The sequence below is a fragment of the Anabrus simplex genome, chromosome 4 (assembly GCF_040414725.1).
Source record: "Anabrus simplex isolate iqAnaSimp1 chromosome 4, ASM4041472v1, whole genome shotgun sequence".
NCBI lineage: Eukaryota > Metazoa > Arthropoda > Insecta > Orthoptera > Tettigoniidae > Anabrus > Anabrus simplex.
Genome location: NC_090268.1, coordinates 431,268,326 through 431,823,911, shown reverse-complemented (window position 1 = coordinate 431,823,911; position 555,586 = coordinate 431,268,326). Strand labels below are relative to the sequence as shown.

At 39.7% G+C, this 555,586-nt stretch overlaps 2 protein-coding genes across 2 annotated transcripts in view; both read right to left on the bottom strand.

Moving 5' to 3' along the window:
* Window positions 1–95,202, bottom strand: part of LOC136872319 (endothelin-converting enzyme 2) — a 274,577-nt gene extending 179,375 nt beyond the window's left edge. Inside the window, exons 1-5 of the mRNA XM_067146134.2 lie at window positions 95,148–95,202; window positions 81,326–81,514; window positions 34,499–34,618; window positions 22,370–22,466; window positions 7,291–7,489 (exon numbers count right to left, since the gene is read on the bottom strand). Of these exons, the coding sequence (XP_067002235.2) occupies window positions 7,291–7,489; window positions 22,370–22,466; window positions 34,499–34,618; window positions 81,326–81,514; window positions 95,148–95,202 (660 nt within the window). The remainder of the gene's footprint in view (window positions 1–7,290; window positions 7,490–22,369; window positions 22,467–34,498; window positions 34,619–81,325; window positions 81,515–95,147) is intronic.
* A 39,454-nt stretch (window positions 95,203–134,656) lies between these two features.
* LOC136872809 (endothelin-converting enzyme 1) lies at window positions 134,657–395,538 on the bottom strand. The gene is made up of 17 exons (XM_067146647.2): window positions 395,398–395,538; window positions 379,327–379,503; window positions 363,556–363,663; window positions 340,342–340,441; window positions 320,985–321,177; window positions 311,229–311,369; window positions 291,993–292,085; window positions 273,167–273,291; window positions 232,673–233,027; window positions 223,045–223,160; window positions 203,888–203,952; window positions 198,914–199,033; window positions 193,344–193,492; window positions 184,864–185,022; window positions 176,713–176,789; window positions 154,544–154,682; window positions 134,657–136,664 (listed from the first exon to the last, which is right to left on the bottom strand). The coding sequence occupies exons 1-16, from the start codon at window positions 395,498–395,500 to the stop codon at window positions 154,559–154,561; spliced, it is 2,205 nt and encodes a 734-aa protein (XP_067002748.2). The 5' UTR covers window positions 395,501–395,538; the 3' UTR covers window positions 134,657–136,664; window positions 154,544–154,558.
* Window positions 395,539–555,586: the final 160,048 nt, after the last annotated feature.

Below are 555,586 nucleotides of genomic sequence, written 5' to 3'. Positions count from 1 at the left end.
TTCCGAACTCTAACTATTTTCCCAGCTGCTGGAATTTTTTGAGTTTTTCAAAATTGTTCTGTCACCATGCCCGGCCCTCGCGATGTTCTCCATCTTAACTATTTGCGCAAGGAGGAGTTGATCTATGAATTGACTATTAGAAATGTACAATCTGGAGGCACGGTTGCAGTAGACACAAACAAGCTTAGAGAGTCCCTAGATTTGCCCATTTCCATCCCCAATTTGGGAGAGAAAGAAATTGACGACTCTCTTTCCACGATCACGGAGAATATTACTGGGCTAGCTTCTGTAGTTAGTTTTTTTGATGAAAATGATCCTTCTCCTAATCAAATTAAGCGTGTGCAAGCTAGGCTATATCATTTTTCGAATAGGGTTAACGATCTGTTGTCTCTAAAGTTGAATGACGTTCAGAAGAAGGAAGCTAGTACGCTGCTTGAAAATATGTCTGAATTATCTAGCAAGGTCACTCAATTGTTAACAGGGGAGGTTCCTCCCAAAAGCGATCTACCCACCACAGTGAATGCAGGTAGTGAGGAAGCGCCTCCCAAGGGAGAAGTTAATAGGATAACCGTTGCTGCTCAAACTATCCCTGCCCCATTGGACAACGAATCTGAACGTCGTGCATCATTGAGTAACATCCGTTCTGAATTAACTTCCTTGCCATTGAAACCTTTACCTACTATGTCACCCGGGTTTAGCAGCTTGCTTCATCCATTGGCAATGTTGCTCAGAGGTATCTCTAAGTTTTCCGTTAATACCACCAGTGATGTAATTTCTTTTTTAAGATTTCTAGTTGAATTTCAGGATCATGCCCTTGTGTTTTCTCTTTCTCCATGTCAAATTTTGCAAATTATCTATCCGTATGCTATTGGTATTCTCTCAGATAAAATCGTAAGAGCCATTGCCGAGCAATCATCTATTGAGGATTTCCATGCCCATTTGCTAGCTAACTTCATCCCGGCTAGGGCCAGGTCCTCCCTTATTCAGAAGTACTATTACCGTGTACAACGCCTGGATGAAAACTTGGCTGATTTCATACAGGACATTAAGTTTTATACTAGGGTGTTTGCTCTTCATTTCCCTGAGGATCAGATTGTACAAGCTATTGTGGAAGGGATTTCTCCACCCTACAGGTCATATTTGTGTTTCGCGGCGTGCCCGCAAACTTTCTCTGAACTTGAAGCATTGGCCGTCTCAGCGGAAGGAGTTAGATACGCCAATTCTTTGCGTGTCGCGAAAGAACCCCCGCCTTCCTTTAGTAATACTCGGCCTCCACCTCGCCGACCAGTCAATCCCCGTAAATGTTATGCTTGCGGGTCGCCTGACCATCTGCGCAACAAGTGTCCACTGATCAAGTCAAGTGGGACAAGGAATGGAGCCGGGTCATCACAAGGCTGTTTTAAATGTGGGGCTTTCTCACATATCGCCAAGAATTGTCCCAATTCGAATAGCACCCCCTCCTGCTCAACTTCTGGTGCAAATTCCACCTATGCCAATAATAAAAAGTGACTAGTGGCTTCGGCTGAGTCGACTAATCCATCTTCCCGAGACTCAGCCCCGGGTAAACAGGTTGTAAATTCAGGGAACGAGCAATTTTCAAATTCATCTTTTGAAGGTCCCAAAGAGTGTCTTAGGATTGCGGCGGATTCCCCCGCACCGGTCCCCTTTCTCAAAATTGAGTTAAATAACGAGCCTATAACAGCTCTCTTAGATTCAGGTAGTGTTTGTTCTATTATTTCGGCTGATTGGTATTCAAAATTGAAATCTGTTTGTAAGCTTCCTAACTATTGTTTGTCGGCGATCCAATACGTTTCGGCTAATTCCTCTCCATTAGAAATTCTCGGTTCCTTATATGTCAAAATTCGTATTTTTCAATTCACATGGAAAGTTAAATTGTTTGTGGCCAAGCATTTGTCTTGCCCCATTATATTGGGAGCGGACTTTATTTCTCACACTGGTCTTGTGCTCGATCTTCAGAGTAGGTCTTGCACTTTCAAATTTGCCTCTAATTGTAATATCCCTCTATTAAAGTGTAATTCTGCATCATGTTCTTCTATTTCGCCTACCCAGGATGAGATGTTGTTAGACCTTAGACATCTACCTGAGGAGCAGGCTGATAGTATTCGCAAATTGTGTCAGTCGTTTCCCGAGGTGTTCTCTGATACTCTTGGTGTTACTGACCTTATTGAATACAAAATTGAGGTCACGGATTCGATTCCTGTCCGTTTTCCACCTTATAGGCTATCTCCACCTAAAATGAAGGCTCTAAATGAAATCATCGATCAGATGTTGAAGGACGGTATTATTAGGCCCTCTAAGTCAGCGTATTCTTCGCCTATTTTTTTAGTCCCGAAACCCCAAGGAGGCTTCAGGCCTGTCATTGATTACAGGGCTCTCAATCGGAAGGTGGTGTTACAATCTGTGCCCCTTCCCGACCTTCATTCTTGTTTTTCATGGTTTCGTAAGGCCAAGTTCTTTACTATCTTGGACTTGAATCAGGCCTATAATCAAATTCCCCTTGCCGAAGAGTCTAAACATCTTACAGCGTTTGCCACGGACTGGAATTTATACGAATACAACCGCGTGCCTTTCGGGCTCCCCACGGGAGCAGCTGTACTCACTAGGCTACTAGATAGGGTCTTCTCCGACATCAAATTTGAGTACTTATATCACTACTTGGACGATGTCGTCGTATTTTCAGAGACTTTTGAAGAACATCTAGATCATCTGCGAGAAGTTCTCGATCGCCTTCGTAAGGCTGGGTTAACTGTTAAGTTGTCCAAGGTTGCCTTTGCTAAGCCCTCTATGTCTTTCCTAGGGCATATTGTGTCACCGGATGGTGTAGCAGTCGATCATTCTAGAACACAGGCCATCCGTGATTTTAAACCTCCCAAGGACATTAAAGGTATCGCCAGGTTCATTGGTATGGTGAATTTCTTCAGGAAGTTTATTCCTAACTTCGCTAATAGAGCGGCGCCCTTAAACCTTCTTCGTAGGAAAGGCATCAAATTCGAGTGGGGACCTTCTCAACAAGCCGCTTTTGAAGACCTTAAATTAGCTCTTTGTAATGCCCCTGTACTTGCTATGCCTGATTTCTCGAAGAAATTCATTGTCCAAACCGACGCATCGTCGTCAGCGGTAGCTGCAGTCCTTCTTGAAGAGACTGAACTAGGGAGGCGCCCCATCGCCTATGCGTCTAGGACATTGTCGGCTCAAGAAGCCAAGTATTCCATATATGAGCTCGAAGGTTTGGCAGTCTTATTCGCCTTAGAGAAGTTCCGTCTCTATCTGGAACATGTCAAATTCGACCTGGAGACAGATAATCAAGCCTTAAGCTGGGTCTTAGGTAGGCCGCGTCGTACTGGTCGTATAGCCCGCTGGGCCATCCGTATTTCTGCCTTCCAGTTTGATGTTAGACATATCAGAGGTTCCGAAAATGTTGTTGCTGATGGACTCAGCCGTATGTTTTCTAACGACGTCGAGACCCACGAACCGGTCGACAGTTCATCACCTTCCGAGTCCATACTATCTAAGGTTAATGCCATCCTAACAGATGCTCCCATGCTCTTTAGGGATATCGAGAAATACCAACGTGAAGATCCGACGCTGGCTCCGATAATGGAAACCCTTTCTTCTGGGGAACATGTTGTCCCTTATGTTCTGAGGAATGGTGTTCTATGTTGCCCTTCGAAGCATGATAAGATGATGAAAGTTGTTGTTCCAGCGGTTCTTGTACCTATGATCTTCAAGTATTATCATGAGACCCCATTAGGAGGGCATCTTGGTATCTTTAAAACTCGTGAAAAGATTCGTGAAATGTTCATCTGGAAAGGCATGGACGGTGAAATCCGTGAACTAGTAAAGGCTTGTAAATCCTGTTTGCTTAGTAAACCGACCATGTCCACCAAGGTAGGCCTCTTGTCTTCTCAGCAAGCGTCGCGCCCCATGGAACGCCTGTATATTGATTATGTAGGACCATTCCCCCAGTCAAAGGGTAATGCCAACAAGTTCATCCTTGTGTGTGTAGATGGTTTTACCAGATTTTCTTGGTTATTTCCGACTAAGCTGGCTACCGCTCAGTCTACCATTACTTGCTTAAATTCTATTTTTGCTTCTTTTGGTCCGTGCCAATATATTGTATCTGATAATGCTAAGGCTTTTACATCTAACTTATTTCGTAAATTCTGTTTTGACTTATCCATCTCTCATGTAACTACTTCTGCTTATTACCCTCAACCATCTCTGGCTGAACGGGTTAATCGTAATCTCAGGTCCGCACTTATTGCCTATCATCATGAAGATCATTCCAGGTGGGACACGTCCCTGCATTGGTAGGCTTTTGCTTTGAATTCGGCGGTTCATGAATCTCATAAGTTCACTCCAGCTTCCTTGATGTTCAAGTTTGTTCCCAACACGCCGCTCTCTAACCTTTGGTCTCTGAGTGACATTCTACCCGAGACAATAGATCCGGATAATATTAAAGATCTTTGGAAGAAGGCTAAAGCCAATCTTAAGGTATCTCATGAAAAGGTTAGGGAAAAGTATGATCGTGGACGGAGACCCACCACTTTGAAGGTAGGTGACCAGGTGATGGTCAAGAATTTTGTTCCCGCGGGCAAGCTTGCCCCCAGATTTCATGGGCCATGCATCATTCTCGATTTTCTTACGCCGGTTACATTGTTAGTAAGCAATCCAGCCACCGAGAGGATATTTAGGGTTCACCTGTCCCAGGTGAAACCGGTGTAAATTTTGTGTCAACTTGCTTCATATAATTTGATAGGAATATGAAGGTTATATATTTTTTTGAGTTCCACTCTTAAGGCATTCTGCTCCTTCTATTTTATTTTATATGTAAGCATTTCTGTGAAACCTCCCCCGATTTGTTAAACTGCCATCCTGTCCTTGCCTCGGCCATTACCACGCTCCCGTCTCCTGCTCCACTACACACAGTGGCTGGCTTAGATGAAATGCCATGGATATCTGCACGCCGCTGGCCCCTCAATCTCTCTACATACCTGTGCCCTCAAAAGAAACATGATGGTCCAACACAATTCTGCCGCCTAGCTTTAATGTTTCAGTGCCCCCGCAGCCGCGCGGCGCCGCGCCGCAACTGGGTTTGAGGAAGGGCCCCCTCGGCCCCAGCGAGGACGACATGTGCACGGCGAGCCGGAGCTCTCCTCCCGGCCAAGGCTGATGTGCGGCGCACGACCTGCTACTTGCCCGCAGCCTGTATACCTTCACCGCGGGCGCGGCGTGCTTCTACACCTCTGCTCCCCTCATAGTGCGGGCGAGCGGTATCTCAGGGTACTCGAGGGGTCCGAGCGGCCTCCTTTGGATGCAAGCTGCAACGGCCGGTCTGGCCATCCAACTTCATTAACATCAACTACATGAACAGTTACTATAAGCAATGACTACACTTGGGAATTCAACAGCAATATTTGGTGGACATTGCAAAATTTTTCATCACTTTTAAGTATTAAATGTTTATCTTCAGAATTCAACTTCTACAATATAAAGACTTTACTTCACCTGCAACAACAAAATTTTGAAACTGAATCAAACCAAATTAAGAAAATCTTATAAATTTTTTTTGGCAATTAATCTCCATATCTACATCAAAACTTGGACCTTGTTTTCAAACAATTTCATGTGTCACCCCGGGAGGAACTTTTGGGGGGGGAGGTCTGTACCGGGCGGTACACCTCCACTCCGCTAATTTAAAATGTGCGCCAGTTGAAACTCCTCTGCTGGAGGAAGTCTGAACTTTATCTACGCTATTAATTCTCTACTTTCTCAGAAGATGTCACCACGTGGAAAATTTTGAGTTTTTGAACTGTGTCATTTTTGATGTGGTTTTGTTTCGCTTGAAGTAAGAAGTGTGAACTTTCTCTTCTAGAGGACACTACTGAAGATCAACAATAGTGCAACCTAGTGCGGAGTCAAAGAACTATTTTGTTGGAGAAATTTTTATTTCAAATGTTTGTTCTTTGCTAAATTTTTTTCAGTCTTTGGTTAAGTTGGCAATATTAACCCCTTCTTTCCCCTTGTTTTAAATCTAGCCTATCCCGAATTTCTTGAATTAATTTTCCACCAATTATGTGTTTCTTCTTAGTATTGTGTATGGGGTTTATTGATCTACCAATAAAATCATCGCGGGAGGGTGTTTTCATTCCCCTAACGCCTAGAACCTTCTGCGAGAGTATTTAAACTGCTGATTTTAGGGTCTCCGGGCCACTTCTGTTCCATCTTTCAGTGTATAAAGTACATAGCAGGAGGCGGGAAGCGCCTCTTTCCTCGGCAGCGGTCATCAATAAGGTAATGGCCGATTAATAAATTCTTTCTTTGCTAGCTCAGCAGTTTAACTCTCGGGGCGGGTGCGAAGCGTTCCTCCATGTAACCTTTTCCTAAAATGTAACGATCTTTTCTTCTATTCTCTTTTAAGCTGCATATTGGGATAGAGAGTGCTAACCCTCTCGAGCTCCCACTCACATTGTCTTGAGGTGAACTTATTTTCTCAACCTATTCTTCGTTAATGTAAAACAAATTGCTCTTTTCTAAAGTCACCTCGATAGTATGGGATTAGCCCTTGCATTAGTGGCCTAGAGCCAGATTAGGGTTTTAAAAACAAGTGTATTAGGAGTGCAAGATCGCCTCCTCTCAAATTGTTATTTTAGAGGTCATGTAATTGCCCATTTTTATTTAATAGACCTCAGTAGGTTGGGTATTTTACCCCTGTGTCTATGTCCAGTGAGGACAACTTGAAGGTGGAGTTTGGTGTGGCCTGGGAGAGGCTTAAATTTTGAGAGCGAGTGGCTCTTTTGAAGAAAAAAAGGTGTTGTATGCCTCGTGGAGGCTTTTCTGTGTAATTTGGAGCAAGGGCTCCTAGGTATGAATGGGGTTTTCTGCCCCTCTGTTAAAACTCGTGTTTGGGGTAAAACTGAGCTGATTGCCCAAGCAGTGTAAAATCAGGGCGCGAAGCCCAATTCCTGTAAATATTGTAACTACCCTTTTTGATTTGCTACTTTGTACCTGCCATGCTTGTTATTTCTTTGTTTTTGAAAAGAAAATATAACCTTGTTAAATTTTAAATTAATTTTGCTTTCGTAACGGGAGACCTATTCACACCCGCACCTTCTTTCACCTCTACCTACCACGGAAAACTCCGTAACAATTATTATTATTATTATTATTATTATTATTATTATTATTATTATTATTATTATTATTATTATTATTATTATTCCAGCACATTGTCAAGGAAGACTTCCTGAGTAACGTGATGTTACTTACCTTACAGTTCTTGAAGGATTCATACAGCTCAGACATATCGACTATCGATCCTTTAGTCGCAGATGCCTTCTCATAGCATGCACTGAGTGACTTGTCCTGCAAGATGAATGGGCTCGCTCGGCTGGGAACAGTCATCTTCACTACAAACTGGCTGCTGTTCTTTTCGTCCACATCCAAGGTGATATCGAACGCCATGGGACTGCGAATAAAACAATTGAATTAGAGTAGTCATATACCACCTCTACCATGGTTACACTAATGGAGTGGGTTCCCAAACTTGTTCCACACACAACCTCCCTTTCGGGAATGAAACCTCATTTCATGTTGTACATATCAGGGGTTGGAAATGGAATGATTTCATCCTTGTATACCCATGAAGCATTCCTATCCAAGTCAGTAAGGTTTGGTAGTAAATGAGAGGAAGACTAACGTAATGAAGGAAAACACTACCTGACCAAAGTATCCGGGCTCCCCTATGTAATGTGGAATTGAATCCTACTTGTCACGAGAGGCGGACGCGTCAGTGTAAAAGGCGGCGGGAAGTATTTTGCTGTCAGGGTGGATGCAGAGTGGGACTCGGCCCGTAAGTGGCCACGGCTCTACCGTGGCTCTACGCCTCTGCGTTCGGGAGATGGGACAGGGCTGGCCCCAACCGTCGGCTGTCCTGAGCATGGTTTCCCGTCGTTTTCCATTCTCCTGGACTAAGGCGAATGCCGGGATAGTTCCTAGTATAGGCCACGGCCGCCAACCCCTCACCTTCTCCGAGCATCTCCTTCACTGTAACAGATCTCCCGGCCTGAGAAACGGCGTCACTGTCTACGAGGCCCGCCTCCCCCTTCAGGACAGGAACGAAAACATTTTAATAGTAGTTGTGCTGTCAGTAGAGAGGCAGCGTGGATCGGTCAGGAGAGCTCAGTGTCTTCGAACGTGGACCTGAGTAAGAAATCCATCAGGGACACTTCAACCCTTCTATAGCTCAGACCGTTTTACAGGCTGTCGTGTCATTTCAAGCTGGATTGAAGTGTTGACCTATAAAGCCATTTTACACTTTTCGATAGAACAGATAATAAGAGAGGTTATCGTCAACGATTGGTTTCATGAATGATGAGCCACAGTGCCAGATTAACAATATGTAACCGGTAAGTAGGGAGAATTAACCATAACTGACCAGGAACTCTACTGTTCAATAAACTCTGTCCTCGTCCTCATTCTGTCTCCACTTCGTTCAGCCACGTGCTTTCGTACAAGAATACCAGTTGAACATGCCGTATTAAACGTTTGAATACAGGCATGTAACTTCGCGTAAATTCATGAAGAAATCGTTAAATCGATACCCATTCCCGTGCGAAGGACGGGTACATATGCTAGTAATAATAATAATTTGACGGATATCCTACTAAACATTTGGGAGACTGAAACATTACCTAATGACTGGACTTCTGCTTTGATTTATCCCTTGTACAAGAACGAGGAATCTCGTTAATTGTTGATGTCGGTCAAGTCTTCTTTCCTGTTGATGCCTGTCACATACAAGACTTTCTCCAAGACCGTATTAAACAGAACTGAACCCCAACTAGACCCATAACTAGGAGAATACCAATGGGGATTCAGAAAAGGGCGCTCTTGTACTGAACAGGTACTCAAATTGAAGTCAGTGCAACGACAGGAAAAAATGGCCGGTAAGAAATATGTTATCGTGTTTGTCGACTTTACGAAGGTGTATAACTCGGTTGACAGACCTACTCTCATGAAAATCCCGCAGTAACTAGAACTGGACCAGAATACCCATAACCTTGTCAACACCAGATCACGAACGAAATTCAGGGCAACGCTCTCAGGATGTTGTGAAATTAAGACAGGAAAACGATCTCTCCCCTCTCTTCTTTAACTGTGCACTGTAAAATGTAATGAGAGAGTGGCGAAAGAAGTTAGCTACACAGGGAATTGGGGCCGATGACCTAGATGTTAGGCACCTCTAAACAACAAGCATCATTATCATCAAGTACACAGGGAATTCCATGTGACATCTCTCTGGGACACAAGCGCAATGGACTCAATATTGAATGCCTGCATTTGTCGACGACCTGGCACTTCTAAATCATTCGGAGAAACTTCAATGAAACAACTGCATATCATCACTAAATTCCTCACAGGAAACTACTTCACAACAACTGGAACTAGAAACGCAACTCCTCGAGCACAGAGAGATAGACAGAAAGAATAATCCGTTCCACGGACAGAACACTCAGAGAGACTGACTCACAGTCTGTCCCCTAAACTTAGACTGAAACTCAGCACGAGCTGTCAATGTCCACAGTAACACTCACTCTCTCAGAGTGAACTGTATTCACTTCCGACTCGCCTGACTCCCCTTAAATAGGGAAGCGAGTAGTTCCAAAACAATACGGAAGCAGAAACTTCTCGCCCCCCAATTCACCTCCAGGTTTGTGGTCACCGCTAACGGCTCCCAGGGAGACACCAGAAGAAGACCAGCAAGCTTCTCCTTCCGCAGTGAACGCGTAGGCAGTGGCCTATAGCCCAGGGGTGGCGTCCCTTGCTTGCGGCCGAGATCAGACCAGTTCATTAAAACTTGGCTCGGAATTGGCATGGTAGATACTGTCACAATATCGTAGCATCCTAGAGTTTAATTTACGAGTTATGCTTTTCCCTATTCTGCAAAGACGAAAGAACACGTCTCGTTTAAAGAATGGCAACATTCATCGTCTATTCTTGAAAAGGAAATGCAGCAGTGTGACCATATGTCCCATTTTCGCCGGGAAAGTCCTATTATTTTATGTTGTCCCGCCCGTACCGTCAGTTCTCCATTTCGTCCCGTTTTTCAAGCATTTAAATAAATGTTTTAAAATATTTTCATAGCAGGTGACTTATAAAGTTTAATGACCGTATACTGTACATACATAAACTCGATGGAAAATAGCGAAGAAAATGTTTCTTCTTAATCGTCGCACTTTTTCTTTATTTCAATGACCTTTTCTAGATATCCTTGATTACAGTACGTTTTGTGTTGTAACCTACAAGGGTATATGACGTTATTACTTCATCTTACCCATTTTTAATTTTATAGAGATTTTTGCTACTGAGAAAAATGTTTACCTGGGTGAATATTTTCATGTTGTTGAGTAAAATTAAACATTGTACGAATGCGTTAGACAGCCTCTGTGGTGTAGTGGTTGGCGTGATTAGCTGCCACCCCCCGGAGTCCCGGGTTCGATTCCTGGCTCTGCCACTACATTTGAAAAGTACGACGGTTGGAACGGGGTCCGCTCAGCCTCGGGAGGTCAACTGAGTAGAAGGGGTCCGATTCCCGTGGTTTCCCACTTGTCTTCCGGGCAAAAGCCGGGATGGTACCTAATTGAAGGTCACGACTGCTTCCTTCCCTTTTCCTTCTTTATCCCTTGCAGTCTACCCCATCCCTCCTCCCACAAGGCGCCTGTTCAGTATAGCAGGTGGGGCCGCCTCGGTGAGGTACTAGTCTTCCTCCCCAGTTGTATACCCTACCCATTGCCTCACGCTCCAGGACTCTGCCCTTGAGGCAGTATACCCTGGAGGGTAAACGGATCAAGAAAGAAAGAAAGAAAGAAAGAAAGAAAGAAAAAGAGTGAAGACAGTAGTTCTTTGCAGTTAGTCAAAAGCGTCGTGTCTGGTGCAGCGTGGGAGAGTTCAATGTGGGATCGGCAAGGCACAGTGAAAGAAGACTGTTTTGAGTGAAAGAACAGTGTGCGTTATGGTTTGTGAGAATGTTGTGCCCGATAGTGATGACGAGGATACCACTGACCTGATTTAGACCGTCCGTTTCAGTTGTGGAAGTCTTCAGTGTGATTTGTGTTAGTAAAACAAACTGCGTATGGCTTTTAGTGCCGGGAGATCCCAGGACGGGTTCGCACGCCAGGTGCAGGCCTTTTGATTTGACGCCCGTAGAAGACCTGCGCGTCGTGATGAGGATGAAATGATGATGAACATTACACATACACGCAGCCCCCGTGCCAGGGAAATTAACCAATGATGGTTAAAATTCCCGACCCATCCGGGAATCGAACCCGGGATCCCAGTTACCAAAGGCCATTACGCTAACCATTTAGCCATGGAGCCGGACTTTTGCGTTAGCCTATAAGCCATAGTGTGACTGAACAGCGAGAACATACGGAGAGAGCGTGGGCGATTGTAAAGGTATGTACTCTGTTAGCCCAAGCTGTGATCCTGGTGTGTCCGTGACGTTGTGCAAGAAATAGTATTAGTTAATAAATCTTAGAGTAAACATTACAGGTGCCTTATTTACCATTCCACCAACACGTTAGGGTGGTAGGGTGGATAATGGGAGAACACTGGCAGATATGAGTGCAGTTGGAATAGACAAAAGAGAGCCTGAATGGGTTGCTATATTTCTAGAAAATAGATATCAGACAGAGTAGTTGAGGCTTTATCTGACACTCTAATAATGAAGAAGGGAATTCCTCAGAGCTGTATTATTGGACCTTTATGTTTTCATATATATAAAAATCATACGAGTAAAGAAGTGGAATCAGAGATAAGGCTTGTGTGGATGACGTTCTTCTGTACAGAGTAATAAATAAGTTACAAGATCGTGAACAGCTGCAAAATTACCTCGATAATGTTGTAAGATGGACAGCAGGCAACGGTATGATGATAAACGGGGTTAAAAGTCACGTTGTGAGTTTCACAAATAAGAAGAAGCAATTACTTTAATAAATTGCTCTACGAGGATGGAAAGTCTGGCTCGATAGCCTGTGCAATGCTTACGGACAGAAGTATACGACCTGAAATACGAGAAATAATAATCTTACCGGGCGAGTTGGCCTCGTGGTTAGAGGCGCGCAGCTGTGATCTTGAATCCAGGAGAGAGTGAGTTCGAATGCCAATATCAGCAGGGCTGAATATGGGGTTTTTCGTTGTTTTCCATTTTCACACCACGCAAATGTACATTAATTAGGGCCATGGCCGCCTCCTTCCTACCACTAGGCATTTCTTAACCCATCATTGTATGTATGTATGTATGTATGTATGTATGTATGTATATATGTATTTATTTATTTATTGAACTGAACATAACAGGCTTTCGCCAAGTTACAATGTTCCAATATACAATTCAAAATAAACACTTACAGACTATTTATAGCTAAGCACTAACTGAGTGGCTCAGACGGTTGAGGCGCCGGCCTTCTGACCCCAATTTGGCAGGTTCGATCCTGGCTCATACCGGTGGTATTTGAAGGTGCTCAAATACGACCGCCTCGTGTCGGTAGATTTATTGGCACGTAAAAGAACTCCTGCTGGACAAAATTAACTACCTCTAAATCTACTATGTAGCATCTTGCACATGGACGGATCGCCAGCTCAACATGCAACACACTACCTCTACTTATAACTAACTTACAACATTAAATATATACTAACTCTATCCTAAATTTGTCTGGCCGCGACATCACCCCTGGTGAGGAACTCCTACCACCCTTCCCTGGGATGTCACGACCAGACATGTCTTATGAGGCTTGGAAACCGATACCTCATAGACCCCTTAAGCTGTCAATGTTATTTCCTCACTACTCCTTCATGTAACAGCCCACATGTTTGCGGATTGCCCAGCTCTACATGTAGACTGACACGCCTGTATTCCACTACCGAGACGGATTCCATAACTCGGCTCATCTTTCGCTGTCTCATTGACAAGTTACTTCCTCTAATCTAACACTATTCACTACCTTACTCTACACGTGCAGACGTACCGAATCAACACTTTTTCTCGAGATAGGTCAGGCCTATCTCACCCTCTTCCAACTCTACTGTACGTCAGCAGCCAAAACAAACTAACTAACAAAAACCAAAGTAAAAACAGGCAGACAAACAACAAGCATCCTCATTAGAAGGAATACAGTACAGCTTACATATCAATCAACTGAATCTACTAATTAGAAATATACAATACCTAAGGAACAAAGGAACAAAACTGAACAAATATAAAAACGAAACATAATACTAAACTTATAATTATTGTCGCCCTTACTTATTAGTGACTTAAACTCTATAATGTTCGTAATCTGTGTATTGAAACCGTACAGTGTCCTGTACAGCTCATTGAAATCATAGGTGCCTTTATTCCTGTGATTAAAATCATTTCTAAAAGTCGCGTTACTTGTAGGGTGACGGGCGAAGGGACTCGAGCAGCGTGTGGCCAGAACGAAACCCGTGAAAGAGCGCCTGGAAAACAAAGGAAAGGTTGGGCAGTTGCCAAGCCTTCGTGAAAAAGCCCTCTCAACTTGCAGACAGAGTTGGAGATACGACGAGACGCTACGGTAGTCAAACACGCCCCGAGGTGTGGCCTAGTTTCCCAGGGTTCCAAACAAACAGAAGGAACTTCCGGTTTTTATGCACGTTTCACGGATGCCAACGTCGAATTTTGGCGCGTAAAAATTATAGGATATTTTGATCCAGACATGGGAAAATTATGGGAGGCACACCAATGAATAGAGCTGAATTTCCTGCGTATACCAGACTGGAAATATGGAATACTTTATTCAAGGGGCGAAAGGAGGTCACCAGATGTCCAGCCGTAACATATTGCAAACACATGTGAATGTAAAGTGTCCCCCAAGCTAAGAAACGCGCTCAAAGATGACTCCACCCACCAGAGGACGCTAATGGAATAATTAAAAGGCGGGAACCAAATTACGTGAGAACTGACGATCGCAGGTCGAGCGCAGCTGGTTCAATGGAAGGGGAAAGAGAGGGTTACAATACGCACCATTTAAATATCTTGAATTCCTGGGATGAAAGGAACTGTTGTCCTTAATGAACCGTGAAACGTTTACGCCCCTAGTCTTCCCGCGTGAAGATCATAAAGGATGGGCTGGCCCCCGCTGGAGACAGTTCCTAGCGGGTTGCTGAGAGAGGACAGTGTGTTACATTGTGTTCCAGTTTTTACAGTCCGGAACCTATTGACCGCATACTAAGACAGTGTTATTGTGTCCGTCGCGGCCGTGAATTAGAAAGGCCTTTGTGAAGTGTTGATGGGAAGCCAAGCGAGCCTAGGCAAATGGCTCTGTGCCGCATGTCAATTAATTAAGCTGCGAGCTTAATTTATAAACGAGTAGCGGGAGTCGGCAATGGACAATGCCGGCCTAAATTAGTACGTGATATCAATAAATTGGTATCATCCAAATCGCTACACTGATTCAGGGTTCTCAAGTATCGTGAGCCACCCGATTCATGCTGTAAACGCACCCGCTGTGATTAGAATGACCTGCCTGTTTATTGTGTAAATCCTGTGCGTGTGTCGCGGTAAACAGAGGACCGTGTGACGAGTTGTGGAGTGTTACTCCTTTGGATTACTTTAAGATTTCAGCAGTGAACGAGCTAACCAAGATGACGGACTTGTGTGGACCGGGGTCGAAGGACAACACGCTTGTTTCCAGCGCCGAGGCCATGCAGCAGTAAGCTCCGCCATGGGCCTCCCGTGGAAGGAAAAACCACGTCCACCAAACAGATGAGTTGATGTCAAAATATAATCTTCTTAGCACGTTAAAGTATAACCGGGTCGTAGGATGAGCTTTTCCTTTGTAATACCTAAATGTTGTAAAATAATGCATGTCCTAATATTGAAATTTTATTGTTCTTTATCATGATAACGCAAATTCAAGGGAGCTAACTCCCCGGACGACCCATTTCTTCCTTAGGGATTAGTTTTTCGTGAGGGGTTATTATTAGTAATATGTAGAATATCCTAGCAAGTATGGGAAACAAGGATAGAAGAATATTTGAGTTCCCCTAGGGGTGGATAGAACAATAGTGTGGAGATCCAGGGAAAACCATGTCAAAAGGTTGTTAGTTAATGTCCAATATGCCTATCGTATATGCTGGGGAAACTCATGGGTCAGTCAGACGATGCATGCGTAGCTTATACACATAATCAGTGCATGTGCAGCAAGAGAGAAGAAGTACTGACTGAGAGGGGTACATAAATGTGTTATTTAGGTTATTTGTGTGAGGGACAGTTTGCGAATTTCCCGTGATTCTTGATTATTTAACCAGAATTTTACGGAGGTTTTTTTGTCTGTAACCGGGCTGAAACCCAAGGAGGCCGAGTCTTGAATGCATGGTCAAAATATAAAATATGCATAACTTTTGGGCGATGAGCGAAGAGGAAGAGAAGCGTAGTACTGAGGAATCGTGAGAGTCCTATGCCCAAGGAAATAAGATACGCGATATGAGACGTAATGAGAGGGCAAAATGCCCAGATAATTTACGATGAAATAATTCGGAAGTGATGGTACCCACAGTCGGCGCTCAACGATAAGAATGAGAAGGTAGAGAATAAATGAGTATTTCTTGGGAATTCTGCGGTAAGATAAATAAACAAATGCAGTGGGCCAGAAATATGTCTCCGAGAAAGGAGGGCTAGCCGTTGTAGTTGAGAGGGGTCAAGAATCCGGCGTAGCTAATGAATGAGTGATGGTGGTAGTAAAGCGAATGACCTTCCATTCTTTTTTGTGTGTGTTCGCTTCTCTCCCTTCGCGACAAAGCGGCCCTGCCGGGCTACTGTAGTAAGACTCGGGGCTATGGGCTTCCACACTGTGTCTGCTTGTTTGTTTTAAATGGTTCGGCTAAGAACACTTCTGCAAATGACAATATCACGCTGCTTTAGAAGGTAATTAATAAATGATTATGGATCCCCCAATATCCGGTAATATGAGACCGTAGCTAGTTTAGGGATTTCAGGAATGTACCTCTCAGTCGGAAGTCGTCCAGTTCGAGCCCAGGTCAGAGTGGGACACCTTGGGCAAGCTTCCATTAAGCTTGCGCTGGGGCAGAAGATATTGATAAGCATATTTTTCTTACAGGAATAGCCCCATTTGTACATGATGTTTACATATGTGTGTGTTTAGTATTTAGTGTGCATTATTTTAAGTTCAGACAGAACCGATGTTCAACGTTGTTTTTCTTTGTGCCAAATAGGCAAGTCCGGGGTTTAGCTTAGTGTATGTGTGTTTTTGTCTGTGTATTATGTAAACATTTTTGTATGGCAATCATGTAGTGTAGGAACCGGTTAATTACGTGCTAAGAACAGTATGTAACAAGTAGGGGGATATCAGCTCAGATTAACACGGTGTGATCGACAGAATAATAAATTTTAAGACAAAGGTACGAACTAATGAGGGAAAGATAGACGATATTGGTCGCAAAACCTGAATTATACCTTTGTGCAGACGACGCCCTCAGGCGAGTTTATTTAAAGTATAAATGATTTTCTTTTCCTCCCGTATGTGGAGAATTCATTGTATAGGGTTGTTCTCTCTTTCATGTCATATTCTGAATAAATTAGTATTCATAACCCCCATTATATGATTCTTGTCATGTATAGTAGTGCTAAGCAGTATCCAGTAGACAGTTGAACCCAGAGATCCTACTTACATATTATATAAGGCCCCAGCTTAAGTATTTGTTTTTCTTCTTGCGAACGTACCCCCCCCCCAAGAGCTCGATCTGCCGAGGCCAGTACAGAAAGTAGGAGAGGAGCGGTTCGAAGCTCGTTAGGTATTCCGAGCCGCTCTTCACTCTAGTCTCATCCGTGGTAGTTTACCAGGTTAAGTGGAGGCATTCTTATGCGTGGGTCGTCCATTCGAGGCCCGGAAGGGTGTAGTATCAAAGTTGTTTTATGTACATACATGGTTACAAAACTTCGTTATTATTAACCCATACAGAGATGATACTTCAGAGATAAATACTTTCCGTATGATTTCTTCTGCTGACTATAATCAATTTTAAACTTCTTATTCAGTGTACGGGTAACTGATCGATTTGGAGTCTCCCTCTTCCAACTTCGGTCGTCCGAGGTAGGATAGCCGAGACTTGGTCCATCCTGAAATGCATTCCTGTATGTTTAGTTCAAGTGACCCATAATATCCTTTGAACCATGTGTACTCGTGCTGACTTCGCTGTTTCCTTTTTTTTCAGCAGCATGCGCCCCTGCCCTCACTCACCAACTTTCATTTTTTTTCTCGCACAAGCTTTTTACAATTGTCAATAATTTCGATAGTTTTTCTGGCCTTCTCCATTCCCTGTTTATTAACTTGACAAGAGTATAGTACTCAGATTCTCTTTCCATTTTATTTATCTCTTCCGCTTCCAAGTATTTAACCCGTAATGCTCTTGTACTTTCACACTGTCTCAAAAGATGTGCATTTCCTAATTCCTTTTCACACAATAAACATGTATTTGCAACTTCTGTAAATGCCTTATTTTTATAAACTCCCATCAACCACCATATCATTTCCCTGTATCCTTTGGTTAATTTATCATGTATTATTTTCATACCTGGATATATATTCATGAATTCCTCCAGAGTTCTCCTATTATTACCCTCAGCTTTTAACCTTTGTATTTCTATATCTGCTACCCTCTGTGCCACTCTCCCATAGACTTTCCTTTCTTCTAAATCGTTGTCCCAATAGTTCCCCATCCCTATTCCTTCTAGCATTTTCTTCAAGTTGCCTGCGTAGTACCCATCCTGATACCTCATTTGGTGTCGGTAAGCTATATCTAGAATTTCTCCCCCTCCTTCCCTTTTTAACCTAAACCAATATTGTGTTAGTCTCTTAATTATATCCACTTTTATGTCTGCACACATTAATCTTGCTCCAATGTTCGCTGTACATATTGGTAAGCCTGTAATTATTTTAATAAATCTACTGGTGACTGAATCGAGCATTACTATTTCCTTTTCTGTGCCCCATACTTCTGCACCGTATAGCATTTTGGATTTAATCACAGCGTTGAATACATTTCTTTGTACCCTAAAATCAATATTAGGCATCCTGTTATCTAATATTCTTATACTAGCTAGGGCTGCTGCACCAATCAGTTTTGCTCTCTTGACTTGTTCAGACCAATTTCCATTTCCTGATATGATAATTCCTAAATATTCTAACTTGTTAACTACTTCCAGATTTACTCCTTCAAGGTACCATTTTTCCTTTTTTGCTAATTTGTTCTTTGCACACCATTACTCTAGTTTTCTGTGCGTTAATTTTCATATTCCATTCTTTACAGTACTTCTCGATACCATCAATACTTTTTTGGATTGCAACTGGTGTTAGTGTGAACAGGAGTATGTCGTCAGCAAAGACAAGACCAGGAATATCCTGATTTTCTAATCATGGCAGTGTTAATCATTCCTCAACTTCAAACTCTAGTATATCGTTAATGAACAATAGCAATAAAATCAGTGACAATTTACACCCCTGTTTTAGACCCATTTTACAGATAATCTCTCCTATTACTACTACTTCTTTGACTCTCACGGTACACTTTACTTCAGCATATATCTTTTCTATAGCCCTTATCATTTTACATGACACTCCTACTTGTCTCAGTCTAGTAACGACTGGCCCCTGTTCACAATATCAAATGCTTTTTCTTAATCTATTGATGTTATATAGAGCTTTCCACTTTTTTTTTTCCCTACATATCTGTCAGTAAGAGTTCTCACAATAAAAACATTATCTGGTGTTGTTCTCCCTCTTCTGAAATCACTTTGAAATTTCGACAGGATTGAATGTCTCTCTGCCCAGTTCCTTAGTCTATTTGTTAGTATACCCGTATATACTTTCCCCAATGTATCTACTAAAGTAATTCCCCTATAGTTTCCTGGATTTAATCTATCCCCTTTATTTTTGTATATAGGGCATATTATCCCCTCGTTCCAAGATTTTGGAAATACACCTTTCTCGAAGATTTTATTGAATATCTTTGTCAAAATTTCCAACATGCCGCTTCGTTCTCCCACCTCTTTCCAAAATTCATATGTGATACCCGAAATAGCTCCTGATTTTCCCTTTTTGACCCGTTGTAACAGGTTCCTTATTTCGTGAGTCGAAATAGCCTCATCTAATTCAGGCTGAGTGACACTCAGACCCCCTGAAACAGTAATCCCCTCATGACGAGCTCTCCATTTGTCTTCTTTATTCAATAATTTCTAGAAATACTGGACCCATGTACTATGACTTATATTGGTCCCCCCAGAACCCGACTTCTTGGTTATTTGATTTATTTTATCCCATACTTTCCTACTGTCATTGTCCTTTTACTTTTTATTTATGTCTGCAGCCATCTTTTGTTGCCATTCCGATTTCGTCTTTCTTAACAATTCTCTGTATTCTTTCCTTTTTTTTTTTTTTTACAAAATTCGTTTCTAGCTACTTGACCACCATCCACCCTGTATCTCCTAAGTGCCTTCATAACTTGTGACTTTTTCTTTACACATTCTGTATTATACCATCCACCTTTTATCTGCATTTTACTTAGATTTTACCTCATACCTTTTCCTGCCATTCCTATTAAATTTTCTCTCCTGGTTAGGGCTTCTTCCACTCTATTCTCTTCTATCAGTTTTACAATATCCATTTTCCAAATCTCAAAATTTTCTCCATTGAAGTACTCTCTGAATTCATTTCCTAATTCTTCTCTCCAACGATACCTAGGTATTTTTCTCTCCTGTACGCTATCGTAAACGATCGTAAACGATCTCTTGCGCTCTTATATCTTGAATCGTTAATTTTATAGATACTGGCATATGATTTGCCTCTGCCCAATCCTTAATGCTTATCTCTTTGATAATTTGCAAACTATCCCTACAGCATACAACTAGGTACTGCCCCATTTTCTACTATATAGGTTAGTGTTCCACTCTCATCTCCAAACCACCACCCATTCAATATATAAAGCTCCTCTACGCGCATAATTCTAGTAGTTTTCGTCCATTTCTGTTACATTCTTTATCCTGGCTATTTCTATTAACTACTAATACCTCGTCCTCAAGTTGACTGTAAACTGACTTCTTGTCCCCTATCCTCGCGTTAAGATCGCCCATAATAATAATACTTGCCTGATCATACGTACTTCTCATTCGTCTCATTTCTGTCGCTAAATTCTCAAAAAGCTCATTCTGCGCAAATGGGGAGCTCAAAGGTGGATTATATCTAAAAGATATGCATATTTCATTCCTCCAGTTGACCCTATCTAATATTCTTATCCAGATTAATTCCTTAAACTCAGATTCTAAGAGCTGTATTCTATCTTTTAAGTTGTTTTTAATTACACTGATATTCCGCCCGATATCCTTCCTCTATTGGATCTCCTTGATCCATATTGACTCCATACGATACACCCTTCTATCTTTAAGTCTTTCTTGTAATCAGCCCAAGTTTCTACAAGCCCAAGGATGTCCATTTCTTCCAGTTGCTCTTTAAAGTCATCGTTACCTATTTTTCTCCATACTCCTTCAATATTAACACATGTTACCTTTAACTCTAGTTATTTTTTACTTCTATGTTCTAAACTCCCTGACTTACTTCTAGTCATTCTAGATCTTTCCACTTCCATTATACTCCCCTCCGGAGAGCAAATAACGTCCTTGTCTGATAGTTCTTCTGTGATTTTTAATCTACTACCTGAACCCATCCCCTTCTTCTGAAAAAAGTCTTTTAGACTCACTGACCTACGCCTGGAAGTATCCTCAGCTCCTCCACGCGGCGCAGCTGTTGACATCCGGCTCGCCTAGTCGTTCCTCCCACTATTATTTAACTCCACTGGAAGATCTGACGTAGGCTGTTGAGTCACCTGTCCAGGGTTATCAACCCCAGCACCGCACGTATACTCTGGAATCCCTTGTGTCATCACTCCTTCACCATGCACTTCCGCTGATGACCCAAACTGCTTACTTCGTTCCTTAAACATATCACCCAGATCACTGACCGACCACGTTCTCGCCCAGGTATCTCCCATCACATGCAAGCGGTTTCCTCTTACAAATGCCCGTAGATTCGATTTTCTTGCTTGTCGTAAATGGAATTGTAGAACTCTTTGCTCTTGGAGGCTTTTTCTGTCCATATCCCTTTTTATCAAAATTCTGCTGCCCTTCAAGTTCCTCGCACTATTCAAAATTCGGCTTGCCATTAATAAGGAAACAAACTTAATTCTAACAGGTCTTCTTCCCCTATTCTTTACCATCCTATACACATCACCTATCTCCCTTTCGGTACAATCAATGCCTAACTTCTCTCTCATTAGCTTAAGGACAGAGCTCATCAACTCCATCTTAAATTCTCCTTCCGTCAGTCCGTAAATAATAATAATATTTCTTCTCTACTCTTCCTCCGTTCTTCTGCTATCTCGCCATTGAAGTACCTGTATTTGTTCTTCTAGCGCCTGAATCCTCTGATTTATTATAGCTCTTTCTTCCTTGTCTTCTCTTATCTTCGCCTTTATTTCTGTTAGACGTTTAGTTATGCTGTCCTTCATATCGTTGATTTGTTGGAACCGATGACTAATAGAGTAGCCACTATAGCTGCCGCCATCAACAGTTCTGTCAGTCTTATTCCTGTATTAAATCCTAATTTACACTCCGTCTTGATCCACTTGACCCGGTTGTGCCATCGCCCTATCACACTTCTATACTGCTGCACTGTTACGCCCATATTGCTTTTCCTGCACATCCGGACCGTTCCACGCACGTCTGCTCACTAGCTCAGCTCAGCAAAGACTGACCTCTTCCCCCCCATCGTTGTCATAAGACCTATCTGTGTCGGTGCGACGTAAAGCAAATTTTAATAATAATAATAATAATAATAATAATAATAATAATAATAATAATAATAATAATAATAATATTCGTTTCGCGTCCCATTGTGTACTCTTACGTTTTTCAGAAAGGCCGAGGTGGCGGGAATTCGTACTATAGGCGTTCCTTTACGTGCAGGTCAAATTGCCGACACGAGGCTGAAATATTTGAGCCCCTTCAAATACCACTGGACTTAACCAGGATCGGCTAGCAAGCCAGATAAACAACCAAATGTCTTCAATCATGTTTGGAACCGGAATTTATCGATTTGATTCCATCCTTTTGTATCCTCTTTGGTACATATCGCAGATACACAATGTAAAACATCTAAAAAATATTAATGTAGACCTTATTCTTTCCGATCACTTCCCCCGATACACGAGACAGGAATTCTGCACATTATATCTGAGTAATTACATTGACACTCACCTGTCGTACTTGAGAAGACCCAAGAAAAGTTTTGTGAAGTTCCAGTCTTTCCTTCTTTCATTAGTAAAACTGCCAACATCGTCGAGGGCTGACAACACTGTAAAATTAACAAGACAACACAGGGTCAGCTTACGTGTACGAAATGCATATCATTAAAGGTAAAGTGCAGCCTGCGTCAGATAACCTGAGTCATGCTTCAAAGGGGAGAAACGGGAAGAGAGTAGCATGCCCCGCAGGTAGAACACAATTATTTCATCGCAACAATTTCGGGAACAAAACCGTTATAGAATGAAACCATCGGAAGAAAATGGCAGTTTCAATCGCAGTGCCATTCTGCAGTAGCGTTGTTCACTGGCACCAGTCAAGTAACGTTTCGATTAGAAGCAAAAAAAAAGTACAAGTGCCAAAATTTACAAAAAAAAAAAATGAGTTAGTATGCGGCAAGTGTAAGGGAAGAACCAATACGTTTGGTGGCAAATCAGATGCTGATATGTTCTGCAATATATAATTTTGTTTCAGAACCACTTCATCAAACGTATTTTGTCTGGCGATAGATGGACACAAGTACTCTTATAACTCTTTGTCTCCAAACTGCTTGCTGGAGTAAACCGAAGGATGCAGTTGAAAAGCAAATTTCAATGGATCCGTTTATAGAAGGATCACAAATTCACTCTTTACTACAAGTGCTCGCTCAGTGAAGATCTCAGAATTAGAAAATTAGAGTAGGCGAAGCTTTATCTGACCATGTAATAATTAAGAGGGGAATTCGTCAAGGCAGTATTATTGGAACTTTATGTTTTCTTTTAAATATGAATGACATGAGTAAAGAAGTGGAATCAAAGATAGGGCTTTTTGCGAATGATGTTATTCTGTGTAGAATTATAAATAAGTTACAAGATTGTGAGAAACTGCAAAATGATCTCGACAATGTTGTGAGATGGACAGCAGTATGATGATAAACGGGGTTAAAAGTCAGGTTGTGAGTTTCACGTCCTCTCAGTTTTAATTACTGCGTTGATGGGGTGAAAGTTCCTTTTGGAGATCATTGTAAGCGCCTAGGTGTTGGGGGTAATCACATAGGGCCTAAATGGGATTGTAAATAAAGGTTACAGATCTCTGCACTTGGTTATGGCGGTATTTAGGGATTGTAGTAAGAATTTAAAGGAGAGGGCATATAAATCTACGGTAAGACACCAACTAGAGTATGGTTCTAGTGTATGGGACTCTCACCAGGATTACTTGATTCAAGAATTGGAAAAAATCCAAAGAAAAGCAGCTCGATTTGTTCTGGGCGATTTCCGACAAAGGAGTAGCGTTACAAAAATGTTGCAAAGTTTGGGCTGGGAAGAATTGGGAGAAAGGAGACGAGCTGCTTGATTAAGTGGTATGTTCCGAGCGGTCAGTGAAGAGATGGCGTGGAATGACATTAGTAGACGAATAAGCTTGAGTGGTGTCTTTAAAAGTAGGAAAGATCGTAATATGAAGATAAATCTGGAACTCAAGAGGACAAATTGGGGCAAATATTCATTTGTAGGAAGGGGAGTTAGTGATTCGAATAACTGACCGAGGGAGATGTTCAATAAATTTCCAATTTCTTTGCAATTATTTAAGGAAAGGCTAGGGAAACTACAGATAGGGAATCTGCCACCTGGGCGACTGCCAAAAATGCAGATCAGCAGTGAATGATTGATTTTGATCTGGAGTTTGAAACTTATGGCATAAAAAACATAAGTTTTGGCGTGCAACAGCCTGTGCCTTAACTTAACCCCTTTGTATGAAGTGCCTCCAGAAATCACCACTGTAAATTAATATGATTGACTGTCTCTTGTGCAATATTTGCCGCCAGTTCGCCATGAATTTTACAAAATACTCAAGCATGGCCGACAGAATACGTCTATGCTGCAGTGACGTCTTCGACAACAGCGGAGGACAATTATAAGGTCATGGAATACTTCTGGGAATCAGATTAATAATTATTCATACCTCACATATGAAGTATCATACTTATCACTGATACTTAACATTATTCATTCCTACTCCTAGCCCTTCCCTGTCCCATCGTCGCCATAAGACCTATCTGTGTCGGTGCGACGTAAAGCAACTAGCAAAAAAAAAAAGAATTAAGTAATTTAATACATATATATTTACGAGATATTGTAATGGGAGTTGAATCATGACTGAGAAATGATATAATGGATGAAGAAATATTCTCGAGGAACTGGAGTGTGTATCGTAGAGACAGGATAGGAATGGTAAGAGGGGGAGTATTCATTCTGGTTAAAGAAGAATTTGTAAGCTACAAAAAGTTAAAGATGACAAACAAGAAATTATAGGTGTAAGGCAAACCTCTAAAGATAATAGGCAACTTGATGTCTTTGGAGTGTACAGGCCGGGAAAGGGTAGCGTTGACGCTGATACAGAATTATTTGAAAAGATAACCACCTATGTGGGAAACGATATGGGAAGGAACGTGCTTGAAGCGGGCGATCTCAATTTACCAAATGTCAATTGGGAAGGTAATGCGAACGACAGGAAGCATAACCAACAAATGGCAAATAAGTTAATATAGGAAGGGCAGTAGATTCAGAAAGTGATGGAACCAACTAGAGGGAAGAATGATGGTGATGGTGGTGATTATTGTTCTAAGAGTAAGTACAACTAGGCAATCATCCTCTATTTCTTTGCTGGTAGCTTTACGTCGCACCGACACAGATAGATTTGATGGCGACGATGGGATACTAAAGGCCTAGGAGTTGGAAGAAAGCGGCCGTGGCTTTAATTAAGGTACAGCCCCAGCATTTTCCTGGTGTGAAAATGGGAAACCACGGAAAACCACCCTCAGGGCTGCCGACACTGAGATTCGAACCCACTGTCTCCCAGATTCAAGCTCACAAACGAATCATCCTCCTAGAGGGAAGAATATTCTGGATACGGTGCTGGAAAAACCAGATGAGCTTTATAGAGAAACCGAAGTAATAGATGGTATTAGTGATCACGAAGGTGTTTTTTAGTAGTTAAAAGTAAATGTGATAGAAGGGAAGATCTTAAAAGTAAGACTATTAGGCAGTGCTATATGGCTGATGAAACATGCAAGAGGGAGTTTTTAAAAAGTGACTATGATCGCTGGAAAATTGTAAATAAAAATGTAAACAGACTCTGGGATGGGTTTAAAGCAATTGTCGAGGAATGTGACAACAGGTTTGTGTCTTTAAAGGTGGTAAGGAATGGTAAGACCCACTATATTACAACAGAGAAGTAAAGAGACGAAGAAGGAGGTGCAGGTAGGAAAGAAATAGAGTTATAAATGGCTGTGAAAGTAAGGGGAACTTGAAGGAACTTACTAGAAAAATGAATCTAGCAAAGAAGTCAGCTAAGAATAACATGATGGCAAGTATAAATGGTAGTCATACAAATTTTAGTGAAAAATGGAAAGGTACTTCAAGGCAGAAACAGGTTCCAAGAAGGACATTCCTGGAATAATTAATGAACAAGAGGACTGTGTATGTGAGGGTCTTCAAAAGGCAGAAGTATTCAGTCAGCAGCATGTCAAGATTGGTGGTTACAAGGATAATGTCCAGATAGAGGAGGTGATTAACACTAAAGAAGTATTAAAATTTACCTATGATAACAATGACATTTACAGTAAGATACAAAAGTTGAAAAGTAGAAAAGCAACTAGAATTGATAAGGTTTCGGGGTAATGCTAAAGACAATGGATTGGGATATAGTACCAAATATTAAGTACTTATTTGATTATTGTTTGCAGGAAAGAGCTATACTATATGAATGGAGAGTTGCTACAGTAGCCCCTTTGTATAAAGGAAAGGGTGATAGACATAAAGCTGAAAATTAGAGGCCAGTAAGTTTGACATGCATTGCATGTAAGCTTTGGGAAAGCGTTCTTTCTGATTATATTAGACATGTTTGCGAAAATAGTAACTGGTTCGATAGAAGGCAGTTCGAGTTTAGGAAAGATTATTCCACTGAAGGTCAACTGGTAGGATTCCAGCTAGATATAGCAGATATCCTGGATTCAGGAGGTCAAATGGACTGTATCGCGATTGAACAAGTAAGGCATTAGATAGGGTAGATCGTGGGAGACTACTGGCAAAAATGAGTGCAATTGGAATAGACAAAAGGGTGACTGAATGGTTAGCTATATTTCTAGAAAATAGAACTCAAAGAATTAGATAGTAGGTAAAGCTTCATCTGACCCTGTAATAATTAAGAGGGGAATTCCTCGAGGCAGTACTATTGCACCTTTATGTTTTCTTATACCAGGTGGCTCTCGAACGCCGTACTTTCTACTTATAAATGTACCGCATGCATAAGTGATGTGTGGGGTGTCTACCAACTGATTTTAAGAGGGGAACTACTGCCAGCGGGCAGGTTACGTCAGAATATGAAGAGATAAGAAACAGTCACACTCGCAGCATGTTACTCAGCGGTGCCGGTCGAATGCACCCCTTGCATTCGTAAACATCGTTTTCGACCGCATAGTTCTAGGCTGGTGTACGGTACAGCCGCACTATATTTGCTGTCTGCATATCGGCAATGGCTAGTGTGATCAGCAGCAGTGAATACATAGACATTATTTTAAGCTGGGCAAACTGGTCGGAATGCAACAGAAGCTCCACACAGACGTACGCCTTCTACACACATATTTTGCCGAACAGTATTCGTTTTTGTTCCACGCAATCATCTCTTTTATCGAGTTGAATGTTTATACGTGTCTAAATGAATAAGTTATTAGATTTCATTTACTGCATCTTTGGCGTGTCTACAAACAGTAGCGGCGGTTAGGGGTTGGGGTGAGGAGGTACAGTCACTCCCACACGCACTTTGTAGAGTAAATATGGCATTTATTCCATTTTAGCCAGCTGGAACTAGGAATTATTTTTAAAAAAGCTATTTGTACAAGCCTTTTTGTCTTACATGCTAAATCTTTCCTTTATTGTATAGCGCTACGGCATGTAGTGGAGACATTGCATGTGCTGTGAGGAAGGGTAGTAGGGGTACAAATGTTTGCCGAGGTCGTGGCCACGGAGTTATAATTCACCCGCTTGCCGCGCGCATTCGTCAGTCTGGCAGTCTCTTTATTGTCTGTTAGTTTCTTAGTGTGTATTCAAATACTAAATGATTATTAATTGCATAATCATGCCGTACATCTATGTAATTGTACAGGGCGATCTGGCCGTGGGGTTACGGGCGCGCATTTGTGAGCTTGCACTCGGGAGATAGTGGTTTCGAATCCCATTGTCGACACCAGTGAAGATGGATTTCCGTGGTATTCCATCTTCATACCAGGCAAACGCTGAGGCTGTACCTTAATTAAGGCCACGGTTGCTTCCTTCCCATACGTTCTATCTGTGTCGGTGCGACATAAAGTCAATTGTAAAAACAGATATATTAATTGTAATTGTAATTTCAACGCAAGAGAATACCAACTTTACATTCACCGGACTAAATTATTTCGTTTGTATTATGCTTTTTAATAAGTAAATGTAATTAATCAGCCCAGTGGATTAGGCCTATTCGTAATAATAGTTTTTTGATATTTTGATTCAATGCTGTATAATAAAATTTTCACCTGGTCTCACAAACATACTACGGGGCATTTACTTAACAAATAACATAACACAAAGAAATAACTTAGGAACGTTGGTATTAGCTTCTGTTGAAATACGATTACAACTGAATATATATTTTTTTTACAATTGGCTTTACGTCGCACCGACATAGGTAGTATTTATGGCGACGATGAGACAGAAAAGGGCTACGCGTGAAAAATAAGCGACCGTGGCCTTAAATAAGGTACAGCCCCAGCACTTGCCTGGTGTGAAAATGGGAAACCACGGACAAACATCTTCAGGGCTGCTGACAGTGGGATTCGAAACTACTATCTCCCGAGTGCAAACTCAGAGCTGCACGCCCGTAACCCCACCGCCACCTCGCCCGGTATAATTACATAGAAGTACGGCATGATTATGCAATTAAAAATAATTTAGTATTTGAACACTCACTAAGAATCTAACGGACACTAAAGAGACTGCCAGACTGATGAATGCGCGCGACAAGTGGGTGAATTATAACTCAGTGGCCACGACCTCGGCAAACAATATATACCCCTACTACCCTTCCTCACAGCACAGGCAAAGTCTCCATTACTTGCCGTAGTGCTATACAAATTGGTTAGCGGCGACGAACAGCATTTTGTGCGTATTTCCGTCAATAATTATGTTATTACTTAAAGAAAATAAACGAAGGAATTAGCAGATAAGATTACAAGGTTTGTACAAACAAATTTTTAAAATAATTCCTAGTTCCAGCTGGCTAAAATGGAATGAAAATGTAATGTGTACTCCACAATGTGGAGAGGGGGGGCGACTGTCCCTCCTTGCCGCACCCCCAAATCGCCGCTACTGTTTGTAGACACGCCAAAGGTGTAGAAAAGGAAATCTAATACCTTATTTATTTATACACGTGTAGATATTCCACTCGATGGAAGAGTTGCATGTATGAAACCAAAACTAATACTGTTCGGTGAAGTACGTATGTAGAAGGCATACGTCTGTTTGGAGCTTCTGTTGCATTCCGACCAGACTGTCCAGATTAAAATAATGTCTGTGTATTCACCACTGCTGATCACACTAGCTACTGCCGAAATGCAGACAGCAAATATAGTGCGGCTGTAGCATACACCAGCCTAGAACTATGCGGTCGAAAACGATGTTTACTAATGCAAGGGGTGCATTCGACCGGCAGCGCTCAGTAACATGCTGCGAGTGTGACTCTGTTTCTTATATCTTCATATTCGGACGTAACCTGCCCGCTGGCAGTAGTTCTCCTCTTAAAATCAGTTGGTAGACACCCCACACATCACTTATGCATGTGGAACATTTATAAGTAGAAAGTACGGCGTCCGTGCGCCACCTGGTATATATCAAGGATATGAGTAGCTAGTTGCTTTATGTCGCACCGACACAGGTAGGTCTTATGGCGACGATGGGATAGGAAAGTCCTAGGAGTTGGAAGGAAGCGGACGTGGCCTTAATTAAGGTAGAGCCCCAGCATTTGCCTGGTGTTAAAATGGGAAACCACTATGTGTAAATGTTGCAGTCTCATGTTTCACAGCGTTGTCAACGTCCTCTCGTATCCCCAACAGTCTTCCACGCAATGGTTCTTTCAATTTGGGGACGACGTCAAAATCACATGAAGACAAGTCCGGTGAGTATGGCGGCTGTTCCAGTACTTCCCACGCTGTTATTGTTTCGCGTGCCCCTGACCGCACGCCCAACTCGCCCGGTGTTTGATATGAGTAAAGGAGTAGGATCAGAGATAATAATAATAATAATAATAATAATAATAATAATCATAATAATAATATGTTTTATTTATTTTGGCAAAGGTAGGGATGTACTCCCTTTCTTACACTTAACCAGTCTTAACGTAGAACACTTAATAATAACTACTGATGATCATAATATGATAATGTTAACAGTAGAAACAGTAATAGTATTAATAAAAGTAACCACGCTTAAAAAAATCATATCATCTATATAATAGGGCCTACACATCGTATGTAGAGTACATTAAAAATATATGAATAATGAATACTATAGCTACTACTTAAGAGGAAGTTTAGAAAATGTATGGACTTCTACAGTACACCGAAACATCGCCTTCAATTGAGGGGTGAAGAGAAGGATTTGTAAGAAGAAGAAGGATAAGAGTAAGAAGAATATCTGTGAAAGGAATAGGGAAATAATGATGAAGAGGCGATAGGAGGAGGTGTTTTCAGGTCATAATTTGATGATTCGTGCACGTTTACCTAGTATTTCGACAGAGGCTTGTTTAAAAGCTGAGCTGCTGGACATGCTTCTGACGATCACTGTTAAGAGATTCCATTGTCGGGCTGCGGTAACGGTGAATGATTTCGTGTAGATTGCTGTTCTGTGTACAGGAAGGGATAAACACATGGTGGAGCAGGATCGGGTATTTTTGTTGTGGTCTGTGGAGAGGAGCTTCATGCGATCACGGAGATATTAAGAATATTATGCAAAAAGCAAAGAGTATGAAGTGTGCGTCGTTCTTTCAGGCGAAGCCACCTGAGGCGTGTGTAAGACGGTGTGACATGGTCAGCATAACGAAGTCCACATATAAATCTTACACAAGCATTCTGAGCACACTGTAATTTGCTTCCCCAGTCTACTCCTAGGTTGTTATAAACTATATCGCAATAATCAAAATGAGGTAATGCGAGTGATTCCACAAGAATGTTCTTTAGTTTAAAAGGGAAAGTGAATTTGAATTTACTGAGACAGTGTAGCGTTCCGTATATTTTATTCTACACACAGATATAGTTTGGGCAGACCAGGACAGATGTTCGTCAAATATTATACCAAGATTTCTTACATTTTGACTATACTCTATGGGAGTACCACTTATGGACAACTGTGGTAACGCTGTTCGATTGAGTTTGCAAAGTAATTTATGGTAATCAATAATCATTGCCTGGGATTTTGATGGACTTAATTTAATCCGTGATTTTTGGCCCATATGTCTATGGTCATCAAGTCTTCATTCGGGTAAAGTGTTTCTGAGTGTAGGTTTTCCGGTTTGCTGAGTATACAGTATATATCTCTAAAGCATCTGCGTATAAGTGGTATTTACAGTGTTTTAATCCGGGCTGTGCCATTTATATACAAAGAGAAAAATAGGGGGCCCAGTACAGATCCTTGTTGTATTCCTACGTCAACCGTACGCCAATTTGAATATTCGTTGTTGTTGTTGTTATTAAGTACACACTGCCGGCGACCGGTGAGATAGGAATGGATCCACTGGAGTGCGCTCGCCGAGAAATTTAAACTATTTCATTTGGATACAAGTATGCCTCTGTCAACACTGCCGAAAGCTTTACTAAAGTCCAATAACGCTAGAACTGTCAGTTGTTTGTTGTCCATAGCTTGCCCTTATGTCATCCGTGACATGTGTTAATGCACTGCAAGTGCTGTGTCTCGGTCTGAAGCCGGACTGGAGGAGACTGTGCTGAGTAAGATAGTTGGCAATCTGCTTGTGAACTATGAATTCTAAGGCTTTTGACAATATGCATAAGATGCTAATCGTCCGACAGTCACCGACGTCCTTTGCCAGTCGTATTTTCGGAAGCGGGCGAACTATGGCCATTTTCCATATTTCCGGATAAGTCCCCTGTTGCAGTGAATAATTAAATGGATAAATGATGTGGTGGAGAATTTTCATGAGCATTTCGTGGCGTATATTATCTACGCCCCTAGCCTTGGTCTTGATGCATTTTATTGAGTCAATCACTTCTTGTGGTGTGACTGAAATAAAATTTATCTCTGTGCGGTGGTGGCGTATTATCGTACGGATTAATTGTTTTCCCTTTCAGGACCGGATTAATTCCCGTTGGCGAAATGAAATGGTCGTTTAATTCATCTATGTTAACATTTAGTTCTATATCAGATTTCTGGTTATTGATGATAAACTATTTAATAGATTTCCACATCGTCGCAGCGCGTACGTCTGATCTAATCAAGTTATGGGCGTAACGTAGTCTAGCACTTCGATAAGACTATTTCTGTACAGAGTAATAAATAAGTTAAAAGATTTTGAGCAACTCCAAAATGACCTCGATAATGTTGTGAGATGGACAGTAGGCAATGGTATGATGATAAATGGGGTTAAAAGTCAGGTTGTAAGTATCACAAATAGGAAAAGTCCTCTTAGTTTTAATTGCTGCATTGAAGGGGTGAAAGTTCCTTTTGGGGATCATTGTAAGTACGTAAGTGTTAATATAAGGAAAGATCTTAATTGAATAGGGGTAATCACATAAATATGATTGTACATAAAGGGTACAGATCTGTGCACATGGTTATGAGAGTATTTAGGGTTTGTAGTAATGATGTAAAGGGCAGGGCATATAAGAGTCTGGTAAGACCCCAAATAGAGTATGGTTCCAGTGTATGGGGTCTCGCTATTCTGGAAGAGGTGCCTTCAGAATAAAAATCAAAATTAACGCAGATAAAACCTAGGCGATTTTATTCTCAAAAAGAAGGCCTACAGTTGATCATCTTACTATCAACAATGTCCCACTGTCCTGAACCAATCAGATAAAATATCTCGGCTAAGCAATGGACAAAAGTCTCACATGGAGTAGAATTATCGAACAAGCCCTGCAACGAGCCTCAGCTCGCGTGGCTGCCCCAAAACCTCTGCTTTACAATAAATATACCTCTCCAACCATGAAGAGAAATATTTATCAAGCCTGTATTAGGCCCATGCTGCTGTATGAGTGTGAGGCCTCGTGCTATATCCCTAAAACTCCCTTTTCAAAATTAGAAACCTTTCGAAACAAATTATTACGGAAGATGATAAGAGTCCCCATCCTGAGATCTAACAGACGGATACGATCCGAACTTCGTATTCCGACTCTTAGAACTCAGGTAACGAAGATAGCTAAGATGAACAAGTGTAGAATCCTGCAAACCAAGTCAACCGTACCGGGCATCTCACTCCTCAAACATGTCATAAGAACCAATAAACCCAATACTTGGCTCAAACATCGTGGCCCTTGGCTCACTTATGACCTGGTCTGAGTAATATTTCGGATTATTCCAAATCGCACCATCTCTCTCACTAAATAAAATCAAAATTTGACCCTGAAAGAGGCTGTTTGTTAAGAAGCTTGGCCTTCCCTCATCCACACTAAATAACAATTATAAATAATTTTCCAATTTATCAGCGAAGAGTGGGTTCAGCTCTGACTGGAGGTAAATACCACCTCCATGACAGATTGCTTTATCCCCCGCCAGTGTAGAAGAACAGAGATTTTCCGACTCATCGCGTATCCCTCGGAAACAGATGAGTAAAAGGGCACAATTTTCGCCCTGGGACTCTCCATCTGATCGTCCCCAACAAACAAACAAACAAACAAACAAACAAACAAACAAACAAACAAAATATTTTTACGCTAAGCTTTTAACATTCAAAGACTATCTACTAGCCATGGGTACGTAAATGCAATGCACAAGTATACTTGAACGACCCTAGGTCGGTAATGTCTTTGAGGTTGAGCCAGAGGTACTCCCGAAGCCTGTGGCAATGGTGATGGGGAGAGCCCACGTAAAATAAACGGTAGATGATGCGCGTGGATGTTTATTTATTTAATAAATGTGCCACCAACAGTGACACGCTCCAATTATAGGTGGCTTTTACAAATTATTTGAACAAATAACATAGAAATACCAAAAAGGAGAAAATGTGAAAACGCTATGTAAATGAGATGATAATGCTCTGTATGAAATGGATGAAACAATATCTCATATACAGAAGCCTGTTAATAAATCAAACAAAAAAGTTGTAACAAAATCATGTAAATATTATACAAATAAACAAATCACTTCGACGAGAAAAATTCTTTTAATATATTTACATATGTGTCATATCATAAGCAAAGTCAAGATCTACATGATACTTATTAACTAAGTTATTGTATGTTTCACAATATATTGATAAATGGAGAGTTCTTAAAAATACAGTTTTGGAGACTGGAGTAATAAACAATTGCCGAAATCTTAAATTTCCTTTTCTAACATTAAAGTATAACTCGCGAAGCGAACTATTATCGTCAATTAATGCATTAACCACCTTATAGAGATAAATGTGTTGAGCTATTACACGCCTACTGGCTAGAGATACATATTTAAAATCATTCAACAAAAATCCATATGAAACATAATTTCTAAAGGGGAATATCTTATATTTATATAATAAATATATCTTAAAAAGCATTTCTGCACCCTTTCAATTTGATTTTGATAAGATTTAAAACATGGAGACCAAATTATACATGAATACTCAAGTTTAGATCGGACAATACTATTGACGGGGTGGAAGCAGTTCTAGGGTTGTTTTGTCATCTGTTATGTAAAAAACAAGGCATCACTGGTATGTGTGTTTGATTGACTGTACAGTTGAAGGTGAGTCGTAAAACTACCTCTGTCCACAATCTGTATCCATTTACACAGTTGAAAAGCTATATGTTGCCTAATGACAACACTATGCAGTAGAGGAATATTATAATGCTTCGTTTTGTTAGCTTCTTACCCTCGTATGCCCATTCCCTCTCGAATTCCTTAATGTTCTTCATGGTGGTACAGCTTTGGTAGTAAGCCTTGAAGTGCTGGAATACTGGTAGACTGGTATTGTCCGTCCTCTTTATCACACCTAAGGAGTGAGAAGATAAGAACAATGATAAACACAGTACAGTATAATACATTGCGACAATCATGTTAACAAGGCTATACAGAAAGCATACAGATCTCTTCATATGGTTATGTTATCAGAGTATTTAAGGGTTGTAATAAGAATGTAAAGCAGATAACGTATACGTCTCTGGTAGGACCTCTATTTCAGTATGGTTCCTGTGTATGGGACCCTCACCAGAACTGCTTAGTACTAGAACTGGAAAGGATCCAAAGGAAACCAGCACGATTTGTTCTGGCTGATTTCTGATAGAGTAGTGCTATAAAAATGTTGCGAACATTGGGCTGGGAAGACTTGGGAGTAAGGAATCGAACTCCTCGACTAAGTAGACGAATAAGTTTGAGTGGAGCTTTTAAAAATAGAGCATATCACAATATGAAGGAAAAGTTCGAATTCAAGAGGACAAATATTAATTTATGGGACGCGGAATAAGGTGGTGGTGATTATTGTTTTAAGAGGAGGTACAACTGGACAATCATCTCTATTAAAGCTAATCAGAGGGGGTGGGGAAGGTATCACAATTAAGGAGGAAACCTAAATCGGTATCGCAAGGAGGGTGTTTCTGAATTTTAAATGTCTTCAATAGTTTGATGGTGAACGGGATGAAAATTCTGGTTGTGAGTTTCACCAACAGGAAATTACTGTGTTGTTAAGGTGAAATTATGTCACTGCAAGTACTGTACTTAGATGTTAATATAATGAAATATCACATTAACGAGGTTGTAAAGGAAGATTACAGATCTCTTTACATACTAATTTATAAAGGAAACGGTGATGAAAGGAAACCAGAGAACTACAGACAAGTCACCCTGATCAGTGTAGATTGTAAAATGCTGGAGATTTTAATAGCAAAATATATTATAGGAGTATGTTAAGATAAAAGTTAGTTCATGACGAGCCAGTGTGGATTTAGAAAGAAATTTTCGTGCGTGACACAACAGGCAGGATTTCAGCAGGATATATCAGATCAGTTGGATTCAGGAGGCCTGTTGGATTGCACAGCCGTAGACCTTTCCAAAGCATTTGGCAGAGAGGAACATGGAATATTATTACAGAAACTGGAGGTAATAGGATTGGACATAAGGGTTATACGTTGGATAAGAACATTTCTAAATTCAAGGGTTCAGAAATTCAACGTAGGAAACTATGTATCACAGGAAGAGAATGTTTGGAAGGTCATTCCAAAGGGTAGTACAATTCGTCCATTACTATTCTTAATATATATGCAAATGATTTAGGGAACAACATAACATCAAAAGATTGTATGTAGATGACATAATTGTTTATAGGGAAGTAAATAACATAAAGGATTGTACAGAATTATAAAGGGACCTTTACAGTATCCAACAACGGGTTGAAGAGAATAATATGAAGGTTATTGGAGGCAAATAAACTGCCACAGCATTTACAAACACGAGCTTAAATTTCATTATGCTTTGGATGAGGTAATTGTCTCAAAAGATGGCAAGTGCAAATACTTAGGTGTCAGATTTGAAAGTAATTTGTACTGGAAGGGTCATGTTTATGAAATTGTTGCGAAAGCACACAGATCGTTACATGTCATAATGAGGCTACTTAAATGATGCGACAAAGAATGAAAAGACAAAAGTTACTTACGTATGGTTGGTCCATTATTGGAATATATGCAAACAGTGTTTGGGATTCTCATCAGGAATTCTTAATAAAAGAAAAAGGTAGTGTGCAGCGGAAAGCAGGGGATTTCAGGAGAAAACGTAGAGTATCAGAAATGTTAGAGGAATTTGGGTGGGAAGCTTTAAGTAAGGGAAGAGAGAAAAGTAGACTTACAGTTTTATATAGAGTCTATACAACAGAGGAAGCACGGGGAAAGTCCGTGCTAGGCTTCAGTTGGGAAATAATTATATCGGCAGGGTGGACCACAAGTATAGAATTAGACGGGATTTTAGCAGAATCGACTGGGTAAATTTTCATTCATTGGGAAGGGCGTGAAGGAGTGGAACAATTTACCAGGAGAATTGTTTGATCCTTTTCCAAAATGTGTACAGGTATTCAAGAAAAGAATAAACAGCAACAGAGAAAAGAAATATTAGAAGGCATTCGACCTGTGCAGGTTATTGTATATAAAGAATTTTCGGGAATAAATTATTGCATCCCCTTGTCTATGGAGGTTGAACAGCCGAAGTAAGGGACTGCCTGTAGGGGTGAAGACATCGAGGACCCTGGGACCGCTACATTTGTTGAGAAGGCCCTTCAGAGACTCTGGATAACGGTAGCAAAAGGGGCTCAGGTTAAGACGTAGCAGGTCGTTATGCATGTTAGGTAACAAAATGGGTTTAAAAAAACATTGTAATGTAAACTTAAATCATATGGCAGTTGTATAGTATTATTTTAAGTAATTCCACATATTGTATTTGAGTTGATTATGCATGTAAGTACAGAAGATACCATGAGTAAGATTAAGTAAATAATACAAATTTATTAAAGATGAGCAGTGTGTTTAATATAAAAATTGTTAGCTAAAATTGTACAGTAGTGTATTTTAGGAAATGTTCTTATTCTTTTAAATTTAAAATTTAGTGCCTGATAACAATGTATTTTTGTGTATTATTTGCCTCCGAGGTAGATGCTTCATTTGCATATAAAGTGATTTAGGTTTGATTTTATTTTATTTGGTTATGACGGTATTTAGGGGTTGTAGCAAGTATGAAAAGGAGAGAGCTTATAAGTCAATGGTAAGACCCGAATTAGAGTGTGGTTCCAGTGTATGGGACCCTAACCAGGATTACATGCTTTAAGAACTGAAAGAATATTAAAAGGAAAGCAGCACGATTTGTTCTGGATGATCTCCGACAAAGGGGTAGCGTTACGAAAATGTTGCGAAGTTTGAGCTGGGAAGAATTGGAAGAAAGGAGACGAGCTGCTCGACTAAGTGGTATGTTCGCAGCTGTCAGTGGATACATAGAGTTGAATTACATTATTAGACGAATAATCAGGAGTGTTGTCTTTAAAAGTAGGAAAGATCATGATTTGAAGATAAAGTTGGAACTGAGGAGGAAAAACTGGAGCAAATGTTCATTTATAGGTAGAGTAATTAGGAATTGCAATAGTTTACCAAGGGAGATATTCTATATATTTTCAACTTCTTTGAAATTATTGAAGAAAAGACTAGATAAACTGCAGCTAGGGAATCGGCGACTCTGGAAACAGCCCCAAAATGCAGATTGATTGATTGATTGATTGATTGATTGATTGATTGATTGATTGATTGATTGATTGATTGATTGATTGATTGATTGATTGATTGATTGATTGATTGATTGATTGATTGATTGATTGATTGATTGATTGATTGATTGATTGATTGATTGATTGATTGATTGATTGATTGATTGATTGATTGATTGATTGATTGATTGATTGATTGATTGATTGATTGATTGATACCAGAGGCTACGCGTCATGACGCTAACTCTGATACATAACTCAAAAAGAAACCCGGCGAACGGTTGAAGAGTCAATGGGAAGAAAAGGAGGAAAAGTAAGTAAAAACGCGTTCCCGAGCTGGGCACAGTGAATAATAAATAACGGATTTTAAAGCTGCAAACACATCAAATGCCCGCCTTTGTGGTGTAGTGGTTAGCGTGATTAGCTGCCACCCCCGGAGGCCTGGATTCGATTCCCGGCTCTACAACGAAAATTGAAATGTGGTTTGAGGACTGGAACGGGATACACTCAGCCTCGACAAGTCAAATGAGTAGACGTGGGTTCAATTCCCACGTTAGCCATCCTCGAAGTGGTTTTCCGTGGTTTCCCACTTCTCCTCCAGGCAAATGCCAGTATGGTACCTAACTTAAGGCCACGGCCGCTTCCTTGTGTATCCCGTTCAATCTTCCTATTCCCACCACAAGGCCCTTGTTCAACATAACATGTGAGACCGACCGAGTGAGGTACTGGTCCTCCTCCCCAGTTATATCTCCGACACGAAGTCTCACGTTCCAGGACACGCCGTTGAGGCGGTAGAGGTGGGATCCCTCGCTGAGTCCGTGGGAAAAACCAACTCTGGAGGGTAAACAGATTAAGAAAAAAAGAAGAGCATATTATACCAGAGGAGTTAATGAGATGAAGTGAAATATGTGATATATGATGGCAGGAGGGGAGAGGTTGAAGCCCGGCGCCAGCACATAGCCTGCTCCTGTTGAATTAAACCAAGGCGTCTGCTCAAGGCTTAACGTCACCTTCCGACGAACGAATCACCATCAACCGTGTCATATCCAATCACTCCATATGCACACTGTGGAGAGCTTTGGAATTAAATCCAGGCTTTCGGCTCACAATCTAGTAATTTAATTTCGTGTGGCTATTTCTAGCCGAATGCAGCCCTTGCAAGGCAGACCCTCCGACGAGGGTGGGCGGCATCTGCCATGTGTAGGTAACTGCGTGTTATTGTGGTGGAGGATAGTGTTACGTGTGGTGTGTGAGTTGCAGGGATGTTGGGGACAGCACAAATACCCAGCCCCCGGGCCACTATCTCCTGTGGGTGGAGGCGGTAGAATAACACCCACGGTATCCCCTGCCTGTCGTAAAAGGCGACTAAAAGGGGCCCCAGGGGCTCTGAACTTTGGAGTGTGGGTTGGCGACCACGGGGCCCTCAGCTGAGTCCTGGCATTGCTTCCACTTACTTGTGTCAGGCTCCTCACTTTCATCTATCCTATCCGACCTCTCTTGGTCAACTCTTGTTCTTTTCCGACCCCGACGCTATTAGGTTTGCGAGGGCTAGGGAGTCTTTCATTTTCACGCCCTTCGTGGCCCTTGTCTTTCTTTGACCGATATCTTCATTTTTCCCTTCCATTTTTCCCTCTGATTAGTGTTATATAGAGGACTAGCGAATGTACCCGTGCTTCGCTACGGTATTCTACATTGTATTCGAATATCGAAGTAAATAGTGTGCATGTAGTAAATAAGATTGTTTTAAAATTGCATGTCTCTTAGCGTTATCCGAGAAAGAGCATGGGGATGTCCCCGTACGTTGTTTCCAATGTAAAGTGTTTGTTATGGATTTGTGATATAACGACAGGCTCACTTGCCTACTGCCATTCACAATCGAGTTGGGAAGTTTACATTATAATTGCAGGCCCCATTGCCTACTATGCGCACAGAATCGATTTGGGGAGTTTTCGTTAAAATGGCTGCCCCCCTTTCCTACTTCCAGACAGATTACAGTTTTTATTATAATGGCAGGCAATTACCCTACTATCACTCGAAACTGAGTTGTGCAGTTATCATTATAATGCCAGGCCCATTTTCCTACTTCCAGCCAGCTTACTGCCAGTCACACCAAGTTGGTTGAGTTTCCATCAAAATAGCAGGCCACTATGCCTAATGCCAGTCACATTTTACATGAGGACATTTCTTTATAATGGCGGGCACCATTGCCTACTGCCAAACACAATCGGGTAGGGGAGTTTTAAACAAAACTGCATGCTCACTTGCCTTCTGCAAGTCAAATCGAGAAGTGAACTATTCATTACAATTGTAGACCTTCCTTACTAATGACAGTTACACAGGAGTTGGAGAAGGAACCCTTTCATACTGCCAGTCAAAGTATGACACACAAAGTCGGTGTGGGGAGTACTGATTACAATAGCAGACCAACCCTTTCTCGATCACTACAAATCGACATACGAAAGTATATGCGTGTTTACAATATTGAAGACCTTCATTTACAGATTAACTGCTACTAAACGTACGTCATATCGACAAAGGATTATACCATAAGACACGCCGGATTTAGTGGCCTAAATGCCTGGTCCTATGATATGTCATCTATTCTTGGGTCAGATTGAGTTAGAAACGTGGAACAGGGTAACGTTCTTGTAAGATTATCTCACATTACATTACTTTTCGGATAATTATGTGACAGCTACATACATAGCATTTGGCTGATATATGGCTACTGGGTGGGCCAATTTTCGTGAAGAGTTTGATGATTCTGTATTTCATATAAGTAATCGAAGGTATGAATTATGCATGTGAAAATTCCAAATTGACTTAACATCCATTAATAGAGAAAAATCAAACGTAAAAGGGACAGATACGGCAAAAAGTCATAAGACCAAGGTTGTAGATCATTCCAAATTGAACGAATATTGTGCAATCAGTTATGTGATAGGAATTTCCGAAGGTCTGCACCATCATTAAAATTGCCTGCATATTTCTATATTCTTCGCGGATAAAAAGTGAAAAATTTAATGATCTAGGATGTTTTCCGTTCGTTACAGGCTAAAACGTATAATTTTGTCAAATTTCAATTATCTTCTTTTTCTTCTGGCAAATTATGCCGCAATCTGGATTTTGGGCGAGGCGGGTAAAAATTAGGACTTTCAGGAAACTAAACCAAAAATTATGCAGATGGTCAATATTACCCCTTAAACGGAAAGCTGTACGAAAATTTCGCCAAAACAGTCAGTGTAGAGGCACACAGTCGTTACGATTTGATTTATGTAGATAAGGAATCTGCTCCATGTAAAACACCTTTTTGGCTATGTCCGCTGGACTTAACCTGCAAAACTGACCATTCATGATATCTCCCTTATTAATCCTCCTGACGAAAAAATGCACATGAAAAAAAGGTTTAGAGGTAGAATTCCATCACGTTTGGTCGATTTCCAGTCAGGTTGGTCTTGTTCTGTATATATTGTGGAAGAGTAAAATCACCATTTCGATTCCCTATAAACCGCCAGTCCATTCCGGAACATGAAATGTTATTTACGTTTAAAACCTACCTTTGGACAGGTGGATGCTAAATATGAATTTTGGTTCGAATGTCTTCAGTAGTTTTCAAGTTGTAAGGAATACGCTTTACACGCACCCGCTCGAGAGTTAAGTCCGTTGGGACTTGTACAGAAAAACGGTCCGTTAATGATATCTCCCTTATTAATCCTCATATCGAAATGATGCACATGAGAAAAAAGGTTTAGAAAAAAATTTCTACCAAGGCAGGTAGATTTAAATTAACGTTGGTTGTGTATATTTTGTAGAGTGCAAAATCACTGTTTCGGTTTCGTATAAACCCCCAGTCAGTTCAGGGATTTAGAAACAATATTTGCCCTAAAACCTATCAAGGACAGGTGTATTCTAAATATGAGTATTGGTGGGAATACATCCAGTAGTTTGTAGCATTCGCGTACATACGGCGTAATTAAGGAAGAAAATAGTACAGTTAAGAGAGTTGAAAGTAATAGAAAATGGATTATAACTGAGGACAGCCGGAAAACGACAAATATGTAAATGCCTAGTTAATGTATTGGAAAATCAAATGACCCTCAATAAATTATGCTAGTGTGAGTTATGGATATAATAAAGCGGTAACAGAGGAGAAATTTAGGTCCAGTGATTCCTAGGTAAACAAAAAATAAGAAGATGACTAATGGTGTTATTACTTAATCTATTCGAAGGCGGTTATAACATCCAACGATATTCCGCCAATATCCCGCAGATAGGCCAATTGACGCCTCTCCTGCCTTCTACCTAAGGAACAACCACGAATTTAAAAGCATGGTGAGGAAAATGGCAAAACGTTACTTCCCTGCTGGCATGCAGTCAGAGACGTTGCCATGGTAACCTGTAGGTTCGTTGTCGGTCTGTCGGTTACTCAATGCAGAGCATGGTACCAGCAGAAAATTGTAAATTTCTCCGTCATGTAAAGAGTAAGGTAAACTATGAACATAACGAAAGTTGTTTATAATGAAGAGACGTTTCACGTACGGTAAACGAAGCTTACAGAAAATCAATAGTATAAGAGAAAATGGAGGAAAACCATTCTGGTTTCCCTATAAACCCCCCGTCTATTGAAAGATTTTAAAATGATATGCATATTGAAACCTTCCTTGGGATGAATACACTCTAAATATGAAGTTTAGTTGAGATCTATCGAGCCGTTTCGACGTGATGGTGGAAAGACCATTCTGGTTTTCCTATAAACCCCCGTCTATTCAAAGATTTTAAAATGATATGCATATCGAAACCTTCCCCGGGATGAGTATACTCTAAATATGAAATTTCGTTGAGATCTATCCAGCCGTTTCGACGTGATGGTGGAAAAAACATTCTGGTTTTCCTATAAACCCCCGTGTATTCAAAGATTTTAAAATGATATGCATATCGAAACCTTCCCCGGGATGAGTATACTCTAAATATGAAATTTGTTTGAGATCTATCGAGCCGTTTCGACGTGATGGTGGAAAAACCATTCTGGTTTTCCTATAAACCCCCGTCTATTCAAAGATTTTAAAATGATATGCATATCGAAACCTTCCCCGGGATGAGTATACTCTAAATATGAAGTTTGGTTGAGATCTATCCAGCCGTTTCGACGTGATGGTGGTAAAACCATTCTGGTTTTCCTATAAACCCCCGTGTATTCAAAGATTTTAAAATGATATGCATATCGAAACCTTCCCCGGGATGAGTATACTCTAAATTTGAAATTTGGTTGAGATCTATCCAGCCGTTTCGACGTGATGGTGGAAAAACCATTCTGGTTTTCCTATAAACCCCCGTGTATTCAAAGATTTTAAAATGATATACGTATCGAAACCTTCCCCGGGAAGAGTATACTCTAAATATGAAGTTTAGTTGAGATCTATCCAGCCGTTTAGACGTGATGGTGGAAAAACCATACTGGTTTCCGTATAAACCCCCCGTGTATTCAAAGATTTTAAAATGATATGCATATCGAAACCTTCCCCGGGATGAGTATACTCTAAATATGAAATTTGGTTGAGATCTATCCAGCCGTTTCGACGTGATGGTGGAAAAACCATTCTCGTTTTCCTATAAACCCCCCGTGTATTCAAAGATTTTAAAATGATATGCATATCGAAACCTTCCCCGGGATGAGTATACTCTAAATATGAAATTTGGTTGAGATCTATCCAGCCGTTTCGACGTGACGGTGGAAAAACCATTCTGGTTTTCTTATAAACCCCCCGTGTATTCAAAGATTTTAAAATGATATGCATATCGAAACCTTCCCCGCGATGAGTATACTCTAAATATGAAGTTTGGTTGAGATCTATCCAGCCGTTTCGACGTGATGGTGGAAAAACCATTCTGGTTTTCCTATAAACCCCCCGTGCATTCAAAGATTTTAAAATGACATGCATATCGAAACCTTCCCCGGGATGAGTATACTGTATATATGAAATTTGGTTGAGATCTATCGAGCCGTTTCGAGGTGATGGTGGAAAAACCATTCTGGTTTTCCGATAAACCCCCTGTGTATTCAAAGATTTTAAAATGATATGCATATCGAGACCTTCCCCGGGAGGAGTATACTCTAAATATGATATTTGGTTGAGATCTATCCAGCCGTTTCGACGTGATGGTGGAAAAACCATTTTGGTTTTCCTATAACCCCAACGTGTTTTCAAGGAGTTTAAAATGATATGCACATCAAAACCTTCCCCGGGAGGAGTATACTCTAAATATGAAGTTTGGTTGAGATCTATCCAGCCGTTTCGACGTGATGGTGGAAAAACCATTGTGGTTTTCCTATAAACCCCCGTCTATTCAAAGATTTTAAAATGATATGCATATCGAAACTTTCCCCGGGATGAGTATACTCTAAATATGAAATTTGGTTGAGATCTATCCAGCCGTTTCGACGTGATGGTGGAAAAATCATTCTGGTTTTCCTATAAACCCCCCGTGTATTCAAAGATTTTAAAATGATATGCATATCGAAACCTTCCCCGGGAGGAGTATACTCTAAATACGAAGTTTGGTTGAGATCTATCCAGCCGTTTCGACGTGATGGTGGAAAAACCATTCTGGTTTTCCTATAAACCCCCCGTGTATTCAAAGATTTTAAAATGATATGCATATCGAAACCTTCCCCGGGAGGAGTATACTCTAAATATGAAGTTTGGTTGAGATCTATCCAGCCGTTTCGACGTGATGGTGGAAAAACCATTCAGGTTTTCCTATAAACCCCCGTGTATTCAAAGATTTTAAAATGATATGCATATCGAAACCTTCCCCGGGATGAGTATACTCTAAATATGAAGTTTGGTTGAGATCTATCCAGCCGTTTCGACGTGATGGTGGAACAGACAAACAGACAGACAAACAGAAACAATTTTATTTATTAAAAAAAAATTTTACACTCGTTCTTCACCCCCTTTCCATCCCCGCCCAAAAGGAGTCCTATGAGTGCCTTACACAACAGTATATTTTTTTCCCAGATATTAAGTCTTATTTGTACCTATTTTGGTTGACAGCTATGCCCAAACGTACATGCATAATCTCACTGCTCTAGAATCCTGGAGCTGACGTTGCCATGGTTACGGCAGTTCATTTCTTTATCCGATTCCTAGAGCAGGGGTAGTGTGGTGCCAATATCTCCGTAACGGTTGGTTTTAGGGCCTTAAAACATGGTTTTCGGGCCCGTAGGGCTTACCGAGTTTTGTTCTTTGCGTCAAGAGGATTAAATTGAGCTTTGTCTCGTCCTTATACGACAAATTCGATATTTTGCCCATAATAGTATAAGAGAAAATGGAGGAAAACCGTTTTTCCTATAAAACCCCCGTCTTTTCAAAGATTTTAAAATGATATGCATATCGAAACCTTCCCCGGGGTCAGTATACTCTAAATATGATGTTTGGTTGAGATCTATCCAGCCGTTTCGACGTGATGGTGGAACAGACAAACAGACAGACAAACAGACAAACAGAAACAATTTTATTTATATAGATGACGGATAAGCATGAGCACGTTGAAACGTGCAGACTTCCACTTCGAGATTCATATCTCCTAAACGGTTTATGATATTAAGAAACGGTTTGCGCCATCAGACGCCTCATTTATCACTCTACATATTTGTTTCTAAACCATTTCCTCTTATCTCCCATATTAAGGGGGTAAATTGAAATCAAATTTTGAATAGGCTGAAATTTGGGTGCATTTTTAATATTTTACATTACTTTTTGCCTACTTATGTATAAGCTAGAATCATGAAATTTGGTACACATATGTCCCTTAATCGTGCAAATGTGCGCACACAACGTGATGATCCTACCATTCTTATAAGTGTGTCAAACAATGAAATATACTTGTAAAAATCACAAAATTTACGAACAATCCAGAAATACGGCCAAATTTAACGTATTAGGGAGAGAGATACGACAAAATGTCACAGGACCAAAGTTGTAGATCACTCCGAATTGAAGCGACATTGTGCCATCCGTTTTGTGATACGACTTACCGTTTAGCCAAAAAATAGCTCAAAAGGAATGTCTGCACAGTCATTAAAATTGCCTCCATATTTCGATATCTTTGGGGGGTAAAAAGTGAAAAATTTGAACATCTTGGAATTTTCCCGTCGGTTAGGGACCAAAAGCTATAATTTCACCAAATTTCAATTGTCTACTTCGTCTGGCATGTTGTGCCGCCATTTTGATTTGGGGGGATAGGGGATAAAAATGAGGAAATTCTCGAAAATTTTTAAGCCCACGAAACCTATAGGTTATCGTTTTGGATATACTATACGACTGTGTTCTTATGCTGAGCCCAAAATTTGAGCCCCCCCCAGCGTGCCCCCTTGAGGGAATTTTGAGAATTTCCGATTTTTCTAGGGATCCTGGGGTCATCAGTTTCCTCCGTACAAAGTTTCAAATTTCTGAGATTTCTGGAAGTGCCTCATTAATCACGTCTTTTCATTTTTAAATATTTATATATACATCGCTCCAGCCCGACTTGCTTTTATATATATAGATAGATGACGGATAAGCATGAGCACGTTGAAAAGTGCAGACTTCCACTTCGAGATTCATATCTCCTAAACGGTTTATGATATTAAGAAACGGTTTGCGCCATCAGACGCCTCATTTATCGCTCTACATATTTCTTTCTAAACCATTTCCTCTTATCTCCCATATTAAGGGGGTAAATTGAGATCAAATTTTGAATAGGGTGAAATTTGGGTGCATTTTTAACATTTTACATTACTTTTTGCCTACTTATGTATAAGCTAGAATCATGAAATTTCGTACACATATGTCCCTTAATCGTGCCAATGTGCGCACACAACGTGATGATCCTATCGTTCTTATAAGTGTGTCAAACAATGAAATATACTTGTACAAATCACCAAATTTACGAACAATCCAGAAATTCGGCCAAATTTAACGTATAAGGGAGAGAGATACGACAAAATGTCACAGGACCAAAGTTGTAGATCACTCCGAATTGAAGAGACAATGTGCCATCCGTTTTGTGATACGACTTACCGTTTAGCCAAAAAATAGCTCAAAAGGAATGTCTGCACAGTCATTAAAATTGCCTCCATATTTCGATATCTTTGGGGGGTAAAAAGTGAAAAATTTGAACATCTTGGAATTTTCCCGTCGGTTAGGGACCAAAAGCTATAATTTCACCAAATTTCAATTGTCTACTTCGTCTGGCAGGTTGTGCCGCCATTTTGAATTGGGGGATAGGGGATAAAAATGAGGAAATTCTCGAAAATTTTTAAGCCCACGAAACCTATAGGTTATCGTTTTGGATATACTATACGACTGTGTTCTTATGCTGAGCCCAAAATTTGAGCCCCCCCCAGCGTGCCCCCTTCAGGGAATTTTGAGAATTTCCGATTTTTCTAGGGATCCTGGGGTCATCAGTTTCCTCCGTACAAAGTTTCAAATTTATGAGATTTCTGGAAGTGCCTCATTAATTCACGTCTTTTTTCATTTTTAAATATTTATATATACATCGCTCCAGCCCGACTTGCTTTTATATATATAGACTAGCAAATATACCCGTGCTTCGCTACGGTGTTCAACATTGTATTCGAATATCGAAGTAAACAGTGTACATGCAGTAAATAAGATTGTTTTAAAATTGCATGTCTCTTAGCGTTATCCGAGAAAGAGCATGGTGATGTCCCCATACGTTGTTTCCAATGTAAAGTGTTTGTTACGGATTTGTGATATAACGGCAGGCTCACTTGCCTACTGCCATTCATTATAATTGGAAGCCCCATTGCCTACTGCGCGGTCACAATCAAGTTGGGAGTGTTCGTTACAATGGCAGGCCCCATTTCCTACTCCCAAAGAGATTACAGTCGAGGAGATTTTATTATAATAGCAGGCAAATTCCCTACCACCATTCAAAATTGAGTTGTGCCGTTATCACTATAATGTCAGGCCGATTTTCCTACTTTCAGCCAGCTTACTGCCAGTCACAGCAAGTTGGTGAGTTTCCATCAAAATAGCAGGCCACTATGCCTAATGCCAGTCACATTTTAGATGAGGACATTTGTTTATAATGGCGGGCACCCTTGCCTACTGCCAAATACAATCGGGTAGGGATGTTTTACACAAAACTGCATGCTCACTTGCCTTCTACAAGTCAAATCGAGAAGCGAACTATTCATTACAATTGTAGACCTTCCTTACTAATGACAGTTACACAGGATTTGGAGAAGGGCCCTTTCATACAGCCAGTCAAAGTCGGTGTGGGGAGTACTGATTACAATAGCAGACCCACCCTTTCTCGATCGCTACAAATTTGAGCCCCCCCCCCAGCGTGACCCCTTCAGGGAATTTTGAGAATTTCCGATTTTTCTAGGGATCCTGGGGTCATCCGTTTTTCCCGTACCAAGTTTCAAATTTCTGAGATTTCTGGAAGTGCCTCATTAATTCACGTCTTTTTTCATTTTTAAATATTTATATATACATCGCTCCAGCCCGACTTGCTTTTATATATATAGATGACGGATAAGCATGAGCACGTTGAAAAGTGCAGACTTCCACTTCGAGATTCATATCTCCTAAACGGTTTATGATATTAAGAAACGGTTTGCGCCATCAGACGCCCCATTTATCGCTCTAAATGTTTGTTGCTAAACCATATCCTCGTATCTCCCATATTAAGGGGGTAAATTGAGTTCAAATTTTGAATAGGGTGAAATTTGGGTGCATTTATAACATTTTACATTACATTTTGCCTACTTATGTATACGCTAGAATCATGAAATTTGGTACACATATGTCCCTTAATCGTGCCAATGTGCGCACCTAACGTGATGATCCTATCATCCTTATAAGTGTGTCAAACAATGAAATATACTTGTAAAAATCACCAAATTTACGAACAATCCAGAAATACGGCCAAATTTAACGTATAAGGGAGAGAGATACGACAAAATGTCACAGGACCAAAGTTGTAGATCACTCCGAATTGAAGGGACATTGTGCCATCCGTTTTGTGATACGACTTACCGTTTAGCCAAAAAATAGCTCAAAAGGAATGTCTGCACAGTCATTAAAATTGCCTCTATATTTCGATATCTTTAGGGGTAAAAAGTGAAAAATTTGAACATCTTGGAATTTTCCCGTCGGTTAGGGACCAAAAGCTATAATTTCACCAAATTTCAATTGTCTACCTCGTCTGCCAGGTTGTGCCGCCATCTTGATTTGGGGGGATAGGGGATAAAAATGAGGAAATTCCCGAAAATTTTTAAGCCCACGAAACCTATAGGTTATCGTTTTGGATATACTATACGACTGTGTTCTTATGCTGAGCCCAAAATTTGATCCCCCCCAGCGTGCCCCCTTCAGGGAATTTTGAGAATTTCCGATTTTTCTAGGGATCCTGGGGTCATCAGTTTCCCCCGTACCAAGTTTCAAATTTCTGAGATTTCTGGAAGTGCCTCATTAATTCACGTCGTTTTTCATTTTTAAATATTTATATATACATCGCTCCAGCCCGACTTGCTTTTATATATATAGATAGATGACGGATAAACATGAGCACGTTGAAAAGTGCAGACTTCCACTTCGAGATTCATATCTCCTAAACGGTTTATGATATTAAGAAACGGTTTGCGCCATCAGACGCCACATTTATCGCTCTAAATGTTTGTTGCTAAACCATATCCTCGTATCTCCCATATTAAGGGGGTAAATTGAGTTCAAATTTTGAATAGGGTGAAATTTGGGTGCATTTTTAACATTTTACATTACATTTTGCCTACTTATGTATAAGCTAGAATCATGAAATTTGGTACACATATGTCCCTTAATTGTGCCAATGTGCGCACCTAACGTGATGATCCTATCATCCTTATAAGTGTGTCAAACAATGAAATATACTTGTAAAAATCACCAAATTTACGAACAATCCAGAAATACGGCCAAATTTAACGTATAAGGGAGAGAGATACGACAAAATGTCACAGGACCAAAGTTGTAGATCACTCCGAATTGAAGGGACCTTGTGCCATCCGTTTTGTGATACGACTTACCGTTTAGCCAAAAAATAGCTCAAAAGGAATGTCTGCACAGTCATTAAAATTGCCTCCATATTTCGATATCTTTAGGGGTAAAAAGTGAAAAATTTGAACATCTTGGAATTTTCCCGTCGGTTAGGGACCAAAAGCTATAATTTCACCAAATTTCAATTGTCTACCTCGTCTGGCAGGTTGTGCCGCCATCTTGATTTGGGGGGATAGGGGATAAAAATGAGGAAATTACCGAAAATTTTTAAGCCCACGAAACCTATAGGTTATCGTTTTGGATATACTATACGACTGTGTTCTTATGCTGAGCCCAAAATTTGATCCCCCCCAGCGTGCCCCCTTCAGGGAATTTTGAGAATTTCCGATTTTTCTAGGGATCCTGGGGTCATCAGTTTCCCCCGTACCAAGTTTCAAATTTCTGAGATTTCTGGAAGTGCCTCATTAATTCACGTCTTTTTTCATTTTTAAATATTTATATATACATCGCTCCAGCCCGACTTGCTTTTATATATATAGATGACGGATAAGCATGAGCACGTTGAAAAGTGCAGACTTCCACTTCGAGATTCATATCTCCTAAACGGTTTATGATATTAAGAAACGGTTTGCGCCATCAGACGCCCCATTTATCGCTCTAAATGTTTGTTGCTAAACCATATCCTCGTATCTCCCATATTAAGGGGGTAAATTGAGTTCAAATTTTGAATAGGGTGAAATTTGGGTGCATTTATAACATTTTACATTACATTTTGCCTACTTATGTATACGCTAGAATCATGAAATTTGGTACACATATGTCCCTTAATCGTGCCAATGTGCGCACCTAACATGATGATCCTATCATCCCTATAAGTGTGTCAAACAATGAAATATACTTGTAAAAATCACCAAATTTACGAACAATCCAGAAATACGGCCAAATTTAACGTATAAGGGAGAGAGATACGACAAAATGTCACAGGACCAAAGTTGTAGATCACTCCGAATTGAAGGGACATTGTGCCATCCGTTTTGTGATACGACTTACCGTTTAGCCAAAAAATAGCTCAAAAGGAATGTCTGCACAGTCATTAAAATTGCCTCCATATTTCGATATCTTTGGGGGGTAAAAAGTGAAAAATTTGAACATCTTGGAATTTTCCCGTCGGTTAGGGACCAAAAGCTATAATTTCACCAAATTTCAATTGTCTACTTCGTCTGGCAGGTTGTGCCGCCATTTTGAATTGGGGGATAGGGGATAAAAATGAGGAAATTCTCGAAAATTTTTAAGCCCACGAAACCTATAGGTTATCGTTTTGGATATACTATACGACTGTGTTCTTATGCTGAGCCCAAAATTTGAGCCCCCCCCAGCGTGCCCCCTTCAGGGAATTTTGAGAATTTCCGATTTTTCTAGGGATCCTGGGGTCATCAGTTTCCTCCGTACAAAGTTTCAAATTTATGAGATTTCTGGAAGTGCCTCATTAATTCACGTCTTTTTTCATTTTTAAATATTTATATATACATCGCTCCAGCCCGACTTGCTTTTATATATATAGACTAGCAAATATACCCGTGCTTCGCTACGGTGTTCAACATTGTATTCGAATATCGAAGTAAACAGTGTACATGCAGTAAATAAGATTGTTTTAAAATTGCATGTCTCTTAGCGTTATCCGAGAAAGAGCATGGTGATGTCCCCATACGTTGTTTCCAATGTAAAGTGTTTGTTACGGATTTGTGATATAACGGCAGGCTCACTTGCCTACTGCCATTCATTATAATTGGAAGCCCCATTGCCTACTGCGCGGTCACAATCAAGTTGGGAGTGTTCGTTACAATGGCAGGCCCCATTTCCTACTCCCAAAGAGATTACAGTCGAGGAGATTTTATTATAATAGCAGGCAAATTCCCTACCACCATTCAAAATTGAGTTGTGCCGTTATCACTATAATGTCAGGCCGATTTTCCTACTTTCAGCCAGCTTACTGCCAGTCACAGCAAGTTGGTGAGTTTCCATCAAAATAGCAGGCCACTATGCCTAATGCCAGTCACATTTTAGATGAGGACATTTGTTTATAATGGCGGGCACCCTTGCCTACTGCCAAATACAATCGGGTAGGGATGTTTTACACAAAACTGCATGCTCACTTGCCTTCTACAAGTCAAATCGAGAAGCGAACTATTCATTACAATTGTAGACCTTCCTTACTAATGACAGTTACACAGGATTTGGAGAAGGGCCCTTTCATACAGCCAGTCAAAGTCGGTGTGGGGAGTACTGATTACAATAGCAGACCCACCCTTTCTCGATCGCTACAAATTTGAGCCCCCCCCCCAGCGTGACCCCTTCAGGGAATTTTGAGAATTTCCGATTTTTCTAGGGATCCTGGGGTCATCCGTTTTTCCCGTACCAAGTTTCAAATTTCTGAGATTTCTGGAAGTGCCTCATTAATTCACGTCTTTTTTCATTTTTAAATATTTATATATACATCGCTCCAGCCCGACTTGCTTTTATATATATAGATGACGGATAAGCATGAGCACGTTGAAAAGTGCAGACTTCCACTTCGAGATTCATATCTCCTAAACGGTTTATGATATTAAGAAACGGTTTGCGCCATCAGACGCCCCATTTATCGCTCTAAATGTTTGTTGCTAAACCATATCCTCGTATCTCCCATATTAAGGGGGTAAATTGAGTTCAAATTTTGAATAGGGTGAAATTTGGGTGCATTTATAACATTTTACATTACATTTTGCCTACTTATGTATACGCTAGAATCATGAAATTTGGTACACATATGTCCCTTAATCGTGCCAATGTGCGCACCTAACGTGATGATCCTATCATCCTTATAAGTGTGTCAAACAATGAAATATACTTGTAAAAATCACCAAATTTACGAACAATCCAGAAATACGGCCAAATTTAACGTATAAGGGAGAGAGATACGACAAAATGTCACAGGACCAAAGTTGTAGATCACTCCGAATTGAAGGGACATTGTGCCATCCGTTTTGTGATACGACTTACCGTTTAGCCAAAAAATAGCTCAAAAGGAATGTCTGCACAGTCATTAAAATTGCCTCTATATTTCGATATCTTTAGGGGTAAAAAGTGAAAAATTTGAACATCTTGGAATTTTCCCGTCGGTTAGGGACCAAAAGCTATAATTTCACCAAATTTCAATTGTCTACCTCGTCTGCCAGGTTGTGCCGCCATCTTGATTTGGGGGGATAGGGGATAAAAATGAGGAAATTCCCGAAAATTTTTAAGCCCACGAAACCTATAGGTTATCGTTTTGGATATACTATACGACTGTGTTCTTATGCTGAGCCCAAAATTTGATCCCCCCCAGCGTGCCCCCTTCAGGGAATTTTGAGAATTTCCGATTTTTCTAGGGATCCTGGGGTCATCAGTTTCCCCCGTACCAAGTTTCAAATTTCTGAGATTTCTGGAAGTGCCTCATTAATTCACGTCGTTTTTCATTTTTAAATATTTATATATACATCGCTCCAGCCCGACTTGCTTTTATATATATAGATAGATGACGGATAAACATGAGCACGTTGAAAAGTGCAGACTTCCACTTCGAGATTCATATCTCCTAAACGGTTTATGATATTAAGAAACGGTTTGCGCCATCAGACGCCACATTTATCGCTCTAAATGTTTGTTGCTAAACCATATCCTCGTATCTCCCATATTAAGGGGGTAAATTGAGTTCAAATTTTGAATAGGGTGAAATTTGGGTGCATTTTTAACATTTTACATTACATTTTGCCTACTTATGTATAAGCTAGAATCATGAAATTTGGTACACATATGTCCCTTAATTGTGCCAATGTGCGCACCTAACGTGATGATCCTATCATCCTTATAAGTGTGTCAAACAATGAAATATACTTGTAAAAATCACCAAATTTACGAACAATCCAGAAATACGGCCAAATTTAACGTATAAGGGAGAGAGATACGACAAAATGTCACAGGACCAAAGTTGTAGATCACTCCGAATTGAAGGGACCTTGTGCCATCCGTTTTGTGATACGACTTACCGTTTAGCCAAAAAATAGCTCAAAAGGAATGTCTGCACAGTCATTAAAATTGCCTCCATATTTCGATATCTTTAGGGGTAAAAAGTGAAAAATTTGAACATCTTGGAATTTTCCCGTCGGTTAGGGACCAAAAGCTATAATTTCACCAAATTTCAATTGTCTACCTCGTCTGGCAGGTTGTGCCGCCATCTTGATTTGGGGGGATAGGGGATAAAAATGAGGAAATTACCGAAAATTTTTAAGCCCACGAAACCTATAGGTTATCGTTTTGGATATACTATACGACTGTGTTCTTATGCTGAGCCCAAAATTTGATCCCCCCCAGCGTGCCCCCTTCAGGGAATTTTGAGAATTTCCGATTTTTCTAGGGATCCTGGGGTCATCAGTTTCCCCCGTACCAAGTTTCAAATTTCTGAGATTTCTGGAAGTGCCTCATTAATTCACGTCTTTTTTCATTTTTAAATATTTATATATACATCGCTCCAGCCCGACTTGCTTTTATATATATAGATGACGGATAAGCATGAGCACGTTGAAAAGTGCAGACTTCCACTTCGAGATTCATATCTCCTAAACGGTTTATGATATTAAGAAACGGTTTGCGCCATCAGACGCCCCATTTATCGCTCTAAATGTTTGTTGCTAAACCATATCCTCGTATCTCCCATATTAAGGGGGTAAATTGAGTTCAAATTTTGAATAGGGTGAAATTTGGGTGCATTTATAACATTTTACATTACATTTTGCCTACTTATGTATACGCTAGAATCATGAAATTTGGTACACATATGTCCCTTAATCGTGCCAATGTGCGCACCTAACATGATGATCCTATCATCCCTATAAGTGTGTCAAACAATGAAATATACTTGTAAAAATCACCAAATTTACGAACAATCCAGAAATACGGCCAAATTTAACGTATAAGGGAGAGAGATACGACAAAATGTCACAGGACCAAAGTTGTAGATCACTCCGAATTGAAGGGACATTGTGCCATCCGTTTTGTGATACGACTTACCGTTTAGCCAAAAAATAGCTCAAAAGGAATGTCTGCACAGTCATTAAAATTGCCTCCATATTTCGATATCTTTAGGGGTAAAAAGTGAAAAATTTGAACATCTTGGAATTTTCCCGTCGGTTAGGGACCAAAAGCTATAATTTCACCAAATTTCAATTGTCTACCTCGTCTGCCAGGTTGTGCCGCCATCTTGATTTGGGGGGATAGGGGATAAAAATGAGGAAATTCCCGAAAATTTTTAAGCCCACGAAACCTATAGGTTATCGTTTTGGATATACTATACGACTGTGTTCTTATGCTGAGCCCAAAATTTGATCCCCCCCAGCGTGCCCCCTTCAGGGAATTTTGAGAATTTCCGATTTTTCTAGGGATCCTGGGGTCATCAGTTTCCCCCGTACCAAGTTTCAAATTTCTGAGATTTCTGGAAGTGCCTCATTAATTCACGTCTTTTTTCATTTTTAAATATTTATATATACATCGCTCCAGCCCGACTTGCTTTTATATATATAGATAGATGACGGATAAACATGAGCACGTTGAAAAGTGCAGACTTCCACTTCGAGATTCATATCTCCTAAACGGTTTATGATATTAAGAAACGGTTTGCGCCATCAGACGCCACATTTATCGCTCTAAATGTTTATTGCTAAACCATATCCTCGTATCTCCCATATTAAGGGGGTAAATTGAGTTCAAATTTTGAATAGGGTGAAATTTGGGTGCATTTTTAACATTTTACATTACATTTTGCCTACTTATGTATAAGCTAGAATCATGAAATTTGGTACACATATGTCCCTTAATTGTGCCAATGTGCGCACCTAACGTGATGATCCTATCATCCTTATAAGTGTGTCAAACAATGAAATATACTTGTAAAAATCACCAAATTTACGAACAATCCAGAAATACGGCCAAATTTAACGTATAAGGGAGAGAGATACGACAAAATGTCACAGGACCAAAGTTGTAGATCACTCCGAATTGAAGGGACATTGTGCCATCCGTTTTGTGATACGACTTACCGTTTAGCCAAAAAATAGCTCAAAGGAATGTCTGCACAGTCATTAAAATTGCCTCCATATTTCGATATCTTTAGGGGTAAAAAGTGAAAAATTTGAACATCTTGGAATTTTCCCGTCGGTTAGGGACCAAAAGCTATAATTTCACCAAATTTCAATTGTCTACCTCGTCTGGCAGGTTGTGCCGCCATCTTGATTTGGGGGGATAGGGGATAAAAGTGAGGAAATTACCGAAAATTTTTAAGCCCACGAAACCTATAGGTTATCGTTTTGGATATACTATACGACTGTGTTCTTATGCTGAGCCCAAAATTTGATCCCCCCCAGCGTGCCCCCTTCAGGGAATTTTGAGAATTTCCGATTTTTCTAGGGATCCTGGGGTCATCAGTTTCCCCCGTACCAAGTTTCAAATTTCTGAGATTTCTGGAAGTGCCTCATTAATTCACGTCTTTTTTCATTTTTAAATATTTATATATACATCGCTCCAGCCCGACTTGCTTTTATATATATAGATGACGGATAAACATGAGCACGTTGAAAAGTGCAGACTTCCACTTCGAGATTCATATCTCCTAAACGGTTAATGATATTAAGAAACGGTTTGCGCCATCAGACGCCCCATTTATCGCTCTAAATGTTTGTTGCTAAACCATATCCTCGTATCTCCCATATTAAGGAGGTAAATTGAGTTCAAATTTTGAATAGGGTGAAATTTGGGTGCATTTTTAACATTTTACATTACATTTTGCCTACTTATGTATAAGCTAGAATCATGAAATTTGGTACACATATGTCCCTTAATTGTGCCAATGTGCGCACCTAACGTGATGATCCTATCATCCATATAAGTGTGTCAAACAATGAAATATACTTGTAAAAATCACCAAATTTACGAACAATCCAGAAATACGGCCAAATTTAACGTATAAGGGAGAGAGATACGACAAAATGTCACAGGACCAAAGTTGTAGATCACTCCGAATTGAAGCGACATTGTGCCATCCGTTTTGTGATACGACTTACCGTTTAGCCAAAAAATAGCTCAAAAGGAATGTCTGCACAGTCATTAAAATTGCCTCCATATTTCGATATCTTTAGGGGTAAAAAGTGAAAAATTTGAACATCTTGGAATTTTCCCGTCGGTTAGGGACCAAAAGCTATAATTTCACCAAATTTCAATTGTCTACCTCGTCTGGCAGGTTGTGCCGCCATCTTGATTTGGGGGGATAGGGGATAAAAATGAGGAAATTCCCGAAAATTTTTAAGCCCACGAAACCTATAGGTTATCGTTTTGGATATACTATACGACTGTGTTCTTATGCTGAGCCCAAAATTTGATCCCCCCCAGCGTGCCCCCTTCAGGGAATTTTGAGAATTTCCGATTTTTCTAGGGATCCTGGGGTCATCAGTTTACCCCGTACCAAGTTTCAAATTTCTGAGATTTCTGGAAGTGCCTCATTAATTCACGTCTTTTTTCATTTTTAAATATTTATATATACATCGCTCCAGCCCGACTTGCTTTTATATATATAGATGACGGATAAGCATGAGCACGTTGAAACGTGCAGACTTCCACTTCGAGATTCATATCTCCTAAACGGTTTATGATATTAAGAAACGGTTTGCGCCATCAGACGCCTCATTTATCGCTCTACATATTTGTTTCTAAACCATTTCCTTTTATCTCCCATATTAAGGGGGTAAATTGAAATCAAATTTTGAATAGGCTGAAATTTGGGTGCATTTTTAACATTTTACATTACTTTTTGCCTACTTATGTATAAGCTAGAATCATGAAATTTGGTACACACATGTCCCTTAATCGTGCCAATGTGCGCACACAACGTGATGATAATATCATTCTTATAAGTGTGTCAAACAATGAAATATACTTGTAAAAATCACCAAATTTACGAACAATCCAGAAATACGGCCAAATTTAACGTATAAGAGAGAGAGATACGACAAAATGTCACAGGACCAAAGTTGTAGATCACTCCGAATTGAAGGGACATTGTGCCATCCGTTTTGTGATACGACTTACCGTTTAGCCAAAAAATAGCTCAAAAGGAATGTCTGCACAGTCATTAAAATTGCCTATATATTTCGATATCTTTGGGGGGTAAAAGTGAAAAATTTGAACATCTTGGAATTTTCCCGTCGGTTAGGGACCAAAAGCTATAATTTCACCAAATTTCAATTGTCTACTTCGTCTGGCAGGTTGTGCCGCCATTTTGATTTGGGGGGATAGGGGATAAAAATGAGGAAATTCTCGAAAATTTTTAAGTCCACGAAACCTATAGGTTATCGTTTTGGATATACTATACGACTGTGTTCTTATGCTGAGCCCAAAATTTGAGCCCCCCCAGCGTGCCCCCTTGAGGGAATTTTGAGAATTTCCGATTTTTCTAGGGATCCTGGGGTCATCAGTTTCCTCCGTACAAAGTTTCAAATTTCTGAGATTTCTGGAAGTGCCTCATTAATTCACGTCTTTTTTCATTTTTAAATATTTATATATACATCGCTCCAGCCCGACTTGCTTTTATATATATAGATGGTTGCCTAGTTGTACTTCCTCTTAAAACAATAATCACCACCACCACCCCGGGTCACTGGAATTAACCAATGAAGGTTAAAATCCCCGACCCAGCCGGGAATCGAACCCGGGACCCTCTGAACCGAAGGCCAGTACGCTGACCATTCAGCCAACGAGTCGGACGCAATCTAGTAATTAAAAGTGGTATACCACCACCTCTCCTACCCTGCCGGTCAACATTCCGATGTTGAAAATGTTTTCCACCAACGGGACTTGGACAGGACCAAGGTGTTAGACAGTATGGACTAGGCGCCTTAACGATCATGACCCGCAGGTGGCGAACATAATTCAGTGGTCTTACGAGATGACACCTGATAAGCAACGTGCGTGTTAATGAGAATGGGACCCTACATAAGACGAATTACAATGCTAAAGACGACACGGACACACCCCCACAGCCCGCGAAGCCTCAAAATTAACCAATCAAGGTCAAAATTCCCAATACGGACGGAATCGAACCGGAGTCCCAGTCCCGCTAACCGTTTTGGAATGGAACCGGAGTGAGTTACATTAGGATAAGATGAAGCCTTACATGACTAGTACTATCGTTCTGAGGGCTGCTTTGAGGTCCACTCAGTCTACGTGATTAAAATTTGAGGAACTATCTGACGGTGAGATAGTGACCCCGGTCTAGAAAACCAAGAATAACGGCGAAAGGATTCGACGCACTGATCATGCGTCACCTCATAATCTGCAGGTCTCTGGGATGAGCAACGGTCGCCTGGTATCCAAGGCCATTCCGGGCTGTAATGCCATGGTCTTTATGGGTTTTTTGTCAGATCCTACGAAATCCAGATGTGGCGACTAACTTCAGGAGGGAATTGTAAGACATGCATTCTACCATTTAATACATACAGGCTTGAAACTGTTGTTTGTACCCTGAACAGCGCGAACCGCCTCCGAGTCTGCCAGAAATCAACTTGAGAGAGGGCGTTCGAAATGGGATTAGGAAAAGCGCCGGCGAGCTGGACCTTACGCAGCGGATTAGATGAGCAAATAAAAGTTATAAGATAAAATATAACAACACAATTTATCCTACTGACTGTACTGGGAAAAATAAGCCTGTAAGGCATAGTCCCTTAGATTGTTGCAGAGCTAGAAATGAAACCAGGAAACGTGTACTTGGAATACGCTGCATTATTTAGCTTCGAAATACTCAGCTTATAGCAGTAGGAAAAAAACACACTCAGTGGGTTATGCCAACGGATACATTGGCTGAATAATGTAGATAAACTATTAGCTTTACATCCCGTTAGAAGCTAGGAAAATTATCGTCGCCATAAGACCTATCTGTGTCGGTGTTAAGCGCTGGAAATACTTAAGTTGTGTATGAAATTGTATATGATGATGCTGGATTTAGAATTTTAAGTAGTAGTACTATTTGTAATATTTTCTTTCCATGGAATTGCTTGTTGTTCTCTTGTTGTTGTTTAAATATGTTTTAACTTTACATTATTGTCCGCCTCTGTGGTGTAGTAGTTAGTGTGATTAACTGCCACCCCTGGAGGCCCGGGTTCGATTCCGTCTCTGCCACGAAATTTGAAAAGTGGTATGAGGGATGGATCGGGGTCCACTCAGCCTCGGGAGGTCAGCTGAGTAGAGGGGGGTTCGATTCCCTCCTCATCCATCCTGGAGTGGTTTCCCGTGCTTTCCCACTTCTTCTCCAAGCAAATGCCGGGATGGTACCTAACTTAAGGCCACGACCGCTTCCTTTCCTCTTCCTTGTCTATCCCTTCCAAACTTCCCGTCCCCCCTGTTAAGCATAGCAGGTGAGGCTGCCTGGGCGAGGTATCTGGTCATCTTCCCCACTTGTATCCCCCGACCCAGATTCTGAAGCTCCAGGACACTGCCCTTGAGGCGGTAGAAGTGGGATCCCTCGCTGAGTCTGAGGGAAAACCCGACCCTGGAGGGTAAACAGAGGAAGAAGAAGTGGAACTTTACATTATTATTATTATTATTATTATTATTATTATTATTATTATTATTATTATTATTATTATTATTACACTACTATAAGTGACCATTGCCACCGGAATATTTCCCAGTTGCGATGTAATTTCTGATGATGATGATGATGATGATAAATCAAATTCTAAAATGAAAGAAAAAGGAAAGGAAGTTCGGAAATTTTGTTGTGTTTAACATTATAATATTAGCTAAATGTTTGTTTTTGTTTGTTTGTCCAGCCCTTGTCCCGTTTCTCTACGGGCTCTGGTATGAGGTGAGATGAATATGTCGTGGCGGGTTTTTATGACCGGATGCCCTTCCTGACGTCAACCTCATCAGAGGAGTTAATGAGTTGAAATGAATGACGTGATATATGATAAAGGGAGATGGTGAAACCCGGTTTCGGCACATAGCCTACTCCTGTCGAATAGCACCAAGGGATCTACTCAAGACTTAACCTACCCACCCGACGGACGAATCACCATCAACAGCGTCATATGCCCTCACTCCATATGAGCACTGTGGAAAAGTGTGCCAAGGTTTTGGTGCTCAATCTAGTCATTACAAATTGTATACCACCATCTCCCCTACCCTGCCAGCCAACATTCTCATGGTGAATATTTATTCGACCAACGGGACTCAAACCGGCTAACCACGGTGTCAGACCGTTTAGACTTCAACGCCTTAACGATCATGGCCACCAGGCGGGCTATAGTATTATTATTATCTAAATCAGTAGTGTATATTTGGGGGTTCTGCGGCAGGATCAGGATCGCTCGACTGAATTAAGCTAAGTTAACCCCACACCTTGGCTAAGTTAAGCTAACCTCAGAACCTGCCAGGAGCCTAACCTCGCATCTTGGTTGGGCCTTACCTCACACTTTGCAAACCAAAGTTAAGAGTAGGGGCCAAACCTCACACTTTGGTTAAAAGTAGGAGCTTAACCTCACAATTTGCAGGGGCCTAACTTTACACTTTGGCTAATTCTGGGGCTTAACCTTACGCTGACCATGCGTTAACTTTATCTAACCCAACCTAACGGTAGCTAAAAGTGCAGACTTATTTTCACGCAGAAATGAAATGAAATGCTGTATGGCTTTTAGTGCCGGGAGTGTCCGAGGACAAGGACAAGTTCGGCTCGCCAGATGCAGGTCTTTTGATTTAACTCCCGTAGGCGACCTGCACGTCATGGTGACGATGAAATGATGATGAAGACGACACATACACCCAGCCTCCGTGCCAGCGAAATTAACCAATTATATTTAAAATTCCCGACACTGCCGGGAATCGAACCCGGGACCCCTGTGACCAAAGGCCAGCACGCTAGCCATTTAGCTATGGAGCCGGACATGTTCACGCTGACCGTATGTTAAACTAACCGGCTGCCCTTCAGCTTCTTCTTGTTGTTGTTGTTGTTGTTGTTGTTGTTGGAGCTTTGCAACATTGCGGTTAACAGCCCAGATAACCTGTGCTACTGTGTTAAAATGTACTCGTGTTAGGGATGGCCATGAAAACAACCTTTAATTTAAAACATTCAACATCTCTTAAACCGATGATCTTAGAAAATGAATTTTTAGCTTGAAATTTATCAAAAATGGACCTCTAACCGATAATATATAGATAAAGTTATTTTCAAAGTTTTGCAGAAAGAATTACTTTTGACGTCAAAATGACGTTTAGATTTAAAAATACATTCAGGAAGGGACACTGTTGCATCAAGAATATTCTTTCTTTTTCCTTAATCGTTTACTCTCCAGGGTTGGATTTTCTCTCGGACTCAGTGAAGGATCCCACCTCTACTACCTCAAGGGCAGTGTGCTAGAGCGTGAGACTTTGGGTCGTACCTCGGCCAGGCGGCCTCACTTGCTATGCTGGACAGGGGCCTTGTGGGGGGATGGGAAGATCGGAAGGGATAGACAAGGAAGAGGGAAATAAATCGCCAGCCTTAAGTTAGGTACCATCCCGGCATTTTTCTGGAGGAGAAGAGCGAAACCAAAGAAAATCGATCCCCCTTCCACTCAGTTAACCTACCGAGGCTGAGTGGACGCCGTTCCAGCCCTCGTACCTACCACTATTCAAATTTCGTGGCAGAGCTGGAAATCGAACCCGGGTCTTCGTAGATGACAGCTAATCACACTAACCAAAAACACCACAGAGGCGGACACGCTATGACACTCGGAGTGAAAATGAGGGAAAGTGGGCGGCAGGATGCAAGTCAATTTCGAAAGGGTTAGTCCTGTTGAATTTCTCGCGGTTTTCCCAGAGTTCATATTCTGAAGGAAGGGAGCTGGACACTGAGTCACGTGCTGGTGTAAACAGCTAACAGACTGGGAGCGATTGTCATTGGTGGCGAATGACATACAGTATATTCGTCCTGGAGCGTGAGACATTTGGAGTCAGTTGTCCTGAACACATCTGATGGACTCGCAGAGCCAATGTAAAGCTTTCGCGGTACGTAGCTGGCCTGTGGAGCACTGCTGGATTCAGAAAGTAAAGAGAGGTGGTGGGGAAACCCTCAGGAATACTTTTTAATGTTAACGGCCCCTTCTGGGAGCGATTGTTACACATTTTAAGCTGGGAGCGATTGACACAAGGGGCGATTGATAGGACGCCTCCAGAACACTGTCCGTGAGGTGGTAGAGGTGGGATCCCTCACTGAGTCCGAGGGAAAACCAACCCTGGAAGGTAATCAGATAAAGAAAGAAATTATCTGTAGAAATATAAATTTGGCTTATCATTTGTGCAGCTTGTTTTGTACTATAAATATTATGGTTACAGTGCATGAATATTTACATGATTTGTTTTCTGAATGACAGGTAAAAAGAAGGAAACATGATAATGCAGCGTTTCTTCGACGGGCTGCTTGTTTTCAGGGTCACGCTATGAGACATGCATGTATACATTCCGTTGTTGATAAATCAGGATGAACCTATTTCCTGTTTAGATTGTGGTTTCTTGTACAGTGACTAACACGCGAAGGATATGAAGATGTATGTCTCCCGACGTGAGATGTGTCATTCTTGTTTGCAGGTGGATACGAGTACCTTTATCTCATGCATCATTTATATCGTTCATTCAAAAGGCAGAACGTAGTCTTCCCTTTTTAGAATCTGTTTTACGTCGCACCGACACGATAGGTCTTGCGGCGACGATGGCGTAGGAAAGTGCTGGGGCTGGGAAGGAAGCGGCCGTGGCCTTAATTAAGGTACAACCCCAGCATTTGTCTGTTCAGAAAATGGGAAATCACAGAAAACCATCTTCAGGGCTGCCGACAGTGGAGTTCGAACCCACTATCTACCGAATGCAAGCTGCTAGCTACGTGATCCAAACCGCGCGGCCGCTTGCTACGTCCTTTTTTTCTGAAAACCGGGAAAGTTGGGCGTGTGGTTAGGGACGCGCAGCTGTGAGCTTGCATCCGGGAGTTAGTGGGTTCGAACCCCACTGTCGGCAGCCCTGAAGATGGTTTTCCGCGGTTTACCATTTTCACATCAGGCAAATGCGGGGGCTATACCTTAATTAAGGCCACGGCCGCTTCCTTCCCATTCCTAGGTCTTTCCAATCCCATCGTCGCCATAAGACCTCTCTGTTTTAGGGAGTTATGGTCAGGAACCCACTTATTAAGTGCCGTTTGTAGACGAAACTACACATGTCAATGTATTTCTGACATGGCAAATGCAAATAATTAAGTGTGAGATTTGAAAGTAATTTGCACTGGAAGGGTCATGTTGATGATATTATTGGGAAAGCATACAGATCGTTACGTGGCAAAATGAGGCTACATGAAGGATACAACAAAGAATTATAAGAGAAAAGTTAACTGAAGTATGCGTCGTTTCTTATTGGAATATGCAGACAGTGTTTGGGATCCTCACCAGGAATACCTAATAAAAGAAATAGGTGGCGTGCAGAGGAAAGCACCAAGATTTGTAACAGGGGATTTCAGGAGAAAAAGTAGTGTGTCAGAAATGTTAGAGAAACTTGGGCGGGAAGCTTTAAGTAAGAAAAGGGAGAAAACTAGACTTATAGGATTATATAGAGCCTATACAGAAGAGGAAGCATGGGGGAAAATCCGTGATAGGCTTCAGTTGGAAAATAATTATATCAGCAAGTATAAAATTAGTGGGGATTTTAGCAGAAACGACTGGGTAAATTTTAATTTATTGGGAAGGGCGTGAAGGAGTGGAACAGTTTCCCTGGGGAAGTGTTTGATCCTTTTTCAAAATTTGTACAGATATTCAAGAAAAGAGTAAGCAGCAACAGAGAAAAGAAATGTTACAGGGCATTCGACCTGTGCAGGTTATGTAAATAAATAATTTTGAATAAATTAATTTCATCCCCTTGTCTATGAAGATCGGACAGCTGAAGTAGGAGACTGGCTGTGGGGGCGAAGTACAGTGGGGACTTCGAGGGCCCTGGGTCTGCTACGGTAGCTGTGAAGCCCCTCCAGGAACTCTGAAAAGCAGTGGCAAAAGGGGCTCTGGTTAAGACGCAGCAGGTCGTTATGCACATTAGGTACCAAAATGGGCTAAAGAACGGTAAATTAATATCTTATAGCAGCTGTATAGTATTTTTTGAAGTGATACCACATAATTTTTATGAGCTGATTATGTGTGTTAGTACAGATGATATTATGAGAAGAATTTGGTATATAATATAAATTTATTAAGGATGAGCTGTGTATTTAATAGAAAAATTATTGATGTAAATTGTATAATACGGTATTTTAGGAAAATGTCTTCCTTTCTTTTTCATTTAAAATGTAGTTGTTGAGAACAATGTATTTGTATGTATCATTTGCCACCTCATTTGAAAATAAATGATATGATATGATATGATATGATATGATATGATATGATATGATATGATATGATATGATATGATATGATATGATATGATATGATATGATATGATATGATATGATTTGATTTGATTTGATTTGATTTGATTTGATTTGATTTGATTTGATTTGATTTGATTTGATTTGATTTGATTTGATTTGATTTGATTTGATTTGATTTGATTTGATTTGATTTGATTTGATTTGATTTGATTTGATTTGATTTGATTTGATTTGATTTGATTTATTTTGATTTGATTTGATTTGATTTGATTTGATTTGATTTGATTTGATTTGATTTGATTTGATTTGATTTGATTTGATTTGATTTGATTTGATTTGATTTGATTTGATTTGATTTGATTTGATTTGATTTGATTTGATGTCTGCATATAGCCTACCCACTGAATGCGGTTTCATTCATCAGTAATGGTATGGTGGTACCGTACATACTTTAAACTTGGAATGATTAATTCAAAATTTGAATATCAAATATCGAAAAGATTGATTGATTGATTGATTGATTGATTGATTGATTGATTGATTGATTGATCAAATGTTTCCTTGACTAATGCTTAGAATGAGATATTTACAATGTTCACACCGTTCATTTAATAAGTATATATGTAAGAGCCTATATCTAGTAACAGAAGATTGTAATACCAGGGACAACATCAGTCATCAAATGATCTCCATTTAGGGCAGCCGTCCAGGTGGTCAATGCATTATCTACTATTTGCTTTACGTCACACCGACACAGATATCTTATGGCGACGATGGGATGGGAAAGGCCTAGGAATGGGAAGGAAGCGGCCGTGGCCTTAATTAAGGTACAGCCCCAGCATTTGCCTGGTGTGAAAATGGGAAACCACGGAAAACCATCTTCATGGATGCCTACAGTGGGGTTCGAACCCATTATCTCCCGATTACTGCATACTGGCCGCACTTAAGCGACTGCAGCTATCGAGCTCGGTCGATGCATTGTCAGTTATTTACCTGATTATTTTTAATGCTATTTGTTCGGGGCGTCGGCCCATGTGGATCTTTTACCCCTACTGGCATCATATTGTATGAACCTGCGTGTAATTGGAATTGCGGTAGTGTGGAATGTTGTGTGTGAGGAAAGGAAGATTAAGGACGTCACAAACATCCAGTCCCCATGCCAGGGATATAAATCATTACAATTAAAAAACCCTGAGCCGGCCGAGAATCGAACCCGGGGCCGCCGGGTGACAGGCCGATGCGTTTCCCCCTACATCGCGGGGCCGGACAGTTGTTTACCTAGTGTTTTCTTTAATGTTCTCAGAGAAGTTCTCCTCTTGAATTCCAACTTTATCTTCCAATATCATGATATTTCATCCTTTTGAATGTCTACCAATGTCATTCCTCGGCATATCTCCACTTACATCTTGGAACACACCACTTAGTCCAGTAGCTCGTCTCCTTATTCTCAAGTCTCCCCAGCCCAAATTTTGCAACATTTTCGTAACACTATTCTTTTGTCGGAAATCACCCAGAACAAATCGTGCTGCTTTCCTTTGGATCTTTTCCAGTTCCCGTATCAAGTAATCCTTGTGAAGGTCCAATTCACTGGAACCATACTCTACCAGAGACTTACGCGCCCTCTCATCTACTTCCTTAATACAACATTGTTTCCACTTACTTGTGCCAGGCTCTTCAATTTCACCTATCCTATCCGGCCTCCCTTGGTCAACTGTTGTTCTTTTCTGACCCTGGCGGTATTAGAGCACTCGAGGGATAGAGAGTCTTTCGCTTTCACGCCCTTCGTGGCCCTTGTCTTCCTTTGGCCGACACCTTCAATTTTCGAAGTGTCGGATCCCTTCCATCTTTCTCTCTGATTAATATTATATAGAGGATTGTTGCCTAGTAGCACTTTTGCTTAAAACAATAATCACCACCATTATTATTCACGTAGCTGTCAGCTTCCATTCCAAAAATAGTAGGTTCGAATCCCACTGTCGGCAGGCCTTGTGACTATTCCTACCACTACTCTTATACCTTCATCTCCTTCACACAATATGCACAACATTTGTTTGAACACCAGTTGCTTTTTAAGAAAAAACAACAAAATTTGGTAGAGCATGCCTCTTGTCTCAATTATCTCAAGGCGTGAGGTGATAACTCAAACATCTGGCAATATACAGGGATATGGATCAGGACAGTGTTAGATTACGGTTGCATTTCCACAATTGAGGATTGTACTTGGAAATAGAATCACTTATTATAATTAAAATAAAACTGAGTTTATGACTATAATTTACGTCACAATGAACAAGCATTGCCGTATTTTAATTTAACAAAAAAAAAATATTGTGAGATTTGCTGTTACAATCAAAAATAAAATTTAATCTAAACAAAGAAAGCTATTGGCATGAACTTGAAGTGAAATATAATATCGCCGCTGATTACATTCTTCTTCATGTTATCAACGCTTAACATGTCTGATGATTTAATTACCTGATGTCTGCACACACCGCTGTTGAACTTGAAATTCATGGAAAAACCAATGAGCTGAAGTCGGGAGCCGTCTGCTGTTATCTTCTTATGTAACCGGGAGTTGACCTACATTCCCCGTACGAGTGTAGTAAGCTCCAATGTAGTTACGTCCACTCAATAGATTGTAAGAAATTGGAAAATATTATTGAAACACCTTGTGAAGTCCATCCTCACAAGTAAATAATGTTTCATTATCAGCACAGTACCAGTCTATACTCGGATACAACCACCACTCGTAGACCTCTTCGATGATTCCAAGACCTCTTCAAACACACCTCTTAGTTCTGGCCACCACTCTAAGACCACTGACCATCTCTCTTCCTTCACTTCTTATTACCACTTCTTCCTCCACTTCATAGCTCTCACCACCGTTGCATCGACTTTTATAACCTCGCGATGACCACTCCTCTCTCTACTCTCTGGTCATCCCTTCCACCTCAACATACAGTAGCTGGAGAATACAGACACTTGGTCAAAATCACGTGCCCACGCACTGATGTCATCAGTCATGTGTCGTATAAGCTTGCCCACGCGGACTACCGATGACTACCCTGCATGTGTCAGTGGGAAAACTCCTTGCTCAATACATTCTCGGTTAAACATAGCCTCGATTGCAAAATACTATGCCAGCTCATCTGGCCAGAGTTACAAGGCACAGCATGACTATTTGAAACCAACAAATCTCACTTATTAACATACAGAATAATTACAAACAAAATTCACTTAACCTATGATTAAATAAAATAATATGCGTGATACCTAATTATTACAGGCTAAATGCTGAAAAACAGAATATAAAATCTAATTAATCGGGTTAATAATAATAATAATAATAATAATAATAATAATAATAATAATAATAAATGGAATCTGTAACCCTGTTGTACGGTTACAGCCTAAAGAAGTTTTTTCGTGGTTTTCTATTTTTACACCAGGCAGATGCTGGGGATGTACCTTAGTCAAATCTACGGTCGATTCTTTCCTGCTCTTAGCCCTCTCCTATCCCATCGTCGCGATAGAATCTATCTGACCATGTGACGTAGAAGAAAAAGTCCACCTTCTAGCGATATAAGAAAACCAATACTGACGCCACCTGACATAAGGAGGAAAAAGAACTGGAGCTGACTATCTTACAAAACAGACAGACTTTGAGACAAATTCTGCAGAAAATCCTAGATTTTCACGAAAAACTTCCGGGGAAGAAAGATAACTCCAGGTCAGAGGAAAAGAAGTACACCGGAAGATTATGCAGCAATACTAGGCAAGGATCAAGACGTGTTCCCAAGTAGGTGCATTCCAAAGAAGAAGATCGTAATATTTCACTGGTCATTCATTTTCTCAATCAACCAGTTGACTAATGTGTTCCAATCACCCTTTCCTTCCTTCATTCATTCGAGTGCTCGCATAGATTCTTTCACTCTAGCAGTATTCAGTCATTTCCTCACACATTCACAGACACATGCAGCAGTTCCTTTAAACAAAATTTTCTTTTATGTTCACTCAACCGCACACAAATTGGCCGGCAAAGAAAAGTTCGAATTTATACATCCTTGCAATGCGAGAATAATTTGTGAACTGTGGACAGTCGGTGGTCGGTGGTCTACCACCTGCACAATATACTCATTTTGATAGAAAGTCATCTTCTGTGGCGGCCAGTTTTTGTGTGCTTGAGTGTACAACTGAAATTTTGGAAGAGACAACATTATGGCACCGATGACAGCGTGTTCCCTTCCGAAAGACAGAGGTATGGGTGAAGGTAGGACCTCTTTCTCCTCTCTGAGGTGAGCAGCAGGCAGCTGATTAGCAGTAGAAGGGATATATATCTATAGAGACAGAGGGGGATATCCTGAGAAAGACTTGGTCACTTTGTTTGGCTATTGTCTCAGTTTGGAAGCTAAACTCTTCGGAAGATTACTGATTCAATTTTACAAATAGTAACTCGTCAACGATGGTTATAATGGCTAGTGTGAGATTAAAAGCAGTGGTCATTAATCCGTTGATCCAAGGAGAGATTGAACGAAGGGTTCTGTCATATTTTTGGCTACATAAAGCTCTTAAATCCTCCGTAACTTATATACAAGACACACTGTAGAACGGACTTACTTCACCCAAAGACACTCCTCACTTTATTCAACTGTTGTTTTTAGGTCCAGTCTTGAGTATGGCTCATTTAATTGGAATCCAGTGACCACAAAGAACGACACTTTCATTGAGAGTATTCAAAACAAGTTTCTAAAATTCAAGACATAAAATCACAAGCAATTACCCAACATTCATAAATTATTCGGATATGGGTTAAGTGAATGAATGTGATGCACTGAATATCACTGTAATATTTGTCACAAATGGAAGATAATAATTGCTTTTACTCAAATAAAGTATCAACTCGGAGGCTGATTAAGAAATAATACGAAATATTTTATTTTAGACAATAGATACTTTACTGCCTTACAACTACTATTTCTGCTACGTCGCAGCGCTTCCGTAAGTGTTTTGTTTGTCTAACACTGTCGTGTGTGATGTCTTTGCTCACTGAAGTTCTTTGGTGTCGTTTTATTGATTTTTCTCATTCGATGTAATTTGAAGGGCTGTCACTTCATGTATCCTAACTGATTCGTTAAACGATTTATTGATCCAGGGATCATGCTATTTTCCTTTTAAAATATAGATTTGTCCAGAGATCATGCTATTTTTCTTTCAACAAAATACCCGTGCTGGACATATTATGGACAAAGATAATGAGAATTCACAGACATAACACTCCCATTCATCGGTGCCAGCCCTGGACCTCAAGAAAGGAACAAAAGACGGCGCGAGCAGCGGAATGCAACATAATGGAGTCCTGTTTACAGCCCGTAACTACGTATACATATTTCTCGCTAGTAATGACGGTATTTCTTAATCAACCTCCAATCTGAGACTTTATTTGAGTAAAATCAATGATTATTTTCCATTTGTGACAAATATTACAGTTATATTTCGTGGATCAGAATCCTTCACATAACCTTAAATAATATGTTCAAGATACATGTTGTGAATAGCTTGCGCCAAAGATAAAATTGCAAAGATTTGAACTTCCTGTACAAAATAATATTGATTACAAAACTGGTAATCAAAATATATAGCGATCAATCTACTTCTACTCAGCACAGAAATTAAGTCGACCGAGAAATATCTTCTCTGTTTCAAATACTCATTCTTGACGTTAAGCTGATGTAGTCTCAGAGCCATTTGCCTCTCCAGAAATGGAAAACCTTTCTAAATTTTTCGACTTGGCATCGAACCCACGTCTTTTCAGGTGAACAGACGCTCCGCTATGCCTCCCCTTATAAGATAGAGACAACAAAATTTAAAGTACTCCGGTATGAATTCCGCAAATAATATTCGTCAATAATATCGTAAGTAAAATATCCTATTTTCTAACATATATTAAATCTTAGAGGGAAATATTTGTGTTAGAACACTGAGAGTTGCATGAAAATTGGTGGGAAAGCTCCAATATGGTCTGTAAAAACAGTTGTATGGTTCTTTCTCGTGTAATATTACGGATTTGATAATAATAATAATAATAATAATAATAATAATAATAATAATAATAATAATAATATCATTATCATGATCTTGGGATCAAAGTACAGAAATGGAATCCATCAAAAGAGATCCAACAAGGAAGTCTATAGCAAAATAGAGAAAATTAACGACACAATCAGAAAAGGACGGGCACGATTTTACGGTCATCTGAAAAGAATGGACGGAAGAAAGTTAACTAAAGAAATCTTTCACTTTTTTTATTCAAACCCCAAAACCACAATTCCCTGGTTTAGAAATACCAAAGAAGACCTGCAAATGCTACATATCTCAGCTGAAGACGCCCTTAACAGAGATCTCTTCCGCAAGAAAATATTGACGAACGGGCTAAACCGAGACGAGCAACCGAAGAGAAGACACGGTACCCCTTGGACAGAGGAGCGTAAGCAGGCCCACTCACAAAGAATGAGGGAGATTTGGGCTCTATAGAAGGCCAAGTTCAGTGTCAAATGCAACAAGACTTAACGTGGTCATTGATGGCCCCAGCGAATTATATATATATAATATCATTATTAACTAGAGGACCCGCGCGTTCGCTATAAGAAAGTCAGATAACTCGTCTTGATGGGCCTGTCATAGTCATTTTATGGCATGCCGCAGTTCGTAGTCAGAATTCATCCATTCTGACGTCAACATGCCGTCTGTTTGGTAAAAATCTATCCATATATTCGCTTTTATTTATCCTTCAGTTCTTGATGTAAAGATTTGATTGTGTCGTGGAAGGCAGTGGTATTTTTAATCGCAGTTCATATACAGTAGAAAGGTTGTGTGGTGAGCTCATTAGTAGGGCCCGGAGTTTTAAACAATGCATATGCGCATATGCAAATGCATATTTTGAACGTTAGTGCATATACAGACATATTTTTCCCTTATGTGTGATCGGTAATCTAAGATTTCTGAACGGAATGAAAAATTTAATCAGCTTTGTACATTGCACATCACTTGGCAACATGAGAAGACTTCCCTGATCAAGTAAAGTGCTTTCAGTGTCGCAGTACAAGTAGGTAGATGGATAAGGACGTTTTACACAACTGCAGTTTCCTTCTTTCTGACATTCCTTTCTCCTTCTCCTTACAGTAGCCTCGCAAGGTTTGCTTAAACAAGTGCGTTCATCTGTTAACTTGCTCTTCGTCTATCGCAGTGTTTTACCGGATTAAACTGTAAAAATGCCTAAAGTCTTTGCCAGAAGAATGTTCCGAGCAGTCAGTGCCGGTGTAAAAGTACTGCCCAGTTACGTCCGTCGACGTAGAATGATCATTTTCAGCGTATAAATTAATTCTGTTCGATAACAGAAAGTTATTGACTCCTGAAAACATTGAAAAACTGTTGAAACCCACTGCCATGCATCATTTTGCAAGAAATTAAACTAGTTTATCAATTTAACACTAAGTAAAAATAAAATGATGAGTTTGATAATTGTATTCTGTTTTATTTTTAGTGCATATTTTCAACATTTTGAGTGTATAATGTGCATGCATATTTTCGGAGTTTTCAGTGCATATGAATCCGGGCCCTACTCATTAGTTAGTCTCTAAGAAGCGGTTTTCTTGCCAGCCACAGAGCATGGTCTTTACAGTTTTAGTGTAGCTACGTTATCCTTCGTTAGATGTTCCCAGATAATGTCTAAAACGAATGTCATGATAGGGTCTGTTTGCACTTAGCCTTTTTTCTCTGCCATCTGTTCAGTATATTTGGAAGCTGAGAAAGTTTAGAGAATAAAAGAGTATCTAGTATGGAATCGTATTCTTCCGGGCTCAAAGGAAGTACATACTCTCTAGCTTGACAGGTAGTATTCACACATGGCTGCATGCAATGATATTACTAAGGATGAAAATCACATATCAGAATATTAATGAAAGTGTTAGTCGCTTAGCAACCTGCTAAGCACGGGTGTATTGCGGGTTAGGATACGCTAAGCCTTCGCCTGCAAGTATTGGAGTGATCACTTAATGATTTTATTTTATGATTACTCAAAGTTGGCTGAACATAGACACCTATCAATGTCTCATGATTCACCGGTAGGTAATTCCGGAGAGAATAATACAAAAATGAAGCAAGTTGGTCCAGTAGAACGGACGGGCGGATTTTCCAAAGCTGTTTTTAGTAAACTCTTTTAATACATAGATGATGATGATGATCATAATAATAATTGTACCGGGAGGTACAGCTTAACCCCGGACATTTAAATGAAGCGCCTTGAAGAACGCTATCTATCATATAAAAATTGAAACATCTAGTACAAGAAGTTGGGACGTTGATCAAAAGATGCCACTTCTAAATAATGGAGTAATATGTTATCTTAAAGTTTCCTAAACTGACTGGATTTTTTTTCTTTTTTTTTTTAATCACAGGAAGTTCGGACTTTTCTCCATAGATGCCTCTATTAAAGAACTGAGATCATGCACTCTGATTCAAAGCGAAATAACTAGAAATTTAAAGAAGTTTCCTCTTTCTAGGTTTTCTGAACTGAATTGACTTTCCTTATTTTTGATACTTCAAGGTTTGCAACACTAACTTCTCATCCTGCCAGCTTCGTAGTCTGGCCAATCACAAATTTTCTGTATTTGTTTTTCAGCCAATCATAGGCTTTTGTAACGTTTTGTCTATCCAATAAAAATGAGGGGGTGTGTTCGGATTCTGTCCAGAGCCTTCTCGAAGCTTCCTCTCGGGTATAAAAGCTGTCGCTTTTTCGAGTTAACTTGTCTTTCTGATCGTCGTCTTACTGAGTGTGTTAAGACAGCAGGCAGAACATCAAATAAGGTAATGGCCGACAGTTTTTACATCTAAGTACTTATTTCCGCAAGCTGACCCGGGAGGAAGGTTCCAGTCTTTAACTATGTAACTGTCATTTTCATAAAATGTAAACTTTCTTCCTTCTCATATAAAATGTCATGCAAGTCCTAAGGACTTAAACTGTAAATCGGGGATAGAGAGTGCGTTCCCTCTTGAATTTCCCTTCAATTAATCTTGAGGTGACTACGATTTTGTAACAGCTTTTCTCTTGTAAATTGTAAATTATCTTGTCCATCTAGTCACCTCAGTAGTTTTGGATTAGCCTCGGCATCATCGGGCCACGAGCCCAAGTGGGGTTTCAACCTTGGTTTTCAAGGAGCGCAAGTGTACGCCTCGGTACATTTTTTAGTTTGAGCCAGTAATTTAACCTGTTCTTTTTCACGAAGGCCCGTTAGAATGGGCACTAGATACCCCTGTGTAAAATAAAAGGCAATTAATAAGGTATTGTAAATTGTAGATTGTGCCTAGAGAGGCCTGAAGGTGTAAGAGACACTCTTTTCACTATTGTAATAGTTAATGGTTGCCTTGAGTAGGCCGTAAGAGTTCGGGAGCACTGTCTCCTTGGTAGAAATTTTAGAGCATGTAAGTTCTTTTGTGGTAATGTAATCGATATTTGTGTACTATTGGGTGGTGCCTTTGGAAGGCCTTAAATTGTAACCGTTGGAGCAAAGTGCTTTTGAAAATTGTCTATCTAACTTAAACGCAACATTTGCGATGTTGGGACCTTGTAAATTATGAGCTTTAAGCTCAAGATTGTAAATTATCAATTCTTGGTTTCTCTGCTTTTTTTTTTTATTACCAAAATTGCCCTGTACCTGATTTCTTGTTCTTTCACCAAGTGAAGAATATTGTTGAAATTTAATATCTGAAAAGAAAAATATCCTTTATTTTAAAGGTTTAAATTAATCTTTGACTATCGTAGATAGACCCATTCCCAGCAGCACCTTCTTTCACTTCTGCGTTCCACAGACAACCCCCGAACAACAATAACAGTAATAATATTCACCTCTGTGGTGTAGTGGTTAGTGTGATTAGCTGTCACCCCCGGAGGCCCGGCTTCGATTCCCGTCTCTGCCACGAAATTTGAAATGTGGTACGAGGCCTGGAACGGGGTACACTCAGCTTCGACAAGTCAAATGAGTAAAGATGGGTTTATTTCCCACGCCAGCCAACCTCGAAGTGATTTTCTGTGGTTTCCCACTTCTCCTCCAGGCAAATAACGGGATGGTACCTAACTTAAGGCCACGGCCGCTTCCTTCCCTCTTCCTTGTCTATCCCTTCCAATCTTCCCATCCCCCCACAAGGCCCCTGTTCAGCATAGCACTTGAGGTTGCCTGGGCAGCTCTTTTCACCTACACCCCCATTGGAGGAGAGTTGCATGTAGCATTTTAACCACTCACCAGTCCACCTGCCTTTGCGGTTCACTGGCAGTACCGAAAATCGAACCCGGACCTCTGAGGACGCCAGCTAATAGCGCTAAACGTTACACTATGGCGAAGAGAAGTTCACTTTCTGCAATGATGTTGATTCTATATTGGATTCAGTGTGTGTTGAGCATTAAACTGAAGATTGCCGTTTATCCATAGACTCCTCGAAAACAGGAGTGCTGCTACCTAATGGAAACAAATATCCATCCATTCCGTTAGACCACGCACTTTTCATGAAGGAAAGTTGTGAGTTATGACCTTCCAGACCGATAAATATTCTTGGCAGACATAGCTATATTACGTGGCTTACATCTATGATACACTAAATGCTTGTGCAAGTGGGATAGCAGAGATAGACGTGTCCATTATATAAAAAAGAAATGGCCAAAGAAAGAGTCACTTAATCCTGGACAAGAAAATGTTCTTCATCAACCACTTGTAAGTCCTGAAAAATCTTACTGCCTCCACTGCATATCAAACCAGGCTTGATAAGACTTTTGTGAAAGCGATGGATCGTGATGGCAGTGTATTTCTCTACCTGAAAAATAACTTCCCGAGAATCAGTTAAGTTAAACTGATATAAGGAATATTTTTGGCCCCAGCATTTTCCTGGTGTGAAAGTGGGAAACCACGGAAAACTATCTTCAGGGCTGCCGACAGTGGAGTTCGAACCCACTATCTCCCGGATACAAGCTCACAGCTGCGCGGGCAGAGGATAGAAAGGAGCTACACCGGAAGAAGATGCGACAATAATGGGGCAACGATTGAAGCCCAACAGTTGAACAGGCGTAGTTCCACGTAGAACCATTCTAAAGAAGAACATGAATAAATGAAGACTCCAGGGAAGACACCAAGGAAATAAGTATTTTTAGAAGTAAAGTGTTGAAAATAGAAGGATTTCAAGGCAAAGGAGAAATGAAAACTGGTATAAAGTGGTGTGAGGAGAGAAACACAGTGAAAGGAAGAAGGATTATCGGAAAGAAAGGAAGAGGATCAGACTATAACGGCAAGATAAGAAAAGTCCTGCAAGATATCACAAGTATGTAGACGTATTGCCACACTCAGCTTGATTCTATACGCTAATTCTTAGCGATTTAATGACAACTAGAGGACCCGCAGCTTTTGTTATAAATATGTTAGATAACGTGTCTTCATATAAAATTGCTCCATGCGCTGTCCGGGTGCATTTTTAACGTCCTCTTTTAGGATTTGTATTACCTGTTAATTATGTGTCAAGAGATTTTTTCTTTTTAGTTTTCTTTATTGTGACGTCGATTTGATATTTTACGAACCTATTTTGTAGTTTTACAGTTATCTTTGTGTGTTTAATTTTAAGTTTTAGACTATTTTGTTTCGTGTGGAACTTTGTGACTGTGGGAGCCCATATCGTGTGGGAAGTAGGTGATCCTTTCAAATTAATAAAATTAAGTAATTGTATGTATTTACGCGTCGCGCTGTGGATATGGTGTACACGATTCCTACTGTCATTGGGACTGTCGCCTATTAGACCAGGATCTCTCAGAGTGCGCCTGGTGCATGCACTGTGCACGGTGCAAAAGACGACTTCGCTTGGTTGCCCAGAGTGCAGACCCCCACTCCTCAATTTGGAGCAATAGCGCTGTCTCTCTCTTTCCCCACGCCTGTCTCGCTCGCTCCCCCTGTCTCCCTCTTCCTCACTTGCTCCGTGGCGCTCCAAATCCGAGCCGAGTTGAGCCGCGCTTAGCCGAGTAGCCCAGAGACGAAGCGTTAGTCCGAGCCGAGCCGAGCGGGACCGATGCACTGTGCACAGGAACTCTGCGCCGTTGTCTGTACGCGTGAGATTTTGGGCATTTGAGAGGCCCTGTGTTAGACTAATGGACCCGTAAACTGTGAATTCAATAATAATCTCGGTCATTTTGGACATATTCTTTCTCACCTCTTCTAACCCCCGTGCCGATGGAGGCTGAACTTGAAATTCAACGGCATCCAGAATGTCGCAATTCATCTCAGTGACCCTGCAGAGTATGGCTTCGACACTAATAATGGTCGTTTTCGGCCCTCCCAACCACCATACAGTATTGTATGTGTGGTATGTGTACCAAGTTTGGTTGAGAGCTATGTTGTAACATACCTAAAAGTCATTTTGGACATTTTCTTTTTTCAACCCTTCTCATCGCCCATGCCGATGGTGGCTGAACTTGGACTTAAATATCATCCGTAGTGTCATTATCCAACTCAGCGACCCAGAAAACTGTGGATTCAACACTAATATAGATGGTTTTCGATTATTCTTACATGCCACTGCCTCCTTACTCCATCCCTAGCACAGGGCGAGTTGGCCGTGAGGTCAGGGGCGCGCAGCTGTGAGCTTGCATCCGGGAGATATTGGCTCGAACCCCCATGTCGGAAGCACTGAAGATGGTTTTCCGTGGTTTCCCATTTTCACACAAGGCCACAGCTACTTCCTTCCCATTCCTAGGTCTTCCTGTCCCATCGTCGCCATAAGACCATCCCTAGGGGCGCTAGGCGTGTCTTAATCCCAAGGTATTTCTCTCAAGATAGTATCAAGTCATATGTGTACCAAGTTCGACTACAGTCGCCGTCAATTTTAATCGTTTAGCGTCGCCGATGAAAATGAAAATCCACAGCCTGTTCCCAGTCATTCGACCAGGTCAGGAATGGAATGAATGAAGCCCCATCTAGCGGCGAGGATAGGAATTGTGCCGGCTGCCGCACTCCTCTGGGGCAAAGATTAATGAATGACAGATGAAATGAAATGATATTGGAGAGTGTTGCTGCAATGAAATATGACAGGGAAAACCGAAGTACCCGGATAAAAACCTGTTCCGCCTTAGCTTTGTCCAGTACAAATCTCACATGGAGTGACCGGGATTTGAACCACGGAACCCAGCGGTGAGAGGCCGGCGTGCTGCCGCCTGAGCCACGGAAGCCTCCCCGATATCTTTACGTAAAAATATGTATCCTTAATTGTGTGCAACCCGCTAAGTACAGAATGCATTGCTGCTTAGGGTAAGCCTTCACCTGCAATTAATAGAGTGATCATTTGATGACTTGATTTTATGATCATTCACAGTTGACTGAACTTGGAGACCTATCAGTACTTAATGATTCACCGGCAGCTAATTCTGGGGAAATGAAGCATATCGGTCCGGTAGAACGGACTGGACAAATCTGCCTTTAGTTAACTTTTTAATATATAAATTAAATATAGCTGATATTAGGTAAAAAAAAATAATAATCGTATGGCCTCAGCTACCGTGTGCAGACATTTCAATTTGACGCCATCTGGCTGTCTGTTCGTCAATTTCGACGTTCCGTTTTACTCTAGGCCCCCACTAGATGGCAGACCGAGTAAACCGAAACTCTCTTGGGCGTCTATGGCTGAGATTTAATTAATTTTGTCGCGTAAACACCAAATGTGTCACCAGAGATCTTTTACATGCCGACATCGTACGACATGGAGTGTCGAATGGACTTTTTCCGCCCTTCAAAAATCCGACTACCTCTGCCGGGTTTGAACCCGCTATCTTGGGATCCGGAGGCCGACACTCTACCGCTGATCCACAGAGGCAGCTGATATTAGGTAACAAATGCAGAGAAAGCTAGAAAGTGAGGTTTTCCGTCTGAACACAGCTACTTGACTCTCCTATGACTGACACAGGGGATATCCGACTCACTTGAGAGTACCACAAACAATGACGTGACTTTACTCTGGAAGGAGGAAATGTAGAAATGTGTAACGGAAACCTCAACCTCTTGCTTCCTCACATAGGGCTGCTTTTGAAATTAGCTCTTTAAGATTCTGGATCTCAAAAACACTGAAACTGGTAAGCCTGTCTTCAACAGGTGAAATTAGTATGTCAAAGTACTCTAATATTTGAAATAAACATGTTAATTAATGTACGATATATTGTGATATACGGTCGATAGTTACAATTATTTTAGTAGTTTAACTTAACAAATAAATGCCCCACTTTCGGGTGACAATTTGTAAGTAAACAATCATAAGCTTGGAAGCGATTAGTATTAGGAAAACTGATGATAAGAAGAAGAATTTAATTTAGACTTGCACGGCCCGTGTAACTATTCATGATATATATTTTGGGTTTATGTCATGTAATGAACTACGGTATATAAACGCTCTCAACGCGTTTCAAAAGGAACCTTGCCTTTCTTCACCAGAAAAAAAAAAAAAACAGAAAAATGACGCATCAAAAGTTGCTAAGAGAAAGCAACAAGGAACTTAAAATGGTGCCCTAAGATGTAACAGGGACGCCATTTTAGCCCCATGCTAGCGACGACGAACGGCAACAGTAAAGCATCATTTTCCGATGGTTATGATAATAGGTAGCCATGATTCACTGAGGTAGTAGTCTGTATCGCGGTTGAAATTATCTGTCTTTAACAGCTGAAATTACTATGTGAAAAGTAACACGAATTGTATAAGGCTTAATAATCTGTGTAAATCCTTCCAACTGAAGTTAATGTCGACCTTCTTCAAGAAACTCCCAAGAATAGCTAAAATCTGGAGATATGGTCGACAGTCACAATTACTGTAGTAGTTTAACTTTACAAATAAATGCCCCCAGATAATTTATGTGCAGTTTCTCACATCCATTAACAACATTTTTTGTAAATTAAATTTATAAGAATTATCGAAACAGACTTTCAACGTATTAGGTCGTGTTACGTACATGTAGTACGTGTTGAAGAGATGTTAAGTACAGAACAAAAATGGCCAGCCGGACACCAGTGGGATCCGAACCCACAACCTCCCGATTTCGCGTCGGTTGCTCTACCAATTGAGCACTCTACAGTGTGCTAGCAGCAGTGCCAGACCTGTAGCTCAGATCCTTTCAAACAGAACAAAGATGGCCTAGGCCAGCAAAGCTCAATTGGTAGAGCAACCGACGCGAAAACGGGAGGTTGTGGGTTCGGATCCCACTGGTGTCCGGCTGGCAATTTTTGTTCTGTACTTAACATCTCTTCAACACGTACTACATGTACGTAACACGACCTAATACATTGAAAGTCTGTTTCGATTACAATGCGGTCGTGAAAATTCAATATTCATTATAAGAATTATCTTTATTATGATTTTAAACTATAACCCTAATATACCTTTCGTGAAATAGGGTTCCTGTATTAATTTTGGATATTGAAAATGAAAACCTACAACCTGTTTTCCAGTCATTGACCGGGCCAGGGATGTAATGAATGAAACATATATAGGCTGTTATTACGATGAGGTCGCCACTCCCAAGGTGATTTGTTAATGAGTAATAAATGCTATGAAATGATAATGGAGAGTGTTGCTGGAATGAAAGATGACAGGGAAAACCGAAGTACCCGAAGAAAAACCTGTCCCGCCTCCGCTTTGTCCAGCATAAATCTCACATGGAGTCACCGGGATTTGAACCACGGTATCCAGCGGTGAAAGGCCGACGCGCTGCCGTCTGAGCCACGGAGGCTCTACTAATTTTGGATAGTAAATAAATAAATAAATAAATAAATAAATAAATAAATAAATAAATAAATAAATAAATAAATAAATAAATAAATAAATAAATAAATAAATACTTCAGAGTGAAAGTATTAGACTTACCTTTGATACGGTCCAGGACGTCTTTGTAGAAATCGTACTCGTTGATGAAAGGGTCACTGTAGAGTCCTCCACAGGCATAGCTGTAGAAGTTGTCGCAGGGTGTGTTCTCGTGGTCCATCTGGACGAGCATGCGACCAGCTAGCCTCTTGCATTCCAGAGTGTCACATACTTTTGGCGGTCCGACTGCAGCTGAAATAACAGTACACTCTTCAGTTAGCTATCCCTGTAAAGAATGTTTGGGAGGTAAATACAAATATGTTTAACATGGATACTTTTTGTGCTGGAGATCTATCTGGAAATAGTATACGCAGTTTAGCGTGGACAGTTTCCACGAACAAAAACCGACACCGCCGTAACCAGGCAACGAATGTTCGTACGTCATACAGATGGAAGAACGACGCCATTTTGGTGGACGGAAAGCCATGTTTTTGGACGTATTAGACCTATAATGAGAGGGTGTAAACAAAGCAATGGCGAATAATGTGAACAGGACAACATTAATTACAATACTGAACACTGTGGAAGTAAGAGGAAAATGAATTGAATTAGAACCTAGTGGAGAAAACCACGAAAAAATCATTTCTTACCAACAACCCGATCTTAACCTGGAATTTCGGTTCCCGCCCTGTACAATGTACAATTTCAGTATTGTAGAATGGAAAAGGCGCTTCAAGATAGAACTACCTCAGGTGGCAGCTCGATTGAGAAATCCACGATTGCGCTATGCAATGCATCGGGACCTAGGATTCTGGGGCTTCCCAACATCTGCAATGAGGATGAGCCGGAGCATCCTTCCAATCCTTCCAGACTTAAATTTCAGAAGAAGTTCTTTGCAGGAACCCTGAATGTAAATTCATTGCTAAAAACTGGCAAACAGAAAGAACTGGAAAAATTGTTAAATAAACATGAAATCCAAATTTTAGCAGTTCATAATGTAGCCAGATTAATGATAGCTAACGCTCTGAGAGGACAAGGTTATAATGTCTATGAAGAAGTACACGGTCTCTCCGGAAGAGGTCGATGCAGAAAAAAGAAGAATTTATGAAGAAACGGTGGACTTCTAAAAGCGGAGATATAAGCTCTCATCCATTTCTGTAATCGGATTGATGTTAGGTGCTCGAGGAACCATACCTACATTTTTTGTCAACTTCTGCAATACCTTTGAGCTGAATAGAGATTTTATCTATAACATCGCGATTACCACACTCAAGAAGTCCATCATGATCTTCAATAACCATGCTTGCGGACCTCAAATAAATGTTTGACATGCTTCACTCGATTGCCTACATTTAACATCATACGATCACATTATCTACTGTATCCTCATCCATTATCGTTGTTAAGGTACTCTTTGTCTTTGGGCAACCTGCAGCTCTTGCAGGAAGATTGTATAATAAATAAATAAATAAAATAAATGGAAGAGAATGTGACTGAAACGGAAAGCTATAGAATCTTTAAGGGTAAACGAGCAATCAAAATTATGCCATTATTAGGCACCGCATTTGTCTTCATAAAACAATACTCGATAATGTATTATATTACAAATCAAGTTCAGAAAGGTTATCTCTCCTCACAATTAATGTAAGAACAAAAAGTACACATTTGTCAACTTTTATGCACCAATAAACGAAGATAACAAGAAGAATCCTAGTAAAACTGAAGAATTCTGGGATCTACTGGACAATGAAATATCTAAACTCCCAAAATCAAATGTTATTATACTACTGGGTGATTTTAATGCTCAAATAGGCAGAAAAAATATCTTCATAAAAAGTGTAGGGGAACATCAAGCAAACAAAACAACCAACACGAATGGTATAAGGCTTATTAATCTATGTAAATCCTTCCAACTGAAGTTAATGCCAACCTTATTCAAGAAACTCCCAAGAAAAGCTAAAACCTGGATATCTCCAAAGCCGATGATAGGCGAATTCCAATTTTACCATGTAGCAATTCCTCAAATGAATATTAAAGAAGTCATGAATGTTAAAGTAATAAGAAGTGGGGATTGTGACTCTGACCACTATTCGTCAAGAATTAAACTCAAACTGTTACCAATCAAAACACAAAAAACCAAAAAGAGTAATGAAATATAATACAGATAAACTCAACATTTCCCAAGAAGCAATTAAGAATTCTCAGAAGGAAATTAAAATAACCAACGTGGTGATTGGCAGGAAGTGTCAAAAAAATTTACAATGCAGTAAGAAAGATATTTGAGTCGGCTAAAACAAAAAAGAAGGTCTGGTGGAATGACATTTGCGAAGAAGCGTTAACGGAAAGAACAAAAACATGGAGAATATGGAAATGTTCTAGAAATAATGAACATTATGAGTTATTTAAACTACAAAGGAAGGAAACAGCAAGAATTATAAGGAGTGTCAAGATATCCTATGAAAAATCACCGCTACTGAAAATACAGGGTAATTTCGTACAAAATAATTCACGAAACTTCTATCAAACCTTCAAGAATAACTTAAAGGGCTATCAAGCTCCGACTATTTGTTTCAGAGATGAAAATGGTAAAACTGGCCTTAACAATGCCGAAAACTGTGAAATACTGACAAACACTTTGAAAACATTCTGAACTGTCCGGAACCAAACCACAAATTAAAATTTCCAGAGATTCATGAAAACCTAAAATCTGATTTGCTGTCAACTGTCGAAGAAATTAAAGATGAAATGAAATGTCTAAAATATAATAAAGCTAGTGAGGAAGATTCCATAACAGCTGAACTTTTGAAATGGTTAGACCAAATATCATTGAAGATTTACAAATAATTGTTGAAGAAATTTGGAAAACAGAAAGATACCGTCCGCCTCTGTGGTGTAGTGGTTAGTGTGATTAACTGCCACCCCCGGAGGCCCGGGTTCGATTCCCGGCTCTGCCACGAAATTTGAAAAGTGGTACGAGGGCTGGAACGGGGGTCCACTCAGCCTCAGGAGGTCAACTGAGTAGAGATGGGTTCGATTCCCACCTCCACCATCCTGGAAGTGGTTTTCCGTCGTTTCCCACTTATCCGCCAGGCAAATGCCGTGATGGTACCTAGCTTAAGGCCACGGCCGCTTCGTTTTCTCTTCCTTGTCTTTCCCTTCCAATCTTCCCATCCCCCCACAAGTCCCCTGTTCAGCATAGCAGGTGAGAACGCCTGGGCGAGGCACTGGTCATCCTCCCCAGTTGTATCCTCCGACCCAGAGTCTGAAGCTCCAGGAAACTGCCCTTGAGGCGTTAGAGGTGGGATCCCTCGCTGAGTCCGGGGGAAAAACCAACCCTGGAAGGTAAACAGATTAAGAAGAAGAGGAAGAAGAAAAGATACCGGAAGATTGGAAAGTGGCTCTAATACACCCATTACATAAGAAGTGTAACAAGCAAGATGTCGACAACTATAGAGGTATTTATCTTCTACCAATTGCTTATAAAGTATTCACAACAATATTACTCAACAGAGTACAATCTACACTTAACAGTCAATTGGATGAATATCAAGCTGGATTTAGAAAGGACAGGTCCTACTCTGAACAGATATTCAACTTGAAGTCAGTAATTCGTTACAGACAAATGAACTCGAAAGATATAGTCATTACATTCATCGATTTTTTTTAAAAAAAAAGCTTTTGACCCTGTTGATAGAGAAATCTTAGATAAAACCATACGTGAGTTTGGAGTTAAAACCGAATTGGCCAACCTGATCCGCGAAACCCTTACAGACACAGTCTCAAAAGTTAAATTTATGGGTGAGATATCGCGACCTTTTAAAATAAAAAAAGTGTCAGGCAAGGTGATGGATTATCTCCATTCCTTTTCAACTGTATCTTGGAAAAATTTGTGAGAATTTGGAATGAAAAACTGAAGCACCATAATGTATTACCACTTATGCTGGGGAGAAAGAACATAGGTGTTGAAATAAATTGCCTAGCATTTGCAGATGATTTTGCCATATTCTCTGAAAGCCTGACTAATGCAGCAATACAAGTAAATCTTCTGGAAGAGACAACCAACATGGCAGGCTTAAGAATTTCGGCAGAGGAAACAAAATTCATGACGAATATAAAAAATACTCCAAAATTGCTTGGTTCAATCGAAAGGGTAAAGAAATTCAAATATTTGGGGGAATCAATCCAAGAAAATGGTTTGGAAAAATCTGCTATAGAGGCAAGCATACACAAAATGGAAAGAGCATATGGTATAACAAAAACTACATACAACAAAATTGTTTATCTAAAAGTCTTAAAATAAAGCACTATAACATAGTTGTGAAACCAGAATGCTTATATGCCAGTGAATGCTTAGTACTCAATGATAAACTTGAAAGGTTGGAAGTACTAGAAAGAAGAATTATAAGAAAGATATTAGGCCCTCTAAAAACTACAGAATTTTGGAAATTAAGAAGTAATAACGAAATTTATCAGAACATAGAAAACATATCTATAACAGTACGGAACAGGAGACTGCTATTTTTTGGACACATTTACAGAACGGACGAAAATAGACTAACCAAAAAGATCTTCACGTATCTTTGGAAGAAAAAGTCAACAACCATCAGGATTCAAGAGATCAAAAAAGACTCGGATAGGAACAACATCAGATGAAAAGACGTAATGGAAAGAGAAATTTTCAAGAAAATTTTAAAGATGGAAGGATTCCAAGGGAGGGAGACACAGAAGACCGGCACAAAGTGGTCTGAAGAAAGCAAAAGGAAATATAGTGAAACAATGAAGGAATATTGGAAGAAAGGGAAGGAACAACAACAAAGGATGAAGAAGTGAAATTGGAACGTGGTCCCTAGTAGGCCCCAACGCAAGAAAAATAAAAATAATAATAATAATAATAATAATAATAATAATAATAATAATAATAATAATAATAATAATGTTATTTGCTTTACGCCCCACTAACTACTTTTACGGTTTTTGGAGACGCCGAGGTGTCGGAATTTAGTCCCGCAGCATTTATTTTATATGACAGTAAATCTACTAACAAGAGGCTGACGTACACAATTTGAGTACCTCCAAATACCACCGGACTGAGCCAGGATCGAACCTGCCAAGTTGGAGTCAGGAGGTCAGCGCCTCAACCGTCTGAGCCACTCAGCCTGTGATCGCTCTACGGGTCAATTCGGGGTACCCATAATGAATTAATCGTTGTGAAAACGATTCGGTAATCTTCTAAGGTTAACCGGCAACCACACATCTCGTTATGCAACCCCGGATTAGGGAGAGGGACATGTTTTTCATAATTGTAACAAAAGCGGCGGATTGCATAAAACGAGATAGCTAGGGACAGGCAGGCCACACGGTGTACAGTATTTTGCCTTTCGATTAGTGTTGCCCCATTCTTGCACTAATCACAAACACCACCACCAACACCTAACCATATATATTGTCCTCCATGGGCAAGACGACCCTCCACACTGGACAAATTAGTTTTCATTCTAACGTGTTACTGTCTTCAAGTTCGCTGTATCATGAACTACTGTTTTACACCCGGATGCCCTTCCTGACGCAAAACTAAGATTTTAAATCAGAAGAATTTGTTTTAAGACTAGTTGCCCTTCCTGACGCAAAACTAGCAGTATCTAGCCTCTTACATCATACACTATTGATTTCGACCGGTTGCCCTTCCTGACGTCAAAGAACTGGGATTAAGAATGTTTTACAACAAGTTGCCCTTTCTAACATGAGAATCGGGGATTTACAGCTAGATGCTCGCCGGATGCCCTTCCTGACGGCATAAGTTGCCAGGATTTGAATCGCGGTATCCATCATTGTGTCTGACTTGCGTGTATGCAAGCTCACGCGTATTTTTTTGCTGAGATATCATGCTACTTCCGTTCGCCAGCTATAGCGGAAACTCGCAGTACTGCGTCTATTTCGTCTTAAAACTTGGAGGAGACAACATGTGTACATATAATTTATGATCTTTCACCCCCCCCCCCTATTTTTAAAAAAACATGTAAGTATGTAGTATCTCGCAACATTCTTATCCGTGTGTGTGTGTGTGTGTGTGTGTGTGTGTGTGTGTGTGTGTGTGTGTGTGTGTGTGTGTGTGTGTGTGTGTGTGTGTGTTTCGAGAAAAAAAGAGTAACGTGTATCAGTGTTCTAGTCGTGTTGCAATTACTAAGCGAGTGACCGAGCGAGTTGGCTACGCAGTGTGCTTTCTTGATTTTCGTATGAGATATAACAGTGTATTCGCAATTACTAAGCGTCTTAGCAGTGCGATGAACGAGTTAGCTACGCGGTATAGATTTTTATTTTTTATTTTCGTACTAAGCAAATCATTTGAAGTGTTGCCGAGTTAGCTATGCGATATGTGCACAGTGTGTTTTTGATTTTCATACTAGGCAAGTGATAGGCGAGATAGCTATGCGATTTGTGCACAGTGTGTGTTTTTGATTTTTACACTAGGTAAATCATTGAAGTTGTACTTTTGCTCTGAACACATCAAACAATGTTCTTACACTGTTCGATTCTAGTCTTGCTATGTTTCAATCTAATTTTCTTAGTACAAAGGTATCTCCTAACATGTTGTATCGGATCACATGTTAAGGTTAACGACATCGAGTGTAGTGTTCGATTCTAGTCTTGTTATGTTTCAATCTAATTTTCTTAGAACAAAGGTATCCCCTAACATGTTGTACAGTGTTCGGTTCTACTTGTTTAGTGATCTGAACACATCAATCAATGTTCTGATCACATGTTAAGGTTAACGACATCGAGTGCAGTGTTCAATTCTAGTCTTGTTATGTTTCAATCTAATTTTCTTAGAACATAGGTATACCCTAACATGTTGTATCGAGTACAGTGTTCGGTTCTAGTCTTGTTTAGTGATCTGAACACATCAATCAATGTTCTGATCACATGTTAAGGTTAACGACATCGAGTGCAGTGTTCAATTCTAGTCTTGTTATGTTTCAATCTGATCTTCTTAGAACAAAGATATCCCCTAACATGTTGTATTAAGTACAGCGGTCGATTCTACTTATGTAGTGTTCTGAACACACCAAACAATGTTTTAATCACATGTTGAAGTTAACGACATCGAGTACAGTGTTCGATTCTAGTCTTGATCACTTATTTTGTGTTCTGAACACATCAATCAATGTTCTGATCACATGTTGTATCGAGTACAGCGTTTGATTCTACTCTTCTTATGTTTCGCAAGTCTAAACATGTACAATAATGTTATCGCTGCACACGCTTGCCTTCGCGATGCAGGTTTAAACTTGTTCGATATAAAGCTATGCCTTGACATAAAAGGCGGAGGTAGAGAAGGAGGAGGAGGAGAATGATAAGGTCTTAACAGCCTATGTATAGTCGTCACTGTTTAAAGATGACACCTGTCAAAAGAATTTTTCAAATTATCCACCACCACATTTCAGCTAAAGAGGGTAGCAGGGTGCTCTGTTGATTAAGCACATAGAATTTCAATTTGCTCTCCACCGCATGCATAACAGCAACCGTTATCTTGCGCAGTAGCCTCTAAGCTAGCTTTCTTCATAAGAGTAGCCGCCATCTTGTGCGAGCACCCCCTAGGCTGTCTCATAAGAAGCTATGTATAGCCGCCATCTTGCACAAGCATCCTTAGGGGGCGTCTCTAGCCATCTTGTGCAAGGATCCTTAAGCCGCCTCATAAGAGCAACCACCATCTTGCGCAAGCATCCCTGGGGTGTCTCATAAGGAGCCTTGTATAACCGCCATCTTGCGCAAGCATCCCAAAGGCGTCTCATAAGAAACTATGTATAGCGATCATCTTGCATAAGCACCTTTAAGGAGTCATGTATAGCCACCATCTTGTGCAATTAGCGTCGAGAGATGGCTGCTGTAGAATTTTTCTTTTTAAATTATCCGCCACCATTTTTCAACTAAAGAGTGTAGCACTGAGGTTTTCGATGTAAGATGGCGGATGACAGCTGACAAAAAGCGCGTGAGTTTGTTTACTAAACAAGAGCACGTGGAATTTGCCACCACCACAGTTCAAAGGTATCTAGCTAAAGATGGCAGCACGGTGCTCTCTTGATTAAAGATGGCGGATGACAGCTAACAGAACTTTCCAAATTACCCGCTACTACAGAGAGCAGCACGGTGCTCTGTGGATTAAAGATGGCGGATGACAGCTGACGAAATTACCCGCATGATAGCAGCACAGTGCTCTATTGATTAAAGATGGCGGACGACAGCTGTCAAAAAAGCACGTGGCTTTGTTTCCAAACAAGAGCACGTGGAATTTGCCGCCACCACATTTCAAAGGTATCTAGCTAAAGAGTACAGCACTGAGGTTTGTGATGCAAGATGGCGGATGACAGCTGTCAAAAAGCACGTGAGTTTGTAAAGCACGTGGAATTTGCCACCGGCACAAAGAGGGCAGCACGGTGCTCTCTGGCGGTTGACAGCTGTCAGAAAAGCACATGGGTTTGTTTCCAAACAAGAGCGCGTAGAATTTACCACCCCCACATAGAGGGCAGCACGGTGCTCTCTGGATTAAAGATGGCGGATGATAGCTGTCAAAAAAAGCGCATATGTTTGTTTCCAAACAAGAGCATAAAGAATTTTTCAAATTGCCGCCACTACATTTCAAAGGTATCTAGCTAAAGAGTGCACCACTGAGGTTTGCGATGCAAGATGGCGGATGACAGCTGTGACGTACCACATTTCAAAGGTAAGTAGCTAAAGAGGGCAGCACGGTGCTCTCTGGATGAAAGATGGCGGATGACAGCTGTCAAAAAGCACGTGGCTTTGTTTCCAAACAAGAGCATAAAGAATTTCTCAAATTGCCGCCACTACATTTCAAAGGTATCTAGCTAAAGAGTGCACCACTGAGGTTTGCGATGCAAGATGGCGGATGACAGCTGTGACGTACCACATTTCAAAGGTAAGTAGCTAAAGAGGGCAGCACGGTGCTCTATGGATTAAAGATGGCGGATGGCAGCTGCACGTGGATTTGTTTACAAACAAGAGCATAAAGAATTTCTCAAATTACCGCCACTACATTTCAAAGGTATCTAGCTAAAGAGTGCAGCACTGAGGTTTGCGATGCAAGATGGCGGATGACAGCTGTGACGTACCACATTTCACAGGTAAGTAGCTAAAGAGGGCAGCACTGTGCTCTGTAGTTTAAAGATGGCGGGTGACAGCTGTCAAAAAAATTCACGTGGCTTTGTTTATCTCACGCTAGTGAGGTTAAGTTGGTAGCACTAAGGTTTAGGCCCGCCAAGATGGCAGCACTGCCGATGACAGGTGACGAATTTACATCTACTACGATAAAGAGGGCAGCACAGTGTTCTGTGGTTTAAAGATGGCGGATGACAGCTGTCAGAAAAGCACGTGGCTGTCAAAAAACACGTGGATTTGTTTATCTCGCGCTAGTTAGGTTAAGTTGGTACTACTGAGATTTAGGCCCGTCAAGATGGTAGTACTGAGGTTAGCGATGCGTTGTTGTCTGTCAAAAAGCACGTGGCTTTGTTTACCTCGCGCTAGTTAGGTTACGTTGGTACCACTGAGGTTTAGGCCCGTCAAGATGGCAGTACTGAGGTTAGCGATGCGTTGTTGTCGATGAAAGCTGTCAAAAAGCACGTGGCTTTGTTTACAAATTCAAATTTCCCGCGGGTGGTGGAGGAGACCTCTGGGAGGCCTCTGGCTGTTGTGGTAGTGGAGGAGGCATCTGGGAGGCCTCTGGCTGTGGTGGTGGTGGAGGAGGCATCTGGGAGGCCTCTGGCTGTGGTGGTGGTGGAGGTGGCCTCTGGGAGGCCTCTTGCTGTGGTGGTGGTGGAGGAGGCATCTGGGAGGCCTCTGGCTGTGGTGGTGGTGGAGGTGGCCTCTGGGAGCCCGGTGGCGGTGGCGGCCGCCGAATCCGTGTATTATACTACTCTCTGTATAATAAGATTTCTATTTGTAAATAGTGCATTGTAAGGCCAGAGATTATTAGTGTTTCATGCTATATTGCCTTGAGTAGGCTTGGAAAACGGAGAGCACGTTAGCTCTTTTTAAAGTGTTGTAAAAGTGCCTCTGGAAGGCCTGATATTGTAATTTAGGGAGCAAGTGCTCCATGTATTAGGGGATTTCTGCCCTTGTATAAATTTGTGCTCTTTTGTAAATTTGAGCTAGGAGCTCAGGAAAAGTAAAGTGAGGGCTTGAAGCCCATGATCTGTTTATAGCACCAATCTTGTCTGTCCTAGACTTGTTCAATGAGTGCTACTTGTACCTGTAAAATTCTTAAAGTTTGTGTTATGAAAATATAACCTTCAGTTTACGTGTAAATTCAATTCTTGACATTGTAGTTAGACCCATTCACCCCGGCACCTTCTTTCACCTCTGCGATCCATGATAAACCACGGAACAATTATTATTATTATTATTATTATTATTATTATTATTATTATTATTATTATTATTATTATTATTATTATTATTATTATTATTATTATTATATGTGGATCAGTCGTGGAGTATCGGCCTCTGGGTCTCAAAATCGTGGGTTCAAGCTCGGCAGATCTAGTCGGATTTTATATGGGTGGAAGGAAGTCCATTGTACGATGTCGGCATGTAGAAGATCTCTGGTGGCACAGTTGTTGTTTTCCAATAAAATTAAAGAAAACTTATCCATAAAGATCAGTTTCTCTGAACATCGAAATTACCACGCAGGCAGCATAAATTGCTTCAGAGTCAAAATGCCTGAAAAGTGTAGCTGAAGCTGAGGAACATTGATGAAGGGCTCCTTAAATTACGTGTAATAATTCATATCGCCGGAATTAGAGGAAAACCACAGGAAGTCTGTCTGGGACAAGTAAAGGTTATCAGTGTCGATGCCTGAGATATGCACGTGTCCGATGCTGGTGACGTGTGGCATACAGAACAGTGAATGGCCACTTTCTGTCAACAAAGAATGTCATATCGTACGAGAGATTGTTCTATCTGAGGAAGTCTTGGACCGCAGCCATCCAGGAAACTTGAATCCGTATTTTCCAACTACGAACGTTGCACACTGCCTAGCGGTCTGTATTACGTAAAAGGACCTCTTTTATCACGAAGTACGGGATGAATAGAGCTCGAACTTGAAGACAGTAACACGTTAGAATGCAAACTAATTTGTCCAGTGTGGAGGGACGTATTGCCCACGTGGTTAGGTGTCGGTGGTGGTGTTTGTGATTAGTGCAACAATGGGGCAACACTAATCGAAAGGCAAAATACTGCAAAAAGACCTAGACAACGTTGTGAGATGGACAGCAGGCAATAGTATGATCATAAAGGGTTTAAAAGTGTGGTTGTGAGTTTTACTAATAAGAAAAGTCCTCTCACCTTTAATGACTGCGTTGATTGGGTGAACGTTCCTCATGGGGATCACTGTAATTACCTAGGTGTTAATGAAGAAAAGGTTTGCATTGCGGTAATCACATAAACGAGGTTGTAATTTTCTTTTTTTGCTAGGGGCTTTACGTCGCACCGACACAGATAGGTCCTATGGCGACGATGGGATAGGAAAGACCTAGAAGTGGGAAGGAAGCGGCCGTGGCCTTAATTAAGGCACAGCCCCAGCATTTGCCTGGTGTGAAAATGGGAAACCACGGAAAACAATTTTCAGGGCTGTCGACAGTGGGGTTCGAACCCACTATCTTCCGGATGCAAGCTCACAGCTGCGCGGCCCTAACCGCACGGACAATTCGCCCGGTCGACCCCAATTAGAGAATATTACTGTGTAAGGGATCCTCATCAGGATTACTTGACTTGAGAACGGAAGTAGATCCAAACGAAGGCCGGACGGTTTGTTCTGGGTGATTCTCCACAAATGACTAGTGTAATGAAAAATGTTGCAAACTTTCGGCTCGGAAAACATGGTAGTAAGAGGACGTGGTGCTCGACTAAGCGGTGTATTCTGAGCTATCAGTGGAATGACATTAGCAGAAATATACTTGAATAGAGTTTTCAAAAGTAGGGAAGATCATAGTATGAAGATAAAGTTAGAATTCAAGAGGACACATTGGAGCAAATACTCATTTATAGTAGGAGTTAGGGATTGGAATAATTTACCAACGGAGATGTTAATTAAATATCCAAATTCTTTGCAATTATTTAAGAAAACACTAGGTAAAAAACAGATAGGGAATCTGCGCCCTGGGCGACTGCCCTAAATGCAGATCAGTGGTGATTGATTGATTGATTGATTGATTGATTGATTGATTGATTGATTGATTGATTGATTGATTGATTGATTGATTGATTGATTGATTGATTGATTGATTGATTGATTGATTGATTGATTGATTGATTGATTGATTGATTGATTGATTGATTGATTGATTGATTGATTGATTGATTGATTGATTGATTGATTGATTGATTGATTGATTGATTGATTGATTGATTGATTGATTGATTGATTGATTGATTGATTGATTGATTGATTGATTGATTGATTGATTGATTGATTGATTGATTGATTGATTGATTGATTGAACGTTATTAATGCTGATGTTTAAGGGCACATGTCTCTGAAGGCCGCAGTACAGTAGTGGAACATCTGTATTTGTGTCATCATTATTTCGACATAAATACTTATTCCAGGTGGATAAAAATTATAATGTTCACTAAATGAACATTGTAGTTTATTATTAGCTTATTAGTTAGTGGTTATACTTCGTGGTTAATTTTTTATGACAGTTTACTCTTTGCGATGCTTTTTCTTTCTTTCTTTCTTTCTTTCTTTCTTTCTTTCTTAATCTGCTTACCCTCCAGGGTTGGCTTTTCCCTTGGACTCAGGGAGGGATCCCACCTCTACCGCCTCAAGGGCAGTGTCCTGGAGCGTGAGACATTGGGTTGGGGGATACAACTGGGAAGGATGACCAGTACCTCGCCCACGCGGCCTCACCTGCTATGCTGAACAGGGGCCTTGGTGGGGGATGGGATGATTGGAAGGGATAGACAAGGAAGAGGGAAGGAAGCGGCCGTGGCCTTAAGTTAGATACCATCCCGGCATTCGCCTGGAGGAGAAGTGGGAAACCACGGAAAACCACTGCCAGGATGGCTGAGGTGGGAATCGAACCCACCTCTACTCAGTTGACCTCCCGAGGCTGAGTGGACCCCGTTCCAGCCCTCGTACCACTTTTGAAATTTCAGTATTCGGGAGATAGTAGGTTCGAACCCCACTGTCGGCAGCCCTGAAAATGGTTTTCCGTGGTTTCCCATTTTCACACCAGGCAAATGCTGGGGCTGTACCTTAATTAAGGCCACGGCCGCTTCCTTCCCACTCCTAGCCCTTCCTGTCCCATCGTCGCCGTAAGACCTATCTGTGTCGGTGCGACGTAAAACAACTAGGAAAAAAAAACTTTTGAAATTTCGTGGCAGAGCCGGGAATCGAACCCGGGGCTCCGGGGGTGCCAGCTAATCACACTAACCACTACACCACAGAGACGGACTGCGATGCTTTTTAAGACTGCAAATTCACTTCAAATTGTTGGAAGGGTAAACTCGGGAACTACTGATGTGACACGAATTTTACTTTTACAGCTACTACCCATAGCACTTAGGTACAAAATAGAGTTCAATCATGATATTTCAAAAAATTGATATTTGTAGGAAAATTTCGAATATTGCTCTTCAAATTTGCGAAATTTTTGTCAAATTTCTTATGGCCTATTTTTCATAACATGTTTTAAAAACAACAACTTATTTGTGAGTTTTTTAAAGAAATGACTCACTTTGCTTTCATTCATATGTAGAATATCAACGATTTTGCATTTAAAAATGATTTTATCTCTCCTGAAAAGTTAAAGATGTATAGTTACGTTAGATTCACAGAGCCCTCGATTTACGGAATGGAAGTTTGACTCACCTGCAATTTCTAACATCAGCGCCGCCACGAACACTCCAAAACGAATAGCTCGCATGTTGGACGTGAAATGAGAGACCGCTCAGGAAACTGAAATATCCAGGAAATCCATCGCTTCGTCAACGGGCAGCCACACAATTTCGTCATGTGTCATACATAGCAGCCAATCACGTCGCATTGCCCTCTCGAGATGATAGTGAACGAGGCTTCTTCCTTCACAGTAAAATGTTTTTACCACATTTGTTACCGCTTAATTTCAAAGTCCCTCCGGGAGTCTAGTAGACTAGTAGACTCTAGTAGCCTTTAAAAGTAGGAGAAATCACAATGTAAAGATAAAGTTGGAATTCAGGAAGACACATTGGGGCAAATATTCGTTTGTAGGAAGGGGAGTTAGGGATTGGAATAACTTACCAAGGGAGATGTTCAATAAATTTCCAATTTCTTTGCAATCATTTAAGAAAAGGGAAGAAAAACCACCGATAGGGAATCTGCCAGCTAGGCGACTGCGCCAAATGCAGATCAGTAATGACTTATTTCGATTGATGCAAGCTTAAAAATCCTTCCACTCTAATTTCACAGTAATTTTTACATCCTTACAATATATTTTTAAAGAATAGATGAGAGCCGGGCTGAGTGGCTCAGACGGTTGAGGTGCTGACCTTTTGACCCCATCTTGGCACGTTCGATCCTGGCTCAGTCCAGTGGAATTTGAAGGTTCACAAATACGTTAGCCTTGTGTTGGTAGATTTATGTCCGCCTGTGTGGTGTAGTGGTTAGTGTGATTAGCTGCCACCCCCGGAGGTCCGGGTTCGATTCCCTGCTCTGCCACGAAATTTGAAAAGTGGTATCAAAGCTGGAACGTGGTACACTCAGACTCGGGAGGTCAACTGAGTAGAAGTGGGTTCGATTCCCACCTGAGTCATCCTCGAAGTGGATTTCCGTGATTTCTCACTTCTCCTCCAGGCAAATGGCGGAATGTACCTAACTTAAGGCCGCGACCGCCTCCTTCCTTCTTCCTTGTCTATCCCTTCCAATCTTTCCATCCTCCAGGCCCCTGTTCAGCATAGCAGGTGAGGCCGCGTGGGCGAGGTACTGGTCATCCTCCCCAGTCGTATCCCCCGACCAAGTGTCTGAAGCTCCAAGACAATGCCCAGCAGGCGATAGAGGTGGGATCCCTCGCTGAGTCCGAGGGGAAAACCGACCCTGAAGTGTAAACAAATAAAGAAGAAGAAGAAGAAGAAGAATAGAAGAGACCGAGACCACAATTATTAAATTACCAACACAACCAAAACAAAAACTTAACCTACAGTATAATCAAATGTTGTAGTAACATTATTATTATTATTATTATTATTATTATTATTATTATTATTATTATTATTATTATTATTATTATTATTATTATTATTATTATTATTAGCCCCTATGTCGCACTCCATGACAAGGGGGCTAACGCCAACAAATATACACCGGAAGGACGTGAGTTAGGCATCTTTAATAGTAAATTTAATTGCATTAATAAGTAGGCAACAAGTGTACATGAGCACATGCACGCCACTTACCGGTGTATTGAAACTCCTATTCCTCCCTTATTCTTTCTTCATGAATATGAAAAGAAAAAAAACACGCCCAAACAACACGCAGGTATTCATCATTCTGCCACACAGTAGTTTTCCGAAAGATTAATGTGAAATGTGCATAAAAACAGTATAAAACAAAATTGCATGTAACATACATGTTTACAGTGAATCTGTAGTGACGTAGGATGGCGGCGGCCGCAATTTTCCGGGTTCACCGCACCAATGCTACGAGATAGTCTATTTACTATATGTCTGTGAGTGTACCTCTAAGGAAAGGATCGCTTCCTTCCCACTCCTAATCCTTTCCTATCCCAGTGTCGCCTTAAGACATGCCTGTGTCGGTGCGACGTAAAACAAGCAGCAAAAATTAGTGTCCGACTCGTGATTCCAAATTCGAGGGTTCGATTCCGGCTGAGGTAGCAGAATTTTTGAAGAACGGTCAAAAATCTCGGTTCTTCGTGTCGTTGTTGTGTGGTGGCGCTCTGAGTGTCACTCGAGAAAATTAAATTAATAGTATAACACCCATGGTATCGCCTGCCTGTTGTAAGAGGCGACTAAAAGGGGCCTCAGGGGCTCTCAGCTTGGGATCGTGGGTTGGCGATCACGGGGCCCTTACCTGAGTCCTGGCATTGCTTCAACTTACTTGTGCCAGGCTCTTCACTTTCATCTATGCTATCCGACCTCCCCTTGGTCATCTCTTGTTTTTTTCGGACCCCGACGGTATTAGGGCACTCGAGGCCTAGGGTACCTTTCATTTTCACGCCCTCCGTGGCCTTTGTCTTTAGCCGATACCTTCATTTTTTCGAAGTTTCAGATCCCTTCCATTTTTTCTCTCTGATTAGTATTATACAGTGTGATTCAGCAAACTCTTCCAATATCGTTTGCTGCAGCCCAACTAACGTGGACATGGTGCTATTTCCCTGCAGGCGTACTGCATGGTACTAATTTGTTTGTTTATTTATTTAATAATACGAAGGTACACAGGCTAAGCCCAATTACGTTCCTTCATGACACATGGGATTTAAACTTTAAATACATCAAACAAACAAACAAAATAGCAACAGTAATAGCAAGAAGAAGGAAAAGAAGAAAACTAAGAAGCAAAACAGAATTAAAAATTATTACTGCAAAAGATAAACATAATAATATAGGCTATACATCAGCCACATAAAATTACTGAACAAGTTAGAAAAAAAGAACACAGACAAAAACTTATGAGTACCTAGCATTTCAGCAAAAAGGAATTTAATAATGATTATGATTTAGTAAAAATAGCCTCTGTTCTCTTCTTCAACAATCTAGCACCAGCAAATAAATCAACTTGTGTACTAATTGAGTTATAAACCGATAATAATTTAACTAGTGGTGAATTAGAGTGATGAACGCTTCTAAATCTTGGGATGTGAAATAGTACTTCCTGTCGTGAAGTTACTTGTGGTATATGAAATGGTGTGAAGGTAAGTAATTCTTGAAAGTCAATATTTCTATTCAAAATTTTCCTCAATATCTGTAACGAAATTAATGTTCTCCTGTTTTTCAAAGACATGAAATTGAACAAACTTCTTAAATACTGCGTTGAAATGTCAAATGGACAAAATACGTGTTTGGTCTTTATGAAGGTGGTCCCAGATTACCGATGAATATTCTAACTAGCTTCGTACTAAACTTATATACAACTTAACAATTACTTCCAGTTGAGTAAATCATTTGGCATTTCTAATAACAAAACCAAGCATCTTGTTAGACTCATTACTTTTGCAATGTGACCATTAAAAGCTAATTTGCTGTCGAAAATAATTCCTAAATCATTAATAGACGTTACAATTTCAAGTGTTGTTTCACCAATATAATATGTCGGATTTATATATTCCTTTTTCCTGGTAAATACCAGAACTTTACATTTCTGAACATTGAGGAATAATTTATTGCTACCACACCATATTATATTATTATTAATATCCTGTTGCAAATCATTTACGTCACTGCATTTATATTATGGTCTTAGATAACTTTACGTCGTCAGCAAACAACAAACTATCAGAGGAACGAATCATTCCAAGCAAATCATTAACCGTAATTAGAAACAGAAGAGGCCCGAGATTGGACCCTTGTGGCACACCGGAGGAACTAACAAAATATGTGAAATTCACTTTTGAAACAAACAGATTGCTGCCTACATTTTAAATAGGGACTTAATAGTTGAAGTAATGGTTTAGAGACTCCAAACTGATGCAGCTTTGTCAAAAGAATCTTATGGGCCACCTTAATAAGGCCTTTTCTAGATCCATGTATATTACATCGGTTCTTCTATTAGTGTCTAATGCATTGTAAATCTTTTGAGTAAAACCAAGTTAGTAATGACAGATCTGCCGGGCATAAAGCCATGCTGGCATAGTGATAGCTCTACCTTTATATGGTCGTAAATCCTAAAATACTGTATGTGCTCATATACCTTTGCTATAGCATTAATTAATGAAACAGGGCGATAGTTTGTTATCATCTCTGAGTTCCCTCCCTTTAGGATTGGAGTAATATTTGCCATTTTCCACTTTTCCAAGAATCAGGATGTCTTTAGAGAAAGATTGAACATGAAGGTTAATTGAGCAACCAGTATGTCAGCACAGCCCTTAATTATGTATGGTGGAATGCCATCAGGTCCACTGGATTTCGTACGTTTTAACTTCTTATTAATAACTGTTCTTGCTTCATCTACCGTTATGTGAGTGATGCTCAATTTATTGACCCTGGGAAGAACAGAAACTTCATTCAAAGTGTGATGTTCCACGTTATTAGTAAAATCCGTGTTGACATACACCGATAAAAAATACTTGGCAAACCCGTCTGCAATGTTTCCAGGTGCATAACAACTTTCATTCAGTAGAAATGAATTGTCGTCCGCATCTGTGGTGTAGTGGTTAGTGTGATTAGCTACCACCCCCCGAGTACCGAGTTCGATTTCCGGCTCTGTAACGAAATTTGAAAAGTAGTACGAGGGCTGGAACGGGGTCCACTCAGCCTCGGGGGGTCAACTGAGTAGAGGTGAGTTCGATTCCCACCTCAGCCATACTGGAAGTGGTTTTCCTTGGTTTCCCACTTCTCCTCCAGGCGAATGCCGGGATGGTACCTACTTAACCCTCCAGGGTTGGTTTTCCCCTCGGACTCAGCGAGGGATCCCACCTCTACCGCCGGCAGTGTGCTGGAGCGTGAGACATTGGGTCGGGGAAAACAACCGGGGAGGGTGACCAGTACCTCGCTCAGGACTCCTCACCTGCTATGCTCAACGGGGGCCTTATGGTGGGATGGGAAGATCGGAAGGGGGGGCAAGGAAGAGGGAGGAAAAGTGGGAAACCACGGAAAACCACTTCCAGGATGGCTCAGGTGGTGGTGGTGGTGGTAATTACTGCTTTAAGAGGAAGTACAACTAGGCAACCATCCTCTATATAACACTAATCAGAGAGAAAGAAAATGGAAGGGATTCGACACTTCGAAAAATGAAGGTATCGGTAAAGAAAGACAAGGGCCACGAAGGGCGTGAAATTGAACGACTCCCTAGCCCTCGCAAACCTAATAGCGTCGTAGTCGGAAAAGAACAAGCGTTGACCAATTGAGGTCGGATAGGATAGACGAAAGTGAGGAGCCTGACACAAGTCAGTGGAAGCAATGCCAGGACTCAGCTTAGCGCTTCGTGGTCGCCAACCCACGCTCCAAAGTTCAGAGCCCTTGGGGCCTCTTTTAGTCGCCTCTTACAACAGGCAGGGGATGACCGTGGGTGTTATACTATCGCCCCCACCCACAGGGCGAAGGATGGCTGAGGAGGGAATTGAACCCCCCTCTACTCAGTTGACCTCCCGAGTTATAACTGGCATTAGTAACTTCAGGTATGTTGAAATTACCGACAATAAGGCAGTCAGATTTTATAAGACCCTTTATGTTTACAACGTAATTGAAGTATCCTATATATAGAAATTTCAGAACGGAGTAATGTACACAGCATTTATGAATACGTTACGAGTATGACCCTGAATGTAAAGAGTTATTGACTCACACCGTTGATCGTTATATTTAGAACAAAGTACATTTTGCACACGATTCTGAACCCTAGCGAAATGTTATATCATCCGTTCGCAAAACATTTTCTTTCTTTCTTAATCTGTTTACCATCCGGGGTTGGTTTTTCTCTCGGACTCCGCGGGGGATCCCACCTCTGCCTCCTCAAGGGGAGTGTCCTGGAGCGTGAGACATTAGGTCTGGGGATACAACTGCTACGCTGAACAGGGGCCTTGTGGGGGGATGGGAAGATTGGAAGGGATAGACAAGGAAGAGGGAAGGAAGCGGCCGTGGCCTTAAGTTAGGTACCATCCCGGCATATGCCTGAAGGAGAACTGCGGAAATCACGGAAAACCACTTCGAGAATGGCTGAGACGGGAATCGAACCCACCTCTACTCATTTGACCTCCGGAGGCTGAGTGGACCCCGTTCCAGCCCCCGTTCCACTTTTCAAATTTCGTGGCAGAGCCGGGAATCGACCCCGGGCCTCCGGGGGTGGCAGCTATTCACACTAACAACTACACCACAGAGGTGGACACCTCACAAAACATGACGCTTGAAATCATGTAGCAACGTCCTTTTACCATGTAACTACACTGAAGAAAATGGAAATTGCAACACCCAAAAGGAGTGGTGCTACATTGCTGCAATTAAACATGCAGGACAAGTGCTCGGTTGTGATTCGATGATTACACTTTCAGGTCTTTCTGACCGCAAGTTTGGATAACAATCAATACAGGATGTGCCCACCACGAGCTGCAATACATTGATGAATTCGTCGAGGTATGGAGTCAATAAGGCCCTGGATCGCTTCGTGAGGAATTGTGGCCCATGCTTGCTGCACTGCACGGGTCAGTTGTTCTAGAGTTGTGGGGGGCTGAGGACGGTTGGCCAGTTGTCGACCCATCATGTCCCACACATGCTCAACAGGACTGAGGTCCGGGGATCTGGCGGGCCATTCTAAGTTTGTGATGTCGTGGAGAGCTTCTCTGGAGATGCGTGCAGTGTGAACCCAGGCATTGTCCTGCTGAAACATCCCATTAGCAATGTTCGCCATCATAGGGACAACGACTGGATTCAGTACCTTATCAACGTACTGCCGAGCAGTCATAGTGCCCTCAACAAGCACTAATTGTGATTTCACATTAAAGTCAATAGCTCCCCAGACCATAATGCTTGGTGTTGGCCCTGTGTGCCTTTCGAAAATAAGATTTGGGCGGCCCCTCTACCCGGTACGTCGGCGCACACGATTCCGGCGCAAGACAGAAGCGCGATTCATTACTAAAGACGACCCTATGTCATTCGTCGACCCATGTCGATCTTTCTCGACACCAGGCCAGACTTACACGTCGCTGTTGTGGGGTCAAAGGAACATCTTCTGCAGGGACACGGGCTCGTAAGCCAGCTGCGCGCAGGCGATTACCAACTGTTTGTTGTGTAACGTGGGGTGCCACAGCTGCTCGAATTTGCACTGCTGTTGCATGGGGTTCCATCCGGGCCATCCAAATGAAGCGGCGATCCTATCTCAGTTGTCTCTCGCGCTGGGCCTGTGCCAGGTCTACGAGTGTGGGTACCTTCATTTGACCACTACTGCCATACACGTTGTACCCTAGATGCCTGTCGGCCAACGTGCAGCGACAATCCTTAGCGATAATCCAGCCTCATACAGCCCAATTATCCGAGCCCTCTCAAACGGCAACAGTTGTTGATAGCGTGCTCTTCTCTGTCGTCGAGGCATGTTTGACGGGGAACACTTCACTGCACAGACTAGACTGCAAGTCAACTACGCTACACCAGAGTCCGTATACTGGAGTTGATTCCTCCGCGACCAATCACGTAGGGAGACCTGTAGCAACAATCCGATGGGTCTGAAACTTTGATCGTTTACATACCTACATGGCATCGTTCCATATCATGAAAATGAACACAAACGACCAATGCCTTCATGGTGTTGCAATTTCCATTTTCTCAAGTGTGTGTTAATGTGTCGTGCCTCGTGACCGGGTGCAAAGAAGAGGAGAATTGATACATAAAACTAGGTAACAGTGCAGTAATTAATGTCTTAAACACCAGACCGGTTGGCATACGTACTCTCCTCTCGTCGTTCTACCAGCATGTTTCCAGCAGTAGCGGATTTGGTGGTACGTATAAGTTAGGAAATTTGTTTGGAAGGGTAATAGGAAGGTACATTCAGGGAAACGGGGTGGCCTAGGGAGCGGTGATAAGGGATCGGGGAACTGGAAATCAAGTAGAGATGACATAAAAATGTTAATGTTGAACTGTAGAAGTATTGTAAAGAAATGAATAGGATTAAGTAATTTATTAGATATATATTTGCCGGATATTGTAAAAGGAGTTGAATCATGGCTGAGAAATGATATAATGAATGCAGAAATTTTCTCATGGAACTTGAGTGTGTATCGTAGAGATAGAAAAGGAATGGTGGGAGGGGGAGTATTCATTCTGGCGAAAGAATTTGTAAGCTACAAAAAAGTTAAAGATGAGAAACGAAATTCTAGGTGTAAGGTTCATTTCTAAAAATAATAGGCCACTTGATACCTTTGGAGTGTACAGACCGGGAAAGGGTAGCACTGACATTGATACAGAATTATTTGATAAGATAATCAGCTATGTGGGAAACGACATGGAAAGGAATGTTATTGTAGCGGGAGATCTGAATTTACCGGATGTCAATTGGGAAGGAAATGCGAACGACAGAAAGCATGACCAACAAATGGCAAATAAGTTAATATGGGAAGGAGAGCTGATTCAGAAAGTAATGGAACCAACTAGAGGGAAAAATACCTGGATGTGGTGCTGATAAAACCAGATGAACTCTATAGGGAAACTGAAGTAATAGATTGTATTAGTGATCATGAAGCTGTTTTTGTGGTAGTTAAAAATAAATGTGATAGAAAGGAAGGTCTTAAAAGTAGGACTATTAGGCAGTACCATATGGCTGATAAAGCAGGCATGAGGCAGTTTCTAAAAAGTAACTATGACCGGTGAAAAATTGTAAAAAAAAAAAATATGTAGACAGACTCTGGGATGGGTTTAAAGCAATTGTTGAGGAATGTGAAAACAGGTTTGTACCTTTAAAGGTGGTAAGGAATGGTAAAGACCCACTTTATTATAATAGAGAAATAAAGAGACTAAGAAGGAGGTGCAGACTGGAAAGAAATAGAGTCAGAAATGTCTGTGGAAGTATGGAGAAATTGAAGGAACTTACTAGGAAATTGAATTTAACAAAGAAGGCAGCTAAGGATAACATGGCAAGCACAATTGGCAGTCATACAAATTTTAGTTAAAAACGGAAGGGTATGTACAGGTATTTTAAGGCAGAAACCAGTTCCAAGAAAAACATTCCAGGAATAATTAATGAAATAAAGGGAGTGTGTATGTAAGGTTCTTCAAAAGGCAGAAGTATTCAGTCAGCAGTATGTAACAATTGTTGGTTACAAGGATAACGTCCAGATAGAGGAGGAGACTAATGCTAAAGAAGTTTAAAATTTACATATGATAACAATGACATTTACAGTAAGATACAAAATTTGAAAACTTTTTTTTTTTTGCTAGGGGCTTTACGTCGCTCCGACACAGATAGGTCTTATGGCGACGATGGGATAGGAAAGGCCTAGGAGTTGGAAGGAAGCGGCCGTGGCCTTAATTAAGGTACAGCCCCAGCATTTGCCTGGTGTGAAAATGGGAAACCACGGAAAACCATCTTCAGGGCTGCCGATAGTGGGATTCGAACCTACTATCTCCCGGATGCAAGCTCACAGCCGCGCGCCTCAACGCGCACGGCCAACTCGCCCGGTAATTTGAAAACTAGAAAAGCGGCTGGAGTAGATAAGATTTCTGGGGATATACTAAAGACAATGGGTTGGGGTATAGTACCATATCTGAAGTACTTATTTGCTTATTGTTTGGTTGAAGGAGCTATACCAAATGAATGGAGAGTTGCTATAGTAGCCTCTGTGTATAAAGGAAAGGGTGATAGACATAAAGCTGAAAATTACAGGCCAGTAAGTTTGACATGCGTTGTATGTAAGCTTTGGGAAGTCATTCTTTCTGATTATATTAGACATGTTTGCTAAATTAATAAATGGTTCGATAGAAGGCAGTTCAGTTTTAGGAAAGGTTATTCCACAGAAGCTCAACTTGTAGGATTCCAGCAAGATATAGCAAATATCTTGGACTTTTTTTTTTTTTTTGCTAGGGGCTTTACGTCGCACCGACACAGATAGGTCTTATGGCGACGATGGGATAGGAAAGGCCTAGGAGTTGGAAGGAAGCGGCCGTGGCCTTAATTAAGGTACAGCCCCAGCATTTGCCTGGTGTGAAAATGGGAAACCACGGAAAACGATCTTCAGGGCTGCCGATAGTGGGATTCGAACCTACTATCTCCCGGATGCAAGCTCACAGCCGCGCGCCTCTACGCGCATGGCCAACTCGCCCGGTATCTTGGATTCAGGAGGTCAAATGGACTGTATCGCGATTGACCTGTCTAAAGCATTTGATAGGGTGAATCATGGGAGACTACTGGCAAAATGAGTGCAATTGGACTAGACAAAAGAGTGACTGAATGGGTTGCTGTATTTCTAGATCTCACCGAGCTTGATAGCTGCAGTCGCTTAAGTGCGGCCAGTATCCAGTATTCGAGAGATAGTGGGTTCGAACGCCACTGTCGGCAGCCCTGAAAATGGTTTTCCGTGGTTTCCCATTTTCACACCAGGCAAAATGCTGGGGCTGTACCTTAATTAAGGCCACGGCCGCTTCCTTCCCACTCCTAGCCCTTTCCTGTCCCATCGTCGCCGTAAGACCTATCTGTGTCGGTGCGACGTAAAACAACTAGCAAAAAAAAAAAAAAATAGATCTCAGAGAATTGGAGTAGGCGAAGCTTTATCTGACCCTGTAATAATTAAGAGGGGAATTCCTCAAGGCAGTATTATTGGACCTTTATGTTTTCTTATACATATAAATGATATGAGTAAACAAGTGGAATCAAAGGTAAGGCTTTTTGCAGATGATGTTATTATGTATAGAGTAATACTGTAAATAAGTTACAAGATTGTGAGCAACTGCAACGTTACCTCTATAGTGTTGTGAGATGGACAGCAGGCAACGGTATGTTGATAAACGAGGTTAAAAGTCAGGTTGTGAGTTTCACAAATAGGAAACGTCCTCTCAGTTTTAATTGCTGCGTTGATGTTGTGAAAGTTCCTTTTGGGGATCATTGTAAGTATCTAGGTGTTAATAAAGGCAAAGATCTTCATTGGGGTAATCACATAAATGGGATTGTAAATAAAGGGTACAGATCTCTGCACATGGTTATGAGGGTGTTTAGGGGTTGTAGTAAGAATGTAAAGAAGAGGGCATATAAATCTCTGGTAAGACCCCATCTAGAGAATGGTTCCTGTGTATGGGACCCTCACCAGGATTACTTGATTCAAGAACTGGAAAAAAATCCAAAGAAAAGCAGCTCAATTTGTTCTGGGTGATTTCCGACAAAAGAGTAGCGTTACAAAAATTTTGCAAAACTTTAAAACTATCTAATAATGAAAAATATTGTTTATGTTTATAAATTCCTCTCTGTAACATTTGGAAAAGCACATTCAATAAAGCTCAGTAAAGAAGCCCAACCCACTACCATCCCCTCTATTTCTCACATCCTCTTACCCACCTCCCTCATCCATCAAACCTCCTCAACCCGCCCGCAACTCTTGGCCAGAGCGAGGGTGTCACCCTCTAGGTGGCCCGCCCCACCCCTTCAGGGTGGGGAATGAAAACGAGTAAACGTAAACGGCTGACAGGTGGTCTTGTGTTTGGAGGCAGTGCGGCCTACCGAGAGTGGCGAGTCTCGGCGATAAGAGGATGGATTCTAAGGAGACCTGTCATCATGAAAGGTAGGGAGAGTACCTGATAATTTGGACTTTAACCTTGAGAAGCTTTCTGTAGACTTTACTTGTGGAAGATGACTTCCAACTTGGTGTTATGAAGAAGATAGCTAGGAAATTTATTATTAAATTTTGTATTATGTTTTAAAAGGTTAGGGCTTCCTTTTATCATGTTTAAAGTTAGGTAGGTCTTTGGATTATACCTTCATGGATTATTAAAATTTCACGGAGGCATGAGTGCGATACCCTTTTTCATCTCCAATTTGAATTTCGGGTGACTAAAATTTTCTTTTTCTAAATTTTGTTACCCTCCTTCTTTTGGCTCTGTCACCCGGTAGTATGGATTAGCCGCTGATTCTATGGGCTTTGTTCACCTAGGAATTTTTCTACTGGCAGAAATGAACATTTCCTTCCTTTCTCTAAAGAAGAGAATCATAAAAAAAGTCTTTAGAAAGTGTTAAATCTGGTGAAAATCTGACTCCTCAACTACGTGTGTCTGCCCCGTCTGACCAGCAAGTGGACCAACATGTTCCTTCATTCTATTATTCTCAAAAACAGTCTGTATCTACTAAGACTGTATCCACAGCTCCAGTTTGTTCTCCATTCAGTAGTTTACCTCTTCTCGATTTTCAGTTAATTATACTAATGATGTTATTTCCTTTTTAAGATTTTTAGAAGAGTTTCAGGATATGCCTAATGCTCTTGTTTTTGCCTTGCCGCCTTTGAAAGTTTTTCCAAGCTGGAAAAACACTACCGGTACTTCGAGTTCGGGTGAAGCGTGTCATTCCCATTTATTAGCAAATTTTATTTCGTCCAGAGCCTTAACCTCTTTAGTACAGAAGTTCTATCAATACTTTAGAATCCAAAGGTTAGACAAAAACTTGGCTGACTTTATTCAGGATATTAGGTTTTATACTCCTACGTTTTTTCTCCATTATTCAGAGGCACAAATGGTGCAAACCATTACGTAGGAAATTTCTCCTCCTTATCGTTCGTGTCTGTTTTGTTTCTAAACTTGTGTCTTTTGGGAACTTCAGGGGTTAAATATGCTGATACCCTCAGAACTGCGCGTGAGCCCGCTTTGCCGTCATTAATGACTAGGCCCTCGTCCCGTCAAACTGGGGTTGCTTGCAAATGTTACGCTCGTGGCTTCTCCTGATCGTATTTACAGTCCAAGAATGGTAAGTCTAATTGTTTTACTCCATCTGGTTGTTTCAAATGTGGATAATTTTTACACATTGCTAAGAACTGTGGTGAGTTAAGAGTCTGTTCAGACATGTAATTCTGGTTAAAGTTAATTTTAGTAACCTTTGATTAGGACGTCAAGCTGGGTCATTTGCAAGTGGTTCCAAGGTTGATCCAGCTATGCATGTATCCGGCTCCCCAACGTCTCTTTTCAACCTGCTGATGATCGCAACTTATGGTGCTGAATGCCCCAGGGAGTCCTTGAAATTTACATCTGATATGAGGTGGATTTGTGCCTTTCCTTAAAATGGGGCTTAATATTGAACCTGTAATTGGTCTGTTAGACTCGCGGAGCATTGTTTCAATCATTTCTGAAGATTGGTATGCTAAATTAAGTTTGACCCCTACATTTTCAGGATTTTCCCCAACTTCACTACAGTGTGTTTCAGGTAATTCTTCCCCTTTAGAAAGTTTGGGTTTCATTTTCAGTAAAATCCATATTGCAAAATTTACTTAAATTGAAATTGTATGGGGCCAAGAGTCTCTCTTGCCCCATTATTCTTGGTGCTGATTTCATGTCTCGTTCTGGTCTAGTGGTAGACCTCCAGAAGTCGTGCACTTTCAAGTTTGATTGTAGGTTACCCATTCCTATTTTGCCCTGTAGTTCTGCTTAATGTTGTCGCACTCCTCTGGATGATATAGAATTAGACCTTAGTACTTCACCTGAGGAGCAAGCTAATAGTTTTTGTGATTTGTGTCGGTCTTTTCCTGATGTGTTTCAAGAAAACGTGTAACTGATGTCGCTGAATACAAAATTGATATTACGGATTCTATTCCTGAGAGTCTCCCCCTCCCCCCCCATATACCTAGGTTGTCTCCGCCTAAGATGGAGACCCTTAAGGAGATCATTGGAAAAAAGTTAAGTAATGGTATTATTCGACCTTCTACCTCTAAGTATTTCTCTCTTTTTCTAGTGTCCAAACCGAAAGATGATTTTGGCCCTATGGTTGATTATAGGGTGTTCAACAGTAAAGTGGTTCATCAGTTTGTGCCTCTTCCTGACTTACATTTGTGATTTCCGTGGCTCAGGAAGACAATTTTTCACCATCTTGGATCCCGATCAAGCTTATCAGATTCTGCTTGCTGAAGAATCTAAACACTTGACTGCCTTTGCCACTGACTGGAATACAACCACGTGCCCTTTGTGCTCTCTACAGGTGCCGCTGTCAGACAAAATTTAACTATATACACCATTATTTAGACTCTGAAGCTGGCCCCATGGTGTAGGTGTAGCGTGCCTGCCTCTTCCGGAGGCCCTGGGTTCGATTCCCGGCCAGGTGAGGGAATTTTATCTGGACCTGAGGGCTGGTTCGAGGTCCACTGAGCCTACATGATTGGAATTGAGGAGCTATCTGATGGTGAGATGGCGGCCCCGGTCTAGAAAGCCAAGAAGAACAGCTGAGAGGATTCGTCATGCTGACCACATGACGCCTCATAATCTGCAGGCCTTCGGACTGAGCAGCGGTCGCTTGGTAGACCAAAACCCTACAAGGGCTGTAGTGCCATGGGGTTTGATATTTCCTCTGAAACCTTTGAAGATTATCTTGAAGTCCGTAAATGACTTGGCAAAGCTGATCTCGCTGTCAAGTTGGCTAGTTTCATTTTCCAAGCCACCTGCCCTTTTTAGTGCATACTGTGCATACTTTATTTGCAAATGAGGTGTCTACCTCAGTGGCAAATGGAACACTAAAATGCATTATTGTCAAGCACTAAATATGAATTTAACAAGAGAAGAAAATTTTCCTATAATACAATATTATACAATTTACGCTAACAATTTTCTTTTCGATTAAACACACAGCTCATCCTTAATAAATTTATATTATTTACAAAATTCTACATATATCTCCTATACTTCCAAACATAGTTTCTCCTTGGAGTATCGGTCGTTCAGTCCAGGACTGAAGCACGATCCATGACTTCAAGCCATCTAAGGGTGTTAAAGGTGTAGAGAGGTTAATCAGAATGAACTTTTTCAGGAAGTTCACTACTAACTTTGCAAATAGGGCAGCTCCTCTGAATATGCTACAAGAAAAGGAATCAAAAAGAATTCAAATGGGACACTTCCCAGCAAGCTGTCTTCGATGGCCTAAAACTTGCTCTTTGTAATGCTGCAGTTTTGGCCATGCCTGAGTTTTCAAAAACTTTCATCATACAGACCGATGTTTCCTCTGCCGTTGCAGCTGTGCTTCTTTCCGAGTTTGAACTCGGAAGACAACCTATCATATATCCTTCCAGAACTTTATCTCCCCAGGAAGCTGAGTATTCTATATGCTTTGGCTTTCGCAATCCTCTTTGCCTTCGAAAGATTTAGTCTCTATTTAGAGCATGTTATGTTTGAGCTGGAAACCGATAATCAGGCCTCGAGTTGGGTTCTTGCTAAACCCAGGTGTACTGGGCATGTTGCTAGATGGACTGTCAGAATTTAGGCTTTTCAATTTGATGTCAGTCACATTAGGGGATTGAAGAATGTAGTTGCTAATAGTTTGAATCGTGTTTTCTGGTGAAATTCCTTGTATAATCTCAGGATTCTACAGCTGTGTTTTCTGTAAATTTAATTATATGAATTCTGTTCTTACTGATTCTCTTCTATTTCATGCAATTGGTAAGTTTCAACTGGAAGGTCCTGTGCTTGCACTGATCTTTGAGACTCTTTCTTCTGGGGAACATGTTCTCCCTTATGTTCTGAGGAATGGTGTCTTGTGTTATCCTTCCTGTCATGACTAGAAAATGAAAATTGTCATCCCATCTGTGATCTTTAAGTACAGTATTACAATGAAACCTCACTTGGTGGTCATCTGGGTACATTTAAGACCAGGGAGAAGATTAAAGAATTTTTCATTTGGAAAGCTATGAATGGAGAAATGGAGGTACTATGAAAGGTTATCAAACTTGTCTCGTTGGTAAGTCACAATTGTTCAAACCCCATTGTCGGTAGCCCTGAAGGTGGTTTTCCGTGGTTTCCCATTTTCACACCTAGCAAATGCTAGAGCTGTACCTTAATTACGGCCACAGACTCTTCCTTCACACTCCTGGCCCTTTCCTGTCCTGTTATCACCATAAGACCTATCTGTGTTGGTGCAACGTAAAGCCATTTGTTTAAAAAAGAAAGGCCACCAGTAAATACCAATGTTGCTCTTGTCTACTCAATACGCTTTGCGCCATATGGAGCATTTGTATATTGGCTATGTGGGACCTTTACTTCAATCTACAGGTAATGGCAACAAATTCCTACTAGTATGTGTGGACAGGTTTACCAGATTTTCTTGGTTATTTCCCACTAAGCTTGGAACTGCTTAAACCACCATTGGTTGTCTAAATTCTATTTTTTTCTTTTTGGACCTTGCAAGTACTTAATTTCTGATAATCCTAAGGCTTTTATTTCACACCTTCTTAAAGTTTTGCTTTGAACACTCCGTTTCACTTGTAAGCACTGTTTGGCTGGGCGTGTGAATCACAATGCAGTCGGCACTTATTGCCCTTCTTCATGAGGATCATTCCCGCTGAGATACGTCTCTTCATTGGTTAGCTTTCGCCTTCAGCATGGCAGTTCATGAATCTTGAACGTTTTTGCCTATTTCCTTAATGTTAAAGTTCATTCTGAACTCTCCTCTCACTAATTCATGGTCTATTGATGAGCTTCTTCCACAGACTATTGATCCCGAAAACATTCATGATTTGTGGAAGAAAGCAAGAGACAACCTTAAGGCATCCCATGGGAAGGTAAAGTCCAGGTATGACTGTGGTCGCTGTGCCACCAGCTTGAAAGTTGGAGATAAGGTATATGTTAGGAACTTTGTTCCTTCTGGTAAACTTGCCCCAGATTTCATGGGGCATGTGTCATCTTGGATTTTCTTACTCCAGTAACCTTGGTGGTTAGTAATCCTGCTACTGTCCCAGGTAAAACCCTCCTGATGCCTTCCAATGGTTTCTTATGCTGCTGGCTACTCCAGTGTTTCTGTTTGGGTTTGCCTTTCCAATCTCTTGTCCATTTGCATAAGTTGTGCATTGCGCAAGACTGTTCATTGCTGTTTCCTGCTTCATCTTGTTCTGGTGTTGATGCCCTGTGATTCACTGGATTTTATTTCATGACTAGTTCTTCTCTGGTGGCTCCTTGGGGTTTTATTTGTATTGTCATCTGGAAGGTTGTGCTTTTTTATTATTCCTGAGGACCTCAGACTTTTACTTTTCTATATTTTTGATGGGTCTTCATATTAATCTGCAGATTATTCTCTCTCCAGGGAAGAATGTCAGGTTTTACCTCAAATTGAGTTCTTTGGAAAATGTATCTTCCCATTCTGCAACTTCCCTTTCAGGGCAGCCTCCTAGTCTATATATCTGCAGTGTAAAGTCTTGTCTTCAACTGTATTCCTTGTCAACATGGCTACTTCCTCTTGTTTTGTCCATGTATTTATTCCCTTGTATTATTGTATATAGTTATTTGTTTTAAACATTGTCATGAGGATCTTCTGTACCACCTTGTTTTTATTTTGGCACTTTTTTAGTCATTTGGCTTCTCTCGCACCTGCCGAGCATGGTATGTGTTTATTTTGCTACTTATCTTGCAAGTTCGTGTGCTTATTTATCACTAGTGTAATTTTTTTTAATTGTAATGATTAATTTTGGTTATTTTGACTTAACTCGTGCCTCCTTTTGAATTGTGATTAATAAGCATATTCTGCTCTTATTACAGTAGTAAAATCTCTTAGCTATAAGTGTAATGTTTCTAAGGTAGTAGTTATGTTATCCTGTAATTTGAGTTTTGGTATAGTAGCTTCCCTTTTATTTATGCAGACTCTACCTACATCGCTCCTACCACCCCTTTGATCTCGTCCTCTCGGCCTGTATGACCGTACCAACTTCAGGCTCCCAAGTACCATATTTCGGAAGATTATTTCTCCATATTCTGTCGCAGAGTGGTTTATGTTGCAGTTTCCTACTGATCACCCTGTAGGGGTATTAAATCTACTGGAGATGTGCTGCCGCAGTCAAGGGCCCACCAGTTTCAGCGTCTGTACTTAAGCTCGATGCCTGCCTGGTTCCTGTGCTTGGGGAGCTCCTGGGGAAATTGCATAATGACCGTCCACTCTTATAGTTGTTCGGGGAACTGGTCGTCGTTGATGACCTGCTTCTACCCCAGTCCTGCCTCACTGTACTGAAGATCAGGTATCATAGGGCACCTGGTGACTCCAGCCTTCAACCCGGACCTTGGCAACGTCTGCTGTCCTGGCCGTCAAACTGAAACTTCTCTCCTGGACTTGACCCTTCTTCGTGCTGGTGCTAAGAATACACCTACTATATTTTAATGCTCTCATGAGACTTTCTAATGATTCATTCTAATACTTCAAAGTTTTTCCTGTGAAAATTTTCTTACTTGAGATTTTGGATCTTGTTTACCTTGGGAGGAGGTGGTCTGTGCCCGATATTAGGCCTCTGCGCACGTTTAAGTTGTCCGCCAGCTCTACTGTGGTGCTCCTAACAGCAGCTTAATGAGTATTTTATCAAGAAAGTCATTACTTTAACAAAGCGAGTGGTCTACTTGTGGATGTACTTTGATATTAGGATAACAGAAGTCTCTTCAATGTGAGGAAGTTTATGTTGGACGTAATTACATGTGTATATTGGTAATACTGTAAGAAGAGACATCATATTGCTGCTCCTTTCCTTACAAGAAAGTAAGCAATCAGCCTTGTGGGTTACGTCATGTTAGTCTCGATCGTTCCTACTCTACCTTTTATATGGTAAGACATTTCGGCTGAGAGGTGGTCTTATGTTTGGAGGCAGTGTGGCTTGTCAAGAGTGACGAGACTCGGCGATACGGGGCTGGATTCTAAGGAGACATATCATGAAAGGTAATTTGGACTTAAACTTTTGGAAGCTTTCTGTGGACTTTACTTGTGGAAGATGCCTTTGAACTTGGTGTTATGAAGATGGCTAGGAAATTTATTATTAAATTTTGTACTATTTTATATGTTCCAAAACCCAGAAGGGTTATTAAAATTTCTCGGAGGCATGAGTACGGTACCCTTCTTCATCTCCATTCAGTTTGAGTTTCAGTTGACTGAAATTTTCTTTTGCTAAACTTAGTTTCACCTCATTCTATTGGTTTGTCACCCAGTAGTATGGATTAGCCACTGATTCTATGAGCTTTTCCCACCTAGGAATTTTTCTACAAGTATAAGGAATGTTGTTTTAGTCTCCAGCTTATGCTTATTGGTTTTTCCCTGTATTGTTATTCCAGCTGTAGTGTGAGCCTTCTGCTCCTGCTTCATTGCATCTTTTGATCCACATTTATTTTTGGCATGAATAATAAGTGCTTAGGTAATGGGTAATCACCCTTAAGAAATATTATGAGCTTGGTGGCTCGGAAGATTGTTATTTATTAGGCTTCGGCTCCATTTCTATTGTACAGTTAGTCCTAAACTTTGGACTTTGTCACTGTGATCTATGGATCGTTTAATGTTGTATTGGGCTTCACCCCTGCCTTTTGACTCCATTATGTTAATGTTTATATGGAATGCGAGAGTGTAATATCCAATGTATTGTTGGGCTCCTTTTAGGGAGTGTTTAGGAGTACATTCCTACTATTTCCTGATGAGATTAATTGTAGACCATGGGCTCTTCCTGTTACTTGTAATTAAATTGTGAACTGGAAAATAGAAATAACATATAAACTTTCTGACATTTTAATTGTGTGCTCTGTCTGCACATTTACCCCTTGCAATTCCTTTCCCTCTGTGATCCATGATAAAACTGTAATATTAATCATATAAATAACGGTAATACTGAAAGAAGTGTTAAAACTAATAAACACGGCATGTCATGGACGTAACCAAGGAGAAGAGCGCAATTTTGCAAAAGTAGGTCTAGGAACTGCTGCCATTTTGGACCCACGCAAATGACAGATCGACGGTTTTCCAGAAACTTTCCAGTAAATGCTGGAGTAGAGATATAAACATAACTTTTTTTTTGTACTTGCTTCACTTCGAACCAACATAGGTCTTATGGCAACAATGGGATAGGAAAGGCCTAGGAGTTGGAAGTGGCCATGGCCTTAATTAAGGTACAGCCCCAGCATTTGCCTGGTGTGAAAATGGGAAACCACGGAAAGCAATCTTCAGGACTGCCGACAGTGGGGTTGGAACCCACTATCTCCCAAATGCAAGCTCATAGCTGTGCGACCCTAACTGCATGGCCAACTCGCCCGGTAACATAACTATTCTACAACATGGCGCACGAATAGTTGACACATTTCATTTTAGATTAACAACTATATTTTTCACAGAACACTAATGAAATTTTAGACACAGGTAGCTTGGACCCTGGAGTTTCTGATGACTTTGCGGCACAGGTCTTCATGAATTTCAATGCAGAGTTACACAATCTGAGCACGCATTTACATGCGGCTTTGAGGTCTATAAGCAAAGAGCTTTTTTTTCAAAAAGCTCCATAATTTAAATCCGGGCTTAAAGGAGGCCAGAATAATCCGCCATTATTGTTGTACTGTGGGTAACGATGAGACATTACACGATCATCAAATACTCCCCTCAATAACTCGAATATCGTTAGCTGTGTGAGGTGTTGCACCATCTTGCATAAACCACTGTGTATGAATAGGGAGTTCCGTAGCGAGAAGTTGAGGTATGAATTCATTCTCCAGCATGTCCTTGTATCGCTGTGCATTAACTGCCTGACTGAAGAAAAATGGTCCAATTAACCCATGACTTGACAGAGCTACCCACACACTCACTTTTTCCTCATACGGGGTTTTTTTCATTAATAATGTAGCTCGAAACCGCACATTTTGTTTATTAACTGCCCTGTTGATATGAAAATAGGCTTCTTCAGAGAACCAAGTGTTAAACAGTACTTCATCTTCAGCTTGAGTCCATAAGGCGTACTGCAATCTCTTCTGCCTGTGAAGATCTGTTAGCTTGTGTAGAACAGTCATTTTGTACGGATACAATTGAAGGTGACAGTGTAACATTCTGTGAACTGAATGGCGAGAATATTCCACTTTCTCTTGAAGCTCGCCGTGGTGACTTGTGTGGGCTGCGCTGCATGGCGACCCTCAGCGCAGCGATGTTTTCAGGAGACCGAACTGCTGGTGCAAGTGGTCACTTTTCTTCCTTCACACTGCCTTGTTCTTCAAAGTTTCTGTATAAGCAAAGGATGGTGTTCCTTGCTGGTGAGAACCTAGTCTAAAATACAGCTCGAAATTTTGTTTGTGTCACCGTATCACTTTTTGATTCGCAATAAAAGATAGCTGTTTTGGCGCGCTGCTGAACGGACAGTCGGCCGTGGTTGGCCATGACAGAAAGCTCAATGGAATGCAGATTTTCAGAGACAACTACTGTTATTTCCATAAAACAGGGAAGATGTGCACGAAATCTGCATTTTATATTTGCTTTTCAACTATTTGTGTGCCACCTTGTAAATATTTGAGTGTTTAATAGTGTGTTTTTTTTTATTCCTTGTTTAATAATGTTGGGTTTTTTATAGGTATTGTACCAGGAAAAGTTTTGGGGAAAGGGCACGAGTAGGACCTCAGGGAGTAGAACTTGGTTTTGGAGCTGATACAGAGTAGGATAGACTCGCAGAGTGAATAATAGATGGTTAAACATTTTCTTTCTTAACAATTTATTAATTCTTCACCCTGCAATATGATTATTGGACTCAAATCTGGCATTGAAATTAAAAGTTTTGAACGTAATCTTCCTGAATTCTGTTCATGAAAATTAAATGAATATCACTGATTCCAAAGTCTTTCATATGTGAGAAGACGAGGTATTAGATTTCCACCTAAAGTCTTTCTAAATATGAGCACACACTTGTAATTGCAAATTGACATGAGAAATTAAATTTCTGTTAAAAGTTTTCAGTTTTTCAGTTTGTAAACCTTGATGTATAGCACACTTGAAAAGCCTAAAGTCTTTCTATGAGATATGAAAATGAAATTTGAAATTAAATTAATCACTTCTGAGAAACTATGAGAACTCTGAAATATTTGTTCACACGTGGCACTGAAGTTTCCACTGTTCAAAATTAATGAGAAAATTTTAGTCAGTTTGTTACTACTCACTTAAAGAAATGTTGCTACAAATGTTGAAAGATGGACATCTGGAATGTTCCGTGGAGAATCAGGGTCGGCGATGTTCCCTTAACACACCATGTTGACGTTCCCCGATGAGGCGATGACGGCTGGAACTGGATCGTGTAGAATTGCAGCTTGTTAAGGTGATTTTTCGCACACGAAAAATTCACTTAGTGCGAGAAGTTATCACTGACACTGTCATTTACTGTTGAACACAGTTTATGGTGTAATTGAACTTCAAGATGTTAAATGAATAATCACAGTCCTTCCTGTATGCAATACTATTTAAAGTCGTTACTGAAACGTCCATAATTACACAGTTCACACTTGAAAAGGCAAATCATAGTCTATAATCACAGTCTTTGAACACGGTCATTAAGTCACTAAGGATTATTTTCTGATTAGCTGGTTATTATAACGTCATATTACCTCAGAAAAAGTTCTTAGTATTCACCCAGATTACTACTGTAAGTCGTATACTAATATGGCGTGAATAAAGAAATACAGTTCAATACTCGAAAAGAAATGAGTTCTGGTAATTCTACACATTAGTTTCCGTAGAAGTTCAATATCATGTGAAGTAAACTAAGTCTACACGTAATGAACGTTAAATATTTGGTATTTGCACTTCAATAAGTTCACTCGTATTATATTCTCAAATGTCTTTAGAATTAGACTGTAGTCGCAACGTGATGTACTAACTACAGTGCGACGTCTTTTATAATTTTGTCGGCGATATCACTTCGTGTTCCGGAAACGCGACAGCAAGTACTTTCACCGTGACTGCGCGAACATACTGTATGCGGGTCGGTCTCTCCTCTGTCTCACTCACACACATCTGTGTACTTGTCCTTGTACTGCGCTGCTCTGCTTGTTAGCCTTGACATATATATGCTGGCGCTGGGAGGGGTGGTTTCTCTTGGCCATGTGACTGTGAGTGTATAATTCTCTTAGACTTTAAATTATTATAACTCAACAACCATGGGATAGATTAATTCGAAATTCACAGGGATTAACTTTTATGACGTCCGCTACGATTCAGCATTCATCCCGTTGAAATTGGTTAAGGCGTTGAAAAACTTGCGAAAAGAAAATTATTTTCGAGAAATATCTCTAGGGGAGGTGAGCTTCGAGCGACAGGTGACGTCACTTGACTTCGCCTAGTGCACTTGTGAAGTCTGGTACCTGCTGGAACATTCCTTTATTTAAATGTTCGTACGTCGGACGGATATTTTATGCTGGAATAACGTTTCTTTCGATTGATATGGGCCAGGACATAGGCTTTCCTGGTACATCATATTATAGCATAATATTTATATTCAACAGGCTTAGGGCTTTCAAGTTACATTTAACTGAGTGAACACTGGAAAGTCTGGCTTCCTCCTTAACAAAAAACAAAAGAAACAGTAATATTGAAGAATGAAGTAGTGCTCACTTCGGTCTGTAATGGATAATACATTTTAGAATGACCTATAAAATATTCTTACGATATTATTTATAGAAAGCTTTTGCAGGCTACAAAATGTAGCCTCGCTGTTATGTGGCCTGCGGGCTGCCAGTTGGAAACCCCTACTTTACAAGAATACAAACTGTTTTAGAAAATCTCATAAAGTGAAGTTGTGTGTTACCCTTAAAACTGAAGGATATGAATCAATATGTGCCTTTTAATTGATGAAATATTGTGTAACTGCAGTGGTTGCGGTAGTCAGAAACAACGTGAACCTGGTACATGAGCTTTACAGGGTTGCTTGTACTGATAAATAACTCACACATACCGTGGTTCTACTTTACTAGCTATACGTACTATTCTGAGGGGCCGTTGACCTGGATTTTGGACCTCTTTAGACATCAAGCATCCTCGATTCAGATTTGTGTTTTAGAAGTGGTCCCTTGATCAGTAATACTATTATTTATGATAGTTTTTTGAGTCAGATCCACTGATTGTTTTAAATTCATGTCCATCCATTCGTTCTTCATGACATTTTTTATTTTGTTCAGTGGATGTTTTTGAACTTTTACTTTGTCATTTCATTTCGTACCATTAGGGGCCGATGACCTCGATGTTAGGCCCCTTTAAACAACAAGCATCATCATCATCATCACTGATAAATAATTTGAAAGAGAAAATTTAATATCTCACGCTGTTGTCATTTTATCAACTGCCGAATTTAGCCAATGAGATTGCTTTGCTGGCAAATTCAAATGGGCTTTGGAAACGGTGTTGATAAATCTTCACATAGCTAAGACTGGCTTGAGAGCCATGCCAAAACATCGGCATCAAACTCACACCATGGGTTTCAGCCAGTAGCGTACTTGCTTTGGCGCAATTCTATCAGCTCGCAGGTCTGTGTTCAAATCCCTACACTTGCAAAGTGTTTTCTTCTATTGGTGCCCTCAAACCAGTCTTAAGCCACATTCTTCTGCCTTTAAAGTCCTATACAGACCATTCCATTTTCACTAAAATTCATGACTGCCAATTATATATTATCCATAGTTCACCACTAAATTCAGTTTTCTGAAAAGTTCTTTCAATTCCTTCTTACTTTTACAACAATTACATAACTGATTATCTTACAGAATAACATCATCTGCAAACAGCCTTATCTCTGATTCCACTTCTTTACACATATCATTGATATATATAAGATAACATAAAGGTCCAATAATACTGTCTTGAGAAATTCCCCTCTTAATTATTACAGGGACAGATAAAGCTTCGCCTACTCTAATTCTCTGAGTTCTATTTTCTAGAAATATAGCCACCCATTCAGTCACTCTTTTTTCTAGTCCAATTGCGCTCATTTTTGCCAGTAGTCTTCCATGATCTACCCTATCAAATGCCTTAGATAAGTCAATCACAATACAGTCCATTTGGCCTCCGGAATCCAGGATATCTGCTATGTCTTGCTGAAATCCTACAAGCTGAGCTTCAGTGGAATAACCTTTCTTAAACCCAAATTGCCTTTTCTCAAACTTATTAATTTCACAAACATGTTTAATATAATCAGAAAAATTCTTCTCTCACCAATATGAATAATCTCCCTCCAACCATTCCTATCTTGTCTCTATGATAAACATTCCAGTTCAGTGAGAAAATTTCTGCATCCATAATATACTTCTCATCTATGATTCAATGCCTATTATAATATCTAGTAAATACATATTAAATTATTTAATTCTACTTATTTCCATTAAATGCTTTCCAGCTTAACAACTTTGTCATCCTTACTTCACTCCAGTCCCCCTTTACTTTGATCACCATTCTCTAGTCCACCCCATGCCCCTGAATGTACCTTCCTATAACCCTTCTAAACAAATCACCTAATTTATATGTACTCTGCAGTTCTGATGAAGGCCATCTGAGATTAGATCCCATTCTCGTACACACTCATTATGATCTTCAAATCTCACTCCCATTTTCTCACACACCCAGTCTATGCTCTCATTGAAATCCATTATCATTCTCCAGTCCATATCCCTCCTATACTATAACCCACTGATAACCTCTGCTCCTTTAAACTTCTCCCGTGGTGTCATAACTGGATTCCACTTATCCTCAACTATTTTGGCACCTTTTTCTGCTTGCCTTACATTGTTTCCACTAACATGAAAAACTGCTACCTTCTCCTAACTCTCCCCTTAGCCTCCTACTTTCCTTAACACATGTCTTAAGCTAATTCCTAGATAACTATAATAATCTATATATATATAAAAATGTTGTTGTATGTATGTATGTACAATATGTATGTGTGTATGTATTACATCTCCTCCTAAACCACTGGAGCGACTTACACCAAACTTGGTACACTTACGACTTAGTATCAGGGGACAAACCGCATGGGGGTAAGACACACCAAGTACCCTTAGGGGCGGGGGAGGGGGCGGCACATATAAAAATATACAAAAATAGTGTCGAATCCATCATTTTCCCATTCGCTGAGATGAATAGTGATACTCCGGAACTTTTCCAAGTCCAAATTCAGCCCCCTTTTGGGTGGGGGGCGAGGAGGGAGTGATATATCAAAGTAATAGGAAATAGTGTCGAATCCATCCTTTTTGGGGGTCACTGGGAGGAATAGTGACACTCCGGATTTATTTTGATAAACTGCGTGGGGGTAAGACACCCCATGCGCCCTTATGGGCGGGGGGGCGAGGGGGGTCACATATAAAATATATGAAAATAGTGCCGAATCCATCGTTTTCAGATTCGCTGAGATGAATAGTGATACTCCGGAATTTTTCTAAGTCCAAATTCAGCCCCATTTTGTGACATCCAACAGATAGCTTTTGTTCTCATGAACACACTGTACACACAAGAAGCAGTGGTCGAGCGATCTAGCGGGCGATTGCCACACTGGCCTACCCTGCGCCACCTCTCCCGGAATCACTATATATAAAAGTAATCTAAAATAGTGTTGAATCGGTAGTTTTCGTGGGCACTGAGATAATTCGTCTCACTCCGAATATTTTATAAGTCCAAATTCAGTCCACTTTGGGGTGGGGGGAGGCGGGGGGGGAGTGATAAATACAAATAAACGAATATTGTGTCGAATGCATAATTTCAGGGTCCCTGAGATTAATAATGACACTCTGGATTTTTATAAATCCTATTTCATCCCCCTTTGGCATAGGGGGAGAATGGGTAAAACAGAAATTGTCAAAAATGACCGAAATAATGGACGTACTATAGCCTATGTATGTTACAGCATAGCTTTCAACCAAAATTGATACAACTATGACTTACTATCTGGAGAAACTACTGTTTACAATAAGACACCCCTGGAACCTCTAGAGGAGGGGTGATTTATATACGTAACTAAAAGCGAACGATTATACTTTTCCGGACTACTGGAGCGATTAAAAAAAAAGCTGGTACACTTATGAATTACTATCAGGAGATAAACTGCATGGGGTTATGACATTTTAGCACCCCTAGGGGTAGGTGTTGGAAAGGGTGAGATATAAAAGTTATCAAAAATAGGGTCACATCAAAATTGTTTTCGGGGTCGCTGAAATGAATAGTGACACTCCGATTGTCATTTAAGTCCAAGTTGATCCCCAGTTGGCAGCCGGGTGAGAAGAAGTAAAGAAAAAAAATATCCAAATGTCCAGGATTAAGGATGTTTATGTGTATGTTCCAATATAATTGTCAGCTGAACTTGGAATCTAGAAAAAAATACTGTGGGGGGAAAGACACCTCTAGAAGCCTTAGACAAGGGGACAAAATATAGCAATATTAGTGTTGAATCAATACTTTTAGGGACAACGGGAGCTATTTCAAACAAACTTAGTCACTTATGACTTATTATCAGGAGACAAAGTGTGTGGAGGTATGACAACGCTAGTACACCCACGAGGAGGTGAGATGTAGGAATAATTGAAAATAGTGTCGAATCCACTCTTTTCGGCATCACTGAGATGAATAGTAACACTCCAAATTTTTGAGAAGTCCAACTTCTGCCTCCTTTTGCATAGCGGCGAGAAGTGAAAAACAAAATTTCCAAAATGACCGAGATTATGGACATATATGTGTATATTCCAGCATAACTCTCAACTAAAATGGACCTACTGTATGGAAAAAAATACCTTGGGGGTAAGAGACCCTTAGCCTCTAAAGTAGAGGTGAAATGTAAACATTAACCGAAAACGACTGATATCTGTGTCTAATCCATAGTTTTCAGGATCGCTGAGATGAGCTGTTACACTCTGGATGCCTTTTAAGATTAAGTTCTGTCCTAATGTCAGAACTGGTAAAAAAAAAGAAAATGTCTCAAGGGACAGAGTTTAAAAGACGTATGTGTGTATGTTCTAGCATACCTCTCAACCAAACTTGGTATACACATGACTTACTATATAGAAAATATTACTGTGGGAGTTAGATACACCTAGCACACCTAGGGGCGAGGGGGAATTATAAAAAACCCAGCAAGACTGGTGAAATATAAATAAAAAAAAATAGATAACGACAAATATTCATGTACAGTCCATAGTTTTTGAGGTCACTGAGGTGAATAATGACACTCCGGTTGTCGTTGTTCAGCCCCTATCGGCATGAATATTAGAAGGGGTGGAAAGGAAAATGTTCAAAATGACTGAAAATATGGCTGTATGTGTTTCTCATCCAGCATAGTCCTCATACAAAATTGGTACACGTATGATTTACTATCTGAAAAAATCACTGTTGGGGTGAAACTCCCCTAGCAATTCTAGGGGAGATGGAGATGTATAAAAATAAATGAATTTTACTGATATTAATGTAGAATACATTCTTTACGATGTCACAGAGTTGATCTGTGACACTCTGGGTGGTTAAGTCATACTTCAGCTGCAATCAGTATGGAGGCTGAGAGGGAGTGAAAATGGATTTAAATATAACAGGTATTATGGATGTACTGTATGTGGGTATGTTCCAGAATTTCTCTCAACGAAACTTGGTACACATATGACTTACCATCTTAGAAAAAATACTATGGAGATGAAAATCACAGCCTCCGCTGTTGATGGGGAGTGAGAGGGGTTGACGTGCAAAAGTGATGGAAAATAACTGATATTAATGTTAAAATCCATTGTTTGTTTGTCTCTGATACGAACTGTGCCACTCTTGATACCGTTTAAGTCCATGTTCAGTCTCCATTGAGACAGGAGTTGAGAAGGGCTTAAAATTATATAGTATAAAATGACCCAGATTAGTGTTGAATACACTGCTTTTGGGGTCAGTAGGCTGATTGTGACAGTCTCAATGACAGCCGAAATCGTGTACATCATTATGTACGGTGCGACTAGTAAATACATATAATTATTACTTTTTTCTTTTTGGAAAGAATCAAATACTTCCCAGTCAATTCTAACTTCCACAAGGACAAGGTATTACTCGAAAATTAAATAATCTAAAACTTGAAATCTGATACATCTAAATAAATCTAAAACTATATAATAGGTCATAAAATCAACATCTCAAAAAGAATTCAATAAGCATTCACTTCACACTTAACTAACTGGTAATACAAATACTAAAGGTAAACATTCAAAAGCTACCCAGACAATGCCGGGTACTACAGCTAGTAAAATAATAAATAATAATACTAAACAAATAATCTGTAATCATAAATTTAAATATGTTCATGAATCAGTAAGTAACCTAAATATGTCTAGTGCCTGGAGGCATCTCCGAATCATGGGCAAAGGCAAAACACGGGAACAGCTTCAGGTACCCGACATTCCACTCGATGATTTAAATGCTTATTTCATGTAAGAGAGATTTCAGTCTAATCCGCATAATAAATCACATGTAAATAATGACCCATCACTTGTCCTACAAAATTACCCCTGCTTTGCCTTTCGTACCGTCATCACTAATGATGATAAGAAAGTCTTGTATTCTATTAAATCTGAAGCAAATGGTGTCGATGATATTTCTATTAACAGTACTTTTGTGCATAATATTACTGGCACTGTTCTTTCCATTCTCACACATATTTTTAATTACTGTGTCAAAAACCGAACATTACCAGCAATTTGGAAGTATGCTACCACTTTCTAAGAACCCAGCTTTGAAACTTATATCTGATTAACGTCCCATTTCGATTCTCCCTGCTCTTTCCAAAGTGTTAGAATGGTTGGAAAATGCTCATATACTGGAATAGCTGCATGCTCAGTATCTTCTGGACCTGCTTCAATCTGGCTTCAAGAAGGGCCATAGCACACAACTGTCTTACTCAAAGAGAGTGAGGACATCAGACAACCAATGGACGAAACACAAGTGACAATACTCACACTCCAAGACTTCAGCCGTGCTTGTGACATGATAAACATTCAGACATTGTTGAAGAAACTTGAATCCTTTTTGCGGTAATGAGACTTACAGATCGTATGCAACGTCCTATAGCACAAGATACTGCTTCATAGTGGCAACTCCGGAAGGCAGCAATCCCCCAAACGTTCTATTCTAGGTCCTCTTTTGTTTGTCCTTTATACTAATGACATCTCCTTAACAATAAAATATAAAAGATATCACCTTTATGCGGATTACTTCCAAATTCACTGCCATATTGGTAATTTAATTTACTTTTGTGTGGCTATTGCTAGCCGGGTGCAGCCCTTGTAAGGCAGACCCTCCGATGAGGGCGGGCGGCATATGCCATGTGTAGCTAACTGCGTGTTATTGTGGTAGAGGGTAGTGTTATGTGTGGTGTGTGAGTTGCATGGATGTTGGGGACAGCACAAACACCCAGCCCCCGAGCCATTGGAATTAACCAACGAAGGTTAAAATCCCCGACCCAGCTGGGAATCGAACCCGGAACCCTCTGAACCGAAGGACAGTACGCTGACCATTCAGCCAACGAGTCGGACGCCATATTGGTATTAAAGGTATATCGAAAGCGATACGAGACGTAAACACTGACCTCCAACAACTCGGCATGTATGCCGGTGATAACAAACTCCTTCTCAACCCCCAAAAGAACCAAGTTATTATACTCGGTTCGCAGGGATTATTGAATTCCCTATCTAAAATCCACAGTATTCCTCCAGTGACCTTAAATGCAACCGTAATTCCATTTAGTAAACTGGCGAAGAACCTTGGAATTACTCTGGCTGAAACTCTTGACTGGTCTGCACATGTAACTAATACTTGCACTAAGAGGTACGTGACACTACACCCAAGCAAACAGCATAAGGACATTTCGACATAAGACATGAAGATAAAACTTATTGAGATTCTTATACTACCAATACTTCACTATTGCAACGTGGTCTTCGTTGACACAACTAGCAAACAAAGTATAAAACTGCAACGTGCATTGAATTCTAGTCTTCGATTTTCTTTCAATTTGAGTTAAGATTCTGACATAACTCCTAGCTATAAATCAACTGAACTGAATTATAGAAGATTATAGAAGATTCATCAAGTGCTAAAATTTTAAGTATTTAAGTATTTTAAGTATTTCACCTGGTCTTCACACACTTGCTTCATAAATTTTATCTGTAATTTATGTCTTGCCTTAACTTGATATTAACCAATGATGGTCTCTAGCAAGACCGAAACTAGTTTCATGAAATATATGTAACTTTTTTAAGGTTACAATAAATAGTATTGAATAGGTGGAAACCTTTAGCTTTTGTTTTACATCCTAGTTACAAAGATCTTTTCTCGGTGAAACCTGAAGGGCGGCACAAGTTACATATATTGATATCAGTACATCGAACTCAAGATGAAAATCTCCCCCTATATATATATATCTTCGAAATTTCATTTCCTGTCCTCATTCCATAAACTTAATACTAGATTTGGCTCTTCCCTCGCTATTCCCGTTACCCACCCTACTAAGTACAATAAATCCTTCATTGTGACTGGGTCTAGACTTTGGAATACACTTCTAGCTGATTCAATATCTGTAAGATGTATATAAAATTTAGGACCGCTTGCAGAGATTTCCTTCTGAACACTGCTGATTGTATCGTTTGACTGGTGTTGTATGATAGACTCCGTGGTTGGGCTGTTATGGTATGTAGGTGACTTCATGATTTTGAAATTAAAATATGGAGTTATTTTCTAGAATTATTATTTTTTTAAATTGTAATGGTTATAGTGTCTGCCATGCCAACTTGCTACTGGCCGAGCTCGTCACCCATCGCCCCATCCCCCTTACGCTCGACCGCGCCAATCGCGAGCAACACTTAAGAGCTGGGCCGGCCCTTTTCTCTTCTATCCGTGGTCGCGCCGCATGGGACAACGGAAATTACTCGACTATTAATCTTGAGTGTTCCATCTCGCAAGGTTCCTGAATCCATCGAACATCCGGACGATTCTAGAAGGGCCAGCGCAGGTATATAAGAGAGGAATGACCTGCCTGCAGTTAGTGAGAGATGGAGTTAGTGAGTAAGAGTGAGTGAGAGCGAGATTGAGTTCGCTGGAGCGCAGTCAGTGATGGCCTGGGAGAGTGCAGCCTGATGGAGCATCTGCCTGTTGCAGCCGAGGGCTCGTTCCTGTTTCCTTGAGAGAGAGAGAGAGATATATAGAGAGAGAGAGAGAGAGAGCGTGCGTGCGTGCGTGCGTGCGTGCGTGCGTGCGTGTCCCTTTAGGCTGGCTGCTGGAGGAGAACCTGGAGTGTTCTGGAGCAGTGCAAAGGGAACACTGGGTGCCAACGTGTGCGGACTGCAAACGGGGTTCGAAGGATTGACTGAACAGCGGATACTATCCTGACCTGCGAGACTGATGTGTAGGCTGTGGACCGTGACAGCACTAACGAGTGTGGCTGAGTGGATGTTGTTACGAGCTCTTTTCTCTTACCTTATGTGATTTCACCACTTCGATTTGGTGCACGTTATACTGCGCGACTCTACGAACTGTCTGCTTGCTTGTCTGTCTTACTACTGCTTGGGCCGTTCCCCCTCTCTGCGCATCCACCCTGACGTCATCTGCTCCAGTAATTTCTAGATTCCGCTCCCTGCCGTGTATATATACTCGCCGCTTTCCTTCGTTCGGCGATCAGCTGTGATCTTGGACACTGTAATAGGCAGTGGGAGTTGTAGTAGTGTACACGGCTGGACTGTGTGGATTTTAACTTCACTTTGTTCTTCTCTACTGACTGAGTGAGCAGATACTTATTATTACTACCATGTTTTCATAACTGCCCTTTTTTTTCCTGCAAGGCTTTGCTACTGCTGAAACTTTGAACTCTAGTCCCTTCAGAACTCGACGTAGCTGTGATGCACTAATATCTTGCATTTGGACTTGATTATTTGGAATGTGGAGGCAAAGGAGTGCTGGACTTGAAACAAAATAGTAACTTGTAAACTTCTCGGGTGGTGTAATGAACATTGCTTTCCGTCATCTTGAGCTGGGGACTCAGCAGCCTGATCTTCCCAGGACTTCCCATCCCATCCTTCTCGCTTACTTACCTTTCTTTCTTGCTCCTTCCTTTTTTTTACTTCCTTTCCTCCCTCCTTTCCCGATTTCTTATCAGTTAGATTTAATCATATTGAGGAAGTGATTGCGGAAATGTTGTGGTCTGCCTATTCAATTGTAATTTTAATGTTTACCTTTCGAACATTCTAGCATATTGCCCCTTTCAAGTAAGCGTGTTAGAGATTTGAGGGATGAGATGTCATTTATACTTTCTCGTTTACTAGCCTTGGGAATGTTCGTTTCAAAACTTGTTGTTTTTGAGGGTCACAATTCTTGTCAAAGTTTCTGTTTTGAATCTCAAATGTAATAATAATAATAATAATAAGAAGAAGAAGAAGAAGAAGAAGAAGAAGAAGAAGAAGAACTCACGTGGTTCTCCTTTTGTACCTGTGCTTACCAAAGATGAGCGTAATAACGAGTGTAATTCCTTTTCCATTGTGTCCTTGTATATAGACTACTCAAAGCAATTGTAACTTATATTTTTTCCCTTGTTTTCGTGTTCCTATTTGCCAATGGTAGATATCTGTAAATTTTAGCTATGCATACCAAAGGCAACAATAATAAGTAGTGTATTATCCCTTTTTCCAGTATCTGTATGCACCTGCGATAATAATAATAACTTGTGTGATTTGCACATAACTCATACTTGTATGTACCCAAAGATGATACATTTTATCTGTTCCTGTGGAAATATCTGTCATTACCTTTGATATTGTTCAATATATTTGTTATTTTCAAAACCTGTTGTTTGGGGAGTTCTTTCTTATATGGCCCCTTCCTCTTTATTATCTTACTTGTACCTACTGCGGATTTTCTCTAGGGTTATGGCCCAAAATACTCCTTGCACGTTGCTTTGTTAATGTATTGGGATCTGTGGTGACTTAAACACGGCCTTCGAACTGTGTAAATATTCGAGTACTTTACGCTTCCCTGCGCTCTGCTTACTCCTGGGCACATTTGACCTTGAAATGATTTGTGAGATTCGCTTCCACATTAGTTGAAGTGTTGTTTTGAATTGGCCGGCTTAACTACAACTACTAGGAACTATACCATGATTTATATATTGTTTATTACAATACTCATAGTAAAGGGGACCATAACAATGTGGTGTATATAATCGATGACTCTGTGTGTGTGTGTGCGTGCGTGCGTGCGTGCGTGTGTGCGTGTCATTGTAGGTGGAACATAAGAGAAATTAAGAGAGAGAGCGCGCGAACAGTGCAAGTGTGTGACCGTGTACGTGTGTAAGTTGTAATCTCGGCTATCGTCTGTGTGAGTGTAAATCTGTAATTGTAGTGCTAAGTTAATAAATCTTAGAAATAGGTCGCTACCAGGTTCTCTACTCATTTATTTATTTATCTATCCCGCTAACACATTACATTATTATTATTATTATTATTATTATTATTATTATTATTATTATTATTATTATTATTATTATTATTATTATTATTATCCGTGCCCGGTTAGCTTCCGTGGGGGTCACGCACTGAACTGAGTAAGTGCTTGGCATAACTTCACGGAAGACACTGGGGCGGGGGGCCTCAACCCCGACACGGCGCGTCCCATATGGCTGATAGGGAATGTTCCTGTAGATATGCAGGACAGGTGTGAATTAGGCTTAGCCAAATAAACACCCGCGGATCAACTGAGGCAAAAAGGTCTGCAGTCAACGGTCTCGATGGCAGATGAGGATATTTCCCAACGGCTGAGAGGGCGGAAGAACTGGCTCTACGGCTAACAACCGTAGTTCTAACCACGGACAGAGTAATCTGTCCCACCAAGCATTACCATGAGGTAACATTATGCATGATGGAAACACTTTCAAGGAAAACTACCCCAGGTGGTACCCAGCAATGGAAATCCACTGTCGCACCAGGCGGCTCAAACAAGCCTTCGGATTCTGGGGAGCTTGTACCAACATGCAAGATGGAGTCGGAGCCATCTGGTAGCCAGACTGATGACGTACTAACGACAAACACGACTAACCTAAAACAAAATCTAAGGACAAAGAAACATCACTATTTTGGAACTATCAACATACAGACTCTACTTAGGACGGGGAAATTAAAACGGACTTTGGATGAAATGGAAAATCAGAATATTCTAATACTAGCAGTGCAAGAGACGCGTTTTACTGATATTAATACGTTTCATTCAGAAAATTATAGAATCTTTAAGGGTAAACCTGGACGAAAAATTGGAAGAAATCTGCAGCAACTTGGCACAGCATTTTGTGTAAACAAAAGGGTTATTGACTTCGTAACGGACTTCTCTTCTCCTTCTGATAGACTCTCCACTCTAACACTGAAATGTGCAAACAAGAGATACACACTATTCAATGCACACGCCCCCATAAATGAAGACAACAGAAACAATCCTGATAAGGTGAAAATATTCTGGGATCAATTGGAGAATGAATTGCTAAAGACGCCAAGCAATCATGTCAAAATTCTGATGGGTGATTTCAACGCACAGGTTGGGAAAGAACGTCAGTTCCGAAAAATAGTAGGTGGTTATCCAGCTCACACCAGAACAAATACGAATGGGAAGAGACTTATTGACTTATGTGAGACATTCGATCTTAAATTAATATCCACGTACTTCAAAAGACTGCCAAGGAAAAAGAAAACGTGGTGCGCTCCACGGAAAGACCTAGGTGAATATTAACTGGACCATGTTGCAATTTCAAGGAGAAACACTAAAGAAATTATGAATGTGGTAGTACGGAAAGGAGCCAATCTTGACTCTGATCACTTCTTGACCCGCATAAAATTCAAGCCGTTACCGCTAAACAAGAAGAGACTCTCTCCGAATGCGTCAATAAAAGTAAACCATGAAAAACTTCAAGAAAACAGAAACGACTTTCAAAGACGTATGCGGGAGAAGAAAATAGAGACTTGTGAGGATATTCGAGAGAATATGGCTAATATAGCTAAGGATGTTGCACCATTGCGACGAACTCGCAGACACCGATGGTGGACTACAGACTGTGATGTAGCAATTGATTGGAGAGCTGCAGCCTATAAAGCATGGTACGCAGATAAAACAGAAGATAAATTTGAGACATACAAAGAGGTACGCAAACAGACAGCAAAGATCCTCCGGCAAGCCAAAAGGAATCAAATATCTGAAGAAATTCGAAGTATTGACACGGAATTTAAGAAGAACAATACTAGAAACTTTTATAGGACCTTTAAAGAGCACATACATGGATATCAACCATCTACCATGGGATTTCGAAGGAAAGATGGAAAATTGGCAGTGGATAAGAATGAAAATTGTGAGATATTAGCTACATATTTTGAGAAATTGTTGAACTGTGAAAAACCTAAAAATAAATGGCCAAAAGAGGATCCAAAGCAACGGAATGAAAACTCAATACCCCCTGACGTAAAAGAACTCCGTGAAATAATTACAGACTTAAAGAACAACAAAGCTGCAGAGGAAGACTCTGTCACAGCAGAGATGCTGAAAAGTGGTGGAGAAATCGCAATAACAATTTTAAGGCGAGAAATGGAAAAGATATGGGAAATGGAGGTAATCCCTGAAGATTGGAAAAATGCTATCATTCATCCTCTACACAAAAAAGGTGATAGAGCAGATCCTAACAACTACCGCGGCATTTCCATCACATCTGTAACTTATAAGACACTCTCTAAAGCACTACAGAGGAGACTTGTGGAACAAGTGGATCATCAACTAGGCGAGTATCGAGCGGGATTTAGGAAGGGAAGATCGTGCGTTGATCAAATCTGGAGTCTGAAACGTGTACTAGAGAATCATCTCTCAAAGGATCTGGTAGTCGTTTTTGTAGACTTTAAAAAGGCGTATGATTCAGTCGACAGGGAAGTGCTATTCAATATATTAGTGGAATTTGGAATTGACGCCAAACCAACAGCAATTATTAAGCAGACTTTAACTGGGACACATTCGAAAGTTAAGTTCATGGGAGAGAACTCCAAGCAGTTCGAAATTAAAACAGGAGTCAGGCAGGGTGATGGATTGTCACCAATTCTTTTCAACTGTGTGTTGGAGAAGATTATCCGGGAGTGGGAAAAAGAACTGGACAGAAAAGGATTACTTAACCAAGTATACATTGGAGGGTCAAAAAGTGGTGTCATGATTAATTGCCTTGCCTTTGCTGATGACGTTGCGCTGCTATCTAGGAATACTGACACAGCAATAGAACAGCTGAATGTACTAAAACTACAAGCAGAAAAAGCAGGACTACAGATTTCTTTTGAAAAAACTAAATATATAACAAACATCAAAACAGCCCCTCGGTACCTGAAGACAGAACACGGTAAAATAGAAAGAGTTGATAGCTTTAAATAATTGGGTGAAATAGTGCAATTGAAAACAAACGAAAGAGAAGCAAACAACACCAGACGGGAGAAAATGGCTGCGGCTTTTCGTAGGACATATCCTATATACAAGAAGAAAACCATCTCCAGACGAGCTAAACTAAGGCACTACAATACAGTGATTAAAACGGAATGTCTGTATGCTAGTGAATGCCTCCAAATGACAGGAAAAGCGGGACTGAGAGAAGCTGAGAAATTTGAAAGAAAGATCCTTCGCAAAATAATGGGTCCAAAGATTGTGGATGGACAGTATAGGCTGCGAGGAAGGGAAGAACTTTACCGAGACAATGAAAGGCTAACTGAGTCCATGAGAAAACGGAGACTTAAATTCTATGGGCATTTATTTAGAATGGATGAGAAGAGACTAACGAAAAGGATTTTCACAATACTAGACAGCAGACCTAAAGTGTCGGACAAATGGTTCAGGGAGGTGAGAAAGGATCTCAGACAGGTGGGACTAAATTCGGAAGACATCTCAAACCGAACAAAGTTTAGGTCAGTGATCGACAGATTTCGGGGATTCCATGACGAACCAAAACTTAACCGTGGGTGGACGGACGAAAGAAGACAGGCTGCCAGAGAGAGGATGCTGAAGTTCTGGGCTGTGAGGAAGGCTTCCAGAAACATGTAATTGTTATCTAACGTGGTCTCTAATGGCCGTAAACGAATATATATATATTATTATTATAGCATTTGTGTGTGTAATATTTCAATTTATATACATAGAATTAAAAAATCTCTGTTCATCACCATACTTCTTTTATGACATATTCTGTATAGGCCTAGTATGTATCCTTTGATGTATTGTTTCTCATAACTGCTTTATATTCTCCTTTCTTTGATGTAGATTGCTAACTTATTATGTATTTTTGTAACTTATTATTTTGTTTACGTATCTAGTTCAATGATAGTATTTATTATATTATAATTATGTGGTTACATGTAAGAGAGGGCCATGAGCCCTAACTTCACCACTGCTGAAGACCTAATTAAATAATTATCTCCTGCAAATCTTCCCTCGCACTCTTTAATGCCTGCTCACACTCACAGTCTTTAAACCTGCATTTCCCAGCCAATCTTAAGTTATCTTAATGGAAATATGAAATATGAAAAATCAATAAAAGCAAAATGTCATTCTGTGAATTAAAGAAAATCAAAGGAAGGAAATATATTATACTACACAAGGATGGCATGACAATAAAGCAAGCAATATAGGCCTACTAATGAAATAATTATTCAATACTACTTATGCATAAATAATACTACTATTGTATAATGTTATTATTTTATCCTATTACTGACAGAAATAAAGTCTACTGTTAAATGCTCAAATATCAAAAGTATTTCACTACTGTTACACAACAATAAAGTAAGTGAGATACTGTGCAATGAATTAACTAACTTATACCGTACTACAATTTGAAACTTCATTAGGCATATTCTAATTAGTTGTAACTTATAGAAATGTAGTTTAAACTGTATTTATCTTACTACTGAAAACTCATTAGATGCTAAAATATCAAGCAACAGGATTACAAGGGGATTAAGCTTACACCCCAATAAAACATCAAGATACCGGTACTAGGCCTATATAATAAAATAACTACATTATAGTTCTATTCTGCACTTAGACATATCCTTATTACAATTTTGTGCTATTGCCCACAGAAAGTGGAGAGAGTGAAAATATTTTCAAGAATCCTGAGTTCATTGCAGAAGAACTTGGCACCATTGGGCACAGTGGATAAATTTAGATAATGAGTGATCATTTAGGTATTTTTACAAGTTAAAATGGATTCTCTCATAATCTGTAAGTATTGTGGTTTCCAAAACTTTGCATTTAATTTTCTTTACGTCACACTGACACAGTTAGGTCCTATTGGCGATGATGGGATGGGAAATGGCTAGGAGTGAGAAGGAAGTGGCTGTGGCCATAATTTAAATACAGCCCCAGCATTTGCTTGTGTAGAAAATGGGAAACCACGGAAAACAATCTTCAGGGCTGCTGAGAGTGGGATTCAAACCCACTATCTTTCGATTCAAGCTCACAGCTGCGCGCCCCTAACCGCATGCCCAACTTGCCCAGTAAACATTGCATCTAATGGGGTCTAAAATTCATTATGATGATCATCTTTCCTTTTTCTCATTTTGCAGCATAACCCAGTTTTAGGTACCTAGAACTGCTACTGTTGCTTTTCAAAGTGACAAATGATAAACTAAGGACTTACCAGAACGGAATGTCTTTGGTCTATGAAGATAAAACTTCTTGGAGTGAAGAAAGAGTGGACATATGGACTGGTGTGTAGTAGGATATAAGGAGTGGGTAGGTGAAGTGTGTACCTACTGAAAGAAAGAAAACATAAACTTCAGAAAAAATATATTTTACTAAGCCTCAGAATTAACAGGTATACAACTAGGATTTAACATATATGGTGAGGAGCATGATTCTGTCATATATATAAAATTGGTAATGTTGTTATAAAAGTGCTAAGTCAGGATGTATTAAGTCACCAAAGGCATATCTGAAAATAGTATTTTCTCTGATCACTTTCTTCTCTGCCAGTGAATCACATTTTAAGTATTGTGATGTAATGTTTCTGAAATAAGTCAATGTAACTTAGCTGGCAGCACACCTATCAACACCAAATATCTAGCATTTCTAAACTTGTGTTCACAGAAGACAGTTTATTATACAGTTACAGAGGAAAAAAGGATAACTGTTACAATATCAGTTTTCTCATTCAGTTTCCAAAACAAAAATATTGTAGTTACCATTTCACCCTTAATCAGATGCTAGATATAGTATAGCAAAAAAAAAAAAAACCAATTCATGATTATTGTCAACTGAAATTGCCTGAGTGACCAGAGTTACAGAATCTTATAAAACTGTCTGCAATACTTCACGTACATATTGCAAAGAAATATGGTGGAAATTAATATAAAAGCACGTGGTTTTGTTGGAGGAAAAAGTTTATTTATTTATATAACACACATTTTTTCCCGCACAGTAAAGCAAAAGTCACCAGGTTGCGTTCCTCTCAAATCATGGCTGAAGATAAGAATCTTGCATTCAAGAAACGGCTCCGTAAGCCATCTTTAAACAATGCTCAGAAGGTGGTTAGACTGAAGTTTGCTGAAGAACATATGTCATGGACCTTAGAATGGAACAAAGTAATATTCAGTGATGAGAAGAAGTTTAATATGGTTTTCAGTATTATTAGCATAATTTCCATAAAGAAGAAAAAGTTTGGATGAGTAGAAATGTTGGCAGTGGCAGCGTTATGATATGGGCAGCATTCTGTGCTCAAGTTACTTCTAAAATAGCATGGCTTACACCCCAAAATGAAATCCAGTGATTATAAAGAAATGCTGGAATTTGTTGGTTCATACAGTATGCATGAGGAATTTGACGATGGTAATTTAATTTTCCAACAAGATAATGCTGGGATTCACAGGTCTGCCAGGCCAGAGAAGTGGTTTCAAGATAAAGGAATTACACTTATGAGCTGGCCCTCAAGAAGTTCATATTTAAATCGAATAGAGAATTTATGGGGGGATCCTAGCAAGATGTGTTTATCATAATGGATGGCAGTTTTCGACTGTGGCTTACCTGAAAATTGCAATTCAAATGGAGTAGACCTCAATTTCAGAAGAAGTGATCACTGCTCTTATACAATCAATGCCCAGGAGGATTTTCACAGTTAAGAACAATGGATGTTCAACTAAATACTAGGTCATTGTTGTGATATGTTTACTGTTTACCTTAGTTTATTCTAACAAAAATACATAAGTGCCTTTATATCAATTTCCACATAGGTATAAGATAGGTATTTATACTTTTTTTTCAAATACAAATGCTAAACATAAAATGAGAACGTATTTTTTATGCTTTGATTGTAAACTGTCCGGGAAAAATGCGTGCAATACAAAATACGTAAATAAACTTCCCCCCCCACACACATACACAAAACCACGTGCATTTATACTGCCTCTATACTAATTACAACCACTGTACAAAAATACAATTTTAAAATTATTTTTTAAGTGGATGCTCAAGAAAATACTTTAATCAGATTGCTAAACTTGCATCTCGGAGACTCAATGTAAATAATTTCTCAGAGGCTGTCATAGGAACATGTTAAATTTGTATACTTCATATAATATTTTACATTTAATCCTACATGTATAGTGATCTAAGAAGGATCAAAAGGGATATTGAAGGTTCTCTGTACATTTTACAACAGTTCATACAGTGTGATTTACCAAAATGCTGTATCCCAATCCATTATCAGCGAACATTACTATTTAACAGTTAAATTAAATTTTGACATACACAACCTTGATAGCATAACAGATCTTCATTCTCTGTCTCTCTTGTAGCATCCTGAAACAAATTTATACTCCATAAGTTCCATAAAATTCTGGAAGTGGTTAAAAGTTTCAAGTACTTGGGAAGTGTGATCACAGAAGATGGAAAGATAACAGAGGAAACTGGGAAAAGAATACAAGCAAACAGCTTCTACCAGAGTGTAAGGGGTGTTTTGTGGAACCAAGATGTCCTGAAGAAATGTAAGAAAGTATTATATTCAACCTATTATGAACCCATACTAACCTATGCAGCTGGATCGTGGACTACAACAAAACGAGAGGAGAGTAGAATACAGGCAGCGGAGATAAAATTCCTAAGAGATATCGAGGGCAAGACCAGAGAGGATAGAATTAGAAATGAAGATATAAGGAAAAGGACAGGTATCTTCAAACTTCAAGACATGATAGAAACAACAAAACTAAAGTATGTATGGGCATATGATGAGAATGGGAGAAGAGGGAGTGCCAAAAAAAGCTTTTTTAGAGAAGTTAACAGGAAAGAGACTAGAAGAAAGACTCCCGAAAGAGGTGGACAGATTCAGTGTGGGAGTGCATAGAGAAAAGGGGACAACAAAATAAATTTCTTTGCAATCACTCAGTCACTACTGATCTGCATTTAGGGCAGTTGCCCAGGTGGCAGATTCCCAATCTGTTGTTTTCCTAGCCTTTTCTTAAATGATCACAAAGAAATTGGAAAATTATTGAACATTTCCCTTGGTAAGTTATTCCAATCCCTAACTCCCCTTCCTATAAACAAATATTTGCCCCAATTTGTCCTCTTGAATTCCAACTTTATCTTCATATTGTGATCTTTCCTACTTTTAAAAACACCATTCAAACTTATTCGTATATTGATGTCCTCCCATACCATCTCTCCACTGACAGCTCGGAACATACCACTTACATGTTACAAATTTCATTTCATTTTGGTAATATCTTAAACATACCACTTAATCGAGCAGCTCGTCTCTTTTCTCCCAAGTCTTCCCAGCCCAAACTATGCAACATTTTTGTAACGCTACTCTTTTGTCAGAAATCACCCAGAACAAATCGAGCTGCTTTTCTTTGGATTTTTTCCAGTCCTTGAATCAAGAAATCCTGGTGAGGGTCCCATACACTGGAACCATACTCTAGCTGGGGTCTTATTAGAGACTTATACGCCCTCTCCTTTACATCCTTACCACAACCTCTAAATACCCACATAACCATGTGCAGAGATCTGTACCTCTATTAAGAATCACATTTATGTGATTACCCCAATGAAGATCTTTTCTTATATTAACACCTAGGTACTTACAATGATCCCCAAAAGGAACTTTCACCCTATCAATGCAGTAATTAAAACTGAAAGGACTTTTCCTATTTGTGAAACTCACAACCTGACTTTTAACTCCGTTTATCTTCATACCATTGCCCACCGTCCATCTCACAACACTATCAAGGTCACCCTGCAGCCCCTCACAATCTTGTAACTTATTTATTACTCTGTACAGAATAACATCATCTGCAAACAGCCTTATCTCTGATTCCACTTCTTTACACATATCATTAATATATATAAGGAAACATAAAGGTACAATAATACTGCCTTGAAGAATTCCCCTCTTAATTATTACAAGGTCAGATAAAGCTTTGCCTACTCTAATTCTCTGAGTTCTATTTTCTAGAAATATAGCCACCCATTCAGTCACTCTTTTTTCTAGTCTAATAGCACTCATTTTTGCCAGTAGTCTTCCATGATCTACCCAATCAAATGCCTTAGATAGGTCAATTGCAATACAGTCCATTTGGCCTCCTGAATCCAGGATATCTGCAATATCTTGCTGAAATCCTACAAGCTGAGCTTTAGTGGAATAGCCTTTCCTAAACCCAAACTGCCTTCTGTCAAACCAGTTATTAATTTTGCAAACATGTCTAATATAATCAGAAAGAATGCTTTCCCAAAGCTTACATGCAATGCATGTCAAACTGACTGGCCTGTAATTTTCAACTTTATGTCTATCACCCTTTCCTTTATACGCAGGGGCTACTATAGCAACTGTCCATTCATTTGGTATAGCTCCAAATAATAATCAAATAAGTATTTCAGATATGGTACTATATCCCAACCTATTGCCTTTAGTATATCCCCAGAAATCTTACCAATTCTGGCTGCTTTTCTAGTTTTCAACATTTGTATCTTACTGTAAATGTCATTGTTATCATAGGTAAATTTTAATACTTCTTTAGTTTTACTCACCTCCTCTATTTAGACATTATCTTTGTAAACAACAATCTTTACATATTGCTGACTGAATACTTCTGCCTTTTGAAGTTCCTCGCATACACACTCCCCTTGTTCATTAATGATTCCTGGAATGTCCTTCTTTCAACCTGTTTCTGCCTTAAAGTACCTATAAATACCCTTCCATTTTTCACTAAAATTTGTATGACCACCAATTATGCTTGCCATCATGTTACCCTTTGCTGCCTTCTTTGCTAGATTCAATTTCCTAGTAAGTTCCTTCAATTTCTCCTTACTTCCATAACCATTTCTAAACCTATTTCGTTCCAACCTGCACCTCCTTCTTTGTCTCTTTACTTCTCTGTTATAATATAGTGGATCTTTACCATTCCTTACCACCTTTAAAGGTACAAACCTATTTTCACATTCTTCAACAATTGCTTTAAACCCATCCCAGAGTCTGTTTACATTTTTATTTACTGTTTTCCAGCGATCATATTTACTTTTTTTAAACTCCCTCATGCCTGTATAATCAGCCATATGGTACTGCCTAATAGTCCTAATTTTAATACCTTCCTTTCTTTCACATTTATTTTTAACTACAATAAAAACAGCTTCGTGATCACTAATACTGTCTGTACCGGGCGGTACACCTCCATGCCGCTAATTCAAATATTGCGCCAGTTGAAACTCCTCTACAGGAGAAAGCCTGAACATTAACAAACTGAATTAACTCAACGGTTTCTCGGAAGATGTCACTTTGGTAATTTTGAAGTGTTCTGAACTGTGTCTATTTCGATTTGTGTTTGTTTGCTCCGTATCATGAAGTTGGGACATTCTCTAACAGATGTCTCTACCAAAAACTATGATAACGCACTCTGGTGTAAAGGAATGTATTCTCCGGAAGAAATATTGTATTCCTAAGTTTTGTTTTTACTAAACTTTGTTCTGTGGTTTGTGGGTTGGCAATATAAATCCTTTCTTTCCGCTCGTTTTGAATGTAACCAATCAGGAATTTATGTAATTAATTACCGGGCGAGTTGGCCGTGCGCATAGAGGCGTGCGGCTGTGAGCTTGCATCCGGGAGATAGTAGGTTCGAATCCCACTATCGGCAGCCCTGAAAATGGTTTTCCGTGGTTTCCCATTTTCACACCAGGCAAATGCTGGGGCTGTACCTTAATTAAGGCCACGGCCGCTTCCTTCCAACTCCTAGGCCTTTCCTATCCCATCGTCGCCATAAGACCTATCTGTGTCGGCGCGACATAAAACCCCTAGCAAAAAAAAAATGTAATTAATTTTCCACCAATAAGGAGTTTCTTCCTCGTCTTGTGTATTAGTTTTTGCTGTTATCCAATAAAAACGAAAGGGTGTGTCTACTCATTCCTGAAAGGTCTCGAATGTTCCACGAGGGTATATAAACTGCTGATTTTCTTGTCTCGGGGCGGGAAGCGCCTCTTTCTTCAAGCAGCAGTTCTTCTACAAGGTAATGGCCTGTTAACACCTTCATTTCTTGCTAGCTCAGCAGTTTAACTCTCGGGGAGGGTTCGAGACCTTTAGTATGTAACCTACCGTTTTAAAATGTAAATTCTTTTCTGTCTATGTAAAATCTATAAATTATAAATCTATAAATTACTGTAAAGCGGGGATAGAGAGTGCTTTACCCTCTTGAACTCCCCTTCATTTGGAAATTGAGGTGACTACGTTTTCATAACTGTTTCTTCTCTTCCTTAAAATATTAAAGTTTCTCATATGGGTCACCTCCTTAGCTTGAGATTAGCCTCTGTGTTTCGGCCTAGAGCCACTTAGGTTTAAAAAGTGTATTTAAGAGTGCATGTTCCCGCCTCCAATCTCTTCTGTACTTTGGGCCAGTAACTTAACCTGATGTTTTGTTTTCTTCATGCGAAGGCCCCGTAGGTTGGGTATTAATTACCCCTGTTTCCTTGTGCCCCTTAAGGGCAGATAGAAATGAAGTTTGTTGTAGCCTTTGATAGGCTTGTAAAATTGAGAGCGGGTCTGCTCTTTTTCTTAACATTGTAATTAGGAGCAAGTGCTCCTCGTACTTAGGGGTTTTCTTTCCTTTAGCAATTGTGGTGGTGAGCTGAGAGCTCAGAAATTAATCTTGGGGCTCGAAGCCCAAATCTTGTAACGAATTGTAATTTCTTAACTTGTTCTCCTGCTACTTGGTACCTGTTACTCTGTTGTTGTTATTTGTTGATTTTGAAAAGAAAATATAACCTTTGTTAAAGTTTTCAATTAACTTTAATTTTGTAGTTGAGACCTATTCCAGCCCGCACCTTCTTTCACCTCTAACTACCACAGATAACTCCGTAACAAGTGGTAGCCGAGCGCGTTGAATGGGTCTCAGTTTAGCCCCTTTTGACAGCTAAATATGATTTTTGTTTGAACTCTAACAATTTTCTCAGTCGCTGGTTTTTTAAATTTTTTTACTAAATTTGTAAAGTTCTGCCATCATGCCCGGCCCTCGCGACGTCCTCCATCCCAGCTATTTGCGCAAGGAGAAATTGATCTATGAATTAACGATTAGGAATGTTCAATCTGGAGGCATGGTTGCGATAGATACTAACAAGCTTAAAGAGTCCCTTGATTTACCTATTTCCATCCCCACTTTGGGTGAGAAAGAGATTGACGACTCTCTCTCCACGATCACTGACAATACTACTGAGCTGGCATCCGTAGTTAGTTTTTTGAAGAAAATGATCCTTCTCCTAATCAACTTAAACATGTGCAAGCCAGGTTATTTCATTTTTCTAATAGAGTTAACGATCTGTTGTCTCTAAAGTTGAATGACATTAAAAGGAAGGAAGCTAGTGTTGTTCTCGATAACCTTTCTGATTTGTCCAGTAAGGTTAGCCTATTGTTAACCGGGGCAGTCCCTCCCAAAACTGACCAACCTGCTATGGTAAACGTAGTTAGTGAGGAAGACTCTTCTAAAGGAGAAGAAAATAGGAAATCAGTAGGAGTGCAACAATCCCATTCCCCATTAGACAATGAGTCTGAACGCCGTACCTCTTTGAATAATGTACGTTCTGAATTAGCTTCTTCGCTACTTAGGCCTCTACCTACTATGTCACCAGAGTTCAACAGTTTGCCCCATCCATTAGCAATGTTGCTCAGGGGTATTCTAAGTTTTCTGTTAACTCTACCAGTGACGTTATTTCATTCTTAAGGTTTTTAGTTGAGTTTCAGGATCATGCCCTTGTTTTTTCTCTTTCTCCGTCTCAAATTTTGCAGATCATTTATCCCTATGCAATTGTGGTTCTATCAGACAAAATAGTTAGAGCAATTGCTGAACAGTCATCCATAGAAGACTCCCATGCCCATCTGTTGGCAAATTTTATCCCCGCTCAAGCTAGGTCATCGCTCATTCAAAGGTACTACTACCGAGTACAACGGTTGGATGAAAACTTGGCAGACTTCATCCAAGATATTAAATTCTATACCAGGGTGTTTGCCCTTCACTTCCCTGAAGATCAGAATGTACAGGCCATTGTGGAAGGCATTTCTCCATCATACAGGTCATACTTGTGCTTTGCATCGCATCCGCAATTTTTTGCCGAGTTAGAGGCTATGGCTGTCTCAGCGGAAGGAGTTAGATATGCTGATACCTTGCGTGTCGTGAAAGAACCTCCTCCATCCTTTAGTAATTTTTGGCCTCCACCTCGCCGAACCTTCACTGCTCGCAAATGTTATGCGTGTGGGTCACCTGACCATCTTCGGAACAAGTGTCCGTTAATTAAATCTAGTGGGACAAGGAATGGAGCAGGGTCATCCCAAGGCTGTTTTAAATGCGGCGCATTTTCACATATTGCCAAGAACTCCCCTAATGCTAACAGCCCTCCCTCCTGCTCAACTTCGGGTGCAACTTCCACCAACAATCAAAAGTGACTAGTGGCTCCGGCTGAGTCGGTAGATTCATCCTTTCAAGGCTCAGCACAAGTTAAATCTGACGAAAATGCAGGAAAAAGTCAGAACTATTCTACATTCCCATTTGAATGTCCCAGAGAATGTCTTAGGATTGCAGCGGATTCACCCGCACCGGTTCCCTTCCTCAAAATTGAATTAAATAATGAACCTGTAACTGCTCTATTAGATTCTGGCAGTGTTTGTTCTATTATTTCGGCTGAATGGTACTCCAAATTGAAAACCGTTTGTAAATTTTCTGATTTTTGTTCGACTTCGGTTCATTATGTTTCGGCAAACTCATCCCCATTAGATATTTTAGGTTTTCTGTATGCCAAAATTCGTATATCTAAATTTACTTGGAAATTTAAACTGTTTGTGGCCAAGCACTTGTCTTGCCCCATTATACTGGGAGCTGATTTCATGTCTCACACTGGTCTAGTGCTTGACCTTCAGAGCAAGTCGTGCACTTTCAAATTTGATAGTAATTCCAAAATCCCTTTGTTAAAATGTAGTTCTGTATCATGTTCATCTATTTCGCCTACCCAGGATGAGATGTTGTTAGATCTTAGACATCTACCTGAGGAGCAGGCTGAGAGTATTCGTAAATTGTGTCAGTCGTTTCCAGAGGTTTTCTCGGATACTCTTAGTGTTACTGACCTTATTGAATATAAGATTGAGGTGACGATCCCGATTAGATTCCCGCCTTACAGGCTATCTCCGCCTAAAATGAAGGCCCTGAAGGAGATCATTGACCAGATGCTGAAGGATGGTATTATTCGGCCCTCTAAGTCGGCGTATTCTTCGGATATTTTTCTAGTCCCGAAACCCCAAGGTGGCCTCAGGCCTGTGATTGATTATAGGGCTCTCAATTGTAAGGTCGTGTTACAATCCATGCCCCTTCCAGACCTTCACTCTTGTTTTTCTTGGTTTCGTAAAGCTAAGTTCTTCACCATCTTAGATCTTAATCAGGCGTATAATCAGATACCGCTTGCAGAGGGATCTAAACACCTGACAGCTTTCGCCACAGATTGGAATTTGTATGATTACAACCGTGTGCCTTTCGGGCTCCCCACGGGGGCAGCCGTGCTTACGAGACTGCTAGACAGGGTCTTCTCCGACATCAAATTTGAGTACTTGTATCATTACCTGGATGATGTCGTTGTATTTTATGAGACCTTTGAAGAACACCTTGATCATCTGAAAGAGGTCATTAATCGTCTTCGTAAGGCAGGGTTAACAGTTAAGTTGTCCAAAGTCGCTTTTGCTAAGCCTTCTATGTCATTTTTAGGGCATATTGTGTCGCCCGATGGTGTCGCTGTAGATCATTCTAGAACACAGGCCATCCGTGATTCCAAACCTCACAAGGACATCAAAGGGATTGCTAGGTTCATTGGTATGGTGAATTTCTTCAGGAAATTTATTCCATATTTCGCCAATAGAGCGGCACCCTTGAACTTACTTCGTAGGAAAGGCGTCAAATTTGAGTGGGGACCTTCTCAACAAGCCGCTTTTGAAGACCTGAAATTAGCTCTGTGTAATGCCCCTGTTCTTGCCATGCCTGATTTCTCTAAGAAATTCATCGTCCAAACCGATGCGTCGTCGGCGGCGGTAGCTGCAGTCGTTCTTCAAGAGACTGAACTAGGGAGGCGACCCATTGTCTATGCCTCTAGGACATTATCGGCCCAAGAATCCAAGTATTCCATCTACGAACTTGAAGGTTTAGCAGTTTTGTTTGCTCTAGAAAAGTTCCGCCTTTATCTGGAACATGTCAAGTTCGACTTGGAGACAGACAACCAAGCCTTAAGTTGGGTCTTAGGTAGGCCGCGTCGTACTGGTCGTATAGCCCGGTGGGCCATCCGAATTTCTGCCTTCCAATTTGACGTTAGGCATATTAGAGGTACTGAAAATGTTGTGGCAGATGGACTAAGCCGTATGTTTTCTAATGATGTAGAGACCCATGAACTGGTTGATAGTTCTTCACCTCCCGAGTCCATACTACCTGAGGTCAATGCCATTCTGACTGATGCTCCCATGTTGTTTAGAAATCTTGAAAAGTATCAACATGAAGATACGATGCTGGCCCCTATCATGGAAACCCTTTCTTCGGAGGAACATGTAGTCCCTTATGTATTGAGGAACGGTGTTTTATGTTGCCCGTCGGGGCATGATAAGAAGATGAAAGTTGTGGTTCCAGCTGTTCTCATACCTATGATCTTCAAGTATTACCATGAGACCCCACTAGGGGGGCATTTAGGCATCTTCAAAACTAGAGAAAAGATCCGAGAAATGTTCATTTGGAAGGGTATGGACGGAGAAATCCGTGAATTAGTAAATGCTTGTAAATCTTGTTGGCTTAGTAAACCCACCATGTCCACTAAGCAAGGGCTTTTGTCTTCTCATCAAGCATTGCACCCCATGGAACGTCTTTACATCGACTACGTAGGACCCTTCCCCCAGTCAAAGGGGAATGTCAACAAGTTCATCCTTGTGTGTGTAGATGGCTTTACAAGATTTTCTTGGTTATTTCCGACTAAGCTGGCTACCGCTCAGTCCACTATTTCTTGTTTAAATTCTATTTTTGCTTCTTTTGGTCCATGTCAATATATTGTGTCCGATAATGCTAAAGCTTTCACATCCATTCTCTTTCGTAAATTCTGTTTTGATTTGTCCATCTCTCATGTGACTACTTCTGCTTATTATCCTCAAACATCTTTGGCTGAACGGGTCAATCGTAATCTCCAATCGGCACTAATTGCCTATCATCACGACGATCCTTCTAGGTGGGACACATCCCTTCATTGGTTAGCCTTCGCTTTGAATTCGGCGGTTCATGAATCTCATAAGTTTACTCCAGCTTCTTTGATGTTCAAGTTTGTACCCAACACGCCGCTCGCTAACCTTTGGTCTCTTAGTGATATTCTACCAGAGGCAATGGATCCAGATAATATTAGAGATCTTTGGAAGAAGGCCAAGGCCAATCTGAAAATTTCTCATGAAAAGGTTAGGGAAAGATATCATCGTGGATGGAGACCCATCAATCTGAAGGTAGGCGACCAGGTTATGGTAAAGAATTTTGTTCCCGCGGGCAAGCTTGCCCCCAGATTTCATGGGCCATGCATCATTTTAGATTTCCTTACCCCAGTGACGTTATTAATAAGCAATCCAGCCACTGAGAGGATATTTAGGGTTCACCTGTCGCAGGTGAAATCTGTATAATTTCCGTGCTAACTTTGTACTTATAATTTTGTAAGAATCCTGAAGGTTATATTTTTAGTTTCATTTTAAGGCCTTCTGCCTCTTACAGTTTTACATTTGGTTGAATCTGCTTTGTATTAATTTTGTGAAACCTTCCCTGAAGTTACTCTGCTGTCCCCTCCATATGGCCATTACCACGCTCCCGTCTCCTGCTAAACCACACCAGTGGCATTAAAATAAATGTAATGAAATGAAAGTTTCCACGCCGCTGGCCCCTCAGCCTCAACCACAAATACTTTACCCTAAAGACATTAATGTCCAACAAAAATTCTGCCGCCGAGATCTTACTGTTTCAGTGCCCCCGCAGCCGTGTGGCGCCGTACCGCCACTGAGGTGGGGTACGGGCATACTCCACTCCAGCGAGGTCAACCTGTGTACGGCGCGCCGGAGCCCTCCTTCCGGCCAAGGCTGATGTGCGGCGCACCACCCGCAAGCCACTTGTGGACTGTAAACAAACGTCGCATCTGCGGCGTGCAGCACGACTACCCCTCTCATAGTGCGGGAGAGCGGTATCTCAGGGTACTTGAGGGGTCCGAGCGGCCTCCTCTGGACATAAGCAGTGGCGGCAGGTCTTGCCGTCAAAAGTAATCGGCAACTAATGTACTCCTTCTGCTACATGGACTCTCTATTCGCAATTAAATACTCCTTCAAATCAACATTTGGTGGACTCAGAAAATTTGTTTCTTTCAAGAATTAAGTTTTTTTTTCTGAATTCAACTACTACAACATACAGACCTTTCATCAAAATCTACTACAAATGGTTTACAACGGCACTTAATCTAGTCGCACCCACCTATATCAAACAACTTCTGAGACCTCCGACTACTGAAAAGTTATATTTTTTCCTTCTAAATTCTTCAACTCCTCTGCAAAAACTTGGATTAAAAAAAAAAATGTTTTTCTTCTGTGTCACCCCTTGGAAGGACTTTGGGGGGGGGGGGGAGGTCTGTAAAGGGCGGTACACCTCCACGCCGCTAATTCAAATATTGCGCCAGTTGAAATTCCTCTACAGAAGAAAGCCTGAAATTTAACAAACTGAATTAACTCAATGGTTTCTCGGAAGATGTCACTTTGGTAATTTTGAAGTGTTCTGAACTGTGTCTATTTCGATTTGTGTTTGTTTGCTCCATATCATGAAGTTGGGATATTCTCTAACAGATGTCTCTACCAAAAACTATGATAACGCACTCTGGTGTAAAGGAATGTATTCTCCGGAAGAAATATTGTATTCCTAAGTTTTGATTTTACTAAATTTTGTTTTGTGGTTTCTGGGTTGGCAATATAAATCCTTTCTTTCCGCCCGTTTTGAATGTAACCAATCAGGAATTTATGTAATTAACTTTCCACGAATAAGGTGTTTCTTCCTCGTCTTGTGTATTAGTTTTTGCTGTTATCCAATAAAAACGAAAGGGTATGTCTACTCATTCCTGAAAGGTCTCGTATGTTCCACGAAGGTATATAAACTGCTGATTTTCTTGTCTCAGGGCCACTTCAGTAACATCTTTCTTAGTGTGTGAATATGTAGCAGGGGGCGGAAGCGCCTCTTTCTTCAAGCAGCAGTTCTTCTACAAGGTAATGGCCTGTTAACACCTTCATTTCTTGCTAGCTCAGCAGTTTAACTCTCGGGGAGGGTTCAAGACCTTTAGTATGTAACCTACCGTTTTAAAATGTAAATTCTTTTCTGTCTATGTAAAATCTATAAATTATAAATCTATAAATTACTGTAAAGCGGGTATAGAGAGTGCTTTACCCTCTCGAACTCCCCTTCATTTGGAAATTGAGGTGACTACGTTTTCATAACTGTTTCTTCTCTTCCTTAAAATATTAAAGTTTCTCATACGGGTCACCTCCTTAGCTTGGGATTAGCCCCAGTGTTTCGGCCTAGAGCCACTTAGGTTTAAAAAGTGTATTTAGGAGTGCAAGTTCACGCCTCCAATCTCTTCTGTACTTTGGGCCAGTAACTTAACCTGATGTTTTGTTTTCTTCATGCGAAGGCCCCGTAGGTTGGGTATTAATTACCCCTGTTTCCTTGTGCCCCTTAAGGGCAGATAGAAATGAAGTTTGTTGTAGCCTTTGATAGGCTTGTAAAATTGAGAGCGGGTCTGCTCTTTTTCTTAACATTGTAATTAGGAGCAAGTGCTCCTCGTACTTAGGGGTTTTCTGCCCTTTAGCAATTGTGGTGGTGAGCTGAGAGCTCAGAAATTAATCTTGGGGCTCGAAGCCCAAATCTTGTAACGAATTGTAATTTCTTAACTTGTTCTCCTGCTACTTGGTACCTGTTACTCTGTTGTTGTTATTTGTTGATTTTGAAAAGAAAATATAACCTTTGTTAAAGTTTTAAATTAACTTTAATTTTGTAGTTGAGACCTATTCCAGCCCGCACCTTCTTTCACCTCTAACTGCCACGGATAACTCCGTAACACCATCTATTACTTTGGTTTCTCTATAGAGCTCATCTGGTTTTATCAGCACCACATCCAAAGTATTCTTCCCTCTAGTTACTTCCATCACTTTCTGAATCATCTGCCCTTCCCATAGTAACTTATTTGCCATTTGTTGTTCATGCTTCCTGTCGTTCGCATTACCTTCCCAATTGACATTCAGTAAATTGAGATCACCTGCTACTATCACATTCCTTTCCATATCATTTCCAAAATAGCTGATTATCTTATCAAATAATTCTGAATCAGCATCAGCGCTACCCTTTCCTGATCTGTACACTCCAAAGTTATCAAGTTACCTATTATCTTTAGAGATAAGCTTTACACCCAGAATTTCATGTTTTTCATCCTTAACTTTTTCATAGCTTACAAATTCCTCTTTCACCAGAATGAATACTCCCCCTTCTACCATTCCCATCCTACCTCTATGATACACAGTCCAGTTCCGTGAGAATATTTCTTCATCCATTATATCATTTCTCAGCCATGATTCAACACCTATTACAATATCTGGTAAGTATATATCTATTAAATTACTTAATTCGATTCCTTTGTTTACAATGCTTCTACAGTTGAGCACTAACATTTTTGTGTCATCCCTACTTGATTTCCAGTTCTCCCTTCGCTTCACACCGCTCCCTAGGCCACCCCGTTTCCCTGAATGTACCTGCCTATAACCCTTCTAAACAAGTTTCCTAACTTATATGTACCACTGTGGTTTAAGTGAAGGCCATCTGAGAGCAGATCCCTGTCTCCTACCCACCCATTAGGATTTAGAAATCTCATTCCCAGTTTCCCACATACCCACTCCAAAGTCTCATTTAAATCCCCAATCACCTTCCAGTCAGTATCCCTACTACACAGTATTCCACTGATAACAATCTCTGCTTCCTTAAACTTCATCCTTGCTGCATTTACCAGATCCCACACATCCCCAACTATGTTGGTACTTATACCTGCTTGCCTTACGTTGTCAGTACCAATGTGGAACACTACCACCTTCTCCTTCCCCTCCTCCCTCTCTTCTACTTTCCTCAACATCTGCCTCAACCTAATTCCTGGATAACACTCTATCCTGGTTCCCTTTCCTCCACACACTTTCCCCACATGTCTAACGACGGAATCCCCCATGACCAGAGCCTCAATCCTACCTACCTCATTAGATCCCCTCCCATCCTTTCCAGCCCTATCTTCTCTCACTGCAGCAGAAGCTACTTCCTCCTCCCTTTTCTCCCTCCCATGACCCTGTTCCACCTGTCCTTTCCTTTCCACTATACTACATTTCCCTTTCCTACCTTTTCCCTTCCTTCTACTTCCACACATCTCAGCAACAGTTCCCTGTTCCTCATCTTCCCTCAGTTGTTCTACCTGCAGTGACTCGTACCGATTTCTCACAGACACCTGTCCTGAATTCTGATCCTGAACAGAGCCCTTAGCATGCAATCTCCTTCTTCTTAAAACATTAGACTACCTGTCTTCTACAACTCCCCCATTTGCTTCCCATCCCTCCTTTACCCCAACTGTATCCTGTACATTATGTGAGGGAGGCCTACTTTCCTTCCTGTCCTCTGAGAGAATCCTAATTATCTCCCTCAAACTCTCCAACTTCTCCCTCATACTCCTTAATGCCTGGCCACACCCACAGTTCCTACAATTGCACTGCTTATCCATTATTTACAGAATAATGGGAAGAGAGGGAAAAATAAAATAACTTATTCTGTGAAAATAAAAATGAAAGGAAAGAAATATTGCCTATAAAAATGAAAGGAAAGAAATATTGTCTAGGATAGTTCACAAAAATCACACAACAACAAGGTAATTAATATAAGCTACTACTACACTACAATACTATTTAGTTGTACGAATTTTTTTTCTGCAACACCCTAACAAAATGAAAATTGCTGTTAATTACTGAAAACCGAAAGTAATACACAAGAAGTAGGTCTATACAATTCTAAACTGCAGTTAAGTCTACCCTAATTACTGCAACAGAATTCTAGTAAGAGAGTTAATACAGATACTACAGATACTATACTACACAAATATTTCACAGTAACAGAATAAACACACTAATTTATAATAAGATACCTACCATAATACACTACAATGATTTTAAACTACGTACAGATGTATCCTAATTACAATAGGTTATTATTAAGCACAAATAGAAATGAAAATTGCAATTAGGCCTAAAGTTTGAAATTCGCAAGAACTACCGTACTCAAGGATTACCAACAAAGTTAAACGCATAGACAGAATATTATTTCTTTAGTATTACTTTATCCTACTATGCTCTAATAGAAATGAAACCTTGCGTTTGGTTAAATGCTTAAGTATCGAAAGGATTGTCGTACACAAAGAAAAACATTAATAACAGGCAAGATACTATCTAATATACCTTATTTTCACTACAATTCTCAACTGAAATGTGGTTATGTGATTATTACAGCTGGTGGATTACTATTATTTTCCCTACTCCATGGGACGGAGAATAAAAGTGTCTTTAATTAGGCCTACTGAAAAATACGAGGTTGTCTACAATATTTTCTCAAAAATATTTCAGTCAAAACTACTCCTACTACTCCAGGGACTTGAATTGCAATTAGTGGGATATATGAACTTTATTATTATTAGCTAACCACTCATAAATACTGAAAGATCGAGGGAGCAAAATATAAATTTTGGATTAACCACCTACTCAGAACTACAAATGATTGGAATACAACATCAGCTGATTTTTATTTGTATTTACTTGACTACACTACACCCTATGTTCACGACTGTAGCCAACAATGCAATATTTGAATATGAAGAGCGACAATAATCAATAACAATACAACGACGGTTAACTATTACCGTGTAATCTTTTTAACTTCTTTTAAATGGAAGTTTACAGGCATATCATGTTTTTTAATGTAGTAAATTATTATCTTTGTGATAGTTTGAATGGATATCTATACAAAATACTGGAGAAGTTGCGGCGGAAGTTACGGTACTATTCCTTACGATAATCTGCCTTTGTAAGTATTATACCAATGAACCTACAGATATTTACAAATATTTTAAAAGTTAATATTATTACCTAAAGTATTTCCTAAACATAAATTCGAAACAAGGTACACCTAGCTAGCCTACTTAACCTAGAAAATGTAATTTGCTGAAGACCAACTGAATTACTTGTTATAAAATTTAAATAAATATCACCACTCCCAATTTCTACCAACAAGCACTCAACACCACTATATAAATAGCACTAAATGAATCACAAATACACAAAATTAAGCTATTTCAATAGGTTTTAACTACTTTAACACTACAAAAATGCAAGAGCTCTCTCAACAGCCAACCATTCTCAAGCGCATCCAACAATGGAATCAAATAATTTTATGTAAATAATGTATATATATTTAATATTTTGTGTTTTTCAAATAGTCCTTCAAAAGAAAATACATTTTTTCAATTTCTGATTATGAGTTTTGTAATCTACCACATGATTTTAATGCTGATGAAGTCTCAAATAGAGACGAAACATGTCCCTAAATAATTTAATATGCTTTTTAATTAAATAGCTCACTTGTAAAGTGATGTGTATTAATTGGGTGGACTAAAACCTAAGATTGTTTCTTAGAGAACCGGGCAAGAAGTTGTGTATTCCGGATTATGGTGATTTGAGGAATATCATGTTGATCGTCGTGAGATATTTAACCAGTGGAATTTGATAGAAAGCCAGAGATAGGCCTAAAATTAGGAGGTACTCTGAAGAAAGAATGAATACGTACTTGCCTTGTTATGGAGATAGCGAGAGAAAATGCAGTCACGTCAAGAGAGTGTTGAAAGATAAATGTTTACTCTCAAGTATACGAGCCTCCTCGCGACCGTGTCTGACTGTGGAAGATCATGTCATGTTGAGATAGGGTCATTGAAGAATATTAAATACGTTATTTTCATAAACAGTTTCAATTGATTAAGTTGACTGAATACTTCTGCCTTTTGAAGATCCTCACATACACACTCCTCTTGTTCATTAATGATTGCTGGAATGTCCTTCTTGGAACCTGTTTCTGCCTGAAAGTACCTATAAATACCCTTCCATTTTTCACTAAAATTTGTATGACTGCCAATTATGCTTGCCATCATGTTATCCTTAGCTGACTCCTTTACTAGATTCAATTTTCTAGTAAGTTCCTTCAATTTCTCCTTATTTTCACAGCCATTTCTAACTATTTCTTCCCAACCTGGACCTCCTTCTTAGTCTCTTTACTTCTCTGTTGTAATATAGTGGGTCTTTACCATTCGTTACCACCTTTAAAGATATAAACCTCTTTTCACATTCCTCAACAATTGCTTTAAACCCATCCCAGAGTCTGTTTACATATTTATTTACCATATTCCACTGATCATAGTTATTTTTTAAAAACTCCCTGATGCCTATTTTATCAGCCATATGGTACTGCCTAATAGTCCTACTTTTAAAACCTCCCTTTCTATCACATTTACTTTTAACTATGACAAAAACAGCTTCTCTATAGAGCTCACCGAAGTAATAGATGTAGTGAGATGGACATCAGAATATGGTATGAATGTAGATGGGATGAAAGGTCAAGTTGTAAGTTTCACCAAGAGGAAAGTCCTCTCAGTTTTAATTGGGTGGATGGGCTGAAAGTACCTCATGGGGAACAATGTAAGCACCTAGGTGTTAATATAAGGAATGATCTTCATTGGGGTAATCATATTAAGAAAGTAGTTAAGGGTTACAGGTCTCTTCACATGGTTATGGGAGTATTTAGGTGTTGTAGTAAGGATGTAAAGGAGAGGGTGTATAAGTCTCTGGTAAGACCGCAGTTAAGAGTATGGCTCCAATGTATCGGACTACTTGATACGAGAACTGGAAAAAATTCAACGGAAAGCAGCACGATATGTTCTGGGTGATTTCCAACAAAGGAGTAATGTTACTAAAACGTTGCAAACTTTGGGCTGGGAAGACTTGGGAGTAAGGAGATGAGATGCTTGGCTATGTGGTATGTTTTGAGCTGTCAGTGGATCTTAGTATGAAGATAAGTTTGGAATTCAAGAGGAATGACTGGAGAAAATATTCATTTACAGGGTGAGTAGTAAGGGACTGGAATAAATTATCAACAGAAATGTTTGATAAATTTCCAAATTCATTGAAAATATTTAAGAAAATGCTAGGTAAACAATTATAAATAAATGTAAATACTGTATGAGGTAAACAGTTGATAGGGAATCTGCCACTTGGGCAACCACTCTAAATGCAGATCATTGATTGATAGCTCTGCCTGGACATTACGGCATTAAAAAATTATAATTTGAGGATAGCACTATAAAATGATTGAATAAATGCATGTAAACATCACACGTACTCCATCTCCTTAAGGTCAATATTGATAATAATAATAATAATCGTATGGCCTCAGCTACCGTGTGCAGACATTTCAATCTGACGCCATCTGGCTGTCTGCTCGTCAATTTCGACGTTCTGTTTTACTCTAGGCCACCACTAGATGGCAGACCGAGTAAACCAAAACTCTCTTGGGCGTCTATGGCTGAGATTTTTAATGAATTTTGTCGGGTAAACACCAAATGTGTCACCAGAGATCTTTTACATGCCGACATCGTACGACATGGAGTGTCGAATGGACTTTTTTCCGCCCTTCAAAAATCCGACTACCTCTGCTGGGTTTGAACCCGCTATCTTGGGATCCGGAGGCCGACACTCTACCGCTGATCCACAGAGGCAGCAGTCAATATTGATGAACATGCCTGTAAGTGGTTCTCGTATTACCCACCCACAGCAGCAAATTGCCATATGCATATTGATGAACATGCCTGTAAGTGGTTCTCGTATTACCCACCCACAGCAGCAAATTGCCATATGCACGGAGCCTATATTATCATGGTAACTGAAGTCTATTTTTTTGTATTGCATAGCCAGAACCTGGAACTTAACAAGGTACGTATGTTTACTCTTTTACAGAACTAACTCAAGTTTTCCAGTTGAAGTTCTTACATATTAACTTGTATATACTGACCTCACATCCTGGTACTCATGCTGGTGTCCTATTTAGGGCAGGAAAGACCTCACATCGATGTGTAGGATTCATCTTAGAATCTGCTGGGCAATTGAAAACTTCTGAGAAATCCTTGGACTGAGATAGGAAATGGTTTACCCTGTGAAAAGGAAAGGTCTCTTTAAATTTCATAAAGGCTGTTAGAAACTTTGATATATACACTGCTGGAAAAAAATTGCAAGACCCTAAAGAGTGATGTCCTACTGAATATGGTTAACACACCACTGGTCGATGTGTGAGCATAGGGCTCACTCACAGATTTGTTTCTTCCTCCTTTGTGAACAAATTAAGTGTACGCTTTGGGCATCCCTTTAGCTTCCTAAAATAATGTTATTAGTGGGATGGACACAGTGATAAACTGCAGCATGACCTTCAATTGTACTTGCGACACCACTGTATCTACAGTCGACTGGAGGCGTAACTAAGGTTCTCATTCATAGTGGTATTTTATTTCAATTTGTAACATTTTTATGCCAAAAGTAAATTTCAGTCATAAATAGAGACAATGTTATCGGGGAGTTGTTTGAAGAGAGTGACAACAAAGTCAAATTTGTGTATCCGCACAATTAAAGGTAGCCTTATACGCAGATCCTGATATTGATAAGCCATCAGGACAGTAATCGGACAACTTCGGGAGACAACCTTCTTCCTGCCGAATCTGATCCTCTTTTCCCTAATGCTCCTATTATTGGAAATATTCCCAATCCTCAGTAGGCTTACATAAAGCTAGATAACATTACTTTTACTGTTATAAGGTGGATAAGATGAAATGTACAGGTGAAATTGCTCTCTACTGTTGCCAGAGTATGTTTACAGATGACCTCTCAGTATCTTTTTTCACTACGCCTGGTACTGGTAACATTAATGCTCAAGTCACTTCCGATGCAACACCATGGAATGAATGATCCGCAGGAAGTTCCTGTATTATTTGGCAATGCAGATTATGAAGCCCTATAAAATTGCAAGGGTGTCATTACACGGCATTCATGTTAATTTACAGATCAACATAACAAAGTGCCTCGGAATTGAACATGAACGAACTACTTTGCAGCTAGTTCAAACCAGAGACAAATTGGAATGTGTATTCCTGCCTAAAAGAAAGAACCAAAAAACTACCTTCAAAGTGTGAAAAATGTGAGGTGCCAATCTCCGGTGAACACTTTGTCTTCCCTGCCAAGAAAAAGTCTGAAAACGAGTCTCCATGGTAGTTACAGTCCTATTTCAGCCTTGTTTTGTAGTGTGACCAATGTAGAGACTGGATCACAAATAGTGATAGTTCCTTCATATAAGCTAATGTATTTGGAATTTTCTTACTTATGTAATTTTTTATAAGTAATTGGTATATTTCCTTGTATGCAAGAAGAAATCATTGTATTCTATGATACGAGAGTAATCCCAAAAATAAGGGCTCCTATTTTTTTATAAATACAGAACTCTGTTCGTGTGGCTGTTGGTCACAATATTGTGAAGTGTGTTTCCCGCGCTCGCATATAAACATGCACACGCCATGCTGAGGCGCTCAGTCTTGGCTTGGCAGCCGTTGAGAATGGAGCTCCCGTTGGATGTTACTGCCAAGTGTGAAGTATGTGCAGTTATTCGGTTTTTGAATGCAAAAGGTACTGAACCGATTGAAATCCATCGCCAATTGACGAACAAAGGAGCAGGAGACTGTCAATTTCCATCGAGATAGTCATGAAGGTTGAGAAAATCAGATCGGTGGATCACCCTGGATGATCTCTGCGCTTTGGTTCCTGAGGTTTCCCAAAGCACCGCTCACAGAATGTTAACCTCAATGCACCCGTAAGCGGGCTGGTACGTGCTCGAGCGGCTGGGCCAGGACTCCACAAGCGGACTGGTACGCCAGGATGCAAGGTCGCATATTGGAGACATTTGTGACATCTGTTGGCTTTTTCTGGAAACATTTCTAATTGAAATCTATTTTGGTGTCTCAGGGTATCACCAGAGTGCTCTGGTATGCTTCTTTGGCAAAGAGAATTGATTAAAATATCGATCGGGAAATCTGTATTCTGTTGTTGACAAGATGGCTGAGAAGGAAGATGCTCGCGCCAAATGCTCAGTAATAGCGAAATTCAAATCATATTTGATGTTTTAGGCTCTGATTTCAGCAGTGTTAGTGAGGTAGGAGGTATTAGTAATCCTGTGCATGAATGAAAACGAAATATATCACCAGAGATCTTTCGCGTACTAATATCGTACAACATGGAATGCCGAATGAACGTTCTCCCGCCCCTCAAGATCTGATTGCAACTGCCGGATTTGAACCTGCGATCTTGGTACCTGAATGTGAACACTTTACCACTGATCCTCAGACTGAATAATAATAATAATAATAATAATAATAATAATAATAATACACCGAGTGAGATATACGGCTGTAAGTTCGTATTTGGGATATAGGTTCGAATCTCATCATTCGCTTACTCGTGACTTGTTTCCCATTAGTTCCTTATTTCCAAATCAGGCAAATGTTAGGCTCATGTCGTATTGGTTTCCTATTATTTCCTTATTTAAAAATCAGGCAAATGTTAGGCTTGTGTCGTACAATTAAGGCCATAGCACACATTAAAGAACTTCCGAGGTGAGATAAGTTAATGAAAAATTTAAGATTTAAAAGGGAATTTTATGTGTTATATTTCTGTATTGTTCTGTTTTTTTGTTTTTTTTTTCATGAGCAATAGTGTGGAATTTCTTAATAATATAAAGTAGGTCCCGTGATAATACAGGCAGTCGATCACCCACTATACTGTTTTAACCAAAAGCTTGCAACACCCAGGTTACATACTAAAAAGTTGGCGGATTCCTAGCAATGTCAGAGCAAAGGGCGGGTGGGTGCATGTGGGTTAACGGAAAAGTTGAAATACTGGAAGGTGTGCACAAGATGGGTGCCACGTATGCTGACTGAAGACCACACTTCCTGAACAGCATGGCGGTGAGCCGGTATGACATGGGAGTACAAAAACTGTCACAGCATCTACAAAAATGCATCGACCAAAATGGTGATTATGTAGAAAAATAGCTAAATGTCTAAGCTATAAAATGATGTAAACCATTTTAGAAATAAACAGGTCTATGTATTTATGAAAAAAAAAGGAGACCTTATTTTTGGTATTACCTTCATATTTTATTAATTTTATGAATGAATAAGAATGATGAATTTTGGACCGTTAAGTTCTATGTATACAATAGTTATGCTCATAAATATAAGAGTGTAATATAATTGTGTTCAAATGAATAACAATAACAAGAAAAAAAGTATTTCTTACATGTGATAATAGTTTATAAACCCTGCATATGCATAAAAGATATATTCATTTCAATTTTGCAAAGAAACTTGATGTGATAAAGGAAAACTGAATTCTGTTCCAGATTTAGCATGCCTGAAATATATAAGATCACTATATGAACATTATGCAATGATCAGAAGGTTTAAATTTGCAGGCTAGTGTAATTTTTTACTATGCTTTCACAACCATATTAAAACATTTAAACCTCACCTTGATTGTGTAAGCAATAATACGCTCATGTGGAACTCATAAACAAAAATTAACATGAAGTGTTGGAAAGAGAAACAACGGCTTTGTCAGGTTTAGAGAACGAGGCAAGTGTACTGAGGGAATATGTGCGCATGTGCGATTCTGGGGAGCGAAGCTGCTGAGTTGGAAACAGAACCAATTCCTTGGCAGCATGGCAAACAGTTTTGGATAGTGTTGAGAGTAACTACACCAGAACTGGCCAAGCTCTTACACGCGAAGTAAGAGCTCGGCGACTGCCAGTTGCTCTAAAGCTCTCAACATAAGTTAACATCTCAACGGTCGAAGGGAATTTCATCACACACTTGGCTACCCACCAATTGACAATGTTCCCTTTTGACTAGTACGCTCACCTAACACGTCCAACAATAAAGAGCCACACCTATCACAAACTCTTCGCACAAATACTACATCAAAGAAGATGGCCTAATGACGTCTACACAAACTTCAATATAGCCTATGGCACCAGCATTCTAATTAATATTATCTCAAAAAGAACCTCGCCATATGAAAATTCTTCAAACTTTATAAGCATATACATGATAATCAATACTTTACAACAGAAAATCCTCCTATCAATACAAGTCAAGTCATCTGTTAGATGAAGCAAAGTCTATACATGTTTCAGCCTAATCTCAAGGCCATCTTCAGTAGTAAAACAATGATTACATAATATACAAACAAATTAAAAATCGTAATGATGTGAAGTTAAGGTAGCAGGTAGGGACCCTCTTCGGAGGCAGCCCTACCCAGGGAGTGGCGCCCCTGCCTATGTGAGTCCCAGAGCACACTGACCTGGTGTGTAACATCTGGTATGGGTCCCAGCTCAGGGTTACGAGTGAAGACCTCAACGGCATCTACGGCGGAGAAGGTGGACTTTGGGATGGCGGAGATGGCGGAAGGGGCATACCCGTAGTGTCTGTACTCCAGAGGAGCGGCTACGAAAGGCGTCTGTCTCCATGTTAGGGGCGGTCTAATTTTGAACCTGGCAGTAGGTATAAAATGCCTTTGGGTGTGGTGAGCCCATCGTAACAATAGCCTATATGGACAAAGCAGATATGGTGCCTCGGAAAAGGTTAGGGCGTCCCCTGCTAAAAGTGACGCGCAGCTCTTCAGGTGCTGGGGGAACTGTGAAAAATGGGCAACCAGCACCAAACTACATCAAAATTGCAACAGTTAATGTACTGACACTGACGGGAAAGACAGAAGAACTGGTTGACTTCATGATAGAAAAAGATATAGCCATACTTGGACTGTGCGAGACCAAGAAGAGGGGTACAGGTGAGATCCCTCTGAGAGAAGGATACAGGCTGTATTACAGCGGAGGACCTGAAGCAAAAAATGGAGTGGCCATCATACTTAGAAGAGAAATCCAAGAATATCTGGAATATACAAAGTACGTCAGTGATAGGATGATGATGATGAGACTCCAGTTTGAAAATGGCGTGAAAGATCTATTTCAGTTGTATGCCCCACAAACTGGTTGCATAGATGAACATCTAGAGGACTTCTTAGAGGAAGTGGAGAGAGAGATAGAAGATAAGGAAGTACTATTGATGGGAGATCTAAATGCACAAGTTGGAATGGAAAGACAAGGAAAGGAAGATGTTGTAGGGCCCTTTGGATATGGAAATGTAAATCCAGAAGGCGAGTTGTTGGTGGATTTTTGCAAGAGGAATCAAATGATTGTTGGAAACACCTGGTTTAGGAAGAAGAACAGTCAGAAGATTACAAGGTATGGCTGGGGAGACAGACGAACAAAGACCATGATTGATTATATAATCATAGAGAAAGAACACCGGAAGAACCTTGTAGATGTAACAGCCATGCCTGAAGAAGCCTTTGGTGGAGATCATAGAGTTGTGATAGGAAAATTGAAAGTTGGAAAGATTGAAAAACCCCAGTTAAGAAGAGAGAAAAGAATTAAAGTATGGAAGTTGAAGGAGAAAAGCATACAAGAAGAATTTCAAAGGGAAATAATACCCTTGGTACCCAGGACAGAGGTGAAGAATGTTGAAGAGGAATGGAAAAGATTTAAGGAAGCACTGGTTGGATGTGCAGAAAAGGTGTGTGGTAGAACATCAGGAAATGTGAAAGACAAAGAAACACACTGGTGGAATGATAGGGTAAAGATTAAAGTGAAGGAAAAGAAAATGGCATGGAAAGCATGGAAAACATCTAAGACTGAAGAAAGTAGAAGAAAATATGTGGAGGCAAAGAATTTGGCCAAGAAAGTAGTGGAGGAAGAAAAGAGGAAAAGCTGGGCCTTATTTACACAGACATTGAGAGATGATACGCAGGGCAGCAAGAAATTACTGTATGGTATCTTAAGAAACAAAAAGAGAGATCAAGTAAACACCAGATTTGTGAAGGATGAAGGTGGCATAATTTTAACAAAGCCAGAAGAAATAAGAAATAGATGGAGAGAATATTTTCAGAAGCTACTGAACATAAGAACAGATGACAGTCATTCAATGGACGACCAGGAAAGGCAATTAGTTGACGAAGAAATGGATAAAGAAATTACAATGAATGAAATTGAAATGGCAGTAAGAAAGATGAAGAATGGAAAAACTGCTGGAATAGATGAAATTTCAGTGGAGATGATAAAGGCAGCTGGAGCTGTAGGCCTGCAGTGGACATATCGGGTTCTCAGGAAGGTCTGGGAGAATAAGGAGGTCCCTGAGGATTGGCAAAAAGGAATAATCATCCCAATTTTCAAGAAAGGTGATAAGAAAGTTTTGAATAACTACAGGGGAATTACTCTAATATCCCATGTTGCTAAGATAATGGAAAGGATACTGGAAAGTAGAATAAGGTTGAGGGTTGAGAAGCAGATACAGGAAAATCAGTTTGGTTTCAGAAGTGGAAGGTCAACAATAGAACCCATTTTCATTATGAGACAACTAATGGAAAAGCATTGGGAGTACGGGAATGATATGGTGATGACATTCATTGATATTGAAAAGGCATATGACAGTGTCCCTAGGACGAAAGTTTGGGACAGTCTGGTGCAAAAAGGAATTGGACAGGGATTAATAAAAATGATCATGGCATTGTATAAGGAATGTTGTAGTTGCGTGCAAACACAAGTTGGCAGGACAAGTTGGTTCAAAATAACTAGTGGGCTGAGACAGGGAAGTGTTCTATCACCAATCCTGTTTACATTAGTCATGGATGACATCATGAGAACAGCAAAAGCAGCATATGGAGGAAGAGAAATGAACATGATGTTATTTGCAGATGGTATTGTGATTTGGGGAGAAGACGACAGGAAGGTTCAAGACAGTTGAACGTGGTGAATGGGAAGATTGAAGAATGTAGATTGAAAATAAGTGTAGAAAAGAGTAAAACTCTTGTTATGACTAGAGGGGAGAAAGAAGGGAAAGGTCAGATTAGACTTGCAGACAAGCACCTGGAAGTAGTGGAAACGTTTAAATACCTGGGGAGTGAATTAATGGAGAATGCTCAACTGGATGCTGAGATTAGTAAAAGGATTCAAGCTGGAAGTTGTTTCTATCATAGTGTAAGAAATATGTTATGGGACAAAGATGTGCCAATGGAAGCAAAGGATACTATGTACAAGATGTATTACGTACCCATAACAACTTACGGAGCGGAAACTTGGACAATGACAAAGAAGGATGAGAATCGAATACAGGCGGCTGAAATGAAATTCTTGAGGAGTATGATACAGAAGAGTAGAAGAGACAAAATAAGGAATGAGAAAATCCGGGAAGAAATTGGAGTGGAAAAAATGAATGATAGAATAGAGAAGAGCCGACTAAGAAGGTTTGGGCACATAAAGCGAATGAGCGGCGAAAGAATGCCAAAAAAGGTGATGGAAATGCAAATCCAAGGAAGGAGAGGCCGTGGACGACCACGATTGAGATGGAAGGATACCATCCAACGTAGCATTATAGAATGAAACCTGGACTGGGACACAGTGTTGGAGGAGGAGTGGTGGAAAGACTGAAGAAAGTGGAGAGGAACCATATTTGCCCCTACCCGGCTACAACTGGATAAAGGGAAATGATGATGATGATGATGATGAATGATGTGAAGTGACAGTGACTGTCAACATAAGTTAACATCTCAACGGTCGAAGGGAATTTCATCACACACTTGGCTACCCACCAATTGACAACAGTGACTGTCACTTCACATCATTACGATTTTTAATTTGTTTGTATATTATGTAATCATTGTTTTACTACTGAAGATGGCCTTGAGATTAGGCTGAAACATGTATAGACTTTGCTTCATCTAACAGATGACTTGACTTGTATTGATAGGAGGATTTTATAAATATTTTCTTTTGTAAAGTGATAACCGTCAATACAGAATGAGATTCATAACTTGCAATAATCAATACTTATCAAGTTCAAGAACCAATGACCATTACCAATGCTCAACTTTCCTCGAGTTTTTAACAACACGCCATTTGACAATTAAATGGAATGTGCTTTCTGATTTTTATCTTTATTGTAATATCTTTTAATGTCAAGAATCAACCACCTATGTCATAATCCTCAAATAATTGTCATGTTTTTAGACTCAATTCCTCCCGATGGTATCACCACCTTGACGAAGGCAAAATACATTTTGCTGGGTGTTTTGGAGGCTTGCGTGTTCAAATGATCCTTAGAGCTATGCCAGCGGGAGCATATGCTCCTGGTAGGGCCACCCAAGCCGGACAGGTCTAAGGTGATCCAGACTAAGAGTGATACCCTGGTCCTCCAGGTTGGGGGTTGGTACGTGGGGCTAACAACTCCACTACCACAAAACTACATATTGTTCAGAAACCAAATCAAGATAACCGGACGGTCCCAAACTTACGACGACTAAAGCGCGCTAAATGGCAACGATATGGATATATTGGAACATGGAATGTGAAAAGTATCTTTCAGGCTGGAGCTGGTAGAAAATTGGAGGAGGAATTACTTAAATATCAGATAGATGTGGCAGCATTACAGGAGATAAGATGGAAGACAATCGAGGTGACAGATCTACGGCACTACATTTTGTTCAATAGTGGGGAGGAAGAAAATAGAATAGGAACAGGGTTTATGGTCAAGAAATCAGTCAGTCATAATGTGATTGAATATGAAGCAATAAGCCCCAAACTATGCCGGTTAAGATTGAGAGGGAGATTCGCCAACATATCACTAATTAGTGTCCATGCACCAACAGAGGATGCCGATGAGGAAGAGAAAGAACATTTCTATGAAAAAATGGAGCAAGTATATGACAAGTTGCCCAAGTATGATGTTAAAGTTGTCCTAGGGGATTATAATGCCAAAGTAGGCAAAGAGAAAGAAAACCACCCAGTGGCAGGATATCATAGTAAACACCAAGAATCAAATGAAAACGGGTGGAAATTGATTGACTTTGCCTTTAGCAAGGAGCTGGTGATTAAGAGCACATGTTTTCCCCATAAGGAGATCCATAAAGAGACATGGATATCACCGGATGGTCTGACAAAGAACCAGATAGACCATGTGCTGATAGATGCGCGACATGCATCCAATATAATGGATGTGAGAAGCATGCGTGGTGCAGACAGTGATTCAGATCACATACTGGTGAGGATCAAGTTCCGAGAAAGACTGGCAATTAAACCCAGGGACAGAGCTGAGCAGAGCAAGATCTATAATGTAGAACTGTTAAGGGATGAGAAGAAGGAGGAAGAGTATAGAGACCGGCTGCAAAGAAAGCTACAGATGGGCAGAAACGGAGATGTGGACATCAACACAATGTGGGAGGAAACCAAGCTAGCAATAAATACAACGGCGCAGGAAGTACTTGGAGAGAGATGGAAACAGAGTAGAAATAAATGGTATGACGAAGAAGTGGATAAGGTTCTGGAAGAGAGAAATCTTGCCCGACAAAGAATGCTACAGAGACCCACTCGAAATAATATTGCAGTTTTTAAAGAGAAACGGAGAATAGCAAAGACATTGATAAGGAACAAGAAAAGGAGAGAGTGGATGAAATGCAGAAGAATTTTGAAAACAAACAAGGCAGAAAATTCTTCCATGGGGTTGGACAAGTAAAGAAGGGATATCAACCCAGAGTGAATATGCTTAAGGATGAGACTGATAGACTCATTGTTGGGAAAGGACGAATTCTGGAAAAATGGGCAAAACATTTTGAAACATTACTTTCTGTCAGACCAATAAATGAAGAAAAACAAGGATCAGACCATATGGAAACTTCAGAGAGAGATGAGGAGGGTGAATATGGAGATGAGAGTGAGGAGGAAGAGATGGATGAGGAGAATGGAGATGAGGATGCAGACGATATGATATCACCATTGATTGAAGAAATAAGAGATATTATAAAACAATTGAAGAACAGTAAAGCCCCAGGGAATGACCTCATAACAGCAGAAATGGTAAAACATGGAGGAGAAGTGTTGGTGAAGAAAATACACGAGATAATAAAAAAGGTATGGGAAACAGGTACAATGCCGGAGGACTGGACACTAGCAAATATATGTCCTATACATAAGAATGGGTCACGCATGCAATGCAAGAATTATCGAGGTATATCCTTACTGAGTATAGTATACAAAATCCTCTCTACAGCCATAACAAAGAGAGTTAGTAGTAGAGCAGAAAGAATTATAGGGGAGTACCAAGCTGGTTTCAGACCTGGAAGATCGACGATGGACCATATTTTCACCATGAGAATGACTCTGGAAAAGACATATGAATACAACGTTCGACTAGGGCATCTTTTTATAGATTTTAAACAAGCCTATGACAAAGTTAAGAGATCAACATTGTGGGAAACAATGAAGGAGTTTAAATTCCCACAGAAGTTAATAAAATTGACTAAGATGACCCTGGAGAACAGCAGAAGTCAGGTAAAAGTGCAGGGAAGTCTGTCAAGATCTTTCAGAACCGAAGAAGGCCTAAGGCAGGGAGACCCCTTATCACCAGTGTTATTTAATCTAGTATTGGAGAAAGCTGTAAGATCAGTAACTACTAATCCAGGTGGTAATATTTACAATAGACTGATCCAAATTTTGGCTTATGCAGATGATGTGGTGATATCTGCTAGAAGTAACGAGGCACTTACAACTGCCTTGAGGGAGCTGAAAGATGCGGCTGGGTCCTTGGGCTTGGAGATAAGTGAGGCTAAATCTAAATATATGGTAACAGAGAGAAATGGAAGGAACACTGAAAAACTCCAAGTGGATGGTTACACCTTTGAAGCAGTAGATAGCTTCACATATCTTTGGCTCAGTAATAACATCAGAAAATAAAGTTGAGACAGATATTGTAAATCGAATTAAGGCTGCCAACAGATCCTACAGGGCACTGAATCCCCTTCTGAGAAGTAAAAACTTAAGCAGGAAATTAAAACTGACTCTCTACAAAACAATAATTAAACCAGTGCTTATGTATGGGAGTGAGGCATGGGTATTGACTGAGGCCACAGAGAGGAGATTAAATGTGTGGGAAAGGAAAGTACTGAGGAAGATATTTGGACCGGTGAAGGAGGGAGATTTATGGAGAATCAGAACAAATGAAGAAATAAGATTATTGTATAAGGAGCCGGACTTGGTGACATCAACCAAAATGAGACGAATTGGATGGCTGGGGCATGTACAACGGATGGAGGAGGGAAGACTTCCAAGGAAAGCACTGACAGGACACCCTGGGGGCAGGAGAAGGAGAGGTCGGCCCCGGATGAGATGGCTGGAGGATGTGGAGACTGATCTGAGGGCCGTTGGAGTCAGGAGGTGGCGTAGGCAGGCTGAAGATCGGGACGACTGGAGACCTGTGGTCAAGAAGGCCAAGGTCCTTAAGGGACCGTAGAGCCATGGAGTAAGTAAGTTAGACTCAATTATTAACATAAATACTGTTAAGTAATAGTATACTACATTTTATATTGTAATAGTTCTTTGATGATCTCTAATCCATTTTACAAGATATAGTTTTTAACAGTATTCATAAGTCATTTCCAGTCAGGTACCTGATCTATTCCTAAGGTAAAAAATAAGGCTGATGATGCCTACTATTCATAGGTGAAACATGTATAGTACACGCACTTTTTAGTGATAGATTTTTGCACTCGGTTGAGGAGTAAGAAGGGAGCACTGTCGGTTCCGGTAGTACTGCCAACTGAATGAAAATGAAATCTGAATTGAATCGATAATATGATCGATCGATATGAATTTTCTAAACCTTTATTATCTTAACGCCAACAACTGTATCACACACACAATATATAATACTATATAACATTTCCCGATGTGAAATGTGTTCCTAGCATGAATTCTATAGTTTGGCTTTGCTGTGTAAACAACAACAGTACGAGTACTTACAGCGTACGCCAGATGTCGCACAGCGATGATAAGCGATTCTTAGTTTGTGTTTCAAAGGTTGCCAATACGAATCTCGAAGATAACCGAAGTCGACCGATGCAGCACTAGAGTTTAAATCTATCGCTACAAAGTGCGCAGATAGTACCATCCAATGTATTAATTTTATGTTAACAACTTTGAAAAGGACAAAGTCCTAATTTTTAAGATTGTATTGTATTGAATAGGTGGGTGAACAATAAAAACATACTAGTGTTATTTAATACAAATACTTTTAATGCGGACCCAAAAATGAATTTCATCACATGTAAATGCCAATGTATGTGGAAAGGATGGCCCTCTTATATACGGCGAAGGACAAGTGTGAGCAGTCACTTCAGCTCGATGTGAGCTGAGCCAGAGAGCGAAGGAAAGTGGAAAGTGCCGCAGTCATGGGAATTCAGTAAGTCCATATAACTGGAGTCGAGCTCAGTGCGAGTGACAACCTCAGCTGAGTGGGGCAAACTTTGGAGTGTCAGTCTGTCAAACTAAGGACTAGTTCTCTGCCTGTCGCCATGAGTCATGTTTCTTGGGGCCAGCTGCTGGAAGAAGGACTTTGCACGTGTTTTTGTGCAGTATGGAAGAGAACATCGGATTTTGGCATGGGGCTGTGAGTGGAATCTGACCGGAGTGTGTGAACGGTGGATACCATCTTGAACTTTGAGATGGATGTGTGCATGCTGTGAACTGTGGACTGTTACAGCGGCAACAAAGTAACTGTGTGGCTGAGTGAAATTGTAGTGTTAGAGATCACAGTCTGTGTGTATAAGTGTGAATAAACAGTGAGGACAAGAGGGAGAGCTCGAACTATGTAACTGTGTGTAATGTACTGTGAGTGTAAGTTGTGATTTTGGTGTGCCTGTGAGCGTTATTGTTAGGGTTGCCAGAATTCTGGACACAGAAGTATAGATATTTTTATTTTTCCCGAATTTAGGCAAATTTTTTTTTAGGAAACTCATAAAAAAATATTACTATCTAACTAATGTTGTAACAACACTAAACATGAAAAGACAACCAGTGAAATTTAAACTAATTTCACAACAACAATAATATATTTTAAATTGGTAGATTAATCTGATAAACTTATTTTACCACATATGGTAACAATTTAGATTCAAAATGAAATGGCGTATGGCTTTTAGTGCCAGGAGTGTCCGAGGATATGTTCAGCTCGCCAGGTGTAGATCTTTTGATTTGATTCCCGTAGGGGACCTGCACATCGTGATGAAGATGAAATTATGAAGAAGACAACACATACACCCAGCCCCCATGCCAGAGAAATTAACCAATGGTGGTTAAAATTTCCGACCCTGCCAGGAATCGAACCCGGGACGCCTATGACCAAAGGCCAGCATGCTAACCATTTAGCCATGGAGTCGGACAATTACGATTCAAGTTTTACTATTACATGTTCAACATATTTATCTGATCAATGTAACTGCTTTAAAGAAAGAAGTGTTTTATTTGATGAAATTATAGAAATCTGCACATGAGTTTTCTGAATTCACCTTAATTTGAAGCAAAGCTGGAATGTATTTCTCTCAAGTGTCCAAATATTTTGCAGCAAAGAAAACACTCTCTCTACAGGGGCAGAAATGTTTGGACGACAGTAAATAAATTTCAAAATTCTCTCAAAATTAATTATGTTCACAGCTACTTGCTTTCAGTTTGTTTGTTTGTTTGTTTTTTTTCCTCGAAAGTTTAATCGACTGACTTATATCCTTCAGTTTTGTGTCCTCCACATTTTCTTTCATTTTTAAATACAAGATTCACGGTTACTACTTCAGTGATCTTTCTTCTTCCTAAACTGAATTTTATAATTGAATCCAAATTATTCAGTATATTTTTTTAAATTTTACTATCGGTGAGTCTGTTATCTATTATAGAAAAATCACTGAATTTTCTAGATGTAGTCACAACGAGGGAAGAAAAAGGATATAATTTCAGAATACACTTTCACACCGACCACTATCAGGAACAACTCGTTACACCCTGAGGCACAGAAAAGATCTTTCTTTAAAGCAGTTACATTCATCACTCATTGATCTCAGGGTGTAACGAGTTGTTCCTGATAGTTACGTTAACAGAGCGTTTAGTATACCATTATCTAAATCTGCAAAGAGTAAAGAACTATTGTTTATCTGACAACAAACCCTCTTGAATGGTTTCAACAATAACATGATGGATAAAATAATTAATAAATTTTCAGAAAGCGAGAATTTAAATTAGTAACTTAACTGAACTTAGTAAAACTGAGAAATACATCAAATTCATATATAATAATCTAAACATACTGGTAATAACAAATTTATTTAAGAGAAATTTCAAAATTGCATTTTCCACCAATAGAAACATGAAAAAGTATTTTCAACCATGATACAGTAAATCTCTCTGAAAAAAGATAATTTTTTTTTTATTTGGGAATATATAAACTTACATGCTTTGAGTGCAAGAATACATACATAGGACAATCTGGCTGCAATTTTAAAGTAAGATTTTTAGAACATGTGAATGCTGAAAAACATAGAAGATTCTCAGCTAAGGGAACACACATGACTACCACAGTTCATAAATTTACCATCATAGAACAAGACCTCACCATCATAAAAAAAATTTAAAAAGGGCAGCTTAATGAACACGTATGAAGATCTATACATTTATCTAGACCAACTTGTAAAGAAAAATGATAATCTTAATGAGGCTATAGAATATAAGAACCCGTTATATAATCAAATCCTGGTGTATTTAAAAATACAGTACTTGAAAAAGATCACGGAAAATTAATTAGAATTTCTCCAACTCCAGATAGCCCTACGGCATGTTCCTCCTCCTTTGAAGCAGAAGGTAACAACAAGGAAGTTAATGACGCACCAATACCCCCGCTCCACCTCCTCAAGAATGTGAACAAGAAAGAACACATCACAACTACACCAGACACGGCTGTAAAAAAGACAGGAGATACTGTTCCAGAGGAAAGCAGGTTTAAAAAGGTATTAACAACTAGGAATTAGTGATATTTTCATCTGCAATAGTAATAGGAGCCACATTATGAAACCTAGATTTCTTCATTTTGACAATTACTAATTTTTTTTGTTTGTTTTTTACATGAACATTTTAAGAAAAGACATCAGGACATAAATTCTCTATAGACTATTGTACAAGTGCTTCCTTGATGACTGCTTTCAATTGTAGAAAGAATTTTTATATATTCTTTTGAGTATTTTGTTTTTAATGTTGTCATTTAATCTTCTTATGCTAATTTAAGGACACTTTCTCTCAAAGCATTGTTACTTTGTCAATGTATGAATTTTTCATCTAAACAGTGTTATGTGGCTGAAAATGTTTATAATATACGAAACATGTACCACTTTTAACCAATAAGTTGCCTTAAGCAACTAATGTATCAACAAGGTGAAAAATAAAAAATACTTCGTTGTGAATCTGTTAAAGTGCGATATGGAACAAGAAGCTAATTTTATGTAATCCCCTGAATAGGTAAACAAATGTCCCTGTATTAGCCTCTACAAAAAGTTTCTCAAATTCACAGAATGGTATCGAAACATGCGAACCTTAGAATTCTTGGAAAGGCCATGGCTACTCAGTGGCAGAGTTGATGATGATGATGCTTGTTGTTTTAAGGGGCTTAACATCGAAGGTCATTGGCCCCTAATGCAACGAGATGGACGACACAATATATGATAGTTAAAATTTTAAAATGTATCCACCGACTAGAGTTTAAAAAAATGGTGATGAAGAGAAATGAGTATGAGATTAAATCAATCAGTGGATCTAATTCGCAATGCCTTATTGCTAATATAATAAGAGAAAATACATTAAACAAAGGAATAAGGCATTGCCTGGTAGTACAGATATATATACATAATTTACATTAGACATTAAAATAACACACCAAAATACGCAACACAAACTAAAATGAAGTCAATGGGTTAAAAGCACAATTAACACAAATACACTAGGAAAAAGGACATCATTACACATGATAAAACAGACCACTATCCCTCATAAAGCAGATGACAAGGTCTGCTCACTGCTCGTCATCTCGCAAGATAAGGGAGATTGTACTCGGGAGGTTAAGACTACGGCGCAGATCGACCTGGTCCACACACTCCGTAAGGTAAGATGATCACCGCAAGTACACACCAGATGGGGTTCTCCTTTCAATAGATGGGAGTGAGTCAGGATAGCGTGGCCGGTCCAAAGACATAATACCATTGCTTCCTTCTGCGAAGCCCAAAGGGAAGTCCTCCATACCTTCGTTGTTCCTTTTATCGCTCTCAGCTTATTTGGAAGTGGAATGGCCTGCCACTCCATCTCCCAATGGGACATAACCAGATGTCTCATCGAGTACGAATATCAATTGCTGGAACCTTGAAAGGCAGCCTTATCTGCTAATTCATATCCCTCTATACCCATGTGGCTTGGGAGCCACATAAACGTGATTCTGATGCCGGCATCCAAACACCCGGCCAACAGGTCCTGGACCCGCTGTACCAGAGGGTGCTGAGGGAAACAAGTATCAATAGACTGTAGCGACCTCAAGGAGTCAGTACACAGAAGAAAGTGTCGGCGCTCATCAGACAGTACGTACCACAGAGCTTCACAGATGGCATAGAGCTCTGCTGTATACACACTACAGGTTTCCAGGAGAGCAAAGAGAAACCTATCATTGTCGACAATGAACGCACAGCCCACCTTTGTTTCTGTCCTTGAACCATCTGTGTAGACAACGACTGAACCTGGATATTGGCCAACAATGGACAGGAAGAGCCTCCGATAAATCGAACGGTCTGTGTTTCCTTTCGGGCCAGTGTGCAGATGCAGGATTATTTCAGGTCATCATACTACCCACGGAGGTACCCCACTTGGTTGTCTGACTAAGCAAGGAACCAAAGGTATGTGAAACAATCTGTAACTGCTATCCAAGCGTATTCCAACCAGCCGCGTTGCTTGAGGACAAGCAGCGTACAGCAAATGGTTGCCATGGTTGAACACACAAGGATAGCTTGGATGAAGTGGGATCTGTCGCAAATTTAATCAATCAATCAATACTGATCTGCATTTAGGGCAGTCGCCCAGGTGGCAGATTCCCTATTTGTTGTTTTCCTAGCCTTTTCCTAAATGATTTCAAAGAAATTGGAAATTTATTGAACATCTCTCTTGGTAAGTTATTCCAATCCCTAACTCCCCTTCCTATAAATGAATATTTGCCCCAGTTTGTCCTCTTGAATTCCAACTTTATCTTCATATTGTGATCTTTCCTACTTTTATAAACGCCATTCAAACTTATTCGTCTACTAATGTCATTCCACGCCATCTCTCCGCTGACAGCCCGGAACATACCACTTAGTCGAGCAGCTCTTCTTCTTTCTCTCAATTCTTCCCAACCCAAACATTGCAACATTTTTGTAACGCTACTCTTTTGTCGGAAATCGCCCAGAACAAATCGAGCTGCTTTTCTTTAGATTTTTTCCAGTTCTTGAATCAGGTAATCCTGGTGAGGGTCCCATACACTGGAACCATACTCTAGTTGGGGTCTTACCAGAGACTTACATGCCCTCTCCTTTACATCCTTACTACAACCCCTAAACACCCTCATAACCATGTGCAGAGATCTGTACCCTTTATTTACAATCCCATTTATGTGATTACCCCAATGAAGATCTTTCCTTATATTAACACCTAGATACTTACAATGATCCCCAAAAGGAACTTTCACCCCATCAACGCAGTAATTAAAACTGAGAGGACTTTTCCTACTTGTAAAACTCACAACCTGACTTTTAACCCCGTTTATCAACATACCATTGCCTGCTGTCCATCTCACAACATTTTCGAGGTCACGTTGCAGTTGCTCACAATCTTGTAACTTATTTATCACTCTATAGAGAATAACATCATCCGCAAAAAGCCTTACCTCCGATTCCACTCCTTTACTCATATCATTTATATATATAAGAAAACATAAAGGAATGATAATACTGCCTTGAGGAATTCCCCTCTTAATTATTACAGGGTCAGATAAAGCTTCACCTACTCTAATTCTCTGAGATCTATTTTCTAGAAATATAGCAACCCATTCAGTCACTCTTTTGTCTAGTCCAATTGCACTCATTTTTGCCAGTAGTCTCCCATGATCCACCCTATCAAATGCTTTAGACAGGTCAATCGCGATACAGTCCATTTGACCTCCTGAATCCAGGATATCTGCTATATCTTGCTGGAATCCTACAAGTTGAGCTTCAGTGGAATAACCTTTCCTAAAACCGAACTGCCTTCTATCGAACCAGTTATTAATTTCACAAACATGTCTAATATAATCAGAAAGAATGCCTTCCCACAGCTTACATACAATGCATGTCAAACTTACTGGCCTGTAATTTTCAGCTTTATGTCTATCACCCTTTCCTTTATACACAGGGGCTACTATAGCAACTCTCCATTCATCTGGTATAGCTCCTCCGACCAAACAATAATCAAATATGTACTTCGGATATGGTACTACATCCCAACCCATTGTCTTTAGTATATCCCCAGAAATCTGATCAATTCCAGTCGCTTTTCTAGTTTTTAACTTTTGTATCTTATTGTAAATGTCATTGTTATCATATGTAAATTTTATTACTTCTTTGGCCTTAGTTTCCTCCTCTATCTCAACATTATCCTTGTAACCAACAATCTTTACATACTGCTGACTGAATACTTCTGCCTTTTGAAGATCCTCACATACACACTCCCCTTGTTCATTAATTATTCCTGGAATGTCCTTCTTGGAACCTGTTTCTGCCTTAAAATACTTATACATATCCTTCCATTTTTCACTAAAATTCGTATGACTGCCAATTATGCTTGCCATCATATTATCCTTAGCTGCCTTCTTTGCTAGATTCAATTTTCTAGTAAGTTCCTTCAATTTCTCCTTACTTCCACAGCCATTTCTAACTCTATTTCTTTCCAGTCTGCAACTCCTTCTTAGTCTCTTTATTTCTCTATTATAATAAGGTGGGTCTTTACGATTCCTTACCACCCTTAATGGTACAAACCTGTTTTCGCATTCCTCAACAATTTCTTTAAACCCATCCCAGAGTCTGTTTACATTTATATTTACCGTTTTCCACCGATCATAGCTACTTTTTAGAAACTGCCTCATGGCTGCTTTATCAGCCATGTGGTACTGCCTAACAGTCCTACTTTTAAGACCTTCCTTTCTATCACATTTATTTTTAACTACCACAAAAACAGCTTCATGATCACTAATGCCAGCTATTACTTCAGTTTCCCTATAGAGCTTATCTGGTTTTATCAGCACGACATCCAGGATATTTTTCCCTCTGGTTGGTTCCATCACTTTCTGAATCAGCTGTCCTTCCCATATTAACTTATTTGCCATTTGTTGGTCATGCTTTCTGTCGTTCGCATTTCCTTCCCAATTGACATCTGGCAAATTCAGATCTCCCGCTACAATCACATTCTTTCCATGTCGTTTCCCACATAGCTGACTATCCTATCAAATAATTCTGAATCCGCGTCAGTGCTACCCTTTCCCGATCTGTACACTCCAAATATATCAAGTTGCCTATTATCTTTAGAAATGAGCCTTACACCTAGAATTTCATGTGTCTCATCTTTAACTTTTTCGTAGCTTACAAATTCTTCTTTCACCAGAATGAACACTCCGCCTCCCACCCTTCCTATCCTATCTCTACGATACACACTCCAGTGCCGTGAGAAAATTTCTGCATCCATTATATCATTTCTCAGCCATGATTCAACTCCTATTACAATATCTGGTGAATATATATCTATTAAATTACTTAATTCTATTCCTTTCCTTACAATACTTCTACAGTTCAACACTAACAATTTTATGTCATCCCTACTTGATTTCCAGTTCCCTGTTCCCTTATCACCGCTCCCTAGGCCATCCCGTTTCCCTGAATGTACCTCCCTATTACCCTTCCAAACAAATTTCCTAACTTATACGTACCACTGCGGTTTAAATTTACAGCATACGAAAGTAGGAGCTGCTGGCGCCTCAATTGTAAAGGCGGCACACCAGACTCAGCGAGCAGGCTGTCAATGGGGCTTGTACGAAAAGCTCCCATCACCAACCTAACCCCGCTGTGGTGGATGCTTTTCAGCTTCGCAAGGACGCTTGGTCTTGCTGAGCCATATGCTGTGCTGCTGTAGTCTAGCCGGGATAAAATATGCGCCCTATAGAATCGTAGGAGCACCATGCGGTCAGCACCCCAATTAGTGCTGCTAAGAAACTTCATGATATTCAGCTTCTTAGTGAATTGCACTTTTAACTGATGCACTTGTGGCTCCCATGATAATTTGCTATTGAAAAGGAGCCCAAGAAATCAGTGTCAACAACTGGAAGAATGACATTTCCTAAACAAAGCCCAGGTTGCGAATGAAGAGTGCGAAGCCGACAAAAGTGGACAACAGAGGACTTTGCGGTGGAAGTCCTCTGTTGTCCAGTGGCAGAGTTATAATGCATCTATTATAGCTGACACTTAGTAAAATTAACAGTTTTACAGACAGCAGGAATATTTTCGTGATGGATCGTCATATTGTAAAGACACATGGAACAGGTATTGCCAGCAAATTATCAATGGGTTCTAGTCAATATTATGATGCCAATTTTAAGTTAATGGTTATAAAATACATGTATATGAAGAATAATGGTGCAGACGCAAGAAAATACGGCATAACTGAATCTAATATTCCACATTAGCGTGAAGACATAGATAGATTAAAAATGCGTAAAGTACAAGAATTGCATTCAGTAGCCTGCAACAAGGATGCTTTAAAAAAGTCAAAAATTAAATTGTGAAGTCTGTGCGTGAAGAACACAAGGACAGAATGGCCATACTATGGCGCAAGAAATTCGTTGACCTTCAATGTTTGTGTTTTCATTACAAATCACTAGCCTCTGAAGTTGGCCAAACCCAGCAAGCAAAACATGTGTATAGTGGCACGCTTAGTAAAAGTAACGGTTACTTTCATAGACATCAGGAATATTTTCCAGGTATTGCCAGCAAATTTTCAATGGGTTCTCTTCGATATTAGAAAGGTATTCCCAAAAATAAGGTCTCCAATTTTTTTAATAATACATAGACCTGTTTATTTCTACAATGGTTTACATCATTTTATTGCTTGGAAATTTAGCTATTTTTATACATAATCACCATTTTGGTCGATGCATTTTTGTAGATGCTGTGACAGCTTTTGTACACCCATGTCATACTGGCTCACCGCCGTGCTGTTCAGGAAGTGTGGTCTTCAGTCAGCATGCGTGGCACCCATCTTGTGCACACCTTCCAGTATTTCAACTTTTCCGTTAAAATTCTGTGAGCGGCGCTTCGGGAAACCTCAGGAACCAAACTGCAGAGATCATCCAGGGTGATCCGCCGATCTTCACATGTGATTTGCTAAACCTTCACGACTGTCTCGATGGAAATTAATGGTCTCCCGCTCCTTTGTTCATCAATTGGCAATGGATTTCAATTGGTTCAGTACCTTTTGCGTTCAAAAACCGAATAACTGCACGCACTTCGCACTTGGAGGTAACATCCAATGGAAGCTCCATTCTCAACGGCTGCCAAGCCAAGACTGAGTGTCTCAGCATGGCATGCACATGTTTATATGCGAGTGCAGAAAATACTCTTCACAATATTGTGACCAACAGCCACACGAACAGAGTTCTGTATTTATAAAATATATGAAACCATATGTTTGGGATTACCCTCGTATGATGCCAATATTAATTTAATGGTTATGAAACTCATGGAAATAATAATTGTGCAGCCACAAGACAATACGACATAACTAAAGCCAATATTTGGCAAAGATAATCTAAAAATGCATACTGTACAATAAAAGCATTCATATGATTTCACAAAGCACTTTTTAAATGTGATATAATTTTTTGAAGAAAAATGCGGGGGTCATCTTGCATTCAGAGTCGTCTTGGATTCAGAGAAATAAGGTATTTGGCTTTCCTGAAATTGAGATCAGGCCCGTACTTATGACTCATGCGGCACATTCATACAACAACAACAATGTTTAAAAAATGTATGTACAATTGAACAAACTACAATCTGAAAGAAACTCTTAAACTAAGAGTTATTTCAAATATAGGAAAATTTAATTTGAACTACCAGCATTTATTTACAGCTTACCTCAGTAGTGATGGAAGATGCTCATTCTCAAAGAGACTCACTATCCCAGATTGCAGAGTATCTTTGGTGCAGAAAGACTGTAATAGAACAAAATTATATAAGACTCAAACCCTATGCATTACTCTAGCCTGTCTTCATACAATGAACTTGTAAGATTCTAAATCCTCTTAGGCAGTCATCTAAAATTTTTCTTATCAAAGTTTGTAAAATGAAAAAGCAGGAAATCAGCCCTGACCAACTGGGTATTGTCTTTTCCATTTAGATATCTGTATTGTCCTTTACATGGACTTCTACTTATCCCTGTTGTAAATTTTGATTCTCAGCATATATAATTTAAAGCAAATATTTATAGACTTATTGTCAATCAATCAATCAATCAATACTGATCTTTATCTGATCCTGTAATAATTTAAGAGGGGAATTCCTCAAGGCAGTATTATTGGACCTTTATGTTTTCTTAAAAACATAAATGATATGAGTAGAGAACTGGTATCAGAGGTAAGGCTTTTTTCAGATGATGTTATGCTGTACAGAGTAATAAATAAGTTACAAGATTGTCAGCAACTGAAAAAAGACCTCAACAATGTTGTGAGATGGACAGCAGGCAATGGTATGATGATGAACAGGGTTAAAAGTCGGTTGTGAGTTTCACAAATAGGAAAAGTCCACTCAGTTTTAATTACTGCGTTGATGGGGTGAAAGTTTCTTTTGGGGATCATTGTAAGTACCTAGCTGTTATTATAAGGAAAGATCTTCATTGGGGTAATCACATAAATGGAATTGTAAATAAAGAGTACAGATCTCTGCACATGGTTATGAGGGTATTTAGGGGTTGTAGTAAGGATATAAAGGAGAGGGCATATAAGTCTCTAGTAAAACCCCCAACTAGAGTATGGTTCCAGTGTATGGGACCCTCACCAGGATTACTTGATTCCAGAACTGAAAAAAAATCCAAAGAAAAGCAGCTCAGTTTGTTCTGGGTAATTTCCAACAAAAGACTAGGGCTACGAAAATGTTGCAAAATTTGGAATGGGAATAATTGGGAGAAAGGAGATAAGCTACTTGACTAAGTGGTATGTTACAAATTCAAAATTTCATCATTGTTCCTTATTTACTCTGAAATTTAAAATGATAATGGTTGGGGAGATTTACCAAATCAATACAGCCTTACAATCACTCTTAGTGATCAATTATATTTACAAAAAACACAGTGCATGTTTCGGTTCCTAAGAGCAATCTTCAGCTTTTACAAATAGTCTAAATAAAAATAGCCATAAGGAAGATATTGTCCACATGATGGTGTGCACAAACATAATAAACATTTAACATTAACCTTAAAAAAATTACGGTGACTGGACTTTTCTTTGGCGCGAGGGGAACAATTCCCAAATCTTTCGTCACATGGCGACAAAAATATAAACTAGCGAGAAGTCTACAAGATGAGATAGTCATCTCACTCATCAAATACTCTGTTTCGATTCTTCGTCACCATTTATATGGAGTTCATGCCATTTAACATGGTTAATTGTAACCTATCATTTTTTTAAAACATTAATCTTTTTTATCTTCCCTCAAAATTGTAATTGTGTATTATTCTGTGTCTTATGGCGAATCTAGGATGTTCTGGATCAGGCTAAATAAATAAATAATAATAAATAAATAAATACACAGTATGTATCAAGTATTCAACTTGAATCTCAAAATAAGTTCATAGGCCAAATTAAAATCTAAAATTGAGAGACGCTCTTTCTTCAAATTACAACAGTACTATTTTTTAAATCCTTCTTAAAGTTAAAACATATGCCTCTCCTGCAATATTCATTAAAAAAACTTCTGTTGCCAACACGTGTTAATGGAAGAGGAAAATAGTCCTCAAGGTTGAATCCCATGGCTGTATTGAATTGTGCAGAACTTTTTCATTTGTAATAATCTTGTACAAATATATATCCTTTAGACCTGACTCCCTTTCTAAGAAACATGGCCAGTTTTGGCAGCTGGTGCATTTAGGGCTCTCTAAAGACTAGGTATGCTCGCCCGCCATTATGGTTCATTCCTGCACTACGTTGGTAAGGCAATTGGCCGCCTAGTCTTGTATATCCCTCTTTCGTACTGTTCTTGACGCTAGAAAGTAATGCTAAACTAACATACTGTAAAAATACTCATTCTCAGTATTACTCAAACGATTACTCAACATAAATATTAGTATATTTCGTACCTTATTGAGTAATTTTACTCGAGACCGTGATTGTAAAAGCAACGCCGTTGGTAATTTTCCTTTTAATAAACAAACAAACTAGGGATGTACTCTCACCGGAGAAATATTAGAAAAAGTAGCTTAACAATAAATCGTTTTTTAAATTATGATATTATTCATAAGTAGATAGGTTGTTCGTAAGCTATGCGCCACGGTACCGTCTAATCAAATGAGGGACATCTTAAATCGTGGAATTTGACGTGGTAATTGGTCAGTGTTGAAGATATATAAATTGTGATAGAAGATTTGGTACCACATGATCACAGTCGGTATTTCATACTTGCGTAAAATTGATTCAGCGCTATTTTCAATGTTGTCGAAATAATAAGAAAAATATTCTTCGAACAAAAATAACGCAGAAATGTGATGTATGAAGACGAACACCCCCAAGTACCTGGGATTCTTTGAGTTTATTTCTTTCTTCTAAAATTCAGTCCCTTTTCTTATTTACCAGTATTTAAAAACATTCTGTGCAAAATAAATTTAATTTTTGGTGAGTGTTTTTTTTTACAAGTTGCTTTACGTCGCACCGACACAGATAGGTCTTATGGCGACGATGGGACAGGGAAGGGCTAGGAGTGGGAAAGTGGGAAAGAAGCAGCCGTGGACTAATTAAAGTACAGCCCCAGCATTTGCCTGGTGTGAAAATGGGAAACCACGGAAGAATATCTTCAGGGCTGCCGATAGTGGGGTTCGAACTCACTATCTCCCGAATATAGGATACTGGCCGCACTTAAGCGACTGCAACTATCGAGCTCGGTTTTGGTGAGTGTTATTAATCTCATCAGCTTATGCAGTTGTGATGAACAGAGGATTTTTGTTTGTTTAACCGAACATGCATGAAACAAATAATTACATTCGGGAAGAAAATAGGAATAGCTGAAGTATTGCACTGATAATCAATTACCAGTGACTTGTAAGGGGAGTGACCTACGAGCTGTGGAGAATATTGAACATTTTTGACTTTGGCAAAGTTAACAGTACTTCTTTTTTTTACAGAGATCCCTCTGCTTTGAGGAATAGTAGTATGATTTTTCAACACGACTCACTTTATTAAATTTCAAAGGGTTGCAACAGTCCGCCTCTGTAGTGCAGTGATTAGTGTGATTTGCTGCCATCCCCGGAGGCCCGGGTTCGATTCCCGGCTCTGCCATGAAATTTGAAAAGTGGTACGAGGGCTGGAACGGGGTCCACTCAGCCTCGGTAGAGGTGGGTTAGATTCCTACCTCAGCCATCCTGGAAGTGGTCTTCCGTGGTTTCCCACTTCTCCTCCAGGCAAATGCCAGGATGGTACCTAACATAAGGGCACGGCCGCTTCCTTCCCTCTTCCTTGTCTATCCCTTCCAATCTTCCCATCCCCCACCCAGGCCCCTGTTCAGCACAGCAGGTGAGGCCGCCTTGCGAGGTACTGGTCATCCTCCCCAGTAGTATCCCCCGACCTAATGTCTCACGCTCCAGGACACTGCCCTTGAGACGGTAGAGGTGTGATCCCTCGCTGAGTCCGAGGGAAAAACCAACCCTGGAGGGTAAGCAAATTAAAAAAAGAAAGAAAGAAAGAAAGAAAGAAAGAAAGAAAGGGTTGCAACATTGGTTAACGTGCTCAGGCAGCACACAGAAAAAATATATTTAAGTAATATTTTAGAAATTTACTGTCTTCTTTTTATTACAGTATTTACAAAACAATAACACTCAGTTCCTTGCTTATATTTTTCTCTTCTTTTCCGAAGCAGTTCCATACATTTTACCTCGTTTCCATTTTTTTAAGTCCACAACAATATAGGATATAATTTTGAAGAAGTGTCTAACATTTTTTCTTTAAAATTACAGCATCTTGGAGAATATGTACTGCTACATTTATCATTCAAATTTTTCTCCGTTACAAGATTTCCACCATTTTGCATTATATAATGCTTATAGTCCCTATAGTAGACCTCACAGTTACAAATTAATTTCATAACTTCACAATTTGGTTTCTTGAGACCACCCCAATGTTAATAAATACGAATATTTCAGAGCTTGAGTCAGAAAGCTTATAGTTTAAAACCTGTCTGCATATAGGCCTACCACAGATCTTGGTTTACAAAAATCCATTTATTGTATTACCTCCAACGTTAAACAACGAAGTTAGTTTTGACAAATATTGTAACTGTGGTGTTTGGATGTTGAATTCCTGTTGCCAGACTTTGGGGCAGAACTGAATATTGAATGATCAATGTGTCTGAATTAAGGGATGTAGTAACGTCAGCGGGAGCTGGAAGCAGGATTAAGAAAGTAACTTAGTTGAAGTAGAAGGTGTAGAAGAGGCAGTGGAGGCATAATGCAGACCAGAATTGAATCTAAACAACCTGTATACCGCAGTAGAGACATAACTACAAATAGCTGCAGAACAACCCACCATTATGTAGTAAACATCCACACAAATATGGCACTATTCTGTCCATGCACGCGGTGATTACAGCAATACGTTCAACGTGACGAAGCGAGCGCTCGTAGGAGAAACTAGAGTTTGATCACATGGCCAATTGCTCATGTATGAACCAAAATGGCAGCTAAGCATACCCATCTTATAGAGCCTTAGGTGCATTTACATATAGGTATATTCATGTAGCTGCTATTATCATTGACAATATGAGTAGTGATACATGCTTCTTGTAGTTGAAAATTGGGATTATGAACAGCTTTCTTGTGTGTCAGTTTCTTTGTATTTCTCAAAGTTACAGTTAATTGGACCATCAACATAATTTTCTTCACCTTTGTGTTTCACATTCTCAAACACTTTATTATTGCTACCAGTACTAATTACTTCAGAATTCAGAAATTCTGCCATAGATGTTGGTTCACTCATGAAACAACATGTGGGTTAGATGGTAAGTAATTCAGACAATGATGAAGAGTGAGAATTTGTGTTTTGAATTCCTGTTGCCAGACTGTTGGTGATCTCACAGCCTCTTTCCTCACATTAATCAAAATTTTGGATGCTCCTGAAGAAAATCATTCATCCTAAATGGCTATGATTTTCTCAAGTTTATGTTCAGTTCAGGCAAATATTAGTAAAATTTAGGGCCATTTACCTGAAAGTTCTATCTGATTATTACATAAGCTCACGGACGATTCAGCTGGGGCTCTGTAACTATTTTCAACAATGTCTGTAAAAAATTATTATCTGTCAGTATACAGCATACCATGATACAGGCTAACAACATGCCTCTTTGGTATAAGATGAAACTGGCCTTCTGACCCCAACTTGGCAAGATCGATCCTGGCTCAGTCAGGTGCTCAAATACGTCAGCCTCATGTCAGTAGATTTACTGGCATGTAAAAGAACTCCAGTGGGACTGAATTGTGGCACCTTGGCATCTCTGAAAACTGTAAAAGCAGGTATAGTAGGACGTAAGGTAAATAACTTTTTCTTTTAAATTTCTTTTATTTGCAAATTGACCACTTAGGATGACAAAAAAATGTCATTGTTTCTTTGTCTGAAGTTTCCTCTTCCTCCAGTACTCCTTCATATGGGCGCTGTGTGTTTCTTCTGTTCATCCGCCTGGGATCTTCCAGTCTTTGCAGTTCTTTCGACTTGAAACCCTTCCAAATTTTGAATTATGAACCAAAATATTTTCCTGTCTGAACACCTGAACTTCCTGGATGTTGGACTTCTCTAGATCTCTATGAATTATTATTATTATTATTATTATTATTATTATTATTATTATTATTATTATTATTATTATTATTATTATTATTATTATTATTATTATTATTATTATTATTATTATTATTATTATTATTATTATTATATGAAAAGCCCTACCTACAAGGGGATTCAAACTTCCAATTTCATCACTTTTCTTAATGCTACATGTAAGTATGAATGATATTAAAAATTACGTGCAAGAACTACTGAAAATTAGAAATACAGTACTCGCTTAATATAGCATGCATATCTACATTCAAAAATGTAAAAACTTAAGAAATGAAAGTGTAATGTGTTTCTTGCAATAACTAAGCACGTAAATAATAAAAGAATGCCAGAATCAATTTACCACTCACAAAGAATCATCACTACTGTGTACCACGAATATATGACTTACGAGGTTTAAACAAACGATTCTCACAAGTAAGCCATTGTGTCTTCTGTGGGAGCTCATTATGTCAAGTGCACCAGTAGTAAATTGACATACGAGGTTTCATCTGCAGAATTAAAGCAAGTGACATAAGAGTTAAGAACAGTTCTATGGATTCTGATTGGTTATGATGCAAGGTTTTGTCAGCAGGTCCAGTAATGTATTTGCTACCTAAATCTACCATAATCCAAAAATGGCAAATTTTAACATACGAAGTGTGGAATCATCACTGACGATATACTATACTCTACCTGTCCCACTATGGATATTCTCGTGCATCTAAGCTTACTTTGAATGACATATACAATATACAGTATATGTATGAATAATTATTGTGTGTGCACACTCATACACTAACACCAGCTAATCTTCCCAATCCCTGTTATAGCATAGCAAGATTTTGCTTAAATGCCTGAATGACAGCAGTGAGGCAAGACACAGCATACTTGGTTTAAAATGTTTTCCATATAATATGACTAGGCACTGCGTAAGATGAAATACTTCACATGTACTTTTCAGGAAAACCATAATTAATTGTTTGCACTGCTGAAACAAAATGTCCAGTTAACTAACAAACTATACTTTGGATGTGCATGAAAATAATAAAGAATTTTAGCTAATTGGCTCAATTTTTGCCTCATGCTTTACAAATGCTTTTGTTTACAACTAACATGAGGTAAGGCGAAAAACAATTTAGTTACTTTTAAAGATACTCAATCTAACGTGACATTAGAGTATGGTTCCAGTATATGGGACCTTTTTTTTTTTTTTTTTTTTTAATTTGCTTGACATTGCCTGGACACAAACAGGTCTTATGTCGATGTTGGAATAGGAAAAATCTAAGAATGGGAAGGAAGTGCATCCAGGGCTCTAATTAAGGTACAGCCCCAGCATTTGCCTGGTGTGAAAATGATAAACCAATTTCAAGGATGCCAACAATGGGATTTTAACCCACAATCCCCCAGATGCAAGCTCATAGCTGCATATCCCTAACCGCACTGCCAACTCACACGGTGTGTATGGGACCCAGGCCAGGATTACTTGATACGAGAACTGGAGAAGATCTAAAGGAAGCACCATGATTTATTCTGTATGGTTTCTGACAAAAGAAGTGTTATGAAAATGTTCCAAACTTTTGGCTGGGAAGACTTGGGAATAAAGAGATGAGCTGCTCGACTAAGTGGTATCTTCTGAGTTGTCAGTAGGGAGAAGGTGTGGAATAACTTTTAAATAAACTTGAGTGTAGCTTTCAAATAAAGGAAAGATCATAATATGAAGATAAATTTGAATTCAAGAAGTCAAATTGGGTCAAATATTCATTTGTAGGAAGTGGAATAAGGGATTGGGTTAATTTATCACAGGAAATGTTTGATATATTTCCACGTTCTTTGTAATCATTTAAGAAAAGACTGGGTGAACAATTGATAGGGATAGACCTAAATTCAGATCAATGATACTGATTGTTTTTTTTCTTTTTACAAGTTGCTTCATGTCGCACTAACACAGATAGGTCTTATGGCAACGATGGAACAGGAAAAGACTAAGAATGGAAAGGAAGTGGCCTGGCGTTAATTAAGGTACAGCCCCTGCATATGCCTGGCGTGAAAATGGGAAATCAAGGAAAACCATCTTCAGGACTGCCGACAATGGGCCTCGAACCCGCTATCTCCCAAATACTCGATACTGGCCACACTTAAGCGACTGCAGCTATCGAACTCGGTAATGACTGATTGAACATGGCTACAGCTCTGTAGGTATGACGCAGGCTTTTCTCACCTGAGCAAGATGCAGGAAAAATACTTGATCATTGTTCATCTCCAGAAAAGGAAGCTGTTCTGCATACAGATCATAGCTTCGGTTCTTGAAAAGAGAATACAGCAGAAGAGTGGCGATATCGTCAGCCAGCTGTTCTTCCCTGTGAAGCTCGGGATTGAGCTGCAACAGCAAGATGCAAGTACATTGTCAGATAATACCAAAAACAGTCAAATACAGTATATAAGGACAGGAATATAAAAAGTACTACATAATAGGATAAACATAATGGCAGGTGAGAATATCAGAAGATGGCTCCAACAGAAAGAGGAGAGTAGTTCATATGCCAGGCTGAATAGCTGGTTTTCTGTATCCAAGTTGGCAGGTTCGATCCTGGCTCAGCACGGCAGTATTTGAAAGTTCTCAAATATGCCAGCCCCGTGTCAGTAGATTTACAGGCACATAAAGAACTCCTATGAGACAAAAATCTGGCACATCGGTGTATCCAAAAATTGCTAAAGCGGTTAGTGGAACATTAAACCAATAACATTACTATTATTGTATCGGCACAGGAGATAAATAAGCACAGAAACTGGTATCGTTCTACTTTTAAAATTTACTATCACTTATTCTCCACATTAAAACACACAGGCATACCAAGAACACAGTACAGGACACACAATCTCAGGCTTTCTATCTTATTCTCGCTGGTTCAGTCATACCACTTAACTCAGTCTTCATTCACTAGCACTACGGTTTCACTCAGTCACAGTTACTTTGTTGCCGCTGTCACAGTCCTCAGTTCACAGCTTGCTTGCATCAGACTCACAGTCCAGGGTGATATTCGCTGTCCACTTACTCCCGTACAACTCCGTTCACAGCACCACTCCGCAAAACCACACACGTTAAGCTACACAGCGGCTGAGAGAAAGACACACACACACACACACATGCACGCTGCTCCCGCTGCTCCCACCCAAAGTTGGAGGTTGATACGGTGGATGTAGTGGCCATCTGCGCAGCATTGCTCCTCCCTTAGAGCAAAGCATCCCCACTTGCCAAATGATACGGTGCCGGATGATCTGTTTGGGTGGTCATCGTCTTTGAATAGTGGATCTGCTGTGTCCAGTCAGTGGTGTCCTCATTCCTGGTGACAATCCACAGGTCCTCGTATGGCAGTCGAAGCTGCGCTGGCTTTCCCTTGTTCCCACCACTGTCGACTTCCAGGACCTGAGCGCCTTCGTAGTCCACCAGTGTGATGCACGTGACTGGCTCATATGTCTCAGACTTGGCCCCCCTGAATCTCTTCTTCTTTAAAGGTCCTGAACTCAGTGTTCATACCGGCATGCAGCTATGTTTCAAGATGAATGTCCTGGTCAGGTGACACCCTCCTTGGTTGGTTGTTTGTTCAGACTTCTTTGGTGCTCTGTCACTTAGTGAGAGTCCCTTTATTTGTGTCATTGCAATTACTGTCTTTATCTCTGCGGATATCAAGACAGCCTCCTCAAGGTTCTGCTTCCAGCAGAGCATCTTCCCTGAATGGATCTCAGTGCCACAGAGCTTACCACAGGTGTCAGCCGCCTTGCACTGTGTGTCATAATGGTGCAGCCACGTTGATTGGTTGCTTGATTTTGCCGTCAAATACCCACAGCATTTTATTGGTGCACTGAGTCCTCTCCTGCAGCTAAACTCACTGGGCTGCTCTCAGTTGGTGGCCAGTGCATAACCATAGAGTATTCACACAACCTCCTCGCAGGTCAAACCTGGCGGGGAGCTGCATCGAACCCCCATGCTCTGCCCACGTAATCTGACCATCAGATATTCTGTTCCCTTCTCTGACGCTGATCCGATCTTGAACTGGGTCCAGAACGTTCCCCAGGAAGTGGTCCTGTCATACCACCTCCACAACAATGGAGCTGCCATCACTGCCAGTTGGCTTCATGGCCGTCGTACTCTCTCTTAGGGCACTCACTGCTCTTGGTGAACCTCGAACTCCAGACTCCGCAAACACGAAAATTACTTTGGACCGCTTCTCGTCTTGCATGACGTCACTCTTTACCTTCATTTCAAGACAGTGCTGTTTGTGTCCTAACTTAATCTGTCCATTTCTCAGTTTGCTTAACTCTGATTTAAGTTCACACTTATACTCCTTCTGACTCAATACCAGTTCACTACTGAGTCAGTCCTGGCTGGGTTTAACCCTTTCCACTCAAATTATTTGCAAGTCCTGATTTCTCCCAACTCGTATTTATTTCTGCCAGCATTCTTCATATTTTAAAACGTGGTATTAAGTACTGGTTGTAACAATATATACAGAAAGCAACTACAAGTTTAATGAATGTATGGTATTTACATGACACAAAATCATGTTTTCCACTTTCTTAACGGTATGTCTTGAGTGTGTGGAAGGATTTAAAGTTAAAAATTTAATTGTTCCGTATTGAAGAATATTACAGTTAAAATTGAAATAATTGATAAATAGATTCAACCTATTCAATACAAAAGAATAAGAAATGTAGTAAATTACATTCCCATTTAATAATAAGTAGAATGGTATCGGTTTCGACCCTAGTCCAGGTCATCGTCAGCCGATTAAAACATGAAAAACAATACATAGGAAAAGGAAAATATTAAGTACACTCCGGATCAGTAGAAGAGGTGATATAAATGAACGGGGGTAGACACTGTAAAACTCAGAAGAAGTAAAATGCAAGTCACTCAAAAGAAAACAGTGCGCAATTCTCTGAGCGGCAGCATGGCACACGCAGCGCTAGGCAAAGTCCCACAATGTTTACGAATAGTGGAGAACGGTTAAATGAGCCAGTTTTTAAACACTGTCAGTCACAAAGTCACATCACAATCGAACACATACAAAGATCCATAATCGTGCAGGAGTTGAAGACGAGTCGATCCATTGAAGCAACTTGCCAGCTCCCGGAGATCAGCGCGACACATTTAATATCAGGCACTTTGGTTTCAAACACCAAAGTAAAATGGAGAATAGCTTGAAGATCCAGTAATTTACCTCGGTCGCGGGAAAGTAAGTATTGTACCGGTAAAAGAGCCCGACTCTCAGATTATATTTTAAAGTAAACAAGAATATAGTACTCAGGGCTAAAACTGGGTGACTAGTAGCTAGGGCTCAGTACAGGAGGTAGGGTCCTATCTACAAGAAAACTTTGACTCTGACTGAACATGAGTTTATTCATATAAGACATGAAATTGCACATCACCTCCAGGTAGATATAAGTTGTCTTCCACATAGTCCTATAATATGGCTCGGATTCTCCAGTTCACCAAGCCGAGCAGGTTGGAACACGTTCTAGAAGATTCCAGGGACTCCGTACCGAAGTGGCTGTACTGTCTGGGTTGGTAGAAGGTAGAGATGCCTCGAACTTTCGAGGCCCAGGTTGAACCCCGACGATCCTGGTGATGTTGCAGATAATCATTTGCTACCTCAGTCCAACATGACTGAGAGGGTTGATGTCTCCAAGGTCACTCGCAGTACTGATAAATCTGAGTTCATAAAAACCTTGGGTGATTAACCTATTAGCGAAGTCACTGGTTATTATTCATCAAGACTTTCAAAATTTAACACTCGTAAAATGATATGTCTCTGTATATGAGGATTATAAATAATTTCAGAGTTCACCACTAGCAAAAGTCTTCGTCTCTGAATAAATACTGGCAAAAAGAAAACACAAGTCCCTTCTCATGAAACTATAACCAAATTTAAAGTTCACCCTTGGCGAAGGTACAAGTCTTTGAATGAACACGGACGAAAAACATAAGTCCATCCACATGAAAATCTGAATAGATTTAAAGTTAATCACTGGTGAAATTTATAAAGTTTTGAATCAACACTGGCGAATGTACAAGTCTTTGAGTGAACATGGACGAAAAACACAAGTCCATCCACATGAATAAATTTACAGTCTATCACTGGCGAAATTTATAAGTCTTTGAATCAACACTGGCGAATGTACAAGTCTTTGAGTGAACATGTACAAAAAACACAAGTCCATCCACATGAATAAATTTACAGTCAATCACCGGCGAAATTTATAAGTCTTTGAATCAACACTGGCGAATGTACAAGTCTTTGAGTGAACATGGACGAAAAACACAAGTCCATCCACATGAATAAATTTACAGTCTATCACTGGCAAAATTTATAAGTCTTTGAATCAACACTGGCGAATGTACAAGTCTTTGAGTAAACACAGGTGAGATCCTAAATTTATGTTGAATGAAGTTAGAGTTCATCACCGGCAAAGTTTATAAGTCTTTGAATCGGTACCGGCAAAATCACAAATTTATACTTACGGGAACTTTGAGCACATTCAGAGATCATCACTAGCAAAGTTTATAAATCACTGTTTATTAGAGGAATGAGTCTCTTAACACTCGCAAATATTGCAGGTTCAATTTATGAAGAATTCGTGCTTTAACATACGTAAATAATACAAGTCCAATTATGAATTTAACACACGTAAATAAAAAAGTCCATTTATGAATTTAACACACGTAAATAATACAAGTCCATTTCATGAATAATTGGAAAAATTCCAGTCTTGAACACCCGTAAATATTGTAAATTCAATTATGAAGACTTAGAAAATGTTCTTTAACACTTGAAATATTGCAAGTCCACTTGAGAATACTTGGAAGAATTTGTTCTCCCACACTTGAAAAAAATACAAGTTCACTTTATGAATACTTAGAAAATTACAGAGTTCCTCGTCGGGACTGTCACTACACGACGATAGTAGCAGCGAGAGTGTCCACGCTGACTACTCAGCTGTAACTGAGTGAAGAGGCTACAGTTGGCCCTCCTTTTATTCGATCCGGGACGCCTACGTCACAATACGGCTTGACTGAATATCTCCTGAATCCCTTGATGCATTTACTTGAAACTCGAGCATTGCAACGTTCAGGTGATCCCAAACAAGATGATATATCGCTCAAGCCGCTAGCATAATTATTATGGGAGTTACAAAATTTTCCCCGTCGAACATTTTGGAATACGTGACGTCGAATCTAGAATATACGAGTCCAGGCTGGGAACACGTGGTGTGACGGGCGGGCGGTCTAGCTAGCCCCTGTGGCTACGTCACAGCTCACAGCTGTCCTTCACTCGCTTGCTTGCCCCGCTGACGGTAAACAAACCAGGCGTGCTCAGAACATTACGCGTGATAATTAAATGTCATTTAAACTCAAAAAAATACTCATGTACAGGTCGTAACTGGTACAGTATATAGATAAATATAATGCAATTCAATATAATTGGATAAGTAATTGTGCTCGTATAGAATACTTAGAACAGTTGACGTGAAAAAACAATTGTGAAGAGAAAAAAATAAAGTAAAAAGCCCAATACCGGAAACAAATGAAAACGTATATGCACAGTGCGCAATTTTTTAAACGTAAAAAATTCAGGTCTTGATTGAAGTAGTCGAAATCGGCGCAAGGCAAGTGTTGAGTATGAATGAGAAGAACCAAAATGAAGGTGGAATTGATTCTTTTTTATAAAGAAAAGATAGAATAAATTAATAGAGGAAGAGGAATAGTGGAATAAGATAAGAATAAAAGAAACTGAAATTAAATGGTGTTGAGGAAGGATAAGATAGGGAGGTAGATGAAGGAGGGGTAGTTTAGAGTGGGTTAGGAGGGTGGATTATTGGAGGTAGAAAATGTGGGTAGGAATTTTGTAAGGCATGGAAAATAGAATTGGGGTTTTGAAATTTAGAATTTTTGAGAAGAAGAATTAGGAAGTCGAAAAGGATATTGGGTTTTTCAGAAATGTCGTTTAAATTGAAATTAGGGTTGAAGTATTGATCAAGGTGAATAAAGCTATTTTCAGTAGTGTTTAAGAGGGGCCTTTGTTTATGATTTTAAGTATTTTCATGTCTTTTTCAATATTGGTGAAACTATGGTTGAAGTCTTGTATGTGTTGTCCTATAGCAGAGAATCTATTGTATTTAATGGCGTTGATATGTTCAGAGTATCTGATATTGAAGTTGCGGCCAGTTTGTCCGATGTAGGAGGAGTTGCAGTTGTTACATTTTAATCTGTACACTCCAGATTTAGAAAAAGCATTAGATTTATTTAGTGATTTAGGGTTGTGTAAAATATCTAAATTTCTATTGTTAGTTCTAAAAGAAATTTTCATGTTGTGTTTTTTAAAAATATTAGTTATTTTATAAGCATCTTGAGTGAAAGTGAAAGTGGAAAATGCAGTTGGTTTTGTTATGTCTTTAGATAAAGTGGTTTTAGGACAGTGTTTGAATTTGTTGATGATGCGGTTTATGTTACCAGATGTTACACTCCGGGTGAGTATGCTTTGTGACTTACATAGGCAGGGGTACCACTCCCTGGCTAGGACTGCCTCTGAAAAGGGTCAATTAATGTGTGAGTCGAGTGGTCAAGGTAGTAGACGTGGTTCATAATGTTAAGTGGTAGGATTTCCATGCTCAGAGCATGGAATATGTGACACAACATCCAATTCACTGGTTTGTTTTAACAAGTCAGTATTAAAGTCACCAATGACTATGACATCTTCGTAGACCGAGATAAGATCTGTTAAAGCTGCTTTGAAGTCCTCCATTTGCCTAATATTAGGTGGCTTGTATACAATTCCTATTAATATTGTCTTATTACAGTCAAGTTCAACAAACAAATACTCAGGTCGCAGGAGAAGGGTTGGGTGTGAAGTGCAGATAATCTTGCATTTTAAATCATTCCTGTAGTAAAAGGCTACTCCACCACCTCGTCTGTCCGTGTGGTCATCCGTCGAGATTTACAGCACAAGATGGTCAAGTTCCATGTAACCAGCTTTCTGATATGCCAGTACAATGCACCTTATTACTTTTGAAATTAGCCTGTAGTTCTTCTAGGTGAGCTGCAATGGATAGTGAATTTAGGTGACAACAGGCAATAATTGTCACGTGATTCATCAGCTGTCGCCTCAGAATGGATCCCATTGCCTCAGGGTATGGGAGGGGTGAGGGTTGGGTTAAGAGGGGAGGAAAGGAATGTGGGACATTGACATAAGGTACAGATTCATTTACCAACATTGCAGGAAAACTAATAGTAGGTATATGAAATAAGATGAGCTTCCCTGAGAACAGCACTGAATAAATGCACTATTACACACACACAAACACACACACACACAAATTTAAACTACTGAAAACACACATAATAAAACTAAACAGTCCACTCATTCATCCTACACAGCAAAGGCATTTAATTGCACAATCGTGCATATTTGAGTCTTTGTGTTATCTTTTAAAACACATATTCTCCTGTCCTCAGCCCAACAATTTTTTGGTCCCCAAAAGTCCCTGGCACGATTTAATATAGTTTTCCTTACACTTGTGAGGGACTCTGTAAGAAGAAGTCCGCTCCCCGTCAGAGCACGCTTGGCGCACCACACACGATCTTGATAGCGCAGGAATTTGATTATAATCGGGTTATTTCCTTGCGCAACCACTTATGCAGATGTCCGGCTTCGGCGCCCCAGCTGGTGACAGCGGTCAACATCACTCATTGAGAGCTCAATCGAAAATTTACTTTTGATTATGTCCTGAGACTTATTATACACATCTTCAAATGGTTCTTCCGGGATGCCGTGTAGCAGTAGGCAACTGCAGCGACTATATTGCTCTGCCTCATCTAATGCCTCATCCTGTTTCTGAATTTTGTCCTCAATCGTGCTTAGTTGTTTCTTCACGTCACCAATTGCTGTTCTTACTTGTGACTTGAATGCCTTGAAATCGCCGTCCAGTGTTTGAAGCGCAGTCGGAGGATTGGTAGCACTTACAGCGGAGTCCAAGCGAGCTTGAAAGTCCTTTATCACCTCTTCAAATTCACTTATTTTCCTAGTTGCTTCTTTCTGAGCCATGACAGGAGTGTAAAACTGAAGCTTGTCAATTTATGTTCCACAACTATGCACAGACCAAACACTTTCTGTAACTTATTATGCGAATCGAGTAGAATGTTTACGGAGTGATATTACTCACTCAGCACACTAGTTGCCATCTTGACAGTGTCAGTGAGTGATGTGGCTTGGAGGGGGAGCGGGGTGGGGTCATACGACCTGGATGGTGATGTGACGGCTTTGCGCTGGATGTAGAGGCTGTCTGCACCCCATTATTATTATTATTATTATCAGAATCAGACATTGATCACAAGAGCACAAGGACAACCTCTGTATCTTCATATAACCCCTTCTCCTCATCAAACCCACTTTTCCTAATATAATTATTTTCCTATTATTCCTAACTTTCTGCAGATGACTTGAAAAATGTAATGAGTGTACATCTGTGCCTCGTTACCACATTGTATACTTCTTTTTATTTATCATGGCACGTATATTACTGTTTTATCCTTTGTTACTGTAAATATGATTATTGACGTGTCCCATATCACTGCATGATCAGTTGGACAAAATAAAATACAATACAATACAATCTAGTAAAGAAAGAAATTAAGAAACTTACAGTGAATGTAAAGGTTTTCCCATCTTCTGATTGTTGTGACTCCGGTGTGTTAAACTGCTCCGCAAAGCAGGTCTCCATATTACTGTACAGTTCCTGTGCTGGACCATGTAGCATCATTTCTAGTTCTCCTTTTGGATTGTACTTCATACCTGAACAGCAATAAATGAATAAATTAAAGCATTGCAAAGGAGTTTTCATAACAGAATTCAAGAAATCTGAAATAAGTTATTAGTACCTCAGGAAGAAATGAAATGAGTTGAGTGTTCAAATGTTTCAATCTGCTTTATGTCGCACCGACACTGATAGATCTTATGGAGATGATAGGATAGGAAAGGGTTAGGAGTGGGAAGGAAGTGGCCATGGCCTCAATTAAGGTACAGCCTGGTGTGAAAATGGGAAAACCGGGTGAGTTGGCCGAGCAGTTAGGGGCGCGCAGCTGTGAGCTTGCATTTGGGACATTGTGGGTTTGAATCCCACTGTTGGCAGCCCTGAAAATGTTTTTCCATAGTTTCCCTTTTTCACACCAGGCCACGGCCGCTTTCCTGCCGCTCCTAGGCCTTTCCTATCCCATCATTGCGATGAGACCTATCTGTATCAGTACGATGTAAAGCAAATTGTAACAACAACAAAAAAGGTGGGGGGGGGCGGACCACGGAAAATCATCTTCAGGGCTGTGGACAGTGAGATTCAAATCCACTATCTCACAAATGCAAGCTCACAGCTGCATGCCCCTAAGGCGGACAGCCAACTCTCTCGGTCAAATGTTTCAAAATACTTCAAAGGATTGAGAGCTTTATCTTAGATCACAATATTAAAGTTTTATTGCGGTCATGTCCACATATATCAAGTGTTTAGTGACACAATGAACTATATAGCTGTACAGATACATGTGCACATATTTAATCTGTGCTTAGTTCAGTCAGAGAAAACTTCAATTTCTTGCATCTAAGGAGCTTGGGATCTGTCACACTGTCGATGTCACTACATACATATACATTGTGAGTCTGGTACATGATACTTCTTGTGATGAAATCCATGTATGGAAAAACAAGTTAATGTCTCAGTTTGTATCTACTGTTTGTCCAATCTGTCATCGTTAGAGCATCAGTGACATAAAAGTCTTTTGTATTTCTTCTGCCTAATTTCATTCATAAGTTCCCCATAGCCCATTTTATAGGGCAGCGTTACCTGACTTTGTAGGTCTTTTTTATAAAGAATGTCTCTTTTGCCATTTCATACATCAAACGTGATGGAGCGAATTTTGATACACCCAACACTTGTTTCAGGTAAGAAATTTTTATCTTCAAACCCATTAGAGCGTACGGTTGTTGCATGACCATAAATATCACTGTATTCTTAAAAAGTTGTTCACAAGCTGTAACAGTAGTTAGAATGGTGTGAGGTGATAGTTCAGAGTGTGAAAGTCAACAATCCTACTTGATTGTCAGTTACATTTATTCTGCCTTACTGTGATGTGTACTGTTATATGAACATTGTATTCTGTGACACGATACAAAATAATGGATGTTGTTTTTTTTTTTTTTTTTGCTAGTTGCTTTACGTCGCACCGACACAGATAGGTCTTATGGCGACGATGGGACAGGAAATGGCTAGGAGTGGGAAGGAAGCGGCCGTGGCTTTAATTAAGGTACAGCCCCAGCATTTGCCTGGTGTGAAAATGGGAAACCACGGAAAACCATTTTCAGGGCTGCCGATAGTGGGGTTCGAACCTACTATCTCCCGAATACTGGATACTGGCCGCAATTAAGCGACTGCAGCTATCGAGCTCGGTGGATGTTTGTTTTGTGTAAGTGAAGTTTATTTGCACATATACTCTTTTGTAGCATTCTACTTCAAATTATTGTTTTAGGTATATCAATGCATGGTTTGTGAGACATTCCAGTAATTATTGTAGATAATAACGGTGTGTGGCCTCCGAAGAGGCATGGTGCAGGTCTTTTAATTTGACACCCGTAGGCGACCTGCGTCCAAGCTAACAGAGTACTTTCCACTATTTTTTGATACAGAAATTTTGACATAATTCACCAGGAAACAGGAATTCAAGGAAACAATAGGCAGCAACTCCAACTGCAAGATGTAGAATCAAAGACTGGTCATCTTCAACACTATCTGATTTAAGGGCCTTGATTGGCATAATAACTTATTTGTGGAATGACTCTTATGCCTTTTCTTGCGCTAACATGCAGCCACAACATTATTTTATAACATCGTATGGACCTCTGCGATGAAGTACATCCAATATTAATATTACGTACATATGCATGTTTGTAACTAGTCTTTGAAAATTCTGGAAGAGTGTTAATTTGCCATATTTTGGGTCCGCGTACAGATATAAAACACTTTCACTTGCATAGGGATGTGTTGGAACTAGAAGAAATTGCCACTAATATTCTCACGGACCCTCACCAAATTCTAAATCACCATTTGTGTAGTACAACAGTTTACAAACAAAGTAAATGTTTCCCTTCAGAGATAGCTGCCTCTTTAGTGGGGACCTTGAAAAAATATTGAATAAAGGATACAAATAAATAGCCCTTTTGAATTCAAAATATCAATCAATCAACCAATCAATCAATCAATCAATCAATCAATCAATCAATCAATCAATCAATCAATCAATCAATCAATCAATCAATCAATCAATCAATCAATCAGTCACTACTGAACTGCATTTAGGGCAGTCAGATTCCCTATCTGTTGTTTTCCTGGCCGTTCCTTAATGATTGCAAAGAAATTGAAAATTTATTGAACATCTCCCTTGGTAAGTTATTCCTTTCCTTAAATCTCCTTCCTCATCATCATCATCATCATCATCATCATCATTCTAAACCATCTCCAGTTTCCCGAGTGTGGTATATGAGCCTCCTCCATCTCATCCTGTCCTTGTACCATTCTTTCTCCACAAATTTGTCCCACTCATGACCTCTCAGCAGTACATCGTTCTTAATTAATCTATCCATTTCCTTCGTGGCCTTCCCATGGGTCGTCTTACTTCTACTTTTCTATCAAATTCCTTCCTTGCAGTTCTGTTTACTGGCATCCTCTTCATGTGACCAAACCACTTCAGTCTTGATATCTGAATCTTATTGAGGAGAGAATCATCTATTCCTACTTCCTCTCTATTTTCTCATTCCTAATCTTGTCTTTTCTGGTTTTCTGGATCATAGTGCATAGGAATTTCATTTCAGCTGCCTGAAGTTTGGAATTATCTCTGTTGGTCAGTTAATATTTGCCCCAATTTGTCATCTTGAATCCCAACTTCATACTCATATTATGATCTTTCCTACTTTTAAAGACACTATTCAAACTTACTCATCTACTAATGTCATTTGACGCCATCTCTCCACTGACAGCTCAGAACATGCCACTTCATCGAGCAGCTTGTCTCCTTTCTGCCGAGGTTTCCCAGCCCAAACTTTGCAAAGTTTTTTTAACGCTACTCTTTCGTCGGAAATCACCCAGAACAAGTTGAACTGCTTTTCTTTGGATTTTTTCCAGTTCTTGAATCAAGTAATCCTGGTGAGGGTTTACTGAAATATTGTTTGAGAAAACTAATTGTGAGGCTGTTTATTTAGTTATTTTGTTTTATATTTTTGTTTGAATAAAGGGAACCTGAACTGTGGCTCATATAGGTGCAATACATATCTGATGTACAAGTAGCAGAATTAAGAGAAGTAAACTGATTTTTTACAAGAGAATAGACAGAAAGTGAGTTAAACTCATTACAGAGGTGCATTAATACATTTACCGTATACAAGTTGCATAGTTAAGAGAACACAGATGTTCATGGCAGTGGTGCCCACTTTGAGGGACAAGATATTTTCTGCCCCCCCCCCCCAATATTAAATCCCCTTTAAACGTGGAGTTTGGTAGTCTTTGGAGGCTGCTAAGGCGTTAAATCTGGAGAAGTTGGTAGATGGTTTTATACTAAGAAATTAGACAAGAAAGCGGGCATTCCTTCAGAGAACTACATTTCCCATTGGAGACTGTTCAGGCGTACATCCAATGGTAGGGCTTTCCACATTTTGTATTATGAAATGCAAAATATATACAGAAATAGGGCATTTACTAACAAAATGTATTTATGAAACAACTTCTAATTATTTTTGATAGCCTTGTTCATAAAACATTCCTTCAAAATATTTATTTACAAATCAGGTTTTTTTTTTCTGTTTACTTGTGAATATTATTCAAAACTCCATACACAAGACTCGTTCAAAAATATATTTGAGAAACAAGCTTTATTATTGTTCAGTAAGAGACTAAGGATACTTCCAGTACCAAACATATACATCATGCAATGCATTCTACATGTGAAAAAAAAAAAATATTGATCACTTCAGAAAGAATTTTGACAATCACAATTACCAGACACGAACAAGAAATAATATTTTTATTGAGCACAAGAGTAAAACCATTGCCTTGAGACATGTAGACTCTGTTGGAATCAGATTATATAATAAGCTTCCAAATGAGATTAAAGATATTAGTCCCATCAGTTCATTTACCACACCTTCAAAAAAACTCCTGCTGAGTACCTGCTTCTATAGTACAGAAGAATACATGATGAAGTGCTGGTAATGATGTTATTACTTATTAACTTGTAAACGTTCTTAATATCTAGTATATAGCCTTAAAAATATGTTAATGTCACACTGATTATGTACATATTGTTAACACCACACTCATGTTGTATTTTGTCTTGTAAATATTGATTATTAATATTATTTATTATTTAAAAAAAATATGAAGTGCTGTCCTAACATTGAGGTATTTGGTGTTCTTGTTTTTTCTTTTTCTTCATTTTCACAATGTTCATTATTGTGTATATATTATTGTTAGCATTAAGAAATCATTCGACAACTCCTGTACTGTTGGCATATTTCAAAATATGTAATTGTAGTCTATGGAACCTAAATGAATGAATGAATGAATTTTTCTGTTTGTGAATATTATTAGTATATAGGAATGTTTGCATTAATAGTTTTTCCTCATTTCACATCCCTGTGTTCATGTTAATCATGCCCCCCCCCCCCCAATAATTACCCAAAGTCGGCGCACCTGGTACATGGCAGCTTATATAAATATTTTACAAGTTTGTGATTACAAAAAATTAACCAGCCTGTCGGATATGTTCAGGAAGTGAGTTATACACATGTGCAGAGTATTACCATACAGATTTGTTGCCATATTTGGTTGAGTTAATTAAATCAATGCGAATTTCATTGGTACCTCTAGTATTGTATGAATGTCAGAATTTATCACACATAAATTATTGGAGTGAACCAAATTTTCTCAATTTATAGACCATCACAGCTGAAGCTTTTTGATGTAAAGCCTTAAGCAGAAGAATATTACAATGTTTGTATAGATAAGCTGTTGGTGTCAATGTAGGTAGCTTGAAAAGTACTTTTAATGCTCTCTTGTGTAGAATTTCAACAAGTCTTCATGGTTACCCTTATGCAATAGCAGCAATCTTTTTCTTTTTTTAATTTCTCTCTCTCTTTTAAATATAAACTGATATCAGTGCAAATGAAGAGCAAACTCACCTACGTTATCAAAGTGATGGGACATCTCATGAGCAATTATATGTCCAAGACCAGCAATCTGAAGATACTCAGGATAATTGTTATGGAAAAATGGCCAGGCTAGCATGGCATAAGGCATTGCTGGAATAACATCAAAATACTTTAGACCTCAAACAAATGTTAGAAGAAAATGGTTTACAAGCTGAGTTGAGCATAGCACTATTTAGAGATCAGATAGAAGGCATTGCTGGAATAACATCAAAATACTTTAGACCTCAAACAAATGTGAGAAGAAAATGGTTTACAAGCTGAGTTGAGCATAGCACTATTTAGAGATCACATAGTTTAAGAAGTCCAGTCAAAGAAGACTGGCTATGAATAATCAATATACACTGCCAAAAAAAAAAAAAAAGAACATCTGGAAAGACGATGTCGATTTTGATCCAATGACAGCATATGCCACATGGGGGATAGTAGATATACTGATAATGATTTTAACGTTGTCCACCTGCAGATAGCTACAGAGCACCATCTGTGTCCACTCTTCGAAAGGGAATGTTCGTAGTCGTAAGGCTCAGTGTAGTGCAAACATGTAAAGAAAGCATGCACCATGCCACGGAGATGCATTCGTGCTACCTATAGCCAACTGAGCTAGTTTGAAAGGGGACAAATTGTGGCCTTCCGAGTGGTGGGATGGTCTTTCAGAGAACTGCTACATAACTTGGATGTGCTATGCATCATTTGTGCAACGATGCTGGCAACAGTGGAAATGTGAACATTCTCACACTCGTAGTCAAGGTTCTGGACACCTATGCAGCACAGATGCTTGCCAAGTTGGTCGTATTGTAAGGGCAGCAGCGGCAGAGCGTACAGCTACCACTGCACACATTGAGCCCAGAAGTGTCAACTCGAACTGTTGTGAACCAGTTGTTAGCAGTGGGACTACGAGCATGCATACTTCTAGCCTGTCTTCCACTCACAGCACTGCTTCGATGTGCACTACTTAACTCGTGCCATCAGAGGATGACATGGAGAATGGAATGGTATGCCATGGTCTTCAGTGACGAAAGGAAATTCTGCCTGCACGCAGGTGATGGTCGTTGGCGCATACGACGTAGACCTGGTGAGTGCTGTTCCGTAGAGTGCAATTGTCCAAGACACACCAGCCCCAACCCAGACCTTATGGTCTGGAGTGCGACAGGCTACAACTCTCGTTCACCTTTGGTATTTGTAGAAGGAATGCTGACCAGCACTCGGTACGTGCAGAATGTTGTTAGAAGAGTTCTTTTACTGTTTTTGCAACAGGAAGATAATGTGCTGTTCCAACAGAATAATGCTCACCCACACACTCCCCCCAAAACTCAACGTTCACTGCAAGATGTGCAGCAACTTCTCTGGCCAGCATGATCTCCGGACTTGTCTCCAAAACAGCATGTGTGGGACATAATGAGACGACAAGCGACTTGTGTGACTTGTCAACCCAGAACTCTTATAGAACTACGTGAACGGGTCCAACAGGCATGGAATAACATATCCCAGGACAGTATTTGCCAGCTGTATGATTGACTACATGCCATACTCACCCATGGAGGCTATGCCACGTACTAATATGGGTGTTTCAGCTACTGATCTGTAAATGTAATCATTTCATGTTCTCCATATGCATTGTTTCTACAATAAATCTCAAGTTAATTGGAAACCTTTCTAAGGGTGTTCTTTTTTCTCAGGCAGTGTAATTATTTCTGATTAACTAATTTTCTTACTTAAGTTGTATAAACATTGAAACGTGAAAAAGGAACACACATTATGACAAACACAATGAGAGGTCAGTATAAGAAGAGACAGCAATAGAAAGAGAAGACAAGAACAAATACAAAAGTAAAAAAGGGACAAGGACATCTCTTCATCTTCATACCCTGCCATCTTCAAATTAATTGGCTCTTTCCTCAATCGACGTTGTTTTCTACATTCATCTCTTCTAAGCCGCTGAAGAGTTTGTTTCTGCTTCCCAGTTTCATCAGGAAAGTGAGCATCAACACTCACTGAGGGGTCTTGATGCGGGAAGTGTAGGACAAGAAGAAAACTAGAAGTAGGAAATAGAAATAAAGACGAATACAGGTGGTAAAAAAATTAGAACAGAGAACATACACACGTAGAGAAAAGTATTCCTGCAGGGCAATATAAGTACTGCACTAGGAAATTTCCACTGATGCTGTTACTACAGGGTGATTGAAAAGTAACACAACCCATGGCAAAGACACAATTTATTTATTTTTTTATTCAGGTGGCAATCATTGATTACTGAGTACAAAAGAAACATGGTGTTTACACTAGAGGAAAGTATTTTCATTATAATTCCATGTGGCTATTTCTAGCCGAGTGCAGCCCTTGTAAGGCAGACCCTCTGATGAGGGTGGGCGGCATTTGCCATGTACAGGTAACTGCGTGTTATTGTGGACACCCAGCCCCCAGGCCACTGGAATTAACCAATGAAGGTTAAAATCCCTGACCCGGCCGGGAATCAGACCCGGGACCCCCTGAACCAAAGGCCAGTGCGCTGACCATTCAGCCAACACGTCGGACAGTATTTCAATTTTGGAAGAGTATGCAATCAGTCTGAGTTATGCAATCACCTGCGAACAGTTTGCAGATGCTCATTCCAGAAATACACCTGAATAAATCAATTATTAAATGCCTTTACAATAAATTCAAGAAAACTGGGAATATGGGAGATGCATATTGAAGAGGCAGACCAACAGTTCTCACCAAAGACAAATTGACAGATATACAAGCCTCAGTGCTGCAGAGTCTAAAGAAATCTTTGCACAGGTTGTCTAGTCAGAGTCATTCATGTGTCGCTATGAGGAGATTATTATATATGTTTTTGTACAAAATGAAAACTGTTCACAAGTTATTGCCAGGTGATGCAAACCTTCATGTTTAGTATTGTCATTGGTTCATGGAGCATGTTACGCCAGATAGAGAGGAGTTGGACAACTGATATTGGCCAGACAATGCTTAGTTTAACCTCAGCAGATATGTGGATGCACAGAATATGCATTGGTGGTGGATTGAAAATCATCCTGTGCTGCATGAATCTCCCCTTCGTGCCCAAAAGATCAGTGTATGATGTGCCTTGTTGTGAAAGAGAATTTTCATTCTCTTCTTTGACACAACCATCAACAGTCAATGTTATATTATGTAGGTCAGGCGATGTTCTGCTCCTCTGACTGAGGAAGAAATGTAAAGGACATGGTTTCAGCAGGACATTGCAACCTCCCATACTGTTCATGTTATCATGGAGTACTTGGAATCACTGTTACCAGGGCGCATCATTTCGAAGCCATTGAGACCAGCTCGATATCCTGATCTCTCTCCCCCAGACCTTTCCTTATGCGGTATCTCAAGTCGGCAGAGTATATAACCCATCCTCACAATTTGGAAGACCTGAAGACCAACATTCAATACACTGCTGACAACATTTCACATGAAATGCTACAGGACATGTTCATGAACATGATCAGAAGTGTGCATGGGTGTGAAGCAGTAGATGGTGCTCATTTTCAAAATTTTTTGTAGTACCTCCATGGGTTGGGTAACTTTTTGATCACCCTGTATTTCCATATTTGTTGATTCCAAATAAAGGCACACATTAGCTGGAATAATGGAAATTGATGAATTTTACTGGTTGTTCAAAAATTATTCCGGAATACTTTTTTTTTTTTTACAATTTGCTTTACGTCGCACCGACACAGATAGGTCTTATGGCAATGATGGGATAGGAAAGGCCTAGGAGTGGAAAGGAAGCAGCTGCATCCTTTTAAGGAATAGCCCCAGCATTTGCCTGGTGTGAAAATTGGAAAACCATCTTCAGGGCTGCCGACAGTGCAGTTCAAACCCACTATCTCCCAGTTGCAAGGTCACAGCTGCACAGACCTAGCCGTATGGCCAACTCGCCCGGTCCTTGGAATACACAAGTTAACGCTGTAAATATAAATAATACACCAGTGCTAGCCACAAGTCAGTTTTTCGGAGAAGGCTCACAATGTAACACATCAAGGTGTATTGCCTTCCATGTATAGCATGTCTGGTGTTCAGAAGAATGAATTCATGTCTTGTGAAATGTATCAGGTGGGTCATTTAAAATACTTACAGTATGAAGATAGGAATAGTATGTGAATTCAAATCATGGTGTAACTAATGCAATGAGCTTGCAGTTGCAGAAAGAAAGAAATGAGCTCTTGGATGTAATTATCTTCACATCAATCTGTTTTGAAACTTTGTCGTACGGGAGCGAAAGCTGGGTAGATGAAGAATATCTTATTCATAAGCTGGAAGTAACAGATGTGAATGTTGTGAGAATTATTCCTGGTAAAAACAGGTGAGAAAAATGGCAGTAGGGCATTCAGAACGAGGAGATAAATGCTAAGAGTAAACTTGATGGATGGGGATGCTGTACATACAAACTGACTTAAGTGGGAGGCGAATGGAGGAGGATAGGCTATCTAGGAGAATAATGGAAGCATAGGGAGACCAAGGCAATGATCATTGGACTCAGCTTTTCATGATTTGAAGACTGAGCAAGTTGGCTGTGCATTTTGGGTTGCGTAACGGTGAAATTGCATTCTGGAACCCTGAAGATGATTTTCCACGGTTTCCAATTTTCACGCCAAGGAAATATTGGGACTGTACCTGAATCCACGGCTGTTACCGTCCTAATCCTATCACTTCCCCAAACTTCTGTTGCCAACTCCTTTGATATGTAAGTAGGACATTAAAAAACTAATAAAAAATTATTTATTTGAAGACAAGAGTTGTAGAACTAAAGAGGCCACAGAGCTAGCTGCAGACAGAAGATTGCGGTAGTGTCCAGTTCATTCACAAAGGCTTTATGACTGAATGAGGAAAGGAATAACAGAGAATAATGAAGACAAATGTATCAAAAAAATCGTAGAAATTTAAAATCATAGGTCTGACAAAAGCTGTATAACTTACCGACTGTATTAATCCCATAAATAGATATACCATATGCTTCCTGAGGTAGAGAGAAATGGCTCCATCTGGAAAGAATAAGATGATTGTTATCTGATCTGCCATTTATAGCTGTGAAGTATTCTGTACAATACACTATTCATTTGATGAGTTATTTCATGGTAATTTGTTCAGTGCTATCTAGTCTTGTTAGCCAACCCTGTGCTGTACGGGTAGTGTGCCTGCCTCTTATCCAGAAGATGCTGATTTGATTCCTTGTCAGGTCAGGGAATTTTACCTGGACCTGAAGGCTGGTTTGAGATCCACACAGCCTACGTGATTACAACTGAGGAGCTATCTGATGGTGAGGTAGCGACCCTGGCCTAGAAACTCAAGAATAACGATCAAGAGGATTCAGCATGCTGACCACACGACACCTCATAATCTGCAGGCCTTTGGACTGAGCAGCAGTTACTTGTAGGCCAAAGGCCTTCAAAGTTATTGCACTGTAGGATTTGGTTTTTGGGTTATCTAGTCTTCTTAACGAGGGTAGCAGGTAGGGACCCTCTTTGAGGCAGCCCTACCCAGGGAGTGACGCCCCTGCCTATGTGAGTCCCAGAGCACCCTGACCCGGTGTGCAGCATCTGGTAAGGGTCCATTTCCAGGGTTACGGTGAAGACCTCAATGGCAGCTATGGTGGAGAATATAGCCTTCAGTAGAGCATAGATGGCGGAAGAGGCAATCTAATTGTCCAGGGCTAAATGGACATCTCCTGTTGGAGGGCAGCAGCTCCAACAGTACCATGTAGTAGCACATGAAGAAGGACTTCATTAGTGGTACTACATTGGATGTGAGAAGTGCAGTTGTAACAGCCTCCACGGTTCTCACACTGCGGCACAGAAAGGAAACGGAAGTCCTATTGAGCTATCTTTCCAAATCTTTCAATATGATTTTGGTTACAGATACTAAAGAAATGGCCCTCAGTTCAGGGCACCCCTTAAGTGGGGGAGAGGGTGCTAAGAATCCCCCGAGGTCAAGTATTGATAAGTTTCAAATTTATAACAAAAGAATAAGAATCGCCATATGGAATGTGCGAAGTCTATATATGGCTGGGAAACTTGCAAACGTTGAATCAGGAATGCAATGCTTGGAAATCAAGATTTTGGGCCTTAGTGAAGTTCGATGGCCTGGGTCAGGAACACAACAAACTAATCATGGAGTTCTGTATTACTCTGGTGGTAACGATTCTCAACATCAATATGGAGTGGCTGTGCTCCTCTCGTCTGATCTGATGAAGTCTGTCATTGATTTTTTTCCCTTTGGAGAGTGTGTCATGTTTCTTAAACTACAAACTTCCCATCGTCCCATGAATATTATCCAGGCCTATGCTCCAACCGGCGATAAGGATGACGAATTAGTCGAAGAATTCTATTCCATTCTAGAGGAGGCAATGTCCCTTACAAAGAAAGGGGATGTAACTCTTGTCCTTGGTGATTTTAATGCTAAGATAGGTCTCGGTGAAGAGGGTGAAATTGTTGGACAATATGGCCTTGGTGAGAGAAATGCCAGAGGTGATCGTCTAGTTCAGTTTTGTTCAGAACAACAGCTCTCTGTTATTATGCCTTTTTCAAGCTACATCCTCAGCGCTTGTATACATGGACATCTCCTGCAGATTGTGAAGGTCATACCGTAAGGAATCAGATAGACTTCATTCTCATCAAGAGTCATCTGAAAAGATACGTGAAAGCTGTCAAAACCTACCCTGGGGCGGATGTTAACAGCGACCATAATCCCGTCGTCATGGACTTAACACTTCATCGTTTTGTCAAGAGCATACGCTCTGACAGACCTAAGCGCATCAATACAAAGAGCCTTGACAACCCTGTATTTCGAGCTCAAACAACCTTGAAGCTCGAAGAACGTATGAATACAATAAACAACTTGGAAACAGAGGATATTGAATCACAATGGACTGCACTAAAGAACATACTCACTGATACTCAAGAGAATGATATAGGACATTCAAACAGCAATGGATGACAGAAGATATTCTACAGCTTATGGACCAAAGACGGAAAGTGAAACATGTAAATAAAGTCCAATACCAAGAACTAAACAGGACAGTGAGGAGGAAGTGTAGGGAAGCAAAAGAACTATGGCTCGTGGAGAGATGCAGAGAAATAGAACTTCTCCAAGAGAAACATGACTTGTTTAATCTCCACAAGAAGATCAAGGAACTTGTAGGGAAATATCACAGCCACGTAAAGCTATACTGAGGGATGCCAATGACACCATTTTGGTAGGAGTCGAAGACAAGTTGAAGTGTTGGAAAGAATATGTTGAAAAACTATTTAGCGATGTAAGGCCAGACAAACCACCTTTAATTGGCGAAGGCAGCAAAACAAGTCCAAATATAACCCAAGAGGAAGTACTGTATGCAATAAAACTCAGAAGAATGGAAAAGCTGTAGGTCCAGACAAGATTCATGCAGAAACTCATTGCTGAAGGCCATGGCAGAAGACTAAAGCTGCTAACTACATTATTCAACGCAATATATAAATCTGGTAGAATTCCATCTGACTGGCTAAGATCTACTTTTGTCACTATACCTAAAAAGGCTAGTGCATCACATTGTGATGATTATCGTATGATCAGCCTAATGTCCCATGTGCTAAAGGTATTTCTGTGTATCATCCACACTCGAATCTACCTCAAATGTGAACACCAAGTTTGACATACTCAGTTTGGCTTTAGGAATGGACTGGGTACTCGTGAGGCTCTTTTCTCCTTGAATGTTTTGACCCAGAGATGCCTAGATATGAATGTAGATGTGCACGCTTGCTCCATCGACTACCAAAAAGCATTTGATTGCGTATCTCATGCAAAACTTGTTAAGATTTTAAAATCTACTGGTGTAGACGTTGGTGATCTTCGTATCATTTCCCATCTGTACTGGAATCAAGCGGCAGAGGTCAAAATAGAAGGAACTACTATTGAGGACATAGCTATATGAAGAGGTGTCGGCCAGGGATGTGTCCTGTCCCCACTCCTTTTCAACGTCTACTCTGAAGCTGTGTTCAGAGAGGCTATGGAAGATGTTAATCTGGGTATCAAGATCAATGGCTTTGTCATTAATAACATCCGATTTGCTGATGACACAATTGTGTTAGCCAGCAACCCTAGTGATCTTCAAATCATTACGAACAACATCGTGAGGACCAGTGAAACCTACAGTTTATCCTTGAATATTAACAAGACCAAGGTGATTGTATTCTCAAAAACACCAAAACAGGCCTCCCTTTACATCAACAACAATATCGTCCAACAAGTATCTTCTATCAAATATCTTGGAACTCTAGTGAACCAGCATTGTGATTCAAAATGCGAAATCTTATCCAGGATTGGACAAGCAAAAAATATGTTCAATACCACGAGGACCTTATTCACCAGCCGAGAACTCAATCTTCAGCTCAGAGTTCGAATGCTACGTTGTTATGTCTTTCCTGTCCTTCTGTATGGTTTCGAAGGGTGGACGCTTAGCCCTTTATTGGAGAAGCGTATTGAATCTTTTGAAATGTACTTATACAGAAGAATACTCTGAATATCTTGAGTAGAAAAGAAGACAAATGAAGAAGTCCTCAACATCTTGAACAAGAAGAAAGAGCTTCTCATAACCATCAAGGAGCGTAAGCTCAGCTATCTCGGGCACATCATGAGAGGTGAACGATACGAATTTCTCCGACAGATCATTCAAGGGAAGATTGATGGGAAAAGATCTGTGGGAAGACGGAGAAACGCCTGGCTGAAAGACTTGCGGCGGTGGTATGGACATACGTCAATAGAAATTTTCCGTGCTGCCGTTTCGCATGTAATCATAATCAATTGGATCGCCAACCTTCGGAAGGAGACGGCGTCATAAGGAGAAGAAGAAGAAGTCTTCTTAACATAACAACTTGGAGTCTTCGTGTTGGTCAACATTCACACGTATTTTGAAGTAGTGAAAATAATTAAATTTACTTCACCAGGTTAGAAACTAACATTGTGACAAAGAAGACAGAGAGTGCGGCATTGTGAGGAGGTGTCATAAGGTTACAATGTCGGTTTGGCCAGCGGTGTGTAAACCAATGGCCCTAGCTAGCTGTTGAGATAAGGAAGGTTGTTAGAGGATGCTGGAAATGGTCAACAATAGAAAGGTGTCCAGAATGATCTAGAAGCAGGAACTGTGAGAGACTTTCTCGACGGTCTTCTTCTAACCTAGGTGCAGAGTGAAGGTGGAAGTGCGAATTAGACTTGAGTCAACTCCAGGTGACCATGAGGCAATTTGAGATGATCATGAGTCAGTGACAAGGCATCTGGGAGTGCATTATTGAGCAGTAAGATGATATTTTAAGTATGTGGAGTTTGTAAAGTTGTGAAGCGAACTGTTGTGCAGGTTTCCACGAATAAATAATAGGGTTTTCTATACTGGAATTCATCTGAGATATCAATGAATATGGCAAAAAATCAGTCAAGTTCTTCATGCTGTGTTGTGATTTCTGATCAAAATGTTAACTTTGCTACTTGTAACGGAGGAGCAAATTGTATTATTTACAGCTTTTAGAAAAGAATTACTGTACTTTGATCCCTTTAGCTTCTAAAAAGATAATCTAGGATAAGGCACAAAAATTCAAATTTTAATATACTGTGTCTAAGAATAAATTCAATAACAGTGCAGGTCTTTTGCATATAAATGAATAAAGATTCAATATCTCTTGACATTTTAAGCCTGGCACCCCTTTAGTAAGTTAAAGGGTGATGCTTCTAAACTTTTCTTTTTACATGTAAATGAAAAAATATTTTGTTAAGAAGGAAGCCATATTTTCAGTGTCAACTCAGTTAATGTAACTTTAAAGCTCTTCAGCCTGTCAAACACTAAATATAACACCTATAGCACTATAAATGGCGCCCGGTAATGACGACGTAGTGTTTTATTCTCCGAGTAAATTAACCGTAAAATGTGACGAAAAGTGCGGAAAATGTCGAAAATTAGTGAAAAATGGAATGTTGTGTGATTCATGTGATCGATGGTGGCATTATAAGTGCGGAAATTGCCCTAGAGACGTAAAAACTAATGAAAATGTTGACTGGATTTGTGAGCAGTGTGTTCGGAATGTTGTTGTTGGGGACGGCGTTGACGAAGCACCGAAAACAGTCGATGAGGAATATAAAAGTGCATTAGAAATTATAAACATTCTAAAAAAGGACAATGAGACTCTTAAAGTTGAAAATCAAGAATTAAAAGAAAGACTGCGATCGCTAGAATTTGGGACTGACCATTCTTCGAGTGATATACCGGTACAAGTAACAAACTCGAGCACGTGGTGTCAAGTAGTTCGTGGATGGCCGGCTAAGAAGAAATCTACAACTGAATTTCCGGAAATAAACATTAGAAATAGGTTTTCTGCCCTAAATAATTTAATCCTGGAAGAAAGTGATCGCGTGCGTGAAACCAAATCATCGCGATCCGTTGCCGTGCCGAGTTTAAAATTTAGGCCTAGAATTCAGATTCAAGACCCAGTTAGGCCTAAATCAGCGAAGGTAGCTGTGTTTCGTGATAGCCAAGGAAGGGAGAATTGCGGGAGTGATTAACGACGAGAATATAGCAGCAACCGGAGAAATATATCCAGGAGCTTCTATCAGCAGTGTTGTGGAAAACGTAGAAGCAGCAACTAGGAACTTCGGGAGCGGCGATGCAGTGCTTATCATCGGTGGGACGAACGACGTAGCTCGCGACGACGCCAAGAATGTAAGATCACAACTTCAACATACACTAGGGAAGCTGATCCACACTAACGTTTTTGTAGTGAACGTGCCCCACAGGCATGATTTGAGTAGAGACTTGTGTGTGAACATTGAAGTGGACAAGGTCAATACAGATATTGTTAAAATTTGTAAACATTTTCGGAATACTCAGATTATTGAATGCAGCAGTTTTGAGAGATACTGTTATACAAAACATGGCCTCCATCTAAACAATTCAGGTAAACGAAAGATAGCAAATATTGTTCTAGATTTTATTAATCTTAAGATACGTACTGTAAAACAGGCAACTCCCTTGAGTTATAATACTGACCAGGAAAACTAGTAGAAAGAGCCAGCTGTACTTCAAGCTGGCTCAGTCAACTAGAAAAAGAAACTCAGGATAGTAAGGAATTTCAAGTTACCCAATTGCAACAGTCAAGTTTTAGGGAGGAAGGGGGTCTGAGATTGCTCTTGGTAAACTGTCAAAGTGTAGTAAATAAACAATTAAAATTCGGTACATTGTTGGAATCTTATGAGACTGATGTGGTGATAGGAGTGGAATCGTGGTTGAAAGAAGGGGTGGGTAATAGAGAAGTATTTCCAGAAGGGTACACAGTCTATCGTAGAGACCGAGGAGATAAAAAGGGAGGGAGGGTGTTTATTCTGGTGAAGGAAACTTACTGTTCACATGAATGGTTTACCGATGAAAGGGATGAAATATTAGGGATAAAATTAGTTTGTGATAATATGAAGGAGGTGGGAATTATAGGAACATACAGGCCTGGAAGAGAGGAAAGAGACATGGAAATCTTTGAAAAAATAATAGATTATACTCGTAAAAACAATAATAATGATATGGTAATAATTGGGGGAGATCTAAATTTGCCTGAAGTTGAATGGAAAGGAGCTGCAAGTGAAGCCCATGAACAGAAACTGGCAAATAAGTTAATTTGGGAGGGAGGATTTACACAAGTAGTACAAGAACCGACACGTCTCAATAACTTACTAGATGTATTCTTGGTTAAACCATGGGAAATTGTTGATAAAACTGAGGTAATTGAAGGAATAGGAGACCATAAGGCTGTAATAATGGATGTAGGACTCGTACCAAAAAGGCTTAATAAGAGGGTTACACAAGACAAGAAATTGTACAGAAAAACTAAAGTTGATGAATTTGGGACTTACCTTAAATCACAATTCAGTTGTTGGATAAGTGAAGGGAGTAACGTAGATACACTCTGGGCTAAATTTAAAGGAATTATTTGGGAAGGAGAGAAGAGATTTGTACCTGTTAAGAAGGGTAAAATGACCTCAGACCCTGTTTATTATACAAGGGAAATAAGAAAATTAAAAAGAAAATGTAGAATAGTAAACAGGAAAATCAAAGAGGGTAGGGAAAGTAGAGAAACTAGAAAACAACTAATGAGGGAACTGAATAGAGTGAAAAAGGAAGCAAAAGAGAATTATATGAATGGCATACTTCAAGAGGGTAATGACCACAAAGGGAAATGGAAAAAGCTGTATTCATATATCAGGAATCAAAAAGGAAAAGGAATCCAAATTCCTACAATGGTGGGAGAAGGGGGTGAACACTATTTAACAGATACTGAGAAAGCAAACCTATTTAGTAGGGAATTTAAAGATTCAGTAGATGATTGTCAAGAGTTGGAAACCGAAAGAGAAGATAGAGAGGGAGAGAGACAGAGGGAAACAAGAAGCTTCTCATTCACAAATGAAGATATTTTCAGAGAAATCCAACTGCTTCAGCAAGGAAAAGCAGCAGGAAGTGATCAAATTACTGGGGAGGTATTAAAGACAATGGGGTGGTATATAGTGCCTTATTTAAAATTTCTCTTTGACTATGTCATAAATAATAGTGTAATACCAAAGGAATGGAAGGAATCTATAATAATACCAATTTATAAAGGAAAGGGTGATAAAAGGAAACCAGAGAACTACAGACCAATCAGCCTGACCAGTATAGTTTGTAAAATTCTGGAGAGTTTAGTATCGAAGTACATCAGAAGGATATGTGATGATAAAAATTGGTTCATGAGGAGCCAGTATGGATTTAGAAAGAAATTTTCTTGTGAGGCACAACTGGTGGGATTTCAGCAGGACATATCAGATGAGCTGGATTCAGGAGGTCAGTTAGATTGCATAGCCATAGATCTTTCCAAAGCCTTTGATAGAGTGGAACATGGAATATTATTAAAGAAATTGGAGGGAATAGGACTGGACGTAAGGGTTACACGTTGGATAAAAGCATTTCTAAATTCAAGGGTTCAGAAAGTCAAAGTAGGAAATAATGTATCTCAGGAAGAGAAAGTTTGGAAGGGAATTGCACAGGGTAGTATAATCTGTCCGTTACTCTTCTTAATATACGCAAATGATTTAGGGAACAATATAACATCAAAAATAAGATTGTATGCAGATGACATAATTGTTTATAGAGAAATAAACAACATTGAGGATTGTTCAGAATTACAAAGGGACCTTGAAAGTATCCAACAATGGGTTGAAGAAAATAATATGAAGGTTAATGGAGGCAAATCAATTGTTACAACTTTTACAAACAGGAGCTTTAAAACTGAATTTGAATATACTTTGGATGAGGTAGTTATCCCAAAAGATGGCAAGTGCAAATACTTAGGTGTGAGATTTGAAAGTAATTTGCACTGGAAGGGTCATATTGATGACATTGTTGGGAAAGCATACAGATCATTACATGTCATAATGAGGCTACTTAAAGGATGCAACAAAGAATTAAAAGAAAAAAGTTACTTGAGTATGGTTCGTCCATTATTGGAATATGCAAACAGTGTTTGGGATCCTCACCAAGAATACCTAATAAAAGAAATAGATAGTGTGCAGAGGAAAGCAGCAAGATTTGTAACAGGGGATTTCAGGAGAAAGAGTAGTGTATCAGAAATGTTAAAGGAACTTGGGTGGGAAACTTTAAGTAAGAGAAGGGAGAAAACTAGACTTATAGGATTATATAGAGCCTATACAGGAGAAGAAGCATGGGGAGATATCCGTGAGAGGCTTCAGTTGGAAAATAATTATATCGGCAGGACTGACCACAAATATAAAATTAGAAGGAATTTTAGCAGAAGCGATTGGGGTAAATTTTCATTCATTGGGAAGGGTGTGAAGGAGTGGAACAGTTTACCAGGGGTAGTGTTTGATCCTTTTCCAAAATCTGTACAGATATTCAAGAAGAGAATAAACAGCAACAGAGAAAATAAATGAAGTGTTAGAGGGCATTCGACCAGTGCAGGTTGTTGTAAATAAAAAAATGTGTGTGAATAAATTAATTCCATCCCCTGGTCTAAGGAGTTTGGACAGCCAAAGTAGGGGACTGCCTGTAGGGGTGAAGTACAGTGGGGACTTCGAGGGCCCTGGGACCGCTACGGTAACTGTGAAGGCCCTTCAGGAACTCTGAAAAGTGGTGGCAAAAGGGGCTCTGGTTAAGACGCAGCAGGTCGTTATGCTACTTAGGATCCAGAACGGGTAAAAAAAAAAAAAATAGTAAATAAATAAATGCAATGTAAATATTAATGTTATACCAGTTGTATAGTATCATTTGAAGTAATTCCACATACTGTATATCAGTTGACTATATTTGTAAGTAGTACAGGAGATATTATAAGTAGAATTTTGTAAACAATATAAATTTATTAAGGATGAGCTGTGTGTTTAATAGAAAACATTGATAGCGTAAATTGTATAATATTGTATTATAGGAAAAATTTTCTTCTCTTGTTAATTTAATATTTAGTGCTTGACAGTAATGTATTTTAGTGTACCATTTGCCACCGAGGTAGACACCTCATTTGCAAATAAAGAGATTTTATTTGATTTGATTTGATTTGATATAAGATACCTGTAAAAAAACGAGAATACACTATTAAACTGTTACACTATAATTAGTGTTCAATAGACTGGAAAGCTTTAAAATTGCATGAAGAAATATTTGTAATTCAGTACTAGGAAAGTCAAATGATATATAGACTTAACTCTTAGAAGGCAGAATTTATTATATTAAATCCTACAACAGGTCGCTCGTGAGCAGAATTCGACATACTGTATTAAATGGTCTGATATCCAGAGTCACCAGTATAAGTAGTAATCAAGAAACTCCAGATGGCAGTAAATAACACTTTTAGGTCTGGGTGAAGGGGGAATCCTTTAATAGAGTTGTGTTATCTCCCTGCTAGCTTTTTACAAGCTGTGAGAGGCTATGATGTTCATTCGAGCGTGTGTCATGAGTTTTGAGACCAGCTTTTTGCAATTTATACAGATATTTTGCAACATGGTTAGTAAGAAGTGTGTCAGTGACCAAAAGCTTGCATCAGTTTTGGACTCTACGGATGTAGATGAAAGTGATTTTCCATTTGAAGAGTTCAAAAACGGAAATTAAAGTAGTGAGTCTTCTCAGTGCAAGAGCGACTCAAGTCCCCAGAGAATGAAACAATTGACGAAAGCACTGATGTAAGTAACTTGGACCCAGGACCATAAAACACCATTCTGATATATAACACTAATCAAGGATCAACTTTACATTCATATTTTGACATGGCGACCGAGGCTACAGAGCACTTTTCACTATTTCACTTCTTTTTTTTTATACCATACCGAAATTTTGACATAATTCACCTAGAAAGAATAATTCTGGGAACTAAATGGAAAAAACAGGCAACACCTTCAACTAGAACATGTAAAATCAAAGACTGGTCATCTCCAACACAATCTAATACAAACACTTTGATTGGCGTAAAACTTATTTGTGGAATGACTCTTACACCTTTTCTTGAGTGCAAGGATGTCGAAGGCTGTATGGTCCTGGGAAAGGTAGATGCTGCATACAGGAAAATCAAGGAAACCTTTGGAGAAAGGAAATCTAGGTGTATGAATATTAAGAACTCAGATGGAAAACCACTTCTAGGGAAAGAAGACAAAGCAGGAAGATGGCAGGAGCATATCCAACAGTTGTATCAAGGTAAAGATGTAGATAATTTGGTTCTGGAACATGAAGAGGCTGTTGATGCTGATGAAATGGGAGACCCAATTTTGAGGTCAGAGTTTGACAGAGCTGTGAGTGACCTAAATAGGAACAAGGCACCTGGAATTGATGACATTCCCTCTGAATTACTGACTGCCTTAGGAGAAACCAGCATGGCAAGGTTATTTCATTTAGTGTGCAAGATGTATGAGACAGGAGAAGTCCCATCCGATTTTCAGAAGAATGTTGTTATACCTATTCCCAAGAAAGCCAGTGCTGACAGGTGTGAAAACTACCGCACCATTAGTTTAGTATCTCATGCCTGCAAAATTTTAACACGTATTATTTACAGAAGAATGGAAAAACAAGTTGAAGCTGAGTTGGAAAAAGATCAGTTTGGCTTCAGAAGAAATGTAGGAACACGTGAAGCAATCCTGACTTTACGTCTGATCTTAGAGGATCGAATCAAGAAGGACAAGCCCACGTACATGGCATTCGTAGATCTAGAAAAGGCATTCGATAATGTTGATTGGACCAAGCTATTTATGATTCTGAAGATGATGGGGATCAGATACCGAGAATGAAGAATTATCTACAATCTGTATAAAAATCAGTCTGCAGTGATAAGAATTGAGGGCTTTGAAAAAGAAGCAGCAATTCAGAAAAGAGTGAGGCAAGGCTGCAGTTTGTCCCCTCTCCTTTTCAATGTTTACATAGAACAGGCAGTAAGGGAAATCAAAGAGAAATTTGGAAAGGGAATCACAGTCCAAGGAGAAGAAATCAAAACCTTGAGATTTGCCGATGATATTGTTATTTTATCTGAGACTGCAGAAGATCTCGAGAAGTTGCTGAATGGTATGGATGAAGTCTTGGGTAAGGAGTACAAGATGAAAATAAATAAGTCCAAAACAAAAGTAATGGAGTGCAGTCGAACGAAGGCAGGTGATGCGGGAAATATTAGATTAGGAAATGAAGTCTTAAAGGAAGTAGATGAATATTGTTACTTGGGTAGTAAAATAACTAACGATGGCAGAAGTAAGGAGGACATAAAATGCAGACTAGCACAAGCAAGGAAGAGCTTTCTTAAGAAAAGAAATTTGCTCACTTCAAACATTGATATCGGAATTAGAAATATGTTTTTGAAGACGTTCGTGTGGAGCGTGGCATTGTATGGAAGTGAAACATGGACAATAACTGGCTCAGAAAGAAAGAGAATAGAAGCTTTTGAAATGTGGTGTTACAGAAGAATGCTGAAGGTGAGATGGATAGATCGAATCACGAATGAAGAGATACTGAATCGAATTGGTGAGAGGAGATTGATTTGGCTAAATTTGACGAGAAGAAGAGTTAGAATGATAGGACACATCTTAAGACACCCAGGACTTGTTCAGTTGGTTTTGAAGGAAGTGTAGGGGGTAAGAACGGTAGGGGTAGGCCAAGGTATGAATATGACAAGCAGATTAGAGCAGACGTAGGATGCAATAGTTACGTAGAAATGAAAAGGTTAGCACATGATAGGGTGGCATGGAGGGCTGCATCAAACCAGTCTATGGACTGATGACTCAAACAACAACAACAACAACAACAAGCTGTTGCAAAAAAATTCTATATCCTGCGGACCTCTGCAATGAAGTACACCCAATATTCAAGGTAAGTAATTAATATTACATATATACACATGTTAATAGCTAGTGTTTCATAATTCTGGATGAGTTTTAATTTGCCATATTTTTGGTCTGCGTACAGACATAAAATGCTTCTGCCTGCGTAGTGTTAAAAGGTTGACTTTTGATGAAGATACAGTAAATGAAATTAATGTTGGACAGAGAGAAATTAGATATGGTAAGGCTGAACTGTACCAGAAAACAAAGTACCTAAAACCTTGTACTAAAATATAAATTACAAGCTCTTTTGGACTACTTACATACAACTCAGTTCTTAAATATAATAATAAGGGCATTTGGTCTATTTTTAATTTCGACACATGGGTTAGGCTTAAAATTTTAAATACTTTGGCTCTACACTCAATTACGAAGACTATGATGAAAGTAAATCTTGAATGTTGTAGGACAAGAGGATTCCAGCCAGATTGAAAGAGAAAATATGGAAGAACAGCATTCTCACAGCTGCGTGATCCTAACTGCATGACCTATTCCATCAGTAGGTTATTACTTGGAACTATGCAAGGAGATTGACAGTGACTATGGGTATTTGCTATTGCATACTGAGGTTAGGGGGTTGTCAAGAGGCAAACTTTTGAACTTAGATTTGAAGTTAGGCTGATCTTCTCGATGAGATATGCAACTTCAAAGACTTATTCAATGATACATTACGGTTTGCAGGACTTGCTTAATTAACAGATATAAATATTCAGTCACTTGAGTGAATTAAATTCAAGTCTGCAAGGAATGCAAGTCACACTCTTGATAGTTCAAAACAAAATAGATGGAGCAATAAAGAAAATGAGTAGCTAGCAAGAGTGAAATATCCAGGGTGGTTGTAAAAAATGTGAACCGGTTATATGAGTGTTAGAGGGTTGGTCATACTGATACATAATTTGAAAAAATAATTTGATATCTGATGCTGTTGTCATTTTATCAGCTGCTGAAATTAGCCAATCAGATTACTTCGCAGGTGAATTCAAATGGTCTTTGTGAAGCGGTGTTGCTAAACCTGCATGTGGCTTACGACTGGCTTGACAGCCATGCTGAGAAATCAACATCAAACCCACCATGGGTTTCAGCCAGTGTCATCGTAGTGTGCTTGCTATGGCACTTGCATTTGGGAGATAGTGGGTTTGAACCCCACTTTTGACAGCTCTGAGGATAGTTTTCTGTGGTTTTCCATTTTTACACCAGACATGTTAGGGCTGTACCTTAATCAAGGCCATGGCCATTTCCTTCCCACTCCTATTCCATCATCACCAGAAGACCTAACTGTATCAGTGCAACATAAAGTAAAATTGTATTGACACTGGTTGCTGATTGAACCACTCTTTCACAGCATCAGGAACCACTTGATCTGTGGTAAAACGCTTTTTCTTTGGGGCTTTCGTTCAGCAGATCAAAGATGTATCATGCAAAGGGAGAGATCTTGGTTGGAATAGAAAAGGGTTATGAGTGGGAAGGAAGCAGCTGTGGCCTTAATTAAGATACAGCCCCAACATTTGCCTGGTGTGAAAATGGGAAATCACAGAAGACCACATTCAGGGCTGCCGACAGTGGAGTTCGAACCCATTATCTCCTGAATGCAAGCTCACAGCTGCGTGCCCCTAACCACACAGCCAACTCACTCAGTAAACCAGTGCCTGAACAGCTGGGATGATTTTCCATAGACACTTTCAAACTATCTTCAGTAGTGTATACTGTCAAACAAAAAGATCTTATGTTTTTAGACTGACTGTAGCTGTGGCTAAGAAAGGCATACGCAGACGGGAGAGAAGGGGATGAACTCCACTCTCCATGCCATTTTATTTATGATGGCACTGTGGTATGTTAGGCCTTGGGCTTTTGCGGTGGAGACATTTTTTAAGACTGTTTTGCAGCGAAGAGTCTGGCAACGTTTCAACGTGGGGTCGACATGGCCAAGTTCCCAGCTACATGATTTTGCTGTAAGTGAACAATTTTAAAACAAATGCATCAACATCTAAACAGAAATCAACAGGAAGGCCAAGAATCACCCGTATGGCTGTGAACATCCAGGCAGAGAGACAAGAATTTCAGAACACTTGAGCTCACACTGCTGCTCTCAGTCTTTCTGGATGGTTGGTGAGGAGAATCCTGCATATGGATTTAAAGTTCCACCCCTAAAAACTGGTGACTACACAGAATTTCAGTCCTGGTGATTGCCAAGGTCAAAGAGCTTTCTCAGTGAAAATGCTGAAAATTATGAGTGACGAGGCATATTTCCATTTCTTCTGTTATAAGAATAAGCAGATCTTTCAATACTGGTCAGAAACAAATCCACACATCCTGCATGAGCATCCCCTTCACAGTGAACGTGTGATGATGTTGCGTGGTGTGAGCAGCTTTGGAATAATTGGACCATTCCATTACAGTGAATTCAGATCGCTATGTTGTGATGTTAAGCAACTTTCTTGCACTGGAACTACACAGACGCCGTATTGATACAGGTAAACTTTGGTTCCAGCAAGATGTGACGGCACTCACATCTGAGGCTTCAATGTCAGTTTTAAACCATACTGCACCCCTGCAAGAAGACTACTACAAGTCAAAAAACACAGTTCCGAGATAATGAGCTTCAACGTTTTTAAATTGCTGTAATTAATTCCAATGAATTGCTATTTTATCAATATTTTGTAGAATTGCCCATCATTTATTGGATTTTACTTGAAGCATACCAAGATAAAGTTAAATTACAAATAAGTAGCCCATTATGTGTAATTACTGATTTGTGGCACTCTTTCACTAGGCTATAGAGCATATTTTACAAGCAATTATTATGCAAGTTACAGAAAGAATTCATTTACAAATACAATGTCATCTGTGAATCCTTTATTTTTCTTGATGTGAGAGCATATTTTGTTTACAAGTAACTGTTTTTCAAAATATGAACTTGCATTCTTAATGTTAGTCTTTTGTGTGTTCCTGATGGATATCTTAACCTACAATATTAAGTGTTCTCAAAATTTCTACTTGAAAGAAAGAAACATTGCTTTAATTCCTTGCATATCATTTTCCAGATTCAGAAGTAACTGAAAATGTCAGCGGGTTGCACTCTATTGTTTCTCCTTCCTCTTCTGCTGCAGTATCTGCAGAATTTTGAGTCCTTGGTACTGTAGTAGGAATGGTATTGAGAAGGAATCAAACGTTCATGGCAGAGAGACATGAGATGAGATCCCTTCTCTTCAAATGTACCATGTACAAATGCCATTTTTGGTCTCACATTTTCTGGTCTACCTCTTAAAGATTTACCTGTTCTCACATTTACTGTCATCCAAGGTACATCTTCAGCATAGTATGTCTTTAAAAGAACTTATGAGGGTAGTTCTTTTCGACTTTAATGTGTCTAATATTGGTCCAACTTACTTTTTCATTGGCTTCATTTTTATTGAAGTTACTGCCCATCTGTCGAGATAAGTACTTTAAGTAAAGTATTTAGTTTGCATTTAACTTCTGAACTATGTATGGCGATTCAGACATTTTTGCAGTTTGAATTATTGGTACCAATTTTTCAGGAACATAAAGAGGGCCGGATTTAAGGGCTCGATCCTTTTGTTTTTCAATGAGGGAGTGCATAGCATCACCTTGATTTTGGCCATGTCCAACAACAACAAAATTGTGGCTGATGGATTTCAGTTCAGTCTCTTTTACAGCATACTAATACAATGATATGAGAAACTTGTTCTTCTGCTGCCCTGCATAGTTGTCTGAGTAAAATATCACATCATCTTCGCCAGAACAGTGCTGTTTCAAAAAGGTGAATACACACATGCCAATTTCATTCAATCCATGTCGAGCAGCAATGCTTTCATTCCAAAAATAGCAAAACCCTTTGCGTGATCCTAAGTCAAAAATAGTTAAATTGTAATATGAAAGCTTACTTTTGTAAAAAAATTGGGAGATATCACCACTTGGTATTGACAAGGCTGCTTGTAAATAGTAGCATGCGCAAATGATGTCACCCTGTTTGGAACACTCACCGTCAATTTCTTTTTTGCAAGTGAGACAGTTGTTTCTTTTTGATATGGTAATCATAAATTTCTTTAGAATTCAGTTTTTCATCTTCACTACTATTATGAAAAGTTTCTGTGATCTCAGATAATGTGACTCAATTGTAGGAAATGAATCAATGTGTTTTCTTATCCCCAATTTAATGTCAATTTCAAGTTTCTTATGATTTCTATGTTTGCTTCTCATGTCAGGCTGAACAACACAATCTATTAATTTAAAGCACTCTGAATCAAATGTCCCCAATATTCAGGGTAGACATGAACATACACTTACATACACGTACATCTTCGCTATTGACACTGAAATAATATGCATTATTGTTGCTGCGTGTACTATTCTGAAGTTTGTACTGGTAAAGGGGTTTTATTATCTTTATATGCTTGACAATAAAATCATGATGATAAACATTAGCATCATAAGACATGCTTGGCTGTGTTAAGTCAAACTAAAACCTTCAATTTCTTCATTAACTGCACGTTCACAATCAGTGTTCTTCTCTACGCTAGATAAGGCTTCCTCATGAAAGGTACCCCATAATCTGTTTTCTTTAGCCTCAAAGAGTGAATCCCTCCAAACTTAAACAAGGATCACCAACACAGTAATAACCAATTGCATTGTTAGTAAGTCAGATGTGTCATTGTTACACGAGAAATAGTGCCACGAGTCAAAATGTGACAATTTAGAAACTCATTGAGCAGCAAACTGCTCATCTCAATACTGCCACAGCACAAATTGTGGCAGTTTAGAAACAAAGAGCTGCATTTTATGGGCAGTGTGTATACTGCCTTACAGTGTCAAATAACAGTCAAAATATAAATTTAGACTTGTCGCATTCTTGGAACCGGAAAAGGACACGGTAAACTATTCCAGGTCATATATATGGTAACTCAAAATCGACAATTTTTGACTTGCGGAAGTCTTCTTGCAGGGGTGCGATATGTTCTCCAGATGTTTCATTTCCCACCATAGTGATGTTCCATGACCTGCTTGTTTGCCCGATCTCAGAGTGTGTGACTATTTTCTTTGGGGCTACTTTCCTAAAGGGAAAGTTTGTAAGGCCAACACCCATACAACGAATGATCTCAAGGAAGCAATTTGTCATGAAATTTTGGCAATACCAGAAGATGAGGTACAATGCGCTATGGGGAACTTCATAAGCAGGTATAGGAGTGCCTGAGAAACAATGGACATCATTTGGAGGATATTAGTTTCAAAACTTAACTGTTGTTCCAAAACATTTCTTCCTGATCATTACTAAATGGCAGCAATGTTTCTTTTCAATGAATGAACAAATATCAACACATTTAAGTCCATCTTTTAAAAATTTCAAAATTCATCCAATCTTTTTGCCAGACCCCAGACCTTTCTAGACACCAGTCTATGTTTCATTTGAACAATCCTTACAAAATACAGTGAAACCTCATTGGTGCTTTCCTCATTAACACATTTTCCCGCTTAGCACATCGTAAATTCGAAGTCCCGATTCTCATCTATTAAATTTATATAAAAATACCTCACTTACTGCGTTATGAATTTTCGCTATTACCGCTTAGTAGGATCACATTTTGCCTGGCCTTGAAAATGTTATTTGTCATCCCTTGTGAAAGAAACATGATTTGTAACTTGGGTAAGAGCAGTCAGCACAGTTGCGTGATTTTGGAAAAAGGCCTTATATTCTTGAACTTCACAGGATAAGTTGCAAGCTGTTAGCCTCAGGAATGTTCAGTTTTGCTTGCTGGTTAGCAGCGAGATTGCTGAATAACACAGAGAGCCTGTTTGTGCATGTATTTTGCATTCCATTCAGAAGGTAGAAATGTATTTTGTGTTGCGTGGTACAGTGAAGTGTAGCAAATATTTTTCGCGTGATACGGTAGCCTATATCTGGATTAGGAACATAATCGTGTGAAATTGACTAGTGTGATGCATATTTGTCTTTAGATAGCCTAGTTATGGTTACTGGAAACATCACAAAATTCGTTACTGTTGGAAACAAAATTAAAATCTGTCAAAAAGTGGACTCTCCGCAGCTTAAAGCGTGCAGAAGTCGCGAATGCTTGGTTGAACTTGCACCTTCGAGTTTCAACTCTGTCACTCCAGTTGGTCAAAGTTTATTCAAAATGGCTGACAAATTCACTGTCTAAGAATGTGACCAGAAAATAATGTTTAATAACCCAATGCTCTAAAATACAAGGCTTCTAACTAAAATTTGTTTTAGAAAGAGTGTGATCTGCAATAATTCTTTGATATTTTTATTTGCCCCCATGCACAGGTTTTCATATTTTTTGTTTGATGTTTTTCACATCTTCCAGTGTACTTGTTATTTTATAATCCCCAGCGGAAAAGGTTTTTATATTTGTTCTCTCGTCTTTTTTTACACCTTTGAATACTTTCCTTTCATCTTCAGAAATGGTAGAAATAGTTTTCCCTGTACCTGCGAATACACAATGTAAAATTCTCTTATATCGGAAAAATCGTATCTAGTGTTTCCATATACCTGTTGGATAGTTTTTATTCATACCATCAGTAGTATGTTTTCTCACTTAATACATTCTATTTTGTTGTCTTTTGCAGAAACATCTTAACGAGATTTTACTGTGTAATCATTTTCAACCTCTCATAAGATTATCACCATTTCATATATTTTCAGCATTTGTGCTCTTGGGATTGACTTCATGCTCTCAGAGAGTACAGTTGTGACTTACACATTTGCTAGATCTCGTGGTTTCCCATCTAATGATTTGTATATGTTTGAGCGATAGCGACGAAGTAATGCGATTGAATTTCTCACGTAGCTGTCAGGCTCCTTAGAAATATTGACCTGAAACAATGGAATATCAACAGATTTTATAAATTTTAAACTTTTACTAAAGGTTTATTTCTGAATACACTCATCATCAAATAAAATCATGCTCCAAGAAGGAATTATCAGAATAGCATGGAACTTGAAATGGGTAATTGTAACAAAGATGTAAGTACAGCAAACTCTTGATTATCTGGGCTAATAACCAGACAAATTCATATGGATACCTGACTGAAAACATGGATAATATGATATTGTGCATTTAATAATACAAAACATACAATACTGTATGAAAACAACAATATCAATGTTATTGACTAACACAATCAATGACCACTTTTAACTACACCCGGGTGACTGGAGTGGGACATTGATGATGATGATGATGATGATGATGATGATGATGATGATGATGATGATGATGATGATGATGATGATGATGGTGATGATGAATAACCACTTTTATCAATATGAAAATTACTTACAACGTCTAGTGTTGGTAAAACTATTGAGGTACAAAACTTATACAAAACATCAATTTTTGTTGTTTGGTGAAAAATAATCAGTAATATTCTTTTCCTTTTGAGATTTGTTTAAGTTCTTGGTATACAGAAGTGAATATTCTGAAGTGCAACATTGGCACTATAATTAAAATCTCTTTGTTCAACATAATATAAAAGAGTTTCCATACATTCCAATGCTGAAGCATGTCACACACGTGCACCAATCCCATATCATTCACTAATTTCTTTACCAATTTTACTTTCTCGAACTTATCAATTAAGTCAAGCTTTTGTTCTAAAGTTAAAAGTACTTTCTTTCACTTTGTGGCTTTGTGACCAACAAATAACTGCTAAACAGTACATTGTTTGGTGTTTAGTTCTCAAACAAAGCATGCCTCCAGCACACTTGGAGTTGAGAGCGCGGTTGAATTTCAAGCACGCATTTCACATGATTTCAAAATTCCATGACAAGGAATGAACAAAATAAAATACAAATAATAATACAATAAATCTTGGCGGTGCATGGATAATTCGCAGCTGGATAAGTGGGAGTTTGCTGTATGTGATTATAAATCAGAATTTGTTGCAGAAAACTGAATGTTTGAAGGGAGACTCTAGTACCCTACAGGTCCACCTGAATACAAGATGCCAAATAAGCACGGGCATGGCCGAGTATTATTCCAGGGGTGAAGCGTCAGGGGAGACAGGTTAGACAGCATGTACCCTTAATATTTTGTGGACGAAATATTGTTTAGTTAGTTCAATTATTTTTTAGAACATTACTTATTTCCATTTTTATGACATTACTGTATTGCCCAATTTACTTATTTTCGCCTCACTTCAGCAATGCCAGGGCTCGCGTCAGTTACATGAAGCACGTAGACGAAAGTAGACGCTGTCCATTCTGTGTATGTTCCCTTTGATTTTCAAAGTTTTGGATAAAGCAACACTAACGCTATCTGTAGGTGCTGACTGTGGAACTATGACTTTCCCATAGCGAGATTTCTCCGCCCAGTTGAAAGACTTACCAGCGTCTCTTCTTGCTCTCATTGGCTAGTATTTGGATCTCGGTTATAAAGGTGTTCTTATTGGCTATCATCTCAGACATGCTTTTAACATAATTGATTTGAATTTACTTTGTTATAAGACACTTCTAAAAATAAAATAATACTATTCAATATGAAGTATAGCAAACTTACACCTAATAAATGAATGACAGCATCAAAACCCTTCAAGTATATGCATTTTTTCCCCGCCATTATTAGCCCCAATAACTATTGGCTTACATTCTTAATAATGAACTCCAGAGTGTGCATACGGAAACAACAAAATTGCTTAATTTGATGCTGTATATTTCGTTAACATCAGCTGCTAGTGAACGCGCTATGAGTGCCTTCAAACGAATTAAAACCTATTTAAGGAATTCGATGAACAACCAGAGACTGTCTAACTTGGAAACTCTAGCTATAGAGAAGGAACTGCAGTGATATCTTAGCAAGACGCTGACTGATTTCAAGACGGGACTAATTGATATGAAATGAAGGACAGGCGGATTGAACTCATTTACAATAATATTGTTTAAGGTGACTTGTACGAAAATTTATTTCTTATTACTCTTATCAAATCTACATAACAATGAAATATACTGCTATTTTTTTATTTTAAAAGTATGTTGTTACATGACGACTCCCGCTGCCTATTTAGTCTATATTTAAAAATAAAACGAGTGTACGTAGGTTCTAGGTTGTCATAGGGTTTGTCTTAGTTTCATATTCATTAATATAATACTGAATACAGATATGTATCCATCAAAATTAAAATTCCATATATAATATGATTTAAATAGTTTAAATTTTAAAAAAATATCTGTCTATCCCCTTACTTAGTTCATGCTTCGTCACTGTATTATTCTGCTGGAAAATCCCTCTTCAAAGTCCTGCCATGAAGGGCAACATAAGCAGTTGCAGGCAATGGTATGATGATAAACGGGTTTAAAAGTCAGGTTTTAAGTTTCACAAATAAGAAAAGTCCTCTCAGTTTTGATTACTGCGTTGATGGGGTGAAAGTTCAATTTGGTTATCATTGTAAGTAACTAGGTGTTAATATTTATTTATTTCGTGTCAGAGTGTTGAGAAACTTAAAAAATATAAATAAGGTATTATATACAAATAAAACAGAATGCATTTTATGTCACAAAACATGTTTCACACAATGTCTGCCCAGAAATGGGCAACAGAAATTCCCTCTTCAGTGGCTTGAATCAAGTCTTGAAGTGTACAACGAACAGGGCAGGACTGACAGTCATACAGGTGTTGGGTAGTTTGTTGCTCCCCACAATCGCAGAAGTCTGACTGATCTTTCAGATAACCCCATTTTTTAAGGTTATCCTTGGATTTACCTACTCCACTCCTCAAACGATTAAGTGCCTTCCAGGTTGTCCATTCCAAATGATGACCAGGGGGTGGAGATTCAGAAGGCACCATCCAATCAGAAAGATGCTCCATTTTTGCTCGCCACATATCACAACGTGCTGTTCTTGCTGGTTTATCCAGAGCCTTGGAGACATTGATGAAACTTTTCCTGGACTTCAGTCTTCTGGGTGGAGGTCGATGTCCAAATAACGGGTGGTTGCTTGTGAGATCCACCTTCGACCTCTCTTGCCTTGCAAACACTTCTCGCCAAATGTCTGGAGGAGAAATACCAGCCAAGCAGTAGAGTTTGTCAGTGGGAGTAGGTTTCAGACACCCAGTTACTATTCTACATGTTTCATTAAGGGCTGCATCCACCCGCTTCGTATGGGCTGACCTAAACCATACAGGACACGCATACTCAGCTGCAGAAAAACTCAGAGCAAGAGCTGAGGTTCTTAACAAAGTTGGATGGGCTCCCCATTTGCTTGAGCCAAGTTTACGGAGGATGTTATTTCGGGCTGAGACTTTCTGTCCAGAGTTAACACAGTGTTTCTTGTATGTTAAGGTCCGGTCTAAAGTGACACCCAGGTACCTGGGTGTAAAACAATGCTCCAGTTGCTTACCCTCCCACGTCACGCACAGCTGTCTAGTAGCTTCTCGATTTCGAAGATGAAATGCACACACCTGGGTCTTAGTCGGGTTTTGCAGTAGCCGGTTCTTCTGATAGTACACTGAAAGTTCCTTAAGTGCATTTGAGAGCTGCATTTCAGTGGTTTGAAAGTCGTCGCACTGGACAGCTAAAGCCAGGTCATCGGCATAAATGAAGCTTCTTGTATAGGAAGGCCTTGGCTGGTCATTTGTGTAGATGTTGAAGAGGATTGGCGAGAGGACACTGCCCTGAGGAAGTCCATTCCGTTGGTCTCTCCACCTACTGCACTTTCCTTGAAACTCAACAAAGAACCGGCGATTCTGCAGGAGAGTTTCAACAATCTTCGTGAAACCATAGTCTCTGGTGAAGTTATAGAGCTTGGTGATCAAAGTTCTATGGTGCACTGTGTCGTATGCTGCTGTAAGGTCCACAAAGACCACACCTGTGATTTTACGTCTTTCAAACCCATCCTCTATGTGCTGGGTTAAATTGAGCACCTGTGAAGTGCAATTCCTTCCAGATCTAAAGCCCGCCTGTTCTGGAATAAGAAGTTGATCTACTTTAGATGTGAGGCGCTCAAGTAGGATCCTCTCAAATATCTTATATAGGTGACAAAGTAATGATATTTGCCTATAGCTCTTAGGATCTAATGAATCCTTACCTGGCTTCAAAATAGCTATCACTCTAGACTTCCTCCATACCTTAGGTATCTGTTTACTCTGCAGGCAATTGTTTAGAAAATCAACAACCCACTTCCTTGCTCTGGAACCAAAATGTTTTATTTGTTCCACTCTCATATCATCCAGACCTGTAGCCTTGCCATTTTTGGATTCGTTTATGGCTTTCTCTAATTCCTCTAGGGTGATATTATTAGTGAGGTCGCTAGACTCCTTATCTATTTGGCGTTCTATTTTAACTCTATTCATATAACCCCCTATTTTTCCATTGAGCAAAAGTTGATGAGCAATGGCATCTGGGGACAAATTGACGTGTACAGGGGCTTTTGTGAAGTCATTATTAAGCCTCTTTAAAAGTTGCCAGGCTTTCTGACTACTTTTAGACATGTCCAGCCCTTCAAGGGTAGATATCCAACGATTTCGTTTATCTTCCGCTAATATTGTTGTCAACTCTAGACCTTTCTGCACAGTCTCTTCGCCAAAGGGATTCGTCTCAAATAGATCAATGTATTCAGCCAGCAGAGCTGAGGAATGTTGATTGAGTCCAGGAACATAATTCATTCGACAACCTCTGGGAATTGACTGTCTGGAGCTCTTGTTCACTGCATCTACAAACAGATCGTAGTCAGTCATAGAAATACCTATATCAGATACAGCATCTTCCAGATATGCAGTAAACTTGTTCCAGTCTGCTTTCTTAAAATTATATCGCCTGCGGAAAGGTACGCTAATAGGACGTACCGCAGCAAATACCTGACACATGATGGGTCTATGGTGTGTGTGTGGTATTGGGGTGCCGATGTTCTTTATACACTGCTGAGCAATTCCTTCGCTAACAAAGATTAGATCAGGGTTATAACCTCATTGCCAACGCCCGCTGTTAAAAGAAGGAGGAAGTTTAACATCGTGTAACAGTAGCATCTGGTGGGTCTCAGCCCATTCCAGCACAGCCTCTCCATCTTCATTCTCATGTTCATATCCCCAGACGTTGCTTTGGCTGTTAAAGTCACCAATTACAATGTGGACGGCTTGATTGTCGAAATTCCTTGGTTTCTGGAAATGGAATGCAGAATTTGGTGGTTTATATATAGAGGAAACAGTGCAACTATTTAACTCAACTGTAAGGAGTTCTACGTCAGCACAGTCAGATATATCAGTGGATAGGACTGCTATACCAGGTTTGACAAATATTGCACTTCCATGCTGTTGACTTGGTCTCTCTACCACTAAACGCATGCCAGAAATTCTTGGCCTGCTCTGATTATTGTCTCGATGGGTTTCTTGTACACAAAGGACATCACAGCCATGTTCCTTACATAAATACTGCAAAAGTTCTTCTTTTATAAGGGACATTCCTTCGATGTTTATAGACATAATCGACAACTGTGGTCCTGAAAAGGACCTTTTAGAAATCATCTTTCAACACTTCTGGAATGGAAGAATTAGCCGGTAGATATGTGCACTCTCTACTGTTTCCAGGGGGCACCATCAGTCACAGTCTGTTTAATCAAAATTAACTGCACAATTTATTCTGTGGCTGCACACGTGGAGGTTTCTTCCGCGCTCCCCGGTGTTAATATGAGGTTATGAGGGTATTTAGGGGTTGTAGTAAGGATGTAAGGGAGAGGGCATATAAATCTCGGGTATGACCCCAACTAGAGTATGGTTCCAGTGTATGGGACCCTCACCAGGATTACTTGATTCAAGAACTGGAAAAAATCCAAAGAAAAGCAGCTCGATACGTTCTGGGTGATTTCCGATAACTGAGTAGCATAACTAAAATGTTGCAAAGTTTGAGCTGGGAAGACTTGGGAGAAAGGAGACGAGCTGCTCAACTAAGTGGTATGTTCCAAGCTGTCAGTGGAGATATGGCGTGGAATGACATCAGTAGCTGAATATGTTTGGGTGATATCTTTAAAAGTAGGAAAGATCACAATATGAAGATAAAGCTGGAATTCAATAGGACAAATTGGGGAAAATATTCGTTTATAGGAAGGAGAGTTAGGAATCGGAATAACTTACCAAGGGAGATCTTCAATGAATTTCCAATTTCTTTGCAATCCTTTAAGAAAAGGCTAAGAAAACAACAAATAGGGAATCTGCCACCTGGGAGACTCCCCTAAATGCAGATCATGATTGATTGATTGATTGATTGATTGATTGATTGATTGATTGATTGATTGATTGATTGATTGATTGATTGATTGATTGATTGATTGATTGTCCTGCACAGTAAGAGCATCACAAGAATGTGTCTGTAACATTTGCACATTTATTGTCCATTGACATCTTCACAGGATTCACAAAACAAGTGAGCAAAACACAACTTATCAAACAACAACATAAAACACATGACAGCAAATACAATGACAAATGTTAAAAGTTAAATTGTAACAAGTTAAAACATTGAAAGCAAATCAGAGAAGGTAACCCAGTCATTAAGGTTTGATACACAAGAAAACAGTCCAGGTTGAGCTGCACAGATCATAAGGTAACATGTGTTATCAGTGGGAAGAATAAACCTTGTTCTCTTAAGTTGTGGTATATAACAGGCTTAATTCAGGTGGTTCCGAAGCCAACAATATGGTCATGTGAAGATCATAATTGGATCATAATTTGAATGATCTATCTGCCTGAGTTTGTTTTTAATCATAGGCTGCTGTATATGGTGTTCAGTCAAATTAAGCTCCAGCAGATGTACAGGTAGTGAACATGGTCAAGATGGTGATACAGCATATATAAAGAATATTGTATATACAGCAATACTATTACAGAAAACAAAACCACCTCGGCCACTTTGCTGATTTTATTGAAGAACAAATGAAGAGCAAGTGAACATTTAAGTAAGCATTGGTTTTGATACTATAGTATTGTTTGAATTCAAGTTGCTAATTTATGTTTTTCTTTTTTTTCTAAATGTTTGGATCTAATGGACTTGTTTGGTTTTGCTTGGATACTCCTCAAGTATTAATAAACTGGTTTATCACTACATTGAAATGTGTTTAACTCAATAGACTGCTCTTATGAAAAGACTCAATATATTTGGAGTACAAGCACCAAAGCGAGAGGTATATGCAGGTAAAACATGGCAAGTTCAAACACCTCGGTGAATGGATCCAACTCAACGGACTGGATAAAGAGGCAAACAAGGCAAGAGCCAGAAAATTAGATGTGGCCTACAATCTAACACAAAACAGGTATAACAAATGGGCAATATCCTACAAGGCCAAAATACGACATTATAAGTCAGTAATAAAACCGGAAGGATTGTTCACTTCAGAGTGCCTGATTTTAAATTAAAAAAGGGGGAGCTGCAAGAACTCAAAAAGAAGGAAAGGAAGATTCTGAGGAAAATTCTGGGACCGCAGAAGACTACTGATGGGACTTGAAGGAAAAGGAGAAATGAGGAGCTGAAAAGATCACGGACACAGTGCGGAAACAAAGGCTGAAATCCTATGAACACCTGGTAGGAATGGATGACGAACAGCTAACCACAAGGATCCTCAAATACATCATGGGGTTAAAGGTCACCTCCAAGTGGGTAGAAAAGGTCAAGAAGAATGCAGAAGATGTTGGAATTACACTAGAAATGATCTTTACAAAGGAAATTTAATGTGTCCTCCTATTCATTACATACACATCTCCATCATTAGATGGAGTAATAATAATCATACTTACATTCACAACACCACAAGCCAAATTGCCAAGGTCCTCCGCAAACACAATATAAAAACCGTGTTTGGCACCGCCACTAACATTGCTCACAGTTTGGGTAAAACCAAGGACAAATTGTCCCCACTTTTACATCCTGGGGTATATGAAATTCCCTGTAGTTGCAGCTAAGGTATACATCGGCCAAACATGCTGGTCCATTGGTACCTGTATCAAGGAACATGAACGTAATATTCGTCTCAACCAGCCAGACAAATCAGCAATAGCTGAGAACGCTCTATCGGGTCATGATGTCATGTTCCAAGATGCTCAAGCTCTTACCCACACTAGACACTACAGGTCCAGGATTATATGGGAAGCTGTGGAAATACGTACAAATCCTAAGAATTTCAACAGGGACACTGGCTATCAATTAAGTAATACCTCGTTGCCAGCCATTACAGATTTACGTAGGTAGTTCCCTTCCCTGTCTATTCACTACTGTTATTTTGTCTCGGTGTTTTCCAAATTTGTACGTTCCTCATCGCCAGATATTTCATTCCAGGCTTGTGTCAATGTCATATGTTAAGCACACATGTTATGCGACCCTCTTAGACTGATTATGATGGTTCTGTCAGCTTCCACTTCAAAATCTAGCCCTGTACAGCATCCGGGGAGCCATCTGGTGATAAATGAACATATTATGTCCACTTCTATTATAATATCTAAATTCGAAAGCTCATTGTTTAAGAAGCCTTTCTCATGGACAGTCGAGATTTTCTTCTGATTATGCAGAGCACAGTTCTCTGCAAAACATAAAGAATTTCACAGTATTTTCTTGACACAGCATAAGCCCAAAAGCTTATATCATGTCTGTAAGTACGGGCTGCGAAAGCATCAATGGAAATAGTAATACTGTACATGTATCAACTCGTTTGAGCCATCTTCAGTGAAAATAGGGTTAAAGTTTCTTTTACATAATTGATGCTAAAAAATGTGTTAAAACATAATGAAGGAAAGAATGAAAACAAATGAGACATGATGGAATTAAAACAATAAGTGATTATGGCGAGGTTGTGGACCTCTTAGTCTAAAATGTGCAGTGTGTTACAATTAAAAAAGGAGGACGAATTCACTGTGCTAAAATTTAAAATGACAGTCTGTCTTCATTGAGTCACCATCACAAAGAGTTAAGAGGGCAGCAAATATTTGAGAAACTACGTTTGAGAAGGAAACAAGTGCCATCTAAAATGTATATGACACATAGAGGAAACCAACAATGAAGTTCAAAATTTATTTTTATTTATTTATTATTATTATTCAAAATAGTTGTCATCTCAAACAGCCTGCCCTTCTCAAATTCGAGTATCTTGTAACTAGAGATGATCCACAATAGAAAAGTGTTCAGAAAAAGAGCCGACAGTCTAAAATCATTTGAAGAGAAACCACTAAAACAGAGGCCTGAGCATATCATTTCAGAAGAGGAGAGAAAGATGAAGCTAAAGAATGAAGAGGTTCTGGGAAGAGAAGAGAAGAAAGGCTAAGGAACCTTAAGTTCTATGCAGTCCATAGACGGCCAAATTTGGAAAAGAAGACTGCTCCAATAAACCACTAGTGAAAACTGTAAATGTGTTCTTACACTGCTCATTTGATTGTTGAGTTTGTCCATGGTGAAGATATTGACACCACCATCTGCAGCCAGTGTCATACTGTCCAACTTTTTAAGCAAGGCATCCCTGTCTGACACCAGCCAATCAGAACTGTGGAGGAGCTGCTTGAAAGTATCCCGAAGCTGTTTAAAGATTGTCTCTACACTTCTCCTCTTCAAATCAAGTTCTGTCCTGTTGAACGAGTTGAGGTAAGCTCCAGCTGCAACATCTTCCATCAGTTTGGCAGCAACAGTCAAGCAGTAGCCTTCTACAGGAGACATGTTTAACACAAGATCTTCACGCAGCTGCTGAACAAAAGCAGCTAACAGGCTGTTGTAAATTTTCCTGCAAGAACAGATAACAATGTTTCATTATGAATAAAGTCATATACCGTATGTGGCAGTCACAAGGAAATGATACTTGAAGTCAGAAAATATCATGTTTATTTTTCTATTTTGTTTCTCATTATATTAGACATGATTGCAAAGTAAATAACTGGTTCGATAGAAGGCAGTTCAGGTTTAGGAAAGGTTAGGTCTACTCCATTGAAGCTCAATTTGTAGTATTCCAGTAAGATATAACAGATATTTTGGATTCAGGAGGTCAAATGGACTGTATCGCGATTGAATCTATCTAAGGCATTTGACAGGGTAATTCATGGAAGATTACTGGCAAATATGAGTGCAATTGGACTAGACAAAAGAGTGACTGAATGGGTGGCTATATTTCCAGAAAATAGATCTCAGAGAATTAGAGTAGGCAAAGCTTTATCTGACCCTGTAAGTATTAAAGGGGAATTCCTCAAGGCAGTATTATTGGACCTTTATGTTTTCTTATATATATAAATATATATAGTAAAGAAGTGGATAAGGCTATTTGCAGATGTTATTCTGTACAGAGTAATAAATTACAAGATTGTGAGCAACTGTAAAATGACCTCGATAATGTTGTGAGATGGACAGCAATCAATGGTATAATGATAAATGGGGTTAAAAATCAGGTTGTGAGTTTCACAAATAGGTAAAGTCCTCCCAGCTCATTGATATTGATAGGGTGAAAGTTCCTTATGGAAATCATTGTAAGTACCTAGGTGTTAATATAAGGAAAGAAAGATCTTCATTGGGTAATCACATAAATGGGACTGTAAATAAAGGGTACAGATCTCTGCACATAGTTATGAGGGTATTCAGGAGTTGTAGTAAGGATGTAAAGGAGAGGGCATATAAGTCTCTGGTAAGAACCCAGCTACAATATGGTTCCAGTGTATGGGACCCTCGCCAGGAATACTTGATTCAAGAACTGGAAAAAATCTAAAGAAAAGCAGCTTGATTTGTTCTGGGTGATTTCAGACAAAAAATAGCATAAGTAAACTCTTTCAAGATTAAAATTATTGTGTCCACCTTTTCAAGACAAATATATATTTTTAGTGATTAAATACTACATGAATTAAAAACACCAGTTAAGGACATGTTTCACCCTAGTTATGGGCACCTCCAGCCTATATCAATCCCAAGGTCAAGAATTAAAACTATTAACATTGGAACTTATAGCAAACTAACTCACTACTAAATACAATTGCCTTATGCTATTTACATAGTTTATAATATGTACAGTATGTACAATATGTGCATTAACTTTGCCAGAATTTATGAACAATGAATTAACTTATTTTATAATGACTAGACTTCCAATTGTGGATTGGATTGATCACAGCGTGAATTGGGGTTTCTCGAACTGTATTGACTAGAATTTATCACTGCACGAGTTGGGGTTTCTTCAACTGTTATGGTCGCCTGAGTCATAAGAATTTTTACAAAACCGGAATCTTGGTTAAAGTCGTTCATGTTAGGGTTTGAATCAGTTTGAATATTCCTTTAGAAAGAAGCATGGTTATGTTTTAAGTTTGAAGCGTGTAAGTTGGAGACATATTGTTGATATCATTCATTGCTTATCGGATAAAAATATTTTGGAAAATTCCGTCATTCTTGTTGATTAACTTCCCATTGGTGCATATTCAATCTGGGAGGAATATGAGTTGTCTGTAACTGGATAAGAGAAAAAACGGGGAATTAGAATGATGAATGTGGAACCCAATACGGTAATAATTGCAGAGTGAGTGTTTATCGTATGAACTTATTTGTCTCGTCGACGTTAGCTGGGACCAATTGTTCCGATTGTGTCTGAATGGCTAAGCTTGCTACTCCTAGTGTAGTATTGATGCTGTAGCCGAGGGGTGGAGTGTTGTGGGGAAGGGGGCATGAGTTTCAAATCGTGCGTCGGTATTGTTGCTTGAGAGGTGTTACTTGAATTGGATTGGGCGGGCCTAGCATTAGGCATGGCTATTGGAGCTCATACGTTTTGTGATTTAAACATACTGGGAACTTTATTCTGATTTACGGCCTGGGTTAACCTCGGAGTTGTTTCATATAACGGATTTTTGTTATTGATGACATCGTTAAGATTATTATTTTTGTTATAAGTTTGATCCAAATAAATGTACAAGTTTTCCATTTCGTTCAATAATTTCCCCTTGTCTAGGTTTTTAATGACCATCAAATAATTTTCTATTGAGGTGAATTTATGGCCTGTTTCTGTCATATGCTGGCTGATGGCTGAATAATTATTATGCTTGGAAGCGGGCTGGAATGGGTCTAACTACAAAGCTGAGATATTGTTTAAAATGGCACTACAGGTTATATATCCAAAAATAGCAAAACAATTTTCACATAAAACTTCAGATTTTAACAAGTAACAACAAGTCAAATCAGGTACAATACCAGTAACAAAATTTAAGTCTAGGAATGACAAGATTGATGGTATAACAGAACTTTGGCTTCAAGCCTTCACTTTACATTTTCTGAGCTCTCAGCTCCCAAACACATATTTACCAAAGGGCAGAAAACCCCTAATAACATGGAGCACTTGCTCCCACCTTCGAATATTAAGCCTCTCTGAGGCACTTTTACCACAAATAAAAGAGCTGACCCGCTCTCAAATTTTTTAGTCTCTCCTTTTTTGAAGTAGAAAGTTAGGAGTTAGTTGAACTCTGATTTGAGAGTGTCTTTGTTGCCATAGAATTCCAACTACATGGTGATAATTTTGACGGCAAGACCAGCCGCCGCTGCAAATGTCCAGTCGAGGTCCTCCGGACCCCTCAAGTACCCTGAGATACCTCTCTCCCGCACTATGAGAGGGGTAGTCGTGGTGAAGGATGCTGCAAATGCGAAGTTTGTTTACAGTCCCCAGATAAGCTTGCGGTTGGTGCGCTGCGCTTCACCCTGTGCCGGGAGATAGACTCCGGAGCGCCGTACAGAGGAAGACATCACGGGAGTGGAGTAAGCCCTTACCCCACCATGGTGGCGGCAAGGCGACGAACGGCTGCAGGGCACTGAAACAGTGAGATCTTGGTGGCAGAATTGTTGTTGGTGATTTCTTATTTTAGGGTACAATCTTGTTGGTGAGGCTGAGGGGCCAGCGGTGTGAAAATTTTTCTTTTTGCCACTGATATGGTTTTAGCATGAGACGGGAGCTTGGTAATGGCCGCGAGGAAAGGACAGTAGAATAACCAGAGGGGAAGATAGTAAAATTAACACATAGACACAAGGAACATAATCCAAGGGCAGAAGGCCTTAAAATAAAACAAAAATATAACCTTCAGGGTTCTTACAAAATGTTAAAGACCAAGTTAGCAAGGATATTACACAGGTTTCACCTGAGACAGGTGAACCCTAAAGATCCTCTCGGTGGCTGGATTAATCACTTATAATGTAACAGGAGTTAGGAAATATAGAATGATGCATGGCCCATGAAATCTGGGGGCAAGCTTGCTTGCGGGAACAAAGTTTTTGACCATAACTTGATCTCCTACCTTTAACTTGCATATCTTTCCCTAACCTTTTCATGAGAAACTTTAAGATTGGCCTTAGCCTTCTTCCATAGGTCTCTAATATTACCTGGATCTATTGTCTCAGGTAGAATATCACTAAGAGACCAAAGGTTAGAGAGCGGCGTGTTGGGTACGAACTTAAACATCAACGAAGCTGGAGTGAATTGTGAGATTCATAAACCGCCGAATTCAAGGCGAAGGCCAACCAATGCAGGGATGTATCCCACCTGGAATGATCATCATGATGATAGGCGATAAGAGCCGATCTCAGATTATGATTGGCCCACTCAGCCAGAGATGGTTGAGGATAATACGTTGAAGTAGTTACGTGGGAGATGGATAGATCAAAACAGAATTTACGGAAGAGATTGGAGGTAAAAGTTTTGGCATTATCAGAAACTATGTATTGACACGGGCCAAAAGAAGCAAAGATGGAATTTAAACAAGAAATGGTGGACTGAGCTGTAGCCAGCTTAGTCAGAAATAACCAGGAAAATCTAGTGAAGCCATCAACACACACAAGCATGAATTTATTGGCATTCCCCTTTGATTGGGGGAAGGGTCCTACGTAGTCGATATAGAGGCGTTCCATAGGGCGCGACGCTTGATGAGAAGACAATAGCCCTTGCTTAGTGGACAAGGTAGGTTTACTACGCCAACAAGATTTACAGGCTTTTACCAATTCAGGAATTTCACCATCCATACCTTTCCAAATGAACATCTCTCTGATCTTTTCTCTCTGGTTTTGAAAATGCCTAAATGCCCCCCTAGTGGGGTCTCATGGTCATACTTGAAGATCATAGGTACAAGAACAGTTGGAACCACAACTTTCATTTTCTTATCATGCCGCGATGGGCAACATAAAACTCCATTCCTCAACACATAAGGGATGACATGTTCCCCAGAGGAAAGGGTTTCCATAATAGGGGCCAGCATCGGATCTTCACGTTGATATTTTTCAATATCCCTAAACAACATGGGAGCATCAGTTAGAATGGCATTTACCCCAGGAAGTACGGACTCGGGAAGTGAAGAACTGTCTTCCTGTTCAGGGGTCTCTACATCATTATAAAACATAGGCTTAGTCCAACCACCACAACATTTTCAGACCCTCTTATATGCCTAACATCGAACTGGAAGGCAGAAATTCTGATGGCCCAACGGGCTATACGACCGGTATGACGAGGCCTAGCTAAGACCCAACTTAACCCCTCAGCGCCGACCTCTATACGTGGTATAGACCCCCTTTTCTTCCGTAGCCACCGACCTCTATACGTGGTATAGACCCATACATGGTTTTGCATTTACGGCTATAGCGCAAAGAGTTTTGGTGTTATGGATATACAAATTGTTTTGTTTCCAAGAAGACATTTTCGGGTTTATCAGTGTTCTAAATAAGAATTGAAAATCATTAAAGTGTAGTTGCTTTTGCAAGGATAAGTATTTGTCAATTATGTCTGAGCACCAATCCCTGCTTTTTTAATAGTCCGTTTGCTTCATTCTTTCCCACAGAATAAAATAAAGAAATGATGATCTGAGAAGTTTGTCTTTTCATGTGATGTTCTTTGCTCTAATTTTGTATTAAGAGTGCGGTTTATTTATTATATTTGTCTTTATTTCTCAGCTTGTAGTCTTTTCGTAACTCTCCACGAGTGCTGTGTGTAGCCATCAGTTATTGCTGCTTTCTGTCATACAAAAAGAGAAGCAGTTGTGCATGGTATATATCTCGTTTGAAAGACAATGTATCGACCTTTTAATCTGAAATATGTATCGAGTTGGTTTGATTCGTCATAAATGTTATTCCGCTCATTCAGTTTCGTCCTCCCGCTTTCGGTCCTGCTGCAGCTTCATCAGCTTGTGTGACGCACCGTGCTCAATGGCTAGCTCCTGCTGAGAGCAACGTGCTTGAAATATTGTATAATTCAAATGAAAGTTTAGTCGGAAGTAGTAGTGGCAGTATTAGCAGCAGTGATAATGAAATAGATGATGTGGCTGTGGCTGATGAAGTGGTAAATGATGAGAGTGACGATAAGGAGGAACCAGTACTTGGCAATTTCGTGTAGGAGACTATAGATATGCATACAGTACAAAGGGAAGTTTTCAACAGTGAATTATGATTCCTAGATTCTCCAATAATATTTGGACAAGTCGCAGGGACAAACATTGAGCAGTTATCTTATCAGTTTCAGCTGATTGAAGGTTTGTTTACGTGGTACAAAATACGCTTCTCGGGCGGGAAACGAAATATTCAAGGCCGGCGCGCATCAGATAATACAGTTCCAAGGTTGCAGGAAATACGTTTTATCAGGAAATTAGCACCCAAGAGTGAGATATCCAAACCTCAGAGACGTTGTATCGCGTGTTCAAAACACGGTGAAAAGAAGACATAGGTGTACTGCTGCCAGGAGTGTGCCTTGGGTCTCTGTCTCGAAGAGTGCTTCGAACTCTATCACACGGAACTAAGTTACTAAGGAAATGTGAAACAATTATGTAATTATCTTCATGTACATAGTTCTACCATAAGGAATTCCAAATTTCGTGAATATCGGGCTACTCTTATACTAGTAGTAACGCTTTAAGTGAATCAATGTATTTCAGTCGCGCGTAGTTGAAATCTCATCCGGCCGCGGGGTAGGAAGCTCTTTTAATGGCTGCGACGCTGAGGGGTTAAGGCTTGGTTATCCGTTTCCAAGTAGAACTTGACATGTCCCAGATAGAGGCAGAACTTTTCTAGCACAAATCTGCCAAACCTTCAAGTTCATAGATGGAATACTTGGCTTCTTGAGCCGATAGAGTCCTAGATGCATAGGCGATGAGTCGCCTCCCTAGTTCAGTTTCTTGTAGAAGAACTGCAGCCACCGCCGATGACGACCCGTCGGTTTGAACTATGAATTTCTTTGAGAAATCAGGCATGACAAGAACAGGGGCATTACAAAGAGTTAATCTGAGGTCTTTGAAAGCGGCTTGTTGAGAAGGCCCCTACTCAAATTTGACGCCGTTCCTAGGAAGTAAGTTCAAGTGTGCCGCTCTGTTAGCAAAGTTAGGAATAAAATTCCTGAAGAAATTCACCATGTCAATGAATCTGGCAATACCTTAGGAGGTTTGAAATCACGGATGTCTTGTGTTCTAGAATGATCCACTGCAACACCATCGGGCGACACAATATGCCCTAGAAATGACATGGAAGGCTTAGCGAAAGCAACCTTGGACAACTTCACGGTTAACCCTGCCTTACGAAGGCGATTAAGGACCTCTTTTAGATTATCTAGATGTTCTTCAAAGGTCTCAGAAAATACGACATCATCAAGATAATGATATAAGTACTCGAATTTGATATCGGAGAAGAACCTATCTAGCAGTCTCGTAAGCACAGCTGCTCCCGTGGGGAGCCCGAAAGGCATGCGGTTGTACTCATAGAAGTTCCAATCCGTGACAAAAGCTGTCAGATGTTTAGATTCTTCAGCTAGAGGGATCTGATTATATGCCTGATTAAGGTCTAAGATTGTGAAGAACTTAGCTTTTCAAAACCATGAAAAACAAGAGTGAAGGTCGGGAAGGGGCACAGATTGTAACACCACCTTCCGATTTAAAGCCCTATAGTCAATCACAGGCCTGAAGCCACCTTGGGGTTTTGGAACTACAAAAATAGGCGATGAATAGGCCAACTTAGAGGGTTGAATAATACCACCTTTTAGCATTTGATCAATGATCTCCTTAAGAGCCTTCATTTTAGGAGGAGAAAGCCTGTAAGGTGGAAACCTAACATGGATTGAATCCTTAACCTCAATCTTGTATTCGATAAGGTCGATAACACCAAGAGTATCAGAGAAAATATCTGGAAATGACTGACACAACTTACGAATACTCTCGGTCTGCTCCTCAGGTAGATGTCTAAGGTCTAACAACATCTCGTCCTGGGTAGGCGAAAGAGATGAACACGTCACAGAATTACATTTTAATAAGGGGAGTTCGAAATTAGTATCAAATTTGAAAGTGCACGATTTGCTCTGAATGTCAAGCACAAGACCGGTGTGAGACATGAAATCAGCTCCCAATATAATAGGGAAAGATAAATGTTTAGCCACAAACAGTTTAACTTTCCAAGTAAATTTAGCAATCCTAATTTTGGCAAAGATGAAACCTAAAATTTCTAATGGAGAAGTGTTAGCCGAAACACGTTGAACCGAAGACGAACAATAATCAGAAAACTTACAGACAGACATTAATTTGGAATACCATTCAGCCGAAATAATTGAACACACACTCCCCGAGTCTAATAGAGCGGTAATGGGTTCATTATTTAATTCAATTTTGAGAAATGTTACAGGTGCGGGGGAATCCACCGCAATCCTAAGACATTCTTTGGGGCATTCAAATGTGGGGTTGGAAGACTTTCTATCATGTTCCGAGCCTGAGATTTCGGATGGTTTATTTGGGGCTGAGCCTTGGAAAGATGAATTAGCCGACTCAGCCGAAGCCACTAGTCACTTTTGATTATTGGTGGAAGTTGCACCAGAAGTTGAGCAGGAGAGGGTGCTATTAGTATTAAGGCAATTCTTGGCTATATGGGAAAACGAGCCGCATTTAAAACAGCCTTGGGATGACCCTGCTCCATTCCTTGTCCCGCTACATTTAACCAAGGGACACTTGTTCCGGAGATGATCTGCCGACCCACATGCATAACATTTGCGAGCAATGACAGTTCGGTGAGGTGGAGGCCGAAAATTACTTAAAGACGGACGGGGCTCCTTCGTGACACGTAATGTGTCAGCATGCCTAACACCTTCGGCTGAGACAGCCATAGCCTCTAACTCGGCAAAATTTTGCGGACGAGATGCGAAACACAAATATGACCTGTAGGATGGTGAAATTCCTTCCACAATGGCCTGTACAATTTGATCTTCAGGGAAATGTAGAGCAAATACCCTAGTGTAAAATTTAATGTCTTGGATGAAGTCAGCAAGATTTTCATCCAGTCGCTATACTCTATAATAATACTTTTGAATTAGAGATGACCTAGCTCGAGCCAGAATGAAATTAGCTAACAGGTGGGCATGGAAGTATTCTAGAGAGGATTGATCAGCTATGGCTCTTACTATTTTGTCTGAAAGGACACCGATGGCATAGGGATAAATAATCTGAAGAATTTGACATGGGGAAAGAGAAAAGACAAGGGCATGATCCTGGAACTCAACTAAAAATCTTAAAAATGAAATGACATCACTGGTAGAGTTAACGGAAAACTTGGAAATACCCCTAAGAAACATCGCTAATGGATGAGGCAAACTACTGAACCCGGGTGACATGGTAGGTAAAGGCCTAAGGGGTGGAAAAGCTGCTTCAGAGGGTGCATTATTCAACACAAATGGTGGTATTGAGGTACGACGCTCAGATTCATTTTCTAAGGGGGCAGAAGTTTGTTGAGTTGCCACGAATTTTCTACCTTCTTCACCCTTGGACGAATCCTCCTCGCTAGTTATGTTTACCACGGCGGGCTGGTTGGTTTTGGGAGTAGCGGATCCAGATAACAATTGACCAACTTTACTGGACATTTTAGAAAGGTGTTCAACAAGAGCACTAGCCTCCTTACCCTGAAGTTCATTTGACTTAAGAGACAATAGATCGCTAACTCTATTGGAAAAATGGTACAATCTAGCCTGTACACTTTTGAGTTGATTTGGAGATGGATCACTCACTTAAAAAAAAACTAACTACAGATGCTAGCTCAGTAGTATTGTCAGTGATAGTGGAGAGAGCCTCATCAATATCTTTCTCTCCCAATGTTGGGATACAAATTGGTAACTCTAATGACTCCCTCAGTTTGTTTGCGTCTACCGCAACCATGCCTCCAGATTGAACAATTCTAATGGTTAATTCGTAAATCAATTCCTCCTTGCGTAAATAGCCGGGGTGGAGGACTTGGCGAGGGCCGGACATGATGACAAAAACTTGACAAATTTAGAAAACAAATAGAAAGGAAAATTCCAGCAACTGAGAAAATTGTTAGAGTTCAAATCAAAGACAATGTTTAGCCGACAAAAGGGGCTTAATTGAGACCCCTTCAACCACGCTCTGCTACCACTTGTTACGGGGTTACCCGTGGAATGCAGAGGTGAAAGAAGGTGCGGGCTGGAATGGGTCTAACCACAAAGCTGAGATATTGCTTAAAATGGCATTAAAGGTTATATTTCCAAAAATAGCAAAACAATTTTCACATAAAACTTCAGATTTTAACAAGTAACAACAAGTCAAATCAGGTACAATACCAGTAACAAAATTTAAGTCTAGGAACGACAAGATTGATGGTATAACAGAACTTTGGCTTCAAGCCTTCACTTTACATTTTCTGAGCTCTCAGCTCCCAAACACATATTTACCAAAGGGCAGAAAACCCCTAATAACATGGAGCACTTGCTCCCACCTTCGAATATTAAGCCTCTCTGAGGTGCTTTTACCACAAATAAAAGAGCTGACCCGCTCTCAATTTTCTGAGCCTATCAAAGGTCACCACGGACTTTACTATTAACTGCTCTCAGGGCACACTTACAAAGAAACAGGGGTATCTTGTACCCAACCTAATGGGCCTTAGTAGGAAAATAATAGGTTAAGTTAATGGCCCAAAATGCAAAACTGAATGGAGGCGTGAATATGCGCTCCTCCATGAAACTTAAAACCTAAGAGGCACTAGGCCGATGAAGCAGGGGCTATTCCCAAACTATGGAGGTGACTCGTATACAGAATAAATTTAACACATTAAGGAAGAGTAGAAAAACGGTTACGAATACGTAGTCACCTCAAATCAAAAGGAAGGGGAGCTCGAGAGGGTAAAGCACTCTCTATCCCCGATTTACAGTTAAAGATATGTGAAGTTTTACAAAATTGTACATGTTTAAGAGATAGGTTACATAATAAAAAGATTTTGGACCTTCCCCGAGGGTTAAACTGCTGAGCTAGCAAGAAAATAAAGATGTTAAATGGCCATTACCTTTGTGAAGAGCTGCTGCCTGAAGGAAGAGGCAGTACCCGCCCCCTGCTACACTTCCATACACTAGGCTAGATGTTGTTCGAGTGGCAGAGAGATAGGAAAATCAGCAGTTTTTATACTCTCGGGGAAGATTCGAGACCTTTCATGAATAATTAAGACACACCCACAAGCGTTTATTGGGTAGCTTACAGTTACACATCAAAATCGAAGAAGAAAGACACGATTGGTCGAAAATTAATTACAGAAATTCTGGACTGGCTAATTTCAAAACTGGCGGAAAGAAAAGATTTATATTGCCAACGCACAAATGAAAGAACGAAATTTAGTAAAGAACAAACTTATGAATACAAAATTTCTTCAAATAAAGTTCTTCCCCTTCGCACCAGGGTGCATGGTCATAGTTTTTTGTGGAGACATCTATCAGAGAATGTCCACACTTCTTGATCAATAGAAAACAAAACAAGTTGAACTGCACACAGTACTGACAACTTCGTTATCACAAAATTTACAGTAGTGACATCTTCTGAGAAAACTTATGAGTTGATACAGTTGTTAAAGTTCAGAGTTTCTCCTGTAGAGGAGTACTTTAAAGCGGAAAATTCAAATGTGCAGCATAGAGGTGTACCAGCCGGTACAATAATAATAATAATAATAATAATAATAATAATAATAATAATAATAATAATAATAAAATCCAATGTTTGAAATGAAGCAGTATGGAAACTCTTTCATGAGACACCTGTGAAGGATTCACACTCCACACGTGTGTGGGATTCTTACTCATAAAAACCACACACCCTTTTCCCATGATGTGCATCTTCACCCAGAAACTGCTCTTGCATTACCTTAGGGTGGCATCGTGCTTTTACCCTTGTTTCTTTGTTTCTTCTTCACTGACATTCATGAGCATTCAAATCCCTTTTTTTTTTCTGTTGTAGGATACTTTATGCACATGCAGCTATATGGTCCCAATATTCCTGAATCCGTAACATCACTATGGCAATAGATTCAAGTGTCAATTCTCCTTCACAATTTCTAAACATCTTCTTTGTGCAGACCAGTGTTCACATAAAAAAAAGAAAATTGATTTATAATAATAATAATAATAATAATAATAATAATAATCTATATATATAAAAGCAAGTCGGAATGGAGCGATGTATATATAAATATTTTAAAATGAAAAAAGACGTGAATTAATGAGGCACTTCCAGAAATCTCAGAAATTTGAAACTTGGTACGAGGGAAACTGATGACCCCAGGATCCCTAGAAAAATCGGAAATTCTCAAAATTCCCTGAAGGGGGCCCGCTGGGGGGCTCAAATTTTGGGCTCAGCATAAGAACACAGTCGTATAGTATATCCAAAACGATAACCTATAGGTTTCGTGGGCTTAAAATTTTTCTGGAATTTCCTCATTTCTAACCCCATCTCTCCTAATCAAGATGGCGGCACAACCTGCCAGACGAGGTAGACAATTGAAATTTGGTGAAATTATAGCTTTTGGTCCCTAACTGACGGGAAAATTCCAAGATGTTCAAATTCTTCACTTTTTACCCCCAAAGATATCGAAATATGGAGGCAATTTTAATGACTGTGCAGACATTCCTTCTGAGCTATTTTTCGGCTAAAAGGTAAGTCGTATCACAAAACGGAAGGCACAAATTCGCTTCAATTCGGAGTGATCTACAACTTTGCTCCGGTGACATTTTGTCATATCTCTCTCCCTTATACGTTAAATTTGGCAGTATTTCTGGATTGTTCGTAAATTTGGTGAATTTTACAAGTATATTTCATTGTTTGACACACTTATAAGAATGATAGGATCATCACGTTCGTGCGCACATTGGCACGATTAAGGGACATATGTGTACCAAATTTCATGATTCTAGCTTATACATAAGTAGGCAAAAAGTAATGTAAAATGTTAAAAATGCACCCAAATTTCACCCTATTCAAAATTTGAACTCAATTTACCCCCTTAATATGGGAGATACGAGGATATGATTTAGAAACAAACATGTAGAGCGATAAATGAGGCGTCTGATGGCGCAAACCGTTTCTTAATATCATAAACCGTTTAGGAGATATGAATCTCGAAGTGGAAGTCTGCACTTTTCAACGTGCTCATGCTTATCCGTCATCTATATAGCCTATATAAAAGCAAGTCGGAATGGAGCGATGTATATATAAATATTTAAAAATGAAAAAAGACGTGAATTAATGAGGCACTTCCAGAAATCTCAGAAATTTGAAACTTGGTACGAGGGAAACTGATGACCCCAGGATCCCTAGAAAAATCGGAAATTCTCAAAATTCCCTGAAGAAGGCCCGCTGGGGGGGCTCAAATTTTGGGCTCAGCATAAGAACACAGTCGTATAGTATATCCAAAACGATAACCTATAGGTTTCGTTGGCTTAAAATTTTTTTTGAATTTCCTCATTTCTAACCCCATCCCCCCTAATCAAGATGGCGGCACAACCTGCCAGACGAGGTAGACAATTGAAATTTAGTGAAATTATAGCTTTTGGTCCCTAACCGACGGGAAAATTCCAAGATGTTCAAATTTTTCACTTTTTACCCCCAAGGATATCGAAATATGGAGGCAATTTTAATGACTGTGCAGACGTTCCTTTTGAGCTATTTTTTGGCTAAACGGTAAGTCGTATCACAAAACGGATGGCACAATGTCGCTTCAATTTGGAGTGATCTACAACTTTGCTCCTGTGACATTTTATCGTATCTCTCTCCCTTATACGTTAAATTTGGCCGTATTTCTGGATTGTTCGTAAATTTGGTGATTTTTCCAAGTATATTTCATTGTTTGACACACTTATAATAATGATAGGATCATCACGTTGGGTGCGCACATTTTTACTATTAAGGGACATATGTATACCAAATTTCATGATTCTAGCTTATACATAAGTAGGCAAAAAGTAATGTAAAATGTTAAAAATGCACCCAAATTTCACCCTATTCAAAATTTGAACTCAATTTACCCCCTTAATATGGGAGATACGAGGATATGGTTTAGAAACAAACATGTAGAGCGATGAATGAGACGTCTGATGGCGCAAACCGTTTCCTAATATCATAAACCGTTTAGGAGATATGAAATTTGAAGTGGAAGTCTGCACTTTTCAACGTGCTCATGCTTATCCGTCATCTATATATATAAAAGCAAGTCGGGCTGGATCGATGTATATATAAATATTTAAAAATGAAAAAAGATGTGAATTAATGAGGCACTTCCAGAAATCTCAGAAATTTGAAACTTGGTACGGGGGAAACTGATGACCCCAAGATATGGCCAGAAAGTTCGTCTTATCGTACAATCCGTTTTTCGATTTGATGTACCGTTTAGCAGGAGTTATTCTGTAAATGATGGTTAACATCCTTATACTTCCGTATGACGACTATATTCTTTCATTGACGTCGATTTGTAGCAATCTAGAAAGGGTTTGTCTGCTATTGGTATTAAATACATTGCAAATCGATAGTGACTGTCAGAAGGAGGACTTCTGCTATTGTTTTCAGTCCTCCCCACATCGACTTTGACAGGCAATAAGAATGGGGTCGTCCTACATCTCTTGTGCACTATTTTAATGCATAATTCCCTTCTCGATTCGACTAGCAGAACTCTAGGGAGCGTGTCTTCCATTATAAATAAATTGACCCATCTAAAATGTGACTGACGATAGGCATAGAGACCTGCTATTATAATGGAATCTCACCCACTCGGTGTGACTGGCAGGAAGCTGACTGGCATTAGAAAATGCGTCTGCCATTATAAAGATAAGAACGCAACTCACTTTTGACTGGCAGTAAGGAAGGTCCTTGCAAATATAATAAAAGTTCCTCAACTGTAATCTATCTGGAAGTAGGAAATGGGGTCTGCCATTGTAATGAAACCTCCCCAAATAGATTTTGGCCGCTCACTAGGCAATGGGGTCTGCCGTTAAATGAAAATTACTTTCTTCGTTGTGAATTGCAGTAAACAAGTGGACTTGCCGTTATCATCGCAATTCCGCAAATCACACTTTCATTGGAAACAACGTCTGTGGTTTTCACAATACTGATTCTCGGATAAAGCCAAGACAAACCCAATTTAAAAATCTTATTCACTTAATGTGCACTAATTTACTTCGATATCCGTATACAATGTAGAGTACCGTAGCGAAGCATGGGTACATTTGCTAGTAATAATAATAATAATAATAATAATAATAATAATAATAATAATAATAATAATAATAATAATAATAATAATAATAATAATAATAATAATAATAATAATAATAATAATAACAATAATAATAATAATAATAATAATAATAATAATAATAATAATCCCATGGGTTTTTTTGCCTGTTCCCCTATCGGGCGCATCCCAGGTTGCGGATTGGGGGCCTCGCCGGACTTGGCCGGAGGGCTTGAGGGAAATAAAATACCTCTCGCGGACCAAAAACAGGCACAGCCAGAAAACATCTTGAGGCAACCTCTGAGGCTCAATACCTTAGTTGTAACTATGAGATTGAGAAAGATCAATCTCCCCATTATCTTCAACTTACTAGCATGATGGTAACATCAGTTAATGATATTAATGATACTACTACCCCAGGCCCTAGTATTCATACTAGGTTTTCTCGGTCATCGGATTCTGGGGGACCGAGAACATCATGCGGGAATGTATCGGAGCTTCCCAAATCTCTTCGCCCAAAGGAAAAACATTTGATTGGCACTTCGCAAAATTGGAAAGTTGAAGCACTTAACAGACACATTAGACCAACAAACAAAGACAAAGTCACCTCCTTAGAGGCCATGAAGGCTCTTGGAGGAGTGGAAGGTAAAGGCTTCCACCATTGTTAACCACGGCACGTGATGTGGTAGAGTGGTTAGCTCTACGCCTGGCTGCCTTTGCCCCCAGGAATTAAGCTGGTACTCATTCTTAGTGTAGGCTGCGTGAACCTCAGAGCCATATGCACCTCCAGAAGTGGAAATCTTGTTTCTTAAATTTTTACGACTTCCTGACGGGGATTCCAACCCACATCCTTCCGGGCGAACCGAGCACGCCTTTACCAACTCGGCCAGGCAGCCTCTTAGATCAACTCAACATCCAAATTCTGGCACTCCAAGAAACTATGTACAGTGACGAAAATCATTTTGAATCAGGAAACTATAGAATTTATAAAGGTAAACCAGCTACCCCCCTCCCTAACAAAATATTACAATTTGGCACTGGTTTTGCAGTGAGAAAAAATATCACAAATTCGGTATTATACTTTACATCTCCTTCTGAAAGAATATCGCTAATGACAATCACATCAGGAAACAAACCTTATACACTAATCAATGCACATGCACCTACAAACAATTACAATCAAAAAGACCCACAGAAGGTAGATTACTTCTGGGAATTACTAGAAGAAACTACAGCCAAAATTCCAAAACATCATGTCAAAATTCTGCTGGGAGACTTCAATGCACAAATTGGCAAAGAGAAGAAATTTAGGACCACTGTAGGACTTTACCCTGCTCACAAAAGAACCAATAAAAATGGAGAATGTTTAATTGGCTTCTGCAAGAATTTTGATCTAAAATTGATGTCAAGCATTTCCTGGCACTTCCACAAAAGAAAATGACATGGAGATTCCCAAACAAGCATTTAGGAGAATTTCAACTAGACCATGTGGCTATTTCCAAGAAAAACCAAAAAGAAATTATGAACGTTAAAGTCAAAAAGGGAATTATTGACTCTGACCACCACCTATATCTTGTTAAAGTAAAGTTTCAACCCAACAGGAAGAAAACCAAAACAATCAGAAACCCAAGAATCGACCCCAAATTTCTAAGACAGAACTCAGACAATTTCCTTGTGAATATCTCCAACGATGCTCCTTCAAATTGGCTAAAACTCAAGGACACACTCTTGAAAGCTTCACAAAACATCAGCAACCCCCCAAGGAAACGCAAACACAGGTGGTGGAATGAAACCTGTGACAAGGCCATGGAAGTCAGAATTAGGTCCTGGCTAAACTGGAGTTCCCATAAAACTGATCAAAATCGTGATGAATTCTTCAAAACACAGAAAGAAAGAACAAATAGATTAGCTAAAGCACAAAAATTAACATGGGATATCTACAAAAAGAAATGTCTATCAATAAATACAAAAATAAAACACTACAACACAGTTATAAAACCGGAAGCTACATATGCAGCAGAAACACTCTTTTACCTGAATAAACAATCAAAGACTGACAGACTTCAGAAAATTGAAAAGAGGATTGGAAGAACCTGTATCAACAAAAAATATCAGAAAGATGGACAGTGGCGGTTAATACCTAACAAAGTCGTGTACAAAGAGCTAGAACCCATTACAGATACTATGCGTAAGAGGAGACTGGGATTCTTTGGACATATCATGAGGATGCAGGACTCGAGACTTCTGAAACAACTAGTACAACACAATCTCGTCTCAAAAAATACCACAACAGGATGTAAATGGATCAGAGAAGTAAGAGAGGATCTGAAGGAAATAGGCCTTACAACAGAAGACACCAAAAATGAGATAAAATTGAATACAAAACTCAAGAATACAACCGCTTTACCCTTACACAAAACAAACCAACAACACGCACATTTTCAACTGAGGAAAGGGCACGAAGATCGGAGCGTCTGAAGAAGTACTGGGAGGACCGCAAAGCCCGAACAATCCCTTCAAAGAGACCTGAACGACGGACTGACTAAAGTGATCCTATGTGGTCATAAAAGAAGAAGAAGAAGAAGAAGAAGAATACACGGAACTTCTACAGAACATTCAGAGAAGAATTATCCAATTACCAGGCACCTAGTCTCTGTTTCAGACGTACAGATGGGACTTTGGAAACAAGTAATAAGGAAAATTGTGAACTCCTAGCAAACTATTTCATGGACATTTTAAACTGTGAATCTCCGAAAGAACAATTCACCTATGAAAAACCAACACCTAATCCAGATTCAGAACCTCCCACATTACAAGAAGTGAAACAAATAATCAGAGATTTAAAAGACAACAAAGCATCAGGAGAAGATGGAATAATCACTGAAATGTTGAAAATTGGTGGTGACAAACTGGCCCAGAGTATTCAAAACATCTTACAGGACATCTGGTTTTCTGAAGAAATTCCAGAGGATTGGAAATGTGCATTGATTCACCCACTTCACAAAAAGGGAGAGACAAATCAGATATTAATAACTACAGAGGAATTTCTCTCCTCTCACTCGTATATAAAATCTTCTCTAAAGCTCTACTTAATAGATTAGAGAAACAAACAGACCACCTGATCGGAGATTATCAGGCTGGATTCCGAAAAGGGAGATCCTGAACAGAACAAATCCTAAACCTAAAAACCATACTACAGATTCGCAAAACCAACCAAACAGTAATCACCTTTGTGGACTTCAAAAATGCGTATGATTCCATAGATCAGCAGACCCTGTTCAACATACTAGAGGAATTTCAAGTCGACAGGAAAACGAGGGAATTGATTAAACAAACTCTGACCAACACAACATCAGAAGTTAAGCTCTTGGGAGAGATTTCTGAACTGTTCGAAATCAGAACTGGTGTCCGACAGGGAGATGGACTATCCCCACTACTATTCAATTTAGTTTTGGAAAAAGTGATTCGTGAATGGAGAAAAGAAACTAAAGGTATAAACATTGGCAGACTTCTTAAAGACAAAATTCACCTTGATTGCTTAGCTTTCGCAGATGATCTTGCGTTCCTTTCAAACGACAGACAAGAAGCAATCCACTCCATAGAAAAATTGGATGAAATAGCTGCAAAAACCGGACTTCAAATTTCATTTGAAAAGATGCAGTTTATGGAAGGAACTAAATCAAGATTCGACAATCAACCATTAATCACCAAATGTGGAATAATTTCCCAAGTAGACAAATTCAAGTATCTAGGTGAAATTATTCAGCCAGCAGGGTTAAATCAGGAAGCTAACAAAGAAAGAACTGCTAAACTGCAAAGGGCTTACAAAATCACATGGAACAGATACAGCAAAAGATGTATATCAAAAAATGCAAAATTACAACACTACAATACAGTCATCAAACCAGAGGCACTTTATGCATCTGAAACACTGATCATTAGCGGCAGGTCACAAATGAAAAGCATTCAGAAACAAGAGAGGAAAATTCTCAGTTAAATCCTAGGACCAAGTTCAAAAATGGAATTTGGATGAAAAAGAAACCACATGAAATTTTTCAATTCACAGAAAAAATCACAGATACCATCAGAAAGAGATGACTAAAATTCTACGGACACCTACACAGAATGGATAACAAAAGGCTGACAAAGATTCTAAATCTAGCTCTAACCCTGAAAATCCACAATAATTGGTTAGCAGAAATTCATGAAGATCTACAAGAAATGGGTATTGAGGATGAAACCATTCAAGATAGAATGAAATTTAGAAGCTTAGTAAACAAACATAAATTTGCAGAGAAACCAACAAGAATAAATACAGTCTGGACAGAAAAATGCAGAAAGGAACGCAGTGAAAAAATGAAGAGATATTGGGAAGAAAAGAAGAAGGAACATTGTGCAAAATAAGTTCAAACGTAGATAAGTAGCAGGATTCCCATGCTTTGCTATGGCGATAAACTGAAAGTTATCTTTCAAATTATTCAATTTTGGGGATTCTGCTGTCATTTGAGCCTGTAAATACACCCTCAGTTCATATGTTAATGGTTTTGGATCTAACACTCATTTGAACCCCCGAACTGGAATGTTTCAAAACCCTAGTTAGCATCTAGGACTTAGAAGCAACCAACATGTGATATTTTGACTTCATATGTCGAACAGTGATGGAGGAATGAATGGTTTGTTTTAGGAATAGAATGTTTTAAATTATCTCTTATTTAACATCTTGGACACAACTTAATGTAAAATTTTAATTTCATACTTGAAATGGTTTTTGAAGAACGAATATTGTGATTTTCAGAATCAACTTCCATCTATCGGGAAAATATATATGGTATTTGATACCTAGGACATAAAACAACAACCTTCTTGTAAAATTACAACTTCATACATCAAATGGTTGTGGAGAGACAAAAACTTTGTTTCCAGAACTAACCCCATTTAACCCCTTTGAGGTGGAAGTTTTTAAAACAGTTCATATTTGGTAAGTTTGCCATTGACCTTAGTACCATGCTGGACCCCCTCAAGCACTATACCTCTCATATCTAAAGTTGAGTTCTGACATTTCTTAGAGGGAGGCCCGTTTACTGCCTGTCGGGGCAGGATAAAGGGAGTGGGGGGTATGGTTGCCATGGAAACGAGGGTGGGGCGACTGCAGTTGCCGTGGAGATAAATCTTCTGGCCAGCTCGTCTTGCTCGGAGTTGCCAAACCTCTCACTTCTGAGTTAGATCTTGTCGCAAGCAGTTCAGTATGAGTGGCATTCTATTTCTGTGGAAAATAAGAATGTGAAAAGACCAGTTCGTGTCCCACTTGCGATCACTGTAAAATTATCTGCAGCCTGTCAGGGTTTTCCAATGTCAATGCAGTAAGGGGACTGCTAATTAGGGCGTACTCCACACAACTGTGTGATAAGGATTCTCCCAACACGTCACCTCTCTCTTGAACATTTTTGAGGTAACATTAGTCTACAGTTTTTAACATACTGTAATTATTCCAGCTGTAGACATCCATCGTTGATGTAGCTTTTGTTGTTATGCTATATGCGTGCTTACTGTACTTACGACATGCAGGTCATTGAGATGAAGAAAGGCAAGTCTTATGCTTTATATAATGGATACTCTACAGAAATTTACGGAAAAGTCAGGGTTGTTTCATGACATAGGTGTTTTTTTTACCACTGGATTTACGTTGCACCAACATAGATAGGTCTTATGGTGACAATGGGATAGGAAAGGGCTCGGAGTGGGAAGGAAATGGCCATGGCCTTAATTAAGGTACAGCCCCAGCATTTGCTTGTTGTGAAAATTGGAAACCATGGAAAACCATCTTCAGGGCCACTGACAATGGGATTCAAACCTTCCAGATGCGAGCTTACACCTGCGCACCCCTAACCGCATGGCCAACTCGCCTGGTTTTCATACCTTTAGAAGCCTAACGAGCGGTCCTAAGTGTCTAAAATGATATGTTAATAATAATAATAATAATAATAATAATAATAATAATAGAGTTGACCATGTATTTAGGGTTATGTAGCTGTGAGCTTGCATTTGGGAGATAGTGGGTTTAAATCCCACTGTCAGCAGTTTTGAAGATGGTTTTCTCTGGTTTCCCATTTTCACAGCAAGCAAGCAAATGCTGGGGCTGTACTTAATTAAGGCTATGGCCACCACCTTCCCAGTCCTAGGCTCTTTCTCATCCTTAAATCGCCGAAAACCTTCAATGTGTTAGTGCAACGTTAAACAAGTAGCAAAAAAAATCATAATCTCCACCTCTTCACAAAAAAAACACTTCTACATTCCTCTTTTTGAGTTTGTTTCTGCTTCCAAATGGGGACAATCACCTTCGTAAGGGGGCCATCTGGGCAGACACAGTTCATGAGGATATGGAGTCGCTGCTCCTTCTTTCTGTAGCTCTCATCACCACACAGGCCTGTCATTGTGTTTGTTGTTGTTGTTGTTTAAGTCATCAGTCCATAGACTAGTTTCATGCAGCCCTCCATGCCACCCTTCCCACCGCTAACCTTTTCATTTCTACATAACTACTACATCCTATATCTTCTCTAATCTGCTTGTCATATTCGTACCTTGGTCTACCCCTACCGTTCTTAACACCTACATTTCCCTCAAAAACCAACTGTACAAGACCTGGGTGTCTTAAGATGTGCCCCATCATTCTATCTCTTCTTCTGGTCAAATTTAGCTAAATCAATCTCCTGTCACCAATTCGATTCAGGATCTCTTCATTCATGATTCTATCAACCCATCTCACCTTCAGCATTCTTTGGTAACACCACATTTCACAAGCTACTATTCTCTTTCTTTCTGAGCTAGTTATCGCCCATGTTTCACTTCCATACAATGCCACGCTCCAGATGAAAGTCTTCAAAAACATCTTTCTGATTCCTATATCAATGTCCAAAGTGAGCAAATTTCTTTTCTTAAGAAAGCTCTTCCTTGCTTGTGCTAGTCTGCATTCTATGTCCTCCTTCCTTCTGCCATCGTTAGTTATTTTGCTAACCAAGTAACATTAGTCATCAACTTCCTTTAAGACTTCATTTCCTAATCTAATATTAACTGCATCACCTGACCTTGTTCGATAGCACTCCATTACTTTTGTTTTGGTCTTATTTATTTCCATCTTATATTCCTTCCCCAAGACTGTCCGTACCATTCAGCAATTTCTCCAGATCTTTACCTCCAAATAAATTATTTTAATGTTTCTTACCACTTAAAGATAATGTACTGCGCATTCTCATTAGCCATCTAAAGGACTGAATGAAAATTATATCCTCACGTCCAATGATTTTGAGACTGGAGAAGAAATAATGTTCTCCTCCTAAACCACTTCTAATAAGATGATTACGCATGTAATAAGCTGCTTTTCATGAAAATAGAAATCGATTACAGAAAAGTTTATAAACCTCATGAAACTGTGGGTCAACTAGAAGGGAGAATAGTGAAGTGATCACTGTAGGTGCCTAAAATAATTAAAAGAGAAAGTTACTTTTAAAAGATGCTTGATGCTTGTAGTTTAAAGGGGCCTAACATCTAAGGTCATCGGCCCCTAATGGAATGAGATGGACGACATGATATGATATGATAATTAAAATTTTAAAATGTATCCACTGACTAGAGATAAAAATAAATGGTGATGAAAGATGATAATGAAATTAAAACAATCAGTGGATCTAATTTGCAATGCCTTATTTTCTAATAAAAGTATAGAAAATAGAGGTAATAATGGAAGTACAGATATATAAAACCAAACCAAACCCCATTGCACTACAGCCCTTGAAGAGCCTTGGCCTACCAAGCAACCGCTGCTCAGCCCGAAGGCCTGCAGATTACGAGGTGTCGTGTGGTCAGCACGACAAATCCTCTCGGTCATTATTCTTGGCTTTCTAGACCGGGGCCGCTATCTTACCATCAGATAGCTCCTCAATTCTAATCACATAGGCTGAGTGGACCTCGAACCAGCCCTCAGGTCCAGGTAAAAATCCCTGACCTGGCCGGGAATCGAACCCGGGGCCTCCGGGTAAGAGGCAGGCATGCTACCCCTACACCACGGGGCCGGCGTACAGATATATAGATATATAAAATTCACGTCAGAAGTTAAAACAACACATTAAAATACGCAAACACAAACTAAAATAGAGTCAAAGGGATAAAAGCACAGCTAACACAAATACACTAAGACAAAGGACATTATTACACGCGATAAAAAAGGCCACTATCCCTCAAAAAACATATGACGAGCTCTGCTGATTGCTCATCATCTCGCAGGATGAGGAAGATGTTACTCTGAAGTGTTAGCCTACGGCGCAGATCGACCAGGTTCACACACTCCGTAAGGATGTGTACTACGGTAAGATGAGCGCCGCAAGTACACACCGGAAGGGGTTCTCCTTTCAATAGATGGGAGTGCGTTAAGATACTGTGGCTGATCCAAAGATGACATAATATCACTGATTCCCTCTGAGAAGCCCGAAGGGAAGTCCGCCGTACCTTCGTTGTACCTTTGATCGCTCTCAGCTTATTTGGAAGTGGAGTGGCCTCCCACTTCATCTGCCAATGGGACATAACCAGATATTGCAGCTGAGAGCTAATATCACTTGCTGGAACCTTGTAAGGCAACAGGGGCAGTGTTACTGCCTCCTTGGCAGCCTTATCTGCTAACTCGTTTCCCTCTACACCCATGTGGCTTGGGAGCCACATAAATGCGATTCTGGTGCCAGCATCTGAAAACCTGGCCAGCAGGTCCTGGATCCGCTGCACCAGAGGGTGCTGAGGAAAACAGGTGTCAATAGACTGTAGCGAGCTCAAAGAGACAGTACACACAAGAAAGTATCAGTGCTCATCCAACAGTGTGTACTGCAGAGCTTCACAGATGGCATAGAGCTCTGCTGTATACACACTACAGGTTTCCAGGAGAGCAAAAAGGAACCTATCAGTGTTGACAACGGACGCACAGCCCATTTTCGTGCCTGTTCACGAGCCATCCGTGTAAACAACAACTGAACTTGGACACCGGCCAACAACGGACAGGAAGAGCCTCCAATAAATCAAAGGGTCCGTGTTTTCATTCGGGCCAGCGTGCAAATCCAAGATTATTTCAGTTCATCATACTACCCACGGAGGTACCCCACTTGGTTGTCTGACAAGGTAAGGAGCCGAAGGTACGTGAAACAATCTGTGACTGCTATCCAAGCGTATTTCGACCGGCCACATTGCTCGAGGACAAGCAACGTACAGCCAACGGTTTCCATTGTTGAACATGCAAGGATAGCTTGGGTGAACTGGCATCTGTCGCAAATTTGCAACATATGATAGAAGCATTTGCTGGTGCCTCAGGTGTAAAGGTGGCACAGCAGACTCAGTGAGCAGGCTAGTCATGGGGCTTGTTCGAAAAGTTCCCGTCGCCAACCTAACCCCACTGTGGTGGATGCTATTCAGTTTCGCAAGGACGCTTGGTCTTGCGGAGCCATATGCTGCACTACCATAGTCTAACTGGGATAAAATATTTGCCCGATAGAATCATAGGAGCACCATGCAGTCAGCTCCTCAATTAGTATTGCTAAGGAACTTCAAGATATTCAATTTCTGGGTGCATTGTACTTTTAACTGCCGCACGTGTGACTCCCACGATAATTTGCTATCGAAAAGGAGCCCAATGAATTGATAAGTGTCAACTACAGGAAGAGCAACATTTCCTAAATAAAGCTCAGGATGCGGGTGGAGACTCCGTTGTCGACAAAAGTGGACAACAGAGGTCTTTACAGTGGAAAACCGAAAGCCATGTTCTAAGATCCACTGTTCCACTCTCCTATTAGCTTTCTGTATTTGTCATGTTACATAAGCTATAGTGCAGAGCAAAATTGTCCACATATAGCGACGGTATTATTGTTGAACCAGCAGCGGCGACAATAACATTTATGGCAATTGCAAGCAGAGTGACAGTAAGAACTGATCCCTGTGGGACTCCATTTTCTTGAACGTGGTATTGTGAATATGCCCTCCCAACTCAGACACAGAATAGACGGAGGGAAAAAAAATTTGTAATAAATAGCGGCAAGTTACCTTGGAATCTCCATTGATGCAGGACTGAAAGGATTCCGTATCACCATGTGGTGTCATAGGCCTTTTCTAAGTCAAAGAAAACAGTCATCAAATGCTGTTTGCAGAGAAACGCATCCAGGATAGAACTCTTCAGGTGTACCAGGTGGTCAGTGGTCAAGTGAGCAGCTCGAAAACCAACCACATTGGTACTCGGATAAAAGTCCTTGTTTCTCCAGATACCACACAAGTCGGCAATTTACCATCCTCTCAAATAGCTTACACAGACAGTTTGTAAGACAAATAGGTCTGTAACTTCCTGCATACTTAGGATTTTTATCAGGCTTGAGAACAGGAATGACTATGCCCTCTCGCCACTCAGACAGAAACTCACCCTCTATCCAGGTTCAGTTGAAACATGAAGGAGATATAGTAGACTATCCTCACGAAGGTGTTTCAACATCTGGTTACGGATATTGTCTGGTCCAGAGGACGTGTCCTTGCAAAGCGCCAAGACGCTGCAGAGTTCCCACTCTGTAAAGGGCACATTATAGTCCTCTGAAGCTTGAGTGGCAAAACAAAGGTGATGACATTCTGCCTCCCGCTTCAGAACAAAGAAGTCACGATGATAATTCCTGTGGCCAGACACATCCAAGAAATGGCTAGCTAGATGGTTAGCAATCGAGAGTGGTTCAGTGACGATACTGCCTGCAATGGAAATTCCCGATACAGAAGATGATCCTTGGATACCCGAAAAACGTCGAAGTTTAGTCCACACTTGAGACGATGGAGTATGTGACGTCATAGATGACACATATCTCTCCCACGAAGCTTTCTTACTTTGGCAAATAAGAACTTGCGCCTTAGCGCGGAATCTTTTAAATGTTACCAAGTTGGCCACAGTAGGCTGCCTAAGAAGATGTTTATGAGCGCGACAGCATTCTTTGATAACTGCTGCAATTTCTTCATTCCACCAAGGAACAAATTTTCGGTGAGGAGTCCCTGAGAAGGAGGGAATGGACTCCTCAGCAGCAGCAAGGATAACTTGTGTTATGTAAGTTATAACCTTTTAATATAATTTTGGGTCCACCTTATTCAGTACATATAAATTTGTTGCATAGATATAATTACAACATATATTTTTCCATCAGTACTAATTTCGATGCCCTACAGCATCATTACCAGCTGAATAGAAGTTTGTAGAAAAATTGACAATTATATAAGTTTATCAACACCAAATTCATCACAACTTAAAACCATATTGATAACAATGAAACTGTGTTAAAAATATACTGTCTTTCATAATTTCCAACAAGACGAAGACTTGCAAGTCTTATGCCACAATCTGATAAAAACATTGCAAACTGGTTTGCTCACTTACGATATGAAGTGCTGAAAATATGAACTTAGAGACTGCATAGATTTAAGTCTATGTACGAGTATGTGCCGTAACGTACACTGAAATGTATTGGTTCACCTGTGTTAAAGATACATAAATTCAGCTCTGTTACTAATGTTGCCAAATCCCTTCTCTTGGGGCAAGCCATTTCAGAGCCCCATATGGGGTGATGGGTGTTAAAATCTTCCAATAAGAGGAAGGGAGGTGGAAGCTGTTCCATAAGGTCAGCGACATCATTTGTGTTTAGAGGCTGGCTTGGTGGAAAATAAACGTTACACACTGTTGCAATGACAGGCAGTGGTATCCGCACCGCAACTGCTTCCAGTGGGGTTCTTAGAGAAACCTCTTCGCTAAAGATATCAGAACGAACAAAAATACCCATGACACTGGAAGCCCAGTGAGCATAATATCATTCTGTCGAGTATAGTCTGAAATTAATCAAGACCGTATGATGACCTGGTCTGAAGTTTGTCTCCTGAATACAGACTATACTTGCCGTGTACTCATTAATGAGCGGACACAACTCAGAAAGATGTCTGTCATAACCATTAAAATTCCACTGTAACAGTGCCATAGTGTGGACTACAAAAATAGTGTTCGGTTATGAGCTACAAGATGCTCTTAAACCTAAACACTATCAACATCCGAAGATGTAGATGACAGCTTGATGTCCATCCCGTCATTGACAGAAGGCAAGACTGACGCCCAGAACTTCAACGCTTTCCAGGGGCGGGAAGCCTCCCTATGAGGGGAGTGTGCAGGTTTCGGAACAGGCCATACCTGCTGGCGCAGACTCATACCCTCTGGATGGAGGGCATGATTACCCCTTCGTAGGAGAAGTGTGGGAGCATCCGGTAAGGGCGCTCCTCTTCTCCGCCTTCTTTTCAAGTTTAGATGGGCTGGGAGATAATTTCCCAGCCCTGGTTGACGATGCCGCCTCCACCAGCGTGGACACGGCTTTTGCCGACCTCTTAAGAGGGGGAGACTTAGCCTTCCCATCTTTCTGTGCTGGCTTAGAACTGCCAGCCAGCACAGACTTTTTGGTGATCAAAGGAAGGGTGGTCCCCCCCCTTTGAGCTTATACTCTTTGTGACTTTGCTCTGGGGAGCAACAGCCGCCTTGGGACAGCGATCATCATGGGTAACGATGTCGTGAAAGAGGAACCTGGGAGACTCTGAGCTATCATGCTGTAGCCAAGTGTACAGGCTGGTGTATTAGTGGAATTAAACTTACAGCACGCTTCCTGGTAGAAAAGACCATCCAGGGTCTTTATCTCCTGGATCCTCTTCTCACTCAGATATGTCGGACAATTCCAATCCTGAGGAGAATGAAGACCAGAGCAGTTAGTGCACTTGTACGGAATTGTGCACTCCTCTGCGCCGTGAGCTACTCTTCCACATGTACCACACACAGACTGATTCAAACGAGATACCATATGTCCAAATCTCTAGCACTGATAGCATCGCATAGGAGGCAGAATGTACGGCTTCACATCGCAACAATTTGTTACCTTGACTTTCTCTGGTAACACTGACAACTTGAAAGAGACAATGAAGGCATCAGTGGAAACGTCTTCACAGTTGATCTTGCGCGTAATTTGCTGGACGTGTGTCATGCCACGGTTCTTCATGTCTTCCATCAACTCTTCATCAATGTTCAAAATAAGGTCATGGTGAAAGATGACTCCACAAACCAGATTCAAGGATTTGTGCTCCTCCACTTTGACAGGGATTTCGCCAAAATGGTCACACTTAAGCAACTGATCAGCTTGCAGTGCTGTTCAATTCTTCAAAAGCAAATTACCATTGCGCATTTTCTTCAGATCCTCAAGTTCGCCATAGACGCCTTTAATGCGTCTACTAAAAAGGATAGATTTTATTAGCTTAAAATCGTGCCCATCGGTTCTGGTAGCAACCAGAAACCTAGGTAAGCTGGATCCCATTTTTCACGCTGTGCAAAGTGGAAACTCTCAGGGAAGCTAAAGTTAAAGACTTCAGTGGGGGACCACTTTGGGCAGGTCGATGACGTTTCAAAGCCATGCCTAAAAAACCATACTCCCCAAATGCCACCCAATCTTATTAGGGGTCTCTGTAGCCAAACCAAGCTGCCAAGGCAATACCCACCTGGTCATAGCCGGTACTGTCCAGGGTCCAATGTTGGACGATGTCTAATGCAGGATGACTGAGGCAATGAGCACTAGGACTCCCTTCCTCCAGTCACCCGCAATAGCATGTACCCTATTGCGTGTACAGAGCACTATAGAAAAAAATAAAAAACACTCAATAATATTTCCTTCTGGCATTCGGCTGTGCAGGGACCGGTGTTGTCAGGCAAATACTACTGCAAGGGTACATGATGCTCCCACTCACAAGATCTCTGGGTGGTCACAAATGCGGGCTTTGGGGTGTAATCGCACATGTAAGAGGACCATCTCTGAGCAACACACACATCAAAAATTTTGAGTAGGTCTACAACTAACCCTCAAAAAAAAAACAATAAAAAATAAACAGGGGACCATGGCCATATGACCCTTTTAGTCACCTTCTATTCAGCCCCTCCCATCCACAAGAGATCCAACAAACTGTATCAAACCACAATCCATGTCCGCGCCTAGGTCACCCATTTTAGTCACCTCTTACGACAGGCAGGGGATACCGCGGATGTATTCTACATGTGCGTCCTCCACCTGCAGAGGGTACTTTTAAATGAAGTCCACAAAAGTAACGTGAAGATGTACGAGCATAGCCTTGAATTTTTGGCATGTATACTTTTTAAGGGTGATATAGATGTTGATTCCCATAGGGAATCTGAAATATTTGTTCCGAATGAGTACAATCAAAGGTTAAACCTTTACAATACTAAAAAGTTATGTTTAATTAGAGTGACATTAACAAGTGTTGGGAGAGGTTTCGTTCTTTCTTTTGGACATCATCAGCCGAAAATTCTTATAAGATGAGTAAAACAGAGAAAGTCACTAATATAAATTAAAATATGGTTCAGGTTACTGAATATGTCCAGTTAAAATACATGATATAATTCAAACAATGTTCGTAAAATGTTGCAGTCCAATTGCTTTTTTGTTCTGTTGAACTGAAGATATGAGTTTATGTTTTAAACAATTCTTCAAAAAAGCGATGTCCTTGCCTATTTTTGGTAACTTAATCTTGTAGTTCAAAGAGATGTTAGCTTTATTTGCCTAGTTGGCATAGTTATAGCATAAAATGATAATGTCCACAAAGAAGAACAAAACATGTCCCAACACTTGTTAATGTCACCCTAATTAAACATAATTTTTTAGTATTGTAAAGGTCGAACCTTTGATTGCACACTTAAAAAGTATATTATCGACAATACAGGCTTTACAATGAAATTCATTTTATGCAATGAGCAAAGAGACTAGACATCTGTTTGAGAGACCAAGGGCCCAACTTGTTGGGCAGTATATCTGAGGAACACATTAAGAATAATACTTTTTATCAGGTAGTGCATTCTAAAGTCAGAATATTTAAGGCGTGAATTAGTCTTTCCCATAACTGCATATGGTTGTGAAAGCTGGACCATCAGGAAGCAAGATAGGAAGCGTAATAATGCATTTGAGCTCTCGTGTTGGGGAAAGATACTGTGTATCCCTTGGACAACCAAGAAGACAAACGTATGGGCCATTCAAAAGATCAAACCAGATCTATCTCTTGGGCATTCATTACAAGATTACAGCTGTCATATTTTGGACACATGAGATGCTCTGATTCATTGTAAAAGATTATTATGGTTGAGAAGGTGGAGGGGTCTTAGAGATGGGGGCAGCCGGTATTGAGATGCATAGACTCTAGTTCATCCATGCAGTTGCCAGAAATCGACAGTGACTTTAGGGTACCTGATAATCAATCAATCAATCAATCAATCAATCAATCAATCAATCAATCAATCAATCAATCAATCAATCAATCAATCAATCAATCAATCAATCAATCAATCAATCAAACCTGATCTGCATTTAGGGCAGTCGCCCAGGTGGGAGATTCCCTATCTGTTGCTTTCCTAGCCTTTTCCTAAATGATTTCAAAGAAATTGGAAATTTATTGAACGTCTCCCTTGGTAAGTTATTCCAATCCCTAACTCCCCTTCCTATAAATGAATATTTGCCCCAGTTTGTCCTCTTGAATTCCAACTTTATCTTCATATTGTGATCTTTCCTACTTTTATAAACGCCATTCAAACTTATTCGTCTACTCATGTCATTCCACGCCATCTCTCCACTGACAGCTCGGAACATACCACTTCTTGCAGGTTACAAACTTCATTTTCTTTGTCTGTATTGAAGATCTACTTGTGATACAAATTCTTGTAATTAATGTTTTTATTGTATTGAATAGGTGGTAATTAACAAAATTATAAGAATTTGTATCACATACCACTTAGAGCAGCTCTTCTTCTTTCTCTCAATTCTTCCCAACCCAAACATTGCAACATTTTTGTAACGCTACTCTTTTGTCGGAAATCACCCAGAACAAATCGAGCTGCTTTTCTTTGGATTTTTTCCAGTTCTTGAATCAGGTGATCCTGGTGAGGGTCCCATACACTCGAACCATACTCTGGTTGGGGTCTTACCAGAGACTTATATGCCTTCTCCTTTACATCCTTACTACAAACCCTAAACACCCTCATAACCATGTGCAGAGATCTTTACCCTTTATTTACAATCCCATTTATGTGATTACCCCAATGAAGATCTTTCCTTATATTAACACCTAGATACTTACAATGATCCCCAAAAGGAACTTTCACCCCATCAACGCAGTAATTAAAACTGAGAGGACTTTTCCTATTTGTGAAACTCACAACCTGACTTTTAACCCCATTTATCAACATACCATTGCCTGCTGTCCATCTCACAACATTTTCGAGGTTACGTTGCAGTTGCTCACAATCCTGTAACTTATTTATCACTCTATAGAGAGAGGGACATGAGAGAAACCTCCTAGTAGGGTGTATTTGCATGTGATATTGTTATACATCCGGGTGTCTCCTGGGCAACGGACTAGGACTTTTCCTAGATGGCTGATTCTCTCACTCCAGAAGTACCAAGATCAATTTCAATGGCTAATAAACCCCACAAATGGTCCTTTTCAGGACCAAAGCTGACAGTTGTATCAGTTAACATAGAAGGCATAACATCAAACAAGGAAACCCTGTTACAACAACTTTGCCAAAAACACAGATGTGACTTTCTCTGTGTTCAAGAAACTCACAGAAGTAGCGACCAAAGATGACCAAGAGTATAAGGAATGCGTTTGGTAGCCGAGAGACCACATGAAAACTATGGTAGTGCTATATTCACAAGGCCAGAGCTGAACATAATATCTACCTCATCTACAGACATCAATGATATAGAAATCTTAACAGTGGAGCTATCAAACTGTATCATAACATCTGTCTATAAATCACTGAGCGTTCCATTCCACTTTACTGATTCAGCTGTAGGGCTAGAGGAGAAGGTCCGTGTCATCATGGGAGATTTCAACAGCCATAGCTGCTTACGGAGATATAGAGAAGACAATGAAGACGGTGAAGCTGTGATTACGTGGTCAGAATCTAGTCAACTGTCCTTAATACACGACAGTAAACTTCCCGCTTCTTTCAACAGTCGTCGATGGAGACATGGATACAACCCAGATCTCATCTTTGTCAGCGATGCTATATCACAGCAGTGTGTGAAGTCTGTCTGCGAACCTATACCCAACACACAACATAGACCCATTATGTGCCAAGTTTTCTCAGCAGTTCATCCACAATCTGTGCCATTCAGAAGGCGGTACAACTTTAAGAAAGCTGACTGGTTGAAGTACACAAAGTGCTTAGATGAAATGGTAGCAGACATCGAACCTGTTCCAGAGGTATACGATGTGTTCATCGATGCCGTGCAAGAATGCTCTCGCACATCAATCCCAAGAGGCTGTAGGTCTCAGTACATACAGGGTCTAGACGCCAGTACAGTAGATAAATTAAAAGAGTACCTACTGCTCTATGAAGAAAATCCCTTCAGTGAGGACACTATTCAGGCTGGTCAACAACTAATCCAGTCCATGGGTGAAATAAAGAGAAAACGTTGGGTTAAGCTGATGGAAGATAAAATATGGCAAGAAACAGCAGAGAAGCTTGGAAGCTACTTAGACGTCTGAACAATGACCCCACGAACAACATTACTTCCAACCAGATAGCTCATCAGCTCCTAATAAATGGCAAAACAGATAAGCGAAAAAGACCACCAAAACTTCAAAGAAATATCGAACAAGAAACATCCAGTCTGTCCAATCCCTTCACTATGAACGAGCTGGAAAACGCCATAAAAATGAGCAAAACTGGCAAGGCAGCCGGTCTAGATGACATGCGTATGGAGCAGATACAGCACTTTGGGAATGCTACCAAACAATGGATCATACAGCTTTTCAATAACTGTCTAGAACGATGTCAAATCCCTAAAATCTGGAGGAAGACTAAGGTGGTTGCAATCCTGAAACCTGGTAAGCAACCTACGTATCCGAAGAATTTCAGACCAATATCACTCCTGTGCCATCTATATAAAATTTTTGAGAGAATACTTCTGAACCATATAACACCAGTGGTCAACCTTTTCTAATCCCAGAGCAGGCTGGATTTAGACCAGGAAGGAACTGTTGTACACAGATCCTTAATCTGACACAGCAAATAGAAGATGGATTTCAACGTGGTGATATTATTGGAGTGGCTTTTGTTGATCTCTCTTCAGCATACGAGACTGTACAACACCAGATAGTTCTAAGGAAGTTTTACCATCTTACTATGGATTTCAGGCTCACAGAGATTATTGCCACGCTGTTGCAAACCGACGCTTCTTTGTTGAATTTCAAGGACAGCGGAGTAGATGGAGAATACAGAAGAACGGTCTCTTACAAGGCAGTGTTCTAGCACCAATGCTATTTAATATATATACCAACGACCAACCTCTTCCACCTCACACAAGGAGCTTTCTGTATGCAGATGACCTGGCCCTGGCAACTCAGAGTAAAAACTATGAGCAAGTGGAACAAAACCTTACTGCTGCTTTGAAGATGCTCTCAGATTATTATGAGGAAAATCACCTCAAGCCAAACCCATCGAAAACTAGTGTGTGCGCCTTTCATTTAAAGAACAAAGAAGCCCTGCGGAAACTGCGTGTGAATAGGAAAGGAATGGAGCTGGAACATAGCAACACTCCAGTTTACCTCGGTGTTACCCTGGATCGTTTGCTGACCTTCACCACACACTGCACCAAACTCAAGGCAAAAGTTTCATCACGAAACTGCCTATTGCGTAAGGTAACTGGTTCTGGATGGGGTGCCCACCCCCAGACAGTAAGGACAACTGCCCTAGCACTCTGCTACTCTGCTGCTGAATATGTTAGTCCCGTGTGGTATAAATCAGCTCACGCAAAGAAAGTCGACATTGCCTTGAATGAAACCTGCAGGCTAATTACAGGCTGTTTAAAACCAACACCCACACAGAAGTTGTAGTCACTTGCAGGTATAGCCCCACCTGATATTAGACGAGAGACAAAAGGTTTGCAGCATCTCAGCCCACCCTCTTAATAAACATCAGCCACCACCAGCTCGACTGAAATCCAGGAAGAGTTTTCTACAGTCTTCTGCTCCACTTGATTCTGACCCAAAAAAGGCCAGGGTTAAGCTATGGAAACAAAGGTACCCAGATCATCCGGAACGTGTTGAAATTGAAGAGAAGTTGCCACCTGGTCACGAAGAGGGATGGTGTACATGGAAGTCATTAAACAGACTGCGGACAGGCATTGCAAGGTCTAAGGACAATCTTGTGAAATGGGGCATCGTGCATGGTGGGGACTCATTATGTGAATGTGGAGAGGAACAGACTTCTACGCACCTCTTGCACTGTCGTCTATGCCCAGATTCATGTACAGAGTTGGAATTGGCATTGGCTGGAAACAATGCCATCAATGTAGCCAAATACTGGTCACAACTTGTGTAAATAATGTATATATAGTGTAGATATTTCCATGTAATACTTCCTTTCTCCTTTTATTTTTTATTTTTTTACAATTAATTTGTTTATATGTCTTTCATTTTGAGTGATTAACATACTTCATATTTTTATTATTTAATTTTTTGAATGGTATTTGAATTGATTTCTTATATATTGGTACCTCTGACACGAATAAGTAGTAGTACTCTATAGAGAATAACATCATCCGCAAAAAGCCTTATCTCCGATTCCACTCCTTTACTCATATCATTTATATATATAAGAAAACATAAAGGTCCGATAATACTGCTTTGAGGAATTCCCCTCTTAATTATTACCGGGTCAGACAAAGCTTCACCTACTCTAACTCTCGGAGATCTATTTTCTAGAAATATAGCAACCCATTCAGTCACTCTTTTGTCCAGTTCAATTGCACTCATTTTTGCCAGTAGTCTCCCATGATCCACCCTATCAAATGCTTTAGACAGGTCAATCGCGATACAGTCCATTTGACCTCCAGAATCCAAGATATCTGCTATATCTTGCTGGAATCCTACAAGTTGAGCTTCAGTGGAATAACCTTTCCTAAAACCAAACTAGCTTCTATCGAATCAGTTATTAATTTCACTAACATGTCTAATATAATCAGAAAGAATGGCTTCCCAAAGCTTACATACAATGCATGTCAAACTTACTGGCATGTAATTTTCAGCTTTATGTCTATCACCCTTTCCTTTATACACAGGGGCTATTATAGCAACTCTCCATCCATCTGGTATAACTCCTCCGACCAAACAATAATCAAATAAGTACTTCAGATACGGTACTATATCCCAACCCATTGTCTTTAGTATATCCCCAGAAATCTGATCAATTCCAGCCGCTTTTCTAGTTTTCAACTTTTGTATCTTATTGTAAATGTCATTGTTATCATATGTAAATTTTATTACTTCTTTGGCCTTAGTCTCTTCCTCTGTCTCGACATTATCCTTGTAACCAACAATCTTTACATACTGCTGACTGAATACTTCTGCCTGTTGAAGATCCTCTCATACACACTCCCCTTGTTCATTAATTATTCCTGGAATGTCCTTCTTGGAACCTGTTTCTGCCTTAAAATACCTATACATACCCTTCCATTTTTCATTAAAATTTGTATGACTGCCAATTATGATTGCCATTATGTTATCCTTAGTTGCCTTCTTTGCTAGATTCAATTTTCTAGTAAGTTCCTTCAATTTCTCCTTACTTCCACAGCCATTTCTAACTCTATTTCTTTCCAGTCTGCACCTCCTTCTTAGTCTCTTTATTTCTCTATTATAATAAGGTGGGTCTTAACCATTCCTTACCACCCTTAAAGGTACAAACCTGTTTTCGCATTCCTCAACAATTTCTTTAAACCCATCCCAGAGTCTGTTTACATTTTTATTTACTGTTATCCACCGATCATAGTTACTTTTTAGAAACTGCCTCATGCCTGCTTTATCAGCCATATGGTACTGCCTAACAGTCCTACTTTTAAGACCCCCCTTTCTATCACATTTATTTTTAACTACCACAAAAACAGCTTCATGATCACTAATACCATCTATTACTTCAGTTTCCCTATAGAGCTCATCTGGTTTTATCAGCACCACATCCAGGATATTTTTCCCTCTGGTTGGTTCCATCACTTTCTGAAGCAGCTGTCCTTCCCATATTAACTTATTTGCCATTTGTTGGTCATGCTTCCTGTCGTTCGCATTTCCTTCCCAACTGACATCTGGCAAATTCAGACCTCCCGCTACAATCACATTTCTTTCCATGTCGTTTCCCACATAGCTGACTATCCTATCAAATAATTCCGAATCTGCATCAGTGCTACCCTTTCCTGATCTGTACACTCCAAATATATTAAGTTGCCTATTATCTTTAGAAATGAGCCTTACACCTAGAATTTCATGTGTCTCATCTTTAACTTTTTCGTAGCTTACAAATTATTCTTTCACCAGAATGAACACTCTCCCTCCCACCATTCCTATCCTATCTCTACGATAAACACTCCAATGCCGTGAGAAAATTTCTGCATCCATTATATCATTTCTCAGCCATGATTCAACTCCTATTACAATATCTGGTAAATATATATATATTAAATTACTTAATTCTATTCCTTTCTTTACAATACTTCTACAGTTCAACACTAACAATTTTATATCATCCCTACTTGATTTCCAGTTCCCTGTTCCCTTATCACTGCTCCCTAGGCCATCCTGTTTCCCTGAATGTACCTCCCTATTACCCTTACAAACAAATTTCCTAACTTATACGTACCACTGCGGTTTAAACGAAGGCCATCCGAGCGCAGATCCCTATCTCCTACCCACCCATTAGGATCTAGAAATTTCGCTCCCAGTTTCCCACATACCCACTCCATAGTCTCATTTAAATCCCCAATCACCCTCCAGTCAGTACCTCTCCTACACAGTATTCCACTAATAACAATCTCCGCTTTCTTAAACTTCACCCTTGCTGCATTTACCAGATCCCACACATCTCCAACTATGTTGGTACTTTTATCAGCTTGCCTTACGTTGTTGGTACCAACGTGAAACACTACCACCTTCTCCTTCCCCTCCTCCCTCTTTTCTACTTTCCTCAACATCTGCCTCAACCTAATTCCTGGATAACATTCTACCCTGGTTCCCTTTCCTCCACACACTTTCCCCATGTGGCTAACGATGGAATCCCCCATGACCAGAGCTTCAACCCTACCCACCTCATTTGATCCCCTCCCCTCCTGGTCAGCCCTATCTTTCCTGATAGCTGCAGAAGCTACTTCCTCTTCCCTTTTCTCCTTCCCATGACCCTGTTCCACCTGTCTTTTCCTATCCTCTACTCTACATTTTCCTTTCCTACCTTTTCCCTTCCTCCTACTTCCACACATCTCACCAACAGTTCCCTGTCCCTCATCTTCCCTCTGTTGTTCTACCTGGAGTGACTCGCACCGATTTCACACAGACACCTGTCCTGAATTCTGATCCTGAATAGGGCCCTTAGCCTGCAATCTCCTTTCCCTCAGTACATTAGACCACCTGTCTTCTACAACTCCCCCTTTTCCTTCCCCTCCTTCTTGTACACCTACTGTAACCTGTACATTGTTTGAGGGAGTCCTATCTTCCTTCCTGTCTTCTGTGAGAATCCTAATTATCTCCCTCAAACTCTCCAACTCCTCCCTCATACCCCTCAATGCCTCGCCACACCCACAGTTCATACACTCACGCTCCTTAGCTATTCTTTACGGAAAAAATAAAAATAAAATAACTTATTTGCAAAAAATAATGAACGGAGGTATATATTGTCTGGGATAGTACTCAAAGATCACACAACAATAAGGTAATTAATATACGACTACACTACAATACTATTTAGTCGTGCTCTATTTTTTATCCTACAATTCCTAACAGGATAAAAACTGCTGTTAATTACTGAATATCAAAAGTAATATACAAGAACTACACATTTCCAAACTGCAATTAAACCTATCCTAATTACAACAACCGAATTTTAGTATGAGTTTCTACGTATACCTCTACTACACCAGTACTACACAAATATTTTACAATAATAAAATAAGCACACTAAATTCTAATAGGATATTACTCGTATACTACTGTACAGTACACTACAGTAATTTTTAAACTACTTTCAGACATATCCTAATTATGATACCGGTACCGTATGTCACTACTAAGCACAACAGAATGAAATTTGCAAGAACTACTGTACTCAAAGATTACCAACGAAGCTAAATGCTTAGACAAATTATTATTAGTATTACGGTCTAATAGATACACACGAAAGATAACACACGAATATAGCAGGCAAGATACGGCACTATCTAAATGTACTGTATCTATACTACAATGTATCTACACTACACTGAGTTTGGTTAAATGCTTAAGTATCAAAAGGATTGCCATACATGGAGAAAAACACAAATATAACTGGCATCATCATCATCATCATCATCATCATCATCATCATCAGTGTGCATGTTTTGTTTAATGCTTAAACCTCAAACATACACCATGCCAAAACCTCAAATGTGGATTACAACTGATTTTCACCACTGTCGGAATGTAAAAAAAAAAATCCACATAAATTCTGACGGGAATCCGTCCGTTCACTGGAATAACCTTTCCCAAAACTGAACTGCCTTCTGTCAAACCAGTGGACTTAGTGGTACTGTATTTAGTTAATTCATGCAGTACTACAGATATTGGGCATAGTATATCGCTAGCGGTCACGTAGACAACACGTCTGTGTTAGCGGGATTCTTTTTGTCCGCTCTCACAATGGATGCTAGAGAAAGTCCTTTGCAAAATATCAGTGTTATTGATGGAAACTTTGATGACACAGTACTTGAGTGGATGGAGGGTGAGGATAGTGAAGTTGACTCTGGAGATAAACAAGATTATGTCCTTGAGAGTGTCCATAAGAATGTCTTGAGTGTTCATGAAAGTAGTATTTTTAACATTTCTATTTTTTGCTTTTGCCGTCCCTGCGGTATAGGGGTAGCGTGCCTACCCCTTACCTGGAGACCTGGGGTTTGATTTCCGGCCAGGTCAGGGAATTTTACCTGCATCTGAGAGCTGGTTCGAGGTCCACTCAGCCTACGTGATTACAATTGAGGAGCTATCTGGCGGTGAGTTGGCGACCCTGGTCTAAAAACCAAGAATAACGGTTGAGAGGATCCGTCGTGCTGACCACACAACACCTCGTAATCTGCAGGCCTTCAGGCTGAGCAGCGGTCGCTTGGTAGGCCATGGCTCTTCGAGGCTGTCGCGCCATGGGGGTTTTATTTTTTGCTTTAGGTCCTTAAACCCGGATGTTTCCCTGTCGTTGTCGACTACAAAAGTACGCTTCTTTGTTGCCGGCCCAACCACTTCCGTAATGCTGGACCAGCATCAAAATATGGTCTCACCAGCTTCACCGTGTATGGTGTAAATTCGTTCAACATGTGGAACTCGGTTATTCAAGTACGAATTCTGAAGAGGAGGCTGTACTACTTCTGCTCATGCGACAATACAGAGAAAGTAGAAAAACGTGGAGAATGTAGTTACATCCAATTGTAGAATTCCAGCTACAGTTTGGGCAGATTCATTCTTTCTATCACAAATTTTGGAATCATCTGGATAAATTTTTTTAGTTCTTCAGAATGTCTAAAAATTCTTTCAGTGAGCTACAACAGAAGATTGGACCAATTATTTCAAGGACAGACACTGTGATGAGGAATACCATATCAATATCATGATAACTGCAAGCGGGAACTTGTCGTCACAGTGTCGCCCGTGTGAAAAGGAAGGCAGTAGTCAGTGGACGGGATCAGCTTGAGCTGGCGACAGTGGTTCACGCGTGGTCGAGAAAACGTTCATCTGAAATGGGGAAGTGTTCTTCCCATTGCATTACATGCTAACGGCAAAGCGATGACAACTGACCACATATGAACCACAATGATGACAGAAAAACGGTCGTGTGTAAGGACCCTTAAACATAGCCTAGTTCAGTTTTCATTTCATTGAACAGTTAGATACATATTATTGGACAAATTTCATTCATAAATGAACATTACTGATGATTGAATTTTGATATATACTTCGATATGTATACTCGTATATTTCCAACCAGTAGTTGCTATGGCATTGAGCATTTTTTATTTTACAAATAAAACATTCCATATATTGCATCTCTGCTTTTTAAATTAAGCAAAGAAGTGTAAAAGAATATCGTTATAATTATTTAACATCTATTATTTTATTCTTGTGCCAGCAGCAATACTAAATACAATAGCAGCATCTGAGAGCTCCTGCCTGTGTTGACGGCTCACAATATGCATGTCTGTGGTTTAGGGTTAATGTTAATGGAAAGAAGAAGAAGAATATTAATGGAAATCTTGTATCACAGGTACATACACAAAGTTTCCTTCCTGGAAATTGTCAAACAGTTGGTTGAAATACTCAGCAGAATACAGCTGTACACTTGTGTTATCTGGTACAGATTTGCCCAACAGCTTCTCCAGTAGAACTGTCCAGTTAATCTGCAGCAATATCAGTGTTCATCAGTTCATCATGAAACATAAAAAAAAGCATCACTTTAGACCTAGAGACTATCATTGGTGCAATTATAAGTATTTAAAAGTCAGGTTGTGAGTTTCACAGATAGGAAAAATCCTCTCAGTTTTAATTACTATGTTGATGGGGTGAAAGTTCCTTTACTTCAAATCACTTTATTTGCAAATTTTATTTATTTCATTTCAATATAGGCACCTGAGCCAAGGCTCTTCTTGGTGCAATACAAATAAATGACAATGGCAGCTATATTCACAATCTGATTACAAAATAAAATACAGTAAGTATATAATTTAACATGGTGTAAGAGATAAGATAGGACAAAGCTTCCTAACCATAATTACCATACTACTTCAGGTATTTCAAATGATGTGTCAACCTTGGTGGCAAATGGTACACTAAAATACATTATTATCAAGCACTAAATTTTAAATTAACAAGAGAAGAAGACATTTTTCTAGAATACAGTATTGTACAATTTACATGAACAATTTTTCTATTGAACACACAGCTCATCTTTAATAAATTTGTATTGTTTACAAAATTCTACTCATAATATCTCCTGTAGTTACCAACAGTCAACTCATATACAGTACGGTATGTGGAATTACTTCAAGTAATATTATACAACTGTTATAAGATTAAAATTTATGTTGCATTTATTTATTTACCTTTTTTTTTACCCATTTTGGAACCTAACTAGCATAACGACCTGCTGTGTCTTAACCAGAGCCCCTTTTGGAGATCTCATTTAAGAAAAGGCTAGGAAAACAACAGATACGGAATCTGCCACCTAGGCAATTGACCTAAATGAAAATCAGTATTGATTGATTGATTGATTGATTGATTGATTGATTGATTGATTGATTGATTGATTGATTGATTGGACTGACTGATTGATTGATTGATTGATTGATTGATTGATTGATTGATTGATTGATTGATTGATTGATTGATTGATTGATTGATTGATTGATTGATTGATTGATTGATTGATTGATTGATTGATAACTGTGCAGATCATTGTAGGTTAGTAAGTATATTTCTAATAACCTTTCTATTATAAACCAAGATTTTAGGAAGGGAACAGAAGGAAATCAGCTGATCAAACTGATTGTTGTCATCATCTGTTACCTGTTCTCAAGTATACAGTTTCTCCTGCTTACAATCCACTAGCTGAATGCTGTTCATTCTTGTACTTCTGATGACTGAACAAGCCAATTCTAGTGTGAAGCATGCATCTAAACAGATTGCACTCGGTCGATGCTGGAGGATGAGGCTGCATCTGATCAAGTATGTGTATCTGCCATGTTGCTTCTACATCCCTTGAATGCTCAGTTCAACAACAATGGAGGTGGTTTGGCACCAAAGCAAGCGATCCTTGGTAAGTATGTCTCATTTTTGAGGGTTGATGTTCGTGACCTTCATGGTCTGTTGAAACTGAGCTTTATAACTTTAAAACGAGACCTGGTGTCACTCATGCTCAGTCCACTGAAGCCAATGATGGTCAATGATAGAGGCTTCAACATTGTTTATGCACGCTTTCTCAAGAACCGCAAGATTGGCGACGTGGCTCTCCCATTTGATACTTCAGATACTGGTAAAGAAAGTTTCTGCTGATGAAAATGCTCTTGATGTCATGGCATTACAGGGTCCAGGTTTCACATCCATACAGTAATATTGTGATAGTGACTACTTTATACACCATGAGACAGTTGGATAGCCGACCAAATAGCAAATGAGCAGCATAGGGTCTGTTTTACACAACCTCTTCTGAGGTGCATCATTCAAACAAGATACTTCCAATGTTACTACTACTTAACCCTGAAAATAAATTTGGGTAGCAGGCCAGGTTTTCCTTACTCCACCAATAAAAGATTTACTATAAGATTCATTACTAGAATTTACTCCCGAAACAAAATAGAGCAAAACAAACGCGAGTGATGAGTAATTTGGGAGTAGGTATGTCAGCAAGCGCTAATACAGTCTTGATCATATGAAGTACAGTGATTGTAGACTCTCGTGATGGTAAGTATAAATATATAAGACAGCATAAAAGTTATTGTCCTGTAGAAAAGTTTAGAAATTGCAAGATTAAGAATAAGTATTTTTTCTATGTGATTTTTTTGGTTATGTTTGTTTTTACGTTACAAGTTAAAACGTTTCAGGATGAATTCCTTCATACAGACTTTTACTGTGGTGTTTTTTTTTCTTAGAGTTTTGTATAAACTCTATGTTTCTTTTTCAAGACTGAAGAAGGCCCAACAGGGCTGAAACATGGACCTTTAATGTGATTTTACTTAACATTTATTGTATTGACCAAGGTAGACTAATTACACATTCTTCTTCACCATGTTTCATCTCATTCGGTATTAGCTTGTTTCTCAAGTATTTTACATCATCAGACAAAGGAAATGGCTTTGAGGTTACACTAAGAACATTGAAATTGGATGAGCGGTTCAGAAGTTATGAGCCGCCAAATTTGGAACCTGAAAACCCCACCTGGTCTTTAAGATCAATCGACAAAATCTATAAATTTTGGAAATCTATACTAATATTATAAAGAGGAAAAACTTGTTTGTTTGTAACGAATAGGCTCAAAAACTACTGAACCGATTTTAAAAATTACTTCACCTATAGAAAGCTACATTGCCAATGAGTAACATGGTCTGTATTTTATTTTCAAAACAATTCATGGTGGGGGGCACGGGGGGGAGATATAAAAATAATAGGCTAATACAGGCAAAATATCGAATTTGTCGTATAAGGACGAGACAAAGCTCAATTTAATCCTCTTGACGCAAAGAACAAAACTTGGTAAGCCCTACGAGCCCGAAAACCAAGTTTTAAGGCCATAAAACCAACCGTTACGGAGATATTGGCACCACACTACCCCTGCTCTAGGAATTGGATAAAGTAATGAACCGCCGTAACCATGGCAACATCAGCTCCAGAATTCTCCAGCAGTAAAATTATCTACAATAAATCACAAAAACCTAACATGTTACAGACATGAAAATTGATATTCAGAATCCCCTTTAAAAATAAAAGATCACAAATATTCGTTTTCAGATAATCCACTTAAGGGGGGGAGGGGGCTGTGTGAAAAGAAGTGAGGAAGGAGTTGAATTATTTATATGAGGATACATATATCTCAAAAAATGAAGATGTTACAGACTTTAAAATTGGTACTTGGAATCACCTTTAAAATGAAAAATCTGCTTAAGCGGGTGAAAAGAATAAGAAAGCAGGTGAATTTTTAAAATGAGTATCTCCTTCTTCTATCGCTTTACCCACACCTGTGGGGTTGCGGGTGCGAACGGTGTCGCAAATGTGGATTTGACCCTGTTTTACGGCTGGATGCCCTTCCTGACTGTAACCGTGTGTGTGTGTGTGTGTGTGTGTGTGTGTGTGGGTGTGTGTGTGTGTGGGTGTGTGGGTGTGTGGGTGTGTGTAGAGATGTAATCTATAATTCTATACTAATATTATATAGAGGAAAAATTTTTATATTTGTTTGTAATGGATAGACTCAAAAACTTCTGAACCAATTTTAAAAATTACTTCACCTATAGAATGCTACTTTGCCAGTGAGTAATATGGGCTGTATTTTATTTTCAAAACAATTTGAGCGGGGAGGCGAGGGGGGGAGATATAAAAATATTAAAATAATAGGATAAACTAGGCAAAATCAAATTTGTCGTACAAGGACGAGACAAAGCTCATTTTAAGCCCCTTGACGCAAAGAACAAAACTCGGTAAACCCTTCGGGCCTGAAAACCATGTTATAAGGCCCTAAAACCAACCGTCATGGAGATATTGGAACAACACTACCCCTGCTGTAGGAATCGGATAAAGAAACGAACGGCCGTAATCATGGCAACGTCAGCTCCAGGATTCTATAGCAGCTAGATTTTGCATGTACGTTTGGGCATAGCTGCCAACCAAAATAGATACATATATGACTTACTATCTGGAAAGTATAAATTGTTGTGTAAGACGCTCATAGCACTCCTTTGGGCGGGGATGGACAGGGAGTGAAGTATAAAAATAATAGCCCCGGAGATCTCCGCAGTACAGCGACCAGTGGTTGCCAACGGGCCTCCGTTTTTACATACTGGCTTAGGTTTCAGCATTTTGCGGAGTCTGTTACCTATTGTTTAAACTATTTTCTATCAAATCATGGAGTAGTAGGATCACTGATGTTATTAGTGCCGATATTTTGGTCAACTTTTACATTCATTATAACCATGAAACATTTATACTCAGATTCATTATATGGTGTGCGACATGAGTGACAAGCCCTGAGAATTATAATTCTCGATAATTATAGTAGTTTCTTTTATGCATCGCATATTTCCTTGATCATTTGTAATAGTTATGTCGGATCAAACAAATACATTCAATAATATTTATATTTGTGGTACTATCTAGCGGAGGTATACTGAACCGTTCTGTTCATTGGTGCAATTATATTAATTTGAGTATTGGATATTGGAATAATACTAGGCCACCCACGAAGCCGATGTCTTACAGTATATGTCATAAAGGGGTCCAGAAGAAGCGTTCTTTTGTGAAGTGAGCGCGCGTCATTATGAGAAATCTCCAGAACCCATTAATAGAAGTTATGTCCCAAGCGAAGCCTCTTGATGAAGCTTGGGGACGCTCTTCCAGTTCCCGGCTAAACTTATTCTAGGAGGGAAGAATGAAATAAATTAATATCTTTGGTTACAGAAGAGTTGCATTGGATTTGAGGCAAGAATTGCAACCTGTATTATATCTGCTTTATTTTGATAGGCATTAGGGCTGCATTAATTAATGCATTCGCTAAGTTGCGCTCATGATAATTAATGCGGGAAAATTTTCCCGGGCACGCTAAGATTGCACGCAGCCAAGTGGCTTGATGACGCCACCCGGAATTATAAATTAAGGCCGCCAGGGCATATCAGAGTCATTCGTAGACCGAGAGGCTGCAGGAACGAATCGTCATACGGCGTGTTGGTACTGAGAACAACGCTTTGTCTTCAAGCTACAACGACGACCTGTACTGCTATTTCTGCAAAGATGTAAGTAATCAACTTGAATATCCAGATGAATTGAAGATTTTATCTGTGAGATTATGCTATGGGGAGATGAGGTACTGCTTATAAGAGACTAGTGAACTAGGAGCTTCATATTTCTGGGAGGTCAAAGTATGACGGACGAAATGCTAGTATTAATATTGGCTCAGGTTAGGAATTCTAAAACTAGATGTTGTCCGTGTGATGGGGTGAGAGAACAGTGACGGAGAGTAGTTAAGAAACTCTTGTGTACCAGGTTAAAACTCTGAACGAGACTTGGTCAGTGTAACGTGTGAGACACGTTAGTAGTGAAGACAGGCATCAAGTTTGGACAGTCTGTAATATATGAATTTATTTTCAGTTACCCCAGCATCAAGTCAGAACGAGTGTTTGACAGCATCATTCCAAAGAAGCCACAACCAGGAGCTGAAGCCAACACAACAACGGGTATCGAGCCAGGAACATTGGGAGCACCTGACCAGCACAACATCGAAGAGGACACCTTCCGACTACAGAGGGAGCTGTACGAAGACGCCACACCAGCAAGAATGTCTCCAAATGGTCAACAGTATCTGATGCAAGCCCGGCAGTCTATCAGAATGTGGTAGATCCAGTGGTCCACAGGGATGGCCGCTCCGCTATGTCTTCTATTTTAAGGTCAGAGCTTTCCAATTCTGTTTCAAGCATGTCATTGAAATTTAGATAGGAATATGGGGACCGTCAGTCAGCATATTTGTGTTAATAGGAGAGTTTCCCTTGTAATATAGAGCTAGGCCTCAAACTCGAACCCCGTACTTTAAGGTAGATGTTATTGGTAGAGTCGTTGTTAACGAATTTATAGTTCATTTTGATTGCGTTATTTTGAAGTACATGTTTGTGTAAGGGTCTGATCGAACTCAGTTGGGCATAGGAGGTTAGTTTACAGATAGGTACTTTTATTAGATCATATTCAGGCATTTGTTTCTGCAGACGTAGAAGTGTATAATTATGACCAAGTCGTGACCAGTAATTCACCCAGATTCATTGATAGAGCGAGCGAGTCCAGATATTTAAGAGATTTGAGCCCCTAAGAGGCAAAAGTAAGATTTGCAGTCGGCCTGAGAGAGCCCAACCATTGAGAGTTTATTGAATATATTTTGGAAATGCCTAGTATGGCAATGTGATGATCGCGTAAGGATTAGTGTTTTGTAGCACCAGGAGTTAGCCCATGAGAGGCATATGTACGAGGAGCGAGAGTGCTGAAGTATGGAGACAAGGGCAGATAGCCCAGGTATATTTAAATGAGGGCTTTAACAGCTGACGACGTGATGTGTTCTTTGAAAGGCAAGACTTTAGCCAGTCTTCCCGTTTGAGCTCGTAAATTAGGGGCTGCCGCAAGGGGTGGGGTGAGAATGGAGGTCATTGAGCTTGACGTCACAGGCGGGTGTGTTGGTCGTCTGCAGTATTTCAAGTATGCCAGAGGGGAAGAAACGACCTTCTTGTTTTGAAAGCAGAGAGAGAGATTTGTTTTATGTCCTACGTGTTTTACGTAAGATTTTAACACTGGCCCATTTTATACTGACACCCTTGGATGTGTTGATTGGATCTTTGATATTGTTTGCTTAGGTATCTTGGACACCTTACCTGTCATAGGACTAGGGTTCGTGACCGTGTCAGGTCATTGTAAATTTTGTGGTGATTTTGTTTGCACCGGGGTTCGACGGCGCGAGGCTTTGTAAATTTTTTTAAGGGAATCATTGTTTTTGTGTCATTAAGCGGATATCCATCTTTCTAAACTTCGTGACTTACACTATGGTTACATGCTTGTTGCAGATTCACGTGTTTTTGTGAAGGCAGTGAAATGATAGTCCTCGGCTCAGCGTCATTTTTCCATCTCATATTGAAATGATCTTTTACTTGTAAATAATTCAATTTTATGTAATAAATCCCTATTTGTTAAACTTGGAATGCAGCGGTGTTTTCTGTTAGATATTTTATTTTAAATTTTTATTTAGTCGAATTCTTACCTGTGGAGGCACATGTCCTAGTGTTTTATCTTTATGTTGCCCCATTATACCCATGTTATCCTGAGAAGAGCGCTCTACCGGCTGATTGAAGAGGACAGTGTTCAGGTAAGACTATGTGCACCAGCTCACGTCTGTGAGAGTTCGTTCACTACTGTACTCTGGGTTCGAGACCGGCTTTCGCCTGGACTGAACTTAATAGTGCAGTAGGGCACATAGTATTAATGGCGCCGAGCAACGTGGTGGCCGAAATTCCGTAAAGGGCTAACCATAGCGCCATAGTTTATGACGACGAGTAACGAATGGCCCGATATTTCAGTAAAAGGGACCAGAGCGCCTTTGTCTACATTGTGAACTTGGTGTGGCTAACGGAGGACCCGATATTGCAGTAAGGAGGGTCATACAGCTTATTTTATTATGCCGTCAGGTGATGCTTGATATTTGTGTAAACGAGCTCACACAACCAAGTGGTATTTTGTTGATTTTCCCCATAAAATAGGGCTATAGGTCATAATGTGTGTCTATAAAGGCAGGACCTGATATTTGGTAAATAAAGGTCGTGCAAGGCTTGATTTCAGGCATATGTTATGACAGCTGCATTCAATTACGTGTTGTGCAGGTACACCAAGTTTGGTCTGTGATCTGTACTGTTAGCTTGGTGATATATTTGGAGTATGTTGTTAAACTTGTGAGGTTGAATGACTGCCAGTTCAGAGAGATATTTGGGATGTTCTGTCTTTGATCTTACCATTAGTTTATGGATATTGCTGTTGGTGGTGTTTAGCGAGGATGTGCTGATTTTGTGGTTTTCTTGTAGTGATGAATGATATTCGTGCGGGGATTTGACCTGCAAGGTGTTGTGTTTTACAGGTGTATAATCGGATAGCTTGGATTTGTGCATGTGGTAGTTTTTGCTGGTTTATGACATTGTGTGGGAGAATTCTATGTTTGTGTTGTGTATATATTTTTATATTATAGGGTTGTACTGACGGTTACCCTATGTTTGAATGACATGATATTAGATTGAGGTAGCCAATTTAAGCTTTGAAAGTTCGAGAGTTTAGCAGTAGGAACATTGTGATAAATTGGAAAGTGTAGGAAATTTATAGTATTTGAAATTTAAACGAGGACATACGGAGCGGTCTTTTCCCGCCGGACTTTATAACAAGTGAGTAGAATGTCGGTAGACATGGGGGAGGTGCTGAGGCACCTGAGCGAACAGCTTGTGGCGCTTAGAGAGGATGTAGGAGAGATTAAAGGACAACAGACTAGGGATAAAGAGCAGATGAAAGAACAATTTGTGGCGCTGGGGGAACGTTTGAACGACCAAGTCAGTGCACAATTTAAAGAACAAGAAATTAGGAACTCGGATCAAATAAAAGAACTTAAAGTACACGTAACCGAGCAACTTACGGAGAAAATCGCGGAGTGTGAAGAAAAGGTGACCGAACAAGTAGTACGCGCCGAAACACGGGTAGCTAACCAAATAACTGAGCTAAGGGAACACACTAGCATTCGTTTGGAGCAATTGGCCTCTGAAAATGAAGCAACTAGGGAAACCATAGCAGAATTAGATACTAAAATAGAGAATGTACGGCTGTGCTGTGTTACCACGACCGAGAAGCTAAGTCAACAGATGGAAGAATCGCACAAAACGGTAGAGAAGCAAATTCAGGAAGTAAAGAATAGTATCGAGGGAATAGAACAGCGTATGGAAGAAAAAGATAAGGAGACCCAGTCCGAATTAGGAACATTCAGAGAAAACTTGGTGGCAGTCGTAGTCCGCATGGATCATACTCAGGAAGAACTAGTCAGAATAGAAGAAAAACTAGAGGCTAGGACTCAAGAAGTGGTAGACAAATATGAAAGGACGACCGAGAAAAATAAGGCTAAAATTGCTGGGCTAGAATTGGATCTGCAACGAACTAGGAAGGAAATCAGCGCGGAGGTCCAGGGTTTGAAGAAGTGCCGTGAGCAGGAACAACGGTCAACTGAGAAACGTATACTAGGGTTAGAAAATGAGATGGAGAATATACGTGACAAGTTGGACCAGTTAAAAATTGAGGAAGACAACGGAGTAAAGAAGCGAAAACTGAGTAGGACTCATAGCCCGATGGAACGCCAATATGGAGATGACAGCCTGAATGAAAGTCAGGAAGAGGGACATGAGATACTAGGAGAATCATTTAGGGCTAAACCAAGAATAGGAAATTCAACCCTATTCAGTCAAGACAGTGTATTCCCGGGTTACCATTGGATTAGGGCACCCGAGGAGAAACCGAAGAAATTTGAGGGGAATGGAGAGGTCACACCCCGTTCATTCTTGAAAGAGTTAGAGACCTACATGGAAGAAGGACAGATACCACCTGAGCGCAGACTACGCACGGCAGAAAAGTATCTTGGAGGGATTGCTGGAGCTTGGTTTAAAGCGTTTGGGCAATCATTTAGGAATTATGATGAGTTTAAACGAGCATTCCTGAATAAATTCTGGAATCAGGGACATCAGCTGGCGCTCAGAATGGAGCTATACGCACGAAGATATGCGAATAGTACACCCACTAGACTAAGCGAGTTCTTCATTTCCCAATATTTACGCTTGTAAGAGCTAGATCATCAGCCCGAAGAGCTGGAAATCGTCACAACCATCATCAGACAGCTGCCAGTAGAGGTACAGAGGGCTCTTATCGCGGCTAATGTCACGACGGCGGTAGCCGCGGAAGAAATGCTTAGGCTCTGGGACCAAACGTCTGCAATACATCAACCACGGATACGGGCCATAGAGACGGTCCATAATGTGAACATACAGGCAGAAGCGCAGATGGAAGAAAGAAGCCACAAGGAATGTCAAAATTCCGGCACTCAAACACCGACCCGGAGGGAGCGAGATGACGAAAATCCTAAACCCAGAGGAGATGCGAACTGGCGACCTCGAAGATGGAGCACATGGCAGGAGGAACCGGACCGATGGAAAGGGCAAGAACACCGAAGAAATTCATTCGAACAGCGGCGGAATGACCGGCCGTACTGGAGACGAGACGGTGAACGTTACAACTCTAGAAGCAACCGCCAGCGATGGAATGGAAACCGAGCGAGATACGAAAGGCAAAGGGAGAGTTCACTGCGCCCGAGAAATGGTGAGAGACAAGACGGCGTCTACCACTCAAGAGGGAGAGAGTCGGGGGAGATGTCAACGCGCGACACATGGCAAGAAGCGATTCGGAATCACAGTGCTGCTAACTCTCCTGGAGCTGCGAGCTTGGCATACCAAGAATTCCATAATGGCGCCAGGCCGAGGGGTCTCAACCCAAATGCACCTAGCTTTGCCGAGATCGAGAGAGAGGATAAAAAAAAACGAGAAATTTAGTGCCAGGAGATAGAATATTTCGCGAGGATGCCGGTTGGATGACTATAGCTATTCATAATTGGGTTACCACTCCTGATGATCTATTAGAGGATCCGAATAAAAGTAATTTGCCCCGACCGAAAGAATTACCTGTAATTTATACCAGAATTCACGGTTTAAACGTACGCTGTCTGGCTGACACTGGAGCCACGGTCAGTGTAGTATCACAGGCCTTAGTTTCGGACATTCAAAGTAGAGTTCGTATCCCGTCTATACCAATTTCAAAGGTCAAAATTAAAGGGATTATACCTGACAAAGTAACGTCCTGTAAGGAGCAGGTATTACTTGACATCCAGATTGGAGATTTACTGGTGTCCCATCCATGTATTGTGCTGCCTAAAATGGAATACAATCTTATATTAGGAGCCGATTTCTTAAGAGAATATGAAGCTGTAATTGACATGGGTACGAACTCTATCCTGTTAAAATTAAATGGTAACCAGGAACGAGTAGAATTAAACCAGAACCAGGATTACCAACCCGGGGAACGTATTTGGACAATGGACATGCAGACGGAAGAACTTCATTCAGAAAGGTGGCTACAGGATCACGAGGAAATTATTCCTGAGTTCGAGATTATGGTATCCGAATTGGAAGAACAGCGAGAGAAAGAAAAATTTCTAGAACTATTGCCGAGTAAAATCGAAGAAGCAAAGATTAGTCCGGAAGACAAGGGACGGCTGCAGGAGTTATTGATGAGGCATGAGACGGTCTTTGGTTCGAAGCCTGGAAAGATCCCGAATTACCAATACAAATTATGTGTCAATAACTGGGAGCCTTTCAAACAGCGACCATATCCAATTCCAGAGAAGATGTTACCCCAGGTCCGGGAGGTAATCGAAGACATGGAGAGGAACGGGATAATCGCCAAGTCCCCGAGTCCGTTTTTAAATCCATTATGTGCAGTGCCCAAGGCGAATGGAACGGTGCGCGTGTGCCTTGACGCACGATCTTTGAACCAACGCCTAGTCCCCGAGTATGAGAGACCTCCAAACCTTAAGGATATTCTCAAGAAGTTCGGAGATATGGAATTTTTCAGTACGGTAGACATGACCTCAAGCTTTCACCATATCGTCTTGGATCCAAGTACAAATATGCTAACTGGATTTTTATTTGATAACCAGACGTATATTTTCCTACGTCTTCCATTTGGCCTAGTCTCAAGTTGTGCTGCTTTGATACGGGCACTGGAATCGAACCTCAGTCCCGAGGTAAAAGAGTTTACGATTCGGTATATCGACGATATTTTAATCTGCACTAAAACCCTAGAAGAACACATGGAAAAATTGAAGTTACTATTTCAGGACCTCGAGAGATGCAATTTCAAGGTTAATTTTGAAAAATCACACTTCTGTCAGCGCAGGGTATTGTTCCTGGGGCATGTAGTCGACGGCCAAGGCATTCGACCCAACCCAGCTAAAATTGCGGCGATACAAAATTTTCCTAGGCCGATCAAGATTAAACATGTTAGGCAGTTCTTGGGCTTAACGAACTTTTTCTCCAATCATTGTCCCGGTTACACGGATACAGTGGCGCCTCTTCAAGATTTGTTGAAGACCAATAATAGATGGAAATGGGGAGAAGAGCAAGAAAAAGCTTTTGTAAACACTAAGGTACTTTTAGAAAATTCTGTAAAATTGGGATACCCTAGCTTCGATAGGAAGTTCATCATACAGACGGACGCTTCTGCAGTTGGAGTCGGAGCAATGCTGTACCAGGAAACACCCGAGAGGGAGCATAAAATCTCATATTTGGCTTTCATGAGTAGAAAATTACGAGGACACGAGTTGAAATACACGACCACCGAGTTGGAGATGTTAGCCATAGTTACTGCCCTAGCTCACTGGAGAAAGTATGTGTACGGATTCCCAGTAGTGATTAGAACAGATCACAAAGCACTTACCTTCATTCTTAAGACGGACATGGCTAATGCACGGGTCAGTAGATGGGCACTTTACGTCCAGCAGTTCGACCTCACGGTAGAACATTGCCCAGGGAAACTGAACATACTAGCTGACGCGTTGAGCAGAAATCCTAATCCGGAGGAACTTACAATACACTTAACTCTGTTAGACCAAGAGGATCAAAATATACTGGAGAGACTGCGGAATATTCATGAGGAACAGGAAAATTACCCAGAGACCGGACGGCTAATCCAGTACTTTCGGAAAGAACTCCAACCCGGGACTCCACAGTACGCTGAAGCGGAGCGCAAAGCGGTAAATTATCACTATTTTAACAACATTTTGCATAAATTTGTGGATGAAAATCATACGAAATTTAGAATTGTGGTACCTCCGCGACTACAGATTGACTTGATATGGATAGCTCATCACTCTACAGGACATTCAGGAATTGATAAAGTGGTAGCAACACTGCAGGAAACTTTCGTGTGGCCTAAAATGAGGTCGATGGTACAGAAAATCCTGCGTACCTGCGACATTTGTCAGAGGGTGAAACCAAATCCGTACCTTTTAAAGCAACCGCCACGACCACTGATACCTACGGGACCACGTAAATTATTCGCAATAGACTTCTTCGGTCCCTTACCCTCTGCTACTAGGGGCTTAAAGTACATCCTTGTCTGTATGGACGTCTTCAGTAAATTTGTGACATTATGCCCTATTCAAAAGGCGAATACTCGTTCAACGCTATCGCAGATCAAAAGAAAGATAATACCCATTATGGGTAAGCCTGAGAGCATCTTAAGTGATCATGGGAGCCAATTCACTGCTGCAGGGTTTAAGCGTGAACTAGAAAGACTAGGGATCAAGCATGTCTTATCCAGCATCAGGCATCCGCAAGCTAACCCGAGTGAACGTATCATGAGGGAGATATCCAAGTATTGCAGGATATACTGCCCTAGAGAACATTATAAGTGGAACACTGTAGTGCCCATTATTACAGAGTGTATTAACACAACTAGACACGAATCGACCGGTATGATTCCAGCATGGATTCACAATAATGAGCTGCCTAAACGTCCTTGGGAAAATGTAATTCCGTGCCCTAGGGATCCTCAACTAGCTCAAGAGATATGTGTTAATAACGTGGCAGAACACTTAAAAGCACAGGCTGAGAAGCGGCTGCAAAGAACTAGGAATAAAAAATTTCATAGACCTTTACAAGTGGGCGAGTTAGTGTTAGTTAAGACACCCACTGTCTCTAACCCTACAGAGAGATACTACCATAAGTTCGCGGAGCTATACACTGGACCGTATAGCATAATTCATAGTTATGAAAATAACTCATACAAGGTACAAAGCTTGGACGCTACAGTGACTAAGGTCTTTAACTCATCAAACCTTAAGCCCTTTTTCCAACCCGGCCAATATCAATTAGACAATCAAGAAGAAGAAGAAGAAGAAGGCGAAGAAGAGGAAGAAGAACCTGAGGACGAAGAGACCGAAAATATTGCCAGAGAGGAGGTTATCATTCCGGAAGAAGATGGAAATGACAGCGAAGAAGAACAACCAGAGATACCCAATGGTGAAGAAGAAGAAGAAGAAGTGAATATGATTTCTCCAGGCGACCAGAAACAGCGAGCTGAGCAGCGCAAAGAAACGGAGTGTCAAGACTGCGAGAGTAACCACCGGAGATTTCTAGCTCTGCTGGATGCCTATTACCAAGTTAGGAAGGATAGGGAGGCTATCATGTCTGTAGCTGAAGATAGTCCCATGCCCTGAAGTTTGGAATATTGACAGCAGATATAATTGCAATGAGAAATTGATCTTGGAATTTGGGAAAATAAAATTCTTCACAAAATTTTATTTTGTCGTTCACGGGGGGCTATGAACCGTTCTGTTCATTGGTGCAATTATATTAATTTGAGTATTGGATATTGGAATAATACTAGGCCACCCACGAAGCCGATGTCTTACAGTATATGTCATAAAGGGGTCCAGAAGAAGCGTTCTTTTGTGAAGTGAGCGCGCGTCATTATGAGAAATCTCCAGAACCCATTAATAGAAGTTATGTCCCAAGCGAAGCCTCTTGATGAAGCTTGGGGACGCTCTTCCAGTTCCCGGCTAAACTTATTCTAGGAGGGAAGAATGAAATAAATTAATATCTTTGGTTACAGAAGAGTTGCATTGGATTTGAGGCAAGAATTGCAACCTGTATTATATCTGCTTTATTTTGATAGGCATTAGGGCTGCATTAATTAATGCATTCGCTAAGTTGCGCTCATGATAATTAATGCGGGAAAATTTTCCCGGGCACGCTAAGATTGCACGCAGCCAAGTGGCTTGATGACGCCACCCGGAATTATAAATTAAGGCCGCCAGGGCATATCAGAGTCATTCGTAGACCGAGAGGCTGCAGGAACGAATCGTCATACGGCGTGTTGGTACTGAGAACAACGCTTTGTCTTCAAGCTACAACGACGACCTGTACTGCTATTTCTGCAAAGATGTAAGTAATCAACTTGAATATCCAGATGAATTGAAGATTTTATCTGTGAGATTATGCTATGGGGAGATGAGGTACTGCTTATAAGAGACTAGTGAACTAGGAGCTTCATATTTCTGGGAGGTCAAAGTATGACGGACGAAATGCTAGTATTAATATTGGCTCAGGTTAGGAATTCTAAAACTAGATGTTGTCCGTGTGATGGGGTGAGAGAACAGTGACGGAGAGTAGTTAAGAAACTCTTGTGTACCAGGTTAAAACTCTGAACGAGACTTGGTCAGTGTAACGTGTGAGACACGTTAGTAGTGAAGACAGGCATCAAGTTTGGACAGTCTGTAATATATGAATTTATTTTCAGTTACCCCAGCATCAAGTCAGAACGAGTGTTTGACAGCATCATTCCAAAGAAGCCACAACCAGGAGCTGAAGCCAACACAACAACGGGTATCGAGCCAGGAACATTGGGAGCACCTGACCAGCACAACATCGAAGAGGACACCTTCCGACTACAGAGGGAGCTGTACGAAGACGCCACACCAGCAAGAATGTCTCCAAATGGTCAACAGTATCTGATGCAAGCCCGGCAGTCTATCAGAATGTGGTAGATCCAGTGGTCCACAGGGATGGCCGCTCCGCTATGTCTTCTATTTTAAGGTCAGAGCTTTCCAATTCTGTTTCAAGCATGTCATTGAAATTTAGATAGGAATATGGGGACCGTCAGTCAGCATATTTGTGTTAATAGGAGAGTTTCCCTTGTAATATAGAGCTAGGCCTCAAACTCGAACCCCGTACTTTAAGGTAGATGTTATTGGTAGAGTCGTTGTTAACGAATTTATAGTTCATTTTGATTGCGTTATTTTGAAGTACATGTTTGTGTAAGGGTCTGATCGAACTCAGTTGGGCATAGGAGGTTAGTTTACAGATAGGTACTTTTATTAGATCATATTCAGGCATTTGTTTCTGCAGACGTAGAAGTGTATAATTATGACCAAGTCGTGACCAGTAATTCACCCAGATTCATTGATAGAGCGAGCGAGTCCAGATATTTAAGAGATTTGAGCCCCTAAGAGGCAAAAGTAAGATTTGCAGTCGGCCTGAGAGAGCCCAACCATTGAGAGTTTATTGAATATATTTTGGAAATGCCTAGTATGGCAATGTGATGATCGCGTAAGGATTAGTGTTTTGTAGCACCAGGAGTTAGCCCATGAGAGGCATATGTACGAGGAGCGAGAGTGCTGAAGTATGGAGACAAGGGCAGATAGCCCAGGTATATTTAAATGAGGGCTTTAACAGCTGACGACGTGATGTGTTCTTTGAAAGGCAAGACTTTAGCCAGTCTTCCCGTTTGAGCTCGTAAATTAGGGGCTGCCGCAAGGGGTGGGGTGAGAATGGAGGTCATTGAGCTTGACGTCACAGGCGGGTGTGTTGGTCGTCTGCAGTATTTCAAGTATGCCAGAGGGGAAGAAACGACCTTCTTGTTTTGAAAGCAGAGAGAGAGATTTGTTTTATGTCCTACGTGTTTTACGTAAGATTTTAACACTGGCCCATTTTATACTGACACCCTTGGATGTGTTGATTGGATCTTTGATATTGTTTGCTTAGGTATCTTGGACACCTTACCTGTCATAGGACTAGGGTTCGTGACCGTGTCAGGTCATTGTAAATTTTGTGGTGATTTTGTTTGCACCGGGGTTCGACGGCGCGAGGCTTTGTAAATTTTTTTAAGGGAATCATTGTTTTTGTGTCATTAAGCGGATATCCATCTTTCTAAACTTCGTGACTTACACTATGGTTACATGCTTGTTGCAGATTCACGTGTTTTTGTGAAGGCAGTGAAATGATAGTCCTCGGCTCAGCGTCATTTTTCCATCTCATATTGAAATGATCTTTTACTTGTAAATAATTCAATTTTATGTAATAAATCCCTATTTGTTAAACTTGGAATGCAGCGGTGTTTTCTGTTAGATATTTTATTTTAAATTTTTATTTAGTCGAATTCTTACCTGTGGAGGCACATGTCCTAGTGTTTTATCTTTATGTTGCCCCATTATACCCATGTTATCCTGAGAAGAGCGCTCTACCGGCTGATTGAAGAGGACAGTGTTCAGGTAAGACTATGTGCACCAGCTCACGTCTGTGAGAGTTCGTTCACTACTGTACTCTGGGTTCGAGACCGGCTTTCGCCTGGACTGAACTTAATAGTGCAGTAGGGCACAATACTTACACTAAACCTGCAGCTTTGTGAAGGGAGCAGGTATATCTAGGTGGGAATGAAGGAAAAACATGGTAGCAAACGATCTTAGAGGTCGACGTTAATTAGGAACTAATATTTAGAGGCCCCATGAAGAAAAGAAGAAGAAGACACACTATAATGCCAAACATGACAAATAATTTCTACGTACTTAAGTAAATACACCAGTGATATAAATATCTAATGAAGTCAGTCACACCGTTAGTATGAGTAACTAAAGCCAGTTTCTGATAACCCGTACAAAGAACGGGTACTTCTGCTAGTATTTTATAAACATTTTTGTAAGTGTATTTTGGTGCACAGAATCTAGAAATGACATCTGCTTTATCATGAGAAGTCATCGAGTGGAGATAAAAGACACCAACTGACAGGAATTACTTTTTTCAATTTTCTGCCCAACTTTTACGGGTGTGTGTCCTGAAGGGGTAAAGCTACTACTTTGGATTAGGGCTGAAAATACCTGCTTCAGCAAGCTCGCACATTGTACATTTTTAAGTAAAAATTGGATTTGGTTAAGTGCTCAAAAAGCATTTTAGAATAACAGGAAAATATTTTCAGGAGGCTTTCCTACTTTCCTTCTATTTATAATTTTTAGCAAAAATGGTTATTAAAACATAACAGTATCTAAATTTTTCAAACCAGAGTGAAAATGTTATTCAATTGATACCTAATTCACATGTATTGACTTCATTTTTGCATACGTTAAGGGCTTTACAATATAAATAATACATGATGTTTGCCCAGTTGTACTTCCCCTTATAACTAGGACAGCCATCCAATGTTTCTCGAGGGAATTATGCTCTTACGAGTTAAAAGCATACATTCCAGAGAACCTGCTGACTGACAGCTGTTCGACAGGTTCTGGTGTGTAGAGGTTGCTGTAGCCTGAGATCAAGATTTAGTACCTTCATAATCCGCACCAGCTGAGCAAACACTCGGGACAGCAGACGTCAATATAATCAATCAATCAATACTGATCTGCATTTAGGGCAGTCGCCCAGGTGGCAGATTCCCTATCTGTTGCTTTCCTAGCCTTTTCCTAAATGATTTCAAAGAAATTGGAAATTTATTGAACGTCTCCCTTGGTAAGTTATTCCAATCCCTAACTCCCCTTCCTATTTTACAACCAGCCGCTCTTTCCATGGCCAGCTCTATGTGGCTATGTTAAGAGCCAGTAAAAGAAATGACTCTTTGTCCTTTCTCCAGGTGACTGATCACTGATATAGCATACAAGTGGGGCCTCTGGAAACTAATTCACAGATTTGTTAAGAAATCTTATTTTGTTACCAGTGGTTTAAAAATCCTAGCGTACACGTTAACAGTGAGTACAAACTGAAGTCGGTGACAATGCTAACTGTCAGCCTCTCAACGACGGGTATATTCTGCTGGTCTACTATGAACGTAGGATATGAAGAAACATAATTTTCATAATTATTCACAAAGATATGTTATTTAGATATTCTTTTAAAAGACCAGTATTGGAAGTCTGAATATGTCCATTGCTCTTAAAACTTATAAATTAATATAATATGCTAAAAATACTCACCACAGGATAATTCTTGTTGAGATCAGAGACTGTCACCAATGTATAGTTCTTAGTAATTACACTATGTCTCCGTTCTGACTCTGATGGCTCCATCTTCAAGAGAAAGAATTATTAAGAAATGCTGAATGATATGGACACAGACTTGGAAAAGGAATGCAAGATAACAATAAATATATCTAAAGAATACCTTAATGGACTACAGTCAAATAAAGTCAGGTGATGCAAGATATTTGAGATTAGGAAATAAAGTCTTAAAGGAAATAGACGAATGTTGTTACTTAGGTAGAATAATCAATGATGGCAGAAGTAAAGAGAACAAAATATAGATTAGCACAAACAAAAAAAGCCTTTCTTAAGAGATAAGGCTTTTTTGCATATGATGTTACACTCTATAGAGTAAGAAATATCAATCAATCGTGAATGATCTGCATTACAGGATTGTGAGCAACATCAAAAAACCTCGACAATCATGTGAGATGGACAGTAGATAATGGTATGATGGTAAGTGGGATGAAAATTCAGGCTGCGAGTTTCATGAAGAGAAAAAGTCCTCTCAGTTTTAATTACTGAATTGAAAGGTCTTCATGGGGATGACTGGAAGTAGCTAGGTGTTAATATAAGGAAAGATCTTCATTGGGGTAATCACATAAATGGGACTGAAAATAAAGGTTACAGAAGATCTCTTTGTATGGTAATGAGGGTATTTAGAGGTCATAGTAAGGATGTCTGGCCAGTTAATCTGCTATGGTAATGGAGTAAACCGTACAGCCAGTGTCTCCACGCCGAGTGTTGGGCGGCGGTAAATAGCCTGACCCACTATAAGGACCAACTGCTAAGGGTGGTGGAGTCCTTATAGAAGGGAAATGGGTCCTCAGTGGAGGAAATGCCACTGAAACTCCATTTCAACTGTAGTGTTTGTACTCCAGAGGAGTGACTACCAAATGCGTCTGTTCTCCATGTTAGGAGCGGCCTACAGGTTTCGGCTGGCAGTAGATCTAAAATGCCTTTGGGAGTGGCGAACCCATTGTAATAAAATCCTATATGATGACAAGTGTACTGAAGCACTGGAAAATTCTAGGGCGTTCCCCACAAGCGACGTGCAGAATGCTAGAACATTCCCCACAAGTGACGTGCAATTCTTGTGATGCTTGGAGAAATGTGAGAAATGGGTGACCAGCAACAAAATACATCAGGATAGCTACCATCAATGTACTGACACTAACAGGGAATGTGGAAGAATTTGTAGATTTTATGGTTGACAAAGATATAGCACTGCTGGGAATCGGTGAGACCAAATGGAAAGGAAAAGGTGACAGGAAACTAAAGAAAGGATACACCTTATACAATAGTGGAGGAAAAGAAGCCAAAAATGGTCTAGGTCTCATAATTAGAAAAGACCTAAAGGAATACCTAGAATTGGTGGAAAACATAAATGACAGGTTGATTAAAGTCAGACTGAGACTAGAAACTGGTGTTACAGATAGAATTGAAGGGTATGCTCCACAAACAGGAAATACAGATACGGATCTAAAGGAATACCTTGAATATCTGGAAGGCCATATACAGGACAAACAAGTTGTGATCATAGGAGACATGAATGCCCAAGTATGTCAGCAAAAAAAAAAGAAGATGAAGAGATTATAGGTCCATTTGGATATGAGAAGAGAAACAAGGTTGGAGATATTTTGGTAGACTTTTGTAGAAGAAATGAGCTGATCATTGGTAACACACGGTTTCGGAAGAAAAAGTCAGAAAATAACAAGATATAGTTTGGATAACAAAATCAAAACTCTGATAGATTACATTTTGGTCCAGAAAGGTAAGAGGAATATGTTGGTAGATGTAACATCCCTCCCAAGTGAATCATTCGAAGGAAATCACAGAGTTGTGATAGCTAAGTTAAAGATGGGAAAGATACAAAGGATGACTGAGATTAGGCAGAGAAAGCTAAGAATGTAGAAATTGCAGGCGAAGGAAATAAATGAAGAGTTCCAGACACACATTAAAATAAGTAGGGTATAGCTCAGGAAGACATCAGAAGGGTTGAAGAAGAATGGGCATACTTTAAAACAGTCATGGTGGAGTCTGCAGGAAAGACCTGTGGAAGAGTACCAGGAAGGAAGAAAGTTCAAGAAATGCCCTGGTGGAATGACAGGCTAAAATATATAGTTAAAAGGAAGAAACAAGCTTGGAAAAGTTGGCTGAGAAACAGAACAACAGAATGCAAAACAGAACACAGGCACTGCAAGGACAAGTGCTCCAAGGTGATTCAAGAAGAGAAAAAGAAATACTGGCAAAAATTCACTGAATTTCTGCAAGAAGATACAACCGGAAGAAAAGAGATCTTATTCCAGTAGGTTAAAAAGAAGATAAACCCAGGTGAAAGTGCTAACTTCATTAAAAATCAGTAAATTTGATTTTAATATTATCTGTTGATTTAATGATTTTGGACTCAATAATAATCAAAATAATTTGTTTAGAAGGGATAGAGGTACTTGTATATGATGGTCACACTATGTTGAAGGCCCAGAGTGGGTTAAGCCCATTTTTGATTTTGGAAGTCGAGCGGGACAAAAATCCGGCATGAGATAAAATTGAGTCGTACTGATATTGATGATAAAATAGATGAATCCCGAGGCCTACATAGATGTTATATGCCAATTCCGGTGTTATGAGTGGCAGAAGAGTCCACACACCAAGGATTAATAAATAAAATGTTTGAAGAGTTCCAGTGAAACAAATGGACTTCAAATGAGGAGGAAAAAATAATTTAGCACTCGCAGGGACTGGATGGAGATTCCCAGCCACGAGGTGCCATGGGATTTGAGATTTGTCTTGGGAAACATGGTGTCCCTATAAATTAATAAGAGTACGAAATGAAGTAACGTTGTGATTCGAATACTGTTACTGTGTCCCGACAAATGTGAAATCGGATCTTGGATGTGCATATGGAAGTTAATATGTGTGACTAAATTATAAGGATTGAAAATTAAAATTTAAGAGGTAATAATAATATCCCAAGTGAATAGGGAAGTAACTGATCACTTAGTGCCCAAACAGGATCGGAAACGTGAAGGTTACGGATTAATAATAATAATGGTTAACTTAATTGCTGTGATACAATTGATAATAATTTATTATAGTAGGTCGAGTCGTAAGTCATGCCAACTATTTTTTTTCTCAGGAACAGGAGACAGCACGGAAAATCTAAGATATGCATTTTGAAACGTACGGTATGTACTTGCGTATGATGCCACTAGATGGTGTATGTAAACAACAGTGTGGGTCTAAGCATGCCCCCAAGTTCAGTGTGTGAGTGAGAGCGTCACAAAGTGGAAGGCAACAAGCAGGAGCAACGATCGTATATTAAAATAGCAGTTCTCTGTGGAAGAAATGCACGCCAATGCCATGACCTGTGTTCTGTCACTTTCCTATGAGAATCTCCTGAAGTCAGAATTTGTCTCCAGGCACTATGCATAAGTACATGCCCTATATTTCCAAATGCATATCTTAGATTTTCCGTGTTGTCTGCTGATCGCGAGAAAAAAATAGTTGCCACGACTTATGACTCTGCCCTCGTAGTAATAATAATAATAATATTAATAATAATAATAATAATAATAATAATAATAATAATAATAATAATTGTTACGGAGTTACCCGTGGAAGGCAGAGGTGAAAGAAGGTGCGGGCTGGAATGGGTCTAACTAGAAGGCCGAAAGATGAATTAAAATTTCAATAAAGGTTATATTTTCACAAATAGAAAAACTTTACAAATTGCACATAGAATTTAAACAAATAACAACAACTCAACCACTATCCACTAATCAGGTACAAGGTATAATTTACAAACGAAAGCCCGAGTTTTGGGGTCTTTACAAGTTCTGGGCTTCGAGCCCCAATTACACAATCCTTGAGCTACTAGCCCAACTTTACCAAGGTACACACTTGATCAAAGGGCAGAAAACCCCTTCATTCAAAGAGCATTAGCTCCAAAAATCATAGCGGGCCTTCTAGAGGCACTTTTATCACATCAGAAAGAGCTGACCCGCTCTCAATTTTTTCAAGCCTATTGAAGGCAATACCAGGCTTTTACACATGATTGCCATCAAGGCACAACTTACAATGAAACAGAGGTACCAAGTACCCAGCCTACTGGGCCTTAATAGAAAAATAATAGGTTAATTTAAATGGCCCTCAATGCAAAAAAGAATGGAGGCATGAATTAGCACTCCCAAATACACATTTTAAAACCTCAGAGGCACTAGGCCGATGACACAGCGGCTATTCCCAAACTAGGGAGGTGACTCGTATAAGAAAAATTTAAGACATTACAGGAAGGAAGAGTAGAAAATCAGTTACCAAAACGTAGTCACCTCAAGACCAAAATGAGGGGGAGCTCGAGAGGGTAAAGCACTCTCTATCCCCGATTTACAGTTAAAGTTACATGAAAATTTTACATCAAAATGGTAAAAGTTACATTTTTGGACAGATAGGTTACATCAAAAAGGTTTCGGACCTTCCCCGAGGATTAAACTGCTGAGCTAGCAAGAAAATAAAGATGTTAAATGGCCATTACCTTTTGAAGAGCTGCTGCCCGAAGGAAGAGGCGCTACCCGCCCTCTGCTACACTTCCATACACTAGGCTAGATGTTGTTCGAGTGGCAAAGAACCGTGAAAATCAGCAGTTTTTAAACCCTCAGAGTAAGTTCGAGACCTTTCATGAATAAAACAGCCACACCCACTACATTTTATTGGTCGGTTAAGGTTACTCATCAAAATCGAAGAAGAAAGACATGATTGGCTGAAAATTAATGACAGAAATAATTGATTGGCTAACTTCAAAACTGGCGGAAAGAAAGATTAACATTGCCAACCCACGAATGAAAGAACGAAATTTAGTAAAGAGAAAACTTATGAGTACAAAATTTCTTTAAAAAAGTTCCATAACTTCGCACCAGGGTGCATGATCATAGTTTTTTTGTCGTGACATCTAGAAGAGAATGTCCACACTTCTTGATCAATGGAAAACAAAAACAAATCGAAACACACACACAGTGACATCTTCTGAGAAACTTAAGAATTGATCCAGTTTTTAAAGTTCAGAGTTTCTCCTGTAGAGGAGGATTTATTGGCGCAAGTTTAAAATTGTGGCTTAGGGGTGTACCACCCGGTACAATAATAATAATAATAATAATAATAATAATAATAATAATAATAATAATAATAATTTAAGAAGAATAAGAATAAGAACTTATTATATTATTTCTGAGAATAATAATAATAATAATAATAATAATAATAATAATAATAATAATGGTGAAAAATGAAATTAATATATTAAGTAAATTACGATTAAGTGTTATGATAATGATTATCTCCACTGATAATAATAATAATAATAATAATAATAATAATAATAGAGGCAGTCGTCGTGTGTCGGGTTGGTCAGAAGTATACTTTGTACTCCAATTGGGAGTATACTTACAGTATGTGCGAATATTCCCACGAACGGCACGTCATAATTATGCGAGCAAATTTGAACCTTCCCATACGTTCTTGTCGTATTGACAAATGTAAATATCGATATAAGCTTTGAGTTGATGAGCTATTCCTGGCATGCGCGTGAATCTGGATATGTACGCTTGGGTCCATCTGTCCAATTAGTTTCTGTTTTAGATACAATAACATTTCCATGGTGGGGATCTGGCCTACCTGAATGTAAATACCCGGAGGTGATTCATCACAGGGAACGTGAAGGCGACGGTAATTCAAGTTAACCCTCGTGCTCACTTCTCCTAACAGGATTGTCAGTGGTGTCATAACCACTCATACGGATGTTGGTTTGATCCTCATGGATTAGCTGGTCAAACCCACATAATGTTATCTGCACCATCAGGGGTGTAACAAAGCAACCATGTATTCGTTTCAGGATTGAAACTGTAAGGTGTGAAAGTGTCATGAATTGAAATTTACCAGAGGAAATTAATAAATTGCTCTTTATTACAATTTCAAAAGGAATCGGTTACCATATCTTTTTATTGTAGTTAGTCAAGTATGCCCATGGAATTTAAGTTGTCACTTCCCAGTCCTATTGTGGAGTCCTTTAATTTGTGTCTATGATTGAGCCTTACCCTACCTTAATTTGCATGCCCTGTTCATCCCTGTGTTTATTTATGCGCCTATATTTATATTCTGATGTATATTGACAGCTATTAAAGAACCGGTCACCCCTGAGATTAATGCTAGCCTGGGACTCAGAGGGTGAGCAGGTGCAGTATGGGACCTTCAAGAGGATTACTTAATTTGAGAACTGGACAAAAATCCAAAGAAAAGCAGCTCGATTTCTTCTGGGTGATTTCCAACAAAAGAGTAGCGTTACAAAAATGTTATGAAGTTTGGGGTGGGAAGACATGGGCGTAAGGAGACAAGCTGCTCGACTAAGCGATATGTTAAAAGTAATAAATTTCATCTTGATCCGTGGTAGAATTATTGTATACATAACTAATTCCAACTTGTACGTTGCTGTATCCACAAAGACACACACAAAATGCTGTCAGTTGTATACACTATTTTATCACATATTTACGTCTTCTACGTACACACACTAATAAGCTGCCATCATAACAAAACACTACACGAAGAATTAGAAGAAGACTGCAACAGATGCATGTCAACTACCAACCCAACAAAACTAATTCACATACTTAACTTCAAACACTCAGTTAACATGACTTCCACACAAGTCTCGTTAAAACAACTCCACTCTACCATCAAGACTGTTTCTTTATGTAAGTTGCCTGGCCAGGCTTCTAGAAGAATATGACACAACATATTTCCTTGTAAATTTGAGAGTCTCCAATAGCCTAGTTACAATGTAAAGAATTTTCTACATACTTCTGGTCCCACATAGCATTGTTCTGGACTTAATATTACAGTGTGTTGCACAATGTTATATTGGAATATACATCATATACAGGTAATAATAAATTATATACTATTAATTACATGTTCTTACATTAAAAAACTCATATTAATATATACACAACAGATGTTTCATGACATGGTGCATTAACCTCACATAAAATATGATTGTGATTTATACCAAATAAAGTCCGGACATAACTACGTAAATAATAATAATGATGTAAATGGATATAAACACCTCATAGCCATACCTCACAAGTAATAATAATAATAATAATAATAATTGTTACGGAGTTTTCCGTGGTAGGTAGAGGTGAAAGAAGGTGCGGGTGTGAATAGGTCTCCAGTTACGAAAGCAAAATTAATTTAAAATTTAACAAGGTTATATTTTCTTTTCAAAAACAAAGAAATAACAAGCATGGCAGGTACAAAGTAGCAAATCAAAAAGGGTAGTTACAATATTTACAGGAATTGGGCTTCGCGCCCTGATTTTACACTGCTTGGGCAATCAGCTCAGTTTTACCCCAAACACGAGTTTTAACAGAGGGGCAGAAAACCCCATTCATACCTAGGAGCCCTTGCTCCAAATTACACGGAAAAGCCTCCACGAGGCATACAACACTCAATTTCCAAAAGAGCCACACGCTCTCAAAATTTAAGCCTCTCCCAGACCACACCAAACTCCACCTTCAAGTTGTCCTCACTGGACATAGACACAGGGGTAAAATACCCAACCTACTGAGGTCTATTAAATAAAAATGGGCAATTACATGACCTCTAAAATAACAATTTGAGAGGAGGCGATCTTGCACTCCTAATACACTTGTTTTTAAAAACCTAATCTGGCTCTAGGCCACAAATGCAAGGGCTAATCCCATACTACCGAGGTGACTTAGAAAAGAGCAATTTTTTTTTTACATTAACGAAGAATAGGTTGAGAAAATAAGTTCACCTCAAGACAATGTGAGTGGGAGCTCGAGAGGGTTAGCACTCTCTATCCCAATATGCAGCTTCAAAGAGAATAGAAGAAAAGATCGTTACATTTTAGGAAAAGGTTACATGGAGGAACGCTTCGCACCCGCCCCGAGAGTTAAACTGCTGAGCTAGCAAAGAAAGAATTTATTAATCGGCCATTACCTTATTGATGACCGCTGCCGAGGAAAGAGGCGCTTCCCGCCTCCTGCTATGTACTTTATACACTGAAAGATGGAACAGAAGTGGCCCGGAGACCCTAAAATCAGCAGTTTAAATACTCTCGCAGAAGGTTCTAGGCGTTAGGGGAATGAAAACACCCTCCCGCGATGATTTTATTGGTAGATCAATAAACCCCCTACACAATACTAAGAAGAAACACATAATTGGTGGAAAATTAATTCAAGAAATTCGGGATAGGCTAGATTTAAAACAAGGGGAAAGAAGGGGTTAATATTGCCAACTTAACCAAAGACTGAAAAAAATTTAGCAAAGAACAAACATTTGAAATAAAATTTTCTCCAACAAAATAGTTCTTTGACTCCGCACTAGGTTGCACTATTGTTGATCTTCAGTAGTGTCCTCTAGAAGAGAAAGTTCACACTTCTTACTTCAAGCGAAACAAAACCACATCAAAAATGACACAGTTCAAAAACTCAAAAGTTTCCACGTGGTGACATCTTCAGAGAAAGTAGAGAATTAATAGCGTAGATAAAGTTCAGACTTCCTCCAGCAGAGGAGTTTCAACTGGCGCACATTTTAAATTAGCGGAGTGGAAGTGTACCGCCCGGTACAGACCTCCCCCCCCAAAAGTTCCTCCCAGGGTGACACATGAAATTGTTTGAAAACAAGGTCCAAGTTTTGATGTAGATATGGAGATTAATTGCCAAAAAAATTTATAAGATTTTCTTAATTTGGTTTGATTTAGTTTCAAAATTTTGTTGTTGCAGATGAAGAATAGTTTTTAAGTTTGTAGAAGTAGAATTCTGAGGATAAACTTTTAATACTTAAAAGTGATGAAAAATTTTGCAACGTCCACCAAATATTGCTGTTGAATTCCCGAGTGTAGTCATTGCTTATCGTAACTGTCCATGTAGTTGAGGTTGATGAAGTTGGATGGCCAGACCGGCCGTTGCAGCTTGCGTCCAAAGGAGGCCGCTCGGACCCCTCAAGTACCCTGAGATACCGCTCGCCCGCACTATGAGGGGAGCAGAGGTGTAGAAGCACGCCGCGCCCGCGGTGAACATATACAGGCTGCGGGCAAGTAGCAGGTCGTGCGCCGCACATCAGCCTTGGCCGGGAGGAGAGCTCCGGCTCGCCGTGCACATGTCGTCCTCGCTGGGGCCGAGGGGGCCCTTCCTCAAACCCAGTTGCGGCACGGCGCCGCGCGGCTGCGGGGGCACTGAAACATTAAAGCTAGGCGGCAGAATTGTGTTGGACCATCATGTTTCTTTTGAGGGTACAGGCATGTAGCGAGATTGAGGGGCCAGCGGCGTGCAGATATCCATGGCATTTCATCTAAGCCAGCCACTGTGTGTAGTGGAGCAGGAGACGGGAGCGTGGTAATGGCCGTGGCAAGGACAGGATGGCAGTTTAACAAATCGGGGGAGGTTTCACAGAAATGCTTACATATAAAATAAAATAGAAGGAGCAGAATGCCTTAAGAGTGGAACTCAAAAAAAAATATAACCTTCATATTCCTATCAAATTATATGAAGCAAGTTGACACAAAATTTACACCGGTTTCACCTGGGACAGGTGAACCCTAAATATCCTCTCGGTGGCTGGATTGCTTACTAACAATGTAACCGGCGTAAGAAAATCGAGAATGATGCATGGCCCATGAAATCTGGGGGCAAGCTTGCCCGCGGGAACAAAATTCTTGACCATCACCTGGTCACCTACCTTCAAAGTGGTGGGTCTCCGTCCACGATCATACTTTTCCCTAACCTTTTCATGAGATACCTTAAGATTGGCTTTAGCCTTCTTCCAAAGATCTTTAATATTATCCGGATCTATTGTCTCGGGTAGAATGTCACTCAGAGACCAAAGGTTAGAGAGCGGCGTGTTGGGAACAAACTTGAACATCAAGGAAGCTGGAGTGAACTTATGAGATTCATGAACCGCCGAATTCAAAGCAAAAGCTAACCAATGCAGGGACGTGTCCCACCTGGAATGATCTTCATGATGATAGGCAATAAGTGCGGACCTGAGATTACGATTAACCCGTTCAGCCAGAGATGGTTGAGGGTAATAAGCAGAAGTAGTTACATGAGAGATGGATAAGTCAAAACAGAATTTACGAAATAAGTTAGATGTAAAAGCCTTAGCATTATCAGATACAATATATTGGCACGGACCAAAAGAAGCAAAAATAGAATTTAAGCAAGTAATGGTAGACTGAGCGGTAGCCAGCTTAGTCGGAAATAACCAAGAAAATCTGGTAAAACCATCTACACACACAAGGATGAACTTGTTGGCATTACCCTTTGACTGGGGGAATGGTCCTACATAATCAATATACAGGCGTTCCATGGGGCGCGACGCTTGCTGAGAAGACAAGAGGCCTACCTTGGTGGACATGGTCGGTTTACTAAGCAAACAGGATTTACAAGCCTTTACTAGTTCACGGATTTCACCGTCCATACCTTTCCAGATGAACATTTCACGAATCTTTTCACGAGTTTTAAAGATACCAAGATGCCCTCCTAATGGGGTCTCATGATAATACTTGAAGATCATAGGTACAAGAACCGCTGGAACAACAACTTTTATCATCTTATCATGCCTCGAAGGGCAACATAGAACACCATTCCTCAGAACATAAGGGACAACACGTTCCCCAGAAGAAAGGGTTTCCATTATCGGAGCCAGCGTCGGATCTTCACGTTGGTATTTCTCGATATCCCTAAAGAGCATGGGAGCATCTGTTAGGATGGCATTAACCTCAGATAGTATGGACTCGGAAGGTGATGAACTGTCGACCGGTTCGTGGGTCTCGACGTCGTTAGAAAACATACGGCTGAGTCCATCAGCAACAACATTTTCGGTACCTCTGATATGTCTAACATCAAACTGGAAGGCAGAAATACGGATGGCCCAGCGGGCTATACGACCAGTACGACGTGGCCTACCTAAGACCCAGCTTAAGGCTTGATTATCTGTCTCCAGGTCGAATTTGACATGTTCCAGATAGAGACGGAACTTCTCTAAGGTGAATAAGACTGCCAAACCTTCGAGCTCATAGATGGAATACTTGGCTTCTTGAGCCGACAATGTCCTAGACGCATAGGCAATGGGGCGCCTCCCTAGTTCAGTCTCTTGAAGAAGGACTGCAGCTACTGCTGACGACGATGCGTCGGTTTGGACAATGAATTTCTTCGAGAAATCAGGCATAGCAAGTACAGGGGCATTACAAAGAGCTAATTTAAGGTCTTCAAAAGCAGCTTGTTGAGAAGGTCCCCACTCGAATTTGATGCCTTTCCTACGAAGAAGGTTTAAGGGCGCTGCTCTATTAGCGAAGTTAGGAATAAACTTCCTGAAGAAATTCACCATACCAATGAACCTGGCGATACCTTTAATGTCCTTGGGAGGTTTAAAATCACGGATGGCCTGTGTTCTAGAATGATCGACTGCTACACCATCCGGTGACACAATATGCCCTAGGAAAGACATAGAGGGCTTAGCAAAGGCAACCTTGGACAACTTAACCGTTAACCCAGCCTTACGAAGGCGATCGAGAACTTCTCGCAGATGATCTAGATGTTCTTCAAAAGTCTCTGAAAATACGACGACATCGTCCAAGTAGTGATATAAGTACTCAAATTTGATGTCGGAGAAGACCCTATCTAGTAGCCTAGTGAGTACAGCTGCTCCCGTGGGGAGCCCGAAAGGCACGCGGTTGTATTCGTATAAATTCCAGTCCGTGGCAAACGCTGTAAGATGTTTAGACTCTTCGGCAAGGGGAATTTGATTATAGGCCTGATTCAAGTCCAAGATAGTAAAGAACTTGGACTTACGAAACCATGAAAAACAAGAATGAAGGTCGGGAAGGGGCACAGATTGTAACACCACCTTCCGATTGAGAGCCCTGTAATCAATGACAGGCCTGAAGCCTCCTTGGGGTTTCGGGACTAAAAAAATAGGCGAAGAATACGCTGACTTAGAGGGCCTAATAATACCGTCCTTCAACATCTGATCGATGATTTCTTTTAGAGCCTTCATTTTAGGTGGAGATAGCCTATAAGGTGGAAAACGGACAGGAATCGAATCCGTGACCTCAATTTTGTATTCAATGAGGTCAGTAACACCAAGAGTATCAGAGAACACCTCGGGAAACGACTGACACAATTTGCGAATACTATCAGCCTGCTCCTCAGGTAGATGTCTAAGGTCTAACAACATCTCATCCTGGGTAGGCGAAATAGAAGAACATGATGCAGAATTACACTTTAATAGAGGGATATTACAATTAGAGGCAAATTTGAAAGTGCAAGACCTACTCTGAAGATCGAGCACAAGACCAGTGTGAGAAATAAAGTCCGCTCCCAATATAATGGGGCAAGACAAATGCTTGGCCACAAACAATTTAACTTTCCATGTGAATTGAAAAATACGAATTTTGACATATAAGGAACCGAGAATTTCTAATGGAGAGGAATTAGCTGAAACGTATTGGATCGCCGACAAACAATAGTTAGGAAGCTTACAAACAGATTTCAATTTTGAATACCAATCAGCCGAAATAATAGAACAAACACTACCTGAATCTAAGAGAGCTGTTATAGGCTCGTTATTTAACTCAATTTTGAGGAAGGGGACCGGTGCGGGGGAATCCGCCGCAATCCTAAGACACTCTTTGGGACCTTCAAAAGATGAATTTGAAAATTGCTCGTTCCCTGAATTTACAACCTGTTTAGCCGGGGCTGAGTCTCGGGAAGATGGATTAGTCGACTCAGCCGAAGCCACTAGTCACTTTTTTTTATTGGCATAGGTGGAATTTTTACCAGAAGTTGAGCAGGAGGGGGTGCTATTCGAATTGGGACAATTCTTGGCGATATGTGAGAAAGCCCCACATTTAAAACAGCCTTGTGATGACCCGGCTCCATTCCTTGTCCCACTTGACTTGATCAGTGGACACTTGTTGCGCAGATGGTCAGGCGACCCGCAAGCATAACATTTACGGGGATTGACTGGTCGGCGAGGTGGAGGCCGAGTATTACTAAAGGAAGGCGGGGGTTCTTTCGCGACACGCAAAGAATCGGCGTATCTAACTCCTTCCGCTGAGACGGCCAATGCTTCAAGTTCAGAGAAAGTTTGCGGGCACGCCGCGAAACACAAATATGACCTGTAGGGTGGTGAAATCCCTTCTACAATAGCTTGTACAATCTGATCCTCAGGGAAATGAAGAGCAAACACCCTAGTATAAAACTTAATGTCCTGTATGAAATCAGCCAAGTTTTCATCCAAGCGTAGTACACGGTAATAGTACTTCTGAATAAGGGAGGACCTGGCCCTAGCCGGGATGAAGTTAGCTAGCAAATGGGCATGGAAATCCTCAATAGATGATTGCTCGGCAATGGCTCTTATGATTTTATCTGAGAGAATACCAATAGCATACGGATAGATAATTTGCAAAATTTGACATGGAGAAAGAGAAAACACAAGGGCATGATCCTGAAATTCAACTAGAAATCTTAAAAAAGAAATTACATCACTGGTGGTATTAACGGAAAACTTAGAGATACCTCGGAGCAACATTGCCAATGGATGAGGCAAGCTGCTAAACCCGGGTGACATAGTAGGTAAAGGTTTCAATGGCAAAGAAGTTAATTCAGAACGGATGTTACTCAATGATGCACGACGTTCAGATTCGTTGTCCAATGGGGCAGGGATAGTTTGAGCAGCAACGGTTATCCTATTAACTTCTCCCTTGGGAGGCGCTTCCTCACTACCTGCATTCACTGTGGTGGGTAGATCGCTTTTGGGAGGAACCTCCCCTGTTAACAATTGAGTGACCTTGCTAGATAATTCAGACATATTTTCAAGCAGCGTACTAGCTTCCTTCTTCTGAACGTCATTCAACTTTAGAGACAACAGATCGTTAACCCTATTCGAAAAGTGATATAGCCTAGCTTGCACACGCTTAATTTGATTAGGAGAAGGATCATTTTCATCAAAAAAACTAACTACAGAAGCTAGCCCAGTAATATTCTCCGTGATCGTGGAAAGAGAGTCGTCAATTTCTTTCTCTCCCAAATTGGGGATGGAAATGGGCAAATCTAGGGACTCTCTAAGCTTGTTTGTGTCTACTGCAACCGTGCCTCCAGATTGTACATTTCTAATAGTCAATTCATAGATCAACTCCTCCTTGCGCAAATAGTTAAGATGGAGAACATCGCGAGGGCCGGGCATGGTGACAGAACAATTTTGAAAAACTCAAAAAATTCCAGCAACTGGGAAAATAGTTAGAGTTCGGAACAAACAATGTTTAGCCGTCAAAAGGGGCTAAATTGAGACCCATTCAACCACGCTCTGCTACCACTTGTTACGGAGTTTTCCGTGGTAGGTAGAGGTGAAAGAAGGTGCGGGTGTGAATAGGTCTCCAGTTACGAAAGCAAAATTAATTTAAAATTTAACAAGGTTATATTTTCTTTTCAAAAACAAAGAAATAACAAGCATGGCAGGTACAAAGTAGCAAATCAAAAAGGGTAGTTACAATATTTACAGGAATTGGGCTTCGCGCCCTGATTTTACACTGCTTGGGCAATCAGCTCAGTTTTACCCCAAACACGAGTTTTAACAGAGGGGCAGAAAACCCCATTCATACCTAGGAGCCCTTGCTCCAAATTACACGGAAAAGCCTCCACGAGGCATACAACACTCAATTTCCAAAAGAGCCACACGCTCTCAAAATTTAAGCCTCTCCCAGACCACACCAAACTCCACCTTCAAGTTGTCCTCACTGGACATAGACACAGGGGTAAAATACCCAACCTACTGAGGTCTATTAAATAAAAATGGGCAATTACATGACCTCTAAAATAACAATTTGAGAGGAGGCGATCTTGCACTCCTAATACACTTGTTTTTAAAAACCTAATCTGGCTCTAGGCCACAAATGCAAGGGCTAATCCCATACTACCGAGGTGACTTAGAAAAGAGCAATTTTTTTTTTACATTAACGAAGAATAGGTTGAGAAAATAAGTTCACCTCAAGACAATGTGAGTGGGAGCTCGAGAGGGTTAGCACTCTCTATCCCAATATGCAGCTTCAAAGAGAATAGAAGAAAAGATCGTTACATTTTAGGAAAAGGTTACATGGAGGAACGCTTCGCACCCGCCCCGAGAGTTAAACTGCTGAGCTAGCAAAGAAAGAATTTATTAATCGGCCATTACCTTATTGATGACCGCTGCCGAGGAAAGAGGCGCTTCCCGCCTCCTGCTATGTACTTTATACACTGAAAGATGGAACAGAAGTGGCCCGGAGACCCTAAAATCAGCAGTTTAAATACTCTCGCAGAAGGTTCTAGGCGTTAGGGGAATGAAAACACCCTCCCGCGATGATTTTATTGGTAGATCAATAAACCCCCTACACAATACTAAGAAGAAACACATAATTGGTGGAAAATTAATTCAAGAAATTCGGGATAGGCTAGATTTAAAACAAGGGGAAAGAAGGGGTTAATATTGCCAACTTAACCAAAGACTGAAAAAAATTTAGCAAAGAACAAACATTTGAAATAAAATTTTCTCCAACAAAATAGTTCTTTGACTCCGCACTAGGTTGCACTATTGTTGATCTTCAGTAGTGTCCTCTAGAAGAGAAAGTTCACACTTCTTACTTCAAGCGAAACAAAACCACATCAAAAATGACACAGTTCAAAAACTCAAAAGTTTCCACGTGGTGACATCTTCAGAGAAAGTAGAGAATTAATAGCGTAGATAAAGTTCAGACTTCCTCCAGCAGAGGAGTTTCAACTGGCGCACATTTTGAATTAGCGGAGTGGAGGTGTACCGCCCGGTACAATAATAATAATAATAATAATAATAATAATAATAATAATAATAATAATAATAATAATAATAATAATAATAATAATAATAATAATAATCCTACGCCCTAGTTAACGCACATGCTCCTACAAACGATAAGAACAAGTCTGATCCAGACGAAGTTGATAATTTCTGGGACCTACTGGATGAAAAATTAAACAAAATCCCCAAACACCATGTCAAGCTTCTTTTGGGTGACTTCAACGCACAACTAGGTCGTGAACAGAAGTACAAGAAAGTTATAGGAAATTACCCTGCTCACAAAAGAACCAATCCCAACGGCAAAAGACTGGTGTCCATTTGTGAAAATCACAACCTGCAGGTCATGTCGACCCACTTTCGCCATCTACCCAGAAAGCAAATGACTTGGCGTTCTCCTGTCCAAGTTCTCGGAGAGTTCCAAATTGATCATGTTGCAATCTCCAGGAGAAACGGCCCTGATATTATGAATGTCAAGGTAAAGAAAGGCATCAATGTGGCCTCAGATCATTATATGTCTCTTATCAAATTCAAACCAATTCCCGCAAACACAAGGAAGACAACCAAACAGATCACATGCTTCGACAATGATAAACTTCGGCAAAGGGTCGAAGAGTTCCAGGAGAAGGCTAGACCAAATGATACTGACTTTAACAACGCCAAAAGTCTCCTTGTTGAGGCCGCCAAAGACGTTGCAAAAATCAAGAGAAGCAAAAAGCATGCCTGGTGGAATAGTACCTGCGAATCAGTCCTCCAAGAAAGACTCAATGCATGGAAACAGTACTACTCCACGAAATCAGAAAATGATTGGGAAACCTACAAAACCCAACGTGCCCAAGCAGCTAGGGTGTTCAGAACTGAGAAACGTAAATACAAAATATCTCTCATTGAAAAGATAGAACAAAACTTTAGGAAGAATGAAAGCAGAGAGTACTACAGAGCCTTCAAACGCAAACTCACTGGCTATAAACCACCATCTCTATGCTTTGAGCGAAAGGACGGCACACTGGTGACGTCAAATGAAGAAAATTGCAGCATTCTGACAGATTACTTCAAGAATTTACTTAATTGCTCTAAACCACAAAGCCCCATCTAGACCAAGGAACCCTACTCAGGTACCCAGATTCCAGACCACCCAACAGAGATGAAATCAAGCTCCACATTGCCCGTCTCAAAAATAACAAAGCACTGGGGGAAGACTCAGTAGTAGCAGAACTATGGAAATATACCCCAGAGGAATCACTTGATATCTTGCAAAAGCAAATAGAAGAAATTTGGAACAAGGAGACCCTACCCGAAGATTGGAAAATAGCTTTGATCCATCCATTACACAAAAAAGGCAGCATGAAGAACATCAACAACTACAGAGGAATATCTTTGCTACCCGTGACTTACAAAATTCTATCACTTGCCATCCTGGAGCGTTTGGAAGCACAAGTCGAACATCAAATAGGTGAATACCAAGGAGGATTCAGAAAAGGTTGCTCAACCGCTGAACAGATCCAAAATCTCAAAACGACCATCAGATATTGTACACTAAGGTCCAAGCAGTATGTGTCTGTCTTTGTGGACTTTAAGAAAGCGTATGACTCCATTGACCGGGAAGTCCTGCTAAACATCTTAAATGAATTTGGAATTGATTTGAAACTGCTGGCATTAATTAGAGCCACCCTGACCGATACAAAATCCAAGGTGAAGTTCCACGGATGTCTCTCGCATTCCTTTGACATCAAAACAGGAGTCTGACAAGGTGATGGGCTATCCCCGATACTCTTCAACTGTGTTCTTGAAAAGATCATTGGAACCTGGCGGGTGAGATTACAGGAAACCAACTACAGTCCATTGAGAATAGGAACCAAATCCAAGGGGATCGCAACAGACTGCTTAGCATTTGCCGATGATATTGCTGTTCTCTCAAACGACATAGAAACCGCTAGTGCTCAAGTTGAAATTTTAAAGGAAATTGCCAAACAAACTGGTTTGCAGATATCGTTTGAGAAAACAGAAATAATGACTAACATCAAAGAGGCTCCACCAAAACTCCATACAAAATATGGGGACATCACCCAAGTAGACAAATTCAAATACCTGGGTGAGATCATCATGAAAAATGGACTGGACAAAGAAGCACTTCAGGAGCGAGTACGCAAACTGGAAATAGCCTACCGAACATCCCGCACAATCTACAACAAAAAATGCCTTTCCCAAAACACCAAGATACGTCACTATGAAACAGTTCTGAAGCCAGTAGTTCTATATGCAGCCGAAACCCTGTCTCTAAATGCCAACAAAGGACTCCTTGAAGAACTGGAGAAAAGAGAAGGGAAAATTGTGAGAGGAATCTTGGGATCAAAGTACAGAAATGGAATCCACCAAAAGAGATTGAACAAGGAAGTCTACAGCAAAATAGAGAAAATTACCGACAGAATCAGAAAAAGACGGGCACGATTTTACGGTCATCTGAAAAGAATGGATGAAAGAAAGTTACCTAAAGAAATCTTTCACTTTTTTGATTCAAACCCCAAGACTTCAATTCCCTGGTTTAGAAATACCAAAGAAGACCTGCAAATGCCACATATCTCAGCTGAAGACGCCCTTAACAGAGATCTCTTCCGCAAGAAAATATTGACGAACGGGCCAAACCGAGACGAGCAACCGAAGAGAAGACACGGTGCCCCTTGGACAGAGGAGCATAGCAGGCCCACTCACAAAGAATGAGGGGAATTTGGGCTCTAAAGAAGGCCAAGTTCAGTGTCAAATGCAACAAGACTTAACGTGGTCCTTGATGGCCCCAGTGAATTTTATATATATATATATAATAATAACAACAACATTTGCATTATTTACCCATGGGTTAAAGAATATTGTTTCCAAGTTATATTAGGGATTAGGGATTGGAAAAATTTGTCAAAAGAAATGTTCGATATTTCCAAATTCTTTGAAATCATTTAATACAAGACTAGGTGAACTACAGATAGGGAATCTGTCACCTGAGTGACTGCCCTAAATGCAGATCAGTGGTGGTTGATGATGATAAGTAACACAGGAGTTGTTCATTTCAGTTTAGGAAAATGTAGGGGTAAGAATTGTAGAGGGATCTGAAGACATGAATATGGCAAACAGATTAGATGTAGGATGTGGTAGACACCAATGCTGGAAACCAGTCTTTAGTTCAATGTTCCAAGCAGTAGCACAGTTATGTTACTTTTAGGAGAGATTCATAAGGTCATCTGAAATGAGCCAATTCTACATATCACTGAATTAGTTCTAATTAACATCATACATTTGTAGACTTCAGATTACCTTGTAAAATATACTCATCCATTCCGCTGAGCTTAGGACTGCATCATAGTGATGTAAGTGGATGGTGTAGTTATCAGTTCTATTCAGTGCCGCAAATATTTCACTGATTCCATTGCCAAGTGATGTTATCTTTAAATCAACCTGAAAGAAAAACAAAACATTCTCATACCATGGATACCTTTGTAGCCATTACTGCAAAAGAAATTGAAGAAGAAAAGTCAGGTTGTGAGTTTTGCAAATAGGATAGGTCCTCTCAATTTCAATTACTGCGTTGATGGGGTGAGTGTTCCTTATGGGGATCACTGTAAGTACCTAGGTGTTAATAAGTTGTGTATTGTGTACAAATTTTCAGGGATGATGGAGGATGGAAAATGGATCAATTTGTGATAAGGGACATTAGAGTCAAATGTTACTAAAAACCCAAGTTGTTTAACATCTGTTCAGGAATCCCTGGATCAGACTTTCCCTGCAAAGTGGATAGGAAGAGGAGGTCCAGTTTTGTGGCCCACTCATTCAGCTGATCTTACCTCACTTGATTTCTTCTTTTGGGGTCATATGAAAAGCCTTGTGTATGAGGCACCTGTCAAGACTGAAAAGAATCTCTTGGCAAGAATTCCCACTGCCTGCGACACTGTTCAATAGACACGGGGTTATTCGAACGGATACAACAGAGCTTTGTGCACCATGCAATGCCTGCACTGATGCAGGGGCATATCTGGAATATTTTGTTGTAAACGGAGCAGCTTATCAAACTTGTGCAGGTAAACGGACTTAAGTCAGTAGAATTTTGCTCAACTTTCGACTTGATCGTTTCCGTAATGTGGTTCCTTATCTCAAATTGATCCATTTGCCGCCCTTCATCATCTCTGAAAGTTTGTAAAATCATGACGGATACACCCTGTATAAGGAAAGATCTTCATTGTGGCAATCACATAAATGGGATTGTAAATAAAGGGTACAGATCTCTGCACATGGTTATGAGGGTATTTAGGGGTTGTAGTAAGGATGTAAAGGAGAGGGCATATAAGTCTCTGGTAAGACCCCAACTAGAGTATGGTTCCAGTGTATGGGAATCTCACCAAGATTACTTGATTCAAGAACTGGAAAAAAAATCCAAACAAAAGCAGCTCAATTTGTTCTGAATGATTTTTGACAAAAGAGCAGTGTTACAAATATGTTGCAAGGTTTGGGCTGGGAAGACTTGGGAGAAAGGAGATGAGCTGCTTGACTAAGTGGTATGTAATCTTAAATAATCAAATTTATTTAAAATTGTTCCACCTATTTAATATAAACAGTTCTTTTGAACGCTTATGACTTATACATTATAAATCATTATTCGGACATGTTTCACCCTGTGTAGTGGGCATCATCAGCCTATACCTCTTCCTCAAAATCACAAATCTTTGGGATCCTGATTATTTTTCTTAACAGACTACCTTCCTATTTAAACTTGAAAGATATATATATAAGTTAAAAATACATTTCAATTTGTCAATTTTTATTAACTGGTGGAATGTTCGCAAAGGTATATAAAATTCTCAAATTAGTTGTTAAAATGTTCAGTGGAAACACTTCTTTTGTGATACGTTAGAATGTCTTCATAAAGTTGGCCCTATTATATCTTCTAGAATAAAGATAACATTTACACATTTATACACAAGGAAACACCACATTAGTTACATTTATAATATTTCACTGGATTAAGAATCTGGTTAAAAATGTCTAACCGAGCTCGATAGCTGCAGTCGCTTAAGTGCGGTCAGTATCCAGTATTCGGGAGATAGTAGGTTCGAATCCCACTGTCGGCAGCCCTGAAGATGGTTTTCCGTGGTTTCCCATTTTCACACCAAGCAAATGCTGGGGCTGTACCTTAATCAAGGCCACGGCCGCTTCCTTCCCACTCCTAGCCCTTCCCTCTCCCATCGTCGCCATAAGACCTATCTGTGTCAGTGCGACGTAAAACAACTAGCAAAAAAAAAAAAAAAAAAATGTCTAAATGTTAATTAAACATCTTGGTGTCGGACAACATAATTACATGTAAAGCACTTAGATAGCTTTGAACGATTAAAATAGTTTATCCTAGTTTGTAGTAATATGTTTGGTTGCCTTATAATACTACTCGTTCTTTATTCTTATTCTTATTCTTATTCTTATTATTATTACTATTATTATTACTATTACTATTACTATTACTATTATTATTATTATTATTATTATTATTATTATTATTATTATTATTATTATTATTATTATTATTATTATTATTATTATTATTATTATTATTATTATTAATGTTGGAGCCAGTATCATTGAAGAAGCTTCAGTAAAATTTGATGAGTTGTATTCATGAGGTTAATTATCAATATCCTGGGTGTGTCACGTCTTTTTTTTTTTTTTTTTTTATTCAATCAATACTGATCTGCATTTAGGGCAGTCACCCAGGTGGCAGATTCCCTATCTGTTGCTTTCCTAGCTTTTTCCTAAATGATTTCAAAGAAATTGGAAAATTATTGAACATCTCCCTTGGTAAGTTATTTCAATCCCTATCTCCCCTTCCTATAAATGAATATTTGCCCCAGTTTGTCCTCTTGAATTCCAACTTTATCTTCATATTGTGATCTTTCCTACTTTTATAAACGCCATTCAAACTTATTCGTCTACTAATATCATTCCACGCCATCTCTCCGCTGACAGCTCGGAACATACCACTTAGTCGAGCAGCTCTTCTTCTTTCTCTCAATTCTTCCCAACCCAAACATTGCAACATTTTTGTAACGCTACTCTTTTGTCGGAAATCACCCAGAACAAATCGAGCTGCTTTTCTTTGGATTTTTTCCAGTTCTTGAATCAGGTAATCCTGGTGAGGGTCCCATACACTGGAACCATACTTTAGTTGGGGTCTTACCAGAGACTTATATGCACTCTCCTTTACATCCTTACTACAACTCCTAAACACCCTCATAACCATGTGCAGAGATCTGTACCCTTTATTTACAATTCCATTTATGTGATTACCCCAATGAAGATCTTTCCTTATATTAACACCTATATACTTACAATGATCCCCAAGAGGAATTTTCACCCCATCAACGCAGTAATTAAAACTGAGAGGGCTTTTCCTATTTGTCAAACTCACAACCTGACTTTTAACCCCGTTTATCAACATACCATTGCTTGCTGTACATCTCACAACATTTACGAGGTCACGTTGCAGTTGCTCACAACCTTGTAACTTATTTATCACTCTATAGAGAATAACATCATCCACAAAAAGCCTTACCTCCGATTCCACTCCTTTACTCATATCATTTATATATATAAGAAAGCATAAAGGTCCAATAACACTGCCCTGAGGAACTCCCCTCTCAACTATTACAGGGTCAGACTAAGCTTCACCTACTCTAACTCTCTGGGATCTATTTTCTAGAAATATAGCAACCCATTCAGTCACTCTTTTGTCTAGTCCAATTACACTCATTTTTGCCAGTAGTCTCCCATGGTCCACCCTATCAAATGCTTTAGACAGGTCAATTGCGATACAGTCCATTTGACCTCCAGATTCCAAGATATCTGCTATATCTTGCTGGAATCCTACAAGTTGAGCTTCAGTGGAATAACCTTTCCTAAAACCGAATTGCCTTCTATCGAACCAGTTATTAATTTCACAAACATGTCTAATATAATCAGAAAGAATGGCTTCCCAAAGCTTACATACAATGCATGTCAAACTTACTGGCCTGTGATTTTCAGCTTTATGTCTATGACCCTTTCCTCTATACACAGGGGCTACTATAGCAACTCTCCATTCATCTGGTATAGCTCCTCCGACGAAAACAATAATCAAATAAGTACTTCAGATATGGTACTATATCCCAACCCATTGTCTTTAGTATATCCCCAGAAATCTGATCAATTCCAGCCGCTTTTCTAGTTTTCAACTTGTGTATCAGATTTTCGGCAGTGGGACAACACATACATGACACAAAACATGCTTTCACTACAATAAACCAGGATATTGAAATTCTCAGCACTCTAAATAAAGGCCCTCTCCTAGACATCACCGAAAACTGTTTTATACACCTTGACCAGTTTTTCAATCCAAATCTTAATCTGAATGATATTTCTGAGAAACCCAATGCCCTTTTCGATTTTCTCATCTCCTTTTTAAATAACCTGAAGTCAACAAATAAGGAATCAATCTTTCACAATTTACACAATACCCTCTCATGCCACTTCCCCCTTCCGCAACACCCCCCCTTGATCCTCCTTATTTCCCCCCCTCCCCACCCAAGGGGCTCTGAACTTCGGAGCGTGGGTTGGCGACCACGGGGCCCTTAGCTGAGTCCTGGCATTGCTTCCACTTACTTGTGCCAGGCACCTCACTTTCATCTATCCTGTCCGACCTCCCTTGGTCAACTCTTGTTCCTTTCCGACCCCGACACTTTTAGGTTTCCGAGGGCTAGGGAGTCTTTCATTTTCACGCCCTTCGTGGCCCTTGTCTTCCTTTGGCTGATATCTTCATTTTTCGAAGTATCGGATCCCTTCCATTTTTCTTTTCTTCCCACCCTCCATCCCCCAGGGGCTGTGAACTTCGGAGCGTGGGTTGGCGACCACGGGGCCCTTAGCTGAGTCCTGGCATTGCTTCCACTTACTTGTGCCAGGCTCCTCACTTTCATCTATCCTGTCCGACCTCCCTTGGTCAACTCTTGTTCCTTTCCGACCCCGACGCTATTAGGTTTCCGAGGGCTAGGGAGTCTTTCATTTTCATGCCCTTCGTGGCCCTTGTCTTCCTTTGGCTAATATCTTCATTTTTTGAAGTATCGGATCCCTTCCATTTTTCTTTTCTTCCCACCCTCCATCCCCCAGGGGCTCTGAACTTCGGAGCGTGGGTTGGCGACCACGGGGCCCTTAGCTGAGTCCTGGCATTGCTTCCACTTACTTGTGCCAGGCTCCTCACTTTCATCTATCCTGTCCGACCTCCCTTGGTCAACTCTTGTTCTTTTCCGACCCCGATGCTATTAGGTTTGCGAGGGCTAGGGAGTCTTTCATTTTTCACGCCCTTCGTGGCCCTTGTCTTCCTTTAACCGATATCTTCATTTTTCGAAGTGTCGGTTCTCTTCCTCTTTTTTCCTCGAATTAGTGTTATATAAAGGATTGTTGCCCAATTGTATTTCCTCTAATAACAATAACCACCATCACCACCCTCTAATAAACGTTCCCTACCCCCTTTCTCTATTTATCATTTCTTTATCAATTACTACGGCAAGTTGTTTCGAGTTGAACCTCGTATTTCTTTCATTATTTCTTCCCATTTTTTAATATATTTTTATTTGGCTTTATTCTTTTTTAACGTTTTAAATTATTTTAAAACCTATATATCCGCTTTGATTTTGACGAAATTAAATCCTACACTGTTTTCCTAAGACTTCATTCACGTCACCTTTTACTCTTCGGCCAGAGAAACAAATGCCTACAAGACCTGCCTAGCAACGACTTTACATAAGTGCATACTTGATCTGCTTATGAACTTCAAATATATTTGTTTTCGGCGCAAGATAGTGATGTTCTGTTTACTCTCTTGACCCTGATTATTGTGTTTTGAACATTAACTGAATTGCTACAATATGATATAATGTTAATATTTTGCCTGTGTTCAATATATTAGTTGTTTTAAGATCTTCGCTAATTGGCTGATGATGACACTTGAAATGTGTTGAAACCGGTCCCAATAAACAGATTGTAACTACTTTTTACTACGGAGTATTGAAAGGTGGATCCTTCCCTATAATATTGTACATCTTCTTATTTCTCTATTCAATACGGAACAATCATGAAGTTTTTAACTTTAAATGTAAATTTTATTACTTCTTTGGCCTTAGTCTCCTCCTCTATCTCGACATTATCCTTGTAACCAACAATCTTTACATACTGCTCACTGAATACTTCTGCCTTTTGAAGATCCTCACAAACACACTCCACTTGTTCGTTAATTATTCCTGGAATGTCCTTCTTGGAACCTGTTTCTGCCTTAAAATTCCTATACATACCCTTCCATTTTTCACTAAAATTTGTATGACTGCCAATTATGCTTGCCATCATGTTATCCTTAGCTGCCTTCTTTGCTAGATTCAATTTTCTAGTAAGTTCCTTCAATTTCTCCTTACTTCCGGAGCCATTTCTAACTCTATTTCTTTCCAGTCTGCACCTCCTTTTTAGTCTCTTTATTTCTCTATTATAATAAGGTGTGTCTTTACCATTCCTTACCACCCTTAAAGGTACAAACCTGTTTTTGCATTCCTCAACAATTTCTTTAAACCCATCCCAGAGTCTGTTTACATTTTTATTTACCGTTTTCCACCGATCATAGTTACTTTTTAGAAACTGCCTCATGCCTGCTTTATCAGCCATATGGTACTGCCTAACAGCCCTACTTTTAAGACCTTCCTTTCTATCACATTTATTTTTAACTACCATAAAAACAGCTTCATGATCACTAATACCATCTATTACTTCAGTTTCCCTATAGAGCTCATCTGGTTTTATCAGCACCACATCCAGGATATTTTTCCCTCTGGTTGGTTCCATCACTTTCTGAATTAGTTGTCCTTCCCATATTAACTTATTTGCCATTTGTTGGTCATGCTTCCTGTCGTTCGCATTTCCTTCCCAATTGACATCTGGCAAATTCAGATCTCTCGCTACAATCACATTTCTTTCCACGTCGTTTCCCACATAGCTGACTATCCTATCGAATAATTCCGAATCCGCGTCAGTGCTACCCTTTCCCGATCTGTACACTCCAAATATATCAAGTTGCCTATTATCTTTAGAAATGAGCCTTACACCTAGAATTTCATGTGTCTCATCTTTAACTTTTTCGTAGCTTACAAATTCCTCTTTCACCAGAATGAACACTCCCCCTCCCACCATTCCTATCCTATCTCTACGATACACACTCCAGTGCCGTGAGAAAATTTCTGCATCCATTATATCATTTCTTAGCCATGATTCAACTCCTATTACAATATCTGGTAAATATATATCTTTTAAATTACTTAATTCTATTCCTTTCTTTACAATACTTCTATAGTTCAACACTAACAATTTTATGTCATCCCTACTTGATTCCCAGTTCCCTGTTCCCTTATCTCCGCTCCCTAGGCCATCCCATTTCCCTGAATGTACCTCCCGATTACCCTTCCAAACAAATTTCCTAACTTATACGTACAACTGCAGTTTAAATGAAGGCCATCCGAGCGCAGATCCCTATCTCCTACCCACCCATTAGGATCTAGAAATTTCACTCCCAGTTTCCCACATACCCACTCCATAGTCTCATTTAAATCCCTAATCACCCTCCAGTCAGTATCCCTCCTACACAGTATTCCACTAATAACAATCTCCGCTTTCTTAAACTTCACCCGTGCTGCATTTACCAGATCCCACACATCTCCAACTATGTTGGTACTTATATCAGCTTGCCTTACGTTGTTGGTACCAACGTGAAACACTACCACCTTCTCCTTCCCCTCCTCCCTCTCTTCTACTTACCTCAACATCTACCTCAACCTAATTCCTGGATAACATTCTACCCTGGTTCCCTTTCCTCCACACACTTTCCCCACGTGTCTAACGATGGAATCCCCCATGACCAGAGCCTCAACCCTACCCACCTCATTTGATCCCCTCCCCTCCTGGTCAGCCCTATCTTCTCTCACTGCTGCAAAAGCTACTTCCTGCTCCCTTTTATCCCTCCCATGACCCTGTTCCACCTGTCTTTTCCTCTCCTCTACTCTACATTTCCCTTTACTACCTTTTCCCTTCCTCCTACTTCCACGCATCTCAGCAACAGTTCCCTGTCCCTCATCTTCCCTCTGTTGTTCTACCTGGAGTGACTCGTACCGATTTCGCACAGACACCTGCCCTGAATTCTGATCCTGAATAGAGCCCTTAGCCTGCAATCTCCTTCCCCTTAGAACATTAGACCACCTTGTACACCTACTGTAACCTGTGCATTGTTTGAGGGAGTCCTATCTTCCTTCCTGTCTTCTGTTAGAATCTGAATTATCTCCCTCAAACTTTCCAACTCCTCCCTCATATGCCTCAATGCCTCACCACACCCACAGTAAGTACACTCACGCTCCTTAGCCATTCTTTACGAGGGGAAAAAATTAAATTAAAAATAAAATAACTTATTTGGAAAAAATAAATGAACTGAGGGATATATTTTCTGGGATAGTACACGACAATAAGGTAATTAATATACGACTACACTACAATACTACAGTACTTAGTCATGCTCTATTTTTTTTATCCTACAACCCCTAACAGGATAAAAACTACTGTTAATTACAGAATATCAAAAGTAATACACAAGAACTACACAATTCCAAACTGCAATTAAGCCTATCCTAATTACAACAACAGTATTTTTGTAAGAGTTTCTACGGATACCTCTACTACACCAGTACTACACAAATATTTTACAATAATAAAATAAGCACACTAAATTCTAATAGGATAATACTCGTATACTACTGTACAGTACACTACAGTAATTTTTAAACTACTTTCAGACGTATCCTAATTACGATACCGGTACCGTATGTCACTACTAAGCACAACAGAAATGAAATTTGCAAGAACTACTGTACTCAAAGATTACCAACGAAGCTAAATGCTTAGACAAATTATTATTAGTATTACGGTCTAATAGATACACATGAAAGATAACACACGAATATAGTAGGCACAGTTCTTGTCGTTAGTCTAACGGGAGACTTTCGAAATTCGAACTTGTTGGTGGAAGAATTACTTCCAGATCAGAAAGTAAAGATGAAATGAAAATAGTTTTGGAAGTGAAGTATGACAGTGGCCGCAACTAAAAACTTTACTATATCTTTCAATTTTAAATAGTAAGGTAGTCAGTTAAGAAAAAATAATCAGGATCCCAAAGATTTGTGATTTTGAGGGGTAGGTATAGGCTGATGATGCCCGCTACATAGGGCAAAACATGTCCAAATAATGATTTATAACGTATAAGTCATAAGCGTTGAGAAGAACTGTGTGAATTGAATAGGTGGAACAATTTTAAATAAATTTGATTATTTTAAGATTATATAGAAATTCAATACGGACCAACAATGAAATTTATTACTTGTAAGTGGTATGTTCCGAGCTGTCTGTGCTGAGATGGTGTGGAATATTATCAGTAGACGAATAAGTTTGACTGGTGTTTTTAGAAGTAGGAAAGATCACAATATGAAAATAAAGTTGGAATTCAAGAGGACAAATTTGGGAAAATATTCATTTATAGGAAGGGGAGTTAGGAATTGGAAAAACTTACCAATAGAGATGTTCAATAAATTTTCAATTTCTTTACTATCAGTTAAGAAAAGACTAGGAAAACAACAGATAAAGAAATCTGTACCAGGGTGACTGCCTTAAATGCAGATCACTAGTGATTGATTTATTGATTGATTGATTGATTGACTGATTGATTGATTGATTGATTGATTGATTGATTGATTGGTTGATTGATTGATTGATTGATTGATTGATTGATTGATTGATTGATTGATTGATTGATTGATTGATTGATTGATTGATTGATTGATTGATTGATTGATTGTCCTTGCCTTTCTTTGTTTTCATATTTGCCCTTATCTTCTTTCATATCACTCCCTTTATCTATCATGGTGTTTACTTTATTCTGTACTAATCATATGATTTAATTATAGTTCTGGTAAAGCTTACCTCACAAGTTTTGATATCCTCATAAACATCATTAAAATTAGAATTGTTCTTAATATCAGGGCCTTGGTTACATTCGGCAGGAATTTGACTGCCAAAACGGAAAGGGTTCTCGTGTATTGGAGTTGTCATCTTCAGCATGTAGCGGTCACTGTTACTGTCATCCACGTCGACAATAATATCAAATAAAAGAGGCCTGAAATCCAGAAGAAATATAATAATAATAATAATAATAATAATAATAATAATAATAATAATAATAATAATAATAATAATAATAATAATAATAATAAAAGCTTCAATGGAACTGAGAAGTCATAACCGATGTCACAGTCAGCAAGGCCAGATATTACTCTAATCGTAAATCAAAAAGATATAGAAATTTCTTGTCAAAACACCTCCAATCTGTGAACAACAATAGCCACAAAGATATCAAAATACACAGAACTGGCAATAGGAATTACTGCGTTGATGGGGTGAAAGTTCCTGTTGGGGATCATTGTAAGTATCTAGGTGTTAATATAAGGAAAGATCTTCATTGGGGTAATCACATAAATGGGATTGTAAATGAAGGGTACAGATCTCTGCACATGGTTACGAGGGTGTTTATGGGTTGTAGTAAGGATGTAAAGGAGAGGGCATATAAGTCTCTGGTAAGACCCCAACTAGAGTATGGTTCCAGTGTATGAGACCCTCACCAGGATTACATGATTCAAGAATTGGAAAAAATCCAAAGAAAAGCAGGTTGATTTGTTCTGGGTGATTTCCGACAAAAGAGTAGCATTACAAAAATGTTGCAAAGTTTGGGTTGGGAAGAATTGAGAGAAAGAAGAAGAGCACCTCAACTAAGTGGTATGTTCCAAGCTGTCAGCGGAGAGATGGTGTGGAATGACATTAGTAGACTAATAAGTTTGAGTGGCGTTTATAAAAATAGGAAAGATCACAATATGAAGATAAAGTTGGAATTCAAGAGGACAAACTGGGGCAAATATTCATTTATAGGAAGGGAGTTAGGGATTGGAATAACTTACCAAAGGAGACGTTCAATAAATTTCCAATTTCTTTGAAATCATTTAGGAAAAGGCTAGGAAAACAACTGATAGGGAATCTGCCACCTGGGCGACTGCCCTAAATGATGCAGATCAGTATTGATTGATTGACTGATTGATAGAATCAGCTGTCACAGTTCCAATAGTAATACAGTATCATGTACTAGTGTTATTCCGAAAAGCTTGCACAGCCCTCTGGCGGCATTAAACCTGCATCATCACACTTACGTTGAGCTACAGAAAGCCACCCGCCTGAGCACCTGCCACATCATGAGAAAGTTTCTAGGAATGACTTTTCCTCTGAATTACACCAAATAGCATGAAGTTCAGGCCGCAATTCCAGAAATTCTGAAGGACAGTTTCCCCAAAAGGGGAGATAAAAAGTTGTTTAGGGATATAATCTGTGTACATTGATTGTATATATGTAATGTTGTAATTATTTCTGATGTAAATATTTGTAGATATCTGCATAGTTTCATAATCAAGAGGGTGACTCCTTGTTTAGGCCGAGTCAGCCCATTATGTTACCGAATGGGTGGACAGGGAAAAGACCAGAGCATACATCAAAGCACTAAATTTTGAAATGTTATTTTTTTTTCCTTTTTTTTTTTTTTTTAATTTGGTAGTTTGAAAATCTGAACAAACGACAACAAATAACAGTTAAAGGGAATAACAATGATCTCATCAGCTCTGATATCAACAATGACTTAAAGAAAAAAATCAGGTACCAAATTTGAGCAAATTATCCATGTGATAATATACAAGGGATGAGCATAATGGCTCTGAACCAGTACATGCATGTTTGCTCCACTCATTTTCATTCTAGGAGACTTAGCTCCAAAAGGTTACTGTAGTCCGGCCTTTAAGAGGCAAAAGCTTCTTACAATGTTATGCCTTACAAACTCCAATAACTGTGTTTACACTCACTTCTGCTCAACAGTCTGTTACACACTCATTTATCAATAATTACACTTTAAACCAGGGCAATAACTGCCCATACAAAATGCCCTTAATGTAAAATTAAAATGTTCAACATGGTCGGCCATGAACAAAGGCTAGGAAGCAAAACACTTGCACTCCCTTTAGATAAACTCTTAAAACACTAAATGGGCTTATGGCCCGAAGTTGCAGAGGCTAAGCCTATGCTACAGAGGGGTGACTAAACAGGAAATATTAAATGCCAAAGGAGTGTGAAGAATTTAAAAGTTAGAGAATTTTAGTGACCCCATACCAAGCTGAATGGGAATCAACACTCTTTGTTCCCTTAATTTACATGTTTCCCAGCAGGGATTTGAAAATTTACATTTAACCCTGGACTGGGCGCGCCAATTTCTGTCACACTACCGGGCGCGCGGTTGACTTTGTCAACCAGTTACGTTTTCAGTCGTTTACAGGCTTCCAATAGCATAAAAATTCCTAACGGTGTTTTATCTTTTGTTTCAATGTTATTCTCTTAATAAAATTAAAAACTTGTATTACTGATTAATATGAATGTACTTAAAATGGATAATCATGAACATGTGAACTAATTCTGATAGGGACATGAATAGTGTGCCTATTTAACATGAGTTAAGCAGTAGATACATAATTAAATTAATGGTCATATTTTAATATTTGAACAATTATGAAATGATAAGATATAATAGCAAAAAAGGACTGGATGGAAAATAAATTTTATTGCTATGTCCAAGAAATATTTCACACCTTATCCCCTCATGACGAGTCCTCATTGGAAAGGTTCATACCTTCGCTGCCACATATAATACATTTTATAGTGTTCCTTGAATGTTTCTCACATACAAAATTATTACAGGAATCACACTTCATTGTTGTAACATGGTTACCTTGCCGACCACACGGGAAACATCGTCCCCTTTTCCCGCCTACACTCTGTCTTTCAGGCTCGTTGCAGTAATCCTTATTACGAAATTTCTTTAGAAATAAACGGATGTCCATTGGCAATGACATGATTTGAGAACATTCAAGAAACCATTCGTGCATAAGTTGCTCAGACAGATTCTTGAGGAAGCATCTCCTTATCAATCGAGATTGTGCAATGTTATTGAAAGTGTGAATGACATAGCCATTTATCGCAGCGATGTTCAGCAGCATATAAAACACACAATGTCCACCTATTGTATTTACGGGCAGCGGAATATTTTACTTCCATTTGATCTGAAGTGTCCACGCACCTTTCATCACATTGTAATCTAATAGTGCGTGAGGTTTCTGTGTACATTTGTCTACAGAAGCAGAGTTGTGCATACAGGAAAGCATTATAACTTTTCTTTTTCTTAGGCATGTGTGACACAATCATTATCTCAGGCTGAAGCCCGAAAATGCGTGAGCCTACTGCACGGCCCTTATTAGGCAGAAATTGAGGCAAAATTTCTTTTTTGTTCTTCTTCAGTGTTCCTACAGTAGTTATTTTACCTTCTAACAGGCTTAGCACAAGATTATATGATGTGTACCAATTGTCAACAGTAAAGTTTCGATGTTTTCCTTTTAGATGTTCCACTAGACAATGAACTATATCATATGGCTTCTTTGATACTTCATAAGGGCCTGGGGGCTGTTTGCCAGAGTCTCGAAAGATGACGTATAAATTGTTTTTGCATCATTCACTGCATATACTTTCAATCCGTATTTCGTGGGCTTGTTGGGAATAAATTGAATGAAAATGCATCGAAAGAAACTTTTCTCATCAATTGTTATAAATTCACTAGGAGTAAAGCTGGCTTCAAGTTGTTGACAAATGCACTTATAAGAGAGCGAAATGCGGCAAGGCGATCAGTGTTCGACACGAGTGTTCTTGTCATCGAAGCGTAAGCTTCTCAGCAAAAATAAGAACTGTTTTGCAGATGTACAACATCTCGTTCCAATTATTCCTGACCCACCGGTAGTCCAAAACTCTTCTACACTTGTGTACTGTCCTCCTTTTAGGCCTAACAGCAATAACAGACTGAGCAGTGCCATAATTTCATTGCGGTTCACAAATTTAGCATCGCGCTCACGGCTGTAATTCACTTCCTCCCGCTTCCTATACATGTACATATTAGTCCAGTATAATAGTTCATCGATCATCTCAACGTTTATCAACTGCATAGAAAAGTCAATTTCTGTTGATACCTTCCTCGCCTCCCCTTTCGGTCCTGGCAGTATTTTTACAATATTCCTTGCCTTTACCCTCGAAGTAAGTTTTGAAAAGTCCATCGTGGATCACATTGTTCCTCCATCTCTCCCAAAGATAAATTTCCTTTCGTTATCGTCTTCATGGATCTCACTCTCCGAATCGGCCTCCACAATGTTATGATCCTGATCCAAAACGTTTATAATTTCCTCCTCCCCATCCGAAAAATCTGAGGCAGAGTCCTCTATTTCATCGGACAACTGGTTCAAAATGTCAGGTATGTGTTCATCATTTACAAAACGAGACCCAGAATAGAAATATACTACACGTAATTACGCCTGACTTTGCCTAATTACCCAAAAAGTACAGAGGAAAGGAAATTCTAAAGAAATAAATTTTACTTACATGACCAGGCGCGCGGTTGACTTTGTCAATCAGCTTCGGGTTCCAAGAGTTTGCTCGATATAATTACACACATATCGCTTCCACTGTTGTCGAAACTCGACTGAACTGAAGGTCAAGAGTGAGAGCAAAGGTATTAGTTGCGAGGTGGTGAAAGGCTGACAGTTCTAGGAATTACAGAGTCAAATAGCACGCTGGTTGACAAAAACAACCAGCGCGCCCGGTCAAGGGTTAAACTGTGGCTTTAGAACTTTACATAAATAAAAGAAGGTTGAAACCATCCCCTCAAGTTATTTGCCTGGAGCTATCGCATGTTAAGATATTTCTGCAATTACCTTGAGTAGCTGGGCCTTCCGAATGCCAGCTTGCTGCCCTTGTCTTCTAATTATGCTGCACACACACTAGACCGGAGCAATGAAGATGACAATATGGCTCTACAGCACCCAGCTTTATAGCATTTCTGAGGGGAAGTTTCCAGAACTCTTTTTGGATGGGCAGGATGCCTGTACACACCACCAAATTCCTGATTGGGCAATAACTAAGGAATAAGGAAGCAAGAAGCAGGTTCTCAGAAATTTCTGCAAGAATAAGGAGGTCCCTGAGGATTCGCCGAAAGGAAACATCATCCCAATTTTCAAGACAGGCGATAAGAAAGTTTTGAAGAACTACGGGGGAATCACTCTAATATCCCATGCTGCTAAGATAATGGAGAGGATACTGCAAGGTGGAATAAGGTGGAGGATTGAGAATCGGATACAGGAAAATCAGTTTGGGTTCAGAAGTGGAAGGTCAACAATAGAGCCCATTTTTATTATGAGACAACTAATGGAAAAGAAATGAGAGTACGGGAATGATATGGTGATGACATTCATTGACATTGGAAAGGCATATGACAGTGCCCCCAGGACTAAAGTTTGGGACAGTCTGGTGCAAAAAGGATTTGGACAGGGATTAATAAAAATGATCATGGCAATGTACAAGGAATGTTGTAGTTGCATGCAAATACAAGTTGGCTGGACAAGTTGGTTCAAAATAACTAGTGGGCTGAGAGGGAAGTGTTCTATCACCAATCCTGTTTACAGTAGTAATGGATGACAACATGAGAACAGCAAAAGCAGTGTATGGAGGAAGAGAAGTGAACATGTTGTTATTTGTAGATGATATTGAGATTTGGGGAGAAGACAACAGGAAGGTTCAAGAACAGTTGGATGCGATGAATGAGAAGAACGAAGAATGTGGATTGAAAATAAGTGTAGAAAAGAGTAAAACTCTTGTTATGACTAGAGGGGAGAAAGAAGGAAAAGGTCAGATTAGACTTGCAGACAGACCCTGGAAGTAGTGGAAATGTTCAAATACCTGGGGAGTGAATTAATGGAGAATGCTCGACTGGATGCTGAGATTAGTAAGGGGATTCAAGCTGGAAGTTGTTTCTATCATAGTGTAAGAAGCATGTTATGGGACAAAGATGTTCCAATGGAAGCAAAGGAAACAATGTACAAGATGTATTACGTACCCGTGACAACTTACGGAGCAGAAACTTGGACAATGACAAAGAAGGATGAGAGTTGAATACAGGCAGCCGAAATGAAGTTCCTGAGGAGTATGATGCAGAAGAGTAGAAGAGGCAAAATAAGGAATGAGAAAATCCGGAAAGAATTTCGAGTGGAAAAAATGAATGATAGAATAGAAAAGAACCAGCTAAGATGGTTTGGGCACATAAAGCGAATGAGTGACGAAAGAATTCCAAAAAAAGGTGATGGAAATGCAAATGTAAGAAAGGAGAGGCCATGGACAACAACAGCTGAGATGGAAGGATACAATCCAACACAGTATTAGAGAAAGAAACCTGGACTGGGGCACAGTGTAGGAGGAGGAGTGCTGGAAAGACCAAAGAAAGTGAAGAGGAACCATATTTGTCCCTACCCAGCTACAGCTGGATAAAGGGAAATGATGATGATGATGATGATGATGATGATGATGATGATGATGATGATGATGATGATGATGATGAAGAGTGTTGACAACTATGATACATGAAAAAAAAAAAAGAAGCCGCCAGGCTGAGTGGCTCATGTGGTTGAGGCGCCGGCCTGCTGATCCCAACTTGGCAGGTTTTATCCTGGCTCAGTCCAGTGGTATTTGAAGGTGCATAAAAGAACTCCTGTGGGACTAAATTCTGGCACTTCATTGTCTCTGAAAACCATAAAAGTAGTTATTGGGATGTAAAGCAAAATAACATTATTATTGAAAAAAAACAATCTTCACAAACTTAAGGTTTGCCACCTTTAAGAAATTGAAATTCCCTTAAGAAATAATTGTCCTTAATCCCGCCAGAGGGGGCACATAGGCTGATGTTAGAGACATCTAACGATTGAAGGTCCAAGTATCTTATATTATACTAACAAGATACTCATGCTTCGCTATGGGTTTAAAATGAAAGTTATTATTGAAAAGTTTACATTTTGGAGAGTCCACTGTCAGCTGAGCCTGTAAAATACACCCTCAGTTCGTATGTCAAACGGTTTTCGTGGAATGATTATTTATTTTCTAATCTACATCTCACTTGAAACCCGTACCGAAGAATTTGAATGTTTTAAACCATATCTGATTTAACATCTAGGACATAAATTTGTGAAAATTTTCTGAAATTTTGATTTTGTATGTCGAACAGTAATGAAGGAATGAATACTTTTTAAGGGGTGAATGTTTCAAAATATTTATTAACATCTAGGATATAGAAGACAACCCTTCATAGAGAAAAGTTATATTCGTACCTGAAATGGTTTTGGAAGAATGGATATTGTGTTTTCGAGAGTCAACTACCATCTAAACCTCATAGGAGAGAAATGTTTAGAAGTATACGGTATTTTACACCTAGGACATAAAAGAAGACCCTTCTCGTAAAATTACAACTTTGTACGCCAAACGGGTTTAGAGGGATGGATAATTTAGTTTATGGAGCTAAGCTCATTTGACACTTTAGCGATGGAATGTTTAAAAATATTTCCTATTTCACACCTAGGATTTAAAATATATACCACTAATTGGGATTTTGTCTTTGTACGTTAAACCGTTTCGGAGGAAGGAATTAATATATTTGTTTTTGGATCTTAACCCGCATTTAACTCTTTGAGGGGCTAAATTTGTTTCAAACCTTTTGTTATTTAACACCTAGGATATCATTTGACATTTTAACTTTGTAATTCAAACGGTTTATTATCAACATATATTTTTGTCATCATTCCTCATCCTCCAGTCAAAACCCCTTAGAGGTGTATTGTTTTAAGTCCACTTCTTATTTGCATTATCATAAAAAGTATTCAACTCCTTTTAAACCCCCTTCAGTTGTTTCCCTCCCCCCCAAAAAAGGGTATTTCTTTATTTTTAAAGGAGAAATCCAAATATCAGTTTTCACATCCGTAATATCCTTAATTTTTGTGATGATATAAATATCCTGATACAAGGAATTAAACTCATTTTTCAGTTCATTTACCCACCCTTAACTGAATTTTCCAAAAACAAAAGAATGCGTATTTCTTTGCTTTTAAAGAAGACCCCAAATACAAACTTTCATGTCTGTAACATCTTCAGTTTTTGAGATAGAAGTATCCCCATAAAAATAATTCAATGCTTTTTCAGTCCTTAAAACACACCCTTTAAGTGGATTTTACAAAAGCAAAAAAATACATATTTCTGTATTTTTAAAGCAGATTTCAAATACCAATTTTCACCTCTGTTGTAACATCTTCAGATTTTGAGATACCAGTATCCTAATAAAAATAATTCAACCTCTCTTTCAATCCTTTTATCCCACACCCTGCCAAGTGATTTTTCTGAAAACAATACAGTATGTGTTACTTTATATTTAATAGAGATTAAAATGCCAGTTTTTACGCTTGTAACATGTTACGTTTTTGAGATATACCCATTTTAAAAATTAACCCCCTTTGTCAGTTCTGTTCACCCCCTCACCTTAAGTAGGTTTTACAAAAACAAAAAATGCATGTTTTTTAAAGGAGACTACAAATAATACTTTGCATGGTTGTAACAAGAGGGAGGGGAAGGAAAGGGAGGAGTTGTAGAAGACAGGTGGTCTAATGTTCTAAGGGGAAGGAGATTGCAGGCCGAGGGCTCTATTCAGGATCAGAATTCAGGACAGGTGTCTGTGCGAAATCGGTATGAGTCACTCCAGGTAGAACAACAGAGGGAAGATGAGGGACAGGGAACTGTTGCTGAGATGCGTTGAAGTAGGAGGAAGGGAAAAGGTAGGAAAGGGAAATGTAGAGTAGAAGATAGGAAAAGACAGGTGGAACAGGGTCATGGGAAGGAGAAAAGGGAGGAGGAAGTAGCTTCTGCAGCTATCAGGAAAGATAGGGCTGACCAGGAGGGGAGAGGATCAAATGAGGTGGGTAGGGTTGAGGCTCTGGTCATGGGGGATTCATCGTTAGACACGTGGGGAAAGTGTGTGGAGGAAAGGGAACCAGGGTAGAATGTTATCCAGGAATTAGGTTGAGGCAGATGTTGAGGAAAGTAGAAGAGAGGGAGGAGGGGAAGGAGAAGGTGGTAGTGTTTCACGTTGGTACCAACAACGTAAGGCAAGCTGATATAAGTACCAACATAGTTGGAGATGTGTGGGATCTGGTAAATGCAGCACGGGTGAAGTTTAAGAAAGCGGAGATTGTTATTAGTGGAATACTGTGTAGGAGGGATACTGACTGGAGGGTGATTGGGGATTTAAATGAGACTATGGAGTGGGTATGTGGGAAACTGGGAGTGAAATTTCTAGATCCTAATGGGTGGGTAGGAGATAGGGATCTGCGCTCGGATGGCCTTCATTTAAACCGCAGTGGTACGTATAAGTTAGGAAATTTGTTTGGAAGGGTAATCGGGAGGTACATTCAGGGAAACGGGATGGCCAAGGGAGCGGTGATAAGGGAACAGGGAACTGGAAATCAAGTAAGGATGACATAAAATTGTTAGTGTTGAACTGTAGAAGTATTGTAAAGAAAGGAATAGAATTAAGTAATTTAATAGATATATATTTACCAGATATTGTAATAGGAGTTGAATCATGGCTGAGAAATGATATAATGGATGCAGAAATTTTCTCACGGCACTGGAGTGTGTATCGTAGAGATAGGATAGGAAAGGTGGGAGGGGGAGTTTTCATTCTGGTGAAAGAAGAATTTGTAAGCTACGAAAAAGTTAAAGATGAGACACATGAAATTCTAGGTGTAAGGCTCATTTCTAAAGATAATAGGCAACTTGATATATTTGGAGTGTACAGATCGGGAAAGGGTAGCACAGATGCAGATTCGGAATTATTTGATAGGATAGTCAGCTATGTGCGAAACGACATGGAAAGAAATGTGATTGTAGCGGGAGATCTGAATTTGCCAGATGTCAATTGGGAAGGAAATGCGAACGACAGGAAGCATGACCAACAAATGGCAAATCTATATATATATAAAGTAGCTTGTCCTGACTGACTGATTCATCATCGCCGAGCTTAAACTACTGGACATAAAGAGATGAAATTTTGGGGATATATTCATATTATGACGTAGGTGCTCGCTAAGAGAGGATTTTTGGATATTCCTTCGCTAAGGGGGTGAAAACGGGGGTGAAATTTTAAAATGAGTTGCTCTATATCTCAAAACTTTAAAAGTTTACAGATGTAAAAATTGGTATTTAGAATCTTCTTTAAAAATAAGGAAACACGTATTTTTTTGTTTTCAGAAAATACCAATAGGAGGGGTGAAAAAGGGTGAAAATGGGGAAAAATGGGTTGAATGCCTTTAATCAGGATACCGGTACCTATATCTCAGAAACTGAAGATATTAGAGACCTGAAAATTGGTACTTTTGACCTCTTTTAAAAATAAAGAAACACGTATTTTTTTGTTTTTGGAAAATCCAATTAATGGGAGGGTGAAAAGGGGGTGAATTTTTAAAATGAGTGAATCTATATCTCCAAACCTTTAAAGTTTGCAGATGTAAAAATTGGTATTTAGAACCTTCATTAAAAATAAAGGAACACGTATTTTTTTGTTTTCGGAAAATCGCAATAGGAGGAGTGAAGAGGGGCTAAAAAGTGGTTGAATGCCTTTAATGAGGCTACTTATATATCAGAAACTGAAGATATTACAGACGTGAAAATTGGTGTTTGGGATCTTCTTTAAAAATAAAGAAACACGTATTTTTTTGTTTCTGGAAAATCCAATTTAGGGGGGGGGGTGAAAAGGGAGTAATATTTTAAAATGAGTGTATCTATCTCAAAATGTTTAAAGGTTATATATGTGAAAATTGGTATTTAGAATCTCCTTTAAAAATAAATAAACACACGTATTTTTTCGTTTTTGGAAAATCCAAATATTGGGGGGTAAAAAGAGGGAGGGTAATTTTTTTTAAAATGAGTGTGTATACATCTTAAAACTTTAAAATTTACAGATGTAAAAATTGGTAGTTAGAATGTCCTCTAAAAATAAAGGAAAACGTATTTTTTTCCCCTGTAAATCCCAATAGGAGGGGTGTAAAAGGGTGAAAAATGGGTTGAATGCCTTTAATGAGGATACATATATCTCAGAAACGAAAGATATTACAGAACTGAAAATTTGTATATGGGATCTCCTTTAAAAATAAAGAAACACGTATTTTTTAGTTTTGGAAAATCCAATTAATGGCGGTTAAACAGGAGTGACAAATTGGGTGAATTTTTGAAAGACTATATCTACAGAATATCTTGGAAACGTTAAATGTTACAGACGTAAAAAGTGGGTGTTTGTAATCTCCTGTAAATCTAAAGAAACATAGGTGATTTGTGTTTGGAAACTCCACTTAAGGGGAACTCAAAAGGGGTGAAATTTTAAAATGAGAATTTTTACAGTTTATCTCAAAAAACTTAACATGTTACAGAAGTGAAAAATGGTTTTCTATCTGTATTAAACATAAAGAAACGTGTATTTTTAGCTTTCGGAAATACCACTTGGGTGGAGGGGGGGGGGTAAAAGTGACTGAAAATGGTGTTGAATTCTTTTAATTAGGCTACTGATATCTCAAAAATGAAGATGTTACAGACGTGAAAATTGATATTTGCAATCTGCTTTAAAAATAAAGAAACACGTATTCTCGGAAAATCCAATGAACGTGGGGGGGGGGGGGGGTGTGAAAGAATTCAAAAATGAATTGAATTAATTGAATGAGAATACATACATCTAATAAAAACTAAAGTTGTTACAGACGTGAAAATTCGTATTTGGATCTCCTTTAAAAACAAAGAAAAACGCGTTTTGGGAGAAAACCATCTTGGAGGGCGGGAGTGTAAAGGAGTTGAATTCCTTTCATGAGGAGACATAAATCAAAAACTGACGAAGTTAGAGTCGTGAAAATTGGTATTTAGAAGATCCTTTACTATTAAAGAAACAAGTATTTTTTGCGGGAAAATTCACTTAGGGGGGGGGGGGAGTAGTATGAAATGAAGTGAAAAATGTAAATTATTTTTATGGGGATACTTATATCTCAAAACTGAAGGTAATAGACGTGAACATTGGTGTTTGAAATCTTTAAACATAAGAAACAAGCCTTCTTTTAATTTTTTTTTTGGGGGGGGGGGGTGCCGGTAAATAAACTTAACGGTGGTGGGGTGTAGAAGAAGGTGAGACCAATTGATTTTACTGTTCTTAATGTACTTATAAGGATCCTCGGCAGCGCGCCGGCCTCTCACAGCTGGGTTCCGTGGTTCAAATCCCGTTCACTCCATGCGACATTCGTGCTCGACAAAACGGAGGCGGGACAGGTTTTTCTCCGGATACTCCGGTTTTCCTGTCATCATCCATTCCAGCAACACATAATAATAATAATAATAATAATAATAATAATAATGTTCCGGACCGTCGTCAAATGTGCGGACCGCGCTGGAAACGGCTCCTGGACGGGTAATGACTAAGAATGCAGTCCGGCCGCGGGTTCAGTGCCTTCTAGGCACCCAATATGACACCACGCCGGATCTCCTGAAGGATTTTATCCCTATTAAAAATGATTATATTAAAAGATGGCAAAGATTTACGGACCCAACTGACCGGGAGGAATACCTGAGCCTAGCCCGGGAAGAACGAAATCGATTGCTGGAAAAGAAGATTGAAAAATGGGAGGAAACATGCCGTAATCTAATAGAAAACGAGTCAGATCGGGAATCTTGGTGGGTTCTCGCAGAAAACGAGTCAGGCCGCGAATTTCGGCGGATTATATATCTAAAACAATAAGCATTCAATTATAAATTTCAGTATAATACCGTAGCGAAGCACGGGTATGTTGCTAGTAAGTTAATATGGGAAGGACAGCTGATTCAGAAAGTGATGGAACCAACCAGAGGGAAAAATATTTTGGATATGGTGATGATAAAACCAGATGAGCTCTATAGGGAAACTGAAGTAATAGATGGTATTAGTGATCATGAAGCTGTTTTTGTGGTAGTTAAAAATAAATGTGATAGAAAGGAAGGTCTTCAAAGTAGGACTGTTAGGCAGTAACATATGGCTGTTAAAGCAGGTCTGAGGCAGTTTCTAAAAAGTAACTATGATCGGTGGAAAACGGTAAATAAAAATGTAAACAGACTCTGGGATGGGTTTAAAGAAATTGTTGAGGAATGCGAAAACAGGTTTGTACCTTTAAGGGTGGTAAGGAATGGTAAAGACCCACCTTATTATAATAGAGAAATAAAGAGACTAAGAAGGAGGTGCAGACTGGAAAGAAATAGAGTTAGAAATGGCTGTGGAAGTAAGGAGAAATTGAAGGAACTTACTAGAAAATCGAATCTAATAAAGAAGGCAGCTAAGGATAACATGATGTCAAGCATAATTGGCAGTCATACAAATTTTAATGAAAAATGGAAGGGTATGTATAGGTATTTTAAGGCAGAAACAGGTTCCAAGAAGGACATTCCAGGAATAATTAATGAACAAGGGGAGTGTGTATGTGAGGATCTTCAAAAGGCAGAAGTATTCAGTCAGCAGTATGTAAAGATTGTTGGTTACAAGGATAATGTCAAGATAGAGGAAGAGACTAAGGCCAAAGAAGTAATAAAATTTACATATGATAACAATGACATTTACAATAAGATACACAAGTTGAAAACTAGAAAAGCGGCTGGAATTGATCAGATTTCTGGGGATATACTAAAGACAATGGGTTGGGATATAGTACCATATCTGAAGTACTTATTTAATTATTGTTTGGCCGAAGGAGCTATACCAGATGAATGGAGAGTTGCTATAGTAGCCCCTGTGTATAAAGGAAAGGGTGATAGACATAAAGCTGAAAATTACAGACCAGTAAGTTTGACATGCATTGTATGTAAGCTTTGGGAAGGCATTCTTTCTGATTATATTAGACATGTTTGTGAAATTAATAACTGGTTCGATAGAAGGCAATTCGGTTTTAGGAAAGGTTATTCCACTGAAGCTCAACTTGTAGGATTCCAGCAAGATATAGCAGATATCTTGGATTCTGGAGGTCAAATGGACTGTATCGCGATTGACATGTCTAAAGCATTTGATAGGGTGGATCATGGGAGACTATTGGCAAAAATGAGTGCAATTGGACTAGACAAAAGAGTGACTGAATGGGTTGCTATATTTCTAGAAAATAGATCTCAGAGAGTTAGAGTAGGTGAAGCTTTGTCTGACCCAGTAATAGTTGAGAGGGGAGTTCCTCAGGGCAGTGTTATCGGACCTTTATGTTTTCTTATATATATAAATGATATGAGTAAAGGAGTGGAATCGGAGGTAAGGCTTTTTGCGGATGATGTTATTCTCTATAGAGTGATAAATAAGTTACAAGATTGTGAGCAACTGCAACGTGACCTCAAAAATATTGTGAGAAGGACAGCAGGCAATGGTATGTTGATAAACGGGGCTAAAAGTCAGGTTGTGAGTTTCACAAATAGGAAAAGTCCTCTCAGTTTTAATTACTGCATTGATGGGGTGAAAGTTCCTTTTGGGGATCATTGTAAGTATCTAGGTGTTAATATAAGGAAAGATCTTCACTCGGGTAATCACATAAATGGGATTGTAAATAAAGGGTACCGATCTCTGCACATGGTTATGAGGGTGTTTAGGGGTTGTAGTAAGGATGTAAAGGAGAGTGCATATAAGTCTCTGGTAAGACCCCAACTAGAGTATGGTTCCAGTGTATGGGACCCTCACCAGGATTGCCTGATTCAAGAACTGGAAAAATCCAAAGAAAAGCAGCTCGATTTGTTCTGGGTGATTTCCGACAAAAGAGTAGCGTTACAAAAATGTTGCAATGTTTGGGTTGGGAAGAATTGAGAGAAAGAAGAAGAGCTGCTCGACTAAGTGGTATGTTCCGAGCTGTCAGCGGAGAGATGGTGTGGAATGACATTAGTAGATGAATAGGTTTGAATGGCGTCTATAAAAGTAGGAAAGATCACAATATGAAGATAAAGTTGGAATTCAAGAGGACAAACTGGGGCAAATATTCATTTATAGGAAGGGGAGTTAGGGATTGGAATAACTTACCAATGGAGATGTTCAATAAATTTCCAATTTCTTTGAAATCATTTTGGAAAAGGCTAGGAAAGCAACAGATAGGGAATCTGCCACCTGGGTGACTGCCCTAAATGCAGATCAGTATTGATTGATTGACATCTTCAGGTTTTGAGATATAATGCATGTTTTTTAAAGGAGACTACAAATAATACTTTGCATGGTTGTAACATCTTCAGTTTTTGAGATATAAGTATCCTCAAAATGGTATTCAACCCCTTCCTCAACTCTTTTCACCCCTTTAGGGGATTTTGACGGAAAAAAAAAAAAAAACTTGCTTCCTTATTTGTAATGGAGATTTCAAACAGCAATTTTCACGTCTGTAACATTTTCAGTATTTGATGTATAGAATCCCCATAAAGAGAATTCAACTAAGTTCTATTCTCTTCACCCACCCCACCCCATTAAGTGGATTTGAGATGGTTTGGTCACTTAAAGAGCATGGATCTGAAGAGGGTAGCATGAAAATGATTTGATAAAGATCTGGAGAGAAGGCAACCTAGGGGCAGACTAAGGATCATAGGATATAAACTTAGTGGTTCTGATCCGTTTTGAATTGTAATTACAATATAATTACAGTATTAAATTAATGTCGTAATGGTCCACCTTTCAATACTATAATATGCAATACTCTAAATTACCGTACATTAATTAGGGACTAGTTTCGGCCAAGGCTGGCCATCTTCAGCCTTAACGTAAAATGTCTAATAACTAAACAAATGTACATGCACACAATTGACATTTTAAAAAAATGAAACAAATATATACAAATTGACATTAAAAACCTGGGATGAAATTATAAGTAAATTTGAACATAACTAGGTTCTAAATTCTTGCACCTTGAGTATGCTCATCATTGAGACTTTTTCATGTATTAATATTCACAGAACTGTTAGTTCTAATACTGCCATCATTACTAATTCAATTTGTAAAATTGGGAACTGGTAAATGTTGATCCCATAGTTCATCACCAAATCTATTTGAGTGGTGTTAGGATGGACACGATCGTTTGAAAATGTTAAGATCCAGACAAGGCCGAATGGTGGAAGCACAGAGAATATTGTATGGAAAGAAGTGTTATAAACTACGTTACTGGTATTACATGTTCATAAAACTATTAAAAAGGGCAGGCAAATCAATATGACTACAGCAAGCATATCAAGACGAGTTATCTGACCTATTTATAAGGAATACTGCGGAGCAGGATGGGTCCTCTAGTTGGAAATGAATTTCATTTTGGTCCATATTGATGATTTATTACTATCAACAAGGATGAGAAGGTCCACTTATTCAGTACTATATATAATACGTTAATTAATATGATTTATTACACATCGGGACTAGTTTCGACCCTTGTAATGGGTCTTCTTCAGCCTTAAATTATAGATGGAAAAGAGCATTAAATGTAACTTGCAAACACCAACACCTAATATAATATAATTTATTTATTTAAAGATTGCCTTTTATGGAGATTGCCTCCAGTTACAAAAATCAGTACATAATACATACACAGAACATTTAAAAAAACAACATGAAAGTTTTAAATTATTGAAAAAAAATAAAAATAAAAGAGAACAGAACAAAACAAAATAAACAAAATGAGTCTGTCTCACTGACATATCACACAGAGACCATCTTTTTAACTCCAAAAATAATGCAAGATAAAATCTACACCAAAAGTACATTGTAAGTAATATGTATACTTCTTCAGTTCAGCACTAACATTTTTATATCATCCCTACTTGATTTCCAGATCCCCGTACCCTTATCACCGCTCCCTAGGCAACCCCGTTTCCCTGAATGTACCTCCCTATAACTCTTCTAAACAAATATCCTAACTTATATGTACCACTGTGGTTTAAGTGAAGGCCATATGAGCGCAGATCCCTATCTCCTACCCACCCATTAGGATCTAGAAATCTCACTCCCAGTTTCCCACATACGCACTCCATAGTTTCATTTAAATCCCCAATCACCTTCCAGTCAGTTTCCCTCCTACACAGTATTCCACTGATAACAATCTCTGCTTCCTTAAACTTCATCCATGTTGCATTTACCAGATCCCACACATCCCCAACTAAGCTTGCCTTACATTGTTGGTTCCAGCGTGAAACACTACCACCTTCTCCTTTCCCTCCTCCTTCTCTTCTACTTTCCTCAACATCTGCCTCAACCTAATTCCTGGATAACACTATATGCTGGTTCCCTTACCTCCACACAGTTTCCCCACATGTCTAACAATGGAATCCCGCATGACCAGAGCCTCAACCCTGCCTCATTTGATCCCCTCCCCTCCTGGTCTGCCATATCTTTCCCGACAGCTGCAGAAGCTACTTCCTCCTCCCTTTCCTCCCTCCCATAATCCTGTTCCACCTGTCCTTTCCTATCCTCTACTCTACATTTCCCTTTCCTACCTTTTCCCTTCCTCCTACTTCCACACTTCTCAGCAACAGTTCCCCGTTCCTCATCTTCCCTCTGTTGTTCTACCGGCAGTGACTCGTACCAGTTCCTGACAGACACCTGTCAGTGATGGAAGAAGTAGAACATAAAAGTAATTAGGCTGAATTACTTCACAGAACGCGATACTAATTCAAACATAGTCTGATATTCTCCTTTTTCTATCACTTTTGCCACAGCTGTTGGTCTCAGATGTGAACTGTGCCACACGTGTGGATTTGACCCTGTTTTATGGCCATATGTCCTTCCTGATACCAGCCCTATGTGCAGGGATGTAATCACTGTTGCTTTATTTTGTGATGGTTGGCAGTGTAATGTGTTGTGTAGATATGAAGAGGAAAGTGTTGGAACAAATACAAATAATCAGTCCCTGAGCCAGAAGAATTAATCAAACATGATTAAAATCCCTGACTTGGCTGAGAATAAAACTCGGGATTCTCTGAACTGAAGGCCTCAATGCTGACCATTCAGCCAAGGAGTCAGACAATTAAAACATAGTCTGATATTGTATGGTAATTCTGAAAACATTCAGTCAAACACTGCATTTCTTGTACTACCATCTACTCTCTTTTTAGTTCTCGATCAGGGCACATTTGTTCATCTTTGTCTTCATATTATTCATGGAATAAAGATTAGAATTAATTTCTACAAAATAACAACTTCTATTATTCGTTTTTGGAGTAAAATAATGGAACAAAAAAGCCTGCCATTTGGATTAATAAAACCTACATCATCATTATTGACTCTTATGCCTTTCACCATTTAGTCTGCAAGCCTCTGTGAATTTGATAAATGTTGCCACAATCCTCTATTTGCAACTAGTGCTGTGGCCCCATTTAGTTCTATACCTTTTATATTTAAATCATTAGAAACTGAGTCTAACCATCATCCATAACAGAGTCCATTATCCTCCTAGGTAACCTATCCCCCTCCATTTTCCTCACATGACCCCACCACCAAAGCCAGTTTATGCGTATAGCTCTATCCATTGAGTTCATTTCTTACTTAGCCTTTATCTCCTTATTCTGAGTACCATCCTGCCATTGTTCCCACCTGTTTGTACCAGCAATCATTCTCACTACTTTCATGTCTGTTACTTCTAACTTATGAATAAAATGAAATGTCGAATGGCTTTTAGTGCCGGGATATCCCAGGACGGGTTCGGCTCACCAGGTGCAGGTCTTTCTATTTGACTCCTGTAGGCGACCTGCGCATCGTGATGAGGATGAAATGATGATGAAGACAACACACACACACCCAGCCCCCGTGTCAGTGGAATTAACCAATTATTGTTAAAATCCCCGACCCTGCCAGGAATCGAACCCGGGACACCTGTGACCAAAGGTCAGTATGCTAACCATTTAGCCATGGGGCTGGACAAAAAGGACAGGATAAGAAATAAGGATGAAAGGAAGGAAACTGGAATAGAAAGACTTTCAGACAGAACTGAGAGAAATAAAGCTACATGGTTTGGACATGTTTAGAGGATCGAAGAGGAAAGCATACTGAAGTAGATAGCTGAAGCTAAAATTGAAAAAAATGGAGAATAACTGTTAGACCTAGACTAAGGCAAGTGAACTCAATCAAGAACAGAATTATAAGGAGTAGACTGGACTGGAACAGCAATGATGGTTGGATAAAGGAATATTAAAAGGTGCTATTAACATCCTGATCCAGGTGAGCTGTAAAATGGAAATGATGATGATAATGATGAAAAAGAAAACTTTAAAATTCAAATTGGAATTACAGTGCTGCACTCACCTGTGGAGACTAATTATTTCTGCAAAGAAATGTGTGAAGTCGACAGCCTTCCCACTTGCAGGGTCAAGAAAATCACCAATATCTTTAAGAATTTTGATAACTGAAACAAAAAGAATTTAATTTTCTCTAATAGTAATAATACTACTACTACTACTACTACTACTACTACTACTACTAATAATAATAATAATAATAATAATAATAATAATAATAATACCGGAGGTAAACTTACTCCGTACATTTAAACGGAGTGCCTTTTAGAAGGCCATCTGTAATACAAATGGTGAACGTCTATCAGAAGAAGTTTCAAACTTTATCTTCAGATGTCTCTACTATAGACTTATGTGCCCCCTATTTTCAAACAAATTTGTGATTTCTAAGTTTACAAAACTGAAATGATTGCAGATTGTTTTTGTTTTCTAAGCACTGCTATCCCTTCCTTCTTCATCTAATTTATGAACCAATCTGGAATTTTGATATTTATTAAATTAGCCAATCAAAATTGAGGGTGTGTACAGGGCTTCAGCACAGAGAGTTCTGGAACCTTCCCCTCCGCTATCAAAGCTGGGACCTTTTGGGCCATGTTGTCTTTTCCATCGCTCCAGTCAAGAGGTTCAGAGTGTGTTTGTAGCGGAGGCAGATCGTTGGAAGGCCCACAGCCCAAGGTAATGGCAGACATCTTTTAATCATGTGATAGTCTCAGAAAGCTGACTTGAGGGGAAGGTTTCAAAATTCTTTCTTAATGTAAATCTCAATCTTTTCAATATAAATTTTCAAGCAAGTCTAAGGACTTTATTCTAACTTAGGAAATAAAGAGTGTTAACCTTCTTTTAATTCCTATCCAACTTGGTATTGGGATGACTATGATATTGTAAAATTTAAATTTAATCTCTTCTTTCAGAACATAACTTCTCTCCATCTAGTCACCTCTGTAGTATAGCCTTAGCCTCTGTAACTTCGGGCCATAAGCCCACATAGGGTTTTAAGTGCAAGGTGTTCCTCTCCTAGCATTTTGATTTACAGCCAATACCTTAAACCTTTTCCTTTTTCACTAAGGCCATGTACAATAGGCAGCTTTTGCCTGTGTTGAAAGTTTAACTAAAGATAGTGAAAAATGTTTGTAATGATCTAGTGTAAAAATTTAGATTGTGCCTTGGAGAGGCTTGATTGTAATAAGTTTGGTATGTAGTCTCCTAGAGGATTAAGTGAATGGAGCAGTGGTGCTCTTTTGAGCTTTTTGTAACTTCAGAGCTTCTAGCTCACTCTGTAAATTATTGTGTACCTGATTGTGTTAGAGTTCTCAACTCATTACTGTTATTAGAACTGACAAGTTCACCTTTGTAATCCAACTGTTATTTGGTGTTGTTCATCTAGATTTGATGATGCTTGGTCTTTAAAACGGCCTAACGTCTAACATCATCGGACCATCTAGTTTTGAATTTGGGGGGAAAAAAAAGGGAAAGAAATAAAATTTCAAATGTTAGAGTTTTAAATTAAGATTTGATCTTTTCTCTGTCCACCCTTTCATGCCCGCACCTTCTTACACCTATGTGCTCCACAGTATCCCAATAATAATAATAATAATAATAATAATTGTACCGGGCGGTACACCTCCACGCCGCTGGTTCAAATAGTGCGCCAATTGAAACTCCTCTACAGGAAAAAGCCTGAACTTTAAAAAACTGTATTAACTCAACTGTTTCTCCGAAGATGGCTCTGTGTGAATTTTGATGTGCTTTTGTTGGTCATTGATCAAGAAGTGTGGATGTTCTATACCAGATGTCTCTACAAAAACTATGATCATGCACTCTGGTGTAAAGGAATGTACCTTCTTGAAGAAATTTTGTATTCATAAGTTTTGTCTTTACTAAATTTTGTTCTGGGGTTTGTGGGTTGGCAACATTAATTCTTTCTATCCGCCTGTTTTGAATTTAGCCAATCCCGAATTTTTTTAATTAATTCTCAGCCAATAATGGATGTCTTCTTCGATATGGATATGTTGCTCTAAGCTATCCAATAAAGTTGAGGGGGTGTGTCTACTCATTCTTGAAAGGTCTAGAAATTTTCCACAAGGGTATAAAAACTGCTGATTTTCTTGTCTCGGGGCCACTAGTATAACATCTAACTCAGTGTGTGGATATGTAGCAGGGGGCGGGAAGCGCCTCTTTCTTCAAGCAGCTGCTCTTCAACAAGGTAATGGCCTGTTAACACCTTTATTTCTTGCTAGCTCAGCAGTTTAACTCTTGGGGAGGGTTCAAAACCTTTAATATGTAACCTACCACTTTAAAATGTAAATTCCTCTTCTGTCTATGTAAAAACTACAAATCTCTTTTACTGTAAAGCGGGGATAGAGAGTGCTTTACCCTCTCGAGCTCCCCTTCATTTTGAAATTGAGGTGACTACATTTTCATAACCGTTTCTTCTCTTCCTTAATGTATTAAAGTTTTCTCATACGAGTCACCTCCATAGCTTGGGATTAGCCCCTGTATTATTGGCCTAGCGCCACATAGGTTTTTAAAAAAAACTTTAGCGTAGGAGTGCAAGTTATCGCCTCCATTCAATTTTGTATTTTGGGCCATTTATTTAACTCGTTTTGTTTTCCTTCCTGAGAAGGCCCAGTAGATTGGGTACGAGGTACCCCTGTACCATTATATGTGCGCCTTGAGGGCAGTTAGTGTGAAGTCTGCTTATGGCCTCCTGATAGGCTTGAACTTTGAGAGCGGGTATGCTCTTTCCTAAATTTGATCTCTGTGTGCCTCTAAGAGGCTTAACATTGTAATTAGGAGCAAGTGCTCCTTGGCATGATGGGGTTTTCTGCCCCTTTGTTCAATTTTGTACCTTGGTAAAGTTGGGCTAATAGCTTAAGGATTGTGATTGTGGGGATCGAAGCCCAGACCTTGTAATAATCCCCTAACACTTGTAATTTCTTTGTATCTGATTTTGGCTTGTTGTTGACTTATTAAGTTTTCAAATTCTATGTTACCATTGTTAAGTTTTGAAAATATAACCTTTATTTAACTTTTAAATTAATCTTTTGGACTTATAGTTAGATCCATTCTAGCCCGCACCTTCTTTCACCTCTGCTGTTCCACAGATACCTTGGAACAAGTGGTAGCAGAGCGTGGTTGAATGGGTCTCAATTTAGCCCCTTTTGACGGCTAAATATTGCTTTTGATTCAAACTCTAACAATTTTCTCCGTCGCTGGAATTTTTCGATTTTTCTAAATTTGTAAACTTCTGTCATCATGCCCGGCCCTCGCGATGTCCTCCATCCCGGCTATTTGTGCAAGGAGGAATTGATTTATGAATTAACAATTAGAATTGTGCAATCTGGAGGTACGGTTGCAGTAGATAGCAACAAGCTTAATGAGTCCCTTGATTTGCCTATTTCCATCCCCACTTTGGAAGAGAAAGAGATTGACTACGCTCTCTCCACGATCACTGATATTACTACTGAGCTAGCATCTGTAGTTAGTTTTTTTGAAGAAAATGATCCCTCTCCAAATCAATTTAAACGTGTGCAAGCTAGATTGTTTCATTTTTACAATAGGGTCACTGATCTATTGTCTCTTAAGTTAAATGACAGTCCAAGGAAGGAAGCTAGTGCAGTTCTCGAAAACCTTTCTGAATTGTCTAGTAAGGTTAGCCTATTGTTAACTGGGGCTGTCCCCCACCAAAACCGACCAACCCTCTCTGGTAAACGTTGTAAGCAAGGAGCATTCTCCCACAGGGGAAGAAAGTAGGAAAACTGCAGAAGTCCGACAAACTTCTGTTCCAAATGGTAATACTAAATTCCCATGAAGGGAATTAGATATTTTTCCACCAATAGAGCATATCAAAAATCAGATCAAAAATTGGATGTATGGCTTTTCAGGCGTTTGCTCTATTAACCAGCATTTCGTCTTAGGTCTGACACTAGACCCGTCAGAGTGGGATGTGTCAGACCCTACCCACTGATGCAGGGGTGTATGCAGGTGAACTTATCAGAAGCCTCTTATGTGGCACAGTCTGATAACTGCACACAGGAGATAAAACTCCACAATGGAATTAATGCCCGCCTAGCAATTCCAAATGGTTCTGTTCCATTAGAAACCGAGTCCGTTCGTCGCACATCCGTTCCACCCTTTGTTTTGAATAATGCACCTTCTGAATCTGCTTCTCTGCCACTTAGGCCTCTACCTACTGTGTCACCTGGCTTTAGCAGTTTGCCCCATCCTTTAGCAATGTTGCTCAGAGGTATTTCTAAGTTCTCCGTCAATTCCACTAGTGATGTTATTGCTTTTCTAAGATTTTTCGTTGAGTTTCAGGATCATGCCTTTGTTTTTTCTCTTTCTCCATGTCAAATTTTGCAGATCATTTACCCCTATTCAATTGGTGTTCTATCTGACAAGATAGTTAGGGCAAATGCCGACCAATCAACTACTGAAGAGTTTCATGCACACCTTCTGGCTAATTTTATTCTGGCTCGAGCTAGGTCATCACTAATTCAGGAGTACTATTACCGTGTACAGCGGCTGGATGAAAATCTTGCCGATTTCATCCAAGACATCAAATTCTACAACAGGGTATTTGCTCTTCATTTTCCTGAAGACCAGATTGTGCAAGCCATTGTGGAAGGTATTTCCCCATCATACAGGTCATATTTGTGCTTTGCGTCGCGTCCTCAAACTTTTGCCGAATTAGAGGCTATGGCTGTCTCAGCGGAAGGAGTTAGATACGCCGACACCTTACGGGTCGCGAAAGAACCCCCTCCATCCTCTAGTAATTTTCGGCCTCCACATCGCCGAACCGTAATACCCCGCAAATATTATGCTTGTGGGTCATCCGACCATCTTCGGAACAAGTGCCCCTTGATTAAATCCAGTTGGACAAACAAGGGAGCAGGGTCATCTCAAGGCTGTTTTAAATGCGGCGCTTTCTCCCATATGGCCAAAAATTGCCTGAATTCGAATAGCACTCCCTCCTGCTCAACTTCGGGTGCAACTTCCACCAACAATCATAAGTGACTAGTGGCTCCGGCTGAGTCGGCAGATTCATCTTTTCAAGGCTCAGCCCAGGTTAACTCTGGCAAAAATTCAGGGAAAAGTCAGAACTGTTCTACATTACCATTTGAATGTCCCAAAGAATGTCTTAGGATTGCGGTGGATTCACCCGCACCTGTCCCCTTTCTCAAAATTGAATTGAATAATGAGCCTGTAACAGCTCTATTAGATTCTGGTAGTGTGTGTTCCATTATTTCGGCCGAGTGGTACTCCAAATTAAAATTTGTTTGTAAACTTCCTGATTATTGTTCGTCTCTGGTTCAATGCATTTCGGCAAGCTCCTCTCCATTAGAAATTTTAGGGTTTCTGTATGCCAAAATTAGAATTGCCAAATTTACTTGGAAATTTAAATTGTTTGTGGCTAAGCACTTGACCTGCCCCATTATATTGGGAAAGGACTTCATGTCTCACACTGGTCTAGTGCTCAACCTTCAGAGCAAGTCGTGCACGTTCAAATTTGCTTCTAATTGTAAAATTCCCTTATTGAAATGTAGCTCTGTGTCATGTTCATCGGTTTCGCCTACCCAGGATGAGATGTTGTTAGACCTTAGACATCTACCTGAGGAGCAGGCTGATAGTATTCGTAAGTTGTGTCAGTCATTTCCTAATGTTTTCTCTGATACTCTTGGTGTTACTGACCTTATCGAATACAAGATTGAGGTGACGGATTTGATCCCTGTTAGATTTCCGCCTTATAGGCTATCTCTGCCTAAAACGAAGGCCCTGAAGGTGATCATTGATCGGATGCTGAAAGATGGTATTATTCGACCCTCCAAGTCGGCGTATTCTTCACCTATTTTTCTAGTCCCGAAACACCAAGGTGGCTTCAGGAATGTGATTGATTATAGGGCTCTCAATCGGAAGGTGGTGTTACAATCTGTGCCCCTTCCAGACCTTCACTCTTGTTTTTCATGGTTTTGAAAGGCTAAATTTTTCACCATCTTAGACCTTAATCAGGCTTATAACCAGATTCCCCTGGCTGAAGAATCTAAACATCTGACAGCATTTGCCACTGATTGGAACATGTACGAATACAACCGCATGCCTTTCGTGCTCCCCACGGGAGCAGCCGTGCTTACGAGACTGCTAGACAGGGTTTTCTTCGACATCAAATTCGAGTACTTATATCATTATCTGGATGATGTCAATGTATTTTCTGAGACCTTTGAAGAACGCCTAGATCATCTGAAAGAGGTCCTGAGTTGCCTTTGTAAGGCAGGGTTAACAGTGAAGTTGTCCAAGGTTGCCTTCGCTAAACCTTCCATGTCATTCCTAGGGCATATTGTGTCACCCGATGGTGTTGCTGTAGATCATTCTAGAACACAGGCCATCCGTGATTTCAAGCCTCCTAAGGATGTTAAAGGTATTGCCAGGTTCATTGGCATGGTGAACTTCTTCAGGAAATTTATTCCAAATTTCGCCAATAGAGCGGCACGCTTGAACCTTCTTCGTAGGAAAGGCGTCAAATTTGAGTGGGGGCCTTCTCAACAAGCCGCTTTCGAAGACCTCAAATTAGCCCTTTGTAATGCCCCTGTCCTCGCTATGCCCGACTTCTCTAAGAAATTCATCGTCCAAACCGACGCGTCGGCGGCGGCGGTAGCTGTAGTCCTTCTTCAAGAGACTGAACTAGGGAGGCGACCCATTGCCTATGCCTCTAGGACATTATCTGCCCAAGAATCCAAGTATTCCATCTACGAACTTGAAGGGTTAGCAGTTTTGTTTGCTCTAGAAAAGTTCCGCCTCTATCTGGAACATGTCAAGTTCGACTTGGAGACAGATAACCAAGCCTTAAGTTGGGTCTTAGGTAGGCCGCATCGTACTGGTCGCATAGCCCGCTGGGCCATCAGAATTTCTGCCTTCCAATTTGATGTTAGGCATATAAGAGGAACTGAAAATTTTGTGACAGATGGACTAAGCCATATGTTTGCCAATGATGTAGAGCCCCTTGAACAGGAAGACCGTTCTTCACTTCCCGAGTGCACACCTGCGGGCATAAATGTCATACTAACAGATGCTCCCATGTTGTTTAGGGGTCTTGAAAAATATCACCGTGAAGATCCGACCATGGCCCCTATCATGGAAAACCTTTCTTCTGGGAAACATGTTGTCCCTTACGTATTGAGGAATGGTGTTTTATGTTGCTCGTCGGGGCATGATAAGAAGATGAAATTTGTGGTTCCAGCTGTTCTCGTGCCCATGATCTTCAAGTACTATCATGAGACCCCATTAGGGGGGCATTTAGGTATCTTCAAAACTAGAGAAAAGATCCGAGAAATGTTCATTTGGAAGGGTATGGACGGAGAAATCCGTGAATTAGTAAAAGCTTGTAAATCTTGTTGGCTTAGTAAACCCACCATGTCCACTAAGCAAGGGCTATTGTCTTCTCATCAAGCGTCGCGTCCCATGGAACGTCTTTACATCAACTACGTAGGACCCTTCCCCCAGTCAAAGGAGAATGCCAACAAGTTCATCCTTGTGTGTGTAGATGGCTTCACTAGATTCTCATGGTTATTTCCTACTAAGCTGGCTACTGCTCAGTCCACCATTTCATGTTTAAATTCCATCTTCGCTTCTTTTGGTCCGTGTCAATATATTGTTTCAGATAATGCTAAAGCTTTCACATCCAATCTCTTTCGTAAATTCTGTTTTGATCTGTCCATCTCTCATGTGACTACTTCTGCTTACTATCCTCAACCATCTCTTGCTGAACGTGTCAATCGTAATCTGAGGTCGGCTCTTATTGCCTATCATCATGAAGATCATTCTAGGTGGGACACGTCCCTGCATTGGTTAGCTTTTGCATTGAATTCGGCGGTTCACGAATCTCATAAATTCACTCCAGCTTCTTTGATGTTTAAGTTTGTACCCAACATGCCGCTCTCTAACCTTTGGTCTCTTAATGATATTCTACCTGAGACAATAGATCCAGATAATATTAAAGATCTTTGGAAGAAGGCTAAGGCCAATCTTAAAGTGTCTCATGAAAAGGTTAGGGAAAGATATGATCGTGGACGGAGGCCCAGCAATTTAAAGGTAGGAGACCAAGTTATGGTCAAGAATTTTGTTCCTGCGGGCAAGCTTGCCCCCAGATTTCATGGGCCGTGCACCGTCTTGGATTTTCTTACGCCGGTCACTTTGTTTGTGAGTAATCCAGCCACCGAGAGAATCTTTAGGGTTCACCTATCTCAGGTGAAACCGGTGTAAATTACTTGCTCTTTGGATCTTTAACATTTTGTAAGAACCTCAAAGGTTATATTTTTTGGGGTGGGGGGGGGGAGTTTTATTTTTAAGGCCTTCTGCTCTGTGTTTGTTTATTTACCTTGTAAAACCTTCTCCAAGAGTACCCTGCTGTCCTCTCCGTACGGCCATTACCAAGCTCCCGTCTCCTGCTAAACCACACCAGTGGCAATAAAAATAAAATAAAAGTTTCCACGCTGCTGGCCCCTCAGCCTCAACTCCAAGACAGTACCCTAAAACATTATATTACTACAAAAATTCTGTCGCCAAGATCTTACAGTTTCAGTGCCCCCGCAGCTGTGCAGCGCCGTACCGCCACTGAAGTGGGGTACGGGCCCACTCCACTCCAGTGAGGTCAACCAGGGTACGGCGAGCCGGAGCCCTCCTGCTGACCAAGGCTGATGTGTGGCGCACCACCCGCAAACTGCTCCAGGACTGTAAACAATCGTCGCGTCTGTGGCGTGTTTCACCACGACTACCCCTCTCATAGTAGCGGGAGTGGTGTATCTCAGGGTACTTGAGGGGTCCGTGTGACCTCGACTGAACTTTGGCAACGGCGACTGGTCTTGCCATCAAAAGTAATCGGCAGCTAATGTACTTCTTCTGCTACATGGACACTTTATTTCTGCAATTAATAACTGCTTCAAATCTACCTTTGGTGGACTTAGAAAAAAAAATTCTTCCATGAATTAATGTCCTGTTTCGCAATTCTACAACTACCAAGAAATTCTAAAACTGGACTTAATCTAAATCACACCCATCTATATCAAACCAATTAAGAAACCCCCGACTTCTGGAAAATTGTATTTTCTCTGCTAAATTATTCTTCAACTACTCAGCAACAAACTTGGACTTTGCTTTGAAAAAAAAAAAAAATGTTTTCTTCTGTGTCACCCCTTGGAAGGACTTTGGGGGGGGGGGGGAGGTCTGTACCAGGCACTACACTTCCACGCCGCTGGTTCAAATAGTGCGCCAATTGAAACTCCTCTACAGGAGAAAGCCTGAACTTTAAAAAACTGTATTAACTCAGCTGTTTCTCCGAAGATGGCTCTGTGTGAATTTTGATGTGTTTTTGTTGGTCATTGATCAAGAAGTGTGGATGTTCTCTACCAGATGTCTCTACAAAACTATTATCATGCACTCTGGTGTAAAGGAATGTACCTTCTTGAAGAAATTTTGTATTCATAAGTTTTGTCTTTACTAAATTTTGTTCTGGGGTTTGTGGGTTGGCAACATTAATCCTTTCTATCCGCCTGTTTTGAATTTAGCCAATCCCGAATTTCTTTAATTAATTCTCAGCCAATAATGGATGTCTTCTTCGATATGGATATGTTGCTCTAAGCTATCCAATAAAGTTGAGGGGGTGTGTCTACTCATTCTTGAAAGGTCTTGAATATTCCACGAGGGTATAAAAACTGCTGATTTTCTTGTCTCGGGGCCACTAGTATAACATCTAACTCAGTGTGTGGATATGTAGCAGGGGGCAGGAAGCGCCTCTTTCTTCAAGCAACAAGCAACAAGGTAATGGCCTGTTAACATCTTTATTTCTTGCTAGCTCAGCAGTTTAACTCTTGGGGAGGGTTCGAAACCTTTAATATGTAACCTACCACTTTAAAATGTAAATTCCTCTTCTGTCTATGTAAAAACTACAAATCTCTTTTACTGTAAAGCGGGGATAGAGAGTGCTTTACCCTCTCGAGCTCCCCTTCATTTTGAAATTGAGGTGACTACGTTTTCATAACCGTTTCTTCTCTTCCCTAATGTATTAAAATTTTCTCATACGAGTCACCTCCCTAGCTTGGGATTAGCCCCTTTATTATCGGCCTAGTGCCACATAGGTTTAAAAAAAAAAAAATTTAGCGTAGGAGTGCAAGTTATCACCTCCATTCAATTTTGTATTTTGGGCCATTTATTTAACTCGTTTTGTTTTCCTTCCTGAGAAGGCCCAGTAGATTGGGTATGAGGTACCCCTGTACCATTATATGTGCGCCTTGAGGGCAGTTAGCGTGAAGTCTGCTTATGGTCTCCTGATAGGCTTGAACTTTGAGAGCGGGTATGCTCTTTCCTAAATTTGAGCTCCGTGTGCCTCTAGGAGGCTTAACATTGTAATTAGGAGCAAGTGCTCCTTGGCATGATAGGGTTTTCTGCCCCTTTGTTCAATTTTGTACCTTGGTAAAGTTGGGCTAATAGCTCAAGGATTGTGATTGTGGGGCTCGAAGCCCAGACCTTGTAATAATCCCCTAACACTTGTAATTTCTTAGTATCTGATTTTGGCTTGTTGTTGACTTGTTAAGTTTTCAAATTCTATGTTACCATTGTTAAGTTTTGAAAATATAAACTTTATTTAACTTTTAAATTCATCTTTCGGACTTATAGTTAGATCCATTCTAGCCCGCACCATCTTTCACCTCTGCTGTTCCACAGATACCTCGGAACAATAATAATAATAATAATAATAATAATAATAATAATAATAATAATAATAATAATAATAATAATAATAATAATAATAATAATTGTACCAGGAGGTACACCTCTATGCCACACATTTAAAACTTGCGCCAATTAGCACTCCTCTACAGGAGAAACACTGATCTTGGAACTTGACCTACTTAAATTTTCCTCAGAAGAAGTCACTGCCGTAATTTTGTGATTACGAAGTTGCCAGTACTGTGTGAATTTCTACTTGTTTTGTTATCCATTGATCAAGAAGTGTGGATATTCTCTCATAGATGTCACTGCTAAAAAACTATGATCATGCACCCTGGTGCTGAGTGAAAGAACCTTTCAGAAGAAATTTTGTATCCATAAGTTTTTCCTTTACTAAATTTCGTTCATTCATTTTTGGGTTTGCAATATTTATCCTTTCTTTCTGCCTGTTTTGAATTTAACCAATCAAGAATTTCTGTAATTAATTTCTAAACAATCACGTATTTCTTCTTTGATTTTGAGTGTAAACTTTGTATCCTCCAATAAAATTCTGTGGGTGTATCTTGATTATTCATGAAAGGTCTGGATCTTTCCCCGAGGGTTTATAAACTGCGGATTTTCATGGCTCTTGGCCACTTGATCAACATCTAACTAAGTGTGTGTGTGTGAAGCAGGAGGCGGGAGGTGCCTCTTTCATCAGGCAGCAGTTCTTCAGCAAGGTAATGGCCTTTTAACATCTTTATTTCTTGCTAGCTCCGCAGTTTAACCTGAGGGAAGGGTCCGAAACTTTAAAATGTAACCAACTTCTCTAAAATGTAAGTTCTGCTGGCTAATGTGAAAATCTCATAAAAATCTGTAACTGTAATTTTGGGATAGAGAGTGATGTACCCTCTTGAGCTCCCCTTCATTTTGGTTTGAGGTGACTACGTTTTGTAACTGATTTACTCCTTTCCGTAATGTTTTAAATTTCCTCATTATACAAGTCACCTCCATAGTTTGTGAATAGCCCCTGTTTAATAGGCCTAGTGCCCATTAGGTTTTAAGAAGTTACATCGAGGAGTACAAGTATTCGCCTCCTTTCATTTTGTGTTCGGGCCATTTATTTATCTGTTATTTCTTTTACATGAAGGCCCTGTAGGTTGGGTACGAGATACCCCTGTTTCATTTTTGTAAGTTATGCCTTGATGGCCAGTAATTGTAAGTTTCTGATATTGCCTTGAATAGGCTTTGAAAACTAAGTGTGTCAGCTCTTTTCAAGTGTGGTAACTGTGCCTCTGGGAGGCGTGATATTTTGAGTCGGGAGCTAGTGCTCGAGGGACTAGGGGTTTTCTGCCCTTGTGTAAAATAGTAATCTGTTGTAAGGTCGAGCTGAGAGCTCAGGAAATGTAAAGCAAAGGGCTGGAAGCCCAGATTACTAAACTGTCACTAAATTTTGGATGTACTTGCCTTGTATAAAATTTGTCATGGTACCTGGTATGTTATTGTTATCTCAACTAGTGAAAGGTTGTTAAATTTTGTTGTTATTGATTGTTGAAACTCAAAAAATATAACCTTTGTTAAAGTTTTAAATTAACTTTGATTTGGTAGTTAGACCCATTCACCCGGCACCTTCTTTCATCTCTGCTGATCCACCAACCATGGTAATAATAATAATAATAATAATAATAATAATAATAATAATAATAATAATAATAATAATAATAATAATAATGAAGGTAGCAGGTAGGGACCCTCTGCGGAGGCAGCCCTACCCAGGGAGTGGCGCCCCTGCCTATGTGAGTCCCAGAGCACACTGACCCTGTGTGTACCATCTGGTAAGGGTCCCAGCTCAGGGTTACGGGTGAAGACCTCAACGGCAGTGAAGGCAGAGATGAAGATCATTGGTACGGCGCTACTGGCGGAAGAGGCATCCTTGCTTTTTGGGATAGTTGGTGTCAGGTCAGAATATATTCTGCCATCGTATGTGACAGTAGACGGTACTACCTGCGACTGTCTGGCCGAGGGTCTGGTGGCCGATACCAAACCATGCAAACTAAGGGAAAACCAATAGCTGCGTGCAGAGGAGTTTTCCCTTAGAAGATTGGATAAGATGTGACCTTTGTGTGGGAAATAACACATAAATTCATCAGCTGCTGCCTTGCAGTGAGGCACGGGACTGCCAAAGGCTAAGGGAGACCACCCTGAAAGAAAATCCTCTAGTACGTTAGGCCTAGCAAGTCAGTACAGGAGTACAATGCAGTTGCTTTCAAAATGAAAACGAGCCTCGGAAAGAAACATATTCTGAATGTCGACAATACTTCAAGTACTCTTGGAACTAATGACGACGTCATGTCCGATGTTCATTCAAGATGCACGAGAAGACCCGATCATAGAAACAAGCTTCGGATTGGAACCTTAAACGTTATGACTCTAACAGGAAAATGCAACGAAATCACGGATTTAATGAACCGTAGACATATTCACATCCTAGGGCTGAGTGAAACCAAATGGAAAGGTTGCAACACAAGAATGTTAGAGGACGGATATAAATTATACTGGAGTGGTAATCCTGCAGTGGCGAGGAATGGAGTTGGTTTTATACTCCATAAAGACATTGATAGTGTAACAGATGTCTCCTTCATCAATGAGAGATTAATCAAAGCTAAAATATACCTAAATGGAGAAACTCAAACTGTAATCCAAGTTTATGCTCCCCAGCAGGGTTGTAGCGATGACCAAAAAGCAAGCTTCCTAGAAAAACTAGAGGACATCATTGATGAAGGGAACATAATGATAATTGGGGATTTTAATGCCCAGGTAGGAACTGATAGGTCAGGTTATGAAGGCATTATTGGTCCATATGGATTTGGTAATAGAAATGAGGAGGGTGAACTTCTGCTTGATCTATGTACACGAAACCAACTTCTGGTGAAGAACTCGTGGTTTCAGAAACGGGATAGCCACAAGATAACGAGATACAGTTGGGACGGTCAGTATAGATCGGTGATAGACCTTATCATCACAGATAGGTCAAGTGGAGAAAAGGTGCATGATGTAAAAGTGATACCTAGTGAGAGCCTTGATAGTGACCGTAGACTCCTCATTGCAGACCTAAAAGTCACCAAACCTATTATTAAAGTAGACAAGAAAAAAAAAACCACGAATTAAAGACTGGAAACTGAAAGATGTGGAAGTCAAACAGCAGTTTCAAGAGGAAATCAGAGCTAAAATACCAATAACAGACACAAAGAAAGGTAATGAAGAATGGAATGATTTTAAGGAAAGTCTGGTTGGTAGTGCAGATAAAATATGTGGAAGAACAAACAGAAGAGTGAGAGAGAAAAGAACATCTTGGTGGAATGATAAAGTGAAAGAAGCCATAATGAAAAGGAATAAAGCCAAAAAACTTCTTGATGTGGCTAAGTCTGACAGAAGAATCAACAGTGACCAAATAGACAACAATAAATTGGAAGAGATAGCAAAGGAATATAGATACAGAAAGTTGGAAGTCAAGAGAATTGTACGGGAAGAAAAAGAGAAAAGTTGGAAAGAATTTACAACTAAACTGGAAGAAGACAGTAAAGGGAATATGAAAATGATATATGGAATAGTTAAAAGTAAAAGATCAGATAAAGAAGCAATTACAGCCCTGGAGACAGCAGATGGGAATATAGTTCGCAATATGAAAGATATCACGGATACAATGGGGCAGTATTTTGACAAGCTCCTAAATGGCCCTAAAGAGATCTCTGTTGAGGATGTAGGACAGAAAACAATAGAGGAAGATATCCCAATTACATGGACAGAAGTAGAGCAAGCTCTCCACAGGATGAGAAGTGGTAAGTCAGCAGGAGCTGATGAAATTACAGCTGACATGATTAAAGCTGCTGGTCCACCAGGAATACAGTGGCTGTATAGAGTTCTCAGAACAATATGGAAGGATAATGAAATACCTGAAGATTGGACAAAAGGGGCGATAGTTCCTATCTTTAAGAAAGGGATTAGAAGGAAAAGTGAAAAATACAGAAGCATTACCCTCCTATCACACGGCCTTAAAATTATGGAGAAGATCATTGAAGCCAGAGTAAGGGATACACTAGAGCCTATCTTAGAAGAGGAACAACATGGTTTTAGGACTGGAAGAAGCACAACAGATCTGATATTTGCTTTGAGGATGTTGGCAGAGAAACACTGGGAAAGAGGAAAAGACCTAATTATTGTGTTTATGGACCTTGAAAAGGCGTATGATAATGTTCCTAGATCAACTATTTGGAAAAGTCTTAGAAAACTTGGTGTACCGGAGTACCTTATTAGGAAGATCCAAATGCTATACAGTAATTGTAAAAGCTGTGTCAGAATTGGAGATGGTCACTCTGAATGGTTCAATACAACCAAAGGAGTACAACAGGGAAGTGCCTTGTCACCACTTCTATTCATAGCAGTTATGGATACCATTTTAAAGGAACTAAAAGGAAAAGGTAATAAAGATCTTCAGGCTCTGGTGTTTGCAGATGATATGGCAATATGGGATGAAACAGAGGAGGGAGTGCAAAATAATCTGAATGTATGGTGTAAGAAGTTTGATGACTATGGAATGAAACTGAACCCATCAAAAACAGTAGCATTAAAAATCAGCAGACATTATACAGAATGCAACATAAAAATACAGGACCACCAAGTTGAAGTAGTACACCAATTCAGTTATTTAGGAAGCGTAATCGCTAGTAATAACAGAGCTGAGAGAGAAATAACAAACAGAGTAACCAAAGGCTCTAACTTTTACAGCATCGTTAGACACCTACTATGGGATCAGAAAGTCCCACAAAGAACAAAAATGACCCTGTACAAGTCATATTTCATTCCTATCCTTACATATTCTCTGGAAACCTGCACACTAACATCAAAGGATTATAGTAGGATTCAAGCCTGTGAAATGAAATTTCTTAGAACTGCCCTCCAAAAGACCCGACTTGATCATGTGAAAAATGATGAGATCCGATCTAACCTAGGTCTAAATGAATCGATGGAGGAAAGACTTAGATCATCTAGACTTAAATGGTTTGGGCATGTTAAACGAATGAATAGCACAAGGTTACCATGTGCTTATTTGGAAAAGAGAATAACAGGTAGAAGACCAGCTGGAAGACCAAGAAGAAGATGGATGGACCAACTGAGGGAAGACGTGGAGAGAAGAGGATGGAATTGGGAATCTGTCTTGGACAACGAAATGTTTTTGAATAGGCAACTTTGGAAGACGCTTGTTTTCAAACACCCTACTCGGCTCGCTGGAAGGGCAAACCGATGAATAATAATAATAATAATAATAATAATAATAATAATAATAATAATAATAATAATAATAATAATAATCATCATAATAATAATAATAATAATAATAACAACAACAACAATTGGCTTTTGCAGATGATCTGATAATTCTATCCACAACAGGCAAGAAGCAATTCAGTCCATGGAAAAACTTCATGCAATTGCAACTAAAACTAGACACCAAATCTCATATGAGAAAACCTGGATTTCCTCAATACTTACAGACATGTTCAAATTATTAGACTAAGGAATATATTTTTATTATTCTCAAGTTCCACGGTATAAAAATTGGAGAGAAAAGTATAATACATGGCTGTCTTTACTGGTTACAACATTCATTCTTGATTAATACTCATTGATTTATCTTTCATGCAACTCACAGGTCAATATATTTTTCAAAGTTAGTAACAGTTGTCAGTTTCCCTCCAAACTGTGTTAGTGTAGGTTTGCAGTGCACATGCTCTGAAATTGTGTTTAGTGTTATTTTTATGTTTCTGGGATAAATCTTGGCTTGGTTTTCATTTCGCATACCTCTTGCTACATAATCAAGATATTACAAAGCTTGTGAACTGCCGGGCTGAGTGGCTCAGACGGTTAAGGCGCTGGCCTTCTAACCCCAACTTGGCACGTTTGAGCTGGCTCAGTCCGGTGGTATTTGAAGGTGCTCAAATACGACAGCCTCGTGTTGGTAGATTTACTGGCACGTAAAAGAACTCTTGCAGGACTAAATTCCGGCAACTCGGCGTCTCCGAAGACCGTAAAAGTAGTTAGTGGGACGTAAAGCAAATAATATTATTAAGCTTGTGAACTTAACTGTGTTTGAGAAAGAAGAGTTGGGGATTGGAATAATTTACCAAGGGAGATGTTCAATAAATTTCTGAATTCTTTGCAATTATTTAAGAAAACACTAGGTAAACACCAGATAAGGAATCTACCACCTGGCTGACTGCCTTAATTGCGGACCGATGGGTGGGTGGGTGGATGGGTGGGTGGATGGATGGATGGATGGATGGGTGGGTGGGTGGGTGGGTGGGTGGACGGACGGACGGACGGACGGACGGACGGACGGACGGACGGACGGACGGACGGATGGATGGATGGATGGATGGATGGATGGATGGATGGATGGATGGATGGATGGATGGATGGATGGATGGATGGATGGATGGATGGATGGATGGATCTTGCAAAAGAAAGTGAGTTATGGGGAAGACAAAAGACATTTCACCTAAGAAAACTGCACTTGTTGCTGAAAACTTATACACAGCAGGAAATTGCAAGTAGAATGAAAATATCACAGAAAACTGTCAGCAGAATCAAACTTTCAATGCATGAATGTAGTGAATACAAGCTAAGGAAAGCTGGAAAATGTGGACAATTTATGAACATGGCAACACTGGACCATAAACTTACACCTAATGACTTGAGCCATCAGCTGAAAGGTTTTGGTGTTGAAGTGTATCCTGTGACAGTGAGGAGGAGCTCATTTGAAGCTGGTTTAAAAGCATGCCAACCAAGAAAAAAACAAAAAATCACACCACCAAACGAAAACCAATAACTGCAATGGGCCAAACATCTTCAAGAGTGAACGTATGTTGACCGGGCAAAGATATGTACAATCCTATGTCAAATTATTATGGAGTGTATTGCAAAATTAAGAGTTTGTATTCCAAATTGTGATGCTTTATTGGCATTCAAAAAATACAAATTTGAGTTTTGGGATTGTTGAGGTCTTCTGTGCTATTATCCACAAATTTTTTTTTAAATTTGGAATTCTGTACATATCATTCGGGTATGCTTCCATGATGAATCTGTTTTCACTGTGATGGCGAAAAGCAGCTAGAATGTTTGTAAGAGACCAGGAGAAGCTTTCACGTCTGAAAGCATGCAACAATTTGTGAAGCATCCAACATCCATTATGTTATGGAGTGTGATGTCTGTGAAAGTTCCTGGCAGACAGCACATTGTTGAAGGGACAATGAGGTAAAATCAATATTAAGGAATCCTTGAAAAGGAACTTTTCCCCCAAATAAGTTAGTAGTAGTTCACAACTGAAGATGCCATTTTTATAGATGATGGGGCACTTTGCTACAAAGCCAAAATTATTTCCATTTTCATTTGAAAATTTGGTAAAAATTATACCAAGCAGGACAAAGTTGTTGATTAATACTGCTGAGTGGGAGTGTTTAAAAATCTAGCCTTCACTGGATGCAGGAGGAGCTTCTACTGGGCATTTAAATGCTAGCATACCTGTGCATCAAACTGTTTTATGATACCGTATCTCTATTAATTTCCAACCAAGTTTGATTATATTAGAAATAGCTTTTTAGTCTGCCATATAGTGTGTTTAGTCTTGTTGTCGTTGAAGCAAGGTAATCAGCATATGGATTGAAATTTGTCTAAAGATATGAATCAAATAAGGGGTGTGACAATGGAACAATTTTTCCAGAAGTAAGACCTAAAATTGAGTTTCTGTACTATTCTCATCAACATGAAGAGGGCTAAGGTAACATACATTTAATTTTCATTGACTGGAATCAATTCCCTTATTCTAGATCAAAATGGAAATAACATTCTTTGAGACTTTATGTACCATTAAGTGTGGTGATTTGCTTCCAATACTTTCAGCTCAAAGAATTCAAGTGAAAAAATATCTTTGAAAGACTTTACTGGTTACACGACATTTAGAATTAAACCTTGGGATAAAAAGACCTTACAAAATGTTTATATCTTATGAAATAATCCATGACATCCCAGTAAAAATTACATGCAGCACTACCACATGTAGCACGAATAGTGTTGGAAACAGTAGTCTCTCGTGTATCATTTCAGCCTCATCACGGTCTAATTCGGCAATATCGACATCACCGTCATCAGAATCATCGCTAAAATTATAACTACCGTCCCCATATTCACTACAACATTAATTTAATATGCCTTGTATAAAATCACTTGAAAAATTATCCTTGTGTATCAACACCATTGCGGGAAAATACACTAGCATAGTGTCGATGAATTTTACACATTGATAACAAGGTGAAAAATCATTAAAGTGGATTGATAGATATATGAAACAAAAACAAATCCCTGACCTGGCCGGGAATCGAACCTGGGGCCTCCGGGTAAGAGGCAGGCACGCTACCCCTACACCACGGGGCCGGTTAACAGAAAATGCATTCACCTGCAAATGTGATACAATTTTCGCCCCTTCTTCCATGCACATTTCTGTAATGATAGCCGCTGTTTTCGTTCTAACACACCCATATCGTTTAGCGATTTCTGAATCAGGAAACATTTTGCGAAACAAAGGTCCCGCATGGTCAGCACAATTTACAGGCAGGTTACGTTCTACGATAAATAACGTCGGCATTCGTCACAGGATTTACATTTTGGTTTTTACATGAAAAGTTCAGTTTCTGGTTTCTTTCTACACAATAGACACTCTCCTTATGTTTTCTCATTTGCATATGCTTGAGTATATCACACTTCCCGCCATGCGCAACTGAAAAATCAAACTTACATATAGTACAGAATGTAAATGTTGGTCCCTTCCTGGATTCACTGAAAGACGGAAACTCTTCCCTATAAGCACTTTTAAACACTGCATAATATTTCTTTTTTTTTTTTTTTTTGACATTTTGGCCAAAACAAATATTAAGGCATACAATATGAACACTTCTGCGGGTCCTGCGTGCTAATTCTGAGGTTAGGTTACTCGCTTGACTTGCTTGCAAAGAGAATGATAGTATTATAGACCAAAGAGGAGCACATGACTGGCCATCGTGCCCCATACTGCCATCTGGAATCATTATTAGAACTACTACTGACCACCCATACTCAGCCATATATCAGAAGAACGAGGAAATCTGTGGGAGTTTAAAATAATACGAAAATTAGTGATACTGCTCTGAAAATCGGTAGATTAGTTCCGGTGATTGACTGGGAGGAACGATGAAAAATCGGGAGTCTCCCGCTTAAATTAGGAGACTTGGCATGTCTGCATCTCTAACCTTTTCATTTCTCATCTTAACCATTCTTGTCACTCCTATCCTGCTTCTCAGAAATTTAATTTCATTTGCCTGTATCCTAATCCTCTCTGCTCCATTATCAAAGTTTCTGGCTGCATACGTCATAATATGTACATAGTACGTCCTGCGTGTCACTCTTTTGCTTCACTGAGGGACATCCTTGCTCCTAACCAGGCTTCTGACACTTTTCAGGAACGCTCCCGCTTGTCTTCCACGTTTGATTATTTCTTTGTTATTTCTTCTACTTTCCTCTATGATACTTCCCAGGTACCAGGTGTATGCATACGTTTTTTCCGGTTTCACTAAAGGATGGCGCCAGCGAACAGTACGCGGCGTATGACTTTGACACGAACATCAGTTTGTTCGTCTGACATTAACCAACCAACACACAAAAGTAGAGTCAGCCAAATACTAGTGTCTGTGTTGTATCGTTCAGTGATCATGACGACATTTGTGCCTGAAAAAGAACATTTCCGGCTCACATTGCTTTTATTATTTAATCAAAAGAAAAAGATTGTGTAAAGTCATTGTTTGCTGGTAGAAACATATGGTGAACTCGTTCCATCCATTAGAACATGTGAGGCATGGTTTTGACAATTTAAACATGCTTTGTGTCTGGTGGAACCAGAGCGGTATTGTGTATTATGAACTCCTGAAGCTTGGCGAAACCGTCAATGCACAATGCTATCACTAACAAATGATTGATTTAACTCTCTTGGTGCCAGGCGGTAGTGCGAGCACCCGGCCTTTAAATTGCCAGAGCCGATCTGGTCGGCCTTTAAGAATCCACTCGGAAGTTGCCAGAGTCGATTACATCGGCCGGCTTAAAATTCTGTGGTATACATAATTTTGAGGCAACCTATAGTGACGTGCATACTTTTGTTACAACCTGTAGTAAAGGGGCTACACGTTATTGTGTGCCTGGCCTTGCTTTGGCAGTTCTAAGAGGGTGTTATACCTTTCACAAGAGTCGTTTCCTGTGTTTACAAATACCGCTAACTGGTCAGTAAGAGATTGCTCCTTGCAGTGAGTGGATTTGTGACAGGAAAATGGCATGTCGTTCACGTGATATTTTTTCAGCAGGTATTGATGACAATAAATTAATGCAGTATTTGGAACAGTGCGAAGTTAACGCGGATGATTTATCGGATAGCGATAGGGAATTTAGTTCAGAGAGTAGCGATGAAAGTATACCGGACATGTCTGCGGAATCACCGCAGCTAAAGAAGAGACGTTTAATTGTGTCTAACAGCATTAAAGCTACTCTGAATATGGTGGGAGATGAAACTAGTGATAACGAATATGATAATGTCTCTGGAGAACATTTTGTGAAAATTTGTCCCAATGAACCTGACAACTCCTCAACCTCCTGTGTCCTTCAAGGAAGTTCTTGGACCTAAACATGCCCTACCGTCTGATTCTCCGCCCATATCATACTTCAATTTACTTTTCACTTACTCTCTGCTAAACCTTATAGTCACATATAGTCCTCTATCATTACCTAAATGCCGGTCTCCGTGGGCCAAACCTAGCGTGCCTGCCTCTCACCCGGAGGTCATGGGTTCGATTCCCGCCCAGGTCAAGAATTTTCGCCTGGTCCTGAGGGTTGGTTCAAGGTCCACTCAATCGAAGTGACCCTAAGTGATTGCAATTGAGGAGATATCTGAGGGTGAGAGGGCGATCCCGGTCTGGAAAACCAAGAATAATTACTGAGAGGATCCGTCTCACTGACCATGATTCACCTCGTAAACTGCAGGTACCGAACTGAGCAGCGGTGGCTTAGTAGGTCAAAGAAAATCATGGGTTTAGTGCCATACATTTCTTAATTTCGTAAATTCTGTTGTATTGTAAAATTATTTTTCTAATATATACTGCAACAGAAAAAACGAGAAGCTATTTTTTGTGAAAACAGAAACTATAATATCAACTACTATTTTTTACTTATTTAATAATTCAGAATTATTCTAATACTGTGTTGTCCGCGCATGGAAAATTTGTTGTCAGTATTTGCCAAACATCGATACACCTACGCAAATTTTATCGGTGAGTAAAATTGTCTTGTTTTTACTAGTGACATATGTTTGAATTTTTAATTTTTACATTTTTATTTTTCTTGTTCAAATTAGTTATTCTATAGAATTGTATTTAGAAATACATTATACATAATTACGTATATTCTTTTGTATCGTAAATTATTTTTTCAAAGTAGATATTGATAGAGAAAGTGCGAAAATATTTTTCTCTTCCTAAAAATAAACGTTACCATCAACTATAAATCAACAATAAAACGTCTTTGACTCCTTATATCACTCCAAACCAATTTTTTATTCTACGTAGTCGATATCTAGAAAATTTCATGCCAGTATTTGCTATACACCGGTAGATATACGCAAATTTTAAAATACATGTATTTCCACTGAAAACGGCCTGGCACTTTACAGTAGTAGAGTGGAGGCGGAGCTCTGGCCTCTTCCAGCTGATGGGGAGCGGCCGACCAGATCAACTCTTGGCTCCAAGATGGTTAAATCGTGCATTGATTGAAACATGACCAGAATGGGCCAGAAGACATGGCAAAGTGATTTTGTTAAATGACAATGTGCCATCTCACACAGCAAAACCAGTGAAAGACACCTTGAAATCGCTTGGATGTGACACCCTTCCGCACCCGCTGTACAGCCCCAACCTACTGCCTTCTATCACCTCTTCGCATCAATGGGGCATGCACTCGCAGAGCAGCACTTCAGCAATTTTGAGGAAGTTGGAAAATGCCTCGATGAATGGTTTGCTGCAAAAGACAAGCAGTTTTTCTGGCATGATATTCATAACTTAAATGAAAGATGGGACAAATGCATAGAAGCCAATGGCCAATATTTTGAATAAACAGAAAATGAATTTCCCTCGAAAAATACGTCTTTTCTTTACACAAAACCTGGCAAAAACTTATGCATACCCCTGGTACTTGTAACTCTCTACCTTCCTAAGCTGTTTCCCTCCAAGCAATATCGCTCTTGTAGGTCTCTCTTTTTCCTTAGTGTAGGGAGAAAAAGGAAAAGGATATCGAGGAACAGTTAGATGCATGGGAAGATGTTGTGGAACAACATGGAATGAAAAACCAAGATAGTGTTATATAACATTTGTAAACTGCCCTTAGACATTGTTCCTTGACTTACGTTCTCTTGCCAGTTGAAACTCTACATCATTTGCTTCCATGCATGAACTGTAGAAGCTGGCAAACTTCAAAAAGGCAGGTTGGCTATGACTCTCTCTCTCCATACCATCTGAAATTCAAGGAATTATACATAGACATATCAGACTGGTTCAGAAGCTTTGCAGAATGTAAGGTCAATAATACCATAAATGCACTTGTTCATAGTAAATCAAGATATCAGGAAAAAACATCCAACCAATACAAAAGTTGATTGTTACCTACAGAACACATATATGCAAAATTATTGAAATTATTCAACAATCAATTTACATTCATTCCTCTTCATTATGGACTGTTATGCCTGATAACATTCAGTCTGCAGCCTAAGTACTTCCACAATTTTCTATTTGTAACTGATTGCAACACACCTAAAAAAGAAAAAAAAATCTAATCACTACTGATCTGCATTTAGGACAGTCACGCAGGTGGCAGATTCGCTGTTTTCCTAGCCTTTTCTTAAATGATTGAAAAGAAATTTGAAACTTATTGTACATCTCCCTTGGTAAGTTGTTCCAGTCCCTAACTCACCTTCCTATAAACAAATATTTGACCTAATTTGTCTTTTGAATTCCAATTTATCTTCATATTGTGATCTTTCTTACTTTTAAAGACACCACTCAAACTTATTCGTCTACTAATGACATTCCACGCCATCCCTCCACTGATGGCTTGGTACATACTGCTTAGCTGAGCAGCTCGTCTCCTTTCTCCCAAGTCTTCCCAGCCCAAACTTTGCAAGATTTTTGTAATGTTACTCTTTTGTCTGAAATCACCCAGAACAAATTGAGCTGCTTTTCTTTGGATTTCTTCCAGTTCTTGAATCAAGTAATCCTGATGAGGGTTCCGTACACTGGAGCCATCCTTACTACAACGCCTAAATACCCTCATAACCACGAGCAGAGATCTGTACACTTTATTTACAGTCCCATCTATGTGATTTCCCCAGTTAAGATCTTTCCTTATATTAACACTTAGGTACTTACAATGATTCCCAAAAGGAACCTTCACCCCATCAATGCAGTAATTAAAACTGAGAGGACATTTCCTATTTGTGAAACTCACAACCTGACTTTTAACCCCGTTTATCATCATACCATTGCCTACTGTCCATTTCACAACTTTTTTGAGGTCATTTTGCAGTTGCTCACAATCTTGTAACTTATTTATTACTCTATACAGAATAATATCATCTGCAAAAAGCCTTATTTCTGATTCCACTTCTTTGCTCATATCATTTATATATATATATAAGAAAACATAAAGGTCCAATAATACTGCCTTGAGGAATTCCCCTCTTAATTATTACAGGGTCAGATTAAGCTTCGCCTACTCTAATTCTCTGAGAACTATATTTTATAGAAATATAGCCACCCATTCAGTCACTCTTTTGTCAGCAGTCTCCCATGATCTACCCTAACAAATGTCTTAGATAGGTCAATCGCTATACAATCCATTTGATCTCCTGAATCCAAGATATCTGCTATATCTTGCTGGAATCCTATAAGTTGAGCATCAGTGGAATAACCTTTCCTAAACCCGAACTGCCTTCTATCAAACTGGTTAGTAATTTTGCAAACAAGTTTAATATAATCAGAAAGAATGTTTTTCCAAAGCTAACCTGCAATGCATGTCAAACTGACTGGCTTGTAATTTTCAGCTTTATGTCTATTGCCCATTCATTTATACACATAGGCTACAATAGCAACCCTCCGTTTTTTGTTTTTTTTGTAGCTCCTTCAAGCAAACAATAATTAAATAAGTATTTCACATATGGTACTATATCCCAACCCATTGTCTTTAGTATATCACCAGAAATCTTACCAATTCCAGCTGCTTTTTGAGTTTTCAACTTTTGTATCTTGTTGTAAAAGCCATTGTTGAAAATATACAGCCTGTTTCCAGTCACTCGACTAGGTCAGGAACAGAATGAATGAAGCCCCCATCTAGCGGTGAGGATACAAATTATGCCGGCTGGCGAAGCCTGTCGCACTCCTCTGGGGCAATGATTAATGAATGATAGATGCAATGAAATGATACTGGAGAGTGTTGCTGGAATGAAAGATGAGAGGGAAAACCAGAGTACCCGGAGAAAAGCCAGTCCCGCCTCCACTTTTTCCAGCACAAATCTAACATGGGTGACCGGGATTTGAACCAAGGAATCCAGCGGTGAGATGCCAGCGCACTGCCTCCTGAGCCACGGAGGCTTTAAATGTCATTGTTATCATGGGTAAATTTTAATACTTCTTTCATATCAGTCACCTCCTCTCTCTGGACACTATCCTTGTAACCAACAATCTTTACATACTGCTGACTGAATACTTCAGCCTTTTGAAGATTCAACAAATGATTAAAAGCTAGGACTAAGCAACATCACCATGGTCTGCCTCTACTTCTCTTACCCATCATAACTGAGTCCACTATCCTCCTAGGTTATCTAAGCTATCTTCCTTTGGTCGCCTCGTCGTATGAGTCCACCACCAACTAGAGGAACCAACTAGAGGGAAGAATATACTGGACATGGTGCTGGTAAAACCAGATGAACTCTATATGGAAACTGAAGTAATAGATGGTATTAGTAATCACAAAGCTGTTTTTGTCGTAGTTAAAAATGAATGTGATAGAAAGGCAGGTCTTAAAGGTAGAACTATTAGGCAGTACCATATGGCTGCTAAAACAGCCATGAGGGAGTTTTGTAAAAGTAACTACGATCGGTGGAAAACATCATCATCATCATCATCATCATCATCATCATCATCATCATCATCATCATCATCATCATCATCACCAATGTCCCACTCCAGTCGCCCAGGTGTGGTTAACAAGCCTCCTCCACTCATTTCTGTCCTTCCACTTTTCCTGCTCCATTACTTCTGCCACATCCAATCTAGCTTCCCTAATGTCCTTCCAAATCTGATCCATCCACCTTCTTCTTGGTCTTCCCACTGGTCTCTTTCCCTCAACTTCTCTTTCTAATTCCCTTCTTGCTACCCATTCCTTTCCCATTCTTTTTACATGTCCAAACCATCTCAGTCTTGCTTTCTATATGTTCTGCACTAAAAGTTCTATATTTAGCTCTTCTCTGATTTTAATATTTTGGATTCTATCTCTTCTTGTCTTTTTAACCTATGTTCTTAAAAATTTCATTTCTACTGCTTGTATCTTACTATCTTGTCTCTTATTAGTTACTAGTCCGTATGTTACAATTGGTATGGAGTACTGTTTATATAATGTTAATGTCATTCTCTTCGATACTTTGTCATTCCATAAAAGCTCTCTGACTTCATGATAAAATGTTGTACCTTTACTTATTCTGTTATTAATTTCAGGGTTGATTTCATTACTTCCATTAATAATGCTACCCAGATATGTAAACTGTTCTACATTCTCTAATCGTTCTCTGTCTATGTTCACTTGGCTTCTCTTTTTCTCTTTTCCACAGTGCATGACTACAGTTTTCTTTTTACTAATTACCATTCTAAGCTCCTTCAGATTTTTATTCCAAATGTCCAGTCTCCTTTGTACTTCCTTTTCACCCCTTCCCTAAATCACCACATCATCTGCAAATACCAAAACATTCACTCATCACTACTGATACTCTGTTTCACATGTTTTATGATTTCATCCATCAATATAATAAACAATTATGGAGCCAGTGCACTTCCTTTCTTGAGACTTTTTTTGTACGAAATGTTTCAGAATCACCACTCCCCACTTGTACACTGCTTTTACTTTCATGATACAACATTTTTATTTTGTTAATTAATGATTTTGGTACATTCCTTTTCTGTAGGCATTCCCATACATGTTTTCTCTTAACTGTATCATAAGCTTTTTCCAAATTCAAATATACGAATATGATCCCCTTATTCATTTCCAGATGTTTTTCCATTATCATTCGCACTGTAAATATCAAGTCTATTGTTGATCTATTTGGTCTAAACCCATCCTCTAACTGTGTTTCTATTATATCCCTCAGTCTTTTGTCTATGACTTTCTCCATTATTTTTAGCCCATGTGATAAGAGGGTTAAACCTCTAAAATTTTCACATTTCTTCCTATTTCCTTTTTTGAACAATAGTACAATGCTTCCTTGTTGCCAATTTTCAGGTATCCTTTCATCCTTCCATATGGCATTGAGGGCTTGGTATAGCCACTGTAGTTCACTGCTTCCTGCTGCCTTAATCATATCAGCATTGAATTTGTCTTTTCCATGTGCTTTACTTTTGGTCATTGCTTTCTTTCACTGCCCTTTCAAGTTCCAACCATGTTATCAGGTTCTTTTCTTTTTCTCCACCTATTATTTCCATTTTCTTATCTCTTTCTTGCTCCGAGCAGTCATCCTCATTATAAAGATTATCATAACATTTTGCATCACCTTCTGAAGATGCTTTTCATCATGTACTATGGATCCATCTTCTCTCTCTAATGCCTTGATTTTTCTTGATTTATTCTTTTTGATTATATTACTCTGTATAATAGTTTCTGATTTCCCCGACTATCTTGCTCAATTTTGTTAACTGTTCCCAACATTTCTCCTTTTCTTCCTTGATAGTCCTCTTTGCTTGTAGATTCAATCTTTTGTATTTCACATGTAACTTTTCTATCTTATTCTCATCCCTCTAATAGTTTATTTTGCTTTTCCTTATCCATTTCTTTCTTCACCTTGTTCCTTCCTTTTATTTTATTTTTATTTTGTCTATCTACCATCGTGTCTCCTTTCGCTTAACGTCTGCTTTTGTTTTCCAACATACCTCAATTGCTGCTTCCACAAATGTCTGTCTTAAATTGTCCCATTCTTCTCCACTTTGTATTTCTGTGTTGGGCAACTTCCTTTTTATACAATCTTGGAATGCCATTCTTTTATCCTCCTCCAATTCCCAAATCCTGATCTTTAGTTTCTTCTTCAGTACAATTTTAGGAATTTTTACTTGTTTTAATTCCACAGTTAATAATCTATGATCACCTTCCATACTTTCACTGGGGATTATCTTCGTATTCATGATGTAGCTTCCCCATTCTCGGTCTGTTATTATAAAATCGATGAGTGTTCCATACCGTCCATCCCAACTATATCCAGCTGATGTCATGGCTATTCCTCTTCATAAACCATGTGTTCTTCATTATCAGGTTATTTCTGATATAAAAGTCCAACAGTTTCTCTCCATCTTCATTTCTATCGCCATACCCATGTAGGCCAAGGACATTCTCGTATCCCATTCTATGAGTTCCCACATGGGCATTCAGGTCTCCCATTATCATGTCGGTGGAAAATGATAAATAAAATTGTAAACAGACTCTGGGATGGGTTTAAAGCAATTGTTGAGGAATGTGAAAACAGGTTTGTACCTTTAAAGGTGGTAAGGAATGGTAAAGAACCACTTTGTTGTAACAGAGAAATAAAGAGACTAAGAAGGTGGTGCAGATTGGAAAGAAATAGAGTAAGAAATTTCTGTAGAAGTAAGGAGAATTTGAAGGAACTTACAAAGAAATTGAATCTAGCAAAGAAGTCAGCTAAGGATAACATGATGGCAAGCATAATTTGCAGTCATACCAATTTTAGTGATAAATGGAAGCGTATGTATAGGTACTTTAAGGAAGAAACAGGTTCCAAGAAGGACATTCCTGGAATTAGTAATGAACAAGCGGAGTGTGTATGTGAGGATCTTCAAAAGGCAGAAGTATTCAGTCAGCAGTATGTAAAGATTGTTGGTTACAAGCATAATGTCCAGATAGAGGAAGTGACTAAAGCTAAAGAAGTATTAAAATGTACCTATGATAACAATGACATTTACAATAAGATACAAAAGTTGAAAACTAGAAAAGCAGCTGGAATTGATAAGACATAAAGCTGAAAATTACAGGCCAGTCTGTTTGACATGCACTGCATGTAAGCTTTGGGAAAGCATTCTTTTTGATTATATTAGACATGTTTCCAAAATTAATAACAGGTTCAATAGTAGGCAGTTCAGGTTTAGGAAAGGTTACTCCACTGAAGCTTGACTTGTAGGATTCCAGGAAGATATAGGAGATTCAGGAGATCAAATGGGCTGTATCATGACTGACCTGTCTAAGGGATTTGATATCAATCAATCAATCAATCAATCAATCAATCAATCAATCAATCAATCAATCAATCAATCAATCAATCAATCAATCAATCAATCAATCAATCAATCAATCAATCAATCAATCAATCAATCAATCAATACTGATCTGCATTTAGGGCAGTCGCCCAGGTGGCAGATTCCCTATCTGTTGCTTTCCTAGCCTTTTCCGAAATGATTTCAAAGAAATTGGAAATTTATTGAACATCTCCCTTGGTAAGTTATTCCAATCCCTAACTCCCCTTCCTATAAATGAATATGTGCCCCAGTTTGTCCTCTTGAATTCCAACTTTATCTTCATATTGTGATCTTTCCTACTTTTATAGATGCCATTCAAACCTATTCGTCTACTAATGTCATTCCACGCCATCTCTCCGCTGACAGCTCGGAACATACCACTTATGTAGGATGTTAAAAGGTTTTTTTTTTTCACCTATTCAGATTGAATAGGTGAAAAAAACAAACCTTTTAACATCCTACATTCAGTATCTTCAATACGGATAACAATGATTTTTATCACTTGCAACATACCACTTAGTCGAGCAGCTCTTCTTCTTTCTCTCAATTCTTCCCAACCCAAACATTGCAACATTTTTGTAACGCTACTCTTTTGTCGGAAATCACCCAGAACAAATCGAGCTGCTTTTCTTTGGATTTTTTCCAGTTCTTGAATCAGGTAATCCTGGTGAGAGTCCCATACACTGGAACCATACTCTAGTTGGGGTCTTACCAGAGACTTATATGCACTCTCCTTTACATCCTTACTACAACCCCTAAACACCCTCATAACCATGTGCAGAGATTGGTACCCTTTATTTACAATCCCATTTATGTGATTACCCCAGTGAAGATCTTTCCTTATATTAACACCTAGATACTTACAATGATCCCCAAAAGGAACTTTCACCCCATCAACGCAGTAATTAAAACTGAGAGGACTTTTCCTATTTGTGAAACTCACAACCTGACTTTTAGCCCCGTTTATCAACATACCATTGCCTGCTGTCCATCTCACAATATTTTCGAGGTCACGTTGCAGTTGCTCACAATCTTGTAAGTTATTTATCACTCTATAGAGAATAACATCATCCGCAAAAAGCCTTACCTCCGATTCCACTCCTTTACTCATATCATTTATATATATAAGAAAACATAAAGATCCGATAACACTGCCCTGAGGAACTCCCCTCTCAACTATTACAGGGTCAGACAAAGCTTCACCTACTCTAACTCTCTGAGATCTATTTTCTAGAAATATAACAACCCATTCAGTCACTCTTTTGTCTAGTCCAATTGCACTCATTTTTGCCAGTAGTCTCCCATGATCCACCCTATCAAATGCTTTAGACAGGTCAATCGCGATACAGTCCATTTGACCTCCAGAATCCAAGATATCTGCTATATCTTGCTGGAATCCTACAAGTTGAGCTTCAGTGGAATAACCTTTCCTAAAACCGAATTGCCTTCTATCGAACCAGTTATTAATTTCACAAACATGTCTAATATAATCAGAAAGAATGCCTTCCCAAAGCTTACATACAATGCATGTCAAACTTAATGGCCTGTAATTTTCAGCTTTATGTCTATCACCCTTTCCTTTATACACAGGGGCTACTATAGCAACTCTCCATTCATCTGGTATAGCTCCTTCGATCAAACAATAATCAAATAAGTACTTCAGATATGGTACTATATCCCAACTTATTGTCTTTAGTATATCCCCAGAAATCTGATCAATTCCAGCTGCTTTTCTAGTTTTCAACTTTTGTATCTTATTGTAAATGTCATTGTTATCATATGTAAATTTTATTACTTCTTTGGCCTTAGTCTCCTCTTCTATCTCGACATCATCCTTGTAACCAACAATCTTTACATACTGCTGACTGAATACTTCTGCCTTTTGAAGATCCTCACATACACACTCCCTTTGTTCATTAATTATTCCTGGAATGTCCTTCTTGGAACCTGTTTCTGCCTTAACATACCTATACATACCCTTCCATTTTTCACTAAAATTTGTATGACTGCCAATTATGCTTGCCATCATGTTATCCTTAGCTGCCTTCTTTATTAGATTCAATTTTCTAGTAAGTTCCTTCAATTTCTCCTTACTTCCACAGCCATTTCTATTTCTTTCCAGTCTGCACCTCCTTCTTAGTCTCTTTATTTCTCTATTATAATAAGGTGGGTCTTTACCATTCCTTACCACCCTTAAAGGTACAAACCTGTTTTCGCATTCCTCAACAATTTCTTTAAACCCATCCCAGAGTCTGTTTACATTTTTATTTACCATTTTCCACCGATCATAATATTACTTTTTAGAAACTGCCTCATACCTGCTTTATCAGCCATATGGTACTGCCTAACAGTCCTACTTTGAAGACCTTCCTCTCTATCACATTTATTTTTAACTACCACAAAAACAGCTTCATGATCACTAATACCATCTATTACTTCAGTTTCCCTATAGAGCTCATCTGGTTTTGTCAGCACCACATCCAAAATATTTTTCCCTCTGGTTGGTTCCATCACTTTCTGAATCAGCTGTCCTTCCCATATTAACTTATTTGCCATTTGTTGGTCATGCTTCCTGTCGTTCGCATTTCCTTCCCAATTGACATCTGGCAAATTCAGATCTCCCGCTACAATCACATTTCTTTCCATGTCGTTTCCCACATAGCTTACTATCCCATCAAATAATTCCGAATCCGCATCAGTACTACCCTTTCCCGATCTGTACACTCCAAATATATCAAGTTGCCTATTATCTTTAGAAATGAGCCTTACACCTAGAATTTCATGTGTCTCATCTTTAACTTTTTCGTAGCTTACAAATTCTTCTTTCACCAGAATGGAAACTCCCCCTCCCACCTTTCCTATCCTATCTCTACGATACACTCTCCAGTGCCGTGAGAAAATTTCTGCATCCATTATATCATTTCTCAGCCATGATTCAACTCCTATTACAATATCTGGTAAATATATATCTATGGTGGATCATGGGAGACTACTGGTGAAAATGAGTGCAATTGGACTAGACAAAAGAGTGATTGAATGGGTTGCTATATTTCTAGAAAATAGATCTCAGAAAATTAGAGTAGGTGAAGCTTTATCTGACCCTGTAATAATTAAGAGGGGAATTACTCAAGGCAGTATTATTGGACCTTTAAGTTTTCATATATATATATATACTAGCAAAATACCCGTGCTTCGCTACGGTATTATACTGAAATTTATAATTGAATGCTTATTGTTTTAGATATCTAATCCGACGAAATTCGCGATCTGACTCGTTTTCTGCGAGAATCCACCAAAATTCCCGATCTGACTCGTTTTCTATTATTTTACGGCACGTTTCCTCCCATTTTTCAATCTTCCTTTCCAGCAATCGATTTCGTACTTCCCGGGATAGGCTCAGGTATTCCTCCCGGTCAGATGGGTCCGTAAATCTTTGCCATCTTTTCCTATAATCATTTTTAATATGGATAAAATCCTTCAGGAGATCCGGCGTGGTGTCATAATGGGTGCCTTGGCGGCACTGAACCCGCGGCCGGACTGCATTCTTAGTCATTACCCGTCCAGGAGCCGTTTCCAGCGCGGTCCGCACATTTGACGACGGTCCGGAATATTATTATTATTATTATTATTATTATTATTATTATTATTATTATTATTATTATTATTATTATTATTATTATTATTATTACTATTATGTGTTGCTGGAATGGCTGATGACAGGGAAAACCGGAGTATCCGGAGAAAAACCTGTCCCGCCACCGTTTTGTCCAGCAGGAATGTCACATGGAGTGACCGGGATTTGAACCACGGGACCCAGCTGTGAGAGGCCGGCGCGCTGCCGCCTGAGCAATGGAGGATCCTTATAAGTACATTAATAACAGTAAAATCAATTGATCTCACCTCCTTCTACACCCCACCGCTGTTAAGTTTATTTACCGCCCCCCCCCCCCGCCCCCAAAATATTAAAAGAATGCTTGTTTCTTTATGTTTAAGGGAGATTCCAAACACCAATGTTCACGTCTATTACCTTCAGTTTTGAGATATAAGTATCCCAATAAAAATAATTTACTTTCTGCACTTCATATCACAATACTCCCCCCCCCCCCAAGTGAATTTTCCCGCAAAAAATACTTGTTTCTTTAATAGTAAAGGATCTTCTTAAATACCAATGATCACGACTCTAACTTCTTCAATTTTTGATTTATGTGTCCTCATGAAAGGAATTCAACTCCTTTACACTCCCGCCCTCCAAATGGTTTCCCCACCAAAACGCGCTTTTCTTTGTTTTTAAAGGAGATCCAAATACGAATTTTCACGTCTGTAACAACTTTAGTTTTTATTAGATGTATGTATTCTCATACAATTAAGCCAATTAATTTTTCAATTCTCCCCCCCCCCCCCCATTGGATTTTCCGAGAATACGTGTTTCTTTACTTTTAAAGCAGATTGCAAATATCAAATTTCATGTCTGTAACGTCTTCATTTTTGTGATATCAGTAGCCTAATTAAAAGAATTCAACACCATTTTCTGTCACTTTTACCACCCCCCTCCACCCAAGTGGTATTTCCGAAAACTAAAAACACACGTTTATGTTTAATAGAGATAAAAAATACCTTAAGTTCTGTAACATGTTAAGTTTTTTTAGATATACTGTAAAAATTCTCATTTTAAAATATCACCCCTTTTGAGTTCCCCTTAAGTGGAGTTTCCAAAAACAAATCACATATGTTTATTTACATTTACAGGAGATTCCAAACACCCAATTTTTACGTCTGTAACATTTTACGTTTCCAAGATATTCTGTAGATATAGTCTTTCAAAAAATTCACCCCAATTTGTCACTCCTGTTTAACCGCCATTAATTGGATTGCCAAAAAACTAAGAATTACGTGTTTCTTTATTTTTAAAGGAGATCCCATATACAAATTTTCAGTTCTGTAATATCTTTCGTTTCTGAGATATATGTATCCCCATTAAAGGCATTCAACCCATTTTTCACCCCTTTTTGCACCCCTCCTATTAGGATTTACAGTAAACAAAAAAATACGTCTTCCTTTATTTTTAGAGGAGATTCTAACTACCAATTTTTACATCTGTAAATTTTAAAGTTTTAAGATGTAGACGCACTCATTTTAAAAAATTCACCCCCCTTTTCACCCCCCAATATTTGGATTTTCCAAAAACGAAAAAATACGTGTTTCTTTACTTTTAAAGTAGATCCAAAATACCAATTTTCAGGTCTGTAATATCTTCAGGTTCTGAAATATAAGTAGCCTCATTAAAGGCATTCAACCCTTTTTTCACCCTTTTACACCCTTCCTATTGGGATTTTCAGAAAACAAAAGAATATGTGTTTCTTTATTTTTAAAGGAGATTCTAAATACCAATTTTTACATCTATAAACTTTAAAAGTTTTGAGATATAGATACACTCATTTTAAAAATCACCCCCTTTTCACCCACCCACCCCCCCATTAATTGGATTTTCCACAAACAAAAAAAATACGTGTTTCTTTACTTTTGAAGGAGATCCCAAACACCAATTTTCAGGTCTGTAATATCTTCAGGTTCTGAAATATAAGTAGCCTCATTAAAGGCATTCAACCCATTTTTCACCCCTTTTCACTCCTCCTATTGCGATTTTCCGAAAACAAAAAATACGTGTTTCTTTATTCTTAAAGGAGATTCTAAATACCAATTTTTACATCTATAACCTTTAAAAGTTTTGAGATATAGATACACTCATTTTAAAATATTACCCCCCTTTTCACCCCCCCCCCCCCATTAACTGGATTTTCCACAAACAAAAAAATAAGTGCTCCTTTATTTTTAAAGGAGATCCCAAACACCAATTTTCAGGTCTGTAATATCTTCAGTTTCTGAGATATAAGTATCCTCGTTAAAGGCATTCAACCCATTTTCACCCCTTTTCACTCCTCCTATTGCGATTTTCCGAAAACAAAAAAAATACGTGTTTCTTTATTTTTAATGAAGATTCTAAATACCAATTTTTACATCAGCAAACTTTAAAAGTTTCGAGATATAGATTCACTCATTTTAAAAATTCACCCCCTTTTCACCCTCCCATTAATTGATTTTCCAAAAACAAAAAAATACGTGTTTCTTTATTTTTAAAAGAGATCAAAAGTACCAATTTTGAGGTCTGTAATATCTTCAGTTTCTGATATATAAGTACCGGTATCCTGATTAAAGCCATTCAACCCATTTTCCATCATTTTCACCCTTTTTCACCCCTCCTATTGGGATTTTCTGAAAACAAAAAAATACGTGTTTCCTTATTTTTAAAGAAGATTCTAAATACACAATTTTCACATCTATAAACGTTTAAAGTTTTGAAATATAGATACACTCATTTTAAAATTTCATCCCCCCTTTTCACCCCCTTACCGAAGGAATATCCAAAAATCCTCTCTTAGCGAGCACCTACATCATAATGTGAATATATCCCCAAAATTTCATTTCTTTATGTCCAGTAGTTTTGGCTCAGCGATGATGAATCAGTCAGTCAGTCAGGACAAGCTATTTTATATATATTAAGGATATGAGTAAAGAAGTGGAATCAGATTTCTTACTATAACCCCTAAACACACTCATAACCATGTGCAGAGATCTGTACCCGTTATTTACAATCCCATTTATGTGACTACCCCAATGAAGATCTTTCCTTATATTAACACCTAGGTACTTACAGTGATCCTCAAAGGAACTTTCACGCCATCACCGCAGTAACTAAAACTCACAACCTGACTTTTAACACTGTTTATCATCATACCATTGCCTGCTGTCCATCTCACAAATATCAAGGTCATTTTGCAGTTGCTCACAATCTTGTAACTTATTTATTACTCTATACAGATTAACATCATCTGCACATGGTTATGAGGCTACTTAAGGGTACTTGTGGGTTGTAGTAAGGATGTAAAGGAGAATGCATATAAGTCTCTGGTATGAATCCAACTAGAATATGGTTCCAGTGTATGGGACCCTCACCAGGATTACTTGATTCAAGAACTGGAAAATATGAAAAAAGAAAAGAAAAAGCAGCTCGATTTGTTCTGGGTCATTTCTGACAAAAGAGTACATACATACATTATCATTATAGACTGTTATGCCTTTCAGTGTTCAGTCTGCAAGCCTCTGTGAATTTACTAAATGTCACCACAATCTTCTATTTGTAACTAGTGCTGTGGCCTCATTTAGTTCTATACTTCTTATCTTTAAATCATTAGAAACTTAGTCTAACCATCGTCATCGTGGTCTACCTCTACTTCTCTTACCCTCCATTACAGAGTCCATTATTCTCCTAGGTAACCTATCCTCCTTCATTCACTGCATCTCAGACATTTTCTGAGTCATGGCCCTCCTTGTGCTCAGGCGGCTAAGACTGTACAATCCACTGGTGGTCCATAACTCGTTAGAGGAGAGATCCTCACTTGGACTATGTGTAAGTAGGGTAGCATCCTGCTTCATGAATTTACTGAGCTCAGAATATTTTAAGTAAGTCTCGGACCTATGGGAGTAATGGAGTCCCACTCCCATTTGACAGGCGAGGGACTCCTTGGAAACAACTTGGCGAACAAAATGGATTTTGATGGGGAGCTATCAATATTAATGGGGCTTATGGAAGAAAGAAAGTAGAACTGACTGAGTCAGCAAAGAAGATGCATCTGGATGTGCTAGGATTAAGTGATATTTGGGTAAGGGGAGATAATGAGGAAGAAGAGATTATAAATTGTACTTGATAAGTGTTAGAAAGGGAAGGGCAGAGTATGGAGTAGGGCTGTTTATCAGGAATACCAATGCTCGCAACATAGTTTCTGTTAGGCACATAAATGAGCGAATGATGCGGGTAGATTTGTCAGTTGGAGGAATTAGGACTAGAATTGTGTCCGTGTATTCAACATGTGAGGGTGCAGATGAGGATGAAGTTGACAAGTTTTATGAAGCATTGAGTGACATCGTGGTCAGGGTCAACAACAAGGACAGAATAGTGCTAATGGATGATATCAATGCGAGAGTTGGGAATAGAACTGAAGGATACGAAAGAGTGATTGGTGAATGTGGGGAAGATATGGAAGCTAACGGGAATGGGAAGCATTTGCTGGATTTCTGCGCTAGTATGGCTTTAGAACTTACGAATACATTCTTGAAGCATAAGACAAAAAAGTAGCATTATAAAAATGTTGCAAAGTTTGGGCTCAGATGATTAGTTAAATAGTTAAATAATATGTCGAAACTTTATGTGTTGGAATGTATTTCCTTTCTAAATCTTGTTTTAAAATGTTTTAACTCACTTAAATTTTACCAATGTCTATTGTACCATATGGGTTAATTCACATTTTACTCTTGACCAAGGCATTAGGTCTTTAGCATATTAATGATTCTCATGTCTAATTAAGTTCTTTAAATAACGACTATACATCATTTTAATGTTTTAAATTATAAGAATTTTTAGATTATGTCATAGCTATACAGTACCTGTTTTGGTATTGAGGTGATGATAAGGCTGATGATGCCATTTAAAAGGGGCAAAATATGTCCCATGTTCATAGTTTAATGAGGAAAGAACATTACTCTTATGATTGATTGATTGATTGATTGATTCATTCATTGATTGATTGATTGATTGATTGATTGATTGATTGATTGATTGATTGATTGATTGATTGAATAGGTGGAAAATAACACATAATATTTTTTTTTACATATTTATAAGAAGTTACCTTCAATACGGGTTTAAATAACAATGAATTTTATAACTTGTAAGTGGTATGTTCTGAGCTGTGAGTGAAGAGGTGGCGTGGAAGGAAATGAGTAGACAAATAACTTTGAGTGGTGTGTTTAAAAGTAGGAAAGATCACAATATGAAGATAAATTTGGAATTCAAGAGGACAAATTGGGGAAAATACTCATTTATACAAAGGGGAGTTAGGGATTGGAATAACTTACCAAGGGAGATATTCAATAAATTTCCAATTTCTTTACAATCATTCAAGAAAAGACTAGGAAACAACAGATAGAGAATCTGCCACCTGGGTGACTGCCCTAAATGCAGATCAGTAGTGACTGAGTGAAGTAGTTCACTGTGTTTGACCGTGTCAATTACTTTATTTTCTCTGGAGTTCAACCAAAGAACAGCCCTGGTTTGTATCTGTCCATCTGTAGCTGGTGCGTGGGATGACTGGACTTGTGAGCAAGAGTGAAAGTAAGGCGAGCCTGTCAATAAGGATTATAGCTGTCACTAGTGTCAGATTACCTGCTGTGTGAAGAGGACAGAGACCTGTAAATAGTGAGTGTGGTCATTCATAGTTGAATAGAATTGTGTGTGTTTATATGTGAGTGTCCATTTATGGGTTTATACCAAAATAAATTAGAGCGATAACACAAACAGTGTTTCATTGGTAAAAATATCATTGATATATTAAATATTTTTCAAGATCAGGTATTTGTATATCAGTGGTACAAAGTTTGTTTTAATCTAAATTTATTGTTTAACAGTGTCCAGCTCACATGCACAGAGTTCTTAGAGAATTCTATTATTTATTTAAACAGTAAAAAATAGTACTTGTGAGACGTCTTATTTAACTTACGTCGAATGCGGTCCATCATGTCCACGGTGTAGTCATAGGGCTGCAAAAAGGGATCACTGTGTATACCTCCACAAGCATACATATAGAAGTTATCACAAGGGTTGAATTCATGTCCCATCTGAGCCAGCATACGTCCAGCCAGTCTCTTGCACTCCAATTTATCACAAGTGTCATTGACTAGAAGAGAACAACAAGTACAATAGCATTTAAAAGCATTTTTCAGTTAACAACTACTGTTTTAAACGATGTTTTCATACAATCATAATACATAGAGGAAAATACACAAGTGCTTCATAACAGAAACTTACACCCATCTTAATACACTCACATTTGTGCTACATGAACATATTAGTGGGACTTTGCACCAAAGGAACTTTAATTACCTCCAAGAATTATTTATCAAACAGCTGAGGTATTACAAATCTCAGAAAGCTTTAAAATCTCTATAGCAATTTTCCTCCAGAAGGTAAAATTTAGATTTTGTCACTCAAATACCATTCTGTCTCTCATCATCTTCATCATCATCATCAACACCACCACCACCACCACCACCACCACCACTGCCGCCACCACCACCACAAGTATAAAATTAAAAAGGTTTTTATCAGAAGTGTTTGGGGTAAATTTTCATTCATTGGGAAGGGCGTAAAGGAGTGGAACAGTTTACCAGGGGAAGGGTTCGATCCTCTTCCAAAATCTGTACAGATATTCAAAAAAGAATAAGCAGCAACAGAGAAAAGAAATAAAATGTTAGACGGCATTCGACCTGTGCAGGTTATTGTAAATATATTAATTCCATCCCCTGGTCTATGGAGATTGGACAGCCAAAGTAGGGGACTGCCTGTAGGGGTGAAGTACAGTGGGGACTTTGAGGGCCCTGAGACCGCTACGGTAGCTGTGAAGGCCCTTCAGAACTCTGAAAAGTGGTGACAAAAGGGGCTCTGGTTAAGATGCAGAATGTTGTTATGCTTGTTAGGTACCAAAATATGTAAAAAAAAAAAAAAGCTATGTAAATTTTAATGTTATGGAAGTTGTATAATATTATTTGAAGTAATTCCACATACTGTACATGAGTTGATTATGTTTGTAAGTTCAAGTTTAAAAACTTCATGTTTATTCCGTATTGAACCGAGAATCTAATGGAAACAAGAGAGGTCCACCTATTCAATACCATATAATGTTATAAGAAGATATTATGAGTGGAATTTTTTAAATACAATAAATTTATTAAGGATGAGCTGTGTGTTTAATAGAAAAATTGTTAGTGCAAATTGTATAATACTGTATGTTAGGAAAATGTCTCCTTTTCCTGTTGTTAATTTAAAATTTGGTGCTTGATAATAATATAATGTACCATAATAATGTACCATTTGCCACGGAGGTAGACATCTTATTTGCAAATAAACTGATTTTGATTTTTGATCATCATCATCATCATCATCATTTTCCATCTCCAGTTTCCTGGGTGTGGTGTACAAGTGCTTGCCACTTCTTCCTGTCAAAGTATAATTTCTGTTCCTTTATGTCCTCCCACTTAACATTCCTCTTGTTGACCTCCAATTTTACTGTGTCTATCCATCAATTCCTTAGCCTCCCTACTGGTCTATCGCCTTTCACTTCTCTGTCAAAGTAGTTCCTTGCTGTTTCTCACTCTGTCCATCCTCATAACATGTCCAAACCATTGTAGCCTGGGTCTTCCTAAAAGCTCAGTAGCAGGTATTTTGATGCCAGCCTCCTTCCTGTATGCTTCATTTCTAATCTTGTCTTTCCTCATCTTTTGGTTCATTGTTCTGATACATTTTATTTTTGTTGACTGGATTTTACTGTTAGCCTTATTATGCAGGGTACATGTTTGTAGTCCATAGGTGAGAACTGGAATGAAGATGGTATGAAACATGGTCAGTTTTGCTTTCTGGAATATTTTATCATTCCAAAGTAGATTTATCACTTGAAAATAAAATTGAGAAGCTTCCCGAGTCCTATTAAGTATTTCTTGGTTTATTGTCTTATCTTTTGAAATGATACTTCCAAGATATTTCAAGTTAGAAACAGACTGTAACAGAGTTTTCCCCAGGAGAATGTTTGAAACTGTGCCTTTCCTGTTGATAATCATATATTCATCATCTTACTACCAGACAGGCTAAAAATTTGCATGTCCAGTTTACTATAGTTCATTCCACATTAAAAAAACAGTATTGCTCTTATGACAACAGGGTTGACATATTGAACGGCTCTGCTCAACACCATCACAGGAAAAAGGCGGCACATAAATTTGTAAAATCCAGTATTTAACTTCAAGACAAAAAGCGGAAGAAACTAAGCTAGAAATTATTTTTGTGAACTAAAGGGAGTGGGGAGGGGGGTTTACAGGGGCTATTTTTGGTTTGTACAGAATCAGAGGTAAACTATGACACATCAAAAACTTCAACATTGAAGTGTAAGGCAAATTGGGGTGAAAATAGACAAATAAGTTTTATGGGCTTGAGGAGTGAGGGATGCATTTAATTGCATTTAATAAAATTTCTCCAGGCAATAAAGGCTAGAAAACAGAGGCAACAAATAAATTCTGTAGATGACTTCACTACAGAAGTGAGCTGCCGGCGGTTCACAGAGTGAGGGACTACACAAGGCTTGTACCAGAGCAACACGGAAGGATAATGAAGGAAGGCAATGAAGCAATTGCTGTTACTGCCACTGTGCTTCCTCCCTACAAATGTATTTATAAAAAAGAAAAGATTATGTAGTTATTTTTATAACTCACCTGCAAAAATGCCTCATCCTTTTTATCTATCTTGCATAATACATTACGAAGTGTATTGTAATATCCCTTAATCACAAGGAATTATTGGGTGTCTCGGAGGGGGTGTGTTCACTCCTTGTAGGTTCATAAGAGCAATACTGTTTTCTTCACATGGAATGAGCTATAGTACCACAAAATTTGGTCTAAAAACACTATTATCTTCAAGTATCATCATTTATAACAATCTACCTGATATATAAAATCTATAACCCGTGTGTACAAATTTAAGAATTCTGTAAAATTACCCAAATGGAAGGTATATTTTACAATCGAGAGGAGTTTCCCCGCCTATGATTTCACCTTTTACGATATAATTACATACAGTACATAGCTCAATGCAGAGTTTTATTCATTATTCATTAATTTAAGGAAAGAAACAGTGAGATAGAATAACATTTACAGATATAGTGTTTATCACAAAGAAGAAAGAAAACAACAACTGTGGCATTTAGTGTTTTAAAATTTTTTAACATATCCATTATCTGTGTTTAAATATGTGTCTTTTGTCATTTTCTGTGTTGTTATCATTAAAGCTGAAGATGTCTCAAAACTAGACAAAACATGTCCTTGTAGTTAAGTGTTCTCATTTGATAACACAAATAATACATGCATTGAAAGGTGGAATTCTCTTGATTTTAACTAATCTAGCTGATTGCCAGGTGACATGAAAGGATAATTTTATAACCTGAGCGTGCATGAACCATACCACTCCAAATTATTCTGTACCAGTTGGAGCATGCACCATTATGAGTCATGTGATTCAATGTGGCTCTAATTTCTGAAGTCCGAGAAAAGTTATGATGGTACAGTTCAGTCCTATTCCAACTCCTCTTTAATAATGGCTTACTACAGAGAATAAAACAAGCCTATAGTAATGACTAGGGCTCAGAAGTTGAAAACCTATAAATTTCCTAAAACAGAGCTACAAAAAACCTAAAAACTGGAAAAAGGGTATAATAATGTGATCCAAATTAATTCATAATTTTAGTATTAATTACATATTTAATCCTACAACCGGTAAACATTGCGATCACAATGTATTTCCGTGTAGCTCTACCGCTAAAGTCGCCATTATGTCAGCGTTTACTGTACTAATCTCGCGATAGTTCCTTTATTTTCAATGTATTGATCAGATATTATACATCACTTTAAAGAGGAAAGTCAGTTTATAATTATAACACATCAGTTAAGTAAAGAAGACGTTCAAGAACAAATAAACTCCTAGACAGTAGCTGCTAAAGAATATGGACTCATCTTCAGCCAAGAGAAAAGTGAGGTTATGGTCATGAAGAGATATGGACAACCAATGAGACACATTGAAATGGAGGGGAAACAGCTACAGATGAACCATCAATTCAAATATCCTGGAAGTGTTATCTCCGATACTGGTTCTATAGACAAGGAAATTTCCCACAGAATTTTTACAAAATAGTTAAAGACATAATATGGAACAAGAAAATACCAACAAAATGTAAGAGAGTCATATATGAAACCTATTACGTACCAATCCAGACCTACGGTTACGAAACATGGACCATGAGAAATAAGGGTGTTAGTAGAATTCAGGCAGCAAAAATGAGATTTGTCCGTCGCATGATCAGTAAAACACAGAGGGACAGAGCCCGTAATGAGGAAATCCACAAGCAGGCTCAAGTTGTAAGACTGCAGGACAGAATAACAGCGCAGCGACTGAGATAGTGTGGACATATGCGATGCATGGGAGATAACAGATTACCAAAACAAATGTATAATCTAAAACTTGAAGACAAAACCGAGAGGACGAATAAGACTCAGGTACAAGGACATGGTGAAAATTGACATTCAACAGTGAGGACATACTTTGGAAAGCATCAAAGAAGGAGGGAAGTTCAGAGACCGCAACTGGTGGAGAAGCCTCGTTCACCGATCCATCGCTTAAGATGGAATGACGTGGGATATGAAGATGATGATGATGAGTTAAGTAATTTAGAATCATGAAGAAGATTGGCAAACACACAGAAAAAGAACATACTGCAGTCAGCCATCATCTTTGTTGTGGTATATACAGTAAAATGAGTGAATTGTTACGAAGCAGTGAAACTCCTGTCTGTATTAGATTTAGAAAGCAAAGAAGATAGTGGTGTCCTTGTGGAAGAAGGAAATAATGATTCTGACCTCAGCTGGTACACCCCCCAGGAAAGAAATGCACTTGTGCCGTGTGTGTTCAACTGCAGAAAAAATTGCGGCCACTTCTCGTGGCCAGGATGTAATTGCAGTGTTCATCAACACTGCTGTAATAAATTAGAAGATTACTGGAGACCCATAAAGGCAGGAAGATAGAGAAGCCACCATGAACATGCCGAGGATGAGGCCAACTAAGTGGTCTGAGTTTTGTATACCTAGACCTTCAATTTTAAAATATTTAAGGAATTTTGGACTCCATCCAAAATTAATTAAATTGATAGAATTTACTTTAACTAGAGGAGAAGTTTCTGAACCATTTATGATTAAAACAGGTTTATGACAAGGAGACTGTGATATAATTTATTTGTGTGATCTCTTTGACATGTCTTAATCCAGCTTTAAAGTTGCCTTATTTGTATATTTTCCCTGACACTTTCTAGTCAGATGTTACTGTTGCCACTGAATTTATTTATGCACCAGTTGGTCGTCTTAAGTTTAATAAAACCTTATAAAAGGTGATTACATGTTCTTTCACATCAATTTATTAAACTTAAGAAGAAAGCAAGATAATGGAAAAATTACTTCGTCCGGAACGTTTAAGCATTGACCCAGAATCCAGTAACGCTCAACAAGAATGGAAACATTGGTACAGCACGTTCAAGAACTTCATTTTGGCGTATCAAGTAAGTGACGCTGACAAATTACGCATATTGATCAACCATGTTTCACCTACCGTTTACGAATATATCAATGAAGCCAAAACTTATAATGACGCCATTAGTATCCTGGTTAGTATTTTTTCCAAGCCAGTGAACGAGATATTTGCCCGACACAAATTGGCAACTAGGAAGCAGCTATCTGGCGAAACTGTATCGATATATATACAGTCTTTAAAGCTTCTGAGCAAGGATTGTAATTTTAAAGCTGTGACGGCAGAAGTGAACAGAGACGATTGTATTTGCGATGCTTTCATTGCCGGCCTTCTCGACTCAAGCATTCGTCAGAGGTTATTGGAGAATCCTAATCTTACTCTTGAGGAGGCTTCGATGAAAGCAAAGGCTTTAGAGTTGGCATTGGAACAATCTATTCAGTACCAAGGACCTGCTTTAGTCAATACTGTCCAGGAGCATCATTTCTCTAGTTCATCTCGCTCAATCGGCGAAAGACGTGAATGTAGCTCGGCGGGTAGTGAAATATCAGGTGAGGTTGTCGCCGCAACAACAAAGAAATGCTACTTCTGTGGACTTAATTATCACAATAGAAACTCTTGTCCAGCAAGGGAGGCCATTTGCCGTGCCTGCTCAAAAATCGGCCACTATGCAAAGGTGTGTAAGAGCTCAAAATCTTCAAGCTCCAACAAATCTTGCCATTGTCATACCATACTTTTAGCTACTATTTCTCCACTGGGTTGTTTATCTAAAGCTATAATACCCATCCGTTTGAATGGAATGAAGACCAACGCTCTAGTTGATACGGGCAGTTTAACAAGTTTTATTTCCGAGAAGCTGGTCCAAAAGCTCAAAGTACCTATTTCTGCTAGCGGCCTCACTGTTACTATGGCTTCAACGTCGCTTAGCTCTCTAGTGAAAGGAGCCTGTTCTGTAGATATAAAAATTGAAGACCACATTTACAAAGATGTTGAACTTAACATTTTGGCAGACCTTTGCTCTGACGTCATTTTAGGACATGATATACTTGGCCGTCATTCATCTGTAGAGATTAAGTTTGGGGGTCACAGAGAACCTCTGAGTATCTGCAGATTAACAGTCGCGAAGGTCGAACCTGTTCGACTTTTCCGAAATATACCTCCAGGTTGCAAGCCAATCGCCATAAAGTCCCGACACCAAACAGCAACTCATACCAAATTCATTGAACAAGAAGTTCAGCGACTTTTAAATGAGGATGTTATAGAAGAAAGCTTTTCTCCATGGCGTGCTCAGGTTCTTGTTACCCAATCAGAAAACCACAAACGCCGTATGGTAGTTGACTATTCACGAACAATAAATCAGTATACCGAGCTAGATGCTTACCCACTCCCACGTATCGAGGATATAGTCAACAAGGTAGCAAATTATGAAGTATTCAGTTCAGTTGATTTGAAAAACGCCTATCACCAGATCCCCATCTGTGAGGAGGATCGTCCTTACACAGCATTCGAGGCATGCGGTAAACTTTGGCAGTACAAACGGATTCCATTTGGCCCCACAAATGGGGTACCTTGTTTCCAAAGAATAATAGATACGATTATCAAAAATGAAAGACTTAATGGGGTTACTGCTTACCTAGACGATATCATTGTGGGTGGCAAGACCAAGGAAGAACACGACTTCAATTTGAAGAAGTTTCTGAAAGCCGTGCAAAAGTATGAATTCACGATCAACGAGAAGAAGAGCATTTATTCGGTCAAAACAATAAAGCTACTGGGTTATATCATCTCGAATCATGAAATTCACCCAGATCCCGACCGATTGACACCTTTACAAGAGCACCCATTACCAACTGACACTGCTTCTCTTCGAAGAGCGATGGGCATGTTCGCTCATTTCGCCAACTTCATCCCAAGATTCTCCCAGAAAATACATAACCTTTCAAGTGGTAGTTTTCCATTAAATGACAAAGCTATTGAAGCATTCAAAGCACTGAAAGATGATGTGAAAAATGCACTAGTATCAGCTATAGATGATAAAGCTATGTTCACTGTAGAGACTGATGCTTCAGAACACACCATTGGAGCAACACTAACACAAAATGGATGCCCCATTGCGTTCTTCTCTCACACACTAAACTGATCTGAACAACGACATTCATCCGTGGAGAAAAAAGCGCAGGCTATCATTGAATCCGTTAAAAAATGGAGACATTTCCTGCTAGGAAGACATTTTCGACTCATCACTGACCAGAAGTCAGTAGCCTTTATGTTTGATACTAGACATCTTGGTAAGGTGAAGAATGAGAAGATATTGCGCTGGAGACTTAACTCTCGTGTTTTGATTATGAAATAGTTTACAGACCAGGACAACATAACGAAGCTGCAGATGCCTTCTCCAGAGTTTGTTTGGCTATTGAGTGTTGCGGACCTAAACTGAAAATCCTCCATGAAGCTTTATGTCACCCTGGTATAACACGGCTTAATCACTTTATTAAGTCAAATAACTTGCCTTATTCACTAGAAAATGTAAAGAAGGTCATATCAGCTTGTAAAATTTGTGCTGAATTGAAACCTAGATTCATCAGGCATGAAGGTAATCTCGTCAAAGCTACCCGTCCCTTTGAGCGCATCAACATGGACTTTAAGGGACCTCTACCATCCAAATCTAGAAACCATTATCTCCTCATATTAGTTGATAAATATTCCAGATTCCCCTTCGCCTTTCCTTGCCTAGATGTCACCTCGTCCACTGTCATTTCTAAACTTAAGCAACTTTTCTCCATATTTGGATTGCCTTCATATGTTCATTCCGATCGAGGCTCAGCATTAATGTCCCAGGAATTGAAGACATTCTTCACGGCTGTTGGTGTGGCGACAAGCAGAACGACTCCATACAATCCAAGAGGCAATGGCCAAGCAGAAAAATATGTTGGAGTTGTGTGGGGAACTATAGAACTAGCTTTGAAATCAAGGGGAATGCATATCCAACAGTGGGAAGAAGTTGTACATGATGCCCTCCATGCCGTCAGATCACTGCTGTGTACTACTACCAATGAAACTCCCCAGAAGCGGATGTTTAAGCACCAGAGAAAATCCAATTATGGACACTCAATCCCCTCGTGGCTTCTGACTCCAGGTCCAATACTCCTAAGGAAGCATGTCAGGCAATCTAAGTACGGACCACTCGTGGAAGAAGTTACTCTTCTTGAAGCAAATCCCGAGTATGCTCATATACAACACCAAGATGGAAGGGAAACTACTGTTTCGACTAGAGACCTGGCACCATTGCCTTCTTCAATAGGCATTTCTGAAGAAAGGGGAGAAGAAGATGCCGGAGGAGTAATAGATGGACAACGTTCCCATGGAAGCCCAGAACATTACCAGACCCCTGTCTCCTCACCCGGATCCTCAGATCCAGCTCCATGCGAGACGGAATCTCCTGAATCATTAAGGTTAGAAGAAAGGGGTCCAACCGCGTCTCCCACTCCTGACCAGCTACCGAGACAGAGCACAAGAATCCGTCGCTGTCCCGCCCACCTTAAGGACTATTATATAGGTGGGGGTGAATGATATAATTTATTTGTGTGATCTCTTTGACATGTCTTAATCCAGCTTTAAAGTTGCCTTATTTGTATATTTTCTCTGACACTTTCTAGTCAGATGTTACTGTTGCCACTGAATTTGTTTATGCACCAGTTGGTCGTCTTAAGTTTAATAAAACCTTATAAAAGGTGATTACATGTTCTTTCACATCAGACTGTTTATCACCTTCACTACTTAATTGTGCATTGGAATGTATAACGAGAGAATGGTACAAGGTCAACACAAAGAATATAAAATTGGAAGATCCAAACAAAATTTAAGTTTAAACTGTTTAGGATTTGCTGATGACCTTGCTCTATTGTCCAACAATATTCAGGAATCTTGACACTAAATTAATTCTCTACAAGAAATAGCATGAGAAATAGGTCGTAGAATATCCTCTGAAAAACTGAGATCATGATTAATCATCCACCGCTGGTAAATAAAATAGCAATTGATAGACAAGAAATTAAAATTGATGATAAATTTAAGTATTTAGGAGAAATTATAACTTATAATCTTATTTACATACATACGTTACATATATCCATTTATTTATTTATCTGTATCAGAAGCAATACATCATATAAATTGTTAGTTAAAAGAGAAATAATTAAATAGGCCTAACTGGTGAAAAAAAACATACTAGAGGTACATTCAAAATAACAATTATACCATATCGGACAAGAATTTGGCAAGATCACGACCATTTGGTGTGGCCTTTACTAAATCTTGCATGGTGCAAACGAGAGGGCAGGAGTTGCAACTAAGGAGGTGCGCCATGGTTTTTTCTTCTCCGCAGGCACAGAGGGTTGACTCTTCAGATAGACCCCACTTCTTCATATTGTTCTTAGATCGACCGACCCCAGACCGTAGCCTGTTCAGACTCTCCCATGTAGACCATGACTCTTCATAACCATTATCATTGTAGACCATTATGCCTTTCAGCATTCAGTCTGCACCTCTGTGAATTTACTAAACGTTGCCACAATCCTCTATTTGCAACTAGTGCTGTGACCTCATTTAGTTCTATACCTGTTATATTTAAATCATTAGAAACTGAGTCTAATCATCATTGTCTTGGTCTCCCTCTATTTCTCTTACCTCCGTAACAGAGTCCATTATTCTCCTAGGTAACCTATCCTCCTCCATTCACCTCACACTGAAGCCAGTTTATGCACACAGCTTTATCCATCGAGTTCATTCCTAAGTTAGGCTTTATCTCCTCATTCCGAGTACCCTCCTGCCATTGTTGCCACCTGTTTGTACCAGCAATCATTCTCGCTACTTTCATGTCTGTTACTTCTAACTTATGAACAAGATATCCTGAGTCCACCCAGCTTTCGCTCCCGTAAAACAAAGTTGGTCTGAAAACAGACCGATGTAAAGATAGTTTTATCTGGGAGCTGTTTTCCTTCTCACAGAACACTGTTGATCGCAACTGTGAGCTCACTCCATTAGCTTTACTGCACCTTGATTCAATCTCACTTACTATATTACCATCCTGGGAGAACACACAACCTAAATACCTAAAATTATCTACCTGTTCCAGCTTTGTACCACCAATCTGGTATTCATTTCTGTTGAATTTCCTACCTACTGACATCAGTTTATTCTTCAAAAGGCTAATTTTCATACCATATTCATTGCACCTATTTTCAACTTCCAAGATATTAGACTGCAGGTTTTCGGCGCAATCTGCCATTAAGACCAAGTCGTCATCATAGGCCAGACTGCTTAGCTTACTACATTTCCACCTAACTGAATCCCTCCCTGCCATGTTATACCTTTCAGCAGATGATCCATGTAAACTATGAACAGCAAAGGTGAAAGATTACAACCTTGTCTAAACCCTGTAAGTACCCTGAACCAAGAACTCATTCTACCATCAATTCTCACTGAAGCCCAATTGTTAACATAAATGCCTCTGATTGATTTTAACAATCGACCCTTAATTCCATAGTCCCCCAGTACGGTAAAAATATTTTCGCTCAATACCCTGTCGTATGCTTTCTCTAGATCTACGAAACATAAACACAACTGTCTATTCCTCTTATAAAATTTTTCAATTACCTGGTGCATACTGAAAATCTGGTGCTGACAGCCCCTCTGTGGTCTGAAACCACACTGGTTTTCATCCAACTTCCTCTCAACCACTGATCGCACCCTCCCTTCCAAGATGCCAGTTAATACTTTGCCTGGTATACAAATAAATGAGATACCTCGATAGTTGTTGCAATCCTTCCTGTTCCCTTGTGTATAGATAGGTGCAAGTACTGCTTTTGTCCAATCTGAAGGTACCTTACCAATTCTCCATGCTATTCTTACCACTCTATGAAGCCATTTCATCCCTGCCTTCCCACTATACTTCACCATTTCAGGTCTAATTTCATCTGTTCCTGCTGCTTTATGACTATGGAGTTTATTTATCATCCTTTCCACTTCTTCAAGTGTACTTTCACCAACATAATTTTCCTCCTCCCCATGAGCTTGGTTATTCGCGACACCACCAGGAAGATTTCTCTTCACATTGAGAAGATTTTCAAAAATATTCCCTCCACCTCTCCAGTGTTACCCTGGGACCTCTTTTTGGATTCAACAACTATTTGTTTCGCTCTGTTTCTTTCATCTACGTACAATTCCCTGTCTGCATCGGCCCTTGTTTGGAGCCATTTCTGATAAGCCTTCTTTTTACGTTTACAAGCTGCTCTCATTTCATCATTCTACCAAGATGTTTGCTTTTTCCCATCTTTACACACAGTCGTTTCTGAGCATTCCCTTACTGTTTCTACTGCAGCCTCCCTGTATGCCACCCATTCTCTTTCTATATCCTGAACCTGCTTACTGTCCACTGTTTGATACTTCTCACTAATCATATCCATGTACTTTTATACAATTTCCTCATACTGGAGATTGCAGGCAGATTTCACTTTCTCTATCCTAAGCCTAGAAATACTTAGTTCACTACAGATCAAATAGTGGTCTGTATCATCGAAAAATCTCTGAAAAACCTGTACATTCCTAACAGACTTCCTGAATTCGAAGTCAGTTAAGATATAGTCTAGTATGGATCTGGTACCTCTAGCGTCCCATCTGTAGTGGTGAATAGCCTTATACTTGAAGAATGTTTTTATAACTGCTAAACCCATACTAGCAAAGAAGTCCAGCAAATGCTTCCCATTCCCATTAGCTTCCATATCTTCCCCACATTTGCAAAACACCCTTTCGTATCCTTCAGTTCTATTTCCAACTCTCGCATTGAAATCGCCCATTAGTACTATCCTATCCTTCCTGTTGACCCTGACTATGATGTCACTCAATGCTTCATAAAACTTGTCAACTTCATCCTCATCTGCACCCTCATATGGTGAATACACTGAGACAATTCCCATTCTAATTCCTCCAACTGCCAAATCTACCCATAACATTTGCTCATTTATGTGCCTAACAGAAACTATGTTGCGTGCAGTAGTATTCCTGATGAACAGCCCTTCCCCATACTCTGCCCTTCACTTTTTAACACCTGTCAAGTACACTTTATAATCTCCTCTCTCTTCTCCGTTATCTCCCCTTACCCAAATATAACTTACTCCAAGCACATCCAAATGCATCCTCTTTGCTGTCTCAGTCAGTTCTACTTTCTTTCTTCCATAAGCTCCATTAATATTGATAGCTCCCCATCGAATTCCATTTTGTTCGCCAAGTTGTTTCCAAGGAGTCCCTCGCCTGTCAAATGGAAGTGGGACTCCATTACTCCCATAGGTCTGAGGCTTGCTTAAAATGTTCTGAGCTCGGTAAATTCATGAAGCAGGATGCTACCCTACTTACACATAGTCCAAGTGAGGATTTCTCCTTTAACGGGTTAGGGACCCCCGTGGGTTATATAGCCCAAAAATTAGCCCCATGAAGAGAGTAGCCATGAAGGTTAGCAGGCAAAGGAGAATTATGAATATTATGCTGGATGGAAAGAAGGTAGCAGAAGTGGATCAGTTCCAATACCTTGGCAACATTGTAACTTGAGATGGCCATTGCCTAGATGAAATCACCAATAGAATTCAGAAAGGAGCTCATTTGTACCATCAAGTCAGGAACCTCCTCTGGACAGCCAAATTCCTTTAATATCTAAGAAATCTAGGATCAGGCCTTCTTTGTAACAATAAAAATATATGATCTGGAAACTTGCACCATCAACAAAAGGGATAACAGCAGACTCCAGGCTGCGGAAATGATATTCCTGAGGTCATTGCTGCAGGAAACGAGATGAGATAAGATCGGAGTGAAGAGGTCTGCGAAGAAATCCAAGTGAAACCACTCAACAAAATTCTAGCAACATCAAGATTGAGACTGTTTTGATAACTTTAAGGGGATGGATCTGAAGACAGTAGCACGAAAATGGTTTGAAAAAGATCTGGAGGGAAAGCGACCTAGGGGCAGACCAAGGACATGATGGATCTCCCAAATAAAACATGATCTGCAAGAAAGAGGAGTAGAATTGTGTAAAGCTGAAGAAGAAGAAGAGGAAGAAGAAGAAGAAGAAGAAGAAGAAGAAGAAGAAGAAGAAGAAGAAGAAGAAGAAGAAGAAGAAGAAGAAGAAGAAGAAGAAGAAGAAGAAGTGTACTTGCATAGACATAAGTGGAGAGCACTCTTACACTGCACCTGGGAAACTGGGGACAGTTAAATGACAATGATTATGATGATGATGATGATGATGATGAATAATCTTAATGAGAAACAAGCTCAGCATGATAGAATAAATAATTTGAACAAGGTAAATTATATTACCAAGACTACATATAACAACTAAACAACATAAAAACAGCAGCAAAATTAATACATTATTAAGCTGTCACACAACCTGAAATAACTTATGCTAGTGAAACCATTTTTAAAACTATTAATACAGTGGAAATAGACAAAATACTTGAGACAGAAAGAAAAAGAATTAGAACACGCATAAATAAACAATATCAAGTTAATGGACAATGGAGAAGCATCAAATAACACAGTTTGCAAGGATAATCAACCGGTATTAAGCACAATTAAAAAAGAAAAACATCATTCTTTGGACATCTAATGAGAACATCTGACACCAGAATTAGCAGAAGAAGAATTTAAGAATTATGGAATAGCTCGATGAAGATTAAATGGATTACCGAAATTAAGGATGATATTAACCCTAGAATGGTCATGCAGCATCTGAGAGACACCATACTAGATTATTTCTGTCATTGCAAGTAAACTATCAAGGCCACTGACTGGAAATTCCGTCCACCTTTCAAGTAATTATTCACAACCAACATAGTAAAGCATCAGTACGCTAGTATTAGTCTAACTCGTGTGGTTGTGAGTTATTGTTACACAAGTGTCAACGGTGTCTGATAGACGCGAATGTCACTGCTACAAAGTAGGTTCCCGTTTTGAAGTATTATGTTCAAAGTTAATGCAGCAATTATTCTTCAGAATGTCTCATATTGCATTGTTTCTTGCTAAAATGTCAATTTTTCATATTTTTATGGCTGAAAATGAGTGGAAAGAAGATATAACAATGATCACCTTGAAGACAGAAGGATTGTGCAGAGTTTCCTTGAAGACGACGAGGATGAAGAAGGTGAATTGTATTGTGCTTAGTAGGAAGATGTTCTAAAAACCAGAAGGGAAATTATAGACACTGAACAAGATGCAAACAGTAGTGATTAACTGAGAGAAAATGATAGTACTAATTTCCTAGGGCAAAATGGAGTTTCTTAGTGGTGTAAAGCTAATCCTCCAAGATATTTTCAAACCCAGTGACAAAATATTACCATGCATTTACCTTGTGTGAAAGGTGTTGTGAAGCTTGATAAAACACCTAAAGAATGCTGGGATCTATTCTTTGATGACACAATACTATCTACTATACAGTAGTTGAGCGCTCAAATGGAAAATTTGAACTGGTTCAAAGGAACTGCTGCAGGAAAAGGGCGCGTGATCTACCGACATACGTCAAATAAAGGCCACAATTGGCATAATATACTTACATGTTGCAAGGAAAAATATGACACAAATACCAACGAGATTTGGGCTGGCGATTAGATGGGTGTAGAGCTGTGCCGCTTGGTTATGTCAGAGAGACGCTTTAGGTTCCTACATATTGCCTAATGTCCATCGTTAGTTGATTTTATATCAGTAAGTTAGAATCAATAATTTATATTCATCCTTTCAAAATGTCCTAAAATAATTAAATCATTATTTGAATCTTTGGAGAGCATAATTGCCTCAGAAACAAAATGGTGTCTCTCTGACGCCACACGACCTTCCTTGACATAGAATTGTGTGTGACTGCTGCTGGGCTAATAATAATGGCGTGTGGCTTTTAGTGCCGGGAGTGTCTGAGGACATGTTTGGCTTGTCAGGTGCAGGTCTTTCGATTTGACGCCCGTAGGCAACCTGCTTGTCATGATGAGGATGAAATGATGATGAATACGACACGCATACCCAGCCCCCATGCCAGAGAAATTAACCAGTGATGGTTAAAATTCCCAACCCTGCCAGCAGGCTAACCATTTAGCCATGGAGCCGGACGCTGCTGGGCTAAAGAACTCCAAATAACAATAGATGATCTTGAGAACAAAACAGACAAAGTTAAGCTACTTCAGGACATCCACACCAGGCTACAGACCAAGATCAAAAAAGGGTCTAATGGAAAGGTGATTGCAGTTGAAGAAAGGAAGGCAGCATCTCTCAGAAGAAAGAAATATTGGGCAGATAGAAAAGCAAAAGGTCCTCTGTATAACTGACCAGATTGGTCCAATGTAGGCCATTATATGTAAAGTAAATAAAATGTGTCCTTAAACAACATCTTTAACATATAAATAAGGATATCTGTTATAAAACAAACCTTTTTTAGGTGAGATGGTTATCACTGAAGTAGGCAGTTCTGTGGATGAGGTGTCTGTCACATCTGTGAAGTCTAATGGTGTACTCGTAGCGGAGACAGTCATGGTTTCAGCGAACTCACTACTTGTTGTTGGAATGTCTGAAGTTATCTCATCTGTGTTCGTTGTTGGGTAACCTAGTTCTGTGGGTGAGGTGTCTGTCATATTTGTGAAGTCTAACGGTGTACTCGTCGTGGAGACAGTCATGTTTTCAGCGAACTCACTACTTGTTGATGGAATGTCTGAAGTTGTCTCATCTGTGTTCGTTGTTGGGTAACCTAGTTCTGTGGGTGAGGTGTCTGTCATATTTGTGAAGTCTAACGGTGTACTCGTAGTGGAGACAGTCATGGTTTCAGCGAACTCACTACTTGTTGATGGAATGTCTGAAGTTGTCTCATCTGTGTTCGTTGTTGGGTAACCTTCAGGGTCTGTAGGCACAGTCGTATCACTCTCACTTGATGATGGTACAACTGTAGAAATATCTTCAGGTACTCCCGTACTCATATTTGTATTAGTCGTGGTTTCAGTCATGATATCACTTACTGTCGGTGTCACATCTGTGTTTGATGCTGAGAAATCTTCAGGCTCTGGAGACACGGTTTTATCTGTCGAAGAAGTCACGTCTGAACCTCTTCGTTCTTCAAGTGATGAGTCTGAAGTAGACTCTGTCTCCATTGTTGCTGTTTCACTTGTCATTGGAACATCTATATCAAATGCCATTGATGATGTTGAACCTTCGTGATCTGTTGACAGCATTGTGATTACTTCTGTTGTCATATTTCCTCGATCTTCAACTCCCATTTTGGCTGTGCTTTTGTCTGTCAGCTCTGGTATTAAAGAAGATGATTCTATCTCTGTTGCAGAACTGCTTATTTCACCTGAAGTTGTGCCACCATCCTCAGGAGATAATGGTGCTTGTTCCGTTTTAAGGGTTGATGCTCGAGATGTTGGCATCACTGTAGATGTTTCAAAAGTGACTCTTGAAGATGTTGTAGGCCGTATAAAGATTGTTGTTGAATTTTCAAGTTTTAGTATCATCCTCTCTTTGTCAGTAATTGTTGCTGCTGTTGTTGTTGTTGTTGTTGTTGTTGTTGTTGTTGAGTTTGTTGAAGTACCTCTTGATTTATCTGAGTATGCCTGCAAAATACAGAAAGAACAGCTATTGTTAGTATCAATTTGGTCCATACACAAGGGCAGCAGTGTTGTTTATGTAGAAAACAGCAATGAGCTTAAGAAATACCTTTCTTTTAACTCATTTCTACCCAGCACAACACATCACTCAAGAATGAGTCTTGAGATAGCAATGTATCAATCAGTAATGTTCTTCTTCCTTAATTAGACTTATTCTGTTCAATCAGTTTCTGAAAATACAGCAGTTTTCTCTGACTTATGAATGGATGTTGATTATTACTGCTAGGCACATGAATTAGCTGTTGTTTATGGTAGTAGGATCTTATGTCCCACTATCAGGTATCTAAACATTATTTATCCCATTTCCTTGCAATGACAGATACAACATGTGTATTTTAAACAGAATTTGAGTACTGTGAATATTGATTTATTTCAGCTGAAATTTTCCAGTTTAATATTATGTTCACGGGAGAACCAATGTATTTACGATTCTATTATTATTTGGAAGACATTTCTCCAAAGTAAAAGTTTCTGTATGTAATTCATCATCTAGTTCTTCTTGATTCACGATTCAGGGATAATATTATTATTATTATTATTATTATTATTATTATTATTATTATTATTATTATTATTATTATTATTATTATTATTATTATTATTATTATTATTATTATTATTATTATTATTATTATTATTATTATAAATGCTAGAAAGCGAAATGTCTTATCATCATTAGGAAGAGCAAATACTTTTTTTATTTCTCTCCTATGGTGACTCAGACTTTTCTAATGGTGGTTGACACATTGACCAGTCATGACTATACTAATTATCAGGCAAAGGAGATCAAAGATGGGACTACTCTCGGTATTCAAACAGGAATTTTCTTTGCTTAAGATCACCAATGTGCAAAAGTACATTTTAATAATGAGACCAGTTTTAGGTAGACTGTTGGCAGCAACATTCATAACCTAAAATGCAAAGATATAATCTCATTCAAAGCCATCCTTTTTGTGGGAAATAATTATATGTCAATGCTTAACAGTTCAGGAAATTTTTCAGTCTTATTTATTTATTTATTTATTTATTTATTTATTTATTTATTTATTTATTTATTTATTTATTTATTTATTTATTTATTTATTTTCAGCTCAATGATGAATTAAATAATGGTTGTAGCTTGACTCATACTATAGAATGAATAAATACATTTGGATGTAATTAAATAGTAGTAAATACAGAAAGAAAGGAAACCAAGAATTATATCTCAAGATGGAAAAATATCTCAGATAGCATCCAGAAGAGGGGAGCCACGTTCTTCAGACATATCTATAGAATAAACCCAGGAAGTCTGACCAACCGGATACTAAGATTTTTTGAGCTCAGGAAAACTATGATGCGCTGGTGTCAGGAGATGAAGAAGGACCTGGAAGAAATGGGAATACAAGAAACAGAAATCAGCAACAGGGATGCTTGAAAGTTGAGGATCATGGCCACGAAGAGTGAGATCCCGCATCCAAGTACCGTGGACAGAAGAAAGGAGGAGATTGCAGAGTGACAGTACTGGACAAGGATTAAAGCCCAGAAACAGATGAAGCTGAATCTGAATTAATATGGTCCATAGTCAGCCAAAACAAAAGAAGAAGAAGTAGCTCTGCATCACATACAGAGGTCTGTATTATATATTGTGAGGCTGATTTAAAAAAAAAACGAGCCATAGGCTATGAAATGTACCTAAAAGGATCATAATGTCATTGTCTAAAAGAAGGTGCACTCCCTATAAGGGAGCTCAGGTCCCAAACTCACCACTACAGGACACAGGCGCACCCCTATGTGACGCCAGAGCGAGCACGCTCACGCATTTACCGTACACTGCACTCAGTTGTGCTGAAAACAGTAAAATAGAGGCTTCAAAAGAAGAACAAAGGTGCACTGCATTTTCTGACAACAGAAAGGGAACGGAAATTCATCAAAGAATGGCACAAGTGTACGGAAAGCACTGCATGTCCATTGCAGGAGTCAAGGCATGACACAAGCAATTCAGGGAAGGATGGATATTGTTGGCCGATGATGCACGGTCTGGAATGCCACACCGCATTACCAATGCCATTGTCGAGTAGGTGGATGCCCTCATTATGCAGGATCGGTGAGTTACTGTAACAACCATTGCTGCAGAGGTTGGAGTGAGTGTCGGACGTGTTCACACCATCCTTAAGGACAGACTGAAATTTTGCAAAAAAGTGCGTCCAATGTACACTTCACAGTCTTCAGCCAGTACAGGATGCATGTTGAATGGGACTCTCTCTCTTGAACATCTGCTGTGTTATGTCAAAGAAGGGAATGAGTTCCTGTGATCGCTGGAGATGTGGCATGGTGTCATCACTTTGAACCCGAGTCAAAATGACAAAGTCTCCAGTGGAAGCATGCAGGGTCCCTACCACCTTAAAAATCCAAGGCCATCTGCTCAAGTGCGGGAAAGGTGATGCTCAGCTTCTTCTTTGACCAAACAGACCCCCACCGGGTGAGTTGGCTGTGCGGTTGCGGGTACGCATTTGTGAGCTTACATCCGGGAGATAGTGGGTTCGAACCCCACTGTCTGCAGCCCTGAAGATGGTGTTCCATGGTTTCCCATTTTCACACCAGGCAAATTCTGGGGCTGTACCTTAATTAAGACCACGGCTGCTTCCTTCCCATTCCTAGACCTTTCCTATCCTATTGTCGCCATAAGAACTTTCTGTGTCAGTGTGACGTAAAGCAAATAATAAAAAAAGGGCCCCCTTCTTATGGACTTCCTGCAACATGGAACAACGGTGCATGCACAGCAATACTCACAAACCATGACCACCTTCACAAAGCGATCAAATCGCAACGGCCAGGAGAGTTCACCTGCGGGATTATTCTACTTCATGGCAATGCAAATGCCCATGCAGCAAATGCAGTCAAGAATCTCTTGCAGACATTCAAATAAGAAGTCATCGGTCACCCTCCATACAGTTCAAACATGTCTCCTTGTGATTATGCCATTTTTAGTGAGCTAAAGAAGGCTCTGAGAGGCAAACAATTCACCTTGGACAACGTGAATCAGTACATTCGGAACTCGTTCGCAATGCAGCCCCAGGAACTTTATGAGATGGCCATTCGCCACCTTGTGTCACAGTGAGACGAGTGTCTCAACATTGCTGGGCACTACTTTTGAAATAACAGCACAAGTTTTCATTTTAGAGCCTCTGGCTCATTTCGTTTTCAATGGCCCTTATATACATGTAGTTTGCAGCTTGCAAACTTATTTTAGTCTTAATTTATAATATGAAAATACAGTAAATCAATTCAATCAAATTTATTAATGAATGGATAGTGTTTTTTCAATTCATTTCTACCCAGCATAACATATCACTCAAGAATGGGTCTTGAGACAGCAATGTGGTCACTGAAGACAAAAGTGACTCTGATGCAGATGATGATTTGAAACACTGTGGAAAACAAAAACCCAACTAAACTAAAAGGAAAGATCAATAAGACAGTGGTGGGACCCACAATACCATACAGTGCCAAGACCTGAGTGAGGCTAGCCAGACAGTCAGCAAACACGTGTTACATTGGTCAGTGGGTGTGCTTGTGACCATCAAAGGTCCTCAAGGGTCACTGCACAGAAAAAAATTGTTTCTGACCAACTGAAATAGTATGGTCATGTCCAATGAGGAAAACAAAAACTAACCATTCCATCAAACCTTGAGAACTGAGGAACAGTCAGCTGATAAAGGAAGATAAAGAGCTATGTAGGAAATATTTCACAAAGAGTGGCTCAAGAAGAAAACATTTCCAGAAGAGCTGGTACACCAACTAAGAATTTGCCAACCACAAACCAAAAATAACAGCTGAAGTTTAACTACATTTGCAGCCATGAACTTCCTTTTATAACATACCATAAAGAATACTTTCACAGAACCCTGGTAGAGAAAGTGAAATCAAGTACCGGTACAAGTAAACTTCTGATTCTCTTTAAATAAGATGGATAACCAGAAGAGAAGAAGAAGAATGGATAGTTAATTAATTCAGTCAAATACAGTATATGCTAACAAAAGCCTGCCTGTAGGTCATTAAGGAGTCAAGTCTACATGATCCGACACCGAGGTTAGCCAGTTTGAGTTCCGCTGGTTGAAAAAATGTTCACCATCAGAATGTTGGCCGACAAAGCAGGAGAGGTGATGGTATATAATTTATAATCACTAGATTGTGTGCCAAATTCCCGGATTCAGTTCTAAACCTCTCTCCAATGTTCACATGAAATGAGGGCATATGATGCTGCTGAAGGTGATTCAATCATTGGGGATGCTAAGTTTTGAGAAGATCCCTTGGTGCTCTTTGACAAGAGTAGTCTATATGCTGGCACCAGGTTTCACCCTCTTCCTTCCTACTATCATATTTCACATAATTTCTTCTCATTAACCTGATGAAGATGACATCAGAAAGGACATACATTCATAAAAGCTCACTATGAAGATCCACACCACCCCGTAGAAAGAAAGGGAAAAAGATTGGACACACAAACAGTGTAGGTCATGTGTACATATTATAAAGTGATTATGGAGTATATAGAAGCAGCACTCCTTCACTGAGAAGAAACCGTTCAGGAAAACACTATTATTGACTGAAAATAAATTTGTATGCATCCAGAGAAACAAATCATATATACACATACATCTTCATTATAGACTGTTACATCTCTCAGTGTTCAGTCTGCAAACCTCTGTGAATTCATTAACTGCCACCACAATCCTCTGTTTGTAACTAGTTCTGTGGCCTCGTTTAGTTCTATACCTTATATTTTTATTAGAAACTGAGTGTAACCATCATCGTCTTTGTCCCTCTCTACTTCTCTTACCCTCTGTAACAGAGCCCACTATTCATGTAGGTAACTTATTCCCCTCCATTCGCCTCACATGACCCCAACACAAAAGCTGGTTTATGCGTATAGCTTCATCCATCAAGAGTAACAAATCAATTGAAGGAAAAAAGAAAGGTCTTGAGATAGCAATGTGGTGACTGAAGAAGAAACACTTTTGGCATACCCTGGAGTAAAATTTAGCTTCCAAGGAAGTCCTAGTCTCACTTCTGGCTGTGACGATAGGAAGCTGCTGAGGAATGACATTTGGAGCACGACTATTGCACCTGGATGTTACAAAAGGTGCCAGTCTTACTACAACAGCACTTTCTGGCAAACAACCTCACTCCTTATATTGCCTAGTCTGCCTCATTTTGGCACCTACTTTGATTATTGCAATTTCCCTATAACCATATAGAAGTGCTATATGAGGATTCAACAAACCTCCAAGTTAAAGAGGGGAGCCGGGCTGAGTAACTCGGATGGTAGAGCACTGGCCTCCTGAGCCCTACTTGGCATTTTTGTTTCTAGCTTAGTCTGATGATACTGTATTTGAAGGTGTTCAAATACATCAGCCTTGTGTCGGTAGATTTACTGACACATTAAAGATCTCCTACGGGACAAAATCCCAGTACCTCAGCATCGACATACATACATACATACATACATACATACATACATACATACATACATACATACATACATACATACATACATACATTATCATTATAGACTGTTATGCCTTTCAGCGTTCAGTCTGCAAGCCTCTGTGAATTTACTAAACATCGCCACAATCCTCGATTTGCAACTAGTGTTGTGGCCTCATTTAGTTCTATACCTCTTATCTTTAAATCGTTAGAAACCGAGTCTAACCATCGTCGTCTTGGTCTACCTCTACTTCTCTTACCCTCCATAACAGAGTCCATTATTCTCCTAGGTAACCTATCCTCCTCCATTCGCCTCACATGACCCCACCACCGAAGCCAGTTTATGCGTGCAGCTTCATCCATCAAGTTCATCGAGACACAAATCGTGAACTTTCCTTTTTCCAGAATAGAAAGGACATATTTCTAGAACCCATAACTGACAGGGGCCAACACGCCCTGTTCTTAAAGTCCATGTTACAACCTTTCTGGACTGTTCCAGCTAATATAGAACAATAATCTAGTAGTTACAAATAAAATATGCTACAAAAATATTTTACACTGTACAGGTTAGGTAGCTAAATGGAATACGAATAAAATATTCTAGCACAACACTCCACTTCACATAGTAAGTCTTCCTTAAAGGAAGGTTTACAAACAAAATATTCTACAAACACTTTCCACATCCTAGAGATTCTACACAGGTCTCACTATTTTTTAAATATTCATAAATTTCTGTCCAGATGTCCCTTGACATTTGAGTTTACAGAACAGAGCATATCAGAGACCTTGACAATGCCATGTTTTCAAAGCTGTGATAGAAGGTTATAATAACCTAGCTTTATTTAAATACAAATTATTTACTGTACAGTTGGTGAAGTGAATGTGCCGAGTGGTTGTGGAATATTGGAAGTAGAAGGTGCATTGATGTTAATATGTGTGTCCGACATGTTTGATTTTGGAAACAAGTGCGAAGCTAGTGCGTTGAGAACAGGTGCGATGCTATCCTTACCTAATTGGTCAAACAGCTGTATGGTAATGAAAATCTGAACTCTGATTGCTAGAGAACCTGTATCATAATTAAAATCTGAATTACCGAGCTTGATAGCTGCAGTCGCTTAAGTGCGGCCAGTATCCAGTATTCGGGAGATAGTAGGTTCGAACCCCACTGTCGGCAGCCCTGAAAATGGTTTTCCGTGGTTTCCCATTTTCACGCCAGGCAAATGCTGGGGCTGTACCTTAATTAAGGCCACGGCCGCTTCCTTCCTACTCCTAGCCTTTCCTGTCCCATCGTTGCCATAAGACCTATCTGTGTTGGTGCGACGTAAAGCCAATAGCAAAAAAAAAAAAAAAAATCTGAATTCTGATTGGTGGAGAACCTGTATCATAATGAAACTTGAACTATAATGAACCTCATTAAGAGTCAGTATTCTGGCAATATAATATTTATATTTCGGCATCGTCGAGCATAAAATCAATAACATTATTAATAGGTAGCAGGTAAGGACCCTCTTCGGAGGCAGCCCTACCCAGGGAGTGGCGGCACTGCCTATGCGAGTCCCAGAGCACACTGACCCGGTGTGTATCATCTGGTAAGGGTCCCAGCTCAGGGTTACGAGTGAAGACCTCAACGGAACCTACAGCAGAGAAGTTGAATTTCGGAATGGTGGAGATTGCGAAAGAGGCAGCCCAGTACTCAGGGAATAGTATGAGTACACTATTTACCAGCAGCATTTGTCTCCCATGTTAGGGGCAGCTGCAAGGTGCTCGGTCAATGGTCTCGAAGATGGAAGAGGAATCTTAACTCCCAACGGCAATGAGAGCGGAAGAACCTAGTGGAGTAAACCATGAAAAAATAATCATTTCGGACTAACAATCCGATCTTACTTTGGAAGCTAATTCCTTCCTTCACAAATCACAACTTCATTCGCAAGATGGAAATGTCGCTGAAAGAAAGCACTACCCCAGGTGGCAGCTCGGCAGAGAAATCCACCATTGCACTATGCAATGCAACGGGACCTAGGATTCTGGGGAGTCCCAACATCTGCAAGAAAGACGAGTCAGAGTGTCTTGAATCACCTTCCAAACTCAAATTCAAGAAGAACTATTTCATTGGAACAATAAACGTCAGCTCACTTACCAGAGTCAGTAAACAAAAAGAACTAGAAAAACTTGTGGAAAAAAAAATCAAATCCAGATCCTAGCTGTACAAGAGACAAGATTCCTGGAAGAAAACATCATAGACATCAACCAATACAGAATATTCAAAGGAAAGCCAGCGTTTAGAACAACCTGCTTCTACATAAACAAGAAGGTAGTAAACAAAGTCACAGACTTCACATCAAAATCTGAAAGATTGTCTCTACTAACTATTAAATGCAAGAATAAGAGGTACACTCTGATCAACTGTCACACCCCAATCAACAAAGATAACAAGAAGAACCCACAGAAAGTTGATGACTTTTGGGATCTCCTGCAAACTGAAATCACCCAGATACCCAAGAGCAACGTAAAAATCCTGCTGGGAGACTTCAACGCACAGATTGGGAAGGAACGAAAGTACAGAGACATCGTAGGGGAATATCCAGCACATAAGAGGACAAACAAGAATGGGGAAAGGCTCATTGGACTCTGCAAAGCTTTTCAGTTGAAACTTATATCAACACACTTCAAGAAACTCCCGAGAAAATCAAAGACATGGGTATCTCCGAATCCCAAACTAGGGGAATTCCAATTGGATCACGTAGCGATAACAAGGAAAAACTCAAAGGAGGTGATGAACGTCAAAGTGATTAGGAACGGTGAATTTGATTCAGACCACTATCTCCAAAGTTAAAATCCGTTTTCTCCCAATAGGACAAAAGAGAGACCCACCTAAAATAATGAGATACAACACAAACAAAATAAAGATCACTGAAGACATCATTAGAAACTTCAGGGAAGAAGTCCGGACCAGCAGAAAGGGGAACTGGCAAGAACTATGCACGGGAATCAATGAAGCCGCAAAGAAAACACTCAGACAGGCTAGGAGGAAAAGAGAAATATGGGGGAATGAAGAGTGCGAGGAAGCTCTCAGGGAGAGGTCCGAGAAATGGAAAAAACGAAAAAGCTCCAGAGGAAAGGAACACATGGAACAATTCAGGCAACAGAGGAAAGAAACATCCAGGATATTTCGAAGAACTAAACGATCATTTGAAAGAGCTCAACTGGAAGAGATCCAGACCGACTTTGTCAAGAACAATTCTAGAGACTTTTATCAGACCTTCAAGAGAAAACTCAAAGGATACCAAGCGCCAAGTTTGAGCTTCAGAAACGAACAGGGTAAAATCGGACTGAACAACCAAGAAAACTGTGAGATATTGGCCAGATACTTCCACGCTCTCTTGAATTGTCCTTCCCCAACCTCTAAACTAGAATTTCCAAACATACCAGAGAACTCAGAAGATGATGAACCACCAACAAAGGAAGAAGTCAAGGAAGCTCTTGAAAACCTCAAAAACAACAGGGCAAGTTGAGAGGACTCAATAACGGCAGAAATGTTGAAATGGGCAGAACCGGAAATCTTAGATGATCTTCACCAAATCATCAAGGAAATCTGGGAGAAGGAGACAATCCCAGAAGAATGGAAAACAGCACTTATCCATCTGCTGCATAAGAAAGGGGACAAGCAGGATGTCAACAACTATAGGGGCGTGTCCCTCCTCCTGATCGCCTATAAAATTCTCTCAAAACTGGACCAACAACTAGGGGAATACCAAGCAGGGTTTAGGACTTCTTGCCAAATTTCAATATCCTTCTTCGACTGGCAGATTATGCCGCAATCTGGATTTTCGGTGAGAAGTGTAAAAATTAGGACTTTCAAGAAACTAAACCAAAAAATATGCAGATGGTCATTATTACCCCTTAAACGTGTAGCTGTATGAAAATTTCGCCAAAATAGTCAATGTACAGGCACACAGTCGTTAAGATTTTATTTACATAGATACATAAGGAATCTGCTCCACGTACAACACCTTTTGGGCCATATCCGCTGGACTTAACCTGAAAAAACGGACCGTTTAAGATATCTCCCTTATTAATCCTACTGTCAAAAAAATGCACATGAAAAAAGTTTTAGAAATGGATTTCCATCAAATTTGGTCGATTTCCAGTCAGGTTGGTCTTGTACTGTATATATTGTGTAAGAGTAAAATCACCATTTCGGTCCCCTATAAACCGCCATTCCATACCGGGAACATGAAATGTTATTGACCATTAACACCTACCGTTGGACAGGTGGATGTTAATGTAAAGTTAGACCCAAATATCTTCAGTAGTTTTCAAGTTGTAAAAAATACGCTTTACACGCACCCGCTCTTGAGTTAAGTCTGGTGGGAGTTGTATCGGAAAACGGTCCGTTAATGATATCTCCCTTATCAATCCTCGTATTGAAATGATGCACATGAGAAAAAGGCTTAGAAATGAATTTCCATTAAGGCAGGTAAATTTACATTAAGTTTGGTTGTGTACGGTATATTTTGTGGGAATCACGGTTTCGGATTCGTACCGTATAATCCCCCAGTCATTTAAGGGATTTAGAAACAATATTTGCCCTAAAACCTACCAAAGGACAGGTAGATTCTAAATATCAAGTTTGGTGGAAATATATCCAGTAGTTTCCAAGTTATAGACAAACGGACAAACAAACAGACAGACACCAAAACTGAATATATGCAGATGGTCATTATTACACCTGAAACGGATGACTGTACGGAAATTTCGCCAAAATTGTCAATGTGTACAGACACACTCTAGAAGTGCAGACCTTTATTTCGATAGTTACTGCTTTGAAACTGTACGACGTATCTACAAACGGACTTCACCATCAGACGCCTCTTTCAGTGCTCTACATGGTTGGTCCTATGACATCTTCTCGTATCTCCTATATTTATGGGTTAGATTGAGTTCGAGTCATTGAATGGGGTGAAATCTTGTACAGTTTTCACATAATACTTTATATTTTTGATACTCATGTGACAGCTAGAATCATAAAATTTGGCTATAACATGGCCACTGGTCATGTTAATGTGCGTGCCGAATGTCATGATTCTACCTTTCCTATAAGTGTGCCGAATGATAACATATAAGTTACGTGTAAAAGTACAAAATCAACTTGAAATCGAGAAATACAGCTCTATTTAACGTATTAGGGATAGAAATACGACGAAGAGTTATAGAACAAAAGTTGCAGATCTCTCCAAAATGAAACGCCATTTGCTTTCTAACTTGTGATACGACTTACTGATTAGCCACCAATTACCCCGAAACGAAGGTCTGCACCGTCGTTAAAATTGCATCCATATTTCGGAATTTCCCTGGGCCAAAAGTTATACATTTGCTTAGCTTAGAATATTTCCTCAAAGAATAGAGTGTCCAGCTTTCAGGATTAGCACCCACATGGATACGTGGTAATTAAGGAAGAAAATAATACAGTTTAGTAAGTTGAAATTACACTGAAGAAAATGGAAATTGCAACACCCAGAATTAGTGGTGCTACATTGCTGCAATTGAACATGCAGGACGAGTGTTCGGTTTTGCTTCGATGATTACACTTTCAGGCCCCTCTGACCGCAAGTTTGGACAACAATCAATACAGGATGTGCCCGCCACGAGCTGCAATACTTTGATGAATTCGTCGAGGCATGGAGTCAATAAGGTCCTGGATCGCTTCCTGAGGAATTGCGGCCCATGCTTGCTGCACTGCACGGGCCAGTTGTTCCAGAGTTGTGGGTGGCTGAGGACGGTTGGCCAGTTGTCGACCCATCATGTCCCACACATGCTCAATAGGACTGAGGTGCGGGGATCTGGCGGGCGTTTCTAAGGTTGTGATGTTGTGGAGAGCTTCTCTGGAGATGTGTGCAGTGTGAACCCGGGCATTGTCCTGCTGAAACATCCCATTAGCAATGTTTGCCTTCATAGGGACAACCACTGGATTGAGTACCCTATCAACGTACTGTCGAGCAGTCATAGTGCCCTCAAGAAGCACTAATTGTGATTTCACATTAAAGCCAATAGCTCCCCAGACCATAATGCTTGGTGTTGGCCCTATGTGCCTCTCGACAATAAGATCTGGGCGGCCCCTCTCCCCGGTACGTCGGCGCACACGATTCCGGCGATCACTGCGGGCAAGACAGAAGCGCGATTCATTACCGGTACTAAAGACGACCCTATGCCATTCGTCGACCCACGTCGATCTTTCTCGACACCAGGCCAGCCTTACACGTCGCTGTTGTGGGGTCAATGGAACACGTTCTGCAGGGACACGGGCTCGTAAGCCAGCTGCACCCAGGCGATTACCAACTGTTTGTTGTGTAACGTGGGGTGCCACAGCTGCTCGAATTTGCGCTGCTGTTGCATGGGGTTCCATCCGGGTCATCCGAATGATGCGGCGATCCTCTCTCACAGTTGTCCGTCGCGCTGGGCCTGTGCCAGGTCTACGAGTGTGGATACCTTCATTTGACCACTGGTGCCATACACGTTGTACCGTAGATGCCTGTCGGCCAACACGTGCAGCGACAGTCCTTAGCGATAATCCAGCCTCACACAGCCCAATTATCCGAGCCCTCTCAAACGGCGACAGTTGTTGATAGCGTGCTCTTCTCTGTCGTCAAGGCATGTTTGACGGGGAACACTTCACTGCACAGACTGCAAGTCAACTACGCTACACCAGAGTCTGTGTACTGGAGTTGATTCCTCCGCAACCAATCACGTGGGGAGACCTGTAGCAACAATCCAATGTGTCTGAAACTTTGATCGTTTACATACCTACAAGGCATCGTTCCATATCTTGCAAATCAACACAAACGACCAATGCCGTCACGGTGTTGCAATTTCCATTTTCTTAAGTGAAATAGAAAATGGATTATAACTGAAGACATCCGGATGACGACAAATATGTAAATACCAAGTGAATGTATTGGAAAATCAAATGCTCCTCAATAAATTATGCCGGTGTGAGTTATAGATATAAGAAAACGATAATCGGAGAGAAATTTAGGCGCAGGGATTCTTAAGTAATCAGACAAGAAGATGAATATTTGTGTTAAAATATTTCCTTATATTAACTCCTAGGCACCTACAGTGTTATCCGTGAGGTATCTTCATCCCATCAACACAATAATTAAAACTGCGAGGACTTTTCCTCTTTGTGAAACTTACAATCTGACTTTTAATCCCATTTATCATCATACCATTGTTCGGCTCCACGGGTAAATGCTTAGCATTCAAACAGTTTTATCTACTTTTAAATTGCCTATGAACAGTTCACGAGCACTTTTGGGCAGAATTTTCTAGGTCATGTTTTTTAAGCACTTAATCCTGCTGTGCACACAATGAATAACACTTTTCATGTTTATATTTAGAGTCGAGTTTCTCTTTGTTATTCTTGTTCATTACATCGTCTTTTGCAGAAGGTAATCCTGTGATGATTAACAGGAGGTCCCACAATGCAGTGTTATTGGACCTTTGTGTTTTCTTATACAGGCCTATACCGTATATAAATTATATGGGTAAGGAACTGGGAACACAGATAAGGCTATTTGCGGATGATCTTATACCGTATGGATTAATAAATAATTTACAGGATTGTGAAGGAATGCAAATAGATCTCGACCAAGTTGTGAGATGGACAGCAGGCAAGGGTAAGATGAAAAAAAAAAAAATAATAATAAAGAAATGGCGTATGGCTTTTAGTGCCGGGAATGTCCGAAGAGGACAAGTTCGGCTCGCCAAATGCAGGTCTTTTGATTTGACTCCCGTAGGCGACCTGCGCATCGTTATGAGGATGAAATGATGATGAAGACGACACATACACCCAGCCCCCGTGCCAGCGAAATTAACCAATGATGGTTAAAATTCCCGACCCTGCCGAGGATCGAACCCGAGACCCCTGTGACCAAAGAGAATACGTGCCACTTTGCGAGAAATCGCAAGGCATTGATTGCCAGCGCACCTAGCGGGGCGGCCTTGATCCTGAGTGTAGTAGTGCACTGTATACTATGAATTATGCCGAAAGTGCTAGGTTCCAAGCCGTTGTTACAGGAGTTTGTCCATTTCACATCGGACGGTAAAATTATATTCTGCGACGTTTGCAGCAAAGAGGTGAAACTTGTTTTATATTTCTCCATAACGATTTATTACAAATTTAGGAAATTAAACATAGTTTCTAATTAATGCCTATTAAAATACGTAAAAGTGAAGCTGCCTAAAAGTATTTTATAACCTACTTGAGTCTACTTTAGGGAGCTAAAAGAACACTTTAGTACGATACCTAAGAGTCCGAGGTCTAGTGATCACTATTGCACGTTTCTGTGGTAGTTGGAAGTGTAGTGTGTTGTCTGGATATGAAGAGAAACATGTTGGAACTAACATAAACACCCAATCCCCGAGCCAGAAGAATTAATTAGACGCGGTTACAATCCTCCATCCGGCCTGGAATCGAATTCGGGACCTTCTGAACCGAAGGCCTCAACGTTGCCCATTCAGCCATGGATTTGGACAAAACGAAATAATTATTTCTATCAGTATTTACATTCAACTTTCATAGTAGAACAAAGCAAAATTCATTATTTATTTTTATTACTTCTGTCACTTTTAATGTGCAAATTTTGTAGTTTCAATCTTGCCACCTGATGTTTAAGTCGGGCCGGAAAATGCGCCAATTTTAACATGTCTCTCAGTTTAGTACGGGAGAATACCGATGTGTCCAGTGTTGTCTATAATGTATTTGGCCTTAGTTAAGGTACAGTTCCAACATTTGCTTGGTGTGGAAGTGTATAAACCACGGTAAATCATCTTCAGGGTTGCCGACAATCGGTTTTGAACCCACTATCTACCGAGTACAAGCTCACAGCTACGTGACACTAACCACTGTAGCCAGTCATACCATGCGAGTGCCAAGGCTCCACTGTTGCCGATGTACATCGGTTACTAGAATGTAACGTTTACAATTTTATGTCAAGGAGGAAATTACGAGAAAAAATTGCTTTTTTGCAAAAGGTAAAGGTAATTCGAGAATGGAGAAAATCGCGGAAAAAAGAAGAAGGAAACGAAGATCTGTTTCGATTAGGCCTAAAACACAAAGGAGTCAGTGTTGACCGTCTGGCTTTCGCGAATGACTTAGTCATATTTGCCAACAAAAGCAGTTCAGCAATCAGGAAGATAAACCTCAAGGAAACCGCAAAGACAAGCTGGACTACAAATCACCTTTGAGAGAACGAAACATATGACGAAAATCAGTAATGGTCCAGAATGGATGTCATTCCAAGCCATGTCTCCACTGACAGTTCAGAGCATACCACTTACTCGAGCAACTCGTCTCCTTTATCCCAAGACTTCCCAGCCCGAAATTTGCAACATTTTCGTAACTCTACTCTTTTGTCGGAAATCACCCAGAACAAATCGAGCTGCTTTTCTTTGGATTTTTTTTCCAGTTCTCGAATCAAATAATCCTGGTGAGGATCCCATACATTGGAACCATACTCTAGTTGGGGTCTTACCAGAGACTTATATGCCCTCTCCTTTACATCCTTATTACAACTCCTAAGTAACCTCATAATCACACAACATTATCGAGGTCATTTTGCAGTTGCTCACAATTACTCTATTCAGCATAACATCATCCGCAAAAAGCCTTATCTCTGATTCTAGTTCTTTACTCATATCATTTACACCAGGCGGGCGCGAGCGCCGTACGTTCTACTTGCAAGTGTCCCGGATGCACTAGTGATACATGGGATGCCTGATCACTTGTTTTCGAAGAAGCGTTACTGCGCGCAGTGTTCGGGATATTGTGAAATAAATAGCAGACATTTTACTGCACACGTTCCATGATAGGGTGCAATTGCAAATACCTCAAAGATGCAGAAAAGAAAATCTAATAACTTATTAATTTATACACGTGTAGACATTCCACTCTATAAAAAGAGTTGTTTGTTAACACTAGACCAAGACCTCTTTCGGGCGCCATTGGAGCAATAACAGAAAGTATAGGAATAATCAAATGATTCCACCAGTACGATCACTCTCTTTGATAAAACTAATTTTGTTCGGCGAAATACATGTGTAGAAGACAGACGTCTGTTTCGAGCTTCGGCTGCATTCCGACTAGATTCTCCAGATTAAAATGATGTCTGTGTATTCGTCGTTGCTGAACCCATTATCGATATGCAGACAGTAAATGTAGTGCTGTTGTACCATACACCAGCCTCGTACAGTACTATGCGGTCCAAAACGAGGTTTACTAATCCAAGGGGTTGCATTAGAAAGGTAGCGCTGAGGAACATGCTGCGAGTGACCGTCCGGTTGTTATCTCTTCATATTCTGACGTAACCTGCCTGCTGGCAGTAGTGCCCCTGTGAAAATCAGTTAGAAGACATCCCACTCATCATTTTTGCATGCGGGACATTTATAAGTAGAAAGTACGGCACTCGCGGGCCGCCTGGTATATATAAGAAAACGTAAAGGCCCAATAACACTGCCTTAAAGAATTCCCCCCTTTAAGATTACAAGAACAGATAAAGCTTCAGCTACTCTAATTCTCTGAGTTCTATTATCTAGAAATATAGCCGATAGTCTCACAAATCGTTTCTTTTTGTTGTTATTGTTGTTCTTGTTCTTGTTGCTAAAAATATTGTAAGCTTTACGCTGCGCACTTACATGGTTAATTAACAGAATAAAGTTAAATCTTCAGGAAACTGAACTGAAAGAAGTACAGTACAGTATTTATAGAACACAAATAGAATAAATAGAACAAAAATCAACTTAAAAAATAGGTCCATTGATTGGCACATTATTTGTTCGTTGCTGCTTAAACCACCTAAGTTAAGATTCTTGAATATCTTTCTGCTCTGATTTTTAAATAAGTTTCGTCGAAAAGAGACTGGATTTTCTCTCTGAATTTCGAAATTTTAGAAATTATTCAGTGTGATCCACTCAAATCCTTCGCGTTGCTGACGTTTGCTTCTCAATTTTCTAATTGCGATATTATCTGTGACTTTTCTACAATGATAAACACCTTCCTTTAACTTTGTGACATCTTCACAGCGATGCTTGCCTTCACTGTTTAACAGACAGAGCAATTTGAAATCTACAATAATAAGGGTTACATTGTTTTCAGCAATCCCCAAACAAACAAAAATCAACACTGGACGTTATAGCCGATAAATCTCTCCGAAAATGTGATAGAAATACGTCATTTTATACGGTATGTCGTAATAACCAAGGACGTACTAAGCAAGTTTTTAAATACAGTGTTTATATAGGATTTGGACGGGACCTTTAGATTTCGACGTTATATCCAATACGTCGTTAAAAGCGATGTCGCTATAAACGGGTTCGATTGTAATTACAAGTACCATGTAGATTCTCTCCCCCGGGAAATTTTATTGAGGTTTTTCTTTTTGGAATGAACTTTTCGGAAAGGAGGTGGGGAATTCCACCGTCGTCGTCCGCCCCCCCCCCCCGCCCCCTAATTTCGCACCCTGGACGGCAAACTGTATTCAATGAGTTTCAAGTACTGATGTCAGCTGGGAATGTGATTAATCCGAAGTACATGACTTACCTCGTCCGTTTCTAGTTCGTCACTTTCCTTCTTCCATTTGACGGCGAGCATGATAAGGATGAGAATTATACATAGTAAAATGAAGAGAAAAATGGCGAACATGCACGAGATGAAGGAGTTGTCTGAGTTCCTTATTTTACCACGTGTCTTGCCCTTGGCCACATTGTATTCCCCGGTCGGCATCTTGATCACTTCTCTTGGATGTTACCACTACTGTGCGCTACAACTCCAGGTCATTGCAGCAACTCTTTGTGATACCAGCAGCCACTTCCTTCCCTAGCGATAGCAAGGAGGCTATCGCGGAAATTCTAACGGCCGAACAAAGTGAGCACTGGTCTCACACGTAGCGGTGATAGTGAAATATTAAAACAGACTCTCATAAGCTGTAATTCCTTGGCTGAACCAGGAGCGAAACGATTTTGATACGGGATCGCCTGTCAAGATAAACATTCGGGACCCCCTCAAATAAAGTGTAAAATCTATGAGTAACTTAATCTAAATTTAATTACAGCACGTGGAAGTAATGCAATATATTTTCAAGTTATACGAACAAGGGGGTTATTCATTATTGTATGATTATCATTAAATAATGTTTAATACGTTTCATTTGACCACCTCCGTGGTTTAACGACTGAACTACCAACTATGAACCACTTAGGCGTTCGTGCTAAACTTCAATTGGTTTCATCTTTCAGTAACTACAGAACTATACTCTGTAACCGATACTGAAGTCTCGGTTATACTAATTTATTCGATTACAACACATAAAACTATACGAGTCCGCCTCGACGCAATGATTAGCTGCAAGCCCCGGCTCTGCCACGAAATTCGAAAAGTGGTACGAGTGCTGGAACGGCGTTCACTCAGCCTTGGGAGGTCACCTGAGTAGAGGTGGATTCGATTCCCACCTCAGCCATCCTCGAAGTGGTTTTCTGTGGTTTCCCACTTCTCCTCGAGGCAAATGCCGGGATGGTACCTCACTTACGGCCACGGCCACTTCCTTCCCTCTTTCTTGTGTATCCATTCAAATCTTCCAATCTCCTTACAAGATCCCTGTTCTTCACAGCAGGTGAGGCTGCCTGGGCAAGGTACTGGTCCTTCTCCCCGGTTTTATACCCTCAACCCAAACTTTCACGCTCCCAAGACACTGCCCTAGAGGAGGTAGACGTGCCATCCCTCGCTGAGTCCGAGGAAAAGATCAACCCCTGGGGGATAAACAAATTAAGAAAGAAAGTAAAACAGCAAATAAAAATATACGACCGGGCGAGTTGGCCGTGCGGTTAGGAGTGCGCAGCTGTGAGCTTGCATCCGGGAGATAGTAGGTTCGAATCCCACTGTCGGCAGCCCTGAAGATGTTTTTCCGTGGTTTCCCATTTTCGCACCAGGCAAATGCTGGGGCTGTACCTTAATTAAGGCCACAGCCGCTTCCTTCCAATTCCTAGCCCTTTCCTATCCCATCGTCACCATTAGACCTATCTGTGTCGGTGCGACGTAAAAAAACCAATAGCCAAAAAAACGAATAAAATTAAATAAAAAGCTGTTTAAATAAAGCTTGAAAAATATCAAACCGTACAATTGATGAAAGTATTATTAACTTCACGCAAAGAACACTCGTTCAAAACTGAGTTTACTGAGTGTTACTAGACTAACTTCATATTAGCATTATACACTGTTGTCAAATAAATGTGTGACAGAGGTCAAATTTTCTACAAAATGCCTGCATAATACGGTCTCAAGTGCAGTATACAGCAAGAAAGTGATAATGAAAACCTACAACCTGTTTTCCAGTCTTTGACCGGGTCTGGGATGGATAAATAAACCATATAGAGGCTATTAGTACAATGGGGTCGCCACTCCCAAAGTGATTTATGAATGACTGATAAATGCTATGAAATGATAGTGGAGAGTGTTGCTGGAATGAAAGATGGCAGGGAAAACCGGAGTATCCTGAGAAAAACCTGTCCCGCCTCCGCTTTGTCCAGCATAAATCTCACATGGAGTGACCGGGATTTGAACCACGGTATCCAGCGGTGAGAGGCCGATGCGCTGCCGTCTGAGCCACGAAAGCACAGCAAGAAAGTATCATCCTGTAATTTAAATATGATATTTTAGTATACATTCTCTTTGCTGTAATTATTTTTAAATTATTTGGTGCAGAAGAGCGTCCGTTACTCAGGCGGCAGCGCATCGGCCTCTCACCGCGTGGTTCAAATCCCGGTCACTGCATGTGAGATTTGTGGTGGACAAAGCGGAGGCGAGACAGGTTTTTCTCAGGGTACCCCGGTTTTCCCTGCCATAATTCATTCCAGCAACACTCTCCCACATCATTTAATTTCATCTGCCATTTATTAACCATTGCCCTAGAGAAGTGCGAGAGGCTTCGACAGCCGACACAATTTCTGTCCTCGCCGCTAGATGGGGGCTTCATTCATTCCATTCTTGACCCGGTCAAATGAGTGAAAACAGGCAGTGGATTTTCATTTTGGTACAGGGTGTCGCGGTGTTGTGAGGGACGTGCTGCGCTGTGTACCACTCAACATAACAAACTGCCTGCTAGATGCAATCAAGTGGCAATTATTCTACGTACAAATTGTAAAGACAAAGAAAATAAAGAAATATTTCGACTGATTCTACAAGATCGCCCCGGACATTTCCGCGCAGAGTGACATTAGGCTAGATACTTGACTTACTTCCTGTCGCTCCTCCTGGAGCATAGGACTCCCGTCAAACTCTTCCATCCGTTCCTATTGTTGGCTTACCTCTTCACTTCGTTCCAAGTCTTTCCCTCTGCTAAACATATTTCTTCGATCGTATTTTTCCAGGTCTTCTTCGGACGTCCGCGCTTTCTAGCACTGTGGGAGTTCCAGTTAAGCGCTGTCTTTTCAATGGCTCCAGAGGGCTTCCAGGCTAGATTAATATGTATGTATATATTTTTCGTCCGCCTCTGTGGTGTAGTGGTTAGCGTGATTAGCTGCCACCCCCGGGTTCGATTCCCGGCTCTGCCACGAAATTTGAAAAGTGGTATGAGGGCTGGAACGGGGTCCACTCAGCCTCGGCAGGTCAACTGAGTAGAGGTGGGTACGATTCCCACCTCAGCCATCCTGGAAGTGGTTTTCCGTGGTTTCCCACTTCTCCTTCAGGCGAATGCCGGGATGGTACCTAGCATAAGGCCACGGCCGCTTCCTTCCCCCTTCCTTGCCTATCCCTTCCAATCTTCCCATCCCTCCACAAGGCCCCTGTTCAGCATAGCAGGTGAGGCCGCCTGGGCAAGGTACTGGTCATTCTCCCCAGTTGTATCCCCGATCAAGAGTCTGAAGCTCCAGGACACTGCCCTTGAGGCGGTAGAGGTGGGATCCCTCGCTGTGTCCGAGGGAAAAACCGACCCTGGAGGGTAAACAGATGATGATGATGATGATGATGATGATGATGATGATGATGATATATTTTTCGCGAGGTGACCGCGGAGGCCCTGAAAAGCATGGACCCGCCCGCATTTCAGGAGGCGGGCAGCCTCTTTCATCGGTAGCTAGAACATCTACAAGGTAATAACTTTATTCCTTCTTGCTACCTCCGCAGCCCCCGGGCTGAATAATCAGCGTAGTGCCCTTCGGCTTGTAGATCCCTAAATAATAATAATAATAATAATAATAATAATAATAATAATAATAATAATAATAATAATAATAATAATAATAATAATAAAAAGAAGAAGAAGAATTGTACCGGGAGGTAGGCCTACACCTCAACGCCGCGCATTCAAAATTAGCGCCTAAATGAATTCCTCTATCAATCAAAAGTGGAACTAATAACACAACAAGATGGAACTTTAATCAGAAGATATCACCGCCGAAATATTATGTAATTTTGTTATTGTGCAGTTTCCTAAACTGAGTGAATTTCTCCTTGTTTTGTTTGCCATTCATCAAGAAGTTTGGACATTCTTCCACAGATGACACTACTAAAGACTATGATGATGCACCCTGGTGCGAGGTGTATGAAGTTATAATTCGAAGAAGTTTTGTAATCCTAAGTTTTTTTTACTGATTGATGTTCATTTATTTTTGGGTTGGCAGTGGTTCCCTTTTCTTTCCGCCGGTTTTGAATCTAACCAATGAAAATTTTCTGTAATTAATTTTTCACCTATCACAGGCTTCTTCTTCGATTTTGAGTGCTACTCTTGATCTACCAATAAAATTAAGAGGGTGTGTCCTGATTCATCTTGAATGACCTCGAACCTTCCCTGAGGGTTTATAAACTGCGGCTTTTCGCGTTTCTTGGCCAATTCATCGTCATCTTTCTGTGTGTGTGTGTGTGTGTGTTAAGCAGGAGGCGGGCGGCCTCTTTCATCGGTAGCTAGAACATCTACAAGGTAATGGCCAAATAACTTTATTCCTTCTTGCTACCTCCGCAGTTTAACCCGAGGGAAAGGTCCGAATCTTTAACTATGTAACCAACTTTTCTAAAACGTAAATCTTCTTTCGGCTAATGTAAAAACTTCGTAAAATCTTTAACTGTAAATCGGGGATAGAGAGTGAATTACCCTCTCGAGCTCCCCTTCATCTTGGTTTGAGGTGACTACGTTTCATAACTGTCTTTTATTGTGTAATGTGGTAAAGTAATTCCTAAACAAGTCACCTCAGTAGTTTGGGAATAGCCCCTGTTTCATCGGCCTAGAGCCCTGTAGGTTTTCTAAGTTTTCATTATTTTGGAGCACAGTTCGCCTTCAATCATTTTGTGTTTGGGCCAGTTATTTAACCTGTTCCTTTTTCATGAAGGCCCCGTAGGTTGGGTATTAAATACCCCTGTATTAATCATTTTCAAATTATAAATTGTGCCTTGAGAGGCCTGTAATTGTAAGCTGATGTTACCTTGAGTAGGCTCTGAGACCTGAGAGCCTGTTAACTCTTTTTCAAGTTTTGTAATTGTAAAGTGTGCCTCTGGGAGGCTTGATATTATGAGATAGGGAGCAACTGCTCTGGAATTAGGGGATTTCTGCCCTTATGTAAATAATTCTTCTTCCATTCGTAAACTTGTGAAACTAGGGGCTTAAAGCCCAAAGGGTTAAGGTTCTGAATCTTGGATTTTTCCTAATCTGGTTTTAAGATTGGCATTGTACGTGGATGTTACTTTTCCCTTGTGGAAATTTGTTAATTTTTTTTTATGAAAGAAATATAACCTTTGTTAAAGCTTTAATTCAGTTCTTGAAATTGTAGTTAGACCCATTCAAGCCCGCACCTTCTTTCACCTCTGCGTTCCACAGACACCCCGGAACAATAATAATTGTACCGGAGGTACACCCGCCCCGCGCATTTAAATTAAGAGCCTTGGATAAGGCCATCTGCAACATAAACTTTGAAACAACTAGTACAAGAAGTGTGAACATTTCTCAACAGATATCGCTTCTATCAACTTAGGTTGAACCCTCTGGGGTGAAAATGAATTACTAAAATTCAAGATAAATTTTGTGTGTTAAAGTTTCGTAAACTGGAATATTTAGAGTTTATTTTTGAAGTTCAAAAGTTATCAACACTTCTATCTCTTCCCGCCAACTTAAGGCGTTGGACAATGATAACTTTTGTACATTTATTTACCTATAAACATTTTCTGATATTTATTAATATTACCAATAAGAATTGGGGGTGTGTCAGGGCCTTGGCCCAGAGTTTTCTGGAACTTTCCTCTCAGCCATAAAAGCCGAGGGCTGGCGAGCCATGTTATCTTAGTGATCGCCCCAGTCTAGAGTGTGTACGTAACGGAGGGAGGGGGAAATGCTCCCTCGTCCATCTTCCGGAGGTCCATGAGCTCAAGGTAATGGCAGTTTCGGATTAACTGTGTGATAGTCTTTACTAATGTAACTTTTATTTTCTCTAAAGTAAATTTCAATCTTTAAATGTACATTTCAAACTAGTCGAAAGAACTTTAATAGAGAGTGAGGTACCCTCTTGTATTCCCTCTCAACGTGATACTGAGGTGACAATGATTTTCTAATCTTTAAAATCTATCTAGTAATGTCTGTAAATTAAATATTTTCTCCATCTAGTTACCTCCGCAGCATAGGCTTAGCATCTGTAACGTCGGGCCATAAAGCCAAATAGGGTTTTAAGTATTTAATGTAAATTTCAAGGAGTGCAAGAGTTCGACTCCTTACCAACTTTGTTTTCAGCCAGTAACTTTAATCTTTTGGTTTTACCAAAGGCCATGAAGAATGGGTACCTGTTACCCTGTTAAACTCTATTCCATGCATTTCATTGTAAGGCAGTTAGACTGTTGAGCAGTTAAGACAGTGAATAATGTTTAATTTTGTTACATGTAGATTGTCCCTTTGATAGGCCTGGAAAGCGTAAATTTATAGAGCAGAGATGCTCTTACTTCTGATGTAAAAATAGGGAGATCTGTCTCCATGACTGTTTGTTAAAAGGAGCCGCACCGCTCACGGATAATTTGTAATTAGGGAGCTTCAAGCTCAAGGTTGTTAATTGGTTGATTGTTCTGATTTTATAAAATTGTTACAAGCTTTTGTACCTGAATTGTAAAGTTTAACCTATAAAATAAACCAAAAAGATATAAGGGAGAAAGTTTTAAATTAATTTTTTGACTTTTCCATATCCACCCATTCATGCCCGCACATTCTTTCACCTCTGCGTTCCACATAATGCCCGAAATAATAATAATAATGATAATAATAATAATAATAATAATAATAATAATAGTAATAATAATGTTATTTTGCGGGCTAATTTTACGGTTTTCTGAGACCCCGAGGTGCCGAAATTTAGTCCCGCAGGAACTCTTTTACGTTCCAGTAAATGTACCAACACGAGGCTGACGTATTTGAGCACCTTGAAATACCACCGCACTGAGCCAGGATCGAACTTGCCAAGCTGAGGTCAGAAGGCCAGTGCCTTAACCGTCTAAGCCACTCAGTCCGGCCATAGATGCCTAGGTTCGGTTCCTTGGCAGCCCAGGGAGTTCAGCCGCGTTTAGCTCAGAGACTGGGTAACTATCTTAATCTCTCTCATTTTCTAACCCTACGTAAGGGTGTGGTAACACCATAATGCTTTTTTTTGACAATTTGTTTTACGATGCACTGACACAGATATGTCTTATGGCGACGATAAGATAGGAAAGGGCAGGGAGTGGGAAGGAAGGGGCCATGGCCTTAATTAAGGTACAGCCCCAGCATTTGTATGGTGTGAAAATGGGAAACCACAGAAAACCATCCTCAGGGCTGCCGACAGTGGGGCTCGAACGCACTATCTCCCGGATACAAGCACATAGTTGCGCGCCCCTAATCGCACGGTCAATTCGCCCGGTGGACACACCATGATGCAAAAACATGTAAATATTGCGTGTACGGGACAGAATCCTGGCATTGCTTCCACTTACTTGTGCGAGGCTGCTCACTTTCATCTATCCTATTCGACTTCCCGTGCTCAAATCTTCTTCTGTTCCGACCCCGACGCTATTACGTTCCAAGGGCTAGAGAGTCTTTCAATTTCACGCCCTGCGAGGGCCTTGTCATTCTTTGGCCGATACCTTTATATTTTGAATCCCTTCTGTAAGTATATATAGTATGGTTGCCTAGTTGAACATCCTTTTAAAACAATAATCACCACCACCACCACCTCAAAGACTGACTGAACAAGTCCTGGGTGTCCTATCTTTTTAACTCTTCTTTTGGCCAAATTTTGCCAAAATCGTTCTCTTCTCACCAATTAGACTGTGTATCACTCCATTCGTGATTCGATCTACCCATCTCACTTTCAGCATTCTTCCGTAACACCGCAATTCAAAATCATCCATTATCTTTCTTCCTGAGCTAGATATCGTCCATGTGTGACTCCATACAGTGCCACGCTCCAGACAAACAGCTTACTTTCCTATATCAATGTATGAAGTAAGCAAATTCCCTTTCTGAAGAAAGGCCTTCCTTGCTTGTGCTAGTCTGCATTGTATTTCATCCTTATTTCTACCATAGTTAGTTATTTTACTACCCAAGTAACAATATTCATATACCGTACTTGTTTTAAGACCTAATCTAATATTTCCTGTATCACCCGGCTTCGTTCGACTGCACTCCATTACTTTTCTTTTGGATTTATTTATTTTAAATTGCACTCCTTCTCCAAGGCAGTGTCCATAACATTCAGAGTTTTCTCCAGATATTCTGCAGACTCAAATAAAATAACATCATCTCAGAGTTTTGATTTCATCTCCTTGGATTGTGATACCCTTTCCACTTTCTTCCTTCATTTACTTTACTGCTTGCACTGTATAAACACTGAAGAGGAGAGGGGACAAAGTGCAGCCTAGCCTCACTCCTTCTTGGATTGGTGCTTCTTTTTCAAACCCCTCTGTTCTTATCACCGCAGACTGATTTCTTGGATATATTGTAAATAATGCTCCTTTCTCGGAATCTGATCCTATATGTCTCCACGTAGGTTTAGCCTTAGGAAGGACATCTGGCCGTAAAACAGGGGCTAATGCTCATTAGTTCCGACTCCAGATAATTGGCAACAAGGCCAACAAAGGATGAAAGACTCGCAAATGCTCGCTACACTTACACAGTTGCTGAATCGCCGTTAATTTCCTTCAGTTATACTCTCCTTGCTGCATTGCACACATGCTTTGTTGGTTGCATCATGCAGGGTCTTCAGGGGTACACAAAATTAGATAATACGATAATGACTTACTCTAGCTTACTTTTAATACCGGTATTCACAGTACTACGTTCGCAATAGAATAAGATAATAAAATAATATTGAAGTGATATAGCTATTCAAATATGTTCATTTTCTCCTGATGACAGCTATGTCATCAGCAAATGTTCATTTTCACTTCCACTCCTTTGCTTGTTATACCTTTCAGATTCTATATACATTCCTCGATGCCTAGTATACAGGTATCAGGAGAAACTTGAGTTTATTCTTTTTTTTTTACAATTTTCTTTACGTCGCACCGATGCAGACAGGTCTTATGGTGACGATGGGATATGAAAGGGCTAGGAGTGTTAAGGAAGTGACCATTGCCTTAATTAAGGTACAGTCCCAGCATTTACCTGGTGTGAAAATGGGAAACCACGGAAAACCATATTCAGGGCAGCCGACAGTGGAGTTCGAACCCAGTATCTTCCGAATGCAGACTCAAAGCTGCGCGACCCTAACTGCACTGCCAACTTGCTCAGTAGTTGAACTACCGTTCCGCTCAAAGAGTTCGAGATGTGTCCTTTTTGTTTCCACTTGCAAGCACAGCATGTTATCAAAGTGAATTCTTTATTCGTTCTGGTCGGCTCTGGAATGAACTCACAGCCCACAGAGAGAGAGAGAGAGAAATAACTTCCTACCGAAAAATTTGTATAGCGTTAAAGTAATGTATATTTAATGAATCCTTCTGTACCTAATGTAATATTCAGTATGCGTGAGAGGACGAATGATCCTGAGTGTGTGAGACTGCACGTGTGTATGAATGTTTCGGCCTAGCTGCAGTAGCCTCAATGTGGAGATTCACGTGTGTGCAAGTAGAATTACTTGACATTGTGAATGTTATATAAATAATGGATCTATATACTGTAATTGTACATAAGCAAATTCTGTAGTCTATATTGTAATTATTTAATACTAAAATTTTAATTGGGTATGGAGGCGCCTTCGAGTACGTGGGGTTATGCCCTTTCTCCACTCACCATCCTTGAATTGTAAAAAAAATGTGGTTAAATAATAATAATAATAATACCGAGCTCGATAGCTGTAGTCGCTTAAGTGCAGCCAGTATCCAGTAATCGGGAGATAGTGGGTTCGAGCCCCACTGTCGGCAGCCCTGAAGATAGTTTTCCGTGGTTTCTCATTTTCACACCAGGCAAATGCCGAGGGTGTAACTTAATTAAGGCCACGGCCGCTTCCTTGCAATTCCTAGGCCTTTCCTATCCCATCGTCGCAATAAGACCTATCTGTGTCTGTGCGACGTAAAGAAAATAGCATAATAATAATAACAGTACAATACAATAGATTTATTTTGTCTGGCAAGATTAAGGCCATTAGGCACTCTCTTCCATCTAACCAGAAAATACAGTTTTTACATGTGCAAAATTGAAATAAACACACTTACAATTGAAACATCTTGCAACTACTAAACAATACAATATTATGATAAAAAATAAAAATAGGAAAAAAATAGGAGTATGAAGATGATTTACACAATTATGACATGATTAGCTAATTTCTATTATCCTTGGTAATAACACTGGGATTATATAAAGTCTATAGTTTGAGGAAGGCTGAATCTACAATATTTCCATAGCTTTACTTAGTAGGTAGCAGTGACAAAGTTGCCTAAAACTAGCAGGTGAGGCAGGTAGTGCATTCCGTTGTCGTGCCGAAGAAATAACAAATGAGTATGTGTATCGTGTGGTGCGGTGCGGTGAGGTGGAATAGATAAGAGTGTATCAGATTTTGACCGTGTTCCAAAACTGTGATAGGAAGAGAGGTGGTGAAATTGACTGTACAAGTATGCAGGTGAACAAGAGGAGAGTATTCGACGAAGAAGGCATAAAGCATGAAGATTACGACGCTGTTTGAGTTTTAGCCAACCGAGTTCATCGTAGGTAGGTGTAACATGGTCAATGTAACGTAGGTCACATACATAGCGAACACAGGCGTTTTGCGCGCGTTGTAGTTTGTCGTTAAGAGTAGTAGTCAGGTCGTTGTACACGGCGTCACAGTAGTCGAAATGAGGTAATACCAGAGTGCAAATGAGGCGTTCTTTCAATACTCGAGAAAATATGTTGCGGAATCTTCTAAGTGAGTTAAGTGTCGCAAATACTTTCCTGGAGATGCTGGTAACCTGCTGCTTCCAAGAAAGATGTTCGTCTATCATAACGCCGAGATCTTTGACAAATTCACTGAAATCAATGGATGAATTTTCTAGGTAGAGTTTTGGTAAAGTGAATTTGCTTATAATTTTGAACAAAGCCGAGGATGTGAAATTATTATAGCTTGAGATTTTACGTTATTTAATCTAAGTCCATGCATGTCAGTCCAGTTTCACATTTCTTGTAAGTCTCTATTGACATTTTAAATTTCGTCGGTTAGTCTTTCCGGTTCACAGTGCAAGTATAATTGTATATCGCCAGCGTACATGTGGTGTCTGCAGCTGTTTACCGACGACGTAATATCATTTATATACACAGAAAATAGAAGCGGTCCTAGGACAGACCCCTGTGGAACACCAACCTCTATCGATCGCCAGGATGAATATTCATTATTGTTATTTCTTACACACTGCAGACGACCGCGGAGGTATGAATTCATCCACTGAAGACTGTTTGTAGAGAAATCGAGTTTAAATAGTTTGGAAAGTAGTATGTCTATGTCAACAGAGTCAAAAGCTTTAGAGAAGTCAAGAAGAGCTAGTATGGTAACTTGTCTTTTGTCCATCGCATTGCGAATGGCGTCTGTAACCTTAAGTAGTGCAGTACTAGTGCTGTGGTTACGTCGAAAACCAGACTGGTGTTCGTCAAGAATATCGTGTATTTGCAAGTAGTTGGAGACTTGTTGGTGTACAATTAATTCTAGGGCTTTTGAAAGGACCGATAATATGCTCACAGGTCTATAGTCAGTTACGTCTTCAGGCGGTGATTTTTTAGAGAGCGGGACGACAAAGGCAGCTTTCCATAAGGAGGGATACGTGCCAGTGAGTGGTTAAATATGTGAGTTATAGTAGGTAAAATTATGTCAATTATTGTCTTAACAAGTTCTATTTCTATGTTGTCTATCCCTTTGGACTTCGATTTTATTCTAAATATGGCTTGTTTAACTTGCGAGGGTGTCACATGGGAAAAGTAGAATTTTTCTCTGTCAGGTGCAGGGGAGTTGTAATTGCTGTATAGAGTTCTATGTTTCCTTTCTCTATCAATGGTATGTCCGGGAGTGGTAAAATATGTATTGAGGGAGTCCAGGGATATGTCAATAGGATTATCGTCTCTTTGTTTACCTATTCCCATGTGTCTTAGTACTTTCCAAGCCATAGCAGGTCTAGTATTTTGTTTTAGCAGGGTATGTGCATGTCTAATTCGAGCGTTGCGTACAGCCTGCGATGTTTTATTTCGTAGCCGTTTAAATGAGTCAAAATTGTCTTGTGTCGGTTGTCGCTTAAACTGTCTATGCTCGGCATCTCGTCTTGCCATTAACTCCTTTAGCTCTAAGTTTAGTCACGGTGCTGGGGCTCGCGTTACCCGTACTGTTTTCGGTGGGGCGTGTCGATCATAGAGCTCTGTCAGATATTCGTTAAATATGTTTACTTTAATGTCAATGTCGTCAACTGTCAGTATATGGTGACATGGAACAGCTAGTGCGTCTTCATTGAACATACTGTAATCAATCAATACTGATCTGCATTTAGGGCAGTTGCCCAGGTGGCAGATTCCCTATCTGTTGCTTTCCTAGCCTTTTCCTAAATGATTTCAAAGAAATTGGAAATTTATTGAACATCTCCCTTGGTAAGTTATTCCAATCCCTAACTCCCCTTCCTATAAATGAATATTTGCCTCAGTTTGTCCTCTTGAATTCCAACTTTATCTTCATATTGTGATCTTTCCTACTTTTATAAACGCCATTCAAACCTATTCGTCTACTAATGTCATTCCACGCCATCTCTCCGCTGACAGCTCGGAACATACCACTTAGTCGAGCAGCTCTTCTTCTTTCTCTCAATTCTTCCCAACCCAAACATTGCAACATTTTTGTAACGCTACTCTTTTGTCGGAAATCACCCAGAACAAATCGAGCTGCTTTTCTTTGGATTTTTTCCAGTTCTTGAATCAGGTAATCCTGGTGAGGGTCCCATACACTGGAACCATACTCTAGTTGGGGTCTTACCAGAGACTTATATGCACTCTCCTCTACACCCTTACTACAACCCCTAAACACCCTCATAACCATGTGCAGAGATCGGTACCCTTTATTTACAATCCCATTTATGTGATTACCCCAGTGAAGATCTTTCCTTATATTAACACCTAGATACTTACAATGATCCCCAAAAGGAACTTTCACCCCATCAACGCAGTAATTAAAACTGAGAGGATTTTTCCTATTTGTGAAACTCACAACCTGACTTTTAGCCCCGTTTATCAACATACCATTGCCTGCTGTCCATCTCACAACATTTTCGAGGTCACGTTGCAGTTGCTCACAATCTTGTAACTTATTTATCACTCTATAGAGAATAACATCATCCGCAAAAAGCCTTACCTCCGATTCCACTCCTTTACTCATATCATTTATATATATAAGAAAACATAAAGGTCCGATAACACTGCCCTGAGGAACTCCCCTCTCAACTATTACAGGGTCAGACAAAGCTTCACCTACTCTAACTCTCTGAGATCTATTTTCTAGAAATATAGCAACCCATTCAGTCACTCTTTTGTCTAGTCCAATTGCACTCATTTTTGCCAGTAGTCTCCCATGATCCACCCTATCAAATGCTTTAGACATGTCAATCGCGATACAGTCCATTTGACCTCCAGAATCCAAGATATCTGCTATATCTTGCTGGAATCCTACAAGTTGAGCTTCAGTGGAATAACCTTCCCTAAAACCGAATTGCCTTCTATCGAACCAGTTATTAATTTCACAAACATGTCTAATATAATCAGAAAGAATGCCTTCCCAAAGCTTACATACAATGCATGTCAAACTTACTGGCCTGTAATTTTCAGCTTTATGTCTATCACCCTTTCCTTTATACACAGGGGCTACTAAAGCAACTCTCCATTCATCTGGTATAACTCCTTCGACCAAACAATAATCAAATAAGTACTTCAGATATGGTACTATATTCCAACCCATTGTCTTTAGTATATCCCCACAAATCTGATCAATTCCAGCCGCTTTTCTAGTTTTCAACTTTTGTATCTTATTGTAAATGTCATTGTTATCATATGTAAATTTTATTACTTCTTTGGCCTTAGTCTCTTTCTCTATCTCGACATTATCCTTGTAACCAACAATCTTTACATACTGCTGACTGAATACTTCTGCCTTTTGAAGATCCTCACGTACCCACTCCGCTTGTTCATTTATTATTCCTGGAATGTCCTTAGTCAATTTTAGAGAGATCTCTGAATGTAATAGTCCTTAGTTTTGTCTTTCGGGTCTTTAAGGAGTAGGATATGTATATTAGGTCATGAGCTGAAATTCCTGGTACATATGTCTATCTGTGTTGTAGTACTTTGTCTGTATTCTTGACAATCATTAAGTCGATTGTCGTGTGTGACGTGGCGGTGTGGTGAGTAGGGAGTGTTTGCAAAATGCTCATATCGCAAGATGTAGTCATACTTAAAAGCTGCCGACATTCGGCATTGTTGTTTCCGGTGTCTGTGTTAAAGTCGCCCATGACAATTACATGTTCATATTGCGGGAGTACGCGTAACAATGCATTCTCTACGTCCTCCAAATGTCCAATCGCAGGTGGCTTGTACACCACACAGACAGCACATTTCTGATGGGCTACGATTATTTCCAAGAACAGGAACTCCGGTCGTCTATTGTATTCGCTATCTGAACATGCAATTATCCTAGGCTTTAAACTGGTTTTGACTATCGTTACTACACCTCCTCCCCTCTTTCCAACTCTGTCGTTCCGAAGTAAACAGTAGCCAGGTATGTTGAACGTCTTCGAAGGGATCAGATCATGAAGCCAGGTTTCAGTGAGAAGGCAAACATCAAATACATCCTGGACAAGTTCTTTAAGTTCGTGGAAATGGGCAGACAATGAATGTACATTTAGATGAGCTATATGGAGACCTTTAGGGAAAGAGGAAACTTTAGCTAGGAGCAGGTCTCTAGTTGAGTGAGAAAGAAGGAGGCTAATTCCAGAAGGGGTCAGTGGATAGTTGTCACAAGGTCGTTTTCTGTTTGTGGAGAGTGGAGGGGTGAGTGAGGCCTTGAAAGGGATTGTGGCTGGGAAGGAATGTCCGGTACTGTCAGAGGAGAGTAACCGATTAGTTCTCGTTGCCAGCTTACGAAGAATTAATAATTATGTGAATGAGATAATCTAACTAAAGTGAGCTAATCTAATTACCTTATGAAAAATTAATTACGTGAATGAAATAATCTAACTACAGTGAGCTAATCTAATTAAATTACATTAAGGTGGTATTTAAATAAAATGAAATATAATAAATAGAGTTCGGAACAGTCAAGTGAATTGTCCGTTTAGTTGCTATCTCTATCCTCCGGTAAGTCACACAGCCGGTTAATGCGCACTTTGCCCCCATCAGGTTTCTTAATGATGATATCACCGTCTGCAGTCCAACAGTTGACTACATGGAAACGGTGAATGGCGGCCTTCAGTATGGAGAGTCTGGCGGACGTGAGATCTTCGCGGATGGTAACATGAGTGCCCTTTACGGAATACTTCTTGTCGTGTACGATAGGATGTAAACTTGACAATGATAGGCCGAGTTTTCCCTACTGATTTAGGCCCAACACGGTGACTTCTATCAATATCATTGATGTTTATATTCACGCCTATATCTCTGAAGACGTTTACAGCAAGTTCGTCAGTATTTTCTTGTGAGCTCTCCTGCACTCCAAAGATTCTAAGGTTATTTCTCCAACTATATTGTTCGAGAGAGTCGCTTCTAGCTTCGAATTCTGACCTAAGTGCCTGGATTTCCTTGTCCCGACACTCAAGTTTGTTCTTTAAATCCGCTACGAGTTCAACATTGAACTGGAGAGATTTCTCTAGTTCCTTAACGACAAGTGTGGTCACTCGCTCCGATATCGCCTCTATAATTCTGTCCAGAAACTTACCCGAGCTGAGAGTCTCATTCAGGATTCTCGTGACGGTTTCTTCCACGAGGTTGGCACTACCGTTCGCTTCCTTGCTGTTGCGCTTGTTACTCCTGGTCATCTTGTTTCACAATGGAATATTTTAATGAACTGATAAAAATATGACAAAAATATTATATTCTATATAATAAGTAGAACGACCTTATCTTGGTGTCTTGCCGTACAGTAAATTCACACTGTCTTTTGCCTGTCGTAAAAGGCGTCTAAAGCCTCGTCCAAAAGAAGCAACGCTCTTTACACCATCCCTTACCATTGATCAAAGTAGCGTAGTATTTCGCATCAGTGTGGTCTCATGTGTCGTCCCAGTTCAGTTTCCGTGGCCAGGATTTTCATTTCATCATGGTCTCAGGAAGGTTTTACATTTACTAGACTAGCTTTGTATGCGAGTAAACTGATTTTGTGGCCATCGAGACAGTTCAAATGATAACATTTACCGATATAGTAAACGCATATGATAGAGTGCTAAGGGAAAAGGCATGGAAAACCATGCTAAGAAAGTGATTTGGGAAACAAACGATGGAAATTCTACGAGCACTGTATGGCAAGTCTTTTATTACCTGTGTCCACACCCAAGGTACGAAGATTGGTCGTTTAGGAACTTTACTGGGCTTAGACAGGGAAGCGTGCTATCACCACGATTGTTTATAATGGTAATAGATGAAAATGTGAAGGAATGAAAGGAATCATTTGGTGGAATCAATTGCTTACTTAATCATAAGCTGCACTTTGACTTGAAATGCATTTTAATAAAAAGTTATAATTATAATAGAATTATCCCTCTAAAAATAATCTTACGATGATAGTATACAAACTGAAAACAAAATTAAGTCAAATTTATGTCACATGCTACAAGTGGTTGAGAACAGGGTCATATCCATAATGACAAACTCTCCACAATTTACGGAAAATACACACATCCCTACAGATACCGAGGAAACGCCACTACATCCATAAGACAACTCTACGTATTCTAGATCGTATATCTGCCGGTCCTCACGACATCAGCATTAAATTAATTAGGAGAGACTTTCAAATTTCTAAATTGTCCACCAAGCGAAAACTTCGAGGACCATGGCTTTTATATAAAAACAAACTGACGTGTGTTTTTTCATTCCAATTATGTATTTAATATATAAACGGATACGAGTGTATACCCGATAGGGAATATATTTAAGGTGAGTAGAGACTTACTATAGGTGAGCTTCTATTTCCTTAAAACGTGCTTACCTTTCATATACACATGTAAAGGGTCCAGATTTATGTCCTGAGACATGCAGATTCACAGGTGAAATTAAAAAAGGTAGAACGCGTATATCACCGAGAGTATCTATCATGTTTAATGTCTCCATTGATAGATAAAAGAAGAGACTACCACTTCCAAAAAACAATTGAAAGTTTGAAAAGTAGTTTTCATGAAATAGCGCTTCAAATATGTGACGTCACACGCATACTCTGTTATAAGATGGCGCTGTGCTCACTTGGAGGTTACCTGTCGTCTATTTTGTTTGAATGCAGGAAGTCTGTTACAGAAATCCAGACACTAGGCACTTCATCTTTGTGAGCATCGGAATACTCCAGTTTCCTTTGCCACGACACCTGAAACTTCATGCGTCGTTTGGTAACACACTGTTTGAAGGATTGTCGTAAGTACGACATCGTAATTGGTGTAAAACCTTCAATTAGTATGTTTAATATATTTTAATCATAGTTTATTATCTTTTATTAAAGTGTTAAACATGACTAGTATAAGATTTCTCTGTAAATATGTAGTATAGAATTGTATAACCTCAAATACGTATTATTTAACCTCAAAACCTAGATAGTCGAAAGCGGTAGAAAATTCCATAATGTTCGTATGTTAGACTTATTGTACTATAATTTGGTATAGGTGAAGGGTTCTGGAAACTTACTGTAAGGTTTTATTATCCAGATACATGTAGAGACATTACAAATGTTGTAGATATTTCCATGTACATTTGTAAATTCTGAAGGAACGTTCGAGTACCCATTCGACTAGCTGGTCGATCGATGTTTCAAGTGTGTTCCATTAGTGTGTTGTAAGAACTCTTCCAGAAGTCGATCATTCTAGATGGTTGATCGAGTAGTATAAATATCGAGCTGTCAGTCAGTGAAGGCAGTTCTCAGTTCTAAGTTCGCAGATCTTGGTTCTTGGAACTCAGGCAAGTGATGGACTGGCAGTGACTGTTGGGCTCCGAGGTGGAGTCTGAGTACTGGACTGAAGTGAGTCAGGCGGTGAATTCAAGAGAGAGTATGTTACACTGCGTGCGTCAGTGTTGCTGATATCTGTACTTGTCAGAATCGACTTCAGGGTACTCCGCTATTGAGTGTTGTGTATGGTGTCATTTACTACCGTGTATAATTGTGTGCTGTGACGTACAGTGTAAATAAAGTAATTTATACAAGGAAGTGAACGTGTTCTCGTGTGATATTTATTTACGTCAAATAAAATCGCAACGTAGAACGATAGGATTTACGGAGATGGCCTCGGAAATAATGAAGATGGAATTGTTTAACCGACTGGGTAGTGTTTTGATTGAGTGCTATCGCGTGTTACAGTCGAAGTTCAGATGTATCCTTCCTAGTGCATTATACTATACTAGCTGATGTACCCGTGCTTCGCTACGGGATTCTCAGAAAGGCTGGCTTTGTGGTTTTCTTAACCTGAAATCAACATAGGTCATTACAAAAACGTAAGTATGAATGTAGCGATTAAAAGCAATGCTATCATATAAAATACTCGATCAAGTGGAAAGCCGCACGTTTTATCACTTTTAACGAACAGTGCTGCGGTTAAATTGCGGTGCCAGTCTAATAGTCCAAAGTTCCAGAGCTGGGATGACCAGGCCGCAGATTGCCATGAACACTCATCTGCCATTATTCCGCTAAATATGCACACTGTTCATTCCAATCAGTGCCTCAGAGTAGGGATTGAATAGCCCGAATGCTATGATGATCCAGTGTGTTACGTACCAGTAGTATCAGAAAATTTATAAACCAGGGGAATGTCATGCTAAAGAAGAAAGTTATCTAACTCCCCAGCTACTTCCCATCAATATTCAGGCAGGCTGTTACACTCTGTACGACTGGGCGAGTTGACCGTGTGGTTAGCGGTGCGCAGCTGTGAGCTTGCATCCGAGAGATAGTGGATTAGAACCCCATTGTCGGCAGTGCTGATGATGGTATTCCGTGGTTTCCCACTTTCACACCAATCAAATGCTGGGCCTGCCTTAATTAAGGCCTAAGGCACTCCTAGCCCTTTCCTATCCCATCGTCGCCATAAAACCTATCTATGTCGGTGCGACGTAAATCAAATAAAAAAATACTCTGTACGCAGCAGTAATCCTATCTACCGGAGATGAAGGGCAACATATGACACAAAGCACATCACGACAAACAATGGTCAATGTAATGTTATTGTTGATCAATGTTATGAGCTTTCTATATTGTAGGCCTTCACATTTAGTTTTCTTTCGTCTCTGTGATTTGTAAAATATTTTATACCATAAACTGTAGTTTCTTATTCTCCGACTTTACATACCAATTTTCATTAAATACTGTTTACCCATTTCTGGTTACTCGGCGCTGATATGGACTTAGTAACAAAAATCCAAAATCATGAATATCTTTGTGATCATAACCAGTACGGTAACAATGTATAAGACATGAATAATAGGAAATTTAATACTATATAACCCTAGTTATGTAGCATTTATCGATTACACCTCTAATAAGAAATATTTGAGAATTACATTTTAGGCCTTCCCCTAAACTACCATTTCACTCAGCGTGAATAAAATAATTTACAGCCTAGACTATAGCGACTTATTTTCTGACTTTGTATACCGATTTTCATCAAGATAGGACTACTAATAACAACAATATTTGAGAATTATATTTTAGGCCTTCCCCTAAACTACCATTTTTCTCAGCGTGAATACAATTATTGATAGCCTAGATTGTAGCAACTTATTCCCCAACTTTGCATACCCATTTTCTTTAAAATACGACCACTAATAACATAAATAGTTGAGAATTCAATTTTAGGCCTTCCCCTAAACTACCATTTCACTCAGCGTGAGTAAAATGATTTATAGCCTAGATTGTAGAGGCTCATCCCCTGACTTCACATACCGATTTTCATTAAATTCTCTTCAACCGTTTTCTCGTGATGCGTGTACATACATACATACATACATACAGACAGACAGACAGAAATTACGGAAAAGTAAAAAATGCATTTTCTTGTTACTATGGACATGACCGATACAGAAATACCATTATTTTCAAATTCTGAGCAATGTACAGACAAAACTCTTATTTTATATATATAGATTATACCGTCAACTGGAGTAACAACGTAAAATGCTCTGGAATTACGGCCTTTTCATAGTGAATGCTACAAGTCTCGTGGCCACAGGGACATGTAAAACAAAAGACAACACCGGCAGTGCACCTACGATACTGACACCGTTTCCAGATGTAACCAAGAGTGTATGTTTGCCATGATTAATGAGTTGAAGAAATTAAGCTGTAACATGGAAACAAAGCGTCTCCGGACCCTTGTTCATATAACATAATTTCTTCCCCTACGGGTGAAGAATGTGTCCTACAATATTTGTGCCGTACGTTTCTGTTACACTCTGTATGCATCGGTGTTAAACACAGTGTTTTTGGAACTCGATACTGAAATAGCACACTACTTTCTAGTTAAGTCAATTCTTATCGTATGCCCGAATATTGTAATTTAAAAAGCTTATCTTTGATTCATTCTCCTATTTATGGTCCTTCCTATCTTTCCTAATCTCTTTTAACCCTCCAGCAGGCGCGCCTAAAAATGATACACGACCACGCGCATGGTGTACTTTATACCCCACACTTCAACAACACATAATAATAGTAAATATCTCATTTTCATCAAATTTTATTTGTCCACACCACTAATAATTACAAATGTTAGCATATTATACACTGTAGCAAGTGAAAATGCAACAATGTTATTTGCATGCTTGAAAACTTTTCAGAAATTTGATTCGAGTACACAAGCATCTTCTAATGTACATGTTCGTGTGAGCCACGGTGTCATCTACCATATCTTCAACAACTATTTTATAGAAGGAAGATATTTCATCTTAGAATCCTCTTGCATTACGTTTAGGACCAGGAAATACTTTGACAACATTTTTGGTTTTAGTTTTGCATCCTTTGAAAAATTAGTTTTCCTCCACCTGGTGGTTTTGTCTTTTCCAATAAAGTATTCATAACGTTCTTTTTCACTTCCTTCCAAGTCAGATCCGTGCTCTGAAGTGAGACCTTCCTCAGATTCAGTTTCGTGATCAGTTCATATTCGTCACCTGATTCTGCGCTGTCCAAGTTGTTTTCCTCTGGCTGTTCGAGAAGTAATTTGGCTATTTCCTCAGGCGCCAATATCCTAAATAAACGGAAAATATATTGTAATTAGAGAAGTAATAATAAATTGAGTGTTTTAAAGGGTGATGTGCTTGAAAATATTCGTAAATAATACAGTTATTCCTTATTAATCCATCGGGCGCGCGGGGTACTTTGTAGCCCGCCTATGACACGTTCCGATTTGAAGCTACAGCCGTTCTTGTGTACTCATAGAGACTCCAAACTATCACATTCAACAACTAAAATTACACTGGAGGAATAGAAGACGAGCGACCAATCTTAGAAAAGCTACAGTGTTGCCAAGTGGAAAAAAATTAGCAGTGGTGTCTATTATACCCCAGCGCGCCTGCTGGAGGATTAATTGTCTTTGTACAGTTGGTATGGAAACAGCTGTTCTGTTTAAAGTATGTGATTGTAAATGTTATTCAGGTGATATCCAAATTGTCTCTATCCGCTTTGTTGGGAAGTGTTCTATTCTTTCGATATTTTAATACTGTTATTTACTTTACGTCCCACTAACTACTTTTATGGTTTTAGGAGACGCCGAGGTGCCGGAATTTTGTCTCGCGGCAGTTCTTTTTACCTGCCAGTAAATCTACCGACACGAGGCTGACGTATTTGAGCACTTTCAAGTAACACCGGACTGAGCCAGGATCGAACCTGCCAAGTTGGGGTCAGAAGGCCATCGCCTCAACCGTCTGAGCCAGTCAGCCCGGCACTTTCGATATTTCGGTGCTGTACTATTCTCTACTTGTTCTGTCTTGTGTTTCAATACATCTATTTTTGTTCATCTGAAGTTGGCAATTCTTCTTTATCCCCTAGTGTCCTTGTATTTTCCTGACTGCTATTTAAATCTTCCCCCTTTGTACCATCGACGGTTTTACCTCTCGTTGCCCAGCACTTGAATATGTCGCTTTCACGATCCCCTATTTATCTTTTGTAATAATGATAATAATCGCCGTAACTAACCCACCGCCACACTGGTAGCTGAGCTAAAACCTTTATCTACGCTCGCAGATTTATTACCCTTTGTTCTCTTAAACGCTCTGGCTTGATATTGCCTTACATGTAATGGTTGTGCTTTTTCCGTTATTTCTTCTTACCATAATATCAAATATGTTTCATTCAATCGCGTCATCGTAACTTATACCTATGCCGTATTTTGTTTCGATATCGATTTTTTGTAGCATATCTATCATATTTTCGAATGATTCTTGAGGAAATTTTCTAACTAAATTTTTACGGGGTATCTTCTAAAATATTCCATTCATGTTCTTGTTCATGACCGAGTAATAAACGTTGACTCGAAGTTTTAATGTTAGGGAATTGGTTGCCGTAGTTTAGGTTATTTAGTGCGATAATATTGTGCGATAGTGATTTGATTATTTGCTGATGCATTGAAGATATATTGTGTAGTAAGTAATACATGACGTAGTTATAAGATCCTAGAATTGATTAAGTGTGAAGTATCGTAATGAAAGGGGTTAATATTCATTAGATTATTCTCAGCTACCAACAATTTACATATTGTTATGAATCGTCAGAATGTTCTCAAATTATCTCTTTATACTTCACACGTAATGTAGGAGATTCCCCCAAACTAAAATTTTAAGACTGCTGATCAAGATGTTGGAGACATGACAACGTGGTGTCAACGATATTTAGATCGCGAGTGTTACAATTAATTTGAATTTTTCGGAGGATATGTTCTTCTATATAAATGTGCATGTGTTTCAGATATCGGGATGTGAGCGGGAGTCGGCTTGCGTGTCAAAGTCTGGTAGGCTGTAACCTAAATAGAAATGTGAGTCTCCCAAGTGAATTTATCTTAAGTTCGAAGTGTTATTCCGCACCGATGATAAAGGCGAATAAAAGCCAGATCATGATATTGAGGCTGATAGAAGCCGGATGATTACAGGAAGAGAGATATTCTTCCGAGAGAATAATAATAATAGCAGTATGGAAACTGCCGTTGCATTCAGGGGATGACAGTGAAAGTGACCACCAGCTGGGAGAGCCGTGAAGGATTTATGGCCTACTGTCTGTGTAGGGGCGACTGGTAGAAGTTTGCCTTACCGCAACTTGGAATATTTACGGGCTGTTCTTTCTGACTGATCACGATGTAACATTCACATGCAAAATCATAGATTACCACCGTCGTGATAGAATCGATATTTCAAGAGATGAATGAATTCCTCCCAATTTTTCTCTTTATTTAATTAAATCGGTTTAGGGATTTTCAGGACATGCACCTCAAATATCTGAGGAGCGTGTGTTCGATCTCATTCGATAGTGCCGACCACAGTCATTGTTATTGTTTATGAAGGGATCATACCTTCCATATTCCTTTGTATACACTGACTGACAGAGCAAATGCAACACCAAGAAGGAGTGGTTCGAAAGGGATGAAAGTTGGGGAAAAAACAGAGACGGCACGGACGAATAATTGATGTTTATTTCAAACCGATATGCAGGTTACACAATGCGCACGGCATCGACTCAGTAGGATGTAGGACCATCGCGAGCGGCGATGCACGCAGAAACACGTCGAGGTACAGAGTCAATAAAGAGTGCGGATGGTGTCCTGAGGGATGGTTCTCCATTCTCTATCAACCATTTGCCACAGTTGGTCGTCCGTACGAGGCTGGGGCAGAGTTTGCAAACGGCGTCCAATGAGATCCCACACGTGTTCGATTGGTGAGAGATCCGGAGAGTACGCTGGCGACGGAAGCATCTGTACACCTCGTAGAGCCTGTTGGGAGATGCGAGCAGTGTGTGGGCGGGCATTATCCTGCTGAAACAGAGCATTGGGCAGCCCCTGAAGGTACGGGAGTGCCACCGGCCGCAGCACATGCTGCACGTAGCGGTGGGCATTTAACGTGCCTTGAATACGCACTAGAGGTGACGTGGAATCATACGCAATAGCGTCCCAAACCATGATGCCGCGTTGTCTAGCGGTAGGGCGCTCCACAGTTACTGCCGGATTTGACCTTTCTCCACGCCGACGCCACACTCGTCTGCGGTGACTATCACTGACAGAACAGAAGCGTGACTCATCGGAGAACACGACGTTCCGCCATTCCCTCATCCAAGTCGCTCTAGCCCGGCACCATGCCAGGCGTGCACGTCTATGCTGTGGAGTCAATGGTAGTCTTCTGAGCGGACGCCGGGACTGCAGGCCTCCTTCAACCAATCGACGGGAAATTGTTCTGGTCGATATTGGAACAGCCAGGGTGTCTTGCACATGCTGAAGAATGGCGGTTGACGTGGCGTGCGGGGCTGCCACCGCTTGGCGGCGGATGCGCCGATCCTCGCGTGCTGACGTCACTCGGGCTGCGCCTGGACCCCTCGCACGTGCCACATGTCCCTGCGCCAACCATCTTCGCCACAGGCGCTGCACCGTGGACACATCCCTATGGGTATCGGCTGCGATTTGACGAAGCGACCAACCTGCCCTTCTCAGCCCGATCACCATACCCCTCGTAAAGTCGTCTGTCTGCTGGAAATGCCTCCGTTGACGGCGGCCTGGCATTCTTAGCTATACACGTGTCCTGTGGCACACGACAACACGTTCTACAATGACTGTCGGCTGAGAAATCACGGTACGAAGTGGGCCATTCGCCAACGCCGTGTCCCATTTATCGTTCGCTACGTGCGCAGCACAGCGGCGCATTTCACATCATGAGCATACCTCAGTGACGTCAGTCTACCCTGCAATTGGCATAAAGTTCTGACCACTCCTTCTTGGTGTTGCATTTGCTCTGTCAGTCAGTGTATGTAAAATATACTGTTCTATGTGTTTCTATTCCAGATGAGTGTTATTGTCCATGTTGTACATTGTAATCTGGTATTGTTTGTCGATTTTGTTTGTCCCACAGGAAACAACGTTGTTTGGAATTTGTCTTGCCAATAGTGTTTATTAATATCCTGGTGAAACAAGGGTGTGCGACAGTTCGATGTTTTGTAAATAATATTCAGATAGGGTTTAATAGGGTAATGTTATGATATCACTTTCAAATGTCTTGAAGTGTGCTTATCATAGCTTTGTTTAACGCCTCAATCACAATGATATCATGACACCATGGACTATGAATTTGCAAATATGAATTCATGATACAAAATAATGTGTAGTTGCGAAATGTGCCTTTTTATTATATGTATTTGTTCATTAATTGATGTGTAATTATATGATGAGTTTTAGCAAGTGTTAATTAATTATAAGAGGGCGCCTCTTGAATGTTATAAGGTTATGTCATAAGATACAAAATGCGATTCACAAAGGACTGATAAACATTGAATTACCGATCTTAAATCCAACATATATTTTTTGGTGTAATATTCTATGGCACATCTTTCCGTATAGAATGTCATGTGTGTTTTTTCAGTTTCATTAAAGACTATATTTGAAAGTATGGAACTCCATTCTTCTAATTTTGTAATGAAGTTGTATTCCTCTTATATTTAGTCTTACCTACTTTTTAGATATTTAATTTAGTGCCCACTTATATGGACAGACTATCGACCTGTTTGCTCTCGAACTTAGTCGCGGATACTACGAAGCAGGGGTGATGGGACTCGATGCCGGGGTTGTTTTCCGAAGATCTCATCTAACATGTTCCATTCAGCCACCGTTCTTATGAACTTGAATGAACTTGAATCATTAGCTATGCACTGGAGCCCTGGACGGGTGCAATATGGCAGCAGTGAATTCCACCAAAACAAGGACTGTTTTGAATTGGCTAAGGTGATAAATAGTTCTCCTGCTTTGTCGTCAAGTTCCCCCAAACTTCCCTTCTTGTGCAATTAACATGCAAAATTCCTGTGTCTACAGCGACAGTTGGGCGATCCTTTTCTGTTCTTAAAAGAATAAAATCTCAATCAAGGAACACGACGGGGGAAAGAAGATAAACCAACCTAGCAGTAATATCAATTGAATCTCGACTGCTGGAGAAAATCAGACAATGTGGAACTTTCTTTGACAGGACTGTCGGCTTCTATGCTGAGTTCACACTTTTATTTATGTTTAGAAGATGATTTAAACTTTTCAAAATGCATGGATGTAAATAATTTCATATGGCTATCCCAGGCTGGTACGGTTTTTATAAAACAGACCCTCGAAGAAGGTGGGCTGCATCTTCTAGCGCATATTCTGTGTGTAATTGTGAGGGAAATATTTCATGCTGTGGGTGAATTGTAGATAAGAGAAAAGATTTTCATTACGTCACAAAGTTCCAGAACAAACGATGGGAAACTACCACTGAAGGTAAAATTCCCTGGCCCGGCGTGAATCGAACCCGGGTCCCTTCATTCAGAAGGCCGATGCACTAACTGCTCGGCCAATGCACCGGACAGCATAGAGGTGAACGTATTGTTATTAAAGTGATTAAATGACATCTATATATTGGATATCGAGAGGAGAGAGGATATTCCACACCCACAGTAACCTTCAGTGAGTGGAATTTTTTTAAGCAAAGCTGTTAAAAAATGGATTCACATGAAAATAGCCTTATCGCCTTCAGTATTTTATAGTAGGCATTTTATGTCCAAACTTATACTTTCACCACATTTTAAACAGATAAATCCTAAAATTGTGGCATTGCACTGCATGGACGTGTCATAAAATATTATTTTTCTATATTAAAATTAAGTAGAATTGTTATTATAATAATTGTGATACTGTACGTGCAGTACTGACTTGTACTGTATGAAGATGACTTCCAAATATTTATTTTTATTATTATTATTATTATTATTATTATTATTATTATTGTTGTTGTTGTTGTTGTTGTTGTTACGGAGTTACCCGTGGACCAGCAGAGATGAAAGAAGGTGCCGGGATGAATGGGTCTAACTAAAAAGTCATAGTTAATTTAAAATTTTAACAAAGGTTATATTTTCAGAAGAAACTATAAAATTATAACAACTTTTCACTTGATGAAATAACAATTTGGAAACAAGACTTAGAAAGATCCAAGATTTCAGAATTTTTACACTCTTGGGCTACAAGCCCCTAGCTTTACGATTTTGAGCTCCTAGCTCAACATTACAAAACACTAATTTGTTCAAAGGGCAGAAATCCCCTAAAACATCGAGCACTTGCTCCTAACTACAATATTGAGCCTTTCAGAGGCATTCTTACAACACTTGAAAAGAGCTGATGTGCTCTCAGTGTTCCCAGCCTACTCAAGGTAACACAATGTGAAAATCTAGTAATTACTGGCCTTACAAGGCACTATTTACAATTAGCAATCTTATTACACAGAGGTATCTAGTACCCAACCTACGGGGCCTTAGTGAAAAGGAACAGGTTCAATAAACGGCCAAGTACAACTGGAATGGAGTCAAAGATAGAGCTCCCAAAAAGAAATTTAAAAACCTATAGGGCACTTGGCCAACGAAACAGGGGCTAATCCCAAACTACTGAGGTTGCTCGGATGGAGATAACTTTAATACATATTAGAAACAAATGCGGTACCTCAAACCAAGATGAAGGGGAGCTCGAGAGGGTGTATCAATCTCTATCCCCGATTTACAGTTAAAGATTGTATGAAATTTGTACATAAGCCGGCAGAAAATTACATTTTAGAGAAGGTGGTTACATATTAAAGTTTCTGACCTATCCCTTGGGTTAATCTGCGGAGCTAGCAAAAGGTGAAGATGTTAAGTTGTGTAACTTCATTTGATGATAATAATAAATAATATCATGAATAAATATATATATATATAAAATTACTCAGAAACTTAATAAAATTAATAAGCATAATTAACCGAAATGTCCGTAGTATGGGCGCCAGAGTTCACCAGAATGGATCCCTCGAATTTAGATAAGAGCATGATAAACTGTATATCCCAGGGCGTGTACATAATGCTGCGTACTGGTACATCTGCTGCAGGCCTTACCTAACCTCCTGAAAACGACTAATTAGGTAGGAACTGCACCTAGGTTCATCAATAACACTGATTCTAAAATAGCTAACTATATTCTTAACAAATTCCGTGCATGAGCACCTCATCAACATACAACATTATACATATAATACACACATAAAATATTGCTGGAAGACTCCATATTTACAACAACAACAATAATAATGAAAATCGTGGGAAAACGAAAGCGAGAACTAAGCTACCATTTGTAGATAGTCCGATGAACAATGTACATGTATGAAGATACATACCCTTCACTGTCTCTATACCAATTCGACTTACCGATTCTCATAATCGGCAGTTATCACATCACACAGATACTGTACTTTGTACTACTGTGTTCACATATTTTAACACTTGTTGTCAAGATATATACACACGTCTGTTGATCCTCAACATAAATTTATGGAAAGTCTGAGATAGCTTTCACCAACATATAATGCTAGGCCGCCACAAGTGCTACAATACATAATGCGCAAGCACTCTCCACAATCAGCCACTTTCCACGAACATAACAAGACTACGCTCCACGAACGTTTGAAGTCCAGTCCATTGCAGCTGTGTCACTCCAGTACCGTGTATCAGCACCACTTCCTTCCCGTACAGTGCGTCAGTTGTAGTTGTAGTTGTAGTTATCTTCCTTCTCGTTCCTTTACAATCACCTCTACAATCACCCTTACAATGTTCCTGGTTGCCGCCGTATCATCAACCTTTATAGACATCAACATCCCCCTCCTCTCAGATGATACGTATGGATTGGTGCTTGTCAGCCAATCATGAGTGAACCTCTTGTCAAGACCTAGCTCCCAAGAGATAAACAAACTCTGGGGTATATTCCATGATTCGCCAAACTTTCCTAATACCACAACAAGCTCATCTCATCAGGCTGGGATATATACATGACTCATGAATTTCCCGACACAAGTACATCACAACAAACACTGGGGTAGCCATATGACTCATTCAAATTACCAGAGTTATTAAAGCAATGTTTTCCCACTCGTGCAAAACAAATTACTCATACCTACATATGTGGATATCTTCCAGCTTACCAATATAAATGGCAAAATATACAAATGAAATACTACTACTACTACTACTACTACTACTACTACTAATAATAATAATAATAATAATAATAATAATAATAATAAATCGAATACTGACAATAATATCTATAACTTCTACATATAATTCGGGGGTGTGATATATGTACTATCACATAACGCCCCCTTGGTGAATCGATGATATCACATATTATGATTCACCATAAAACAGAACTTCATACATAACCTTATAATGGCATAACTGAACACATAATTTACTGTAATAATGATATATACATTGCGCTACTGCATTGTATTCGCACACACGAAATGCAATTTGTCCAAACAATAATAATAATAATCTGGCTATATACACACAACTCTGATTGTTTCATATACCACTGAAAATCCCTTCTTACTACAGTACACTTAACTCAAAATTGATAATATATACATCCGAGGTGCAGATCCTATCTCTTATATCTGCGAAGGCTGTAGATTTTAAATGTCCCAAGGACCTTATTTTCAGCGGTTAGGAGCCTATAAGCACACTTGCCTATTCTACTGTCCACTGTATACGGACCCTAATATAAATGAAAAAACTATATATAAACTTAACATTGGCATCGATAGACGAGGAATGCGTACCGTAATAAAATCCACTACGTCTCTAATACAATCTATCTCACACACAAACATTCATACCATCCAGTCACACAAGAATCATACAAGCTTTCATTCGGAACATTCATAAACAACAAATCCCTCTTTCTGAAATATTCGGGAATCTTACTATGTTTAGTCTTCCACAAAACCATAATTAATGCAAGCAAACAGATCACATACTTTTTCACACATTCCACGTCGATATCACTCAGCACGTCATTCAAATCATTCACACAACTCTCAGCCTTAAATAAAACATTACGCACTCGCTTGTCAAACATACGCACTTCATTCTCACTCACGCTCACTCGATTACAGAAATTCTTACCATAATACGCTTTGAAATTGCTGTCATTACTACTTAATGACCCAACAATTAATCCATCTTCACCACCTTCAATATCAGCTCCTACTTGCACCACTTTCATGCCAACAACACTGCTACTTTCGACTCTCTTATCAGAAGTTTCATTAATCTCAAAGTCACCATTTTCACACATAATGGACCTAACTTTACTCTCCTCACGTACACTTAAATCAACAAAAACATCCTCATGATGTATACTCCGTGAACACTCTTCACTTACTAAACAACCTTCATCAACTTCACAAAAACTTCACTTTCAATTTCAGAAACGTCCACAAGATTATCGATCGCAACACCGCTATTACCATCACCATTAGCACAAAGTAAGACATCCGACACAGCTTTCTTACTTTCATCACGCCCCCTATTCTCAAAATCTCCCTGAACACAAAACACATGGTCATACAATAATTCCTCTTTCACGTCTACCTCGTAACTTACCTGTTTCATCACGTGAATGGGAATTTCGGTATCGGACTGCCTATCTGACCCAACTAAGAAGTCCGATTCCGGTTTAAATTACTTGACGTGGACTGTTCACTATTATCATGTCTCGGCACTTGATCTGAAGGTCTTTGATCCGTACGCCCCCTACTTTCTGATTCCCCTTGATTAGGTCTTCTGCCATAATATTCCTGGTGATTACCTCCTTGATTAGAGTGTCTGTTTCCCCTTCCGGAATTACCACCCTGATTCCCTTGCCTAGAATGACTGAAATTCTGATTATTCCGATCTCCCGCTACCTGATTACCTTGTCTCTCATTATCCCCGTAATTTCTACCTTCACTTTGCCTAGTCCTCCCCTGCCCTTCCAAAGCATCAAACCTCTCTAACAGCTGCTCTAATTCTTTAATCGTAACAATATTCTGCATACATGCAGCTAATCCGACCTTCTCAGGAAAATGCCTCAACATCTGGCGGACTGTATCTCTCTCCGATGCTAGACCTTCAATATTCTGGCTGATCAGAACATGCGCCAAGAAATATTCCGTCATAGACACACCTTCCTGAGGTTTATACTTGCCAAATAGCACGCGATCTCTTTCCCTTCCCTGAATAGCTTTACTCCAAAATTTAGAACTAAATTTCTCCCTAAATTTCTCTAAACTCGAAATACCCTGTCTATAAACTTGAAACCAAGATCTCGCTTCTCCAACAAATGCAACATCCAACAGCTCATCAACCATACTCCACTCAATCAAACCATCGTCAAGATTCTTAGAAAACCGTTTCTCCACCGTTTTCAAGAATTCCATCGGATTAAACTGCCGACCATTAAACTTGGGTAATTCAGAGTCCTTCGTACAAGATACGTACCTATTACATATACTGCTACCTACTTGGATTTGACTGATCTCCTGTCTTAACTTCACATGACATGCTTTAATTCCTTCTTCAACTACCATTCTGGCATTTCCTTCTACTGACTTGAGGTCTTTCTCCAATTTCTCAGTCTTTTCATCTATTGGCTTCGCTAAAACATTCTGGCTGGTTTTAATTCTATCTATTTCTTCGACTTTATCTTCCACTATTTTTATTCTTTTATCACATTCCTTGCTGTTTTCAACAAATTCCTTCCTAACTACATTAAATCGGCATTCGATTTTCTCAGTCAATTCCAAGCGTTGAGATTCTACCTTATTATTGACTTCCTGAATTTCCCTGCTTTGATGGTCAAACTTCTGGTTTAGTTCATCTATTCTACCATTCACAGCACTACTTAATCTATCAATTTTACTAGATAATTCAACACTCACTGAATTTAATTTCTTACTCTGATTCTCAATCTTACTGGACAGTTCCGTACTAACTGAATGTAATTCACTATTGCACCCGCTCACTTCCTGAGTCCCAGACTAGCATTTATCTCAGGGGTGATCAGTTCGAAAACGATAAAAAAAATTATATAAAGAAAATCAAAAAATATATATCGGCGCATCAAATGAACACAGGGATGAACGGGGCATACAAATTAAGGTTACGGGGGACGACTCATTCATGGATACAAATTTTTGACTCCACAATAGGACTGGGAAGTGACAACTTAAATTCCATGGGCATACTGGACTAACTACAATGAAAAGATATGGAAACTGTTTCCTATTGAAATTGCAATGAGGAGCAATTTATTCACTTATTTTGCATACTACACATGATGACAATTTTCCATTGGGACACTTTCATCCTGAAAAATAAATGACATAATACTTGGATTTTACCTCACTATTCTGGTAGTGTAAAACATCTGGTGAATTCGCCCCAATTGGTTACTGGGGATCGAATTCACATCCGTATGATTGGACGTTTCACCGCTGGAGATCTTCTTTCGGAGACGAAGGCACGACAGTAACTTTTTACTGTCGTCTCCTCGTTCCGTTTGGACATGAGACACTTCCGGTATGTACATTCTGGTGAGCCGGACACCCACCGTGGAAAATGTTATCGCCTCGAAAAAACGGGAATTTATAATACGGACAAACTCTAGCCTATTATTTCCAGATTCACAAACACGCCAGGTAGAGTCCATTAACTCAAAGCCTATTTCAATATTTACACTTGTCAATACGACAAGACGTACGGAAAGGTTCATTACTATGCTCTGACCCTGAAGACATGTGCCGTCCGTGGGTTATTTACGTATCTACCGCTAACAATCTCCCCGTGAAAACCCAACATCTGGTTCGGAGCAGTTCGACACAGGATGACTGTCCCTATCCTATCCTCCTATGATTATTAAATAATATCATTACCATTCTTTATCTGATCATTATCATATTATTTGACTACCATCAATTAATTTTATTATTATCATTTGTCATCCGGGATGATTATATGCCAACCCTTGCCAACGTTTCAAACGAAGGGTCGTTCTTCCTCCTAATTTATCCGCACAATATAATGATCAGCTTCTTCGTAAATATTTTTATTATTATTATTATTATTATTATTATTATTATTATTATTATATTCGTAACAATGAATCATCGCCCATTAAATATCTTAATTTCCTTTCATCATAATTATTATTCTCAAATTACTATTGCAAGTTCTTTATCTTCTGCTCCTTCAACTCTTCATTATTATTATTATTATTATTATTATTATTATTATTATTATTATTAACATTATTATTAATAGTGGAAATCGTGATTATCGTAACCCGTAATCATCCTTGCTATAATACTTCAACTTCTCGTTCTTATTATTTTCATCAAAAAAAATTTAAAAAAGTAGCTTCATTGGTTATTCTTCTTCTCCTTCTTCAAATATTTTATTTATTATTATTATTAGTTAAACATCTCAAATCTTTCATTTCTACTCCCAACAACATTATAATGTCCAAAATAAAAAAAGTAAATTCTTCAAAAAAAAGTAGTTTTTAATATTTATTTATTATTATTATTAATTTAAAAAAATTAATTTCGCCTGTTACACGGTAGTTCACTCTTAATATGTTTAACGCATAACCCCTTTTACAATTCCGATTTATCCTGGCACTAAGCACTTGATTTAAGACAAGATTCACTTGGAGTATGATTATTGTTATTATTATTATTAAAAATGGAAAGATGATATTTTAATTTCCACTCTTTAGAATTTAGTCACATATGTTAAATCCCGTTATGAACCACTAAGATCTGCTTTATATTGGTCGGGACAACACGGTATCCGGGACCCTACCTTCAATTTCGTACTGCCGTTAATTTTATATGGGGACACATGTCCTCCCAAGACACATCTCACAACCATTTCCTTTCATCGGAACTCTTCAAACATTTAATTCATAAATTAATCCTCGGTGCGTGGATTCTACCACTAATAACACCGGCATCTGTATTTTATATCATCTTAGGCCTTGAGATTCATCTATTTCATCATTACAAACAATACGGCTCAATTTATTTCACGCCGGATATTCGTCCCTCATGACTTCCAACTCTAAATATGGGCTCAAATCATTCTGGGCTTTTAACATATCGTGACCATTCTAATTCACGTGCCTTTATCGCTTTTAAACAAATTTTTAATGGTTAAAATAAAGTCCAAAAACGTAAAATCAAAAATTTACGTAAAATCAAACTGATTACGCGAATGAAAGTCTTTAACGCTACATGTCATCTCCACATTGATTATTATATTTGCACTGGCTAACTCACGAGGCACTGTCATTATTATTATACTTTAACTCGCAAACGCACAAATATTATTATTATTATTATTATTATTATTATTAATTTACTTTCCTTTGCCAACTCACAAACATTATTATTATTAGTATTTTAATGACCTTCCGTACGCAACACAAATCTTACATACTCTGGCTCTTTCATAATCTGGCTGTCTAATAGAAATTATTCCTAATTAAAATACAAATGATCACCACAGTGAATGAAATTCAAATAAATGGGTTAGCACAAAAAAGAATTTAACACTTGAAATGAACTTAAGTCAAAGTATTACGAACAGCATGCATTAATTGAAAGAAAATATATCCCATATTTACATTATATACAACAAACAAATACTCAAATTAATTAATCTAACCCATTATTACGTTAATATAAATTAGTTCGTCCGTCTAACAAAAAAATAAGATCATGGATTCGGGAGGCGGACCATGTTAAGTAACCATAATTAATTTACACTGAACCCCGTTTAGTCGCGATAACATCCCCCAAATATCAAAATTGTGTACTCATTCCTATGTAGAATTCCATTGTCTCGTAGCGGATGAGATATAGGCCTTACGGCCCCATGGTGATCTACTCGTCCATCATGTCGCACAATACAAATTTAACACAATAAAACACTTCTGGGTGACTACCCATGATTAATACCTTATTACACTATTTTACACAAGAATACCAATAACAAAAAAAAAACACTTATAGGTGCTCCTAGACCCCTGACACTCGCACAATATACTCTTCATATACGCCCGAAACACACGTCGTGACACATTACGACGAAATGTCGTTCATTTGAACCGGCGCGTATCGCGTCTTCAACCGGCACTTCCTGGTTTATTTCTAAGCCGTCTTGATAATCGCCTAGCTCCTATGGTTCCCTGCTCGGATAGTTATTCACCGTCTATCTTGAGGTGTTTACTTCAGGCTCGGCACACTGCCTTCCAAAGGTACAATCGGCGTTCCGTTAATTATTTATTATTCAATCACATGACATTTATTAAATCCAACATACAGTTGTACTGATTATTTACACTAGGTACTATGGATAATTTCACTGTTCGTATTCATTCTCTTAATAACTTACGCACTTTCAGCTTTAACTGACTTCGAATGCGTCCCGAGGTACTGACTTACAGAGTCAACGTGTCAGAGTCTCAACTACTTCATACGACTGAAACGACTGGTGACCGGTCACAACTGGTGACTTCAAACGACTGGGTGATGTGAGGTTCCACTACTGGACTTTTATGGACGATATGGTTTCCCGCCGGGGTCATCCGCGGTCATTTCCTGGGGAGGGGGGTTGGTTATCCTAAATTGGCATATGCAGGTGGATTTGGATCTCTTGCTTTATCCTACTTAATACACTGGCGATACACATTCATGTGTCGTATTCCTACCGTTCGGTGATCATGGAAATATCACTTAATTTCTGTCCTCCACCTTTCGCGCGCTAACTCGGCGTCCCTGATGGCGTGCTCATCTCGACCAATGGCGAGATAGCGTGGGTCATTTCCACGAATTCATTACTTGAATTTATTACGATTACATTTAATCAACATGGGAATGATATCACAAAAATCCCCTCTATTCAATTATGTGGTTGGAATAATTTAATTATTGTTATCGGAGAAGCTAACTGGAGTTCACTCTGAGTTTTTCTTATGTTGGTTTATCTGCGGGCCTATGATAAATTTTCTCATTGGTCAACACCGCTTCGGTTAGTTTGAAATCTCTTCCTCGAAACGTTACAACACTAAATGCATCGGCGTGGAAAAACTGGTACGTCACATTCTCGGTATTGGTGATACATCTGCTCGCCCTTGGTCCGAAATATATACTCTTTCACTTCCTCGTAGTAATTATTCTGTTGTTGTGAGTTCTAGATTTAATCCTCTTAGCTTCTGGCCAAGAAACATTCTCCCCCTAATGACAAGCTTACTGTGGCGACGGACAGTCGCGATATGTCTAGCTTATGTTGAAATCCTACCGTCCACACAAAACTGACACTGTATTTAATTTAATATTCCTATATATCTGTATTTCTCATATCAAAATCAAATCATGAAACTAGGGCCTATCTCATCAGGGTACATTTTCCTGTTGCTCGGTAAAAAAAATCTTGTGATAATCATGAGATTTTTTTATATATATATCCGCATCATACTTTCATCATGATTTGATTACTGCTTTCGTTCCTTTTCGATGGTGACTGATCTCGTCCCGCAGATTCTGGTTATTGAGTCTCAATTCTTCATTCTCTCGTTGAATCAGGTGGATCCTGTTAACAAAATCTTGGACATCACTGTCGAGCTCTCCGCATTCTGGGCATGGTCTTGCTTCTATTTGCCTATGGATCAGCTGGACTTCTTCTTCTCTTCCGTCTTCTTCTTCATCATCCTCTCCTTCGTCCTCGTCTTCTTGGTCGTCCTCTGCCTTCTTCAAACTCTGTCGTTTTCCTCCTAGCACCGAGTTGTCGTTCGTCCTCGAATCTAGGGGCGTTTGGATTTAGCTGGCTACTATATTGAAAATGTGAAAACGGCGCGTTCCTTTCCCCGTTGCGACCACCATTTGCCTCCTTATTCCATTTGTCTTCTAAATATTGCTTGGTCTCCTGATGTAGCTCCTCCATAGTTTGTATCGTCGCCTCTATGTATGGTTTCCCATCGTCTCGGTCCCAAACACTACATGGCTTGTCATCCTTTCGGTCATGATTTTGCATTGCCTCCTTCCATTTCCTCTTCTTCAGCTCATCGAGGTACTGCTGGGTTTCTGGGTGTCGATCATCCCCATTTCTACGGTATTCCTCCGTGTAATGCCTTCGGTTATTCTGATTTCTTCGGTGGTACGGCTGAGTTTCGCTCCTTCCATTCCGATATCCACGGTATCCCCTTTCGTCATGGAATTTAACATGATTCATTTGCCGGTTGCTTTCCGCAAATCCTCCTCGGTGATTCCATTGTCGGGGTCTCCATCCTGGATCATACATCCTCTTGGGTTCTGGATCGGTACTCGTTCCTTGACTTCTAGTACTGATGGTTCTAGTTTCCGTCTGCCTCTCGACGTTATTTATCTGTTGCTCTCTAGGCCTGGGTTGCCTCTGGTTAGAGTGATACGTGGTCTGATCTAATTGACGTAACAGAGCTTCCGCTTGTATTGCCGTCTGAATATTCGACGCAATCATCATCCGCTGGACCTCAAATGGCAACTGCTTCCCGATAGCGCTAATGAGTTCTGTTTCACTGACCGGATTGTCTAATTCCCGCATCTTATGAAATTGGGATACGAAATACTCTGTTTATTTAGTTGGGGACTATGTTGAATAACGTCTAGAATACAACTCCAACCTAAGATCTTGCTGTTCTTGGATACTCCAGAATTTTTGCTAAAACGCCTGTCGGAATCCCATGAAATCCTCGAATGTGTATAAGAAGGCCCTGAACCACATTGCAGGTGCTCCGTCCAAAAACGTCTCTACAGTTCGTAATTGCCGCTCCGCCGGAATTTTATTTTCACTAATATAGTTAGTGATCTCGCGGATGAAGCCTTTAGGGGTTATATGTCCTCGAGCGTCGTATCTAGGTGGTTTGTCGTCTGACATTTTGATGACGTGGACCACAGATGTCGGAAGGGCATTTGATGATGATGACGATCCGTCTCCTACTTCAAACTTAAGTCCGGTCGTATCGGCTTGTGACATGCCTTCCTTTTTATGAAAGCTCTGATTGTCTGGGGTCTCGAACTCTCAGTACTGGAGATGGAAGTCCTGAAGTGACCCTGGCTGTTCTAACCTGGCCTTGACCTGTTACAGATCCTTTCTAATCTCATCCAGCCTTTCGGTATTACTGTCGGACATTTGCTTGGACACTGAATTCTGCCCCGTGTGGACCTTAAATTGTTCCACTATTCTGACCTCTGTGTCAGCGATCGTCTGGCTTTGTTCCGCTAACCCATCAGTCTTTCTGAACGATGGTATATTTGCCTCCTCACACTGTGTGAGTCTACGGCTACGATCTTCCGAATTCGTCTTTATATCCTGAATTTCATTTCTGAGACCGGCTACTAGTACTAGGGTACGAACAGTTTCACCTCGTAACTCATCGATTCCCTTTTCGTGCCTGTCCAAAGTATTTGCAGTATGTGCACCTTTACTTTCCACGTGGCTTCGGATGATATCGTTTTCCTTGCGACATTCACCCCTCACCTCTTCGATGTGCGCCTTTTTAATCTTCGCGGTCGACCAACCTCTGAGCTGAAATCTCCTGAATACTGGCCTTTAATTTCTCCTTAATTTCGTTACGTTCTAGTAACGCCTCATCCCTGAATCGGTCAACCTTTTCATTGACACTAATAATACAAGAGTCGATATGCCCTTTCAATTCGTCCTTAGCGAAATGACACGCTTCCTGGACTTGGGTCATTCGGTCCCGTAATTCTCGTCCTAGCGATATACTGGCGGCATGAACCTCAGCTATTTGTTCTGTGAGTTTTATTTTATTAAATTCACACGCGGCCTGTACCATATCGACTTTATTTTCCAAAGAAACGCTAGCGGCCTGCACCTTGTCCACTTTAATATCTAACGAACTATTAGCGGCATGTATTTGTTCCGTCAGTTCCTGTCTATTAGTCTCAATTTTACGCTCTAGTGAAACACTCGCGGCCTGAACTATAGATGTCAGTTCCTGTTTAGTAGAAACACTATCGGCATGAACTATCGATGTCAGTTCCGTGAGTTCTTGTTTATTTAGAACCATAACTCGCATTAAGTCTTCCAAAGTGAGAGTTTTCACCTCTCCCTGTCCTTCTAACTGTTCACCTTGGGGACGCTCCCCACCTTCGTCTGACTTTATATAAAATGAGAAAAGAGGGCCGATCAGCCTCTCATCCTATCGCACACGATTACAACAATTTTTGGGTCTAGGCCCTATCATACAGTTATATCCTCGTTACTATTTTCTAAAAATTTTTAAATTTCCAAATTCAAAACCAAAACAATATTTTTCGCTTTCACATAGCGAATAATTTATATAACGTAATTCAAATTTGCATATTAATTGCCATCACGTGCTTATTTTGCATGAATTAGATATCATCAGTCACTCCCGACTATGACAATAACAACAACAACAATCGATAATATAACGATGAAAAACTTGAAGTCACCTGTCTTGAAATAATTTACATTTAACTTACACAGTTCCATTATCTTTTTATTAATACTTGAATCTGGTTCTCAGTCACATTTTTACCAAATACAGTATTCCTAATAAATTTTGCCTATATAAAATTCCTGCCCATGGATAGTTATGTTTATGTGGAGTCTCACTAAATCACAATAAATTTTAATTTCATAGAATAGGGAATTATTAATTTAATGAGCCTTTATAGCAATAAAATACTATTGTATAATTATCAAGTCTAGCCCCGTTCGAAACTAACCTTACTTTAACATGAATTACTACTTGACATATCTAAAACCACTATTTAACTTAACCGTGATGCGGTCAAAATTGAATTAAATATCCCGATTGGGTTTACATTGAAGTTAAACAACTGGGCCTATTTATAATGCAATCGGGCACTGAGCTGGTCGCTAATGATATCGTCGCTAATACAACAAAAAGTTCAGTTTTTTATTTTTTTATTCTTTATTTTTTGCGTAAAAAATAAAGTCACCCGTTGCTCAAACATGATGCAATAGGCCCTTTTACGTTGGGCGCCATGATCCACCCGCTCACTTCCTGAGTCCCAGACTAGCATTTATCTCAGGGGTGATCAGTTCGAAAACGATAAAAAAATTATATAAAGAAAATCAAAAAATATATATCGGCGCATCAAATGAACACAGGGATGAACGGGGCATGCAAATTAAGGTTACGGGGGACGACTCATTCATGGATACAAATTTTTGACTCCACAATAGGACTGGGAAGTGACAACTTAAATTCCATGGGCATACTGGACTAACTACAATGAAAAGATATGGAAACTGTTTCCTATTGAAATTGCAATGAGGAGCAATTTATTCACTTATTTTGCATACTACAGATGATGACAATTTTCCATTGGGACACTTTCATCCTGAAAAATAAATGACATAATACTTGGATTTTACCTCACTATTCTGGTAGTGTAAAACATCTGGTGAATTCGCCCCAATTGGTTACTGGGGATCGAATTCACATCCGTATGATTGGACGTTTCACCGCTGGAGATCTTCTTTCGGAGACGAAGGCACGACAGTAACATTTTACTGTCGTCTCCTCGTTCCGTTTGGACATGAGACACTTCCGGTATGTACATTCTGGTGAGCCGGACACCCACCGTGGAAAATGTTATCGCCTCGAAAAAACGGGAATTTATAATACGGACAAACTCTAGCCTATTATTTCCAGATTCACAAACACGCCAGGTAGTGTCCATTAACTCAAAGCCTATTTCAATATTTACACTTGTCAATACGACAAGACGTACGGAAAGGTTCATTACTATGCTCTGACCCTGAAGACATGTGCCGTCCGTGGGTTATTTACGTATCTACCGCTAACAATCTCCCCGTGAAAACCCAACATCTGGTTCGGAGCAGTTCGACACAGGATGACTGTCCCTATCCTATCCTCCTATGATTATTAAATGATATCATTACCATTCTTTATCTGATCATTATCATATTATTTGACTACCATCAATTAATTTTATTATTATCAGTAGTATAATTGGATGGTTCGGCCGCCTCCTCCTCCTCCCGCGGCGCGGGAAATTTGAATTCTGGTGGGAAATTTGAATTTTGGCGGGAGATTTGAATTTTGGCGGGAGATTTGAATTTGTAAACAAAGCCACGTGCTTTTTGACAGCTGTCATCGACAACAACGCATCGCTAACCTCACTGCTGCCATCTTGAGAGGGCCTAAACCTCAGTAGTGCCAACTTAACCTAACTAGCGTGAGGTAAACAAAGCCACGTGTTTTTTGACAGCCACGTGATTTTTGACAGACAACAACGCATCGTTAACCTCAGTACTGCCATCTTGACGGGCCTAAACCTCAGTAGTGCCAACTTAACCTAACTAGCGCGAGATAAATAAATCCATGTGCTTTTTGACAGCCACGTGCTTTTTGAGAGATTTGTAAACAAAGCCACGTGCTTTTTGACAGCTGTCATCGACAACAACGCATCGCTAACCTCAGTACTGCCATCTTGACGGGCCTAAACCTCAGTGGTACCAACTTAACCTAACTAGCATGAGGTAAACAAAGCCACGTGTTTTTTGACAGCCACGTGCTTTTTGACAGACAACAACGCATCGCTAACCTCAGTACTGCCATCTTGACGGGCCTAAACCTTAGTGGTACCAACTTAACCTCACTAGCGCGTGGTAAACAAAGCCACGTGCTTTTTGACAGCCACGTGCTTTTTTGACAGCTGTCATCCGCCATCATTAAACTACAGAGCGCTGTGCTGCCCTCTTTAGATGTAAAATTCGTCACCTGTCATCGGAAGTGCTGCCATCTTGGCGGGCCTAAACCTTAGTGCTACCAACTTAACCTCACTAGCTCGAGATAAACAAATCCACGTGCTTTTTGACAGCCACGTGCTTTTTTGACAGCTGTCATCCGCCATCTTTAATCTATAGAGCACAGTGCTGCCCTCTTTAGCTACTTACCTTTGAAATGTGGTGGCGGATAATTTGAAAAACGCTTTTTGACAGCAGCCATCTTGCATCGCAAACCGCAGTGCTGCCATCTTTAGCTAGATACCTGTGGTGGCAGACAATTCCACGTGACAGCAGCCATCTTTGAGCACAGTGCTACCCCTCTTTGTGGCGGCGGGAAATTCCACGTGCTCTTGTTTGGAAACAAATTCACGTGCTATTTTCTGACAGCTGTCATCCGCCATCTTGCATCACAAACCTCAGTGCTACACTCTTTAGTTGAAATGTGGTGGCGACAAATTCTAAATGCTCTTGTTTGGAAACAAACCTATGCGCTTTTTTGACAGCTATCATCCGCCATCTTTAATCTAGAGAGCACCGTGCTGCCCTCTATGTGGTGGCGGTATATTCCACGTGCTTTACAAACCCATGCGCTTTTCTGACAGCTGTCATCAGCCATCTTTAATCCAGAGAGAACAGTGCTGCACTCTATGTGGTGGCGGCAAATTCCACGTGCTTTACAAACCCATGTGCTTTTCTGACAGCTGTCATCCACCATCTTTAATCCAGAGAGAACAGTGCTGCAATCTATGTGGTGGCGGCAAATTCTACGTGCTTTACAAACCTATGCGCTTTTCTGACAGCTGTCATCCGCCATCTTTAATCTAGAGAGAACAGTGCTGCACTCTATGTGGTGGCGGCAAATTCCACGTGCTCTTGTTTGGAAACAAATTCTACTCGCTCTTCAGCTGTCATCCACCATCTTTAATCAAGAGAGCACCGTGCTGCCCTCTTTGTGGTGGCGGATAATTTGAAAAAAATTTTTCGACAAGCAGCCATCTTTAATCCAGAGAGAACAGTGCTGCCCTCTTTAGCTACTTACCCTTGAGGCGGTTAATTTGAAAAATTCTTTTCGACAAGCAGCCATCTTTAATCCAGAGAGAATAGTGCTGCCCTCTTCAGCTACTTACCTTTGAGGCGGTTAATTTGAAAAATTCTATTTAACAAGCTGCCATCTTTAATGAAAAGAGCATCGTGGTGCTATCTTGCGGGTAATATTTTACGTCACAGCTGTCATCCGCCATCTTGCATTGCTAACCTTAGTGCTGCCCTCTTTAGCTACTTACCTTTGAAACAAAAAATCTATTTGACAAGCTGTCACCCGCCATCTTGCATCGCAAACCTCAGTGCTGCACTCTATGTGGTGGCGGATAATTTGAAAAAATCTTTATGACAAGCAGCCATCTTTAATCCAGAGAGAACAGTGCTGCCATCTTTAGCTACCGCCATCTTACATCGCTTACCTCGCTGCTGCACTCTTTAGTTGAAATGTGGTGGCGGTAAATTCGAACAAGTTTAGTCACGCATCGGGAAAGCTAGAGTAAGCACGTGCTGCAGTGATGACGTCATCATGCATGTTTAAACCAGTTCGTGGACTAAAAGCTTTAGTCTTGGAGAAACAGTGATAGAGTGTGGAGTGCAAACATGACGAAAACATTAATAGTTGATGTGCAAGGCTTTAAAGTAAACGGAAACAAATTTGTGTTTAAAGAGGTGGCTGTGTTAGATTGCAGTGTGTTGTGGGCACCAAAACTTGTTAGTTTAGTATTTAGTCCACCGTTCCCTTACTGTTTGCAAACAGATGAAGATAAAAAGCAGACTCAGTGGATTGAAAACAATTTAGGTTTGAAGTGGGAAGAAAAAGGAATACCTTATCGTTTTCTACCTTTAATGATGAATGCACATTTGTCAAGAGCAGATCTTTTTATTTTAAAGGGTTGTGAAAAGAAAGAATGGTTGCGTGAGTTTCTACCATCATCATGTGAAGTTATCGTCATGCATGAATTGGGGTGCCCATCATTTAAAACTCTTCCGAAAGAGCATAGTAGAGAAACAAATAAACAGTCTTTACAACATGTATGCATGCTCTTTGATTGGTTGTGTCGCAGTGCATGCCGGGAAGTGAACAACATATGTAAAGTGCAGTGTCAAAATAACCTTAGTGTAAAAGAAACATTTGTAGAGTAAAGACATCATGTCATTTCTAACAGATACTAAGTGTAACGCAGTTGAAAAGGCGATCGTAAAGTTTTATGCATGCAAAAAGAAACTAAACACTTTTACTTAAGAAGAGTTAAATGCATTACCAAAGGCATTTTTGGTTAATGTAGCTGCGAATGCTGTAAAGAACATTTGGGAAAAGCTGCCTCGTGAGTGGACTCAAGATCCTGTTTTGTCAGAGCTTCGAACGTGTAGTTTACAACATGAACACATGAGATTAGGTAGAAGACCTTCTGTGAGACAGTGCCGTACATGTCAACTAAATAAACTGTATCACGGACCTAAAACTAATGAGTTGTCTTCGCTTATAAACACTTATCATGGCTGTGGAGAGAGTAAACAAGGAAAAGGTGAAGAAACGTGCTGGGAGAAAGATGAGGAAGCATGTTGGGCGTGGACTCATCAATAGAGCGATTGATCTTCTTTTCTTCGTGCTTCATCTCCTCTGCGGCCCTAGAACACGTTCGCCTGACACGTAGTTACATGCTGCCTGCATAGAGTATATCGTGTAGCTGTTAAAATCTGCTTCGTAAAGTTATGCTGTGTGTGTGTGTGTGTGTGTTATTACCTAGTGCTTTAGCTGCTCAGAAGAATATAGCAGCACTTGTCGTTGTTGGTGTAATAAAACGAAAACTGAGTGACAAAGACCGTAAAATAAACAAAGGATAAAAATGTATATATATATATATATATATATATATATATATATATATATATATATTCTAAAATAAATATGAATTGTCAAAACATATTACAGGTGTTGTTTAATCCTACAGCATGTCCTAGTGACTTAGAAGAAAGGAAACGTAGAGGATTAAAACAAAACACACATAAGATTTAAAGTACATCCTCTTTATTAATCCATGAATTAAAGCTGTTATTAAAACCAAGCCATAAACATACAGCTTATTGCCACGACGTCGAATAACACGTTCAACTAAATAGTGATCAGGATATTTTGTTTTCTGCAGTTCTTCGATGTAGAATCCTCCTTCAATAGGCTGTCCTCTGAGATCGCGAATTAAATACGTAACTGGATTAGTAAGCTTAACACTTCTGATTTGAAAAATTTCAGTGCTCCAGTTAGGTGTGTATCCTTTTGCAAAGATAGACTTGTGTTTGCTGATGCGAACAAAATCACCTTCTTTAAAGCGATGGCGACTTGGATCAGCTGTTTTAATTACAAGATGAATAGCAATTATACGAGGTGTATTCTTTGTAACAAGACGTGGCCTTGTTCCGATAGTGCGACGAGGTGTATCGTTGTAGGTAGATAAAAGTCTAGGTAGCAGATCAATCCAACGATATGAACCTTGCGCTGTAAATTCTAGCCACATCATTGTTTTGAGTGTACGATTAAAGCGTTCTACAACACTTGCCTTGAGATTGCTGAACGTAGAGTAGTGTTGAATGTCAAGTAACTTGAGGTAAGAAGAAAAATCCTTGTTGTAAAACTCTTTACCTTGATCAGTTTGAAGAAGCCTTGGGCAGCGTTTCGATTCTTCAACAATATGTTTAAATGCTCCTTTAACTTGAGCTGCTGTTTTAGAACGCACGGGTTGTGTAAAAGCAAACTTCGAGTACACATCGATAACAGTAAGTAGATACTTATACCCGTTATTACTAGAGGCATATGGAATCATTTCTACTAAGTCTGCTTGCCAGAGATCATCTTTTCCTCGTGTAATAACGCGTCTGCGACAGTAGGTGCGACGTGCTGGTTTATGTAACACATGTGCGATGTTTACCTTTACAGGTGAGATCTTCTCTTGACGATCCATTACAAAATAATACCGGCATAACGTAGTTCTCTTTCTATTTCTAGAATTTCTGATCCATGACCAGTGTGACCAGCCTCTTGCGATGCTCTTAAAAGTTGTAATCGTTCAACGAGTAAGTTTGGGTCATTCCAGTATCTTACATCCACATACGGCAACAAAGGCTTGTAGATAACATCAAGACTACGTGCAGTCGGAAACAGCTTAGAAATAAACTCACGATACTTGTAACTCTTATACGCATTTACAGCTTCTGTTCTCTTGTAATTACGTCGTGTTGCATCAGTAGCAAAAAGTGTTGCTTTATACTTTTTAAGATCATCTTGTAAAATTATATCCTTGTCAGGTATTCGTGAGAAAAGAAGTTCTAAGGGTCCTTTCGTAGGTTTATAGGTAACACCTTTTACAATGAGTTTGTTGCTATTAATCTTAACATTTGAATTTCCTATCCAGAAACAGTCATCTTCGTAGCGAATACCGTAGGTAGTGTCAGTTTGTCCTGTAAAACGTTTTTCTATATAAGGTGCAAAGAGAGATCCATAGGTATCTTGAATAAAAGTTCTAAACTGATTGCGATACTCTGGTGTAATCATAACCTCAGACAAAGATGGTAGATTTTGCGTCGATGTAGTAGGTGTTTCAGCAATAACATCTGTAGTTAAAAACTCAACACGCTTAGATGGTGATGTATCATTAAGTTCTTCTTCTTCTTCTTCCTTATCTTCCTCTTCTTGATCTACATCCTGCTTCTTCTCTTCCTTATCTTGTTCATGCTTTTCTTCTTCTTCTTCATGCTTCTCTTTATGATATGATGTTTGCATAGAAGCAAAACTTGAAGTAGACTGCGGTAATGAAGTAGAATTAAAAATTTCTTTGAGTGGTGTACTTAGTTGTGTTTTTAAAAATAAATCCGTGTCTGCTTGAATACGTTTAAGCTCTTTAAATTTCCGTCGAATATTGTTTCGAGCTTGGATGATATGTTTTGTGATCTCCTTGCTAGATGTTAACTTGATGGTGGTTTTTAATCAAGTAGTTACTGTAATTCTGTGTTAATGCATATAAAATGATCGAAACCCATGCGATATCGTCCATGCTGTACATCACTTTCTTTATCAATAACTAAAAAGCTGTAACGGTGTAATGACCAACATTTAGCACACATACGTTTAAAGTCATCGAATGTCATATCAGTTTTAACATGATCGTTATACACATGTCGCATGTTGCGCTCATCTTGCCGAAAAAGCACAATAACATTTGCGTTGTCGCGTATCAACTGCTTAGGCACACGAGAATAGGTTTGGCACAAATAGATGCAATCAACGTATTTATGCCGACCCATACTAAAGAATGCACGAATAACGTTTTGCTGTTCTGTTGCGACATCATCAAAGATCATAAGATAATTAAGAAGCACATCGTCTGGTGATGGTACTTGCTCATGTGAATTAAATTTAAAATATCTTATTCCATCTTTAACTAGTTCGTGCATTACAGTTTGTAGAATAGTATATAGCGGCTGATGGAGTGACTTTGCGAAAACGTAAATATTCTCGAAGCGTATACCATTTACAGAAGTAATAAGTGTGAGTAAAAGATTTGTTTTACCGCATCCCGACGGACCTGATATAATACATCGAACAGTAAAAGGAAACAACGTTCCATGACGTTTTCTTGTAGTTGTACTAGAACTAGGTAAGAGATGTGGTACAATGTCGGTAACAGGTAGCGTGTCTTGCTGCTTTATAATCTTCATGATAACTGAATCATAAAGTACGTAATAGTAATATATATATTCAACGAAACAAGAGGCAACGGTTAGTTTATGATTTGCTCTTGACTAGTAAAGTCGTGTCCAGCATGGTGAAACAACGATATCCAAACGACATGAAGAAGAAGAAGAAAGTAAAACCTGCTGGATGGAAAGATGTTATAAAGGCTGCGCAAAAAGCTATTCGAGGGGAATAGAATCCTCGTGTAGCTATTACTAAGGCGTTACGCGCAGCAAGAGCGAGAATTTCTCCAAAGTGCAGAGCAATATTTAGTAAACGTGCGCGAATTATTCCTGTACCAAAACGAGGAGGATTTCTTCCTGCGCTGTTTGCTGGTTTAGCAGCTTTAGGGTCATTGCTAGGTGGTGCTAGTGCCGTAGCGAGAACTGTCAAAGCTGTAGAAGAAGCGAAACAACAGTTGAAAGAGAGTGAACGTCATAACAAGACGATGGAGGCAATTGCGTTACAAGGCAAAAGTGTGAACATGAAGATAGCGCCATACAAGGAAGCGCTTGGTATCTACATTTCTCCAAAAAAACGTCTACTGAATGCACTGCCATATCGAGCTCTAACGCATGATGAAGTTTTTACGTTTGCTAAACAACTAGGAATTCATTATTTTCGTGGAGTGTATATGCGCGATCAACTACCAGTACGCCCACGTGAACGCGAAAGTGCCGTAATTAACTTGGACGACAGTCGTGGACCAGGAACTCATTACGTTGCTTATGTAAAACGTAAATCTAAAGTATGGTATTTTGATAGCTATGGAGATTTACCTCCTCCTTTTGAGCTCATACGTTATTTCGGAAGCAGTGCAGACATTGTTTACAATAAAAACCGTGTGCAAAACTTTAATACACTCATGTGCGGACGATTATGTCTTATGTTCTTATATCAAACCCAGACAGTAGAGAAAGTGCATTAGTGTCTACGTGATGACGAACAGTGAAAGAACGTTTGTTGTACGTGGAGAAGGACCTGAAACAACCGTCTATTTTAATCCACCAATCGAACTTGGTTATCAGCCGCATAGTCTTGGACTATTATCGTTTGAAAGCTACAATAAAATCTATAATGTGCGTGATGGTTTAAACAAGTTCTATTACGATGAGTATGTGCTAACACTACCCTCAGGTAGTTATACAGTAGATGATATTCACGACTATATTGAAAGTACGTTAATTGATCAGTTTGGGGAAGATAGTTTTAGTAATCATAATTACAAGTTCTCAATCACTATAAGCAACATTACACATAAATGTGTTATTGAATCATCATTTAAGATTGACTTCAAATCACAACCTGATTCGATTGGACCACTGCTTGTATTTTCATCGAGAGAGCTCCTACCGAACGTACGTTACGAGTCTGATCAACCTATAAAACTCTTCGATGATTATAATGTGAACATTACTTGTAATATTATTACAGACTTGAATAGTAATCTACAACCTTCGCACGTCCTGCACGACTTTATTGTTACAGAGGAACGTGGATATACTATTTGTGAGAAACCATCAGTAGTTCTTTATCATCCTGTGTCTGTAAAACACATTAGCAACATTACTCTTAGACTTGTAAATAAACATAATCAGCTTATTCATTTAGATCAGCACGCGTACGTAGCTTACAAACTACATCTTAAACCAGTATGAAAACCATCTATAAAACACGGTGTACATTCCGAAGACATACTACATGTGTGCAGAGACTCATCGAGTTAACAGATACCCATAAGCAGATACTCCAAGATTTAGGATATACACTACTACAACAGAATGGAAGAAATGCTAGACATTACGAATACAGTAGAAAGTCGTGAAGGTGTAGTACGAAGTGAGCTTCATTCCTATCAACCTTTTACGTTTGGATTAAATAACAATGATGAAATTCATTTTATTATTAATCAACAAGATGTTTACACCTTACCACACGAAAGCTACCTCTATATTGAAGGACGATTAGAAAAGTCTGATGGAAGTGGACCAAGCACTTCACAACTAAACAACCATGCTCTAGCTTTTCTCTTTACTGAAGCGCGATATGAAGTAAATAATGTTGAAATAGATCGAACGAAGAATGTTGGTATTACAAGTGCAATGAAACTCTACCCTTCTTTCTGTGATGAAGAAAGTAATCTTTTGCGGATGGCTGGATGGTGTCCAAAAGCTACTAACAACTGGATGATTAATGAGGATGGTACTTTTACGGGTATGTTATCACTGAAACATATTTTTGGATTCGCAGAAGACTTTACACGTATTATAATCAACGCAAAACAAGAGCTTATTCTAATCCGTGATCGAAGTGATTACAATTCTCTTAAAGCAGTAGAAACACCTGTAGAATCGAAAATAACACTGCATCGTATACTGTGGCGGATTCCACATGTAACCTTATCTGGTCGTGAAAAACTTCGATTGCTCAAGATTGTAGAAAATGATACACCATTACCTATACGTTTTAGAAGTTGGGAGCTGAATGAATATCCTGTGTTACCACCTACAAACAAGCATAGCTGGGCTGTTAAAACATCACGTTTTACTGAGAAGCCCTTGTACATTATTTTTGGATTTCAAACTAATCGTAAATTCAATCACAAAAAAGATAGCTCACTGTTTGATCACTGAAAATTAAGACACGTTAGACTATATCTCAACGGAATTACGTATCCCTACGAAAACATAGACATTAACTTTGAGAAAAATAAGTTTGGGATGCTCTATGACATGTTTTGTAAATTTCAATCATCGTATTATCAGAAAGAAGATCGTCCGCTATTTACACCTCAAGAATTTAAAAATAAAGCACCGATTGTAGTTATAGACTGCTCTTAACATGAAGAATCTATAAAAGAATCTCCAGTTGATATTCGTTTAGAATTTGAAACATCTGAAAACATTCCTGCTAACACAGCAGCCTATTGTCTTATTATTCATATGAGTGATGTTACTTACCATCCGCTAACGAATATTGTTACGAGACTATAAATAAGAATAGATCTTTATCATTTTCATTAGTGTGTGCTTCGACATCGTACGCTATGGAACAAAACTGTAAATGTGCATGCTGTTTGCATGCTCATACGCAACATCTTATTTATGTTTCACGAGTGAGTGAGGCTATTAAGATGTTCTATAAACGTAGATCGTCGATGCCGAAACATCTTATTCAATACTTACCACCAGGATTTTTATATACGTACGCTGCCTCTTACGTACATAATTTTTGGGACATCCTTCCTCTACACAGTAAGATGTCAATCGAAGTAGCTTTATGCAGAACTTGTGAACGACATTACAAGCATCGAGGAGAAAATGGTGATGATGATTGGGATGGACCAAATCCGAGGATTGAACACTGTACACAGTGTATGAATGAACTTTCTCTAGTACCTCATGATGATGATGATGATGATGATTCCGAAAAGGAATAACAGCAAGGTAAGAAGTATATGATCTTCTCTGTAAAGCATAACATACTTAGTATAATATATTTCTAAATGCTTTGTTTAATTTGAATGTTGCAGGAGGCATTTCAGAAGCATACGTTGTTAAGAAGCACACCAACCTTGTCAGCAGCAAAAACGAACACCGTTGTAGTACATTTGTAAATAAATATTTGATCGCATTCAAAAAATGTTGTACTTATTGCATTGCTTTACACCGACTTCCTCTTAAGAAAAACGATCAGGTCTAAACATGCACAATGACGTCATCACAACAGCACTTGCTTACTCTAGCTTTCCCGATGCATGTTTAAACTTGTTCGAATTTACCGCTACCACATTCCTTTACACCGACTTACTCTTAAGAAAACGGACAAGTCTAAACATGCATGATGACGTCATCACTGCAGCACGTGCTTACTCTAGCTTTCCCGATGCGTGATTAAACTTGTTCGAATTTACCGCCACCACATTTCAACTAAAGAGTGCAGCAGTGAGGTAAGCGATGTAAGATGGCCGTAGCTAAAGATGGCAGCACTGTTCTCTCTGGATTAAAGATGGCTGCTTCTCATAAAGATTTTTTCAAATTATCCGCCACCACATAGAGTGCAGCACTGAGGTTTGCGATGCAAGATGGCGGGTGACAGCTTGTCAAATAGATATTTTGTTTCAAAGGTAAGTAGCTAAAGAGGGCAGCACTAAGGTTAGCAATGCAAGATGGCGGATGACAGCTGTGACGTAAAATATTACCCGCAAGATAGCACCACGATGCTCTTTTCATTAAAGATGGCAGCTTGTTATATAGAATTTTTCAAATTAACCGCCTCAAAGGTAAGTAGCTGAAGAGGGCAGCACTGTTCTCTCTGGATTAAAGATGGCTGCTTGTCGAAAAGAATTTTTCAAATTAACCGCCTCAAAGGTAAGTAGCTAAAGAGGGCAGCACTGTTCTCTCTGGATTAAAGATGGCTGCTTGTCGAAAAGAATTTTTTCAAATTATCCGCCACCACAAAGAGGGCAGCACGGTGCTGTCTTGATTAAAGATGTTGGATGACAGCTGAAGAGCGAGTAGAATTTGTTTCCAAACAAGAGCACGTGGAATTTGCCGCCACCACATAGAGTGCAGCACTGTTCTCTCTAGATTAAAGATGGCGGATGACAGCTGTCAGAAAAGCGCATAGGTTTGTAAAGCACGTAGAATTTGCCGCCACCACATAGAGTGCAGCACTGTTCTCTCTGGATTAAAGATGGTGGATGACAGCTGTCAGAAAAGCACATGGGTTTGTAAAGCACGTGGAATTTGCCGCCACCACATAGAGTGCAGCACTGTTTTCTCTGGATTAAAGATGGCGGATGACAGCTGTCAGAAAAGCGCATGGGTTTGTAAAGCACGTGGAATTTACCGCCACCACATAGAGGGCAACACTGTGCTCTCTAGATTAAAGATGGCGGATGATAGCTGTCAAAAAGCGCATAGGTTTGTTTCCAAACAAGAGCATTTAGAATTTGTCGCCACCACATTTCAACTAAAGAGTGTAGCACTGAGGTTTGTGATGCAAGATGGCGGATGACAGCTGTCAGAAAATAGCACGTGAATTTGTTTCCAAACAAGAGCACGTGGAATTTCCCGCCGCCACAAAGAGGGGTAGCGCTGTGCTCAAAGATGGCTGCTGTCACGTGGAATTGTCTGCCACCACAGGTATCTAGCTAAAGATGGCAGCACTGCGGTTTGCGATGCAAGATGGCTGCTGTCAAAAAGCATTTTTCAAATTATCCGCCACCACATTTCAAAGGTAAGTAGCTAAAGAGGGCAGCACTGTGCTCTATAGATTAAAGATGGCGGATGACAGCTGTCAAAAAAGCACGTGGCTGTCAAAAAGCACGTGGATTTGTTTATCTCGAGCTAGTGAGGTTAAGTTGGTAGCACTAAGGTTTAGACCCGCCAAGATGGCAGCACTGCCGACGACAGGTAACGAATTTTACATCTAAAGAGGGCAGCACAGCGCTCTGTAGTTTAAAGATGGCGGATGACAGCTGTCAAAAAAGCACGTGGCTGTCAAAAAGCACGTGGCTTTGTTTACCACGCGCTAGTGAGGTTAAGTTGGTACCACTAAGGTTTAGGCCCGTCAAGATGGCAGTACTGAGGTTAGCGATGCGTTGTTGTCTGTCAAAAAGCACGTGGCTGTCAAAAAACACGTGGCTTTGTTTACCTCATGCTAGTTAGGTGAAGTTGGTACCACTGAGGTTTAGGCCCGTCAAGATGGCAGTACTGAGGTTAGCGATGCGTTGTTGTCGATGACAGCTGTCAAAAAGCACGTGGCTTTGTTTACAAATCTGTCAAAATGCACGTGGCTGTCAAAAAGCACGTGGATTTGTTTATCTCGCGCTAGTTAGGTTAAGTTGGCACTACTGAGGTTTAGGCCCGTCAAGATGGCAGTACTGAGGTTAGCGATGCGTTGTTGTCTGTCAAAAAGCACGTGGCTGTCAAAAAACACGTGGCTTTGTTTACCTAACGCTCGTTAGTTAGGTTAAGTTGGCACTACTGAGGTTTAGGCCCGTCAAGATGGCAGCAGTGAGGTTAGCGATGCGTTGTTATCGATGACAGCTGTCAAAAAGCACGTGGCTTTGTTTACAAATTCAAATCTCCCGCCAAAATTCCAATTTCCCGCCAGAATTCAAATTTCCCGCGCCGCGGGAGGAGGAGGAGGCGGCCGAACCATCCATTTATACTACTATTATCATTTGTCATCCGGGATGATTATATGCCAACCCTTGCCGACGTTTCAAACGAAGGGTCGTTCTTCCTCCTAATTTATCCGCACAATATAATGATCAGCTTCGTCATAAATATTTTTATTATTATTATTATTATTATTATTATTATTATTATTATTATTATTATTATATTCGTAACAATGAATCATCGCCCATTAAATATCTTAATTTCCTTTCATCATAATTATTATTCTCAAATTACTATTGCAAGTTCTTTATCTTCTGCTTCTTCAACTCTTCATTATTATTATTATTATTATTATTATTATTATTATTATTATTATTATTATTAACATTATTATTAATAGTGGAAATCGTGATTATCGTAACCCGTAATCATCCTTGCTATAATACTTCAACTTCTCGCTCTTATTATTTTCATCAAAAAAATTAAATTCAAAAAAGTAGCTTCATTGGTTATTCTTCTTCTCCTTCTTCAAATATTTTATTTATTATTATTATTAGTTAAACATCTCAAATCTTTCATTTCTACTCCCAACATCATTATAATATCCAAAATAAAAAAAGTAAATTCTTCAACAAAAAAGAAGTTTTTTAAATATTTATTTATTATTATTATTAATTTTAAAAAAATTAATTTCGCCTGTTACACGGTAGTTCACTCTTAATATGTTTAACGCATAACCCCTTTTACAATTCCGATTTATCCTGGCACTAAGCACTTGATTTAAGACAAGATTCACTTGGAGTATGATTATTGTTATTATTATTATTAAAAATGGAAAGATGATATTTTAATTTCCACTCTTTAGAATTTAGTCACATATGTTAAATCCCATTATGAACCACTAAGATCTGCTTTATATTGGTCGGGACAACACGGTATCCGGGACCGTACCTTCAATTTCGTACTGCCGTTAATTTTATATGGGGACATGTCCTCCCAAGACACATCTCACAACCTATGGCACATCGCGGCTGGGCAAATACTTCCAATGCCGGCGATTGCTAAACTATTCCTTCCAATTTGAAGTCCATTTCCTTTCATCGGAACTCTTCAAACATTTAATTCATAAATTAATCCTCGGTGCGTGGATTCTACCACTAATAACACCGGCATCTGTATTTTATATCATCTTAGGCCTTGAGATTCATCTATTTCATCATTACAAACAATACGGCTCAATTTATTTCACGCCGGATATTCGTCCCTCATGACTTCCAACTCTAAATATGGGCTCAAATCATTCTGGGCTTTTAACATATCGGGACCATTCTAATTCACGTGCCTTTATCGCTTTTAAACACATTTTTAATGGTTAAAATAAAGTCCAAAAACGTAAAATCAAAAATTTACGTAAAATCAAACTGATTACGCGAATGAAAGTCTTTAACGCTACATGTCATCTCCACATTGATTATTATATTTGCACTGGCTAACTCACAAGGCACTGTCATTATTATTATACTTTAACTCGCAAACGCACAAATATTATTATTATTATTATTATTATTATTATTATTATTATTATTATTATTATTATTATTATTATTATTAATTTACTTTCCTTTGTCAACTCACAAACATTATTATTATTAGTATTTTAATGACCTTCCGTACGCAACACAAATCTTACATACTCTGGCTCTTTCATAATCTGGCTGTCTAATAGAAATTATTCCTAATTCACCGCAGTGAATGAAATTCAAATAAATGGGTTAGCACAAAAAAAGAATTTAACACTTGAAATGAACTTAAGTCAAAGTATTACGAACAGCATACATTAATTGATAGAAAATATATCCCATATTTACATTATATACAACAAACAAATACTCAAATTAATTAATCTAACCCATTATTACGTTAATAAAAATTAGTTCGTCCGTCTATCAAAAAAATAAAATCATGGACTCGGGAGGCGGACCATGTTAAGTAACCATAATTAATTTACACTGAACCCCGTTTAGTCGCGATAACATCCCCCAAATATCAAAATTGTGTACTCATTCCTATGTAGAATTCCATTGTCTCGTAGCGGATGAGATATAGGCCTTACGGCCCCATGGTGATCTACTCGTCCATCATGTCGCACAATACAAATTTAACACAATAAAACACTTCTGGGTGACTACCCATGATTAATACCTTATTACACTATTTTACACAAGAATACTAATAACAAAAAAAACACTTATAGGTGCTCCTAGACCCCTGACACTCGCACAATATACTCTTCATATACGCCCGAAACACACGTCGTGACACATTACGACGAAATGTCGTTCATTTGAACCGGCGCGTATCGCGTCTTCAACCGGCACTTCCTGGTTTATTTCTAAGCCGTCTTGATAATCGCCTGGCTCCTATGGTTCCCTGCTCGGATAGTTATTCACCGTCTATCTTGAGGTGTTTACTTCAGGCTCCGCACACTGCCTTCCAAAGGTACTATCGGCGTTCCGTTAATTATTTATTATTCAATCACATGACATTTATTAAATCCAACATACAGTTGTACTGATTATTTACACTAGGTACTATGGATAATTTCACTGGTCGTATTCATTCTCCTAATAACATACGCACTTTCAGCTTTAACTGACTTATGCGTCCCGAGGTACTGACTGACAGAGTCAACGTGTCAGAGTCTCAACTACTTCATACGACTGACACGACTGGTGACCGGTCACAACTGGTGACTTCAAACGACTGGGTGATGTGAGGTTCCACTACTGGACTTTTATGGACGATATGGTTTCCCGCCGGGGTCATCCGCGGTCATTTCCTGGGGAGGGGGGTTGGTTATCCTAAATCGGCATATGCAGGTGGATTTGGATCTCTTGCTTTATCCTACTTAATACACTGGCGATACACATTCATGTGGCGTACTCTGAACTCCTATCGTTCGGTGATCATGGAAATATCACTTAATTTCTGTCGTCCACCTTTCGCGCGCTAACTCGGCGTCCCTGATGGCGTGCTCATCTCGACCAATGGCGAGATAGCGTGGGTCATTTCACGAATTCATTACTTGAATTTATTACGATTACATTTAATCAACATGGGAATGATATCACAAAAATCCCCTCTATTCAATTATGTGGTTGGAATAATTTAATTATTGTTATCGGAGAAGCTAACTGGAGTTCACTCTGAGTTTTTCTTATGTTGGTTTATCTGCGGGCCTATGATAAATTTTCTCATTGGTCAACACCGCTTCGGTTAGTTTGAAATCTCTTCCTTGAAACGTGACAACACCAAATGCCTCGGGCGTGGAAAAACTGGTACGTCACATTCTCGGTATTGGTGATACATCTGCTCGCCCTTGGTCCGAAATATATACTCTTTCACTTCCTCGTAGTAATTATTCCGTTGTTGTGAGCTCTAGATTTAATCCTCTTAGCTTCTGGCCAAGAAACATTCTCCCCCTAATGACAAGCTTACTGTGGCGACGGACAGTCGCGATATGTCTAGCTTATGTTGAAATCCTACCGTCCACACAAAACTGACACTGTATTTAATTTAATATTCCTATATATCTGTATTTCTCATATCAAAATCAAATCATGAAACTAGTGCCTATCTCATCAGGGTACACTATTAATACTGTATATTTCATTACTTAAAAAACTCAATTCACTCTTCAACTCTTTACTCTGACTATCAATCTTGCTAGACAATTCAACACTATTATTATCAATTTTACTGGACAATTCATCATTATTATTATCGATTTTACTGGACAATTCAACATTATTATTATCGATTTTACTGGACTATTCAACATTATTATTATCGATTTTACTATTAATACTGCATATTTCATTACTTAAGGAATTCAATTCACTCTTCAACTCTTTACTCTGACTATCAAGTAGCGATTTAAGCATACTGAGCATTGAAGACTCGTCTCGATCCCCTACATTCTGAGTTTGAGACGGGTTACTCGGTTCCTCACATATCGTTGCCATTGATCTTTCCTACTATCAGCTATTTCGCTACTCTCACTTAAATTAGATAAACTCAATGTGGTGGAATTCTTTTGACTTCTCCTATCCTGATTCATGGTACCAGCAACTTTAACAACCTCTCTACTTCTCAATTTTATAATACTCGACTCGCTACAACATTTCTTCATACTCCAACATACATATCACGTACATATAAAACACTTTACTGACATAGTTTGCAGAATTCCAAACACACCTGACAAGTGCACCTACGCTTATACGCCTAACAGATGTACCAATCATTCAGCCCCACGTTGGGAAGCCATTTGTAACTTCATTTGATGATAATAATAAATAATATCATGAATAAAAAATATATATAAAATTACTCAGAAACTTAATAAAATTAATAAGCATAATTAACCGAAATGTCCGTAGTATGGGCGCCAGAGTTCACCAGAATGGATCCCTCGAATTTAGATAAGAGCATGATAAACTGTATATCCCAGGGCGTGTACATAATGCTGCGTACTGGTACATCTGCTGCATGCCTTACCTAACCTCCTGAAAACGACTAATTAGGTAGGAACTGCACCTAGGTTCATCAATAACACTGATTCTAAAATAGCTAACTATATTCTTAACAAATTCCGTGCATGAGCACCTCATCAACATACAACATTATACATATAATACACACATAAAATATTGCTGGAAGACTCCATATTTACAACAACAACAATAATAATGAAAATCGTGGGAAAACGAAAGCGAAAACTAAGCTACCATTTGTAGATAGTCCGATGAACAATGTACATGTATGAAGATAAATACCCTTCACTGTCTCTATACCAATTCGACTTACCGATTCTCATAATCGGCAGTTATCACATCACACAGATACTGTACCTTGTACTACTGTGTTCACATATTTTAACACTTGTTGTCAAGATATATACACACGTCTGTCGATCCTCAACAGAAAATTTATGGAAAGTCTGAGATAGCTTTCAGCAACATATAATGCTAGGCCGCCACAAGTGCTACAATACATAATGCGCAAGCACTCTCCACAATCAGCCACTTTCCACGAACATAACAAGACTACGCTCCACGAACGTTTGAAGTCCAGTCCATTGCAGCTGTGTCACTCCAGTACCGTGTATCAGCACCACTTCCTTCCCGTACAGTGCGTCAGTTGTAGTTGTAGTTATCTTCCTTTTCGTTCCTTTACAATCACCTCTACAATCACCCTTACAATGTTCCTGGTTGCCGCCGTATCATCAACCTTTATAGACATCAACATCCCACTCCTCTCAGATGATACGTATGGATTGGTGCTTGTCAGCCAATCATGAGTGAACCTCTTGTCAAGACCTAGCTCCCAAGAGATAAACAAACTCTGGGGTATATTCCATGATTCACCAAACTTTCCTAATACCACAACAAGCTCATCTCATCAGGCTGGGATATATACATGACTCATGAATTTCCCGACACAAGTACATCACAACAAACACTGGGGTAGCCATATGACTCATTCAAATTACCAGAGTTATTAAAGCCATGTTTTCCCACTCGTGCAAAACAAATTACTCATACCTACATATGTGGATATCTTCCAGCTTACCAATATAAATGGCAAAATATACAAATGAAATAATAATAATAATAATAATAATAATAATAATAATAATAATAATAATAATAATAATAATAATAAATCGAATACTGACAATAATATCTATAACTTCTACATATAATTCGGGGGTGTGATATATGTACTATCACAGTTGCCATACCTTGTCGAAGTACTGCTGCCTGATGAAAGAGGCACCTCACGCCCCCTGCCTCACATACACACTCTTAGTTAGATGTTGATCAAATGGCCAAGAGCCGTGAAAATACGCAGTTTATACACCCTCGGGGAAGGTTCGAGACCTTTCATGAATGATCAAGACACACCCACAGAATTTTATTGGAAGATACAAAAGTTATACACAAAATCGAAGAAGAAACCTGTGATAGGCTGAAAATGAATTACAGAAATTCTTGATTGGCTAAATTCCAAACTCGCGGAAGGAAAAGATAAATATTGCCAACCTAATGATGAATGAACAAAATTTTTAAAAAATTATGAATACAAAATTTCCTTAAAAATGTTCCATCACTTTGCACCAGGGTACATGATCATAGTTTTTTGTAGTAACCTCTATGAGAGAATGTCCAAATTTCTTGATGAACGGAAAACAAAAACAAGTTGAAATTCACACAGTACTGGAAACTTCACAATCACAAAATTAAGGTACTAGTATCTTCAGAGTAAACGTTTAAGTAGGTCTTGTACCAAGTTCAGAGTTTCTCCAGTAGAGGAGTTCTATTAGGCGCAACATTTAAATGTGCGGCGTAGAGGTGTACCTCCCGATACAGACCTCCTCCCCAAATGTCCTTCCAAGGGATGACACAGAAGAATTTTGAAAAAAAAAATTAACTTGAAGCAAGAAAAAGTTTCTAAGATTTTTTTAAGTAGACAGGTGGAAGGTAGATTAACTCCAGCTTTAGAGTGTCTTTATTGCTTTAGAATGTGGAATACATGTTAATAGTTTTGACGGCAAGTACTGCCGCCACTGCAGGTATCCAGTTGAGGTCGCCCGGACCCCTCAAGTACCCTCAGATACACCTCTCCCACTACTATGAGAGGGGTAGTCGTGGTGAAGGACGCCGCAGATCAGAAGTATATGTACAGTCCCCAGATAAATTGGCGGTAGTGGCGCCGCTTTCAGCCTTTGCCGGGAGATGGACTCCGGCGCGCCGTACACAGGTAGACATCACGGGAGTGGAGTGGGCCCGTACCCAACCTCAGTGGAGGTACGGCGACGAACGGCTGCGGGGACACTGAAACAGTAAGATCTCGGCGACAGAAAAGTGTTGTTGGTGACTTGAGAATAGAGGGTACGATCTTTATTGGTGATGCTGAGGACTGGGCGACGTGGAAAGCTTTCCGTGCCACGGTGTGGATCTGCAGGAGGCGGGGGTTTGGTAATGGCCACTCAGGAATCGACAGCAGGAAAACCGGAGGGAAATATCGTACATTCAGTATGTCTACAGATAAGACAATACAACCAAAGTGCAGAAGGCCTTAGATTTAAGGAAAATATAACCTTCTAAGCTCCAACAAAAGTTTAGAGGCTATGAACAAACAACAAAAAACGAATTATACAGGTTTTACTTGGGAGATGTGGACCCAAAAGATCATCTCCGTTGCTGGATTGTTCACCAATAATATAACAGGAGTTAGGAATTCTAAAATGATGCACGGCCCATGAAATCTGGGGGTAAGCTTGCCCGCGGGAGCAAAGTTTTTAACCATGAATTGATCTCCTACTTTTAGATTGGTGGGCCTCCGTCCACGATCATTTCTTTCCCTAACCTTTTCTTGAGAAACTTTAAGATTGGCCTTAGCCTTCTTCCAAAGATCTCTAATATTATCGGGATCGATTGTCTCGGGTAGAATATCACTAAGAGACCAAAGGTTAGAGAGCGGCGTGTTAGGCACACATTTAAACATCAGAGAAGCAGGAATGAACTTATGGGACTCATGAACCGCCGAATTCAAAGCAAAAGCGAACCAATGCAGAGACATATCCCACCTGGAATGATCATGATGATAGGCAATTAGAGCCGATCTCAGATTACGATTGATCCGTTCAGCCAGAGATGGTTGAGGATAATACGCTGAAGTAGTTACGTTTGATATAGTTATGTCAAAACAGAATTTGCGGAAGAGATTGCAGGTAAAGGCTTTAGCATTATCAGAAACCAAATATTGACACAGACCAAAAGAAGCAAAGATGTATTTAAACAAGAGATGGTGGACTGAGCGGTAGCCAGCTTAGTCGGAAATAACCAGGAAAATCTTGTGAAACCATCTACACACATGGAAAATGAATTTGTTGGCATTCCCCTTTAATTGGGGGAAGGGTCCTACGTAGTCGATATAGAGGCGTTCCATGGGGCACGACGCTTGATGAGAAGATAATAGACCTTGCTTAGTGGACAAGGTGGGCTTACTAAGCCAACAAGATTTACAAGCTTTTACTAATTCTCGAATTTCCCCGTCCATACCTTTCCAGATAAACACCTCGCGGATCTTTTCTTGAGTTTTGAAGATGCCTAAATGCCCCCCTAATGGGGTCTCATGGTAGTACTTGAAGATCATAGGTACGAAAACCGCTGGAGCCACAACTTTCATCTTTTGATCATGCCTCGACGGGCAACATAAAACCCCGTTCCTCGTCACATAAGGGACAACCTGTACCCCAGAAGAAAGGGTTTCCATAATAGGAGCCAGCACTAGATCTTCACGTTGATATTTCTCAATGTCCCTAAACAACATGGGGGCATCCATTAAAATGGCATTTACACCAGGCGGTATGGGCTCAGGAAGAGAAGAACTATCTTCCTGTTCAGAGGTCTCCACATCATGAGCAAACATGCGGCTTAATCCATCCGCAACAACATTTTCCGATCCTCTTATGTGCCTAACATCAAACTGGAAGGCCGAGATCCTGATGGCCCATCGGGCTATGCGACCAGTGCGACGCGGCCTGGCTAAGACCCAACTTAAGGCTTGGTTATCCGTTTCCAAGTCGAACTTGACATGTTCTAGATAAAGGCGGAACTTCTCTATTGTAAATAAGACTGACAAACCCTCAAGTTCATAGGTGGAGTACTTGGCTTCTTGAGCCGATAGTGTCCTAGATGCATAGGCGAAGGTCGCCTTCCGAGTTCAGTCTATTAAAGAAGCACAGCAGCCAACGCCGCCGACGACGCGTCGGTTTGAACGATGAATATTTTCGAGAAATCAGGCATAGCAAGAACAAGGGCATTATAAAGAGCTAACTTCAGGTCTTCGAAAGCGGCATGTTGAGAAGGCCCCCACTCAAATTTGACGCCTTTCCTACGAAGTAAGTTCAAGGTCGCCGCTCTGTTAGCGAAGTTAGGAATAAATTTCCTGAAGAAATTCACCATGCCGATGAACCTGGCAAGACCTTTGATGTCCTTAGGAGGTTTGAAATCACGGATGGCCTGTGTTCTAGAAGGATCAATGGAAACACTATCGGGCGACACAATATGCCCCGAAATGACATGGAAGGCTTAGAAAAATCTACCTTACGCAGGCGATTAAGGACCTAGATGATCTAGGTGTTCTTCAAATGTCTCAGAAAATACGACGACATCATCAAGATAATGGTATAAGTAATCAAACTTGATGTCAGGGAAGACCCTATCTAGCAGTCTGGTAAGCACAGCTGCTCCCGTCGGGAGCACGAAAGGCGCGCGGTTGTACTCATACAAGTTCCAATCCGTGGCAAAAGCTGTTAGATGTTTGGATTCCTTGGCCAGAGCGATCTGATTATACTCCTGATTAAGGTCTAAGATGGTGAAGAACTTAGCTTTCCGAAACCATGAAAAACAAGAGTGTACGTCAGGAAGAGGCACACATTGTAACACCACCATTCGATTTTAAACCCTATAGTCAATCACAGGCCTGAAGCCACCTTGAGGTTTCGGAACTAGGAAAATAGGCGATGAATACGCCGACTTAGAGGGTCGAATAATACCATCTTTTAGCATTTAATCGATGATTTCCTTGAGGGCCTTCATTTTAGGTGGAGATAGCCTATAAGGTGCACCTAACGGGAATCGAATCTGTAACCTCAATCTTGTATTCAGTAAGGTCAGTAACTCCAAGAGTATCAGAAGAGACATCAGGAAACGACTGTCATAACTTACGAATACTATCAGCCTGCTCCTCAGGTAGATATCTAAGATCTAACAACATCTAATCCTGGGTAGGCGAAACAGATGAACATGACATACAATTATACACTGACTGACAGAGCAAATGCAACACCAAGAAGGAGTGGTTCGAAAGGGATGAAAGTTGGGGAAAAAACAGAGACGGCACGGACGAATAATCGATGTTTATTTCAAACCGATATGCAGGTTACACAATGCGCACGGCATCGACTCAGTAGGATGTAGGACCACCGCGAGCGGCGATGCACGCAGAAACACGTCGAGGTACAGAGTCAATAAGAGTATGGATGGTGTCCTGAGGGATGGTTCTCCATTCTCTGTCAACCATTTGCCACAGTTGGTCGTCCGTACGAGGCTGGGGCAGAGTTTGCAAACGGCGTCCAATGAGATCCCACACGTGTTCGATTGGTGAGAGATCCGGAGAGTACGCTGGCCACGGAAGCATCTGTACACCTCGTAGAGCCTGTTGGGTGATGCGAGCAGTGTGTGGGCGGGCATTATCCTGCTGAAACAGAGCATTGGGCAGCCCCTGAAGGTACGGGAGTGCCACCGGCCGCAGCACATGCTGCACGTAGCGGTGGGCATTTAACGTGCCTTGAATACGCACTAGAGGTGACGTGGAATCATACGCAATAGCGCCCCAAACCATGATGCCGCGTTGTCTAGCGGTAGGGCGCTCCACAGTTACTGTCGGATTTGACCTTTCTCCACGCCGACGCCACACTCGTCTGCGGTGACTATCACTGACAGAACAGAAGCGTGACTCATCGGAGAACACGACGTTCCGCCATTCCCTCATCCAAGTCGCTCTAGCCCGGCACCATGCCATGCGTGCACGTCTATGCTGTGGAGTCATTTGTAGTCTTCTGAGCGGACGCCGGGAGTGCAGGCCTCCTTCAACCAATCGACGGGAAATTGTTCTGGTCGATATTGGAACAACCAGGGTGTCTTGCACATGCTGAAGAATGGCGGTTGACGTGGCGTGCGGGGCTGCCACCGCTTGGCGGCGGATGCGCCGATCCTCGCGTGCTGACGTCACTCGGGCTGCGCCTGGACCCCTCGCATGTGCCACATGTCCCTGCGCCAACCATCTTCGCCACAGGCGCTGCACCGTGGACACATCCCTATGGGTATCGGCTGCGATTTGACGAAGCGACCAACCTGCCCTTCTCAGCCCGATCACCATACCCCTCGTAAAGTCGTCTGTCTGCTGGAAATGCCTCCGTTGACGGCGGCCTGGCATTCTTAGCTATACACGTGTCCTGTGGCACACGACAACACGTTCTACAATGACTTTCGGCTGAGAAATCACGGTACGAAGTGGGCCATTCGCCAACGCCGTGTCCCATTTATCGTTCGCTACGTGCGCAGCACAGCGGCGCATTTCACATCATGAGCATACCTCAGTGACGTCAGTCTACCCTGCAATTGGCATAAAGTTCTGACCACTCCTTCTTGGTGTTGCATTTGCTCTGTCAGTCAGTGTATTTAAGCAAGGGAATTTTCCAGTTACTAGCAAATTTGAAAGTGCACGATTTGCTCAGAATGTCGAGCACTTGACCGGTGTGAGACATGAAATCCGCTCCTAATACAATGGGGCAAGATATGTGCTTAGCCACAAACAGTTTTACTTTCCAAGTGAGTTTAGAAATACGAATTTTGGCATATAGGAAACCTAAAATTTGTAATGGAGGAGAATTAGCCGAAACGCATTGAACCGAAGACGAACAATAATCAGAAAATTTACAAATAGACTTTAATTTGGAATACCACTCAGCCGAAATATTTGGAACAAATACTCCCTGATTCTACTAGAGCAGTAATCGGTTCCTCATTCAGTTCAATTTTGAGAAACGGTACAAGTGCGGGGGTCTCCGCCGCAATCCTGAGACATTCTTTAGAGCATTCAAATGCAGGTTGAAATAATTTCTACCCTGTTCCGAGCCTGAGCTTTCGGATCGTTTACTAGGAGCTGAGCCTTGAAAAGATGAATACACTGACTCGGCCGGAGATACTAGTCATTTCCCATTATCTGAGTTGGTGAAGATTGGACGAGAAATTGAACAGGAGGGGGTGCTATTATCATTAGAGCAGTTCTTTGCAAGGTGATTAAATGAGCCACACTTGAATCATCCTTGTGATGACCCTGCTCCATTCTTTGTCCCAGTAGATTTAATCAAAGGGCACTTGTTACGGAGATGTTCCGAAGACCCACAAGCATAGAATTTACGTGTGGTGAAGGTTCGGCGAGGTTGAGGCCGAAAGTTACTAGAAGACGAAGGGGGCTCCTTAGCGACTCGTAAGGTGTCGGCATACCTAACTCCTTCGACTGAGACAGCCATGGCCTCTAACTCAGCCAACGTTTGAGGACGCGACGCGAAGCACAAGTATGACCTGTAGGGTGGGGAAATGCCTTCCACAATGGCTTGCACAATTTGATCTTCTGGGAAATGAAGAGCAAATACCCTAGTATAGAACTTAATGTCCTGGATGAAGTCGGCAAGATTTTCATCCAGTCGCTGTACTCGGTAATAGTACTTTTGTATAAGTGATGACCTAGTTCGAGCCGGAATGAAATTAGCTAGCAGATGGGCGTGGAAGTCTTCTATACATGATTGTTCAGCTATTGCTCTGACTATCTTGTCCGAGAGGACACCCATGGAGTAAGGGTAAATAATCTGAAGAATGAAGGGAAAAGAGAAAACACTAGAGCGTGATCCTGAAACTCAACTAAAAATCTTAAAAATGAAATGACATCACTAGTAGAATTGATCGAAAATTTAGAAATTCCCCTAAGCAACATAGCCAAAGGATGAGGCAAACTACTAAAGCCAGGTGACATAAGAGGTAATGGCCTAGGGGGTGAAGAAGCCTCAGAGACAGCATTGTTCAAAAAGAAAGGTGGAATGGATGTACGACGTTCAGGTTCATTTCCTAAAGGGGGGGGGAGTTTGTTGAGTAGCTACCGATTTCCTTCTTTCTGCATTCTTGGACGGGTCTTCTTCCCTTGCAATGTTTACAACGGTGGCTTGATTGGTTTTGGGAGTAGCAGTCCCAGTTAACAACTGACTAACTTTACTGGACATGTTGGAGAGGTGTTCCAAAAGATTGCTTGCCTCCTTCCCCTGAACTTCATTTAACTAAAGAGACAATAGATCGCTAACTCTATGGTAAAACAACAATCTAGCTTGCACTCTTTTAAGTTGATTAGGAGATGGATCACTTACTTCAAAAACTTACTACAGAAGCTAACTCGTGGTGTTATCTGTGATGGTGGACAGAGCCTCATCAATATCCTTCTCTCCCAAGGTTGGGAGACTGATAGGTAATTCTAATGACTCTTTGAGCTTAGTGGTATCTGCCGCAACCGTGCCTCCAGACTGAACATTTCTAATGGCTAATTCATACATCAATTCCTCCTGGCGCAAGTAGCCGGGATGGAGGACTTCGCGAGGGCTGGACATGATGGTAAAAACTTTACAAATTTAGTAAATAGGAAAAGAAAATTCCAGCGACTGAGAAAATTGTTAGAGTCCAAATCGAATCTAATGTTTAGCCGTCGAAAGGGGCTTAATTCAGACCCATTCAACCACGCTCTGCTACCATTTGTTACGGGGTTACCCGTGGACCAGCAAAGGTGAAAGAAGGTGCTGGGATAAATGGGTCTAACTACAAAGTCAAAGTTGATTTAAAATTTTAACAAAGGTTATATTTTCAGAAGAAACTATAAAATTATAACTTTTCACTTGATGAAATATCAATTTGGAAACAAGACTTAGAAAGATCCAAGATTTCAGGATTTTAACACTCTTGGGGTACAAGCCCCAACTTTACGATTTTGAGCTCCTAGCTCGACATTACAAAACACTAATTTGTTCAAAGGGCAGAAATCCCCTAAAACATCGAGCACTTGCTCCTAACTACAATATCGAGCCTTCCAGAGGCATTCTTACAACACTTGAAAAGAGCTGATGTGCTCTCAGTGTTCCCAGCCTACTCAAAGTAACACAATGTGAAAATCTAGTAATTACTGGCCTTACAAGGCACTATTTACAATTAGCAATCTTATTACACAGAGGTATCTAGTACCCAACCTACGGGGACTTAGTGAAAAGGAACAGGTTCAATAAACGGCCCAAGTACAACTGGAATGGGGTCAAAGATTGAGCTCCCAAAAAGAAATTTAAAAACCTATAGGGCACTTGGCCAACGAAACAGGGGCTAATCCCAAACTACTGAGGTTGCTCGGATGGAGATAACTTTAATACATATTAGAAACAAATGCGGTACCTCAAACCAAGATGAAGGGGAGCTCGAGAGGGTGTATCAATCTCTATCCCCGATTTACAGTTAAAGATTGTATGAAATTTGTACATAAGCCGGCAGAAAATTACATTTTAGAGAAGGTGGTTACATATTAAAGTTTCTGACCTATCGCTCGGGTTAATCTGCGGAGCTAGCAAAAGGTGAAGATGTTAAGTTGCCATACCTTGTCGAAGTACTGCTGCCTGATGAAAGAGGCACCTCCCGCCTCCTGCTTCACATACACACTCTTAGTTAGATGTTGATCAAATGGCCGAGAGCCGTGAAAATACGCAGTTTATACACCTTCGGGGAAGGTTCGAGACCTTTCATGAATAATCAAGACACACCCACAGAATTTTATTGGAGGATACAGAAGTTATACACAAAATCGAAGAAGAAACCTGTGATAGGCTGAAAATGAATTACAGAAATTCTTGATTGGCTAAATTCAAAACTGGCGGAAGGTAAAGATAAATATTGCCAACCGAAAGATGAATGAACAAAATTTAAAAAAATTATGAATACAAAATTTCTTCAGAAAAGGTTCCTTCACTTCGCACCAGGGTGCATGATAATAGTTTTTTGTAGTGACCTTTATGAGAGAATGTCCGAATTTCTTGATGAACGGAAAACAAAAACTAGTTGAAATTCACACAGTACTGGAAACTTCACAATCACAAAATTAAGGTAGTGACATCTTCTGAGTAAAAGTTTAAGTAGGTCTAGTACCAAGTTCAGAGTTTCTCCAGTAGAGGAGTTCTATTAGGCGCAACATTTAAATGTGCGGCGTAGAAGTGTACCTCCCGGTACAATTATTATTATTATTATTATTATTATTATTATTATTATTATTATTATTATTATTATTATTATTATTATTACTATTATTATTATTACATTGGGTTGGGTATCCAATTAGTTACTCTTCACTTTAATACAGTGCTTCACTAGTCTCGTGGGTCACCGCACGCCACTGGGAAACATTCATACTTGTTCACGTACCCCGGCAGCCTCAGCAAAAGGTACCGCCCGCCGCTGCTGTACGCTTTTTATCATTCCTAAAACATGGTTTGCCTCGAGAACGGTGTAAGCTACAGGCCTGAAACATGTGACATTGTGATTCTCTCCCAACGTTCTAATACTTGTGTTAATTTGGTGCATCAGTTACCTTCAATCATGTATGCATACACACATGGACGTAGTATTCGTACAGCCACTACAAAAAAACCTAATTATTTATTTGTGGAATTCTCAGTACAAACGAGTATAAATACTTCTGATATAAATAAACACTTGAACGTATGGACACACTAACGATTTGAAATGGGATTTATATGATGCATAAACCATCAATATAAGCATCTAACTATGCTGTAAAAAGTGGTGAAATATGGATTTAAATATGCACTTATTAAACACTTGTATAAAATGCAAACGTAATATTTCTTTGCTAGACTCACGCGATTTACCCACACAAATAGGCCTACATAAAATCATTATCATGAATGAACAATTGAATAAAAAAAGCACACTACTTACAGGTACGGCTATTAGTAGAGGAGCAAAGACAGTTCAACAGAAGGCCAATCAGAGGCCGCGGAGCGGGTCACGTGATACTGACGTCAGCAGAGCGCGAAATTTGAATTTTGAATTTGTAAACAAAGCCACGTGCTTTTTTGTCAGCCACGTGGTTTGTTTGCAAATTCAAATTTAGCGCCGAAATTCAAATCTCCCGCCAACATTCCCATTTCCCGCGCTGCTGACGTCAGCATCACGTGACCCGCTCCGCGGCCTCTGATTGGTCCGCTGTTGAACTGTCTTTGCTCCTCTACTGCTATTCCACTAAACAAACAATCCACACATACTTTGTTAGACGTATCAGTCCGTCGGTGTTCACTGTTATAACAATACGCACAGGTCTCCTAGAAAAGGCACAGTGTGTTAGTTAATACACACGATAAATCAGTTAGTAAGGTTGTAAGAAAACGTGAAGAAACACACTTAATTACACATTCCTCTTTCATTTTAGACTGCACATCACGCCTTCCCGTCCATAATTTGAATTGCTGTACACTGCAACAGTCTTCTCTCAATTTTTGATATAAATCTGTAACGTTTGTCTGTTAAAACTAGCTTCAATGCGGAAAGTGATCTCTCTACCTCTAGGACAGTACTTGAATTCTGGTAGACCTTATTATCAGCACCAGCCAATAGTTGTTTATAGGTATCATGGTGTCGTAGCCTGGACTTCATTTAAAGACATAAACGAGGATTCCTGGGATACCATCCATTCACGATTCACGTTCTCCATAATGTCCAGCGAATCACTAAAACGCAACCCAGGTTTTTCTAACTTCTTGATTTATTGTGGGATGATTTAGAAGTATGTCCTGATAAGTGCCAATTCCCTTTGAACCGTTTCATTGGCGAAAGAGTTCACGGCAATAATTACTTTGCATTGTCTTCAAGACGGCTTGTAAACGTGTTAAAATATGCACACTCAAAGTCGAAAACATGCACAATAAATCCGAAATTTGAAATGTATGCGATAAACTCAAATATATGTCCGACTCGTTGGCTGAATGGTCAGCGTACTGGCCTTCGGTTCAGAGGGTCCCGGGTTCGATTCCCGGCCGGGTCGGGGATTTTAACCTTAATTGGTTAATTCCAGTAGCCCCGGGGGCTGGGTGTTTGTGCTGTCCCCAACATCCCTGCAACTCACACACCACACATAACACTATCCTCCACCACAATAACACGCAGTTACCTACAAATGGCAGATGCCGCCCACCCTCATCGGAGGGTCTGCCTTACAAGGGCTGCACTCGGCTAGAAATAGCCACACGAAATTAAAAAAACTCAAATATATGCAAATATGCATATATATGCGTTATTAAACTTAATAATTCGTCCAGTTTTACCTTCAAACGCACTTTCTTGTCGGTTTCGGAGGTCTGCATATCGGCGAACAAAATATCCATATGCATACAAATCCGACATCTACTAATGATACAATTTTAGCGTTCTTCATCCAAAAAGTTATTCTTTCTTCTCTCAATATGGATTTTAATCCATACAAAAGTATAAACATTCGCTTATTTTTGCTAGTGGTTTTACGTCGACCGACACAGGTAGGTCTTACGGCGACGATTGGATAGGAAAAGCCTAGGAGTTGGAAGTAAGAGCCGTGGCCTTAATTAAGGTGAATCCCTAGCATATGCCTGGTGTGAAAATGGGAAACCATGGAAAACCATCTTCAGGGCTGCCGACAGTGGGATTCGAACCCACTATCTCCCGGATGCAAGCTCACAGCTGGGGGCCAATAACCGCACGGCCAACTCACCCCGGTCAAAACATTCGTACACTCACGTAACATAAATCTTCTCGAATGAGAAACAATGGTGAGTTCTGTAGACAGGGATAGACGAAGCCATAACAGATTAGAGTAGATGTACTGTACTGTAGGATCTAGTAGTTCCATAGAAATGAACACGTTAGCACAGGATAGGGTGACTTGGAACGCTGCGTCAACCCAATCTGTGGACTGATGACCCAAACTCAACAACAACAACGTTCTTTAACGTAGGGTAGGGCCTCTCAGAGCGCATGCACCGGTGCATTGCGTGGTGCAAGGTGTAAGAAACGACTTCGCTAGGTTGACTCGAGTACAGATCCCCCCACTCCCCGAATTTGAACAATAGCGCTGTCTCTCTCTTTGCCGACTTGAGCCGAGCTTAGCCGAGTCGCCCTGAGACAAAAGGCTGGTCCAAATCTAGCCGAGTGGGACCGATGCGCGGTGCACAGAACCTCTGCACCTCGGTTTGCATGCGTGAGATTTTGGACATTTGAGAGGGTAATGAATACCCGACTCCTCCATGAGACTGGTGGTGGTGGTGGTGGTGGTGGTGGTAATTATTGTTTTAAGAGGAAGTACAACTGGGCAGCCAACCTCTATTAACACTCATCAGAAGAAAGAAATAGAAGGGATCCAACACTTCTAAAAATGAAGGTATTGGCCAAAGAAAGACAAGGACATTGAAGGCGTAAAAGTGAAAGACTCCCTAGACCTCCATGCAATCGGGGTCGGAAAAGAACGAAAGTTGATCTAGCGAGAACGAATGTGAGGAGTCTAGCATTAGTAATTGGAAGCAATGCTAGGACTTAGTTAGGGCCCCGTGGTCGCCAACCCTCACTCCAAAGTTAAGAGCCCCTGGAGCCACTTTACGACAGATAGGGGATAGCGTGGGTGTTCTATCGCCTCCACCCACACGGGGACTTCTTAACAATAATGCTATTTGTTTTACGTCCCACTAACTACTTTTATGGTTTTCGGAGACGCCGAGGTGCCTGAATTTCGTCCCGCAGGAGTTCCTTTACGTGTCAGTAAATCTACCGACAAGAGGCTGACGTATTTGAGCACCCTCTGATACCACCAGGCTGAGCCAGGATCGAACCTACCAAGTTGGGGTGAGAAGGCCAGCGCCTCAACCGTCTCAGCCACTCAACCCGGCAGGAACTTCATGAGACTCCGTGTGTACTGACTCTGTAACCGAATAACAAGCCTATTACAAACGATCTGCCCTGGACGGATGTTGTAGTGTTATAGATTGTTATAGGATAAACACTGGACTTAGTGGCCTGGTTTACTTCTTCTACAGTACCTTGTTGAATGTATCCTCAGAAGATATTCATGTACACGTGGAATGCTATGTTGAACCGTTGATGTTACGTCACTACTACTAACAGGACTTCCGGTGGTTAACCGACATTACCTTCCTTGACCTACTTGCTTCAGACGTTCTGTGTGTTAATATAATAGCAGAGAAGATTCGTGCCGATTTCATTTTCTACCTCTTACAGAATAAGGTCAAGAATGAATCATACACAGTAGCGGCGATTGAGAGATAGAATAGGTAGAGGGGGGCACATAACTTTATAGAAAAAAATAGCTGCAAAAGGGTAAGATTTTTAATGCTGTCTGAGCGAATTTCGATAGAGACGTAAAGGTTGAGTAAAACAAATTGCAATATATATTGATGCCTAGGGTGGAAAAACTGAAGTGTTTTTAGTATTCATTCTTCTGAGATTCTTTAGGATCTTTAGTATTAAATGGAGTAGCCTGCGTGGCTGAGGCGACAGCACGTCGGCCTCTCACCGCTGGGTTAAGTGGTTCAAATCCCGGTCACTCCATGTGAGATTTGTGTTGGAAAAGCGGAGGCGGGTACTCCGGTTTTCCCTGTCATCTTTCCTTACAGCAACACTCTCCATTATCATTTCATTTCATCTGTCAGTCATTATTCATTGCCCCAGAGGAGTGCGACAGGCTTCGGCAGCCGGCACAAATCCTATCCTCGCCATAAGATGGGGGCTTCATTCGTTCCATCCCAGACCCGGTCATTGACAGGTTGTAGGTTTTCATTTTCACTATTAAAGGGACTAAAGCTTTTATCAGACTAGGTTTTATTTAATTTTTAGAATTTGCTTTGCGTCACACCGACACAGATAGGTCTTATGGCGACGAGGGGACAGGAAAGGACTAGGAGTCGGAAGGAAGCAGCCGTGGCCTTAATTAAGGTACAGCCCCAGTATTTGCCTGGTGTGAAAACGGGAAACCACGGAAAACCATCTTCAGGGCTGCTGACAGTTGGGTTCGAATCCACTATCTCCCGGATGCAAGCTCACAGCAGTGCGTCCCTAACCGCACGACCAACTCGCCCGATAGGTCACTAGTTTAACTGGTAGCAAGTTCAACAGGTGGAGCCACAATCCAATGTGCCCAGCTGAGTTTGGCGGGGAAAGGTGAAGGTGCCCGAAGGTGCCAGCGTCTCGCACTGCAATTCTTCTGTGCTGGCCATTGTGTCAGTATTCTATCACTCATGTACTTTCTAATTTCTGAGCGACTTAATTAAAGAAATGAAATTTTACAGAAACTAAATACAGGACGATTCAGAATGATGGATCCGATTTCATAAACTTATTCTGTGAAATCTAATAAACATATCGTGATGTAAGACATGTGCTAAGAACGGTAAACTCTCAAAGATTTTTTCAGTCATATCACAAGTGTTCTATGTGAGCACCTCGCGTAACACGACATACATCAAGCCGATAGTCTATCTCCTGCCAAACCTTGTGTAGTTTGTCGCGGTCAGTCTCTGCGATGGCTGCTGTGATGCGGGCACGAAGGTCGTCCAATGTTAGTGAAAGAGGTGGTACGTAAACATGATCCTTTACGAAACCCCACAAGAAGAAATCGCATGGGGTTAAGTCGGGAGAACGTGGTGGCCAACGAATGAGAGTTCGATCCTCCTGAGATACACGATCTATCCAGCGTTGTGGCAAGGTCTCGTTGAGATGGCTCCGAACTTTGTCATGGTAATGCGGAGGGGCACTATCCAGTTGAAGGATGAAATCTGCACTATCCTCTTCGAGCTGTGGCAGGAGCCATTGTTGCAGCATTTCAAGAAAAACATTTCCTGTCACAGTAGGTTCAGTGAAGAAAAAGGCTCCATAAACCTTCATGGGAAATGGCGCAAAACACATTCACCTTGGGAGAATCGCATTGGTGTTCAACATCTTGATGGGGATTAGAAGTTCCCCAGATCCTTACGTTGTGTCTATTTACTGTCCCGCAAAATCAATCAATCAATCAAATCAATCAATCAATACTGATCTGCATTTAGGGCAGTCGCCCAGGTGGCAGATCCCCTATTTGTTGTTTTCCTAGCCTTTTCCTAAATGATTTCAAAGAAATTGGAAATTTATTGAACATCTCCCTTGGTAAGTTATTCCAATCCCTAACTCCCCTTCCTATAAATGAATATTTGCCCCAGTTTGTCCTCTTGAATTCCAACTTTATCTTCATATTGTGACCTTTCCTACTTTTATAAACGCCATTCAAACTTATTCGTCTACTAATGTCATTCCACGCCATCTCTCCGCTGAGAGCCCGGAACATACCACTTAGTCGAGCAGCTCTTCTTCTTTCTCTCAAATCATCCCAACCCAAAAATTGCAACATTTTTGTAACGCTACTCTTTTGTCGGAAATCGCCCAGAACAAATCGAGCTGCTTTTCTTTGGATTTTTTCCAGTTCTTGAATCAGGTAATCCTGGCGAGGGTCCCATATACTGGAACCATACTCTAGTTGGGGTCTTACCAGAGACTTATATGCCCTCTCCTTTACATCCTTACTACAACCCCTAAACACCCTCATAACCATGTGCAGAGATCTGTACCCTTTATTTACAATCCCATTTATGTGATTACCCCAATGAAGATCCTTTCTTATATTAACACTTACAATGATCCCCAAAAGGAACTTTCACCCCATCAACGCAGTAATTAAAACTGAGAGGACTTTTCCTACTTGTAAAACTCACAACCTGACTTTTAACCCCGTTTATCAACATACCATTGCCTGCTGTCCATCTCACAACACTTTCGAGGTCACGTTGCAGTTGCTCACAATCTTGTAACTTATTTATCACTCTATAGAGAATAACATCATCCGCAAAAAGCCTTACCTCCGATTCCACTCCTTTACTCATATCATTTATATATATAAGAAAATATAAAGGTCCTATAATACTGCCTTGAGGAATTCCCCTCTTAATTATTACAGGGTCAGATAAAGCTTCACCTACTCTAATTCTCTGAGACCTATTTTCTAGAAATATAGCAACCCGTTCAGTCACTATTTTGTCTAGTCCAATTGCACTCATTTTTGCCAGTAGTCTCCCATGATCCACCCTATCAAATGCTTTAGACAGGTCAATCGCGATACAGTCCATTTGACCTCCAGAATCCAAGATATCTGCTATATCTTGCTGGAATCCTACAAGTTGAGCTTCAGTGGAATAACCTTTCCTAAAACCGAATTGCCTTCTATCGAACCGGTTATTAATTTCACAAACATGTCTAATATAATCAGAAAGAATGCCTTCCCAAAGCTTACATACAATGCATGTCAAACTTACTGGCCTGTAATTTTCAGCTTTATGTCTATCACCCTTTCCTTTATACACAGGGGCTACAATGGCAACTCTCCATTCATCTGGTATAGCTCCTCCTACCAAACAATAATCGAATAAGTACTTCAGATATGGTACTATATCCCAACCCATTGTCTTTAGTATATCCCCAGAAATCTGATCAATTCCAGTCGCTTTTCTAGTTTTTAACTTTTGTATCTTATTGTAAATGTCATTGTTATCATATGTAAATTTTATAACTTCTTTGGCCTTAGTTTCCTCCTCTATCTAGACATTATCCTTGTAACCAACAATCTTTACATACTGCTGACTGAATGCTTCTGCCTTTTGAAGATCCTCACATACACATTCCCCTTGTTCATTAATTATTCCTGGAATGTCCTTCTTGGAACCTGTTTCTGCCTTAAAATACCTCTACATACCCTTCCATTTTTCACTAAAATTCGTATGACTGCCAATTATGCTTGCCATCATATTATCCTTAGCTGCCTTCTTTGCTAGATTCAATTTTCTAGTAAGTTCCTTCAATTTCTCCTTACTTCCACAGCCATTTCTAACTCTATTTCTTTCCAGTCTGCACCTCCTTCTTAGTCTCTTTACTTCTCTATTATAATAAGGTGGGTTTTTACCATTCCTTACCACCCTTAATGGTACAAACCTGTTTTCGCATTCCTCAACAATTTCTTTAACCCCATCCCAGAGTCTGTTTACATTTTTATTTACTGTTTTCCACCGATCATAGTTACTTTTTAGAAACTGCCTCATGCCTGCTTTATCAGCCATATGGTACTGCCTAACAGTTCTACTTTTAAGACCTTCCTTTCTATCACATTTATTTTTAACTAGCACAAAAACAGCTTCATGGTCACTAATACCATCTATTACTTCAGTTTCCCTATAGAGCTCATCTGGTTTTATCAGCACGACATCCAGGATATTTTTCCCTCTGGTTGGTTCCATCACTTTCTGAATCAGCTGTCCTTCCCATATTAACTTATTTGCCATTTGTTGGTCATGCTTCCTGTCGTTCGCATTTCCTTCCCAATTGACATCTGGCAAATTCAGATCTCCCGCTACAATCACATATCTTTCCATGTCGTTTCCCACATAGCTGACTATCCTATCAAATAATTCCGAATCCGCGTCAGTGCTACCCTTTCCCGATCTGTACACTCCAAATATATCAAGTTGCCTATTATCTTTAGAAATGAGCCTTACGCCTAGAATTTCATGTGTCTCATCTTTAACTTTTTCGTAGCTTACAAATTCTTCTTTCACCAGAATGAACACTCCGCCTCCCACCCTTCCCATCCTATCTCTACGATACACACTCTAGTGCCGTGAGAAAATTTCTGCATCCATCATATCATTTCTCAGCCATGATTCAACTCCTATTACAATATCTGGTGAATATATATCTATTAAATTACTTAATTCTATTCCTTTCCTTACAATACTTCTACAGTTCAACACTAACAATTTTATGTCATCCCTACTTGATTTCCAGTTTCCTGTTCCCTTATCACCGCTCCCTAGGCCATCCCGTTTCCCTGAATGTACCTCCCTATTACCCTTCCAAACAAATTTCCTAACTTATACGTACCACTGCGGTTTAAATGAAGGCCATCTGAGCGCAGATCCCTATCTCCTACCCACCCATTTGGATCTAGAAATTTCACTCCCAGTTTCCCACATACCCACTCCATAGTCTCATTTAAATCCCCAATCACCCTCCAGTCAGTATCCCTTCTACACAGTATTCCACTAATAACAATCTCCGCTTTCTTAAACTTCACCCGTGCTGCATTTACCAGATCCCACACATCTCCAACTATGTTGGTACTTATATCAGCTTGCCTTACGTTGTTGGTACCAACATGAAACACTACCACCTTCTCCTTCCCCTCCTCCCTCTCTTCTACTTTCCTCAACATCTGCCTCAACCTAATTCCTGGATAACACTCTACCCTGGTACCCTTTCCTCCACACACTTGCCCCACTTGTCTAACGATGGAATCTCCCATGACCAGAGCCTCAACCCTACCCACCTCGTTTGATCCCTTCCCCTCCTGGCCAGCCCTATCTTTCCTGATAACTGCAGAAGCTTCTTCCTCCTCCCTTTTCTCCTTCCCATGACCCTGTTCCACCTATCTTTTCCTATCATCTACTCTACATTTTCCTTTCTTACCTTTTCCCTTCCTCCTACTTCCACACATCTCAGCAACAGTTCCCTGTCCCTCATCTTCCGTCTGTTGTTCTACCTGGAGCGACTCGTACCGATTTTGCACAGACACCTGTCCTGAATTCTGATCCTGAATAGAGCTCTTAGCCTGCAATCTCCTTCCCCTTAGAACATTAGACCACCTGTCTTCTACAACTCCTCCCTTTCCTTCCCCTCCCTCTTGTACACCTACTGTAACCTGTACGTTGTTTGAGGGAGTCCTATCTTCCTTCCTGTCTTCTGTGAGAATCCTAATTATCTCCCTCAAGCTTTCCAACTCCTCCCTCATACCCCTCAATGCCTCTCCACACCCACAGAAACTACACTCGCGCTCCTTAGCCATTCTTTACGGGGAAAAAAAATGAAATTAAAAATAAAATAACTTATTTGCAAAAAATAAATGAAAGGAGGGATATATTGTCTGGGATAGTACACAACAATAAGGTAATTAATATACGACTACACTACAATACTACTTAGTCGTGCTCTATTTTTTTATCCTACAACCCCTGACAGGATAAAAACTGCTGTTAATTACTGAATATCGAAAGTAATAGCCTACACAAGAACTACACAATTCCAAACTGCAATTAAGCCTATTCTAATTACAACAACAGTATTTTAGTAAGAGTTTCTACGGATACCTCTACTACACCAGTACTACACAAATATTTTACAATAATAAAATAATCACACTAAATTCTAATAGGATATTACTCGTATACTACTGTACAGTACACTACAGTAATGTTAAACTACTTTCAGACGTATCCTAATTACGGAACCGTACCGTATGTCACTAAACTAAGCACAACAGAAATGAAATTTGCAAGAACTACTGTACTCAAAGATTACCAACGAAGCTAAATGCTTAGACAAATTATTATTAGTATTACGGTCTAATAGATACACACGAAAAATAACACACGAATATAGCAGGCAAGATACGGCACTATCTAAATGTACTGTATCTATACTACAATGTATCTACACTACACTACCCTGCGTTTGGTTAAATGCTTAAGTATCGAAAGGATTGCCGTACACGAAGAAAAACACGAATATAACTGGCAAGATACTATCTAATATATTATACCTTATCTTCACTAAAATTCTACAATTCTACTGAAATGTGGTTATGTGATTATTACAGCTGGTGGATTACTATTATTTTTCCTACTCCACGGGACGGAGAATAAAAGTGTCCTTAATTAGGCCTACTGAAAAATACGAGGTTGTCTACAGTAATTTCTCAAATATTTCTATCAAAACTACTACTACTACTACTACTACTACTACTACTACTACTACTGCAGGGACTTGAACTGCAATTACTGGGATATATGAACTTTATTATTATTAGCTAACCGCTCATAAATACTGAAAGATCGATGGAGCGAAATATAAATTACGGATACTTTAACTACCTACTTAGAAGTACCAATGAATGGAATACAAGTTCAGCTGATTTTTATTTATATTTACTTGACTACACTACACCCTTTGTTCACAACTTAGCCAACAATGCAATATTTGAATATGAGGACCGACAATAATCAATAACAATACAACGACTGTTAACTATTACCGTGTAATCTCTTTAACTTCTTTTTAAATGGAGGTTTACAGGCGTATCGTGTTTTTTTATGTAGTAAATTATTACCTTCGCGATAGTTTGAACGGATATCTATACGAAATACCGGAGAAGTTTCTGCAGAAGTTACGGTACTATTCCTTATGATAACCTACCTTTGTAAGTATAACCAACGAACCTACAGATATTTACAAATATTTTTAAAGTTAATATTATTACCTAAAGTATTTCCTAAACCTAAAATCGAAACAAGGTACACCTAGCTAGCCTACTAAACCTAGAAAACGTAATTTACTGAAGACCAACTGAATTACTTGTTACAAAATTGAAATAAATGTCACTACTCCCAATTTCTACCAACAAGCACTAAACACCACTATATAAACAGCACTAAATGAATCAGATATACCCAAAATTTAGCTATTTCAATAGGTTTTCACTACTTTATCACTACAATAATGCAAGAGCTCTCTCAACAGCCAACCTTTCTCAAGCGCATCCAAGTAGCTTCATCACTGAAAATTACCCTTTCGGAGAACCCATCCTCTTCCATTAATGCGAGAAAATCAGCACAGAAGGACGCTCGAGCAGCATAATCAGTGTCTTTTAAGGCCTGCACCAGTTGTAAGCGGTAGGGTTTCATTCGTAAACATTTCCGCAGAATGCACCAAACAGTTGCCTGTGGAAGTTCAAGATGCCTCGCTAACTGGTAGGTGGACTTCTGCGGACTCCGCACAAAACTGGCGCGAACACGTTCCACTGTCTCTTCCCCTGTCGACTTTCGCTTACAGATGCAGCTCGTGTCTCTGAATTTTGCATACCACGCACGAATGGCTTTTCCAGTAGGTGGGTCTCAAATCAATCAATCACTACTGATCTGCATTTAGGGCAGTCGTCCAAGTGGCAGATTCCCTATCTGTTGTTTTCCTATCCTTTTCTTAAATTACTGCAAAGAAATTGGAAATTTATTGAACATCTCCCGCTTGCAATACATCTCCCTTGGTAAGTTATTCCAATCCCTAACTCCTCTTCCTATAAACGAATATTTGCCCCAATTTGTCCTCTTGAATTCCAACTTTATCTTCATATTGTAATCTTTCCTACTTTTAAAGACACTATGCCTGGTAATGAAATGCCGTTGAACACTAATCACAGACTTGTTTACATGGTAATCAAGCACACGGAACGACTTCTGCGCTCCAGCCGTAGCCGTTTTCTTTACTCGCTTCCTGCAGGGTTGCCAACTCCTAGATACTCATTATCACCAGATATGGATTTGAAAAACACCAGAAATCTCCATATCTGGATTTGAAAACTCTATACATTCTCCAGATAATGCATTAAATTTACACTTACCTCCTTTCAGTTGTGCTGTTCTGCCTCTAAAGTTTAGTAAGTCTAATGGTGTCCTCTTGTAAAGATAGGTCTAGCCTATATTATAGCCATATGATCAATTGAATACAAGTCGCACTCAAACACTAGCACTATTATAATAATAAAATGTTCACTGCGTGTTATCAATTGTCGTAATCCTAACATAAGTGTATTTAATTGCAAACTATATACACAAATTAAAGCTGTACTATATTTGTTTATTTATGGCTGATCTGTATAAGTTGAGGGTACTTGACCCGGATAGTTGTATGACTCTAATGTGCCTATTTTCTGCAGTACTTCTTTCCGTAGATCGTATGTATAACAGCATTTCCCTGTCCTATTCAATCCAAATTTTACACACAAGACCGAATGGAGAGTTCTTATTGACATTCTATTTCTCAGTTTATTTTTAGTTATATTGACTTGGCTGAACACTCGTTCTACATCCGCATTAGAATGAGGAAGTACGAGAGTCGATATAGCTAAATTTGCAAGTTCGCTGAAAGGGTTTTCACCAGTTGAATCCCTATACATATCAACTTCTGCCCAAAATTTCACAGTGTCCTTAACTTCAGTCCACTGGATATGATGCAGATTTCTCCACTGGTTTTCTACTTTCGCAATAACATTATTGTCAGCATAAAAGAATTGTGCTATATCAATAATTTGCAACTTAAAAGGCCTTAAACAATTTTCGGGTGAAAAGAGAGACATTTTTTCAAGGATCCCTATATTTTCAGGTAATCTTTGCCTCAATTGTTGGATAAGTTCAACAATGAATTGCACGCATCTATCGCGAAGTTGTTTCTGTTGGTCTTCAGAAAGCGAGGACGATGATACTTTAGTTTCGAAATCATAACCTAGATAGGGCTTTGGGTCCAGATGATTATTAATTTCTGTTTTCAGGACATCTACTTTGACAGTGGGCAGTAGAACCTTGGTGCATAATGACTTAATGAGAAGGATTAGGTCACCTAATAATTTTGTAGGATCTTGGTTTCGACTTTCGAACTTCTTATTTACGGTCTGCACTTCAACCAAAATTGGCTTCAGAAAAGACAAGTACAAGTAATTCTGAGGGTCGCTATACATTGAATATAAAATATCGGCTGTATAACAGCGATCTTTAAGACGAGCGATTTCAAAGTGTGTTTTTAACTCGGTCCACTGTTGCATTATTCTTGTCACTGCACTTTCGATGGACAGCCACCGAGTTTGGCTTAACTGTACTAATTTCAGGGGAGAGTCGCCTTCATTTATTGTCTCGTATAGTTCTTTGTATACAACCTGCCGTAGAGATGATTGTGAAAACCAATTGTAACTTTCCCTTATGAGGAAATCTAAGTTCCTCGGTAAACACCCTGATGCATGTGAAACTGCCAATTGTAGAGAGTGAGAAACGCATCTGATTAATTGTAGATTTGGCACTTTAGCCTTTAACTTTACATACACGCCATGATTTATGCCTACCATGACAGACGCATTGTCTGTTCCTATTGCTTGTAATTTAGTCAAATCCAAACCTTTATTACACAGACATTTCTCCAAAGCCTCAACTATAGCATCAGCTGTACATTCTGACAACTCTACTAACTGTAGATATGTCACGACAATCTCTCTTTTTCTTTTTGAATAGTATCTTATAACAATGCCTAGTAACTTGGTAACTGAAATATCATTCGTTTCATCCAACAACAAACTATAACCGTTTTCACTTTCACGTAAATCATCTATCAATTCTTTTTCAAAATGAGGAGCTAACACGTTTTGTATTATAGCAGTGCATTTTGTACGATGCAACTTCAAATTATTAATCCCTTTGCTATCGGGAAAATTCACTTTACACAACTCGCTAAGATGGTCAACCACTTCAACCGAACAATGTTCTGCTATGAAAAGTGCCGTTCTTCCTTCCACTAAATTTGTCTCAATATTAACTGGTTTAAAATTTAAAGTTTTCTGCCTATTAGAACTAAAGGGTTCGGCTGCCTTGAGGTGTTTAGGGGTACGATGCGCATTGGTATCACCCAAATATCACTGTAAAATTTGTCACAAATGGAACATAATAATTGCTTTTACACAAATCAAGTGAAAAATCCCTGGCAAATTAAGAAATACCGTCGTTATTTGAGAAATATGAAAACATACTTAAGGCTTGTAGACAGGACTGGTTTATGTCGTATTCCGCTGCTGGTGCCGTCTTTTGTTACTTTCTTCAGGTCCAGGGCTAGCACCGTGGAATGGGAGTGCTATGTCTGTAGATTCTCATTATCTTTGTCCATATGACTAGAGCGGCCAGTTCAAACAGCAAAATGGAGATCAACAGAAAAATAGCATGATCCCTGGACCAATAAATATTTTTATTTCTGTTCGAACGAAAGTAGCTCGATCCCTGGACCAATAAATCACTAGTCCACTGAATTTTTCTTATGTACATAGGCCATACCATTTTGTCGCCTATTAAATATTGCATATCGCGATACAATTCATGAAATGATGATGTTTGACAAGTGAAGCAATGAAATGAAAGCAAAGAACTTCAGTGAACACAGATATCACACACGAAATCGTTGAAAGTGTAAGACAAAAGACATACGTGTGTCACTGTGAGCGCAACACCAAATTTACTTGTAAAGTGGTAAAGTACGTATACATAATATTCTCCAAAAATCAAATATTTCTTAATTTGCCAGGGATTTTTCACTTGACATGTGTAAAAGCAATTATTATGTTCCATTTGTGACACATTTTATAGTGATATTTGGATGATACCAATGCGCACTATACCCGGTGTTTAGCAGTGTTCCTATGTTTTTCAATATCTCCTAATTTAGCAGCTAGTTGAGTTTTACAGTATTTGCAAAAGCCTTTTGTGGCATTTCCTTCTACTTTTAGTAACCACTTATTATACCTATCATCCTTAAGCCATTCCTCTCTAAATCGCTGTTTATACTGAGGCTTCCCCATGGTTCCCAACTACACTAACTCTGTAATTAACACATTTAACATAAATTAAGAAGTAGACACTACCACACAATCACAACTCAAAAGTCCAGCGCACTATCTTTAATCACACAGCGACATTGGCACTGGAGCTGGGCTCCTCGCATGATTCATTCTAACTTTTCCAGTTACAACTGTTACAAGTAAGAATGATGTCGACCGCGCTATTATTCACCTTAATAATAAGATCAATAATGCACGGAAATACAACACTGATGCTGTTAAAAATCCAGCGCTCTTGCTCACACGCGACAATGGCGCTGGTTTTATTGTCAAGCGAGTCGCTTACGTAAACATGTTAAGATCATATTTTATATGATAGGTCATAATATTTTACTAAGTTATACGTCTCATGACCGTAGTTCCTTTTTAAATTGACATTTTATTATAAAATCACCATATATGTCACCAAATTTTAAAGAAAAACACCATATTTTCGACTTGTCGCAAAATTCAAATTTTGTCACCATACGCCTTCCTGAAAACACCAGATCTGGTGACAAAATCACCAGATTGGCAACCCTGCTTCCTGCGCGCTCGTAACGGCTGAAAATGAAACCACGTGGGATGAAATCACCGCCGTCTCAATCTCTATATACTGCCTGCTATGTGCCGCGGGAATTGCGTTTACAGCGACATTGCAGATGGCAGCACTTACCGCACCCAGAGCACATGTTGGTTAAATGAGAGTTGGTCCGTAACACCAATATAAATTGAAAAATAATCCTTAATATGTTACTGATTGAGAATATAATGCACATACAGAAACTAAAATTTCACATTTGAGCAAGGCATAATATAGAAACGTAAAATATAGGCCTATAAAATCTTGCCAGTTACAGTAGATATATTAGGATCATCCCATGCTGCATGGTACACAGTGGTTTAGTTGGACCGGAACGGGCCGGAACGCCGTTCCGGAAAATATTTTCCCGCATTAGAATGACGTAACATTTTTTTCATTCATTAAGAAAATCTTATAATCTATAAATAGCGCTGAAACGTCACGGGTGTACTCTAGCGGACTAATATCGAACCTTACGGTTTTATGTTCATAAGATACGGTCGCTTTTACACTCCTGGTGGTTTTCTGGTTCTCTAAGGTTGGCTACACTGCTATTGGATTCGGAGAGCAGGAAATGAGCACAAAAAGAAATCCTTCCACTCGATATGTTTGTGTGAATCCAAGCTTTATTTTATTATTGTTTTATTTTGCTCAATGTGTTGCTGTGAAGCAGATATTATGGAACACTCTGCAGTTAACGAACATCAGTAGCCCCGTAGTACCTTCCAAGTTTTCTAGTGGCTGTGAAAGTGAGTTGTGAGTGTTACCATGAGTTTACTGAAGTGGCTGGTGTAATGTTTTACTTCATAAGAACACTGAAATGTCATAGGGTTACTGATTTATTCTTACAAAGAATCATCCTCTGCTACAACAGCATCAAACTTCACCATGACTACTATACTATTACTTTCATGGAGTCCATATTAAGTAGATAGCAAGAGTATGTTAACGTCATGGAGGCTCAAACTCCTTAGCTGTGTAGCGAACAGGTACGGTCAATTAGATAATTCTCCACAGCTGGGTTCAATGAAACGTGCTGGGGATGAAGATGAAGAATCAAAGAATACTAAAAAGGTGTGTGATGGCTCCCCGTGAGTACAAAGACAGAGCCTGGCTTAAACGTTTGCTGAAACGTGTGATGCAGATTCAAGTGAGAAGCTAGGTTATGGTTCTACACCTTCTACCATCGACTGTGAAATTCAAGGACCCAGCTACCGAAAACAAGATTTTCCAGACTGTTGGAACGAGTCTCAGTAACGTTATTTTTCTGTCAGAGAACAAGTGGTTATTTGCAGAAAATAAAAATTTAGGCTGCAATATATGTAAAGGGGAAAGTAAATTAGGATTAGGAGTTTCTAAAGGGGCAGGACTTAAGCTAATGAAAGTATGGGTAGCATGCAAGGTTCATCCCAACGGAAATAATATTAATTAACAACAAATAAGCGTTCGGAAAATATTTGGGAACAAACATTCAGAATCTCACAAAAAAGCTATGTTACAAATATCAGAATCTAATAAAAAGATATTTGAAAGTTGCTTAGACACTATGAATATCAAACACCTATAAACCGCCGTCCGAGTATTTCGAACAGCATACTCAATTGCGAAAAGAAATAGATCCTTCATAGACCTACAGGCTTATGTTGAACTTCAGCAATTAAATGGTTTAGATACGGGACGAGTTCTTCATACAAATTGTAGTTGTGCTAATATTACTGAACACTTTTCACAGGAAATGAGAAATAAAATAGCAAAACCTATAACAGAAAATCAGAGGAGAATCAGTATTATGATTGACGAATCAACAACAGTTAGTATAAAATCTGTTTTAGTATTACGTTTGAGATGTGCTCTTTCAGATGATTCTGAAGTTGTTCCCTTTTTCTGGGGCTTAATAGAACTTGTAGCAACTACAGCAGATGTTATTACTCGAGTGATATTGAAGAATCTTTCTTCATATGGGATGAATAAAAACTTTCTGGCAGAACATTTAGTTGGTCTAGCATGTGATGGGACCTCTGTAACGTTAGGTAGAAAAAATGGAGTTGGAGCGCAGTTTTTAAAGTTATTTCCAGATATAGTCATCTGGCACTGTTTAAACCATCACTTGGAATTGGCCGTTTCTGATACAAGAAATGAAGTTACAGGTGTTAAAAATTTCCATTCTTTCTTTGACAAATTGTATTCTTTATACAGCATGTCTCCCAAAAATCAAAAGGAACTCAACATTTGTGCTGCTTCACTGAAAGAAAGAGTTAAGAAGATTGGGAAAATATTTACAATAAGAAGGTAGCATCAAGCTGTCTGGAAAAACTATAGTGCACTAGTAAAACATTTTAGTGAGGCCAGAAATGACCACCAGAGAGACTCCAAAGAAAGGGAAAAATTCCAAGGTCTAGAAAATATGTTAACATGTGTAGAATTTCTAGAAAATATTGCAATTATGTATGATGCTCTTGTTGAGTTAGCTGATTTGTCATTAGTGTTGCAGAAAAGAGAGACAAGTCTGACGGAGGCTCAAAATGCGATCAAGAGCACTATAAAAGTGTTTGAATCTATGTGTAACTCAGCTGCTGGAGAATACTACAGAACAGTTCTTCAATCAGCAGAAAACAAAAAGTTTAGAAACATAGGAGTAGATGATTCTGAAAATGTTGTAAAAATTGACAGAAAGCAGTTTTTCGGAAGTCTTGTGAACAATTTAAATAACAAACTTATGGAAAATGTGTCCACATCACTCCTCTTGGTTTTAGTTCTAGTCAGCAGAGACATGAGGGAATGACAAAAGTTATCAGCGATTCAAAGGTACTATAAAAATAATTGGCCCTCCACTTCTAGTTTGGATATCTGCTATGGTGATGAGAGTGTTGGCAACCTTTGTGACTTTTTTCACATGTCAGACAAGAGGAGGTACATTAATGCTTTTAGAAATTATGTCGAGACTAAGGAAATTCCAGTGGAGCTGATGCCTTTAATCAAGACTGTACAGACTATTCCCATCTCTTCAGCAGAAGCTGAAAGAGCTTTCAGTACCATGAATGAGATCCACACTGAAAAGGGAAATAGGCTGCTGGTTGCAAGATCAAGCGGACTTATTTTCATAAGCAGCGTTGGACCTCCTGTGCATATATTTAACCCACAACCATATGTCAAGTCATGGCTAAGAAAGGGGAGACGTTCAGCTGTTGAAACAACTTGTCGGAAACACGAGACCGCTGATTTTAACACCCAATATGAGTCCATTTGGAAATTGCTGAATTAATAAAGTGAGTTCCTGTAAATATTTTGTTCCAACTAAATCACTGATGGTACATACACATTTTAAATTTTTTCGACACGAGTATTTACCAGCAGTGGACGCAAAAAAAAATCACTATTTCGCTGACCCTTTGTTCATGACCAGTTCTCAGGATACGTTTTATAGCGTTAAATGCAGTGCGTGCGTTCGTCATGTCATTAAATCCACCACCCAATCTCACTGAACTAGAGATTGTATTGCGTCTCCACAAAATCATCTAGTAAGAACATAAAATAAGCGATTTCGTGACAGACAAGTCACACATTCGACTGCAGATTTCACAGTTAGCGAGACAGCATCTGCCGTCTCATTAGTCAGACACTTCAGTTTTTCACGTTTTGATTCCAACCGAATTATTTTAACGTACTCGATGAAATCATCATTCAACCATTGTAAGTATTTTATCTGATGGTGAACAGAAATGTACACAATCTACATTGTTTCACCGAAAGGCATTATAGTAATCATTTCGGAACTAAAAGGGATAGGTCGGAGACTTCTGAGCCTTTAACGAGGAAGTAGGCGGCAGGACTAGAGAACTTCTTTGAAAGTCGGTTTACAAGAGAACACAACAGTTTATTCGCGAGAGCAGGAGATTTTACATTATCTGTGCCGCATACGCCTTCAACTTTGACCACGCAAACGAACTTGTCACTGGTTCGATCGTAGAGGAGCCGTACCTAATTAGCTATTTAATCGGCGATCACTGTTACACTCCTTTCTGTTGGTCCGAGAGTTTTACATTCAGCTCAAAGTCTTTCCTTCACTAATTGGGAAATCCCGACAAACACTATCAACATTTTCCATTTAGGCTACCGGTACCTGTCCAGAGTACGTTGTGATGGAGCTGACAATAGACCAGGAGTCCTGCCATATACGTAACCGTTTGGGATAATATTCCCAACGCCACGTAGTACCGCGTGATTTGTTTTGACTGCCCGGATTTTGTCTTGCGAAAATTATGGATTTGATTTTAAAAAACGGCCGTTTTTCCTTTATATTTGGTAGCTTCTTTTACTTTATTCAGACGATCAATTTCTGGATTGTCTTCGAATTGTCTCTGTAATCTTTTAACTTCGTTATAGTTAGTCGGAGCTTCTAATGTCTGGTTTTCTGATCACTGCTGTCATTCTTACCCGTTGGAATATTGACTTGGATTAATAGACCGTTGTTCAAATGAATTTCGTAGTCGTCATCCAATGTATTTCCTGCGATTGAAGAGCTTGTTTCATCACAGATTTCTTCCGAAGAAGTATCTTGTCGCTGTCTGGTCTTTCGTGGAGCTATTTTTCTGGTTTTAAGGTAATGGGGATAATTCGAAGACCGACTAGGCAGTATATCTTTTCTTTTAGTTTTATCTATTGAGAGCCTCCGTAGCTCAGGCGGAAGCGCGCCGGCCTTTCCCGCTGGATATCGTGGTTCAAATCCCGGTCACTCCATGTGAGATTTGTGCTGGACAAAGCGGAGGCGGGACAGGTTTTTCTTCGGGTACTCCGGTTTTCTCTGTCATCATTCATTCCAGCAACACTCTCCACTATAATTTCGCTTCATCTCTCAGTCATTAATCATTGCCCCGAGGAATGCGACTGGCCTCGGCAGCCGGCACAATTCCTACCCTCGCCACAATTTGGGGGCTTCATTCATCCCATACCTACTCGGTCATTGACTGGAAAACAGGTTGTAGGTTTTCATTTTCATTTTATCTTTTAACTCCATTTCTACAATTGAGGCTACAAACACGAGAATAATTGGATGGAATCCATTTATTACCCTTGGTTGATCCTTGCCTTGATATAACGTTAAGCCAATTTTTCCAAAGTTCTTTGCTTGGGGTGATAACAGAAATCCTCACACCTGAATAATTTGGATTTCCTGCTTTGATATACAGAGAGGAACACAACAATTAATCATTTTACAACCAGAGACACACACATAAAAGCTTGAGGCAAACGCACTGGAACACAATAATGTGGGCACGGAGATAAGTTGGATGCGTTAGCTGGCGCCCCTAACGGAGGTTCATGATATTAAGGCCCGGTTTCTTCAACGAATGTTAAGTGTTAACACTGCTGTTAAGAAGACTTAACACATAATTTAACAAAATGGTCGTCTCATCAAGATTGTTAACTCTAACAAATTGTTAATACTTGTGTGAAATTAACCTAGCAGCACCCCTGTGTTAAACCTCTTAACAGTTGCTAAAATTTCTAAATGGAGGCATGTAGAAGACGTAAGTTTGAAGCTTTACTGCTGTATGAGGACTATTTATAAACTGAAGAAGGCAAAGGAAGACCCATACTAAGAAATAACGACTTTTTAGAGTTGTCAGAAGAAACATTTCTAATTGCCAAAGCCATAATGAACAAGGTACTAGACGATATAGAAAATAGGTTAGAGTTTCCAACAGATCGCAACTTATCAATCTCTTCAGTGCAGCAGTTGCTTATAGATTTTACAAGGATGGGTCAGACCTTGCGTCCAATTGATTTCAACTAGCTTAATGTACCTGTTGGGGGACACTCAACAGTAACTCGTGTATAAGGGTTTGGGTCAATACCGTACACTGTCGTTTTCGAAGAAAATGAGGACAAATGTCATGAGGCAGGATCCGCTTCGGACCACGTGGAGGAGATAGAACACTAAAATGCGAACACATTTAACTTGAATTTGTCAGGTCCGCAACCTAATAATTTCCACAAAAAAATATGAATTCCCCATTGTAAAGTACCGCATATATACTTGACAAGTTGCAAACTAGACAAGTGGAGCAGTGGCTGAGTGGTCATCGTACTTGTCTACGGACCGCGACGACGAGAGTTCGAGTTCTGCGTTAAATTACTTTTTTTAAGTACACATTTAATTATTCTTTCAGGGAATGTGAAGGTAAAAATGCGAATTTTTTTACTAGGGGCTTTACGTCGCACCGACACAGATAGGTCTTACGGCGACGATGGGATAGGAAAGGCCTAGGAGTTGGAAGGAAGCGGCCGTGGCCTTAATTAAGGTACAGCCCCAGCATTTGCCTGGTGTGAAAATCGGAAACCACGGAAAACCATCTTCAGGGCTGCCGATAGTGGGATTCGAACCTACTATCTCCCGGATGCAAGCTCACAGCCACGCGCCTCTACGCGCACGGCCAACTCGCCCGGTAAAAATGCGAATAAAAGTAATGATCAAATTGCAGTGGAACTTTATTTTCTACCTCAAATATATATATATATAGAGAGAGAGAGAGAGAGAGAGAGAGGTCCGCCTCTGTGGTGTAGTGGTTAGCGTGATTAGCTGCCACCCCCGGAGGTCCGGGTTCGATTTCCGGCTCTGCCACGAAAATTTGAAAAGTGGTATGAGGGCTGGAACGGGGTCCACTCAGCCTCGGGAGGTCAACTGACTAGAGGTGGGTTCGATTCCCACCTCAGCCATCCTCGAAGTGGTTTTCCGTGGTTTCCCACTTCTCCTCCAGGCGAATGCCGGGATGGTACCTAACTTAAGGCCACGGCCGCTTCCTTGCCTATCCCTTCCATTCTTCCCATCCCTCCACAAGGCCCTTGTTCAGCATAGCAGGTGAGGCCGCCTGGGCGAGGTACTGGTCATTCTCTCCAGTTGTATCCCCCGACCAAGAGTCTGAAGCTCTGGACACTGCCCTTGAGGCGGTAGAGGTGGAATCCCTCGCTGAGTTCGAGGGAAAAGCCGAACCTGGAGGGTAAACAGATGATGATGATGAAGATATATAGAGAGAGATCCAGCAGTAACTGTGAGAACGTTTAGACCTATATTAATTTCAGGTAGAAAACAAAGTGTACCGGTACTGCAATTTGCGTAATATTTTTGTTCCAATTTTTTAATAATGTTCCCTGAAACGAGACTCGCACTCACGTCTACGACGTTCGCAGACAAGTACGATGACCACTACACCACAACTCCCAAGTATATACGCCTTGCATTGGAATCGGGGATTCATCAATTTTTCAGAAGTTATTACGTAGCGGACCTGACATCTTTAAGTAAAATTAGTTCGCCTTTTAGTTTTCTATCACCTCCACTTCGTCCGAAGCGGAGGTTTGAAATGACATCTGACCTCGAGACACTTTCCATGTAAGCCTAATTGTAGGGGCAAAAAATCTTCATAGGTCGACGTACCGAACAAATAGTATTTTTTAAAAAGAAAAAAAGGCCTAATTGTAGGCAACTATGTTCACGAGTGCAAGAAAAGAGTGTGTAGAATCCTACAAAGAATTCCTGCTGCCATTGCAGCACTAACAATGCACTACATTATTTTCCCCGCAATAAAAGAATGCCCGAAAATCATTCAAAACATATCAATTATCACATTTTCCCGGTGATGTAGGAACCTTAGATTGCACTCCTACAAGAATAGTCTACCATATATCGAATGTTGTGATATAGCAGTCCGTTATTTCAATTTTTAAGCACACTCGCACAATTTTAAAACTATAACAACATTTGTATCGCATTCATCATAATAACGTTCTTGTTGCCTCTTACTTGACATGTTTACTTCTTAGCGGTCTCCGCGAACCATAACCTATAATAATGTCCATCAAGTGTCTGTGTGACAAAATACTATTTCAACACACCACTAGGAACGCTATATGTAAAGAAACAAAAGACGCTCACTGCCAAACGCGTTCAGAAATCTCACTGAAATGTGTTAATTTGTCTTTAACAATTGTTTCGTAACAAATGTTGGATATGTGTTCATGAAACAAAGTGTTAAATTAATAACGATTGTTAGTTAACATTTGTTAAGCAAAATTTAACATAGAGTTGAAGAAACCGGGCCTAAGAGTTCACGCTGAGAAGCATGTTAACCGCATAGCATAGAGCAGGCACGAGGATGAAATCTAAACTCAACTAAACATTGAGAGTTTGCCTTTCTTTGCGCGTATCTCACAGTATGATATGTTTATTAGATTTCATAGCATAAATTTATGAAATCGGGTCCATCATTTTGAAATGCCCTGTATTGTTATGTCATTATATAAAATGTATTGGATGTGGTATAGCCTACTTGCACTTCAAAGGTCGTAGGTAATCATTAATACCTGGTCTCCTTTGGTAGAGAATGGTGAAAGTGCCATTCTGCTCGAGAACTCTCTTACTGGTGTTTACTCGAAAACCTGTCTCTAGCACTTTTACGCTTTTCCATGCTTGGTCCTGAATTGTGTTTTTAATTTTAATTTTTTAATATTATTGAGTATCAGTTTGGTGTTATTTAAATATTATTGACGCCTAGGGTAGAAAAATTGAAGCGTTTTCAGTATTCGTTCTTCTGAGGTTCTTTGGGCTCTTTACTATTAAAATGTACAAATTTACTATTTGTCAGATTAGGTCTCTTTTTTCAATTTTCTTTACGTCGCACCGACACAGATAAGTCTTATCGCGACGATGGGATAGGAAAGACCTAGGAGTGGGGAGGAAGCGACCGTGGCCTTAATTAAGGTACAGCCCCAGCATTTGCCTGGTGTGAAAATTGGAAACCACGGGAAACCATCTTCAGGGCTGCCGACAGTGGGGTTCGAACCCACTATATCCTGGATGCAAGCTCACAGCCGCGCGCTCCCAACCGCACGACCAACTCGCCCGGTAGACTAGGTTAACTGATGACGAATTATAGGGTTAAATTACAATTACCTAAAAATTATGTTATTGTTTTAATCTTGGGTACTGTAGGAGTGGGTACAAGGCAAGCTATATTGGTTGGCTAGGGTATATGATTGTCTATTATTGCTTATAGAATATCGTACCATCTCTCCTTCTTTCGTAATCCGTTTACCGACTAGGGTTGTTTCTTTCCTTGGATTCAGCGAGTGTCCTGGAGCGTGAGACTTGGGTTGTGGAATACAACTGGGAAGAAGGACCAGTACCTCGCGCAGGCGGCCTCACCTGCTATGCTGAACAGGGGCCTTGTGGAGGGATGGGAAGATTTGAAAAGACAGGCAGGAAAGACGGAAGGAAGCGGCCGTGGTCTTATGTTAGGGATTATCCCGGCATTTGCCTTGAAAAGAAGTGGGAAACCACGGAAAACCACTTCGAGGGTGGTTGAGATGGGAATCGAACCCACTATACTCATTTGACCTCCCGAGGCTGTGTGGGTCCCGTCGCAGTCCTTGTACCACGTTTCAAATTTCGTGGCAGAGCCGGGAATCGAACCCAAACCTACAGGGATGGCAGATAATCACACTAACCACTACACCACAGAGGCAGACTTCGTCTGTAGCACCGGAAGAATATCAGCGCAGACGACGGAAGTTTCAGAAGGACTGTCCAGAATTAAGTAATAGCTGATTACATTCTCATAATCGGAAGGGGAAATACATTAGATAAAGCGAATATGCTTGATAACAGAACATTGGCGCCGATTTTGGCGAGGCGGGGGGGAGAGGAAGGAAACGCCTTGATCTTAGTGAGGCAGAGTGCTATTTTGTCCCTTCTCCCACTCATCCCCCCTAAAAATTCTCCTCCTAGATGTTAAGTCCCCTTAAAACGCGGAGTTGGGTAGTCTTAGGAGGCTTCTAAGGCATTAAATCTGGAGAAGATGGTAGATGGTTTTATATCAAGAAATGAGATCAGAAAGCGGGCATTCCTTCAGAAAACTACATTTCCCAATGGAGACTGTTCAGGCGGTAGTCTACATCTGGTGGTAGAGCTTTTCACATTTCGTATCATGAGAAATGGATAATATACAGTAATAGGCATTTTTTAAGAAAATGTATTTATGAAACAAGTTCTAGGTTTTTACTTGTGATTATTTTTATAGCTTCGCACAAAAAACATTCATTCAAAATATTTATTTATGAATCAAGTTCTATTTTTCTGTTCACTTGTGAATATTATTGAAAACTCCGTACGTAAGACTCGTTCAAAAATGTATTTCAGAAACAAGCTCCATTATTGTTCTGTTTTTACTGTTTGTGAATATTGTTAGAGTATTATATTGGATTGTTTACGTTAATAGTTTTTCCTCATTTCAAATGCCCGTGTTCATGTCAATCATGCCCCCCACCCTCACCCCCAGGGTGCGCCTGTAACAGAAATTTAACAATTAATCAAACTAACCACTACACCACAGAGGCGGAATGACCATTTAGTCGCGGTTCTAAATATTCGTGTATCAGAACTAGTTACAAACATCGTTTGTTCACTCAATATAAGCTGTACTTTCTTCAACGTTACTGATAAACGTCCCTGAGATAGTTTAGTCATTCTCCATCCGGTGTTCCTTCTCGCAATTTTTTGCCCAATCTCGCATTTTATCAAAAATGCTCTTTACTTGTTAGAAAATAAAAAAATCACAGGGATGCTCAAACAAGTCCTCATACAACTTGTAGAACTGTCATGTCGGTCAATTTTGGCCGGAACTCAGGTGAACCCAAAAGTGCCTTTTGCGTTTTCATTTATCTCTCGCACAAAACAATACAGTAATTGCGCAAGCGGTTTCAATTAAATACATCGTACAACTGCAAAGATTCAGTGAAATGTCAGTAGCTCATCAGAATAAATTCCTCTGAGAGTTACTTTTCTGTCTCAGCGACCAGAAATCGCAAGTGTACTCCTAGTCTAAGACATCAGGCTTAGAATTCAACATATTGAACCCTTGAACTTACCATTCCATCGTTGATCGTCTGCCTCGGCTGCTTCGGTAGAGCAATATCGTACTCTCGGATCTTGGGGTCCTTCCGAGTCCTTTTCTGTCACTCCATCGACCAAACGATAGGGTTCAGAGAAGAGCATAACTACTTCAAATGAGGAGCAAAAATGTGTTTACTTAAATATTTATTCAATGTAAATCGCAATAATTTATTAATTAATGTAATGTCTGATGGCTTTTAGTGCCGGGATATCCCAGGACAGGTTCGGCTCGCCAGGTGCAGGTCTTTCTATTTGACTCCCGTAGGCGACCTGCGCGTCGTGATGAGGATGAAATGATGATGAAGACAACACATACATCCAGCCCCCGTGCCACTGGAATTAACCAATTAAGGTTAAAATCCCCGACCCGGCCGGGAATCGAACCCGGGACCCTCTGAACCGAAGGCCAGTACGCTGACCGTTCAGCCAACAAGTCGGACATTTATTTATTAAATAGGCAAGAAAAGTCAGTTACATTGTTTACAACGTCTTATAACGCATTCACAATGCATAACGTTAGTGGTAAAGTTCTTTTGAAATTGTTTCTGCTGTCTTCCAAGGAATGAAAACGCAATATAAAATTCGTGGACAGAATAAACCAGAAAAAGAATAGAAAAACTGAAAATCGGGCAACATTGATCCAAACGATAACTACACTACAAGTGGTCGATAGATCAATGTCTCACATAAATAATGTAAATAACGAAAAATGAAAATAAAATACACTGACTTAGCAAATGTCACGGGATAGTCCCCTAATAGCGTGTGGGGCCTCTTTTGGCCCTGCGAACTTCAATGAGACGCCGTGGAAGTGAGTCGACAAGTCCCTGGTAGTTCTCTGGACGTAGCTGACACCAAATCGTGTGCAGAGCGGCCGCCAATGCTGGTCTGTTCGTGGGTGCAGGATCCATGGCACGAGCCTGCGTTCCAGGACACCCCAGATATTATCGATAGGGTTCATATCGGGGCTCTTGGGTGGCCATGGCAGTCGTTGGACCTCCGCTGCATGTTCCTGGAACCATTCCCGGCGACGTTGGAGCGATGTGGCGGCGCGTTATCATCTCGAAACACCGCAGAACCGTCTGGGCGCTGAAAGGCCAAAAATGGTTGGTGATGGTCTCCGAGCATCTCAACATACCGCGTCCATTCAAAGTCTCTTCCAGAACAACTAGGGGGCACATTCCATACCAGGAAAATGCACCCCAGACCATAACAGGGACACCAGCGCCCTGGACCACACCTTCGAGGCAGGCGGGATCCATCGCTTCATGTAGTCTGCGCCATACACGGTGCCTCCCATCGGCATGGTGCAGTTGAAATCGTAATTCGTCCGACCATATCACGTTACGCCATTGTTCTAGTGTCCATCCCTGGTGACTGGCGACAAATGCGCGTCGTTGTGCCCGATGACGTTGGGTTAACAATGGCACCCGTGTGCGGCGCCGGCTCCCATATCCCATAGAACTCATGTTCTTACGGATTGTCCACTGGGAGACGTGTCTAGCACGACCTGTGTTGAATTGAGCCGTGATTTGTTGCACGGTTGCCCGTCTGTCACTATTGACAATCCGTCTCAGATGTCGCCGGTCACGGTCATCGAGGGTGGCTGGACGGCCGGTCGTTCATCTGTTGTGGATGGTGACACCCGCACTCAACCATTCCCGATACACCCTGGGCACGGTTTATCGTGTGAAGCCGATTTCCCGCACCACTTCCGAAATCGCACTTCCCATCCGCCGGGCGCCAACCACCATACCCCGTTCGAACGGTGTCAGCTCACGACGACGTTCCATGTTACACCTGTCACATGCTCAACCACTGCTCACAAGGTCTCCTATACAACTGCCGCTGGCACAGGGGGCGTGTGTTGCGCAGACAACACCCTGTATAGATGTTTAAAAACTACTTGTTTTACGTCCCACCAACACAGACAGGTCTTCCGGCGACAATGGGCTAGGAAAGTTCTAACATTTGGAAGTGACCGTGGCTTTAATTAAGGTATAACGCCAGCATTTTCCTGCACGTTTGCCGGCTATCCGCGTGCGTGTGGGAGGACACTGAGTAGATTTAGAGGTAAATAATTTAGCTAAGTAGTTTTAGGAGAGATGTAGTGCCTAGTGTTTGTTTGTTTGTTCTTTTAGTTTTGGGGTTTCGCTCTGTCTGTCTTTATTACCTGTAAAGCCGATGGTGTATTCTAGGGTGGGTAATAAAGATATGTATGTATGTATGTATGTATGTATGTATGTATGTATGTATGTATGTATGTATGTATGTATGTATGTATGCTACCTGTGCTATAACGCCAGCATTTGAGGGGTGTGAACATTCGAAACCACGGAAATCCATCAAGGCCGCCGATAGTAAGGTTCGAACCAACTATCTCCCGAATGCAAGCTTACAGCTTCGTAACTCAAACGGCGTAGCCAACTCGCTCGGTATGTAAACTTCATGGCGCTGGTAATGGATTCAATCGATGTCCTCCATTTTTGGTAGTTAGGAAACGGGCGTTCTATTTGTGAGGCCTATGAGAGTTTTTATTTTCCGCGCTCTTCGATTTCTTTTGTTGATATCTTGGGAGCGATGGATCTCCTTTTTTCTCTTCTGATGAGAGTTGAGAGGGAATGCTATCTAGTGAACAGTGAGTTGCGAATTGATATCATGTTGTACATCCTTTGACGTTAGAATAATCTACCGCAGATATCTTGAAATACCAAGAGGAAGAGACGTCGTGAGTCAACAGGAAACAAGATGTGGCAATACAACATTCTTGTAGTTACGGAGGAATTCAATGTCACTATGTAGCAAATCGTGGTTTTTAGCCTTAAACGGCAAGTGTGTTAAAACCCGTTACTTTTGTTTTTTCCTTTACTGGAGGTTGGATCAGGAAATTGTGACGAAATACCCAGGGATATAAAATAATACTAGCAAAGCAAAGTCACCTCCGTAGAGGCCATGAAGGCCCTTGGAGGAGTGGAAGGTAAAGGCTTCCACCATTGTTAACCTCGGCACGTGATGGGGTAGAGTGGTCAGCCCCTATAGAATAATACTGCATGGTCAAAAGACAAAGACACCTCCATAAAGGCCATGAAAGCCCTTGGAGGAGTGGAAGGTAAAGGCTTCCACCATTGTTAACCGCGGCATGTGATGGGGTAGAGTGGTTAGCTCTACGCCCGGCCGCCTTTGCCCCCAGGAATTAACCTGGTACTCAATTTTGGTGTAGGCTGAGTGAACCTCAGGACCAGATGCACCTCCGGAAGTGGAAATCTCGTTTCTTAAATTTTACGACTTCCCGGCGGGGAATCGAACCCACGTCCTTCCGGGCGAACCGAGCACGCCTTTACCGCCAGGCAGCCCCTAAGATGGTTTTCCGTGGTTTCCCATTTCCACACCGGGCAAATACTGGGGCTGTACCTTAATTAAGGCCACGACCGCTTCCTTCCAACTCCTAGACCTTTCCTATCCCATCGTCGCCGTAAAACCTATCTGTGTCGGTGCGAAGTAAAGCCACTAGCAAAAAAAAAAAAAGGACTTCCCATATTTAAACAACCTACTTGTGCCATGGTTAAAACGATCTATTTACAGTAGCATTTACCGATCCTGCATTTCAGTTCATTATTCTTCATCCGGCTACTGAAGTATGATCGAAACATGCAGTAGTGGCGAATTACAGGCACGGGGGCAAAAAATGTACAGACGACATACAACACCCGGGTTTGTGGGATATAGCGAGCAGGGAGAAGCGGAGGTTTATAAAAAAAACTGAAGAAAGCTACAAAATGGTTAAGTTTTTTGATGCTCTCTGAGTGAATTTCGACAGAGAGGTAAAGGTTGAGTGTGCCTCCGTGGCTCAGGCAGCAGCGCGCCGGCCTCTCACCGCAGGGTTCCGTGTTTCAAATCCTGGTCACTCCATGTGAGATTTGTGCTGGACAAAGCGGAGGCGGCACAGGTTTCTCGCCGGGTACTCCGGTTTTCCCTATCATATTTCATTGCAGCAACACTCTCCAATATCATTTAATTTCATCTGTCAGTTATCAATCATTGTCCCAAAGGAGTGCGACAGGCTTCGGCACAATTCTTATCCTCGCCGCAAGATGGGGGCTTCATCAACTTAAGTGCGGTAATAATAGTTTTTTTGAGATTTTGATTCAACACTGTACAATAAAACTTTCAGCAATGGAAGAATATTACGCATTTATTACAATTAAATAAAAGTACGGCGTGATTATACCATTACAATTATTTAGTATTTGACTACACACTAAGAAACTAATAGACACTAAAGAGACCGACGAACGCGCGCGGCAAGCCGGTGAATCATAGACTACCTGTGCCCATGGCCTTGGCAAAAAAAAAAAAAAAAAAAAAAAAAAATACATAGGGCCTATAACCTACCTGCTATCCTTCCTCACAGCACATGCAAAGTCTCACTACTTGCTGTGGCGCTATACAAATCGGTTAGCCGGGGTGAACGACATTTTGTGCGTATTTCCGCTAATAATTTTGTAATAAGTAAAGAAAAATAAAGGAGACAATTAGCTGATAAGACAAAAGGGCCTGTACAAATTGCCTTTTAAATCATCCCTAGTTTCAGCCGCTAAAATGGAATAGAAATGTAGTGTTTTCCACACAAAGTGCCCTCCCCCCTCGCCCCCCCCCACCCCTCCCCAAGAAATAGTCGCTACTGGAAATGTGCAGTAGGCGAGCGAACCGACGGCGCGTGACTCACGGGAGTAAGACACAGAGGCAACTGGTTTATCAGTCACTACCGGTACGGATCTGCATTTAGTGCAGATACCCTATCTGCTGCTTACCTACATAGAGGTGAAAAGTTTAGGACCACATAAAGAAATCATGAAATGTGTCATCTAGAACCTAAAATTGTGCGCTAGACCTCTGGAACTTCTTTTCTCAGCTCTTACATCTAGTAGGACATAAACTGCCTGATTTCACTGAGTATTGTAGAAGTTATGCATTTTTAACTGTTGGAGGTTCACGCCAAAAACATGTTTTTGTAAATATAATGTACTATATATTTTAATTGGTAGCAAATATTATCACCAATATTTTTTGTAGACTTAGCAATTGGTGGATGCTATTTTGTTACATATATAAACATTCCAAAACATTCTGGCCCTATTTTTTTCTTTATGTGGTCGATTTTCCCTTGTTCTTGTCATGATTGGTCCAAAGTATCGGCATCAGAAATGTGTTCTTGGAAGTCACGTGTAGAGTGCGAGTGAAACTATCAGGGCAGATAAGTCTGACGCCAGTCTGATGTCCACCTTATTTCTTTTACTCCGGCATTCATCATGGTGCACCACACTGCTTGAAGGGAAACTGGAAGGAAAGACTAGAAGAGGACGACCAAGAGCAGGGTTCCTCGATGGCATTAAAGGGCGACGTCTACACCAACTAATCAAGCAGCTGGCTTGGACGAGGACAGTCATGCTACCCACCAACCATCAGGTTGAGGAGAATGAGAGAGAGAGAAACAACAGGATTGTTTAAAACAACCGCCAATGATGATTCAACGCAACAATCAGCGAAACCCTGAATCCTTTCATTTTCAAATGCTTTGAGCAAAAATTGTTGTTGGTCTGTGGTGGGATGAGAGTAAGATAGTTCATACTACTGTCGTTATAACGTGCAACTAAGGGAGATTTAGCATTATTGAAACACACAATACATCGCTACACGTAGGTCTGGCGTCAGGAAAGGCATCCGAAGTAAAACTGGGCTAAATTCCATACAAAGTTCCGACTCCCAGGCAATTGGGAAAAGGTCAGAAAGAAGAAAAAGAAGGCATAACTTAGTCTCCTTTAATATTGACGATCAATTTAAGTACTGTTTAGATTGATGTTTTCAAGGCCTTTTTTCTTGTACGGGTACAATATGTTTTACGCCGCACCGACACACATAGGTCTTATGGCGACGATGGGAAGAAAGCGGCCTGGTGTGACAATAGAAAACCATCTTCAGGGCTGCCGACAGTGGGGTTCGAGCCCACTATCTCCCGAACGCAAGCTCACAGCTGCGCGCCCCTAACCGCACGGCCAACTCACTCGGTTTCATGGCCCGTAATTTTAAACATGATAATAAGCTTTTGGTTTTTTGCCGTTTCAAGAAAACACCTAAATTCTTTATTTTTCGTTTCGCAGAGGATTTCGCTTCGCGTCTTCAGAAGAAAATCTTGATTGTTCACGAGGGAAACTTCTCCAATATTGTTGAAGTCTTCACTGACAACATTTGGCAATACATTATCACTCTATCACACATAATATTACAACAGACCTACTAACCGACACGATTCAATACGAAAACATGCAAGGAACTGCTAACCAGTGGCGTATGCTGGGATCAAGAAGTGGGCTACCACTAGACTTGGGTTACCCCTTTTCGATATCTAGGTTGGTGAATGCCAAGCACTAAGCGTTTTGAGCTGCAGCCAATACCCAAACGGAGAAGCCTGCTGTGTTGTCAAGACTGTTTCACAAGCTCTACTACTGTCAATAATCATCACCTGATCAATGGAGATGGTAGCCTAAGGTTTAGCAAATTAAAGTCCGGCTTTGTGGCTTTGCTTGCTTTGGTCCGATGGGTCCGGTTCAGTTCTCAGAATCAACCCCGTCGTACTCTTAATTCCCCTGGCTTGGGGACTAGGTATTTATGACGTTTTCGCCATTCATTTTATCTACATCAGGTCGCCACCAAGCGTATACAGATGCCATGGACTACTACCATTATTATTAACATTTTTAATTTTAATGCATTACCAGCAATAGTACCCATCGTTCATTAGTTTAGTAGCTTCCTCAGGAGATTAGTGGTGGTGTCCGACTCATTATCACAGATTCGATGCCAACTAACCGAAGAGAATACTAAACCTAAAAGACTGCATTTCATTTTAGCAGATCTACAAATAAAAAGAAAACTATATTACTCCTACAACAGTGGCCCTAGAGTGTCTTTCTCCAAAGATGTAGAAGCAAAAGAGAGTGAAATATCAGTATTCCGTTATCCGTATAATTAAGTCTGAAGTATGAGGTGATGAAGTATATACGATGAGGAACGCATGTGTCAATTCGGAAACTTCCGGAGAACTTCGAGTCTTTGAGAAATCTCTCCTTCGTTAGCAGCAGTGTTGCCAACTCAGCGGGTTTTTTCATGGATTTTCAAACTTCTTTTAGCGATTTTCAGCGGTAACAGTATCACCTTTCATCATCGGGAGAGAAAGAAAAGAACTTACTACGGTATAATAATCTACTTATTACCGTTGTATTGAACGTATGCTGCATACTACCACTCGTTTTCTACCAGCTCTGGCTCACAGCCTCAGTGATAATTTGTTACAATCGTTAAGCCGGCTTTACATTTACGAGTAACTCTTATACGAGTAGGCTACTCGGACTGACTCGGATAAGAAATCGTAAATGTAAACGATGACTCGTACGTACTCGTAGCTCGTATACGAATAGCAATCAAAATAGAGAGGCTTCCGACTTGCATCCGAGTTAGACTGTTTTAAAAATGGCGGAGACTAAATACTGCAGGATGTCTCGTGAAAATCTGGAGGAGTTCATTAATTTATACTACAGAGCGGAGTGCCTGTGGAATGTTAAGTGTTCTCAATATCGGGACATCAATGCGAGAAATAAGGCCTATGAACTTAAAAACTACGGATCTAGTTAAAAAGAAGATCAACAACTTTTGGAATGAACAAGGAAATAGTTGAGGCTGATATACGCGTCAAGAATTCTAATGATTTGAAGCTATCTCCAGTAGCTAAAAATCTGAGTCACTGCCAGTTGCAGCTGAGAATTGATACAACTTCTCATCTGAGTGTTTTCCTTGGGGATATGAGGGGCAACCTAGAAAAAATTAATTACTAATAATATGCCAGTATTTAGCATATCGGTACCGGTATTATAAAAGTCATTTCGTCCACTTACCAAAAGGTACAACATTTCAAATGTACTAAAATCCATCCTTAAAAAGTCTCTATAACCATCTCCTCTCTCGTTTAATAAATCAGCTAGTAAATGTTCCTGTATTCCAAAAACGGGTCTTTTCTTCAAGGATTCTTTAACCCAAAAGCTCCTGACTTTTTTCGCTTCATTCTGTTGTCTTGTCTTAAAACACAACAGCAAGATACCAGCCATAGCAAGACGTTTTCGTCTGCTTGGAGCCATGTTAGAAACTGTACTCTTATACGAGTAAGCACCATAAATGTAAACGCGTTTCCTACTCGTATACGAGTTACTCGTAAATGTAAAGCCGGCTTTACTGTAAACTTCATGAGCCAGGTAGTGTCGTGTTTGTTAACGTGTTTTTTTGACATCAGATTCGTTTTGGTACGTCAAAATGCCGAAGGAAGAGGTTAAAAAGTAGTCAGTTATTTCGTAAAACAAAACCAAACCAAACCGCTGCTCAGCTCGAAGGCCTGCAGATTATGAGGTGCCATGTGGTCAGCACGACGAATCCTCTTGGCCGTTAATTCTTGGCTTTTGAGAACGGGTATTTCGTAAAGAGTAGTTAAATAATTAAACTTTAAAAGACTAGTTGGTTGAGCTTTCCAGTGATCCCGAATACGGACGGTGCGTCTATTGGCAATGCAATATAAATACGAAATTGTTTAAAATTATTTCTTTCCGCACTTACCAAAAACAACGAAAACACTAATGAAAGTGAAAATAACTTTCGAAATAGATCTGAAAATTTCCGTATGTGCTTTGCTGCTGTGAACTGCCAGAATATACCAGAATATATTTTGAATAGAAAGATAGTACCATGTGACTTTATATGAAACCACAGGACCTCAACCCAGCACATCTGCTTCAGGGCATACAGTGGGGGGGGGGGGAAGAAGATGATGAGCTCCTGTTCTGAAACTGGTGAGTGCTGAATTAATCTCTTTCATTAAAACAGCTGGTATATGTTATTTGATTGTTTGAAATTTAGCGGAATTTAGCGGATTTTCAAATATAATTTAGCGAAGAAAAGATTTATGGATTGGCAACACTGGTTAGCAGTGGTGATCTGACGGACCGAAGCCTAGTACACCTATACCCGCACCTGACGTGTATTCGGCAGCAAGCCGTGCGGCGCGAAGTGCGGCGAGGGGAAAGGGACGCAGTGTCTGGGCTGCAATATCTTTCTCCGATGCCTTGCACTCAGAAATACGAGCGATGTTTTGTAACTGGAGCAATGTGCCAGATGCTTACAATATAATGTGCTTTGGATTTCCATCGTTCTCATCTGATGTTAGGGCTTCATCGATAGCCTTGGTAGCCCTCAGTTTACGCCACTGGTGCTAACCATGCATTTGAAGCTGAAGTACCCATAACATGGCGATGCGCAAAAGTGTTCAATATTCCGCATACCATCACCGCACTCTATTAGTCTAGATAAGCAATATTAAAGTCTTTGCTCACAGCATATGAACACCGCAGAGAGGTTTGGATTTAATTCAGGCTTTTGGCCCGCAAGTGATTGGAAATTGTATACCACCACCTCTCCTAGAGAGCTGCGTGGCAGAGGCGGTAAAGGCGTGCTCGGTTCACCCGAAATTACGTGGGTTCAATTCCCCATAGAAAGATTTAAGAAACGAGATCCGGAGTGCACATGGCCCTGAGGTTCACTCAGCCTACACCAACAATGAATACAGGTTAATTCCTGGGGGAAAGTCGGCTAGGTGTAAAGCTAACCACTCCACCCTACCCAATGCCAAGATTACGGATAATGGAGCTCTTTACCTTCTACCCTTCCAAGGGCCTGTACGGAGATGACTTTGCTTTCGTTTTTCCAAACCATCATCTGTCCCATCCTGCCAGCTAACATTCTGATGGTAAAAATTCTTTCCACAAACGGGACTCGAACCGGCTAATCACGGTGCAGACGGGCAAGTGTTACGTTAAAACAATAACATTATTAAACACTGAAATAAGAATGGCAATTATGGGTCCATAGTTGAATGAATCTATTATTACTTTTAATAACTTTCCCACTGGGACTGTCGACCTGAGAGTGTGGCCTAACAACTCATCCATACTGAAAACAATACGAGTATATTAGGGCACTGTTGAACCCATTATTACATACTGTGCAATAGCTTTCCAACATGTCCTTCATGAACAGTGGGCCCAAATGAAACTAAAGTATGTCATATTCAAAGTGGCTTCATACTAAGAATCATTCGTGGTTACAGCACTATCTCCACTGATGCAGCGCTGATAATTGCTGGAATTGAACCTCTGTATCTGACAACTATATTTAAGGCAAAGCTTACTCATTTAAAGGGAGGTTACAGTGGTTTTCTCCAAACACCTCACTGATGTAGAAAAGAAGTCAAACGTTTGGTAACAGGCCATCCTGGCTTGTACGTTGAGTGCTTTGCAGGCAACCCTCTGCAACAATATATGTCGCTGCTTCAATTATACTGACAGGTGACGGATGACTGCCTCAGGCCTAAAAATGATAGTAGTATAATAGGCGGATTCGGCGGCCTCCTCCTCCTCAACCCGGGAAATTTGAATTTTGGCGGGAAATTTGAATTTTGGCGCGAGATTTGAATTTGTAAACAAAGCCACGTGCTTTTCGACAGCTGTCATCGACAACAACGCATCACTAACCTCACTGCTGCCATCTTGACGGGCCTAAACCTCAGTAGTACCAACTTAACCTAACTAGCACGAGATTTGAATTGGTAAACAAATCCACGTTTTTTTTGACAGCCACGTGCTATTTGACAGACAACAACGCATCGCTAACCTCAGTACTGCCATCTTGACGGGCCTAAACCTCAGTGGTACCAACTTAACCTAACTAGCGCGAGATTTGAATTTGTAAACAAAGCCACGTGCTTTTTGACAGACAACAACGCATCGCTAACCTCAGTGCTGCCATCTTGACGGGCCTAAACCTTAATGCTACCAACTTAACCTCACTAGCGCGAGATTTGAATCGGTAAACAAATCCACGTGCTTTTTGACAGCTGTCATCCGCCATCTTTAAACTACAGAGCACCGTGCTGCCCTCTTTATCGCAGTAGCTGCAAATTCGTCACCTGTCATCGGCAGTGCTGCCATCTTGGCGGGTCTAAACCTTAGTGGAACCAACTTAACCTAACTAGCGCGAGATTTGAATCGGTAAACAAATCCACGTGCTTTCTGACAGCTGTCATCCGCCATCTTCAATCTATAGAGCACAGTGCTGCCCTCTTTAGCTACTTACCTTTGAAATGTGGTGGCGGATAATTTGAAAAATGCTTTTTGACAGCAGCCATCTTGCATCGCAAACCTCAGTGCTGCACTCTTTAGCTAGACACCTTTGAAATGTGGTGGCAGACAATTCCACGTGACAGCAGCCATCTTTGAGCACAGTGCTGCCCTCTTTGTGGTGGCGGCAAATTCTACGTACTCTTGTTTGGAAACAAACTCACGTGCTTTTTCCTGACAGCTGTCATCCGCCATCTTGCATCACAAACCTCAGTGCTGCACTCTTTAGCTACTATCCGCACACTTTATCTTGGTGCATTTACATCCTAGTGCTGAATCGGTCGACCTCGGCGATCTTCGAGATTCATACTGGCAACCTCTGAAACACAAACTATGAATCGCTTAAGCATCGTTGTGCGACATCTGGCGTAAACTTTACGTACTGGTACTGTTGTTGTTTACACATCAAAGTCAAAGTATAGAATTCATGCTAGGAACAAGATTCGCATCGAGAGATATGTTTTATAATGTTATATAATGTATATGTGACATAGCTGTTGGCTTAAGATGATAACGGTTTAGAAATTTCATATCGATCGATCATCTTCTCGATTCAATTCAGATTTCATTTTCATTTAGTTGGCAGCACCAGGCAGCACTATCGATACCGGGACAGCTCCCTCCTTACTCCTCACCCCGTACACAAATGCATCAAGATAAAGTGTGCGGACAGTAGATACTTTTGAAATGTGGTGGCGGCAATTTGAAAAATTCTACATTCTCTTGTTTGGAAACAAACCTATGCGCTTTTTTGACAGCTATCATCCGCCATCTTTAATCCAGAGAGAACAGTGCTGCACTCTGTAGTTGAAATGTGGTGGCGGAAAATTCCACGTGCTCTTGTTTAAAAACAAATTCTACGTGCTCTTCAGCTGTCATCCACCATCTTTAATCAAGAGAGCACCGTGCTGCCCTCTTTGGGGAGGCGGATAATTTGAAAAATTCTTTTTTTGACAAGCAGCCATCTTTAATCCAGAGAGAACAGTGCTGTCCTCTTCAGCTACTTACCTTTGAGGCGGTTAATTTGAAAAATTATATTTGACAAGCTGCCATCTTCAATGAAAAGAGCATCGTGCTGCTATCTTGCGGGTAATTTTTACGTCACAGCTGTCATCCACCATCTTGCATTGCTAACCTTAGTGCTGCCCTCTTTAGCTACTTACCTTTGAGGCGGACTATTTGAAAAAAATCTATTTGACAAGCTGTCACCCGCCATCTTGCATCGCAAACCTCAGTGTTGCACTCTTTAGTTGAAATGTGGTAGCGGATAATTTGAAAAAATTCTTTTTTGACAAGCAGCCATCTTTAAACTACAGAACACCGTGCTGCTATCTTTATCGTAGTAGCGAGCAATTTAAAATCTAGATGCTTTTTTCTAACAGCTGTCATCCGCCATCTTTAATCTAGAGAACACCGTGCTGCTCTCTTTGTAGTGGTAGTAAATTCCACGTGCTTTACAAACCCACGTGCTTTTTTGACAGCTGTCATCCGCCATATTTAATCAAGAGGGCGCAGTGCCGCACTCTATGTCGTAGCGGATAATTTGAAAAATTCTTTTTGACAAACAGCCATCTTTATTCAACACAGTTACCGCTATCTTACATCGCTTACCTCGGTGCTGCACTCTTTAGTTGAAATGTGGTGGCGGTAAATTCGCACAAGTTTAATCATACATCGGGGGAGCTAGAGTAAGCACGTGCTGCAGTGATGACGTCATTGTGCATGTTTAGACCTGATCGTTTTCTTAAGAGTAAGTCGGTGTAAAGCAATGCAATAAGTACAACATTTTTGAATGCGATCAAATATTTATTTACAAATGTACTACAACAGTGTTCGTTTTTGCTGCTGACAAGGTTGGTATGCTTCTTAACAACGTATGCTTCTGAAATGTCTCCTGCAACATTCAAATTAAACAAAACATTTAGAAATATATTATACTAAGTATGTTATGCTTTACAGAGAAGATCATATACTTCTTACCTTGTTGTTATTCCTTTTCGGAATCATCATCATCATCATCATCATCATCATCATCATGAGGTACTAGAGAAAGTTCATTCATACACTGTGTACAGTGTTTAATCCTCGGATTTGGTCCATCCCAATCATCATCACCATTTTCTCCTCGATGCTTGTAATGTCGTTGACAAGTTCTGCATAAAGCTACTTCGATCGACATCTTACTGTGTAGAGGAAGGATGTCCCAAAAATTATGTACGTAAGAGGCAGCGTACGTAGATAAAAATCCTGGTGGTAAGTATTGAATAAGATGTTTCGGCATCGACGATCTATGTTTATAGAACATCTTAATAGCCTCACTCACTCGTGTAAGATAAATAAGATGTTGCGTATGAGCATGCAAACAGCATGCACATTTGCAGTTTTGTTCCATAGCGTACGATGTCGAAGCACACACTAATGAAAATGGTAAAGAGCTATTCTTATTTATAGTCTCGTAACAATATTCGTTAGCGGATGGTAGGTAACGTCACTCATATGAATAATAAGACAATAGGCTGCTGTGTTAGCAGGAATGTTTTCAGATGTTTCAAATTCTAAACGAATATCAACTGGAGATTCTTTTATAGATTCTTCATGATAAGAGCAGTCTATAACTACAATCGGTGCTTTATTTTTAAATTCTTGAGGTGTAAATAGCGGACGATCTTCTTTCTGATAATACGATGATTGAAATTTACAAAACATGTCATAGAGCATGCCAAACTTATTTTTCTCAAAGTTAATGTCTATGTTTTCGTAAGGATACGTAATTCCGTTGAGATATAGTCTAACGTGTCTTAATTTACAGTGATCAAACAGTGAGCTATCTTTTTCGTGATTGAATTTACGATTAGTTTGAAATCCAAAAATAATGTACAAGGGCTTCTCAGTAAAACGTGATGTTTTAACAGCCCAGCTATGCTTGTTTGTAGGTGGTAACACAGGATATTCATGCAGCTCCCAACTTCTAAAACGTATAGGTAATGGTGTATCATTTTCTACAATCTTGAGCAATCGAAGTTTTTAACGATCAGATAAGGTTACATGTGGAATCCTCCACAGTATACGATGCAGTGTTATTTTCGATTCTACTGGTGTTTCTACTGCTTTAAGAGAATTGTAATCACTTCGATCACGGATTAGAATAAGCTCTTGTTTTGCGTTGATTATAATACGTGTGAAGTCTTCTGCGAATCCAAAAATATGTTTCAGTGATAACATACCCGTAAAAGTACCATCCTCATTAATCATCCAGTTGTTAGTAGCTTTTGGACACCATCCAGCCATCCGCAAAAGATTACTTTGTTTCATCACAGAAAGAAGGGTAGAGTTTCATTGCACTTGTAATACCAACATTCTTCGTTCGATCTATTTCAACATTATTTACTTCATATCGCGCTTCAGAAAAGAGAAAAGCTAGAGCATGGTTGTTTAATTGTGAAGTGCTTGGTCAACTTCCATCCGACTTTTCTAGGCGTCCTTCAATATAGAGGTAGCTTTCGTGTGGTAAGGTGTATACATCTTGCTGATTAATAATAAAATGAATTTCATCATTGTTATTTAATCCAAACGTAAAAGGTTGATAGGAATGAAGCTCACTTCGTACTACACCTTCACGACTTTCTACTGTATTCGTAATGTCTAGCATTTCTTCCATTCTGTTGTAGTAGTGTATATCCTAAATCTTGGAGTATCTGCTTATGGGTATCTGTTAACTCGATGAGTCTCTGCACACATGTAGTATGTCTTCGGAATGTACACCGTGTTTTATAGATGGTTTTCATACTGGTTTAATATGTAGTTTGTAAGCTACGTACGCGTGCTGATCTAAATGAATAAGCTGATTATGTTTATTTACAAGTCTAAGAGTAATGTTGCTAATTTGTTTTACAGACACAGGATGATAAAGAACTACTGCTGGTTTCTCACAAATAGTATATCCACGTTCCTCTGTAACAATAAAGTCGTGCAGGACGTGCGAAGGTTGTAGATTACTATTCAAGTCTGTAATAATATTACAAGTAATGTTCACATTATAATCATCGATGAGTTTTATAGGTTGATCAGACTCGTAACGTACGTTCGGTAGGAGCTCCCTCGATGAAAATCCAAGCAGTGGTCCAATCGAATCAGGTTGTGATTTGAAGTCAATCTTAAATGATGATTCAATAACACATTTATGTGTAATGTTGCTTATAGTGATTGAGAACTTGTAATTATGATTACTAAAACTATCTTCCCCAAACTGATCAATTAACGTACTTTCAATATAGTCGTGAATATCGTCTACTGTATAACTACCTGAGGGTAGTGTTAGCACATACTCATCGTAATAGAACTTGTTTACACCATCACGCACATTATAGATTTTATTGTAGCTTTCAAACGATACTAGTCCAAGACTATGCGGCTGATAACCAAGTTCGATTGGTGGGTTAAAATAGACGGTTGTTTCAGGTCCTTCTCCACGTACAGCAAACGTTCTTTCACTGTTCGTCATCACGTAGACACGAATGCACTTTCTCTACTGTCTGGGTTTGATATAAGAACATAAGACATAATCGTCCGCACATGCGTGTATTAAAGTTTTGCACACGGTTTTTACTGTAAACAATGTCCGCACTGCTTCCGAAATAACGTATGAGCTCAAAAGGAGGAGGTAAGTCTCCACAGCTATCAAAATACCATACTTTAGATTTACGTTTTACATAAGCAACGTAATGAGTTCCAGGTTCACGACTGTCGTCCAAGTTAATTACGGCACTTTCACGTTCACGTGGGCGCGCTGGTAGTTGATCGCGCATATACACTCCTCGAAAATAATGAATTCCTAGTTGTTTAGCAAACGTAAAAACTTCATCATGCGTTAGAGCTCGATGTGGCAGTGCATTCAGTAGACGTTTTTTGGAGAAATGTAGATACCAAGCCCTTTCTTGTATACCTTTGCCTCGTAACGCAATCGCCTCCATCGTCTTGTTATGACGTTCACTCTCTTTCAACTGTTGTTTCGCTTCTTCTACAGCTTTGACAGTTCTCGCTACAGCACTAGCACCACCTAGCAATGACCCTAAAGCTGCTAAGCCAGCAAACAGCGCAGGAAGAAATCCTCCTCGTTTTGGTACAGGAATAATTCGTGCACGTTTACTAAATATTGCTCTGCACTTTGGAGAAATTCTCGCTCTTGCTGCGCGTAACGCCTTAGTAATAGCTACACGAGGATTGTATTCCCCTCGAATAGCTTTTTGCGCAGCCTTTATAACATCTTTCCATCCAACAGTTTTTACTTTCTTCTTCTTCTTCATGTCGTTTGGATATCGTTGTTTCACCATGCTGTACACGACTTTACTAGTAAAGAGCAAATCATAAACTAACCGTTGCCTCTTGTTTCGTTTAATATATATATTACTATTACGTACTTTATGATTCAGTTATCATGAAGATTATAAAGCAGCAAGACACACTACCTGTTACCGACATTGTACCACATCTCTTACCTAGTTCTAGTACAACTACAAGAAAACGTCATGGAACGTTGTTTCCTTTTACTGTTCGATGTATTGTATCAGGTCCGTCGGGATGCGGTAAAACAAATCTTTTACTCACACTTATTACGTCTGTAAATGGTGTACGCTTCGAGAATATTTACGTTTTCGCAAAGTCACTCTATCAGCCGCTATATACTATTCTACAAACTGTAATGCACGATCTAGTTAAAGATGGAATAAGATATTTTAAATTTAATTCGCAAGAGCAAGTACCATCACCAGACGATGTGCTTCCTAATTCTCTTATGATCTTTGATGATGTCGCAACAGAACGGCAAAACGTTATTCGTGCATTCTTTAGTATGGGTCGGCATAAATATGTTGATTGCATCTATTTGTGCCAAACCCATTCTCGTGTGCCTAAGCAGTTGATACGCGACAACGCAAATGTTATTGTGCTTTTTCGGCAAGATGAGCGCAACATGCGACATGTGTATAAGGATCATGTTAACACTGATATGACATTCGATGACTTTAAACGTATGTGTGCTAAATGTTGGTCATTACACCGTTACAGCTTTTTAGTTATTGATAAAGAAAGTGATGTACAGCATGGACGATATCGCATGGGTTTCGATCATTTTATATGCATTAACACAGAATTACAGTAACTACTTGATTAAAAACCATCATCATGTTAACATCTAGCAAGGAGATCACAAAACATATCATCCAAGCTCGAAACAATATTCGACGGAAATTTAAAGAGCTTAAACGTATTCAAGCAGACACGGATTTATTTTTAAAAACACAACTAAGTACACCACTCAAAGAAATTTTTAATTCTACTTCATTACCGCAGTCTACTTCAAGTTTTGCTTCTATGCAAACATCATATCATAAAGAGAAGCATGAAGAAGAAGAAAAGCATGAACAAGATAAGGAAGAGAAGAAGCAGGATGTAGATCAAGAAGAGGAAGAGGAAGATAAGGAAGAAGAAGAAGAACTTAATGATACATCACCATCTAAGCGTGTTGAGTTTTTAACTACAGATGTTATTGCTGAAACACCTACTACATCGACGCAAAATCTACCATCTTTGTCTGAGGTTATGATTACACCAGAGTATCGCAATCAGTTTAGAACTTTTATTCAAGATACCTATGGATCTCTCTTTGCGCCTTATATAGAAAAACTTTTTACAGGACAAACTGACACTACCTACGGTATTCGCTACGAAGATGACTGTTTCCGGATAGGAAATTCAAATGTTAAGATTAATAACAACAAACTCATTGTAAAAGGTGTTACCTATAAACCTACGAAAGGACTCTTAGAACTTCTTTTCTCACGAATACCTGACAAGGATATAATTTTACAAGATGATCTTAAAAAATATAAAGCAATACTTTTTGCTACTGACGCAACACGACGTAATTACAAGAGAACAGAAGCTGTAAATGCGAATAAGAGTTACAAGTATCGTGAGTTTATTTCTAAGCTGTTTCCGACTGCACGTAGTCTTGATGTTATCTACAAGCCTTTGTTGCCGTATGTGGATGTAAGATACTGGAATGACCCAAACTTACTCGTTGAACGATTACAACTTTTAAGAGCATCGCAAGAGGCTGGTCACACTGGTCACGGATCAGAAATTCTAGAAATAGAAAGAGAACTACGTTATGCCGGTATTATTTTGTAATGGATCGTCAAGAGAAGATCTCACCTGTAAAGGTAAACATCGCACATGAGTTACATAAACCACCACGTCGCACCTACTGTCGCAGACGCGTTATTACACGAGGAAAAGATGATCTCTAGCAAGCAGACTTAGTAGAAATGATTCCATATGCCTCTAGTAATAAGGGGTATAAGTATCTACTTACTGTTATCGATGTGTACTCGAAGTTTGCTTTTACACAACCCGTGCGTTCTAAAACAGCAGCTCAAGTTAAAGGAGCATTTAAACATATTGTTGAAGAATCGAAACGCTGCCCAAGGCTTCTTCAAACTGATCAAGGTAAAGAGTTTTACAACAAGGATTTTTCTTCTTACCTCAAGTTACTTGACATTCAACACTACTCTACGTTCAGCAATCTCAAGGCAAGTGTTGTAGAACGCTTTAATCGTACACTCAAAACAATGATGTGGCGATAATTTACAGCGCAAGGTTCGTATCGTTGGATTGATCTGCTACCTAGACTTTTATCTACCTACAACGATACACCTCGTCGCACTATCGGAACAAGGCCACGTCTTGTTACAAAGAATACACCTCGTATAATTGCTATTCATCTTGTAATTAAAACAGCTGATCCAAGTCGCCATCGCTTTAAAGAAGGTGATTTTGTTCGCATCAGCAAACACAAGTCTATCTTTGCAAAAGGATACACACCTAACTGGAGCACTGAAATTTTTCAAATCAGAAGTGTTAAGCTTACTAATCCAGTTACGTATTTAATTCGCGATCTCAGAGGACAGCCTATTGAAGGAGGATTCTACATCGAAGAACTGCAGAAAACAAAATATCCTGATCACTATTTAGTTGAACGTGTTATTCGACGTCGTGGCAATAAACTGTATGTTAAATGGCTTGGTTTTAATAACAGCTTTAATTCATGGATTAATAAAGAGGATGTACTTTAAATCTTATGTGTGTTTTCTTTTAATACTCTACGTTTAAGTCACTAGGACATGCTGTAGGATTAAACAACACCTGTAATATGTTTTGGCAATTCATATTTATTTTAGAATATATATATATATATATACATTTTTATCCTTTGTTTATTTTACGGTCTTTGTCACTCAGTTTTCGTTTTATTGCACCAACAACGACAAGTGCTGCTATCTTCTGAGCAGCTAAAGCACTAGGTAATAACACACACACACACACACACACACACACACACACACACACACACACACACACACACACACACACACACACACACAGCATAACTGTACGAAGCAGATTTTAACAGCTACACGACATACTCTATGCAGGCAGCATGTAACTACGTGTCAGGCGAACGTGTTCTAGGGCCGCAGGGGAGATGAAGCACGAAGAAAAGAAGATCAATCACTCTATTGATGAGTCCACGGCCAACATGCTTCCTCATCTTTTTCCCAGCACGTTTCTTCACCTTTTCCTTGTTTACTCTCTCCACAGCCATGATAAGTGTTTATAAGCTAAGACAACTCGTTAGTTTTAGGTCCGTGATACAGTTTAATTAGTTAACATGTACGACACTGTCTCACAGAAGGTCTTCTACCTAAACTCACGTGTTCATGATGTAAACTACACGTTTGAAGCTCTGACAAAACAGGATCTTGAGTCCACTCACGAGCCACCTTTTCCCAAATCTTCTTTACAGCATTCGCAGCTACATTAACCAAAAATGCTTTTGGTAATGCATTTAACTCTTCTTCAGTAAAAGTGTTTAGTTTCTTTTTGCATGCATAAAACTTTACGATCGCCTTTTCAACTGCGTTACACTTAGTATCTGTTAGAAATGACATGATGTCTTCACTCTACAAATGTTTCTTTTACACTAAGGTTATTTCGACACTGCAGTTTACATATGTTGTTCACTTCCCGGCATGCACTGCAACACAACCAATCAAAGAGCATGCATACATGTTGTAAAGACTGTATACTTGTTTCTCTACTATGCTCTTTCGGAAGAGTTTTAAATGATGGGCACCCCAATTCATGCATGTCGATAATTTCACACGATGATGGTAGAAAATCACGCAACCATTCTTTCTTTTCACAACCCTTTAAAAGAACAAGATCTGCTCTTGACAAATGTGCATTCATCATTAAAGGTAGAAAACGGTAAGGTATTCCTTTTTCTTCCCACTTCAAACCTAAATTGTTTTCAATCCACTGAGTCTGCTTTTTATCTTCATCTGTTTGCAAACAGTAAGGGAACGGTGGGCTAAATACTAAACTAACAAGTTTTGGTGCCCACAACACACTGCAATCTAACACAGCCACCTCTTTAAACACAAATTTGTTTCCGTTTACTTTAAAGCCTTGCACATCAACTATTAATGTTTTCGTCATGTTTGCACTCCACTCTCTATCACTGTTTCTCGAAGACTAAAGCTTTTAGTCAACGAACGGGTTTAAACATGCGCACCTATAATAACGTCATCGCTGCAGCACATGCAAACTCTTGTTTATTTATGATGCACACTTATTGCATTCCTTTACACCGACTTACTCTTAAGAAAACGGACAAGTCTAAACATGCATGATGACGTCATCACTGTAGCACGTGCTTACTCTAGCTCCCCCGATGTATGATTAAACTTGTTCGAATTTACCGCCACCACATTTCAACTAAAGAGTGCAGCACCGAGGTAAGCGATATAAGATAGCGGTAACTGTGTTGAATAAAGATGGCTGTTTGTCAAAAAGAATTTTTCAAATTATCCGCTACTACATAGAGTGCGGCACTGCGCTCTCTTGATTAAAGATGGCGGATGACAGCTGTCAAAAAAGCACGTAGGTTTGTAAAGCACGTGGAATTTACTACCACTACAAATAGAGCAGCACGGTGCTCTCTAGATAAAAGATGGCGGATGACAGCTGTTAGAAAAAAGCAACTAGATTTTAAATTGCTCGCTACTACGATAAAGATAGCAGCACGGTGTTCTGTAGTTTAAAGATGGCTGCTTGTCAAAAAATATTTTTTTCAAATGAATGGGTGAAAACCATAACGGTATAAGTAACATTTTGGTCATTCAGAGAAAAAGACATTTAAACATCTTCAACACTCATATAAAGCATGGTATTTGTAGTTATACCACCCATCACTAGAGTGCAGAATATTACCGCTATCACTTGTATCCCCTGGTTGGTGAAAGGATACATCCTCCTGGAGTTACATCCTGCACTTAACTCATTTTTTAAAGAAATGTCACTTATACCGTTATGGTTTTCACCCATTCAAATTATCCGCTACCACATTTCAACTAAAGAGTGCAACACTGAGGTTTGCGATGCAAGATGGCGGGTGACAGCTTGTCAAATAGATTTTTTCAAATAGTCCGCCTCAAAGGTAAGTAGCTAAAGAGGGCAGCACTAAGGTTAGCAATGCAAGATGGTGGATGACAGCTGTGACGTAAAAATTACCCGCAAGATAGCAGCACGATGCTCTTTTCATTGAAGATGGCAGCTTGTCAAATATAATTTTTCAAATTAACCGCCTCAAAGGTAAGTAGCTGAAGAGGACAGCACTGTTCTCTCTGGATTAAAGATGGCTGCATGTCAAAAAAAGAATTTTTCAAATTATCCGCCACCCCAAAGAGGGCAGCACGGTGCTCTCTTGATTAAAGATGGTGGATGACAGCTGAAGAGCACGTAGAATTTGTTTCCAAACAAGAGCACGTGGAATTTTCCGCCACCACATTTCAACTACAGAGTGCAGCACTGTTCTCTCTGGATTAAAGATGGCGGATGATAGCTGTCAAAAAAGCGCATAGGTTTGTTTCCAAACAAGAGAATGTAGAATTTTTCAAATTGCCGCCACCACATTTCAAAGGTATCTAGCTAAAGAGTGCAGCACTGAGGTTTGTGATGCAAGATGGCGGATGACAGCTGTCAGAAAAAAGCACGTGAGTTTGTTTCCAAACAAGAGTACGTGGAATATGCCACCACCACAAAGAGGGCAGCACTGTGCTCGAAGATGGCTGCCGTCACGTGGAATTGTCTGCCACCACATTTCAAAGGTATCTAGCTAAAGAGTGCAGCACTGAGGTTTGCGATGCAAGATGGCTGCTGTCAAAAAGCATTTTTCAAATTATCCGCCACCACATTTCAAAGGTAAGTAGCTAAAGAGGGCAGCACTGTGCTCTATAGATTGAAGATGGCGGATGACAGCTGTCAGAAAAGCACGTGGATTTGTTTACCGATTCAAATCTCGTGCTAGTTAGGTTAAGTTGGTACCACTAAGGTTTAGACCCGCCAAGATGGCAGCACTGCCGATGACAGGTGACGAATTTGTAGCTACTGCGATAAAGAGGGCAGCACGGTGCTCTGTAGTTTAAAGATGGCGGATGACAGCTGTCAAAAAGCACGTGGATTTGTTTACCGATTCAAATCTCGCGCTAGTGAGGTTAAGTTGGTAGCATTAAGGTTTAGGCCCGTCAAGATGGCAGCACTGAGGTTAGCGATGCGTTGTTGTCTGTCAGAAAGCACGTGGCTTTGTTTACAAATTCAAATCTCGCGCTAGTTAGGTTAAGTTGGTACCACTGAGGTTTAGGCCCGTCAAGATGGCAGTACTGAGGTTAGCGATGCGTTGTTGTCTGTCAAAAAGTACGTGGCTGTCAAAAACACGTGGATTTGTTTACCAATTCAAATCTCGCGCTAGTTAGGTTAAGTTGGTACTACTGAGGTTCAGGCCCGTCAAGATGGCAGCAGTGAGGTTAGTGATGCGTTGTTGCCGATGACAGCTGTCAAAAAGCACGTGGCTTTGTTTACAAATTCAAATCTCGCGCCAAAATTCAAATTTCCCGCCAAAATTCAAATTTCCCGTCAAAATTCAAATTTCCCGCGGGAGGAGGCTGCCGAATCCGCCTATTATACTACTAATGATCAATGTAGGATGCTCATTTATTGTGTATATTATTCTTATTATTTTTAGAAATTGTTTTACGTCGCACCGATACAGTTAGGTCTTATGGCGACGACAAGATAGGAAAGGCCTAGGAGTGGGAAGGAAGCGGCCGTGGCCTTAATTAAAGTACAGCCCCACCATTTGCCTAACGTGAAAATGGGAAACTACGGAAAACCATCTTCAGGGCTGCCGACAGTGGAGCTCGAACCCACTATCTCCCGGATGCAAACTCACAGCTGTGCGCCCCTACACGCACGGCCTTCTCGCCCGGTGTATATATTATTAATTCGGAATTTTTGAATATCAGATATAGGTTAGCACCTTCTACCACCATTTTTCAAACAGAATTCTTTGCTATCAAACAGGCAGTAAGATGACGCTTTAAAAATAATTATAGTGCTCAGAGATCTAGTTTTTATTTTTTATTTTGGTGTGTGGCCTTCGAGGAGGCCCGGTGCAGATCAAGTGATTCTCAATCTTCCATCACTACCATTAGAGACCTATATAATCTACATCCACTGGCCTCAGACATTAAGAACTAATCTTAACCAACAACCTTCATACCTGTTTTAGGTGGGTAAAAAGTCATGCTAGAACTATGAGAGGTAATACTAATTAGCAATATCCTCAGCTCGATGGGATATAGATTTCAGCTTCTCCACACATCCCGTACCTCATGTGAAGAAGATGTTTAAAAGCGAAATGGAAGAGAGTTGGAACTCTGTATGGACAAATAGCATGAAAGGACGTCACGTGGGAGTTGTTCCTTCCAACCATTCATCTACGTTTAATCTCAAATTCGAATCCATGTTTGTACTTACACAGCATACTACTGGAAAAGGGTAAATTTAGAAGTTATTTTCAATGGTTTAAAACATCACCAAAAGAATACTTTTATCAGTACCAATCAGAACAAACAGTAGCTCATTTAATTTTCTATTGTCCACTACACGCCATCAAACGAAACAATTTTTTACAACTCAGTTACTGTAATGTAAAATTTTCCCTGCCTGTTTCCGATATATTCATGAAACGGCAAGAATTCTGTCTGCCTTTAATCAAAGATACGATCAAATGGAATAGACTCACAATTTTGCCAACTTACTGCCAAGCTATTTTAAAGAAAGAGTTTAGCTCATATAATGATAACGAGACCCTAATTTCTCGGAGAAAAGATGTGCTAGAGAAAATACCTGAGATATAGAGGGAACTAAACTGAGAAGTAGCACCTTTAGTGTCCTTTCAGTTTAGATCCACTTACTTCCTCTTGTGTTGCCTATCCATTTTGCATATTGGCAATCAACATGGCATCAAATCCTTTACCTGTAATTAATCTGAAAAGCCCCTCCAAACTCGTATTGAACAATGTTCTCAAGTTATCCAAGAAATTCTTCTTCTAGGCCCTCAATTTCCTATATTCTCCCCAGCAGAATCAAAAGTAGTAAAGCATTTCTTGGCCTGTTTCTTGTGATATGCCCTCTGTACTAGGATATATTTCTGCTTCCCCATTCTTTTCAGAGCTGTTTCATTGCAGATGTGGTCTTTTCAAGGAATCCTTTAGTATCTGACGATAGTGATGGGCAGTCTGAGACGTGGTCTCGAGATTTCTCGAGTCTAGCGCAGGCACTATTTCTCGCGAGAAATATCCGAGTATGCGAATAGCCAACCATGGATCATCTCCATTCCGACAAGGGCATTCATTTCTTTCATTTCTACCGAGATCTATTTTTACGCAGTATAACATAATTATAATAACTGTATGCAGCGGTAAGTACACGAATGAGTAGGCTAAGTACAGAAACTGACGGGTACTGTAGGCACACCTACCTGGATATTACAGGCATTCATTATTTAAACTCGAGACGGGGCATGATGCGCCTTGCTGCATATGCAACCACCATTACGCATGAGTGGAATGTATAATCTACAGTAAAATGCCCGAGTTCGCTCTAATTCTTTCGACAAGTAGGTGTACAACGTTATCAGCCCCACATTCGATATCATATATGATTATTGGTTGTGTTTACCGATATTTTGGTGACGTAGGAAATAATTCCTTACAATGTTATAGAGTATTCGCGTCGTGATTACGTACCGTACTTCGGTATATAACGGCGCAATGTGTAATTGTCTATTTGTACGCGACAACTTCAAGACGATGTCCGAAACGCAATATAAGTCGTGGATGTCGGTTATTTTGAAGAGATACCACATTGCACAGCCCTCTGGGATGATCCGGCACACATAATATCAATGAAAGGGAATCGTCACAGAACGGTCTGCATCACAAGATGCTACCCTGTCGACAACAATAATTGCAAAGTATCCAGGTAGGTGTAAATTCTATCTACAGTTATTAACAAATTATAAGAGTTATTCAGCGAAGAAGTCAACCTGAAATAACTCATAAACCGTTTAAGATACTGCCATTCTGCACTTTCTTTAATGGTATTAAGGGGCTCATAGTTGAACATGCAGTACTTTCCTAAGCTTTTGAAAAAATTGACGACGCGCACGTTTCCACAAGAGAACTGCTGATTATATACTATCAATCTTACGCTCGTACTTACTGGGACGTCGCACAGCTCGCAGCACATGGGAATGTCTCGAGAGCGTTGCCCATAATCCCTGTCGGAAGAATTGGAGCGAACTCGGGCATTTTAGATTACACATTCCACTCATGTGTAATGGTGGTTGCATATGCAGCAAATAACGTCTTGCCCCGTCTCACATTCGAATACTGCACGCCTCTATAAGTGGGCCGGCATAAGGTTGCACATGACAGATGCGCACAATGTTGGTCACACTGCAGTGGCGCACGAAGCGATGTTGTCGCCGCAACAACAGCTGATTGCACGACAAGTGTGTTTTTAAAAACATGGGAGAAATGCTTTTAATGTCATCGCGATGATACACAATACAAATGAAATCTGTCGACAAAAATCGAACTTTCAACACACCGAATAAGTTCGCAATAACATATTTCATCACACAAAATGATACGAGATAAATATTATGCAAAGTTCTTATTATCGCGACGTTAGAAAATACGGAAGAAATCGGCCGACAAGAATCTGACTTTAAATACACCAATAAATGTTAGAATAATATACACGGGTTCTAACACAAAAAGTCTCAATCTATATAAATAAAATCGTAACGACCGTGTGTCTGTACATTGATTATTTTGGCGAAATTTCCGTACATTTATCCGTTTCAGGTGTAATAATGACCATCTGCTTAATTTTTAGCTTTGGTGTCTGTTTGTCTGTCCTTCTATAACTTGAAAACTACTGGATATATTTCCACCAAACTTCATATTTAGAATCCACCTGTCCTTGGATAGGTTTTAGCGCAAATATCGTTTCTAAATCCCTGAATTGAGTGGGGATTTTTACGAAACCGATACCGTGATTTTGCACTCCCTCAAAGTATACACAACCGAACTTAATGGAAATCAACCTGCCTTAATGAAAATTAATTTCTAAACCTTTTTTTTCTCATATGCATCATTTCGATAATAGGATTTAAAAAGGGAGATATCATTAACGGACCGTTTTCGGTACAAGTCCCAGCGGACTTAACGCAAGAGCGGGTGCGTGTAAAGCGTATTTCTTACAACTTGAAAACTACTGAATATATTTGAAGCAAACTTTATATTTAGCATCCACCTGTTCTTGGTATTTGAACCAAACTTTATATTAGCATCTACCTGTCCAAGGGTAGGTTTTAAGGTCTATACCATTTTAAATTCCCGGAATGGACTGGGGTTTTATAGGTAACCGAAATGGTGAATTTACTCTCCGACAATATACAAAATACAAGACCAACCTGAATGGAAATCATCAAATTGTTTGGAAATCCAATTCTAATTTCTTTTTCTCATGTGCATTTTTCAACGGGAGGATTAATAAGGGAGATAACATGTAAGGTCAGTTTTCAGGCTAAGTCTAGCGGACATAGCCCAAAAGGTGTTATACGTGGAGCAGATTCCTTATCTATCTAGATAAATCATATCGTAACGACCGTGTCTGTGCATTGACTATTTTGGCGAAATTTTCGTACAGCTTTCCGTTTAAGGGGTAATAATGACCACCTGCATATTTTTTAGCTATAGTTCCTGGAAGTCCTAAATTTACCCCCCCCCCCCTCGCCCAAAATCAAGATTGCCTCACAATCTGCCACACGAGCTGAATAATTGAAATTAAGCAAATTTATACGTTTTAGCCGGTAACCTACGGAAAACTTCCAAGATCTTTGAATATTTCACTTTTTATGCCGAATAATATCGAAATATACGCAATTTAATGACGGTGCAGACCTTCGTTTCGAGGTATTTCGCGGCTAAACGGTAAGTCCTATCACAAAACGGATGGCACGATCTCCGTTCAATTTCGAGTGATCTACAACTTTGGTCCTGTGATATTTTGTCGTCTGTCTCTCTCTCCGTTATAGGACAGATTTGGCTGTATATGCCTTAGATAGGTCAATCACAATACAGTCCATTTGGCCTCCTGAATCCAAGATATCTGCTATATCTTGCTGAAATCCTACAAGCTGAGCTTCAGTTGAATAACCTTTCCTACACCTTCTGTCAAACCAGTTAGTAATTTCGCAAACATGTCTAATATAATCAGAAAGAATGCTTTCCCAAAGCTTACCATTCATTTGGTATAGCTCCTTCAACCAAACAATAATCAAATATTTCAGATATGGTACTATATCCCAACCCATTGACTTTAGTATATCCCCACAAATCTGATCAATTCCAGCTGCTTTTCTAGTTTTCAACTTTTGTATCTCACTGTAAATGTCAATGTTATCATAGGTAAATTTTAATACTTCTTTAGTATTAGTCACCTCCCCTATCTGGACATTATCCTTGTAACAAACAATCTTTACATACTGCTGACTGTATTCTTCCGCCTTTTGAAGATCCTCGTATACACACTCCCCTTGTTCATTAATGATTCCTGGAATGTCCTTTGAACCTGTTTCTGCCTTTAAGTACCTATACATACCCTTCCACTTTTCACTAAAATTTGTATGACCACCAATTATGCTTCCCATCATGTTATCCTTAGCTGACTTCTTTGCTAGATTCAATTTCCTAGTAAGTTCCTTCAATTTCTCCTTACTTCCATAACCATTTCTAACTCTATTTCTTTCCAGTCTGCACCTCCTTTTTAGTCTCTTTACTTCTCTGTTATAATATAGTGGATCCTTTTTAAAAACTCCTTCATGCCTGTTTCATCAGCCATATGGTACTGCCTAATAGTCCTGATTTTAATACCTTTCTTTCTTTCACATTTATTTTTAATTACAACAAAAACAGTTTCATGATCACTAATACCATCTATTACTTCGGTTTCTCTATAGAGTTCATCTGGTTTTATCATCACCACATCCAAAATATTCTTCCCTCTAGTTGGTTCCATCACTTTCTGAATCAGCTGCCCTTACCATATGAACTTATTTGCCATTTGTTGGTCATGCTTCCTGTCGTTCGCATTACCTTCCCAATTGACATTTGGTAAATTGAGATCACCTGCTATATCACATTCCTTTCCATATCATTTCCAACATAGCTGATTATTTTATCAAATAATTCTGAATCAGCAACAGCGCTACCCTTTCCCGGTCTTGAGAAAGGGAAATGCAGTGAAACTTCTCTCCAGATGATCACCCTTTTCGACCTACCACCCATGTTCCAAACCACTTTTATTAGGCACGGGATGATATTCTCATGAGACCAATGTATTTTCACCCCCTTTAAGATAACCACCCCTTTACCCTACTAATGATGATGGATTTTGGTCATTAAATAAACACACTCTCCCCTTTAAGATGACAAAAAAATTTACAAAACAGTATTACACAGTAGCAGCAGGAGTAGTAGCAGTAGCAGTATTTAGTTTCATATTGCCTTCAAGAAGACCACCCCTCTAAAAGACAGATGTCTGGTTGTCAGCTTAAAGTTGATTTTCTGTATTCAATATATGGGAAATTAGAAGGGAAATACTGAATATGTGGTACATTCAAAGATGTCTATCAGCCACACAGGAAAGGATAACATTTCAGTAAATACACATTTTCTTTCTTCTTTTTCAAATTAATTTATATAAGAACGTCACACACTGTTTGTGACCCCATACCAGGAAGCATTCATTTACACTACACACAACAACTATACAGAATACTTTATTTCAGATATGTACAAGAAAATATGACTCATGAGCACTCCTGTAATAGTATAATAAAAGTCACTCCTACCAATAATTGTCTTTACGTCACGTAATGTTAACTTCAATGATAAATTAATACATTAACAAATGCAATTTCCTTAGGAAATATATAAAGTACACATTATCTTACAATAAATATCACAGATTAACAACAAGGCAAGTTCAACGTCATTAGCATCAATAGTACAACTTTACAAACAGAAACTATGAATGGAAAATACAAATAATGCCAATGGATAAAAAACACAATATGCCAACCAGAGCTACAAGGCATGTACATCACGAACTCAAAAACATCACGTATGATTAAGGGCTGGTTGACAAGAGTTGATGAATTACATCCAAGGAGAAGTACCAGCAAGCTTGCTGCTCATGAATGATATAGTTCTGATCAGTCACAAGAGAGGCTACAGGAGCAATTGGGAGGAAAACTGATACTGATACGACTGAAAACATAGAGGTACTATCTGTGTCTGACGAGAAGTCGTGGCAGCTTGTAGGTACGACACGAGTAACAGATACTACACTCTAAGCTACAAACATTAGCCGTGACAGACAACGTGAGCTCCTGTATATTCCTTATTAAACTGTTCATTCAGTTTATTATAGTACATGTGTAATTAAAGCACAACTGCACTACCACTTTGAAACTTCACGACACCACCTCAAATACGCAAGAGTCACTGCGGTCGGAACCAATGTTTGTCAGGCCTTGAGACTCAAGATAGGTGCATGTGCAGCAGCCATGCTTACCTCTCGCACCTCTTACCGCGCATTCACGCGACTTCTCGTCAGCCGACAATAGTAGGGATAGTCTCTTTTTATACAATCTGCTTTACTTAAAAAAAACTTAGAACATCAACTCAAGTTGAGTAGCCCACTCGTGGGCTGGAGGAGAGAGAATTAAATTTCACTTTCCGTAGAAGAAGAGTAACAACAGGATGCACAAAGTTCGTTCTCAATTTCCATATTGATGGTCACATTTTTACCATACACTCTGATATAAACAAGGTCCGTGAATACCACAAGAAACCCTTCCAGCTGTGTGTATTTTAATTCATTTAATCAGCACTGGACTGTAGCCACCTAGATAGACCATAATGGTCATCACTCCCTCTCTGTTCTCATTTTAGAAGTTCATCAAGACTCTAAAACAACGCATGATGTTTAAAAAAAACATTTAATGTGTCTCACTGAACTTTTCCATCCATCATGCTTTTTATTCACATTATTCATATTTCAAGTTGACTTGTTTCCATATATACTAACTGAAGATGACCCATATGGGGTTGAAATATGTCCTAGTCTTGCTAGTGTATAAACTATTTAGTTTTAAGTGGTTTATATCAGAATTGTATTGAACAGGTGAACAATTCTAAGAACTGTATTTAAAAAATTGTTAAGTCAATACAGAACCAAGTATGAAATTCATCACTTGTAATAAAATTTTGCTTTACGTCGCACCAACACAGATATGTCTTATGGCGACGACGAGATAAGAACGATTTTATTAAAATTTGTATCCACCTTATTCAATACATTAAAATGTTGTTAAGACTTGTTTCAAGACTCGGTTCAGAATAAATTAGATCACCTTCTTCCTGCTAAACAGAAAGTATTGGATAAAAAACTAGAAAGGCTAAGGAAAGAATCGTTTTCAAACAAACCAGTCATAGAAGCTAAACAGTATCCTAATAAAGATTTAATCAGGAGTTTTCATACACCGGTTATTAACCTTTCCAAGACCATTCTGAATGAGAGAGAAATCCAAATTATTGTTTATAAATGACCTTGTCAAAGACGAAGTAGTTATTGTTTACAAGTAACTTACCCAATTTCATGAAATCTTGTATTTCAAGTGTAAGAAACACCGTCTTACTGTCTGGGATATTTTTCCATGGCTTCCCAGTTTCACACCAGGCTTTACCTTAATCAAGGCCATAGAAGCTTCCTTCCTTCTCCTAGCCCGTTCTCATCTCAGTTAAGTTAATAAATTTCATTATTCGTCCGTATTGAACCAAGATTACAATTTATTAAAATTTGTATCCACCTTATTCAATACATTAAAATGTTGTTAAGATAAAATTACAACATATATTTTATCAGAACTAGTTTCAACGCCTTTTTTGCATCATCAGCTGATATACATTTCAGGAAATATTGGCAAACACATAAGTTTATCTACATCACATAAAACAAATTTTAAAGAACATATTGATGATCTAAAAACCGTGTTAAAATTATATTGTTCCCAAAACACCAAGATACGTCACTATGAAACAGTTCTGAAGCCAGTAGTTCTATATGCAGCCGAAACCCTGTCTCTAAATGCCAACAAAGGACTCCTTGAAGAACTGGAGAAAAGAGAACGCAAAATTGTGAGAGGAATCTTGGGATCAAAGTACAGAAATGGAATCCATCAAAAGAGATCCAACAAGGAAGTCTACAGCAAAATAGAGAAAATTACCGACACAATCAGAAAAAGACGGGCACAATTTTACGGTCATCTGAAAAGAATGGACGAAAGAAAGTTAACTAAAGAAATCTTTCACTTTTTTGATTCAAACCCCAAAACCACAATTCCCTGGTTTAGAAATACCAAAGAAGACCTGCAAATGGTACATATCTCAGCTGAAGACGCCCTTAACAGAGATCTCTTCCGCAAGAAAATATTGACGAACGGGCTAAACCGAGACAAGCAACCGAAGAGAAGACACGGTGCCCCTTGGACAGAGGAGCGTAAGCAGGCCCACTCACAAAGAATGAGGGAAATTTGGGCTCTAAAGAAGGCCAAGTTCAGTGTCAAATGCAACAAGACTTAACGTGGTCCTTGATGGCCCCAGCGAATTATATATAATAATAATAATAATAATAATAATAATAACTGAACAGCCTCAGCTACTGTGTCCAGACATATTAATCTGACAGCATTTAGGTTGCCTGCGCATTAATTTCAGTGTTCTGTTTTACTCTACCAGACAACAAACCTCTGCTGCACAAGCTATGGCTGAGTTTTTATTAATTTCAGTGGATAAGCACTGAATATATCCCCAGAGATCTTTTACATGCCAACACTGTATGACATGGAGTGTTCATGGATCTCATTCTGACCTTTAAAATCTACTTCTGCTGGGTCTGAACCTGGCATTCTACCACTGATCAACAGTGTTCAGAGTAATGCTGGCAGTATGGAAAATTAACAAAGACACTTGAGGGCAAAGGAAGACAAAATCTGAGAAGGAAGACTTAGTTTCATGGGGCTACATTTTGAGATGGGAAGAAGGCAGCCTTCTCCTAAGGTTTGGTGAGCAGCCTTTAGGAGAAAGGGCAGACCAAATATAACCCTTGCAAGGAAAGTTCTAGTTGATACAGAACTCTTAACAGGAAGATGCAGTGGATGGGGTGACATGGAAATGCCTGTCATATAAGAACAAGATGCAGTAAAATTAGATACTTAATCAATAATAATAATAATAATAATAATAATAATAATAATAATAATAATAATAATAATAATAATAATAATAATAATAATAATAATAATAATAATAGTTTCTATGGCATTATCTTAAGATGCAATGTATGTGCTGTATTAAATAAACAAAAGTAATAGATGTATATAATGCATGCCTGGAGTACCTTGGAAAATGGTTACAACCACTTGAGGAATTCTGTATTTTTAAATGGATGAACCTAACTTCAGTTTACAACTGGACTGACCTTGAAGATACTGTTAAATATCTTAGTACTAAAGGTGTATTGATGATGTTAAATTATTTGACCAATTTGTAAATCTTCAAAAGTATGTTGAAGTGCAAAAGCAGAATGAAAATTTCTTGAAGGAACCAGTCCATAAAAGAATGGGCTGGTTTTCTAAATAGTGTCAATATTACATGTTCTTCCAAGCTACTGAAATTGGCAGAAGTATATTTTGCAATTCCTGCACATAATGCCAACGTAGAAAGAATTTTTTCTTTAAGAAATGCACAGTGGACCAAAGAAAGAAATAGGTTAAGTGTTTACTCTGTGAAATTTAACATGAAAGACTTCACTTGTAACCAGTTTTATGACTATTTAAAAGACAATAAGGAGTTGCTCAATACAATAAGTAGCTCTGATAAGTACAATCAACATGAATAAGGTGTCAGTGACATTCCTGCTTTCGAGACTTCACTTGTGGCCAAGCAATATGAATAAGGTACGCTAAATAAATGGTTTTAACAAAAAATTTAAGCAATTTTAATGCTGTCCTGGTTTTGTCCTGCTTTTTGAACTCAAAAGTCCTGCTTTCGAGCTGTTATCTGGTAACCCTACCTATTCTCCCAAGTTAAGAGTCCCTAGTCCCACTTTTAATCACCTCCTACAACACGCAGGGGATACCATGGATTTATTCTAACTCTCCAACCACAGGCGGCACCTCCGTAAATACTATTACAGCAATGTCAGTCCTTAATGAGAGATTCACTAGTAATGAAGATCTTAGTAGAGGGGTTTGGAAATAATATTATAAAGTCACTCAGAAACAGTTGTTTTTTAAAACCTAAGTCCAAGAAGACTGACATTCTGTACTGTACCAGATTACACACAGAAAACCAAGGTAATCTTGGGAAGACCACCTACAGAGAAATTAAAATCCACAGCCTGTTTCCAGTCATTTGACCAGGTGAGGAATGGAATGAATGAAGCCCCAATCTAGCGGCAAGGATAGGAATTGTGCTGGCTGCCGAAGCCTGTCGCACTCCTCTGGGGCAATGATTAATGAATGACAGATGAAATGAAATGATATTGGAGTGTTGCTGGAATGAAAGATGACAGGATGACAGGGAAGACCAGAGTACCTGGAGAAAAACTATTTGCCTCTACTATGTCCAGCACAAATCTCACATGGAGTGACCGGAATTTGAACCACGGAACTCAGTGGTGAGAGGCCGCCTGAGCCACGGAGGCTTCAGCACCTACAGAGACAACCAATTACATATATTAGCATATCGGTAATGAACTGAAATTTTCAGAAATATATTCAAGAAGTTCTAATCAGGGTGAGAAGACTGTTTTTAATCCAAAGTGTTTGGAAAACCCTTAAGTAAAAATACAGACAAGGTTATGTTCATTAATGCATTAATAGCAAGTAACTACCTGTTCAAAATAATTCAAGCAAGGATACAAATATTAAAGAAGCAGTGATGGGAAGAGTACAATAAGAAAGTAACTAGGCTGAACCACAGTTACCTAAGAAATATTTTACTCAGTTACAATTACTCCACCCAACACCAGTCTTACGGAAATCACTGACATTTTTGACATTCTCTCTTTTGCTCGGGGATGATATGAAAGTCTGTCAAGAAAAAGATATTACTTCATTGATATAGCCATCTGTGGGACACATTTACACGATCTACCTGCTCTTTCGGCTTCTACTTTCTTGCTCTTCCGCCGAGATATTTTGTGGCTTTAACGGTAGTTTTTTTGGGTGCAAACCCCACTTCCGCAATCTGTTTCTCAAAAGTCAACAAAGATGAAAAATGAGAACTACTGAAATGCCGAAATATCCTAAGATAAGATTTATGATATTTTCATTTCAGAAATTACAGTTTGCATGCCTCTGTGGCAGCACGCCGGCCTCTCACCACTGGGTTTTGCGGTTCAAATCCCGGTCACACCATGTAAGATTTGCGCTGGACAAAGTGGAGGCGGATAGTTTTTCTCCGGGAACTCTGGTCTTCCCTGTCATCTTCCATTCTAGCAACACTCTCCAGTATCATTTTATTTCATCTGCCAGTCATTAATCATTGCCCCAGAAGAGGATGACAGACTTTAGCAGTCGGCACAATTCCTGCCCTTGCAGCTACAGTAGATGGGGGCTTCATTCATTCCATTCCTGACCTGGCTGAATGACTGAAAACAGGATGTGGATTTTCAGTTTTCCAAATTAAAGTTTGCACAAGAAAACTGTAATAACTAATAAATTAAAGTTTTCATGAACTGTGATTTGCGTAAATTAAATACTAATCACGGGCATGTAGTTAAGAACTCTGGTATCAAAGTGAATAACAAGGATGAAGAAAGGTTGTAAGTCATAGCAATTGAGACCAGAGATGATGAGATTCTATTATTTGAGAGAATTGACTCAATTCTAATAGAAGACACCAAAAGAAAGAGCATCACAAGAGAGATGAAAATTTAAACGAATTATACGTTATTCCTAGACGTATGAGAAAAGCTATGATATTGAAGTTTCGACTTCTCTCATCATTTTGGCTTACAGAAAATGTTTGGAAGGATGATTCAAAATTATTATTATCCAGGAATGAGAAATTATAGCAGAGTGCATATTCATAACTTTACAAATAAATACTTTTTATTTGTAAAGTGATAACCGTCAATACGGAATGAGATTTATAACATGCAATATCCATAACTGTTTGGAATGTATTTTGGCTACGACAAAATATGGACAAAACGAAGTAGATTTACATCCAATTAAGCCAAGGGATGCCCCTTTGACATAATACAAGTAGATCATTTGAGACCATCTGTTGTTATGATTAAAAGGATTCAATATATTTCTGTGATTACGGACAACCACATGAGGTTTACAATACTGAAAGCTCTTACAAATACAGAAACCTGTACGAGGGTTTGTTTTTCAGTTTGGTGCTCCTGAAAAAATAATTTCAGACAGAGGGATGGTGGTTACAGCAATTTGTTTGGGAACTGCACAATAATCACCATTTTCATCATTCTTAAATTTCAACCAGACATTCTCAGATAAATGGCTTAATAGAAAGAACGAAGAAAATATTTCCTATTCTGAGATGCAATGGCTACTATGAGGAAGATGATTGGAATAAACAATTGATGCTTGTTGATTAAAGGGACCTAACATCTAGGTTATCGGTCCGAATAAACAATTACGATTGTCAGAGAGAGACCTTAATCTGACAATTAACTCAGCAGGAGGCATGGCTCCTTTTCAGGTGTTTTTTGTGTGGTTATTTTCCAAGATCTGGGGATGGGTTAATGAGAGAATTAATAACTGAGAGTGGAAAGCATTGAGATCCATCTGAGTTGTGAGAAAAAGTGTATCAGAAAATAGCCTGTCGCACTCCTCCGGGGCAATGATTAATGACTGACAGATGAAATGATATAATAGTGGAGAGTGTTGCTGGAATGAAAGATGACAGGAAAAACTGGAGTATCTGGAGAAAAACCTGTCCTGCCTCCGCTTTGTCCAGCACAAATCTCACATGGAGTGGCCGGGATTTGAACCACACAACCCAGCGGTGAGAGGCCGACGCGCTGCCGACTGAGTCACGGAGGCCATAAAGAGGGGTATGATGAGAATAAAATTAAAGGTAAAACTTCCCCTGAATTGTTAGATAAATTTTTATGGACCATTGGTCATAGTTCAGGTTCAGCCTAATGACACATACTGTATAAGGTAGAATATTCAAATGAACCTCGAACAGGCTTTGTAACAAATGTACATGTAAGCACATTTAAGTTGCAGCAAGGTTAAGGTAACAAGTCGGCTGATTCATGTAACATATGAATCCAAAGGGGAATGTGAAGATGAGTTAGAAAAAACAAGACGACCGGTTAAACTGAGTGTAAAAGAATGAAATGGAAGTGAGAGTTAATGAAAAATGACTAAGTAAACAATCTGATCGCTGGGCTAATAATAATGTTAACAGGCATGTATTAAGCACAATATATGGGCAGGTTGGCCAATTGTTAAAGATTCCTATATTTGGTAGCCTGACGTGGCAACTGTGTAAAGTAGTGTGTTGTGTGCAGTTTGAATTGGCATCTCCCTGTGGGTGGGGAGGGCATAGAATACACCCACGGTTTCAGCTGCCTATTGTAAGAGGCGACTGAAGCGGGGTCTAGGGTCTCTCAACTTGGGAGTGTGGGTTGGTGACTACAGTTTTCCTGGCTAAATCTGGTGTTGCTTCCACCTACTTGTGTCAGGATCCTCACTTTCATCTTTCCTGTCCAACCCATCTTGGTCAACTCTTGTTCTCTTCCAACTGTACTAGGTTTGTGAAACCTAGGAAGTCTATATACCGTTATTTCACATCCTCTGGGGCTCTTCTCTTGCTTTTGCTAATACCTTCATACTTTGAAGTGTCAGACTTCCATTTTCTCCTCTGATCAGTGTTAAGAGAGGACGGTTGCCCATTTGCTCTTCCTCTTAATATGGTATATGTCTATTTCAACAGAAGAATGTGAAGTGAGTATTAAGAATTCCTCCATTTTGGAGTGAAAAGCCAGAAATGAGTTTTATCAAGTTGAAGATCAGTTCAAAATGAATCAAACTGTGACAGAAGAAACCAAATTTAATTATCTTGTGTGTCAACTGGAACCTAAGTATGTTAAAATTACTTGGGGCATTGTCAAATTTGGTGAAGCAAATACTGTAAATATGCACATATTAAGTGCTTAGTAACGGAAATTGAAACAGGGGACCTGAACTTGAGTCGGCTGTTACATAAAATGCAAACACTAACAGGAGAAGATACAGATACTTGGAATTAAAAGTGTGGGGGCAAAACAAAATACAACAAACAGCACCCGAGTTTTTGGGATACAGCGGACGGTGGGGGAGGGTATATAGGTATACATCAAAACAAAATAAAAACGCTACAAAGTGTAATTTTTTAGGCTCTCTGAGCGAATTTCGACAGAGAGGTAAATGTTGACAGTTTACCAACTTAAGTGCAGTAATAAAAGACTTTTTGTGATTTTAATTTAATACTATACAACAAAACGTATATATAACACCTAAATTCAAATTTCATTGCTTGAGAAGCCTTTCTCGTGAACAGTTGAGATTTTCTTCTGAAGACACAAAGTTCTCTGCAAAACGTAAAGAAATTCACCTTATTTTCGTGACATGGCATAAGCCCAAAAGCCTATATCATGTCTATAAGTACGGGCCGTGAAAGCATCAATGGCAATATTAAATTACCGCATATTTTCAAGTTTATTTGTGTAAAAGCAATTATTATGTTCCATTTGGGACAAATATTACAGTGACATTTCGTAGATAGGTATGCGCTGCGTAACCCGGTGTTCATATTAGCACAGAACTCAGTCTTGTTCTTCGTCACCATACGCAACTGAAAATTCGCGGCTACACACATTATAAGAACACCCGTGAATGAGATTTTGAGGAACACAATAAACAGGACCATTCTTTCGAGTATTCCTCCCTAAATTTTTGAACTACTTTTGGTTTATTACTAGCGTCACTAATCACGGTAACGTCACCACACGTATTTTCCTGCACAAGAAATGGCTTCATTATTTCAAACCTTTCGCATTTTGTAACACACGATTAGCATATAGCCTACAAGAGCAATATATGTAAATTTGGCAACCAAAATCGCAATATTAAACAGTCACGCACGCAGTATCCACAAGAAACTGAGTTTCTCACCACTTCGCCGCCAAAACAAAGGCAAAACAACTCGCATATTTGAATGGAAGTCTGGTCATATGACGAACAAAGACAACAGCTCCGCAAGATATACCACTACACAGGTGCCGATTTCTCCGGTATTGGAAGCACACACTGAGTTCGGCGCGAGAAAACTCAAAATATTCTCAAATGAGGGATAAGAAAGGGGTATAAATGATTACTGAGAAATCCGAAAATAATATTCTGAGAATTAAAGCTGTAATGGCATCTCTTGTCTATACTTTTGAATACTTCATACACTTAGATTTGAAAATATACAAAAAATCGTAATTTGAGGTGTGAGATTCGTAAAGGCGTAATTGTGATGGGTAATTCGTAATTATTACGATTGAATCGTAATAGTTGGCATCTCTGTTCAATCTAACAGGAAAATATTAGTACTTTCATATCAGATTCAGAAATAAGTTTGATCCTGCAAAGTGTACATACCCCTGCATTTGGGGGAATCAGCTGTAGAAATAAACACAAGCTCTGCTGCTCAGAATGAAACAAACTGCCACAAATACAGACTAATTACTGGATTGCATGCCATAAACCTGGATTCAATACCAAACCTCTCCACACTATCTATATGGAGTGAGGACATATGACGCTGTCGATGGTGGTTCGCCCAATGGATGGGGACATCAAGCCTTGAGCACACCCCTTGGTGTTATTTGACAGGAGTAAGCTAAGTGCTGGCACTGGGTTTCACCCTCTCCCTTCCTACTATCATATATCACATTTACCTCTAACTCCTCTGATGAGATTGATGTCAGGAAGACTATCCAGTAGTAAAAACTCGCTACGAAGATTCATCTCATTTCATACTTGACCCCGTAGAGAAAAAAGACAAGGGTTGTACGCACAATCCATAGTGGAGTCGATGTAATGATATATCCTGTGCAGCCGAAGTAGCTACATACGGTATAAAAATGTACAAACTTGATTTCGGACTACAGCATCAGTTGAGTTGCCTTCTGTCATTGTAATAAAGCTATAATTGGTGCTGATCTTTACTGAATATATTTTTTTTTTACAAGTTGCTTTACGTCACACCGACATAGATAGAAAAGAAAGAAAAGTGAACTGCATTTAATGATCATCAGAGTATCAGCAATGTCAACTCAACACATTTACTCTCAAATTTTGCATGTCAGCGCAATTAGAATATTAAGAAGAAGTGGTTGAACCATTTACTAAGCGTATTGGCATAATGTCTCAAACTCAAGCTGACAACCCTCATATGAAATGTTCTGTAAAAACAACGCAAGAACATACCGATGTGTTACTTTAGACTGTCATCAGACATTTGCATTTTAAGTGAATTTTACTATGTTTGTTTATGTTTTAATGGTTTATATAATTTTAACATATAGTTCAACACATATTTCATATCATCTGATATAATTAGTGTCAATACGAACGTAATATTAACTACTATATATGTGCCAACTAAGCATATCTCAAACAAGACCCTAAGATCTATGTTTTAATACAACACCCTTTTTTAACTGACAAGGCATAACACCTATCGCAACTATCACAAAGCTGAGCTCAAACATACCCTTTGTACGCATAAGATATAAGATAGATGATTAACTCATTCAGTTATACTTGTTTGCTCATTTCATAACAAGATATATGTATATTGTGTCACATTTTATCATGTATTTTGAGCATTTTAAATTGTTTATACATTCAACTGTTTATAGATAAGCTATAGAATTTAAACATTCTTAAGCAAAGCATAAGCACAACTACAGTACAATGATTTTAAATTTTAGGGTCTATCACTTTAATTGGTGAGGCAGAATATAAAAGATGCAAATAATGTAAGATTCTAATCAGGCTGAAGATGACCTTGTAAGAGGTCGAAACCGGTCCTGTTATATATGTTATAATAAATGTGTATTGATTAGGTGGAACTTTTCTTTCTTTCATGACATTTGGTAATTATCAATACGGAACAAAATGAAATTTATTAATCAAAATAGATAGATCTAGCGACGATGATGGGACAGGAAGGGGCTAGGAGTGGGAAGGAAGCGACCGTGGCCTTAATTAATGTACAGCCCCAGCATTTGCCTGGTATGAAAATGGTAAACCACAGAAAACCATCTTCAGGGCTGCTGACAGTGGAGTTCGAACCTACTATCTCCTGAATACCAGATACTGGCCACATTTAAGCGACTGCAGCTATCGAGCTCCGTTAATAAATTTCAAATGCTAGCTGATTTATATACAGGAGGTTAACACTTTCATGCCTTAGCTTTACAGATGCTTGCATACTATACCTACGGTACATTTTTGGGGTAAATAATTGACAGGGAGTCTGCCACCTGGGCGACAGCCCTGGATGTAGATCATCGATTGACTGACTGATTGAATGATTGAGTGAAATATGAAAGTATGATTTTTCATATTTATAAGGCTTAAAATCTGCTCTTTCAGAATATAAGGATGAATCTGAAGGACTATAAACAACAACAATTCTATAAATAAATGTATTAAAAAATTATTACAATAAAATATTTGATTATCATAATTCTAAACACAACTATCATTCTGATGGTTCAACAACAAACTTCCAATGACACTCGATGTGTCTGGTTTTTTTATATTTCAGTATTATACTGTACTTGTTATTTATGCACTTTATGGTGGATGTGGGCATAGTGAAGAAGAAGAAGAAAAGGAGGAGGATTATTATTTGGGAAAATGTTCCCGTAATTGACAGGTTTCTCAATTCTTCTACGTCGCCTTCCAATCCAGAATCATCTAATATTTCTTCCAGCACATCAATAACATCACTTTCATTCAAGCTATCTACCATACTTTTTATACGACAGAAGACTGCAATGCATCACTGTAACATTGAACAAGCACTCGAAAACAGTGATGTCGAAGCACTGCATGGTATTATTTAGTGTAAAGACTCCCACCAGATAGCAGCATGAAACGGTACACTCAAACAGCAGCTGTTCAGATACACTCTCCAGATTGATGAAGCTTTAACACAGTCTGGAATTCTAAGGAAAACAACCATAGAAAGCAGTCCGAAACAGGCACAAGCTTAAGCCACATGGCCCCAAGTCTTACTTCGTCTTAGGTTAGACCATATTAATATTTGGTGTGACTCAGCTTAATGTCAAAAGTGATGCCAAAGCAATTTTGAATGAATACGACATTAGTACTACGGTATTAATAAACATCCAAGGTTTTCTATTATGAATTATCTCAGTAACCTGAAATAACAAAACCAAGTCTAGCACCTAGCTAATTCACCTTAGAAGAGCCAAAGGTCATTTTTTTCGACGTTGTGTGCCTGTCTGTAGTGCCAGTGCTGAAAAAATCAACACTCATAAAAGTCATGATAAAGATACCTTACGTAGCATGTATTGACTAATCTACAGTCTAGCAGACTTAAATTTATATTTCAAGTAGTGCTGTTGTATATTTTATTGCTCAAGGCCAACTTACATTTTTCTCTAAATCCCACCATCCAGTACACAGGATACGATTATTTTCCAGAAAGTTCTCCCCTCAATACAACAAACATTTCACAAATATACGAATGAGCGAAAAAACTGTTAAAATCATTGCTTGGTCACTTCATTCTGTTTATTATAAAGGGAAAAATTTCCAGCTTATCCGAGTTAATAACAGAGACTTAGGAAGCCCCATGCTGGAGGGTGTAAGGTTTCACCTTTATGAATAGAAGAGCTTCTGCTAGAACCATTACATTCACTGTCACACTATGCATGAACTTCAAATAGATCGTCACATACCAGGTCTGTATTCGGTTTCATCTACACATTCTTTTTCATAACTAACATCCACTTAAGACAACATTCACATCCTATAGAGCAATGTAAAAGATGATTGCACAAGTTTAGTCTATAATCACATAATGCCAAAGGATTCTTCTCCAGTAACTAAACACTAGTCTTTGGACTACAGCATGTAATGCCATTTCTCTTCTCAATGAAGTATTGTTTTCTGCCTTTACACTGATTCTAGAAAGGCAATATTTATGTAATGCCTAAATACAACCAACATGCACAAAGTGGATGAGAACAGAACTTTCAGTATCTTGCCATGAAGTTTTGTTAAACTGTTAATACTCCACATTGGAATTAGGAACTGAACACATTTGAGCCAATAATCCCACATATCAGGAGGAAAAAAAAAACGTTTCTTAAAATGAGGTTACTTTTACCAACTTATGAAGCAATTACATCAATTTGTAAGTAGGCAATGCATTAATAGCTGTCCCAACTCTTTACCCTGGTTTTCTGCATCTTCTCGCATGTAAACAACCAACTGCTCCTATTCATCACCCCAATAATGATACCCAGGTTTGCATAGAGTATACTTGAGTATCTGCAATCACAGGATGGATAACAAAACTAATTTTGTGACAAGTTTACCAGAATTTTCAGGATAAAACAGTAAGCAAACTAAATTCAGAAAATATGGACTGAAAGAAAGTAAGAAAGAAAAAAAATCACCTGAATTCTAAAAGAGATTCAGAATGTTAGATGTCACACCATAAGTTATTAATTTATTTTATCTATTTATGTTTAAAATATAGGGCATCTTCCTCTGAAGAGAGCTGTAAGGCAAGTTTTAATTTACTAGAAACATTATTCAGAACCAATCTGAATTCTGACAAATGTTTGATTTGTTAACCAGAAGAAGAGCTCGCTAGAGAAGCTGGTGAACTTTCTATCAGAAACTCCAGTATAAAACCCATTTGTTAGGAATACCTCAAAATATCACTTATCACATAACTCTGCATTTCACAACAGAGTACAAATCTGCTTCAGGTTCTCAAGTCAGAGTTGAACAGCTGATCAGTCTTGTTTATCATAGGCTCTGAAACACTAGTGCGCTTGAAACTCAATACTGGAAATTTAAGTCCCAATGTGAAAATGCCCTATGAATAGGGCAAAATGGTTAAGGAATGTAACTTGTGCCATCGCCATTGTTGTTCATAATGGTAATTGACGAAATTGTAAAGAAGACAAAGGAGAAAATATGGGGAGAGGGAATTGAAGGTGGTGATGTTTGTAGATGATATTGAGGCATGGGTAGCAAACAGAGAGGAAGTACAAGGTCAATTGGACATGTTGAGTACCGTATTTACTTGTGTATTAGACCCCCTTGCATCTTAGAGTCTCCCCTGGCTTTTTGGGACAAAGAAAATGACAAACATAAATCTTGCATACAAGACTCCAATGTAATTAGTCAGAGAAGAACAAAGATTCCGCTTGAAAGCGTGGACAAGCCTTACTGCAGCTCCGATAACATCCCACAAATTTGTGAATAGTTTCGCCCGTATGACCCGCGCAATGAAAACACATGTCAAAGTTATGCGGTACATCTGTACTTCGTAGATAAGAAATGTTGCCTTTGTACCAAAGGCCCACTGCAGCTCTGATGACATTTTACAAATAGGTGAATAGTTTCGTGTCTGACCTATGCAATTAAAGCATGCATCAGTCATGCTATATGTCTGATTTTTGTAGTTAAGAATGTCTGCCATCATAATGGTTAGCACAGTTAGCTGCCGTACTCGGAGGCCTGAGTTCGATTCCTGGTACCGTATTGCCAGAGATTTAAGAATGGCAGGAAAGTTGATATGCGGTTAAAATGGTACATGCATTGGGGGCTGCACCACCTCGGGACGAGGAGATGAGTTTACTTTAGTTGAGAAATATTCACAGTTGTTGCTATTAATATAGCAGGCGAGATCATTAACAAAGTGATTGTTTAATATCTCGTAACTCGGGCCAATATAGCCTACGTAATCTTTGGACAGAAGTAGGTTTAAAACATGATAAAAACAATCCAATCACAATGATTGTTTTCCTCGCCAACGTACTTTAATAATAATAATAATAATAATAATAATAATAATAATAATAATAATAATAATAATAATAATGGTACTCATTTTACGTCCCCACTAACTACTTCTACGATTTTCGGAGAGGCCAAATAGAACGTACTATAGGTTAATAAAAAAATATGGAGGCAACGAACGTCCGAAATTAAACGTTATGATAATAAAATGCATTACCATTACACCTGTAGATATCCATAAATGCAACAAGCTTATTTATTTTTATTCTTTTCATCGTGGAACTTCAACACTAGCCGGGCACTTGGTAGCATACCTAACCTAAACAATGCAGTCTCTCTTATCTCAATTACAGCTGTTTAGGCAAATCCTGATGTGAAAAATGTGGAGAACAAGCATGAAATATACTTAGAAATAAAGGCCTGGCTTTCAACAGCTGCAGTTATCCCAAGGATGCTTCCAGTGGCTATGTATTAGATTCAAAAGTACAACTCGTAACATATGCTAGTTATCAGCTGGTGGATTGGCACGCTTTTTACAGCACGGCTTTATTCAGAAGGGGTGGCTTCTGCTACACATACACCAACGGGGAATAACAGAGACCATCTCCAGAAACTATTTGCGAATAGATTTTCAATGTTTGGATTCTACAGTCGGGAACAAAACTATTTTTTAAGTTGCAAAAATGACAGGATCTCGAATAATCGTGATCGCCGTGAAGATGACGTTATTTGGAACGATGACACACCAGTAGGAAGGAAGTTGGCGGCACAAGATGACGATAATTTAGATGAAAGCAATGATCAGGTTTACTGTGTGGTAGGCCTACTGCTTAACTGACAGACACAAATGACTGCCATTATGTTCTTGTGTATTAATATCGCATAATAAGATACCCTTATCCCTTTTCACTACGGGATCGAGTATGAAGTGAGATGAATCTTCATAGCAAGTTTTGACGACCACATGCCCTTCCTGACGTTAACCTTATCAGAGGAGTTAATGAGATGAAATGAATGACGTGATATAAGAGTAACTAAAACTGACTATATTTACTTTATATGTGGGCCTAAAAGTGATGTGTTCACCATTTATTCTTTTTAAATTTAGAAATACTGCCTTTTAAATTTAAAAATACTGCCTTCCAACAAAAATAGCCAGTAAAACTCAGAATACATTAGTGAGTTTGTTAAAGAATAGTGTTGAATGCTAATATGTACAATT

Coding starts and splice junctions, on each gene's coding strand:
- LOC136872809 (XM_067146647.2), bottom strand. CDS start 395,500: ATGACTGTCTCCGCTACGAGTACACCATTAGACTTCACAGATGTGACA. Junction 311,370..320,984: donor AGGATATCAAAACTTGTGAG/GTAAGCTTTACC, acceptor TTTTTCTTTCAG/GTTGATTTAAAGATAACATC. Junction 185,023..193,343: donor GGAAAACCTTTACATTCACT/GTAAGTTTCTTA, acceptor TTGCTGTTGCAG/CTCAATCCCGAGCTTCACAG.